The sequence below is a fragment of the Ornithorhynchus anatinus genome, chromosome 1 (genome assembly GCF_004115215.2).
Source record: "Ornithorhynchus anatinus isolate Pmale09 chromosome 1, mOrnAna1.pri.v4, whole genome shotgun sequence".
NCBI classification, from domain to species: domain Eukaryota; kingdom Metazoa; phylum Chordata; class Mammalia; order Monotremata; family Ornithorhynchidae; genus Ornithorhynchus; species Ornithorhynchus anatinus.
This window is the reverse complement of record NC_041728.1, coordinates 87194556-87771271: the sequence shown is the minus strand read 5'-3', so window position 1 is coordinate 87771271 and position 576716 is coordinate 87194556. Positions and strand designations below refer to the sequence as shown.

Here is a 576716-nt window from a genome sequence, read left to right as displayed (position 1 = left end):
ACAAACCACTAGCACTGTAATTAAAATTCCATCTCTGATTCTAAGTCCCATAATTTTGCTGACTCAAATCAAAACACATTGATCATTTATTAAAAGGATTCAGTAATCAACTTTGGGATACAGTAAAAGGTGGGATCCAAGCCCATTTTGAAGTAATCCCAAAGAATCTACTCTTTGCTTCTCCACTCTCAAAGTCGTCCCTGATGAGCTTGTCCTATTGGAAAGAGCACAGGGCTGAGAGTCAAAAGACCTGGATTCTAATCCTGGCTCTGACACTTGTCTCCTGTTTGTCCTTGGGCAAATCACTTAACTTCTGTCTGTTTCCTCATCTGTAAAACTGAGATAGAATACCCGTTTTTCCTCCTACTTAGATGATGAATGTCATGTGGGACAGGTATTGTGCCTGACTTGATTATCTTCACCTATTCCAGCACTTTGTACAATGCTTAGCACACAGTAAGCCCTAACAAGTATTATTGTTAATATTTTTAATAATAATATGGTATTAAGCACTTACTATGTGCAGAGCACTGTTCTAAGCGCTAGGGGTAGATACATGGTAATCAGATTGTCCCATGTGGGGCTCACATCTTTTAATCCCCATTTTTACAGATGAGGTAACTGAGGCCCAGAGAGGTTAAGTGATTTGCCCCAGGTCACACAGCAGACAGGTGGTGGAGCCAGGATTCGAACCCACGACCTCTAACTCCCAACCCTGGGCTCTTTCCACTAAGCCACGCTGCTTCTCTTCCATTAGATTGGAGGGACTGAACTAATTTATGCCAGAACTGACAATGATTATTGACTATTTGACTTTGACTCCAATCTAGCTAATATAGTGTAATCCTGCTATTCAATCAATCAATGGTATTTGAGCACACACTGTAAGTGTATTGAGAACACTGTATTAAGCACTTAAGACAGTACAATTCTAACAGAGTTTGTAGATACATTCTCTACCCACAACAAGCTCACAGTCTAGAGGAAGAGTTCAATAGGGTACACAGCCTCAATCCCCACTCTTAACTCTGGAACCATTTAGAGGGGAGTCTCCTTCCAATGTGCAGATCCTTTGCAGTTACAACTTGTTGCCCTCGATTCAGTTGGGTGACCACCCATTATGTACATTGCAAGTGCTTAGTACAGTGTTCTGCACACAGTAAGCACTCAATAAATACGATTGAATGAATTCCCACCTGGTAAGAAATCCACCTTGGTCTGTCAGTCGTTTTGAGCAGGGGGTTGGCTGGTTTGGTTTTCCGAGTCACGGGGGTTGAACGCAGCTCTGAGCTAGTGCCCCTGGCATGATTGTGTTTGTTTATTGCTATATTGTCCTCTTTCAAGCATTTAGTATAATGTTTTGCACACAGTAAGCACTCAATAAATACGATTGTGTGAATGAATAACAATGAAATCAATGCCTCGATCTATTATGAAATTGAATTCCCCTCCAAACTGGTTAATATGCTCATTCCTTGCCTTCAAGTCTCAATTATTCACTAAAATCTAAGTCTATATTCTTCATAATAAGAGCTGTGGAGCCAAGCCCACTTAATGTGTGTCAAGAGATTGAAGACACCTGGGCAAAATCCATGGTTGTCATGGTAGCAACACCGAATTAAGCTTTCAAAAGCAAGATATCTTCAGCTGATTCTGAACTTCATGCATGTGAGAATAAGCATTTTATTTGAAAGGAACATACTTTGTGTGTTATTCATGGGTCCATTTGAATCAGCATATGGAAAGTTTTGTTTTCTAGAGATCTGGGAAGGGATTAAGAGGGCCTGGTGAATCGGAAGGAATACAATCATTTACTTTTAGAGCACTTTTTATAAACACAATTATCATCACATCTTTGGAGATTTGATTATTCATTTATTTTTTTTTATTAAGGAATTTCAATTTATCCATTAATTTCCTTCTAGCACTGTAGTAATATTGGTAATGATATTTGTTGTGGTGCCTTGTACTAAGCTCTTGGGAGGTACAAAATAGAGAAGAAACACATTCCCTGCCCATAAGGAGTTTACATTCTAAAAGGTGATACAGACAGAAAAAATATTTACAAATAGAGTAATAAAAATAAGTGATAACATGTAAACAAATGTGGTCAGGATGAGTCTAAGTATATATTTTCTGAATATTGCTGGTGAATTTGTATCACTTGGGTTGCTGGGAATTAATCAAACAAGACTTTCTGGAGAAAAGACTTGATGAGAAGATAGAGAAAATCTAGGAGAAGATTGCCTGTAGGGAGCAGGTCAGGGTGACATGGAAGGGAGTGGGAGATGAGGAAAAGTGGGGCTTAGTCTGGGAAGGTCTCCTGGAGGAGATGGGATTTTAAGTAAGGCTTTGAAGGTGGAGAAAGTAATTGTCTTGTGGATTTGAGGAGGGAGGGTGTTCCTGGCCAAAGGTAGGATGTGGGCTGGCCAGAGATCGGCATCGAGACAGGCAAGAATGAGGCACGTTGAAAAGGTTAGCACCAGAGGAGCAAAGTGTGCGGATTGGGTTGTAGAAAGAGAGAAAGGAGGTGACAAGGTGTTGGAGTGCTTTAAAACTCCAACGGTGAGTTTTTGTTTGATATGGAGGTGGATAGGCAATTACTGGAGACTTTGTATGTGGGCGGGGGGGCGGTGGAGGAGAGAAAGAGGGAGTAACATGCCCAGAACGCTTCTGTAAAAAGATAATCAGGGCAGCAGAGTGAAGTATGGACTGGTTTGGGGAGAGGCAGGAGATTGGGAGGTCAGAAAGGAGACTGATGCAGCAATCTATGGGGGATAGGATGAGTGATTGTACTAACGTGGTGGCGGTTTGGATGAAGAGGAAAGGGCAATTTTAGAGATGCTCACTCTGCTCTTTCTGTTATCACAGCTGAGCTTGCCTGAAGGCAACAGTCTGCCACCTTACTCTGTAGGAAAGCAGATCTGCTTATAACCTACCCTAAATACTTTCTGCTTCAGCATAAGCCCATGTCCCCTTCTGGTACCCAAATTGGCACGGAAAACAGATGGTTATTATCTTTTCATAAAGTCCTTCATTCAATTGTATTTATTAAGCACTTACCCTTCATATACTTGTACTCTGAAAGCTTGTCTCTACTCAGACCATTCCCCCACAACTTCAATTTTCCCATCGATAATAATTTTCTTATAATGAAACAACCATCAATCTTATTTTGTCTTATTATTGAGATGATTAAGTGAAAAAAATGGTTTTTTGCTTGAAATCTGAGGATTCTTTATTTGTCTTTTGCTCTGTAGCCATGCCTAGTAGTTATCAATGCAGTTAATTAGAAAATTTTGAACAACTGTCTTGTCACCACAATGGTGAACCTCCTACCCCAAAATTTTCAATTCCCAAGATCTATACCAAATCTGTAAATTAATTTTGGAATTCCATAGAGCATGTCATGTGTTTTGGCTATTTTAGAGCAATAACCAATTAAAAAGGTGGAATATAGTTACTACAGGGTAGGCATAATCAGAAGATTATCTACCAGTTGTCAGAGACTGTACAACTGCAAATGAGGTAAGAAAACAACTAACAAATAGCATTCCCTCCCAAATTAGACATTTAATTTGTTGGGGTATAGCAACAATCACAGTCGTATAAATCAGTAAAGATATGCTGGAAATTCCTTAATTACAAAAATTGTATGATTTCAAATGAAACACTATTTCAGTGAGGACTTATCACATTCATTTTTGGAGAGCAGTATAAAAGATTCTGTCAACTATCCAGCAGAGCATCAGAAATAGCATTACATTAGGCTTGCAAGTTTTTTTTCGCCTATAATGTTCTTAATATATGTATTCAATGCCTGGAAAAGCCTCGTGAATTTTCCACTCCAACATTGTTAGGGTGACTCATTCCTCTGTTTTAGCAACAGTCCTGAAACAAAGAATAAGGAGGTGAAAACCAAAGGGAGAGGGGTTTGAGTGGTTACTAAGCATGAATCATGTTGAAATGATTGAACAGTTCAATTTAATCAAAGAAAATTTTCAGCTATCTGAACATGAATGGAAGAGAAATTCGCCCACTTTTTTTTTTAATAAAACCAGTCTGTTTCTTCAGCAGCTGGATGTGATGATGGTTGAGTTAGCATCTGCCTTGAAACCAGATGTTTTCTATCTACTTCTTCATAATTTGGGTCTTCCCAATCAATCTACTGGAAAGAGACAAAAACAATCCCTTTTACCATCTCTTTTTTCCTTATCCTGTTTCTTTGGCCTCCTAAAATTATAAATAGCATTGGCTAATCACATAATCCCATGCATATGACTTATTTTTCCTTTACGAAATGTATTTTTGACTTTTCAATTATTCTTTACCTCTAGCCACAATTTAGTGACACTTCAAAGCTTCTTACAGCATGATTGAGGCAATCCATCTATAATTTGAGCAACTGTGTTGAGATGTTGAAATAATTACCTCCTATTATCCTGGGTCCTTAAAGCATTACTATATCTGCTTCTGGCAGTTGACTTGATCCACTAATTACTTTCAGAAATGTGGGATGGGTCTCCACACTATCAAAGAAAAATGTCGAATTCTCTGATACATCTTACCCAACTTGACAGTAAGAAGTTAAAAAGTGAAGTTTTTTACAAAGTTTGGAAGAAAATGAAATAAGCAGGTGAAATCTAAACATAATCAGAGTTTGAAATACTCCAGTGTACTTGTTCTTACACGTGGAGGTTTAGGCCAAGATAATTTTATATTGTGATAATGCTTGTTCCCTTTCATTATGAGCTTCTTATTGTAGGTGATTGTTGTTATATTGGTAATTCACCTGTATTGAGTGTATTAATACTTGAATTATGTCAGTTAAGTGTGTGATTGGGAAAGAAAATGAAAATCAAGAGCATTTTCTGCCTGCATATCAATTTCATAACACTCAAGTCTCTGAACAAATTGGCTTTGAATATGACTGGATATACCCTGGGTAGAGAGTGAATCAAATTCTTTTCTTCAGAGTGTCTTGTGTATTATTAAAACTGAAATGGCTTCACTGAAATATGAAATGATAATGAATTACATGAATGGTGTTTAATAGAGAGTATAAAGAAAATTTATGAATGTGCATGGCAGAATTTATTTAACACCTTTGGAAAAAGATTCTATATTCCAAAGAAATTCTTCATTTTATAAAGATAAACAAACCACCCTGAAGATTGACAGATCTTTATTTGAACAAGCTAAAGTGAGCACAGTAACTTTATTTTGAAAGAAATTTCAGCACCATCAGACTGCAGCCTTCTACTATTTTCCACCCTTGGAATAGTAAAAATGAATTCCAGTAGGAAATGGTCATATATTTGAATTAAATATGAAAGTATCATTTTCAGTACTTTAGAGGGCTGAACATAGAAGGGAAAGAGAGGACTACTACCTGCCTCCCTTTAGAATTTAGATTGTGAAATTCTCCTTAGTTTGGGCCATGCCCGTTACTTCTATGATTTTTCATTGGTTTGCACCCAAGCAGAAACTCCTCCTCTCTTTTCCCCCTTATTGATCCTAACTTTATCCTAGCTCCCTCACATTATTTCTTCTCAAGCCAATCTACTCATTTTGCCAGGTCCTCATCTCCCTCTCTCTGTCTCTCTCTCACTGCTTGCTGATTCTTTTTTGCTCATGACCTTCCTTCTGTCTGGAACTCTCTCCTTCTTCAGTCAATCAATGGTATTTAAGAGCTTACAGTGTTCAGGGCACTGTACTAAACTCTGGAGGATAGAATATTACTAAGTTAGTAGACAACTTCCCTGTCCACAAAGGAGCTTACAATCTACAGGGGAGGCAAACATTAAAATAAATTATGGATGCGTACCTAAGTGCTGTGGGGCTGGGTGACTATCAACAGCTTAAAAGATACAGATCCTTGTGCATGGGCAACAAAGAAGAGAAAGTAGGGGAAATGAGAGCTTAGTTGGTAAAGGCATCTCAGAAGAAATGTGATTTTTTTTTAAATAAGGCTTTGAAGATTGGGAGAATAGAGGTTTATTGGCTATGAATGGGGAGGAAGTACCACCAGAAGGAGGATGTGGGTTGGAAGCTATATAGACAAGATCATGGTAAAGTGAGTAGGTTGTCATGACAAGAGGGCAGTGAACAGGCTGGGCTGCAATGTGAAATCAGTGCAATAAAATAGGAGGGGGAGAGCTGTTTGAGCGCTTTAAAGAAAGCTAATGTAAGGAGTTTTTGTTTGATGTGAAGGTAGATGGGCAACCAATGAGGGTTCTTGAAGAGTAGGAAGACATGGGCTTAGTTTGGACTTTTTTTGTGTTTTTCTTTTTAAAAAACATGATCTGGTAGCAGAGTGATGTAAGGAGTGGAGTTGGGAGAGCTAGGAGGCAGGGAGGTCAGGAAGGAAGCTCATGCAGTTAAGGCAGGGTATGATAAACACTTGGAAAAGTGCATTAGACGTTTTGATATGAACAAAGGGTGAATTTTAGTGATGTTTTGAAGGTAGAAGCAACAAGATTTGCTGACCTTGAATATGTGGGTTGGATGAAAGAGATGAGTCGAGGATAATACCAAGGTTAAGACAGCGTGGATGGGAAAGACAGGGTTTTGTAGGGTAGGGATTGGGTGAGACCAGGAGTTCCATTTTGAACATGTTAGGTTCGAGGTGTCAGGACATCCAGGTAGAGATGCCCTGAAGGCAGAAGAAGTTGTGGGACTGAAGAGAAGGAAAGAAGTCAGGACTGGATAGGTAGATTTGTGAATCAACTTCCTGAAGATAGTAGTTGAAACCAAGGGAGTAAATAAATATTCTCTCTCTCCCCCGCCCCCCACAATCTCTCTCTGTCTCATGTATTTGTTAAACATTTACTTTGTGGCAGGCACTGTACTAAGCTCTAAGGTACATATAAGCTCATCAGGTTAGACACAGTCCATGTCCCACATGGGGCTCACAGTCATAAGCCCCATCTAATAAAATGGGGTAACTGAGGCACAGAAAAGTCAAGTGACTTTCCCAAGGTCATGCAACAGACAGGTGGCAGAGGCAGGTTTAGAACCCATGTCCTTCTGTCTCCCAGGCCTGTGCTCTATCCACTAGGTCTTATTGTTTCTCAAAGGGAAGGCCACTGCTTTCTCTATTTTCAAGGCACTTCTGAAATCACATTACCAGCATGCCTTCTCCAATTAATCTCCCATTTGCCCAGTCTATATCCTCCCCTAAAACAGCCACTTCAGCACTTATGATTCACGCAAGCATTTCTCTATTCACTCCCCCAAATAAGCAGTAATGATCATACCTTTATACTCTATTACTACTCCCTTTCGGGAAAATTTTTTTAGTGTCCTTCTTCCCCCATTTTGATTAGAGTGTAGGTTAATCTTACACTTAATCTTGAGGGCAGAGATCACGTCTACTATTTGCACTCTCCCAAGTGCTAAATGCAGTATTCTGCACAGACATGGAATAAGCATTTAACAGATACCATAACTATCATTATTATTACCAAGTGTTAGCAGGCTGCCAAACACAATTCACACATAATATATTTTTTCCACAAATTTTAGATAGAATATTATTTGGAGACTGGGGAATATTATTCCAAGAACTCACATTTGCTGAATATCAGTCAATTACATTCATTGAGCGATTACTGAACTAAGCACTTTGGGGAGTACTATATAATTAAATTGGTAGGCATTGTACTTGCCCACAAGAAGTCAACAGTCTACAGGGAAGGACAGACATGAAAATAGGTTACGGAGAGTGAGTAATAAAGTGTTGAAAGAAACAGCATGCACATAGTCACAGCATTGGTCCATTCATGAATTAATGCTATTCAATGAGCACTCATGTGCAGAGTACTGTATTGTCTGGGAGAGTACCATATAATACACTTAGTAGACACATTCTCTGCCCACAGTCTAGAGGAGGAGACACACTATAAATGCATAATTTATGAATATATACATAAGTGCTGGGGGGCTGAGGGTGGGGTATGCCCAAAGGGTCAAGGCACAATTATTTTATAGAATAAGGTTTTCTTACCACAGAGTTCACCAAGAACCCCTCTCCCATGTTTTAAGAGAACTGATAGTACTACTGAATCAGTGAACACTTGGAATAGGGTCTCAACTGATTTCTCACCCCGTCAGGTCACTATTGTTCCTATTTACCTGATCTGAAAGTTTAGTGGAGTGACTTTCTCAAGTCCACCAGTCCCTTCTTAGCAATCCAAGGATTTGCATTCGTGTATAATAATGTTGGTATTTATGAAGACGGCCAACCCTGGAAGGACATTTGGAAGCCTTGTTTCAAGTCCCCAGTGCTGATGCCCTTGTGGTAACCCCCCCTACCCCAGTGGAGAAACCTGAGACATACTTGACTTACAAGGGGCCTCAAATGATCTACAGCACCCACAGGTTCAAATTTGAGGAGTTGTCCTAAGGTACTTGGTTCTTTAATTCAGTGTATTTGCTTCCCTTATTTTCCTGGAGTAAGACAAAGCAAAGGGTATGCACATTAATCCCCACTCCCTTTAAGAGGAGGGCAGCCAATTTGTGTTAATTTATTACACTTGTTTTATAGTAGTTAGTGAGTGTTTTGTTCACTAGGCATGGCAAACACAACTAACAAGATCTTTTTTTGTACTCACTGACCCTGAACCACCAGTGAGAGTTCTATGAATTAATTCACTTAATTACTGGAAATTTATCAAGAAAGACAAGCAGTGGTGACACTTAATCATTTGATTTTAAAATTACTTTAGTAGAAAAAAAAATGAGGGCTCCAAATAACCACACTCTGAAAAAATATATTGGCAAAGTGATTTTAGATTAAAATAGAGAGACAATATCATCGCTTAGTATGCACTGCATTTCAAACAAATTGCACTTTTATTCTGATTTTATGGCCATCTAAAATATCGACATGTCACTATTTGGGGATTTGGTGTGGACAATTATCATAAAGAAGAGGGCTATGTTTTAATAGTTATTGGTCCATAATAGCTAAGAAATCATTGTAAAATAGGTATGGTTTAGAATAATTAAAACTAATCAGCAAAGATTCACATTCTAACGACTTGTCAACATCTTCCCATTCATCGACTTGTCAACATCTTCCCATTCATTCTCAAGCTCCTCCTGACTGAGATGTCTCATTTGTAAAATGGGAATTAACTGTGAGCTGTACGTGGGACAACCTGATTACCCTATATCTCCCCCAGCGCTTAGAACAGTGCTCTGCACATAGTAAGCGCTTAACAAATACCAACATTATTATTATTATGTGTTTCCACCCACTTAAGGAAACTGTGTTAATTGCCAGATACTCCAGATTGGCTGCCACTGCTTTCAACTGTCACCTCTCTATGTTCTACCAATCCCCTCCCTCTAATCACCTCACCCCTCCTAATCCTTCTCCCCTCATGCCAACCCCTTTGAAGTCACTCCAGGTCCTCCCAACCCCTAGCACTGTCTTCTCCGTACCTCCCCATTTCACAGCCATAGACATATGTGACCTATGGAACCCCAGCTCCATCTTGGGAAATTCCTTTCATCACTGACCTGTTCTTGAACCCTGTGTCTCTTGCCATCACTTAAACCAGGCTCTCACCTCTCTCTTCCCTACTGTTCTCTCCCAGAGAGGCTCATCTTCTCTCACTCCCTAAATTATATTGGGAATAGAGGCCCCATTTGCCTCTTTCACACAATCCCATTGTTACTGGTGGTCTGGATCCCTCCTTGAATATAAAGAGATAGGGAGCTCTAAGATATGGGGAGTCTTTGGGAAAGGGTTTGGCAATAAGATAGATGAGACTGTGGCACAGTAAATTGTCCCTAGAGGAGCAAAGAGTTTGGGATGGGTTGTAGTAAGGAAATCAGTGAAGTGAGGTAGGAAGGTGCAAGATTGTTTTAAAGCCCCGTGGTAAGGAGTTTCTGTTTGAGGTGGATGGGCAACCAGAAACAGCGTGATCTTGTGGATAGAGTATGGTCCTGGGAAACAGAAGGACCTGGGTTCTAAATCCACCTCCAACACTTGTTTACTGTGTGACCTTGGGCAAATCATGTACTTTCTCTGTGCCTCGGTTAACTCACCTGTAAGATGGAAATTATGACTGTGAGCCCCATGAGGGACATGGGATGTATATGACCTGATTGGCTTGTATCTATCCCATTACTTAGTACAATGTCTGGCACTTAACGAATACCATTAAAAAATAAAATATATTTACAAATAGTGAGGGAAGGAAGAATGAGAATATAGGAGATAGTAACTGAGTTAAAAAATGGATAACTAATTATAATTATGGTATTTGTTTAGCACTTACTCTGTGCTAAACACAGTTCTAAGCCCTAGGGTAGATACAAGTTAATCAGGTCAGTCACAGTCCCTGTCCCACATGGGACTCACAGTCCTAATCCACATTTTACTAATGAAATAACTGAGGGACAGAGAAGTGAAGTGATTTGCCCAAGGTGACACCGCAATCATATGGCAGAACCAGGATTAGAAACAGGATTAGTACTTCCAGGCCAATGCTCTACCTACTAAACCATGCTGTTCTTGCATGCTGAGTTTGGTTCTAATTACACAAATGCTAAAGGAGGCTGCTGGACTGCTGCCAGTTTAAGGTGTTTTGAATGAATTGGGTAAAGTCATCTCTAGATTGTAAGATCATTATAGGCAGAAAACATGTCTGCCCTGGAGAGTTGTGGTGTCTCAGACTTCAAGTGAGAAGTCCAGTCAGGGGGAACAGTGTGAGCTCGAAGTCACAAACCAGAGAAGCAGCTTGGCTTAGTGAACAGAGCCCAGACCTGGAGTCAGAAGGACCTAGGTTCTAATTCCAGTTCCACCACTTTGCTGTGTGGGCAAATAAATTAATTTACCTGTGCCTCAGTTCTCTTACCATAAATGGAGATTCAAACTGTGAGCCCCATGTGGGATATGGACTGTGTCCACCCTGATTACCTTGCATCTACCTCAGTGCTTAGAACAGTTTTTGGCACATAGTAAGCACTTAACAAATATCATCATCATTATTATTATTATTACAGTGCCTGGGGTATAGCAATTATCATTAAAAAAAAGTGCTTAGTATCATGCTTTGCACACAGTAAGCCCTCAATATATATCATCGATTAATCGGCTGGTAAGAGAATAAGGGTGCTCTTGGGAGGAGGAAAGATGGTAGCTCAGCAGCCCTGGAAGAAACGTCATCCTTGAGCTCCCAGCCACCTTGGGGTCTCAGGCTGCTTCCTTGCTGAACACTGACCTATCCTGGACTGTTGTGTGGAGTCTGCCAGGGTCACTCTCCAGTCTCAAAGTATCACTTTTGTTAGCTCTAGGCATCTTTCCCGCCCAGGCTTTGAGGTCCAATAGAAAGCAGGATCAGGAGAGTCTTCCTAATCTCCCTGCAGAGTGCTTTGATCCAAGATGGATTCCTGCCTTATCTGACCTCCCCTGTTCCCAATAGGATTTACACAGTGGTGTTTTTTTAAAAATTGTCACTTCATGCTGCATACTAATTCACTTCTGCATCCCAGCAGACCTTAGGGTTAGCCTATGCAAATATAAAGTCTCCCAACTTGAGCCTTTTAGCTACAAATTTAGCTTGTGTTCTTGCTGGATATGGGGAGAGACCTAAAGGACATACTATCACTAAGAGTGATCCACAGTAGTATCCAGGTGAGGTTCTGCATTATCAAGTGGTTCAGTCATATTCTTTTGCCTTCAGAACCAGACTAATCTGAAAATGTGCAAGGAGCAAGCCTTTGACTTCTGAAGAAACTAAGTGCTTCCTGTTATTTAAAAGAACCTGGTTGACTGCTAGAAAGCAAACATTATTTTCTCTCATTCTTCTTGTCCAGAAGTATGGACTATATATTACATTGAGATTAATATTTGGAAATAAAGAAGGCAGTCCCAAGGGCCTGAAGAATCCCTGGCAAAGACAACAAAGTGAAAATAGAAGTCATATTGACTTTAGCAGAGCCTCATGAGAAAGGCAGTAAGGAGTAAACTGTGTGTTATACACCTGACCTGTTTTATGTTTTTGAAACCTGGAAACTGATCCAAGTTACTGTTAATTCCATTTTTTTGGTAAATGGTTATCCATGTAATGGTTATTCTCTTGTAACTAGACTGGATTATATTGGATTATTCTGCAGATCCTATATTATTATACCATAGACCAACACACATTTGACCAAGTTCCCAGGAACTTAAACAAGGTATGCCTAACTCTGCCACTTGTCAGCTGGTGACTGTGGGCAAGTCACTTAACTTCTCTGTGCCTCAGTTACCTCATCTGTAAAACGGGGATTAAGACTGTGAGCCTCACGAGGGACAACCGGATTAACCTGTATCTACCCCAGCGCTTAGAACAGTGCTCTGTACATAGTAAGCGCTTAACAAATACCAACATTATTATTATTATTATTATTAAAAGAAATCAAGCAGTGGGACTTGAAATAAATTGTGCTTTCCTACATCATATCCATTTTTGGAATAAAGGCTGCTTTGCCAGAAAGCACATGGCTGAATTAGAATTGGGAGGAGAATGACTGATGACAGGATATATTGTGTACTGAAATGGCATATTCAAAATTTTAGTAGTAATAGCCTTAAGTGCATACTCTGTGCTAAGCACTCTATTGAGAACTGGGAAATCAGTCACACCTCTTGTCTCAAGAGGGGTTCAGAATATAGTAGGAGGAAGTCCTCAATTGTACAGTTGAGTTAACTGAGGTACATAAAATTTAAGAGCACACAGCAGGGAAATGGTTATCTTTTTTTTGAATGGTATTTGTTGGGTGCTTACTGTGTGCTGGGCATTATACTAAGCACTGGGGTACATACAAGATAATCAAGTTGGACACAGTTTCTCTGTCCAATATAGAATCACAGTCTTAATCCACATTTTACAAATGAGGTAACTGAGCCACAGAGAAGCTAAGTGACTTGTCCAAGATTACATGGCAGACAAGTGGCAGAATCAGGATTAGAGCCTGTCACCTGACTCCCAGACCCATGCTTTTTCCACAAAGCCATGCCACTTCTCAAGTATAGGACCCTTTAGAACTCTGGTCTTCTAACTCCCAGTCCTGTACTCCTTGTAGTGATAGTTTACAATGCTTTTCAACTACTTACTGTCAAAGTATCCCTTGAAGTACTTATGTAAATATCTTTATGCTCTATTATATTCTCCTTTTTCTGTGATTTATTTAGTGTCTGCCTCACTCCCCTAGAATATAAACTCCTTGAGGATGGGAATCAGGTCTGTTAACTCTATTGTACTCTCACTAGTACTTAATGTAATGCTTAGTATAGTGTGATGCACAAAGTAAGCACTCAACAAATATTACTAAAAGATTGTTAGGTTCAGGTATATATGTAGCTATGGCATGTGTAAATTTTGAATACCAACCTAATAGAATTTTTGTGACTCAGAAATCATTATACCTTATTCAATACTGGTCCTGACAAGATTTATTTTTTCTTTAATTTTTGCCTTTATAAAATGTTTGAATTAACATTTAATAGAGTTGCTTCTTTAAGATATATATATATATATATATATAATGAGATATGAAGTCCTAGCAAATTTAAACTCAGAATCTTCCACACTAATTCAACCTCTGAGGTCTCGGAGGTCCCACATAATTTTTTGCTAAAACTGACATGAATTTTCAAGTGTATTCATTGCTGGTTTGAATTTAATAGAAACAGACTGACATCCCTCCCAAAAAAGAGCATTAATCATTTCCAGGTCTGGCAATAGTACCCAGTCTACCCAGCTGTCCTACTAATTTCTTTAAATGTGACAGCACATTAGCAAAGGGTCAGTGATGTGGTGCTGGAGAGAGTTCATGAGAATTCAATCTGAACTGTTCTACTCAAATAGCAGGACAAATTATAGTCGCCTTGTGCTTTCTTCCATAGACAGAAAGGAGAATGAGAAAAAGGTGTGCTTTCCCTAGGATATAGTTACTCCCCAGTCCTTCAGGTTCTCTTCTAAAGTGGCTCTTTTTTTTTCCCAGGAACATCTTGAATCCACCTTTTTCTAACAACAGCCAGAGCATGGACCAGCCAATCTCCTAGTAAGAAAACAAATAACCCTGCTGTGTACTTATTTTGAAAGTCCGAGTCAATGAACCTTTAATAAAAATTGTGAATTTGTAGAGCATTGTGGGCAAAGAAGATGTCTACCAACTCTATTGTACTCTCCTAAATGTCTAGTACAGTGCTCTGCTCAGACTATGTGTTCAATCATTCATATTTATTGAGCCCTTACTACATGCAGACCACTGTACTAAGTGCTTGGGAGAGTACAATACAACAGAATTAGAAGACAAGTTCCCAGCCCATAATGAGCTTTCAGAAAGGGATACAGACATTCATATGAATAAGGGGATTTGTAACATATGATTTCAAGATATGTGTGCAAGTGTTGTGTGGTTCGGGGTGAGGTAAAATCAAATGTCTAAAGGTCTCAGATCCAAGTGCATAGAGGATGAAGCAGAGGAAGTGACCCGGGGCAAAAAGGACTTAATTGGGAAAGGGCTTTTGAGGAATATGTGAACTTGATCATTTTTTAAAAGTGAAGAGAGTGTTGGACTGGCATAAATGAAGGGGGAGGGAATTCCAGGCTAAGGGGAGGTTGTGGGAAAGGAGTCATTGGTGAGATTCATTAATTCATTCAGTCATTAATTGAGCACTTACCATGTGCAGAGCACTGTACTAAGCACTTGGGAAAGTACAATTCAGCAAAAAGAGTGACAGTCCCTGCCCACAAAGAGCTCATAGTCTAGAATGGAGGAGATAGACATGAATACAAATGAATAGACCTCAATATAAATAAATAAAATTATAGATATATAATAAGTACTGTGGGAGAGGGGGAAGAGCAAAGGGAGCAGGTCAGGGCTATGCAGAAGGGATTGGGAGATGAGGAAAAGTCAGACTTAGTCTGGAAAGGCCTCTTGGAGGAGTTATGTCTTCAGTAAGGCTTTGAAGATTGGGAGAGAGTAATTGCCTGGCGTATGTGAGGAGGGAGGGTTTTCCAGGCCAGAGGTAGGATGTGGTCCATGAGTTGGCGGCAAGACAGGTAAGATCGATTCATAGTGAGAAGGTTAACACCAGAGGAACGAAGTGTGCAGGCTGGGTTGTAGAAGGAGAGAAGCGAGGTGAAGTAGGAGGGGGTGAAGTGATGGAGTGCTTTAAAGCCAAGAGATATATGAGATCAGGGCTAGAGGAGCGGAGTGTGAGAACTGGGAGAAGGAGATTAGTGAGGTGAAGTATGGTGGGGCAAGATGATTGAGTACTTTAAAGTCAATGACAAGCAGTTTCTGTTTGATGCAGGGGGAAATGGGAAGCCATTGGAGGTTCTTGAGGAGTGGGAGACATGGACTGAATGTTTTTGTTGATAAATGATTTGTGCAGCAGAGTGAAGAATGCATTAAAGGGGGGAAGAACAGGAGACTGATTAGGGTCAATGAAGAGGCAGATACAGTAGTCTAGATGGGATATGACAAGTGCTTGGATCAGCATGGTAGCAGTTTGGATAGAGAGGAAAGGGTGAATTTTAGAAAAGTCATAAAGGTAGAACCAACATGATTAGTAATAGGTTGAGTATGTGGGTGGAATGAGAGGGATGAGTCGAGGTTAATGCCAAGGCTATGGGATTGTGGGATAGGGAGGATAGTGGTGCTGTCTACAGTAATTTGAAAGGCAGGGTGAGGAAAGGGTTTGGATGGGAATATAAGGTATTCAGTTTTGGACATGTTTAATTTGAGGTGTAGGTGGGACATCCAATTAGATACGCCTTGAAGGCAGGAGGAAATGTATGATTATAGGGAAGAATAGAGGTCAGGGCTGGAGATATAAATTTGGGAATCATTGGCATAGAGATGGTAATTGCAGGCATGAGAATGAATAATTTCTCCAAGGGAATGGATGTAGAGGGTGAATAGAAGGGGACCTAGAACTGAAGCTTGAGGGTCCCCTATTGTCAGAGTGTAGGAGGGAGATATGGAGCCAGTAAAGAGACTGAGAATGAGCAGTCAGAAAGATAGGAGATCCAAGAGAAGACAGTGTCAATGAATCCAAGGTTGGATAAAGTTTCAAGGAGAAGGGGTGGTCTACAGTGTCAAAGGCAGCTGAAAGGTCTTTTGGGATTAGGATGGAGAAGAGGCAAGAAGATCTGGCAAGAAGAAGGTCATTGGTTACCTCAGAGAGAGCTGTTTCTGCAGAGTGAAGAGATCAGAAACCAGAATGGAGGGGATCTAGGAGGTAACTGGAGGATAGGAAGTGGAGACAGTGGGTGTAAACAAATCTCTCAGGAAATTTGGAGAGACATGGTAGGAGGAAGATGGAGTGATAACTGGAGAGAGCCATGGTGTCAAGGGAGAGTTTTTTTAGGATAGAGGAAGAAGTGGGGAAGAAGCCTTTGGAAAGTGATTATTAATCATTTACCTCAAAATGACCTTGTGAGGTAGGAAAAGTAAGAGGTTATTATGCCCATTTCACAGATGAGAAAACTGAGGCCCAAGGTGACTCAGCATGACAGTCCAAAGCTGGGCCTAGATCCCAGGTCTCTTGATTTCTAGCTACAGTCCTGGCCTAGTGGGAGGGAAAAAAAACTAAAACTAGGAGTCAGGAGACCATTAATTTATTCAATAGTATTTATTGAGCGCCTACTATGTGCAGAACACTGTACTAAGCGCTTGGAATGAACAAGTCGGCAACAGATAGAGACAGTCCCTGCCGTTTGACGGGCTTACAGTCTAATCGGCGGAGACGGACAGACAAGAACAATGGCAATAAATAGAGTCAAGGGGAAGAACATCTCGTAAAAACCATGGCAACTAAATAGAATCAAGGCGATGTACATTTCATTAACAAAATAAATAGGGTAATGAAAATATATACAATTGAGCTGATGAGTACAGTGCTGAGGGGATGGGGAGAGGGGGAGGAGCAGAGGGAAAGGGAGGAAAAGAGGGTTTAGCTGCGGAGAGGTGAAGGGGGGTGGTAGAAGAGGAGCTCAGTCTGGGAAGGCCTCTTGGAGGAGGTGAGTTTTAAGTAGGGTTTTGAAGAGGGTAAGAGAATCAGTTTGGCGGAGGTGAGGAGGGAGGGCGTTCCAGGACGGGAGGACGTGGCCCAGGGGTCAACGACGGGATAGGCGAGACCGAGGGACGGTGAGGAGGTGGGTGGCAGAGGAGCGGAGTGTGCGGAGACCTAGATTCTAATCCCAGATCCATCAATCCCCTGTTGTGTGACCTTGGGCAAGTTTCTATGGAACAAATTTTCTCATCTTTAAATGGGGTTTAAACACCTATTCTCCCTTCCTCTTAGTCTGTATAGCCCAGTGTGGTCCAGGGACTGTCTGATGTATCTAACTCAGTGTTTAGTAATTAATGTTGGTATTTGTTAAGCACTTACTATGTGCCGAGCACTGTTCTAAGCGCTGGGGTACTCACAGGGGAATCAGGTTGTCCCAGGTGGGGCTCACAGTCTCCAACCCCATTTGACAGATGAGGTAACTGAGGCACCGAGAAGTTAAGTGACTTGCCCAAAGTCACACAGGCGACAAGTGGCCGAGCCAGGATTCGAACCCATGACCTCCGACTCCAAAGCCTGTGCTCTTTCCATTGAGCCACACTACTTCTAGAATACTGGGCACATAATTAGGACTTAAATGCCACCATTATTAGACCAGAGAAGAACACAAATAGAAATACTTTAAACTGAAGCCTACGCCACTTCAAATTCCAACCTGGAGCTATTTTTTCCCAAGATTCTCTTTACCAAAGTGGAGTTCCAAGTTCATGCCTGAGTTGCTATCAACTAGATTTATGTTACACCTGTGTTGGGGAAAGAGCTGGAAAGAGAGGCACCCTGGGTGAAAATATATATGAATGAAAAAGAAACAAATATAGCATGGGAGAGAATATGATTTGCTAAAATAAAATTTATTTTCTATCTTAAAGCTTCCCAGTTTGGATGGCGTTGTCTTAAACCAGCGTGGCTCAGTGGAAAGAGCTGGGGCTTGGGAGTCAGAAGTCATGGGTTCAAATTCTGACTCCGCTGCTTACCAGCTGTGTGACTTTAGGCAAGTCACTTAACTTCTCTGTGCCTCAGTTCCCTCATTTGTAAAATGGGGATTAAAACTGTGAGCCCCATGTGGGACAACCTGATCACCTTGTATCCCCTCAGCGCTTAGAACAGTGCTTTGCACATAGTAAGCACTTAAATACCACCATTTTTATTAGACCCACAGGAGGAATGATTTGTTAGTTTTCCTCTATCAAAACTGTGAACAAAATATGAATATGAATATAATACGATATATAACAATTTGACTATCCCTTTAGAACTTGATATTCACCCCAGTCCCTCGGCACTTGTGAACACATTCTCGTACTCTCCCACTTCCCGTATCTGTAATTTATATCAAGGGTCCGTCTCCCCTTCTAAATCGTAAGATCCTTCTGGGCAGAGATTATACCTTCCAACTCTCCCAAGTGAATAGTACAGTGCTCTGCACATAGTATGTACTCAATAAATGCCATTGATTGAATACAGCATGAAATCCTCCCAGACTTCAGTTTTCATTCCCAAACTGTTCCATGCCTAACTTTTCTTTATCTCTTCTTTTGTACCCTCTCAGATTTCCTGCCCCTCAAGGTATTGCACTTGCAAGCGATTGGGTTCCCTTCTTTCCTCTGCTTGGCTTCTGGTTCTCTTATATACTTACAAGATATAAAATGTTTATCTTGTAGAAGTCAGTTCTGGTTAATATTCTATCATTAACTCCCATCACATCCCTACAGTTATCAGCAGTAGAGTCAAAGCAAGAAAAAATTGAAGGCTGCATTTCACTTTAGGAATGTCTGTTAACATTTTCTTGTTGCTTACGTCATCGGAAATGAGCACAGAATTCCAAGAAAAATTCCCGTATCAATTTTTGGTTTTGTATTTCAAATGAAAATTACTCATATGGAATGGATTCTAAATAAAGTAACATCTTGACCTCTGAAATTAGTTTCTCTTAATCAGTTAGACAGGTTTATCTGCTTGGACTCACATTCTGTGGGCTTTGTATTTCTCGATAGGTTCTCTATTAGCATTGTTAAGACTTTTAACACATCATTATAAATAACTTCTGTAAGACCTCAGAAGAGTACTTAGTAGAGTACTGGGCACATAATGTATAGATTTTAGTCACACTTCTGAAAATCTGAGAAACAACTGAAATCAGGGACATTTTGGTCCTCATATTTAAAAAGGAATATTTTGTTAAGATATGGAATGTTATGTATTTGAAAGGTTTTGACAAATCATAATGTTTATCTGGTAGATAACACAGGACTTGTTAATCACAAATTGGTGGGCTTTTAAATTTTGGTCTTTGCTATTCTTAATTCTTAGAAAAACAAATTTCATATGAACAAGCATGCAAACTTAAATGCCGTGTCTCATTTGTAAGGGTCTCTCTTCTCAGACTCTGAATTATTTCTATCCTTTTTCCCCTATTTCTCTCTTTACTTGTTTTGACTTTTTTTTCCCTGAGATTCAGAAACTATGCAGAAAAATCTCTCCTGGGCAAATTCAAGAACAGCAAGTTTCAGCTGTTATTCAACTGGCATGTATAGCCATAATATTTAATTTAATGGACTTCATCATTTTATATTTCTTAAAATTTAGGAATGTATATTCAAATAGTAAGATGTATTGTTCTAGACTATTACATTTATCTTCTCTGGGCCTCAGTTCCCTCATCTGTAAAATGGGGATTAACTGTGAGCCTCATGTGGGACAACCTGATGACCCTGTATCTCCCCCAGCGCTTAGAACAGTGCTCTGCACATAGTAAGCGCTTAACAAATACCAACATTATTATTCATCTTCTGGCCTGGTATTCCCACCTATTTCATATTTGCCTAAATCTCTCCTGTCTTACCTCTGACCCCGGGCCCACGTCCTAACTCTGGCCTGGAATGTCCTCCCTCCTCAAATCCACCAATCACCATTCCAGCCTTCAAAACCCTACTGAGGGTGAACTTCCTCCAAGAAGCCTTCCTAGACTAAGCCCCCTTTTCCTCCGCTCCCCCTCTCTTGCATGTCACCTCAACTTGCTCTCTTTGCTCTTCCCCTCTTCTCCCACCCTCCCTCCATCGCACTTAGGTATATACATATATATCTAGAATTCTACTTATTTATATCAATGCCTGTTGGTTTGTTTTGATGTCTGTTTCCCCCTCATCTAGACTGTAAGCCCGTGGTGGGCAGGGATTCTCTCTCTTATGTATTGTACTTTCCAAGTGCTTAGAACAGTCCTCTGCACACAGTAAGTGCTCAATAAATACGATTGAATGAATGAATGCATGAATATTATACATGTCACTAGTTTTCCTACTGAATTAATATCTCCTCCAAAAAACCCTTCTCGACTAACCTTGCTTTTCTCCAACTCATTCACCCTCCCCTCTGCATTATCCATGAATTTGGGTCAGTCCCCTAAGCATTTTGTTACTCATCCTGCCCCCAGCTCCACAGCATTTATGTAAATATTCTCTACTCTGCCCCTTCCCCTGTCCTTAATATACTTTAAAGTCTGTCTCCCCAACTAGCCTGTAAACTCCTTGTGGGCAGGGATCATGTCTACCCAAGCTATTGTATTTTCCCAAGTGCTTAGTTCAGGGCTTGCTTCACAATAAGCACTCAGTAAATACCACTGGACTCTCTTTTCCATGTCTATGAATGACCAAATAAGTGGGAACTCAAAAATAAATGATACATTAAGACACAAGGAAGAATTTGTCAAGAGCAGAGACTATTAAATGAATGATCACAAGGAGGATTTCCTTCTCGGGAATGTTGTCCTGGATGCTATAGATATAGTTTGAGGAAGGCAGGGTCATCAACTAGATGGGCCTCTCAAATTTTCTTTCCACCAATTTAGTTTATAACTAAGGGGAAAGGAGATAACATTTAATACTCAATCCATGTCACTAATGGAAAAACTGGAGAATATCCCAAATGGTGCCCTATGTGGAAAAATTTGTTTACTGATCCTATTATTACTGTTCTAAATCCTAGCCCACCCAGACTAACTCTGAAAATATTAGCTCATTCCAGTTGCATAATAGGTCTGCTAAGATTTGGCAATTAATAGCTTCATCTAGATTCTAGGAGTCACACAGATAATACACAATGAAATGAGAATGTCAGTAGAGGGAAACAGGTTTTGGTTTTAAGGTAATTAAAGCCCACTATCTCCTTTTTATAGATAATAGAGATTAAAATGGTTTGGTGTGATTGATGCAATCTAGTGCTAAAGCCTTATATTCTTTGCAATAATAATAATATTAATTATTATGGTATTTGTTCAATGCTTACTATGTGCCAAGTACTGTTGTAAGCTCTGGGGAGATACAAAGTAATCAGATTTTTTCATGTGGGACTCACAGTCTTAATCCCCATTTTACAGATGAGGCAACTGAAGCACAGGAAATTCTAGAATCTTGCTCAAGGTCATGCAGCAGGCAAGTGGTGGATCAGGATTAGAACCCATGTCCTCTGACTCCAAAGCCCATGCTCTTTCTAGTAAACCACACTGCTTCTCTAGCTTGGTGGTATTCCAGCCCATGTTTATTTTATTTCATTGCTATAGACAGTGAGGCTCCATTTATCAAGACCACAATTTCATTCATCATCTTCTATATGATCCTAAACTGGCACTTTTATTTCATAGTGAACTCCAGTATGGCATAAAGTAATTCAGTACCATTTTTCTCCTTGAGACTGTTGATACTTTAAGAGACTAATACCCAATGAATGCATTTTACTTTTTCTTTGAGCAGTTTTATACTGAAATTAAAGCACTGGAAAATGCATTATGGAGGGATCAGGAGAGGATCAGGATGCCAGAGAATTCCAGGTTTGATTTTATTTTATGGTAAAGTGTTATAATCATTGTTGCTGGTCTACAGATACTGGTGCAATTTAAAGTCCATTATCGTTGTTGTGGTTTTACTCTGAGTGCCTTTGGTCGGAGAGATTGTGCAATTTGCCAAGTGGTTATCCATATTTCTGGATTCTTTTAGTGATACAATGGCTTGTTGTACTGAAAAGAAAAAGCAATCTAAATGGCTCAATTTCCATTTATTTGGTTTCTTTGAAATGATTTATTTTTCTATCTTTGACCTATTACTTAAAAGCTATAAAGCCATCAAATACCATTACTGTCCTGATCTTTGAAAGACATAAATATATCAAAATCTACCATTTCTCTGACTCTATGATTCTCCTATAAGGATGACAGTGCCATTCTATCAAGAACTAAAGCAAAAATCCTTTCCTGAAGTAACATTTTCCTTCTTCTAGATAAGCCCATTTTTCTTGAATTGGGAAACCAGAGCTTTCTTTAAATAGTTTTCCTCTTTCTTTGGTGCCCAGAGCTACAAAACACAAAGGAAAAAGGGTATGGAGAAAGATAATCAGCTCTCAGTATTTATGACATGCAGTATGAATATTAGAGACTTGGGAGGTTACTGGCTTAAAGGAGGAGGTTGCAATCTTAAATAGAAATATTAGCTAAACTAGATGCAATCTATAAAAGAAGCTCTCTCTTTAGCTCTCCCTCCTTCTCTCCCTCCTTCTCTCTCTCTCTCTCTCTCTCTCTCTCTCTCTCTCTCTCTCTCTCTAGTCAGTTCTCCTATAACACATGTTTTCACTTCATGTTTTTAATAGAATGCTACTGGGGAATTAGGGAATCTTTTTCTGTTGGTGCATGTCTTTCAGGATAAAATCTGTTTCAGAAAATATACTGAAGGGGTAGTAGATGCTACTGATGATGAGTATCATTTGTTCCTATTGATTTAGAAATTAATTACATTGATTACATTTGAAGAATTTCAATTACATGGTGTGATACTGCTTTTAATCATGTTTTAAAAATTGGATATGTTTTCCATATTGTCATTCTTATCTTTAAATACTGCATTCCTGACTTTTCAAGTGAAAAAAATTAGTAATTGTCATGATGATCTAATTGTCATGATGATCCTTAATTATTTCTCAGGAAAGATGGTTTTCATTCACATTATGTCTGATCTAGCTAGCTTCACTTTAGGTGCCAATAAATAATAATGATGGTAAACACTTACTATGAGCCAAGCACCATTCTAAACACTGGGTCAAAGGAGTTCCTATTGTTATGCAATTTAAGTTTGGTGATGATGGTATTTGTTAAGCACTTACTATGTGCCAAGCACTGTTCTAAGCACTGGGGTGATACAAGGTAGTCAATTGCCCCACTTGCGGCTCACAGTCTCAATCCCCACTTTACAGATGAGGTAACTGAGGCACAGAGAAGTGAAGTGACTTGCCCAAGGTTGCACAACAGACAGGTGATGGAGCTGGGATTAGAACCTACGACCTCTGACTCCCAAGCCCATGCTCTTGCCACTAGGTTGAAGTTTGAAAGATTTTCAAAACAAATTATATTTGCAACGCAGATTATTGTGATGGAATGTTGGGAATCAGAGAATTTAGCTGTGTCATAGGACAATGATAATCAATAGCACTGATTGATCACATCTAATGACTGTTATGCATTACACTAAGCACTTGGTAGACTGCACTGTAGGACTCATGTCCCCTATCCTCAGGCATTACATTGGGGAGAGCAGACAAAAAATACAGATAATGAACTTTGGAGGAAGTTTGAAGCTGTTCAAATGTATCAGGATAAAACAGTGTTACCTTTATATTCTCCATCTAAACTCACTCCCTTAGAGATGTCATTTACTGCCATACCTTCAACTACCCATCTTTAAGAAGATGACTCCCAGTACTTCCTCACCAGTTTTGATTCCTTTCTTTCTCTGCAGACTCATATTTTTTCCTTGCTCAGGACATCTCTACATAGATGTACTACTGACACCTCAAACTTAACATGTGCAAAATAGAACTTCTTATCTTCTCATCTTTCCCATCTTCCCTATCTTTCTCATCCCCATAGGAAACACGATCCTCCCTGTCTCACAAGCCTATAACTTTGGCAATGTCTCTCATCTCCCTCATTCAATCCACATATCTAATCTGTTATCAAATCCCATCATTTTTATCTTCACAACACTTCTATGGCCCACCCTTTTCTCTCCCTCTAAACTGGTATCATGCTGGTCCAAGTACTTATATACCACCATGACTCCTGCATCAGCCTCCTTAATAAACTCCCTGCCTCCTGTATTTTTCCTACTCCAGTCCTTACTTCACTCTGCTGTCTGGATCATTTTTTTTAAGAACTACTCCATCCATATCTTCCCATTCTTCAAGAACCACCGGTGGTTCCCCATCCATGTCCACATGAAACAGGAACTCCTTACCTTTGGTTTTAAAGCACTCAGTCATCTCTCCCCTCCTGCCTCACTTCACTGATTTCATATTATAACCCAGTCCAAACACTTAGCTCCTTTAATGTCAGCCAAATCAATGTGCCTAAGTTTCTTCTATCTCATTCAATCAATCAATCAGTGGTACTGGGAAAGTATGATACAACAGAATTAGCAGAAATGATCCTGCCCATAAAGAGCTTAGAGTCTAGAGGATGATGATGACCTCTTGCCTCAATGATGACCTCTTGGCTTTGCCGTCCCTAAGACTTGGTGGTCTCTGACACTTTTTATTCAACAGACCACCACTCTCTGCCCCTTCAAAGCCTTATTAAAATAACACCTCCTCCAAGAGACCCTCTCAAGCTAAGCTTTCTTTCCCCACTCTCCTCCCTTCTTTGTCATCTGTGCATTTGCATCTGTACCTTTCATCATTTGTATTCACTTCACGCTCAGCTGTTCCCGACTGAGCCCGTTGTTGGGCAGGGATTGTCTCTATCTGTTGCCAAATTGTACATTTCAAGCGCTTAGTTCAGTGCTCTGCACACAATAAACAATAAATATGATTGAATAAATAAATGAATTCTGTCATGTTGTACTCCCCCAAATGCCTAGTACAGTGATTTGTACACAGTAAGCACTCAATGGATACCACTGATTGATAGGATCAGAGAAGCCAAGTTATAATAGTCTCATGTGATCTGGTGGTGCGAGGCAACTGGAAAAAGGCTTCCTGGAGAAAGAAATGGAAATGGACTGTGGAAAAGTAATTTCAAAACTTGTCCATATTGCTGACTTAGCCCTGTTTATGCTTTGGTTTCAAAACCAGTGGTTTTTGAGAGCAAAATATAGTCTTCCATTGCCATGAAAAATTCCTCTTTGCCTTAGTTTGAAATGATTTTTCAGACAAGCTTTCTATGCTAATATATTTTTCCTCACATAAATAAGTTGCATTACATCACCAAACGATTCCTATCCTGGAAGCCATTATCAGTGTTCAGGTTCATCTGAATTTTAAAACACTTTGCATTTGGATAGATCCAAATGATCTTATCATATAAATTAGTTATCTCATTACATAGTCTCATCTCATTCACATGCTTGAACAATTTTGTTAATATTCTTTCCTTTCATTTTACCTTATAGATGGATCAATGTTAATGGATTTATATGATGAATGAACCTGCCCTTGCCTTCAACTACAACTCATATTTTTTGGCCATACATTGACTCACCAACCTGGATATATAAATGTTTCCTCATATATAATGAAAGGTAGAATAGGAAAACTGTGGACAATACTATTAAGATGTCATGAAATGACACAGAAGTATGCACTCCAAAGAGTGGCATTAATTTTTGGCAATTTTAAAATTTAATGAACAAGGCTTGAAGATAAAACAAGTCATTTCATTTTAATGCCTTATTTACGTAGTCTTGGAGGCTGCATTTTAAGTGACAAAAAGTTTTTGTGTTTTTTGTGGGTGTTTTTTTTCAAAAAAATCATCCTCTAAATATCTTTCCATATTTCACACAACATTTTCTTTATCTTTCTAACATTTTTTGAGGGGTAATCTTACATCATGATGCAAAATGTCATTTCCTGGCCAAGTCTCTTTGGGTCAAACCAAAACTTGTTTGCCAAACAAAATCTCAAACACACAACTTATGTAACAATGTTTCACTTCTTTTGTCACTTCAGCCAAACATCAAAGCCAAATATTTTCATAATATTTGGACAATTTGAGCTGCTGCTGGGGGTTTTGAGGGCTATGCAGTAGTAGAAATAGTATTTACTGAGCACTCCCTGGGTGCAACACAGTGCACCCCTTGTGCTTCCCAACCTCCCTAGACTTTGAGAAATTGAAGGTGATTGAGTGCCCATGGCGAGGACATAGGGCTGAGGGCTGGGAGAAGGTACAGATAGCTATATAGATCAATAAACTTGGATATAGTCAAATGCAAAGAATTTTGAGAAGTACCAGCTGTTGCCCCGTCTCCATGAATTGATCTGTTCCTTAGGTTAACTTTCACCACAAATTCCTCTTACCTAGCATTCATTTTCTTTCTCCCTTCCCCTAGAGCTAATTTTAACTTGGCATTCATATATGAGGTATACATGTAGGTTTATAGCCCTTCCCCAATGACAATCCCTCCTATTCCTAAATATATGTGTTTAAGTATAGGAATTTACATGTATTGCCAAATATATAAGTGGCTGTAACTTTTCAATGACAGCCTGAAGAGTGTTAAGAAAAAAAATGAATTATAACTCTCAGAATTTAAACTTTGCCCATCTTGGATTACAAAAGGACCCCTAATGAAGCCTTTATAAGAATGTGAGAGTACTTAACTAGTCATATGGATGAATGCTTCTGCCTCGGAGTTCTGAAATAACATCTCAATAGCATGATCTTTTCTATCAGTTCTCCATTAGACTATCCATTCTGTTTTCAAATCTTCATATATTGCTACTCTCTCCATTTGCTTTACTTTCAACTTGGTTAATATTTTCATTATACCCTTTAACAGAACTTTTATTAATCATTTGCAACAACCCTTTGATATATGGCATTTTAGATTTTCTATTTTTAGATCATGAGGTCACTGGAAGATGAAGTGCATGTGTAAATCACCACATAAACCTGTGACTCAACTCGGTTTAAAATTCACTTTTAACTGCTGTTCTCTTGAGCCACTCTGACTTTCCTCCCTATTTTAAATCACAGAATTGAGAGGTTTTTCACCTTTTCACTTTTTGCAACACCAAATGGGCCTCATAGATTTATTTTATCTCATATTAATGTTATTGCAGTGAATGTGTTAATCATGTTTATTGAATTCTCTTTTCATGTAAAACCACTGATCTTGGGACTGGCAGAAGGAAAAGAGGAGTGTAAAGACTACTGTGTTTAGTGGATAGTTGAAATAGTTTCTGTAACTGTAACAAACCTTCTTGAATTGCATTGAGTATGTTTGAAGCTATGGAGTCTATAATTCCCTTTGTTCCATAAGACTTTGACTTTACCAACCAAACTTTGACAACTTTGAATGTTTTAAGAAATGAAATCCCCACATGTGAGAAGGGAAAGCAATATTGTCTTTTTTGTATGCTGTGAGCACTTCTGGGTCAAATTTTATTTTGCAAAATCTGAATGCATGTGGTAATCAAAGACTAAGTCTCCAACTTTGGGAAGGATCCCCGGGGGAAGTTCAGTGAAGCACACAAGGTTGGAAATGTGATTTTAGTGTCCCTTTTACACCTATATTATTTTGCTTCTCTCTTGTGGGTCTTAATTATTGGTTATTTAATCCAGGATTTGCAACTTCATGCTAAGGAGGTATCTGAGTCATAGGCAGACAGGAAGGGGAGAAAGGGGGGAAAGTCAGAAGGAAATGTTGCTGGATTATTTAGTTAAAAAAAAAAAACCAGGATAGAAGCTGATTATAGCAATGTTCTAGGCTCAAGTACCCTCGAGTGAAGTAGGACTCAGCACGAGTTAAGGTGATCATATATACTTGCATCAATATGATACTTAATTACTGGTTATTTGGGCCAGAAATTGTAATTACCTCACAAAGAGAATGCTGAGTCAAAGGCAGACAGGAAAAGGAGAAAGGGAAAATTCAATGGGGAAATAAGTGCGGAGAAAAGGGAGAAGGTAGAGATAGCAAAAAGCACAGAAAAGAAGGTCTGTAAGATTCGGGCAGAAATAAAATGGGTAAGGGAGGGAAAAAAAATCAGAAAAGATATGAGGGAAAAAAATGACAAAGCAGGAACAGAGGGAAACTTCTGATAGAGAATAGGTAAATCACCACAAATATTTCACAGATATTTGTTAGAAAGGAACTATTGTATTTGGGATCATAAGGTTCCTTTTGTATTACACTCCAAGTAGTATTTTTAAAAAAATCAATGCACATTACAATGGATTATTCATTTATTAAGGGGGTAAAGTCTCCAGAAACATTTTTTTCTAAGATAATGGAAGTTAAAGAATGGTCTTTTGAGGTGCTCATTAGTTTGGTCATATAAGCATATTTGATTATTAAGAATGATTTTTAAAAATTATATATATGTAACTTTTAAATAATATTTTCATGTCATGAATTACATAAGTGAAGCATCACATGAATAGATATTAGAAATTGATGGAATAATTTAGAAACTCATTGAAAGGAGTGTTTTGAGCATCAAAGAATCTCTCCATTTGTGTGTGAGCATAGTTCTCATACTCTTAGTACTATTTGTCCATTCTTAGTTATATTCATTCATTCAATTGTATTTATTGAGAACTTACTGTGTGCAGAGCACTGTACTAAGCACTTGGAAAGTGCAATTCAGCAACAGATAGAGACAATCCCTACCAAACAACGGGCTCGCAGTCTAGAAGGGGGATACAGAAAACAAAACAAGTAGAGAGGCATGAGTGCTTTATCCAGCCAAGAACAATTATAATTAGAATAGGGTTCAGTGAAGTGATGACTCTGCATTCTGTCAAATTATTTTAGCCAATCTTTTCTAAAAAGATTACAGCAGAAAGTTAGTGCAGTGGCAGTCGGGGCTCACATATACTCACATATCACAATGAGGACACAGCATAAGGTTGTGAGAAAGAAATTAGAGAAGTAGCATGGATTTATGCTGTTCACACCCACACCTCTCTCTCAGACAACCCACAGTCTGCTCCCCCTGCGTCTCCAGGGATCTGTTCCTAGTGTGCTCTGGGTACTTCAGGCTGCCCATGGGGAATTTAGTCACGGCTGATGGTGCCCTGTACAATAGCAGTGTTGGTATTTGTTAAGCGCTTACTATATGCAGAGCACTGTTCTAAGCGCTGGGGTAGATACAGGGTCATCAGGTTGTCCCATGTTCCTTTATTCATTTAATAGTCTTTATTGAGCGCTTACTATGTGCAGAGCACTGTACTAAGCGCTTGGAATGTACAAATCGGCAACAGATCCAGTCCCTGCCCTTTGATGGGCTTACAGTCTAATTGGTCTAAGTCTACAGTCTAAGTCCAAGTGAGGCTCACACTCTAAATGCCCATTTTACAGATGAGGTAACTGAGGCACAGAGAAGTTAAGCGACTTGCCCACAGTCACACAGCTGACAAGTGGCAAGGCAGGATTCGAACCCATGACCTTAGACTCCCAAGCCTGTGCTCTTTCCACTGAGCCATGCTGCTTCTCTGTACCTCTAATAATAATAGTTATGGTATTTGTTAAGCACTTACTATGTGCCAAGCACTGTTCTAAGCACTGGGGTAGATACAGGGTAATCAGGTTGTCCCACGTGGGGCTCACAGTCTTCATCCCCATTTTACAGATGATGCAACTGAGGCACAGAGAAGTTAAGTGGCTTAAAACAAGTGGAGGAGCCGGGATTAGAACCCATGACCTCTGACTCCCAAGCCCGGTCTCTTGCCACTAAGCCACGTTGCTTCTTTCCAACTAGGAATCAATATTTATTGAGCACTTACCATGTGCAGAGTACTGAAGTAAGTGCTTGGGTGAGTATGATATGAGTTATTAAACACATTTCCTGCCCACAGAGATCTTGAGAAGCAGCGTGGCTCAGTGGAAAGAGTACGGGCTTTGGAGTCAGGGCTCATGAGTTCAAAATCCCAGCTCTGCCACTTGTCAGCTGTGTGACTGTGGGCAAGTCACTTAACTTCTCTGTGCCTCAGTTCCATCATCTGTAAAATGGGGATTAAGACTGTGAGCCCCACGTGGGACAACCTGATTCCCCTGTGTCTACCCCAGCGCTTAGAACAGTGCTCGGCACATAGTAAGCGCTTAACAAATACCAACAAATACCAACATTAGTATCTTATAGTCTAGAGGATGAGTTTACAGTGGGAAGATGTGGTCCTGCTGCCCCTGTGGTATAACTGTTCCCAGCAAGCCCTGTGAGTCACCATTTGCTCACATTGGCCTTCAGTCACTGCTGATTGTGCCCCAGACCTTTACGCCGGGTGCCTATGGAACTTCTCCACCTCATTATGAGTTTCATGACTGTCGGTATTCATTATCTGACTGCCAAGTCGCCTCCACAGGATTCTACACCAGCTCTCCTGCACATCCCAAAAGAGCCTCCATAATAATCTGCCTTCCACCACCCTGGTGGCATGGTGAAAAACAGCCACAGCATAATGTTGCCTCTATAAATCCTCACTGTGACTGTGAACTTTGAGGTGCATAGATCCTGAAATTCTGCTTCTCTAGCCTCAGGATCCAACTGATTTTTGTTTTTATCTTTAAATTGCCCTAGAGTTTACGTTCATCACTCCTTATTTATTTATCACCACTCCCTCTCCCCTATTTCACTTTTTGATTCTGACTTCCCTGAGAGACAGTTATCATGTCCAATTCCCACCTATCTATTCTTTCCCAGCACTTTGTAAATGTTAAATATTTACTATTACTATTACTAATGATAATGGCAGTATTTGTTAGGCACTTACTATGTGCCAGGCACTGGTCAAAGCACTGGAGTAGATAAATGATAATTGTGTTGGATGCTATCCCTGTCATACATAGGGGTCACAGTCTTAATCCCCTTTGTAGGATGAGGGAACGGAGGCACAGAGAACTGAAGTAACTTGCTCACGGTCACAGAGCAGGAAAGTGGCAGAGGTGGGATTAGAACCTAGTTCTTCTGATTCCCAAGCTCATTCTCTTCTAGGTCATGCTGCTTCTCTAATGATACTATTAATAATATTTAGTAGTATTATTTAATAATACTATGACTGTGTTACTAGTTAAAAGAGCACAAGCCTTAAGACAGAGGACCCAAGTTGTAATTCCTACTCTGAAATTTGCCTACTGTGTGATCTTGGACAAGTCATCTAACTTCTCTGTGCCTTAGTTAACTCATCTGTGAAAAGGGGATAAAATATCAATTCTCCTAGGCTTCATTCTCATCTCTCGTGTCACTAACCTCTTGCTCATGTCCTCCCATATGCCTTGAACTCCCTCCCCCTTCCCATCTGACAGGCCATCATTTTCTCCACCTTCAAAGCCCTTATGAAATCCCATGTTTTTCAGAAAGCCTTCCCTGAGTAATCTCTAATATCCCAGCTTGATATCCCCCAAATGGCATTTCAGGCTTTTGGTGTCACTTAGGCATTTTAAGTCCTCACAGCCCCCTACCATGCCCTATTTATTCTATTACTTCCTCTTATCTTAGAAGCAGCATGGGTTAGTGGATAGAGCACGGGCCTGGAAGTCAGGTCATGGGTTCTAATGCTGACTCTGCCACTTGTCTGCTGTGTGACCTTAGGCAAGTCACTTAACTCTCTGTGCCTCAGTTCTGTCCTCTGTAAAATGTGGATTAAGACTGGGAGCCCTATGTGGGACAGGGACAGTCCCGATTACCTTGTATCTACGCCAGCACTTAGAACAGTGCCTGGCACATAAGTAAGTGTTTAACAAATACCAATATTGTTATTATTATTTGTATTTAAATGTCTGGCTACCTCACTAAATGGAAAACTCCTTGAGGGTATAGATAAATGTCTATTGTGTACTGTATTAGGCAAGCAATGAATAGACTAGGCAATGAATATGTGCTAATTGTTTCAGTGTCTCAATTTTAATTAAAAAAATATCTGGCCAATTTATTTTAAAGACAATTATCTTCTGTCTGTTTCTGGGAGACTGTTTAGGGCAGGGATTGTCTCTATCTTTTGCCAAATTGTACATTCCAAGCGCTTAGTACAGTGCTCTGCACAGTAGTCAGCACTCAATAAATACTATTGAATGAATGAATGAACTGATAAGATACAGTTTGCCTTCATTAGTTTCTCATAGACAGTTTCATTTTTCTCTTTCTGTCATCTTTGTGTGTGTGTGTGAGTGGAAACGGAGAGTGTCCTCTGCTTGCTTTCTACTAGTACCTGTTGTGGAAACTGCTTTAAAAGCTGCCAAAATGGTGAGAAATGAGGACTCAATTGATAGTATTATTGAGTGTATATTGTATGCAGAGCATTCTATTAAGCACTTGGGAGAATACAATATAATAGAGTGCCTAGGCATGATCTCTGCCCATGAGGAGCTTACTAGACTAGAGGTAGAGAAAGAAATGAAGGTGCTGGTCTGATGGACACATGAGACAGAAATCTGACATCTGGCGTGGCCTAACCAGCCCATACTTGTGCCCCATCTCATGCAATTGCCGCAGAGCCTTGTCTTGTCTTAGGCTGTCGAGTCATCTCCGACCCTTAGAGACTCCTTGGACAGATCTCTCCCAGAACGCCCCACCTCCATCTGCAATGGTTCTGGTAGTGGATCCATAGTTTTCTCGGTAAAAATACAGAAGTGGTTCACATTGCCTCCTTCCATGCAGTAAACTCCAGTCTCCGCCCTCGACTCTCTCCTATACTGCTGCCGCCCAGCACAGGTGAGTTTTGACTTGTAGCAGATTTCCTTCCATTAGCTAGCCACTCAAGCTATGAATGGGTAGGCCTCATCGCAGTGCCACCATCCTGAAAAAATGGTAGCCATTTACCCAGTTGACAATGGAAAATATGGTTTTCAGGTGGCCTACTCTAATATGGTACTTGACACATGTTCAGCATACTCGACTTTAGTGCCAAGCTTCACCCTATCTCAGCTCCTAGTGGTCTATGTCCTAGCTCCTCATGGTCCATCTCACAGAGATGGTATAACAGTTCATGTGGACCTGGGAAGGACAATTGACTTTGGGGTCAATTCTGACCAAATTTAGTAGACTTCTTCAAAATAGGGGCCAAGTGATATCATCAAATTGCAGTGTCTGCCAGTGTTGCAAATTTGACTTTAAGTGAATCTTGGTGTCTGTTAGTTTGGTTTTTTTACATTAGCACCATCCCTGGTCACCTTATCTGGAAATGCTTTGACGGGAAAAGGCAAGAGACTCATTTCCAGGGATTATTGTGGCTCATATAAATTTGTCTTGCAACCTGCTGGAATCAGCAGTGCGGAAGGCAACTCACATATCTCCCAAATGTGAGTTTTCAGCCGCTTCCTGATTGTTGTCCTGCACATTCTGGTCAGTGGCACTACAAACCCCGGCCTGCAATAAGGAATTGATGGGAGCGTGGAAACAGTGCAATGTTTCAGTGACCCCACTGTGGACCGGAATACTGTCTCAAGCTCTTTAGTCAATCAATCAGTGGTATTTGTTTAGCACATATTGTGTGTGAAGCATTGTACTAATTGCCTGGGAGACTACGATATAACAAAGTTGGTAGATATATTCCCAGCCTACAAGGAGAGGGACAGACATTAAAATAAATTATATCTACATTTAAGTTCTGTGGGGTTAAAGTGAGGTGAATATCAAATGCTTAAAAGGTACAGTGCTTAGGACTGTAGGCACAGTGCATAGGTGATGCAGAAGGAAGAGGATGGGGAAAAGAGCTTAGTGGAAAGAGCCTGGGCTGGGGATTCAGGTGTCATGAGTTCTAATCAGGGCTCTGCCACTTGTCAGCTGTGTGACCTTGGGCAAGTCACTTAACTTCTCTGGGCTTCACTTACCTCATCTGTAAAATGGGGATGAAGACTGTGAGCCCCACGTGGGACAACTTGATTACCTTGTATCTACCCCAGCTCTTAGAACAGTGCTTGGCACATAAGTAAGCACTTAACATATACCAACAATATTATGATTATTATTAGAAGAGGAGCATTTTGATGTGATTTTGATGTGATTTTGATGTGATTTTAATAAGACTTTGAAGGTGCACAGAGTGGTGTACTGTCATATTTGAAATGGAAGGGAGGGCCAGACCACAAGGCAGACTTGGGCAAGAGGTTGCAGTGAAATTGATGAAATTGAGGTACAATCAGTAAGATTGTGTTAAAGGAGTGATGTGTTCAGTCCTGGTGAAACTTCATGGGGGAATGTTCAGCGCTCCTCTCAATTTGTATTTTTTGTTTGTTTGTTTTTTACTCTCTAACACTTTCCTTCTTATCTAAGAGAAATGACAATAGAAACAGGGGGTAAATAGTTGAGGAAACAGTTGGTAGGAATAGTTAGTTGTTCCCTTTCTTTTCCTTTTACGGTGGGAGGGGCAAGTAGTGGGCAGTGGTGGGGTGGAATCTTGATTTTTTTTTTTTATTCTAAGTAGATGGTCACTTAGCAGAAGACACCTTATGTGAGGAAAAATTCCTGTGTCATGAGCATTCATCAGCTCCTCTCATTAGAGTGTGAATACTTGTTGCTGAAATATTTCATGTGGATTTTGGCCTTTAGCTTTTGGAAACCACATCTAAAACATCAATAAGTTTCAGAATGCACTACCTGACTTAGTATCTACATTGCCTATGGCCCTTGAGAAATAGGGCCATTTCTGAATAAGGGCCATTTACAATCTTTGACTGTCATGAGTAAATTGCAGCTGTCTTTGACTATTGCTTGCAACGAGAAGGGTAAAGTGGTACAGTCATCTGTTGCTATTGGGGATACTCTTAAAAAAGAAAGAATGTGTTATCTCAAAATTGAAGGCTTTCCATGGCACCTATGACTGACTATGGCTAACATCTACAAGAAATATTGTCTTGTCTGTCACAGCTGTTGCTCCTTCAGTGGCAGCTGCTTCCACTACTGCTCTGTGATCTGATCCTGTCTTCATCATTCTTGGGGTCACTACTATGCCCAAAGCCTCACTGAAGAATCTGGGGAAATAGGGGGAGTTTGGGGAAGAAAGACCAGTGAGAGGATAGCATTACTCTAATCCCCTCTGTCTAGTTCTTCTTCCATTTTGCTGTTATCTTGGATTGATTATAAACATTTTCTCACTCTTTTTTTTTCTTAAAATAGTATTTCAGCTTCAAATATTACCCGCTTGGGTCATTTTCAGCAGAGAAGGAATGAATTAAATGGTATCCATAAGACCATGCTCTCCTTAAGTTATTTTTTGCTGCCCTCTCCATTTGTTTCTGACAGCTTGTTGCTAACATCTAAGCATCTACCTCAGCAGCTGTCTTAAAATTCTTGAACAATTTCAAGAAAATATAAACCACTGGGTCTCAAAGGTTTAAAATATCTTTATGATTACATTAGGGGGAAAATTATCATTACATGCACCCCACTTAATTAATATAATATTTCTCCTTTGGGGATTGCTGGTCTACATTTTCAAAAATATGAATTTCAATTAACATAAAATTTTAATAGAAACCAAAAGAAAAGTTAAAAATGCTATATACACATAATTTCAATGAATATATAAAAATTATATATATGTATATACATAGATATAGCTGAATTGCAATTCCATACAATTGTGAAGTAGAATTTAACAACCCATTTGGTAAGACTAGTAGACTCTTTAGTGGCTTCGTGAGGTTGATTTGAAAAATAATTTTTTTGAGATCATTTAAAAGGTCAGACTAGAGCACCGAAATTATCTATATTCTGATATGGTTTGCAGTATTTAATTAAAGAAGAAAAAGTAAATAATTCTTAACTCACAACTCACAACTATTAGTACTGGATTTTTTATTCTGCTTCATGAAATGGTTGTAGATCTAAATATTTTTATTAAAATGCTTTGGGCTGTTTTCAAATCAACTTTAAACAATTCAAAATGTGAATATTCCCATAGAATATTTCTGATAGAAATAGGAATTGAAGTTTCAGAATAAAGTTACAAACCACATAAAAGTGGCTGAGCTTGATTTTCTGGATCAGAAGGTTTGGAAACATTGAATGGAGATTAAGAAATATGTAATATGGAGTACATATTTCCAGAATTCTCATTGGAATACACTATATTTTTTATCCTTATTTTCCACTTTGCCAGAATGTGTCATTTTAATTGCTCTTTATAGACACACAGAAAGTCTGTGGAAACTTTCTGCATTTTAATTGAAATTCATATACAATATAATGCATGGATACATGGCATTTTTATTTTCACTAAAAATCATGAATCCAAGGATGTTTCTTTAACACAGGGATATGGGGCTGCACATTTTTCAGGGGGTGGGGGGAATAAAACAAAGCAAATGAAGCTATTTAAAACTTCCATTGGTCGATTCAGAAATCACCTGATAACTTCAAGTATTTCCTCAAAGAAACCTGTAATCTTGCTGACTGGCCCCAATTGAGATCTAAAAGCCAAGAGAGTTCAGTTGAGGTGACCCAGTAAATGCAGAAACAAGTTGCATAAAATTTCAAATTACATCTTTCGCTTCAAGGATAATAACTGTGAGTGCCAGGGCAGGCTTCCCTTAGAGGGAACTAATGAGTTTTCGCAGAGTGCCTCAGAACATCCTGAACTTGCTGCTGGGCTCCGAGTTCAACTAAGCAGGAAGGAAAGTAACTGTCATCTTTCCTGAAACCTTCCAGTCACTAAGTTATGCACTTTTTTATGGGAAGTGGTTCCTAATCTGGAGAGCCTGCCAGGGTGTTATGACTGAGGTTATGCTTCCTGTTATTTTCTCTCCGGGAGAATTTAAGAGGAGAGATTTTCATTCTAAATGTACTGTACAGCTTATTATTTATGAAACTTCTATGTAATTGGAAGAAAGGTGGTATCCTCCCCCCACTCACCCCAAACCCCTCTGTCTACCCTGCTTTGACCACTTAGGATCCTAGAACCAGAGAGAGCAGTTACATCTTGCTAAGCATGTTCTCTATGCCAAGCAATCTATTAAGTTCTAGGGAAAATGCAAAATAATCAAGTCAGAGACAGATCCTATCCCCCGTGAAGCTCACAGTCTATATAGGAGAAAGAAGAGATACTGAATCCCCATTTTACAGATGAGGAAACTGAGGCACAGAGAAATGCAATGACTTTTCCAAGTATCCACAGCAGGCAAGTGGCAGAGTGGGATTAGAACCTAGGTCTTCTAACTCCCAAGTCAAGGCTCTTTCTATTAGGCTATGCTGTTTTTCTGTGTGATTTAAAATTACGAAGTCCCTATACTTCTTACATCTGATTCTGCTGTTGAATCAGGGGACCACTGCTTCTCTGGAGGAACCACCAGAATAATAATGATGATAATAATAATAATAATGGTCATATCTGTTAAGCACTTTCTATGTGTTAAGCACTCTTCTAAGCACTGAGGAAGATACAGGATAACAATGTCAGACACAGTTCCTGCCCCACACTGGACTCACAATCTAAGTAAGAAGGAGAACAGGCATTGGATCCCCATTTTCCAGATGAGGCCAGAAATGTGAGGTGAGGCGACTGCATGTGGCAGAAGTGGGATCAGAATTCAGGTTCTCTGATTTCCAGGCCCATTATCTATCCACTAGGCCATACTGCTTTCCAAGGGCTCTTTCTTACCTGTCTGAAGGCCTGAACCCTGTGGTGAGTAGATGTGGACCTCAGGCATCTTGCTTGAAGGAAAACATTTGATATTTTAGGGCATAGTGTGGGGGGGGGGGATCCTTTGAACAACCTACAAACCCTATCCTTAATTTAGAATAGTCTTTTGAGATTCAGTCCCCAGATTCCCCTTGGGAAGGTCAGTATGATGATGATTGGAGCCCGTTTTAGCAGTGCCTTTCAAAACTGGGGAACCAGAAGGACTGATGGACTTTCATCTTGCTGTTCCCTAGGAAGACATGAAGCAGGAGGCACAAAAGCATACCCAGATTTGGGTAGAGGACATGATTGCTGCCAGTCTTCCTGCTGTTATTTTTGTCTATCCTCAGGCTCGTATAGCTTTGCATGTCTTTTTGGAGATGAATGGGGTCACCATGCTTAAGGATGGGGCCAACGGCCCTGTAAAAGTTTGACACAGAGGTCTGTGAGTTTCTTCTCCCACGCCAAGGACAATTAAAATAGTTTGACTATAGCACCTGTAGTTTCAAGATGGTTAGTTCACAGACTAAGAGGGAGGGGTTAGGATTTAATCCCCATTTTACAGATGAGGTAACTAAGGCACAGAGAAATTCAATGACTTTCCTAAGATCTCACAGCAGACAAGTGGCAGAGAAAATTAGAACCCATATCTTTCGACTTCCAGGCCTGTGTTACTATGCCACACTGCTTCTCTATAGCTTCTTTAAAGCTCCGAGCCTTGGCTTCACCCTAGATACCACATCTAACTTAAAGAACAGCTACTTCAGTATTTTACACACAGAAAAAATCAAGTTGCATGACAGAATCACAATCTGGTTCTGAAAATGCAGTATCAAAGCATACCTAGCAACTTCTCTATGATCCACTGAAGCTGGGACACTTCAACATAGAGATTGGAGAAATATTTCAAAGGTACATTGAAGTAAAACCTCAGTGTGATATAGCTGTAGATAATTGACAGCAGTAGACCACCAAACAGAAGTTGGATATTCAGAGTTTAGAAATTGGGGTACTATAAGAGAAGCAGCATTGCCAAGAGGACAGACCATGGGCCAAAGAGTCAAAGGACCTGGATTCTAGTCCCAGCTCCTTCATTTGTCTGCTGTGAGACCTTGGGCAAATCACTTAACTTCACTGTGCCTTAGTTGCCTCATCTGTAAAATGGGGATTAAGACTGTGAGCCCTATGTGGGACATGGACTTTGTCCAACCCTGTACTTCCCCCTGGATATAGTAAGCATTTTACAAATATATAAAAAAAATACATTTTGAGACAATCACAATAATAGGTAGCATTGACTATATTATACAAGGAATAATGGGTAGTAGATATTGTAATACAGTGAGGGACGGCATTTACATATGCAAGATGTGGAAAGAAGTGGCTATTATACATAGGTCTTATCAGCTACATTGACAAATGATAAAATCTCAGCATCAGTAACACCATCTTTGAATTGTGAAAGACAGCATGTGTAGATGAAAACCTAAGAATAATAGATGGCTCTGCTTAGTCACTGTATATCATTCAATTTAACAGTACATGCTAATCCATGACTCTGAAGGGAACCATTTTGGTTTCTTTTTTCCCCCCTTCACCACCTGCATTTTACCACTTCCATGTTGTGTCTGCTTTCCCTGCCCTCTCTGAAAGGACTAGGTTGGTGTCCTTTCTTTTTACGATTCATCTGCTGACCCTTTTAAAAGCAGGATCATTTTGCTTAGAGCTTAAATGCTTCTAAATCTTCAATAAAACTTTAAAGTCCTGGGTAGAAAAGTAATTAGCAACATCAACCAGTAGGTCACCACAGGTAACTTGTTCATTTTAATACTGTTGGTTAGAATACTCTGGAAACTATAAAATGTCTTTATTGAACTTTCATTTTCATTTATGTTCTTAATTTCATAAAGAAAAAGGAATCACAGGAGAGTACAAAATCACATATTCTTACTTTTGTTAACAGCATCTTTGACCTCTTCTAATATGAGCAAAAAATGAATTTTAAATTATGTAAAATAAAGACAAATACATGATGAGATTACTGGAAAAATGAATTCTCAACCCTATAATATTTTTATATTAATATTTAATTGGTTGCAAATTTTGCTTCTTCAAGAAAAGCTATGTTCAGTGCTTCACCAAATAAATTCTGTCATTTGTTCAGTGTAATTACAGTCTTTGAAAATCCTGATAAATGCTCCTAGGGAAAAAATGAAAAAGAATTAGTGAGAAAACGTTAGTTAATGCTGCCCATCTTCTAGATCTTTTGGAGCTCTGATCACTTAATAGCCCTATGACCCAGATGGGTGTATTAAAAATGAATATTAATATTACAGTTAAATGCATATGACTGTGTCAAGAAGGCAAAAAATGATCCTTGGTTAATGATTCATCTGGCACCTTTGGATACCTTTTGCTCTTTTTCCTCTAAGCTATTTTATAAAGCATTTGGAAACAAACAGTTATATTTGGGAATTGCTTCCAACTCCTAAGATCCTGGTTGAAGATCCCATGCAATTAGAACTAGCTCACATTTGATGGGTTTAGACACGATTGGTTACAGGAATACAATTAAAACGTTTGTCAGCTATTAAAATACTCCTTTTCCTACCTGAGGACTGTTTTTAATTAGTCAAGGACAGGTATTGATGAATCCATTCATTTGTGAGAATTCAAGCTGCTTCTACTTTGCCTCTAAAATTGAAAATGCCGAAGTTATTCCGACAATACATTTTCCTTAATTTACTTGAATCATTTTGGGAAATTATTTCTGTGGCTTCCATTCCTGTTCAAAATCTTGGAATGGGTTGTATACATTCATTGCATCCACTTCCTCTCTTCCAACTACATTTTTGACTCACTATATTCTGGTTTCCACCCTATTTTTGCACTGTAATGGCTCCACCCAAAGAGGCTAATAACCTCATTCTTTGCTAAATCGAATGGTCTCTCCATGATCCTCATCCTCCATAACTCCTCAACCACCTTGACACTGTGGACCACTCCCTCATTCTGATACTGCCGGCTAATCTTGGTTTCACTGACATAGTTCTCTGCCAGGATTCCTCCAATATCTCTGGCCACTCTTTCTCTGCCCTTTTTGCTAGTCCTTCCTCTGTCTCCCACCTTTTAACTGTGGATGTCCCTCAAATCTTTGTACTGAATCACTACTCTTTTCACATCATAATCACTCTTTCTTGGAGAGCTTATTTGCCCCACATGGTTTCAATTTCCACCTCTGTGTGAATATCTCCTAATATATCTTGCTTACCAACCTCTTCTGCCATCTGCCTTGACTACTGCATCAGCTTCGTTGTTGAACTCCCTGCCTCCTGTCAGTCCCCACTCTAATCCAAACTTCACTCTACTGCCTGGATCATTTTTCTAAAGAACTACTTCATCCATAACTTCCCAATCCACAAGACCCTCCAATTGTTTCCCATTATCTTCCAAATCATATAGAAACTCCATAGCATGGCATAATGGATGGAGCATAGGCCTGGGAGTTAGAAGGTCATGGGTTCTATTTCATTCATTCATTCATTCAATCATATTTATTGAGCACTTACTGTGTGTAGATCACTGTATTAAGTGCTTGGGAAGTGCAATTCAGCATTAGAGACAATCCCTGCCATCACCGGGCTTACAGCCTTGAAGGGACAAGACAGACATCAAAACAAATAAACAGGAGTAGAAGGAGAAGGAGAGAAGGGAGGTGAAGTAAGAAGAGGCAAGGTGATGGAGAGTTTTGAAGCCAATAGTGAGGACTTTTTGATGTGGAAGTTGCTAGGCAACCACTGGAGATATTTGAGGAGAGGAGTGGCATGACCTGAACGTTTCTGTAGATAGATAATCCCGGCAGCAGAGTGAAGTATGGACCAAACTGGGGAGAGGCAGGAGGTTGGGAGGTCAGAAAGGAGGCTGATGCAGTTATCCAGTTGGGACAGGATGAGTGCCCAACTCCATCACTTGTCTGCTGTGTGACCTTGGGCAATTGACTGTGCCTCAGTTATCTGTAAAATGGAGATTGAGACTATAAGATCCATGTGGGTTAGGATCTGTGTCCAAGCCAATTTGCTTGTTTCCAGTCTGGCACATAGTAAATGTTTAACAAATATCACAAGTATCATCATTATCATTACTTCACATAGGCTTTAAAGCAATCAATCATCTTACCTCCTCCTCCCTAACCTCACTGATCTACTACAGTTAATCAAGCATATTTATTGAGCCCTTACTGTGTGCAGAGCACTGTACTAAGCACTTGAGAGAGTACGATATGACAGAATTAGTAGCCATGTTCCCTGCCCACAAAAAGTTTACAGTCTAGAGGGAGAAACAGAGATTAATATAAATGGATTATGGATATGAACAAATGTGCTGTGGGGCTAAGCAGGGGTGAATAAAGGGTGCAAACTTTATTGCTTGTTGTTTGTTGTTTACTGTTGCAAGGGTGACAGTCCAGCCTGCGCACTTCGCTCCTCTTGCTCCAGCTTGCTCACTTGCCTTGATCTATCTTGCTCCCAATGCTTTTCCCACATGCTCCCTCTGGTTCAGGTTCCCTTCCTACCTATATCCACCAGATTATCACTCTCCCTACCTTTAAATCATTATTAAAATCACATCTCCTCCAAGAGGACTTCCAAGACAAAGCCCTCATTTCCCCTACTCCATCTCCCTTCAGAATCTTCTATACACTTGGATTTGTACTCTTTACTTGATATTCACCTACCATCAGCCCCACAATACTTATGTATCTATTCATTCAATTGTATGTATTGAGGGCTGTGTGCAGAGCACTGTACTAAGTGCTTGAAAATTACAAGTCTGCAACAGATGGACAATCCCTACCCAACAATAGGCTTATAGTCTAGAAGGGGGAATATATCCATGTATATAATCATAACTGATTTATATTAATGTCTATCTCTCCTTCTAGAGTGTAAGCTCCTTGTGGACAGGGAATGTGTCTGCCAAATCTGTTGTATTTTCCCAAGCTCTGCATCCAGTAAATGCTCAGTAAATTCTATTGATTGATTAATCTGTACCTCTGCATTTTTTTCTTAATGATATTTAAGTGCTCACTCAATAAATACAGTAGTAGGGGCTTAGACTGTCAGGCACGTAGTGGTGTAGATACTAGATAATTAAATGGGGCACAGTCTCTGTCCCACATGACACTCACAGTCTAAGTAGGTGGGAGAACTACTGAATCCTACTTTTATAGCATTGGAAACTGAGGCCTAGAGAAATTGTGACAAAGTCAAGCAATAGACAAGTAGTAAAGCCAGAATTAGAACCTCGGCCCATTGACTTCCAGACCTATGCTCTTTTCTCTTACTTAAAGACATCTCCGGATGGATGACCTGCCCCCATCCCACACTCAGTTTCCAAAAATAAACCTGATCTTCCCTCCCAAATCTTCTCCTTCACCCAAAAGGATTAAAAGCACCACCGTTCATAGCGTTTTTGAAACCCTACAACACTGACACTATCAACTCTCATAACCACTCCAGCGCAATAGCCCATTAGTGTTCCTACCACACCATCCATCTTTTCTTTTCAAATGAGTAACATTCTCCATTTTTCCCAAACTCACCTCATCACATTCTTAGCACTTCCAACCCTTCTCTCACAGCCTTTTCCTGATTAATTTTCTATTCTCCTTGGGTCACATCCCTTAAACTATGATCTCAGCTCTTTGCTCCTTTTTAATAATAATAACTATGGTAATTAAGTGCTTACTACAGACCAACCACTGTATTAAGCAGTGAAGTAGTTACAAAATAATTAGGTTGGACACAGCCTCCTCCTACAAGGGGATCACAGACTAGGAGAAAGAATTGGTACTTGAACCTCATTTTTCAGATGAGGAAACTGAGGCACAGAAATGTGAAGTGATTTACCCAAGATTACGAAGCAGATAAGAGGCAGACCTCCATCCTCTGACTTCCAGACCTGTGTTCTTTCAATTAGGGGAGGCTGTTTTTTAGCATTTTTGCTTGCTCTATTTCCAGTTGCATTTTGGACATATGGTTTTACATATTCTACTGTTTGATTCATTCGATAGTATTTATTGAGCGCTTACTATATGCAGAGCACTGTACTAAGCACTTGGAATGTACAATTCGGCAACAGACAGAGACAATCCCTGCCCACTGATGGGCTTACAGTCTAATCGGGGGAGACAGACAAAAACAAGAGCAATAAGTAGAATCAAGGGGATGTACATCTCATTAACAAAATAAATAGGGTAATAAAAATATATACAAATGAGCAGATGAGCACAGTGCTGAGGGGAAGGGAGAGGGGGAGGAGCAGAGGGAAAGGGGAGTAAAGGGGGCTTAGCAGAGGGGAGGTGAAGGTGGGGGGCAGAGAGGCAGCAGAGGGAGCAGAGGGAAAAGGGGAGGCTCAGTCTCGGAATGATTTCTTACTCCCACCTCTAATTTATTTTAATGTCTGCCTCCACTAATTACAACTTAGTTATAAGCTCCTGGAGGGCAGGGATCATATCCATTAATTCTACTGTACTCCCCAAAGTGTTTAGTACAGTGCTGCATGCAGTAGATGATCAATAACTCCTATTGATTGATTCTTGATTGAAAATTACCTTTTTGAATTAATAAAAAAAGTCTCAAATTCAGTACTGTACTCTTTTTTTCTGCCCTAAGCAACATTCAATGAAGTGATCTATTCAATACTGGGCTGAAGAAGCTAAATTTATACCATCACATATTGTTTTGAAAAAACATAAATATTTAATTGTGTTAATTGTGCTCAAATCTGCCAAATGGCAAACAAGATAGAGTTCATAAGAAAAATGATGGAATTTCACATGTACTTTACAGTGAAGTTTATCTGAAGACTTTTCTTTTACTCTGACTTCATTTTAAAATATGTTGTGTTTCTAATGTTTTCCAGGGGTGCTTTGAGAGGGTACTATTTTACTTGCACTTGGAAGGATTTATTGAGAGAGTTATTATGAAAGACTAATTTCCAAAATACATACTAGTTTCAGCCTCCAAAATCACAATTTCACTGAGAAAAGTAAGTCTTTCAGAGACCTGTCACCATAAAATATGACCACTTCCTACTCAACGAAGCCAGACCCCAGGGACCAGTATGGAAGCCTATGGTAGGCATATTTTAAAGTGACAAATTTAAATTCCAGGCAGAGCTAAAGGGTTTTGAATAAAATAATTATCTTCGGGAGCAAACCTACTACTAAGGCAATCTGCTCTATCCAATCATTTCAAACTTCTAGCTTCTTAGGCCAAACTGGGAATTAGAGGAACAGTCAGCTTTTACACTGCAATAGCAGGCAGTTTGAAATACATTTGAGGGGGGTGGTCAATATGTGGAAATATTGCCGACTGATATACTGACTGATTCAGATCAATTGGCTCCAAATAAAAATGGCTGCTATTTCATCAGCTATCAGGCAAGAAATAGATTGAGAGATGGTTGGGATCCACCAATCACAGTGTTCTTCACTTCCACCCATCATTCATTCAGTAGTATTTATTGAGCGCTTACTATGTGCAGAGCACTGTACTAAGTGCTTGGAATGTACAAATTGGCAACAGATAGAGACAGTCCCTGCCCTTTGACGGGCTTACAGTCTAATCGGGGGAGACAGGCAAACAAGAACAATGGCAATAAATAGAGTCAAGGGGAAGAACATTTCATAAAAACAATGGCGAATAAATAAAATCAGGGTGATGTACATTTCATTAAACAAAATAAATAGGGTGATGAAGATATATACAGTTGAGCAGACGAGTATAGTGCTGAGGGGGTGGGACGGGAGAGGGGGAGGAGAGGGAAAGGTGGGAGAAGGTTTAGCTGCAGAGAAGTGAAGGGGGAGGGTAGAGGGAGCAGAGGGAAAAAGGGGGGAGCTCATTCTGGTAAGGCCTCTTGGAGGAGGTGAGCTTTAAGTAGGGATTTGAAGAGGGGAAGAGAATTACATTGACAGAGGTGAGGAGGGAGGGCATTCCAGGACCACGGGAGGATGTGGCCCAGGGGTCGACGGCAGGATAGACGAGACTGAGGGACAGTGAGGAGGTGGGTGGCAGAAGAGGGGAGCATGCGGGGTGGGCAGTAGAAAGAGAGAAGGGAGGAGAGGTAGGAAGGGGCAAGATGATGGAGAGTCTTGAAGCCTAGAGTGAGGAGTTTTTGTTTGGAGCAGAGGTTGATAGGCAACCACTGGAGGTGTTTAAGAAGGGGAGTGACATGCTCAGAGCGTTTCTGCAGGAAGATGAGCCGGGCAGCAGAGTGAAGAATAGACTGAAGTGGGACGAGAGAGGAGGAAGGTAGGTCAGAGAGAAGGCTGACACAGTAGTCTAGCCGGGATATAACGAGAGCCTGTAGCAGTAAGGTAGCCGTTTGGGTGGAGAGGAAAGGGCAGATCTTGGCGATATAGTAAAGGAGAGACCGGCAGATCTTGGTAATGGATCGGATGTGTGGGGTGAACGAGAGAGATGAGTCAAAGATGACACCGAGGTTGCGGGCCTGAGAGACGGGAGGGATGTTCGTACCATCCACGGTGATAGGGAAGTCTGGGAGGGGACCGGCTTGGGAGGGAAGATAAGGAGCTCAGTCTTGTTCATGTTGAGTTTTAGGTGGCAGACAGACATCCAGGTGGAGACATCCTGGAGGCAGGAGGAGATGCAAGCCTGAAGGCAGGGGGAGAGGACAGGGGCAGAGATGTAGATCTGCATGTCATCTGCATGGAGATGGTAGTCAAAGCCGTGAGAGCGAATGAGTTCACCAAGGGAGTGAGTGTAAATGGAGAACAGAAGAGGGCCAAGAACTGATCCCTGAGGAACTCCAACAGTTAAAGGTTGGGAGGGGGAGGAGGCGCCTGCGAAGGAGACCGAGAATGACCGGCCAGAGAGATAAGAGGAGAACCAGGAGAGGATGTGCTTGCTGCCCAGGTTTGGTAGTTTGTAGGTAAAGGGGAGACAACAGATCCAGTTTTTCTAATAATAATAATGTTGGTATTTGTTAAGCACTTACTATATGCAGAGCACTGTTCTAAGCACTGGGGTAGACACAGGGGAATCAGGTTGTCCCACGTGGGGCTCACAGTCTTAATCCCCATTTTACAGATGAGGTCACTGAGGCACAGAGAAGTTAAGTGACTTGCCCACAGTCACACAGCTGACAAGTGGCAGAGCTGGGATTCGAGCTCATGAGCCCTGACTCCAAAGCCCGTGCTCTTTCCACTGTGCCACGCTGCTTCTACCGTGCCATCTAGCACAGGATGGTGAATCCCTGGGTGTTATAGTCCTCACTGGAAAAGGAGGAAACCAGAAGTGAGGCTAAGAAGAACTGATCTATGGGTCAGGGATGAAGGCTATTGATCAGTGGTATTTTTTGAGTTCTTACCAAGTGCAGAAGACTTTACCTTACAGTCTATGGCTTAGTACTATCCTGGCACTATGTGGTTATTTAGACAGGTATTCAAGACCTCACCCTCACACCCTCACAGTGTCTGCCTTCTGAGCAGTACCAAATTTGGTCTCCAAGGTGAGGGGTAATTTGCTTCTAAATCTACTCCTGGCCAGCACAACTCCAAGAAGTAATCTAATACCATAAATCCTTAATGGGGCTTCAGGGAAGCCTTCCAGCAAACTATCAACAACCACCCCCCAAAACACATTCACATATACATGTGCACGCACGCACACACACACTGGTTTGTTTTTGTTTCTGCTTTGGCAACTGGTTTTTATTCTTCCATCACTCTCCTTTCCAGAAAAGCTCATATGTGTGACAGTAAACTCCATTCTGTTTTTTGCATGAAGAAATAGAGTGTCCACATATACTTCTGTTGCCCCTATTTTAACCTTATATTAAGCTCATATAAGGTGTGTGTGAGAGCCTGAAAATTATTTGAATGCAAAGAACAGCCTTTCTTTAGGTTATTACACTCTTTGTGGCACCCTGGTGACAGATAATTGTTTTTAAGGTGAATATATTCATTTTCTTCAGGGAAGGTTAGGGATGGAGCTAAACCTGCAGTAAAACAGTTCATTGCTGGTGTTTCTCTTTCCTACCACTGTTCTTATTAAAGTAGTCAGAGGATGTGTCCTGTGTTTCTGTTTTACTTTCTTAAGCACTTATAGTACAGTGCATGGCAACTATCATTCATAATTCATTCAATCACATTTATTGAGTGCTTATTTTGTGCAGAGCACTGTACTAAGTGTTTGAGAGAGTTCAATATAACAATAAGCAGTCACATTCCCTGCCCACAAACAACTTACTGTCTAGAGAGGGAGTCAGACATTAATATAAATAAATAAATTTCACATATGTACATAAGTTCTGTGGGGTTGGGAGGGGAGATGAATCAAGAGAGCAAGTTAGGGTGAAGCAGAAGGGAGTGGAAGAAGAGGAACGCAGGGCTGAATCACAGAAGGCATTTTGGAGGAGATGTGCCTTCAGTAAGGTTTTGAAGTGGGGGAGAGTAATTGTCAGTTGGATTTGAGGAGGGAGGGTGTTCCAGGTCAAAGGAATGACGTGGGCGAGGGGGTCAGCAGCAAGACAGATGAGACTGGGGTATAGTGAGAAGGCTAGCATTAGAGGAGTGAAGTGAGCAGGCTCTGAGTTGTAGTAGGAGAGTAGTGAGGTAGCTACTTGAAGACATGGGTACGGCCTGAGTCAGCCTTGAAGGAGGATCACTGGAAGTCCCTCTAAGTGACCCGACCTCATAATCTCTGGCCTCCAGGTGCCAGCAGGAGCCTCAAGGAGGAACAGAGGCCCTGGGAACTATGTGGGCCCCTCTAACAAACCCTAGGAAAATCTCATCCAGGATAACTGGTCTTGTACTCTTGGAGGTACAAACTAGAGAATTAGATTTGTTGATCCTGTTCTGATCAAGCTTTGATCCTGATGGTTGGATCTGCAGGGAGAGGGCTCCCCCAAGACTGACTTGAGTTACTTACTCTCTCAGATTCCTGAGGCTCCCCAAACCAGCTCTCTGGGGTCCTGGAGCCCTTGGGCACTCAGTTTAGTTGCTTAAAATTGCTTAAAAGAACAGATATCTGGGGCCTGCCCCTGGCTTCACCCAAGAGTGTGAGAGAGTATGTGCTATGGCTTAGTGGCAAGACCATGGGCTTGGGAGTCAAAGGACATGGGTTCTAATCCTTGCTTCACCACTTGTCTGCTATGTGACCTTGGGCAAGCCACTCAATTTCTCTGTGCCTCAATTCCCTCATCTGTAAAATGAGGGAATTTTACAGAGAAGCAGTGTGGCTCAGTGGAAAGAGCACGGGCTTTGGAGTCAGGGCTCATGAGTTCGAATCCCAGCTCTGCCACTTGTCAGCTGTGTGACTGTGGGCAAGCCACTTAAATTCTCTGTGCCTCAGTTCCCTCATCTGTAAAATGGGGATTAAAACTGTGAGCCCCACGTGGGACAACCTGATTCCCCTATGTCTACCCCAGCGCTTAGAACAGTGCTCGGCACATAGTAAGCGCTTAACAAATACCAACATTATTATTATTATTATTATTATTAAAATGGGGATTAAGATTGTGAGCCCCAAGTGGGACAACGTGACTACCTTGTGCCTACCTCAGAGCTTAGAACAGTGCTTGGCACATAATAAGTGCTTAACAAATACTTTTTTTTTTTTTACATCAGGCCATTGTCATTGTCTATGTGCCACTGATGATACACCAAAGGAGTGAGGGAAATTTGCTCCCTTCCTCTCAAGTGTTTACTATGTGCAGAGCCCTGTACTGAATGCTTGGAAGAGTACAACACAATAGAGTTGGTAGAGATGATACCTGCCCTCAAGGAATTTACAATCTAAAAAAAAAAAAGTATTTGTTAAGCACTTACTATGTGCCAGGCACTGTAATAATAATAATTATGGTATTTAAGCACCTACTATGTGCCAAGCACTGTTCTAAATCCTGGGGTAGTTCCAAGGTAATCGGATAATCCCAAGTGGGGCTCAAGTGTTAATCCCCATTTTACAGATGAGGTAACTGAGGCACAGAGAAGTTAAGTGACTTGCCCAAGGTCACACAGCAGAGAAGTGGTGGAGCCGGGATTAAAACCCATGTCCTCAGACTCCCAAGCCAGTGCTCTTTCCGCTAAGCTTCACTGCTTCTCTTTATTAAGCACTTGGGTGGATATGAGTAAATGAGGTTGGACACAGTCTCTGTCCCACGTTGGGCTCACAGTCTCAATCCCCATTTTACAGATGAGGTAACTGAGGCATAAGAGAAGTGAAGTGACCTGTCCAAGGTCACACAACAGAGAGGTGGCAGAGACGGATTGGAACCCATTCATAACCTTCTGACTCCCAGAACCATGCTCTATCCACTACGCCATGCTAGTTTTACTATGCCTGGCTGCTTCTACCCTGCATCTAGTGGAATATAAATTCCCTCTGCATGATGTAGAAGTGATTCAACCAACAGACCACATCCTCAGTCAACTTCTGAGCAACCGTGATCTTCCCTGGGAGAATAGGACTCAATAGAAGTGAAAAAAGTAAGAAAAGCTCTAACCAATGATACAGTAAGAATGCTGCAGGGCAGGGAGAAGTGAGCCTCAAGAAGCACTTAGCACAGCAGCATACAAGAAAAGGTAATTAATAACTGGTATTTGGATAATCTTCTGTAAAGATTTATTTGTAAGGCAGGTTTTACAAGTTTCCATGAAAGGTAAGTGTACAATTAAGGGATTTGCTTTGAATAAAAAAGGAAGCATTGAGATAGGGAAATGAACTGCTGGGGCAATAGGTGTATTGCTTTGAATAAGCATGTAATTATTATCTTCTTCTATGCGTGTACTACCAGATGGCAACTGTTATTTCACTCAATAATGTCATTCCCTCAATAATACCGTTGTAGCACTTTTTAACCCTAGTTTAATAAAAAGTCAAAACTCTCTCTTTTCTCATTTATCATATGTCCACAATCGATTTAAAGTTGGTATTTTTCTGCCTAACGACAATTCCACTCAACCATAATTCTGAATCTTCTTTTTTCTGTAATAGAATGCTACAATCACAGCAGTCTATGTAGAAACAGAAAAGTATTAAGACCTCCTGCAGGTATCAGAGAAATTCCCAGCACTTATCTGATTAGGGATTGACAAGTCTTAAAATTTTAATAAGGCCTGGTTCTGAAATTTTTATTAATACATTTTTACTTTATTTTTGAAGTTATATGAATGCAGTGAATAGATGCTTCCCAGAGATGTCGTCTACTAGAAACCATCAAGCTTATAGGCTTCTCTGTACAACACCTCCAGTAAAGGTTTAGAGGATATAAAATTGTTTGCCTTAAAACAAGAAACATGATTGACACCTTGCCAGCCCCCTCCCCCCTACAGTAAAATATCAAAAGGAAGTTTCTTCTAAGCCTAAGCTATGGAACATGTTTAGAAAGGGGTGAGTTGTCAAAGCTACAGAGAACTGTGTTGATTGCCATCAAGCTGTAAGTTCTATGCATTGTTGAAGCTATGTAGTCCCGAGTATGCTAACACAAGTACTTCTGAAAAGTGCAGCTAACTCCTCCCTTATTGTAAATGAGGAAGGAATCCTACATGGTGGAAAAGAACACTTTAATAATCTTTCACCCCGCACATCTCACAGAGCTACCTAAAATGGGGAGTCATGACCTTTGCTTCAGTTTTTGACCAAGTCTCTACCATAGTTATAGCTAGAAAAATGTTTAAGTCCCTAAACAATGAGGTAATCTTAGAGACGTACACAAGCAAGGTTGAGATTTCACGATTCCACTTGGCAATATGATAGGTCTCCCATGGCTGATACGATAAGGGCTGTGATGCTTTCAGGGGTTTCTTGGCCCTAAATCCAGGCCAGAGAGTCCTCAGACCTCACTCAGCCTCCAATGGGTCCTACAGCCCTCTTGCTCTTCTCTTTTTCCACCACAGGTTTGGATGATGTCCGGCTCAGTGCTATCCAAGTCTCTGCATCCTTATCACTGCTGCCACCTTTGGCTGAAGTTTAGGTGTCTCCCAAGAGGGGAAGGGGTCACCAGGGGCTAGCCTATTACCCTAATTCCACAGCTGATTATAGGAAATGTGCAGAGGAAGGATTCCCTCCTGTTCCCAAGGTTTCCAATGTCCACAAGTCTCCCCAGCACCTGGGGCTTCTCCTCCAGTTCCTACTGTAAGCAATCACCAATCTCAACAGTTTAATGGATTCTCAATTGGGTCAAACAAAATTCTAGTTCAAGCCACCTTTCCCTAAATCTAGCAGCATGGCCTAATGTATAGAGCACAAGCCTGGGAGTCAGACGGACCTGGGTTCTAATCCCTGCTCTGCCACTTTTCTGTTGTGTGACTGTGGGCAAGTCACTACACTTCTCTGTGCCTGTTATCTCCTCTGTTCTTCAAAATGGGGATTAAGAATGGAGGCAGACCTACATCCAACCTGATTATCTTATATCTACCCCAGCGCTTTGGACAGTGCTTGATGCATAGTAGGCACTTAACAAATACTATTATTATTATTATTGTTATTTCTTTCTCCCACAGACCCATAAACCCTCTCTACTTTCCTGTAGGCATCTGGGGCTACTTTTCTTTCTTCTTACGGGGTGTCCTTGGTTCTGATGCAGGGACTCTGTGTCCTTTTACCTCCTCACATACAGGAGCTTCACTCCTCTCGAATCCTGACTCTGGATCTTGAACTTCCAGGGTTCCAAAACCTAATCCAGGATCCTCCCCTACCCCTTCCTGTGCCCTGTGTCTGTTCAGAATCACAGCATGAGCTTTCCCCTTGGCCTGCTCTCCCAATTTCACAACTTTTCACCTCAAGATGATGGAGGATCTTCCCATTCAACTACCTGGCCCACCTACCTCCTCCCCAGGCCTCCTCTCTGATTGGTCAGCTGAGTCTTTCCACTTCTTTCATGGTGGGCTAGGCAGACTGGATGTCACAGGGTTTACAAAAGCTACAGAGGAGGCAAGTCTTCCCAGGACCCCTTCTCTATACACAGAGATCTTTAGCTTTCCACACTGGGTGGAAAAGACTGAAGGACAGGGTCAGGTCTAAGGCTGTAAAGCAGGTCTGCATAAGGGTTGGAGAAGGAGATGAGCCTGGATTCCCTGCACAAAGGAAAGGTTAGTTCTAAGCAGTTAGTACGGTTCTCTAGACATAATATGCACTCAGTGAATACCACTGATTGATTAATTGAAAGCTACAGCTAGGTTAACTGCCTTAGTTCACGATCTTGTCACAGTCAACTCATCCATGGTTTCAGATTAAGTATGGCCAAATTTACTGGGGGAACAAGAAGGGATCTAGCTGTGCTGGGGATGGGTAGTAGTGGGAATCTTGCCTTGAGTCTTGCACTGCCTTAAAAAGAGGCAGATTGTCAGAGTGAAAGGGAACTGGAGGAGAGTGGATAGAGAGGAAGAGGTAGCAGGTCCTGGAGTCTGACCATGTGCTGGACACTTTCTTCCATGGACCTTCAGTAACAATTAATAGTTTTGAAAGAGGACTAAGATTTTGGAAATCTGGGTTTTAATCCTAGTTTGGCCATTTGCCTACTGTGTAACCTTGGGCAGGTCACAGATCATTTAGGTCTCAGTTTATTCATCTGTAAAATGGGGATAAAATACCTGTTCTTCCTCCACCTTGATATGTGAGCTCAATTTAATAGAGCTTACAAGTCTCTAGGCTGTAAGCTTGTTGTGGGAAGGGAACATGCCTACCAACTCTGTTATATTGTACTCTTCAAAGAGTTCAGTAAGCACTTAAATACGATAGATTGATTAAATATGGGACAGGGCTCTGTCTGATCTGATGGCACCTACACCAGTGCTTAGCTAAGTGCTTGGCACATAGTAACTACTTAACAAAATCACTTTATTATTATTGTGTTGTACACCTGCTACATGCAAAAACTGCACTGTTTCAAATAATATAATAAAACTAGAAAGTGTGGTCCCAGTCAACAGAGGCTTCAAAATTTAATGGTATTCAAATGAGTTCAATAGGAAACAAGAATGACTTGAACAAGGATATAAGAGAACGAAAGGTGGAGTAGATCAATCATAAATAGCATACATTGAAAAAATATGCTGCTATATGCATACACATATCACATATATATGTACACTCGAAGAGAAGGCTACCACCAGTGAAATTCATCTGGTGGTGTGTGATTGAAAGCTCAGTACAGAAGCCCACCATCAAGGCTTATGTTGCATATAAACAAAGATTGATCCTGGTCTTTCATATATGTTCTTTTCAATGTCTAGTGATGTGTCTAGTTCCTTTCATTTTTGCTCCCTTACTTCCTTATATTCTGCTCCAACAGAGCCACTTTTTTTTTCTGATTGGATTGTGCCATTCTGTTAAATAAAAACACTCAGTAATACAATTAATTGAATGAATTTAGTTCTCCAGAAAGAATCTGCTTTGATGTCCTTCAGTGATTCATTTCCCCAACCACTCCAATTATGTTGACATGAGCACAGCTTCAGTGCTAGGAAATCGACTTCATTACAGGACGTTTTATTTTTGATCCTGTCCTACCCATCTGATATTGAGCATAGTCTATAACCATCAGTAAAAATAGCATCAACATTCTCCCTATCTCACAAGGAACTGAGGGACAGAGAAATTAAGTGATTTGCCAATGGTAACACAGCAGAAAAGGCAGAGTCAGGATTAGAGAAGCAGCTTGGCTCAGTGGAAAGAGCACGGGCTAGGGAGTCAGAGATCATGGGTTCAACTCCTGGCTCCGCCGCCTGTCAGCTGTGTGACTTTGGGCAAGTCACTTAATTTCTCTGTGCCTCAGTTACCTCATCTGCAAAATGGGGATTAAGATTGTGAGCCCCATGTGGGACAACCTGATCACCTTGTATCTCCCCAGTGCTTAGAACAGTGCTTTGCACATGGTAAGCACTTAACAAATGCCGTCACTATTACTATTATTATTATTAACCCAGGTCCTCTGACTCCCAAGCCTGTTTTTTCCACTAAGCCACACTTCCTGTTAACTACTCCAGTCTGATCTTTCAGGAAGATGATGGTACTGTCATCTTGGGTATCCTGGGGCATCTTCTCAATATTGCAGAATTTGAATTAGACTTTGAGGAATTGTTGAACAAAATTGCCCTTCTATGCTTGTACATCTCAGGAGGTATTCTATCAGGTCCAGATAACTGCTGTGATGACTTCCTCAATAATAGTCAGTACCATGTCTTGGCACATTGGGGAGCTCTGTATGTTTTGAAGGACGTCATCAAATAGAAGATTTGTTGGGGTAATATTGAAATAGGTTGCCATCTGTTCAAGCAACTCGTTCTGTGTTGGGAATGGAACCTTATTCACCCTTCAGATCTGCTTTTAGATGGTGAGGTCCTTGAGGGCCAAGGACATTTTGAATTCCCACCTGCAAATTGTTTCCCAGTACTTTGGCACTTTGTTCTGCATACAGTAAGGGCTATTAATACTACAATAGCATTCTCAGGGCTCTATAGTTTCTTTAGTACTGTGGAAAAGTTTTTGAAGTTGTGATGATCTGTATGGCCTCAGATCTCTTCCACTTTGGCACCCCACCACGTGTTGCACATGTTCCACAGCTTGCTTCCCATGTCACAGTGTTGATTTCCATTTTGAGTCTTAGGGGGTTAACAAAGAGTTCTTGGTGCTATACATTTTTCATTCTAATAGAGTTTGATCTCTGAGTCACTTGCCTCAAAACAGTCTTTATGATTTGGCTTGGCTAGGCTCAATGTTTTGACAGCTCTTTTGTATAGGGTATCGCAGAGAAATAATTACTACTTGTTTATAATGGGGGCTGTGGAACGAATTTCCTGTTCCATCAGGACATTTGTGATAGTACTATACAGTCCCATTGAAGTCCTTTATTCTTCAGGGGTTTATTGTTGGATGCTTTGGCAATTTAATGGTCACTGTTTAAGGCGCTGGTGGTAAAGCCAGTGTGAGTTTGGAGCACATAAATTAATACTCCATCCAGAATTTTGTATCATATGTGGCTGCTGTAGTTCATATAGCCTTGATATCCTTCTGCTGCACTATATTTCAAACTACACATAAGTTCTGGGAATTGACTTATGTACATAAATGCCAAGGGTGACTGTTGGGTTGACATAAATTGGGGAGATAGGAAATTAATCAGGGAAGGCTTCCTAGAAGAGGAGGGTTACAGGAGGGCTTTGAAGACCCGGCAAGTACTTATCTGGGAGGAATTTTCAAAAAAATGTGAAAAGCACATATTTAATATACTATTGCTGAAGAAAACAAATGATTCTTGACTCATTACTCAATGTGGGTTAAACACATTCACTCACTATCCTCATCATTAGTATTTGTTGAGTGCTCACACATTACCTACTGTGTGCAGTGTGGTTTATAAGACTTTTGGGACTGTATAATAGATTCTAAAGAAACAGTTCCTGCTTCTAAGGAACATACAAATGGGTAGAGAGGCAAATGAACAATTATTTAGAAATAAAGGGAGCAGGAAGAAGAATTAGTTACAGCTGGTAGTGATTATCAGTTGTATTTATCAAATGCTTACTGTGTGCAGAACACTGTAAGAAGCAGGATGACAGAAGCAGCATAGTCTAGTTGAAAGAGCATTGGCCTTGAAGTCAGAGGACCTTAGTACTAATCCAGGCTCTGCCATGCCCTGGCTGTGTTACTTTGGGCAAGTCACTTAACTTATCTGTGCCTGTTACCTCATCTGCAAAATGGAGATTCAGGATCTGTTTGCCCTTCTACTTGGATTATGAGCCCCATGTGAGATGTGATTATTTTATATCTACCCCAGCACTTAGTACAATGCTTGGAACGCAGCACTTAAATATCACAGTTGTTACTATTATTATTATTATTATTATTACTGTACTAAGACCTTGGAAGAGTTCAATATAATAGATTTGGTAGACATGTTTGTTGAATTATATTTATTGAGCCCTTACTGTGTGCAGAGCACTGTACTAAGCACTTGGAAAATACAATAGTCAATAAAGAGAGATAATCCCTGCCCAAAATGGGTTAGAGTCTAGAGGGGTGGGAGACAGACATCAAAACAAGTGAAAAGGCATCAATATAAATAGAATTATTGATAGGTACATATATGCTTAAGTGCTGTAGGGCAGGGAGGGGGGAAGAGCAAAGAGAGCAAGTCGAGGTGATGCGGAAGGGAGGGGGAGCTGAGGAAAAGTGGGCTTAGTCTGGGAAGCCCTCTTGGAGGAGGTACACCTTCAGTAGGGCTTTAAAGTGAAGAGTGTGATTGTTTGGAAGATTTGAGGAGGTAGGGCCTTCCAGGCCAAAGGTAGGACGTGGTCCAGGTGCTGACGGCGGGACAGGCAAGATGGAGGCACAGTGAGAAGGTTAGCATCAAAGAAGCTGAGTATATGGTCTGGGATATAGGAGGAGAGAAGGGAGGTGAGGTAGGGAGGGGCAAGATGATGGAAAGCTTAACAACCAATAATGAGGAATTTTTGTTTGATAAAGACATTGACTGGCAAGCACTGGAGATTTTTGAGGAGGAGGGGGGTGACATGCCCTGAACATTTCTGTAGAAAGATAATCTGGTCTGCAGAGTGAAGTATGAACTGAAGTGAGGAGAAGCAGGAGGTTGAGAAGTCAGAAAGGAGGCTGATGCAGTAATAGTGTCAGGATAGAATGAGTGATAGTACTTGGTAGCAGTTTGGATGGAGACAAATGGGTGGATCTTGGCAATGTTGTGCAGGTGAAAGTGACAGGATTCGGTGATGGATTGGATATGAAGGGTGAATGAGAGGGCGGAGTTAAGGCTGAAACCAAGGTTGCAGGCTTGTGAGACTCCGGGAAGGATGGCTGTGGTGTCTACAGTGTAGGAAAAGTTTGGAAGAGGAGAGAGTTTGGGAGGAAAGATAAGGAGGTCTGTCTTGGACATATTCATTAATTCATTCAATAGTATTTATTGAGCGCTTACTATGTGCAGAGCACTGGACTAAGCACTTGGAATGAACAAGTCGACAACAGATAGAGACAGTCCCTGCCGTTTGACGGGCTTACAGTCTAATCGGGGGAGACGGACAGACAAGAACAATGGCAATAAATAGAGTCAAGGGGAAGAACATCTCGTAAAAACAATGGCAACTAAATAGAATCAAGGCGATGTACATTTCATTAACAAAATAAATAGGGTAATGAAAATATATACAGTTGAGCGGACGAGTACAGTGCTGAGGGGATGGGAAGGGAGAGGGGGAGGAGCAGAGGGAAATGGGGGGGAAAAGAGGGTTAAGCTGCGGAGAGGTGAAGGGGGGGTGGTAGAGGGAGTAGAGGGAGAAGAGGAGCTCAGTCTGGGAAGGCCTCTTGGAGGAGGTGAGTTTTAAGTACGGTTTTGAAGAGGGGAAGAGAATCAGCTTGGCGGAGGTGAGGAAGGAGGGCGTTCCAGGACCGCGGGAGGATGTGGCCCAGGGGTCGACGGCAGGATAGGCGAGACCGAGGGATGGTGAGGAGGTGGGCGGCAGAGGAGTGGAGCGTGCGGGGTGGGCGGTAGAAAGAGAGGAGGGAGGAGAGGTAGGAAGGGGCAAGGTGATGTAGAGCCTTGAAGCCTAGAGTGAGGAGTTTTTGTTTGGAGCGGAGGTTGATAGGCAACCACTGGAGTTGTTTAAGAACTTGTTTAAAGTTGTTTAATGTTTAATGCCCAGATCGTTTCTGCAGGAAGATGAGCGGGGCAGTGGAGTGAAGAATAGACTGGAGCGGGGCGAGAGAGGAGGAAGGGAGATCAGAGAGAAGGCTGACACAGTAGTCTAGCCGGGAAATAACGAGAGCCCGTAGCAGTAAGGTAGCCGTTTGGGTGGAGAGGAAAGGGCGGATCTTGGCGATATTGTAAAGGTGAAACCGGCAGGTCTCAGTAACAGATAGGATGTGTGGGGTGAACAAGAGAGACGAGTCAAGGATGACACCGAGATTGTGGGCCCGAGAGACGGGAAGGATGGTCATGCCATCCACGGTGATAGGGAAGTCTGGGAGAGGACCGGGTTTGGGAGGGAAGATGAGGAGCTCAGTCTTGCTCACGTTGAGTTTTAGGTGGCAGGCCGACATCCAGGTGGAGACATCCTGGAGGCAGGAGGAGATGCGAGCCTGAAGGGAGGGGGAGAGGACAGGGGCAGAGATGTAGATCTGCATGTCATCTGCGTAGAAATGGTAGTCAAAGCCGTGAGAGCGGATGAGTTCACCGAGGGAGTGAGTGTAAATGGAGAACAGAAGAGGGCCAAGAACTGACCCTTGAGGAACTCCAACAGTTAAAGGATGGGAGGGGGAGGAGGCGCCAGCGAAGGAGACCGAGAATGACCAGCCAGAGAGGTAAGAGGAGAACCAGGAGAGGACAGAGTCAGTGAAGCCAAGATGAGATAAGGTATGGAGGAGGAGGGGATGGTCGACAGTGTCAAAGGCAGCAGAGAGGTCAAGGAGGATTAGAATGGAGTAGGAGCCATTGGATCTGGCAAGAAGGAGGTCACGGGTGACCTTAGAGAGAGCAGTCTCGGTAGAGTGGAGGGGACAGAAGCCAGATTGGAGGGGGTCCAGGAGAGAATGGGAGTTAAGGAATTCTAAGCAGCGATTGTAGACGACTCATTCTAGGATTTTGGAAAGGAAGGGTAGTAGGGAGATAGGGCGATAACTGGAGGGGGAAGTGGGGTCAAGAGCGGGTTTTTTTAGGATGGGGGAGACGTGGACATGTTTGAAGGCAGAGGGGAAGGAGCCATTGGAGATTGAGTGGTTAAAAATAGAAGTTAAGGCAGGGAGGAGGGCAGGGGCGATGGTTTTAAGAAGGTGAGAGGGAATGGGGTCCGAGGCGCAGGTGGAGGGGGTGGCACTTGTGAGGAGGGAGGAGATCTCCTCTGAGGATACTGCAGGGAAGGATGGGAAAATAGGGGAGCGGGTTGGTGGGGGGGAGGGGTGAGGCGGAGGGGTGACTTTGGAGAGCTCAGACCTGATTGTGTTGATTTTCAGGAGGAAATAGGCGGCCAGATCATTGGGGGTGAGAGATGGGGGAGGGGGAGGAACAAGGGGCCTAAGGAGAGAGTTAAAGGTCCGGAACAATTGGCGGGGGTGACGGGCATGGGTGTCGATGAGGGAGGAGAAGAAGTTTTGCCTGGCGGAGGAGAGGGCAGAGTTAAGGCAGGAAAGGATAAATTTGAAGTGTGTGAGGTCGGCTTGGTGCTTGGACTTCCGCCAGCAGCGCTCAGCAGCTCGAGCATAGGAGCGTAGGAGGCGGACAGAGGAGGTGATCCAGGGCTGTGGGTTAGTGGAGCGAGAGCGGCGGAGGGAAAGGGGGGCGAGAGAGTCGAGATGAGTAGAGAGGGTGGAGTTGAGAGCGGAGACCTGATCGTCGAGAGTGGAGACCTGATCGTCGAGAGTGGGAAGTGAGGACAGGGCGGCAAGGTGAGGAGAGATGCTTTTGGAAAGACGGATGGGATCAAGAGAGCGGAGGTCTCTGTGGGGCAGTAGTGAAGATTTGCAGGGGGAGGGAGTGTGAGAGATGAGGCAGGTGAGAAGGTTATGGTCAGAGAGAGGGATTTCAGAGTTGGTGAGGGAGGAGATAGTGCAGTGGTAGGAGATGACGAGATCGAGGGTGTGACCGAGTCGGTGAGTGGGCGCGGTATGGTGGAGGAGGAGGTCGGCAGAGTCGAGGAGGGATAGCAGGCGGGCGGCAGAGGAGTCTTCGGGTACATCCATATGGATGTCGAAGTCTCCGAGGATCAGAGTGGGCAGAGAGAAGGAGAGAAGGAAGGTGAGAAAGGGGTCAAGGTGGTTGAAGAAGTCGGAGGTGGGACCAGGAGGGCTGTAGATGACAGCGACAATATCTGGAGGGGGTGGTAGAGGCGAATGATATGGGCTTCGAAGGAGGGGAAAGAGAGGGAGGGGGAAGGAGGGATAGTGCGGAAGTGGCAACGGGGTGAGAGGAGGAAGCCGACGCCTCCTCCCTTCCCGGTGAGTCTCGGGGAGTGGGAGAAGGAGGGGCCTCCGCTGGAGAGAGCTGCGGCGGAGACCGTGTCTTCGGGAGTGAGCCACGTTTCTGAAAGGGCAAGGAGGAGGAGAGAGCGGGAGAGGAAAAGGTCATGGACGAAAGGTAGCTTACCTGTAATAGAGCGGGGGTTCCAGAGGCCACACTTGAAAGTAGCTGCGGGTGCAAGGGGGGGAGGGTGGAAAGGGCTGGGGGAGGGGAGGGTTTGGATGGGAAGGAGGTGGCGGGGCCCTGGACGGGGAGAGGGTGATGAGGGTTAGCGGTGGGACAAGAGGACTGGGATGGGGCGTGGGTGGGGAAGAGAGAAGGGGGGAAGGGGTGAGGAGGGGGTTTGGTGGGGGGGAGAGTAGGGGGAGGGGGAAGAGGGGTAGCGCTGGTGAAGTGGGGTTCTAGGGCGGGGGAGGTGAGGGTGGAGGAGACAGAGGAGAGAGCAGGAAAGAGCTGAGCGAGAGAGGGGAAGGGGAAGGGGAGGATAGGAAGGGGCGGGGGGGGGGGGAAGGAGGGACATGGCGAGGCCAGAGAGGTGGGTGGCAGCACTGACAACAATGAACAGTAACAAACGAAATAGGTAATATAAAACATGATACAGTATGATACAATACAGTAGTGTTAATAAGCAGGCGATGACCTGGGTCGGGGGTAGGCTCGATTAAGAGGCGACCTGATCAAACTCAAAGTCAGGCGGCTGGTGAGGCCAGAGAGGTGGGTGGCAGCACTGACGACAATAAACAGTAACAAGCGACCTAGACCAGAGACAAAGTACAGTGAGTAGCTTGGCTTTAAAGAAGTGAAGGTGCATGCTGGGTTGTAGAAGGAAATCAGAGAGGTAAGATAAATACACATTTACCCTGTGGACAGAGTTTTTTTCCCATATGGAGCTCACAGTCTGAATCGGAGGGAGGAGAAATTTAATCCCCATTTTACAGATGAGGTTACTGAGGCACAGAGAAGCTGAGACTTCGTCAAAGACACATAGCAGAAAATTGGCAGAGCCAGGATTGGAAGCCAGGTCCTCTGATTTCCAGGGCCAGGCTCTTTCCATTAGGCCATACTGTTTCTACACTCTTCTCACACAGGACTATTAATCAATTAATCATATTTATTGAGTGCTTACTGTGTTCACTGTACTGTACTAAGCACTTGAGAGAGTACAATATAAGAGAGTGGGTAGACCCACTCCCTGCCCACAACAAATTTACATCTAGAGGGACTATTAATCTCAGAAGTGGGAATAGAAAGTATCTTATTCTCATTTTAACGATGAGGAAACTGAAGGACGAAAAGGTCTTAATGAAGGTGTTAACCAAGACTTGAACAAGGCCACATCCAGAACAGTAATAGAACCCCAGGTCTCCTGATTCTTAGTCCAAAGGCCTCTTTCATTAGGCTAAAAACCTACCCTTAGATATGTCTTCCTTAATTTGCATTTTGTTCTTTCATGCTTCCCTTTTTTATTCCTATTAGATATTTAGTGGATGTGGAATGTATTGAAGAAAATTCCTTTAAAAAATGCATAACCCGGTACATGAGTGCAAAGTATAGATTTTAATGTTATCTTAGTGTGGTTAAAGAACTTGAATCCAGCTCCATCAAAAAGAACACTGAATCATTAAAAGTGTAATCATAATTTAAGAACTAAAAATTCATTCAGTACCATTAAAAGTTGTTGATTTTTTTTTTTTGCCTTCAGACATGTTCCCAAAAGAGTTTAACAAAACCAAGTAAATGTGTATGTTTCTGTCAAACTGATCAGTCAGAACTTTTATATGTGGAACAGCACATTCCAATAATAAATGTTCATAGATGCCTGAGGACATTAAATTAGGGTAGAAAAGGCAAGAAACAGTGACATTTTGTTTAATCTATTTCCTTCTGCTACTTAATTCTTTATATAGCTTGTTGCAGTTGTAAATCTGCAGCTTAAATGAAAGTGATACCATCTCTGACTCAAAGGCTCTAATGAATGACTCACCAACACTAAGAATAGCTATCAAAGGGTCACTCTGGGATTAGAAGGTTGCTTTCAGGAAACAGAAGGCTTAGAAATTTAAAACGGTTCCTGCATTTCAATCAAATTATTTTCCCTAATTAAAAAAAGGATTTTAACTACTAGTTTTACAATAAAATGAATTTATCACCTCAAAAAAGGATTAATCACTTTTGATTATAAAACCTGTTATTAATTTCTGAACCTAAATAAGATCCTGGGCTTTTCAAACTCATGTTTTTGGAGTTTCGATCTGGATATCTTGTTTTTCGTTCATATTTTTGCTGACACTCTGGGTGTCATTAATGGGCACATGCAGATGTAAAAACAAAGAGCTACTTTAGTAGTGATGCAAGGGCATGTACACTGAATTGTTAGGGTTTTCAGCAAATGAATTAAATTAGTTTTTTTGTAAAAAAATTCAAAAATTTTAAAATTAGATTCCAAGATCAAATCGGAAGATAAGGGATAAACTCCAAGCTGAAGATTACATGTGTGAATCATCTAACAGAAGCCATATCTCCTGTCTCTACTATTCCCTAACTATCATCCTAAATCCTTACCTTGAATCTATATAGTCTTTTTAGGTTTCCAAGCTGTTTGCACTTCAGTCAATCAACTCATTTATCAGCACAATTTCCCTGAAGGGAGTTTGTGACCTATATTACTATCCCCATTTTACAGCTGAAACAAATGAGCACCTCCCACCCCCCCAAGGTTAATTTCTTAGCAGGCCAGTGATAGATTTGGGATTACTAATAATAATAATCTTGGTATTTGTTAAGCACTTACTATGTGCAGAGCACTGTTCTAAGCGCTGGAGTAGAGGGTAATCAGGTTGTCCCATGTGAGGCTCACAGTCTTAATCCCCATTTTACAGATGAGGTAAGTGAGGCCCAGAGAAGTTAAGTGACTTGCCCACAGTCATATAGCTGCCAAGTGGCATAGCCAGGATTCGAACCCATGACCTCTGACTCCCAAGCCTGTGCTCTTTCCAATGAGCTACGGTGCTTCTCTAGTTGGTATTTGTTAAGCACTTAATATGTGCAGAACACTGTTCTAAGCGCTGGGGTAGATACAGGGTAATCAGGTTGTCCCACGTGAGGCTTACAATCTTACTCCCCATTTTACATAAGAGGCAACTGAGGCACAGAGAAGTAAAGTGACTTGCCCACAGTCACACAGCTGACAAGTGGCAGAGCCGGAATTCGAACCCATGACCAAGCCTGGGCTCTTTCCACTGAACCACGCTGCTTCTCCTACCACTTAGTGTCTTGCTTTACCCACTGGGGAACACTGCTTTTGGCCTATCTCGGAAGACCCTAGATACTGCCTAATGTCTGTAAAATTCAAATCATTTTTCCCTATCACTTTTTTAAAGGAAAAATGACAAGCCATGTTTTTCAAATTTTTTTATGGTATTTGGTAACTGCAAGTTAATCAGTTTGGAGACAGTCCCTATTCCACGTGAACACTTAGCTTTGAGCACTTAGTAGAGTGCTCTGTGCATAGTAAGAGCTCAGTAAATATGTTTGAATTTGACAGATGAGGAAATTGAGGCACTGAGATGTTAGTGTGACTTGTCCAAGGTCACACAGCAGATAAGTGACAGAGCTGGGATTAGAACCCAGGTCTTTCTGACTCCATCTCATGTTCTTTCTATTATGCCACACTGCTTAGAGGTCCCACTTCTTCCCCACTTTGCATGGGTATTTCAAAGGTCGTCTTGGATGGATGGAAGGATGGATCAGCTATAGCTCTTTTCTCTATCTTGATCATACCCATTTCCCATTGATGATCTATTTTGGAATAAATACTTTCACCATCAGGGAAATATATCCACATATTTTCTAACTAATCTTCCTCCTTGTATTTTATTATACATTACTGTAAACACGTAGGGTTCTTCTTGGTGAAAAGTAAAGAATGGTCTAAGGAATTCAACCTAGAGATTAAAACCATAATCCCTATCCTATACAAGTCCAAAATAAGATATGGTAAGGGGGGGACTAGTGGTCTCTACCCATTTCCTCTTGTTATTAAAAACAATGTAGAGAGGATTTTCAGCAGAGACACAAAATGTGGGCATTAAGAATCAGCAGGAGTTGGAGTAAGGAAAATAAGGATAGGAAAATAAGTATAGGAAAAACAAGGTGGGGGAAGGTTGTAGGAAGTGAGTTGCTCTTACAGACACAGTGGTTACCATGGAAATTGAAATTAAGACTGGAATCAGGGTCTGTCCCTTGTTAGCACTGGATTATTCCTTACAATTATGTAGCACTTATGGGGTGTGTTTTCCAACTCATATTCTAGCTACCTCCAGGATATAGAACAGAATATTCTCTTGTGGCTGTGGTTCAAAATTGGAGATTAGCACTCACGAACCTGATCCTTCCTCTGAAAATGTTTTACGATGTGAATTTGTTCATGGTATTTAACAACTATAAGCTTATAGCAGGCAAATAAATGTGGCACTGAACATTTGTATGCATCTACCCAAAATGAATGTGTGTGAGCTATCCCAGTATGACTTGTATAGTGTTTTTAAAAAGGTTTCATTTGCCCTACTAAGGTGGTCAGAGCTCTCTGGATCTGCGATCACCAGCTATTACAGTCTTTGGTCCCTGTAGGAGAGTTGGGGAATTCCTTCTTTGTGATTACCAGGACTGAAAATGTTAACTTTAACTTATTTAGTGGTTTCCTTTGTACAAACCAACTGGATTTCCTCTTGATATTTGTTTTAACTTAAATGTTAATTCACACGGGAGATAAAGTCATGCTGGAAATGTAATTTCAAATTTTATCGGGGGGAGAAATAAGGATTTTGTATGTAAGTCAAAGACTTTCACTCTATCACCCAGTGAAACCATTAGTTTTACTTTTCAACTGAGAGAATGATATCCCATGGTCTTGCTGCATTTACCAGCCCTATAATATAGAGGAGGATGTACACTCTTCCTTAAAGAAATAAAAAGGATTCTGAATTGCTACCTAAGGCTACCTAAGGCTAGCAGGATGTAATATCAAAATAAGTTTCAAGTAAGTGTAAGACCTTGTAGGCGACAGGCACATAGAGGATCCAAAACATGATCTGACTCTAATAGGCTTGATTTCCTTTGTCCCTCAAGGCAGCTGCAAGAGTGATAAAGGAGAAGGGAGGAAAACCATGTAAAGAATTGGCTCAGAGAAAACAAAAGAGAGAAAGTTACAGGTACTAATCAGCTACATTGTCTACTTTACCTTCTGATATTGTTTCTTCTAGGCTAATTTCTTAACTGCTGTCCTTCTATTATTTCCTTCCCATAGGCACTCGAGAGCCTAGTTTGAAATTTGTGACATCAAAGAGCGATATCCTACTCCACTTTTGGGTCATCCCTGCCCTTTCTCTTGCTTTAATAGGGTTAACCTCTGCCTTGAATCGATTTAGATAATCCAGAATTTAGATAACCCAGATACTTGGAAAGCCCTGAGGGCTTGTCTTTGAGGCCCTCTAGCTTTGCTGATTGTCAATAGTGTTCACTGAGTGCCTACTGTGTGAAGAGCACTGTTCAAACTACTAGAGAGAACAATATGACAATGTAACAGATACATTCCTTGCTCACAATGAGCTTAGTTAAGAAGGCATATTACAAAAATTTAAACATGTAACTTCATTTCTGAAAATTAAAGGCTGCACCTTCTTAGCTCAAAATGTCTCCTCAGCAATCAATCACATTTATTGAGCATTTACTGTGTTCAGAGCAGTCAATCATAATCAGTCATTTATTGTAGGCAGGGAATGTCTACCAATTCTACTGTACTCTCCCAAGCTCTTAGTACAGTGGTATGCACCCAGTAAGTGCTCAATTAATTGATTGACCACTTACTATGTGCAGAGTACTGTACTAAATGCTTGGGAGAGAACACTGTAAGAGTTGATATACAAGTTCTCTAACCACAAAGAGTTTACACTCTAGAGGAGACAGACATTAATATATATGAATAAATAATGAATATGTACTGAAGTGGAGAGATGCTGTGAGAGGGGTGAATAATAGGTGTAAATCCAAGAGCAAGAGCAATGTAGAAGGGAGTGGGAGAAGAGGAAATGAGGATTTAGTCAGGCAAGGCCTTTTGAAGGAGATGTGCTTTTAGTAAGATTTTGCAGGTGGGAAGAGTGATCTGTCAGATTTGAAGAGGGTGGACATTCCAGGCCACTTTCCCATGGAACCATCCATTTCTTTTTTAATAATAATAACAATTATGATGATAATAATGGTATTTGTTAAGTGCTTACTATGTGCCAGGCGCTGTACTAAGTACTGGGGTGGATAAAAGCAATTCAGGTTGGACACAGACCCTGTCCCACGTGGAGCTCATTGTTAAGTGCCATTATATGCCAGGCACTGTACTAAGTGCTGGGTAGATACAGATTAATCAGGTTGTCCCACATGAGGCTCACAAAATTAATCCCCATTTTACAGGTGAGGTCACCAAGGCACAGAGAAGTGATTTCCCCAAGGGCACACATCAGACTAGTGGCAGAGCCAAGGTTAGTCCCAACCCTGTGTGCCATTTAATGTTTTTCTGGACTTTACCTCTCTACTGAGTCTAAACCATAATCCTTTCCCTAAGAGCAGGATTGGCTCAGTTGGCAGTGCTAGAACAGTTAAATAGCTTAGAATAGCTTATATAACCCGAATTTTCCAGTTTTGCTCTGGCCCCCAGCCCCTTATCTGGTAAATGTCCTGCTATCTGTGGGCAGTGGCCTGAAGAGTTCTCAGAATGAGGACCAGAAGAACACAGGGGCCAGCAGGACTTAAGCAGGCCTCAGCCTTAGGGTGACCATGAATAGCCACCAAAATTACCTTCTCTTTTCATTCCACCAACAAGCTACTCCTTGGAGTATTATGAACGTGGTGTTCTTTCTGAAACAACCACTGCAAGGCAGCCTCTTTGACTTTCAAAGGGAGTGCTCCCTTTCTCCCCCTATAGACTATAAACTTCTTGTGGCCAGGGATCATGTCTACCAACTCTGTTATAGTTTCCCAAGCAATTAATACAGTGCTTTTCATTCAGTCATATTTATTGAGCACTTACTGTGTGCAGAGCACTGTACTAAGTGCTTGGAAGGGTACAATAAAACAATAAATGGACACATTCCCTGTCCACAATGAGCTTACAGTCTAAGTAATGATAATAATAATGATTATGGTATTTGTTAAGCACTTACTATGTGCAAAACACTGTTCTAAGCACTGGAGTTGTTACAAGGTAATCAGGTGGTCCCACTTGGGGCTCACAGTCTTAATCCCCATTTTACAAATAAGGCAACTGAGTGCTTCATGGCTTAGTGGAAAGAGTTATTTGTGTTATTTTTTTCCTATGATAAATGGCCTCTTAGTGATTTCAGTAAATGTACCTTCAATTCCTTTCTCCAAGTTGTCAACAAAATGTTGAACCTAGGGAAAACCATTCACTGTGAAATATCACTTGATATGCTCCTGAAGGAAAAGAATGAGTTGTTATTTTGGGGTGCAATCGTTTTCACCCAGCAAACAGAAATAGAGTGAAGAACACATCTTCCTAGTTTTTTGAAAAGAGTGAATCAGAAAACTTACCTAATCAAGAAGAGGTCTATTGTTTCCTCCTAAAACTCTATCAGTCAATGTTTGAAAATGATTTATTCTTTACAAAATAAAATTGCTCAGACGATATACACCTTTCTAGATTGTAGGTTGGCCATTTAATAATTTGTTCCAACCTATTCCCAGTTTTCAGTGTTAAGTTGACCAGTCAGTAACAACTAAATCAGACACAACTTTTGCTCTTTTCCAGCCATTTGGGATTTTTTCCTGTCCTAGATGACTTTTCATGAAGAATGGCTAGTAGTTGTGTAATTACACCTACAGGCTCTTTTTAAGGACTCAAGAAGTGATTCTGTCACTCCCTGGGGATGAAAGTCATCCACCCAACTATTTTTAGATTACTCACTTAACCTCTCTGGGACTCAGTTTCCTCATCTTTTAAATAGGTATAGTACTATCTCTCTATACCTGTCTCACAGTGGGGAGTTCTTAAGATAAAGTTAGATTAGTAATACAAAAGCAGTTTAAGAAAGTGCAACCTCTCTATAAAGTCAGTGTATCATCTCTTTTCCAATTTTAACATTTCCAGTCTTGTATATATGCATTCCTTTTATTCCTTTATATTCCTCCTAAGGGTTCTGGCCTCATTTTTCCTCTTTGTACTTTTGCCATTTGCCCTTCATGTTCTTGTATAGTTTTGGAACTAGTGAATTTTGGCTCTTACTGGTTTTCTTCTCTGTCTTATGCACTTATCTTTCCTAGGGTTTTTTTTTCCCTACACCCACAGAACTGTCTTTTGAAGACATATGTTTTGAACCCCTATGGCTTTTTTCCTAACAGGTCCTTCTTACTAGCACATGAATCTGCTAAAAATTTGCTTTCCTAAAGGTCATTTTCATTTTCTTCCTTTTTCAGTTGGTAATACTTTGGAAAAAATACCAAAAGCTTAATTGAAACTGGTCATATATGCATATGATGCATTAGTTGGCTGCAGCCCGTTTCACTGCAAAATGTGAAAATTAGAAAAAAGATCAATGACATTTTAGAAAAACTGAGGGTTGTTTTTTTTTTTTTTAAATCGCGTCAACTACTCTATACTGTTCAAGTGAGACCTGAGTTATAATTGATAACAATAGAGCTGCCCTTTGTATTTTTGAAGACAATGTCACTTATGGTGAGACATATATTCATGTCCTGAGGTGAAATTGAATACACTGACAATCCATTCCACCCTCTGTGATCCTAAAAACTGTATTTTATTGAGCTGATGTACCTGCCACTTGTCAAATCCTTTGTATTTGAGAGCAGTCCCCCACCTGATTACCTAAAATTTCATGCCAACCTTCAATGGAAGAATGCACAATAGAAATATATTATGGAGAATCTGAAATGAAGCTGTGAACACTTGGGACATGAACACATTCAAAGGCTTCACCATAAACAGATTCCCATGAAAACCTGTCTATGTCTTCTTTTCTCCCTCTCACTTTCACCCTTAATATCTGTCCCAATCTTCCACCAGAGATTCAACTGTAGGTTTTAATCTATGGGATTTCCCACTGACAGTCTACCCAGACCCTATAGATAAGCAGCTTCTTTTCTTCATTTTGCTTTGCCATGCAAATCTGATTAGTGGAAGGCATTTTTTGACCTCTCCAGTGAGTTTTGAGGGTGCCCAAGTAGTTTCCTCAATTTTTAGAGAAATAATTTTATGTTTTTAAATGAAAATGACTAATCTTTAACTCAAAAGCAAAATTGAACATTAAAATATCCTGATCTGGGATGACGCTATGAATGTGTTTACAAGTTGTCCTATCAGAACATCCCTTTATTTCTATTTGTTTCTGTGCATCCTTAGCATTTATGTAAGTATGTACAGTCATTTTTTCTATGTCTGTTTCCTCCATTAGAATGAAAACTCCTTGAGGGCAGGTAAAGTTTTTGTGCTCCTGTTGTATTTTTCCAATTCTTTGTCAGGTTCCTGGAACTCATCAGGTACTTAGTAAATAATAAATGAAATTACTACTACAGCAAATTCAAAATGAATTTACTTAATTTCATTTCTATGAGGGCAATACTCTAGTGCATGCAAGGATAAAGAACAAATACAAAGTAAATAGAAATATTTATCTGGAATTTTCTGAATGTCAGTATGTGACAGCTTGCCTTCTGTCTCAAATTCTATGTTCATGTCAATAAATCTGCTTAACTTCTCCACAAACCTGTTCCATTTTCCCAGGGCTGGAATGATGTGAAAGTCATTATTTGTGTCTGTATAGAATCCAGGACTTGTTTCAATCAACAACCTTAACACAGTGTCTGCAGTCTCAGCTGACTGCATCTGAAGAGCAGAATGTTCCTTAATAATGGTTCTTCCCTGGTTAACAAGTGGAAGGAAATAAGGTTGGGCTCTCCTATTCTCATAAATCAATCAGTTAGTGGTATTAATTTAGCACTTATATGCTGAGAACATTACTAAATGCTTAGCAAGTACAATAAAATAGGTAGATATGATCTGTATTAATAATAACAAATTTAGTATTTAGCGTTTACTATGTGCCAAGAACTTTACTAAGTTTGCCCAAGTTACAAAGCAGGCAAATGATAGAGCTGGAATTAGAAGTCAGACCATGCGACTCCAAAGCCCATGCTTTTTCCTCTAGGCCACGCTGCTTCCCAAAGATCCCCAAGGATCTTACAATCAATTAATCAGCAATAATAATAATAATAATAATGACGATATTTGCTAAGCACTTATGATGTGCCAAGCACTGTTCTAAGCACTGGGGTAGATACAAGGTAATCAGATTGTTCCATGTAGGGCTCACAATCTTCATCCCCATTTTACAGAAGAGGTAACTGAGGCACAGAGATAGTGAAGTGCCCAAGGTCGCACAGCTGACAAGTGGTGGAGTCGGAATTAGAATCCATGACCTCAGAGTCCCAAGCCCGTGCTCTTTCCACTAAGCGACATGCTTCTCAGTCAATATCAATCAACGATAGTGCTTACTGTTTGCAGAACATTGTAGTGCTTGAGAGAATAGAATACAATAGAGTGGTAGACATGGTCCCTTCCCTCAAAGAGTTTACAGCCTATTAGAGAATATATACATTAAAATTAATGTGCAGAACATTGTAATGCTTGAGAGAGTAGAATACAATAGAGTGGTAGACATGGTCCCTTCCCTCAAAGAGTTTACAGCCTATTAGAGAATATATCAATTAATCAAAGATAAGGGAAGCAGCAGAGATAAGTACAAAAGGGCAATGGGGCTGGTGATAGGATATTACAGTGCTTAAGGGGTGCAGACTTTAGAGTATAGATAATTCAGAAAGGAAAGAAAGTAGGGTGGAGAAATGAGGGGTTAGGGAAAGCCTCTTGGAGGAGATGTGATTTTAGGAGAGCATTGATGATGGGCAGAATGGTGGTCTGTGGAGGGAGCAAGAGGTGGCCAGTGAAACAGATGAGATTAGGTACAGTGAGTAGGGGATAAATGAGATCATGTAGAAGGAGGATAGCTGAGGAATCTAATGATCTAATGAATTAATTACCTAATACACTGTGTAGGCATGTGCCTCTTATGCAAGATGCAAGTTGTCATAGAGATGCTATGCTTAGATGCCTTAAAAATTCTTATTCCTGAAGCTCTGGTACCTTTAAAGAAAGACATAGAATGCAGGGAATACTCCAATTGGAAAGGAGAGAGAGAGAAAAGGAATGCCTGATGGGAAATAGGTAGGTAGGAAAACTACTGTAACTTTCTCTATGTGACAATAATGGTGAATTTTTCCACTTCTGCTTAACTATTCTTAAATTTTGGGTTGCTCAGGTCTGTCAAAGCAACCTTTTTCTCTTTTCCTGAGCAACTTGTCAGAGTTTTTGCCAAGAGTTAAGGTGGGAAGTCTGCTCATAAGCATTCATGTCCTGCCAGACTATACTATTATGCTCTACTTGTTCTGAAACATGTAATTTACACATTTCATAGATTATTTCCTTTTTCAGCCTTTCTCTTCCTGCCAGGCGGAGACTGAGCACATTCCCAGATTTAGCACCACAATAGCTATTTAATCGCCTGATAATGTATTATGCATTATTTATAATGGACCAGCTAGACGCACTGCTCTTATAAAATACCCCAATTTATCTCTATGATACAATTAATTTGGTTGAATTTGACCTTTTTAAAAAATCTACTGGTGTTAGCAGATACACCAGTATCTGATATTTCGGGCATTCTTCCAGTCTCATTTTCAATATTCATTTATGTAAAAAAGGCATATTTGTGCATTAAAGTTTTTAACAAGGTTGTTATCAGTTTTCAGCTTTTACTGTGAAATAGCCTGTGTTAAATTGGTTTGCAATTATTCGGTAGCTGCCAGTTCTGGAGTTATTCCAGTGACCACAAGAGTCCAGTTTTAAATAGCTACTCTAGTTTATGGAAGTTCTTCCAGGATTAATTAATGACATTTCTCAAGCACCTACTGTATGCAGAGGAGTGTACAAGTGAGGTAAGCAGTCCATAATCTCAGGACTCAGAGTTTGCAGATTAGAGAAAATAGTTCTATAGTTCTAGATTGCATAGTTATAAACTGGCTATATTGATCTAGTCTGAGGATTTCTGAACATTAGGAATTTAAACTGCCTGGAAATAGATACAAAGAAACTGATTTGTTTTTAATTTTAATCATGTACTATAATCAATAGTATTTATTTAGGGTTTACTGTGTACAGAGGACTATGTGAACCCCAGATGAGACATGGACTATTTCCATCTTGATTAGCTTGTATCTGTTAGTGCAGTGGCTGGCATATAGTAAGTACATAATAAATACCCTAAAAAATAAAAAAAAAAGTATAGACCAAAGTGGGAAGAGACCGGAGTCAGGGAGGTCAGCAAAGAGGCAGATACAGTAGTTAAGATGGAATAGCATGAATGCTTGGACTAATTTGGTGGCAGTTTGGATGGAGAGAAAGTGTGGATTTTAGCCAGGTTGTAAAGATAGAAATGACAGGATCTGGTAAAAGATTATGTGGGTTGAATGAGAGAGATTTTTTGAGGACAGTGCCAAAGTTACAGACCTATGAGACAGGGAGAATGGTTGTGCTGTCCACAGTGATGGGAGAGTGAGGGGGAGGACAGAATTTGGGTGGGGATGTGAGGAGTTCTGTCTTTGACATCTTACGTTTTGGTCATAGGCAGGGACTTCCCCAAAGCGGAGGAAATATGAGGCTTCAAAGCAGGAAAAAAACTAGGCCTGGAAAAGTAGGTTTGGGAATCATCAACATAGAGATGTAGTTGACGCCATGGGTACGAATGATTTCTCCAAGGGAGTGGGTGTAGGTGGAGATAGAAGGAGACCCAGAACTGAGCTCTGAGGGACTCCGACAGTTAGTGTAAGAGGCAGAGAAAGAGCCCATGAAAGAGCTCACAGAAGAGACTGAATACAGATGACACGCAGATCTACATCTCTGCCCCTGTCCTCTCCCCCTCCCTTCAGGCTCGCATCTCCTCCTGCCTCCAGGATGTCTCCACCTGTATGTTGGCCCACCACCTAAAACTCAACATGAGCAAGAGTGAGCTCTTCATCTTCCCTCCCAATCCCGGTCCTCTCCCAGACTTCTCTATCACCGTGGATGGCACGACCATCCTTCCCGTCTCTCGGGCCCGCGATCCCGGTGTCATCTTTGACTCGTCTCTCTCTTTCACCTCACACATCCTATCCATTACCAAGGCCTTCCGGTTTCACCTTTACAATATCACCAAGATCTGCCCTTTCATCTCCACCCAAATGGCTAGCTTACTGCTACAGGCTCTTGTTATATCCCGGCTAGACTACTGTGTCAGCCTTCTCACTGATCTCCCTTCCTCCTCTCTCGCCCTGCTCCAGTCTATTCTTCACTCTGCTGCCTGGCTCATCTTCCTGCAGAAACGCTCTGAGCATGTCACTCCCCTTCTTAAACACCTCCAGGGGTTGCCTATCAACCTCTGCTCCAAACAAAAACTCCTCACTCTAGGCTTCAAGACTCTCCATCATCTTGCCCCTTCCTACCTCTCCTCCCTTCTCTCTTTCTACTGCCCACCCCGCACGCTCCGCTCCTCTGCCGCCCACCTCCTCACCGTACCTCGGTCTCGCCTATCCCGCCTTCGACCCCTGGGCCACATCCTCCCGCGGTCCTGGAACGCCCTCCCTCCTCACCTCCGCCAAACTAATTCTCTTCCCCTCTTCAAATCCCTACTTAAAATTCACTTCCTCCAAGAGGCCTTCCCAGACTGAGCTCCCCTTCTCCCTCTACTCCCTCTACTCCCTCTACCGCCCCCCCCTTCACCTTCCCACAGCTTAACCCTCTTTTCCCCCCATTTCCCTCTGCTCCTCCCCCTCTCCCTTCCCATCCCCTCAGCACTGTACTTGCCTGCTCAACTGTATACATTTTCATTACCCTATTTATTTTGTTAATGAAATGTACATCGCCTTGATTCTATTTAGTTGCCATTGTTTTTAGGAGATGTTCTTCCCCTTGACTATTTATTGCCATTGTTCTTGTCTGCATGTCTCCCCTGATTAGACTCTAAGCCCGTCAAAAGGCAGGGACTGTCTCTCTCTGTTGCCGACTTGTTCATTCCAAGAGCTCAGTACAGTGCTCTGCACATAGTAAGCGCTCAATAAATACTATTGAATGAATGAATGAATGAGAACTAAGAGAGGTCAGTGTCAGTAAATCCAGTTGGATAACGTCTCCAGGAGGGCAAGATCCAAGAGTGCCAAAGGCAGCTGAGTGGTCGAGGAGAATTAAAATGTAGTGAAGGCTATTGGATTTGGCAAGAAGGAGATCCCTGTCAACCTTTGAGAGGGAAGGTTTGGTGGATTAAAGGAGGCAGAATCCAGACTTTAATGGATCAAGGAGAAAATTAGAAGAGAGGAAGAGGAGGCAGCTGGTGTAGACATTTCGCTACAAGGATAGGGCAGGCCTATATACACTGCATTAGCGCCTTCTGAACCTATTCCTCTTCTTACCTCAGCATGTGATAATATCATTGCTTACAAAATAATCTTTTACTTCATCACCAAAAAATCCGAGTCTGGGGATGGGTTGGAAGGGCAGTCACATAGAGTACATGCAGTGTGTACAATCCAGCGGAGACAATGAAAGTAAAAGGAACCAGCTCTCTCTTGCACTGTAGATTAGTCCAACGTCATCTTCATCAATATTTTTCATTGAACACCAATGAGGTTCTGAGTCTTTATAAATTGTTGGATGAATGTGCGCATGAGATCTGTGATATAAGGGCCTGGGAGTTGGAAGGACCTGGGTTCTAATTCCAACTCTGTCATTTATCTGCTGAGTGACTTCTGGCAAATCATTTAAGTTCTCTGTGCCTTGGGTTGCAAAATGGGGATTACAACTGGGTCCAAAATAATTATCTTATATCTATGCCTCCACAATACAGTTCCTGGCACAGAGTAAGCACTTCACAAATACCATAAGAGATACAGCCTTTGCTATCAGGGAGCTTACAGTCTAATTGGTTAAGATAAACTATAAATGGAACAAGTAGTGGGTAAAAGAATAAATTTAAAAATAATCCAATATATAAATAGACAACAGCATTCTTTGACTGCTGACATGCTTAATGGAAGGGTATCATGGAGGAAGTGGGAGTTAATCAGGGAAAGCTCTTTGGCGGAGGTGGGCTTTGCAGCACAGTAGAAATGCAAAGTACTAAGTCAACGACTTTGAAGCAGAGAAGGGATGTAACAACTGAGCCTAATATGGAAGCATCGTTGTCACACTGGCTAAGAAGACAGATAATTACAATTTTGGTATTCGTTAAGCACTTACTCTGTGCCAGGCACTGTACCAGGTGCTGGATAATTCAACTCTTTTTATATTGAGAAGAAATAAATATGAAATTAAACCTTCTTTGATAAAGTAATACTCTGGATTCCATTCTAATCATAGTTTTTGGTTTATGTGGCAAGTATGTTAGTCTTGTAGGGGAAGGCGTGGTTGGGTTTCTTGCAACCCTTCTAAGAGTATTTGCTTTGCGTAAGCCCTTCATACATCTCAAGTACTCTGTAAGATCTCCCAAACCAGTGGAGACCACAATGATCCTCTCTTGACTCTCTTAGGTCAAGAGAGTCATTTTTCTAAATTTCATAGTTCCCACTTTAACTTAGAAGACAGGGGAGTGAAAGTAACACAGATCCAGAAAAATATTGATTATCCCATGAACAGGCGCTGGATATGAAACTCTGACACAACTCTTCGGGCAGCTGCAGAGAAAAAAAAGAAACAAACAACCCAAACATTCATAGCATTCTTCTCTCCTGCCACAGAGATTAGTTTATCTTAATGTAAAGGAACCTGAATTTTAATCCCAGCTCTGCCATTTGCCTGCTGTGTGACCTTGGGGAAGCCACTTAACTTCTCTGTGCCTCATTTACCTCATCTGTAAATTGGGGAATAAAAACTGTGAGCTCTATGAGTGACAGGAAATATGTATAACCTGATAAACTTATATCTACCCCAGTGCCTAGTAAAGTGCCTAGGACATAGTAAACTCTTGACAAATACCATATTAAAAAAAGATGTGATATCCAATTTTTCTCTCTCACTTCCTGTTTTTTGGTTAGGAGGAAGGAGTAATGGGCTTAGGGTTGAGTGGTGCCAATCTTCAGCTACTTCTTTAATACCCTAATAATAGTAATAGTATTTATTGAACATCAAGTGGAAACAATTCAGTACTACGTGCTTATGAAATATAAAACATAGAAGTCATATGCTCCCTGCCCAGAAGAGCTTAAGCGTTAATAGGAGGGACATATATAATAATATAATATAGTGATAGTCGCTCTCACTGCTAATATTCATTATATTGTATTATTTCTTATCATTATTAATTGTTTATTATTATTGTGTTTGGTAGATACAAATTAATCAGGTGAGAAAAAATCCCAGTCCCACTAAGGCCTTACAGTCTATGTAGGATAGAGAGCAAGCATTGAATCCCCATTTTGAAACTGAGGCATAGAAAAATCAAGTAGCTTGCCCAAGATCACAAGCAGGGAAGTGTCAGTTGGGCCAAGGATCCATGTCTTCTACCTTGCAGGCCTGTGGTTTTTCCACTTGAGAAACAGCATGGCCTAGTGGCAAAAACATGGTCCTGGGAATCACAAGACCTGCATTCTAACCCTGGCCCTGCCAACTGCTTGCTGTGTGACCTTGGATAAGTCAATTAATTTCTCTGTGCCTTAGTTTTCCTGTTCTCTTTCTTACTTAGATTGTGAGCCCCATGCGCAACAGATACTGTGTGCAACCTAGTAAGTGCTTAACAAATGCTGTTTTATAAAAAGCCCAAGTATGGGACTAGTGGAATATATAATTGAATTTACAGCTGAACAGCTTATATACAAAAGTGCTCAGGATGGGTAAGATAAATTCACAGTCCTGAAGATTGCTGTGGATTTATATGGCTTGGTTTCACTTGGGAATAATAAGGGAAGGCACACTGGAGGAAGTGGTATTTTAGGAAGATATTGCTGTCGGGAAGACTTTGGCTTGTCAGATCTGGGGAGGAGCGAGATCCAGGTTGGAGGAGCAGAATGGGTGAAAGGACAAAATGGGAATAGTCGAAACACAGTAAAGTTAACAGGTTACCTTGAATTCGCCTCTACTAGATTGTAATCTTGAGGGCAGGAATCTTTTCTATCTACCATATTTTTATTATATTATCCCTGGCACTTAGTACAGTGCTCTGTAGCCAGTAGGTACTCAATAAATTCCGTTGATTGATTGACTGAAAGCAAGTTGGGGAATAATAGTGAAGAGAATAGATACATTAAGCTAGGGATGTTATGACCCTTGAAGCTGAGTTTGAGTTTTAGTTTGATGCACTTAAAGTTGCTCCCTTTATTCACCCTTCTCTCAGCCCCACAGCACTTATGTACATATCTATAATTTATTCATATTAACATCTATCTCTCCCTCTAAGTTCTAAGCTCATTATGGACAGGGAATGTAACTGCCAACTCTGTTACAGCATACTCTCCCAAGCACTTAGTACAATGGTCTGCACACAGTAGGCATTCAATAAATATGATTGAATGATTGTTTAATGCCAAGGGACACAAGAAGCTAATGGAGAGTTGTAAGTCAATATTGTTATGTTGTACACTCCCAACCACTTAGTACTGTGCTTTGCCCACAGTAAACACTCAATAAATATGAATTGAATGAATGAATCAGTCAATCAGTGGTATTTATTCATCACTTACTGTGCACAGAGCACTGTGCTAAATGCTTGGAAATGAACAATACAACACATTTGGTAAATCGATCTCTGACCACAGTGAGCTTATGGTTTGTGGTGTGATATAGGCCGAGTGACCCTCCAAGAAAACAATCTGTGCAGTGGTGTCCAGTAGATATTTGAGGGGGCGAGGCTGGGCTCAAGGATCCCCAGCAAAGGAGGCCTGGACCAATGATCTAACCATGATATTAATAGAACTTGGACCAGAGTAGGAATGTTTGTGTAGGAAGAAACAGCTCAGGGAGATGTAGGAGACAACTAGTCAGGATTTTGAAGTAGATCAAATATGGGAATTGAGACAGCAAGGAATCTAGGAACCTAGAATAACACCAAGGCTGTGGTTTTCTGGAACAAGAGGGCAGTGGTGTTACCAATAAGTTGGGAAAGTTAGGAAGAGGTATGGGCTTATGGGATGAAGAGTTTCCCTTTATCCATGTTGTATTTGAGGGCCTGATGTGTCATCCAATAGGTAATATCCTGGAAACAAGAGCAGATGCAAAATGTTCCCCATTTTGCTTTGAAAACCATTATAGCCGCAGGATTTTATAAGCCTGGGCTAAGAGATTTAGAGAATCAAATTGTAAACACAACTCCAGCTCTAATCTTATTTCCAGAATATTCTGGCTCCTGGGTCATTCACACTGTTCTCTACTTGGTACGCAAACCCAATAGTGACCTGATTTAGATGCCGGGCTGGGTCTCCTAAATGAAATATCTCAGAATTCAGAGAACTGTGGTGTTTTACTAGCCTGCCTTCCCATCTGTTTAACTGACGACAAACTCAGACAGATTCTATAATGATGTGCAAATTTATATCCCCAAAATTCCTGTATTTCTATATTTTATGCATCAGGAGGAAAACAGGTGAAGCACTTCAATTTATTTTTGAACTCTAATTGTGGAAATGAATTGAGCCAGGGTGATAAACACAGTAATGTAATTCCAAATCTATAATTTATATGCTGCAGGTAATTGTACCAGAGAAGCAACGGGGCCTAGTGGAAAGAGGACAGGACTGGGAGAAAGGAGACTTGGATTCTAATCCTGGGCCAGCCACTTGCCTGATGTGTGACCTTGACAAATCACTTCACTCCTTTGGGTCTCAGGTTCCTCACCTGCAAATGGGTATTGTTTCCCCCTCTGTAAAACAGATATTAAATATCTACTTTCTCCATCCCCAGAAGACTGAGAGTACCATGTAAGGTCAGGAACTATATTTGATTTGATTATATTGTACCTACTCCAGAGTTTAGCACATTGCTTGGTATAGGTACCCTAGTAATCATTTAATAAATACCATAGTACAATCACAACTGTTACAAAATATATAACTACACACTTTAAAGTCAGATTTATCTTACTGGGCATTCAGTTTTTGATGGTGATTTTTCAATGAATCAATCAAACATATTTATTGAGTGCTTATTATATGCAAAGCACTTTACTAAGTGCCTGGAAGATTACAGTATAGCAGAATTAATGGAAACATTCCCTGCCTATAAGGAGTTCACTGTCTGGAGGGGGAAACATATTAATATTAATAAATAAGCAATTTGTAATATATAATTTTAAAATATGTGCATATATCCTGTGGGGCTGAGAGTTGGGAGAATATCAAGTATCCAAAGGGACAAGAGGGAAAAGAGGGTTTAATCAGGGAAGGTCTCTTGGAGGAGATGTGACTTTAGTAGTAATTTGAAAGTGGACAGAGTAGTGGTATGGAGTATATGGAGGAGGAGGGAGTTCCATGCTAGAAGGTTGATAGGGGAAAGGGGTTGGTAGTGAGATAGACAAAATGGATGAGATCGTGGCACAGTGAGTAAACTAGCGCTGGAGGAGTGAAGTGTGCAGGCTGGACTATAGTAAGAATTACTGAGGCGAGATGTGGTGGAGCGAGCTGACTGAGTGCTTTAAAGCATTCATTATCATTATTGTTATTTAATAATAAACATGGTCATTACTCTACGAAGTTTACTTGTAGAGTATATATTAAATCATTTGGAGAAAAATATACATCTAAAAATATCCAAATGTCAATAGGTACCTTTTCTGCCTGAACTATTTTTCTAAACTATGAAAAGTCTTAATGAATGGGGCTCATTTAACTCAACGGCAATATGTGGAACTCAGAACTCTAATGCAATAAGCTTCAGTTGACCAAATATAATTTGATTTGATGAATGCCAAAATGCCTATTATTGAATTGGAAAAAATGTGAGGAATATTTTTGATTCCTACGAATATATATTGCAATACAAAGTTTCTACCAGCTTCTTGGATTTCTAAGAAGATTTGCATAGAGCAAACTGAAACCTGCAGTGAGACAAAACTAACTCAGTCTCCCCAGATTCTTAGGAAACAGTGAGGTAACTTAAAGTCTACCTCTATGGCCGTACTCTGGACTTCATCCAACATGATCTGCATCAAACATCACCGTACTCTGGACTTCATCCAACATGATCTGCATCAAACATCATATATATATAGTAGTATATACATCATGTGTATATATATAGTAGGTGAAGCTAATGATTGTTTGGTTTGCTTCCTCTAATGCATGTGCATAATGCTGATTGCTTCTCCCTGTCCTCAAATCCCATAATTGCTTCTCCAGTTCTGTTTTGATACAATTACAATTTGCCCTTTTATTGTAAACTAACATCTCTGTTCCTCAATACTCCTCAATCAGTCAGTGATATTTATGATTATTGATGAGAAATAGTATTCTCTAGTGGGTAAAGAGGAGAGGTCTAGGATCCGAGGACCTGGGTTCTAATTCTGGTTCTGCCCTTTCCTGCTGTCATAACCTTGAGCAGGTCATGTAGATAGGGCCTCAATTTCCTCAATAGTAAAATGAAGAAATGTGAGCCCCAACTGGGAAAAGAAACTATGTTTGACCTGGTTATTTTGTATCTATGCCAGTGCTTAGTAAAAGGATTTTTCACATAATAAACACTTAACAAATACCATGATTATTATTATTGTTAGTCATTGCTGTGCACCTGTGGTAGGCAGAGACACTACTATGCACTTGGGAGAGTCCAGTGAAGGAAAAGGACGCATCCCCTACCCTCAAGGAGTTCCTATCTTAGATAGATGAAGAAAAACATAGAATCAGCTTACTAAGAGGATAGGGAGAAGATGGGTAGGTAAATATGGGAAAAATACCAATACATAAATCAAAATGTAAATATATACTTTTAGTTGGCTACAAATTCTGAAGTGCCTGAGGTGACTGGTAGTATGACACTACTTGAGGAAGGAAAAATTAATAATGGAATTCCTCAGAGAGAGGTGGAGTTTTTAGGAGACTCATGAAGCTAAGAGAGTTGTTGATAGTTACATCAATAATAAAAATAGTGGTACTTAAATGTTTACTATGGGCCAAGCACTGTATAAAGCTCTGAAATATGTCCAAGGTAATCAGGTTGGAGACACGCCCTGCCCCATTTGGGGCTTGCATCCAGATGGATAAAGAACAGGTATTTCCTCCCATTTTACAGATGAGGGAATTTGAGGGCATAAAACAGTTAAGTGACTTGCCCAAGGTCACACAGCAGGCCACAGTGACAGAGCCAGGCTGAGAATCCAGGTCCTCTGACTCCCCGCCCATACACTTTCCACTACGCCATCCTGCTTTTGGTCTGATGGATTTGAAGGAGAAACTGAGTTCCAGGCAGAAAACTGTTTCCTTTCACTTTTATAATTCTTTCATAATTTTTATAATTTACAACACTAAAAAACAGCTATTTTAATTAATGAGTTTGGGGAATGTTTAGCAGTCCCTGGAATCAGAAGGCATTGAAGAAAGGGTGAAAGTGCACTAAAATTACTTGAAATCAAATCTTGGAAATATTTGAAATCAAGAAACAAATAGAAACATAATTTATCATTCACCTTGTGTATGCTGCACTACTCAATGCTTTTACAATTTTAATTAAATCCCCGTGGACTTCATTTTAACATTATTTTCTCGTTCTGTAAGTATGAAATCTTCAAAACCTCTAGAGTGGAATTTATCAATATCTCTCAGCAATAATATATGAATACTTGATATACAAGAACAATACGAAATAACCTAAAAGAGGATTGAAATCAAAGTAACAATTATAGAATAGGAGAACAATAGTTTAATAATAAAACCAGAATGACTAGGGAATTACAGAAGATAGAAAATTGAAAGCAATGGTTGAAATCAAAATTTTCAGAAGAGAAGCCTAATTTTTGTAATAGGGATGGAAATAGGGTACTCTCAGAAATAAAATGATTAAAGTATCATATTTCTTCCCTCTTCCAGTTAATTTGACTAATGCAAACTCAGTTGCACTCTGCTACAAGAAAGTTATGAACATATTGTTGAGAAGTTCCCAGAAGGACAGGGAATATGGTACAAGTTGTGAAAACTAAGAACTAGAGAGCTATGTTGTGTCTTGGAGTCATATGCTTTAAGTTTTTCATAATTTGCTTTCCCATTTCATCTTCACAGGGGACATCTTTCCCCTCTATCTTCAACTGTTTCACTTTCTAATGGCTTCTTCCACACTGCTTTCCAACATGCCCACATCTCCCCTATCCTAAAAAAAAACCTCCCTTAACCCACAGCTACCTCCAGTTGTCAACCCATCTCCTTCATAACATTCCTTTCCAACTCCTTGAACAAGTTGTCTAATAATAATAATAATGATGGGTATTTAGTGCTTACTATGTGCCAAGCTCTGTTCTAAGCGCTGGGGCAGTACAAGGTTAGGGTTGTCCCATGTGGGGCTCACAGTTTTAATCCCCATTTTACAGATAAGGTAACTGAGGCACAAAAGTTAAGTGACTTACCCCAGGTCACACAACAGACAAGTGCGGAGTTGGAATAGAACCCCCTGGCTCTGACCCCCAAGCCCGTGATCTTGCACTAGACCTTCTCAACCCACTGTCACAAGTTCCTATTCTCTAATGCTCTCCATACTCTCCCAAGCACTTAGTACAGTGCTCTGCACACAGCAAGTGCTCAATAAATATGATTGAATGAATAAACCCCTTCAGTTTGGCTTCTATCCCCTTCACTTCACAGAAACCCTCCTTTCAAAGGTTACAAATGGTTCTCTTTGCTAAATCCAATGACCTTTACTCCATCCTAATCCTCACTGACTTCTCATCTGTCTTCGACACTGTCCACCAACCCTTCTCTTGGAAACACTATCCAACCTCGGCTTCATTGACCCTGTCCTCTCTTGTTTCCCCTCCTATCTCTCTCACTGCTCATTCTCAGTCTCTTTTGTGGGCTCCTCTTCTGCCCCCCACCCCATAACTGTGAGTGTCATCACATTAGGATAGGGGAGATGTGGGCATGTTGGAAAGCAGTTTGGAAGAAGGCTTTGGAGATTGAACAGTTGAAGATGGAGGGGAAAGATGTCCCCTGTGAAGATATCACAAGGGAAAGCAAAAGACCTCATTTCTGTCTCTTCTTCTTTTCTCCATCTATGCCCACTCCTTTGGAGTGCTCCCATGGCTTCAACTACTACTTTTATGTGAATGATTCCAAATCTACATCTCCAGCCCTCATCTCTCTCCTGCTCTGAAGTCTTGGATTTCCTCCCGCCTTCAAGACATCCCTACTTGGATGTCTTGCAATCACCTTAAAATTGACATGTCAAGCTGAACTCCTTATCTTCCCACCCAAACTCTGTCCTTCCCCTGTCTTTCCCATCACTATAAACAGCATCACCATCCTTCCTGCCTCACAAGCCTATAGCCTCAGCATTATCCTTGACTCCTCTCTCTCATTCAGCCCCCATAATCAATCTATCACTAAATCCTGTTGGTTCAACCACCACAACATTGCTAATATCCATTCTTTCCTCTTCAACTGAGCTTCTAGCATGTTAATTTAGGCACTTATCCTAGTCTCCCTTGATTACTCTATCAGCCTCCTTGGTGAATTTCCTGCATCTTGTTTCTTCCCACTCCATTCCATATTCCACTCCGCTGCCTGGATCATTTTTCTATAGAAACATTCATTCCTGTTTCCCCTTTCCTCAAGAACCTTTAGTGGTTGCCCATCCACTTCTACATCAAATAGAAACTCCTTACCCTCAGCTATAAAGCACTAAAATACGTTGCCACCTCCTATCTCACCTCGTTACTCACCTGCTACAACCCAGCCCACGCACTTCTCTCCATTAATGCCTACTCACTGTACCTTGATCTCATCTATCTCTCCTCTGACGTCCTGCCCATGCCCTGCCTCTGGTCTGGAACTCCCTCCCTCATCATGTCCAACAGAAAATTACTCTCCAACCCTTCAAAACCTTATTGAAGGCACCCTCCTCCAAGAGGCCTATCCTGACTAAGCACTCTTTTCCATTTCTTCCACTGCCTTCTGCGTTACTGTGTCTTGCTTCCCTTTATTCATCTCTCCACCCAGCTCCACAGCACTTATGTACATATGTGTTATTCATTTATATTGATGTCTGTCTCCCCTTCTAGACTGTTAGCACACTGTGAGCAAGGAATGTGTTTATGTTGACATATTGTGCTCTCCCAAGTGCTTAGTGCAGTGTTCTGCACACAGTAAGCACTCAGTAAATATGATTGATTGATTGAACATAGCCAGGAGGAAAGATTGAAGTGACTTGAAGATATCACTTTACCTCCTTGTGTCTTAATTTCCTCATCCTCTAAAATGCAAATGAAAGTCCCTACCTTCTCTTTTTCTCACAAGTGTAGATAAGAAGACAGAGTAGATAGAGCATGTACCTGGAATCAGAGGGTCATGGGTTCTAATCCCAGCTCTGCCATTTGTCTTCTGTGTGACCTTGGGCATGTCATGTAACATATCTGGACCTCAATTATCTCATTTGTAAAATGTGGTTTGAGACTGTGAACCCCATGTGGGACAGGAACTGTGTCCAAATAAATTTGCTTGTATCCACCCCAGTGCTTAGTGGAGTGCCTGGCACATAGTAAGTGCTTAAGAAATACCACAATTATTATTATTATTATTATTATAATTATAAGAAAAGTCATAGACATTTTTGTAAAGCATACCTTACTCATCTGAAAGAAGTGATATAGTATCTGAATTTAGAGTGTGTTCTTTCATATATTGAGCAATATAACCTTTGTGTTCTCACTGAAATCAACAAGATCACATGTGACTCACCACATGTCCCAGTCTAAAACTCAGAGCCAAGCAGCCTACCACTATCAATCAATCAATAAGTGGCATTGATTGTGCACTTACTGTGTGCAGTACAATACAATAGAGATAATATGTTCCCTATCCATATGCAGTTTACAGTCTAGAAAGAGACTATAGTCTAGAGGGGGAGATAAATATTAAAATAATTTATGGATGTAATAATGATAATGATGGTATTTGTTAAGTGCTTACTATGTGTGTGGCACTCTTCTAAATGCTGGGGTGAGATACAAAGTAATCAGGTTGGACACAGTCTACGTCCCACGTGGAGCGCATAATCTTAATCCCTATTTTATAGATGAGGGAAATGAAGCACAGTGAAGTTAATTAACTTTCCCAAGATCACGCAGCAGAATGTGGCAAAACTGGGATTAAACCCTAGGCTCTTCTGACTCATAGACCCAATCTTTCCCCACTAGGCAATGCTGCTTTTCTGTACCTAAGAGTACAGATCTGTTCATAAGTGCTGTGGGAGAAATGGCAGGGTGACTATCAAGAGTCTAAAGGGTACAGAGCCAAGTAGAGAAGCAGTGTCTAGTACCAAGAGCACAGGCTTGGGAGTCAGAGGACTTGGGTTCTAATGCTGACTCCATCACTTGCCTGCTGTGTGACCTTGGGCAAGTCACTTAACTTCTTTGTGCCTCAGTTACCTCATCTGTAAAATGGGGGTGAAAACTCCAAGCCCCATGAGGTACTTGGACTGTCTTGCCTTATGCTGTCAAGTCATTTCTGACTCATAGCTACTCCATGGACACATCTCTCCCAGAAAGCCCCACTCTCCATCTGAAATTGTGCTGGTAGTTTATCCTTAGAGTTTTCTTGGTAAAAAAAATATGGAAGTGGTTTACCATTTCCTTCTTCTATGCAGGAAACGAGTCTCTGCCTGTGACTTTCTGCATTGCCGCTGCTGCCCAGCGCAGGTGAGTTTTGACTTGCAGCAGATTGCTTTCCACTTGGTAGCCACTGCCCAAGCTAGGAATGGAGTGGGTATACTTCTGCTTGACTCTCCCTCTCACAGCCAAGACTGGTAGAGTACTGGAAACTTCCCCGGTGTGATCCTGAGAGGGTTATCCAATCCAATTACCTTGTTTCTATCCCAGTGCTTTGAACAGCGCCTGGCACTCAGTAGGTGCTTAACAAATACCAATGAAAAGAGGTGGTAGAATTTTGTCTTCTGTGCATTGACTTGGGCATACTCAGCTATGCTGAATGTACGATCAAGTGTCTGGGGTTGGCCATCCAAGGCTGGTGATTTGGATTTTTCTGGATTTAAAACCTACAGAATTCAGGAAGTCATTTCATTTGGTATCTTAAGTCAAATTAAAAATCAAGTTTGCATGTTAAAATCCTTAGGTTGTATTTTACATCCATGTTTTTATGATTCCTAAACAGAAGCATTTGCATAACAAGTGTTTCTTGGATAATAGTGATCCTTTTCAATATATCTAATGAATGCTCAGCATCCCAGAGCTTCTTGTTGGGACAAATAACAATGTTAAATAATGCTGATTAATTTTGAGCATCAATTTACAGCTTAAATCATGGTTTGGATTAACAAATCAATCTTATTGAGCAACTGATGGCATGCAGAGCACAGTCCTAGGCACTTGAGAGAATAAAATAGAAAAAACAATTTATGCCCTTGTGTTTACAACCTAATGGGAAGGTTAATCACTGAAGTAAGACATATAATGCCAATCACACAATACGATCAGCAAAAACAGGTTATGAGTGCCAATTATCAGAGGAAATGTCAGATGCTTTACAAGTTGGGGAGAAATATCTTGGAAAAAATATCCTCACTTTCTAGATATATTACAAGCTACCTATGATTCATATTACAACAGTGAAGATATTGATCATCTATAGTACAAACACAAAATTAAATCACTGCCCAGCAAAAGAAATTTTGATTTTCAAGTATTCCTAACCTGTGAATTATCTGATGGTTGAGGTTTTTAGTCAGACTTGGGCTGAAGGTACCTTATATCAGACTTCATTCAAAAAAAAAAAAAGACTCCTAACCTCCTACACATAAAATGGGCCTATAGAACTACTGTAATATAGCTCAAAAAAAAATTGTGGTAGAGTAACATTAGAAATAGTTTAGAAGTAACATTTTACTTTCTTGACTTTCTTAGAGTTTTTCCATCATTTGACAAAGCCCTTCAGATCAAATCAGTACCTTTAATCATGTTTCCTATTTTTAGTGTGTATTTTACCAGCTTCTTATGATTTGCATATAAAATGTCACTGATCACAAGTCTGTTGCACTTATGAAATGTTTCGGTTTAAATTTTTTTTTTGAAAAAAGACATTTCTGACGTGTGTTAAGGGAGATGTATGAGCACATATAAATGAGAATATTGAGAAAGATATCTATCGATATATTCATACATTAGTGTAAGAGTGCTGTGGTTGATCTAATTGGAAGAGCAAAAGTCTGGAAACCAGGAGACCTGAATTCTGGTCCTGACTTTGCAAGAAGGGTAATATCTACCTGGGCATCCTCCTGCTGATTTCTGGTGTTTGTTATAGGACAGGATTGGTACTATGTTGTGGTCACTCGACCCCACGTGAATGTTGCACATAAAAAATTCTGCAATGCATTTCATGATGTGCTGCACCCCTACAAGCCTTCTAGCTAGGAATGTTGCAACCTTTCCTTCTCATTCCTGACATCATGCTTCAGTGAGAAAATAACTAGCAGGGAGGAGAGAGTACAAGTGGTACTAAGCAAAACACTAGCACTTGGATCACTAGCATGCAGCATGGCCTACCGGAAAGAGGCCGGCCCTGGGAGTCAGAGGATCCAGGTTCTAATCCTAGGTCTGCCATTTGCCTGCTGGGTGAATTTCAGCAAGTCACTTTTCTTCTCTGGGTCTCCGTTTCTTCATCTGTAAAATGTGGATTCAATACCTGTTCTCCCTCCTACTTAAACTCGGAGTACCAAGTGGGATGGGGACTGTGTTCTACCTGGTTATCTTGTATCTACCCCAGGACTACCCTTTCAGCTACGCACCTGGAGAGTTTCCAGTACTCTACCAGTCTCGACTATGGGAGGGAGAGTCAAGCAGAGCCACACCCATTCCATTCCCAGCTTGGTCAGTGGCTAGTGAGTGGAAGGCAATCTGCTACAAGTCAAAACTCACCTGTGCTGGGCAGCAGAGGCATTGGAGAAAGTTGTGGGCAGAGACTAAAGTTTACTGCATGGAAGGAGGCAATGGTAAACCACTTCCATATTTTTGCCGATAAAACTCTATGGATACGCTAAACCAGAACAATTACAGCTGGAGGTGGGGGCGTTCTGGGAGAGATGTGTCCATGGCATCGCTATGGGTTGGAAGCAACTCAATGGCATAAGACTTCAGTACTTAGTAGCCACTTAACAATACCACAGTTGTTATTATTATTATTATAATTATCAATTCCTTTAGGTTCTTGGTCCCGAATTCTCAGTATGGAAACTCTCCATTATTTTTGATAGGATATTTCACCATTAATGTAACTTCAATGACTACAGATAGACGAATTTGATTAGACTGTAAGCCTATCAATGGGCAGGGATTGTCTCTATCTGTTACCAAATTGTACATTCCAAGCGCTTAGTACAGTGCTCTGCACATAGTAAGCACTCAATAACTGCTATTGAATGAAATACATTGTAATGGCAATCAGTTCCTGAAAGCATAATTACCTAATATGGAGAGATGCAGAAGATAAAAGTTCCTAGGGTAATTAGTAAATATGAGAATATATCTATCAAAAATTATTCTCCAGTTTATTGTACAACAGAAAAATAGGCTCCTCACTACCCCAGGCAATGGTGGGAAATAGCATGGCTTAGTGGAAAGAGCATGGACCCTGTATTTAGGGGACCTGGGTTCTTTGTCTCATTTGTCTGCTATTTGACCTTGGGCAAATCACTTAACTTCTTATTATCTTAGTGTTTTTATCAGTAAAATGGGATTAAGTACTTGTTCTTTGGTCCTCTTAGGCTGTGAAACTTCAAATGGGACAAGGACTACATCCAACCTGATTATCTTGTACCTACCCCAGTATTGAATACAGAGTATGCACTTAACTAATAGCATAATGACAAAAATAATAATGGTGATAATAAGAATTATCATCAACATCATCATCATTATTACCGGGGAGGGCTGATCTTGGTCCAATCTGCCATAGACATCACAGGACTTCTGCCTACTGTCTTCTTCTGCAGAGAGTGGAACTCTATTCTAATGGTAGGGGGTGAGAGGGTAGAAGAGAGGGTAGAAAAATCTGCTATCATTTTTGTCTTCCCTCTGAAGCTGATTCTTTTGCTCCATTTCCCACAAGTTTTCTTATGTGATATTTATTTGTCTTTGAGGTACTTATAAATTACAATGCTAAACATTTTCCCAGCATAAACAGTGTAAACAACATGTTTTGTATTTCTGACAGTATTGTTCTTTAGGGCCTGCTGCAGGATATAAGCCTAATGCCATGTTTGCTACAAACTCTCTAATCAAATCATTATTGAGGAGGAAGGTTGATAAAAAAAGAATAACTTCACATTGAGCCACAAAAGGGTATAACTACTTATTGCTTTCCAGACACCGTTTTTCAAAGCAAATATTGAATATTGAAATATCTTACAACAAAAGTGTTGTATATTCCAATTAACACATATGCATAGGGGCACTTGCATAAATATGCCCACACTCAGTAGAAAACATATTTCTCCTGTTCTGTACTTCTGTATGTTAAATGGTAATTGTGTTTTATTTTCAAAACTTGGGCTGATGAGGAGATGCATTTTTTTTAAACAAAATCAGTTTCTGTTTTGAAACTTGGTATAAACCTTTTCAAACTTCTGGGAAGATTATTTATATGACAAAAAGCTTTTCATGAGTTTATCCCCGAAGCCAAATATTGTGGAAGTGAAAGGAGGTGGGGGAATAAATCATAAACCATTGTTCAGATTGATTTGGGTTTTCAATTCTAATATATTTCTAATATATAGCTTAGACTATCCAGAGCTGAAAAAGAGTGAGGCCTCTGTGCATTGTGAACACAGTCTCTTTTGGGATCAATTTACTTCCTCATTCACACCACACAAAAGAATGTGTCGATAACAGAAAGGAGATGACGTCAGTATAGTCAGCTGCAGATGGCTCTAAAGCATAAGAGCAGCAAAAATGAAAACTAACCATCAATAACATATTTCATCCATTTAGATGTCTTTATGCAAACAGCAGGGTAATTTCTGGTAATGCTATTCTCAATGAAGCAATGCAGAATCCATTTTAAGAATTCTGAGGTCTGAGAGTAAATTAGGGAAGCCTCAGTAGCAGGAAATCCTCCAACTGAATCACCCACATTATATCTATGGGCTCTTAGGTTTACATTTCAAAGGCCTCCCTTAGACCACTGCAGACTGCCACATTTTTCCACCTGGTCTCTGTACAGATAACTTAATATGGTTTTCAGGTTTTTCTCAGTTTGGGTATCCTCTGACAGGATATGGTGAAGGTTGCAAGAACTGATGAAAATTCTCACCTCTGTAGCACAGTGTACATCCATGACTGTGAATCTGATTTTCCTAGTGTAAAGTTACTTCCTTTATCATCTTCAGACTGTTTGCCAGTCTGTGGGGACTGGGGGAAAATATATGGCATGGTATGTTCAAGCATGACAAAGAAATGAACAAAAATGTGAGTATAGTCAAATCAGCCAATATTTTTAAAATGGGGATCAGCTATTAAAATGCCTCAAAAGAAAATTTCTCCAGCAGAATATGTAAAATTGTACATATATGGGTGAAGCCTAAAAATGTGAGCTTTAAGAACATAGGAGTACATGTAATAGCCTCACCATTGGCTTTAAAGTACTCAAACACCTTGCCCATTCCTACCTCCCCTACTCTTCTACTACAACCCAGCCTGCACAGTTCACTCCTCTAATGGTAGCTTTCTCACCTCACCTCTATCTCATTAATCTCACCAGCACCCCCCTCACCCACATTCTGCCTGTGGCCTGGAGCACCCTCTCTCCTTAAATCCAACAGACAATTTCTCTCCCTTACCTTCAAAGCCTTATTGAAGACACATCTCCTCCAAGAGGCCTTCCCTAAGTCCTCTTTTCCTTTTCTTCAGCTTCATCTGTCACCTGTCACCCAGCCCCACAGCATTTATATACATATCTTTAATTTTTTATATTCATTCATTCAATCTCATTTATTGCGTGGTTAATGAGTTGCAGAGCATTGTACTAAAAGCTTAGGAGAATACAATGCAACAATAAACAGAAACATTCCATGCCCACAATGAGCTTAAAGTCTAGATAGAGGGAGATAGACATCAATACAAATAAATTACAGATACTTACATAAGTGCAGTTTAAAGTCTAGATAGAGGAGATAGACATCAATACAAATAAATTACAGATACTTACATAAGTGCAGTTGGACTGAGATGGGGGAAGAGCAAAGGGAGCAAGTGAGGGCGATGCAGAAGGGAGTGGAAGAAGAATAAAGGTGGGGCTTAGTCTGGGAGGTGTGCCTTCAATAAGACTTTGAAAGTGGGAGAGTTATGGTCAGATTTGAGGAGGGAGGGCATTCTAGGCCAGAGGTAGGACGTGGGCTAGAAGTTGGGGGTGAGATCGAGGTACAGTGAGAAGATTAGAGCTAGAGGAGTGAAATGTGCAGGCTGGATTGTAGAAGGAGAGTAGCAAGGTATGGTAGGAGGGGACAAGGTGGTATAGTGCTTTAAAGCCAATGGTGAGGAGTTATTGTTTGACTTGGAGGTGAATGGGCAACCACTGGAGTTTTTTGCCGGAGGAGGGGATCTCCATGTCCTGAACGTTTTTGTAGAAAAGTGATCTGGGCGGCAGAATGAAGTATGCACTGAAATGGGGAGAGACAGGAGGCTGGGAGGTCTGCAAGAAGGCTGATCATTAGTTTGGATGGAGAGAAACGGCAGATTGGCTCAGTGGAAAGAGCACGGGCTTTGGAGTCAGGGCTCATGAGTTCGAATCCCAGCTCTGCCACTTGTCAGCTGTGTGACTGTGGGCAAGTCACTTAACTTCTCTGTGCCTCAGTTCCCTCATCTGTAAAATGGGAATTTAGACTGTGAGCCCCACGTGGGACAACCTGATTCCCCTGTGTCTACCCCAGCGCTTAGAACAGTGCTCGGCACATAGTAAGCGCTTAACAAATACCAACATTATTAGATTTTACCGATGTTGTGAAGGTAGAACTGAAAGGATTTCGTGATGGATTGAATATGTGGGTTGAATGAGAGAAGAGTCAAGGATAATGCCAAGGTTATGGGCTTGTGAGACAGAAATGATGGTGGTGTCATCTACAGTATTGAGAAAGTCAATGGTAGAACAGGCTTTGGCTGGGAAGATAAGGTATTCTGTTTTGGACATGTTAAGTTGGAGGTGATAGGAGGAGACCCGAGAAGAGGTGTCTTGAAATGAGAAACTGGAGGGAGGGAGGGAGAGCGATCAAGGCTGAAGATGTAAAACTGTCTCCCCCCCAGACTGCAAGCTCATTGTGAGTAGGGAATTTTTCTGTTTATTGGTATATTGTACTCTCCTAAGTGCTTAATTCAGTGCTCTGCACACAGTAAGTGTTCAATAAATACAATTGAATGAATTGAATGAATGAATCAAATAGTAATAGTAGTCATAGCAAAGCGTGTCTCCAGGGTGCAATGAACACTACTCACGCTTGAGAAATACAAAATTAAGAAGTGATGCATTCACTGCCTACAAGGAACTTACATTCTAATGGGGGAGAAGGGCATAAAATTATCTAAAATCAGAGTGATTGAAAGCTTCTTGTGGACAGTGAATATGTCTACCAACTCTGTAGTATTGTAATCTTCCCAAGTGCTCTGTATACAGGAAGTGGTCAATAAATTCAATATACTGATGGATTGGTTGAATTACTAATTTAATTTTGAATTGGATAATGAAGGAACATATAAATATACATATATGTATATGTGTCAATATGTTAAAGGTAGTATAAAAGTAGTAATTTTATTTCTTAAGCACTTACTGTGTAGGGCACTTTATAAATAAGTGCAAATATAAAGATGACTGATCTATATAGAAATATTACTCATCAGGCCAGTGGTCATTCAGCATAAGTATGATGTAAAGACAGGGAGGTTTCAGAAACTTGTGATGGTGACTGTCTTTGCTATCAGTGTTGGCATGGGGCTTTTAAATCAGAAAATAATCATATTGAAATTTTGACATCTGTTTTTAGTGTAACTTTTACTGTACTTTCCCAGAATTTGGTATAGTTCTGCACACAGTAGGTGCTTGCAAACACATGCTTATGGTATCAGAAAAATAAATCTTTATTATGTGAATACTCAAAAGATTCATCAGAGAGTTAATTTTCAAAGTATGACAATTTGTCATCTGAATTTTCCAAAAATGGATGCTAATATGAGCTAAAAATATTGTAACTTAAAGTAAGCTTGAATCACTTAATAGTAATTGTCACTTTCACAATAGGTAAGCTGATTCCCAAAGCTGATTCTATTACTAAGATTAAAACAAAATTTATCAAACTGACTAATTAGTTAGAACAACTAATCTTAGAAGTTCAGTTTTCAAAATGTACTCTGCCAAATTTGGCTTCATTTGGAACGGATTTTTTCCTTTCTCAGACTTACAGTCACCTGTTGATTTCTGGGTACAATGAACTAACTCCAGGTGCTATTAAAATACTTTTTTAGAATTAACACTAAACACTAAATTGTAGTCTGCCTATTTAGGAGAAGTTCTATTTTCATACTATCTACTGATTTTGGCAATGTTGAGCAAATATCCCAGGTTGGGTCGGCATTATTGATGATCGACTGCCTGAAATTGATGTGTAAAAGTGAATTTGGGACCCGTTATGGACTCATGCATCATCTGACCCACCTTGTTTAGAGTTCATCATTCTTTGGTCATAATGGGTTTCAGAGAACACTGGCTTGTTTGGTAGATTAACTCAGCTTTTTATGGCATATCTCAATCAGTGGTATTCATTGAGGTGCCAGTAAAAAGCTGAGTTCATTCCCCAACAGCCAGTGTTCTCTGTAACAATCAGTGGTGTTCATGAATGCTAACTATGTGCAGAACACTGTACAAGGTGTTGTAAAGGACAGTAGAACACAATTAAGAAGCATGTTCCCTCAATAATAATTTACACTAAAGGATGCGCCTCCAGATGTTCAGCTTGGGTCTGCCCCTTTATCCCCTCATCAAGAAATCAGTGGATCAGTGGTTTTATTGAGCACCTACTATGTGTACAGCATACACATTGTACAGCATATACAGTGTACAGCACTTTTCTACAGGCTTGGAAGAGTACAAAGAATTCCCCTCCCTCGGACCAGCTGAGTATCGAACCAGGATACTCACCAGCAATAGGGCTGCATCAAGAAGTGTAGGCCACAGGCAGATAAATAAAACTGTCCGTCTCTTGAAAGCTGTGACATCTTCAGGCTACACTGGGGCTACAGAGGATTTTGGATTACAACAGTCCCCTCAGAGAATCCCCCTGGACACAAAGGGTCTTGACTAGGTTCACCACTCCTGACTCCCAAGCCAAATGAGACCTTGGAATACATCTCCATCTGCTTATTGGGAACGCTTAGGCCTGGAGTCAGAAGGAATGGGATTCTGGTACAGCTCTGCCACTTTTTTGCTGTGTGACCTTGGGCAAATCACTTCACTTTCTCTGTGCCTTCGTTACTAAATCTAAAATGGGATTTTTCTTCTCTTTTTGATATATAGCACTTACTGTGTGCCAGGCACTGTTCTAAGTGTTGGGTAGATACAGCTACTAATCAGGTTGGACACAGTTCATGTCCCACATTTTACAGATGTGGAAATTGAGGTACAGAGAAGTGAAGTGTCTTGCCCAGGATCACACAGCAGACATGAGGTGGAGCCGGGATTAATGCCTCTAACTCCCTGGCCTGTGCTCTATCCATTAGGCCATGCTGCTTCAGGGATTAAGACCGTGAGCCTCATGTGGGACACTGTATCTACCCCTAGTGCTTAGTATAGTGGCTGACACATACTAAGCACTTAACAATACCATAAAAAGTCCATTTCTCCTGAGCCAGCTGTAATCAGTCCTCTTCATCGAGAATATTGTTACCTTCATTCATTCAATCATATTTTATTGAGTGCTTACTGTGTGCAGGGCACTGTACTAAGCGCTTGGAAAGTACAATTTAGCAACAAATAGAGACAATCCCTGCCCACAGCGGTTATTGTATCCTTTCTTGTGTTCTCATCTGATGTGAATTGTTCATATAATTTTTTAAAGATATTTGCTAAGTGTTTACTATGTGTCAAAACCTGTACCATGCTGGAGTAGTTACAAATAATCAGGTCCCTATTGGGCTACACAGTTAGGGGACCAGGTATGGAACCCCCACTTTGCAGATGAGGAAACTGAACCATAGAGAAGTTAAGTGAGTTACCCAAGGTCACTAACTTCTCTGTGCCTCAGTTACCTCATCTGTAAAATGGGGATTGAAACTGTGAGCCCCACGTGGGACACAGGGACTGTGTCCAGCCCAATTCGTTTGTATTCACCGCAGAGCTTAGTACAGTACCTGACATGTATAAGAGCTTAACAAATACCATTACTTACCATTATTATTATCAGATAATCAGTTTGTACTAATCCATGTCCAAATGGGGTTCATGCCCATTTTACAGATGAGGTAATGGGGCAAAGAGAAGTTAAGTGACTTGCCTGTGGTCACACAGCAAAAAGTGCTGGAGCTGAGATTACAACCCAGGTCCTTCCAGCTCCCAGGCCATGCTCTATCCACTAGATGCTACTGATGCCTATCTACTCGTTTTGTTTCGTTGTCTGTCTCCCCGAAAGGATATTTAGGGAACCAGGGGAGAGGATGGTCATTAAGAGATGAAAGAAAGCTGCACAACCCCAGGGAAGGAAGAAGGAAGAAGCTGGTGTTTCACACGTTAAAAATGTAGAACTAGCTTTAAGTAGCCTGACAGCAAAGAGATTGTGTATGGAACTTCTGAGGATCCTAGAGAAGTGAAATCAGTTCCTCAGATGGTAACAGTTATTAGTATAATAGAGAAGAATGGATGAGGAAGCTTTGGAAACCAATGGAACTACTAATAGCAGAATTTATAGAAACTGGACAGAGAACAACAGCAGTTTGCAACATTAAATGGAAAAATAAGCAGGTCACATAGATTATTGATTACTCACTCTTCTGGGCATGTCCCTTACATCACATTTATTTTCTTCTAGCTCCTGAATTCTGAGCTCATTGAAGGTTTTCAACTGGGAGTATCCTCAATTCCAAGAATCTCAATCTGCTTCTTTGTGATTTAATGTCCATCTTAAAAATTTCAGTTTTGTCCATTCTTTGAATTCCTTTGATGCATTTAGAAAAACTGAAAGAAACAGACCCAAACATTTCTCAGCTCAAAGCCAAAGTTTCAGCACCCTTCACCATCAATGCCAGATTATCCGGACAGCCAGCCTAGATTAATGATATTTACAGCACCTCCCATGTTTTGGAGCTCAATAAATGTTAAATAATGACAGCAATTTGTCTTCTTTTCCTACATTCTGCAATACAAGGAGGAATTCTTCCCTCATTTCTCAAATCTGCTTTCAAAAAGCACTAACATCATAGAGCACTACCACAAGGCTGGCTGTGGTAAGATACCATTGTAATGGACCCTGTGTTCTCCCAAGAAATGTTCAGCGATGACATTTCCTATTGCTATCCCCTGACACATTTTTTTGCTTAGAGTGCCAGAAGTTCTGCTTTGCAGTCCAGAAAGAAATGACAAATGAAGACTTCAAAGATACAGGGTCAGAGTTTCGACACTTGAAACCAGTCTGACCTTCAGTTTGAATGTCTGGATGGTAATTGGAGAATTCTCTCAGAGATTTTATACTTTCTTTGACTCAAAATAATAAGGTTTTCCTAAAACCTCCAAACAGCATTTTGACATTTTGCTTGCCACTGCCTCCATTATGAGCCACTGTAGAAGCCAGGACCATGGCATGAACTCCAGAATTTTGGAACGGGGCTAAGAAGGCTGGAAAAATAATCCATATTAGGTCAAACCACACCCAGCCTCTGGTTTTCTCTTAAAACTTTTCCTGTGCTTACCCTGAGTGGACCCAGTTCCAGCTTGAACAACATTTCAGTTGCCAGTTTCTTTAACAGTTCTAGCGTGACCTCACTTATTAGCTAATGAAAGAGAGTTTGTCAATAAGAATTTTGTTGTACTGTAATCCTGTCTCGTGTAACTAGAAAACAGAAGGTTATGCTCACTGAGGGCAGTTGGGATTGCTGTGGACTTCCCTGGGCAAATCACTTCACTTCTCTGTGCCTCAGTTACATCATCTGTAATGTGGAGACTGAGACTATGGACACCACTTGGAACAAGGGTCTGTGTCCAACCCTATTTGCTAGCATCCACCCCAGCATTTAGTACAGTGCCTGGCACATAGTAAGCACTTTACAAATACCATAATTATTATTGTTGTGCACACCATCTATGTCACAGCCAAAAATGAAGCTGCTGAGGGGAGGTTCTGTGCTCCAACACCCTGGCCTACCCCCACCCTGACCCTGTGACCAAGGAGTGCCCTGAATTGCTCCTGTCCAGTAGCAAGGCCAGGCCTCAGGTGGGCTTGAAAAGCCTGATGATCTTCCCACCTGGAGGATACACAAGTCAAAGGGAGGACAGAGGTGGATTTAATGAGACCTACTGCAATCACTCGTGGCATTAGGCAGTTGCTTAGCAGAGAGATTTCTTAGCTTAATTGTGGCATTTATTAAGTGCCTACTATGTGCCAAACATTATATTAAGTGCTGGGCTAGATACAGTTTGACCAGATTGGGTAGAGTCTCTGTCCCACACTGGTCTCCCAATCTAAGGGGAAGGGAGAACAAATATTTAATCCCCATTTTACAGGTGAGGAAACTGAGACAGAGAGTTCAGTGACTTGCTCAAGATCACATAGGCAGAGCCAGGATTAGAACTCAGGTCTTCTGACTCCCAGGCCCACATTCTTTCCATTAGACCAAAAACTGCTTGTGCTGCTAGGCCTGTCCAAATTTGAAGCTTAAAAACATTAACTTTTGAAAAAGCCGCCTCCCCAAACCTTATGGAGACACAGACTTTGGGTAAATTGCTTAATCTCCCTGGCTCTTATTTCCCTCATTCGTAAAATGGAAGTAACTGTGTTACTCATGGAGGTATTGAGATAATGCAGCACTTTGCAGGCGAAGACATATAATATGACTGATGACTAACAAGCATTACCAGAGTTATGTGAAACCAGAATGGGTTGGCTGCTGAAATAGGGCTAAGATTAGTTAGTATAAATGGAGTAGAAGAAAAAGTGAAACCAGCTAGAATCAGATATCCAGAAATAAATCCTGATCCAGGACTAAGGTTATATACTCTCATTGAAACCATGACCTATTACAGTTGAGTTGGAGAGTTTGGATAGCTTGGAGTCTCTGAAGCATAGGCTAACGCTATAAATATCTAACTGTCCTTTAGAGTTCATTTGGGTGCTCAGTCTGTCCTATCTCTAGATCAGTCTCCCCTCATCTACCCACCACATTACATCCCTCTCACCCTCTAGGGATGTGCCTTAAAGAGCATGTTCTCAGAAGCAAACCCATAAATATGATACTATTCCCATCTCCCATCTCTTCCCACGGCATGTTCTGTGCATGATTTAATTCTTATGTCCTTTATTTACTTGACATATTTTCGATGACTATAGGAGCATCAACTATATGACAGAACTAGGACATGCCCTCAATGAGCCCAGAATCCTCTGCCACTCTGGTTGCCGAACACTTCCACAGTCCCTTCTTGAACACTGACCCTATTTATGAAGTTGACTGCAGCAAAATACTGTCTGACCAAATGGACTCCTTACCCTTCCTTTTAAAGAATAGTAGGGATAGCATTGTGGGTTAAGCTTCCTACATCCTAATTTCCCTCCTTTATTTTTTAATGGTATTTATTAAGCAGTTACTATGTCAGGCTCCATACACTAAGTACTGGGGTAGATACAAGGTTGTCAAATTGGACACAGTTCCTGCCCCACATGGGACTGACATTATTAATCCACATTTTACAGATGAGGTAACTGAGACAGAGAAGTTAAGTGACTTCCCCAAGGTCCCAGAGCAGACAAGATGTGGAACTGAGATTAGGACCCAGGTCCTTCTGATTTCCAGGCCCATGATCTGTCTACTAGGACATCATCACTGTATAAATGGTCCTTTCTCACCCAATGTGACCCCTGCATACCAGAAGTTTCCAAATCAGCATTTTGTAAGGTTTTAGCTCCTTATTTGGGCTCTCTTAATACAGCTTCTTCATCTTTGATTTTCCTTCATAATCCTACCCCCCACAAAATTAGCACGGCACCCTCCCTTCAGTAGTACTTGATACATAGTGGAAAGAACATGGGTCTGGCTAATGGTGTCTCTGCCACTTATCTGCTGTGTGACCTTGGGCAAATCTCATAAGCGACTCAGTTCCCTCATATGTAAAATCAATCAATGATATTTATTGAGTACTTTGTGCAGATCAGTACACCATAGAGGTATGCTTATCAGATTCATTTACCAGAAATATTCAAATATTTTAGTTGCAGTTTTCTCCCCATTATAGAGTTGAGGAACAGCATGGCCTAGTGGAAAGAACATGCACCTGGGAGTCAGGAGTTCTGGGTTTCAATAATAATAATAATAATGATGGTATTTGTTAAGCACTTACTATGTGCAAAGCATTGTTCTAAGCACTGGGAGGATACAAGGTGATCAGGTTGTCCCACGTGGGATTCACAGTCTTAATCCCCATTTTACAGATGAAGGAACTGAGGCACAGAAAAGTTAAGTGACCTGACCAACGTCACACAGCTGACAAGCGGCGGAGCCGGGATTAGGACCCATGACATCTGACTCCCAAGCCCGTGCTCTTTCCACTGAGCCACGCTGCTTCTCATCATGGCCCTGCCACTTGCTTCCTGTGTGATCTTGGGTAAGTCATTTAACTTCCCTGTGCCTCAATTTCCTCATTTGTAAGATGGAGATTCAATAACTGTTCTCCATCCTACTTAAACTGTAGGCTACATGTGGGAAAGGGACTGTGTCTGAACTGATTACATTATTAAGCATATATTTATATAACGTATAAATACGACTGCTACTGAATGTAATTGATGAAGACCTTGTCCCTGACCCACTGCCCACATCCTGCCTCTGGCCTGAAACTCCCTACTTCCTCTACTTCCTCTCCCTTCTGCTTCCCCCTTGAACATGTATTTGTATCCTTTATTCACCCCACCCTCAGCCCCATAGCACATACGTCTGTACGTGTAATTCTCTAATAGACTGTAATCTTGTTGTGGGCAGGGAATGTGTCTACTAACTCAGCTGTTTTGTACTCTCCTAAGCACTCAATACAGTGCTCTGCACACAGTAAGTACTCAATAAGTATGATTAGTTGATTGATTATTTTAATATCTATTTCCCCCACTCCAGGCTGTAAATTCTTTGTTGGCAGGGAGGGTGTCTAGCAATTCTGTTATCCTTTATTCTCTCCCAAACACTTACCATAATACTCTGCACGCAGTAAGCACTCAATAAATACAATTGATTGATTGATGAGCAGTTTCACATATCCACAGCAGCAAGTACCCCTTATTGGTTCTCATCACAGCAGACCCGGGGCTCAGTGTGAAAATCTTTTCTAGTTTTGCGTCAATTGTTTAACCCTAAAAAAGGAGGGTGGAGGGGAGGCTGGGAAAGGATTAGGGGAGAGGAAGTTTTGCAAAAGTTTAATGCATGTTGTTTACCTGAAAATGAGTCATACAGCGCAAGTGATGATGTGTCGATTCCGTTGAAGAGCTCAGTGGCAAAGAGGCATGTGATGCCTTCAGCGCGATCCGGGGATCATTTGTGCAACTTTGCTGATTTTACTGCCCTGATGACTCAGAACCAAATATTTCTTGGAACTAATGATGAAAAAAATACCAGTGTGAGTCTGGAGCAGAAGTCAGATCTGAAGCTGCAAAATGCTTCGAAAAATTGTGAAATGAGGGAGGTGACTGAACATCTGGGCTGGAGCAGCGTTGGCAACAGAGGGTGAGACTGTCACTGGATGATACCCTGGTGGTGGCAGTTGCTTTCTACTCTGTCAGGAAGCAGGTCCACCTTGCTTTGCCCACAGACCGTAGTGCAAAAGTCATTTGGAACTCAAGTAAGCAGGACACTTTAGCTCTTAGGAGGAGGAGACCTTCGGGCATCATAGGTAAGATTGGATTTAGGGGTAGCACTTTAAGGAGGCATCATGAAAGAGACTGAGGTCCAAGCTCATTCATTCATTCATTCAATAGTATTTATTGAGCGCTTACTATGTGCAGAGCACTGTACTAAGCACTTGGATGAACAAGTCGGCAACAGATAGAGACAGTCCCTGCCGTTTGACGGGCTTACAGTCTAATCGGGGGAGACGGACAGACAAGAACATGGCAATAAATAGAGTCAAGGGGAAGAACATCTTGTAAAAACAATGGCAACTAAATAGAATCAAGGCGATGTACAATTCATCAACAAAATAAATAGGGTAACGAAAATATATACAGTTGAGCGGACGAGTACAGTGCTGTGGGGATGGGAAGGGAGAGGTGGAGGAGCAGAGGGAAAAGGGGAAAAAGAGGGTTAAGCTGCGGAGAGGTAAGGGGGGATGGCAGAGGGAGTAGAGGGAGAAGAGGAGCTCAGTCTGGAAACGCCTTTTGGAGGAGGTGAGTTTTAAGTACGGTTTTGAAGAGGGGAAGAGAATCAGTTTGGCGGAGGTGAGGAGGGAGGGCGTTCCAGGACCGCGGGAGGATGTGGCCCAGGGGTCGACGGCAGGATAGGCGAGACCGAGGGATGGTGAGGAGGTGGGCGGCAGAGGAGCGGAGCGTGCGGGGTGGGCGGTAGAAAGAGAGAAGGGAGGAGAGGTAGGAAGGGCAAGGTGATGGAGAGCCTTGAAGCCTAGAGTGAGGAGTTTTTGTTTGGAGCGGAGGTTGATAGGCAACCACTGGAGTTGTTTAAGAAGGGGAGTGACATGCCCAGATCGTTTCTGCAGGAAGATGATCTGGGCAGCGGAGTGAAGAATAGACTGGAGCGGGGCGAGAGAGGAGGAAGGGAGGTCAGAGAGAAGGCTGACACAGTAGTCTAGCCGGGATATAACGAGAGCCCGTAACAGTAAGGTAGCCGTTTGGGTGGAGAGGAAAGGGTGGATCTTGGCGATATTGTAGAGGTGAAACCGGCAGGTCTTGGTAACGGATAGGATGTGTGGGGTGAACGAGAGGGACGAGTCAAGGATGACACCGAGATTGCGGGCCTGCGGGACGGGAAGGATGGTCGTGCCATCCACGGTGATAGAGAAGTCTGGGAGAGGACCGGGTTTGGGAGGGAAGATGAGGAGCTCAGTCTTGCTCATGTTGAGTTTTAGGTGGCGGGCCGACATCCAGGTGGAGACGTCCTGGAGGCAGGAGGAGATGCGAGCCTGAAGGGAGGGGGAGAGGACAGGGGCAGAGATGTAGATCTGCGGACCACCTGCCTGTATTTGCCTCCTTAAGTAAGACTATAGTTTCCAAATTCTGCATCTTCTTTGTCATCCTTGCTGTTTCAAACCCAAGACATCCCTGTTTTTTGTTGTGTTTTTTAGGGAATTGCTTTAAGTTATTTCTTTCTTAAAGCATCCCCAATTAATACTCTAAATCCCAATCTGTGCCAACCCACAGCCACCCTTATCATTTATGAGCATCTACACAGGTCTTATGAATAGGGGTATATTCACTTGTTGAATTTGTTCATTCACCCTGACCTGCTATCCATTTCAGCTTTTTTCATCCATTCAATCTTATTGATTGAGGGCTTATGGTGTGCAGTAAATGCTTGGGAAAGTTCAATATAACAGTAAACAGCCACATTGCCTGCCCATAACAAGCTTACAGACTACAGACTTACAAACTTGTTCTTCTTATTACCAATATTGGTAAATAGTTTGTTTATCTATTTCCCTCATTATATTGAAGGCCTCTAAGAGCCAGCGAACAAGTATTTTTCTTCTGGAACTTTTTTTTAGAAAGCTTCCTTATGAGACTGAGGAGCATCATGGCTTAGTAGAGACAGCAGGGGCCTGAGAGTAAAGAGAACCTAGGTTCTAACCCGGTTCTGCTACTTGCCTTCTGTGTCACTTAGCTTTTTGGTGCCTTGTTTATTCAAATGTAATGGACTATGAATCTCATGAGGGACAAGGATTGTGTCCAACCTGATTATCCTGTGTCCTCTAATGCTTAATACTGTACTTGGAAATCAATCAATCAAAGCTATTTAGAGTTCTGTGTGCAGAACACTGCACGATATGGCTTGGGAGAGTAAAATAAAAAAGAGTTGGTAGATGTTTTTCTTTCCGACAACGAACTTGCAGTATATGAGGCATGTAGGAAGCACTTCAAAATACATTATTATTATCATCAGACAAGTGAGTAATAACAGTCTTAATCCAATACATCTATCCTTTCTCTGTGCCAGGCACTTTGCTAAATGCTGGGGAAGATACAAGCTAATCAGGTTGAACATGTTCCATGTCCCTCATGGGACAGTATAAATCCCCATTTTACAAGTGAGGTAACTGAGGCACAGAGAAGTTAAGTGACTTGCCCAAAAATCACCCAGCAAACAAGGGAGAGAGCAGGGATTAGAACCCCGGTTCTTCTCATTCAATAGTATTTATTGAGCACTTACTATGTGCAGAGCACTGTACTAAGCAATTGGGATGAACAAGTCGGCAACAGATGGGCCTTCTCACTCCAAGGCCCATGCTCTACCCACTAGGACTCTTATATATCCTTATGTAGAAACTCCTCCATTCTGTTGTTCACCTTGATGACCCTAATCTAAGTGCAGGTATAGGTGAACCCTGGTTTCACATAATGGCACAACTATGCTATTTCTTTTGTTTTGTATCTCCTTCCCCATAATTCTAATTCCATCAGCACATAGTTGACATCTGGGTTATTTTCTCCTAGGAACATGGCACTTCACTTGCTTACACTAAAGCTCACCTGCCACTTTTCAATCCGGTGATTGAGCTTTATGAGTAGTTGAGCTTCAAGTAGTTCACCTCTGTGTGCATGACATTTCACTATCTGCAAGAAATCAGTACGTCTGCAAAGTTATATTAATAGTTATGTTGTGGCAAACACTGCTTCGGTGATGGCAGACTGATTATATTCCAGTACCTTCATGTATGCTAAACTCCTTTGATGTGAAGTATGGTGTTTATGTGGAGATCCTGATACCATTCTTCTAGACAGTAAGCTCATTGTGAGCAGGGAGTGTGTCTACCAACTCTATTATATTGTACACTTCCAAATGCTTACTATAGAGTTCTATACACAGTAAGCACTCAATAAATATAATTGATTCCTCAAGAAGTCTGAGGTAAAAAGGTTGTGATAGGTTTCACAGCAATATAGAACATGAAACTTTACAATGGCTCTGCAAGCATCGAGTTTAGTTGAAATTTGGAAAACCTATCAGCCTGCCAAAGAACATGTTGCTAAAAATGACTACTGGGGAATACGTTCAGGCCCTTATTGGAGACTAAAGTCCTGACGGTGCAGAAGGAAATTTATTTTTGTGGTGTCTGCTGCCTGAGAACTGCATTTCCCAAAAGCCAGAAATCTACATTTCCTAGAAACCTTTAGGTATTAATCAGAAAGGTAGGCATAACGTTAAATTTCAGATATTCTTGTTTTCTCTCTTCCTGCTTGATAGAATATGCCTTGGTTGCCTTAGCAGGTCACCTTCTGAATGCTGTCTTGTGGGTACTTTGTGAAGTTAAAGATTGTGCTTGCATATTTACAGTAGCTTATCTGTTTATTGAACCTGGGGAAATTTGAATCTGACATCTCTTTATCATTTCTGACAGCATGGCATAGTAGATAGAGCATGGGCCTGGGAGTTAGAAGGTCATGGGTTCTAATACCAGCCTCCACTACTTATCTGATGTTTTGACTTGGGGCAAGGCACTTCACTTCTCTGGGCCTCAGTTACTTCCATCTGTTAAATGGAGTTTGAGACTGTGAGCCCCATGTGGGACAGGGACTGTGTCCAAACCAATTTGTAAACAACCCAGAACTTAGTACAGTTTCTGGCACATAGTAAGCACTTAACTACAATTATTATTATTATGAAATTATGTTAAACTTCTGGCTGGGTCAAATGTTTCTCAGGTTCAGTCCCCAGGGAGCCCAAATTACTCGATTCTCTATCTCTGTATACTGCTGTAAATATTGGTTGGGTATCTGTTAAGTGCTTACTATATGCAGAGCACTGTTCTAAAGCGCTGGGGTACGATACAGGCTAATCAGGTTGTCCCACATGAGGCCTCACAGTCTTAATCCCCATTTTACAGATGAGGGTAACTGAGGCACAGAGAAGCTAAGTGAGTTGCCCACAGTCACACAGCTGACAAGTGGCAGAGCCAGCAATTCGAACATGGCCCCTGACTCCAAGCCATGCTCTTTCCACTGAGCCATGCTGCTTCTGCTGAAGTGCTTTCAGTATGCTTAACATGGATAGTAATTGCCAGAACTGTGCCTTGGAATCAAAGATCTAAAACATCTTAAATAACTCTGACTACAACATATTTGCTAGTTTCCTTGATTTGGACTTCTGCATCTTTAATATCAAAAATTGTGGAATATGTGCCAGCACTGTATTAAATGCTGGAGAGATACAGATTATCAGGTCAGACCTTTAAAACCCTGTCCCACATAATAATAATAATAATGTTGGTATTTATTAAGCGCTTACTATGTACCGAGCACTGTTCTAAGCTCTGGGGTAGACACAGGGGAATCAGGTTGTCCCACGTGGGGCTCACAGTCTTAATCCCCATTTTACAGATGAGGGAAACTGAGTCACAGAGAAGTTAAGTGACTTGCCCACAGTCACACAGCCGACAAGTGGCAGAGCTGGGGATTCGAACTCATGAGCCCTGACTCCAAAGCCCGTGCTCTTTCCACTGAGCCACGCTGGCTTTCTCCACGGGGATGCCATTCTAAGGAGGAGGCGAGAAGAAGATATTGAATCTCCATTTTACCCTTGAGGAAATTGAGGAATATCAGTTAAATGACTTGGCCCAGATCATGCAGCAGGGAAGTGGCAAAGCTGCGATTCGACTCCAGGTCTTCTAGCTCCAGGAATTCCAGGCTTCAGACTTGCATCTTTTTGAGCTGACACAATAAAGAGTGTTAAGGACCTATAGAAATTATCTCAATATGAACTTTTCCTTCTCCTCAGTGACCTTATGTGTTGATTTAGACTCCATTCATCTCTCCTTTCATTAAAACATATCAAATTCCAGCAACACTTTGCACACTTGATAAATGGTTAACCTATATCATACCTGCAGTATCTGGTCATTGGCATCTATTACTTTTCAGAAGCTAAATTTGTGAACAAACAAATAGGTGCTTGGCTTTCCTAAATTAATGAGCAATTTCCAGATGAACCACTTTTCATTATAGAACCTTAGCTGACACCTTTATATATAACAATTACTTTAATAATGCAATCAGTTGAAAACATCGCTGATGAAGTACTTCAGTGCTTATGTAGCTTTTCTCTTTTGTTACAGATATAACCTGTAGAAGAATTGTAATAGACTAATTACACACAATAAATAATTCATAATTGCATTAACAGATGATCTGCATATTCATGAATCATTACCCTAACATCTGCATACCCATAAGAGAACAAGATGATGATAAGTTTTTCAGATGAATCAACCAATAATATGAAGTCGAGCAAAGCAGACTTGCAGAGGAATAACTGAGTGCTTATAATGAGCTATCTATCATTTGAGCCTAGTTTTGTTTGGCCTCATTGAATAGTTTGCAAAAGGAACTTGATGAATTTTTAAGTATAATCCTTACAATTGACAGTGCATAAAAATCTCATTCTAGCACATAGTTCAGAAGACATTTTATTATAATACTTCATAAAGCACCAAATCAGTATATTTGATTCCAGCCAGGATTTGAAAAATGCCAGGCTTATTGGCATTGTGAAAGAACAAAAAGCCAGGCATTGTGCTGTCAGGACTCATATCAGATACATTATTCAGCATCTGACCATGATAGCATTCATTTCCATCAAAGCAAAACCTTTCCAGCACAGTACATGCTGTAACTGCCAACTCAGGGTAATCTTAGGCTCAAACCTTCTACAGTCACTCATTCCATTGTTGCTAATAATTTCTCCCCAAGAAATAGGGGTGTGATTTATATGGAGATGAAAGGCCTTGTTTCCTAAAGTTAAGCAGTCTGTTACCATGGTTCAGGCTGAGGAAAAAATGCATTTGGGGAGAAAGATCAACATCAAGTAACTGAGATCAATTAAGCAGAAATCTGGGTCACTATAAATTTCAGGACAAAAGCACTGTGTTGTAGTGATTAATGCACAGAAAGAGGTACTGTAGGAAAATCCCCACTTAAGCCAGAAGGGAGAATGACTCTGATGTACTGCTGCCTGTTAGGGAAGATTCAATAGAGAGATGGTGGGCAAAACAGCAAAAAAATCTGCCCCTGGTTTTTTGTACCAGAATCTGACCAGTATAGTGTTCACTGTCTGGGTTTAAACTCTTCTAGTTATGAAGCAGTTGTGCATAGAATAGAAGCAGTCTGGAACCCAAATTGTGAAAACATAGTTTTATAAAACTTTAGAGATCCTAGGAGCATGAGTCATGTCATGCTAGGGACATGAGTTATCAAGAAATGGTCACAGAGCACCTGGAGCATTTTGGACACCCATCAGAACTAATTCTGACACCTAGATATGATTTAGTCCTTGTCCATATAAACCTTCAGAATAAGACAGAATTAGGTGGAAATCAGGCCTTGCCGTCTTGAAGAAGCGAATCAGAGTTGTAATCAGAACACTTTACATGTATAGTACAGTCATTACACAGTGATTATGTACATTTTGTGTATATAAACATTACACTGATTATCTACATTTCTGTGTAGATAAACATTTCAATGATACCACTTTAGGTATGCATTACACAATGAATATATACACTATCATCTGCATTCAGTACCTTCAGCGTTAATTTGTTATAAAGCTCTGAGTTGTTTTTGGGTTCTGATGGTAGTAGAAATTGCAGTGATTAAGTTTTTCCCTGAATTAAACTTGTTTTCTATTAGAACCCTGAGGTTTGTTGAACAACGAACACACTTCGTTTTGGAGCTTGTAACAATCTACTTGAAGTGAAATAACTAATCTAATGAACAAATGCAGACTGCAGGCCTTCCCATTTTTATTTTATAATGTAAGAACTAATTAAAATGTTCAAAGTAAAACACTGCCCTCTAACTTCTGAAGGGAAAATAGTATTGAGTAAGAGGAAACTAAATAATAGCTTGGGGTTAGTGAAAACGAAATCACTAGGTCAGCCTAATGATAAGTATGATGAATACTGCTTCTAGAAGGAGACTTCTTTTGACCTACAATGCTGTTAATAATTTACTCCATCTTTAGGATGGACAGTCCCATGGAAGCACAGTATGGTTTGTTTAAAATGTCTAGGTCTCTACTGAGTGAAAAAAATTAAATTATCTATAATATTTTCATGCTTTCCAAAGAACACAAAATAAAATGTACAGTTTCTATTTCTTAGATATATTGATACACCCTGAACAGTAACTCTTACAAAGATAGGAAGTTTGGGTATTAATAGGTACCACTAATGAAAGATTTTATAGCTTTGGGGGTGCTAATCTTGCTTCTGGCACCAAATAAATTGATTTTTTAGTGTACATTAGCAATTTACTTTTATGCTTCCACCCAATGAATAAGATATTTCAGACCAACATAAAACTAAATGACTCTGGCTTTCAACATCTAGTGAGCTGTGACATCTTTGTGGGAATCCTTCAGAATGAGTGAAAATGCTGAAAGAAGGAAGGAACTATATGTAAGAAGACTTTTCATCAAAACATACCTATAAAACAATATGGATGAGTGTAAAGAGCAAATGGCCAAGAGTCAGGAGAACTGGGTTCTAACCCAAGCTCTTCCTCTTGCATGCTGTGTGACCTTGGGTGAGTCACTTAACTTCTTTGTGCCTCCAGTTTATTCTAGTGTAAAATGGGAATTTAATACATGTTCTTTATACCCCATAATAATTAACAACAATTGTGGAATTTGATGAACATTTACTGTGTGCCAAGCACTGCATTAAGTGCTGGGGTAGATAAAAGATAATCAGGTCAGACCAGTGCCTGTCCCACTTGGGGCTCAAAGTCTTTGGTAGGAGGGAGAAGAGGTATGAAATCTTCATTATACAGATGAAGGAATAGAGGCACAGAGAGGTTTAGTGAGTTTAGTGGTTTGTTCAAGGTCACACAACGGGCAAGTGATGGAGCCAAAATTAGAATCCAGGTCCTTTGACTCCCAGGACCCTGCTCTTTCCACTAGGCCACATTGATTTTCTATGTAGTTTCAAGGTTTAGTACAATGTGTTTGTCATTGTATACTATATATACTATATATATATATATACACTATAAAAACAAGAATTTTGGATTTAAAATTAATGAAGTTAATTATAAGTTTTGAGGAAAACTACAAGAGAAGTATAAGATAAGGTCAATCAGTCAATCTAGTATTTATTGAGCATTTACTATGTGCAGAACACTATACAAAGTGCTTGAGAGAGTACAGTGCAACAGGGTCAGCAGACATGTTGCTGTTGTTCCACGAGCTTACAGACTAAAAGAAGAGGCCATCAACAATATAAATAAGTACTCTATAATATATAATTTATATACATGTACATCAGTCCTGTGGGATTGAGGTTGTGGTGAATATCAAAAGGCTTTGGGCACATTTGGTCACAGATCCAAATGCATAGACAAAGCAGAAGGGAGAAGGAGACAGGAAGAACAGGGCTGAAATAAGGGAGGCCTTTGGGAGGAGGAGACTTAATGCTTTGAAGATGTGGAGAGTGGTGGTCTGGCATATATTAAGGGGGAAGGAGTTCCAGTCTAGGGGGAGGATTTGGGAAAGGGGTCAGTGGTGAGGTAGATGAGATCAGGGAACAAGGAGTAAGTTGGTGCTAAAGGAGCAAAGTTTGCAGATTGGGTTGTAGTAGAAGATCAGTGAGGTGGGGTGGTGAGGTGAGCCGGTTGAGTTTTTTAAAGCCAATAAGGAATTTCTGTTTGATGTAGAGGAGGATGGGCAACCACTGGAGGTGCCTGAAGACTGAGGAGAAATGGACTGAACTTCTTTCAGACAAATAATCTGGGCAAATCAAAGTTTGATCTGGAGTTGGGAGAGGTAGGGAGGTCAGTGAGGAGGCAGAAGCAGTAGTCAAGGTGGGACAGGATAAGTGCTTGGATCAGCATGATAGCAGTTTGGACAGTGAGGGAATGGCTGATTTAAACAACATTGTGAAAGTAAAACAGACAGGATTGGTGACAGATTGGATACGTGGGTGGAATGAGAGAAATGAGTCAAGGACAATGTCAAGGTTATGGGCTTATGAGATAAAGAAGGATAGTGTTTTTGACTACAAGAATGGGAAGGACTGAAAAGGACAGGGTTTACGAGAGAAGATAAGGAGTTCAGTTGTGGACATGTTCAGTTTAAGCTATCGGCAAGAAATCCAGGTGAGCTATACTGAAGACTGGGGGATATGCAAAATTGCAGGGAAGGAGAGAGGTCAGGACTGGAATGGAGACAAGGGAATCATCTACATAGTTGAAGCCATGGGAGTGAATGAGTTCTCTAAAGTCCCTTTCCTCAATCAATTTACAATCACCTGTGGAGAGAACAGTGTATATATACAGTTTTTCTTTGTACTTTTAGATGTGGTACAATTTACCTATGGGTGCATGTGTGACTTGAAAAGGCTAATAAGGACCCTACAGATTATCTGCAGACAGACTCTTTTCAGCTGCTATGATTGATGTTTGTGGAGCCTGGCTTGTTTCTTTTTCTTTTTTTGCTTTTGAACCAGTCAACTGATTAATCAGTAGTACTTACTGTTTACTGTGTGCAGAACACTGTACTAAGTGCTTAGGAGAGTGCAGTATAACAGATCTGTTGGTCACATTCCATGCCCACAAGCTGCTTACAGTTCTAGAGAGGGATAAAGGCACTAAAATAAATGTTGGATGTGAGCATAAATGCATCCAAATGCTTGGGTGATGCAGAAGGAAGAAGGAATAGGGCTATTGAAGGGTTAGTCTGGGAAGACATCTTGAGGGAGATGTGATTTTTAATAAGGCATTGAAGGTACACTGGGAGGAAGAGTAGTATTGCTTATGAAGGATTAGGGAATTCCAGATCAGAAGAAGGATATGAGCAAGGGTTTTGTGGTGGGGTAGACAGGATTGAGATTCAATGAATAGGCTGGCATTAGAGGAATGAAGTGTGTGTGTCGGGTTGTAGTATTCCAGTGCTTAGAACAGTGCTTGGCACATGGTAAGAGCTTAACAAATACCATCATTACTATTAGTAAGAAATCAGGGATGCTGGATAGGATATTAGGCAGGAGGAGGCAAGGTGATTCAGTGTTTTGAAGCTGATGGTAAGGGGTTTCTGTTTAATTGTGGAGTGGGTTGAGAGGTTCTTGAGGAGTAGGGAGATAGAGACTGCATGTTGGTTTTTTGAAAAATTATCCAGACAGGAGAGTGAAGTATGAATTGGAGAGGGACGAGACAGGAGGCAAGAAGTCATGAAGGAGGTTGATGAGGTAGTTAAGGTGGGATGTGATAAATGTTTGGATTAGCACAGTAACAGTTTGGATGGAGAGGAAAGGGTAGATTTTAGCCATGTTGTGAAGGCAGAACTGAAAGGACTGAATATGGGGGCTGAATGAGAGAGATGAGTTGAAGATAATGCCAGGATTATGGGCTTGTGAGAAGGGACAATAATGGGAAAGAGGTGGGAAGAATGAAGGGTTCTGTTTTGGAAGAGTTAAGTTTGAGGTGTTAACAGGTCTTCCAAGTAGAGATGTACTGAAGGCAAGAGGAACTGTGAGACTGCAGAGGAGAAAGGTCAGGGCTTGAGTTGGAAATTCAGTATGATCCTTACAATGCTCTCACTCAAGAAATCTTCTTTCCTGATTTGTGTACGCCATGATGTTCTATCCTCTGCAACTGACAACACTTTTTGAGGCTTCTTTATTGAATGCTTCAAACAGTTTCTCAGTCTTCTTAGTTGAGTTTAGCAGTTTCAACTCGCAGTTGTCACTGTACACTCTGCTACTGTCCATTGTCCTCATGGGTTCCACCTAGTTTAGCCATGTTGAGGTGAGCAAAGCTTCAGTGCTCTGAGCCTAATTTCATTCAAGAACTTAACTGCTTGTGATCCTGGCTTGTTGTATAATGTTGACGACAGACCATAAATATTGCTGATGGAACCACTCCAGGAGGTGGATAAGGGGGCTTGTGTGGTTCCCAGTCTGACAGCTTTAGAGAAGATTGGGCTTCACTTCAGCTCTATAGACATTTAGTTTGGTCTCGAGCCCAATCTCACATGGCTATCACACTCTGTTTAACTGTCATTCATTCAGTCATATTCATTGAGCGCTTACTGTGTGCAGAAAACTGTACTAAGTACCTGGGAGAGTATAATACAACAATAAGCAGACACATTCCCTACCCAGTCTAGGGAGGGAGACAGACATTAATATAAATAAATAAATCAAGAGTGTACATAAGTGCTATAGACCTGAGAGGGGATGAACAAAGGCAGCAAGTCAGGGAGATGCAGAAGGGAGGGGGAGAAGAGGAAAGGGGGGCTTAGTCAGGGAAGACCTCTTGGAGGAGATGTGTCTTCAGTAATGCTTTGAAGTGGGGGAGAGTCATAGTCCATCAGGTTTAAGCAGGGAGGGGGTGTTCCAGGTCAGAGGCAAGACGTGGGCAAGGGGTTGGCGGCTAGAGAGGTGAGATCGAGGTACAGTGGAGGTTAGTGTTAGTCAACCAAAGGATGTGCTGGCCTCTTAATTTGCTTTTCTATTTCTACTTCCTGGTCTATCAGTACGCTGTTGGTCAATGTCTTGCTTAGATAACATAATTACATGACTGCCCTTACCTCTGTGTCACCAATATAAAGTTTTGGTTGCCTGTTATGACTTCCCTCTTGTAAGCTAAGACATCACTTGGCTTTCTTTAGAAGTATAGTCAAACCATCTGGGCTAACTCATTCGGTAAAGTAGCTTACAATCATTTGCATGTCTTTGTTATATGACCTAGAAGTTGTATTCCACATTCAATAATTCTTTAATGCTGACTCTTGGACTTTGGAAAATGCTCAAAGTCTCTTGGGTTGGAAGAGTTTCCAGGGGAAGCAAAAGTAAATTCTAACTTCTACATCCCAGTTTCTCCTGCATCCAAGTTTCTTATTACATCTTCATCATTGCTACTTGAAATGAATTAGACATGGTTGAGGAGAGACAAGTAAAATGAAAATACTAGCCACACATATATAAATATATGTAGATGAATACGTTTGTGCATAGTGAAATTATTCTTTGAGTGCTCACACGGCATCCCTGCTTTACTCCCTCAGCCATGGTAATGTATCAGACCATCCTCTGCTCTGACCCAGCAAGCCATGTTGTCATGACAAAATCTCAGAATCCTAATAGATATTTTAGAGCAGCTAAATTTGGCGTTTTCCAGTGTGCCTGGTACGATAGATGTTTAACAGCAAATAAGCTCCTTTTTCTGAGTTATGTAATTCAAATCAATCTAGATGACTTCTCTTGACTGTGCCTAATGTCTTGACAGCTGCCTAGATTAGTGCATTATAGTGAAATGCCCACTCCTATGTGTACATCAAGACTACAGTTTGACTGTCTTGTTTCAGCAGGGCTATGCTGATGGTGTTTTAGGGCTCTTTGTAGACATTTCATTCGCCGGAGCTTAATGTTAATAGTTTGGTCTTTTCCTCTAGACTGTAAGCTCAATGTGGGCAGGGAATGTGTCTTTTTTGTTGTACTCTCCTAAGCGTTTAGTATAGTGCTCTGCACATATGAAGTGCTCAACATATTCTATTCAAAGAATGAATGACAGTGTTTCTGAGGGCAGTAAAGTTAAAGATATACATGTGCCAATGCTTATAGGCAATTATGTAATGAGGACATTGTGTTTATACATTAAGTAGATTTCATTATTGTTCTCACAGCTTGACAAATGCCATTTCTTCCATTACTAGGTCCCATTCTTTTTAGACATTCCCTAATTCTTAAATATCTTCTGTCTGATCACAACCTCCCCACTCTCCTCCTCTCCCACACACCTCCTCCCCATAAATACCTACTATTCCCCCACTAAGACCTCCGGTCTTTTCTCTCCATCTAATTTTCTCAACTCATCATGACCCACTTAGCCTTGATACCCAAGCTGCTCTCTCTTGATGACCAAATAGATGCTCTCAACACCACCCTCTCTACTGAACTCACCTCATTCACTCCCTATTCCTTCGTATCTCATACCACTAACTCACAGACCTGGATCACCTCCACAGTCCTCCTCCTTCACTCTTGTACTCGAGCCGTAGAGCGCTGCTGCCGTAAATCTAAATATCAGGCTGACTTTATTTACTTCAAGTTTATCTTTGCATGCTTTAACTCTCCCCTCTCTTCTGCCTGGGAAAACTATTTCTCAGCCTTATTGACACCCATGACCATCACCCTCACCAGTTGTTCCAGACATTTAACTCCCTCCTCAGACTCCTTTGTCCCCCTAACTCCCATATTCTTTGCCCCCAATGACCTGGCCACATAATGTATTAAGAAAATCTACACTATCTTGTGTGAGTTCCCCTAAATCATCCCTTTCCCTGTGGCCCCCTCATCAACTCGCCCATCCTTTCCTATATCTAGAACAAATCTCTTCTGCCTTATCTCAAAATCCACACCCTCCACCTGTGCATCCAACCACATTCCTTTGAACCTTCTCAAAACTCTCGCCCCCTCTCTTCTTCCCTCCCTAACAGCCATCCACAACTGTTCTCCAGTGGCTTCTTCCTCACTGTTTTCAGACATATCCAAGTCTCCCATGCCCTAAAAATCCCTCCCTTGACCCCACAGCTCCTTCCAGTTATTATCCCATCTCTCACCCACTTTTCCTCTCCTAAACTCCTTGAATGAGTTGTCTACACCCACTGTCTCAAATTCCTCTCCTCCAATTCTCTCCTTGACTACCTCCAATTTGGCTTCTGTCCAATCGTTTCACTTCACATCGCTAAAATCTACCCTTTCCTCTTCATTCAAACTGCTACCAAATTAATGCAGTCATTCATTCTATCCTTCCAGGATTACTGCACCAACCTCCTTGCTATCTTCCCAGCCTCCTGTCTTTCCTCACTCAAATCCATACTTTTCTCTGCTACACGGATCATTTTTCTACAAAAATATTCAGGACATGTCACCCCACTCCTCAGAAAACTCCAGTGGTTGCCCATCCATCTCAGCATCAAAGAAAAACTCCTCACCATTTGCTTTAAAGGACTCCACCACCTCGCCCCGCCGCCACCTCATTTTGTTACTCTGCTTCTACAACCCAGCCTGCACACTTGGCACCTGTAGTGCTAACTTTCTCTTTAACTCTTTAACTTTCTGTACCTCAATCTTGCCATCAGCCCCTAGCCCACATCCTGCCTCTGGCCTTCCTCCTCAAATCTGATAGACAGTTACTCTACCCTGCCTTCAAAGCCATACTGAAGGCACATCTCCTCCAAGAGGTTTTCCCAAACTAAGCACCCCCTTTCCTCTTCTCTTACTCCATTCTGTGTCACCCTGACAGGTTCCCTTTATTCATTCCCCATGGCCTCCCATCACTTATGTACATATCCGTCATTTGTTTATTTATATCAATATCTGTTTCACCCTCTAGACTGTAATCTCGGTGTGAGCAGAGAACCTGTCTGTTTATTGTTATATTGAACTCTTCCAAACACTTAGTACAGCGGTATGTAATAATAATAATAACAATTTGGTATGTGTTAAGCTCTTACTATGTGCCAAGCAGTGTTCTAAGCGCTGGGTAGATACAAAGTAATTAGGTTGTCCCACATGGGGCTCACAGTCTTAATCCCCATTTTAACAGATGAGATAACTGAGGCACAGAGAAGTTAAGTGACTTGCCCAAAATCACACAGCTGATAAGTGGCAGAGCCGGGATTAGAATCCACGACCTCTGACTCCCAAGCCCATGCTCTTTCCACTGAGCCACACTGCTGTGTCTGTACACAGTAAGTACTCAATAAATACAACCGAATGAATGAAATGGCTTTCTAGCTACGTGTTGTAATGAAAACTTGTATTATGGAAGAACTGAACGTAAATATAAGACACAGACACTTTTCTGGTTGAAGTTACTGAAACCGTGGGGGTTAGTCAGAAAGAACTCTATGTAAACGATGAGGGAATAGGATTGGGAAGGAAAGGTGAAGCATCAATTAGCGGACTGGATTAAGAAAACACTCTAAGGAGAAGAGAGACTGTGTTAGTGATAAAGTCAAACATAGTAAAGTTGAGTTTGGATGAGGGATCATGTTTGAGTGCAGCAGCTGTTGGTTAACATTGAAGTCTATGGCCTACAAATGTAAGTTGACGTGACTTGCAGTTGGAAGCCACTGATGCTACTGGGCCAGAAAACGTTCCTTTCAGCCCAGCACAGTCTCTCAGACAATGGCAGCAGGATGTTTGGAGAAATTGTGTCATAGTTACCGTCTTTGACATCTGTTGCAGTGTTTTAGGGAGCTACCATGCAATTTCCCCAACTCTACTTTCTACAACCCTAATTTCCTCTATTATCCCATTATGGAAAGCTTGACCATGTAGTTTTCCATATGCCTTCTTGACCGGCTAATCCTTTCCACCTACAAAACTAGAGGGCAGTTATCATGTCTACCAATGTTAATGTATTCTCTCGAAAAGTGCTGTACCTTTAGTAGTGCTCAATAAATACCACGGTTGGATTATTAATGCCAAGATTATTTAGCTTTTGAATCTTTGATGTTATAAAATGTTCTCAAAGTGGACCAAAGTGAAAGCCATGGGTTTCAAAAGGCCATTTTCACTGGATTGTATTTCGCTCCTGCAGATTGTGAAAATGTGGTAGCCATTCTTTAGATCAGAATTTTGAACAGAGGGCAAGGTTAGTTTCTCTCCTAGTCTCACCTACATAAATAAGGCTGTTTCTGAAGCTAGTAATTTCTCATGAAATTATGGCCAATATCTAGACCATAAAGCTAATTATGGCTACTTAGAGAAGCAGTGTGCCCACGTAGAATGAGCATAGGCCTGGGAGTCAGAGGACCCATGTTCTAATACCTGCTCTGCCTCGTGTCTGCTGTGTGACCTCGGGCAAATTACTTAACTACTCTGTTCCTCAGTTATCTAATCTGTAAAATGGGGATTAAGCTATATGAGGGACTGTGATCAACCTGATTATCTTGTATCTTCCCCAGCACTTAGTAAAGCACCTGGCACAGAGTGCTTAACAAATGCTATTAAAAAAAAGCAGGCCTGCTCAATCTGCAAATTCCATTTATCCATTTTTTTCCCTGTGACCATATATTGTTTTTATAAATGTATTTTCAGGGAAAAATTGTCCAATAAATTGTGGGGAGATAGTTCTTTCTATATTGTTTGGGGCTTTCTATACAGGGTTTTCTGGCTATTTATTTCCCAGAATCTTTTTTTCAAACCCCTCTGTGCAGTATAGATGTGTTGTCTTATCCAGTAGACCATGCAGGAAAAGTAATTAATGGCTATGAAATAATATATCAGGAAATTGAGATTCACTCACTGCATGTAAAACTGGTGAAAATTTCCTTCCTCCTCTCTATATCATTTTTCCTCTTGAGTCTGAGGTGCAGATATTGTGGAGCATAAATTGTGAAGTAAACTGGGAAGGAATATCAATAAATCCACCATCGACCTAGGACAGGAACTCATCTAGCAGAAAATTATTTTTTATATCATGTTGGACACTAGCCAGGATGATGAAAGTAGGAAACAGGGAATAATAGGTATTAGTACAGCAAAGAAAGGACTGTAAATTTGATATGTATTGTATTTGTATCCTTTAGGAGATTATTTTAGGGAAGAAAAAAATATGTGCTCAAAATGATTTTGGAAAATGTGATTGGTGACCAATTGATGGATCAAGGATCATTATCAGCACAACTAAGACTAAAACAATAAAATGCTACAAACATCAAACTAGAATTCTAAAAAATGTGGGTAAGGTTTGACATACTGGGATCATCATTCCAGTATATCCTCTACTTTTAAGAGAGGAATTCTAAAGAAACACAGAAATGTGAGAAAATTGGTACAAACAAAGGGCACTTGTAAATACTTAAATCCTCTAAATAAACATGGTATTTGTTTTTCAACTGTATCTAAGACATATTAGTTATTGTAAGAAATGGAGAATCAAAAAAGAGCAAACCAGTCTCTGTGTTTATTATTAGGAAATAAATTGCTTATTTAAAGGATTTATTTCTTTTTTTAAGTGATGGACCATGGTGTATACAGTGACTGTACTGTTTGTCAGTGAAGGCAGTTCAGTGCAGAACTAGCCAAACAAAAAGTTCCTAAAGCTGAAACTAAGATATTTTCCAAGAAAGCTGTGACTTGTTTCTGCTATATTGTACTCTCCCAAGCACTTATACAGTGTTCTGCATGTAGTAACTGCTCAGTAAGTACAACTGATTGATTCTATTTGGAAAGAATGCACCCATTTGTGTGGATAACATGATAATATTTTGTATTTGCCAAAGGCTTTTGATTTTCCAAAGCAATTATTTCATTTTTGCATCACAGCATCCGAAGAAACAGAGAGGCAGATAAGCTCTCCATCTTTCAAATAAGGAAACTGAATCGCAGAGAAGTTAAGTGTCTTGCCAAGCTCACACAGCAGGCCCAAGGCAGAGCTAGAGTTAGAAGATGAAAGCCCTATTAATATGAATGATGTTTGACTTCTAAGAATTTAAGGAATTCTACATACTGAATTTGCATTGTGTCTCTTACAGAGACACCAAACAATGCCTAAAGGAACAGTGTGATACAATTGATTGATCAGTAGTTATTTTTCCTTGATATAAATTCCCCTTGGTTATGGATTGCACCCCCTAATAACTCTGGTCTTTTCTTCCATCAGCCCCAGAAGGAGCAATCACCCATGTATCTAGTTAACCTTTCTCAGATCTTCTACCTTCTAAAACCTATGTCTCGGACAACCCTAAAATTATATTTTAATTATCATCCTCACCCCATCAGGATTTGTTGAGCTTCTACAATGTTCAGAGCATTGTAGTCATCACTTACGATCATTGATTTAAAACGAACGATGCTCCCTGCCTTCATTCAAAGAGCTGACCACAAATTTATTCCCATGCCTTTCCACAATATACTGTTGTGAAAAATTCCATATGCTTGCCACCTTTTGTTTGCTTTCAGCCTATTCTAGCTTTGAAGAGCCCCCACAGTTCTGGTGTTGTGGGATATGGTGAACATTAATTCTGTGTTCGCCCACATCCTTCCTGATTCTGTAAATTTCAATCACATCTGTTTTCTGTGGAAATTGTATCCACAGAGGGAAATACCACCCAGCAGCATGAGATCCAAAATGTTTTATTTCTTGCTTTAACAACCCATAATATATCCTTAAGCCTCTCTGGTGCAGTTAGTCATCTATGATTTATAAGATGTAGCACAGTATTTGTTTGGGAGTTGTTCAGATATGTCTTATGTGAGACTGCCTATGCATGTGCTACCTAATTTTGGTGGCAAGTACATTACTTCCTGCTGAATAAGATTGTCCTATTGAGGGACCTGGAAATTCAGAACAGTAAGTTCTAAATCCCTGCTCTGTCATTATCTTTTTTCCCGTGTGTCCTTGGACATAGACTCAGCTACCGATTGTCCACAGTTTACCATTCCTTTCCTAGAATAGGGTAGTGCTACTTTGTGTTGTAGCAAAAAATAATCAAAATAATCGTCAAGCTCTTGACAAAATACAAGTGGTCCAAAAGAACAAATATCACCATTAATGCTAATGCAATTTTGGAGTTGAAATCAACATTTAATTAAATTTTCTTGTCATCGCAGTTATCAATTGGGCCCACCCTTGAAGCGCAAAGAATGAAATTTCAAGGGATGTGCTTAGATTGCTTACAGTCTGAGAGGAAAAGGGGTAGAAAATACATTTCAGTTTTTCAGTATTAATACTGAAGTACATCTCAAGCAATCAAGGGTAGTGTGTACTGAACATTGAACTAAGTGTTTGGGAGAGTGACTGCAATAGAATTTGTAGCTATAAGCCATATCAGTAAAAGCACAGGCCTGGGAGTAAAAAGGTCATAAGTTCTAATACAGGCTCTACCACCTATCTGCTCTGTGACCTTGTGCAAATCCCTTCACTTCTCTGTGCCTCAGACAAGTCCCACATGTGTCACGGACTGTGTCCAAACTGATTTGTTTGTATCCACCCCATTGCTTAATATAGTGCCTGGCACATAGTAAGCACTTAAAAATATCACAAGTATTACTATTATTATTTTCATTATAAGGAGTTTTCAATCTAATAGGATAGTCAATAAAATGTTAGGACCACTAAGTATGCTGGACATCAACACTTTCAAAGCTTCCACTTGGACAGTTTCTAAGCTGTAAATATGTTGTGGGCAGGGAATGTGTCTCCTAATTATCTTGCACTGTACTCTCTCAAATGCTTAGTACAGTGCTCTGCACATAGTAAGTGCTCATTGATTTATTATGATTTCATGTAGGACATTCAAACAGACAAAAACAATTAGATTTTTTCAAATTGTCATTCCAAAGTAAGGAAAAATATTATCCCATTACTGTACCTCAGCAGATGTTTAATACGACTCATCTGTTTATCACTCCCCTATCTACCAAGTGAGAAGAAGAGGATCAACTGCTCTGACAGAAAGTACAGATTGAGAAGCACAGTCTTATGTGAAAAGTGTTAGATGTCTCAAAGTGTGGGTTACCCTTCACTCCTCCACTGAGTGAATCATCTTCATTTAAACGGAAAGACTCCCTCAGCATCCGAGGAACCGTAAATTGAATTTTAACACTCAAATGAACAGTGACTGGATGCAGCCTTCTGTGCCTGATATGAACCCTTGGTATGTGATGATTTGCCTGAAAGCTGAATTCAGAATTGAAAACTGACTTCTCAAAGTATCAGAGACAGTAGTTGGCAGGATTAAAATTGCGTTTAGAGCAGATGAATGAATGAAATGCATTATTGAAGATAATTCTTTCCAAAGCAATGGTAATTATCCTAGCATTAACATTTCTAATTTAATTCAGCACTGATTAAACTTTTTTCTTTCTGAAAGAGGAAATGAAGAGTATGAAATAGAGACAGTCATAAAATAGTCTTTGGCAAATGTTCCATTATCAGCAGGAAGAAGAAATGTACTGCTTATGAGTAATGATCAGAAGAGCATATCATATATTGAGGTGGTGGTTAGGTTATTTTAAGCCCCTACTTCACATATAAATATGTATATATAGTGGATTGTGATCATAGATTAATATACACACACGTGTGTGTATATATATAAATGTATGATCACAATTTAGAACAATAGTTTGAAATCTTTTAATGTGTGCTATTCCATGATTAAGTTAGTTGACTTGAATATATTTATGTTATCATTTATCAGCATCTGTATGTGAATTCAAGAGATTCTCAATGATTTCTTCAATGGAATTTTAGAGGGGGGAAAATGTTTTCTGAACTATGTTTGTGGGTCACATCTTCTCCAAGGAGCCTTCCCTGATTAAGGCCTCTTTTCCCCCTGACTGCCTCTCCCTTCTGGATCATTTATAGACTTGGATTTGTACTCTTCAGGTATTTGGTATTCACCCTGCCCTCAGTCCCACATCACTCATATACATAGGCATGAAGTATTTATATTAATATCTGTCTCCCCTTTTACATAGTAAGTTCATTTTGGTCAGGGAACAGGTCTAAGAACATATAATTATGGTATTTGTTAAGCACTTACTATGTGCCAAGAACTTTTCTAAGCTTTTAGTTAATCCCCATTTTACAGATGAGGTAACTGAGGCACAGAAAAGTTAAGTGACTTACTTGCCCACAGTCACACAGAGCCGGGAGTCGAACCCATGTCCTCTGACTCCAAGCCCAGGCTCATTCCACTGAGCCACGCTGCTCAAGTTGTCCCACATGGGGCTCAGAGTCTCAATCTCCATTTTACAAATGAGGCAACCAAGGCACAGGGAAGCCAAGTAACCTGCCCAAAGTCACATAGCAGACAAGTGGCAGAGGTGGGATTAGAGCCCATGACCTCTGATTCCCAAGCCTGTGCAGTTGCCACTAGGCCATGCTGCTCCACCCAACGCTATTACATTGTACTCTCCCAAGAACTTAGTGCAGTGCTTGGTACACAGTAAGCGCTCAATAAATACCACTGATTGATTAATTGACTGGATTTCAGGAAGAAAGGGAATCATCAAAGCCTATTTCCCGTTTTTAATGTTTGCGCTATAATTCTTATTATTTTGAGGAGGCTTCTTAAAAATGTCTATCTTCCTCTTTGTCATTCCGACATGATGAACTTTAAAAGTTAGAAGGACTGGAGTGGGGCAATCATGATGCTTATAGGGACTGGAAAACTTGGGTTACTTCAGTTTGGAGATACAAAGGCCAAGTGGGGATATGATTTGAGTATAGAAAATCATGAAGGGGTTATTAGGATTAGCAGAGAATTATCTTTCACCAAATCCAAACAACCCAGAACAAAGGTCACCTCTCTTTTACCTCAAAGGGGTATGTTTAAAATGGTAAAAGGAAACCAGAGACTAAATTACTACATAAAATGTATTATAAGTATGAAAATATCAGTTAATTCATGAATGCATGGTTAAATTCATAATGTGTCCTTAAAGGAACAGTTAGGGATATAAAGGAAAAGGTTGGGGAATGTTTGGATGGGTCCATCCCTAAGCATTAGATTGCGTATTAAGAAATGCAACCATCATATGTCATTTTTTTTCTTTTTATAATTATTGGAAACAGAATATTGGGCTAGGTGGACCATTGATCAGACTCAGTAAGGGCATTTCTTATTCCGAAGAAGTAGACCTTACTAGACAGTGGCTATGTTAGAAGGCATTCCCAAGGGAGCATATACAATCCCCAGATACTTAGTTGAGCAAAGAAATGCCTCGATTTTGAACTGGTGCCAACATCAGAACAGCTATCCGTTTGAGTAACTGAATTCTACCCACCTTCTTTCATCATCATTATGAATGGTATTTATTGAGTACTTACTGTATGCAGAGAAGTGTGTTAAGAACTTGGAAGAGTATGCGACAACATGGTTGGTGGACATGTTCCCTGACCACAGTGAGCTTACTGTCTAGAGGGAAAGACAGACATTGATATAAATAAATAATTTAAACTTTGGGGAATTTGGGTTCACGTTCTAAGCACTTCAGTAAGATCTGTCAGCTGATATGAGAAAAGTAGGAACGGGATGTTGGGCAGCACTAGTATCTCAGCAAGAGGCCACATCTGGGCTTTGGCTTTTTTCTCTTCAGTAATAATGGAAAGAGAACCAGGGTCATAGATAAGCACTGCAGGGCCTCAGATTCAATGAAGAGTTTAGGCTGTAGATTCTGTATATGGTCTGGATGGCTATGTGGGAGAGATGAAGCAGTGTTGCCTACTGCAAAGAGCATTAGGCTGGGAGTCAGAGGACTTGGGTTCTAATTCTGACCCAGCCACCTGCCTGTTCTGTATCTTTGGCTGAGGTCACTTAACTTCTCTGTTTCTTGGTTAACTAATTCATAAATCACGTTAATTCATAAATCACATAAATCATGACTAGACTGTAAGCCCGCCAATGGGCAGGGATTGTCTCTATCTGTTGCCGAAATGTACATTCCAAGTGCTTAGTATAGTGCTCTGCACATAGCGCTCAATAAATACTATTGAATGAATAAAATGGGAGAAAAATACCTTGCTTTTCCTCCTACTGATAATGTGATGCCCCATGTGGGATAGAGACTGCGTTCCACCTGATTAACCTGTATCTGCCTAAGCAATAATAATAATAACAATGGTATTTGCTAAGTGCTTACTATGTGCCAGACACTGTTCTAAGTGCTTGGGTGGATACAAGCAAATCGAAGTGGACACAGTACCTATCCGATGTGGGGCTCACAGTCTCAATCCCCATTTTACAGACAAGGTAACTGAACCACAGATAAGTGATTTGTCCAAGGTCACACAGAAGACAAGTTCTGGAGACAGGATTAGAACCCAAGACCTCCTGACTCTCAGGCCCGTGCTTTATCCAATAAGCCATGCTGCTTCTGTGCAGTGCTTGGCACATAGTAAGTACCAAACAAACACTACTAATATTAGTTATAATAGTAGTAGATTCTGCAGCTTTCCAGAAATCCAGCAGTTGGAAAACTGGCTGTTTGTGTCTCTTGTTGGTAAAGGCTGAGCTTCCACAGGGATGAAAGGGAGGGATTCAGCTGCGTCCAGCAGGAACTAAGTCCAGAGCTCAGGGGAGCATGCTGGTCGTATGCTTGGAGATCCTGTTACTCGCTGTTTCTAGTTCCTGATGGAAAGGGGTGAAGAAGCCACGACTTTAGTGGTTCCAACTGGTGTCCCAGCTCTGCCACTGGTTTACTGTATGTCCTCAGGCAAGTCACTTAACCTCTCTAGGCCTAGGTTTCATCACCTATAAAAGGAGGATAAGATAGACTGTGAATCCCCAGGTGGGACAGGGTCTATGTTCCATCTCATAACCCTGTATCTATGCCAGTGCTTAGCGTATTGCTAGTGCTCAATAAGTGCTACTGTTGAGTACTGGGAAGCAGCATTCCCTAGGCCCTGTGTTCTATTTCTGACTCTGCTACTTACCTGCTGTGTAACCTGACAAATCATTTAACTTCCCTGTGCCTCAGTTCCCTCATATGCAAAATGGAGATTCAGTACTTGTTTGCCTTCCTACGTAGACTGTGAGTTCTATCTGGGACCCAATTATCTTGTTCAGTGGTTGGCATATAGTAAGAACTTAATCATATTGACTGAGCTCTTACTGGGTGCAGAACACTATACTAAGCATGTTGAGAGTACAAGATTCATTCATACAATCACATTTATTGTTTACTATGTGCAGAGCACAGTACAAGTAAACAGTGACATTCCCTACCCACAATGAGCTCACAATCTGGAGTTGGTAGATGTGCTCCCTGCCCATAACTAATTTACAGACTAGAAGGGAGTTTAGATTATAGAGGGGGATTTACGCTTTAGAAACTTAACAAATACTACTGTTATGATAATAATAATGATAATTTACAGGGGTAGTGGCTTACATTTCCCAGAGTCCACTGACACTTTGGGAGCAGAGGTTATTCTTACAGCCAGGTTGGAAGGCTAAACACATTTCTAGGATGGACCTAAGCCTTTATCAGTGACCTTTATCAGTGATTGTTGAGACCCCGAAGTTCTTTGTTCTGCTGCTAATGCTGCCATGCTGTTGCTTGCTCTGTACCTTGACAAGAGAATTCCTGTCCTTGCTTTGCTCTAAATCAGATATAAGGGTGAATTTGGTGAGTTTTCTTGTCTACATAGTCAATTTCGGTAGTAAAATGGACAGGAACATATGAGAAGCAGCGTGCCTTAGCAGAAAGAGCATGGGCTTGGGAGTCAGAGGTCGTGAGTTCTAATTCCCGCTCTACCACTTTGTCAGCTGTGTGACTTTGGGCAAGGCACTTCACTTCTCTGTGCCTCCGTTACCTCATCTGTAAAATGGGCATTAAGACTTTCAGCCCCATGTGGGACATGGACTATGGCCAACCTGATTAGCTTGTACCTACTCCATCACTTAGTACAGTGTCTGGCATAGTGTAAGTGCTTAACAAATACCATAAAAAAATCTGCGCAGTGATAGTGTACATGTGCTTTGGAGACTTAGGCTGAGCACGTACTGCGGAGTCTCTGAAATCATTCAATCACTCTTTGCACATGCGGCTTTAATTCTCAGAAAAATATCCATTTAATCTCCTTTTTACATGTTTTGTCAATTGTAATATTGATAAAACATTAGTTTAGGACCACCATTTTCATGAGAACTATTTCAGCCAAGGTGACCTGAGCTTTTGTAGAGTCAGTGCCAAGATCCTGACCAGCCTCTCTATCCACTTTATTCCTTTGAAAATGTCTGGGGTGTAACTGCTTATTTGAAGTAGGTCAGCAAGGGGGCTACTGACTCACAAATCATGGTGCTATTAACAGTGGGGGGACATGGGGTCATAGCCCTACTTTCTTTTCTGCATCAGCCAAAATGAGGTTAGAAATGGCAAATCTTAGAGCAGTATTAGGTCCTCTAGACTGTAAGCCATCTCTCTCAGTGTCACACCTGGAGAGTTTCTAGTACTCTACCAGTTTTGACTATGTGAGGGAGAGTCAAGCAGAAGCATATCCATTTGATTCCTAGATTGGGCAGTGACTAGCAAGTGGAAGGCAATCTGCTACAAGTCAAAACTCACCTGTACTGGGTAGCAGTGGCATGGGAGAGTATTGAGCATGGAGACTCCAGTTGACTGCACAGAAGGAGGCAATGGTAAGCTACTTTCATATTTTTACCAAGAAAACTCTATGGATCCACTACCAGAACAATTGCAGATGGAGGTGGGGCATTCTGGGAGAGATGTGTCCATGCGTCTCTATGGGTCAGACACAACTCGAGAGCGTAAGCCAAGACTGTGATCTCTCTGTGGGCAGGAAAATTGTCTACCAACTCGGACTGTACTCTACCAAGTTCTTAGTAAAGTGCTTCTATGCCCAGCATCAACAAATTCCATGGAAGGCTTGGGAGTCATAGGGCATGGGTTCTAATCCCGGCTCTGATGCTTGTCAGATGTGTGACTTTGGGCAAGTCACTTAACTTCTCTGTGCCTCAGTTACCTCATCTGGAAAATGGGGATTACGACTGTGAGCCCCATGTGGGACAACCTGATGACCTTGTATTCCCCCCAACAGCTTAACAAATGCCATCATCATCATTATTATTATTATTACTGCTTGAACAAGTGATTGCCCTTCAATCTTAAGTACACCCAAGTTACACTGGAAACTACCATCAACAATCTCAGGAAGGATCAGTTCAGACGTAGTGGTGATGCTGCGGTTAACAATGGTGCCTGCTCCTATTTTTCTGAAGAGGGAGGAGGCAAGGCCGCTTCTCCTCCACTCCATGGACACCTCCTCTGCAACTGCCAGATTTTCTCCCCTAAACTACTGGGGTTCCCACCAATCCTTTTGAATAATAATAATGGTAATAATTGTGGTATTTTTTAAGCATTTACTCTATGCCAAGCAACGTACTAAATGCTGGGGTGGATACAAGATAATCAGGTCCCACTTGGGCTCACAGTCACAAGTGGAAGGGAGAACAGATGTTTAATCTACATTTTACAGACAAGGGAACTGAGGCCCAGAGAAGTTAAGCAACTTGCCCAAGGTCACACAGCAGACACATGGGAGAGTCGGTATTACTACCCCTCTAGACTGTAAGCTCGCTGTGGGCAGGGAATGTGTCTGTTTATTGCTAAATTGTACTCGTCCAAGCGCTTACTACAGTGCTCTGCACATAGTAAATGCTCAATAAATACGATTGAATGAATGAATGAACCAACCCAGACCTTCTCATTCCTATGTTTATTCTCTTTTCATGAGGCCATGCTCTTTGGAACCCTGTAAACAGTGACCTTCTACCTTCATGTAGAGCCTCTGGTCTCTTTATTGTTCATGTTTTAATATTAGGATTATTTTCAATTCATATTGACACCCTTATTATAGTAGACCACTGATCAACAGGACTCCGGAATTAGAATTGAAAACCAACCTGTAGCAGCCACTTAAGCTTTTCTGACAGTTTTTCCAGACTGATATCATCAGATACCCACACAAGCATTTTGTGTGTAATACCATTTAGGTAAAATGGAGGAAGAATGATTAATTATTCATTTGAAATGCAAAAACCACCTGCTCCAAAAACATTGGGTCTAATAATCCTAAAATAGCTCCACCCAAACTGCCAACTGTTAAGGTCCGCTCCCTGCACTTAGCTTTGGAGCCATGAGCCAAGTGTTCTCAATGGTGGCTTTCTAATTGATAAAATTTCTGTCACACTGTTTTCCAAGGCAGAGGTCCAGATCCTGAGTGGAAAAACTACAAGACTGCTGGCCAAAGCAGTTTCTTTCTTTCCCCAAAAGCTAGCGGATTACTGCCAAGTAAAACAGTGAAATGGTAGTAATGCTATTAGCTTGGGCTGGTATTTATATGCCTCAATCATTTTTTTCTCTTTCTAGACTATGAAACAGTTTATTTAGAAGTCAAAATAATCTGGAATTCTTAAGGAATGGTATTGATTTCTACTCTTCAGTATCAATGGGCACTGATTTTTGAGCCTTTAAATCAACTATTATTATTGCACACTAATGGAGGGATGAATTTCGTACGCCCATAACTTTGACTGTTTAGATGAACTTTTACTACTTACTGATAACTATTTGGTAGCACTTTAAATTAAAATTTCACATATAAATATGCATATATAAGAGCTTGCATTCTAATGGAGGACTAGATATAAAAGTATTTGCCAGCAGTAATCAAAAACAGGTTGGATGTCAAATTGAATACAAAGCAGCATCACATGGTGGAAAGAGCATGGGCCCGAGTGTCAGAAGGTCATGGGTTCTAATCCTGGCTCTACCACTTGTCTGCTGTGTGGCCTTGGGCAATCACTCACTTTTCTGTGCCTCAGCTACCTCTTTTGTAAAATGGGGATTGAGACTGTGAGCTCCACATGGTACAGGGACTGTCTCCAACCCAATTTGCTTGTATCCACCCCAGTACTTAGTACAGTGCCTGGCACATAGTAAGGGCTTAACAAACACCCCAATTATTATTAATATTATTGTTCAATACTGAGAGTGAGTATGAGAAAGCATTTTTCTGTAAATGCACCTGTAGTTTTGGAGAAATAATCTTGAAACTTCCCTATCACTGAAGACATCACCACTGTCCTCTCTGTCTCATTAAGACCAAACATTTAGCTGTATTCTCGACTCATTGCTCATTAAATCCACATATTCAATCTATCACCAAATATTACGGGTTCCACCTTCACAACATCTCTTGAATCTACCTCCTTCTCTCCATTCAGACTGCTACTTCCTGATCCAGGCACCGTTGTTATCTTACCTTGATGAGTGCATCAGCCTTCTTTCTGACCTCTCTGAATTCTGTCTCTCCCCTCACTCCTCTTCAATCCATACTCCACTCTACTACTATTTCCAAAAATGTTAAGTCCACGTTACCCCACTCTTCAAAAACCTCCAGTGTTTCCCCATCCACCTCCATATCAAACAGAAACTCTTTATCATTGGTTTTAAAGCCTTCAATGATCTCTCCCCTCCTACTTTTCCTCCCTGATATCCTACTAAAATTCAACCCGCATGTTTAGGTCCTCTGTTGCCAACCTGATCACAACACCCCAATCTCATTTGTTTCACTGCTGGCCCCTTGCTCAGAGGACAGTGCTCTGCACACAGTAAGTGCTCAATAAATACGATTGATTGAATGAATGAATTCTCTAGACTGTAAACTTGTTATGGGCAGGGAACGTAACTGCTAAATCTGTTGTACTCTCCCGAGTACTTAGTACATTGCTCTTCACATCGACTGAGAGGTCACTGTGGGCAAGGATTGTCTCTCTTTATTGCTGTATTGTACTTTCTCAAGTGCTTAATACAGTGCTCTGCACACTAAACACTCAAAAATATGATTGAATGTATGAATAGTAAGCACTCAATAAATAGTATGGATTGAGTGATCCTCCCTCTAGCCTGGAACTCCCTCCCCTTTCATATCTTCACATCAGATCTGAGCTCCCCAAAGTCAACCCTCCCCCTTCTCCATCTCCCCCACTCCCAACCCTCTCCCCTACTTTCCAATCCTTCCCTGCAGTACCCTCAGAGGAGATCTCCTCCCTCCTCACAAGTGCCACCCCCTCCACCTGTGTTTCGGATCCCATTCCCGCTCACCTTATAAAAACTATTGCCCCTTCCATCCTCCCCTCCTTAACTTCCATCTTTAACCACTCACTCTCCTATGGTTTCTTCCCCTCCACCTACAAACATGCCCATGTCTCCCCCATCCTAAAAAAACCCTCTCTTGACCCCACTTTCCCTTACAGTTATTGTCCTATCTCCCTCCTTCCCTTCCTTGCCAAACTCCTAAAATGTGTCATCTATACTCGCTGCCTTGAATTCCTTAACTCCAACTTTCTCCTGGACCAGTCTGGTTTCCGTCCCCTCCACTCCACTAAGATTGCTCTCTCAAAGGTCACCCATGACTCCTTCTTGCCAAATCCAATGGCTCCTTCTCTAGCCTAATCCTCCTCGACCTCTTAGCTGCCTTTGACACTGTTGACCATCCCCTTCTCCTCTATACTTTATCTCACCTTGGCTTCACGGACTCCGCCCTCTCCTGGTTCTCCTCTAATCTTTCAGGCCATTCATTCTGGGTCTCCTTCGCGGGCTCCTCCTTCCCGTTCCATCCACTAAATGTAGGGGTTCCTCAAGAGTCAGTTCTTGGTCCTCTTCTGTTCTCCATCTATACTCACTCCCTTGGTGAACTCATTCGCTCCCATGGCTTCAACTTTTATCTCTATGTATTTGACACCCAAATCTACATCTCCTCCCCTGTTCTCTCCTCTTCCCTCCAGGCTCATATCTCCTCCTGCCTCCAGGATGTCTCCACCTGGATGTCTGCCCGCCACCTAAAACTCAACATGTCCAAAACTGAGCTCCTTATCTTCCCTTCCAAACCCTGTCCTCTCCCTGACTTCCCCGTCTCTGTGGATGGTACGGCCATCCTTCCCATCTCTCAAGCCCACAACCTTGGTGTCATCTTTTACTCTGCTCTCTCATTCACCCCACACATCCAATCTGTCACCAACACCTGTCGGTCTCACCTTCACAATACACCAAGATCCGCTCTTTCCTCTCCATCCAAACTGCTACCATACAGGTTCAAGATCTCATAATATTCCGACTGGATTACTGTGTCAGCCTCCTCTCTGCTCTCCCTCCTGTCTCTCCCCACTCCCGTCTATTCTTCATTCCGCTTCCTGGATCATCTTCCTACAGAAATGCTCTGGGCATGTATCTCCTCTCCTCACAAACCTCCAGTGATTGCCTATTGACCTTTACAAGAAACAAAAACTCCTCACTCTTGGCTTCAAAGTTCTCCATCACCTTGCCCCCTCCTACCTCACCTCCCTTCTCTCTTTCTAGTGCCCACCCCGTACACTCTACTCCTCTGCCACTCACCTCCTCACAGTCCCCATTTGCGTCTGTTCCACCATCGAACCCTGGCCCACATCCTACCACTGTTCTTGAATGCCCTCCCTCCTCACATCTGCCAAACTAACTCTCTTCCCTTCTTCAAACCCCTACTGAAAGCTCACCTCCTCCAGGAGGCCTTCCCAGACTGAGACCCCCTTTCCCTCTGCTTCTCCTTCCCTCCCCATTTCCCCTCTCCTGTCCTCTGCTCTTCCCTTTTCCCCTCCCCTCAGCACTGTGCATATTTGTATATATTATTTATTATTCTATTTTGTTAATGATGTGTATGTAACTATGATTCTATTTATCTTGATGATATCTAGGCTAGACTACTTGTTTTGTTCTGTTTTGCTTTGCTGTCTGTCTCCCTCGTTGCGACTGTGAGCCCATTATTGGGTGGGAATTGTCTCTGTTGCCAAATTGTACATTCCAAGCACTTAGTACAGTGCTCTGCACATAGTAAGCCCTCAATAAATACTAATGAGGAATGAATGAATATCTGACAGACCATTTTTCTGGACCCCTTCAAAGCCCTTCTAAATAAGTAAATGAATAATAATAATAAGGTTAAATAATATAGTCATTCATTCAATCATTAAACCATATTTTTTGAGGGCTTACTGTGTGCAAATTACTGTACTAAGCACTTGGAAAGTTCTTGACTTTTACAGTCCTCTGGAAGTGTTGGCAAGGCCTGAATTTGAAATTAGGACTATGTTCTGGGTCGTTCAACTGTATCCTATAGACTGTAACCTTGTTTTGAGCAGGGAATGTGTTTGTTGTTATACTGTACTCTCCCAAGCTCTTAGTACAGTGCTCTGCATATAGTAAGTGTTCAATAAATATGATAGACTGAATAAATATCTTGCCTCTTCCACAAGAACTTCTTTGACTTAAAATCTCATTTCCCCTACTTACTTTCCCTTCTGTGTGGCCTACTCACTTGGATCTGTACCCCTTAAGACCTTGATCTTCATCCCAGGCCCACTGTACTTTTGTATCTTTCCATTTTGCCTATCTGTTATTTATTTTAATGTATTCTTCTGGTGGGCAAGGATCCTGCCAATCAATTCTATTGTACTACACTCTCCCAAACATCAAATACAAGGCTGAGCTCACAGTGAGAACTCAATCAATAAAACTGAATGATTGTATGCTTGATTGAAACTTTGTAGGAAATACATGAATGAACAAGTTGAAAAAATAGGCCAAGCAGTATGGTGTAGTGGATAGAGCATGGATCTCGGAGTTAGAAGGTCATGGATGCTAATCTCTGTCTGCTGTGTGTCCTTGGGCAAGTCACTTTATTTCACTTCTTTGGGCCTCACTTACCTAATCTGTACAATGGGGTTGAGACTGTGAGCTCCACCTGGGACAGGGACTGTGTCCAACCCAATTTGCTTGTATTCACCCCAACACTTAGTACAATGCCTGGCACATAGTAAGCACTTAACAAATACCATTATTATTATTATTCTTATATATCTGTATATGTCTGTAATTATTGATGTATTTAATCTATATATATTGATGGCTGTCTCCCTGCCTAGACTGTGAGCTCACTGTGGGCAGCAATGTGTCTGTAGTTATATTGTACTCTCCCAAGTGCATAGTACAGCGCTTGTTATACAGTAAGCATTGTATGTATTATGTATAAATACGATTCAGTGAATGAATGAATCGGTGAAAGTAAATCAAACATTTCAGAACACCAGACTACCATTTAGAAAGTCCTTTTGTTCTTGAATTTTTAGGAGGAACTGTAGACTGTAAGCTTGTTATGGGCAAGGAATGTCTGCTAATTTGTCGTACTATATGCTCCCAAGCGCTTAGTACTGGGCTCTGCACATAGTATGTGCTCAATAAATACCGTTGATTGATTGGTTGGTTAGCTATTTGTTCCTCAAGGTTTACATTAAATATGATTTGTTCCCCAGAATAGTTCGTATCTAGAAAAAAAACTTGCTCACCCCAGGATCAGACCTATTTTTTTTGTTGAGATGCTATGTGCTAGTTAGTGTACTAAGCACTGGGTAGATACAAAATGAAGGGTTGGACAGAGTCCCTGTCCCATATTATGTTTTTGTCTTGTTTTCATGGTATTTGTTAAATGCTTTGTTATGTGTTGGGCACTCTACTAATCACTGAAACATGCTGCTCCCAGTTTCTATCACCATTTTACAGATGAGAAACTGGGGCACAGAGAAGTTAAGTGACTTACCTAAGGTCCCACAGCAGAAAAGTAGTGAAGCTACAATTAGAACCCAGGTCATCGGACTCCCAGGCCTGTGCTCTTTCCGCTAGACCATGCTGCTTCTCATTATATTACTAGTTATGGTTACTTTTTTATTCTCCAAGCCAGATTCTCTCAGGGTCTGAGTTATTCCTTCATCACCTGCTGGCTTTGGAAGTTGTTGTAACTCTTTTCGGCATAGAGGATTGTTTTCACTCATGAGATGCTGCATAGAGAAGCAGCGTGGCTCAATGGAAAGAGCACGGGCTTTGGAGTCAGAGGTCATGGGTTCGAATCCCGGCTCAGCCACTTGTCAGCTGTGTGACTTTGGGCAAGTCACTTAACTTCTCGGTGCCTCAGTTCCCTCATCTGTAAAATGGGGATTAAGACTGTGAGCCCCACGTGGGACAACCTGATTTCCTGTGTCTACCCCCGCGCTTAGAACAGTGCTCGGCACATAGTAAGCGCTTAACAAATACCAACATTTATTTATTTTATTTATTCATTAGGGAATACATAGTGGGATGCCTAGACAGGCTTTTGCACAGTAAATGTATGTGGGTCTATTTGCATGCCTGTTCATAATATGATAGATGCTCTTAAAGTGTTTTGGGTTTGACACACTTCTAGTTCCAGAAAGCAATACTGAATCAGGGATTTTCATTTCCCTCCAAATAGGAACTCCAAGTAACCAAACACAGTGTATTTTCTGGAGATAGCCTTTGGCAGGGGAATTTCTTTGCCTCTCCTGTTCTAACATAGGACAGGCTTATTAATCATCATGTCCCAGTGGAAGACTTCCAATTTGCCATTTAATTGCCAAGTAGTTAGGGATTGAACAAATTATTCATTTCCTACTAATTCTGCTTGTTGGCTGCCTCTGTAGACATGCTTTTATATGTACGCTTTAATCCACGGAAGTTTCGATTCAGCAAAGTTTAATTTGTGAACCTACTACAGCCCAGCCCTCACACTCTGTTCCTCTAGTGTCAGTTACTAACTGTGCCCCAGTCTCGTCAATCTCGCCACTGACCCCTTTCCCACATCTTTCCCCTAGCCTGGTGCTCCCTCCCCTCCCTGTATGCCAGACCACCACTATCTGCACCTTCAAACTATTACTGAGATCATATCTCCTTCAAGAGGCCTTCCCTGATGAAACCCTCTTTTCATGGCTCACTCTCCCTTCTGAGTCACCTATGTGCTTCAATCTGTAACCTTTGGTCATTTGATAGTGACCCCACCCCCAATTCCACAACATTTATGTACATATCTTTAAATTATATATTGTAAATTATTAATTTATACATATTAATGTCTGTCTCCCACTCTAGACTGTAAACTTGTTATGGGCAGGGAATGTGTCTACTAATTCTGTTGTATTATACTCTCCTGAATGCTTAGTACAGTACTTTGCACATAGTTAAGCATTCAATAAATATGATTGATTGATTGAAAAGACCTTTTGGATTAGTTGAACTCCAAAGTGTCATGACAAAGGCAACCAATGAAAGATGTGAGCGGCATGCTCCCCAATGGGAGGATCCCACTGCAGTTATAACCATCAGTTAAAGACACTGTACTAAGCATTTTGGAGAGTACAGTATAACAGAGTTCATGCGACCATCTTAATTCTAAATTCTCAACATATGCTTTAAGATTACCATGATATGTCCTGGTCATTTCTTATTCGCCAAGGTTTTATTTATCCACAAGAAACCTGGTTCCATTTATCTTGGATTCTTAGGGCTGTCAAATGTAATCATTTTAAAGTTTTGTTAAAGCACTCAGAATCCTTTTAAGCTGATAAACCAGTTTCATGAGTCTACATAAAAATAAGAAACCATTATATGAAGTAGTCATCAATCATCTATCTTACATACATTTTGAACAGTTTAGCACATGATTATTCTGATTCATTTGGTATAAACAGGGGAATAGGTCTCTCTCCTAAGAGCATTTCTTAATGATTGATAAAATCAATCATTTAACAGGTATCTGCATGACAGCAAATAGGTATTAGGCTGGTAGTGAAACAACTCTTGGCAGATGTGGACAGTGGGACAGCATTACCAAGGGAACTGGTTGTTCTACTCTTTTTTCCAATGCAATTTTTTAATTGTTTACGATGTACCAGGCACTGTACTAAGTGATGTGGTAAATACAAGATGAGCAGGTGGGACACAGTCCCCGTCCCACATGAAGTTCACAGTTTTAGTGAGAGGGAGGAGTATTTAATCCCCATTTTACAGATGATGTAACTGAGGCACAGAGAAGTTAAGTGACTTGCCGAAGATCGCACAGCAGACACGTGGCAGATGTGGGATTAGAATCCAGATCCCCTGACTCCCAAGCCCATGCGTTATCCACTACACTGCTCCCAGGCCAAACTACTTCTCACCTCTTATTTCAAAATGTTTGTCACGAAGAAACTGCCATTCATAAATCATATCATCTGAGAAGGAACATCCCTGGTCAAATTCACGACTGAAACACTTTGATCACTGCTCTGGTCTTATCTGCAGTATCAAAGCATATTATTTTCCAGGAGAAAACTGATATTTTGGTCCAATCCACACATAGGAAGCCTCCCTACTTGATCTTAACAATGACTGTGTTGTGTTGCCGGTGTTGGTGTCTTTCGAGCTGTAGACTGCCAGCTTCTTTTAGGGATGGAACTGTGTCTCTTGTATTCTCTCAAGTGGTCTGTTCATAATGGATGCCCAGAAAATACAACTGAACAATATTCCATTAGTTTTACCTCCCAGCTTATCTTGTCAGCTCTGATTTCAGCGTTTACCTTAATGACAAACTATTTCAGTTTAATATAAGGCTGACAAGCTATTGGCCTCTCAGGGTCACAACTGGTGAATTTTCAGTACTCTACCAGTCTCGACTACAGGAGGGAGAATCAAAAAGGGGCATATCCATTCCATTCCTAGCTTAGGCAGTGGCTAGTGAGTGGAAAGCAATCTGCTACACCTGTACTTGGCAGCAATGGCATGGAAGAGAGCCAAGGGTGGAAACTCAGATTTACTGTGCAGAAGGAGACCATGGTAAATTGCTTTTGAATTTTTACCAAGAAAACTCTATGGATCCACTACCAGAACGATTGCAGGTGGAGGTGGAGCATTCTGGGAGACATAGGTCCACGACGTCACTATGGGTTGGACACTACTCGACAGCATAAGACAACAACAACAAGCTATCAGCAACATTAAGGTAGATTCCAGTTAATCATGCAATGTCATTCATGCATGTATTAAGTGCTTGGGACTGTATTAAGTGCCTGGGAATGTACACAGGTAGCAAGACACTTATTCCCTGCCCTCAAGTTTATGGTATAATGTAGAAATCCATGAAATTATTTCTTCCTCCTCTAAGGTTTGTCCCATAGACATAGCCAGGAGTCATTTTCCCAGGTCTGATTAACATCTGCATTATCTTAACATTTTCTTCTACCATCTAAGGTGCTTGTTCATCTCCTACTTCTCTGCTATCCTGGTCACCCTTCTGAAACATCACCCAGAAGACTTTCTCCTGTAACCACCATCTGTAATTTATTTTAATGTCTGTCTCCCACTCTAGTCTTTCAGCTCTTTGTGGGTAGGGATTAGAGAAGCAGAGTGACTTAGTGGGAAGAGCACGGACTTGGGAGTCAGAGGTCATGAGTTCTAATCCCAGCTCTGCTGCTTGTCAGCTGTGTGACTTTGGGCGAGTCACTTAACTTCTCTGTGCCTCATTTACCTCATCTGTAAAATGGGGATTAAGACTGTGAGCCCCACGTGGGACAACCTGATTACCCAGGCACGACCCAGAGAGGGGAAGTGCTGGGGTAGATATGAGATAGTCCAATAGAACACATTCCATGTCCCATTTGAGATTCAACAGTCTTAATCCCCATTTTACAGATGAGGTAACTGAGGCATACTAAAGATAAGTGACTTGCCCAAAGTTATACAGCAGACAAGTGGCAGAGCGGAATTAGAACCCAGATGCTCTGACTCCCAGGTCCATGCTCTTTCCACCAAACCACATGGTTTCTCCTTTATGAATTTATTTATTTATATCCATCCACTACATTTACATATATGTGAATATTTAAGTTAAACATTTAATTGTATTTACCCTGATTTGACTCTTTATAATATTCCTATGTCTGTGTCCCCCATTAGATTGAACGTTCTTTGTGGGCAAGGAACATGCCTTATGCTTCTTTTGTGAAGCAGCGTGGCTCAGTGGAAAGAGCCCAGGCTTGGGAGTCAGAGGTCATGGGTTCAAATTCCGGCTCTGCCACTTGTCAGCTGTGTGACTGTGGGCAAGTCACTTAACCTCTCTATGCCTCATTTACCTCATCTGTAAAATGGGGATTAAGACTGTGAGCCCCACATGGGACAACCTGATTACCTTATATCTACCCCAGCACTTAGAACAGTGCTCTGCACATAGTAAGCGCTTAACAAATACCAACATCATTATTATTATTTCCCAAATGCTTAGTATAGTCCATTTTACTGTGTAGTTAATAAATAATATGAGTATTAGCACTATTATTATGACTGCTACTACCACTAATTTTATACATTGGCTTGTTAATCCAGGATTCTTTACTGGCCATATGTGCCAAAATTTATAAATGGAAATTCAGGCTTAAATGGAAATGTGTCATCTCATATGCCATATTCAAGCTTTCTGAATGCTTGGGCAAGAAGATTGTAAAATGATTACAAAGAAACCTTTTGGATTCTTTTTTCCAATTTAAAATTCAATTCAGCACATACAAAGCTACACTTCACAGGTGGAGTTTTCTAAAAAAGCACCAATGCTGTGGGCCATTTACTGTTTTACTAGGCTTTCCAGAAGCAATTAGCCAGACATTCATTCCCATAGCTCGTGGAGGAACTTATAAAAGAAAAATGAAGATGTTCAGAATAGAAAATAACATTTCAATTAGGAAGACTGCATTGATCATTTTGCATCTCTAATATTTTAGTCAGTGATCAATTAATCAGTAGTATTTATTGAGTGCTTACTTTGTACAGAGCACAGTACTAAGTGTTTGGGAGAGTACAGTATAACAGAGTTGTTAGACATGCTCGCTGCTCATAATGTGTTTACAGTCTAGCAGGGGTTTTGTCTTGTCTTGTGCCTTCGAGTCATCTTCAACCCATAGCGACACCATGGACACATCTCTCCCAGAACGCCCCGCCTCCAGCTTCCATCTTTCTGGTAGTGGATCCAAAGAGTTTTCTTGGTAAAAATACAGAAGTGGTTTACCACTGCCTCCTTCTGTGCAGTAAACTTGAGTCTTTGTCCTTGACTCTCTCCTATAATGCTGCTGGCCAGCACAAGTGAGTTTTGACTTGTAGCAGATTGCTTTCCAGTCACTAGCCATTGCCCAAGTTAGGAATGGGTATGCCTCTGCTTGATTCTCCTTCTTGTAGTCGAGACTGGTAGAGTACTGGGAACTCTCCAGGTGTGACCCTGAGAGGGGCTGGAGGGGGAGACGGTCATTCGTATGTCTAAATAATTTACGGATATGTACATAAATAATGCTATGGGGCTGAGGGAGGGGAGCATAAAGGGAGGAAATACAAGTGCAAGGGTAACATGGAAGGGAGTAGAAGAGGAAATGAGAGCTTTGTCAGGGAAGGCCTCTTGGAGGTGATGTGCCTTCAGTAAGGATTTGAAGGTGGAGAGAGTGACTGTTGGACATGAAGAGGGAAAACATTCCAGGCCTGAGTCAGGACGTGGGGAAAAGGTTGGTGATGAGATACACAAGACTGTGGTACAGTGAGCAGGTTGGCATTAAAGAAGTTAAGTGAGCAGGATGGGTTGTAGTGGAAATCAAAGTGGTAAGGTGTGGGGGAGGTGACTGAATGTTTTAAAGCCTATGGTAAGCAGTTTCTGTTTGATGTGGAGGTGGAAGGGCAACCACTGGACGTTCTTGAGGTTCTTAAATCTAAATTGTTAATATAGTTATGAAATCAAGACTACGTAAATGCAACAATTAGTATCGCAGAAAGTAAGCAATTGGTTTATGATTCTAGCTTTGAATAGAACAGAAGTTCTATAACTATCAAAAGCCTTGAGTTAGCAATTACTATTAAAACGCAGTTGTTTAGAAAGAGATTTATTGAAGCAGTTATTGAATCATATGCTCAAGGAAGGAAGCTACTGTATTTTTGCCATCAGTGCAGAAATCAATTTGATGACAGTTTCATAACTTAAGATGTAGCTTAGTTAACCCTTGCCAGTGAATGAGTAATTAACTGTGTAATAGTGTTTTCCTCTGGAAATCCCATTGCAGGTATCTTCAAAACTAGATGTCATTCTTCATATTTTCTTCAGCCACTGCTAGAAATATGCTTGTTATGTATTAAGGGTTTCATATTTCACCATGAAAACCTGATAGATCAGTAAGTAATTTACTCTGAAATGTTAAGCCATTGCTAGGAATGTGATTCTAAACAAGGGCAGTTCATTAAAACGTTTTCATCACCTGGTTCCACTCCAAGTGCCTCAGTTTACCAATCCATCAAGTGGAAATAACAGTGTAAACTGTCATTTTCAAAGTGTTAAAGCAGTCAATCAAAATGTAAAGACTAGGAATTTTTGAAGGGAAGGTATCATTTAGCCTAGTGGAGAGGGCATGGGCCATCTTCTTCCAGAAGTCAGAAGGACCTGGGTTCTAATCCTAGCTCTGCCACTTGTCTCTTTGTGACCTTGGGCAAATCACTTAACTTCTCCACTCCTCAGTTACCTCATCTGTAAAATGGAGAGTCAGTCCTACTTTCTCCAAATTAGACTGTAAATCCCCTGTGGGTTAGTGCTTAACAAATACTATTAAAAAAAATTCCACTCTCCCTGATTCTTCTATTGAGCCAAGTGTTTTCGTGTTTGAGTTGAGAGGTTCCTGGTTAGCCAGGATTGCTTAATGCAGTCTTAACATTTTGTCTCTTGGTTCCACCTTTCTGAGGAGCATGGTGCTAATGAAGTTTTAAAGTTACCAGGGGACCTGTTACACACTAAAAATATCCCTTGAGAAAACAGGTTGCCCCTGGGACAGCCTAGGGAGAGGGCTGGGCTAACCCAGCATTCCAATCCAGTTCCATGGACTCCAGGATGTTTCTGTTGGAACATCCATTTGGAACACCTGGCAGAATATGCTAAAACTCCCTGGCACTCCTTCCCAACTCCCAAAAGTCTTTTTGTGGACCCTAGCACAATGGTCCATGAAGTACTGGGGAACCAGCATGGCTCATTGAAAAGAACACAGGCTTGGGAGTCAGAGGTCATGGGTTCTAATCCTGATTCTGCCACTTCTCAGCTGTGTGACCTCGGGCAAGTCACTTCACTTCTCTATGCCTCACTTACCTCATCTGTAAAATGGGGATAAAGACTGTGAGCCCTATGTGGGACAAACTGATTACCTTGTATCTATTCCAGGACTTGGAACAGTGCTTGGCACATAATAAGTGCTTAACAAATACCAACATTATTATTATTATTACTGACATTAGAATCAGCAATATGTTTTTCAAATAAATTGTGGCTGTAAGTTGTGGATTCATTCATTTATTTATTCCATTATATTTATTGAGCACTTACTGTGTGCAGTGCACTATACTAAGTGCTTGGGAAAGCACAATAAAACAAACAGTGACATGCCCTGCCCTCAACATGTTTACAATCTACAGAGTGGTGACAGACATCAATACAAATAATTAAAATTACAGATATATACATAAGTGCTGTGGGGCTAAGAGCTGGGGAAAAAAAGGGAAAAAGTCAAGGCAATACAGAAGGGAAGGGGACATAAGGAAAAGTGGGACTTAGGCACTGTGAAAAGGTTAGCATTAGAGGAGTGAAGTGTGCAAGCTGGGTTGTAGAAGGAGAGAAACAAGGTGAGGTAGGAGGGGGCAAGGTGATGGAGTCTTTGAAGGCAATGGGGAGGAGTTTTTGTTTGATATTGATGGGGATGGGCAACCACTGGAGTTTTTTCAGGAGAGGGGTGACATGTCCTGAACATTTCTGTAGAAAAATGATCCAGGCACAGAGTGAAGTATTGACTGAAGTGGGGAGAGACAGAAGGCTGGGAAGTCAGTAAGGAGGCTGATGCAGTAATCCAGGAGGGATAGGATGAATGATTGTATTAACGTAGTAGCAATTTGGATGGAGATGAAAGGGCAGATTTTGGTGGTGTTGTGAAGGTGTGACTGACAGGATTTAATGGTGGATTGAATATGTGGACTGAAAGAGAGAAAGGACTCAAGGACAGTGCCAAGGTTGAGGCTAGTGAGACAAGAAGGATGGTGGTGCCATCTACAGTGATGGGGAAAATCTTGGGGAGGACAGGGTTTGGGTGGGAAGATAAAGAGATCCATTTTGGACATGTTAAGTTTGAGGTGATGAGAGGATATCCAAGTAGAGATGTCTTGAAGGCAGGAGGAGATGAGAGATGGGAAAAAGGGAGGGAAATCAGGGCTGGAGATGTAGATTTGTGTATCATCCACCTAGAGGTGGTAGTTGAAGCCGTGGGAGCAAATGAGTTCTCCAAGGGAGTGGGTGTAGATGGAGAAGAGAAGGGGACCCAAAACTGAACCTTAAGGGACCCCACAGTTAGGGGGTGGGAGGCAGAGAAGGACCCCACGAAGGAAATTGAGAAAGAACTCCCAGAGAGATAAGAGGAGAACAAGGAGAGGATAGTGTTTACTGTGTGGCATGCCATTCCAGACTGAAGAGCCCTAACTCTTATGAAAACTTGGATATTCCCCTCATTACAATGATAGCCCTGAATAAGCACCAAGCACCAAGGTACCAAACGTTGAGTTATGTTCTGAGCTTCTTAGATACCCTTTTCTGTACCTTCTCCAACAGTATTATTTCCTAAGTAGAAGTAACTGTAAATGACCACAGTATTCCAGTCTCACTGTACTAAGCTTTTCCTACAGTGCCAAAACTAGACTTCTCATTTTGTTTTTTTGTCTTTTCTCTGATGATGATCAGATTCTGTTGGCCTTTTTAGTTATCACTGCACATTGGTGCAGCTGAACCTTTGGAATGTATTTTCTAACTAATGTTTCCTACAGTCGTATTTACTTCTTAAACGTGAATTATTTGGATACCAACGTAATGCAAACATGTTTCTGTTCTAATAAGGCTGTTGATCTCTAAATACTTCTGAATTTTTAAATCAGTATTGTTCATCCTTTTGGTACTTCTTACTAGAAGATGAATAATCTTTTGAATTGCAAAATGACATTTAAATGAGGGCAGTTCTTCTTATGTCCTATATACCTAGCTTGAGGTGTTTGAAGATTTTGTAAAATATGAAATACATACATTTTTCATTAACTTTTTGAAGTCTGCAAGCTTTGTGAAATCACAGCAGTGAGTCATAAGTGATTGATGAATAGATTTCTGTTCCTCCCACCTATTGCATATAGTGAATGCAGCCAATACATCTAATCACTTATATGCTAAGTTGTTTTCAGAAATAATGTGTCCAGACACTATCTGAAAAATCTAAGTACAAAAGAATGCAGACAAAAATAATGATAAAAAGGAAGTATGCCTTTGAAGAAATTGAGAATGGTAATTTTAATAATTTTGTATTATTATTTCCTTTCCTTTTTTTCAACCAATTGCTAATAGGCAGCCAATTTGAGAATAAAACTGGTTTCCTTGCATAAGCATTTACACTGTGTGAAGTTGTTTTCCAAAAATATCCAAAGCTTTTCAAACTGAAGAAAATCTCCAAGCCTTGATAGTACAGCTTTGGCTGCTTATGTCAAGCAGACAAACTGTACTCAGGAGAGTACGTGTTCTCCTGAGAGTTTAGAATATTTGATCCTAGGTTAACCTATTAGCCAGCTCACCCTCCCCTGACCACAATCCTTGTCGAGGTGTTCTATGTTTATTGTCATCTAGTTGTGTCTCACACATAGCCTTAAGAAGTCTCTGGCTTCTCCAGATACTTCTTTAGATGTGAAGCTCTGAAAAGATCATTAAAGATTCCTTTAATCTGGGTCTCACTTTGGTTCTCTTAAGAGGATGATATCATGTTTCCTTTGTAATAGAAGAAGGAAAGAAATTAACTAGATTGAAAGTAAAAGAAAGGGCTACTTTTTTTTTTTTTGAGATGCAGTACAACCTAGTGGAGAGTGCACAGGCCTGGGAATCAGAAGGACCTGGGTTCTAATTCTGTTTCCACCATTTTTCGGCTCTGTGACCTTGCGAAAGTCACTTCATTTCTCTGAGCCTCAGTTACCTTATTTGTAAATTGAGGATTGACTGTGAGCCCCATGTGGGACGCAGACTGTGTCCAACCTGATTGTCTTGTATCTACCCCAGTTAGTACAGTGCCTGGCACATAGTACAGCATACTAAGTGCTTACAAATACCATTTAAAACTAAAAAGTGTGGTATGGAGAGGAGAAAATGGATATTTTGGTGCTCCCAGGAAACCGACTATTTTGGCACTCCTTGAGGCACAGTGCTTCAGTGGCAAGATTACTTAGTCTGATTTGATTCAGGCTATTATCCTGGTGGAATATGAGCCATGTGGGACAAGGATTATGTCCGACCTGATTATCTTGAATCTATCCCAGGGCTTAGTATAACGCTTGATGCATAGTGAGCACTTAACAAATACCATTAGTAGTGGTATCATTATTATTACAAATATTACTGGGCTATTGTATTCAGTCTGGGTTAACAATCTATTTATTGAGCACTTACTATGTACACAAGACTAAGCTCACTGTGGGCAGATAATGTTTGTTATATTGTACTCCCCCAAGCGCTTAGTACAGTGTTCTACATACAGTAAACGCTCAGTACTTACGATAGACTGACTGAGTACTAAGCACTTGGGAAATTACAGTGTAATAAAGTTGATAAACATGATCCCTGCCCACAGGGAGTGTCTAGTCTGCAGGGCATGGAGAAAGCATTTTGTAGTAATGAAAAGGACACAGGACATGGACTCAGGAAACCTGGGTTGTAATCCTGACTCTGCCACTTGTCTGCTCTCTGACCTTGGGCAAGTCATCAAACTTCACTGTACCTTAGTTTTCTAATCTACCAAATGGAGATTAAATACCTGTTCTCTCTCCCCCTTGTGACTGTCCCCTTGTGGGACAGGGATTGTGTTCAATCTGATTGTATAGCATCTAACCTATTGTTTAGCATAATAATGATAATAATAATGTGGTATTTGTTAAGCACATGCACAGCACTGTTCTAAGCACTGGGGGATACAAGGTGATCAGATTGTCCTGTGAGGGGCTCACAGTTTTTAATCCCCATTTTCCAGATGAGGTAACAGGCAAAGAGAAGTGAAGTGACTTGCCCAAAGTCACACAGCTGGCAAACGGCAGAGCCGGGATTCGAAACCATGACCTCTGACTCCCAAGCCCGGGCTCTTGGCACTCAGCATACAGTAAGCACTTAATAGCACAATTACTACTACTTATAATAATGATGGCATTGTTAAGTGCTTACTATGAGCAAAACACTGTTCTAAGCACTGGGGAGGATACAAGGTCATCAGGTTGTCCCATATGGGGCTCACAGTCTTCATCCCCATTTATTTAGTTGAGGGAACTGAGGCACAGAGAAGTTCAGTGACTTCTCTAAAGTCACACAGCTGGCAAGCGGCGGAGCTGGGATTTGAACTCCTGACTTCTGAATCCCCAGCCCGTGCTCTTTCCACTGAGTCACACTGATATTGATTATTTTATTTTCTTCTGATTTCCTGTTCTTAGGACAATGTTGGGGTGCTCTTGCTATCACCATTCCTGCTAATCCCTTGAAGATAATGTTTATAACTGAGGAGAAAGTATTACTTCTTCCTTAGATTCAATTTTATTCCTTTTGAAGTAAGTTTACATGTATCTAATCATTATTTTTAGAATTATTTTGTACAAATGTGACATCCTCTTTTTCACTTCCCTTAAGGAGACTTTTGGACTAGCTAAGATGCAATAAGAAAGCAGAAAGTCTGGCTCACAAAGGGTTAACTTAGGCTGTATTCCAGGTCAAAACATAAAATTGAAGACATACATTCATAACAAGTCCAAGATCATGGTTTTGGCTACCTGCAGGGAATTTTTTGTCTAAGAAACAGAGATCTGGTATTGCTATTATTGGAAGATTAAAAATAGAAAATGTGTTAGATGCACTGAATGAAAAGCAGCAGGAAGATGGTGGGGTGAGGCCTGAATGTGGGGCGGGTAGGTATTCATCCCAAAAGGCTAGTAAGGACTAACCTAATGCCCAGGAACTAATGCCCAGCAATATTCTATAAATTCTACCTTGAACAGAAGTAATGTCTGCCCCACTAATGTGGAAAGGTGCTTAGATGTCATTATTCCATGGCAGGAGGGCAGAGACCTAAGTTAGAAAAGATAAATGGAACAGGCAAGTTTTTAAAAATGCAATCCCAGTCCTGCTCCCAACAAACAGTTTCTCAAGCACATCATTAAAATAGTTTTACCATCTCATTCTCTCTGCATTCAGCATCCCTACATATTTTCCTTCCCTCCAGCTGGACTCAGATCTGGACACTGACAGCTGAAGAATAAAAAGCAAAGCTTAATGCTATGTATTTCCCAAACTGTGAAGTTCATCACATCTTTTTGGTTGAGAGCATTAATATGACCATTGGTGTAAATGATCTAGGTTTTTTGTTTCTGTTAATGCATTGGATAAGATTATGTTTGATCATAATTACCCCAACCTGTAGGAAATTGCTAGGGAAGAAAACACAGTTCTGTCCTCTAAAGCATAATATAACTCAAAGAAAGTGTCGACCACATGATGTTTTCTTTTTTAATGATACTTGTTAAGCACTTACAACATGTCAAGCACTGTACTAAGAATTAGGGTAGATATTCATGTTGGACACAATCCCTGTTCCCCATGGAGCTTACTAAGTTGGAGGAGATTTAATTCCCATTTTACAGATAAGGTAACTGAGGCACAGAGAAGTTACGAGACTTACCCAAGATTATGCAACCTCAGAGGTCTCCCATCACCATCTGGAATGGCATTCCCATGGAAGAACCACCTGGTGTCTGAAGAAACTCTCAACCTCCTGTCCACCAGTGCTGGGTACAGACAGAACTCCCATGTCCACTTAAGGAGCATTTTCACCTGCTTCTCCCCAACTCACACTCTTTGCTGTTCTTAAGCTCTCCTTCCAACGACTCTGTTGCTGACTCTGTTGCTGTTGACTCTCCCAACCCCTTACTTACACTGTTCCTCAATTCTGTAAATCTTGCTGCTTCTTAAACCTGCCAGACTTCAGCTCTCCCAATTTTCAGAGTTATACTAAAACTCCACATCCTCTAGGAAATCTCTTCTTATTTCACAATTAACTAATTCACATTTCACTGATCTTCCATTGATCTTGGGAGACCTCAGTATCCATGTGGATATTCCTAGTGACCCTTCTGCTGCCCGTTTTCTATCACTCCTCAACTCCACCTCACCCACTCACTCACTTGGACACACATTCAATTTCATCATCTCTACTCATTGTACAATCTCTACCCTCACCAGTTTTGAAATCCCTCTATCCAACCACCTGCCTTTTCTCCTACACACACCCTCCTCTCAAATCTGTCATGTCTTCCTGTCTAATTTTCTCAACCCATCATGCCCCTTTTAGCCTCCAAACCCAAACTACCTTCCCTTGACCGAGGTGTCACTCTCAACTCTACCCTCTCTACTAAACTCAACTCACTTGCTTCCCATCCCTTCACAGGTTTTGTACGACTAATCCACAGCTCTGGGTCACCTTAATTGTCTGCTTCCTTTACTCCTTTGCACAAGCCATAGAGTGCAGATTGCCCCTCCTGCCCCTTTTTCAACTCTCTCACCTTTTCCAGCAGTATCTCCAGAGGAGATATCGTGCCTCCTCTCAAAATCCACCCCCTCCACCTGCACCTCCTACTCCATCGCTTCACACTTTTTAAAAACTCTGGCTCCTACCTTCTTAACTCCTCTCTTTCTGACCTCAGCTTTAAAGCACTCAATCACCTTGTCCCCTCCAACCGTCCTCTCACTGATCTCCTACTACAACCCAGCTCACACACTTCACTCCTCTGATGTCACCCTACTCACTTCTACCTTGATCTTGTCTATCCCTCCTTCAACCCAATGCCTATGTCCTGCCTTCCTCCCTCTTCATATCCAACAGACAATCACTTTCCCTACCTCCAAAGCCCGATTCAAAGCACATCTACTCCAAAAGGCCTTCCTCAACTAAACTGTAATTTCTTTTCCCACTCTCTTCTGCATAACCCTTGCATTTGGCTTTGGGCCCCTTATTAGCCCCTTCTTCAGCCCCTCAGCATTTATGTACATATTCATAATTTACTTATGCAGACTGATGTCTTTATCCCCCTCTAGACCATAAGCTCATCATGCACAGGGAACTTGTATACTAATTCTGTTTATTGTACTTTGCCAAGTGCTTAGTACAGTGCTCTGCACACAGTAAGCACTCAATAAATGATTGATTGACTTGACCCCATATATCAGAACAATTGTTACTCTCAGCATATACACACGTGTATATTCAATCATTTATTCTTCTGATCCATCATTATTATCATGATTATTATTATGATTTTTTAAAGTGCTTACTATGTGTTCAGATGAAGCGCTTACTGTGTGTCAAGAACAGGGAAAGCAGTGTGGCTAGTGAAAAGAGCACTGGCCTGGGGGACCTGAGTTCTAATCTTAGCTCCATCACTTGTCTGCTGTGTGACTTTGGGCAAGACACTTATCTGTTCTGTGTCTCAGTTACCTCATCCGTAAAATGGGGATTAAGACTGTGAGTTCTATGCAGAACAGAAACTGTGTCCAACCTGATTATCTTCTATCTAACCCAGTGTCTCAATGCCTGGTACATAGTATTAACTTAACAAACACCATTTTTTTTTTTAAAAGGGACTATTCTAAGAACTGGGTAGATACAGTGAATCAGGTCAGAAACAGTCCTTGTTCCAGATGGGGCTCACAGGTTATGTAGGAGGGAGGACAGACATTAAATCTTCAATTTACAGATAAAGATGCTCTAAGGCACAGAGATATTGAGTCACCCAAGGTCACACAGCAGGCAACTGAGCACAGTCAAAATTAGAACCCAGATCCTCTGATTCCCAGGCCTGTGCTCTTTTCCTTAGGTCACACTGCTCCTCAGTGTGAATATATGTTAGTTCATCCCATAATATGCAAATCATTGGGGCTTAGTGAAAACAACATGAATCTGGGATTCAGAGGATTTGTGTTCCAATTCCAACTTTGTCACTTGTTTGGTGTGTGATGTTGGGCAAATCACTTGACTTCTCTCAGTCTCAGATATTTTATCTGTAAAATGGAACATGGACTTGCCCAATCTGATTATTTTATATCTACCCTAGAGCTTAGTACAGTGCCGGTGATATAGTAAGTGCTTTGCAAATACCATAAAAAAAATACCTATACTTCTCCCTTCCATATACTTGTTCTTCCTCCTGCTTCCAATATTTTTGAATCATTTTTCAGGATTTATGTCTTCCCTTTTAGATTGTTCAATTCAATCATATTGATTGAGTGCTGCCTCTGTGCAGAGCACTGTACTAAGCACTTGGGAAAGTACATTATGAAAATAACATTATGAAATTAAATAAAAAGACATATTCCCTCCCACAGTGACCTTACCATCCAGAGGAGGGGAGACAGTTATTAATGCAAATGAATAAATTACAGGTATGTACATAAGTGCTGTGGGGCTGCAGTTGGGGGGGATAAACAAAGAGAGCAAGTCAGGGTGATGCAGAAGGGAGTGGAAGAAGGGGAAAAGGGGATTTAGTCAGGCCTCTTGGAGAAAATTTGCCTTCAATTAGCTTTGAAGATTGGGGTTGGAGGGGGCCATATTTTCTGTGAGATTTAAGGAGGGGAGGCATTCCAGGCTAGAAGCAGGATATGGGCTAGGGGTTGGTGATGAGATAGGTGAGATTGAGGTACAATGAGAAGGTTAGCATCAGAGGAGTGAAATGAGCAAGTTGGGTTGTAGTAGGAGAGTAGTGAGGTAAGGTAGGGGCAAAAGCGATTGAATGTTTTTAAGCCAATTGTGAGGAGTTTTTGTTTGATGCCGAAGTGTATAGGCAGCCACTGGAGTTTCTAGAGGAGTAGGGTAACGTTTCGTTAGCGTTTTTATAAAAAAATAGTCGAGGCAGCAGAGTGAAGTATGGACTGGAGTGGGGAGAGCCAGGAGGCTGGGAGGTCAGCAAGGAGGCTGCTGCAGTAATCCAGGTGGGGTAGGATGGGTGATTGTATTAAAGCGGTAGCAGTTTGAATGGAGAGGAAAGGGTGGATTTTAGCTTTGTTTTTGAAGAAGGACCAACAGAATTTAGTGATGGATTGAATATATGGGTTGATTTCCAGAGGAGTCAAAGATAACGCCAATGTTAAGGGCTTGTTTATACCTGTCTGCTTGTTTTGTTTTGTGGTTTGTCTCTGCCTTCTAGACTGTCAGCCCATGGTTGGGGAGGGTTTGTCTCTATTGCCAAATTATACTTTCCAAGCGCTTAGTACAGTGCTCTGCAAATAGTAAGCACTCAATAAATACAATTGAATGAATGAATGGTGTTCAGTGATGGAAAAATCATGGGGAGCACAGGGTTTGTCAAGCGCTTAGAATAGTGGTCTGCATACAGTAAGTGCTCAATAAATATGATAGATGGATTAAGCACCTTGATGTGTGAGGATGTGTTTTGCAGCTTTCATACTTCCACAAGCACTTACTACACTGTTTTGGGTACAGTAGATGCTCTATAAGTGCCACTGATTAGAACATGAGAGGATTGTGACAGTTTGAATCAAGGACAGCCATGCCTGTGACACTGAGAGATTGAGAGATATTCCCTCCCAGCAGTGATAGACTACTCTTCTTGTGTTGCTCTTGCACTTGGATTTGCTCCCTTTATTCACCCCTCAGCCCCACAGCATGTATGTATATAGCTGTATCTTCTTCCAGTGCCTCAGTTACCTCATCTGTAAAATGGGGATTGAGTGTGAGCCCCATGTGGGACAGGGACAGTGTTCAACCTGATCAACTTGTATCTACCCCATTGTTTAAAAAAGTGCTTGGCACATAGTAAGGGCTTGACAAGTACCAAGTACCAAGCCCGTCAAAGGGAAGGGACTGTTGCTATCCGTTACCGATTTGTACATTCCAAGTGCCTAGTACAGTGATAATAATAATAATGTTGGCATTTGTTAAGCGCTTACTATGTGCTGAGCACTGTTCTAAGTGCTGGGGTAGACACAGGGCAATCAGGTTGCCCCATGTGGGGCTCACAGTCTTCATCCCCATTTTACAGATGAGGTAACTGAGGCACCAAGAAGTTAAGTGACTTGCCCAAAGTCACAAAGCTGACAAGTGGCAGAGCTGGGATTCGAACCCATGACCTCTGACTCCAAAGCCCATGCTCTTCCCACTGAGCCACGCTGCTTCACGTGCTCTGCAAATAGTAAGTGCTCAATAAATACTATTGAATGAATGAATGAAATTATTATTATTATTACCACTAATAATAATTTTTCTCCAATAAAATTGTTAAATGCTTAAAATGGAATTAAAGCAATCCATGGTGTGACATCCCATATCAGTGTTTTGATAGAGCTATTATCTCCATACTGAATTTTTCTGGCTTTTTAAAAAGTTGGTATTTGTTAAGATACTTTCTGTATCCCAGGAACTGTACTACCTGCTAAGGTAGATAGAAGATTATCCGGTTGGGCCCAATCCATGTTCCACATGGGGCTCATAGTCTTAGTTCTTATTTTGCAGAAGAAGTAACTGAAGTACAGAGAAGTTAAGTGACTTGCCCATGGTCTCACAGCAGACAAGTGGTGGAGCCGGAATCATCTTAGAACAGTGCTTTGCACACAGTAAGCGCTCAATAAATACAGTTGATGAATGGATTAGAACCCAAGTTCTCTGATTCCCAGGCCCATGCTCTTTCCACTAGGCTACGCTGCTTTGGAAACAGCTAGCATAACTTGACTTGAAAGGCATCAGGTAGTTATATTTCATTTTTTAAAAGTATATATTTCCAAAAAACTACTAATCCTATAGTTCTTTAAGTCATAATGAACACTGTCCTGAACCAGGATTTTAAAAGGGAGCCAACTCCCTCAAACTAGCCAAGAATTCATTTTCCAGCTCCTTCTCTCTAGGCTCAGTTAAAAGCATACGCAGTCACTCCATCCTAAGAGAGCTCATTCAGCTCAAGCTTGTGAATTGCAGAGATCTATGTGAATCACAGAGAGAGAAACCATGCTGTAGTGAATGTGGTAAATCATCTGAGCTAAGAAATATTCCATTAGTGGAACTTTTTATCCCAGCTGGGTCAGAGATCTCAGGATGCATTCATCTACTGAAGGGCTGACATAATTTAGTATACTTAAGGGGCAGTAGGTCCCCTATATAATAAAATAGACTGGAAACCATTATACAAACGATTTTCACAGGTTCCCACACTAGCCAGATTGATCATCTTTCTTTCAAGGCTTAATAATACTCCTTATGTGTTTTTGGATCCAAAGCAAATACATAACCTGGTCCATGTCTCAAGAACATCTTAAGCCCACTTGTCCTAAACATTTCCCTAAAATATGCCACCACAAACCCTTCAGAAAAGTAAGATCCTTGCAACTACTTTGCAAAAATTAAACGCAGTTGCATTTCCAAAATTCATTATCTCTATTCAATTCAGCATTAGGACGGATATGAAAATAGTGGGAAGTGCCAGTCTGTTCACCCTTGTGATTTTACAGAAACATTTACTCCTTTGAAATCTAACCTACATTTCTCAGCGGGAGACTCCAGAGGTAGGTTTCAGAAATTGCTAAAATGCAAATGTCGGCTGCTTTCTCAGCAAAAGCAATTACAGAAGTCCCCTGCAAACTGCATTTCATAGATGATTATTGAGACAGGAAAGAAAAAAACTCTCTCTAGGGTGCCTAAGCAAAGGGTTGAAATTAAAAAACCCTTAAACCCAGACCATACAGAATTGAACCCGGATAGAATCTTAAACACTTTCGGATTAGAGACCCCAGACCCTATTTGGGAAGAAATGTTCAACAAAAAGGGATTTGGCTTCAGCAAAAGCAACAAATAATACACACACACACACACACACATACACACACACATCCCATCCCTCATTCTTTCCTCCCCAACTACCTCCACACAATGGGCAAATAGAAATGAAGAATTCATGATGATTCTAAATGCCCTCAAAATCAGAAGAAAATGACTAAAAAGGGATAAAAATGTTCCAGCTGTCTAAAATTGGAACCCCAAACTACCAAATTTGTGTCCTAGCTCTTCGGAGGACCTAAATTTTCCATTCATAGCGTTCTCTCTGTTCAGGGAACTCCCACTGACTTCAAAGGGACTCTGAATACAGAAAAAGAGATATGTGATGGGAGCATCCAGGGCTTTGAATCATTCCATAGCCTGGAGCTAGTCAATTAACCTCAGCCTCTCATGTAAAATGCTATTTATATTTGACACAGCTGTTAGGAACATTAGCTAATATTCAGAAAATACTTGTACATGGAAAGGATTATAGAAATTGCAAGTACATATGTCATTGAGACTGCAGCCTCTTTTTTCCTGGTAAGAATTTCAGCAAGGACAGTGATTCAGTGCTGGAGATTTACTTAATTCTAGATGAGTTCAGAGTGTTAACTTGACTTTACGGAGCTCTGTAAGGTTTACAACCTGGTTACCAGAGATGGCCAAAGTTACTCATTTGAATTAATGATGCTTTCAGGGTCACAGGCAATGGAGCATTAGGGACCTAAATAAATAATAGGACAGAAGCTGCAGATGCAATAACTTACTAACTCTTTCACGACCAAGTAGTGTATTATTATCTTAGTGGAGAAGCAGCATGGTGAAGTGGATAGAGCATGGGTCTGGGCATCAGAAGGTCATGGGTTCTAATGTCAGCTCTGCCATTTTGCTGCTGTGACCTTGGACAAGTCACTTTGGCTCTGTGCCTCAGTTGCCTCATCTGTATGATGGAGATTGAGACTGTGAGCACGTGGGACAGGGACTGTGTCCAACCCTATTTGTATCGACCCCAGCACTTAGTATAGTGCATGGCACATAGTAAGCGCTTAACAAATACAAGAACAAGCAGTAGCCAGAGGGAATTAATGCATTCTGATATTATATTACTATTATTCACCATGCATTTCTAGCCCAAAAAAGTTCTAGAAAAGAAAACTGAGAGTCCAGCTTGTCCATCTGGTGAGGGACATTGGTTCCTTCTCCTAATCGGAGTCATTTCTACCTCAAATATTGTTAGCTCTAAAGACAGGTTGGAGAGGTCATGAGTTCGAATCCCAGCTCTGCCACTTGTCAGCTGTGTGACCGTGGGCAAGTCACTTCACTTCTCTGTGCCTCAGTTACCTCATCTGTAAAATGGGGATTAAGAGTGTGAGCCCCACGTGGGACATCCTGAGTCCCCTGTGTCTACCCCAGCGCTTAGAACAGTGCTCAGCACATAGTAAGCGCTTAACAAATACCAACATTATTATTATTATTATCTGTTTTGGTTTTTTCTTGTTTCCATTTTATGTTGATCATCTATCTGTCTCCAACACTATACTGTAAATTCAGGAACCATGTTTGCTTTTATTGTATGCTCCCAAGTACCCAGTACTGTGCTTTGCACATGAGGCATTCAATAAATACTGATGACTGTAAGCTCCTCTAGACTGTTAGTTTCTTTCATTCATTCATTTATTCAATAGTATTTATTGAGTGTTTACTTCCTGTGGGCAGAGAAGGTGCCTACTACCTCTGTTGTATTCTCCCAAGTGCCTTACAGTGTTCTGCACACAGTAAGTGCTCAGTAAATGCCACTGATTGATCGATTAATAGAGTGATGACTAACATACAATGCAGAAAGTGGAATGTCAATCCATTCTGGATGGCATGCCAGCCTCTCTGTCTCACCCTGGAGCAATGGAGTTTGTCAGAGACTGCTTAGTGTCTTTGTTCCAGGGACTTCATTCTAGGGCCCTTTCCCCACCCTCTCTACCCTTAATCTATATTTGGGAACTCATATGTACACGTGCCTTCAGCTACTAGCTCTATGTGGACATCTCCCAAGTCTACCACTTTAGTCCTTATCTCTCATCTAATCTACAGAGAGCCTGTTATTGGGCAGAAATTGTCTCTATCTGTTGCCAAATTGTACATTCCAAGCACTTAGTACAGTGCTCTGCACAAAGGAAGTGCTCAGTAAATACGATTGAATGAATTTGCTCTTGCTTCCAGGATATCTCCACTTGTGTGTCTTGCCAGCACCTCAAACTCAAAGTGTCTAAAATGGAACCACTCAACTTTCCCCAACTAAACCCATTCCTGTTAAATTTCAATCATTTGAATTAAGTGCCTACAGTGTGCAGAGCACTATACTAAGCACTTGGAAGAATACAATATAAAAATATATATAGTTCCCTTTAGGCTGTAAGCACACATGGGCAGTGAACATGTCTGCTAATTCTGTTGTATTGTAAGCGCTTAGTACAGTGCTCTGTGCACATAATAAGTGTTCAATAAATTTGATTGATTGAATGTAACAGATTTGGTAGATGCATTCCCTTGCCCACAACAAACGTTCAGTCTAGTGGGGGAGGCAAACATTAATATAAACTACATGTACTTACACATGTGTGGTGGGGCTGAAAGAGGGGTGAGTAAAGGGAGCAAATTCAAGTGCAAGGGTGACACAGAAGGGAGTAGGACAAGAGGAAATGAGGGCTTAGTCAGGGAAGGCCTCTTAGAGGAAATGTGTCTTCAATAAGGCTTTGAAGCTGAAGAGAGTAATTGCCGGATATGAAGAGGGAGGGCATTCCAGGCCAGAGACAGGACGTGGAGGAGTGGTCAGCAGTGAGCTAGATAAGATCGAGGTACAGGGAGTAGATTGGCATCAAAGGATTTCACTTCTCCATTTATAAACAACATCATTCCTGGCCCAGAAGCCTGAAACCTCAATATCATCCTCAACACCTCACCACGGCTCAATTCTCATAGTCAATGTGTTTTTATAGTATTTGTTAAATGCTTACTACATACCAAGCACTGTGGTAAGCATTGGAGGTAAATACAGGATATTTGGGTTGGACCCAGTCCCCTTCACAGTTTTAATCCCCATTTTACAAATGAGGTAATTGAGGCATAGAGAAGTGAAGTGACTTGCTCTAGATCACATAGATAAATGGAGGAGCTGAGATTAGAACCCAGGTCCTATGACCCCCAGTCCCATCATGCTCTTTCCACTAGGATATGCTCCTTCTATTGCCATACTGTGCTGTATTTTTCTATGTAATGTCTCCCAGGTCCTCCCCTTCTTCTCTATGCAAACACTGATTATTTTGGTTGAAGTATGCTTCAGCCTACTTACTGGTTTCCTTGCCTCCAGTGTATTGTATCCCCATATCCTCATGTCCTCCAAGAAGCTTTCTACAGTTGATTCCTAACAACTCAGGTCTCATCAATCTGGTGGTCTCCCTTACCATTTATGTATTTATACCCAACATCAGTATTTATATGCGGGCTTGAGAATCAGAAGGACCTGAGTTCTAATCCCGATTCTACCACTTGTCTGCTATGGGACCTTGGACAAGTCACTTAACTTCTCTGCTCCTCAGGTCCCTCATCTGTAAAATGGAGATTGAAACTGTGAGCCCCCCATGGGACAAGGACTGAGCCCAGCCAGATTATCTTATATCCACTCCACCTCTTAGTACAGGGCCTGACACATAGTAAGTGCTTAATAAATATAATTAAAAACCACATTTACTTATTTAGCTATTTCATTCCAGTGTATTTATGCTACCAACTTTTTATTGTTCTTCTTCCTACTTAAATTATTTGTAAATAATTAATGTCTGACTGCCTCCTCAAACTTCCAATCGATGGCATTTATTGAACACTGACTGTGTGCAGAGTACCATATTAAGTGCTCAGGTTGAGAGCCCATCGGGGTCAGGAAATACGTCTTTTGTGTCTGTTGTACTTCCCAAAGTCCTTAGTATAGTATTCTGTACAGAGCTACTCATTATCTTTGGTAGTGATGCTGATGATGGGTTTGAAGAACTGAAATTTTTCTTCTGGGTTATTCAACAACTAATTTGTGTAGATCGCTCTAGTAAGAATTTTAGAGTGGTAGAATAGAAGCCTAGGACAAGGTCCCTGCCTTGAAGAGCTTATGGTCTAGGAGGGAAAATGAAAGACAAATTATTTACAAATAGTAGGTGCTGAAGGGAAAAAAAGCAACTATAACTGGAATTAACAGGATTATGGAAAGATTTATGCACAACTAAGTAGAGCTGGCAGCATGACATAGAAATGATCACTATGGGTGACTGAACATGAATAAGTGCCCAGGATGGCTGTTGGGATAATTCAGCCTAGGTCTTTGAAAGTCAATCAGGGAATGCTTCTGGTAAGAGGTGATTCAGTAACCAGTTAGTCAAAGAGGAGTTTTTTCTATGCTACGGTTTTCATTCAATCCATCCTTAATGCTCTGAAAAGCATAGAGTTAAGCTATACTGACAGAGAGAGTTTTATATGATTGTATCCTCAGGCAAGCTTCCAATTGAGCCAACAGATCTTTTTATTGACAATCTGGCATTGACAGAGCTGGCATCTACAGAGCTGCACATCCCTTGAGGGTCTTTGCTCCTACCATCAGAAGAATATGAAGCTTTGAGGCATCATTTTTATTAGTAAGCTCGTTAAAGTCAGGGAACATTTCTGCAAATTTTGTTGTAGTGTACTCTCCCAAGTACCTAGTACAGTGCTCTGCACATAATATGTGCTCAATAAATAACATTGATTATTATTAACTGAATATGCTGTTATTCATGGATTTCCTGTGACAGTTGACATTTGATTTCATTTAGCTCTATAATAGCAGTTTTCCACGGTTCCCCAACATATGGTCCCTTTTCCACCCCCTACACTCTCCAGTCTTGTTGGTGTAGGCCTCCAGGGCTTCTTTCACTTCCTTACCTTCAAAGCTGCTGGCAGCCACCGGATTGGTCTTGGGCTGAGCCTGTGGTTGCTGTTGGTGGTTGCGGTGTAGCTTCTGGGGCAGGGACTCAGTGGAGATAGAAACAGAGTGAAAGGTCCAAGAAAACACAAAGTTCATTTTGTTTTACAATCTTAGCAAAGCTCCAGCTCCAAGACAGATATTACAGTTCTGACTGTGGTTCCCAAGGCTGATGTGCCTTCTGAAATTTTCATTCATTCATTCAATAGTATTTATTGAGCGCTTACTATGTGCAGAGCACTGTACTAAGAGCTTGGAATGAACAAGTCGGCAACAGATAGAGACAGTCCCTGCCGTTTGATGGGCTTACAGTCTAATCGGGGGAGACGGACAGACAAGAACAATGGCAATAAATAGAGTCAAGGGGAAGAACATCTCGTAAAAACAATGGCAACTAAATAGAATCAAGGCGATGTACATTTCATTAACAAAAATAAATAGGGTAATGGAAATATATACAGTTGAGCGGACGAGTACAGTGCTGAGGGGATGGGAAGGGAGAGGGGGAGGAGCAGAGGGCAAGGGGGAAAAGAGGGTTTAGCTGCGGAGAGGTGAAGGGGGGGTGGTAGAGGGAGTAGAGGGAGAAGAGGAGCTCAGTCTGGGAAGGCCTCTTGGAGGAGGTGAGTTTTAAGTAGGGTTTTGAAGAGGGGAAGAGAATCAGTTTGGCGGAGGTGAGGAGGGAGGGCGTTCCAGGACCGCGGGAGGACGTGGCCCAGGGGTCGACGGCAGGATAGGCGAGACCGAGGGACGGTGAGGAGGTGGGCGGCAGAGGAGCGGAGCGTGTGGGGTGGGTGGTAGAAAGAGAGAAGGGAGGAGAGGTAGGAAGGGTCAAGGTGATGTAGAGCCTTGAAGCCTAGAGTGAGGAGTTTTTGTCTGGAGCGGACGTTGATAGGCAACCACTGGAGTTGTTTAAGAAGGGGAGTGACATGCCCAGATCGTTTCTGCAGGAAGATGAGCCGGGCAGCGGAGTGAAGAATAGACTGGAGTGGGGCAAGAGAGGAGGAAGGGAGGTCAGAGAGAAGGCTGACACAGTAGTCTAGTAGTCTAGCCAGGTAGCCGTTTGGGTGGAGAGGAAAGGGAAGATCTTGGCGATATTGTAAAGGTGAAACCGGCAGGTCTTGGTAACGGATAGGATGTGTGGGGTGAACGAGAGAGACGAGTCAAGGATGACACCAAGATTGCGGGCCCGAGAGACGGGAAGGATGGTCGTGCCGTCCACGGTGACAGAGAAGTCTGGGAGAGGACCGGGCTTGGGAGGGAAGATGAGGAGCTCAGTCTTGCTCATGTTGAGTTTTAGGTGGCGGGCCGACATCCAGGTGGAGACGTCCTGGAAGCAGGAGGAGATGCGAGCCTGAAGGGAGGGGGAGAGGACAGGGGCGGAGATGTAGATCTGCGTGTCATCTGCGTAGAAATGGTAGTCAAAGCCGTGAGAGCGAATGAGTTCACCGAGGAGTGAGTGTAAATGGAGAACAGAAGAGGGCCAAGAACTGACCCTTGAGGAACTCCAACAGTTAAAGGATGGGAGGGAGAGGAGGCGCCAGCGAAGGAGACCGAGAATGACCGGCCAGAGAGGTAAGAGGAGAACCAGGAGAGGACGGAGTCCGTGAAGTCAAGGTGAGATAAGGTATGGAGGAGGAGGGGATGGTTGACAGTGTCAAAGGCAGCAGAAAGGTCAAGGAGGATCAGAATGGAGTAGGAGCCATTGGATTTGGCAAGAAGGAGGTCATGGGTTACCTTAGAGAGAGCAGTCACAGTAGAGTGGAGGGGACGGAGGTTTCAGTTAGTAGTGGTATTTATTAAGCATTTACAAGTTTCCAGACACTGTGCTAAGTTCTGGGGTAGATTCAAGTGCTTAATACAGTGCTCTGAACACAGTAAGCACTAAATAAATAAGATTGAATGAATCCAAAATAATCAGATTGATACAGTCCTGTCTCAAATGGGGCTCATGCTCTAAGAAGTTATCTCCCAATTGCTGTGCCATATCAGTAGAGGTTTGCTTCATGTGTCTTCAGGCTTCTTCTGTCCTTTCCATTTAATGTTTACCCATTTCATCATGAAGTAGCCTTTTAGGTATCCTGTGGTTGTCCTTTTACCAGCTGTGATCCATCTAGTGTGTAATGGAAGGACCACTGCTTCAACGCTGGTGGTCTCACTGGGATCCTGTCTTGCCTCATTAGTTGTTAAACACAACACAGAAGTGTTAGTGGAATGGTTTTAAAGTTAAATTTGTCATTTGTGGTCTCACAGCCATAAAGAAATTGAATGTTATAGTCTATTCTTATGGCAGTCTAATCAAGTCACTTCCTCTCTATATTTGAGTTTCTCTACCTGCAGCATTGGGCCTAAAAGTGCTGCTCCATATTTCTGCTCAGCATATCATGAGGACCCTGAATGATATCTCTTGAATAAAAAAAACCCTATGAGTGTGAACCAGGTAATTACTTAAGATGCCTAGAGTTAATACAAGGTCAGACTGTTAAAATTATGCCAGAGAAACTACATTCAATCAGGAACACTTAAAACAATGACCAGTAGGTTATACTAGATGATCTAATACATTTTTTCTATGGCTTGCCAACTCTTGTTTAAAGATTGGCATTCATGAAAATGAACAAATGTTTTTAATCATCAAGCTTATGTCCTTCAGGAATTCCATCCTTTTTCAATTGAGTAGCACAAGAAGAATGATAATGAGGAAACTCAAGACTCTTTTGGCCTTCATTAGAATAGGCAGAAAAAATGCTAGTGGTTGAAAGAAAACAATATAAAATGACTTGTTATCCTATGCCTCTGAATCCCAGGCGGTGACTCAGATGTTAAAATTCAAGCCAGACAAAAAACTAGCTCTCTTACAGAAGCATTGGGTTACTCTTTCAGAAAGAATATGCCACCCATTTCTTTTCATTTTCTAATAGTATTGAAGTTTATAGACAAAATAGCTACATATTTCAAGAAGGTTTTCATTTCAAAGTATTTTAAAATAGATGTATGAATCATTGAGCCAGGTCAGCTATGGTCTCCCGCTTCTCACCAGTGGGGGTTCCAGGAGGCATCAGAACAGCCCACTCATTTTCCAGGACACATGAAAGAAACCCACTTTAGCCTGATGTAAACCCTGGCTCATCCTCCTCAAATGTAGGGTTCCTCTTTTCCCTACAGTTCTATTTTAGCCTCAAGGCTGCATTTCAGAAAACTCCCAGAGAAGAGTAGTTCCAAGAGACCTAAGACAGCATGGCATTAGAGAAGCAGTGTGGCTCAGTGGAAAGAGCCCGGGCTTGGGAGTCAGAGGTCATGGGTTCGAATCCTGGCTCTGCCACTTGTCAGCTGTGTGACTGTGGGCAAGTCGCTTAACTTCTCTGTGCCTGTTACCTGATCTGTAAAATGGGGATTAACTGTGAGCCCCACGGGGGACAACCTGATTACCCTGTATCTCCCCCAGCGCTTAGAACAGTGCTCTGCACATAGTAAGCGCTTAACAAATACCAACATCATCATCATCATGGCAGATTTTACCCACTGACAGAGGACTGGGAGGGGAGCAGGGTAACACACTCACAGCAGCCAAGAAACTGGGGGTCCAATGAGCTATGCTCAAATGGTGGGGATTGGGAAATGGGACATGCATGATAGGCGCAAGATGGGGCAGGGAGAGAGTGGCACTAAATCAGTTTACATCTGGGGCAGGAGGTGGTGTCAGTTAATCAGGAAATGAAATTTGCTACTCTCCAAGGGCTGACCACCCTGGTGTTCTCATCAATTTGCCAAGGAGGGGGACGTTTTTTGAGTCCTCACATAAGTTAGACTTGGCACTAATAAAGAATGAAAACAGAGCTAATGAAAGTGAGACTTCCAGTTTTTAATGAACTATTATTAATGATACACTTTACTCTTACGCCCCCCAGTCACTTTCCCAGTATCTTCCAATATTTACCCACAATCCCAAACACATACACAGGAAGCTCTACAATACAATTTCTAAAGGCAAGGGGAAGCCAGATCGTTACAGATGGACGGCACGTGCTTTTACTAAATATAGGGCTTTATTTTTCACTTCTTTCCAGATCAGTGAACTGGTTCTCTTGTGATAGTTTACTGAAATGTGACAGCCCAGAAGAACACATTCATTTCTTTTCAGCAGTGGAGATTCATGGCGGCCAATCTCTGGCTCTTTATAAAATGTGACAGCTAAATTGGCAGCTGCCATGTGCATTGCAATTTGATTTAGTATTTTTAGGATGGTCCGTGAAGTGAGGAACAGTCTTTTTTTTTTTTTTCCTGGTAATCCTGTTTGCAGCCTTTTACATTCAGGTGATAGAAAAAGCACCTCCTTCAAACTACTTATAATTTCTCAATCTTAAGGATATTTATTGAGTGATTTCTGTGTTCAGGGCATTGTACAAGTGTTTGGGAGAGTATAACGCAATAGAGTTGATATGCGTGATCTCTGCTCACAAGGAGTTTACGGTTGAGAGAGAGACAGACATGAAAATAAATTACAGATTCAAATGAAACATTGAAATTATTGAGGGGCAGTAGGAAAATTCAATGTGAAATTGATGGCAGTAATTCCAATCAGGGCTAAGTCTGTGAAAAGCTGGGCTAGCTTTCTCTGGGAGCCCTGCTAGTGTTATTCATTGCTACATGCTAGGATCTAGCTTTTTAATCCTTCCACTTTTCTTAAATGGAGATTGTCAATCACAATAATCTCTTTAGTGATTTAGAGATGAGGGCCGGGCCCAGCAGGGCTTGATTTAGAATACCATAGATGGTGTAAATCAAATACTTTTGAATCCTTCTCTCCAGCATTCAGGTCCTCTTTTGGGCACATGTTCAGAGTACATTTTCTCCAACTTTCACCCTCCCGAAGCAGATGCAATGTAGCCTGCCACTGTGGTACTCCATCACCTTATTAAAACCCTCCAACTCCTGAGTAAAGTTGTATAATTGGATTCCCGCCTTGTGAAAATGAGGTCCCTAATTCTGGTGTTTAGGGGGCTCCAAATCAGTATTTTGGTCCTCCCTCTAAGGCTATTAGAAGAAACTCTTCCCCTTTCAGCCCGTTAATGATTTTTGAAGCATTCCTGTTATTGGTGGTTTTTTATAGTTTATTGGCTGCAGGCATGGATCCTGACAAACAGCAAAATAATCCTTTGGATCAATTGTCTTGTGGTAAAAGTATTTATATTTCTATCACTGGCCAGGCTCCTCTGAGTCCCTAGAGGAGGGCCTGCATGCTGCTGCATTTAATTAGGCAGTTGTGCTGAGCCTAAGCACAAAGAGTCAGATCCCAGATCCCACATCTGGAGAATAAGGCATTCTTGTTCAAAGGTTCTTGTGTCCTAGTGTGGTTTTTCAGTTCTGTCCCCTCGTTGTCTTACATGGAAAATGGTTCTGTGGAGCCAGCCTCTGCTGAACTGTAACACATTAAATGGATTGAGGATTACTATAGCCTTTGTTGTTCATGGAATATTTCCAGTAGTTGATTTTCATTCTAAACATAAAAGGAAAGAGTAGAAATAGTGGGCAAGACAAGAAGCCAGGATACCGAAATTGAATTCTTCACCATCTGAAAGAAGCAGTCGCCAGCCTGTCCTGGGGGACTAGACCAAATGTATTTATTCATTTTTTTAATGGCATTTGCTAAGGACTTACTCTGTGCCACGTACTGTACAAAATGTTGTGGTAGGTTCAAGATAATCAGGTTGGACCCAATCATTGTCTCACGTGGGACTCAGAGTATTAATTTTGCAGATGAGGTAACTGAGGTAGAGAGAAGTTGTGAGACTTACCCAAGATCACACAGCGGTCAAGTGGCAGACCCAAGATTCAAACCCAGGTCCTTTTGACTCTCAGGCCTGTGCTCTATCCAGTAAGCCACACTGTTATTCTAATGAACCCTTGAGGTTGCTTTCAGCTCCACGATTCACTGAATTATGAATCAATGATGGGAGAGAGATTTTTATCTCCGAAAATCTTAACTCTCACTGCTAAATGATCTGCATATTCAATTAATCAATTGTATTTATTGAGTACTTACTGTGTTCAGTGCACTATGCTAACTGCTTGGGAGAGTACAATATAATAGAGTTGGTAGACATGTTCCCTGCCCACAAGGAGCTTACAGCCTACAGTAGGAAGAAGCAGAAATATTTGATAACCACAGTCACTCATTGATCTGCATGCTCCCATTTCTTTGTAGTCTTAGTATCTGAATAATGAGAAAGAAATGACTGCCTTCTCTCTCACAGAGCTGACATGAGGAATAACCTTACAGTCATGAGGTGTATAAGACTGAAAGGAGACTTGTTTTAGATTTTGGTGTCAGTGATATGTTACTTCTACTTAAAAACTGCTAATTCTTTGTCTTTCCTTATGTAAAGTATTTTTACCATATTTCCCAAATGGAATATTTCTGACATCCAAAATGTTTATTTGTAATCCCAATTTTATAAATGAAAAATCAGTTTTACAGCACATTTCAGTTAAAATGACTTCATAATGGAGGTCTGGGAACCTCATTATCAATATATGTAGCATTTATTATGCATTAACAGTATGCACATCACTGTACTAGGCATTTGGGAACATATAGAAGTGTAAGATCTGTGATCCATAGTGAGACATGAAATATACAAAGATGGGAGGAAAGTCAGATGTTTCTGGAACAGGTAATTGCTCACTCCTAGAGCCCCTTCCCAAAGGGAAAATTCCTCTGTGTAAGAACCAATCTCTTATCTTCTGGCTCCTCCTGAGATAAGGCCAATCACAAGGGAGAATTAGAGAAGCAACATGGTATAATGGATAGAGAAGGGATCTGGGAGCCAGAAGGCTCTGAGTTCCAATCCTGTCTCCACCATTTTTTCTGCTATTTGCCCTTGGGCTAGTCACTTCATTTCTTTGTGCCTCAGTGACTTCATCTTTAAAATGGGGATTAGGACTGTGAGCCCCATGTGGGAAAGAGACTGTCCAGCCTGATAAACTTGTATCTACCCTTGCACTTAGTATAGAGCCTGGCACAAAGTTAGCAGTTAACACATACCACAATTGTTGTTATTACCAAAAAAAAAGATGTGGGGACTATCTAGGGTCGGAGGGGGAAGGGGGAAGGACACCTCGTGACCATTTTAAGGTTAGTTGGGATCAAACATTCCATGGAACCAGACATAGGAAGCTCAGTCTCCACCTGAAACACCTGAGGGAGGGACCCAAGGATCAGGTTTGAGAAGCAGGAGTTCAGGGAGAATAATAATGGTATTTGTTAAGGGCTTACCTTGGATCAAGCACTGTTCTAAGCACTGGGGTAGATACAAGATAATCAGGTTGTCCCACATAGGGCTCACAGTCTTAATCCCCATTTGACAGATGAGGGAACTGAGTCACAGAGAAGTTAAGTGGCTTGCCCAAAGTCACACAGCAGACAAGTGGTGGAGGTGGCATTGGAACCCATGTCCTCTGACTTGCAAGCCTGAGCCATACTGCTTCTCTAAAAGGCTTTGACCAACAGAGAGAACTGTCCAGGAAGGCATGAAGATAGTATAAACCAGGAAGGAACTTCTTTCAGGGAAGAGCAAGTGTTATGGGTGAGGGATTCCCCTTGGTAAATGCTTTTTCTAAGTAGGGATGTTGTTAAATTTTTTAATTAATTTGAAAATGGTTATATTCATAATCCTAAGAGTCTGTGTGGCCAGAGAGTTTTAGGCTCACATCTGTTGGGAACATGTGACTATGTCATAGGGCAGAACAGGAAAAGTGAGAGAAGCTTCTCTAAGTTCCAGTGACCATTCAATAGTATTTATTGAGCGCTTACTATGTGCAGAGCACTGTACTAAGTGCTTGGAATGTACAAATCAACAACAGATAGATACGGTCCCTGCCCACTGATGGGCTTACAGTCTAATCGATCTAATTCTTTCCAGCCCATGGAAAGGAGGACTGGTTATGTAGGCCTCTTGCTATTGAGAAATGCCTATTTAGAAATCTCTGGGATGGTGGCAATAAATCAAGGGATGAATTTTGAGGGCTACATAACAGTGAGCTCTTAAAATCACCCCATTTAAGGATGCTGGAGACTTACAAAAGAGACTATACAAAAGAGAAAAAGAGTGAGCATAGAGACATCTAATCAAAATGCAGTCTACTCTTCTGTGGAACATATGTCTTTTCTCTACCTGGGGTTCTATGTCAGGAAATGAATAGCCACCTAGCCATTGAAATTCAGGAAAATATTCTGTCACTTTCATGTAGTCCTCAGAATGTACTTTGAGGAGAACTACCAAAATGCAATGGAAAATGATTTTAAAGACCCTTCACACCATTCACTTTCAGAAGATGATGGAGTCTCCCATCAAAAATGATAAATGACCCTTGGTCATTTTACTTGCAGTGTTTGGGGTTAGGTGCTAGAGCTGGGGAAGAATTATAATTTACTATCTTCATCTTGTTGCTAATACACAATTCACCCTGCAGTATATGTATCAAATGACCCTCCATATTTCATATATCTCAAACTATAAAGCTTCCAGGTGCAGTTTGAGTAGGTTTGTGATGTTGAAGAAACTACCATGCTGTAAGGTGAGAAGGGACTGAACCGTTCTTCAGATTTCTTGAACACTTTTTTGGTTGTGCTTATTTATCAATTTTTTTTACCTTGTCTGCATTCTTCCCCATTGCCTTCCCCCTTTACACTTTGAGCCCTCTGTGGCCAGGTGTGTATCTGAATTACTATCCATGCATTTTTCCCCCCTACAGTATGCAAAAAGTAAGTGCTTGACCAATGTAAGAAACATATGATGAATACATAATACATATATATGTTTTTAAGAGATTAGTATATTTCATCATTTCACAGCTAATATAAATAAGTTCAAAGTAATTGCTACAATTTTTGAACTATCTTCTTAAAAATATATCTGGGCTCTTTTTCATAATAGGGGACTTTTCTTTCAATAATCTACCACAATTTTAGGATTACTGTGCATTTGCCTACAGCTAACTAAATGTTAACAGGAATTCCATTTGTATTTTGTATAGAAAATAAGCTTTTCTAAAAAAAACTCTTAGCTTGTAGGCATTTGCCAAACATTATACTTCCTTTGAATGCAGCAGATCATAGTGTACAAAGAAAAATCCGGGAAATATCTGCCCCAATTTTCTTGTTAACACTGTGAGGGACTAAACCAGTCTCTGTTGCTGCCTGCCATCTAATTTCAAAAGCTTAGCAGTTTTCAAAACTGCAAGAATGTCATTTCAACTCAATTTTGTGATTAAACAAACATTTAAACAAATCTCAAAATAGTGAGACAGCTGACATTGATGGATACAAATTTTATTTCAAGTGGATACAAATTTTGATTCTAGCAGAAAACCCAATTTATAAATTATTAGAAGAATCAAAGTTTGTTCACTATTATGCATCTAAACTAGCCAACTAGATATTGAAACATCTCCGAGAATAAAGATCCCTTGAAAACCCAATATGAGTTGGGTAAAAGGGAGATCAGAGTTAAGGGAGATGATGTTTGGATCTGGGTGAAAGATCTTCCTTCCAGGGTGAGATGGAGAATGGAAATTTTTTGCAACTTCTCTTATATCTCCTTCTCCAATTAGCCTAAACTAGGTGGGCTCTTCCCACTATTTCTTTCTGGATTTTGTGCTGCTGAACATATTGGTAGGCAAAGATAGTCCCTCAGTTCTGGGATAGCAATCAGTTCTGCTAACTCTTCTGGATTTGGACTCATATAGTGGTTAGGGAGAAAAGGGTAGATCAGTAGGAAGAATATGTAGGAAATTAATGAATTATGAGGAAAGGTCTACCTGTTCACTTTTGTTCCTCAACATGTTAACAGCTATCAGCTGGGAATGACTCTTTGATCTGTACTGTATCTCACTGCATGCCCTCCCTCCTACTTCAGTGGCCTGAATTCTACTCCTTTCAAGTACTCTTTTCGTAGGTCTCTACTTGTGGGCATTTCTGGGAGTATTATCGTTACGGATATTCGTAACCGGGCCTGATGAGGGAGTGTTGTGTTACTGATTGTGGGATATCAGAGATAGTGCTTTTGGTGTCCAAGGGGATACTGGGGATGTTGAATGCTGGATAGCAAGAGAATTCTAGTGGGTTCGATAGTTGTGGCAAAACAAAGAGGGGGAGGAGTCATAGGAAATGAATCAGAGGGAAGTTGTAAGACACAATTGTTTGAATCAAGAAAGGATCCATGCAAAAATATATAATTGGTGTTATTTGAGTAAGGGATTCCATATTCTTGGAAAAATCAGAGCAGTTGAAATTAACCAAATCAACCATTGCAGAAGGGAAATTTAAAAAAAGAGAATTCTTGTAGGTTTGATAATAGTGGCAAAACAAAGACGGGGGAGAGTCATGGGAAATGAATCAGAGGCAAGTTGTGAGACCCATCTGTCTGAATTAAGAAATTTAAAAATGCATAATTGGTATTATTTAAGTTTGGGGTTACATATTAATTCATGAAAAAAATCAAGGCAGTTGAATTAACCAAATTAAGCAAACCCTTACAGAATGTAAGTAAAGAAAAAATTGTGGGGGGGTGGGGCGTAAGGGATTTTAAAAGTCTTAATATTAAGTGAAGGAAAGAGTTTATTTTATTTCACCCAGTTTGATCTGCATAGCTAAATGAAAATTACCAAAATATCCAGATTACAAAATTGACACTATACTCAATTAGCAATTATTTTCTGTTAATGTAAGCATCTTATTTTCAGAGTCTCATACTCCGAGAATCTTGCTTGCAGCCATCTTTATGAAGAAGTGTCAAATGTAATCAGAATTCAACATTTTTTAAAAACTGGGATTTCATTTTTCTGGACTCATGAAGCCCCTTTTATTAAGTAGTTTGCATCAATACCCATCTTGGGTAGAATATCTGATGAATTGAGATGCTGGACAAAAATAGAAGTCTCTCTGAAATCCCTGTAGGCACATTCTTTTCTGCCATAACACGTGTTTTCACTACACATTTTGGCTAGAATGGTTTTAGGGAATTAGGGAAAAATCCTCCAACAAAGTGAGCCTCTTTTGGATTCAACATGATGTGTTGGAAGAAAGGGTTGTATGCCCGAGGGAATGTATTCCCTTTCTTTCAATTTGTTGCCTGATTTTATTTTTTTTTACGAGGGATATGTTTTGGACTAGGTATGTGGCAAATATTGAAGCAAAAATCCTTACCAGGCAGAAGCCCCAGCTATGGCTTTCTTTCTAAAGTAGTAATAATAACACTGATAATAATAGTATCTGTTAAGTGCTTACTATATGCCAAGCACTGTACTATTTACTGGGGTAGATAGAAGATAATTGGGTGCCACATGGGACTCACAGTCTAAGTAGGAGGGAGAGGAGGTATTGAATCACCATTTTATAGATGAGAGAACTGAGGCACAGAGTTATTACAGGAAAACTAGGTCTCTATAGAGGGTTTTGAAAGTTCACAAAATTCTTCACTGCAGATCCAATGATTCCCAATTCAACAAGGTTGTACTACTGTAAATCCTATCCCAAAATGAGTTTTTTAACTTTTCAATATGATATATAATCCAGGTAATATTATAACCCTGAAGCAGAGGCAGTTTTAATATTTAAAAGTGAAGTGAAAAACTATGTGGTTAGTAACTATGGATCCTCTCCTCCATCGGGCTTCTCCCTCTTCTTTTCTCAGAAATATTAATAAATAAAGAGCATTGAGGATATTTTGTTATAGCTAAGCCAGAGCAGAAAATAGTTCTAATGACATCTTCCAAACCCCCCAAAAGCTTCTGAATTATTTAAATCATCTCCACCAAGAAAGACAATAAAGGTACTTAGGGGCTCTAAAAGAGTTCATTCAACCATATGTGAGAAACATTTATGCCCAGAGAGCAAGTTATGTATTCTAACTCACATAGACTTGTGCCCATGAACATTCTCACCCCCTGTTACTTTCACAGCAACAGCTTCTAAGGCATCGCTCTTCACTAGACACTATTGCTTTTTGTCCTCTAAAAGTACTGACACCAATATATTTTTCTATGTGAATAGTTTTGCATTGGTTTAATATAACATGCAATTGGCCATAATTGTAATTTGCACTCTTCCAGTTAAATCATTTCTTACTGTAGATCATTTGGTTTTTCAGATCATTAAGTCAAATAAGTTGGTAAAATGCTTGATTGGAAAAGAGAAATGTAGTGTTGCAGATTAGCTTTGAGTTCATTTCATATACTATTGGGGGTCAAAGGCTGAATCAGTTTCAGCTTCATTGAAACATCATGTCCCAGTGGAAAGAGCTTGGGACTGAGAGTCAGAGGACCTGTATCATAACCCTGGCTTTACCCATTGCTTGCTCTGTGGCCTTGGGCTAGTCACTTGACTTATCTGGGACTTGGTTTCCTCAATTGTTGAATGGGGATTCAATACCTGTTCTCCCTCCTACATAGATCATGACCTCAGTTTGAACAAAGGATAGTGTCTAACCTGATTATAATAATAATAATGATTGTGGTATTTCTTAAATGCTTTCTAGTGCCAGGCACTGTACAAGCGCTGGGCTAGATATAAGAAAATTGGGTTGGACACAATCTCTGTCCCACATGGGGCTCACAGTCTCAATCCCCATTTTACTTATGCGGTAACTGAGGCCCAGAGAAGTAAAGTGATTTGCCCAAGGTCACAGAACAGACTAGTTACAGATTAGAACTCATGACCTTCTAATACTCGGACCTGTGCTCTATCCACTGTGCCATGCTGATTCTGTATCTTGTGCTAATCCCAATGCTTTGAATGGTGCTTGACACAGAGTAAACATTTAACAAATATCAGTATAATAATAATAATATCACACAATACATATGGACTAGAGCTTGTCTTGTCTTATGCTGAGTCATCTCCAACCCAGAGTGACACCATGGACACATCTCTCCCAGAACGCCCAGACTCCATTTGCAATCATTCTGTTAGGGTATCTATAGAGTTTTCATGGTAAAAATACAGAAGTGTTTTACCATTGTCTCCTCTGCACAGTAAACTTGAGTCTCCACCCTCAACTCTCTCTCATGCCACTGCTGCCCAACACAGGTGAGTTTTGACTCGTAGCAGATTGCCTTCCATTCTAGCCACTGCCTAAGCTATAAATGGAATGGATATGCCTCTGCTTGACTCTACCTCTGGTAATCGAGATTGGTAGAGTACTGGAAACTCTCTAGGTTTCCCTCTAGGCCATCCCTCCATCTAGGGATAGCCTAGAACAGTGCCATATGATTATGAGTGACAGTCATTGTGGCATGATAATGTCATATGTAAATTCACCTATTTTACTTGAATTTTCATATCAATCAATCGTATTCATTGAGCACAGAGCACTGTATTAAGTACTTGGGAGAGTACAGTATAACAGTATGACAGAGCTGGTAAACATATTCCCTGCCCACCACTGCACTGCGCTCTTGGAAATGAACACCAGAAACAAAAGAAATAGTCTTTGCCACCAGGGAGATCACATTCAATTGAATGGGAGAGAGTTGTTACAGGACTCTCACTAATTATTATTTAGGAAAAGAGTTTCTAGGCAGCTCTCTTTAAATCATGCATAGCGGTTTCTGCTCCATTCGCACTGCTCAGAGTCATGGTTGATTCATTCATTCAATCAATTATATTTATTGAGCACTTACTCTGTGCAAAGCACTGTACTAAGCGCTTGGGAGAGTACAACAACAAACAGACACTTTCTCTGCCCACACTGAGCTCACAGTGTAGAGGGAGACTTGGGGGGGGGATTGGGGAAGTAGATAGGTCACTCGTAGATTTGCTTTTGTCAATCTTTGGATCTCATCTCTCCTGTTATCTTGGAGCAGTGCATCTCCTACTTATTAGGCCACTTGGGTTACTTAACTCCATGGCAAAGGAAAAGAGCTCCTTCACATTGGTAAAGATTTTCATCATTAATGGAAAAATGAGTGTTATCATCAGAATTTGCTCTTTTACATGTCTCAAATATGTTTTTAAAGTATATGTCCAAAAATTCAGAACCTTAAAATTTGCTGTAAATTTTATTTTTCAGGATAACCTTAAACACCAATATGCTTGTTGAAGAAAAAGACCATTGACTACATTAGTGTTTGAGTCTTAAAATTATCCATTTAACAAAATGGTAAAATAAAAATATTCACACTATGCTGGCAAATACACAATAAACCCAAATCATTAAACCATCCAACCTGATTTCATTTAGACAAAGGCAGATGGTAAGATGATATAAAATTGAAGTTCCTTGTCAGAAAATAGAGAGTTTTGCTTTCTCAAGCAACTACAGAATTTCAAGAATGGAATATTCTTTCTAAATTTTTGGTTTATTCTACAGCCATAAATAAAATGGCAAGAACATGGAGAAGAGAGCGGGACCAACAGTATTATGCTTTATTGATTCCTGAATCCGTACATAGTGAAATGCAAAAAAAATGATGACCTATTGCAGAAGTGTATGGAAAATTATGGCTTCATCAATCACTGGCATGTATTGGGTGCTTGGGAGAGTACAATAAAACAGAGTTGGTAGATATGTTCCCTCCCCACAACCAGTTTGCAATCTAGAGAGGGAGACACATTAATATAGATAATTTATGGAATGTACATAAGTTCTGTGGGGTTGAGGGTGGGGGAAGTAACAAATGCCTAAAAGTCACCGATCCAAGTGCAGAGATGATGCAGAAGGTAGACAGAGCCAGAGGAAAGAGGGATTAATTGGGGAAAGACTTTTGGAATGGTGTGCAAATACTTTAATCATTTTATATTTTATTCTGATAACATAGTTTTGAAATAATCTCCATTTCTGGTGAATGAATTCGCATCTTAACTAACATGCCCCTTCCTGGACTAATAATCAGCTTTCTGTCTGTAATTTGGGGATCTGTAATCAGTGACTAGCACTCATCACTCCAAGGCTACGGTAAAAATGCCTTATTATATATTTAGAAACTTAATTTTGAGAAACTTAAATTTCTGATTTTGAATGATTGTATTAACCTCATTGATGTAGTCTGCTACCAGCTAATTTATTCTAAGAAATCACACAGGAGATACCTGTACCCACTCTATTTTACATAGCAAACCTGGTACAGGATGAGAGCTTTACTGAAAGAAAAGTTTTTTCTTGTTTTGCTTAGTAGGACACTTTGAGAGTTCAATAGGTGATAGTAAATCTCAGCAGAAATAAATTGCACATTGAATTTGTACTGCAGTATATGGCAGGGCAAGAGAACCCAATAATTTAGATCTTTTGTCAGAGAGGATATATTTCCCTAGACCCCTAATCACCTATTGTGCAAGACGGTGGCAATACTGATGGCATTATTTTCTGGTTATAAAAATGTGCATGAAAAAAACAAAATGTGTACTTCCTTCCATATATAATCGCCCTTCTTGGTCATTTCAAGAGAAGCAGCATGACCCTGAGGAAAGAGCATAGGCCTGGAAATCAGAGGACCTGGGTTCTAATTAATCAATTGTATTTATTGTGCACTAACTGGGTGCAGAGTACTGTACTAAGCAGTTCTGCCACTTGTCTGCCACGTGGCCTTGGGAAAAAAATCACAACTTCTCTGGGGAATCAGTTACCTCCTCTGCAGAATGAACACTGAGACTGTAAGTCCCAAGTGGGTCATGAACTGTGTCCAATCTGATTATCTTGTATTTACCCAGCATTTAATGCAGCTTAGTCCAGTTCCTGCCACATAAGTACTTAAGAAATACCATAAAAATTTCAAAACTACTCAATCAGTGGTATTTATTGAGCTCTTACCATGTGCAGAGGACTATATTAAGACCTTGGGAGAGTATACTTTTGCCACAATAACTGAAATATCGCAAGATTATAGATTTAAACTTTCCTAGTGGAAAGAGCCCAGAAATGGAAATTAGGAGATCCAGGTTTCAATATCATCTCTTCCACTAGCCTGCCTGTGACCTGAGCAAATCATTTAATTTTTCTGTGCCTCAGTTTTCCTCAATTGTAAAAAGGGGATAAAATTCCCAATACACCTATCTTAGATTTTGGGTCCTAAAGTGGGCAGATATCTGATTATCTCATAGACATCCCAGTACTTGGGGCAGTGCTTCTGCACGTGACGTGCACTTCATAAATAGGACTAAAATAAAAGTAATGGGCAGATTACGTTCTTGAAGAATCCCACATTAAGGAAAACTCATGGTCTGCTTCTAACACACTGATGTGACCACATACAGGACACGCTTATTTGTTTTTACATGTCAGAAAAGCAGCGTGGCTCAGTGGAAAGAGCACGAGCTTGAGAGTCAGATGTCATGGGTTCGAATCCCAGCTCTGCCACTTGTCAGCTGTGTGACTGTGGGCAAGTCACTTAACTTCTCTGTGCCTCAGTTCCTTCATCTGTAAAATGGGACTAAGACTGTGAGCCTCATGTGGGGCAACCTGATTACCCTGTATCTACCCAGCACTTAGAACAGTGCTCTGCACATACTAAGCACTTAACAAATACCAACATTATTATCATAATTATTTATGTCATGCTCTATACTGTTAGCTATTTATTATCAGAAGATCGCTTATAATTCTGCAACATGAACTATCCCAGATACACAGTCAAATTAACCATCATGGAAGAACTGCCTGTATGTCTTTATAGATTCAGGAGCTCATAGTATGCTTTCTGATTATCAATCAGTCATATTTACAGAGTGCAACACATCGTGTTCAAGTGCTTTAAAGAGAGCACAACAGAGGCAGAATATATGTTCCTGCTCACAGTAAGCATGCAATCTAAAACTGAGGAAGAGGCAAAGAAGAGGAAGAGAAAGATGATGAAATAAATAATTGAATGTGCCATTGAATATACATATGTGTTGAGGATGGGAATAAATACGTAGGTATAAATGTGGCATCTAAACTGATTAATCAACTTTGGGGAATTAATCAGTAAAAACTTTCCGAAAAACCTCTTCCTAGAAGAGGTAACATTTTAGAAGGTCTTTGAAGTTGGGCATGGGTAGGAATGGAGGGATAAATCAGGGAAACAGCATGACCAAGGATTGGAATCAGGGGAGTCAAGAACACGGAACAGCTTGAAAGGGAACTTGTCCATGACCCCCGGGAATATGAAAACCAGTTTGGCTAGTGTTGGCATTGCAATATTTCGAGAGAACATGATCATTTTGCAAATTGGGACACTATCAAAGCCCTTCAGTTGTCATGTTTTCTCCACATGAATATGAACATGTGATTTTAATAATATCTCTTCTGGCAAAAAAAATCACACCACCACTGCTTTTTTTTTATTTCTCTATTCTCTTTCTGAATTTCATTTTCTGCCAAAGTGGACTTTGGTCAGCTAAACTGTTGCCTGTTATTTCAAGTTCATTCACATTCCACAAGGTTATTCGAAGGAACTTTTCATTTCCTCAGCTTGTTGTTCACATGCAGCTTTAGGGATTGTGGATATTTTTTCATGTTCTTGATGAAAAATAGATTGGTTGTGTTGAAACTGCTGTTGTTTTGAAATGTTTCTGTTATATTTTGAGACATGCATTTTATGAGTGTCTGTTTCTACATTTGGAGGCTCATGCAATATGCATGGTTTCTTTATGAGATGTGATATCCTGTTTGGAAGGCTTGATTTTATGCCAGACTTTGTTGCAAAAATACATTTCAGTTATACCTGATAAGGAGAAATCTACTTCTGCTGTAGAGGTACAGAGCAACTGTAGATTTTTACATGATTAGTTCTATCAAATAAAGTATTCATTAGAATGCCAATGGAATATTTTTGACTTTTAAGTAATCTTAATAATAATGATAATCATTGAAAATAATAGGTTTTTCATTATTTAACTCCAAATTGGATCAGTGAAATAGGGACCAACTGCCAAGCAGTTAACCAAGAATATCTAATGGATACATTATGGATAGAATACTGACAACAATAATAATGAGGGTATTTGTTAAGCGCTTACTATGTGTGCTCTACACATAGTAAGCACTCCTTAAATACGATTGAATAAATACGACTGAATGAATAAAGCGAAGTTCTAAGTGCTGGGGTAGGTACAAACCAATGAGCTTAGACACAGTCCCTATCCGACATGGGGTTCCCAGTCTTAATCCCAATTTTACGATGAGGTAACTGAGACAGAGAAATTAAGTGATGGTCAAGGTCACACAGCAGGAAAGTGGTGGAGCCAGGACAAGAACTCAGGTCCTTCTGACTTCTGTACCCCTGCTTTATCCACTAGGCACACTGCATCTTAATATGAATAAAATGTACTGTACATGGGTGTGCATGGTATTCAAAGTGCCTATAAGGTGCCAATAGAAAAAAAATGTGCTCTAGTTTAGACAACAAAACTCTGAATTCTAATCTTAGGTTTAAACAAACTCTCTTATTGATATTGGACAGGTCACTCCACAAGTCTATCCTCCTCTCTTAAATGGGCATATTCATACAACCTGCCTCAGGTCTGAGGATTAAAACCCTCTAGTCTGGTCCTATGGATTGTGAGGAAGGGTAGGAGGAAACTATGGCATAGTAAAGTGGTCCATCAATATGGTAGAGAGTTTGTCTGTCAAAAATAATAGCAATATTATGCACTTAGAATGGACAAAAATTGCACAAAGTACTGGAATAGATGAGAGATAATCAGACCAAATCCAGCCCCTCTTCCATATTTAGCTCAGAGCCTAAGAATGAAGAAGAGCTATGTTAACCTTATTTTACACATGAAGAACCTGAGCATAGAAAAATTGAATAACTTGTCCAAGGGCATAAAGCAGACTGGTGTCAGAGCTGAGATATGGCCCCAAGTCTTCTGACTTCCAGTCCAGTGCATTTCGTTAACTGGGGACAATTGCTCCTCTAACCAGTTTGTGTACAAGGACAGTGTGAAGGGAGAGATAGGAAGAAGTCAAAGTAGAGGAAATGTGTAATTAAGGAGGTCACATTCAGGATGTTCCCCAAAATGACTGGGCTTAAAAAGACAAGGATGGGGAAATGGATGGAGAGTAGCTTTTCCCTTATGCAGCTGAACTCATTTTTAATGATGGGAAAGAAAGATTCAGGCCTGGTGATGAACATGTATTCAAAAAATTATTGTATCATCATTCATGATGAAGAAATTGGTAATTTATTTTATTTATTCATCTATAATTTATTTCAATGTCTGTCCTCCCACTCTAGGTTGTAGGCTTCTCGAGGAGAGGGATCCTGTCTACTAATTCTACTAATTCTATTAATACTGTTGCTGATAGTTGTGTTAATCTGCTGAAGCAGGGTTATGTGTTAAACTGATTTTAAGAACTCTTCCTTTGTGTACTTTACTATATTGCCACTAAGAAATTTGGTTTCCAGTTAATAATGGATTGCAAAAAATTGGCAATGTGCTTTATACTGCTTCACATTTTGTCTGAAATGTTGATTTAAGATCTCAGTTGAAAAACACTTTGTAAACGTAGAGAGCATATGTATGGGCTCTAATGACAGTCTAAAGTAAAAGGAACTAGTTATTTTTGTTGTGTTTTTTTTCTTCACTGAACCAGTTCCCACATCCTCTGTGGTGCAGTGGCTTTGCCAGAGAGCTGTACACGTGGTGGGAAACTGAAAATCCTCTCAGGCATGTTGGTCTTTCATTCATGCAAATGAGAAGTGAAAATAGCTTCTATTTTCTCTTAGGCTACAGACTGCCCAAGTAGTGCTCTGAGAAGTAGAGTGTCAATTATCACAGAGAATGTCTACGGTTTCACTAATAGGTCCAAATCAAATCAAAGTCAGAATAACAGTAGCAAATTGTATTAGGATGTATTTTTGAGAAATGCTTAGTCTGGGGCATCTCATCTAAACCAGAACCCAGTATAGTGTTTTAGATTCAGTGTGATTCTTCATTATCAGCATCAACATCCATGGTGTCTATTAAGCGCCTAGTGAATGTGGAGCACATTGTACGTACCCTCGGGGGAGTACAACAGAACCAAGGCATTCGTGTCCTGCCCTCTAGGCGTTTACAATTTAAGATTCGGGGCAGGAGGCAGAAAAGGTTGTAGTAAAGATGTATCAAGATTCAGTAGCTGAATAAAACATAGAACACATAAATGAACATGCAAATAAATATGTGCAGAGCTACTTAAGTGCTGAGGATAGAAATGGCATATTCAAGATTCATTTATACTAACGCCTGTCTTCCCCTCTATACTGTAAGCTTGTTGGGAGCGGGCAACATGTCTACTGACTCTGTTGTACTCTCCAAGGCACTTAGTACAGTTCTCTGTACACAGTAAGCACTCCATAAATATGATTGGTTAATAATAATAAAAAGAATAATAATGATAATAATGATACTTGTTAAGCTCTATTTGGCAAGCACTGTTCTAAACAACGAGGTAGATACAAGTTAACCAGGTTGGACACAGTCCCTGTCTCATATTGGTCACACTCTTAATTGCCATTTTTTACAGATGAGATAACTGAGTACCAGAAAACTTAAGTAATTTGCCCAAGGTTACACAGCAGACAACTGGTGGACTGGGATTAGAACCCATGACCTTCTGACTTCCAGGTCTGTGCTCTATCCACTATACCATGCTGCTTCTCACTATACTATGCTGATTAATACGTGCTAAGAGGTGGTGCTGGATTGATGTGACTGGGGTTTTGACACTGTCCCTTAGTCTAGGTACGCTCCCTTAGCCTAGACACTATCTCTCATACTTCTATTATCACATCTCTAACCATTCCTTTTCTTCCTTCTCAGAGTCTTCTCTGGTTCTTCTACCCTGTTCAGCCCTTAACTGTGGTTAGGACCCTCAGGGCTCTCTTCTGGAACCCCTTTTCTTTTCACTTTATTCTCATTCTCTTAAGGACCACATCAATCCCTATGGCCTTAGCTACCACCACTTTCTGTCGAATACTCCCAAATCTATCTCACTAGCCCTGACCTCTCACCTGCTTTGCAGTCTTGTATTTCCTCTTGCTTCCAAGACATCCCACATGGATGTCCCACTATAGTTAAAGTTCACTATATATAAAACCAATTCCTCATCTTCTCTCCCAAATCCTTTCCTCTACCAAGTTTTCCCTTGACAGTTGGCAACATTACAAGAATATTTGTCTCTGAAGCCCATAACCGAGGAACTGTCCTTGACTCCTTCCCATTGTCTATCACTAAATCTCGTCAGATTTTCAGTCCACAACATTTTCCATATCAACCTCTCCTCTCCATTCAAATGTCCACCACCCTAGGCCAGGTGCTTGTCATATCCCAAGTAAACTACTGTAGTAGCCTCCTTAGTAGTCTCTTCCTGCCTCGAGTCCCTACTTTATTCTATTACCCGTTTCATTGCTCTAAAATAACATTCTGCCTACATCTTTCCATCCTTCAAAAGCTATGATGATATCCATTCCTCTCTAGATTAAGCAGTAACTCCTGATTATTGGCCTTAAGATCCTCTATTAGCTTTCTTCATCTTCCTTTCACCACTACAGTCCAGCTTCATTCCTCTCTAGTTCATCTTTTCTGTGTGCCTCATTCTCAATTCTTATTCTATTCCCAGGTCTGCCATTGACTAAGGTAACAATAGAATTAATCACTTCATCTACCATGCACTATAATTCCCAGTCTCAATCATTACATCCCTCTATCCCTGCTTGTGTTTCTTTCAACAGCTATGGCACCTTTCTCTCCTTCCTTCTCCTATTCTCTTCCTCTACACTGATTCTCAGGAACTTCAATATCCCTATGGATGACTTCCAGTCATTCTCATTCCTCCCTAGTTTTTCTCTCTCCAACTGTGAGTTCAACAGTCACAACCACCTGGAGAATCAGCATGACCCAGTGGATAGAGCGTGGGCCTAGGAGTCAGAAGAAGGTGGGTTCTAATTCCTGCTTCACCATTTGTCTGCTGTTGGACCTTGGCCAAGTCACTTTACTTCTCTGTGCCTCAGTTACTTCACCTGTAAAATGGAGATTGAGACTGAGCCCCATGTGGCAGGGCGATGGTGTTCAATTGTGCACATCTATGTTGTATTGATTTGCTTGTATCCACCCCAGTGCTTAGTACAGTGCCTGGAACACAATAAGCACTTAACAAATTCCACTATTTTATTATTACTAATAAGCACCTGTTATATGTACTTTTGTACCAATCAATATTCTGTATATGTTCTATTATTTAAGTAGTGTCACATATGTATCTACTTCTCCTTCCTTTAACTGTAAACTACCTCCACCACTTTACCTCCTTGAGGTCAGAGATAGTGTTATTGCACTCTCTAACATGTTTAGAAAGAAATAGCGTGCTCTAGTGAAAAGAGCATAGGCCTGGGAATAAGAGACCCTGGGTTCACCCATTCATTCCTTCAATCGTATTTACTGTCTGCAGAGCACTGTACTAAGCACTTGGGAGAGTACAATACAATAGTAAACAGACACATTCTAATCCCAGCTCTGCCATTTGTCTGCTGTGGGATCATGAGCAAGTCACTTACTTCTCTGTGCTTTATTTTTCACTTGCAAAATATCTCAATACCAGTTTGATACCCTTCCTATTTACTTTGTGAGCCCCATGTGGAACCTGATTACCATGTGTCTAATCCAACACCTAGTATACTGCTTGGCATATAGTAAGTGCATAACAAATGCATTCTTATTATTTAGTATATTGCTCTTTGCACTTAGGTGCCCACTAATCATTTTGTCTTATGCAGCGTGGCTTAGTGGAAAGAACCTGGGCTTGGGAGTCAGGGGTTGTGGGTTCTATTCCCGACTCCGCCACTTGTCAGCTGTGTGACTTTGGGCAAGTCACTTAACTTCTCTGTGCCTCTGTTACCTCATCTGTAAAATGGGGATCAAGACTGTGAGCCCCAAGTGGGACAACCTGATAACCTTGTATCTATCCCAGCACTTAGAACAATTCTTGGTGCTTAACAACTGCCATCGTTATTATTTATTATTATGCTGTTGACTCATAGCGACTCCGTGAACACATCTTTTCCAGAATGCCTCACCTCCATCTGCAATCATTCTGGGAGTGTATCCACAGAGTTTTATTGGTTAAAAATATGAAGTGGCTTACCATTGCTTCCTCCTGGGCAGTAAACTTGAGTCTCTGCCCTCGACTCTCTCCCATGCCACTGCTGCCCAGCACAGGTGAGTTTTGACTTATAGCAGATTGGCTTCCATTCTCTAATGACTTCCCAAGATGGGAATGGAATGGGTATGCCTCTACTTGACTCTTCCTCCCATAGCCAAAACTGGTAGAGTATGGGAAACTCTCCAGGTGTAAACCTGGGAGGGGACTAGTCATATTAATGATATGGGAAAAAGAATTTGGGGAAAACCTGTAGGTGACATTAACTGAATTAGAAGATTTTGCTAACACTTTGGAAGCAGAAATAGAATTTTAAAAGATTTAAACAAATTGCAGAACTAACCCACCAAAAACAGGATGAGGTTCTGTAGAAATAAATGAAAAACAATTCCCCTAGGTGATGGCAAATATCACCTAGGGAAAGGTTTTCTATGCACAGTGTAACTGAAAAATATTTGGGTCTATAAATGATCTGAAAGCTTAATGAGTCAGCGGTGCTTTATATTAAAAAGTCAACATTTGATTGAGATCCATATGCATGGGTGTGGCATGATAGTGGTAGGAATTAATCCCTCCACTGTTCTCTGCACTGGTTAGAAATTTATTAGAATATTGGCTACACTTTTGGCCTGAATTGTAAAAGGGATGTAGAAAAACTGGAGAGTCCCCAGAGAAGAATGACCAATTTGACTTAAAGAACTGGAAAATAGCATCTGAAAAGAAAGATGACTAGAATTGGAGTATTTAGGGTTCAAGAAAAAACATTAATCAATAGTATTTATTGAGCTCCTTAAATGAAACCACTATTTAACAAACTGGGAGAATATAATAAATTAGGGGAAATAATCCCTGCCTTCGAAGAGCACATAATTTAGAGTCAATAGCAGCATGGTGTAATGGATAGAGCACAGGCTTGGGGGTCAAAAGGTCATGGGTTTTAATCCCAACTCTATCACTGGTCTGTTAATAATAATGTTGATATTTGTTAAGCGCTTACTATGTGCAGAGCACTGTTCTAAGCGCTGGGATACATACAGGGTAATCAGGTTGACTATGTGAAGCTCTTAGTTAATCCCCATTTTACAGATGAGGTAACTGAGGCACAGAGAAGCTAAGTGACTTGCCCACAGTCACACAGCTGACAAGTGGCAGAGCTGGGATTTGAACCCATGACTTCTGACTCCCAAGCCCTGGCTCTTTCCACTGAGCTATTCATTCCACTAGGCCAAGCTGCCTCCCAGAGAACAACAAAAACACTAGCAACAAAAAAATAGGCAATTATCATCCCTCATCTAGACAGGCTAGAGCAAGAAAATGGCAGGACCATGGGAACCGGATGTCTTCAGGCAAGGGCAGTGATTCCAGGGGCGGGGCTTTTAGAAGGACCATTTCTAGCGATTCTTTTGTGTGACCTTGGGCAAGACACTTCACTTCTCTGTGCTTCAGCTACCTCATCTGTAAAATGGGGATTGAGACTGTGAGCCCCATGTGGGACAGGTACTGTATCCAACCCAATTTGCCTGTATCCACCCCAGGGGAGAAAGTGACTGGCATATAGTAAGTGCTTAACAAATACCATAATTACTATTATTATTATTAAGTAATAGGCACTATAAATACATAGGCAGTATAGGAATGGGCGAGTTCCTACATGCTTAGGTGGTGCACCACATGCTAAACTGGGACTTGGAGGGGAGATAAGGTAGGGAGAGAAGGATAAAGGGAAATATAATAATTACGTCCAAATATAGGAAGGGAATTTTTGAAAATGATGCTAACTTAGTGGCCCTCCAGAAGGAAAGAGGCTTTAATTAAACAGGACTAATTAGGCCTAAGGAAGAAGTTCTTAACCTAACAGAATGATAAACCATGGAATCTAATAACAAAGGAGGTGGTAAAAAGAATCCACAGTGATTCTTATGGAAAGAATAGAAACTCCTCTGCCCTGGATAGTTTATGCAATAACTAACCACAGATAGGGGGATAGAACTGAGAGTCTCCTGAGAATTCATTCAACTTTATTATTTTCCACTTTTAATATTGAAGCACATAGGCTGTCTTCAAACTGGTTGCTGGACTATTCTCATTATTACTATATTGTCTGTTTTACTTTTATATAGCTAGCTGTCCTTGACAATTCAAAGATGTTGTCATTGAAGTTTGGATTTTATCCATATTGGAGATTAGGATTTATCCATACTGAATGTATTGGTGGTGATCCCTTTCGAATCAAGTGGATACAAAGATTGTTGCTTGCAATATATCTTTTTATTTTGAACCTACAATAACAGATGACGATTCAGGCTAAGAAAACAGTCACTTATTTTCTAATGACCACACAATAGACTGTTACGCTGTTTTATATGGCTGTCTTTAATTTGTTTTGCTGTCTTCAACTACTTTTCTTTTCTCGTCTCCTTCAGTCTTATATTCACTCCATTTTGTTAACGACAAAGCAGCTGCCTGGGTATTCAGTTGTGGTTTGTTCTCCTCCCACCTTCTCTCTCCATGAAAGTGGAATAATGTGACCATTACTTCTTTGTAGTAATTGAGCTCCAGGAATTCATTGTTTGTGATCTTGTACTGTCATTTGATGTAAGATTGACATTTAGATGGCATTGGTGCTTGCTGTGGGCAGGGAATTCATTTGTTTATTGTTATATTGTTCTCTTCCAAGCACTTAGTACAGTGCTCTGCTCACAGTAAGTGCTCAGTAAATATGATTGAATGAATGAATAAATGAATGAATGAATTAGTGGAATTATTCTGGAAGGAACATGTGATGCTTGTAGTAATCCCTGATCTCCCACCCTTGTTGGGATGCTATGTCCATTCAAGATACTAATTGCATGAAATTACCTGAATGATGGTGAAAAATTTAGTTTACCATGAATATTACAGGGAAACTAGGGATATAGTGGAGAAAGTGACTATCCAATGATATGTACAAATGAATGTCCAAGAAAGTATCACTGTTTCCACCAAGAATCCTATAAGCATCATAGAAATTAATAATGTTGGTATTTGTTAAGCGCTTAATATGTGCCGAGCACTGTTCTAAGCGCTGGGGTAGACATAGGGGAATCAGGTTGTCCCACTTGGGGCTCACAGTCTTAATCCCCATTTTACAGATGAGGTAACTGAGGCACCGAGAAGTTAAGTGACTCACCCCCAGTCACACAGCTGACGAGTGGCCGAGCCGGGATTCGAACCCATGACCTCTGACTCCAAACCCATGCTCTTTCCACTGAGCCGCGCTGCTTCTCAGCTGCTTCTCAAATTATCTTGTTATATGTTGCCCTTCCTCTTAAACTCCTTTCCTTGAAGGGTAAGAGTTCCAAAAGGGGCCCCACATACAAGTATGGCTCTAATTAAGCACCCCCCCAGCCCTCCCAAGGACAGTGTGCACTTGACACAGCATAACCCAAGAGATGGAACACCTAACACAGCAAACATTCCATTTTATTAATAATACAAACCCCTCCCAGCAAAACAAATGCCTCCCAAACATCAACACAACTCTAATCAATGCAGAATCCTCTGTCCCTTCTCAGTCCTCATTGTGTCCTCTCATGCATAGTGTGGATACAATCACGTCAGGAGGCCCCCCAAGGTTAATCAAAGTGATATCTTCTGTTCACTCATTTCACCTTGAATCAAATTTCTGTGACTTATGAATCTATCTGATCACTGTCTTCCCTGCTCCTTATACCACACCAAAATTGCCAAGAGGCATTGGTAATACTAATTTTCTAAATCAGCAAGATGCAGGTGCCATTATCTAAGAAGACTGTTTGGAATTGGTGGTAGGATTGTGCTACAGTCTTCTCAGTCACATCCATATTCAGGGTTCTGATGTCACCAACATCTTTGAAAACAAAACGTTTGAAGGAGAGGCAATCCGTTTTTCAGTGTGTGCACATAAGGTTTGGTCTAAGTTGCACTGTTGGGCGTGTTGCTGTTTGTTGCAGAGTGTCCGTTGTTGGATGGTTCTTGGCATCCTGATTTGCTCAATGCCTCCACTCAAAAAGAGCAACCTACCGACTCCTGATTGCGGCACACCACCTTAATATGCCTGTCGCTTCTGGATCCCCAAAATTTCCAAATGCAGAAATTTGCTGCCATACCCCAAAAGCTGTAGTTCTTTGTATCTGTAAAATGCATGTCTGCTGTCTCTGATTGTATATTGTGTGTGACCCATTTCAATACCCCATTTGGCAACTCCTAGTATATTGAGTGCTTACTGTGTGCAGAACATTATATTAAGTGCTAGAGACAGTATAGTAGAGGCAGCGTGGCTCAGTAGAAAGAGCACGGGCTTGGGAGTCAGGGGTCATGGGTTCGAATCCCAGATCTGCCACTTGTCAGCTGTGTGACTGTGGGCAAGTCACTTAACTTCTCTGTGCCTCAGTTACGTCATTTGTAAAATGGGGATTAAGACTGTGAGCATCATGTGGGACAACCCCAGTGCTTAGAACAGTGCTCTGCACATAGTAAACACTTAACAAATACCACCTTTATTATTATTATTATTAATTCCTGACTGCATAAGAAATAGGTGAAGGATAAAGGGAAGCTTTGCCATGATGGAGCAGGGGTTCTACAGGACACATTTGGATAAGGCTTTGCAGGGGGCAAAAGAGGAAGGCACAAGGATTAGGAAGAGGTTGGATGGGGGTTTGTTGACTTAGGTCAATTCCGGGGGAAGCGGAGTAAGGGTGTCTCTGGGAAGGAATGACAGGGATGGGATGTGGAGGTCTAAGAGGTGTGAAGGTTGTATGGGAGGGAGCTGAGCCCTGTTGGTGTCTGGGGAGAGGGATGAGGTGGACGCTAGTTTAGAGTGATTTGGATGATGTAACTAGAAGGAAGGGACTTAGAGGACCTGAGATAGCTAGTACATTCCAAGACAAAAGTGCAGAGATGCATCAGCCATTTGGAGGACTCAGTATCTATGTACATTCATTTTTCTACTGGCAAAGTTGGGTTTTGAATATTGCCCTAACTCACGTGGATTTGCAGATTTCACTGACCACATTATTGGTGATTATGCTGTGACCTTTGTTGTTTATTATAGTTAAGCTTTCTCCATTAGGTCCAGGTTTCTTAACCAAACAGAAGGTGAATTACCATTGCATTTTTGGGAATTTTTGTTCAGTATCAAATTTAATCATCATCATCATTAGCCCCCTTATCATGGATTGGTTGTACTTACTATATGCCACGCACTGTACCTAACACTAGGCTCAGTACAAGATAATTAGTTCAGACCCTGCTCCACAAGGGACTCACAGGTTAAGGGAGAGGGAGAATGGATATTTAGTTCCCTTTTAATAGATGAGGAAATTGGGGCACAAAGAAGTTAAGTAACTTGTCTGAGATCACACAGCAGGCAAATGGCAGAGTCGATATTAGAACAGTTGTTCTCTGGTTCTCAGACCTGGGTTCTTCCCACTAGGTTGCCACATTTTGTGAGCTCCCACCTGGCCTTCCTGATTTGGTTTCTATCCTTTGTTTATCAATGTATCATTGGATAGTATTATACGTAGATATAGAATTCTCTGTTGCCATTAAGCTCTGAGTTGCTATTGTCGATCCTTGGACATTTACAGAGATTCTAACATTCAGGCAGCTTTATTATCACAGTCATCTTTGAACATAATGTAGTTAGTGATATTTTTTAAAATGGTATTTGTTAGCACTTACTATGTTCCAGGCACTGTAGCAAGTGCTGGGGTAGATACAAGCTAATCAGGTTGGACACAGTCCCTGTCCCACATGAGACTCAAATCTCAATCCCCATTTTATAGATGAGGTAACTGAGGTACAGTGAAGTGAAGTAACTTACCCAAGGTCACACAGCAGACAAGTGGCAGAGCTGTGGTTAGAACCCAGGTCCTTCTGACTCCTAGGCCTGTGACCTATCTGCCAGACCACGTTGATTGTAGTCAGTCTCTGTGGAAATTTTCCCAGTGCATTGGGGAGTATTGTGTCATCAGTTTCTAGGTCTTCTGTAGTATCCTTAAACATGGCAGCATAAACTACTGAAGCACATAGTTTTATTATTTCATATTTTTATGGAAATTCAACATTGAAGTTAACTCACTGTAGATTTTAAAGGTCATAACTCTTGTTTGATTTGCTACTGAAGATAATAATATTAATCCTAATTCAATTAACAAAATGTCAAATTAATTTATTTAAATACAGTACTAAAACCCAATAAATACAATTTAGAGTGAAATGAATTATAGCAAGTAAACGGACCAAATTCAGTGAAGTAGGCTTCAATGCCTAGTTTCTGTGATATTTCCATCAAATAACTCACTGCTGAGCTTTAGTTATAATTATTTTATTTGCCATCAAAACCACTAATTAGAGTAATTACTACTAAGTGCAATTAACACAAATTGAGCTAGCAAAACGGTAACTCAGGTCTTAATTCTCCATTATTGTGATATTCCTATAAGTTGTTTAGTACTCTTTCAATTTAACTTTGACTGACTGCTAACAATATGTTTTACCAGTCTTTTCCTGTAGACTTATTTATTTTAGTTGAGAAATAAGTTAATGTCAATTTTTTAATCCATAAGGTCAGGTGTTCCCCTTATCGTAGCTTTATTTGAATTTTCTACCCAATGGGTAGATTTTGGCCATGATCTGAATTTTTTTTTTATACTCTTGTAGTGGTAGAGAGTCTTATTTATTTATCCTAATGTAATATGGGTGTTCAAATTACATAATTGATGTGCTGTGTACAATAGAAATAAAACACTATATAAAATCTATATCTATATTCAGTATCTCTACTCCTTTGAGGTACTCAATCAAAATTCCAAGCATGTGAATGAAGAGATTAGAGCTGACAAAGGATCTATGAGAAAAGTATAATGAAATTTAAGTCATTTAGCACTGGGAAGAGAAGAAGGGTGACAATGATTACTTAACCCTTTGTCCATTTGATTTAAACACCGAACAAGTAAAACATATTCTTACATTACACGGGCCAGATTTAAGTGAGTTGCAAAATTCCTGAGGGATGTACTTAGGAAAAAATGGAGAATATCTCCAGTAGACTAGCTAACCAGGTAGCCTAGATCTGAAAAAAGACGAGAAGACAATGAAGAAAATGAATTGGAATTATTGTGGTACGTAAGCACTTACTATGTGTCTAGCACCACGCTGAGCACTGGGGAAGATACAGTGAAATAATATAAAGTTTGGAAGGCCCTTCTGGCCTTATGATTGTATAATGCTCAGGCTCCTTAAGAGAAAGAAGAAGGAAAGAACATGGACCTGGGGAAATCACTTGCCTTGGGCAAGTGGTGCTTGAGCAAGTCATTTAATTGCCTCTCTGCCTTAGTTTCCTCAACTGCAAAATGAGGTTCAATACTTGTTCTCCGCCCAACTCTACTGTGAGCTCAATTTGGGACAGGAACTGTGCCCAACCTGATTAACTTGTGTCTGCCTCAGCATTTGGAACAGTGTTTTACACATGGTAAGCACTTAAATATTATTTAAAAAAAAAAATCTTCATGAATTCTAGTCTTTCCTTAGGATGGTAAAACTCACATTTGGCCCAAGTTTGTATGTGTTGAAATACACAACAGGGGAAGAGAAGGAGCATTTCGTATTTATCAACTCTGTTACGTTGTACTCCCTCAAACACTTAGTACTGTGCTCTCCACAAAGTAAGCAAGCATCCAACAAACATGATTGATTGGTAGATTCTCCAGATGCTGCTTTAACTTTATTCTAGGCCTTTGGGATCTTTCTATTCTGATTGTGATCCTTAACATGACCTCCTCCTCCTCCATTCAATCAATCAGTCAATCAATAGTATTTACTGTGAGTTTACTGAGTGCAGAGCACTGTCCAAGCTCTTGGAAGAGTGGGAGACATTGTACTTGGAAAACACATTCCCTGCCCACTACAAGCTTACAGTCTAGAGGGGGAATACAGACATTAATATAGACATTAAATCTGCCCTTTCCTCCCCATCCAAACCACTTCCACATTAGTACAATCACTCATCATATCCTGCCTAGATTACTGCATCAGCCTCCTTGCTTACCTCCAAACAGCCTGCTTTTCTCCTCTCCAGTCCATACTCCACTGCCCAGATCATCTTTCTGCAGAAATATTCAGTATGTGTCACTCCCCTCCTTAAAACTCTCCAATAGTTGCCTATCCTCCTTCATATCAAACAAAAAACTCATCTTTGGCTTTAAAACAGTTCATCACCTTGCTCTCTCCTACAACCCAGCCTGCATACTTCGTTCCTCTGGTGCTAACCTTCTCACTGTGCCTCGGTCTTGCCTGTCTCACTGCCAACCGCTGGCCCACATCCTGCCTCTGGCCTGGAATGCCCTCCATCCTCAAATTCACCAGACAATTACTCTTTCCCAACTTCAAAGCCTTATTGAAGGCACATTTCCTCCAAGAAATCTTCCAAGACTAAGCCCACTTATCCTCCTCTCCCACTCCCTCTGAGTCACCCCAACTTGCTCTCTTTGCTTTCTCCACCTACCTCCATCCAACCCAATAGCACTTATGGGGGTAGGTGGTATCTGAAATTTTATCTATTGTATTGATATCTGTTCATCTGTACTGATGTTTGTCCCTGCCCCCACTCCCCAAAGAGTGTGAGCTCCTTGTGGGCAGGGACTATCAGTGTATATTGCTGTATAGTGTATATTGTAGAAGCAGCGTGGCTCACTGGAAAGAGCACGGGCTTTGGAGTCAGAGGTCATGGGTTCAAACCCCGGCTCTGCCACTTGCCAGCTGTGTGACTTTGGGCAAGTCACTTAACTTCTCGGTGCCTCAGTTCCCTCATCTGTAAAATGGGGATTAAGACTGTGAGCCCCACGTGGGACAACCTGATTCCCCTGTGTCTACCCCAGCGCTTAGAACAGTGCTCGGCACATAGTAAGCGCTTAACAAATACCAACATTATTATATTGCTGTACTCTATTTTCCCAAGCACTAAGTTCTCTGGAAGTGCTCAATAAATACAACTAACTGAATGAATTAATATAAATGTAAAAATTACAGATCTGTAGGTAAGTGTTGTGGGCCTGAGGGTAGGGTTAATAAACACCAATTGCCCAAAAGGTACAGTTCCCCAGAGCCATTTAATTCCTTTGTCCTAATTACCTCTCTCTTTCTCTTACTTCCTGTATCCTCAGTTGGACTTGTGTAAGTGGGTGTCCTGAGACACCCCCTCCTCCACCTTCCTTCTAAACCTTATTGAAGGTACATCTGCTCCAGGCGGCCTTCTCTGACTAGCCTTCTTTTCCCCTTTTCCTACTCCCTTTTGCAGCACCCTGACTTTATCCCTTTCATGCCCCCTCCCAGCTGCAAAGCATTTATGTACATATCTGTAATTCATTTATATTAATGTCTAGCTCTCCCTTTCTAGACTGTAAACTTGTAGTGGGTAGGAAATGTCTCTGTTTATTATTATATTGTGTGGGCCCAAGTGCTGAGTACACAGTAAGTGCTCAATAAATGCAATTGAATGACTGACTGACTGGGAAGGCCACACCTCCTGATGGGCAGTTCAGGGCCTTGAATGTGTCATGGTAGGCCAGCAGGAAAATTTGACTGGAAATGTGAATGTCCTTCTACATGTCAAACCTTAGCCACCCACATATATCAATTAGAAAATAGGTTTGCTTTACTGCTGTAGAGATGATGAGTTGAAAGCTAATAAGAACAGAGAAGAGATAGCCTTTTAAGGCTCCACCAGTCAAATTTTTGTTTACCTACCTAGCTTTCCTTCTGCCCTGCATGACATGGACTGAATTAAAATTTATAGGGCTTATCAACCTTTGATTTTATAGTTCAGACATTTGTATGGATGTTCTACAATTTCTAAAAAACCCCTCATTTCATAAAGCTCAAATAAGGACTCCATGTGGCATTCTGATATCTGGGCTTTTCCCTCAAGTTACAAAAGTAAAAGTTAAATCTAAACTTTAGTTTCACATCTTATACATCTTAGGTTTTTTCATAATAATAATAATTATTATTACTAGTTTTTTATTGTTATTATTATCATTATTATGTTTGTTAATTGCTTACTCTGCATCAAGCACTTTTCCAAGAACTGATTAGCAGTTAATCAGGTTGAATACAGTCACTTATCACACATGGGGCTCACAAACTATGTAGGAGGGAGAACAGGCATATTTAATGCCTATTTTGAAGTTTAGGATATAGAGGCTCAGAGAAGTTAAGTGATTTGCTAAAGGTCAAACAGCAAGCAATTGGCAGATTTAGGATTACAACCCAGGTCCTCCGACTGTCAGGCCCTTTCCACTTGAACACATTGCCTCTCATCCCAATATGACAAGTATTTATATCAGGGTGGTAAGCAGTTGGGGTGGGCCTGCAAACTGTTGTGTAAGAAGAATAGGTGAAATGTTACAGTGGATTTAATATGAGCAGTGAAGGACTCCAAGTGCCAGGCACTGCACTAAGCACTGGGGTAGATGCAAGTTACTCAGGTGGGACATAGTCCATGTCCCACATGGGGTTCACAGTCTTAATCCCCATTTCACAGAAGAGGTAATTGAGTCACAAAGAAGTTAAGTTACTTGCGCAAGGTCACACAGCATACAAGTATCAGTGCAGGGATTAGAAACCAGATCCTTCTGACTTCCAGGCCCATGTTTTATCTACTAGGCCATGCAACTTCTCATTTCAAAACTCTTGTTTTAAATCAATACATCCCTCACTTAGTTGCTCTCTTAAAGAATGACAGAGGGATGAAAGACATTAACATAAAAATGGAGAGTAGTAGTAATAGTATTTATTGAATGCTTACTGTGTGCAGAACACTGTAGTTTGTGCTAGGAAAGAATATATAGGTGGGAATTAGATATGGTTCCTGCCCCTTGTGGAGCTTACAATCAGTTAATAAGAAGGGGGAGAAGAGATAGATGACAGACATAAAGATATAAAGATAACCTAAAAAAAAGATACAAAGATAATTTGGATGCTGTGCCTAGAAGAGACAAATTTCAGGCTCCTCAGTGTTCAAATCATACAGTCACATTAAGAGTGTCCTCCATCTCTAAAACCCTGCACAAATGAGAACTTTTCTAGAAAAGCTTCCCTGATTAATTCACGATGTCCCAGTGACATACTACCAATACTCACCCTTTGCACTGAGGTACTTTAATCCTATTCTCAGCTCATGGGCACATATCTATAGTTTTAGTAGTATCCACTTCATTCATTCATTCATTCAATAGTATTTATTGAGCACTTACTATGTGCAGAGCACTGTACTAAGTGCTTGGAATGTACAATTCAGCAACGGATAGAGACAATCCCTGCCCAATGACAGACTCACAGTCTAAACGGGGGAGACAGACAGCAAAGCAAAACAGTACAAAACAAAAACAAGACATCATCAAGATAAATAGAACCAAGGAGATATACACCTTATTAACAAAATAAATAGAGTAATAAATAATATATACAAATGAGCACAGTGCTGAGGGGAGAGGAAGGGGGAAGAGCAGAGGGTGGGGGAGAGGGGAGGGAAGGGAGAGCAAAGGGTAAGGGGGTGCTCAGTCTGGGAAGGCCTTCTGGAGGAGGTGAGCTCTCAGTAGGGCTTTGAAGAGAGGAAAGAGTTTGGCAGATGTGAGGAGGGAGGGCATTCCAGGACAGTGGTAGGATGTGGGCCAGGGTCAATGGTGAGATAGGTGTGAACGGAAGACAGTGAGGCCACTCCACCTCTCCCTTCCCTTCCCCACAGCACTGTACTCGTCCGCTCAACTGTATATATTTCCATTGCCCTATTTATTTTGTTAATGAATTGTACATCGCCTTGATTCTATTTAGTTGCCATTGTTTTTACGAGATGTTCTTCCCCTTGACTCTATTTATTGCCATTGTTCTTGTCTGTCCATCTCCCCCGATTAGACTGTAAGCCAATCAAACAGCAGGGACTGTCTCTATCTGTTGCCAACTTGTTCATCCCAAGCGCTTAGTACAGTGCTCTGCACATAGTAGGCGCTCAATAAATAGAGAAGCAGCGTGGCGCAGTGGAAAGAGCACGGGCTTTGGAGTCAGGGCTCATGAGTTCGAATCCCAGCTCTGCCACTTGTCAGTTGTGTGACTGTGGGCAAGTCACTTAACTTCTCTGTGCCTCAGTTCCCTCATCTGTAAAATGAGGATTAAGACTGTGAGCCCCACGTGGGACAACCTGATTCCCCTGTGTCTACCCCAGCGCTTAGAACAGTGCTCTGCACATAGTAAGCGCTTAACAAATACCAACATTATTATTATTATTATTGTTATTAAATACTATTGAATGAATGAATGAATGAACTTAGTTCAGTGCAGTACTCTAAGCAATTGGGAAGTAAACAATATCCAGGTGACACATTCCTAGCCTAGTCTAATACTTGAATTTAGTTATTTTTTTCACCTGTTTTACCCTAGTGTGTTTGTAATTCTTCCTGTATATCCTTGTTCTTCATCTGACTTTCACTATTTGTAAGTAAATTTTAGTGTGTCTTACTTATTAGACTGTATACTTGAGAAACGATAAATGCAACTAGGAGAGTAAATGTATCCCTCCTGTCTGTTTCCTCTATGAGTGGTCTTACTACTGTTGTACTTGCCCAGGTAAGTACAATAATAATAAAATTTATGGTTCTTGTAAGCGCTTACTATGTGACAAGCACTGTTCTAAGCGCTGGAATAAATACATGTTCATCAGGATGGACACAGGCCCTGTCATTCATTCATTCATTCAGTCAGTCAGTCATATTTATTGAGTGCTTACTGTGTGCAGAGCACTCTACTAAGCACTTGGAAAGTACAATTCAGCAATAAAGAGACAATCCCTGCCCAAACTGGGCTTATGGGGATCACAATCTTAATCCCCATTTTACAGATGAAGTAACTGAGGCCAGGAGAAGTTAAGTTAGTTGCCCAAGATCACACAGCAGACAAATGGCAGAACCAGGATTAGAACCGAGGTCCTTCTGACTCCCTGCAGTGCCTAGCACTCAGTAGATAATGCCACAGACTGAGTGATTGACCAAGTAGATCATTTGAAAATAGTGGAAAGGAAAGGAAGAAAAATTTGTTAAGATTAAGAAAAACATCTTACAGAGAGAACTTTTAGAAAATTCTCTGGTATATATTCCAATTGAAAAAATTGACATCTGAAATTCTTCTAGAAGCAGAGAAGCAGCGTGGCCCAATGGATAGAGTACAGCTTTAGAGTCAGAAGGACCTGGGTTCTAATACTGACTCTTACTTGTCTGCTGTGTTATCTTGGTCAACTAAGTTAATTTCTCCTGGTCTCAGTTACCTCATCTGTAAAATGGGAATTAAGACTGGTGAGCCCCATGTCCAACCTGATTAGCTTGAATCTGTTCCAGCACTTAGTAGAGTACCTGGCACATAATAAGTGCTAAACAAATATCATAAAAAATTAGACTGTGATTAGAAGTGGCTGAAGGGAAAAATTGTGCTCCTATATCTAGATAAGGGAAGTACTTTAAATGGAATTTCAAAGAAACACAGAGGAGGGGTCAATTTACTCTCTAGTTGCATTGTCTCAGCAGCTCAGCAAAAGGACATAATTACCTTCCAAGTACTGTTTGATTGTTTTCTTAGGGTCTGAGGCCCCAGAGTATTATCTCTACAGAGCAAAACAATGATGAAAATGTAAACAGATCACCACAGAGAACCACATGACTTCTTTTTACACAACATTTTGCGGTTTTATAATCACTCTAGCTAACATTTCTCGACACTATTTGAGAATCAATCTGGGCATAGAAATATCTGGTTCATGCATGTTCTTTGGACAAGGAGTCTTTGGGTCGGTAAAATATCTTATCCCTAAACTATAAACATCTGTGCCTGTAAGGCATAAAAACTGCCTGAACTACAGAATACCAAGCTTTGGTTTCTCAGATTTTGCCAACTACAAAACATAAAAAACTAAACATACTTCTGCAAATATTCATTAAAAAGAGTCTATTCTAGCCTCCTCCAGTTTCTTTGAACCTGTATATTTTTTGTTAATGGTCCACTAAATCCCAGTTATCTTATGAACATTGTTTAAAACAAAGATAGTTACTGTTTACAAAACAAAAAATATAAATGTAGGTATTTTCATTCATTCGATTTTTTCCCCAGGTATATAAGAAAGAGAATAAATCTTCTTTAAAGCCAAACAATGATAAACTCCTTAAGGGCAGTGGCATGAGTTCTACACTTATTGTATGTTGCCAAAGACCTAACCTGATGCTCTGCACACAGTAGTGTTCAATTAATACTGCTGAGGCTGATGATGATGAAACGTAAAAGTACAGAGAAAAATTAGTTAAAATGTTTTCCATTTTAAAATTTGTTAAACCATTTAAAGATCATCCAAAATGAGGAGTCAAGGAAAATATTCAAAAATTTCAAGCCAACCTCACCTAAAATATTTTAGGTTTTTTTTGCATTTGAACTGGTTCAATTTTCATTGTATATGCCTACATCCTAGCAACCTTGTAATTTGGTTATATCCATATGTAGTGCCACAGAAAACTGCAATTAAGGCAGGATGAATGGTGTTGGAGAAAGAGGTTTATAGAGCTCAGTGAAAGATGTTGGAAAATTTAGACATTTCCACCCCAAAGACAAGTTTAAAGATCCAAACCAAACTAATGTTCGTTCAAGTTTCAAGAAATGTAAAACTATTTTTCAGTATGCAAAAACATATGGATATAAATACATCTGGGAGTGTTCCAATGTTCTGAGCCAAAACCGAACTTTGTGTGGTTCACCCAGTCTTATGGTTCCATAAATAAACAGAATGTGAGTACTCAAACTCAAATAGGCAGATGAAAACTTCAAGGAAAAGGACTCAGGAGAGAAAAATGTGTCCGTGAAATTTTATTACCTGATACTCGTAATGTGAGAACCCTCAGAAACTGGAGTTCTGAATGACTTCACAAATATTTTGAAAGTTTTTCTGTTTCCCCTAATGCTGTGAAACTTCCTATCCACAGTTCTCGTTTGACGATCAGGGATAAAATGGGGAAGAAGAGGGACTTTGGGGCGAAATAAAATCCACAGATAATTCAAGAACTTCACTTTAAGCCCAGCTTTCAGGCTCGTTTCTTCTCAGATCTGTTACCTAAGTATTCAACAAGTGAAATGTTTGACAGTTCCTCTCGTTAACTTCTTAGTCTCTATTGGTGGTTTTAATTAACTGAGAAATGGTCAAAGGGTGATGAGAGAGAGAGAGAGAGAAGCAAGAAGCAAAGGGCACATACTGGGCAATCAATCATATTTATTGAGTGCTTACTATTTGCAGAGCACTGTACTAAACACTTGGGAGAGTAAAACACAACAGAGTTGGTAGACACATACCCTGCCCACAGTGAGTTTAGAGTCTAAAGGGGGTTATAGATATTAATATTAATAAATGCATTACAGATCAGCAGCAAGGCCTAGTGTATAGAGCAGGGGCCTCGGAGTCAGAAGGTCATCGGTTCTAATCCCAGTTCTACCACTTGTCTGTTGTGTGGCATTTAGCAAGTCATTTCACTTTGCTGGGCCTCAGGTACCTCATCTGTAAAATGGGGATTGAGACTGTGAGCCTCACGTGGATTAGATATTGTGTTAAACCTGATTTGCTTATATCTTACCCCAGCGCTTAGTATAGCGGCTGGCACAAAGTAAGCACTTAACAAAACCACAATTATTATTATAAGGGCTGTAGAGCTGAGGTAAAGAGGAATAAAAGGGTGCGAGTCCAAGTGCAAGGGTAGCACAGAAGGGAATGGGAGAAGAGGAAATGAGAGCTTAGTCAGGGAAGGCCTCTTGGAGGGGATGTGACATTAATAAGGCTGTGAAGGTGGGAACAATGATGGTGAGTGACAGTGAGTCGTCATCTGAATCTTTTAGAAATGACTCTAAATGTGTTTCTTTAGATAAAGATGAACCACCCATTTTCAGCAATGGTCTTAAACTGAGCTGCCATCTAAGGCCTGATGATAGCATCACTTCCTGGGGAAATCTTATCACCTTTAAGCAGTAGGGGTAGACACAAAGTGATTAAAGAGAGTGTGGCTTGCAATGCAGCATCAACACTCCTCTTCCCCTCTCAGTGGTTCTACATAGTCAAAAACTTGTTGCATGTATAAGAAGATTGTGGCTCCAAGAGAGTCCGGATTAACAGATATGATTATAATAATTACTTGGTATTTGTTAAGTGCCTACTATGTGGCTGGTATAGTTAGTTGTAGTAATAGTATTAAGTGCTTATTGAGTGCAAACACTGGAATAGTTAGAAGATAAGTGTTACACTGTCCCTGTCCCCGTCCCCATGGGACTCGTAGTTTGAATAAGAAAGAGAATAGGCATTGCATCTCCGTTTTACAGATGAGAAAACAGAGGCACACAGGAGTCAAGTCTCACAACAGAAAAGTGGCAGGGCTGGGATAAAGACCCAGGTTTTCTGAATTCCATGCCAGTGCTCTTTCCACAAGGCCAGAAAGACAGTCAAATAGAAATACTTAGGGCGTGGAAGTGGTGCCTTTGTTTCTTTGAGGGAAACATTTAAGTGAAGCAAAGACAATCGGGCAAATACATGACAGGTGGCAACTGAAAAAGCAGTGTGGCCAAGTGAATCGAGCATGGGCATGGGAATCAGAAAGACCTGGGTTCTAATCCTGACTTTGCCATATGTCTGCTGAGTGACCCTGGGCAAGTCACATCACTTCTGTGTGTCTCAGGTTCTGCATTTGTAAAATGGGGATTAAAGCTGTGAACCCATGTGAAACATAAACTGGGTCTAATCTGATTAATTTGTATCTACCCCAATGCTTAGTATGGTGCTTGAGAAACAGTGTGGCTCAGTGGAAAGAGCCCGGACTTGGGAGTCAGAGGTCATGGGTTCGAATCCCGGATCTGCCATTTGTCATCTCTGTGACTGTGGGCAAGTCACTTCACTTCTCTGTGCCTCAGTTCCCTCATCTGTAAAATGGGGATGAAGACTGTGAGCCTCACGTGGGACAACCTAATTGCCCTGGGTCTATCCCAGCACTTAGAACAGTGCTCTGCACATAGTAAGTGCTTAACAAACACCAAAAAAAAATAGTGCTTAACAAATGCCATTTTTTTTAAAAAAAGGATGTAAAAGGAGGTTGGAGGGAGAATTGATGGACAATGTTTGAAGTTGAAGAAAAGATGTTTAGAGAATTCTTTCATTCTTCTTTCCCCACAAACCTGTGGGCATCTTGCCCACTGAGCTCAGATTATCATTACCTTGCCCACTCACCAACTTGAACACACACTCGATCTCACCATCTCAAGTCACTACACAATCTCTACCATCACCTACTCAGAAATCCCTCTATCTATCCACTTGCCTTCTCTCCCACACACCTCCTCCCCACAAATCTGTGCTGTTTCCCCAAAGAGGTCTCTGATCTTTTGAACCCATCCAATTTTCTCATCATGCCCTATTTAGCCTCCATACCCAAACTACCTTTCCTTGGTGACAGAGTTGACCTTCTCAACACCACCTTCTCTTCTGAACTCAACTCATTCACTTCCCTAACACTTTGTCGATCTTGTGCCACCCACAGCTCTGGATCACCTCCACAGTCCTCTTTGTTCTTGTGCACAAACCACAGAGCAATGCTGACATAAATGTAGATATCAGGCCGACCTCATCCACTTCAAGTTTGTCCTTATGTGCTTTAATTCTGCCCACTCCTTTGCCCGGCAAAATTATTTCTCCATCCTTTTTGACACCCATACCTATTGGCATTGCCAGTTGTTCAGGACATTTAACTCCCTCCTCAAATCCCCTGTCCCCCCAACTCTCCCATCCCTTTCCCCTAATGACCTGGCCATCTACCTTACTGAGAAAATTGAAATCATCAGGTGTGATCTCCCTAAAATCTCTGCTTCTCCTAAGTCCTTCCCTAGTTCTGCCCCACTTTCAACTCTCCCATCTTTCCCAGCAGTATCTCAAGAGGAGGTCTCCTGCCTTCTCTCAAAATCCACCCCCTCCACCTGTGGATCCTACCCGGTTCCTTCACACCTTATCAAAATACTTGTCCCCTCCCTCCTCCCCTCCCTAACAACATATTTAACTGTTGGCTCTCCAATGACCCTTTTTCCCAGTGCTTTCAAACACAACCACACCTCCCCTATCCTGAGAAAAACCTCCTTTGACTCCATGGCTCCTTTCAGTTATTGCCCAATCTCCCTCCTTTCATTCCTCTCCAAACTCCTTCACCGAGTTGTATATACCCACTTTCTCAAATTCCTCTCCCCCAGTTCTCTCCTTGACCCCTTCCAATCTGACTTCTATCCCCATCACTCCTCAGGAACCTCCCTCTGAGAAGTCACCAATGATCGCCTTTTTGCCAAATCCAAGGGCCTCTACTCCATCCTAATATGCCTCAAACTCTTAGCTGCCTTCTACACTGTCGACCATCCCCTTCTACTGGAAACATTATCCAACCTCAAGTTCACTGACACTGTCCTCTCTTGGTTCCACTCCTTTCTCTCTGGCTGCTCATTCTCAGTCTCTTTCATGAACTCCTCCTCTGTCTCCCATCCCCTAATGGCAGGTGGCCCTCAAGGTTCAGTTCTGGGTCTCCTATTCCCCATCTCCACCTACTCCTTTGGAGAACTCATTCACTCACATGGCTTCAACTATCATTTCAATGCAGGTGATTCACAAATTTGCATCTCTAGCTCTGGTCTGTCTTCCTCTCTGAAGTCTCACATTTCTTCTCCCTTCAAGATATCTCTACTTGGATTACCACTGTAACCGCAAGCTTAATTTGTCCAAAATAGAATGTTTATGTTCCCACTTAAACGCTGTCCTTCCCCTGATTTTCCCATGACTGTAAACAGCACCACCATCCTTCCTGTCTCACAAGCTCATAATCTTGGCATTATACTTGACTCCTCAATCTATCACTAAATCCTGTCGGTTTGACTTTCACAGCATTACTAAAATCTGTCCTCTCTAACCAAACTGCTAGCACATTAATCCAAGCCTTTATCCTATCCCTCCTTGATTACTGTATCAGCCTCCTTGCTGACTTCCCTGACACTTATCCCTTCCCATTCCAGTCAATACGTCACTCTGCTGCCTGGATTATTTTTCTACAAAAACGTTTAGTCCATGTTTCCCCACTTCTCAAGAACCTCCAGTGGTTTCCATTCCACCTCCGCTTCAAACAGAAACTCCTTACCATTGGCTTTAGAGCACTCAATCGCCTTGCCTTCTCCTAACTCACATTCACTACTCTCCTACTACAACCCAGCTCTGACACTTTGCTCCTCTAATATCAACCTACTCACTGTACCTCGATCTCATCCATCTCACCATCAATCTTTTCTGTTTTTCTTTGGTTTATTTTATGGTACTTTTTAGTACTTACTATATGCCAGGCACTGGACTAAGCACTGGGGGAGATACAAGTAATCAAGTCAGATTCAATCCAAGGCCCACACGGGGCTCATTTTATTAATCCCCATTTTGCAGATAGGTATCTGAAGCACAGAGAAGTTAAGTGACTTGCCCAAGGTCACACAGCAGACAAGTGGCAGACCCAGAAACACCCTTTCTTGTCACATCCAACAGACAATTACTCCCCCTCCCTTAATGAAGGCACATCTCCTCCAAGAGGCCTTCCCTCTTGGTAAAGACAGTTTCAAAGAGTCAGTCCACTTACAAATCGTCATCCTAGTTCAAGTCTTAGATGCTGGGCTACTCCCAGGCAAAGAGGGCCAGTTCTTTCCCCCTTTCATCCATTTTTCTTGGTGATTGCAGCAGGAAAGCTGCTCAGAATTGCCTGCTGTCTTCCACTGGATCCTAGGTTTATTATGAGGTAAACCAGAGAGGAAGGCAGCCCCTCCTCCTGGGCTTATTCTCCTGCAGGCATAGCCTCGTCCTGCAGTCCTTTTCCGGCCCAGCAGAGCAATTTAGCCCTCCTTAAATCCTCAGCAAAACAATTCAGTTCCTCTCCTCAAAACTCCTTAGAGAGACAACACATTTGACCTTGTTGCTACCTGAATCAAATAATACAAGATGGAGTTGTCCTTTGGCCTTGTTACTCCTGGGGTCACATTATACAAAATGCAGTCACTCTCTCTCACCACAGTATCCACCTACTGATTGGCTTTTATATTGGTCAAATTCTTTTTAGAGACTAATGGTGTCACCTGGAACAAGAGACAAGCCTCCTACTTGAGACCTCAGGACAGAGAACCCAGGCAAATAGATTGTATAATCATCTATATTTGCTAATTGTGTATAGGGCACTGTACTAAGCTCTTGGGAAAGTAAAGTATAGCAGATGGGGTTATTTGGGGAGAGAGTCATTGAAATAAATTTTGGAAATGTGCGTAACTTCTGTGGGGCTGAAAGTGGGTTGAATAAATTGTACAGATCCAAAGACAAGTGTCACACAGAAGGAGAGGGGGAGTAGGAGAAATGAGGGTTTAGTTGAAAAAGACCTCTTGGAGGAAATGTGATTTTAATAAAGCTTGAAGGCTGGGAGAATGGCAGTCTGTTGTCTATAAAGATGGAGGGAGATTCAGGCCAGAGGTAGGACAAGGGCAAAAGGTCAGAGGAATTCCAGATGAGATCAAGGTAAAATAAGTAAGCTGGCATTAGAAGAGCAAAATGAACATGCTGAGTTGTAGGTGAAGTGGATAGAGCATGGGCCTGAGAGAAGGTTGTGGGTTCTAACCCCAGCTCCACCACTCATCTGTTGTTCAACTTTGGACAAGTCACTTCCCTTCTCTGTGCCTCAGTTCCCTCATCTCTAAAATGGTGATTGAGACCATGAGCCCCAAGTGGGACAGGGAATGTGTCTCACCCATTTGCTTGTATCCACATATTATATAGCATATATATTGGCATATTAGTTTCCCAGTGCCATTTGCACACTCTCATCCCTGACAGTTGTATTCCCAATGGGTATGGAGTGTAATAAATGAAAAAATAGGCAGAGATGTAGCACATTGGGAAGTGCAAACAAATGGGCTTTTTATGCACAAGACCCATTTTACTCAATCAGTCATACTTGTTGAGCACTTACAGTGTAAAGAACACAGAACACTAAGGGCTTGGGAGAGTACAATATAGCAGAATTGGTAGAGGCAAGACAAAGTATAAATAAATAAATTACGTATCTGAATGTAAGTGCTGTGGGGTTGCAGGAGGCTGACCCATTTATGGCTAAAACAACCACAATAGTGAACCAGTGTGCTGCCATAGCATTATGATCTGATAGGTGGTTGCTTTGATAACCACTGCCAGCTATTTTTCCAGATTCCTGTTGGGGCTGCCCACCTTATGAAACAGCAAAAAGTCAGAAAATTTATTTGATGATGATGATGATGATAATGATGTTTCAGCAGGCATTCCCCTATTTGCAGACAAAGACCAGAACATATGTCTCCTGATTCTCAAAGCCATTCTCTTTCCTCTATAGTAAGAGCAAACTCTCCTTGTTCCACAATTTATCCCTGATCCAGTTACTATCCTGCCTTGCTGTCACTGAGTCCAAGCTCATGCCTGAAAATCACCTCCCTTCTCTCCTACTACATCCCAACCCAAACACTCTGCTCCTCTGGGACTAACCTTCTCACTGTGCCTCAATCTCACCTGTCTAGCTGCTGGTCTATCTTTAACCTCTGCAGCCCCACCTCCATGATATGAAAGATTTTTATGCTTTTCTGACCTTCTCTCTTTCCCACCCCATTATACTTATCCTCAGTTAGAGCAGGGAATGCTGTTAAGGAAGTCTGAGGATTCAACATGGGATAGTGGATAGAGCACAGGTCTGGGGTCAGAAAGTCATGTTCTAATCCTGACTCTGTCACTTGTCTCCTGCGTGACCTTGGGCAAGGCACCTCATTTCTCTGGGCCTCAGTTACCTCATCTGAAAAATGGAGATTGAGACTGGGACCCACATATGGAACAGGTACTCTGTCCAACCTGCTTTGCTTGTATCCACCTGAATGGTTAGTACAGTGCCTGGCATATAGTAAGTGTTTAACAAATACCACAGTTATCATTATTGTTATGAATCGGGAAGACCTGTCCCATCATAGTTCCCCCTCTGCCTCCTCAGGGTCAGTGATTTTCTTCTGCAGTTGTTTACCTTTCCCCACCCGTCAGGCCCATTAGAGGTATACGTTATGAATCAGATCTTTTATTTCTTCTAAGACTTAAAGCACTTGTAGTTCAGTAGATTCAAGGAGATGTATAAGTACAAGAAGGACATAACAAGGTTTCTTATTGCTACAATATAGTTATATCTCACACCCGCATAATGCAGGTCTGATCTTGATTAGTTATCTCTGACTTTTCCTCATTTACGGGGCTCAGTCCAACCTGACATTTGGCATTTAAGTATGAACAACCATGTCTGTATTTGAGTTCCACACTTACTAGGATTTCTCTGAAAATTGCCTCAAGCTACTTCTGATTTCTTTCCTCAGAGGGGCTGGTGGAAACATTTGCAGCTGAATACAGTTCCCAGTGGTTCATGTTCTGGTTAGTAAGAGTCGGTGAGGAAGTGCCTTCTGGGCGCAGAGTTGGACATATTTCTATGTTTGTCTCCCTATTAAACTCCTTGTGCATAGGAAGGGCGTCACTCTATTATTCTTTATGTCCCAGCGGTGTGTTCAAGAAATGGTACTATTACTAGAGAAAGAAAGATCTATATATGATCAAGTTCCTAATCTTACTGAGGCTTCATCCTACAACAGGAAGAGTTATCTTTCACCATCGCTGATGTCGTCTTTGAATACAACAAACTATGTGCGTGTGTGTGTGTGTGTGTGTGTGTGTGTGTGTGTGTGTAAGTGTGTATTTATGCTTGTGTGTGTACCTACAGATCATCACCTTCACAACATCGCCAAGATCTGCCCTTTCCTCTTCATCCAAACTGCTACCTTGCTAGTAGTCTCTCATCATATCCCAACTGCATTACTGCATCTGCCTCCTTTCTGATCTCCCTTCCTCCTGTCTCTCCCCACTTCATTCTATACTTCACTATGCTACCTGGATTATCTTTCTACAGAAATGCTCTGGGCATGTCACCCCCCCATCCTCAAAAGTCTCCAATGGTTGCCTCTCAACCTTTGCATGAAGCAAAAACTCCTCACTGTTGGGTTTAAAGCTCTCCATCACCTTGCCCCCTCCTACCTCACCTCCCTTCTCTCTATCTACAGCCCAACCTGCACACTCCATTCCTCTGCTGCTAACCTCTCTGTGCCTCTTTCTCACCTGCCCTGCTGTCGACCACTGGCCCTCGTCCTACCTGTAGCCTGGAATGCCCTCCCTCTTCATATCTGCCAAACTAGCTCTCTTCCCCCCTTCAAAGCCCTACTGAGAACTCACCTCCTCCAGGAGGTCTTCCCAGACTGAGCCCCCTCTTTTTTCCTCTGCTCCTCCTCCCTCCCCATCGCCCCTACTCCCTTCCTGCTCTACCTCCTTCCCCTCCACAGCACTTGTGTATATTTGTCCATATTTATTACTCTATTTTTTTAATGATGTGTATATATCTATAATTCTATTCATCTATTTTGATGCTATTGATGCCTGTCTACTTGTTTTCTGTTGTCTGTCTCCCCCATCTAGACTATGACCCCATTGTTGGGTAGGGATTGTCACTATCTGTTGCCGAATTGTACTTTCCAAGTGCTTAGTACAGTGCTCTGTACACAGTAAGCACTCAATAAATACAATTGATTGAATGAATGAATGAATTTACTGCGGACTAAGCAATGAGAAAGAATGCATAAATGGGAATTAGGCACAGCCCTGGCCCTCAGAAACTCAGACTATAAGTGTGGAAGGAATGCATGTGGCAGACACATCAGGAAAAAAGAAACAATAAGAACACAAAAGCAACATGAAAGACAAGGGCAGATCTAAAAATATATATATAAAAACAGTAGGATATGGTGGATAAAGGAGTAGAGTTAAGGGCTCCTCTTGCCTCAGAGTCTAGTAGCCACAGTAAGGGATTTCCCAACTTTCTATATATTGTTTCTGCTCTTCCCACGAGGCTGGAGCAAAGCAACACAGTTTTCAATATTTCCATATTTGAGTTTGGCTTACTGCAGGTGAAATATCAAAGTAGGGATATATACAAAGTAATTTGGGGAATTTTATACTAGATTCTTGTACTATCAGATGTAATCATTTAGCCATACATAGGGATTTCTCCTTATAATAATCTCTACTTTTAGTGCTCTTTCACAACTGTGTAATTTAATTTAAAGTTGCTACTTATTATAGGGTTCTCTCTCTTCTAGATAACACCCTGAGGCACAGAGAAGTGAGGTGACTTGCCCAAAGTCATACACCAGACAAGTGGCAGAGCTGGGAGTAGAACCCAAGTCCTACTGACTCTCAAGCTCATGCCATAGCCTCTAGGACATGCTGCTTCTCTAGGTTTTTCTGTTGGATAGTAAACGGGAGGGAGTAGGCAAAATGTTGCAGTAAGATATACGAGATTGAGGTACCATGAGTAAGTTGGCATTAGAAGAGTGAAGTAAGCCTGCTGGGTTGTAGTAGGAAATCAACAAAGTAAGAAAGGACAGGGCAAGGTGATTGACTGCTTTAAAGCCAAAGGTAAGGAGCTTCTTCTTGAAGTGGAGTTGGGTGGGCAGCCACAAGTGATCCCTGGAGAGTGGGGAAATGGATTTTTTTTTAGAAAAATCCGGGAATCAGTGTGACTGTATAGGGAAGAGACAGGAAGCCAGGAGTTCAGCAAGGAGGATGATGCAGTATTCAAGGTGGGGTAGGGTAAGGTGCTTGGACGATTGCAGTGGCAGTTTGGGTTAATAGATGAGATGGGTGGAGCAGGAGATCATTGAATTTGAGGAATAAGAGGAAGCAGGTATCAGAAGGGTCACTGGGGATAATGAAGTCTCCATGAATAAATGTAGGAATGGACAAAAATTGTGAGATAAAGATGAAAGTGATTCAGAAAGTTAATAATGTTTGTATTTGTTAAGCACTTACTATGTGCCGAGCACTGTTCTAAGCACTCGGGTAGACACAAGGGAATCAGGTTGTCCCACATGGGGCTCACAGGCTTAATCCCCATTTTACAGATGAGGTAATTGAGGCACCAAGAAGTTAAGTGACTTGCCCAAAGTCACACAGCTGACAAATGGCCAAGCCGGGATTTGAACCCATGACCTCTGACTCCAAAGCCCGTGCTCTTTCCATTGAGCCACACTGCTTCTCTAAAGCAGAAAGTTGGAGGTGAGGCCTTGTGGGGGATGGGGGGAATAGATGACTGTAACTAGTAACTGGAGTGGGTGGTAGAGGGACATGAAATAGACTTCAAAGGAAGGGAAAGAGAAGGGGAGGGTGGAATGTGGCACTGGGGAGTGAGATGGAAGTCGACTTCTATCCCTTCCCCATTGAGTGTTTAGGAGTGGGAGAAGAAGAGACCCACCCCCCTCTAGAAATTGTAGCAGATGGGCAGGTTTCAGTGATGTCAAGGAAGAGTCGTGTCAGGAGCAGGTAATGGTTGAAGGGAAGCTTTTCTATGATGAAATGAGGGTTCCACAGCACAGATGTGGCTGAGGCTTCTGTGGGGGAGGGTGCAAGAAGAAGGGAAGGTGCTTGGATGGGAGTGGGCTGACCGCAGTAGGCACAAAGGAATGGGATGAGGGACGATGCTGGGGCTCCTCCTCTGCCTCCCACTCTCTACCTGCGGGGATTCCTCAAGGTTCCGTTCTGGGTCCCCTTCTATTCTCTATCTACACCCACTACCTTGGAGAACTCATTTGCTCCCATGGCTTCAACTACCACCTCTATGTAGATGATACCCTAATTCACATCTCAAGCCCTGATCTCTCTCCCTCTCTCCAGTCTCGCATTTCCTCTTGCCTTCAAGATATCTCTACTTGGATGTCCTCCCATCATCTCAAACTTAACATGTCCAAAACTGAACTTTTTATTTCCCACTCAAACCCTGACCTCCCCCGACTTTCCCATCACTATAGATGATACCACCATCCCTCTTGTCTCACAAGCCCATAACCTTGAACATTATCCTTGTCTGCTCTCTCTCATTCAACCCACATATTGAATCCATCTCTAAAACCTGTCGATTTCACCTTCACAACATCTGTAAAATCCTCTTTCCTTTGAGAAGCAGCGTGGCTCGGTGGAAAAAGCCCGGGCTTGGGAATCAGAGGTCATGGGTTCGAATCCTGTATCTGCCACTTGTCAGCTGTGTGACTGTGGGCAAGTCACTTAACTTCTCGGTGCCTCAGCTACCTCATCTGTAAAATGGGGATTAACTATGAATCTCGCGTGGGACAACTTGATACCCGTATCTACCCCAGCGCTTAGAACAGTGCTCTGCACATAGTAAGCGCTTAAATACCAACATTATTATTATTTCCATCCAAACTGCTATCACATTAATTCAGTAACTTATCCTGCCTCGCCTTGGTGACTGCATCAACCTCCTTGCTGACCTTCCAGCCTTCTGTCTTTCCCCACTTCAGTCCATACTTCACTCTGCAGCCCAAATCATTTTTCTACAAAAATGTTTAGACTGTGTTTCCCCACTCCTCAAGCAACTGAGATGTTTGCCTATCCACCTTCAAACAGAAAACCTGACCACTGGGTTTAAAGCATTCAATCACCTTGTCCCCTTCTACCTCACCTCCCTACTTTCCTACTACAACCCAGCCCACACACTTCACTTCTCTGAGGCTTACCTTCTCGTTATACCTCAATCTCATCTATCTTGCTAACGACCTCTCTTCCACATCTTAACTCTGGCCTGGGTGATTAGACTGTAAGCCTGTCAAACGGCAGGGACTGTCTCTATCTGTTGCTGACTTGTTCATCCCAAGCGCTTAGTACAGTGCTCTGCACATAGTAAGCGCTCAATAAATACTATTGAATGAATTGAATGAATGAATGAATGCCCTCCCTCCTCAAATCCTACTGACAATTACTCTTTACCCCTTCAAAGCCTTATTGAAGGCACGTCTCCTCTAAGAGGCCTTCCCTGACTAAGCCCTTCTTTCCTCTTCTCCTTTTCCCTTCTGTGTTGCCCTGACTAGCCCTTTGATTCAACCCCCATTCCCAGCCCCACAACACTTATGGACATATCTGTAATTTGCTTATTTATAGTAATGTCTGTCTCCCCCTCTAGACTGTCAGCTCATTGTGGGCAGGGAATATGTCATTTCATTGTTATATTGTACTCTCCCAAGCCCTTAGTACAGTGCTCTGCACATAGTAAGCTCTCAATAAATATGATTGGATGAAAGAATGGAAAGAAGGACAGGGATGGGATAATAATAATAATTATGGTATTTTTTATGTGTTGTACTATGTGCCGAACACTGTTCTAAGTGCTGGGGTGGATACAAGATAGGTTGTCCCCGTGGGTCTCACAGTTTAATCCCCATTTTACAGATGAGGTAACTGAGGCACAGAGAAGTTAAGTGGCTTGCCCAGGGTCACACAGCAGACAAGTGGCAGAGCCGGGATTAGAACCTGTGTCCTCTGACTCCTAAGTCCGGGCTCTTTCCACCAGCCACACTGCTTCTCATGTGAGGGAGGCAATAATAACAGTTCTATAACTTGTTAGTAAAAGGTTACTTTCTGCTGAAAAGGCATACTAGTCCTTTGAAAATTTCCCTTGTTCTTATTTCAGTAAGTGAGCAAGCTGTTTGAATATGTGCCTCCAGGTAAAATTGGAATAAATAACAAATATTTGTGGATGAGATTATTTTAGAGTGAAAGACCTTTGAAACAGACACTCCATCCCACACGATAAAGTTTACTCTTTAAGCTCCAGCTGCATTTGCTGTGTCTATTACTCTTTTCCAGTCTTTTTAAAAAGAATTAATATCTGTCAAAGAAAGCATTGAAAAAGAGGATTACTCAGTCTCTGAAAATATTGAAAATTGTCCATACCAATTGGGCAAATCTCCACAAAGATGACAATTTGTTTGACTCCTCAAACTTCATCTAGTGTTCATTATACACTCATTCCAATCGAATGAGTCCATCAATATGCTGTGTCTAAAAGTTCCTTCTATCATTGCAGATGCAAGACATTAGATGTATCAATAAAATCTTGACCTTAATCTGGAAGAGCCTTTCTGGCTTCTGTCCAAGTTATGAGGGGAGTAATTTCATCTCTCCGCTATCTTATTCTAACCACATGGGACAGGTCAGACCGTTTGAATATTTTGATATCATTATAAGTAAGACCACTGTGGATATACTTGGTGAATCATATGGACTCCTGAAGGTTTAGAATCAAAGACCAACTGAGACAGTTCATCTGTCTCTTCCTCTATGACCTGAAGTCTGCTCTTGGCTTGCACTCATTTCATTTTTGCTTATTCTGCTGTTTAGCCCTGCTTCCAAAAGGCCTATCCTTAATGCTAGCTAAAGGATTTCTTTTTTGTTTCTGTTTTTGTTACAAATCTCTTTTAAAACATTAGCTAATTGAATACTCTTATTCTGTGCTGAGCATGCTGGCATTTTCAAAGACAGCATGTAGTGACCAACCTTGATTTCTTTCTTCTTTGACTACTATGTAAGATTCCTAGCATACCCAAAAACTTCATTTCATCTATGAAAATACTGGTAAACATATGATGTAAGAATCAGAAGAGATATGCCCTTAAATGTGGAAAAAATGACAGTAGTTTTCAAGTGATCTGACCTAGTCCAATTATGTATACTCAAAAAAAAATCCACTTTCAAGTCCTGAATGATTTTATGAATTTGTTGCCTTTTTTGCTTAATAACCAAATGCATAACCATAACATTTATAACCAATGCATATTGAATAATCTATAATGTATGGTTAATTTGGGAACTGTATGGCTGTGTAATGTTTAGCTTTCAAGGGTTTGGGAAAGTTGTTCTCCATTGATATATGACTCAGGAAATGAAAAATATTCAGGTTAACCGAATCCGGACCTTGGCTGTTCAAGGGATTAATTGGAAGGCTGGCCAGGCGTAGACCTCCCATATCTCTTTGGCAAAGATAAAGAAAAGCTTTTTCACCCTTTATAGTTAGTTCATGACCAGAAACAAATCTCCTTCAATAGTTATTTCCAAAAATATTAATGGAAAAATGAATTGAAAAGAATTGATCTGTGAGCATTTTCACTGCAGCAGCAGTCTCTTGTCCACCCTTGGAGATCCCAATGACTAGGCTGGGAAACCTTTTTCAGACCTGTAAATTCATTCATTAATTCAATCATATTTATTGAGTGCTTACTGTGTGCAGAGCACTGTATTAAGCACTTGGAAAGCACAATTTGGTAACAGATAGAGACAATCTCTACCCAACAGCAGGCTCAGAGTCTAGAAGACAACAAACAAAGCAAATAAACAGGTATCAATAGCATCAAAATAGATAAATAGAGTGGTAGATATATACACATCATTAAAAATATAAATAGAATAAATATGTACAAATATACACAAGTACTGTGGGGTGGGGAAGGAGGTAGAGCAGAGGGAAGGAGTTGGGGTGATGGGGAGGGGAGGAGGAGCAGAGGAAAAGGGGGGTTTAGTCTGGGAAGGCTTCCTGGAGGGGGTAAGCTCTCAGTAGGACTTTAAAGGGGGGGAAGAGAGCTAATTTGGCAGACAGCCAAAATAGATGTAAGGAAAGAGGGCATTCCAGGCCAGGGGTATGACGAGGGGCAGGATCGACGGCGGGATAGGAGAGAACAAGGCACATTGAAGAGGTTAGCGGCAGAGGAATGGAGTGTGCGGGTTGGGCTGTAGACAGAAAAAAGGGAGTTGAGGTAGGAGGGGGCAAGGTGATGGAGAGCTTTGAAGCCGAGAGTGAGGAGTTTTTGCTTCATGCGAAGGTTGATAGGCAACCACTGAAGATTTTTGAGGGGGGGGGGGTGACGTGCTCAGAGCATTTCTGTAGAAGTTTGTAAATATAATAAATAATAAATATAACAGTAAATATTTGCTGGATAAAAAGCATACTAAAATAATTTTTATAAACACCTTGAAAAAAGCAGATATGCTTATCCTTGGTTCAGGGTTATTGGTCCTCTACAGTTACATTACTTATCATCAAGCTAAAGTTAAGGCCAGGAATAAACATTTCTCCCCAGTATCATAATGTGTAATTCAAACTGATTTCCTGAAGACCTTTTTAAGCCTAAAGTTAAGGCCAGGAATAAACATTTCTCCCCAGTATCATAATGTGTAATTCAAACTGATTTCCTGAAGACCTTTTTAACATACTTTTGGAGTGATGAATTCTGGGGGCACAAAATCCATTTCAATTGTTCCAGCAAATAGAGATGATTATGAAGTTTTCTCAGAGGTGTAGAAGGAGCGGTGAATTCTGGGATTGTTATGATATACATATATATATATTTAAAATTATCAATAATATTTATTAAACATCTACTCTGTGCAGAGCACTATACTAAGCTCTTGGGAAAGTACATCATAAGAAAGTCATAGTCCCTGCCTTCGAGGAGTTTATAGTCTAATATTTGATCTTATAATGGATTGCCCATATGAACACAGCTAGAAGGATACGTTCTAGCAGAGGAATTCAGTCTCTGAGCACAACAGTGGCCTATTGTGGTGAGCATAAGCCAAGCAGCAGATGGGGAGTGAGCCTTGGGACTGTAAAACACCCAGAAGACTGTCAATGTGTGACCTACTTCCAGGTTGTAGAGCTGCACTATGAGGACCTACCCCCTAAGATTTTATCTTTCCTGGACAGCATTCTCCTTATAAAAATCACTTGGCACCATTGGATAAAATTATCCCATATAGCTTCTTCAGACATGGGAATGTTTTTGGAAAGAAACTATTTCCTAAAATATATTTCACCCAGTGATAAGCCACACTTCAGACCAGATCATTTGACTAGTCAAGCAAAATTATGGAATTACAGCATATTAGGCATGAAAGTACAGTGAACGGGATTTCCACTTATGGCAAGATCCTTCCAATTTAGTGGTTTCTTTACAACCACCTATCGTTCTGTATTCTCCCAAGCACTTAGTACAGCGCTCTGCACAGAGTAAGTGCTCAATAAATACTATTGATTGATGACTGAATCTCCTATGTTGGGTCAGTAATGGTTTGCGTTTCCATCCGAGATGGAGGGAAAGAGTCACCTCAGTTGTGGTGGCAACAGAAACAACTCCTGCTCCCCCTCATACTCTGTAGGATAGTGTAGTGGATAGAGCATGGGCCTGGGAGTCAGAAGGGACCGGGTTCTAATCCTGGCTCTGCCACTTGCTTTCTGTGTGACCCTGGGCAACTCACTCACTTCTCTGTGCCTCACTTGCCTCAACTATAAAATGGGGATGAAGAGTGTGAGCCCCATGAGGGATAGAGACTCTGCCCAACCTGACTTTCTTGTACCCTCACCAAAGTTTAGATCAGTGTCTGGCACATAGTAAGTGCTTAACAAATACCACAATTATTACTATTATTATTATTATTGTTATGATAGCTGCAGCCCTGCCCTGTGTCAGTGCTTGTTGGAACTATGATCAGTGGGAATTTTTGACATGACCTCCCCTGTGTATTCTGGCCAGAAACTACTATTTCTTCATAACTGTGTCCTGCTCCTTTTCTCTCAACCGTTGGCTTCTTGTTTCTCTGATATTTCCTCCCAAACATTTCTTGCCATTTTCCTTTTTCTTCTCTCTCCCTTCTTCAGCTCTTTTCCTCTTTCCCCTTACCCTGCCACTCCTCCTACAGTTAAAGCCTCAACCCATCATACCTAAATGGACAAATTTCTGTTTGCCTCACTTAAAGGGATCTTGAAATGTCGCTCACCCTAAAACTATGAGAATCTGTCATATTTTATGGGCAAATTTTAAGGCCTATTCATATCAATAACTTCTTGAGAGAGCTTGCAAATTTTCCTAATGTTAAACTATTCTTAAAAATGCTCATCAAAATTCTTCATTACATAGACACTCAGTTCTGCCAGAACACACATTTTCAGTGTTTATTTTTGTCTAGACTGTTATTAGGAAAATAGGGAGTGTTCATCCAAGGCAAACCTGTTAGATTTTAACATAACTGCAGAACCAGAAGTGTTTGTGTCTACCACCTCTATTGTACTGCACTCTCTCAATTGCTTAGTACAATGTTCTGCACATATTAAGCGATCAATAAATACCAGTGATTGATTGCCAGATACGTGTGCTTGTGAAATCAGAACAGGCGAGTACCACAGTGCAAGTTTTCCTTCATGCCATATTTTGTATTCTAGGAGAACTGTGTGTTTATGTGTAGGATATGTATAATACATACATTCATACATCATATACATATCCTGCTTCTATTATGGAGATTCTCAAAGAGTCCTAGAATCCCACAGTGCAAGCAAACTGGAAGAAGAATAAGGAGAGCATAAATATATCCCTCCACCCCCATAAGCAGCAAAGGGACCTACCTCTACACAAAATCTCCACACCAAAAACACGTCTGCATGACCATTTACAAACCATTTTCACCCGATCATGAAATACGGTTGACCAAAATTCCCTTTGAAGCCAAATGAAGATCCAGGAGGTTTGTGCTGTTTAGAAGAAGGTTTGGCTGATTTTCAATAGCAAGGAAGTTTGGGGTTTGTTCAGTCCAGGCTTGCCTTATATTAGGATTTTATTAGAACATGCTTGGAGGTTTACCCAATGAGGTGGGCAAGGAGGGGATTTCTTAAATCAGAGGCACATTGGTGGCCTTATTCCACCTTTCCCTTCCTAAGAGAAGTTCCCCTTAATCAGTGAAAAGACTTTCTTTTGTACTTAAACGAGTTGCTGGTTGAACAGAGGTTATCTTTGAAATTGCACATTAGAGTTGACAGTTTTAGTTATGGGTATGCTTCTCCAAGGCAAAAACCCCACTGAGATTTGTATTTGGGATGAATCATAACACTGTGTTAATTTTCTTACTCATTTTCACTGAGGGTTCATCTTAGAAAACACGTCAGCAGAAGCCTTATTGTTTTCAACAGTGTTACGTCACCTTAATGGAGTGTAGACCCACTGCCTGCAGAGCATTGTTCTTGAGACTTGCTTCATTTAGGTTTATAACAGTTTTGGAATTTAATTCTCATTCATAACTACTTGGATCTATGGCTTTGGTTTTATTATTGATGGGATGCAGCACAAGTTATCCTGCTAAAAGCTGATCTCAGCCGAATAGTTAAGCAAAACATCAATCCTGCCCCAGGGCTCAGAGCTAATCTTTCAGCTCATTACATTTTAAAGATTGCAAACAGTCAGCAGGGTGAGGATTTATATAACCTGGGTTATATACAGAAAATGAATGAAATAGTTATATAACTTAATGTTTATATCAGATGGTGAAATATAATAGGTGAATCAGGCTTTAGAAACATGACAAAAATGTCTCTTTGGGAGGTTTCAAATCAGTTTTGACCAACACACAAAAATAGGACATTCACTGTTGAATGGATTTAGGTTTTTCAGGATTTTTTTTCTGCGTTTTACTTCCTTTAACTGCACTCTTTTGATTACTCAGGAGCTAAGTATTCAGTTTTTGATTATGTGTTTTTCTTGTTGTTCCCGTGACTGTGGTTGTTTGTTACTCATCACCACTTTCACCATAGCAAAGATGAAATAAAAGGGGATAAGGCAATAGAAATGGCAGAAAAGATGGGTTTAGCAACTCAGATAATCATTTGAAGGTGAAGCTAGGAACGCCACTCAGTTCTGCCACAACGTGTTTTATTCTGCATTTTCAGTAGCAGCCTGTTAGTGAATAAGGAGGGATCATGTAACAGTACACATCTATCTGAATAAATCAGGCCCCGATGTTGAAAGAAACAGTCATGGGTTCATCCTCTCCTCCCATCTCCTAACAGTCGTAGTCCCTCAAGGCTCAGTTCTGGGTCATCTATTTTCCATCTACTCCCACTCCCTTGGAGTACACATTTGCTCCCTTGGCTTCAACTATCATCTCTTTGTGGTTGATTCCCAAATCTATAACTCTAGGCCTGATCTCTCTCCTCCTCTGCAGTCTTATCTCCCACATTCAAGACACCTCTATTTGGATGTCCCACTGACATCTTGAACTTAATATGTCCTAAAGACAATTGCTCATATTGCCACCCAAATCTTGTCTTCCCACTGACTTTCCCATCACTGTAGATAACACCATCATCCTCCCTGTCTTACAAGCCCATTACCTTGGCACTATCCTCAACTCATCTCTCTCATTCAACCCACAAACTTCACAACATCACTGAAATCAGCCCTTCCTTTGCATTCAAACTACAACCATGTTAATCCAAGCATTTTTCCTATCTCACCTTGATTACTGTATCAGCATCGTTGCTGACCTCTCAAGCTCCTGTCTCTCCTCACTTCAGCCCATATCTTGCTGCGTGGATCATTTTTATAAAAAACAGATCAGTTCATGTTTCTCCACTTCAAAAACCTCCAGTGGTTGCCTGTCCCTCTCTGAATCAAACAAAAACTCTTCACCGTAGGCTTTAAAGCACTCAACCAATCACCTTATCCCTGCACACTTCACTTCCCTGATTTCCTACTACAGAACAGCCCATTCATTTCACTCCTTAAATGGCAACCTATTCACTGTATCTCGATATCATCTATCTCACCACCGACCACTCACCTAAATCCTGACTCTGGCCTGGACTATCTTCCGTCTTCATATCTGTTAGATTCACAGTAGTCTCCCTACCTTCAAAGCCTAATTTTTTTAATGGTATTTGTTAAGAGCTTACTATGTGCCAGACTGGTGTAGATAAACTCTGGGTAGATACAAGGTAATGAGGTTGGACACAGTCCATGTCTCAAGTGGGGCTCAAAGTCTTAATCCCCATTTTATAAATGAGGTAAATGAAACACAGAGAAGTTAAGTGACTTGTCCAAGGTCACACAGCTGACAAGTGGTGGAGCCAGTATTTCAACCCAGGTCCATCTGTCATCTAGGCCTGTGCTCTTTCCATGAGGTCACACTGCTTCTCAAAACATCTCCTCGAAGAGGTTTTCCCTGACTAAGCCCTCATTTCCTCTTCTTCCACTCCCTTCTGCATCACCCTTGCAGTTGGATTGTCACCCTTACTTCCCCCTCTTCAGCCCTACAGCACTCAAGTATGTACCTCTTATTTATTCAGTTATATTAATGTCTGTCTTCTCCTCCAGACTGTTGCTTTGTTGTGGGCAGGGAACATGTCTAGCACCTCTGTTACATTATACTCTTTCAAGCAGTTAGTACAGTGCTCTGCACCCAGTAAGTGCTCATTAAATGCTATTGATTGACTGATTTATAAAACAGAACACAAGATTACACTATAATGAAGAGGTTCTAACTTACAAAGTGTCTATAAAAAGGCCTAGGCATTCTTGATACCTAGAAATTCAACTTTTTCACTCTTTGCTGGAAAAAAAATCAGAGCACGTATATTTTATCACAGTAAGCAATTTATGCCCCAAGAGATATCGAGCCAACTTTTTGAATCTAAAGCAGTCTTTTAAAGTTTTTATATGCTTAAAATTCTGAGTGCAGCCCAAAAAACGTAGACACTCATTTGGTTTCTAGTACAGTGTGCCATTCAAGTCCCAGAATTCAAAATAACTTTATTTTTACAAGTTCCACTTGCCTTTTCCAAATAAACAGAGATTTTCAAGTCTAAATACTTTCCATGCAATATTTGAAAAGATTACAATTTTTTTTCAAATGAAATATCTAGTATTTTTCCTTGATGTTAGAAAAGCCAAGAAATCATTCCAGTTAGAAAAAAAAAAATCATATCTGACTTGCAGTCAGTTTAAATAATGACCTTTACTATGTGCCAGCAAATATAAAACTTTCATATTTCCAGAGGCACAAGCTTAATGGCCATTTAAGATGTCTCATTCATTTATGATTCGAGCACTCTTTATGTGTGTTGACCTGGGACTTTACATCCTATCCCTGGGGAATGTAAAATTGATGAGTAATTTATGCCGCCAGAGAGACAGCATGACCCAGAGGCATTATGGAGTTGTAAATCCCCATGAATGCCTGGCTGGAGGAGTCCCATTTTCATGACAGGCACATTCACTTTGCTGCCTCATGGCATCGTGACAGTCACAGTAGTTAAAAACAGCTTGTAAAGGCGAGGGATTCCTGGTAGGAGTCAGAATTACTGAGGAGAGTCAGGATGACTGGCTGCTTTATAACTTTTGTCATTTGGATGGGCAGCAGCTCTGACCAAAGGCCTGGCCCTCTTGACTGCAGTAATCATAGGCCAAAATCCCTCAAGCGGTCAGGAACTCCCGAAGGATCACCTTTTTGACATTTCAGGGGTAGAGGACTGATAAAGATTTGCTTGGGCTCATACATCTTTCATATTTACTTAGAAGGGAGATTCTAAATTGTGTCCTAAGTTGCATACTTAAAATGAATTATTTTAAAATAACAGTAGTTTTGTCTCCAAATGTCAAGTATCTCCAGCTTCCATCATAAAAAATTTAGGCCAATGTTTGTCAACAATTCACTATGTCAGTTATGGTCTACTATATCCTCCTTCTCTTTAAAGGTGGGCTTCAAGAGTATTGTCTCATCTACCTCAAGGGGCCTGCATTGATTGGAGAATGCTTTTTTTCTCCCCCAGAAGAGGAGAAAAGGAAAGAACACTGAGCAGATCAAGAATGCCACTGAGGTCGAAGGTAGGAGAGACTACATTAATGCTTGGCCACCATGAACAAAGGATGTATATCCACTGTTGACAGAAACTCCTATGCACTACCTTTACCCAGTCCAGTGTACAATTTTAGACCTTTGCTAGAGGATCCTTAATTGCAATGTCACAGGAGTGAAGAGAGCTGTGGCATCTGGGTGAATTCAAGTAGTATATTTGTTCAAGAAACAATAACTTACTCCCTGGACATATTCAACACTTGGTTCAGATTTTTATTTCACAGCTAGCAAAAATGAATTATAAACACCAATAGGGATATATAATCCATGAAATATATAATCCATCCATCCATTGTTCTATGTGCTAGGGTATTATCATTATTATTATTATTATTATTATTATTATTAAGTGCCATCGAGTCATTTCCGATTCACAGTGACTCCATGGGTATACTTTCTCCAGAATGGCCTGTCCTCTGCCATAATCTGCAACTTTTTAATGTTTTTTCCTTTATTATTGTTATGGTTCTTTATCCACCTAGCTGCTGGTCTGCCTCTTCCACATTTTCCCTGGATTTTTCCTAGCATTAGTGTTTTCTCCAGAGAATTAGTCCTTCTGATTATGTGTCCAAAATAAGATAATCTAAGTCGAGTCATTTGGCCATCCAAAGACGGCTTTGGTTTAATTTGTTCCAAAATCCATTTGTTTGTTTTTCAGGCAGTCCCTGGTATTCACAGAAACCTTCTCCAACACCACATTTCAAAAGAATAGATGTCCTTTCTATCCTGTTTTTTCACTGTCCAGCTTTCAGATTCATAAATTGTCACTAGAAACACCATAGAGTTGACAATTTGTATTTTTGTGGCAATTGTTACATCAGCACATCTCATGACTTTTTCCTGGCTCTTCACAGCAAATGTTCCTAACGTTAATCTTTGGCATATTTCTTGGCTGTTAGTTCTGTGCTGGGGTAGATACAAATTAATCAAGTTGGACCCGGTCCCTATCCCACATGGCGCCCACACTCAGCCTCATTACAGATGAGATAACTGAGGCACAGAGAATTGAAGTGACTTGCCCAAGCTCACACAGCAGACATGTGGTGGAATCAGGTTAGAACACAGGTCTTTCTGATTTCCACGCCCATGCTCTAACCACTAAGATGTGCTGCTTCTATATTATTTTTTATGACATACAAATGTCTACAAAGGTTAAAAGAAACTAGAGAAGCAGAGAGACTAATATTTAAAAGTAAAGAGAAAGGTTTAAGTGGAAGAGATGAAGAAGAGTAGAGATAGAATAAAATTATGGAAATCTATAGGAAGGGATTGAAATTTTTGATAAAATCTCCCTCCCTAGAAAAGCAGAGATGGTGTGAGAAAAATGTTTCAAATTTCAAAAGACTGCTTGTTGTTTCAGCAAAGCTAAGAGAAGAGAGAGACAGAGGGAACTTTGCAGGCTCCTCTTCTGCCTTCTACCCCCTAAATCTGGGGGTCCCTCAAGATTCAGTTCTAGGTACCCTTCTATTCCCCATCTACACCTCCTCCCTTGGAGAACTCATTCACTGCTATGGCTTCAACTACCTTCTCTATGTGGATGATACCAAATCTGCAGTCTCGCATTTCATTCATTCATTCATTTGTATTTATTAAGCACTTACTGTGTGCAGAGCACTGTACTAAGCGCTTGGAAAGTACAATTCAGCCACAGAGACAATCCCTACCCAACAGCAGGCTCAGAGGCTAAAAGGGGGGAGACAGATAACAAAGCAAAACAAAACAAGTAGCCAGGCATCAATAGCATCAATATAAATAAATAGAATTATAGATATATACACATAATAAAATAAATAGAATAATAAATATGTACATATATACACAAGTCATGTGGGGTGGGGGGTAGAGCAGAGGTAGGGAGTAGGGGCAATGGGGAGGGGAGGAGTAGCAAAGGAAAAGGGGGGCTCAGTCTGGGAAGGCCTTCTAGAAAAGGTGAGCTTTCAGTAGGGATTTGAAGGGGGGAAGCATGCTAGTTTGGCAGATGTGAGGAGTGAGGGCATTCTAGGCCAGAGGTAGGACGTGGGCTAGGGGTCAATGGTGGGACAGGCGAGAATAAGGCACGGTGAGGAGGTTAACGGCAGAGGAGTGGCGTGTGCAGGCTGGGTTGTAGAAGGAGAGAAGGAAGGTGAGGTGAGAGGGGGAAAGTGATGGAGCGCTTTGATGGCCAATAAGACCTCTCTACTTGGATGTCCTTCCATCACCTCAAACTTATGCCCAAAAAAGAACTCCTTATCTTCACAGCCAAACCCTGCCCTCCCCCTGAAATTCTTATCACTGTAGACGGCACCACCATTCTTCCAATCTCACAAACCCATATCCTTGGCATTATCCTTTGAGTCCTCTCTGCAATTCAACCCTAATCCATCATTAAATTCTGTCAGTCCCACCTTCACAATATAGCTAAAACCTGCCTTTCCTCTCCATCCAAACTGGAACCATGTTAAAACAATTACTCATCCTATCCTGCTTGGATTACTCTTTGCCTTCTTTGTTGACCTCCTTCACTCCATACTTCAGTCCATACTTCACTCTGCTGCCTGGATCATTTTTCTACAAAAACATTCAAGACATGTCACCATGTCCCTCAAAAAATTCCAGTGGTTGCCCATCCACCTCCATATCAAACAAAACTCCTTACCATTGGCTTTAAAGCAGTCCACCACCTTGCCCCCTTCTACCTCACCTCACTTCTCTCCTTCTATAATGCAGCCTGCACACTTTACACCTCTAGTGCTAACCTTCTTACTGTGCCTCGATCTCACCTCTCTCACCACCGACCTCTAGCCCACGTCCTGCATCAGACCTGGAATGCCCTCCCTCCTCAAATCTGGCAATTACTCTCCCTTCTTCAAAGCCTTATTGAAGGCACATCTCCTCTAAACAGGCCTTCCCAGACTAAGACCCACCTTTCCTCATCTCCCACTCCCTTATGTGTCAACCTGACTTGTTCCCTTTGGTGTTCCCCCTTCCCAGCCCCACAACACTTATGCCCATATCTGTAATTTATATTGATGTCTTTCTCCCCTCCTCTATACTGTAAGCTTGTTGTGGACAGGAAACGTGTCCATTTATTGTTGTATTGAACTTTCCCAAGCACTTAGTACATTCTCTGCACACAACAAGTGCTCAATAAATACGGTTGAATGAATGATTCCAAGGTGTTTTCAATCCTTCTTGGCTCCCTTCCATTGCCAGTTTGGTTTTCATCAGTTTTTTTTTTCTTTCCTCTGACTTTTTTTCTTCATGGATAGCTCTGTGAGACCAGGTGAAGTGGAAGACAATGAGCTTTCTTCCCATCATATTAAGTATACTAAATTTAAATGTTTTCTGTCTAAAGGAATCAACCCAATATCCACACATACACCAGGAAGACATTTAAACAAATGACTTTGTGATTTTTTAAATTTGTTTGCTGTTGTGTGGAGCAATGGATTCCTGATATGAGTCTTTGAAGAGATTGAGGATTTTATTTATAATTTCTTAAGGTCAAGGATTTTGTCTCCTCTTTGTCCTCTCCGAAGCAATTAGTGGGGTTATTCACACAGAAGGCACTCAAATGTTGCTGATTAATAGACTCTGTCAGGTCTACATAGCCATAAATATCCAGGTAGTTCCAGCTAAAAACATCACTGAAAATAGAATTCTTCAGAAGAGATGAACCAACAAAGGAAAGAGGTGAAGGGGCTAACAGTTGGATCCTTAGTGTGGAGGTGAAGAACCATGTTGAGAAGGAAAAAAGGAAATAGAAATCCTGTGCACTCAGATTTGGACCTCTTAAACCCTTGATATTCATTCAATCCCAGCTCCACAGCATGTACGTACATATCCTTATAACTTGCCATTCTACCCTCCTGAGAAGCATTGTATTCCAGTGGAAAGAAAATAGGCCTGGGAGTCAGAGGACCCGGTCTCCAATCACAGCTGTGACATGGACTTGCTGTATGGCCTTGGATAAATCACTTATCTGGACATCAGTTCCCTCATTTATAAAATGGGAATTGTATCATATCTCTCTTATCCCTCCTCCTTAGACTATGAGCCCCACTTGGAACAGGGACTGTGTCTGACTTGATTATTTTGTATCTTAATACTATACTTAGTACAGTGATTGGCATGTAATAAGCACTTAAATGTCACTATTATTTCCCCTATCTGTAATTTATTTCCATGTTTTACTCCCCTGTAGACTGTGAGCTCCTTGTGGGCAGGAAATGTGTTTACCAACTCTATTGGATTGTAATAATAATAATAATGTTGGGATTTGTTAAGCGCTTACTATGGGCCGAGCACTGTTCTAAGCGCTGGGGTAGACATAGGGGAATCAGGTTGTCCCACGTGGGGCTCACAGTTTTCATCCCCATTTTACAGATGAGGGAACTGAGGCACAGAGAAGTTAAGTGACTTGCCCAGAGTCACACAGCCGACAAGTGGCAGAGCTGGGATTCGAACTCATGAGCCCTGACTCCAAAGCCCGTGCTCTTTCCACTGAGCCACGCTGCTTCTCAAACAATGGTGTTGCGTCTCTAAGGCGTTACTAATAATAATGTTGGTATTTGTTAAGCGCTTACTATGTGCAGAGCACTGTTCTAAGCGCTGGGGTAGACACAGGGGAATCAGGTTGTCCCACGTGGGGCTCACAGTCTTCATCCCCATTTTACAGATGAGGGAACTGAGGCACAGAGAAGTGAAGTGACTTGCCCACAGTCACACAGCTGACAAGTGGCAGAGCTGGGATTCGAACTCATGAGCCCTGACTCCAAAGCCCGTGCTCTTTCCACTGTGCCACGCTGCTTCTCCAAGCACTTAGTATAGTGCTGTAGATAAAGGAATCATTTAAAAATACAATTGATTGATTGTGTGGGAGATATCACTGAAGAGGAAGTTTACATAAGCATAGAGAAGCAAGGAAATACCAGGGTTAGAGATACCTACACCAGAGACAATATCCAGAATAAGGTGGAGGAGTCAAAAGAGAGAAGATTTAAGGAAGCTCATTTTAAAGAAGTTCATTTGTTTTCATTGAGAACGTAGTTCAGGATGGAGAATTTAAAAAGTGTCCAGCAAACCTAATAATAGTAATGATTTTCATTCTTATTAAAGCTTACATGTGTTAAGCACTGCACTAAGCACTGGGGTAGATAAAAGATAATCAGATTGGATTCAATCCATGTGGCAGATTGGGCTCAAAGTCTAAGGAAGTGGGAGAACAGATATTTAATGCCCCATTTTACAGATGATGAAACTGACTCACAGAAGAGTTAAATGACTTGCCCAAGATCACCCATCAGACAAGTGGCAGAGCTAGGATTAGGACCCAGGTTCTCTGACTCCCAGCAGCATGTTCTTGCCACTAGACCACGATCTTCTTAATCAGAGGAAGAAGGCAAGAGTGAACCCAAGGACTTAATCTGAAATGCTAACAACATAAAGGTGATATCTCCATGGGGTAAAGCTAGTGTTTATTAAAAAAATTCTGACTCATTATGCTTCTAATAGTGCAAACATTTGAAGCCTCATTTCCATTTAAACAAAAGATTTGCAACATGCTCATTTGTCATCATTTGTACAGAGCAGCTGAAAATGATTTGCCAAAGGTCATCTGTGCTGGTTATTCTCAGACAAATTTCTTGATTGACAGCTTTTGCATGTAGGCTATATTTCTAGAATTCAGAGAGGCAACCTGTATTGATCCTATCTTCTGTTTGCCTGGGTCTGGTTCCAGTGGAAAATAGCACAGATCACTGAGGCCTCAACCAAATAATCTTGATTAGAGGTAGTCCCTAGTAAAATAGAGACCATGTCCCTTTAATCGAAGTTCCTCTCTGTTCACAAATATCAGTCATACCCCAACCTCAACCAACTGGGTACTGTTCTCATAATAATAATAATAATAATATTGGTATTTGTTAAGTGCTTACTATGTGCAAAGCACTGTTCTAAGCGCTGGGGGGATACAAGGTGATCAGGTTGTCCCTCATAGGGCTCACAGTCTTCAGCCCCATTTTCATCCAAGTGGATTCTGTCCATGACCACTTAGAAGTCATTTTCAACTGATTGGATATCATCCTCAACCAATCAGGCACTGTCCCCAACCAGGAACATTCCCAAAATGGATTCAAGACAATACCCAATAATAGTAGTTATGGTATTTGTTAAGCACTTACTATGTGCCACACACTGTTCTCAGCGCTGGCGTAGATACAAGGAAATCAGGTTGTCCCATGTAGGGTTCACAGTCTTAATCCCCATTTCACAGTTGAATCCCCGCTCTGCCACTTGTCAACTGTGTGACTGTGGGCAAGTCACTTAACTTCTCTGTCCCTCAGTTACCTCATCTGTAAAATGGGGATTAACTGTGAGCCCCACGGGGGACAACCTGATTACCCTGTATCTACCCCAGCGCTTAGAATAGTGGTCTGCACATAGTAAGTGCTTAACAAATACCAACATTATTATTATTTCACATATGAGGTAACTGAGGCACAGAGAAGTTAAGTGGCTTGCCCAAGCTCACACAGCAGACAAGTGGCAGAGCCAGGATTAGAACCCAAGAAATAACTTGCAGTCAGGAATAGTCTCATTCCTGGGAAACAGTCTCCAATAGGAGGTGTATGTCTATTTGCATGGATGTGGCTAAAACAGGCAGAGGGGATTAGGTTGGAAAGGCTTGCCATTCAGGCCAATATTCTGCAATCATGGTTCTAACAGCAGACTGTGAAGTAGAATTAGTGTTGCATGCCTTTACAAGTATCCGTTATTTGTACCCTGCTATTTCTAGAAACATTTGTGGACAAGTGTAAAATTGTCTATACGCACAGGCAAAAATGATATTTTCCGGCTAAATATCCCTTCCGAAAATATGCTTGCCCCATAGAGGGCTGAATTGTATTTTAGTTTCATTTTGTTTATGTCCTGCTGTAGAGGAAATACAGATTCTAACTTACTAATATTACTTAGGTGTGTAGTAAAAAAACACTTAATTTAACCACTGTTTTTGGCAGAAAGGGGCAGTGAGATATTCTTAGTCCAGACTCATTTACATATAATTAAAAAGCACAAAGGACCTCTGTGTACAGAGGAGGGAAATTCAGAAGATTCAACTCCACCAAATATCTCCTCAGAGTAAAATAATAACCCTTTAACTTTCCTATTATTGTTTGTAAAAGAAATTAGAGGTACTGTAGACTGAAGTCTCTTAGCAAACGACATGAGTAAATCACCTGGTTTTCCCCCTCATATGTTTCTGTAGTGAGACTGGAAGAAGGGGCCCAGCACTTATTTTCCATCTGTAATGTTTGGACTACATGCAACTGAGTTGGAACTGCATATACGATTCTAAGGGTCAGTGGAAAAGTCACCGCGTTCTATGTTAATGTCTTTTACACATTTCTGACACATGTTGGATTTAATCCCAAAACATGTTGAAATATTCTGTACCTTAAATCCTTCCACCATTCTCACTCCCAAATTTCAATCTCTTTACTTCTGTAACCCACATCACCTAGTGATTTCATAGTAATATAATATAGTATGAAAAGGTGATTAAATGTATATTTTTATTGGAAAAATGTAAGTAGGCAATTCTGAAGGGAAGTGGCTTTCCAAAGAACAACCTTTCCTCAGGATACGGTCAGCAACTGCAATTTCTTCAGATAGCATAAATCTATAGAGAAAGGAGTGCCTATCATTTCTGATGGTCATTTTCTCCTTTATAAAAGTTTACGCCCCTTCAATGTCACCCTCAATAATTTCTCAAGTAACGTTGTTTTTAGTCTAATGTTTTTTTCTACAGCCCAGTTGCCTGTACAGTACAAAGAACTGTTTTTCAAAATACATTTCCAAGTCAAATTGCAAAATACAATAGTAATAATTCATGAATAATAAGGCAGGACATTAAATCTTTTTTTCTAATCGACTCACTTGCTATTAATGTCAACATAAGCAGTATAAACAGAACATGTGCTATGTTCAGATGTGAAACTGAGAAAATCCAATTGGCCAGGTGCCTTGATTTCAATGAGACAAATCTTGGTATCCTCACTTTGACTCATTAATTCTGGATCCTTGAGAATAGAATATTTATTCTCATTTTGCTGTATTTCAAGTAAGCCCGTTTTCAGAGTTCATTCATGATGATAATAAGAATGTCATTTAAGGGCACTTTCTTTTGTTTATTGATTTCAAATCTGGAGTCATAGAGAACTTCCTGCTATTGCCTTGTTAAGCTACTTGACATTTGCCCAGGAAGTTCCATCTTCCTGGCAACCTTTCGTGCCATCAGGTTGCCAGTGAATGAGTTTCCTTAAGCAATGTGTTGTTGTATGAAATGTGACTCAGGAAGTCAAGCAAATTACAAACCACCTATTTACACAAGTTGATGTGCTCTTTTAATGTAGTTCTCAACACACATTTCTAAAAACTAATGGCTTCAGGTGACTCCATTACCCTGCTCTTGTCCACAGGTTCCCTTCATAAAAAGCTATTAAACTGCTTTTCAAAGCCCTGAGCAGAAGAGTAATGTCTGTACTGAAAGGAATCAATTGTGACATAAAAATCTATTAGAAGTGGTATAGGAAATCTATAAACCTGGTCTCCACTGTGTAGAAAATTATGTAATGGTAGTGGAAAGAAACATTTTGCCCAACAGCAACCTACAAAAAAACTTATCGGCCATTTCAATTTCACTCTGTAAGATGTGCAAGCTCATGGTAAAAGTGTTAGAGATGTTAAACTCTCTATCCAGAAGGTGACTATTGCGGTTCCTCTTTCCACTTTAAATGTGGACCAGATATCAAGATATATAGTAGTTATAGGATTTAAAGAGGCAAGAGGTATTTAATGGAGAAAACACTGGTAAGGCATTAGTAAACCAAACAGTGGGCTCTGAATTCTAATCCCCTGTGGAGCAACGAGTCCTTGTGATCTTGACAACCTTCTTAATCTCCTAGTTTCCTATTCTTCCTCTAGAAAATAGGTGATAATAAACATATCACAATACTCTATTGAACAACTGGATAAAAATAATAGTCAAGTAAATATATACTTCATTTTCATTTGTAAAATCCTGAGAATAGAAAATCTTGGAAAATTAAATCTTCATTTGGCCAAACAGAATGTGCAGCTTTCTATATCATGTTCCTTGTAGGCCTGGAATATTCTTGAATCTGAGTAATTAATCTAACAGACATTTGAGTTCCTTTGCGTGAATGGCAATATATTAGGTGTTACACAGGGTTGAATTAGAAAAGTGAATATTGTATATCTGGTATTCTAGGAACCAGCACAAAGGAAAACACTTCTTGGAACATGCACGAGGCTTACCTGCTCTAACATGCAAGGTAGGCTATTTATGTCATTTATTACCAGGGCAGGTCCTGAAGCAATAGTAATGATTGCATTTACTGAGCAAAATACACTGTAAAAGTCACCCCTCACCTTTCTCCATCCCCCCGCTCCCAACCGTCTCCTGTACTTTCCCATCCTTCCCAGCTGTATCCTCAGAGATCTCCTCCCTCCTCGCAAGTGCCACACCCTCCACCTGTGCTTCAGACCCCATTCTGCTCACCTTATAAAAACTATCACGTCTCCCTCCTCCCCTCCTTAACTTCTATCCTTAACCACTCACTCTCCAATGGCTTCTTCCCCTTTGCCTTCAAACATGCCCATGCCTCCCCCATCCTAAAAAAACCCTGTCTTGACCCCACTTCCCTTTCCAGTTATCGTCCTATCTCCCTCCTACCCTTCCTTTCCAAACTCCTAGAACAAGTGGTCTACATTCGCTGCATTGAATTCCTCAACTCCAACTCTCCCTAGACCTCCAACAATCTGGCTTCCGTCCCCTCCAATCCACCAAAACTGCCCTCTCAAAGGTCACCAATGACCACCTTCTTTCCAGATCCAATGGCTCCTACTCTATCCTAATCCTCCTCAACCTCTCAGCTGCCTTTGACACTGTCCACCATCCCCTTCTCCTCCACACTTTATCTCACCTTGACTTCACAGACTCCAGCCTCTCCTGGTTCTCCTCTTATCGCTCTGGACATTCATTCTCGGTCACCTTCGCGGGCTCCTCCTCCCCATCCCAGCCACTAACTGTAGGGGTTCCTCAAGGCTCAGTTCTTGGCCCTCTTCGGTTCTCGATCTGTACTCACTCCCTTGATGAACTTATTCGCTCCCACAGCTTCAACTTCCATCTCTACGCAGGTGACACCCAAATCTACATCTCATCCCCTATTCACTCCTCTTCCCTCCAGGCTCGTATCTTCTCCTGCCTCAAGAACATCTCCAGCTGGATGCCTTCCCACTACCTATAACTCAACATGTCCAAGACTGAGCTCCTTAACTTCCCTCCAAAACCCTGTCCTCTCCCTGACTTCCCTGTCACTGTGGATGGGACTACCATCCTTCCCGTCTCACAGGCACTGAACTTTGGTGTCATCCTTGACTCCGCTCTCTTATTCACCCCCACACATCTAATCCGTCACCAACACCTGCTGGTCTCACCTTCACAATATCGCCAAGATCTGCCTTTTCCTCTCCATCCAAACTGCTACCATGCTGGTACAAGCTCTCATAATATCCCAACTGGATTATTATTAACACAATAGATTATTGTGTCATCCTCCTCTCTGATCTCCCTCCTTTCTCTCCCCACTGCAGTCTATTTTTCATTCCACTGCCCAGATCATCTTCTTACAGAAACGCGCTGGGCATGTCACTTCTCTCCTCAGAAACCTCCAGTGGCTGCCTATCAACCTTTGTACAAAACAAAAACTCCTCACTCTTGATTTCAAAGCTCTCCATCACCTTGCCCCCTCCTACCTCACCTCCCTTCTCTTTCTACTGCCCACCTCTTACACTCCACTCTTCTGCCACTCACCTCCTCATAGTCCCTCGTTCACACCTGTCCCGCCCTGGCCCACATCCTACCACTGTCCTGGAATGCCCTCTCTCCTCACCTCCACCAAACTAACTCTCTTCCCCTCTTTAAAGCCCTACTGAAAGCTCACCTCCTTGAGTACGCCTTTCCAGACTGAGCACCCCCTTTCCCTCTGTTCCTCCTCCCCTCCCCATTCCCCCCATGCTGCCCTCTGCTCTTCCTCCTTCCCCTCCTCCAGCACTGTGCATATTTTTTATATTATTAATTACCCTATTTATTTTGTTAATATTGTGTACATCTCTATGATTCTATTTATCTTGATGATGTCTGTGCTAGACTCCTTGTTTTGTTTTATTCTGCTGTGCTTTACTGTCTCCCCCATTTAGACTGTGAGCCCGTTACTGGGCATGGATTGTCTCTATCTGCTGCTCTGCACATAGTGCTCTGCACATAGTAAATGCTCAATTAATACTATTGAATGAATTGTGAGATATAAAAGAAGCATAAGATATGTTTCCTGCCCACCAGGAGTTTTCCCCTTCAGTTGCTAGATTGAAGTTATTATCCAGACTGTAAGCTCATTATGGACAAGGAATGTGTCTGCTAATTCTGTTGTATTACACTCTCCAAAGCGCTTAGCATAATGCTCTCTATATAGCACTATAATAGTGCTATGTGTGAGCACTGTTCTAAATGCTGGGGTAGATACAAGGTAATCAAGTTGTCCCACATTGGGCTCGCAGTTTTAATCCCTTTCTTACATATGAGGTAATTGAGCAATAGAGAAGTTAAGCAGCTTGCCCAAGATCCACAGCAATCAAGTGACAGAGATGGGATTAGAAACCAGGTCTTCTGACTCCCAAGTCCATGCTCTTTCCACTGAGCCACACTGCTTTCCCTCTAATACGTTAAAACACTCTCTTCCGGATACTTACTTTTCCTCAATCCTCTCCTGTTAGGACCAGGCCCACACACTTCACTCCTCTAATACTAACCTCACGGGCTGTGACTCGCTAAATCAGGATTCCTTCCTTGTTTGTGTAAGCTCATTGTGGACAGTGAATGAGTTTATTTCTTGTTGTACTCTCCCAAGCACTTAGAACTGTGCTCTGCATACAGTAAGCATTCAATAAATATGATTGAATATTGAGGTGCTTTATTAGCATATATAAAGCCATATGACATCTTAAATCATGCTCAGAAGTTCATGGTTTTGTGGCAGTCTCTATAACTTTTGTTCACCTTGATCTCACAACCGGTGACAGATGTTCTTTAAATTGATTTGTAGGTTTCTTTAAATCTTTTTTTTTTTGAGTGATGACATCCTGCAAGGTGTTGTTAGAGTAAGAATTGTTTTTCTTCAAGTTGGCTTTTCATTTCTAAGTCATTTGCATCAAACAAATCTTGGCTAGACCCAAGGCCTTAGCAGCTGCCTGGTAGACAATATCACAGAAAAATGTCAGTTTTTTATTTATACTGGCAATTCAGTTTAGAGTTTCCTGTTCCAACAGGGTGGCTGTAATATTGCCGTACTGCTTAATGTTCAAGTGTTTTGGCTGTTTGGAGGCCAATTATTGATGCAACATGCAAGAAATATTGGAAAGAAGCACTTGGAGAATAAAACAAGTCAAGAAGATGTCACTAAGGTTGGTTCTACAGACAAGGCATCCCCTTTGACTGCTGTTTTCTTCAGTCTTATTGCAAAATTTCCAGCTTCAGTTAATTTGGCTTTTGATACCCTTGGAAAACTGCACTGTAAATTATTCAAATAATTCAGATAATGCTACACATGAAAGCGTAATAGAGAATTGCACTGGAATATGTTATGTCCCAATAGAGTCCATTAGGGACAGTGGCATTTGGGACTCAGTTTTACTGATGGACTAAGCCACAATAGTATCACAGTAAGAAAACGTTTATTAGGATGCAGAAAAACATTAATATTAAAGGATCCTGCTTCTGTTAAGCCCTCAACGCAGGGGCATTGAGAATTTCCTACCACGGAATGATCAGTCCCATTCGATGTTAATGGGCCAGACCAGCATGAGCATACCTCAGCCAAGAAGTCCCTCGGGCTTGAGTGGTCCCTGCCTTCCCTTCAGAGGAAAGTGAAAAGCCAAGTATGGGCCGAGACCAGCACAGGCATGCCCATCAGAAGGTCCCCTCTGCCTGGGTTGCATCAGTTGTCCTTTCAGGATAACAAGCAGCAAGGACAGGTGTTTTACCCCCAGTCTTATTGACAGTTACAGTAATGGCCCTAATCTACCAATTACAATTCCATTGTCTTCCGCTTTTAGAAGAGATCTTGCATGATCCCCTGTTGTGTCTACATTTAGGTCTTTGCTTGAAGCCTATCAGTCAGGCTCACCTGCAATCACAGGAAGCAATATGCCAAGGAGCATTAAATTTAGCATGGTGTTTACAAGAGGTGCAAACTGCACACTTCAAGATCCAAAGAGATTATCACTTCTAAGAATTTCTGTGCTGAAGCTCAAAGTAGAAAACTTACCAATCAATCATTTTTATTCAGTGCTTAATGTGCTCAGAGCTATGTACTAAATGCTTGGGAGAGTATAATATAACAGTTGGTAGATTATGTTCCTTGCCCACAAGGAGTTGTAAAAAAACTGTAATTAAATTGAAACAGAGTGTATGTGCTTTGTTCGGGGAAACAGCTTCTATGAAGTCTGTTAAGAATATAGTTCAAGAGACTACTGTTGCCCTAAAAAGAAAACTAGTGGCTTCATTCATTCATTCATTCATTCAATCATATTTATTGAGTGCTTACTGTGTGCAGAGCACTGTAGTAAGTGTTTGGGAGAGTACAACAATAAATGCACATATTCTGTGCCCACGACAAGCTCACAGTATAGACGGGGGAGACAGACTTCAATATAAATTTAAAAATTACATCATAATAATGGTGGTGTTTGTTAAGTGCTTACTATGTGCAAAGCAGTGTTCTAAGCTCTGGGGCGTGGTGATACAAGGTGATCAGGTTGTCCCATGTGGGGTTCACAGTCTTCATCCCCATTTTACAGATGAGGTCACTGAGGACCAGAGAAGTTAAATGACTTGCCCAAAGTCACACAGTGGCAGAGCCTGAATTAGAACCCATGCCCTCTGACTCCCAAGGCAACGCTGCTTCTCTCTCTATATATGACCTCTCTATATGTATATGTGTTGTGGGGCTGCGGGGGTGGGGAGAAAAAGGAAGGAGTCAGGGTGACATAGAAGAGAGGGGGAGAAGAGGAAAGATGGGGCTTAGTCTGGGAAGGCCTCTTGGAGAAGGTGTGCCTTCAATAAGGCTTTGAATGGGGGGAGAGTAATTGTCTGTTGGATTTGAGGATGGAGGGTGTTCCAGATGTGAGGCAGGGAATGGGCTAGGAGTCGTCGGCAAGACAGGTGAGATCGAGGCACAGTGAGAAGTTTAGCACTAGAAGAGTTTAGTGTGTGGGCTGGGTTGTAGAAGGAGAGAACCTTCGAGGTGACGAGGTGAGTTAGGAAGGGGCAAAGTGGTGGAGTGCTTTAAAGCCAACGGTGAGTAGTTTTTGTCTGTGGATGTGGATGGGCAACCAGTGGAGTGTTTAGAGGAGTAAGGTAACATGTTCTGAATGTTTTTGTAGAAAAATGATCTGGGCCACAGACTGAAGTATGGACTTCTATCACCGTGGATGGCACGACCATCCTTCCCGTCTCTCAGGCCCGCAATCTCGGTGTCATCCTTGACTCGTCTCTCTCGTTCACCCCACACATCCTATCCGTTACTAAGACCTGCCGGTTTCACCTTTACAATATCGCCAAGATCCGCTCTTTCCTCTCCACCCAAATGGCTACCTTACTGCTACGGGCTCTTGTTATATCCCGGCTAGACTACTGTGTCAGCCTTCTCTCTGACCTCCCTTCCTCCTCTCTCTCCCCACTCCAGTCTATTCTTCACTCCGCTGCCCGGCTCATCTTCCTGCAGAAACGATCTGGGAATGTCACTCCCCTTCTTAAACAACTCCAGTGGTTGCCTATCAACCTCCGCTCCAAACAAAAACTCCTCACTCTAGGCTTCAAGGCTCTACATCACCTTGCCCTTTCCTACCTCTCCTCCCTTCTCTCTTTCTACCGCCCACCCCGCACGCTCCGCTCCTCTGCCGCCCACCTCCTCACCGTCCCTCGGTCTCGCCTATCCCGCTGTTGACCCCTGGGCCACGTCCTCCTGCTGTCCTGGAACGCCCTCCCTCCTCACCTCCGCCAAACTGATTCCCTTCCCCTCTTCAAAACCCTACTTAAAACTCACCTCCTCCAAGAGACCTTCCCAGACTGAGCGCCTCTTCTCCCTCTACTCCCTCTACCACCCCCCCCTTCACCTCTCCGCAGCTAAACCCTCTTTTCCCCCTTTCCCTCTGCTCTTCCCCCTCTCCCTTCCCATCCCCTCAGCACTGCACTTGTCCGCTCAACTGTATATATTTCCATTACCCTATTTATTTTGTTAATGAAATGAACATCGCCTTGATTCTATTTAGTTGCCATTGTTTTTACGAGATGTTCTTCCCCTCGACTCTATTTATTGCCATTGTTCTAGTCTGTCCGTCTCCCCCGATTAGACTGTAAGCCCGTCAAACGGCAGGGACTGTCTCTATCTGTTGCCGACTTGTTCATTCCAAGCGCTTAGTACAGTGCTCTGCACATAGTAAGCGCTCAATAAATACTATTGAATGAATGAATGACTGGAGTGGGGAGAGCCAGGAGGCTGGGAGGTCAGCAAGGAAGCTGCTCAGTATTCCAGATGGGATAGGATGAGTGATTGTATTAACGTGGTAGCAGTTTGGATGGAGAGGGAAGGACAGATTTTAGCGATGTTGTGAAGGTGGAACTGATCAGGATTTAGTGATGGATTGACTATGTGGCTTGAATGAGAGAGAAGAGTCAAGGATAATGCCAAGGTTATAGGCTTGTGAGACAGAAAGGATAGTGATGCCGTCTACAGTTACGACCAAGTCCTTTGGTTGACATATAATTCTGTAAATATCAGTTTAATGTAGAGTTGTTTAGGGCACCACAGCACTAACATAGAGAAGCAACATGGCACAGTGGAAAGAGCCCGGGCTTGGGAGTCAGAGTTCATGGGTTTGAATCCCAGCTCTGCCGCTTGCCAGCTGTGTGACTTTGGGCAAGTCCCAACTTCTCTGTGCCTCAGTTACCTCATCTGTAAAATGGTGATTACAACTGTGAGCGTCACGTGGCACAACCTGATCTCCTTGTATCCACCAGCACTTAGAACAGTGCTTTGCACAGAGTAAGCGCTTATCAAATACCACCATTTATTTAACATGTCCCACAAATTCAGTTTGGACATATGTCTCTATCTCAGTGCTCAATACACTGCCTGGCACATACTAAATGCTTAATAAATCAAGCACTTAATACAGTGCTCTGCACAGAGTAAGCCCTCAATAAATACTATTGAATGAAATACCATAAAAAAATATGTACCAAGTAGGTGGGTTTATTATAGCAACCCTTGATGAGGATGATAATGGTATTTGCTAAGCACTTACTATTTACCAAGGACTGTACTAAGTGTTGGGGAAAATATAAGGTAGTCAGGTTGGACATAGTCCCTGTCCCACATGGGGTTCACAGTCTAAGTAGGAAGGAGGACAGGTATTGATAGATAACATCAACATTTCCTTTTAGATTATTTTTCTACGATTAGAGTTTGGCAGTCAGACTTAAAATATAAGCTCAACAGTACAGAGTACTGGTGTATGTTTTGCATACAAATGTCTGTATTTGACTACACCAAAACTTGGAAACCCAACTGTGTAGGCCTCAAGGAATGTTGGCCAGCATCATTGGCTAATGGGAGCAATAGTGTTAATTATTCAGGGAGGACAGGAAAAGAGGACACGGGCTTATTTTAGAACAAGAGAGACTTACATTCAAGAGGAAGGAGAAATTCCTGACTGAACAGTTACGGAGAGAGAGCAGGGCTTGCTCCTACTAACTCTTTAGTACTCTCCCAAATTCTTAGTATAATATTTTATGCAGGGCAAATGCTCAATAAATACCATGGATAGATTAATTGGCTGTTTGTTCAGAGATGATGCTGCTAACCCTGAAATAATAATAATAATGATTACTGTATTTGTTAAGCACTTACTGTGTACGAGGCACTGTACTAAGCCCTGGGGTAGATACAAGCACAGTGCCTGTCCCACGTGGGGCTTACAATCTTAATTCACATTTTACAGAGGAGGTAACGGTAACTGAGTTATAGAGAAGTTAAGTGATTTGCCCAAGGTCCCACAGCAAAGTGGTAGAGCAGGGATTAGAACCCAGGTCCTTTTGATTCCCAGGCCCACACTCTATTCAGTAAGCCATGTAGTTTCTCATTACATACATAATAATGATGGCATTTGTTAAGCACTTACTATGTGCCAAGCACTGTTCTAAGCACTAAAATAGATACAAGGTTATCAGGTTGTCCCACTTAGTGCTCACAGTCTTCATCCTCATTTTGTAGATGAGGTCACTGAGGCCTAGAGAAGTGAAGTGACTTGCCCAGAGTCACACAGCTGACAAATGGCAGAGTCGGGATTAGGACCCACGACCTCTGACTCCCAAGCCCAGGCTCTTGCCATGAAGCCACACTGCTTCTCTATTATTATTACACATGAGTATAATGTTATTATACATGTTATTATACCTGAGTGTGAAAGTCTTTGAGGAAGAATTGCTTGTGTCTTTTGACTTTTGTCCATGAAAATACAGTAGTGAACTCATGGTTGCTCAGGTGAGCATTGCTCAGATATCAGTGGCAAAGAGTTATAGCAGAACATGTGTTTGTGTTCTTTCTGCAGTAGTTTAGTTATAGTTTATGGTGAGAAGCCATCCACAGGTCTTAATTGCACTCCTCAGACAATTTAGCAAGGGGTACCTTCTTTTCTTTAGCCTTTCAAGAAAATCATAGCCAATGCCAATCTGTCATTCTTTCTGGGAGCACAACTTCTTTATAGCCCTTCAATTCAATGAAATTTCATAGAGTTCAAGAATTAGAGGTTGAATTTTCCCAATAATATAAAGGCTAATTAGAATAACATTAAAAAATATCTTTTTCCACTGCCATCTCTGACCTGCAAACACAAAATAATGACTGTTTTCTCTATTGAACCTTGAGAACAACCTATAAATGAACCAGAACATTAAATATTCTAAGTACTATACAGGGGAAAAAGAGGACCGAAATTATTATGCTTATATGAGCTAAGTTATTGCCTTCCACTAAAACATTCTTCAAGGATGGTTTCAGTAAAGTAATTCTAGTCAGAATAATAAAATATATATATATATATTTTTAAAAATAGGTCCTGTTCAAAAAGACATTTTAAACCCCAAAATAGTGCAATTCAAGTTTGACCCTCTTATATCAGGAAAAAATTATGTTTCTTTTTCAAAGTCGAGGATTCCAATTATCACCCAGTTGCAAGAATAAGACTAGCACTGGGCCTAGTGACCTTTAACTTTACAGATGATTACAGTATCTTGTGATTAAAAGGAAACAATTTTTTTTAAAAAAAAACTGCTATTCAGAATGATTATCCTTGGAATTGTTGATCTTTTTCATACTATTCAAGTACATGGAATTAAATATATTTAATTGAGGAATGAAAATGATCTTCTAGATGATAATAGCCCAATACTTTATCTAGTGGAGTTTTGTATTCTATAAAATGTAAATGTTAAGAAATTGCTGGATACCATTTTTACTATTAGATTGAATCAAGAAGATAAGTGGGAGGTCTTATTTGATGACAAGTCCCCAGAGAATTCTTTTATTTGTCTTTTAATGAGTTCTTTCTGGGTAAATGAAATTTTACAATGACCTCCAGAAGTTATATATACCATCAATAGCAACTTGAATCATTTAAGACTATGAACTGTTTATAAACAAAATCTGAAACATAATTTAGAAAGCAAAGATTCATCTTGTCCCCAATTAAGGCCATTGATTTTAAGGTAGCAACACTGGATGAGTTTTACATTTCACATATTCCTTTTAGAGATCTGCTATTAATGTTCTTAATTTGTACCCCAAAAGTACATTAATATTCTGGGTGACCTCAGTAAACAATGTTCTTCAGTTGTGATTCAGGAAAACCCTGGCTATCATCTTGCTGGTTTGGGGGTGCATTGAGATCTTATGATAGTTTCTGTGGGCAGGGATTGTCAGTCTTTATTGTTGTTTTGTACATTCCAAAGAGCTTAGTATAGTTCTCTGCACACAGTAAGAGCTTACTAAATACAATTAAATGAATGAATGATCTCTCTCCATTGTCTCCTAGGAAATGGTAAAAGATAGTGACAGCTGAAATCCTGCAGCCTTTTTTCCATATTCATGTCACAGAAGATCTGTGTAGGTTAGATGCTCTGCCTAAATAGTTACTAATGAGCAAAACATCTCCCTGCTTGTAGATCTCAGCTGGTAAACGGTAAGTTTGGGCCCTCTGCCATTCTTCATGGCTCTGACTGCTGTAATGACTTCATTAAGTGTTGGGACAAAATCCATGGCTTCCCATTTTGGCAGAGGTACCATTCTTTATAGAGTTTCTTCTTCAGTAATGGAAGGTCCATTAAAGAGGTCAATCAAGTTTTGTTGCCATCCCATTAGGATTCTCCTCTTTTTGTAATGTAGAGGTAGAGACATTTATGTTCTCAGAAGTGCTATGATGGTGTGTGATGTCTACAAACTTGTTAGGACCATGGAACCCCTCTTTTAGTTTCAGCCGAATGACGGTCTACAAGGTGTCAACACTGGCTGCTTCTCATCAAGACAGATGGCATTATCACAACAATGCTATTTCAATAAAATATTATTAAATACATCCATAACTGCTTTTCCTGGTATGATACTTGTTCCTAACTGAACCCCAGGAATCAACTGTGCTTCTTCAACTCATTATTATACTCAGAATGATTGTGGTCTTTATTAAGCCCTTCCTATGTGCCAGGCACTGTACTAAGCACTGGAGTATATACAAGATAATTGAGTTGGACACAATCCCTGTCTCATATAGGGCTCACAGTCTTAATCCCCATTTTCCAGATGAGGAACTGAGGCCCAGAGAAGTGCAGTGACTTGCCCAAGTTCACACAGCAGACAAGTGGCAGAGCTGGGATTAGGACCAAGGGCATTCTGACTCTGAGGCTGATGCTACAGGATCTTCCCTAGTAGTTTTCCTTGCTGAATGCTCAGTAATAATAATAACAATAATTATGCTACCTGTTAAGTGATTTCTATGTGCCAAGCACTGTTGGAAGCACTGGAGTAGATACAAGGTAATCAGGTTGTCCCACGTGGGGCTCACATTCTTAATCCCCATTTTACAAATGAGTTAACTGAGGCACAGAGAAGTTGTGACTTTCCCAAAGTCACACAGCTGATCAGTGGCAGAGGTGGGATTAGAACCCACGACCTCTGACTCCCAATCCCGTGCTCTTTCCACTAAGCCACACTGTAGTCTGCTGGGCACACACCAGCTGTATACTTGCACTCCCTGTAACTATCTAAATAGATCCTTTTAGCTCACTCTGAAGTATAGTATTGTTGTATTATTGAATTGTTCTTTCCCAAGTGCTTAGAACAGTGCTCTGCACACAGTAAGCATTTAATAAATGTGATTGAATGAGTGAATGAAAAATATTAGTAGTAGTGGTAATAGGTGGAATAGTTAGTAGTAGTTAGTAATAATAATGATGGCATTTGTTAAGCGCTTACTATGTGCAAAGCACTATTCTAAGTGCTGGAGAGGATACAAGGTGATCAGGTTGTCCCACATGGGGCTCTCAGTCTTCATCCCCATTTCACAGATGAGGTAAGTGAGGCACAGAGAAATTAAGTGACTTGCCCGAAGTCACACAGCTGACAAGCGGCTGAGCTAGGATTTGAACCCATGACCTCTGACTCCCAAGCCCGTGCTCTTTCCAAGATGTTCTCTCCTCTTCAAAGCCTTATTGCAGGTACATCTCCTCCAAGAAGCCCTCTCTTATTAAGCCCTCCTCTCCTCTTCTCCCACTCCTTTTTGCATTGCCCTGGCATGCTTCCTTCATTCAACTGATTGGTTTGGTATAGGAATGCTCAAAAGTCTAAAAATTGCAGATGCAATTATATAACTTAGAGTTTGGGAAATTAATTGTAGAAGGCTTCTAGAGAGGGTGGAATTTTTGGAAGGTTTTCACTGTAGGGAGAACTATGATCTTTTGGAATTGAAAAGGGAGAGAGTTCCAAGCTGATGGAACAGTGTCAGTGAGGGAATAGAGGCAGGAAAGTCAAGAGTGAGGTACAACTAGAAGGTTTCCTTGGGGAAAATGAAGACAGTGAGTTGGGAAATAGTGGGTTAAGTGAACAGAAAGGCAAAGTGGGGCAAGTTGATGGAAAGCCTTGAAGTCAACTGGGGAGTTTGTTGGATGAGGATGGACTCAGGAAGCTGGTGTAGACTTTTGAGGAGCAGAGAGATATCAATTACATCACGGGGTCAGCAAAGGTGGTGCCTGTATTTCTTTAATGCCACTTGTGGCCACCCTGTTTTTAATCTCAGTATTTTCAGGGCAACCAAACACCTGGAACTAGTCCAAAAGAGGCCGGATGGTAAAAATCAATCCATTAATTGAACAATGGTATTTATTGAGTGTTTACTGTGTGCTTGGGAGAGTACAATATAACAGAGTTGGTAGAGACATTCCCTGCCCAAAAGGAGCTTACAGTCTAGAAGGAGAGATAAGCTTTAAACTGAAATATGGCCATTTAAGTAAGTGCTGTGGGTCTAAGGATGGGATGATTATCAAGTGCTTGGTTTCTAATAGGCCTGCCCCCTGCCTGGTATGGTTATGGTCCTGGATGCTCCTTTGTCCGGTATTAGGGCTTAGTTGGGAATGGTTTCTTGGAAGACAAGTGGTTTTAATAAAGCCTTGAAGATAGGAAAGTGATCATCTGTTGGATATGAAAGAGTAGGGAATTCCAGGACAGAGGCAGGATGAAGTTGAGGGGTTGGTGACAAGATAGATGAGATCAAGGTATGGTGTTAGAGGGGCTAAGTGAATGTCATGGGTTGTAGTAGGACATCAGCAAGATAAGATAGGAGGGGGCAGGGTAATTGAGTGCTTCAAGACAGTGGTAAGGAGTTTCTCTTTAAGACAGAGGTGGATGGGCAACCACTATAGGTTTTTGAGTTGGGGAAACATAGACTAAAGGTTTTTTGTAGAAAAATGACCCAGGCTGCAGAGTAAAGTAGGGACTGGAGTGAGAAGAGATAGGAGGCAGGGAAGTCAGCAAGGAGACTGATGCTGTAGTCGAGGTAGGATAGAGTAAGTGCTTCATTCAAAATGGTAGCAGTTTGGCTGGAGAGAACAACTCAGGGGTTGGGTAATTATGTAATGCAAGTCACAGTCAAGCACGGCTGAGTTTCTGAACCCTAAACCCACTATAGATGAGAGTTTGGGTGGGAAGAGGGAGGTAATGATAATAATAAAAAATAATTATTTCTCTAAGGCATAGAGAAGCATTCATTCAATCATTCAATCATATTTATTGAGGGCTTACTGTGTGCAGAGCACTATACTAAGTAGTGTGGCCTAATGGAGAGAGCTCAGGCCTGGGAGTCAGAAGGACCTGGCTTCTAATACCAGTTTCACCAGTTGTCTGCTGGGTGATCTTGGGCAAGTCACTTAACTTCTCTGTGCCTCAATTCCTTCATTTGTAAAATGGGAATTAATACTAAGAGCCCCATGTGGGACAGGGATTGTGTACAACTTGATTAGCTTGCATCTATCCCATTGCTTAGAACAGTGCTTGATTCATAGAAAGCACATGACTAATTCCAACGTTATTATTATTATTCTAATCTTGGCTCTGCCACTTCTCTGCTGTGTGACTTTGGGCAAGTCACTTAACTTCTCTGTGCCTCAGTTCCCTCATTTGTAAACTGGGAATTAAGACTGTGAGCCCTATGTGGGACAGGGACTGTGTAAATCTGATCAACTTAGAGAAGCAGTGTGGCTCAGTGGAAAGAGCCCGGGCTTGGGAGTCGGAGGTCATGGGTTCGAATACCGGCCCTGCCACTTGTCAGCTGTGTGACTGTGGGCGTGTCACTTCACTTCTCTATACCTCAGTGACCTCATCTGTAAAATGGGGATTGACTGTGAGCCTCATGTGGGACAACCCGATTACCCTATATCTACCCCAGCGCTTAGAACAGTGTCTGCACATAGTAAGCGCTTAACAAATACCAACATTATTATTATTACTGTATCTACCCCAATGCTTAGTACAGTGTCTTCACATAGTAAGCAATTAAATGCACAAAATAAATTTAAGTTCAATGACTTGCCCAAGATCACACTGCTAACAAATCACAGAAATAGGATTAGAACCCAGATTCTGTGACTCTCAGGCCCATGCTCTTTCCACGCTGCTGAGAGAATATAAAAGCATGAACTGTTCTCTTTCAATTATTAATCAGGTCAGTGGCCTGATCTTTAGATAGTTGAGGAGGCAGAAATAATGAAGCATGACTCCAGAGCCCTTTCCGTTTTCTGCACATTACTAACACCAATGTTAATTTGGTTATAATTTCCAAACAAATTATCCACAAAGAAAATGCATTGCGCCAAGAAGTCCGATAATGTCTTCCAATCAATCCCTTGAAAACTCTGTAGTTTCACTGCCTTTGACAGCAGTACCTTAAAAATATGCTTTTAGGGGGTGAATAGAAGTGAAAGTCCTTGAGGTAGAAAGGAATGACAGAGATTCTGCGTCGGCCCATTATGCTACTGGCTTTGGTAACCACATGCTACTAAGAGGAAATGAGTGTTTTGCCAATTTGCTGGCAGTAAAAAGGGCCATTCTTTCAATGATCTGAGGAAATCCATTTACCATAAATGTGCCCTGTGTAGGAAGACTGAGTCATGAGCAGTGATTCTCAAGGCAATGTTGTGTTTAAACCATGGTAACAGGAAGCAGTAGCTGGGGTCAGAAAGTCAGTGTGCATTTGGTATTGCATACACCTATTCCTGTACGGTTGGTTTTTTGAACCCTGTGATGAGAGATTTTGCCATTTCTTTAAAATAAGGCTAGAAGGGAGGAAAAAAAATCCACAACCTCCTTCTGCACCGTAACTCTCATTCGGTCTGTTGAACAAACTGGAAACCAGTGAGTGGTCTTGTGACCTCAAGAGTAGCCTGGGCTGCACTGTAATTTGATCTCTATAGCAGGAAAGACTGAAAACCTCGGACTCTCTTACTCTTCAACGGTTTCTCCTGCCTGCAGTAATTTCCCCCTTTTACAGCAATACAGCAAAACATGGTTTGGGGTTCTTATCCATTTGGGTCAATAGGGGTAGCCAGATTTGTGACCCTGCATTCATCTGCCTCCCATGTAGTTGGGGTCTCATCTTTCTCTCTGAAGGTTTTTTTCTTGGTGAAAGCCGGCCACCCGCATCTGCTTCCAGAATAACGGGCCTTAATCCAGTTCTCTGAGCTGACAAAGCCGCAAATTATACCTTGCTAAACAGATCCTGTGTGTCATCCTAGAAGTGATCCCATTGTATACTTTTCCAGGAATAGTAGCCTCCCTATCTGAATCTCTATGTGTTCATTGTCCCTCTTACAGAGAAACCTGACCCTTATTTTTGAAGAAGAAAAACAAAATTTTATAGGAAAATCTAAACTCCTTGAAAAACTGAGCATATCCTTACATCAAATCCTCTGGTAACTCTAGTTCTTTCTCCAATCCCTCAATATTGTTTGAATGAGATCCATCCCTTCCCTGTTCTCACTGTCTTTTTGTATGGGAAATATATACTGTGCTACCTCCTAATAAGAACTTGCAAAATGGTAGAGGAAGAGATGAAAAAAATACCTAAAATGGCTGAAAACAGGGACAACCTTTTCTGTTCCTCTTCCTTCCTCTTTTTACCACCCATCACCTCAAGAAACTATTCTTTAGAAACCAAATCTCTTTTGCCTAATACAGGGGAAGAGCATTCCCACAGAGCTTTTTGAGAGTGGGGATTGTTCCTACTTACTCCATTTTACTCTCCCAAGTGCTTCGTACAGTCTCTGCATATAGTAAGCACTCAGTGTACTCAGAGCACTCAAGCACTCATTGATTGATTGTAGTAAGCTATTTGGGAGAAAGAATTGTAAAAGATTATTTTTAAAAAGCCTGAATCTAGGGGATCTTTGGTAAGTCACCTAAACCTCTCATTCCCTCACTCTGCTCTGTAATAAAAATATGGAGCTAATAATACCTGTCTGTCCCTGCTTCTTATGGGGATAGAGGGACCACCATACTTACCATCTCTCAATTTCACAACGTTGGCATTTTTTCTGACTTGTTTCTCTTTCAACCTCAAAGGTCATTCTGTCACCAAATTTTATCACTCAATCAGTCATTTACTGAGTGCTTACAATGTGCACAGCACTCTACTAAGTGCTTGGAGAGTGCAATACAAACAGAGTTGGTAAATGGGATCCCTGCCCAAAGCTGAACTTGATCCTTTCTTTCCCTCCAAATTTCCAGCATCCTGGTCCTAGCAATTTCCATATACCATCTCAATTACTGCATCAGCCTCCTCACTGAAATCCAGCCTCTCCCTTCTCTTTACTTATTTCAATCTATTCTCCAGATCCTCTCTTCTAAAGCATCAATTTTTGCATATCGTTCCACTTCTCAAAAATCTTCAGTGGTTGCCCATTCCTTTCCCATCAAGCAGAAACTTCTAACCATTGGCTTTAAGGTATTCAGTTAGATCTTTTCCCTCCTAATAATTATAACTGTGGCATCTTATGATGTGCCAAGCCCTGTACTAAGCACTGGGGTGGAAACAACCTAATCAGGTTCCACATGGGGCTCACAACCTAAGTAGAAGGGAGTATAGGTATTGATGTTGAATAGGTGCTGTGGGACCCTGGGCAAGTCACTTAACTTCTCTGTGCCTCAGTTACCTCCTCTGTAAAATGGAGATTGAAGCCTTGAGCCCTATATGGTACAGGGACTGTGTCCAAGGTAATTAGCTTGTATCTATCCCAGACCTTAGTGAGTTTCTGGCAAATAGTAAGTGCTTAACAAATCCCATTTAAAAAAAAAGAATCCCCATGGGGGTACTGAGGCACAGAGAAGTTAAGTGACTTGCCTAAGGTCAGATTCCTACTTATCCCCTCTTCTCTTTACACCCTGGTTCACATGATTAACTTTCCTCAAACCAACTTACTCACTATACTTTGTTCTCACTTTACTCATGACTGATCCCTTATTCATGCCCTTCCTTCTACCTGGAACTCCCTCCCACTTTAATCTGGCAAAGCACAGCTCTCCCCATCTTCAAGGCCCTCCTGAAACCTCTGGGAGGCTTTCCATGATTAATATCTCTTCTTCCCACTCTATTTCTTGCTCACCCAATACTATTTCAGCACTTTCACAATGAGCACTTGGGCACTCATTCTTCTCCAACTACAGCACTTAGTTATATACTCTAAAGCATCGCCTGCCTGTAACTTATTTTAGAGTCTGTCACTCCCACTATACTGCTACATTGTAAACTGATCCACCATACTCTCCCAAATCCTTAGTATAGTATAGTATAGTATAGTATAGTATAGTATAGTATAGTATAGTCTCTGGCAGAGTAAATGATCAATAAATACTATAAATTAAATATGAAAGTACTTACATATAAGTTTCCTTAAAATTAGAGAAGAAATATATTCTAAAGAATCATTTATCCTACCTTCTCCAGCATTAATATCATTAAGCCTATTTCCATCATGATTGTGTTATATATGACAATATCATAGTAAGAATGGATTGAGGACTTTTAAGAAAGAATAAGTCTATCAGTGAGCTCTTATTGTGTACAGAGTACTCAACTAAGCACTAGGGAGAGTGTAAACCCATTGTGGGCAGGGATTGTCTCTCATTATTGCTGTATTGTACTTTCCAAGCACTTAGTTCAGTGCTCTTACACAGTAGGTGTTCAATAAATAAGATAGAATGAATGCATGAATGAATAATGGAGTAAGTGGCACAGTTTTTGTACTCAAAGAAATTGCAATCTAATGAATTTAATTCCATGGAAACACTTTTAGTAGCTAGGGATGACATTTTTTCCATGTATTTCATTATTTTCTAATGAAATTATGATAATTTCCTCAACAAGAGTTTTACTGCATCACCTATTGTATGACTAAACACATAGGTACATATCAGTAGATTAGAAATTATTCATTAATATTAATGCCTGTCAAATCCTTGTGGGCAGGGAATGTGTCTGTTGTTGGGTACTCTCCCAGTTGCTTAGTATAGTGCTCTGCATACACTGAATGCTCAGTGAATATCATTGATGATGATGATAAGCATCCCTTTGAAATTTCAAACTTCTCAGAAATGAAACTGGATCATTTTATTACATTTAGAGTATAGTTGTCAGAAAAAAATAGGGCAATTGCATTTAGTCTTTCTTTAAGTTCTCCATTCTGTCCAACCTGATATTACTAAATCTCCATAGTCCATGACGATAGACACCATCAGGAGATTCATCATGTTTATCAGCTCAATCTTATTTGTTCAGTTTCTTGTTGGTTTCATTATTGTACCCTCTCAAAGATCATATTCAGAAGGACAAATTATTTAAATACTTGAAATATAGTTAACAAACAGCATCAAAAACTAGATTCTCCCAGCTGCAATAAAAATGATTTTGTGAAGGAGTGTGGGCTAGTGGAAAGAGCTTGAAACTGGGAGTCAGATGGTCTGGGTTCTTATCCTAGCTCTGCCACTTGCCTGCTGTTTGATCTGGGCCTCAGTTACTTCCTCTGTAAAATGGGGATTAAGACCATGAACCTTCTGTGGGACAGGGTTTGTGTCCAACCTAATTAACTTATACCTACCCCAACGCTTATACCTGGCACAGTGTAAGCATTTAACAAATAGCATTAAAAACACTGTGAGCTACCCTAAGAAATCTCTCTCTCAGCCATGGTAAGCATTAAAAATGCTTTATGCATCAAAATGTTATAGAAAATAGCCTGTTGCATTCTGTTTACTGTAGATCACTGTACTTAGCACTTGAGAAAGTGTGATACAAGAGTTGGTAGATAAATTCCCTGCCCACACGGAGCTTACGGTCTAGAGAGGGAGACCGACATTGAAATACATTATGGATATGTACATAAGAGCTGTGGACTGAGGGAGGGGGGAATATTCAGTGCTTAAAAGGGTATGTATCCAAGTTCAAAAGTGATGCAGAAGGAAGGGGGAGGAGGGAAAATGAGGGCTTAATCAGGGAAGACCTTTTGGAAGAGATGTGATACTTGTTTGAGAAATCAGCATTAGGAGGTAATGTATTGAAATAAAATTTTGTGAGGGGATCTTTAAATAGAAAGAGAAAGTCCATGGTCAGTCCAACCCACAAAGTAGAGGGTTACACTAGTAACTAGCTAATTTGCTCAATTACGGACCCACTTGTTGGCCCCCACATTTTTCAGGCCCCAAAATCCACTTTGCAGAAATATCCATTTGGATTCTGTGGTTAAAGCAAACTAACCAGTAATTGCTGAATCATCCTTTTCTCTGGGGATGTACAGACCAATTCGGTACTGGTATTTTGTTTTCAGTATTTTTTTGTAACTAGAAGCTCTGTTGGGGAAATCCAACATAGTAAGAATTGTTCAATGCAGAGAGACCCATTGGCTTTTTTTTTAATGGTTTGTGTTAAGAGCTTACTATGTGCCAAACACTGTTCTAAGCACTGGGGTAGATATAAGGTTGGACCTAGTCCCTGTCCTGCATAGGGCTCACAGTCTAAATAGAGAGAGCAGGAGCACTGAGGCAGAGAGAAGTTAAGTGATTTTCCAAAGGTCACACAGCAAGCATTTGGCAGAGCTGGTATTAGAACCCAGTGTCATCTAACTCCCAGGCCCATGCTCTTTCCTCTAGACCATGATGCTTCTCAAAACCATTTTTAATGTAGCTGGGAAAATCTATATAAATCACTAGTCCCAATTCAGAATTGATCCAAGAACTCCAATGACTATCGTCTTTCTGCTTGTCAGACTCTTCCACTCAATCCAAGTTAAATATCCCTACCCAGGTGTTACCCAAGAAATTTCATAATGAAATGGAGGTTCCTTTTCAGTGATAACACTAATAACCTGGCTTATAGAGAAATGTACTATTATCAAGGGGATCTGCTCTAGAAAAAAAAATTGCTTTCTTGCAAAAGAATTGAACTGCTCCCCAAGAGAGAGAAAACTATGTCTTTTCTTGGCTTGTTAATAGACAAGAATAGTAAATCAGACCAGATAAAGGAGAAATCATGCAGAAGATCAGAAATCAGAGCAGATAGGAGCAATTCCCACCTGACCTGAATAGTCAACAGTAATAATTCCAGCTCAGTATCCCAGCAGTTGGGTTCTGCATTTTGATACCAATATTTCTACCATCCTCCAAAGGCATTCATCCGCAGGATATTCTGGCATTCATGTTTTCTGCTTCCTGGACTATGGTTGTATTCTTGGATAGTGTGCTTCCAAGCTTGAGAACTGCAGGAAGGTTTACAGTTTCACACTGCCAATGAAAATCTCGGATGTGCATAGAATTTCCCTCATGGGGGCTGATTTATTGTCGAGATTTTTTTCAGATTTATCTTGAGTCTGTAGCAATGATGATGGAGACTGCAGTCAAAGACAATGGAGAAGCCTCTGTTTTAGTACTTCAGGACTCTTTCATCGCACTCTTTCATTCCTGCCAGCCACGTAACCGCTGTGGTATTGACTGCATTGAGTAAGTAGAGAGGTGGAATGCAATGAGGTGCATTGTGAAATGCATGCCAAGACTTTTTAGGATTAATGGCATTTATTAAGCACTCGTGCAAAACACTGTAAAAAGGGCTGGGAAAGTAGACACAGGTAAGAATTTGACAGGGTGCCTGAGACTTTAGGTGTTTGCGATCTAAGAATAAAGGGACAAAGGGGACTGGCAATGGATCCATAAGGAAAAAATGAAATAATAAAACTACGTAAATCAATATAAGTACAGGGATAAATGAAATATAGTGATATATACTTATAATAATGAAATAGGATGAGTGTAATAATAATAATAATAATCATGTTGGTATTTGTTAAGCGCTTACTATGTGCCGAGCACTGTTCTAAGCGCTGGGGTAGACACAGGGGAATCAGGTTGTCCCACGTGGGGCTCACAGTCTTAATCCCCATTTTACAGATGAGGGAACTGAGGCACAGAGAAGTTAAGTGACTTGCCCACAGTCACACAGCCGACAAGTGGCAGAGCTGGGATTCGAACTCATGAGCCCTGACTCCAAAGCCCGTGCTCTTTCCACTGTGCCACGCTGCTTCTCACTGTGCCACGCTGCCATGGTAGAATAGAAGGGCTGTGATTTCAGGCTTCTCGCAGCTCAAAGTGCAACACTCATTGTGGGCTGGGACTGTGCTTATCATTATATTCATTCATTCTTTCAATCGTATTTATTAAGCTCTTACTCTGTGCAGAGCACTGTACTAAGCATTTGAGAAAATACAATACAACAATAAACAGTGACATTCTCTGACCACAACAGTTAGCTCACAGTCCAGAGGGAGGGAGACAGATATCAATACAAATAAATAAAATTACAGATGTACACAGAAGTGCTGTGGGGCTGGGGGACTGGGTTATAGAAGGAGAGAAGTGAACTGAGGTAGGAGGGAGCAAGGTGATGGAGTGCAGTAAAACCACCAGTGAGGAGTTTCTGTTTGCTAAGGAGGTGGATAGGCAACCACTGGAGATTTTTGAAGAGGGAAGTGACAAATCTCAAACGCTTTTATAGAAGGATGATCCAGGCAGAGGAGTGAAGTACTTCCTGGAGTGGGGAGAGACAGGAGGTTGGGAAGTCAGAAAGGAGGCTGATATAGTAATCTAGGCAGGACAGGATGAGTGACTGTATTAAAGTGGTAGGAGTTTGGATGGAGAGAAAAAGGCAGATTTAAGCAGTGTTGTGAAGGTAGGACCGACAGGATTTGGTGATGGATTGAATATGTGAGTTGAAGGAGAGAGAGGTCAAGAATAGCGCTAAAGTGATGGACTTGTGAGATGGGAACAATGGTGGCACCATCTACACTTGATGCCATCTACAGTATTGTCCCAAGCACATAGTACAGTGCTCTGCACATAGTAATCACTCAATAAATGCTATTGGGTGAAATACAATTGAAGGAATAAACAGTTTTAGTCACAGTGAGCACTGCAGTTGAGGTCTTCCCAACATTCTCTATTTTGTGGAGGTGGTACCATGTTATTGCTGCTATTGCTACTTCTGTCCCTCCTGATAGGATGGAGTAAAGCAAGTCAGGAGCAAGGCTCTGGGATTAAGCACTTGTGGAACAGCACAGGCCACCAGCCAAGGGAGTCAGTAATCTGAGCACTTTTTATGTACAGGATCCATTTGTGGCCCAAGTGAGTACAGCATAGAATAGACACTGCTTCAGGATGTAACATGGACAGCATCTTCTTTGGTAGCTTCCCAGGCATGTTAGCAGCCATTTTCAGGATTTCTGCTCAACCTATTTGCAGCATGTAATGCCCCAGATGCTTACACAGTCCGAAATCTTTGCCATGGATGACACAGCACCATCAAGAAGAGGTGGGCCTGAGAGCCATATCTCCTGATTCTCAGAGCAGTGTTCTTTCCATTGGGTGTATACCTTCTTTAGTCTTTAGAACTGGGAAAAGTTTGCACAACATTTTACAATCCAATGCATGTTTCTCAGATGTGTGTCTGTAGGGTGCATCTATCTGCACATGTCATTTCTTTAATGAATATGCCAAGGATAGAAGTGGACCAACTGAATAGCCCCATTTTGCCTTGTTACTGATGGGTATTAGGTCTTGCAAGGCACCTCCAACTCTGTCTTATGGCATGGCTGATTCTGTCAGTCCCTGAATCTAGGCTACCAAATTCTAAAGGCAACAAAATTTATTAGTAACAGTAGTGCTAATTCTAGTGATAATAAAAATTGTGTTTGTTAAGTGCTTACTATGTCCCAAGCACTGTAGGTCCCCCATGGGGCTCACCTTCTAAGAAGGAGGGAAAATGGGTATTGAATCCCCACTTTAGAGTTGAGGAAAATGAGTCACAGAACTGTTAAACTATTTGCCCAAGGTCATACAGCAGGCAAGTGGCAGAGCCAGAATTAGAACCCAGGTCTTCCTGACTCCCATGTCCATGCTCTTTCCATTAGGTCATGCTGAAGACTAAATCTACTGCAGGCCTCAAATGTCTATTAAAATCGTGAAGAGGTTTCAGTGCTAATCTCTGCACTCCTCTATACTTCAAAGATCATGTCATTTGTGCCATGCTGGGAAATGCCAGAAATGTGCATTCCACAATATTCTTCAATACCTGGGCCAAGAACAATGGCGGGAAATGAGATTGTTACTCCATTCTTATTTTTCTCCTATATTCTTGAAGATTATAATGGAATAATCTTTAGGATTCCATGGTATCTCCTCAGCAGGCCTCAAGGCAAGGAACAGTTTTAATATTGTTTAAGCAGTATATCTCCTTAATACTAGTAATCTCAGCAAGAATTATTTGCCATTTTTCAAGGTAAGGAAGGAGGAGGAAGGGTGAGTGAGTGCTTTAGTCTATGGTAAAGAGTGAGTTTCTGTTTGATGCAGAGGTAGATAGGCACACACTGGAGGTTCTTGAGGAATAGGGAAACATGGATTGAATATATTTGTAGAAAATGATTTGGGCAGCAGAGTGAAACATGGATTGCACTGGGAGAGACAGAAGGTAGTGAAGTAAGCAAGGAGGTTGATACAGTAATCAACAAAGGATAGAATAAGTACTTGGATTAACATGGTATCAGTTTGGATAGAGAGGAAAGTATGGATTTTAGTGATGTTGTGAAGGTTAAACCTACAGGATTTAGTAACAGTTTGAAGGTGTGGATTGAATGAGAGATGAGTTGAGGATAACACTAATGTTATGAGCTTGTGAGACAGGGAATGTAATGGTGTTGTCTACAGTGACACAAGGTCAAGGGAAAGATAGGGTTTGGGTGGGAAAATAAGGAGCTGTGTTTGAACATGAGAAGGCTGAGGTATCAGAGGGGCATCCAAGGGGCAAGGAGGAAATGCAAGACAGTAGAAGAGCAAGATCAGTGCTAGAGATATAGATTTGGGAATCATCCACATAGAGATGAGAGTTGAAGCCATGAGAGAAAATGATTTCCAAGGGAGTAGGTGTAAATGGAAAATAGAAGGGAAACCATAACTGAACTCTGAGGGACACCCACAGTTAGAGGATGGGAGGTAGAGAAGCTCACAATAGTGACTGAGAATGAGTGGACAGAATGATAGGAGGAAAACCAGGAGAGGACAGTGAAGTCAAGGTTGAACAATATTTCCAGGAGAGGTGGGTGGTCAGTGGTGTCAAAGGCAGCTGAGAAGTTGAAGAAGATTATATGGAGTAGAGGTTACTGGATTTGGCAATAAGGAGATCTTTGATAACTTTTTGAGATAGTGGATTCTGTGAAGTGAAGGGAGCACAAGCCATATTGTAGTGCATTGGGGAGAAAATTGGAGGAGAGGAACTGGAGACAGTGGGTATGGACAACTCGCTCAAGGAGTTTGGAGAGGAATGGGTACAGTTTATCTTAGATGGAGAGGAAAGAGCAGATTTTAGCCATGTCATGAGGGTTGAACCAACAGGATTTGGTGACAGATTGATTGTGAGGGTTGAATGCGAAAGATGAGTTGAGGATAAAGCCATGGTTGTGAGTTTGTGAGACAGTGACGATGATGGTGCTTTCTATAGTGATGAGAAAGTCAGGAGGAGGACAGGGTAAGAATATTGGAGTTCTGTTATGGACACATTGAGTTTGAGGTGCCACTGAGACTCAAGTAGAGATGTCCTGAAGGCAGGAGGAAATATAAGATTGCAAAGGAGTAAGATGTTGTTGCTATATGGCTTGTTTTTCTACAAATCGTCCTTTACTCTGTGCATTGAGCGAGCTGAGGTGGTTTCCTCTAGCCCATGCCCAGTGTCTTGATGACTGCTTAGTATTCAGTATTGAGGAGAAATGCCCATTAATGTTGGAGCTCACAGGCATAACCCTTTGTTCCAAGTTGAAATTAAAAATGTTTGACTTTACAACATGTGGACCCATTCCTCTCAATACCTATTAAACCATGTGAGAGAGCGATGTGAGAAATCCAATCATGGATTTTCCAAGTTTTTACATTCTGCATAAACTTTGAACTTTTCATAGCATAGTCCATGCCTTTAAATTTTGTTTCAAGAAAGTATGATTAAGGTCATTTACCTTCCTTTGATGAGCTGAAGGAAGGTGAAAAAAGTGGGTGAAAGCTAAGACAGTTCTTTGGAAGCTCAAAGGAAATCACAATTGGCTGCAGTTTTCTTCCAAAAGCAACACAAATCTTCATTAGAACAGTAATGAGCATTAATGTACTGTAACTAAAATGGTCTGTTACCTCTTCTTGTTAGAAGCAGGATGATGGATGACAAACCATTTCTACTTTCTGATTGCCATTGCAATTCTAATGAGTTTTGTGAATGAATACATGATTGAATCGTGCAGGGAAAAACAAAAGCATATGGCAGTGATTTGAACATATAACTACCTTTCCCCACTACCCCAAAAAGACAAAGCCATTGTAATTCATTTGATAATGATGTGGATGCTAGCCTATCACTGAAAAATTCCTTGTCTCCCTCTGTTTCAAAATTTTGAGAAGGCTATTCTCAATAATGAGACTGAAATGAAAACACCAGATTTCCATTTCTTTGTTCTCCAGGTTCTTGTTCACTTTTTTTAAATGTACCTGTTAAGCATTTACAGTTTAAGGCACTGTTCTAGGCAGTGAGGTAAATAGAAGGTAATCAGGTTGGTCATAGTCCATGTCTAACATGGGCTAACAGTCTTAATTCCCATTTTACAGGTTAGGTAACTGAAGCACAAAAAATTAAGTAACTTGCCCAAGGTTACACAGCAGAAAGGTGGAGGAGCAAGGATTAGGATCCACTTCCTTCTGACACCCAGGCCCGTGCTCTATAACTTTCGGGCAACGCTGCTTTCATGAGTTTCATTTTTTCAGGTTAATGGATGATGTTGAGGGAGGAAGAGAAAAATGAATAAATGCTGTTGCAGTGATTTTGGCTTCTCTTCGAGACTTTTAGCTCCTCCTCTAGACTGTAAGCTCCTGTGGACAGGGATCATGTTTACTAACTCTATGGTATTTTAGCCTGTGAAATGCTTAGTACAGTGCTCTTCAGACAGCATTCAGTAAATATCATTGTCTGACTGATGATCGCCTAACGAAGCCCTCTCTAAATGTGTTCTCCACCCTTTCTATGGGAAGGAATTAGATCCACTGTATCTGATTGGGAGACTAAGAACAACTGGAAAAAAATCAAGATGCTAATTATGTTAATAAAGAAATAAGGATTTTATGTTTTTTATTTATTAATTCTTCTTTTGGGCTCTTCCATAAAGTTAATGCCAAATAGATCTGCTATTGTATTGAAGTACCATAATTTTTCAATGATATGACACCATTTACTATGTTCCAGGCACTGTACTAGTGCTGAGGTAGCTTATCAGGCTGGACACAGTCCCTGGCCTATATAGGATTTACAGTCTTAATCCCTATTTTACAGAGGAGATAACTGAAGCACAGAGAAAGTAAGTGACTTGCTAAGATCACATAGCAAACAGTCGATCAATTAATGGTATTTATTGAGTGCTTACTACTTGCAGAGCACTATTCTAAGCACTTGGGAAACTTCAACAAAATTAGGAAGCACATACTCTATCCATAATAAGCTTACAGTCTAGAGGGGGAGACAGACATTAATATGAATAAATAAGTAATTTAAAATATATAATTTAAAGGAAATATACACAATTGGCAGACATGGCAGCTGGGATTAGAATCTCAGTTTCTAGCAATAATGCATTCTTTTAATTAGCCCAAGCACCAAGTATGTTTATTAACCCCAATGAATTGATGGTATTTATTGAGCCATCTATTAGTATGTGCAGAACAATGTACTAAGTGCTTGGGAGAGTACATTCAACAGGGTTGATAAACACATTCCCTGCCTTCAAGGAACTTACAATCTAGAAAACTGTTGCCACAAGTTGTCATATTTTTCCGAAAACAGACAGCAAAAGTTTAGGTAATTTTCTTGGCTGGAAGATGATGGTCCTGAACAAATGAATGTTTTACCAAAGATACTTTCCACATCCTGTGTAGGCAAGGATTACCCCTTGAACTTGCTACATGACCTAGTGGATAGAGCATGGGCCTGGGAGTCAGAAGGACCTGGGTTTTAATCCTGGTTCCACCACTTGTCCCGTGTGACCTTGAGCAAGTCACTCAACTTCTCTGTGTTTCAGTTACATCATCTGTAAAATGGGGATTAAGGCTGTTAACCCCTTGTGAGACATGGACTGTGTCTAATCTGATTACTTTGTATTTACCCCAGATCTTAGAACAGTGTCTGGCACATTGTAAGTGCTTAATAAATGCCATAAAAAACATAACCTGATGTATCTGTTAAAAAGACTGCTGACATTGGTTACCCCTTCTTGATGAAACCTTCTATTTGAAGTCTGTACTCTAAGCCCTACAAGATATAGGTGCTGCGTCTAATTTCCAACTTTGAATTCTTTCCCATTACTTAATACAGTGCTCAGAACACAGGAAGTATTTAGTAGTACAATTGATAATAATAATTAATGATAATTATGGTATTTGTTAAGTGTTTACTACTTTTCAAGCACTGTTCTAAGCACTATGTTAAACACAAGTTAATAGGTTGGACACAGTTCCTGTACCACATGGGACTCACATTCTATGTAGGAGGGAGAAGAGGTATATCCATTGACTCCTTATTTTACAGCTGAGAAAACTGAGGCACAGAGAAAATAGCTGCCTTGACCAAGATCACAGAGCAGGCAAGTGGTTGAGTCAAGATTAGAACCCAGGTCCTCTAATTCCCAAGCCCATGCTCTTACCACTAGGCCACACTGCTTCCTGATGACTATTGGAATGTAGTAGTCGGGACCTTAAGCTCATTGTGGACAAGGAATGTGTTTACCAACTCTGGTATACTGTAATCTCTGAAGAGTTTAATATAGTGCTCTGCAGTAAGTGCTCAATAACTATGATTGATTGATTATGACATTAGCATTTTCTGATCTATCTAACCATGCTTAGTGTCCTACTTTGTCTTGTCATATGCTGTCGTGACATCCCCGACCCAAAGCGATATCATGGACACATTCATTCATTCATCATATTTATTGAGCACTTACTGTGCGCAAAGCACTGTACTAAGTGCTTGGAATGTACAATTCAGCAACAGATAGAGACAATCACCTCTCCCAGAATGCCCCACCTCCATCTGTAATCGATTGTTCTGGTAGTGAGTGTATCCATAGAATTTTCTTGGTAAGAATCCGGGCATGGTTTACCATTGCCTCCTTCCTCATAGTAAACTTGAATTTCCACCCTCAAATCTTTCCCATGTCACTGCAGCCTAGCACAGGTGAATGTTGACTTATAGCAGATTGCCTTGCCCTTGCTAGCCACTGGCCAAGCTAGGAATGGAATGGATATGCCTCTGCTTGACTCTCCCTTCCATAGTTGAGACTGGTAGAGTACTGGAAACTTTCCAGGTGGACTCTGAGAGGGTCCTACTACTACTACTCTCCTACTACTCTCTCCCAATTATAAACTGCTATGCCACATTTTTTAGATTCTGTGTTGTCCAATTAATTAATTCATCAAATTTAATCCTTATTGTATGTGGCACACTGTACTAAGTGCCTGGGAGAGTACAACAGCAAAATTTGCAGACATGTTCCCTGTCCACAATTAGCTTATAATGTAGAAGCATTTGAATTATTTCTTTCACCCACCTTTATTAAACCTCAGCTCACCATAGAGCAGCTTTTTTGGTATCCTGCATTGGATAGATTTTACTAAAATCCTTGAGGCCAGGGATTGTGTCTACTTTATTGTTCTCTCCTAAGCACTTAGTGCAGTATTCAGGCCCCACTACCTGTTCAAATAATAATAATAATGGTATTTGTTACCATTAGTTAATTGAAGAACATGGACTGGGTCAATAGAAGATTAGTGAGGTAAGTTAGGAGAGGAAGAGCTGATTGAGTACTTTTAAGCTGATGGTTAGGAGTTTCTGTTTTATGTGGAGGTGTTTTGGTAACCACTGGTACTTTCTGAGGAGTAGAGAGACATGAACTGAATATATGTTTAGAATAATGATCAAGGCTGCAAAGTGAAGTAAGGACTGGAGTGGGAAGAAAGAGGAGGTAAAGATGTCACTGTGGTGGCTAATATATTCAAAGCAGGAAATACATGCTTAAATAACAGTCTAGATGGAGAGAAAAGGTCAGATTTTAGGCTTACTGTGAAGGTAGAACCAGTGAGATTTGGTGACTGAATGAAGATATGTGTTGAATTAAAAGTTAATTTTTAGGATTATGTCAAAGTTACAGGCTTGTGAGACAGAGAGGTTGGTGCAGTAGTCTACAGTGATGGCAAAGCCTCTCGGAGCCCAGAGTTGGGTGGGAAGAAGGGTAGTCCTGTTTTGTGGTGCCAATGTGACATCCAACTAGATCTCTACTTGCCTTCTTCCTGAAGGTAGCAAGAAATACAGGACTGGAGGGTAAGAAAATGGTCAGGGCTGGAGAGGTAGATGTCGGAATCATCCATAAGGAGACTATAGTTTAAGCCATGTGACTGAATGACTTCTGCAAGGGAATGGGTATAGATGGAGAGTGGAAGAGGACTCAGATCTTAGCAGTTAGAGAGTGGGAGGCAGAGGAGGAACTGATATATCTTATCTTATATAGATAAGAGAGCAAGAAGGAACAGCCAGAGAAAGAAGAACCAGTAAAGGAGTGTCAGAGAAGCCAAGATTAAACAGTGTTTCCAGGAGAAGGTGGTGGTACACACTGTAAAAAGCAACAGAGAGGCCACGGAGGATTAGGATGGGGTAGAGGCCATTGGATTTGGTAAGAAGAACATTGGTGCCCTTAGAGAGAGCTGTTTCCTTGGTGTGAATGAGGCAGAAGATAGATTTTAGGAGTTCAAGGAAAGAATTGGAGAAAAGGAAGTATAAGCAGTAAGTGTAGACATTTAGTTCAAGACATTTGGAAAAGAATGGTAGGGAATGATGGGGGATACCTGGAGGGTGCCATGAGAGTCAACGGAGGTTGTTGTTTTTTTTTTAGGATAAGGAATGCATGAATATGTTTGCAAACAGCGAGGAAGAAGCCATTGGAAAGTTAATGGTTGGATCAGGAAGACAAGAAAGGAGGAAGCAGGTATTTTGAAAAGTGAGAAAGGATGAGGTAGGTTTTGAGAGGAGGCAGGAGAATTAAAGAGGGGGCAGGAGGAGGGTGGGACCAAAGAGGAGCTTGGGACATTTTAGAGAGATCACATTTGATGGTTTATCAATGAAGTACATGACAAAAACATAAGGAGGTAAAGAGTGGGGAGGTGGAGAGACTGGGGGTTTGAGGAGGGAGTTGATAGTCTGAAATATCTGGCATAACCGAGGGGAGTCAGTAAGAATGGAGAAATAACATACAAGGAGAAGGCAGAATTAAGGCAGGTGAGTTTGAGGTGGACGAGGTCAGACTGGTGTCTGGATTTCCGGCAGCAGTTCTCTACACTGTGAACACAGGAGGAGTGGAAGCTTACTGGGGAGGTGATCTAGGGTTGCAAGTTAATTCTATGGTATTGGATCAGTGGAAGGACAGGAGTTTGTGAATTGAGCGATCTCACTCTGGACTGTAAGCTCACTGTGAGCTGGGAATGTGTCTACTAACTTTGTTTTAATGTACTCTCCCAAATGCTTAATACTGTGGTCTGCACACAGTAAGCTCTCAAAAAATATGCTTGATTGGTTCTGCACAGAGGGCACTGTTGAAGGTGTGGATCTGTGTACCATGAGGTGGTAGTTTGGGTTTGCAGAAATAATGGAGCATTATGCCTTTAGAAAATTGGAGGGGTTGAAAGATTGGATGTCTCTGTCCGGTAATAGGACAGATTTTCAGGGACAAGGTGTATGGGAGAAGGGAGGTGAGGAGGTTGTGGTGGCACAGTGAAATTTCAGAGTTGGTGGGGGTAGAGATTTTACATTAACTAGAGATGATGATATCAAGTGTATGTCCAATTTGGTTAGGCGAGGTGGAGCGGGAGGGTGGTGGAAACAAGGAATGAGAAGAAGTGAGCAGCAGAAAGCTCATCTATGAAAACAAATATCCCATGTCATGCTCATTCATGATAAATCCAAGTTGAAGGAAAGTGATACAGCTGGATCCTGTATTCATCTATGTATGTTTGCATAAGAACTCTGTTTCCAGTTTGATTTTTATTCATATGTTTCCAGCATTTTCTGGGAGTCAGTTGCAGGAGGTAGACATAAGGCACATTGCAAACAAAAAAGAAGCAGCTATTTTCACACAGAAGACTCATAAGGATCTTGACACAAGGAGCAATAGGAAAACCCCACCCACTATAAACCCCAAAGATGACAGCACAACCTAAAGACTATCTTTGTGATTGCAGAGTATAGTTGGACAATAGTGCCCTCATTCGCCTTTTCAGCTGCCCATTCCCCCACCCATAAGTGAATTTCCCCATCAGTGGTGTCCTCTTTAGACCACAAGACAACCGTGGAGAACAGTAGCCTATTATAACACTCTTCTTTATGTGTTTTTCCATGAAACTGGGCTTTTGATTTAAATGCTACTATACTATATACTCTCTCAAACTCTCAAACTTCACTATAGCATTCTCCTGAGGATTACGCATGCATCCTGGGTGTTGATCGAAGCTGGACTTACTCTAATGGTTGTGTACTAACATGTGGCTGCTGCTCAAGTAGTTACTCTGCAGTGAATCGCAATCTCAAAGCAAAGCTCAAATCAGGCAAGAAAAGTAGCGTTCTGCTGGGAAGGAACAGGGATATGTTGCCTAGCATGCAGTAATTGCGTGGCTCTTTTGGCAGTCATTGTTGCAAGCAGCAAACACTGAAAGAACTTAAAGTCTAGTAATTAAAATGGATGTTCTGAAGCATCTGGACTCAGGTGAACAAGAATCAAGGCAACCAAACATTTAGGTGAGAACAATAATTTTTTTATATGTATATAAGTTATCATTTACTTGTATAAACTTATGATCTTTTATTAGTAGTATGCATTTATCATTCCATATGATTATAAATCTATCAATGGTATTTAACTGCTTACTGTATGCAGAATCCTGTACAAGCACTAGGGAGGATACAACAGAGTTGGTAGACATGTTGCTTGCCCACAAAGGGATTTCAATATAAAGGGCAAAACGGACAGCAAAATAAATTTGAAAATGTGTCATAAGTGCTGTGGGGCTGAGGTTGTGACAACTATAAAGTGCTTAATGGGCCCAGATCCAAGTGCAAGTGCAAGGGCAACACAGAAGGGAGAGGGAGAAGGGAATATGAGGGTTTAGTTGGGGAGATGTGATTTTAATAAAGCTTTGAAGGTGAAGAGTGTGGTGATCTGGTGGATATGAAGAGGGAGGGAGTTCCAGGCCAAAGTTAGGATGTGAGCAAGAGGTCAGTGGGATAGATGAGACTGAGGTAGAGTAGGTTGACTTTGGAGCAGCAAAGCCTAGGGACTGGGTTATAGTATATACTATACTATACACTATACTATATACTATACATACTATACTACATACTATACTGTATACCATACTATAGTATAGTATATACAGTATAGTATGTTGTATAGTATAGTATACATATTATACATACTATACTACATACTATACTGTATATACTATATATATATACTATACTGTATATACTGTATATACTATATAGTATAGTATATACAGTATAGTATGTTGTATAGTGTATACATACTATACATACTATACTACATACTATACTGTATATACTATAGTATAGTATAGTATATACAGTATAGTATGTTGTATAGTATAGTATATAGTATAGTGTATAGTATAGTATATAGTATAGTACATATTATACATACTATACTACATACTATACTGTATACTATACTATAGTATAGTATATACAGTATAGTATGTTGTATAGTGTATACATACTATACATACTATACTAATATACATACTATACTATATACTATACATACTATACTACATACTATACTGTATATACTATATATAGTATATACATATATAGTATAGTATATACTATAACCCAGTCCCTAGGCTTTGCTCCTTCAAAGTCAACCTACTCTACCTCAACCTACCTGTATATAGTATAGTATATACAGTATAGTATAGTATATAGTATATATAGTGTATACAGTATAGTATATACAGTATAGTATAGTATATAGTATAGTATATAGTATATATATAGTATACTGGGTTATAGGGACTGGGTTGAGAAGCAGCGTGGCTCAGTGGAAAGAGCATGGGCTTTGGAGTCAGGGGTCATGAGTTCGAATCCCAGCTCTGCCACCTGTCAGCTCTGTGACTGTGGGCAAGTCACTTAACTTCTCTGGGCCTCAGTTCCCTCATCTGGAAAATGGGGATTAAGACTGTGAGCCCCACGTGGGACAACCTGATTCCCCTGTGTCTACCCCAGCGCTTAGAACAGTGCTCGGCACATAGTAAGCGCTTAATAAATAAATACCAACATTAGTAGTAGTAGGAAATCAGAGCGGGAAATTAGGATGGGGGTAAGCTAAGTGCTTGAAAGCTGATTGTTTGAAAGTTTCTGTTTGTTGAGGAGATGAATGGTCAACCACTGGAGGCTCTTGATGAATGGGGAGATGTGGATGGAATGTTTTATGTTTTTTTGTTTTTTAGAAAAATGATCTGGGCAGCAGAATGAAGTACTGAAGTGGGGAGAGATAAGAGGCACAGAGGTCAGCAAGGAAGCTGATGCAGTAGTCAAGGTGGGATATGATAAGTCCTTGGATCTGTATAGTAGCAGTTTAGGTGGAGAGGAAAGGGCAGAGTATATTAGTGTGAAAGTAGAACTGATAGGATTTGGTGACATTGAATATGTGAGTTGAATGAGAGACAATTCAAGGAAAATGTCCAGGTTATGGGCTTCTGAGACCAGGAGGACAGTGGTATTGTTATTCAGTGATGGCAAAGACAAGGGGAGGACAGAATTTGGGCAGAAAGATGAAGAGCTCTATTTCAGACGAGTTAGGTTTAAGGTGCCGGCGGGCATCCAAGAAATGATGTCCTGAACTGAACTCAGCACATAGATCTACTTACACATAGACATTTCATAATTTGAGGATAATAAGCTGTTCCAGGCCCACCTTCAAGTGTCTGAAATTCTATTTTTCCCAAGAGACAAATTTAAAAATAGCTCTATTGCTTAACTATTGATGAAGCAGTCAGTTTTCTCAACATCAGACACAAACTGCCTGCCCCAGCATTCTTTTCAATTGAGGTAATTCAGCATCCTAGCGGTTTCATTGAAAATAATGTATAAAACTTGAAAGCTGCAACTGACTAGTTTAGAGGTCATTTTAGTGATGTATGAACTGAACTGAGAATGAATTGGTACATCATTGAGTATTGAGATTTGTCAAATGAGTTACAGATTCACTAATAAAATCTCCCTGAGAACTCAAACTTAGGGGGGCTATATATTCACCATTTCTTGAGGCAACAACTCTGTGGGTAAATGGCTAAGTGTTTTAGTAATAATTCAAATGGCCAGGGTCTTCCTCCACCTCAATAATCAATAAGGTGAAGGCAATTATCTGGCTAATTGCTCTAGTCATATGATTGTTATTAATTCCATGACAACCCTCAGAAGACCGATTTCTACCCTCAAAAGGGAAATTATTGATTTTGTGGCAAAATGCCACTGGATCTGGGACTTTCAGTGATTTACCTTCCCCACATTGGCAATGATTTGCAGGGATGTATGAAAGATGACACTAAGGAAGCTTCTCCCTAATTGTCTTCCATCTTTCCTGAGGTCAGAGCAGACAGAAACAACTGCCCTTGTTAACTCAAGAACCTTGTGGCAAAGACCTGCTAAAACTCTAAAGACCCCTGAAAGACTGAAGAAAGATTTATGAATAGAACACTCAACCTACCATAAGTAGTCTGAAGGAATGTGAAAAAATTCATGAATAAGACACAAAGCCTTCTATGTTTCTTTGACAGACATTTTTCTTTTTTCCTTTAAAGAGAAGCTCATAGTGAGCAGGGAACGTGTCAACAGACTCTCCCAAGTACAGAGTATTGTACTCTCCCAAGGAGTTAGTGCAGTGCTCTGCACACAGTAATTGCTCAATAAAAACTATTTACTGATTAACTCAGAAGCCAGCATATATGGTCACTCAGGTGACTAAACAGTACCTGTTTGGAATTGATCCCAGCATTGTTTAAAAAAAAAAACAAACCAGGGGGAAGTAGGCTACTAAGTGGAAATATTTGTCTCATAAAGTAAGCCCATCTTTTCTCCCTACCTAGAAAATTTCCAGAGTATACTATCATGACACATACTCCTTCCTCCCATTCTGAGTAAATGCAAGGGTAAAAAAAATTGACTTGTTTTCAATTTTCTCAAAGAAATCTGGTCCTTAATACTAAGGGTTCTCTGAGAACAGGGGATTTCTAAATTGCTTCTGAATTTATTTTAATAATGGTGAAAACCCACCTACTCCACAAGGCATTATTATTCTCCATCTTCTCAGCTTGGGTAAGTCCATCAGACACCCTGAACACTTAAATTTATCAACCAATTAATAGTATTTGAGAGCCAGTAGAGCATTATACTAAGTACTTGGAAGAATACACTAGAATTAGTATGTATGTTGTAAACAGTATTTAGATTTAAATTAATTTCCAACAGCCTTCATGTCATGAACCCCAGTTTTGAGTCTTCCCATTGGGTCTTCATGACCTGGGCACCAGGGAGAATAATTTAAAAATTTGGGTGCTGGCAAAAGGGGGTAGTGACTTGGTGCCATGAATCCCAGATTTGAGTCTTCCCATTTGGGTCTTCATGGTCCAGGCACCAGAAAGAATAATAATAAAATGATTGCACTTGGAATGTACAATTTGGTAACACATAGAGACAATCCCTGCCCAACAACGAGCTCACAGTCTAAAAGGGGGAGACAGACAGCAAAACAAAACAAGTAGTTAGGAATCAATACCATCAAAGTAGATACATAAAATCATAGCTATATACACATCATTAATAAAATAGAGTAATAAATAATATATACAAATATACGCAAGTGTTGTGGGGAGGGGAAGGGGGTAGAGCAGAGGGAGAGAGCAGGAGGAATGGGGAGAGGAGGAGGGACAGAGGGAAAAAGAGGCCTCAGTCTGGGAAGACCTCCTGGAGGAGGTGAGCTCTCAGTAGGGCTTTGAAGAGGGGAAGAGAGTTAGTTTGGCAGATGTGAGGAGGGAGGGCATTCCAGGTCAGTGGTAGGATGTGGGTCAGGGGTCCACGGTGGGATAGGCAGGAACAAGGCACAGTGTGGAGGTTAGCGGCAGAGGAGCAGAGTGTGTGGGCTGGGCTGTAGAAGGAGAGAAGGTAGGTGAGGTAGCAGGGGGCAAAGTGATGGAGAGCTCTGAAGCCAAGAGTGATTGAGTGCATGGGAGTACAATGGAGTTAGCAGATGTGATCCCATGTCCTCAAAGTTTTTACATTCTAAGAGGAAAGAACAGACACTAATATAAATTACAGCTAGGAAGAAACCCTATCCCCTCTGAGTCCGTCAGTACAGAGATATATTCATTGAGCATCTTCTGTGAACTCAGATTCGTAAAGTTATTTGCCCCCATTCCTTGATCAACATCAACATGGCGTAAACTGTGACTTATTTTCATCCTTAAAAGATGGAATAATCAATGGGCAAACCCTAAAAAGAGGCTCAAATTAAGAGGGAACTACTAACTTTTCACTATAAAGCAGTGAAATTATGATGATGATGCATCATGTCTGTGTTTGAATTATCCTTCAACTACCCTGCAAATTTGGAGATTCCATTAAAGACTTCAAATCTACAATCATCCCAATGGCCACGCTTCCTTTCATTGGTTCTCTTTGAGGGATGCACAGGTTTCCCTGGTCAAGAAAGAAATAATATAAATGTAGGAAAGTTCTAATTCATCTTTTGCAGTGAAGTCCCCAGATATTTGTATAATGTTATTTATAATGGTAAAGTGGTTTATGAGTTTCTTGTCATGTTTATGAAGTCCACACTGTGTCAGAAAGTTCAGACATCTATTCAATGCACACAAAAAAATTGCACAGGCCTTTTTTCCTCTTAGTATTTTTACATTTCTTCTGGGAAAGACCCACTATTACTTTGTCACTACTACTGAGGGGAAATACATTTCAAATTCCAAATATACATATTAAATATTCTATTTATACAACTCACATCTGATAGACTGTCACTTGACTCAAATCTGCTCTTGCTGCAGCTGCTTCTGATCTCTGTTCTGCTGGTGCCATGCTGGGCCTAATTGTCCCTTTAGCAACAGCTCTTCCCTGTACCATGATTAGAATGAATGGGAGATAAGAGGAGAGGAGGGAAAAGGAGAGGAAAGAAAGAAGGAGGAGGAGAAAGGGGAGGACAAATGGTAGTTAAAAGAGGTAAAGAGTCTTTAACTCAACTCTATTTTAATTGAAATATTTTAAAAGTTTTGTCACTATGAAATGGCGGGACTTTGCATTTATTCATACTTAAAACATCTATGCTCCAGTGATTTTGCTGAAGCTGTCCTTAGGAGGCCATCCACGATGAATGGAGCCAATTTGTGCTAAGATGTTTATGCATTATGGATAATTACTAGACATATGTGAAATGTTCCATTTCTCAGTTCATAGGTCTTATTATTTTTACACTGAAAGGGAACTTACTGAAATAACTGAAATGAAAAAGGGTTCCCTGGTATTGTAACATGCTTAAGAGCAGTCAAAACAGCAGGCCCATAACGGCATTATGGCAGTAAAATGCAAATAATAAAGCATACATCTGAAAGGTTGAAAGCTGTTTATCCTCCAGTCTCAGACATCCATATGAATGAAGGAGGAACCCAGAGTGAGTACCTATGCCTGGAGATTAAGAATGCCAAAAGCTATGGTAGAAAAAAACAATGCATCACAAAGAACATTATCTATTTTTCTGAATTCTTTCCCAAAGAACCTCCATTTTCACTGCATTATCATAAAACCTGCTGCTCTATATCCCTGAAGGAAATATGAACCCAAATCATGTCCCATCTACCTCATTATAAATGGAATCACTTAGAATTCCAGACTTCTGAATCAAATTCCACCTTAAAGGACAAGGGTCTGGGAAGATTGGGAGAAACAGCCAATGTGTAAATTCCCAATTTTTGAAGCGGTCACCAGCCCAGTGTGTGGTATTTGGAAGTAAGAGTATTTATTAAGCAATTACCATGTGTAGAGCACTGTACTTAGTGTTAGAAAAGTATGCAGAGGTGGGAATTATTCATTCAATCATACTTTTTGAGCGCTTACTGTGTGCAGAGCACTGTACTAGTGCTTGGAATGTACAATTCAGCAACAGTACAATGTACTGTACAATGTACAGTCCAATAACGGGCTCACAGTAGACACAGTCCCTGTCCCCCAAAGGGCTCACAATCTACTTTCCAAAACATTTAGAACAGTGCTCCTCACACAGTAAGTGCTTAATAAATACCCTAGATTGATTGATAAAGGGGGAGAAGGAACTGGAGACAGGCCAATCAGGAATGATGAGACAATAAAATATTAAAACAACAGAAAAGTCAACAGCCCTAATTTATATTGACGATGGTCTCTGCCTTTAGACTGTAAATTCCTTGTGGGTAGGGAACGTGTCTACCAACACTGTAATAATAATGATAATTATAGTTATGGTATTTGTTAAGTGCTTAATAGGTGTCAGAGGTACTGTGCTAAGTGCTGAGCTGGGTGCAAGCAAATGGTGTTGGACACAGTCCTGTTCCATGTGGAACACAGTCTCAATCTCCATTTTATGGATGAGGACCAGAAAAGTGAAGTGACTTGTCCAAAGTCACACAACAGACAAGTGGCAGAGCCAGAATTAGAACCCATGACTTTCTGACTCCCAGGCCTGTGCTCTATTCAGGCCATGCTGCCTCTATTGTTCACTCTTGTAACACTCTCAAAAGAACTTAGTACAGTGCTCTGCACAAAGTGCTCAGTAAATGTGATTTATTGACTGAAGATAAGGACAAATACACAAAATAAAACCAAAAATCAGAAGGAAGCCACTAGAAGAGTAGAATTTCGAGTTCCTTGGGGCTCAGAGTCTGAGGTATATCTGTATCCAAGCCCCCAGTCTAGCTCCCACCAGTCTTCCTGTGGTTTTTGTGGAGGCCTCAGGCTGTGAGGGATGGAAGACGGGGTGGGATTGGGCTCCTCGATGGCACAGAGGCAAGTCAGTGCCAGTTTCCAGAGAGTTAGCTTGGCTGACTGTCTCGGGGAGGGGAATGTCGAGAGCAAGCAGCAACAGCAGCTTTTATCCTCTGCCTGGCATGTACAGAGCATTTTGTTAGCTCGAACACTCAGAGGCAGGGAGGAAAGTTAGGAATGTTCCCTATTCCTTCCCTTTCTTATGGTTAGGAACAGCCACCACACACTGGGAGGCGAGACTGTAGTTACCAGTTGCTTTGCTTAACTGCAGAGGACAAAAACTTAGAAAGCTCAACTGCTGCTTCTATCCCCATGGTCCAGGGTGCACAGAAAAAGCACTCAGTCACTTTGTCCTACCTTGCCTCGCTATTCTCCTACTACAATTCAGCCCATACAATTCGCTCCTCTAATGCTAACCTTCTGACTGTTACTCGATCTCATCTATCCTTCTGTTGCTTTGTGTGGTTCCAGGAGTGTATGAAGCATGGCCCACAGTGACAGAAAAGTGGTTCCTTGGCTCATCCATGATGGAGAGGAGCAAAGAACACACAGGAAGGGGTGGCCATTGCTACTTCTTGTTTCCTTCAGCAACTTCTGCATTGAATGACATACTTGTTAATATGAGCATGGGCTTGGGAGTCAGAAGGTCATGGTTCTTATCCTGGCTCTGCCATTTGTCTGCTGTGTGACCTTAGGCAAGTCACTTCACTTCTCTGGGCCTCAGGTACCTCATTTGTAAAATGGGGATTGAGGCTGTGAGTCCCATGTGGAACAGGGACTGTGTTCAAACCAATTATATAATAATGTTGATATTTGTTAAGTGCTTACTATGTGCCAAGCACTTTTCTAAGCACTGGGGGAGATACAAGGTAATCAGGTTGTCCCACGTAGGGCTTACAGTCTTCATCCCCATTTTACAGATGAAGTCACTAAGGCACAGAGAAGCTAAGTGACTTGCCCAAGGTCACACAACTGACAATCGGCAGAGCAGGGATTAGAACCCATGACCTCTGACTCCCAAGCCCGGGATCTTTCCAGTGCGCCACCCTGCTGCTCTCCACCCCAGCTCCTAGTACAATGCCTGGCACATAGTAAACACTTAACAAATACCATAATTATGATTATTATTATTACCAACAACAAGAAGGAAATGAAGTAGTTTTAGGCCCAGGATTTTAATAGCCAAATAGAATCTTGAGGTAACCCTTTTACAGAATTCCAAAAATGCCATCTCTCCACATACAAGATAGATGACTCTAATGTTATCTCACCACTCACCAATACTGAAAGGATTCTAGGTCATGGGCTTCTAGGTCATACACACCTGGAACCACACAAAGCAACAGAAGGATAGATGAGATCGAGTAACAGTCAGAAGGTTAGCATTACAGGAGCTAATTGTACAGGCTGAGTTGTAGTAGGAGAATAGTGAGGCAAGGAAGGACAAAGTGACTGAGTGCTTTGAAGCCAATGGTGAGGATTTTTTGTTTGATGTAGAGGTGAATGGGCAATCATTGGAGTTTCTTGAAGAGTGGCAAAACATGGACTAAACGCTTTTGTAGAAAAATAATCTGGGCAGCAGGGTGAAGTATGGACTGGAGTGGGGAGAGACAGGAGTCTGGAGGTCAGCAAGGATGCAGCTACAGTAATCCAGATGGGATAGGATAAGTGGACTAATGTGGCAGCAGTTTGGATGAAGAGGAAAGGGCAGATTTTAGTGATGCTATGAAGGTGAAACCGACAGAATTTAGGATACACAACTCAAATACATGCCTTGAGACTTGGGGTGAATGAATCTTATTCTGGAAGTAGAAATTTTTTAAAGTCAATTTGGGGTTTTCAAAACTTAGAAAATGGAATTGATTTGAATTGTTCTCTTTGGAATTTCAAACTATCTTTCCATTTCAGACGAAAACACAAGGCAATAACAAGCACTAATTTTTCCATTTGTAAACCTCCCAACCATCACAATCCAATCACAAATGTAAACAAATTAAACACACTGGAACATATTTGTTCAATTAAAGAACTGAATAGTCTATGAAATGACTGATATTCTCTATTCATCCAGGGGGCATTACTGAGTTCTTCCCTGATAAAGTTAAGAAACTTCATTCTGCTGCCCAGGTTATCTTCCTGCAGAAACGCTCTGGGCATGTCACTCCCCTCCTTGAAAACCTCCAGTGGTTGCCTATCAACCTCCACATGAAACAAAAACTCCTCAGTTTTGGCTTCAAGGCTCTCCATCACCTTGCCCCCTCCTACCTCACCTCCCTTTTCTGTACTGCCACCCCGCATGCTCCGCTCCTCTGCTGCTCACCTCATCATGGTCCCCTGTTCATGCCTATCCCGCCGTCGACCTCTGGCCCACATCCTACTGCTGTCCTGGAATGCCCTCCCTCCTCACCTCTGCCAAACTAACTCTCTTCCCCTCTTCAAAGCCCTACAGAGAGCCCACCTCCTCCAAGAGGCTGTCCCAAATTGAGCTGCCCCTTTTTCCTCTGCTCCCTCTCTACTCCCCCTCCACCCTCTGCTCCTCCCCCTTCCCCCTTCACCTCTCCTAAGCTAAGCCTCTTTTCCCTCTGCTCCTCCCCCTCCCCTTCCCCTCAGCACTTTGCTCATCTGTATATATTTTATTACCCTATTTATTTTGCTAATGAGGTGTACATCCCCTTGATCCTATTTATCATGATTGTTTTTTTATGTGTCTTTCTGTCTCCCCCAGTTAGACTGTGAGCCCATCATTGGGCAGGGATTGTCTCTATCTGTTGCCGAATTGTACATTCCAAGCGCTTAGTACAGTGCTCTGCACATAGTAAGCACTAAATAAATACTATCGAATGAAAAGTTTTAGAGTTGAACTTCCCCATATTTAGAAAAACTGACGTACCCTTGTTGAGTCAGTGATGAGAGTTTGGTAAGGGGCTCTTAGAAATGTTCAAGGAAAGAGATGTTTCTTCAAGTGGAATGGGCCATTCCAATAAGTGTAATAGGCTAACTTTTTAAGCACCATACTCTTTCCTGGCCATGCTGCCATGTCACTCTTATTAGAATTTTAAAAAAAAGTCTAAGACACAGTAGAGAGGTGAGTATGAGCTCCAAGCCAGAGGCACAAATGTCAGGAGACATGGCAGGGGTTAATTGATTAGGGAAAGAAGTTTGAAGCTAAAGTAACATCTACTCCATCCTCTTTTAACCCATACTACCCTGCTGAGGGAAAGATGTTTTAAGCTAAAGCAACATCTACTCCATCCTCTTTTAACCCATACTACCCGGCTGAAATCATATGTCCTTCAGGAAGCCCTCCTTGACAAATCTGTCACCCCCAACTCTATTTTCCCTCCTCACTGACTCACCTATGAACTTAATCCCACAACCTAAGCATGAGAGTATTCCCCTCCCATTTACACCCCAGTAGCAATTATGAACATATATCCTTCAGTTCCTTGCCTTACCTATAGTTTATTTTAATGTTTGTCTCCCCTGTTAGACTGTAAACTCCTTGAGGACAGGGTCAGTGCCTAAAAACTATATTGTACTCTCCAGAAGTTTAGTACATTACTCTGCACAAAGTATTCAATAAACACCACTAATTGATATCAGTTTATGAGAAGAATATGAACATCCATTCAATTCCTTGCAAAATATGGTGGAATTGAACCTGGTGGTTTCTCTTGCTAACACATTCTACTTTTTCCTTGTCCCTTGTCCTAAAATAATAATAATGAAAAAAACCAACTTTGGTTTTGAAATAACCCTTTTCAAAACCTAAGTAGACCCACAGATCAAGCATGCTATATTAACTTGAAACTTGCAAAAAGAGCCATTAAAATGATTCATGCTTATAAACATGGGTAGATATTTCACTAAAATGTTTGAACAGTCTGTGTTGAAATACAAATAGACACATTTTCCTGCATTCAACCATAATTTAGGTATCTAAGGTATTAGAATTTAATCACTTCAGCTTTTGGTTAGCAATGAATTGATTCAGTTACATGCATCTAAATAAGCAATAACCCAGAGTGGGTTATGCATATATTGGCTGTTCAGCACACACCCCGGAGTGTGCTAGTGCATTTATGAAATGGCTATTTGCATGTTTTTAAATTATCTAACTAATTGTAGAATCGGGAAATTAGAGATAGGAAAAAAATGGAACAGATGATCCTATCCACCACAATCAATTCAAGATTACCCTCTTCAAAACTTATTTCCAAAAATTGGGTCTGGGCTCCTTTGGACTGGATAGATGGATGAGGTCCCAGCCACCTCCTTGCAGACACTCCAGTTCTTCTATAGTGTCTAAAACATTATCCTCTTTGCCCATAATTTCTTCTGAGTTGCCTAGTGGATAGAGTCTGACTTTGGGAGTCAGAAGTCCTCTGGGCTCTCATCCTGCCTCTACACATCTGCTGTGTGACCTTAGGCAAGTCACTTCACTTCTCTGCACCTCAATTACCTCTTCTGTAAAATGGGGATTAAGACTGTGAGCCCTATGTGGGACAGGCACTGTGTCCAACCTGATTAACTTGTAGCTAGCCCAGTGTTCAGTACAGTGCTTGGCACATAATAAATGCTTAACAAATACCCTCAAAAACTAAGCCCTAAAATGAGAGTACATTCAGACTGTTCTTGGAAGGCAGATATATTCTTCCCTATAAATTAAACAATCTTAACTCATACGCCACCCTGTGAATGAGGCTGGTGCCCTATTATATTGGGCAGAGATGGTGTGAAGACAGGGATGGCCAAAATTAAGAACAATCAGTAGCCATACTGTACGTATGTACAAGGTACAAGGTTTTCTTGATATTGTATTACATTCTGACACCTGTTGTTTATGTCTGCTCAGCCTAGATACATTTCAACATTACTTTTCTGAAAGCTTTGTGTATGTTAGTACCCTTGTTTCTGGAAGCCAAAGATGGTTTCCAGGAAAGGCAGCATAGCAGGCAAGCTTTCATATAAAGCTGGATCATCTATTTAACAGTGCTCGGCACCTAGTAAGTGCTTAACAAATACCAACATTATTATTTCTTCTCCCGTACTGCCTCACCTTCTGGCCAGTGTGGGAGAGGAGATTGTCCTGTACCTTTTCCCTATGCAAGACCAGATACTGCTCTCCAACAACTTCTCTGCATCATTTTAAAAATCTATAGGAAAGCCGAGAGGCCACTGTTTTCCAGAAGTTGTTGGGTCCATGCAAGAATTCAGGAGTTTGAGTCAAGGGTGCACTTTTCTTGCTCAGAGAGGTAAACATATCCAAACACCCCTAAACCCTCACCCACCTCCTTTTGGACATAGAGACATCTGCTTTTACACATATCTACAGCAATACATAGATAGGCAAACACCTTCACTTAGTCCCAGAAAAATCCATTCACCCATACATATCCACACTCACAGCTCTATAGAAGAAATACGTTCACAAATGACTTCAAGTGGATAATCACCCTGGGGCAATGGGAAGAGATAGCAGGCATTTGGAGAGGAAGAGGGAGAATATACAGAATTTGTGGTGGAGTGTCAGGGTTTTGGGCATGTCAGAAAATGGAATAATAATGTTGGTATTTGTTAAGCGCTTACTATGTGCAGAGCACTGTTCTAAGTGCTGGGGTAGATACAGAGTAATCAGGTTGTCCCCTCGTGAGGCTCACAGTCTTAATCCCCATTTTACAGATGAGGTAACCGAGGCACAGAGAAGTTAAGTGACTTGCCCACAGTCACACAGCTGACAAGTGGTGGAGCCAGGATTCAGACCCATGACCTCTGACTCCCAAGCCCGTGCTCTTTCCACTGAGTCACGCTGCTTCTCTAATGTAAGATGTAATGGAAGAGGTCTTCGGGTGGGCCAGAAGGAGGATGGTGACATGAGATTTTATTCTGCTGCAGGGTCTAGGAGGAGGAAGAAGAGCAGAAAGAACAGGGAAAACTAAAGCAGGCAGGAAAGGAAGAGTTTACAGCCTTTCCAGCTCACTTCGCCATTCCACTCTCTGCCCCAGAGAGTCAATCTGGTATTTTTCTAGTAGCTCAGTTGGCTCCCATAGGTCATTGTAGTTTGCACGTACTGTGAATTCACAGACTCTCACTTCTCCCGTCAACCTAATGAACAGGTTGTCTTTTTTCTTTCTCCCTTCAACAGACCAAATCAAAAGAACTGGTGAAATTCCAATGGCTTCAGAAGTGGACCAAGGCTACCATATGGGAAGAGATTCTACACACCTAATATATGCAACAGCTGGCAGATATTTGCAACAAAATAACTCCTCAATCATACCACATCATTCAGCCAAAGGATTTTCTAATTATGAATTAGCAAAATTCACTCCTGTACTAAGTGGCCAGAAATGGCAGGAAGATACACCACAGAAAAAGTATTTGCCTAATAGTATTCATATACAATAATCTAAATTTGGTCAGCTTTTAAGAATATATGTGGAGCCTAAGATAATGAATCCTTGAAGTATAAATGGTATGGAATAATGGGCAAGTTAATTAGAGGGTGTAAAATCACATTTTCTGAACCTACCAAAATGAAAGGAGACTGAATAGGTATCAGAAAATATGGCAAATCATAGTATTATTTGAAAATAACAGGCTGTGACAGTGATACAATTGCCATGTTGTCATATAGTCATATGAGTTTTTTTGACAGACACATTATATAGAGAGGCAAGATTGCATTAAACTAGGTTGAATAGCAATTTGTCACAGTGGTGTCATTACTGCTTTTCCAACCAAAGGGGGTTGTGCTTAAATGTTTCATCCTATCCTGAATCACTTCTGGACATCAAAGGATTTGGAACTTTTTCCTGTAAGGATTTTCCAGAAACTGACAATATTAGAGTGCTGTGTACAACTGGCCCACTTAAATTTTTAAAAAGGTTATGGAGAAATTGGAAAGAATGCAGAAGTACACAACAATTAAAGATAAAGATTCAAGGAATTAGTAATGCTTTGTCTTACAGCTAAACAGTGACAACTCTCTAGGTATACGAGGAGAAGTTTGATCAGTATTTCTCCATGCCCAAAGTGAACCCAACAAGAGGAATGGGTTTAAATCTATGCAGAAGAGCTCATTAGTTAGAAAAAACTCAACTTTCAGGAATATGTTTGTAAAGTTTCTAAAGGAATTTTCATCTATGGAAATTTTAAAGTGAAACAAAATCACCTCTCTGACCTGGATATATTTGTCTAAACTCAAGAGACAAGCTCCAGAGGATCTATTATGATTCATTTGTTGTGGGCAGGGACTGTGTTTGTTATTGTTGTTGAATTGTGCTCTCCCAAGTGCTTATTACAGTGCTTTGCACACAATAAGTACTCATTAAATATGATTGAATGAATGGACCGCTGTGTGCAAAACACTGTGTTAAGCACTTGAGAGAGCACAACACAATAAAAAGACACATTCCCTGCCCACAACGATGATTCTCTCCAGTTCTAGAAATACATCATTCTGTAATATCATATTGTTTAGCTCTACCAAAAAGTTAGGACATGCAAATCATGCAGTCTGTGACCAACCAGATATATACAAATATAGTGATAGCACTATACATTAAAATGGGAAGTGTACATTCATTAGGCTTGATTTTGGCAGATGTAGCCTAAGTAAGCTCAGCATGCCTTTCTGATGCTTCCAAAGCTGTCTTGCTTTCTTGTGCAGCGTCAAAGCCACACCATAGAAACAGAGCTGAAATCAAGCTGTGTTACAATATCTTAATGGATGCACCGCCATTGTGTAGATTGGGGAACCATGCCAGGGGGCGGGGTTGATGCTAATGAACCTGGCACCGACAGCGCTGAAACTGCCGGGTAGCTTCTGCCGGTGGAAGGGACAATAGAGAAAATTAATGGAGAACAAGAATAAAACAGCAGCAACCCCAAGCATCACCTTTCAGTCAGCAGTGATGATACTGATTGCTGCTAGTGTCCTGTTGTCATTTTCCAGTTAAAGGTGATACTTGGATGCACACCAAACCCTTGGGGTAGCATATGATGGAGAATGGACTAGTTGCAATTCTAAATAGTCAAAGTGAATTACTAAAGAAGTAATACAATAAAGTTTTCCAAAATTGCTCCTTTTGTTTTTTTGACATAACAATAAACATGACTATAAACATATGTGTTCATGTCTCTCTCAGTGGAGATCTGTAATTACAGTGTCTATCATCGCTTCACATGGACATACCAGAAATTAGATGTCATGAACCATATTTGAGCTACTAACAATCTAGGCCACATCTACTAATTCCATTTGTTGATGATATCCTGGACACACATTTTCCTCATAGGCCATCCTAGGGATGGAAAGGACTGTCTCCTCAAATTGAATAATGAATAAGGAATGCTCTGAGTGGTTAAAATCTATTTCCCAATTTACAGCCTAGTTCTCTTCTCCTTTGGACCAGATTTTCCTGCACAAATTTCCCAAAAGCCACATCCAAGATGTAAATCGATCAATCAATGAAACAGTGGTGTGTATTGAGATTACTGTGTGCAGAACACAGCACTAAGCACTCGGGAGAGTATCATATAATTGAGTTAATAGACATGATCCCTGCTCTCAAGGAGGTTATGATATGGGGATATGTAGATTTAAATATATGATAAAGCTGTAAACTACTGTGCTCCCCTACCACAGGGTGTTCAATAATTGCAGTTTTCCAGGGTCCTAGCATAATTATATTCCTTTACAAACAGTATATTATAAATGGAGAGTGAGGGAGAAAGTTGGTTGACCAGCTGTCATGACAAGGTTTATATTGAAGCATGCTCTGGTATTCGTACTACTAATAATAAGAAGGTTAGTATTTGTTAAGCGCTTACTATGTGCAGAGCACTGTTCTAAGCGCTGGGGTAGACACAGGGTAATCAGGTCGTCCCACGTGAGGCTCACAGTTACTCCCCATTTTACAGATGAGGTAACTGAGGCACAGAGAAGTGAAATGACTTGCCCACAGCCACACAGCTGACAAGTGGCAGAGCCGGGAGTCAAACTCATGACCTCTGACTCCGAAGCCCAGGCTCTTTCTACTAATAAGCAATGTGGCTCAGTGGAAAGAGCACGGGCTGGGGAGTCAGAGGTCATGGGTTCTAATCCCGGTTTTGCCACTTGTCAGCTTTGGGACTTTGGACAAGTCACTTAACTTCTCTGTGCCTCAGTTACCTCATTTGTGCAAGGGGGATTAAGGCTGTGAGCCCCACGTGGGACAACCTCATCACCTTGTATCTCCCTCCAGTGCTTGGAACAGTGCTTTGCACATAGTAAGCACTTAACAAATGCCATCATTATTAATAATAGCAATGTTATCTATTCAACACCTACTGAGTGCAATGAACTCTACTGAGCTCTGGGAAATGTCCAAATGAAGCAAAACATATATTCCCTGTGCACAAGGAGTTTTATCAATTTATTATTATATATATTTTATCAATTTATTTATTATTATAAATTAATTTTACAATACATTTCATACTTTATACCAATTTGTATAATTTCTTCATTCATTCTATTGTATTTTTTGAGTACTTATGTGTGCAAAGTACTGTTCTCAGCACTTGGAAGAGTATGATACAACAACAGACACATTCCCTGCCCACAGCAGGCTCACATTTTAGATCAATGTATTAATCGATATGTACAGCATTCTTCTAAATGTTTGGGAAAGTCCAAGTACAGACTTGGTAGACACGTTTACGATCCACTGGGGACGATGTGAGATTATGTTAACTCCTCAGAGCAGGAGACCCAACTAGCACATTAAAAATTGCTCTTGCTGGAACCGTGGTGAGCCAAAGAATCCCTCTCATTCAAGAATTTAAAAATCCTGTCCTGAAAAACGTAGGTACCACCTACCTGTTGATAAAGAGCTTAGACCATCTGACTCTGGATGTCCCTTCTATGAAATGCTTGGCTTGGGCCTCTTGATGTATCTTTTGCATCATATAACCCTTTAGGGTCTGCTAGTGGACATGTCTCAAAGCAAGCCAACTGCCAATTCCCTCCCTAAGAAGGGAAGGTAAATATTGGTCCAAAGTAATATTAAACAAATGCCTTGGTTTATAAAGGAAACCCCACTGTATTTAACTGTTCAGTGGGGGAATGTAACTGTGAATTGGCTGTATTCATTTTCTTGCTGGCAGCAATTCCCTTTTTTTCCATGGGCAAAGAGAGACTCTTAACCACGTCCCTGCCTCCCTTACCACAGCAAAGGAGGAAAAACAAAATAAGCTATGAAAGTGTCCCTCTGGTGCTTCAAGTAGGTAGTTGCAGCTAAATTGTAGATTAACAATTTGGGAAAACTTTAATTGGAAATTTGCTACTTCCAGGAAATTCAAACAAAAGATCTCAAAATTAATATGTTAATTTTCTCCTTTCGTAGCCAATTACTCAAGTCCACTTAAAATAGACCCTCATCCACCCTTCATCTCTCCTCCCCTAGTTTTTCTTTTCATTGTCTATAGAAAGGAATTATTTTATGTTACAGCATGGTTGCTGGTGACTCCAAATTAACTCACTTGAGTGATTTCTCTTTGTCCCCACTAATTTCTATGAGCCCATGCCTACTGTGAATTGTAATAATATAACGACGATCCAGTTTGCCTTGAAAATGGCCCCCCTTGGCCTCTTGGTAACAGTGGAGGGCTCTTCATATTGATCTCCATTAATCCGCTGGGGAGTTCGATGACCTAATTTTCTTTATTATATTTGTTAAGTGCCAAGCACTGTAGTAAGTACTGGGAAAGATAAAAGATAGCCAGATTGGACACAGTCCCTGTCCTATGACACTAACAGCCTAAATAAGAATTGAGGAATGTGCCACTTTGATGTTCATTGATGTTGCTTGTCCCTCCCAGGCTGTACCCAGTTTTCATGAAAGAGGTCATTTCCCAGTTTGTGAACCCTGTGAGCTGGCTGCCATGAATGAAGATCTAATATTCCAAAAGTTTTCATATTCTAAATGGAGATCCACATTCTATCCTCAACTTTCCTGATCTCTGAGATGCACATCATCTGTGCACATACATTCACTGACCTCTCTTTTATGATGTCTGCTTTTGAAAACGGTGATCACCCCATCTCCAACCCCATAACATTTATGTACATATCATTTAATTATTTATGTCTAGCAGTAATTATTTTAATTTCAGTCTCCCTCCCTAGATTGTGAACTCTTTCTGTGATGGAAAATTTCTGTTAACTACTATATTGCTAACACCCAAGAGCTTGGTATAGTAAGCATTCAAATTCCATCAATTGTTTGTAAAAGTGAGGGTAATACTAATTATAACAACAATAATCATTATAATTGTAATAGTACTATTTGTTTAGTGCTCACTACATATCCCCACAACCCCCTCCAGTTATCACCCCATCTCCCTCCTACTTTTCCTCTCCAAACTCCTTGAGCAAGTCATCTACACTCACTGCCTCAAATTCCTCTCCTCCAACTCTCTCCTGGAGCCCCTCCAATCTGGCTTCTGTCCCCTTGACTCCACTGAAATTGCCCTAAGATCACCAATGATCTCTTTCTTGCCAAATCCAACAGCTCCTAATTCTCTTGAATTCCTCAGCTGCCTCTGACACTATGGACCAGCCCTTTCTCCTGGATATGTTATCCAACCTTGGCTTCACTGATTCTGTCCTCTCCTGGTTCTCTTATCTCTCTTGCAGTTCATTTTCAGTTTCCCTCAAGGACTCCTCCTCCCCCTCCCATCCCCTAACTATAGGGGTCCCTCAGTGTTCAGTTCTTGGTCCCTTTCTATTTTCCATCTACACTCACTCTCTTGTGGAGCTCATTCGCTCCCTTGGATCCACTACCATCTCTATGCAGATGATACCAAACTCTACATCTCCTCCCCTGTTCTCTCTCCAGGTTCACATCTCTGATTGCATTCAGAACATCTCTACTTGGATGTCCTTCCACCACCTCAAACTCAACATGTCCAAAACAGAGCTCCTGATCTCCCCCCGGCAAGCCTGTCCACTCTCAAACTTTCCCATCACTGTAGACGGCACAACCATCCTTCCTGTCTCACAAGTCAATAACCTTGGTGTCATCCTTGACTCCGTTCTTTCATTCAATCCATATATCCAATCCATCACCAAATCCTGTCTGGCTCACCTTCACAACATCACCAAGATCCACCCTTTCCTCTCCTCCCAAACTGCTACTACGTTAGTACAGTCAGTCATCTTAACCCACCTAGATTACTGCATCAGCCTCCTTTTTGACCTCCCAACCTCTGACCTCTCCCCACTTCAGTCTATATTTCACTCCACTGCCCAATTTATCTTTCTACAGAACATAAAGGGCATGTCACTCCCTCCTCAAAAATCTCCAGTGGTTGCCTATCCACCTCCATAGCAAACAAAAACTCCTCACTATTGGCTTTAAAGCTCTCCATCACCTTGCCCCCTCCTATCCCATCTCCCTTTTCTCCTTCCACATCCCATTCCACACACTCCGCTCCTCTGATGCTAACCTTCTCACTGTGCTTCGATCCCGCCTGATTCGACGTTGATGCCTGGCCCACGTCCTACTTCTGGCCTGGAATGCCCCTCAATTCTCAAATCCTCCAGACTCTTCCCCCCTTCAAAGCTTTATGAAGGTGCACCTCCTCCAAGAGGCTTTCCCAGACTAAGCCCCACTTTTCCTCAGCTCCCACTCCCTTCCACATCACCCTGCCTCTCTCCCTTTGCTCTTCCCCTCCCACGGCCCCATAGCACTTATGTGCATATGTATATATCTATAATTCTATTTATTTTTATTGATACCTATTTACTTGCATTGATGTCAGTCTCTCCCCTTCTAGAATGTGAGCCCACTATGGGCAGGGATTGTCCCTCTTTATTGTTGCATTGTACTTTCCAAGCATTTAGTACAGTGATCTGTACACAGTAAGGGCTCAATAAATATAACTGAACAAATGAATGAAAGTATCAAGCAATGTTCTAAGCTCTGTGATAGATACAAATTAATCAGGTCAGATGCATTCCCTATCTCATAGGGGGCTCACAGTCTAAATAGGAGGGAGAACAGGTTTTGGATCCCCATTTTACCGGGGAGAAAACCAAGGGACACTGAAGCTAAGTGACTCACCCAAAGTCACATAGCAGACAAGGGGCATAGCCAGGATTAGAATCCAGGTCTTCCAACTCCTAGGCCTGTGCTCTTTTCACAAGGCCATGCTGCTGATCATGTTATTGCAGAAAGACCACAGTTTGACCCAGATTCACTTTTTGTGCTCTCCCTCCTACAACCCAAAGATCTCTTGGAAACCATAACATTTTTACTGGCCTGATTTATACTTTTTTTAGATACACTGGTATAAAATAACATTTTCATTTGACTCCAAATAACTGTTAACATCAGAGCCTTATTTTTGTTATGCTCTCGGGAGGTCAAGACCTTTTCGTGAACTTACTGATTCCAGTGGCATTTCATTGACCCCTGTTTGTCCACTCTCTTTGACTCATCTTTTCTGGCTCTGAGTTTGCTGTTATAAAAGGAAATAACCATTTGACCTCAACTGACAACTTCAATTAACTCCCATTGAAATGCCTTAGTATGAACTGAGTTAACTTCCTTGACCTCCCAAGTGATGCATCTCCCACTGCCCTCTACAACCTGCCCTTTGACCTCCAGGGAACTTCCTTTTCCTCTTTGTGACCTTTTTAACATTTCTTTGCAGTTTCTGACTATGCAGCATGAAAAGAAATGTCCATTTTACCTCAAATTAAGTGATTCAATTAATCTCCTTAAAAAAGCCACACCTATTTTACCTTAGATTAATTGATTCAATTAATTTTAAAAAGCCTTATTTTCATCTTGAATTACTTCCTTGACTTCTCAGTGATGCCCACTATAAACACAGTGTCTCTCCATAACCTCTCTATACCCTCTGTGTGATTCAACTAAATTTTCTGAAACTGTCACTGTATGTGGAGGAATTGAACAGAGACTAAGGCAGGAACAGAATGGTATGGTGATCATACTAAGAACTTCTAAATTCTACTCTAATTCTTCCATTTATAAGAGAAAATCTTTTTTGTAGTACTTAATTTGTGTAGGCCCAGTTGTCAGAGGACTTGGTTTCCAACCCTGACTCCATCATTTCCCTGCTAAGTGAAATTGGGGAAGTCACTTAACTGCCCTATGCTTCTGTCCCCTCATCTGTAAAATGAGAATTCAATACATGTTCTCCTTCTTACTTCCACTGAGTCCCCTATGTAATAGGGTTGTGTCTGACCTTGTTATCTTGAATCTTTCCCAGTGCTTAGTAGTGTGCTTTGCTCATAGTAACCACTAAAATTATCCCTTGGAGAACTCTTTCACTCCCATTGTCCAACCCAGGTTTCACAGACACTGTCATCTCCTGGTTCTCCTCCTATCTCTCTGGCCTTTCATTCTCAGTCTCTTTTATGGACTCCACCTCTGCCTTCCACCTCCATCTGTGGATGTCCCTCAAGGTTCAGTTCTGGGTTCCCTTCTATTCTTCATCTATACCAACTCCCTTGGAAAACTCATTCACTCACATGGCTTCAACTACCACCATTATGAGGATCATTCCCAAATCTACATTACCAGCCCCAATCTCTCTCCCTCTTTGCAGTCTCACATTTCTTCCTGCCTACAACACATCTGTACTTGGATGTCCTACCGTCACCTCAAACTTAACATTGAAAAACAGAACTCCTTATTTTATCTCCCAAACCCTGTCCTTCCCCTGACTTTTCCATCACTGTAGACAGCACCACCTTCATTCCCATCTCACAAGCTCATAATCTTGGCATTATCCTTGACTCCTCTCTCTCATCCAACCCACATATTCAATATATCCCTAAATCCTAAAGTCGATTCAACTTTCACATCGTTAGAATCCACTCTTTCCTCTCTATCCAAATTGCTACCATGCTAATCCAAGCATTCATCCTATCCCACCTTAATTACTGTATCAGACTCCTTGCTTACCTCCCTCCTTTCTGTTTCTCCCCTCTCCAGTCCATACATCACTCTGCTGCCCGGATCATTTTTCTACAGTCATGAATCAACAATCCTCAAGAACTTCCAGGGATTCAGTACCTGCTCTCCCCCTTACTTAGATTCTGAACCCTATATGGGACAGGGGCTGGGTCCTACCTAATGATCTTTCATCAACACCAGAGCTTAGAATAGTGCTGGGCACAGAACAAGTTTTTAAATGCCATTAGTATTCATATTTTAAAATAATTTTTTCTCTTGCTATGCTCATTTGCAAATAAACTTATTTGTTCCTTCATTTAGTAGCTATTTTAACTGCTTCTTCGACTTTATATAGAACTCATAACTTGCAGATTGGTTATGAATTTTCTTTGAGCTAGTCAAAGAAATTGAAAAAAAATCCATATATAATACTTGGAATGTCTAGCACATTTACTTTTCTAAAGCACCGCAACCCATTACCTCATTTTATCCTCACAAAATCCCTGTAATTTAGGGAGATACAGGTTTTATTATTCCCATTTTTACAGAAGAGAAAATTGGAACCCAGAGAGATTAACTAGCTTGCCCAGGATCACACAGCAGACCAGTGCCAAAGCTGAGGCTAGAAGGCATAGCTCTAGACTCTAAGACTCCTGCTCTTTCCACTACACAATGAACAAATCAATATCATCTTCTTTCTTCTATTAGAAATATAAATGTTGCCTCGATAAAATTATATTTCTTCAGAACTTTGGGAAAAAGTGGAATTTTACTGACTTTGGAATATTTCAGCACTTTGCGTTTTTCACAAATAAAAGGCATCTTCTTGAAGTGTAGGACCCGCCCAAGAGAATGGGGCCCGGTCTATTAGCCTGAGGTCCTGATGATAAAACCTACTGAATGAAATCTTTCCTTATGCAAAGTTGGCCTGGTTCTGTCCAAAGTAATCTACGCAGCCATGCTGAAAGATGACCTGGATGCAGGTGGAAGATTATGCTTCCAAAACTCTGGGTAAACCTCTTTCACCTCAATGGACTTGAGCATCAGCTAAGTCCTAGACTTACTGTAGGCAGTTGGCTGCACTCTAGAGGCACACATTTGGATTCAAGACATACAAGGGGTTGTCAATCAGCCACATGGTAGAAAAGTGGCAGAGACAGAACTGGGACTTGAATCCATTTCTCCTGATCCCCAGCCACATGTTCTATCCACCAGACTCTGCTGCTACCCTTCCTCTGTTTAAACAAAATGCATTCACCTGCCTGAAGACCATTACTAAGTCCTCCCCTCAGTCTTCTTTTCTCCAAATTGACAAATTCTACCACCTCCAAATCCTATTTTTTTTCAGTGCTTTCATAAGAGAATCTTCCAATATGGACAGTCTCTTGTCTCTGACTGTGGCACTGAAGGCCATTTGGAAGAAGAGTGTTACCTATTTTTGATGTTCACCTTTGAAACCTCACGCATGCTCCTTACTTCGATTATGCTGAACATGGTGGAAGGACTAGCCTATAAACTAAAAGTTCCTAGTTACCACAGTCCAGTGAAATTCTCCCTCTTTGATAGCATCACTACTTAAAGTTCATTTACCAACAGGGCTGGGGGAAGTTCACAAACTCTTTGTGAACATATTTCTGCTCAGAATTCAGCTCTGAGAATCAAACTTTGCTCATTTTTCCCACCTCATCTCCAACCCTACAACTAATCTCCAAGGCTTCCTTCCCCCTCCGCCCCAGCACTCCATTCTTTAAGTGGTATCTGTTAAGCACTGACAGTATGTCAAGCACTGTTCTTAGTGCTAGGCAACATATGAGCTAATCAAGCCAGATACACTCCCTCCGCACATGGGGCTCACCATCTAATTAGGAAGTAGAACATGTTTTGAATCCCCATTTTTACAGTTGAGGAAACTGAGTCACAGAGAAATTAAAAGGCTTGTCCAAGGTCACACAGCAGGTAAGTGTCAGAGCTAGGATAAGAATTCAGGTTCTCTGGATCCCAGGTCCCTGCTTTATCCACTAATCCATGCTGCTTTCCCTTCATCTCCTAGGTATGGCTAAGTAAATTAGGACAAGGCAGCTCTTAGAGATAGAATAAAAGGAAAACACTGGGTCCTTGCAGAAATTGGAGACCCTAGTAGCTGTCCTGAGCCCATCATAAAGTCAGAACTGTGATTTCTTATACTGAATTATCAAAGAACACTGGACCTTTTGAATCTACTTTTCTGAACAGCCCAGTGACACACAGACTTCCTACAGGACTTCCCCCACTAGATTTTAAGCTCACTGTGGGTAGAAAATGTGTGTTTTACTTCTGATGTACTTTCCCAAAGGCTTAGAGCAATTCCTTCCACTCAGTCAGAAAAATACCATTGATTGATTTCAACTGTACACTCCTAGAAGCAGCTTAGTTATTTTCATCCATTTTTCAGACAGATTAACTGACCCTCTCAATTTACAATTGCAGTGAGCCTGAGAACAAATATTTGTCACTGCCCTTGGGGTGCGCAGTACTGTCCTCTATAAGCACCTCACCATTTTTGCAGTGCTTCATCCTGCTTCATGATCTCTCCATTAGTTATTTCTTATCACTCCTATGAAATAGGTCATTCTTTTTTTTTTTTATTCAGGCATGCAGAAAATAGGCACAGAGAGGTAAAATATTTAAAACGTCTGGCAGAGACAGAGTTCTTTTACACAGTACGTATCCTAACTGATCCTTTCAAGCACTGCTGGAATACCCACTTCCACAGGCATTTCCTGTTCCCTTTTCTTTAGGCAGACATGGTGGCTGATGAAAACCCATAGCTTGGTATTCCCATGCTGAATTAATGTTAAGCAAATTGCCAGACGGATATGTTCCCTGGCAGCTTGCTGTGGCAGTTAAGGAGAATGACACTGCCTCAAAATGATTCAAGACCTTTTTTGACCAGTTCCACTTGATGTCTTGCTTGTGCCTCCCTGATTTCTGCAACTTTCACCTTGTGAAGTTCTTTGACAATTCCGCCTAAGCAGAAACACGTTGAAAGCCAGACTGCTCCTACACACTCTCCCTTTACCCTTCCGTTGCACTTGGCTCTACAAATCTTTCTCTTACATTCCTCTTTTGACTTTGGACCACAGTCAGATTCTCCACACTTCTCAGTGAGTTAGTCAAAATGAAAACGTTGTGTTTGGAACTTGGAGCCAAATGAAATATGTGCATAATTTACAAAGACAGAACGCTCAACTAATAACAACTTCTGTCCTGTCAGCAGCTTGGGATCTGCTGGTGAAATGAAAACTCTCTCCAAAGCACTCTCACAGGGCCAAATTCTGCCTTTCGTTCCACACACCAACTGCCATTGACGTCAACAGGAGTTGTTTGTACGTATTAAAGGGTATAATTGGTCCCACACTTTTTAATGATAATGATAATAATACTGATAATGATGACGACGTTATGTTTTCTTCATCTGGGTTAAATTCTGCCCCATGCTGCTCCTATGTACCTAAATCCTTTGGACTTTCTTTAGCAGAGAGACAACTGCAATGAAGGACAGTAGGTGGCATATTTCCTGTTTGCACCGTAGAAGATGGGATTATGATATAATTATGCCCAGGAGCCCAGATGGGTCAGACATCCTAAAAGGATGGTCCTTGTGTTGAATGCCTCAGAAAAACCGTGTTATGTGTGGTATTAGTTAAGTGCTTACTATGTGCCAAACAGCAGGGTATGGTGGATAGAGCACAGGCCTGAGAGTCAGAAGGTTGCAGCTTCTAATCCCCTCTCTGCCACTTGTCTGCTGTGTGACCTTGGCCAAGTCACTTCACTTCTCTGCGTCTCAGTTACTTTATCTGTAACATGGGGATTGAGACTGTGAGCCCAGTGTGGGACAGAGACTATGTTCTGTAGGACAGGAACTGTGTTCAACCCAATTTGCTTGTATCCACTCCAGCGCTTAGTACAGAGCCTGGCACACAGTGAACACTTAAATACCACAGTAAATTGCTGCTATTATTACTGAGCGCTGGGGTGGATACAAGCAAATCAGGTTGGATGCAGTCTCTGTCCCACATGGGGCTTCCGGTCTTAATACCCATTTTCCAGACAAGGTAACTGAGGCTGAGAGAAGTGAAACAACTTGCCCAAGTTCCCACAACAGACAAGTGGTGGAACCAGCTTTGGAACCCAGGTCCTTCTGACTCCCAGGTCTTGTGTTCTATCCACTTAGGCCATGCTGCCTCTCTGAATCAGTATCCTTATATGTTTTTTCAGCTTGCAATGTTACAAGGGTACTGATAATAATAATGGCGAGTTTTTAAATCGTATTTGTTACGTGCTTACTATGTGTCAGGCACAGTATTAACCCTTGGCTAGATGGAAGATTATCTATTATGATTATCCATTATGATAGAGTCCATGTTCCACATGGGACTCACAGTCTTAATCCCCATTTTGCAGCTGAGGAAACTGAGGCACAGCATAGTTAAGCAACTTGCCCAAGGTCACACAGCAGGCAAGTGGTGGAGCTGGTATTACAACTCAGGTCCTCTAAGGACTTAATAAGAGCTGCAGCAGCGTGGCTCAGTGGCAAGAGCCCGGGCTTGGGAGTCAGAGGTCATGGGTTCTAATCCCCACTCTGCCGCTTGCCAGCTGTGTGACTTTGGGCAAGACACTTCACTTCTCTGGGCCTCAGTTCCCTCATCTGTAAAATGGGATTAAAACTGTGAGCCCCACATGGGACAACCTGATCACCTTGTATCCCCAGCGCTTACAACAATGCTTTGCACATAGTAAGCGCTTAACAAATACCACCATTATTATTATTATTTCCTCATTCATTCATTCAATCATTTATTGAGCACTTTCTGTGTGCAGAGCACTATACTAAGCACTTGGAAAGTACAATTCGGCAACAGACAGAGACAATCCCTACCCAACAATGGGTTCACAGTCTAGAACGCAGCATCCTCATGAATGCTCAATAAATACAATTGAATGAATGCCTTCCCTGCCAGCACTGTACCCCTCATATTTCTTCCTAAACACTCTTTTCCACCTTACTTTCAGATCAAAGTAGACAACATTATCATCCCTTCAGTTTCCAATCCTGCAACATCACCAATTATGAGTTGCTCCTTTTCTTTCAACTCTCATCCTGTCATTTCCCAGAACTAAAGCTTTGGCTTCAGAGCTCTCCTTCACCTTGCTCCCTCTTACCTGACCTCCCTTCTCTCCTCTGCTCACACACTCCATTCCTCTACTGCTAACCTCCTCTCTGTGCCTCTTTCTCACCTGTCCCACTGTCGACCCCTGGCCCATGTTCTACCTCTGGCCTGGAATGCCCTCCCTCCTCACATTGGCCAAAGTAGCTCTCTTCCCTCTTCAAAGCCCTGAGAGCTCACTTCCTCCAGGAGGTCTTTCCAGACTGAACGCCCCTTTTCCACTGCTCCTCCCCTCCCCATCGCCCCACCCCCTCCCTCTGCTCTACCCCCCTCCCCACCCCACAGTACTTGTGCATATATGTACATATTTATTATTCAATTTATTTTATTAATGATATATATAATTCTATTTATTTATTTCTATGTTATTGATGTCTGTCTACTTCCTTTGTTTTGTTCTCTGCCACCTCCCTTCCAGACTGTCACCCCATTGTTGGGTAGGGATTGTCTCTGTTGTCAAATTGTACCTTCCAAGCACTTAGGACAGTGCTCTACACATAGTAAGTCTCAATACATATGATTCAATGAATGAATGAATGAACCACTCTTTCCTTTCTATCTGAACGTTTATCACCCTGGCCTAAGCATTGTGTCAAAGGTTAGCTTGACTACTTATAAATAATGATAATAATAATGATAATGTTGGTATTTGTTAAGCACTTACTATGTGCAGAGCACTGTTCTAAGCGCTGGGGTAGATACAGGGTAATTAGATTGTATCACGTGAGGATCACAGTCTTAATCCCCATTTTACATATGAGGTAACTGAGGCACAGAGAAGGGAAGTGACTTGTCCTCAGTCTCACAGCTGACAAGTAGCAGAGCTGGAATTCAAACCCATGACCTCTGACTCCCAAGCCCGTGCTCTTTCCACACTTATCACCATTCTCAATGATCTCCCCCATCTGCAAACTCGTAATAATAATAATGTGGTATTTACTCGGTGCTTGTTTTGTGCCAAGCACTGTACTAAGTGCTGGGGTAGATACAAGATAATTGGGTTGGACACAGCCCCTGTTCCACATAGAGCTCACATTCTTGACCCCCATATTTCAGACGAGGATCAAGACACAGACACAGAGAAGTTAAGTGACCTGCCCAAGGTCATAGAGCAGACAGGTGGTGGAGCTGGGATTAGAACCCAAATCCTCTCACTCCAAGGTCTGCACTCTATTCACTTGACCACACTGTTTCCCATTAGCAGAGAAGTTGTTTATTAACTCTATTGTATTGTACTCTCTCAAGTGTTTAGTACAGTGCTCTGCACACAATAAGTATGCAATTCCTACTATTGATTGAGCCGTAGGATAAATGTAACTCAATCAGGTTGGACCTGGTTCCTCTCCCATATGGTCCTTTTGCACAAAGTCTAAAAGGGAGAGAGGTCAGATATTTAATCTCCATTTCACAGATGAGGAAACTGAGGCACCGAGAAGTTAAGAGATTTGCCCAAGGTCACACAGGAGGTAAGTGGCAGAGCCATAATTAGGACCTGTGCTGTTTTTCATTAGACTATGCTATTATAAATTCCATCATTCTTCTTATTATGAATGTTGATCCTAAAACAGATCAGCAATTGTGAAAAGAAGCAGAATGTAGCAGTGGATAATAAAAATAATGTTGGTATTTGTTAAGCGCTTACTATGTGCAGAGCACTGTTCTAAGCGCTGGGGGGGATACAAGGTGATCAGGCTGTCCCTCATGGGGCTCACAGTCTTCATCCCCATTTTACAGATGGGGTAACTGAGGCCCAGAGAAGTGAAGTGACTTGCCCACAGTCACACAGCTGACAAGTGGCAGAGCTGGGATTCAAACTCATGACCTCTGACTCCAAAGCCCGTGCTCTTTCCACTGAGCCAATGGAATACAGGCCTGGGAGCCCAAAGGACCTGGATTCCAATCCCTATTCTACCACTTGTCTGCTGTTTGACCTTGGGCAAATCACTTCACTTCTCTGGGCCTCAGTTACCTCATCTGTAAAATGGGGATTGAAACTGGGAGCTCCATGCGGGACAGGGACTGTGTCCAACCCTATTTGCTTGTATCCTCCCCAGTGCCTGGCACACAGTAAGCATTTAAATACCATAATAATAATAATAATGATAATAATGTCAGAAAAAGAAATAGTCTTCTAGCTGAAGTTTGTCCTGAAAAGGAATTGGCATGGCTTGCTATGCCATTTCTCCCATTAGAAACCTGCGAACTTAATTGTGGTGCAATGCCATTTAACCAGTGAAAGAGATTACGATGGCTTTAACTTTCCTGGCAAATGTTGAAATAATAATGATGGTATTTGTTAAACTCTTACTATATGCCAAGCACTGTTCAAAGCGCAGTGGATCCTGATGTGAGCTAGGACATCCAAGTTCTTATGGTCTGTTTCCCCTTCCTGAAATCTGGTTGCTCTGGGCTGCTTCAGTGAGTATTGATTTGGGTTACCCCAGTTTCACACACTGGACTATGGCACTGGCTTTGTATTTCACCCAAACACAGTCCTCCACACCCTCACCCCACCACCTCTGACTTCACCAGTCATGGTTTCTCCAGAGGTGAGTGAGGCCCTCTGGGAGCCAGGCTTCAATCCAAAACTCTACTGCATAAGTTCATTCAATAGTATTTCATTCAATTGTATTTACTGAGCACTTACTATGTGCAGAGCACTGTACTAAGCGCTTGGAATGTACAAATCGGTAACAGATAGAGACAGTCCCTGCCCTTTGACAGGCTTACAGTGTAAGTCATACACCTTCATAGACCTTAGCACAAGAAGCAGCATGGCCTAGTGGAAAGAGCACAGTCCTGGGAGTCAGAGGACCTGGGTTCTGATACCAACTCTGCACTTGTCTATTGTGGGACCTTGAGCAAGTCATTTAAATTCTCTGTACCTCAGTTACCTCATCTGTAAAATGGGGATTAAAGCTGTGAGCCCCACGAGAGCTGTGGACCATATCCAACTTGATTATCTGGTTTCTAACCTAGTGAGTAGTACGGTGTCTGACACATAATAAGCACCTAACAAATACCATAAAAAAAAAGACATCCCAATTGTTTGAGTCGGCAAATGTATATCTACTGCTTACTATGGATGATTCCCAAATCCACCTCTCTAAACCTGCCCTCTCTACTTCCCTGCAGTCCCACATTTTCTTTTGCCTTCAAGTCATCTTTACTCAAATGTCCTGCCAACATCTCAACATGTGCAAAACAGAACTCCTCATAATCCAACCCAAACCCTGTCTTCCCCTATAATTCCTTACCACTGTTGACCCCCACTACCACCCTCCTCCCTGTTTTGCAAGCCTCCAACCTTGCCATTATCTTTTACTCATCTCTCTCTCTCTCTCTCTCCATCTCACATATTCACTCACCAAATCCTGTAGAGTCTAGCCTCAGAACATCTCCAATCAAACTGCTACCTCACTGGTCCAACAACTTCAACTATCCCACCTCACTGATCTCCTTGCTTCCACTCTCTTCTTCTCCAATCCATATTTCACTCTGCTACCCACATCATTTTTCTTAAAAAAAGTTATTTTGCATATCTCCTGAATCCTCAAAAACCTCCTTCCAATGTTTGTCCATTCTATATTAAGCAGAAACCTCTCACCATCCATCAGCTCTAAGCCTTTCTCTTCTCTACCAAATACAAAAAGTCCCTCCTTTCCCAGTACAACCCAACTCCCCTTCTTGGTTCCTCAAATAACAACCTAGTAACTATGCCTTGATCTTGTCTCTCTTGCTGTTAACCCCTCACTCACACCATCACTCCCTCTTTGAACGCCCTCTTCCTTGAGTCATTCAACCATATTTATTGAGTGCTATGTGCAGTGCACTGTATTAAGCACTTGATATCTGACAGATACCCATTCTCCTCATCTTAGAATCCCTGCTAAAATATCTCCTACAAGAAGCCTTCCCTGACTAATTTCACATTTCCCCATCCCATTTTCTTTACTATCTGCATCACCTAAGTAGTTGAGCACATAAATATTTTGGTACTAATCCCAAATCTACCTCCATGGCACTTTGCCTGTCTCCCTCAAATAACTATAATCTCCCTAAAGGCAGGGATCATCTATCTGCACATAGTAGTGCTCAATAAATACCACTGCTGATTTGCTGTGTCTATTATCTATATACCATATAGATATGGTTTGTTATATATCTATATATAACATCTATTATACCAGCAGCACATCGCAAGATCTCAGACAGGAGGAGTGAGGCTTTCCAAAACCCACACTGTGACTTACAAATCACTTAAGCAAATCACTCAACTCAGAAACGTCTACACATTGCTCAAGGTATTATATAACCCTACTCACAGCATCACAGTACCCGTGAAGAGAGCTCCAGGCTCATCACAAACAAGGAGGAAATCCTGAAGGCTTGACAAGAATATGTCGACCTTTTTCTCATTAGACTCTCAGTCTTAAAGATGAGGCTCTGCAAAACATACAAACTTCCAGCATGGTACCTGGTACTACACTGGTCATATCACCACAGAAGTGAGAGTTATGAAAGCTGAAGAAAAAAAACACTATACACCAAATGCAAGACCTTAGTAGAGTGCTTTGCACACAGTAAGGCCTCAATAAATAAGATTGAATGAATGAAAATGCATATGTGTTAAGATCTACAAGGATGGAGGGGACACCCTGCTTAAGCACTTATACTAGTTTTCTCTCAATCATCATCATCATCAATGGCATTTATTTAGTGCTTACTATGTACAGGGCACTGCAGTAAATTCCTGGGAGACCATACAACAGAGTTGGTAGATAGGTTCCCTGCCCACAGAGAGCTTACAGTCTAGAGGGAGAGAAAAACACTAATATAAATTTTATTTATTTAAATAAACACATAGTACCGTGCTCTGCACACAGTAGGTGCTCAATAAATATTATGGAATAATATAGAATATATACTTTATAGATAGGTACATAAGTGCTGTGGGATACATAAGTGCTGTGGGACTGAGGGTGGGGCAATTATCAAATATCCAAACATCACAGAACCAATGTATGTATCTCAGTGTATCTCAACATACGGATCTCTGGAACCAAACTATAAGAAAGACAAGTCCAGATGGACTGTAGGTAAAGGCTCAGATTTTATGGTGATATGGCAACTATCGCCGGGTGCTTCATGAACTGACTACTGGATCTGTCGAGAAATGTACAGGAACAGTGTTCTCCTCCTGTCGATGGGAGTTCCAGGCCACTGTCACATTGATCATGCACATGGTCTGACTTCGTGGGGGCAGTGCCATTTCAGCACAGGATATACCCACCCAGGCTCCAGTGACAGAAAAAGGATGAGCTAGACCAGATTGAAACCCTTTCCTGGAAGTTTGGATAGTTACTCAATTATATTTCACTTTGCAAGCACTAAGTACCATGCTCTACTAGTTAGTGCTCAATAAATACCACTGATGCATTGATTTCTCACTATAGGCTGTTCCTATCTCTATTTTTGTGTTTTCAAACTTTCTACCTGGCTGGAATTCCTGTAACCCAATATGAACGCCCTTTCTTTTTCTGATGATTTAATAATAATAATAGTGCCAAGCTCTGTTCTAAGCCCTGGGGGTAGATACAAGGTAATTAGGTTGTCTTACATGGGGCTGACAGTCTTAATCCCCATTTCAGAAATGAGGTAACTAAGGCCCAGAGAAGTGAAGTGACATGCCCAAGGTCACACAGCAGACAAGTGGTGAAATGAGGATTAGAACCCATCACCTCTGACTCTCAAGCCTTGCTCTTTCCACTAAGCCACGCTGATTTGCTGCTCTTCTAGTTTCCTTTATTTCTGAGATCCATATACTCTCTTCTTCATATCAGTGTTTGCTCTCCTGCTCTGGCTGTTGGCATCTTCATGTGCTATAACTCCCTCAGGAACAAAGGATCTGGAAACCCCATTTTCTGATTTCTACCAAAAAAAGGCTGAGCTGAATCACACAAAATAAAAATGATAATTGGGGATGCATTTAACTTGGAGCTCAATCCTGCTTGTACTGTGATCTGTGAATCAGAGACAAACAAAAATAATGTAATTCTCATCTTGTGGTTCTAGTCCAAATAGGCAAAATTTTCTTTCTGTGCAATACATGTTTCTATACAGCTACTCTTCTTCCTGTGCCTCATTTGTGAATTCTTTGCCTCTAATACTTGGTTTGGGTTCCCTTCCCTGACCATAGCTCTCGCAATATCCAAGGCCCTTCTAAAGCCTTACCTACTTCAAGTGGTACACTCCTCTTCTTCTCTTTAGATTACATCCTCCCAACTTCTACCTTGGAACTCAGAACTATGTGTATACATCAATTTACACACTCTATCGTTTCAGAAGTTAGTTACTTCCATTCATTTTTTCCTTCCTCTTCTGCATCTGTCTCCCCTACTTGACTGTAAATTTCTTTGAGGGCAGAGATTGGGCCTTATCTCTGTTTCACTCTCCCAAATGCTTAATTCAGTGGTCTACCCAGTAGGTGTTCAATAAATATTATTGATTGGGCAGTAGGCAATGGGTCTATAAGTAGGGGACAGTCACTCTGGAGACCGTCTTTAAATATTAGTTTCAAAGTCTATATCCCTGTTTCCAGAAGACGAGAGTGTAGCACATCAGACTTTTTTATGGTGTTTGTTAAGCATTTACTATATACCAGGCACTGTACTAAACGCTGAGGTAGACATAAACTAATCAGGATGGACACAGTCCCCATTACACATGGGGTTCACAGTCTTAATCCCTATTTTACAGATGAGGTAACTGAGGCCCAGAGAAGTGAAATGACTTGCCCAAGGTCACCCAGCAGACATGAGGCAGAGCTGGGATTAGAACCCAGGTCCCTCTGACTCCTAAATCCATGCTCTCTCTACTAAGATGAGCTGCTTCTCATTATTTGCCACTGTTGATTCTCCTAGTTTTGCAGCCTTATTATTACAGCACGGCCCAAGGTGTGAGGCCCCTTGTAGGACCATATTTAGCCTTCAAAGTGACTTTCCATCATATCCTTAGTCGGATTGAGGAGAAGGTAAATATATTGATTTGTGCATGTGTGTACATGCAGCCTTAGCTTCATATTTTCTCATTTACAGAGCATCTCACATTCTGCCCCCAGAGATTTCTATATTTATCCTTCCTTGCTTTAGGAGAGGGATGGAGCAACCCTTTATATTTCAATGCATCTAGAAGAGAAAGGAAAAAATAGTCCATCTCCAAGAACTGATTTTCGGTCAAAATATCCCATCCATGTAATGTGCATGGCCTAGTGGCTAGAGCACGGGTATGGGAGTCAGAAGAACCAGGGTTCTAATCCCAGTTCCGCCACTTGTCTGCTTTGTGAACTTGGGGAAAACACTTCACTTATCTGTGCCTCAGTTCCCTCATCTGTAAAATGGGGCTTAAGATGACATGGGACAGGTATTGTGTCCAACCCAATTATCCTGTATCTACGCCAGTGCTTAGAACAGTGCCTGATACATAGTAAGCACTTAACAAATACTATAATTACTATGATTAATACATTCATTCAATCATATTTATTGAACACTTGCTGTGTGCAAATTCACAATGATACACTTAGGAAAACTTAAAAACAACAGTGACTGGAAATTCTGTTGATCCTGTTTTGGATTTCCCCCTATCCTGTGAGATAGCAGTACCTATAAACTCACTGAGGTCAGGGGACATATCTATCAACTCTGTTATATTGCATTGTCCCAGGTGTTTAATACAGTGTTCTACACACAATAAGCTTTCAATAAGAACCACTGATTATTTCACTGAGCCAGAGGCCAGAACCAAGCAGCCTTCCCAACTGTTAAACACTAGAAGAATGACAGTTTGACACATGGAATGTTGCCTGAAACAGAGGAACAATCAGTACCATGCTCTCTGAGTATTAGACAATCAATCATTTTTACTGAGAACCCACTGTGTACAGATCACTGTACTAACCCCTTAGGAGAGTACAGTAGAATGGAGTTGGTGGACACGTTTCCTGCGCACAGCAAGGAATCATATCATATGTATCGAGTCAATCATATATATCGAGTGCTTACTGTGGGCAGAGCACTTTACCAAGCAGAAGAGAGTACAACATAACAGAGTTGACAAACATGGTCCCTGTTTACAAGGCACCTACAGTCTAGAGGACTGTACACATCTAACTACGCTGTCCTTATTTTTTATTCTTGTATTCTTAGTGTTCCCGTTGTCTGTAGTGTATTTGCTATACGTCAATTCTCCCCTATCCAGATGGTTAGTGCTATATGGGACAAGGACTGTGTCCAATATGATAACATCATATCTGCCCGGGGCTTAGCACATAATGAGCTTCGGATAAATAGTATAATTACTAATATCATTGAGGGCAGGAAACATAATAATAATTGTGGCATTTGTTAACTGCTTATTATGTGCAAAGCACTGTTCTAAGCGCTGGGGTAGATACAAGGTAATCAGGTTGGACACAGTTCACGTCCCACATGGGGCGCACAACCTTCATTCCCATTTTACAGATGAGGTAACAGAGGCACAGAGAAGTGAAGTGACTGGCCCAGGATCACACAATAGACAAGTGGCAGAGCCCCATGTCCACAAACTTTGTTATACTGTACTCTCCCAAGTTCTTAGTACAGTGCTCTACATACAGTAAGCTCTCAACAGATACAACTGATCAATAATGGTCAATATTGAATTATTCTTGGGGAGATACTAAACCCTCATAAAGTCCCTTTGCTATTGTTAGATGACAAAATGTCAATCTGTGGGGTTTAGTGAACACTTACTCTGTGCAGAGTTCAGTACTAAGCACCTGGGAGAATACAAAAGGTAGGGATGATTCCCCACTCTGAAGGAGTATAAAATCCACTGGAAGAATCCAAAGTTCAACAAGAGAGTTAAGTGTCTTAGACCTCATCAAGAACCATTTTATCTCCTTCCAGTTGCAGGGTATGTCAGCAGACCCTGAAAGTAGCAGGCATAGAACTGGAGCCAAGAACCATCTTTGTAGGTTTATAACATGATACAGTCCACTTAGACGATGTAGCTTCTTAACTTCCCCTTCCCCTCACAAAGTACAGTTCAATTTCCTCCCATGAATCCAGGAAGAACTAACAACACACTCAACTTGGCAGTTGTTCTTTCCCCACCTCCCCCAGCCAGACTATAAGCTAGCTGTGGTCAGGGGTTATGTCTGCTTATTGTTATATTGTACTCTCCCAAGCACTTAGTACAATGCTCTGCACACAGTAAACATTCAAAGAATACAACTGAATGATTGACTAGTAAAGTTTAGAGCAGAGAATAGTCCTATAGCTATTGGATCAATGGACCATTTGGCCACCAGAAGAGAATAGCAGCAGTGCTTACCCGGAATGCTTTAAAGTTTCTGGTGTAAAATAAGCCACTGGCCAGCTCACACATGCTCTTATCCTATTTTCCAGCCCTCCCATCCTCTCGGTAAGAAGACAAATGAAGTTGACACTGGGCTCTCATGGGTTTTACACCAGCCCAGAACCTCCAAAGAACTGACTCTTACCATAAATATTCCACATGTTGAGTATCTATTAGCTTCAAAGAAAACTGCTAGTGAGGTCAAAATATTTGAGAGAGGGGGTTATCTGTATCATTTTATTTCTGAATAAACATGCTTCAGTAAGAGAAGCTATATGGTCTAGTGGCAAGAGCATTGACTTGGGAGTCAGAGGGCATGGGTCCCATCTCCACCACTTTTCTGCTATGTGACACTGGGCAAGTCACTTAACTTCTCTGTGCCTCAGTTACCTCAACTGTAAAATGGGGATTAAGACTGTGAGCCCCATGTCAGACAACCTGATTACCTTGCATCTTCCCCAGTGTTTAGAACACTGCTTCGCATATAGTAAGTGCTCAACAAATGCCATCATTATTATTATTATTATTATCTGTCCAGCATTCCCCTCATCCGCCAAAGAAGTTTCTGTTCTTTATTGGCTGTCCAAGTAATGCACAGGGACTTCAAACTTTAATTGATCTAAGATGAACTGGCATCATAATGAAACACTTCCCCACAACTTACCATATATTTCAAGAGAAAAATAAAAACCAAAATCTGGACTTCTGATAACAGACAACTCTGATATAGACAATTTGGTTGAAGACTTCTGAAACGTTTAAATTTCAAATCAATGTCAATATATTCACTACATCAAGACTCCATTAACTCTCTCCTCCATATTTAACCACCCCCTTCTCCCACTACTCCAGCTGACACTCTTTGTTCTTTATGAGCTTACACACCATGCCCAGTTCTTGTGCCTCTTGATTCCAACTCCTTGTTTACACTCCTCCAGAAGCTCTTTCCCCCTTCAAATCCACCAGGCCACAGCTCTTCCCCATTTTAAAGTGGCCTTACCTGATTTAATATTTATTATCTGCAGATCATAATGCTTCCACGACTACCACCTCAGGAAATGTATAACTGCACACTTAAAGTACTCATATCCACCCGTGGCACTTATGAACATACTGACTTAGATAATTACGGACCCATCCTTACATACTGACTTACTATTTACAGCCCTATTTACTATTTCAGTCTGCAAAATATGTCATGTCTGTCCCTTACGCTAGTTTGTAAATTCCTCGAGCTCAGGGATTGTGTCTTCTCACTAATGAACTCTCTTGCTATTTAATACACTCTTCTACATACTATAGAAGCAGCATGGCCTAGTGGCAAGAGCACAGGCTTGGGAATCAGAGGACATGAGTTCTAATCCCAACTCTGCCACTTGTCTGCTGTTTGACCAAAGGCAAGTCACTTCACTTCTCTGTGCCTCAGTTCCCTCATCTGTAAAATGGGGATTTAGACTGTGAGCCCCTCGTGGGACAACCTGATTACCTTGTATCTACCAGAGAAGCAGCGTTCAACGGAAAGAGCTCGGGTGTGAGAGTCAGAGGTCATGGGTTCAAATCCCGTCTCTGCCACTTGGCAGCTTTGTGACTATGGGCAAGTCACTTCACTTCTCTGTGCCTCACTTACCTCATCTGTAAAATGGGGATTAACTGTGAGCCTCATGTGGGACAACCTGATTACCCTGTATCTATCCCAGCGCTTAGAACAGTGCTCTGTACATAGTTAGCGCTTAACAAATACCAATATTATTATTATTATTACCCCAGCACTTAGAACAGTGCTCATCAAACAGAAAGTGCTTAACAAATATTATTATTATTATTACAGGTATTACATGAATGTTGTTGATTGATATTCAAGGCTATTAATATACAGTGTTTATGAAATGTGTAAGATGTGGCCTCACTGCCAAAGCAGCAGATAACTGAGGTGAAATGGAATAATAATGATGGTATTTGTTAAGTGCTTACTATGTGCCGAGCACTGTTCTAAGCGCTGAGCACTGTTCTAAGAGCTGAAGTACTGCTCAATGTGCATAGGCAGGACTCCAAGTGACAGTACGAATAATTGATTTCTTAAAAGCCAAGTGAGGAATAGAAATTCAAGGAGTGGTTGTCTGGGGGTAGCATTCATTCCCAGCATGACTGCCTTTAATAACAGCAGATGTATAGATTTTTCTAGTGGTTATCTTGTTGGGGCTCCACTGATATTGTAGAGATGCTGCTGGTTGCTCTAAATAATCTATTAAGTTAAAAGTCCGTGAGCATGAGAGGAAGAAAAGAAAACCCAAGAACACTGGACAATCAGCACAGTAGAGAAACAATCAGGGAAGAAAGAGGTGGAATATGTTTTTAATCCCAAATTGGATAAGCGTATAAAGCTTGATGTTGACATTTTATTTCAGCTTCAGGCACAGCATGGGGAAATTACTTTTGCCAGAGAGTATGGTCTCTTCTTAAACAACAACAAAAAAAGCATCTTAGCTTCCTATAATCTCCATTCTTAGACTCTGCTTTGGTCCCCTGGAAAGAGGATTTCTTCTGGAATTCAGGACTCCTAGTTCTTCCCTATAGCAAGCTAATGGTGATTGAGACAATGCATACACTTATCAAGAGGCTGCACCCCCTTCCCAGTGCTTGCTCATTGCACTCAACTCCTTTGTCAGGACGTGGCTAGCAGGGAAGGACGAGAGAGGAGGACTGGCACCGAGCAAGCCACTGGTCATAGAATCAAATGCTGTGCTAGGTTTCCAGACCTGAAGTTCATCCTTCACTCCTAGCAGAAGACTTGAGCAATGGATTCAGAGGCCATATGGACCAATGCTCCACAAGTCTGAAAAGGTGAATCTAGTTCTACTGATGCCTGGCCTCAGGCAAGTAAGTCAATTACCATTTCTAAGTCCCAGTTTCCTCATTGGTAAGAGAAGGAGAATATTATCAACCTCTTTCTATATCAGTGTGTTGACATTATGGGGAGAAAATGAGGTCATTGATAAGAAAGTTCTTTGGAGAAGTAAAAGTGTTATATAATTCAAGTTACTATTAAATTACAGTGGACAAAACTCATTTAAGTAAGATTCCTGAAGATAGTTTAACCCAAACAGGTTGGTGCAGAGATTTCCCAGATTTAATGTATCCCTCACTGCAGGAAATTCTACCTCATTCTCTTACAGTAACTTGCCAGGCCTCTTGGTTGCATGAGTGTGTTTATTTTCACATTTGCTCCCTGAAATATCTTCATAATAGGGCAGTCTTCTTTTTGAGAGGTCTCCAGAGGTTCAGTGACCATATTAGCCCATGCCAGTGAAGAGGCTTGTTGGTAGCTGGAGAGGAGAGCATTTCAACCTATTTGCAAGGTTGGATGGGCTCTGGAATCATTTCCAGGAAATCCCGGTGTGAACACCTGGGAGTTGCGGAAGTGAGGTCAGACAGAAACTCCTCTTCTTCCATCTGTGCCTCTCCCAAATAACTCTGGGCAGCTCTTGGTTTGGGCAAGTTCCAAGCAAGCAAGAAGTCCCTTAGAGCCAGATGTAGTAAAAACAGCCCACACAAGAGGAGGCCTGCTGGGATTTTAGCCCCCACGGGATTGCTTGTTCCATTTTAGTCATCCATGTCACCTGCTCTTTCCCCCAGAGCTGTCGATGCATTTCTGAAACACGGAAATAAGCGTCATGATTTCAGTTTGATTTGGTTGACCAACTATCATGAAAGGTTAGACACAACGATCCAGGTTTATCTTCCTTTGAGGACATTTGGTTGCAAGATTCAGAACTGGAAATGCACAATTTTTCTACTCCTCCTGTTGTTGTCTGGGAAAGCACAGAAAGTTTCAAATGAACTGCAAGTAAGGAAAAAGGAACTAGGAAATAAATGAAACTTTTATTGCCTCAGAAATAGCCTTATTGCCCATTACTTCCTGCAGCAGAACATTAGCACATATGTTTCCTTCTCCCCTTGGCACTGAAACACACATTTTATTTTTGTAAGCATCAAAAATGTCTCTAACTCTAAATACAAAGAGTAGCTACGCTGAGACGCCAGGAGAAGCAATTCAAAAAGCTAGCATATCGCTCCAGCTATGCTCACAGAAAGCAAAGCTAAAAAGACATGTAAATGTATGCACATTTGTATGTCTGAATGTGTCACACATGTACAAATTTTGTTGGAGTATGAGAAATTGTTTTTTTCCCTGAAAGAAAAAAGGGTAAAATTATTGACTTCCATACTTCCAAACCTAGCTGTATGGCTCAGATACAGGAGAGTGGGTAAGGGACAGGAGGTGGTCCTAAAATTTCTCATTATTCACTGGATGCCTGCAGCAAGGAGCTTGTGTACAGCTGCGGAGTGGTGGCAACAGCGGGCTTGGCCTACAACCTCCTGGCAGTTTTCTTTTCTTAACTTAGATGTCTGCTCCCCTGCTGCCTTTGTTGATATTTATAGAGCACTTTCTGTGAATATTCACTTAACCCAATAAAGAGTTACTGAAACTTCATTCTGGAAGATTCTTTCAGAAAAAGGCTCTGCAGAGACTCCTTGTGGGCAGTGAAAGTGTTTACCAAAGTTGTTATTTTGTAGTCTCCAAACCGTTAGTACAGTGCTCTACCTACCAGTAACTGCTCAATAAATACCATTGATTGATTGAGAAATTACATCAATAAATCTCCTTTTATATGGCAGAAAAATACAAATATGAGCATATATAGTAAATGTAACAATGATGTTTACAAGTCATTCATTTTCACCTTAATCAGAGAAAATCAGTTTCACTTATTCACGTAGTCACTGTTAGCAAAATTATCTCCCACTTCTTGAAGGTGAAGATAGGCACCCCAGTGAATTGGAGCTGGAGATGTGCTCCAATCAATCGATCGTATTTATCGAGTGCTTACTATTTGCAGAGCACAGTAGTAAGTGATCGGGAGAGTATGACACAACAGAATTAGCAGAAATCTCCTGCCCATAACTAGCTCCCAGAGCTTTCTGACAACATGGACAACTGTCGTTCCACACCCTGTCCCTGAGAGTTGAATGGAGGCAGCCGACTGTGGAGCCACCATCTTGATAGCTTCAGAAATCACAGAGGCCACAACTCTGAGGTGCAACAGTTGGTCTGCTTATCTCTGCTGGGCCCTGGGGATGACTTTATTGCCATTGTTCTTGTCTGTCCCTCTCCCCCGATTAGACTGTAAGCCCGTCAAACGGCAGGGACTGTCTATCTGTTGCCGACTTGTTCATTCCAAGCGCTTAGTACAGTGCTCTGCACATAGTAAGTGCTCAATAAATACTATTGAATGAATGAATGAATGACATCAGGGCCATACAGGGGATCCAAATATGAGCTCATCTAAATCCTCAGAACTACAGAGCTGGACTGGAGATGCCTCTCACCCCGACCCTACAGGCCTGTTGGTTTTCATTCATTCAGTCGTATTTATTGAGTGTTTACTATGTGCAGAGCACTGTACTAAGCACTTGGAATGTACAATTCAGCAACAGATAGAGACAATCCCTGCCCAACAACGGGCTCTGCTTATCCCACTGGAATACCAGAGATCTTTCAGTGGTACTGGAAAACTTACTGTATGCATAACACTGCAATAAGTGAACAATAAGAATACGGGTATTTATTAAGCACTTAAGGTGTGCCGTGCACTGTACAAGCACTGGGATGGATACTAGCTAATTGGGCTGGACACACTCCCTGAGGCACAAAGAGGTAACTGACATACAAAGAAGTGAAGCGACTTGCCCAAAGTCGCACAGTAGACAAGTGGTGGAGCCAGGACTAGAACCTAGGGTCTCCTGACTCCCAGGCTCGATCTGTATCCACTAGGCCACACTGCTTATCTCTCTCCCTAGCCAAACTCTGGGGCCCGCCTAGGTCTTCGCTTATCCTGCGCAATCTCTGAGGCTAGGTCAGGGGCTTTTGTCCTCCTGCCAGGATCTTGGTTTCTCTCTTGTTCCCCACCATGACGAAAATACAAGAGCCTCAGAGTTCTGCCACCTCAAATTGCTTTGACATCCTGTTTGAAAAAGTCCAGTTTTCAGCTGGTCTGACCATCATGAGAAGCAGCGTGGCCTAGTGGTTAGAGCTTGTGCTTGGGAGTCAGAGGACCTGAGTTCTGATCCCAGCTCCGCTTCTTGTCTGTTGTGTGATCTTGGGCAAGTCACTCCACTTCTCTGTGCCTCAGTTCCCTCATTTGTAAAATGAGGATTGAGACTGTGATTCCCACATGGGACCGGGCTATGTTCAATCTCATTTGCTTGCATCCACCCCAGAATTTAGAACATTGCATTCATTCATTAATTCATTCAATAGTATTTATTGAGTGCTTACTATGTGCAGAGATAGCACTGTACTAAGCACTTGAAATGTACAAATCGGTAACAGATAGAGACAGTCCCTGACCTTTGACAGGCTTACAGTCTAATCAGGGGAGACAGACAGACAAGAACAATGGATAGCAAATAAATAGAATCAAGGTGATGTACATCTCATTAACAAAATAAATAGGGTAATGAAGATATATACTGTTGAGCGGACGAGTACAGTGCTGAGGGGATGGGATGGGCGGGGGGAGGAGCAGAGGGAAAGGGGGGAGAAGAGGGTTTAGCTGCTGAGAGGTGAAGGGTGGGTAGAGGGAGCAGAGGGAAAAGGGGAGCTCAGTCTGGGAAGGCCTGTTGGAGGAGGTGAGCTTTAAGTAGGGTTTGGAAGAGGGGAAGAGAATTAGTTTGGTGGAGTTGAGGAGGAAGGGCATTCCAGGACCACGGGAGGACATGGCCCAAGGGTCGATGGCGGGATAGGCGAGAACGGGGGACAGTGAGGAGGTGGGCGGCAGAGGAGCAGAGCATGCGGGGTGGGCAGTAGAAAGAGAGAAGGGAGGAGAGGTAGGAAGGGGCAAGGTGATGGAGAGCCTTGAAGCCTAGAGTGAGGAGTTTTTGTTTTGTGCGGAGGTTGATAGGCAACCACTGGAGGTTTTTAAGAAGGGGAGTGGCATGCCCAGAGTGTTGCGGCATACTGTCTTGTCTTATGCTGTCAAGTCGCCTCCAACCTATGCAACTCCATGGACATCTCTCTCAGAACGCCCCACTTCCATCTGCAATTGTTCTGGTAGTGTAGCCAGAATTTTCTTGGTAAAAGTACAGAAGTGGTTTACCATTGTCTCCTTCCTCGCAGTAAACTTTCTCGCTACCCACTACAGGTGAGTTTTGACTTATGGTAGATTACCTTCCACTCTCTAGCCACTGCCCAAGCCACTGTAATGTAAAGGGTAGGCCTCTTTTTGACTGTCCCTCAAGTACTCGAGACTGGTAGAGTACTGGAAACTCTACAGGTGTGACCCTGAGAGGGGGCCTGGCTTATAGTAAGCACTTAAATACTACAATTATCATCATGTGCAGCTTTCTTTTTTATTTTAAGGGTGGATACAAGCAAATCAGGTTGGACAGTCACTTCACAAGAAGGAGCGTGGCTTAGTGTCAAGAGCATGGGCTTGGGAGCAAGAGGACGTGGGTTCTAATCCTGGCTCTGCTACTTGTCTGCTGTGTGAGCTTGGGCAAGCCAGTTCACTTCTCTAGACCTCAGTTACCTTGTCTGTAAAATGGGGATGAAGACTGTGAGCCCCACTTGGAATCACCTGATTACTTTGTATCTACCCCAGTGCTTAGAACAGTCCTTGGCACATAGTAAGCACTTAACAAAGCCATCATTATTATCATTATTACTATTAATATGATCTGTGTAGCAGAATGGAACATGGACTGAAGTAGTGAGAGAGAGGCAGGGAGATCAGCAAGGAGGCTGATAAAATAATCAAGGTGGGATAGGATAAGTGCTTGCATTAATGTGGTAGCAGTTTGGATGGAGAGGAAGGGGTTGTGAAGGTAGAACTGACAGGATTTAGTGATGGCTTGAATAATATGGGTTGAATGAGAGAGAGGTGTCAAGGATAGTGTCCAGGTCATGGGTTTGTGATACAGCAAGGATGGTGGTGTCATCAACAGTGATGGGAATGTTAGCTGGAGGACAGGGTTTGAGTGGGAAGATAAGTTCAGTTTTAGCCATGTTAAGTTTGAGATGACAGGAGGACATCCAAGGAGTGATGTCTTCATGGCAGGAGGAATTGCGAGAGCGCAGAGAGAGAGAGTGAGATCCGAGCTGGAGATGTAGATTTGGATGACATCAGCATAGAGGTGGTAGTTGAAGCTGTGTGAGCAAATGAGTTTTCCAAGGGAGTGGGTGTAAATGGAGAAAAGAAGGGGACCCAGAACTGATCCTGGAGGGGCACCCACAGTTAGGGGATGGGAGCCAGAAGAGAGGCCTGCAAAAGACGCTGAAAATGAGAGGATAGAGAGATAGGAGGAGAACCAGGAGAGGGACAGCGTCAGCGAAGCCAAGGTTGGATAATGTTTCCAGGAGAAGGGAGTGGTCAACGGTGTCAAAGGCAGCAGAGAGGTCGAGGAGGATTAGGATGGAGTAGAGGCCATTGGATTTGGCAAGAAGGAGACTATTGGTAACCTTTGAGAGGGTGGATTCTGCAGATTGAAGGAGGTCAGAAGCCAGATTGGTGGGGATCAAGGGTTGAATTGGAGGAGAGGAACTTGGGGCAGCAGGTGTAGACAGTTCACTCAAGGAGTTTGGAGAGGAGTAATAATAATAATAATAGTAATAATAATGATGGTATTTGTCAAGCACTTACTATGTGACAAGCACTGTTCTAAGTCCTGGGTAGTTACAAGGTAATTAGGTTGTCCCACATAGACTCACAGTCTTAATCCCCATTTTTCAGATGAGGTAACAGAGGCACAGAGAAGTTAAGTGACTTGCCCAAAGTCACACTGCTGATAAGTAATAATAATGTTATTTGTTAAGTGCTTACTATGAGCAGAGCACTGTTCTAAGTGCTGGGGTAGATACAGGGTAATCAGGTTGTCCCACATGAGGCCACAGTTAATCCCCATTTTACAGATGAGGTAACTGAGGCACAGAGAAGTGAAGTGACTTGCCCACAGTCACACAGCTGCCAGGTGGCAGAGCTGGGATTCAAACCCATAACCTCTAACTCCCAAGCCCGTGCCCTATCCACTAAGCCACACTGCTTGTAGGAGGGAGATGGCACAATAACTGGAGGTAGACAAATGGTCAAGGGAGGGTTTTTTTAGGATGGGGAGATTGACCATGTTTCAAAGCAATGGGGAAGAAGCTATTGGAGAGTGAACAGTTGAAGACTGCAGGGAGGGAGGGAAAAAGGGAGGTGGCAAGTGCTTTGATGAGGTGCAAAGGAATGGGATCAGATGCTCAGGTAGAGGGGCTGGATTTTGAGAGAAGGCAGGAAATCTCCTTTAACAGTAATGCTGGGAAAGATAGGAGAAATGAAGAAAAGGGGCAGGAGAGGGGAGGGACTGGAGAGGGGCATGGGAAATTTTCAGGACATCATGCCCGATACTTCATCAACAAGACTGAGAGTAAGTGGCCAGATCATTGTGAGCAAGGGATAGGTAAGGTATGGGGACAGGGGCCTTGAGGAGGACGTTAAATATCAGAACAACTGGCGAGGGCGATGGGCATGGGACTCAATAAGGGTGGGGAAATAGAATTGCCAGGCAGAGGAGAGAAAAGAGTTAAAGCATGCAAGGATAAACTTGAAGTGATTGTAATCTGCCAGATATCTAGATTTCCTCCAGCAACACTTTGCGGCTGAACATAGGAGCAAAGGAGGTAGACTGTAGAGGGCTGTGTGTTAGAGGTACTAGATCAATAAAGGGATAGGGGAGTGAGTGAGTTGAGTTCAGTGGCGAGAGTGGTGTTGAAAGAGATGAGGGTACCCATGCATCCCCAAGTGAAAATTTAATTCTCTAAAACCAAAAAGCTCGAAACAATGGCTTGTGTTTGTGGGGGTTTGGAGGTTAGAAGGAGGAGGTCTTCATTCCCTACTTAACATGCCTTATGCTTTAGATCAGTGACACAAGATGAGCTATGAGATTTTTGAAACAGGGGTGAAAGTATTCTCCCTAATTAGAATATTGGAAGAAGTGGTAAAACCCTGCTGGGTTTGTTTTTCTCTCTAAAAGCAGCACCAGGACATGAAACACATTGGCATTCATCATTGGGTACAACTTTCCTCAAACCCCACTAAAACAGGGGACTAGAGACAATGCATGGAGTCAACAAAGACATCTGGGAACTCGTTTAAGTGGAAATTAATTTTGAACTATCCTACAATACATGCCTAATGTCCTCTCTTCCTGCCCTGAGGCCTTTTCAATCAATCAATCAATAGTACTTATTGAGAGCCTATTATGTGCTGAGTCTTGTACTATGAGTTTCAGGAAGTAAACAGGAGCATAAGAAACAGTTCCTGCCCTCAAGGAGCCTACCCATCTGCAGAACTCAGCAAGATAGGAAGCCCCCTTTGACTTTTCTGTAAATGGGTAGTGGGTTTTATCACCAAAACTGCATACGGCCTGATGTGGTGTGGAAGAACAACAGTAACCATCCAACATGCTCATCAATAAGAATCTGAATTTTCTGTGGTAGGAACTTAAGGACTTCATTAGTGTGACCCCAGTACCACCTCAAAACTCAGGAACCTTTTTTTTTATGGTAATAATGATGATATTTGTTAAGCGCTTACTATGTGCCAAGCACTGTTCTAAACACTGGAATGGTTATAAGGTAATCAGGTTGTCCTACGTGGGGCTCACAGTCTTAATCCCCATTTTACAGATCAGGTAACTGAGGTACAGAGAAGTTAAGCGAGTTGCCCACGTCACACAGCTGATAAGTGGCGGAATCAGGATTAGAACCCACAATCTCTGTCTCCCAAGCCCGTGCTCTTGCCACTAAGCCACACTTTAGCACTTAATATATGTCAGGCACTATTCTAAGCTCTGGGATAGATACAAGCTAATCAGGATGGACACAGTCCCTGTCCAACATGGGGCTCATAGTATACTTCCCAAGTACTTAGTATGTGCTCTGCACACAGTTAGCACTCATTAAGTACAATTGAATTAATCAATTAATCCCCATTTTACAGATGAAGTAACTGAGACACAGAGAAGTCACCCAACAGACAAGTGGAAGAGCAGGGATTAGAATCCAGGTCTTTCTGACTCCCAGGCCCGTGTTCCAACATCAGACCATATATCATCTCAACCTGTTCATTTCATCCTGAAGATGGACTAATGAATGATAATTAGTTTCACCCTGATTTCTATTTTGTGGAAGGACAAACATTTTTTAATTGGGCAACTCTATCTTCTTTGTTTAAAATCTATGTTACAGCAGTTCCTTGGTGACTACTGTAATAAGCTAACAGAAAACGTGGTCTGTTTAACATCTGCTGTCAGACTGTTTCCCCTTCACTATTCTAAATTAATGTAGTACACCAATTCAAGTAACTGTCAGCTGTAAGAACATTCGGACATATTTCTGTCAGAGAGTAGGGATTTCTTCACTTTTAGGAGAGATTAGAACAACTTCCGTCAGATGAAAACCCACTGGATGGAATTTGTAAAGTTCTTCCTGATACACTAAAATGATAGTGAGAATGCAAAATTCTCGAAGGCAGAGATACTGCCTATCAAATCTATTATACTCTCATAAGTGCTTAGTACAGTATCAATCAATCACATTGATTGAGTGCTTACTGCATAAAGAGCACTGTACTAAGTGCTTGGTACAACAAATTAACAGACACATTCCCTGGCCAAAGGAAGCTTACAGTCTACTCTGTACATAGTAATTGCTTGATAAATATGGTTGGGTAAATACTTGTATCTCTCTTGTTTTCTCATTATCCAATGCAATTCAATTATGCATCCTTATACTGTGGACTTTGGGGCTGCTGTTTGACTTTAGTAATTCACACCTTCTCTGGGTTGCATTTCCCTCATCTGTAAAAGAGGACTGAGTAAAGCCTGCCTCTCCTTACCTCAGAAGAATGTTGTGAGAAAGAAAGGTTTGATGTCAAAGTTCTTGGGGAAAATTAAGCACCTTTCAGATGCAAGTTATTTCCTATCAATCAGTGGTGTTTATTGATCGCTTCCTGTGTGCCCAAGCACTATACTAAGTGTTCAGGAGAGTACAATATGATGGAGTAGGCACACATGCTCCCTGTACACAGGAGCTTACAATTGAATGTCTTCAGTGTAAAGAACACTGAACTAGGTGGTTGGGAACGTGCATCATAATTAGAAGACTTGGGCTCTCACTTTGATGGATTTATAATTTTAGCTCATTCTTATCTCAGAGCTTATTACCCAGTTTGTGGGTTCCCAGGTCATTAAATTTTCCATCTTTTACTTCCTGCTTCCTGTCTCTTGATAATTTTACAGTATATGTGATGTTTCCACCAAAGAAGGGGTAGGGGAGGTTAAAGAAGAGAAACTCCAATTGGTCAGTTGTGTTGCATATAGCTGTCTTGCAGGTAGGGGAAATGAATGGCTAACATACAAGTCCTGAAACATGTGGGAATTTCATTTTTTTCCCAGACCCAATTACCATGAATAACTAAGATTGTGATTTGTTTCTTCTCCTTGACGTCTAATCTGGAGGACATAAAATTGGACTACTACATTTTAAAGAATATCATGCTATAGATTTTTGCATCACAGATGTAAACACCTCATAATAGAATTCTGTCTACCACGGGGATGGGCAGTTTTTTCCATGCTAACAAAAAGATGCTTCCACAAATGATGCATTATTAAGTAAAGTTCAATTGGGCTTTAACTCTTTGGTCACAACCCAGGGAAGGATATTGGCATAATGGCCTTTGTAAGCTTGTTAGTGGACAATGTTTCTGTGCCAATATTATGGTATGAAATGGCATATTCAGCCATTTGCCCAAAGCAGATAGTGAGATAGGAATAAGGAATTAAAACTCCTGAGTATGTTCCTTGCAGACAAGGCTAACATGGGCCTAGGCTGACTTGCCAGACTTATAATTACCCAAACGATTCTAGGATAAGACTTGTCTGAAAGCTCTGACCAATCAGCTCACTATATGTTTATAACTCTCTTTCCTATTTCAATAATAATAATAATAGTCATATTTGTTAAGCACTTACTATATGCCAGGCAATGTACAAAGATCTGGGATAGATCAATCAATCAAATTTATTGAGTGTTTACTGTGTGCAGAGCATTGTACTAAGCGTTTGGGAGAATATAACAGTACAACAGATGCATTCATTCATTCATTCATTCAATAGTATTTATTGAGTGCTTACTATGTGCAGAGCACTGTACTAAGTGCTTGGAATGTACAAATCGGTAACAGAGACAGTCCCTGCCCTTTGACGGGCTTACAGTCTAATCGGAGGAGACAGACAGACAAGAACAATAGCAATAAATAGAATCTAGGGGATGAACATCTCATTAAAACAATAGCAAATAAACAGAATTAAGGTGATGTACATTTCATTAACAAAATAGATAGGGTAATGAAAATATATACAGTTGAGCAGACGAGTACAGTGCTGAGGGGATGGGAAGGGAGAGGGAGAGGAGCAGAGGGGAAATGGGGGGAAAAGAGGGTTTAGCTGCAAAGAGGCGAAGGGGGGCAGTAGAGGGAGTAGAGAAAGAAGGGGAGCTCAGTCTGGGAAGGCCTCTTGGAGGAAGAGGAGGTGAGCTGTAAGGAGGTGAGCATTCCCAGCCCACAAGGACCTTACAGTCTTGAGGGTAAGACAGAGATTAATACTAATAAATTATATGTACATAAGTGGTGTGGGGCTGGGAGGGGATTTAAGATATAAGATAATCGGGTTGCAAATAGTCCCTGTCCCACACAGCACTCATAGTTTTAATCCCCATTTTACAGAAAGGATAACTAAGGCACAGAGAAGTGAAACAACTTTCCCAAGGTCATACAGCAGACAAGTGGCAGATCTGGGATAATAATAATAATAATAATGTTGGTATTTGTTAAGCGCTTACTATGGCTCTGTGGAAAGAGCCTGGGCTTGGGAGTCAGAGGTCATGGGTTCGAATCCCCACTCTGCCACTTGTCAGCTGTGTGACTGTGGGCAAGTCACAACTTCTCTGTGCCTCAGTTCCCTCATCTGTAAAATGGGGATTAAGACTTGTGAGTCACACGTGGGACAACCTGATTGCCCTGTATCTACCCCAGTGCTTAGAACAGTGCTCTGCATATAGTAAACGCTTAACAAATATCAACACTATTGAAGCAGCATGGCTCAGTGGAAAGAGTCCAGACTTGGGAGTCAGAGGTCATGCGTTCGAATCCCGGCTCTGCCACTTGTCAACTGTCTGACTGTGGGCAAGACACAACTTCTCTGTGCCTCAGTTCTCTCATCTGTAAAATGGGGATTAAAACTGTGAGCCCCACATGGGACAACCTGATCACCTTGTATCCCCCAGTGCTTAGAACAGTGCTTTGCACATAGTAAGCGCTTAACAAATGCCACCATTTATTTTATTTTATTTATGTGCAGAGCACTGTTCTAAGTGCTGGGGTAGATACAGGGCAATCAGGTTGTCCCACGTGAGGCTCACAGTCTTAACCCCCATTTTACAGATGAGGTAAGTGAGGCACAGAGAAGTGAAGTGACTTGCCCACAGTCACACAGCTGACAAGTGGCAGAGCCAGGATTTGAACCAATGACCTCTGACTCCAAAGACCAGGCTCTTGACACTGAGCTACGCTGCTTCTCTAACCCAGGTCCTTCTAACTCCTAGGCCCGGGCTCTATCCACTATGCCATACTGACATCACAGAGTGTGTACATGTGGCTGAAAAGCAATTTCAGGATCCATAGTCCACATTTGGACATACAAAAAGTTATCCCTGGTTGTGGCATTGCAATTACTGTTTGCAACTCCTGGATCCGGGCTGCAATAAGCTCCCTGGAGTTTTAGCCAAAACGGGACATGGAGTAAGAAGTTCAAAGAAGTGTGCCCCTAAGCATAAGGACAGTGAAAAGTAACAAACTTCATGGGCCTAGTCAGACACACTCAGAAACATAGTTAAAAATCACCTAATAATAATAACAGTATTTATTAAGCATTTAATATGCGCCAAGCACTGTTCTAAGCACTGGGGCAGATACAAGGTAATCAGTTTGATCCCTCGTGGGGCTCACAGTCTTCATCCCCATTTTATAGATGAGGTAAATGAAGCACAGAGAAGTTAAGTGGCTTGCCCAAGATCATACAGCAGACAAAGGGCGGAACTGGGATTAATAATCATGATGGTATTTGTTAAGCGCTTACTATGTACCAAGCTCTGTTTTAAGGGCTGGGGGAGATACAAGATAATAAAGTTGTTCCATGTGGGGTTCACAGTCTTAATCCCCATTTTACAGATGAGGTAACTGAGGCACAGAGAAGTTGAGTGACTTGCCCAAGGTCACACAGCTGACAAATGCAGAAGCTGGGATTAGAACCCTCTACCTCTGTCTCCCATACCCGTGCTCCTTCCACTAAACGATGCTGCTTCCATCCATATCGCTATCCATAGCATTGGATGTGTACATATGCCATAATGGTGATGTCTCCCATCAGATGCTGAGAGTAATGGATGCATCTTGGTTCGGAGCCTTTGGGTCTAAGAGCCTGCACACGGGAATTGGTTATATTGTTACTGGTCTGCCCTACACCACTTTCCCTCTCTCCCAGTCCATTACATTCATGGGATATAAAGTGCAACAAGTGAATAAGTGGACAGCAATGCCACATCTTGCAAAGTGCATGCAAAGATTTTTTCAAAGATTAGAAACAGAGACATATACACCTCTTTTGTAAACTAATTTAGGCCATTAATCTTTCTTAAGATGAAACACATAAAAATTTATTGACTGGGATTCTTAGTTGCTGTAGACAGTGGTTATGTCTGGTTTTTTGTTAAATTGAACCGTTGACTGTTAAAAATGTATTTTGTTGTCTGGTGGGAACAATTGATTAAGATATTTCATACTATGCCTAAATAGTCTTGTGAGTTTCCCACTATTAATAATAATGATGGTATATGTCAAGCACTTACTATATGCCAAGCACTGTTCTAAGTATATCAAGCCACCTTACTTTTAGGAGGGTAGAAAGAATCAAACTATGGTAGTTATTGAATGATTAAACTGTGGAAATTGTTAAATGCTTATTATGCACCAAGCACTGTTCTAAGTACTGGAGGGGAAACAAGATAATCAGGTTGGATACAGTCTCCGGCTCACAGAGAGAGAATAGTATTTAAATCCTCCTTTTACAGATGAGAAAACTGAGGCACAGAAGTTTAGTGTCTTGCCCAAAGTCACATAGCTGACAAGTGGTGGAGCTGGGATTAAAACCCTGGTTCTCTGACTCCCTGGTTCTCTAACTCTATGACTCCATGCTCTTTCAATGCTTAATAGAGTAAATGGCATATGATAAGTGCTTTAATAAGTACCATAGTTATTATTGTTATTATTGTTATTGGGGACCAATCCAAGAAAGCAACACATAAAGCTATAAATTAGTGCTTTAGACTGGTGGAATCTGATCAAAGAAATTTGTCCAGAAGCTATAATTTATTGTGGTGGGTGGTACTTTAGCAGGATGCAAACTTCTTATATACTCCTTACTTATGTACTGCTTCTTCTTATATACTCCTCGTGCCTCAGCAAAAACGTAATTGCCAAGGGACAAGAGAGATCTTTATAGGTTCTCGGTATAGAAGTCTCAGGCCCATTCTCCTTGTTAGGAGTTGCATAAAACTTCATTCTTTATCTTTCATAATTATATAGTTCAAAAGACTAATAATAAGCAATAATAATAATTGTGGTATTGAGCACTCATTTTATGCCAAGCACTCTACTAAATGTGGGGGTCTTGTTTTATCTTATGCTGTTGAGTTGTCACTGACCTATAGAGACTTCAGTGACACATCTCCCATGCGTTTCAGAGAACGCCCTGCTTTCCATCTGCAATCATTCTAGTAGTGTATTCATATAATTTTCTTGGTAAAACATGGATGTGGTTTACCATTGTCTTCTTCCGCACAGTAAACTTGAGTCTCACCCTCGAATCTCTCCCATGCCACTGCTGCCCAGCACAAGTGAGTTTTGACTTGTAGCAAATTGCCTTCCACTCGCTAGCCACGGCCCAAACTAGGAATAGAATGGATATGCCTCTGCTTGACTCTCCTTAAAGTAGTCAAGACTGGTAGAGTACTGGAAACTCTCCAGGTGTGATACTGAGTGGGGAAACGTGGGGCTGGATACAAGATAATGAGGTCTCACAGTCTGCTAGAAAGTAAGTAGGATTAAGAGCAGGTATTGAATTCCCATTTTTCAGATGAGGGAATTGAAGCACAGAAAAGTTAAGTGACTCTCCCAAGACCACAAAGCAGGTAAGTGGTAGAGCTGTAATTAGAACCCAGGGCTTCTGACCCCAGGGCCATGCTCTTTCCACTAGGTCATGCTGCTTCCCACTGATAGACTAAAGTGATTTTTCAATCAGTCATATTTATTGAGTACTTACTATAATAATAATAATGATGATGGTTTTTGTTAAGCACTTACTATGTGCCAAGCACCGTTCTAAATACTGGGGTAGATACAAGCTAATCAGGTTGACCCACATGGGGCTCACAGGTTTAATCCCCATTATACAGATGAGTTAACTGAGGCACAGAGAATTTAAGTGATTTGCCCAAGGTCACCCAGCAGACAAGTGAGAAGCCAGTATTAGAACCCACGACCTTTGACTCCCCAGCCTGTGCTCTAGCCATTAGGCCATGCTGCTTACTATGTGCAAAACACAGTACTAAGCACTTGAGAGAGTACAACATTACAGAATTAGCAGATGTCCCCTGCCCACAACGAGTTTACAGTATGCCTCATGCCAGCAATCAATATTTGGCATTTATTGAGCACCCACTAGGTGCTAGGCATGGTACTAAGAACTTGGGAGAGTTCCGTAGTAGCAAGACATATATTTCCTGGCTTCAGGCTAATGTGGGGGACAAACAATAATGATTTACCATTTAGGTAAAGAGCACAATGCAGGTATGGCTAGAGAATCACTAGAAAAGACTCGTGTGATGATAATAATAATACTGATAATGTTATCTTCCAAGTGTTTACTATGTATCTAGGACTGTACTAAGCGCTAGCGTACTGTGAGCCCATTGTTGGGTAGGTATTGTCTCTGTTGCAAAATTGTACTTTCCAAGTGCTTAGTACAGTGCTCTGCATATAGTAAGCCTTCAATAAATATGACTGAATGAATAAATGGCTACAAGATAATCATGTTGGCTATAGTCCCTGTCCCACATAGGGCTCACAATCTAAGTAGAAGGAAGAACAAGAATTTAATCCCCTATTTACTGATTAGGAAACTAAGACCCAGAGAAGTTAAGTGACTTGCCCAAGGCCACACAGCAGGCCCATGTTCTATTCACTAGAACACGCTACTTCTCTTCGTGTTGTGGTCGGTTTGAGGAGATCATGAGGTAAATGTCATTTTAAAGCAGAGCAGTGAGTCCAACAAAGCTGATTTAGAAGAACAACAATGGTGGCTCCACCTTATCAGTTTACAGAAATTGAAATAGAAGAAAACATCTACCGTCACAGCATGCAGGAGATATCTTGACTTATACAGCTACCTGCACGTCTACAGTATTCATGCATCTAGCTTGAAACTGTGCTTCAGCCAGTGGTAATTTAAGTTTTTCTTGAAATCCACATAAAAAGTAAAATGAAAACCCTGTAAGAGCAATCTGCCTCATATGCTAATCAGCCATATTTGCCTTTCTGTCAGTATTTTGTAGGGAGAACTGCTCTGAACAACTGATCTGAGATCAGCAGAGGACAACAAAGGTAAATATTTTTACAAGAGTGATATAATCATCGCTCCATTCAATCAGGTGATAGATATCCTTGACCAGCTCTTTAGTTCTTTTCAGGTTCATAACAGCTAAAATCTCCTGGATTTCCTCATTAACTGGCCATTACCCCATCATCTCTTTCTCTTTACTTGACCTCTGGTCAACACTGGCTGGCAGTTTGCCTGCCCATCCTTATTATATGAAATTTCCTTTTCTCCCTTTCACCTCTCCTCCCCTCACTCCCTGTTTCTGTATCAGTCATATAACCTATTCCAGAGTTGTTCATATGTTCCTGTTATGTAATTTATCATTCAATTATTCCATGGCTCCCATGCATGGAACACAAGCCAAACCTCTCAACCGGATTGCAGACACACTCGAATTCTTAACCTTGATTTTGAAAAGATTTCCTTCTCATGGGAAGTTAAGCATAGGAAAGATTGTTTGCCAAAGTTCACTTCCTTAGTTCTCTGAACTCAGCCAACCATAAGTCATTTTTTATAAATACATTGTGTTTTCCAGAAGGCATTGCTTTCTAAAAATACATTGTGTTTTCCAAAAGAAAGTGCAGCTTTGGATCTCCAAAGTTACAAAATAACTTTTCACCCTGGAGTAGTCTACTGTTTAAAGCGACAGGATTCCCAGTATGGCTGGATGGATAGCTAGCAAGGAATACTTAAAATATGGAATCAAAAATGAACTCCTAGTGTAGAATCCAGGGATAGTATTGTCATAACTAAAATACCAATGCTTTAGAGGTCATAACTAATGTTTTAGAGGTCATATAAGTATCCTGAAAAATTATCCCAATAATTTAAGCAATCTTATTCCCATGACTAATGGTTAAGATTTCTATTTCCTCAATTGAAAATGCACTTAGGAATACAGTACTCAAACTATGCTTCAGAAATAGATGCTAACTGTGGGAAAATCCTCAATTATGGAGCATATAAATGATCATTTTGGAGACGAGCCATAGAGCAAGCTAAGTGTTGTAATCAATTAATGGTATTTGAGTGCTTACTGTACACAGATCACTGTGCTAAGTGCTTGGGAGAGTACAGTACAATAGAATGGGTAAATGGTGTGGAAACAGTACATAGGACACTTTCTATAATAACGTCATGATTCTATTAATAAATATTGTGATCACAAAATATTTGGGATCTGAGTCAATAGTTCATGAAAACTCATCAAGTAGCCCTCCACGTCTCACCATTGCCCACCTTTTCATCTAGATTAGAAAAGCGCCTCTGACTTAAATGGGCAGTGATTTGAGTATTTTCAAGAAATTACTTATTCATAAGATCTGTAGCCAGATACCATATAACAAAATGTAAAACCCAGCTTCTGTGTGACTATAAATAACCCCATTAATTTATCTCCAAGTAAGTGTAATTGGCAGGAAATGGGGCACATCACCAACAGTTGTGTTCTCTTAGGCTAGTGGCTTTATAATGCTGTGTAAACACTACCTTAAAATCACCAGTTCGTGCAAATGGCAACCTCTGTTTTAACTTTCATCTTAAGAAAAAAATAATCTTCTAAACTATCTTTTAAAGAAGTATCAGCATTGAGAAGGCAAAAAAAAAGACACGGTAAACAAAGCCGTTTTACAAAATGCTTATATTTGGGTAGCCATAGGTGGAGTAATGAGAAGTCTGTAATGGCAGTAAGCAACCCCTACCACTAAGATTTTTCAAGACAGGAGCCTTGTCTTCTATTTCTGTTGTATTTCACCAAGAGTAGTACAATGGTCTGTACCCATAGACATGCAGATTCTGATGATGAAGCTCTTATGCATGTGAACAGGAATTTAAGAGAGATTAGGATGACTTTCAAGGCAATCAGATGATAGGCCTTAGAGAAATGTAACTCCTTCAGCTTTGTTTCTATGGCTTTTACACCAAAATGTTAAGCTCCTGGAGAACAAAAACACCCACAAGAAATGCTGCAATACTATTGCAAGAGTCTTGTTGAAACAGACTAATCCAACTACAATTCTAATATAAACAAAGAATAGGCTTTTCTCCATGATGCTTTCAAGCAGCAGTCAGGACATTGAGTATGGCCTGGCAAAAACAACCATCATGATTTGCCCGGGAAAAACCTGCAAGGTTTGCAGATAACTAGAGATAAAGTCTACTGGAAGCAAAACAATTACTGCTCCAAGAACATCTTGAAGCACCTCATGACTCAGACAAAAATGATGCTGGCAGAAACCTACATCATGACAGGCAAATTATGTGTGGCAAGTGACAGGTGGAGGGATGCCAAAGAGGAAGAGATCCAAGGCTATGCAAAAATGCCCCAACTCCAATAACTTGTACCTATCATTAAAGATGTATATGGCTCCGTACATGTCCTCATGGTACTTTGGAGGAATGAAGATGGCTCAGCCATGCCACAGGCAAAGAGGGATTTTGAGAAACTGGCAGCATTTCAATACTCTCCTTGACATAACTTCTAGGAGTAAAACTGAGGCCCTGCAAAACCTTCCACCAGGTAAATATATAGCATTTGTCAAAGTTATGTTATTGCATCAGTCAAAAGATGAAAAATGGCAAATTACCTGGACCAACTGCATCACTGAATCCCAAAGTATGGAAAGGACACCTTACTTCAACACTTAACGAGCCCTTCTTCAACCTATGGAACACTGAAAAAATGCCAAGAGAGATCTTAGAAATACCATGATAGTCACTATTTTCAAGAAGAAAAGAGACAGACCAGATTGAGGCAATTATCAATATGTTTCATTACTTAAAAATAGCATTCAGTGAATAGCCCTGGAATCCCAACACTGGTTCTAAGCACAGAATGGCAGAACTGATATGATCATTGCAGCACTTTAGCTACAGGGCTCTCTTAGACAGGACTTGGGGCCAGGTCTGTGCCCGATTGATTATCTTGAATGTACCCCAGGGCTTAGCATAGTAGGTGCTTAACAAATACCATGGCTGTTATTATTAAGAAAAGTACAGTGAGCCACACTGTGATGTTACAGCACTAACTGACCTTTTGAAAGCATTAGGGCCCATCAATAGGTCTGGTCCCTGAAAAGTGCTTAGTACTGTGCACAGAGCACACTAGTAAGTATGTTTGACCTGCAAAGTTCATTAAGATCCGGGATTTCTTCATAATGGCATTACTGGCTTAGTCAGAATTGGAGGTGGGGCTTGTCCAATATATTTCAGCTCCCTAATGGAAAAAAGCAATCAAACAGTAAATCAATAATAATATTTATCTAGCACCTAATGCAGAAAAAACCCAACAACTTTGGGCAGGAGTTTCTGCTTGTTAAGGGGAGGATTGGTGAACCATTAAAGCTTTTTGAAAAGTGGATAAACATGCACAGGATTGACAACCTTTATTCACCCCTCAGCCTCATATAACTTTAGAATTCCTTAACTCCCATTCTCTCCTAGACCCCCTCCAATCTGGCTTCTGTCCCCTCCACTCTACCGAGACTGCTCTCTCTAAGGTCACCCATGACCTCCTTCTTGCCAAATCCAATGGCTCCTACTCCATTCTAATCCTCCTTGACCTCTCTGCTGCCTTTGACACTGTCGACCATCCCCTCCTCCTCCATACCTTATCTCACCTTGGCTTCACGGACTCTGTCCTCTCCCGGTTCTCCTCTTACCTCTCTGGCTGGTCATTCTCGGTCTCCTTCGCTGGCGCCTCCTCCCCCTCCCATCCTTTAACTGTTGGAGTTCCTCAAGGGTCAGTTCTTGGCCCTCTTCTGTTCTCCATTTACACTCACTCCCTCGGTGAACTCATTCGCTCTCACGGCTTTGACTACCATCTCTACGCAGATGACACGCAGATCTACATCTCTGCCCCTGTCCTCTCCCCCTCCCTTCAGGCTTGCATCTCCTCCTGCCTCCGGGACGTCTCCACCTGGATGTCGGCCCACCACCTAAAACTCAACATGAGCAAGACTGAGCTCCTCATCTTCCCTCCCAAACCCGGTCCTCTCCCAGACTTCTCTATTACCGTCGATGGCACGACCATCCTTCTCGTCTCTCAGGCCCACAATTTCGATGTCATCCTTGACTCGTCTCTCTCGTTCACCCCACACATCCTATCCGTTACCAAGACCTGCCGGTTTCACCTTTACAATATCGCCAAGATCCGGCCTTTCCTCTCCACCCAGACGGCTACCTTACTGCTACAGGCTCTCGTTATATCCCGGCTAGACTACTGTGTCAGCCTTCTCTCTGACCTCCCTTCCTCCTCTCTCACCCCGCTCCAGTCTATTCTTCACTCCGCTGCCCGGCTCATCTTCCTGCAGAAACGATCTGGGCATGTCACTCCCGTTCTTAAACAACTCCAGTGGTTGCCTATCAACCTCCACTCCAAACAAAAACTCCTCACTCTAGGCTTCAAGGCTCTACATCCCCTTGCCCCTTCCTACCTCTCCTTCCTTCTTTCTTTCTACCGCACACCCCGCACGCTCCGCTCCTCTGCTGCCCACCTCCTCACCGTCCCTCGGTCTCACCTATCCTGCCGTCGACCCCTGGGCCATGTCCTCCCGCGGTCCTGGAATGCCCTCCCTCCTCACCTTCGCCAAACTGATTCTTTTCCCCTCTTCAAAACCTTACTTAAAACTCACCTCCTCCAAGAGGCCTTCCCAGACTGAGCTCCTCTTCTCCCTCTACTCCCTCTACCACCCCCCTTCACCTCTCCGCAGCTAAACCCTCTTTTCCCCCTTTCCCTCTGCTCCTCCCCCTCTCCCTTGCCATCCCCTCAGCACTGTACTCGTCCACTCAACTGTATATATTTCCATTACCCTATTTATTTTGTTAATGAATTGTACATTGCCTCGATTCTATTTAGTTGCCATTGTTTTTACGAGATGTTCTTCCCCTTGACTCTATTTATTGCCATTGTTCTTGTCTGTCCGTCTCCCCTGATTAGACTGTAAGCCCGTCAAACGGCAGGGACTGTCTCTATCTGTTGCTGACTTGTTCATTCCAAGCGCTTAGTACTGTGCTCTGCACATAGTAAGCACTCAATAAATACTATTGAATTATATGTATATAGCTGTAATTTATATTTATCAATCTGTAAGCTCGTAAATATTGTACTCTCCCAAGTGCTTAGTACAGTGCTCAATAAACATTGATTGAGTGATTAACGTTTAAAATGATCTGGGCAGTAGAAAGAAGTGTGGATCAGAAATCAGAAAGACTGGAGAAGACTGGAGACAGGGAAGTCAGTGAGGAGGCTCATGCTGCCATCAAACTCTGGTGTGACAAGTACTAGGGCTGGTGTGATGTTTGGATGGTAAGAAGGAGGCTTTAGTATGACTTAGGATTTTTTGCCTGATTCAGATGGAGATAGGGAGCCATCAGAGATATTTTTCTCTTTCGTCATACATCTTATACTATTGACATAGAGACTATAGAGCAGTGAAAAAATAAGTTATGATTTCAGCAGCAGTGAAAGAAGCAAAGAAAACTACAGTGGACCACCACAGACTGATGGTAGTAATTTTTGAGTCTCAGTTTGAGCTCCCCTATTTTTTAAATTGACAGTATTCTAGACATTATTCATTCAACTCATATTTTCAGTGTGTCACCAAATCCTGTAGGTTCTACCTTCAGAACTTCTCCACAATCCATCCTTTCCTCTTCACCCAAATGGCTAATACATTGGTGCAGCAGTTTCCTCGCTGACCTCTCCCCCTCTTGCTTCCTTAACTATGCTGTCCTTCCAGGGGACAGAGAAGAGGTGGGTTCTGGGGGTGTCATCTCGCCACTAATACAAACATTCCTTCATAGGATAGAGTGGTAGAGGGGAGGAGGAACACAGAGCTGCTATGAGGGGTGGAGCCGGGCTCACTGAAATGTTCCCCTTCTCTCTTCCCCAACTCCTCCACCTTGTCATTAAAAACTGGCAAATTCCATAGTTTAAAACACTTAGACAATGGACGACGAGAGCAAAAACCAAGCCACTCATCTTTTAGGAGTTGGTCAAAAACACTGGAGAGGCAGAGCGGCCTAGTGGAGATAACGTGGGTCTGGTTGTCAGGACCTAGGTTCTAATCCTGGCTCTGACAATCTCTTGTTCTACGACCTAAGGAAAGTCACTTAACTTTTCTCTGCCTCAGTTTCCTTAAATGCAAAATGGGGTTACTCTTCTCTGTCTTACTAGTGACTATGAGCCCAATGGGAGACAGAGACTATGTCTGACCTAATTAACTTGTACCTAACCCGTAGCTTAGAACAGTGGTTGACACACAGTAAGTGCTTAACAAATGTGGGAAAAGAAACAGATTGCAGTGCAAAATGATGATAATCTTTTGTGGAACCTTACACTCAGTACTAGGAAAATAGACTGTAAGCTCATTTTACCTCCATTATACTCTCCCAAATTCTCAGTGCAGAGATACAGTAGATGCACAATAAATTATATTGATTAATAAGGTAGCATTCCTATTTTCTTATGATGGAATCTTTTGAATGGAATCATTTTAGCCGTCTTTGACACTGTAGACCACCCCCTTTTCCTTAACTCTTTATTCAACCTTGGTTTTACTGACACTATTCTCTCTTGGTTCTTCTCCTAGATCTCTGACCACTCCTTCTCAGTCTCTTTTGCTGGCTCCTCCTCTGCCACCCACCTTCTGATAGTAGGGGGTCCATCAAGGCTCAGTTCTAGGTCCCCTTCTATTCTTCCCTTACACCCACTCCCTTGGAGAACTCATTCACTCCCAAAACTTCAATTACCATCTCTATGTAGATGATTTCCAAATCTGCCTGTCCACCTGTGACCTCTCTTTCCTTATGATCTCACATTTCTTCCTGCCTTTAAAGATAAGATCTACTTGGATGACTCGCCAACACCTCAAATTAATTATGTCTCAAACTGAACTTCCTTATCCTCTCTCACCCAAACCCTGTCCTCCTTCTTCTCATCATTGTAGACAAAACCACTAACCTCCCTATCTCCCAAGCCCATAACCTAGACGAAGTCCTCGAGTCATCTTTCTCACTGCACCCATATTATTCAACCTGCCACCAAATCCTGTTGGTTCTACCTTCACAACATTGCTAAAATCCACCCTTTTCTCTCCATCCAAACTGCTATCAAGACAATTCAAGCACTTATCCTATCCTGCCTCAAATACTGCATCTGCCTTCTTGCTGACCTCCCAGCCTCAAGTCTCTACCCCTCTCCAATCCATGCTTCACTTCTGCTGCACAGATCATTTATCCACAAAAATGTTCAGTCCATGTCTCCCTCAAGAACCTCCAATTATTATCATTATTATTATTATTATGATATTTTTGAAGTGCTTACTATGTACCAAGCACTGTTCTAAGCGCTGGGGTAGATACAGGGTAATCAGGTTGCCCAACGTGGGGCTCACAGTTTTAATCTCCATTTTACAGATGAGATCACTGAGGCATAGAGAAGTTAAGTGATTTGCCCAAGGTCACACAGCAAACAAGTGGCAGAGGCGGTATTACAACCCACATCCTTTGACCCCCAAGTCTGTGCTCATTCCACTAAGCCATGCTGCTTCTCAATGGCTGCCTATGCACCTCTGCAGCAAACAGAAATCCCTTACCATTGGCTTTAAAGCACTCAGTCGGCTTGTCCCATCCTCCCCCATGTCACTCGTCTCCTATTAAAGCCCAGCCCACACACCCTGCTACTCTATGTCCAGCTTAATCACTGTACTCCTAGATCATCTACCTCACCACTGACCCCTTTCTCTTCTCCTGCTCCTAGCCTGGAACTCCCTCCCTCCATAATGCCAGACCATCACTCTCTCCACCTTCAAAGCATTAGTAAGTTCACATCTCTTCCAAGAGGTCTTCCCCAATTAAGCCCACTTTTCTCTGGCTCATCCCCCTTCTACATTGTCTATGCAATGCTATGTGGCTGCTGGACACTTGATATTCACCTCAACCCTAACCCCAAAGCAGACAAGTTTAGATCTTTAAATTATTATAAATTACTTATCTTTATTAATATTATTCAATCCTTCATTCAATTATATTTATTGAGCACTTACTGTGTGCTAAGCACCGTACTAAGCACTTGGGAGAGTACAATATAACAGCGAACAGATACATATTCTGTCCACAACAAGCTTACAGTTTGTCTGTCTTTCTCTCCAGACTGTAAGCTCATTATTGGGAGGGAACGTATCTGCTAATTCTGTTGTACTGTACTCTCCCAAGCATTTAGTACAGAGCTCTGCACATAGTAGCACTCTATAAGTACGATGGATTGATTAATATTCTCTCCCATTCCAGTGAATTTTAATTTTTCTCTTCTCCAACCACAAACAGGTGCAGAGTTGAATGCTTACCTAAATGCAAGCTAGTGTTGTCATTAAATTGCTACTCAGGCTTCAGTCATTGTATGCATATTTTTATAAAACAACAATAGATTAATGAAGACAAATGATGAAAAAGAACAAAGTTAACTGGGCATGAAATAGAAATGAGACAAGAGCTCAGAAGCAAAAGCCTCAGTGAAGCACCCTAGATAATCTGACCTCAATAGCTGGGAAGAGGATGGCTTCAAAATTCTCCTGACATACCACCTCCTCCAGGAATCATTCCCCAATTAATTTTCTTCCCCCTAGGTCATAGGCTTCTTATGAGGTAATATAAATATCTCCTCTGCCTTCACAGCAATCCAAAGCATTTTAACTGTACTTTGAGCTGGATAGCACTTATTTACTGATTCATCTTTCTATTCTTTTCCCTCAATCAACTACTGATTAGCAGGATTCTGTTTCTGTCTCTTCCATATAAATTCCATGAGGCAGAGATATGTCTTTACCCTTACATTACTTTCCCAGGTTGCTTACTATAATACTCAGCCACAGCAGATATTCAAACATTTATTGGTTGATGCAATATTAAAAATGCTAATATTTAGCACTATGAATAAATCCACCAAATGAAGAACACTTAATTTTACACTTCATTTAGAAGAAAGTACGCTAAGCCAAGTTCTCCCCTCGGTTGGAAGAAAGGTAAGACAGAAACAAATGGTCATTCCAGTGTGGATTTATAAGGTAAACAGAGTGGGTAACACTTAATTCTCTCTCTGATACAAATTCTTCCTTCCCTTCATTCTCTTCCCTGTCCCTTTCCTGAGGGACACTTGACATTAGGCCAACATGCTGGTCATGACATCCTTTCTATTCAGTAATGGAGTCGGTAAGGCCCTGGGGCTTTAATCTTTTTTTGGTCACCCTACTTGTGAACATCATTATGATTAATTCTTTATTCACTCCCTCTCAGCATTCCTGACCTTAATAAAAAAAATAAGAATAAAATTAATAAAAAAAGAGCCATATGCTTAGCAGTCTTCCCCATTTGTAACTGCACGGAAAAAGAACAATTTCAGCCTCCTCACAGTTGGAGTAATACTACTGTACAGGACTTTCCAAGGGTCTGATAAGAAAGATGGGTGGAAGGAAGGGGAGTGTAGAGTGTAATAGCAAAGGAAAAGATCAAGGGAGGAAAGAGCTGAAAAAATACCAAGGAATCCACACCAGCTCTGATATTTTGAGTTCAACCGCAGCACATTTAACTTGCGTAGAACAAAGCTCTTCAACTTCACTGCACACCCTTCTTGCATTTTGACAGCTGTCTCATGGTTATATGAAAGGCAAAGACTTTGGACAAATATGTTCAAGTAAAAGTGGCATAGCCTAGTAGAAGCAGTATAACCCAGTGTGTTCTAATCTCTACTCTGCCACTTGCCTGCTTTTTGACCTTGGGCAAGTTACTTATCTTTTCTGCGTCTCAGTTACTTCATCTGTAAAATGGGGATTAAATCATCCTCCCTCAACTTGGACTGTGAATTCAACCGGAGACAGGGACTGTGTCATCATATCATCATTATTTTTTGTATTTATTGAGTGGTAGCTATGAGCTAAGCACTTGGAGAAATACAACAGAGTTTGATAGACACATTCCCCTGGCCTACAAGCAGCTTACAGTGTAGAGGAGAAGACAGATATTAATATAATTTATTATATAATTCACATATATGTATATAAGTGCACGGAGCTGAGGGTGGGATGAATATCAAATTCCCAAAGGTCATAGATCCAAGTCCCATAGATGATAAAGAAGGAAGAGGGAAAAAAAGACAATTGGGAAAAGTCTCCTGGAGGAGAAGTGATCAGAATAAGGTTTTGAAGGTAGGTAGAGTGATGGTCTGGCATGAATGGTGGCGGGAGGGAGGATGTGGGAAAGGGGCCAGTGACAAGATAGACATGATTGGGGCATAGTGAGGCGTGTTGGCAGTAGAAGAGAAAAGTGTGAGCAGAGCTGTAGTAGGAGATAATAATAATGTTGGTATTTGTTAAGTGCTTACTATGTGCCGAGCACTGTTCTAAGCACTGGGGTAGATAAAGAGTAATGAGTTTGTTCCCATGTGGTGCTCACACTTGAAATCCCCATTTTACAGATGATTGTATCTGAAGCACCAAGAAGTTAACTGACTTCAGTTTGATAAGGGTAGGAGGGGGCAAGCTGATTCAATTGTACTTCCCAAGTGCTTAGTACACTGCTCTGCACACAGTAAGTACTCAATAAAAATGATTGAATGAATGAATAATGATTGGAGTGATTTAAAGCCATCACAAGGAGTTTTCTGTTTGATGCAGAGGTGGATTGCACAACTGGATGTTCGTGAGACCCTACTAAAACTCACCTCCTCCAAAGAGGTCTTCCTAGACTGAGCTCCTCTTCTCCCTCTACTCCCTCTACCACCCCCCCCTTCACCTCTCCGCAGCTTAACCCTCTTTTCCCCCCATTTCCCTCTGCTCCTCCCACTCTCCCTTCCCATCCCCTCAGCACTGTACTCGTGCCGCTCAACTGTATATATTTTCATTACCCTATTATATTTGTTAATGAAATGTACATCACCTTGATTCTATTTAGGTTGCCATTGTTTTACAGATGTTCTTCCCCTTGACTCTATTTATTGCCAGTGTTCTTGTCTGTCTGTCTCCCCCGATTAGACTGTTAAGCCCGTCAACGGCAGGGACTGTCTCTATCTGTTGCCAACTTGTTCATTCCAAGCGCTTAGTACAGTGCTCTGCACATAGTAACGGCGCTCAATAAATACTATTGAATGAATGAATGAGACATGGACTGAACTTTTTTTTTTAGAAAAATGATCCGTGCAGCAGACTGAAGTATGGCCTGGAATTGGGAGATTCAGCAGGCAGCAAGATCAGTGAGGAGGCAGATGCAGGAGTCAAAGGTAGAGAGGCTAAGTGCTTGGGTCAACATCATAATAGTTTAGGTGGAGAGGAAAGATCAGATTTTACAACCTACTTAGCTTGTTTCTATCCTAGCATTTAAAATGGTGCTTTACACATAGTAAGTGCATAACAAATACCAAAAAAAAAATGAGGCTATAATTTAGCAGGATCAGGAGATGGGGGCAGAGAGGCAGGGATAATAACACCCCAGTACTAGTTCAGTAGATCTCAGTGACATAGTTTCCCCATCCCATACTAAAACATTCAATCGGTGGTATTCATTGGGTGCTTAAAGTGTGCAGAGCAATGTATTAAGCACTTGGGAGTACAGTTTAATAGAGTTAGTAGACACTTTCCCCATCCACAATGAGCTCACAGTATAGAGCCAACCGGTACTCCCAAACCCCATCATCCCACTGCAGGCCATCCTTCCAGGAAGCAGCCCTACTGTGAAACTACCAGATCAGCTATGATCCACCTTGCAGATTGTGATCCAGATGGAGTTCTCACCTCAGCTACCTGGCTTCACCTACCTCAGAATAGGGTTGCCTCCCAGCAGAGATTCCAACCCAAGCCTGATGTAGCATTTGAAGGCCATGAAGTGGCAGGAACACTCTGAGAGGCTGACATCTTCTCTGGATCTGAGAGACCTCTGCCCTGCTCAAAAATGGACATTTTATTCTACCCTACTGTTTCAAGTTCTTGGGAGGAGGATTCAGACTTGTCACCTCTGAGGAACTACTCTGTCAGGTACCCATCATTATTTTTCTATTTCTAACTGATTTCAAAATTGCACAGCAGTCTAATCGACAGAATCCACTCTCTCCGGGCTCACTACATTTATGAACGTAGTACAAGCAGGTTAAATTGTTTCACTGTGACTCATCTGTCTTAAAAAGTCCCCCAAAGCTTGTTGAGCCCATTATAAAATCCACACACCCTAGATGTTGAAACATGGATCCTTTACTATGAAAAGCTCAGAGGGTGAAAAACTCCTATGTATCAGGGGGAGAAACTCAAAGGAAAAAACGGTCACTGTAAATGTTTTCCTCAGAAAGGAGATTGAAGTCTTATTCTGTAGAATCAACTTGACATCATAGGTTGTGGCTTTTCACAGCTGAAGGCAAAATTGAAATGGATCTTTTCTTAGCACACAAGACACTTAGTGACAGGCCAGGGAAGGAGACAAAAGAGGAAAAATCTTTCATGAAATGCAGGGTCAGTTCCCTAAGAAGCCAGAGATTACATTGATTCTTCAAGGGTTAATAATGTTCTTACAAACTCCAATCCCATTCCCTCAATTCCTTGTTCAAGGAAAAGGAAGCTACAGATTATGGCCCTCAGGGAACAGCTTGGTCTGGCTCTGGAAACCTCTTACTATGAGACCAGGGCACTACAGATACCAGCAAATATTATGCAGCCAAATAGATCTTCTGAAGTTATTTTCTCTAATCAGCCCAGTAATCTGTAATGTATCTAGTGCTCTATAGAAGGATGGAACCAATTCGATAAAACCTTATTTATTTTTCTATTTTTAGGAATTTTTGGAATGTAAACACAAAGAGTATTTCGGGCAGGATCCACAAAATATACAAAAATTCAAAGTTTACATATGACATAACATGCTACAAAGTAACATAAATCAATTATATTCATTGAGCACTTTCTGTGTTCAGAGCATTGTATTAAGTGCTTGGGAGAATACAGTATAACAGAGTTGGTAGACCCATTCCCTGTGCATAAGGAGCTTACAGTCTTGAGTGGGGAAAGACAATAATATAAATAAATTACAGATATGTACATATCGGCTGTGGGGCTGAGGGTGGGGTGAAGTAGAAGAGAGAGAGTGGAGGATGAGGGCTTAGCTGGAGAAGGTCTTTTGGAGAAAATGTGATTTTAATAAGGCTTTGAAGGGGGTGAGAGTGATCATCTGTCAGATATAGAATTCCAGGCCTAAGGCAGGATGTGTGCAAGATATAATTGGAAAGGTAGAAAAGAAACAGTGGCTGGTTGGAATTAGAAGTATGAAATGAGGGTGCTGGGTTTTAATAGGAAATCAGTGGAGTAAGATAGGAGGGGGCAGGGTGATTGAGTGGTATATAGCCAGTGGTAAAGAGCATCTGTTTGATGTAGATGGGCAACCACTGGAAGTTCTTGATAAGTGAGAAAGCATGGATGTATAGAACAGTTCTTGGCACATAGTAAGTGCTCAACAAATACCATCATCATTATTATCATTATTATTATTGACTGAACTTTTTTTTTAAGAAAAGTGATACAGGCAGCAGAGAGAAGTAGAAAATGAAGTGGGGTAAGACAGGAAGCAGGGAGGTCAGCAAGGTGGCTTGTGTAGTAGTCAAGGCAGGATATAATAAGTTAGTCAGCCAATCACATTTATTGAACACTTACCATGTGCAAAGCACTGTTCTAAATGCTTGGGAGAGTACAGTATAAACAGAAACATTCCCTGTCCACAATGAGCTTACTGTCTAGAGATGAATTTACAGTCTAGAGGACCAAAGTGCTAAGATCAGCAATGTAGCGATTTGAAGGAGAGAAATGGGCAGGTTTTAGCAATGTTGTGAAGGTAAACCTAACAGGATTTGGTGATGGACTGAATACATTGATTAAGATGAGTCAAGGACAGTGCCAAGGTTACTGGCCTGTGAGACAGGGGAGAATGGGAGAATAGTGGTGCTGTCTATGGTGACGGGAAATTCAGGAGGAGGAGATCCATCTCTTGGGAGGGGATGGGGTGAAGAAACATGTGTCATCTTCATAATTTAGAAGGCGAAGCTTATTTTAATAACATCAAAATCTATTAGCTGGAATTGGTTTCTGACAGGATTTCCAGTCTACTTCTGTTTAAAGCAAAAACAAATTTCTATACCCTTATGACTCCTTAATACTGCAGAGGAATTGTAAGAGCTTCCCTCCTGAAAATTCCTCCATCAGTGAAGTATTCATTTAAGTACCATACAGGATAATTAGGCACTAGCCTAAGGAAAAAAAAAAATTGCAGAGAGCAGTGAGGTAGAAGGGGTAGTAATAGTTTATAATTTGTACCCACTCAGTAGAGAGCACTGCACTAACCATTGGGAATGTACAACACAAAGAAGTGATGGTCCTCTAGATCATAAGCTCATTGTGATCAGGGAATTTGTTATATAGTACTCTGCAAGTGCTCCGCACCCAGTAAGCGCCCAATAAATACAACTGACTGACTAACTGGCATGAACCTTAACCACAAGAGGCTTACACTCTACTGCGGGACATTATCAGTGCTGATCCATTTGGATTACAACATCTAGGAAACCCCATTTCCCAGCAGCCCAGTTCAATCGTCCCCTTAGGCTTGACAACCCTTCCCCGATGTCCAAGATCACACTTTCCACCCACACTGACCATAGTCAAGGTTTTTCTCTTTCCCCACCCTCAGTCTCACATGGGCAAGCTAGAAATTTCTTGGAAAAGCAATCCCTGTTTGAGGAAGTAGGAGAGCCTTGAAACAGCAAATTTGCAAATTTACAGAGTTGACTAACTGTCCTAATTCCTTTTCTTAAAGTGGAGAGAGCTTAATGGGGAATCTATATATTTTTCACAGTGTCTATTGGTCACTAGCAAAATCTTATTTGAGAAAGAGTCTTGTTCTAATGCCATCCAAGGCCTTGGATCGAATGAAGAAACGGCCATTTTAGTCTTACAGATCCAGGAGCATGAAAGTTGGAGTGCCTGCTTTCCATTCTTGAGTTTCCAGTGAGGAAAGAGGTTCCAGGTTTCTGGCACCAGCAACAAGCACCAGAGACAGTTCTATTAATGCAATCTTGCATTCAAGAGCAGCTGAAAGATTATAAATAATCGTAATAAATACGATTGAATGAAGTACATATATAATTAACACGCCTGTCTTGAAACTAGATAATCATCGTGGAACATGCTAATTCCCTAACTGTCACATTGAAATGTTTCCTTTTTGCCCATTCCACACTGCCTGTATTGCTTTCCCAAAGGCCTCTCTACCTTATGAAGCAGCAGAATAATTTCACTTTATTTCTAAACTAAGTAATTGTGGGTAGGTCAGCCTCTAATATTCAGAGGATTTTGAGTGAACAAACCTTAGGATGTTCATTGACAACAGAACATACGGCTAGGCTGACTCACCTCCTTAACATTGTTCCAGTCAATGAAGGTTACCAAAGTGATAGATCTTTATCTTAGATGGAAGTCAGTTCTTTGTTTCATAAATGAAAAAATATTTAGGAAATTATTACCATATGGGAATGTCTTTTTCACTGAAGCCTCAGAAAATACATATTTTCCATTTTCTGGACTGAAATTATGATAAACTCCTCCAATGTTTCACTTTTTCCCCATGATTTACTAGAAGGTATTTCCAAAACCACAAGAATATGAAGTATGTCTGCAGAATCCCTCCCTCCTTCTCTTTCCTACTCCATTTATTTTCCAAGATTCCCCTCCCAAAGTCTTAATTAAATAATTAATAATAAGAATAATAATAGTAGATAATGTCTAGTGTTTACTTTGTGTCAAGCACTGTTCTAGTCACTGGGATAGATATGACATCATCAGCTCCTACACAGGGCTCATTCATTCATTCATTCAATAGTATTTATTGAGCACTTACTATGTGCAGAGCACTGTACTAAGCGCTTGGGATGAACAAGTCGGCAACAGATAGAGACACTCCCTGCCGTTTGACGGGCTTACAGTCTAATCGGGGGAGACGGACAGACAAGAACAATGGCAATAAACAGAGTCAAGGGGAAGAACATATCGTAAAATGGCAACTAATAGAATCGAGGCGATGTACAATTCATTAACAAATATTAAACGTTAACGAGAAAGAGTAAGTAGCTGTGGGGATGGAAGGAGCAAGGTGAGGAAGAGGGAAAAGGGGAAATGAAGGGTTTTAGCTGCGGAGGTAAAGGGGGGATGGCAGAGGGAGTAGAGGAGAAGAGGAGCTCAGTCTGGGAAGCCTCTTGGAGGAGGTGAGTTTTAAGTAGGGTTTTGAAGAGGGAAAGAGAATCAGTTTGGCGGAGTTGAGGAGGGAGGGCGTTCCAGGACGCGGAGGACGTGACCCAGGGGTCGACGGCGGGATAGGCGAGACCGAGGGACGGCGAGAGGGTGGGCGGCAGAGGAGCGGAGCGTGCGGGGTGGGCGTAGAAAAGAGAAGGGAGGAGAGCTAGGAAGGGGCAAGGAGATGGAGAGCCTTGAAGCCTAAAGTGAGGAGTTTTTGTTTGGAGCGGAGGTTGATAGGCAACCACTGGAGTTGTTTAAGAAGGGGTGACATGCCCAGATCGTTTCTGCAGGAAGATGAGCCGGGAGCGGAGTGAAGAATAGACTGGAGCGGGGAGAGAGAGGAGGAAGGGAGGTCAGAGAGAAGGCTGACACAGTAGTCTAGTCGGGATATAACGAGAGCCCGTAACAGTAAGGTAGCTGTTTGGGTGGAGAGGAAAGGGCGGATCTTGGCGATATTGTAGAGGTGAAACCGGCAGGTCTTGGTAACGGATAGGATGTGTGGGGTGAGCGAGAGAGACGAGTCAAGGATGACACCGAGATCGTGGGCCCGAGAGACGGGAAGGATGGTCGTGCCATCAACGGTAATAGAGAAGTCTGGGAGAGGACCAGGTTTGGGAGGGAAGATGAGGAGCTCAGTCTTGCTCATGTTGAGGCTCATACTGTAAGTAGGAGGGAGAACAGGTTTGAATCCCTATTTTACAGATAAGGGAACTGAAGCTCAGAGAAGTTAAGTGACTTGCCCAAAGTCACACAGCAGCAAGCAAGTGGCCAAGTTGGAAGTAGAACCCAAGTCCTCTGACTCCCAGGCCTGCTTTTCTTCAATTAGGCCATACTGCTGCTGCTTCAGTGAAGAAAAGTGTACACATCAAAACTTCAAAATTTATTTGACATTCCTCATTCTCAAATCTCTAAATTTGGGGTTTTATTTCTATTCCATTTTTAACAGGTATAAATTTTCCATCAATGACTTTTAAGATGCATCAATTTTTAACTGTTTCATACATAATTATAAATTGTTTTTATTTTAAATTCCACCATCCTTATGGAAAATTTCTCCTGGTGCTCTCTTTCCAATCCCCCTTTTAAATATGTTTAAAAATAGTTTTAGGGATTTAAAATGTCATGAACACCAAACTATTAACAACATTAGACTCTTAGTAAACAATATGTGTTCTCTTTCATAGAGTTCAGTGAAATAAAGGAAGGAGCTCAAAGCTTGTGGAGATGTTAGTGACAATATCTCAGTTTAGGTTTCAGGGCTATCCCAAGTTAAGCAGCCCAGGATGCCCACATGCCTGGACGTTGGACAGTTTCCCTGGGTTGGTGGTCCAAACTAAGATGAGACTACTTAGAGCACATCATAGAGGCCATATTCAACCAACCACTAGGTTTTTGGGTGCTTGATCTGTGCAGAGCACTGTATTAAGCAGCATGGCTCAGTGGAAAGAGCCTGGGCTTCTGAGTCAGAGGTCATGGGTTCGATTCCCGGCTCTGCCACTTGTCAGCTGTGTGACTGTGGGCAAGTCACTTAACTTCTCTGTGCCTCAGTTACCTCATCTGTCAAATGGGGATTAAGACTGTGAGCCTCACATGGGATAACCTGATTACCCTGTATCTACCCCAGCAGCTTAGAACAGTGCTCTGCACATAGTAAGCGCTTAACAAATACAAAGTGTGCACATTCCTCCAGTAGCACAGGATCTATAAACACAGATTTGAAGCAATATTTCGACTCTGAACAAGACGAACTCTTCACCAGTGGCTTTAAAGCACTCAATCACCTTTCCCCTTCCTACCTTGCCTCGCTACTTTCCTACTTCAACTCAGACTGCATATTTCACTCCTCTAATGCTCACCTTCTCACTGTGCCTCAGTCTCTTCAATCTTACCAGCGACTCCTCACTCATGTCCTGCCTCTTGCCTGAATTGCCGTCCTTCTGCAAATCTGACAGTAAATTACTCTTCCCCTTTCAAAGCCTTATTGAGGGCCCATCTCCTACAAGAGGTCTCACCTGAGTAAACCCCCCTTTCCTTTTCTCCCACTCCCATCTACATTGCCTTAACTTGCTCCCCATATTCATTCCCCCTTCCCATCCCCAAAGCACTCATATACATATCTGCCACTTGTCAACTGTGTGACTTTGGGCAAGTCACTTCACTTCTCTGTGCCTCAGTTACCTCATCTGAAAAATGGGGATGAAGACTCTGAGCCCCATGTGGAACAACCTGATCACCTTGTATCCTCCCAGCGCTTAGAACAGTGCTCTGGACATAGTAAGCGCTTAACAACAAATGCCATCATTATTATATCTGTAATTTATTTATATTAATGTCTAGTCTCCTCCCTTTCTAGACCTGTAAACTCATGGGCAAGGAAGGTGGCCGTGGTTTATTGTTTTACCGTACTCTCCCAAGTGCTTAGTAACAGTACGCTTCACCTGTAAGTGCTCAATAAATATGATTGAATGAAATAAATGATGAAATTTGCACCCTAGTTTATTCTTCCCTTCTTTCCTCAGTCTCAGGAAACAGAACAAATATTTCAAAATAATTGAAGAAACATTTAGCAATCAAATCTTCCAAGCTTTTATTTGCTTATAAAGGAATGGAAACGGAGTACCGTACAATGCTTTTAAGTATGTCAAGATCAATTACATAAATAAACATAACAACTCAATCTGAGCCCTCTATTTCATGACTTTCAGAAATTTGCAGAGGTTAAAAAATTACCCTCTATTTGCAGATGACCAAAACCACATCCTGCCCAGATCTCATTCAAATTTGTCCCTGTTTCTTTGTTGTTAAAGCATCACTTGGTGAAAACCAAAGGAAGCGTGGCAGGAGTGCAACCAGAATACGTTCATGAATAATCCTAATTGGAAATACATCATTCCAACTGCATAAAGGCACTTTTGGCTGCAACATTAATGATGAATCATATAAATTTATAATATAGCAAATCTTTAAAATGATCAATGGGATACCTATCACCCCAAACAGGTCTTATTTTGACTGGAGATTTTACCAGGAATGAGAATGCTCATTAGGTCACTCTTTTAAAGGGGATTGAAAATATTGGGGAACATGCTATAATGACATCATATTCAATAATGATATAGTATGCTCATTCGCCTAGGCAGTACGAATTCTTAGAGTTTAAGGAAATCTAATTTAAGATTCAACACTCCTTTAGGAATATATAATGTAAGGTCATGGAACTAAAGAAAGTATTCATGAAAATGTGAATTATGAATCTAAAATAATTTAGCCTCTAAAGGGAAGACAGCAGGATTTAATTGAAGTTTTAAAGATGATGAAAAGCATAGTAAAAAATCCATCTTTCTTTGCACTCTTCCATTGTTATCTTCCAAAATTATACTGGTCCATTCAGGGAAGGATAGCCTGCTTTGTATATATTTTTCAGTAACTCCAATTATGTAAATGAGAAAAGCTTTCAAGTCATGTGCTGCATACAGAGGAGTGTTTTATTAAGTACAGGCAGCTGCACTCCAAGTCCCTGAACCAGCTTCCTTCTTGCCAAATCCAGCCACAAATTTTGAATGTAGCATGGGGCCCTGTCCACACTCATCCAGACTTTGGGACCTGGCTGATTCTATCCCTGCACTGTCCCACTCTCTGATAGACCCTTTACAGGTCTTGCCTATGCTGTAGAAATGACCTGACTGGCTGCTGACTGTGACCACCTGGGCTAATCAGCCTCAGACTGCTGCTTCCCACTTTGTCCCTATTCCCCCTCCCTCAACTCTGTCTTTCTCTCTCTCTCCCTCTCTCCTCCTCCCTCCCACCACCAAATTCGGGGATAATAATAATGATGGCATTTGTCAAGTGCTTACTATGTGCAAAGCACTGTTCTCAGCTGGCACTGCTATAGCCAACACTCATAGATACCCAAATCAGCTGTGAAAATAGTCATGCTACTTTATAGGGTTAACACATATCAATAATGGCCCCATCCATCCTGTTTAACAACTTGGTCTAAGCTGCTTTCAACTCTAGGAAGCCACTTGGGAAACAGCATGGCCTAGTGGAAATAGTCTGGGCCTGGAAGTTAGTTGATCTGGGTTCTAACCCCAGCTCTACCACTTGCCTGATATGTGACCTTAGGAAAGTCATTTAACTTCTCTGTGCCTCATTTTTCTCGCCTGTAAAATGGGGATTAAATACCTGTCCTCCCTCCTACTTAGACTCTCAGCCCCATGTGGGATAGAGATTTTGCCTTATATGATTTTATTGAATTTTCCCCAATATTTATTACAGTTCTTAGTATATATTAAGCACTTAAAACATACCACAATTATTTATTATACTCCTGGAAAACAAAAAGATAGGCATGAACAATGCAATCCTAAACCACAGTGGCTTGCAAGGGAGGAAATGGAATGCAGTTAGGACGTCCTCTGACATATAGTTACAAAAATGGGATTAGGATATTTTCCTTCAACCTAAAATGGGAATTCATTTGGTAAACCATATCTCAAGAGAAGATCTCCTTCCTTCTCTCAAAATCTTCCCCTTCCACCTGTACATCTGACCCTAACTCTTCACATCTTATCAGAACACTTGTCCCCCCTACTTTTCCTCCCTCCCTTACCTGTCATCTTCAAGTGTTGGCCTCCAATGGCTCCATCCCCAATGCTTTCCAACCATTCCCATATCTCCTCTATCCAAAAAAACCCACAAAAAACCCTTCTTTACCCTACCACTCTCTGCAGTTATCACCGCATCTTTCTCTTACCATTCCTCTCCGAACTGCTTGAGCAACTTGTCTACACCCGCTGACTCAAGTTGTTTTCTAATTCTCACCCCTCCAATCTGGCTTCCATTCCCTTTGTTCCCCTGACCTCCCAAAGGTCACAAATGATCTCCTTCTTTGCCAAATCAAATGGCATCTACTCCATCCTAATCCTCCTCACCGTTCAGCTGCTTTCAACACTGTCGACCCCCCATCTTCTCATGGAAATATTATCAAACCTTTGAATCACTGACACTGTCCTCTCCTAGTTCGGCGCTTTAACTCTCTGCTGCTTATTCTCAGTCTCTTTTGTGGACTCATCCTCTGCTTCTCTCCCCCTTACTATGGGAGTTCCCTCAAGCCTCATTCTTGGGTCCCTTCTATTCTCCATCTACAGTCACTCCCTTGGAAAACTCATAGTCACATACATGGCTTCAACTAGGTGGTGATTCCCAAAATCTAACTCTGCAACCTTGATATCTCTTCTCTGCGATCTTCCATTTCCTCCTGCATTCAGAACATCTCTACTTGGATGTCCTTCCAACAAACCTAACATGTCCAAACAGAACTTCTTATCTTCCCATCCAAACCCTGCCCTCCCCAAGACTTTGTCACTGCAGAGAGCACTATCCTTCCTGTCTCACAAGCCCATAACCTTGGGATTAGCCTCAACTCATCTCTCTCATTCAACCAACATATTCATCTATGACCAAATCCTCTTAGTTCAACCTTGGTAACAACACTAAAATCCACCCTTTCCTCTCCATCCATCTAGTACCACATTAATCCATACACTTATCCTATCATGGCTTGATTACTGCATCAGCCTTTCTGCTGACCCCTGCCTGTCTCTTCCCACTCCAGTTCATACTTCTCTAGTTACATGGATCACTTATTTACAAAAACGTTCAGTCCTTGTTTCTCCATTCCTCAAGAACCTCCAATGGTTGCCATTCTCCCTCCACATCCAACAGAAGCTTTTCATCATTGGCTTAAAGCACTCAATCAACTTGCCCCATCTTACCTTGCAGCTCTTCTACTATGACCCAGCCCACACACTCAGGCCTTAACAATAATAATAATAATAATTACGGTATTTGTTAAGGGCTTACTATGTGTCATGCACTGTTCTATGTTCTGGGGTAGATACAAGGTAATCAGGTTTTTCCAAGTGGGGCTCACAGTCAATCCCCAATTTACACATGAGGTAGCTGAGGCACAGAGAAGTTAGGTGACTTGCCTAAGGTCATACAGCAGACATATGCCAACTTCCTCACTGTCCCTTAATCTATGTCACCACCGGTACCTTACTCACATGCTGACTTTGGCCTAGAATTCCTTTCCTCTTCATATTTGACAGTCTATCATTCTCCCCACCTGCAGAACCTCAATGAAGGCACATCATCAAGAGGCCTTCCCAGTCGAAGCCCTCATTTCCTCTTCTCCCATTCTCTTCTGCATCACCCCTGTGCTTGTAATTGCTCCCTTTATTCACCTGTCCCTCAGCACAACAGCATTTATGTATATATACAAAATTTTTCATATTAATGCATCTCCCCCTCTAAGCTGTAATCCCACTGGGGGAAGGGAATGTGTCTAACAACTCTGTTACATTGCATTCGCCCAAGTGCTTAGTACAGTGTTCTGTACACAATTAGTGTTCAAAAAATATGATTGTTTGAGTAACCAGGGCTACAGTATGCTTGAAAATAGTTTTTTAATGTGACTTTTGCTCTACCAAAACTGAGCATAAACCTTAACCTTATTTATAGGCATCAGTCCAACAACAAAAAGACAAGATCTGATTATTATGAAAGTGTAGGGATAAATGAAATGCAATATTAAAGCTGTAGTGAATTATCCTCTGCAGAGTTAACATTGCCATCAAACTCTTGAAAGAAACTGAATTTGAAAAATTCACTGGTATAAATGACAATATTGCAATTTTGTCCATGTAGAAGCAGCTCTACTGACCGTGACTAACCTAGCTAGGCATTATGTCTCATTCACAAACAAAAGTATTAAAGCAGTGCATTCAACTCAAGCCCACAAGGTATGTGGTTATTTTCTAGGATAACAGAAATTGAAGAAAATAAAGGCCTCTTTCTGGCAATGGGTGGTTGGGGAGAAATCCCTTATTTTTCAAATCACCAAGGTACTATTTAATAATGATGGACATGGTATTTACTAAGCACTTAAACAGTTAAAACTGAGGCACAGAGATGTAAAGTGAGTTGCCCAAGGTAACACAGCGTGCCTGTTGAAGCCGGCAATAGAACCTAGGTCCTCTGACATGCTCTTTCCATTAGGCCATGCTGCTTCCCCCCTTTAGTCTCTTGGGATAATCTTCATGACTTGGGAGAATTAATACAATCACTTAATGTTATTTATTGAGTACTTACTATATGCAGAGTACTGTACTAATTGCTTGGGAGAGTATAGTACATCATATTTGGTAAACACATTTCCTGTCCATAAGGAACGTACAGTCTAGCAGGGGAGACAGACATGAAAATATATTAGATATGACCAGAAGTGCTGTGGAGCTGAGAGAGGGGTGAGTATCAGGAGATTAAAGAGTACAGATCCAAAGCATAAGTGAGTCAAAAGGGGAAGGTAGAAGGGGACATGAGGACTTAGTCGGGGAAGGTCTTTTGGAGGAGATGTAATTTAAATAAGGTTTTAAAGGTGGGGAGAGTGGTAGTCTGTTGGCTATGAAGGAGGAGGGAGTTCCAGGCCAGAGTGAGGATGGGGGCAATCAACCAATTATATGTACTGAGAGCTTCTTGTGAGAGCACAATATACAGGGTAAGCAGAAAGATAGATAAGAGCAAAGTAGAGTAAGGTTGCCACTAGGTTGTAGTTGGAAATCCCAAATTGTGGAAGTTGATTTTTTTTTCCAGGGCAAAGCTGCCCAAGTCTCACTTTAAAAAGTGCGAAAGAGCTCATCATTACATTGCCACAGTAATAAACCTTTTATATTATGACATATACCACACAGAAACGTTGGTGAAAAGAGTGCATTCTTTAGCTAGAAAAATCTACATAAGTTGTATTAGCACATTATCTTCCATACCCTATAACAACATAACTTTGGAGTCTCCTATTCTTGAAATGAAAGTTAATCAAATAGTGAGGACTCAAGAGTAACAGAAATGAGTTGGCTAAGCAGAACTTGGAACTCTAGTAATTGACTAATCCATTAGGAGCTGTACAAATAATTACTAGCCAGAAATCCTTTGGTGCCAATAGCCATTAATTTAAGCGAGCCATGCAATTATCCCCAGCCAGCACATCCAGCAGGTCATTCCAGAAGCAGCTAGTGGGAACTCTGAGGGGAAGCCTCTGTCCCTGCTGTTCCTAGAAATACAGGTCCAGCTGTTATTTTTTATGGTATTTGTTAAGCACTTACTATGTGTCAAACATAGTTCTAAGTGCTGGGGTTAGTTCAGGTCAGTTAGATTGGACACTGTCCCAGTACCACATGAGGCTCACAGTCTAAGTAGGAGAGAGAACAGGTACTGTAACCCTTGTAACAGTTGAGGAACTGAGATGCAGACAAGTCAAGTGTCTTGACCAAGGTCACATAGTAAGAAATTGGCAGAGCAGGGATTAGAACCCAGGTCCTCTGACTCCGAGACCTGTGCTCATTCCACTAGGCCACACTGTTCCTTCCTTATATATCACCATCCCCACTTCTTTAAAATTCCAGGCAAAATCATGCCATCTACACTTTAGGCATCATAGCAATTTACATTTTAAGTTACAGTACTGGTTTATACAGGATTGCAGAAGAAAATGTACACACTAATTCCCCACAATAGGATTTGAAGTTTCCACATTCCTGGCCTGCCTCTGTCCCATTTTCTATCCTGCTTGTCTGGACATTATCCTGGACCTTGGTGTGAACCCAATCCAGATCCAAACCAGTCTGGTTGTGAGTTAGGAGTGAATCAGAAGAGGTTCAAGATTCACAATCACACAGCATTTCTGCACAAAGATGACCTCGTGGAATGCTGGGAGTGGTACTCCTAGTAGCCCAGGGAACAATCACTCAGAGGAGAGCATTGCATGTGTGCAGCAGCACACTCATATATGGAGTCTTGAGTCATTTTCTGTCTGGCCAAGGCTCACTGCCCTCTGACAAAGGGTTAATCACCACATTCCAGGCCCTTCTTCTTCCACCCAATAAAAGTGGCAAAAAGGAAAATGGAAAAAAAAATGGGGTCAGCTGTGTACTTGCCTATTATCCTGTGCATAGAGCCCTAGGGCTGCCTCAGCCCTACATTTTTTTAAAAAGATTAGAATCAACAGCAACAAAATGCTTTGAGAGGTGGGTGCCCCTTTCCTCTGTCCTAAGTGCTGCCACTATGACCCTTTACTTTATCAGAAGACTTAAAACACACTCCCCAAAATTATATAATCTGTTCACAACAAAGCCCTTATAACATGTCATTTTTCCCATTTCCACCACATCCTTCCTCAGTCTCTCAAGCCTGTTAACTGTAGCAATATTCCTGTCTTTTTTAATAATAATAAGAATAAGAATTTTGGTATTTGTTAAGTGCTTACTATGTGCCAATCACTGTTCTAAGCACTGGGTAGATAGAAGGTATAATCAGGTTGGACACAATCCCTGTCCCATATAGGACTCGCAGTCTTAATCCCCATTTTACAGATGAGTTAACTGAGGCACAGAGAAGTTAAGTGACTTACCCAAGGTCACACAGCAGACAGGTGGCAGAGTCAGGATTAGAACCCATGACCTCTGACTCCCAAGACCGTGCTTTTTCTACTGAGCCATGCTTCTATTGTTTAGCACTTACTACATGTCCAGCACTGTTCTAAGCACTTGGGACTCATAGTCTAAAGAGGAAGAATAGGTATTAAATCCCCATTTTGCCGCTGAGGAAACTGAGGCACAGAAAAGTTAAGTGACTTGCCCAGGGTCACACAACAGGTAAATGGTAGAATCAGGATCAGAACTGGCCCGTGCTCTTTCCACGAGGCCATGTTCCTTCTCTTTCAACTCCCATATTCAGGTTGTTACCAAACCACATTTGTTCTTCCTCCACATTTCCAGAATCCACCCCTTCCTTTCCATCTTTATAGCTACTCTGCTGGGACAGTCTCACATCACACCTGGACTGACCTGGCTGATCTCTATGTCTCCAGTCTTCTCTCCAGTCCATACTCACTCTGCTGCCTCGATCAGTTTTCCAAAACTGTTCCGCAATTATCTCCCCACTTCTCATTAATTGGTTGCCAATTCCTTTCCACATCAAGCAAAAGTGCTTGACAGTTGGTTTTGAGGCATTCGGTCAGCTCTAGCCCTCCTACTTAGCCACTCTTTTGTCACACTACACAATGACTTGCTTTCTCAAGCTAACATGCATTGTGTTTCAGTCTCATCTTTCCCATCATTAACCTCTTGCTCACACTCTCCCATCTTTTCTAGAAGTTCTTTCCCATTCATATCAAGCCCCACTTTCCCCATCTTCAAAGGCCATATAAAAAAAATTACATCTCCTCCAGGATGCATTCCCTGATATATTTCTAATCTCCCACTTCATTCCTCTTACTCCCATGTCAGCAGTTTCATGCCATCTAAAGTCTTAAATACTCACCGGCCCCATAGCAATTACATACAGATATACTCTATTAATTGTTTTTAATGGTATTTTTAAGTGCTTATCATGTGCTTAATGCTGTACTAATGAAGATACAAGATAATCAGGACAGACACAATCCAGATCCCACATGAGGCTCACAGGTTTAATCCCCAGTTTACAGATGAGGTAACTGAGGTACAGAGAAGTTAAAGGACATGTCCAAGGTCACCCAGCAAACAAATGAAAAGTGGCTAATGTATATTATCGTCAATATATATTAGCATTTATCTCACCAGATAGATAGCAAGCTCCTTGATAGCAGATATCATGTCTACTAATTTTATTGTACTCTCCTAAGCACTTAGTATACACTAAGACATTCAATCAATATTATATATCGACTGATAGGAGAGGAAATGTAGGTATAGTGCTGGCATATTGGAAGGGTAAAATATTAAAATGAATTTGCAAGGCTGTATTAATTCTTATTGCATGAGTCATGCAAAAGTGGTTGCTGAGTAAAAGCAGATTTCTATTTTGAGGCCAGTGTAAAAAATGAAGCAATTCATTTATACATCATTCTAGCTTTGGATCTATACAAAATATTTTGCTTTAAAGTTGAATAATTACAATATGAACTTTACTCATTTCCAATGGACTCTAATGACTTCTGTAGATCATTATTGAAACTATGAATAAAGGACATTCAACAGAAACATCAGTGATTACTCTCTCCAGATCTGCTCAATAGCCTTTGCTGGCTAAGTATTTCTTGCCTTCCGAAGGACATTCTGTACTGAACAGTGTGAGGAAATAGTATTAACCTACTATTTACAGTTTTTCCATCCTGAATGGCTAATGACTTTAACACAGTCATTTTCTGCTCAAATTTTCAGAGTGACTCACACTTTTAGCTAAAAGACCTCCCAACCATCTTTAAAGGTAAAATTTAACCATCAAAGCTATTGAGTTTGTCGAAGTGAGAAGAAACCAGTGTTGCTTCATACATTTTTGGAGATGTTTCATCTGATCTGTAATTGCATACAAAAGAACACAAACCCAAAACTACATAGCACTGAGGCATATCAACAGTGTGGGACCACTCTATTGCCAACAAATTTGAGCCAGCTTGATTCTGAGGCCTCAGGGAATTAGAGGAGAATCAAAGTCCTGGCATGAGCGTACGGTCCCTAGGTGACCTTAATTTTTCAAAGATGACGCTACCAATATTGAGATCCCGTCGATGCATGTGTATATGGCCAAAAAGACTGAAGTATGATCAACTCTCCTTTCCATAGCGAATACAAGTAAAGGAGGTTACTCCTTCTCTAATGGACCTTTCTCATACACGTCCTTCACTTCTAGGCTGCAGAGATGATAAAGAAGGTGGGAACAGCACTTTTGCTTCAAGGAGGCCACTACTGGGCTGTCTTGCATTTGTTCGGAGCAGTTTTTGACTTTGCAGTTCTAGGCTTGAATACTGAGACATCGAATTTGGGAAACAAATTGATGTAGTAGAATTGACTTGATCTTGAGGGGGATTCACAAATATTCCAACAGTTACAACTGTCACATCATTAAATTAGTAAACCATTCAGGATGATAAAGAGACAACAGTATTTTCCTTGCTGGACTAGAAGCAGCATAGAATGGGAAGAGCCCAAGCCTGAGAGTTAAGAAACCTGGATTCTAATGTGTGATCTTAGGCAAGTCACTTAAATTTTCAGGGCCTCAGTTTCCTCATCTCTAAATTGGGTTTACATGTCTGATCTCGTCCCCCCTTAGACTGTGATCCCCATTTGGGAGAGGGGCTGTGCCCAATCCGATGGTACTGTGACTACCCCAGTGTTTGCCAAAGTGCTCAACAAATACCACAGTTATTCTCATTAATATTATTCATTCAATAGTATTTATTGAGCACTTACTATGTGCAGAGCACGGTACTAAGTGCTTGGAATGTACAATTCGGCAACAGGTAGAGACAATCCTTGCCCAATAACGGGCTCACAGCCTAAACGCGGGAGACAGCAAAGCTAAACGAAAGTCAAAACAAAAAAAGTAGTCTGGCAACAAAAAAAGTAGTCTGTTGACAATTAATTAGAAAGGACTTTTACCTGTTGAAAAGTCTCTGACTAGATAACAGCATGAATCCATCAGAGTATAGATTCCACAGGTTGAGCCTAATTTTCTCCTTTGCTCCCCTCCAGAAGAATCCCAGCTCCTTCAAAGTTGCTGGTTTCACCTCAGGAATCCTAGCCATTATAAGAGCAATCCTCTCCATGAGTAAGAGGCAAAAGCAGAAATCTGGATGACTGCTATTGTTATTATTACTATTATTAATATTGCTATTATTCTTAATAGTATTCATTTATATTAAGCTCATTGTGGGCAGGTAATTATTAATATTGCTGTTATTCTTAATAGTATTGTTTAATATTAAGCTCACTGTGGGCAGGTAACATATCTACCAACTCCATTAGATTGTACTCTCCCAAGCACTTAGTACTGTGCTCCGCATACAGTAAGCACTCAGTAATCATGATTGATTACTTGACAAAAAAAGGTAAAGGACTCTGTTCCACATATTAAGACATTTTTTCATTCACAACCAAAGCGATCTCTTTTTCAAAATATATTGTTGCCATTCTGACCTTTGGTAAAGCCCAAGATACATCAGAAAGGGTGACTAACTAGTGCTCGGATACTTTTCTACCATAGTGAATGGGAGTCATAAAAAAAAATACAGTGAACAGAGTTCAAACTTTACATTTGTAAACACTAACTTATAAAATCAAAAGATGAGTGAAAGTCTAATAAATACGTGCTGCCAGATTCAAAAATGTGCTTTCCAGAAGACCCTGGCAAGTGGAGCTTTCTAGTTTCAATAATAAGACTTTGGATTCCTACAACATCCTAAGAACTCTAAATATATTCTATCCATCGTTTCATTCATCTTCATTACAATTGTCAATCACAAGGAGGCACTGGGCAGGACACAGCACTGGATAGGGCCCTGGCTCAGTTGACAATCCATTTCTTATAGACCAGAAGCCACAGAAATTTAAGCAATCATTCCCAACATAGTTGTACTGCTTCAGAACAGGTAGTGGGAGTGATCCAGGATGTCCAAAATTTGAGCTCCCCAAACATCTTGAGTCACTTTGCAAAAGTTTCAAGGTTCAAAAAAAATTAAATAAGTTTTGCCAAAGCATTTTTCCTCTAAACCCATGTATCTCAAGGCAAATTAGATCCATATGTTTAAACATCATTTACACTTCATTCATCAAAATATTTTTACGGTGTTTTTGATGTCCAAGAAACTATTTGTGTTCTCTTTAAGCTTTTTCAAGACTCTTAAAAATCATATGTTACCTGTGTCCACATGCAACTGGATTTCACCTCCCAAAACACAATTACATTTAGAATTTTTGAAGTTGACAAAATCCACCATGTCAACCATTTTGGCATATATCATCCCAGAAAAATATTGTTTACTGAAGAATCCAAACAGGGCACCATGCCATCAATCTGTAATCTGATAAGGAAGAAATTAATCAGGAATTCTATGCCTTCAAAATTCGAATTACATATAAAATAAACTAGCAATATTGCACACACAAACATACCTACTTTGTTCCAAAGTTGCATAATTTCTTCCACTCCTTACTGAAGGAATAAGACTAGGAAAGATAGAGTGAGGGTTTTACTTTTTTAAATGTTTCTTAGAGATCCACCTCAAGGGGGAGGTGGAAGAGATAATAAGAAGGAAATGTTACCCTCCAGTTCTACTCATCCTTACTCCATCCCTTCTATATTTTGCACTATGTGTTTCTGTGTGTGTGTCTGTGTGCATGTGGGGTGGGGTAGGAGAGGGGCGGCAGTGAACCTGACAATTTATCTGTATTTGAAGATATCTTGGACTTGATATATCCAAAACAGAATTCCTTTTCTTCCCATCGTAACCCTGTCCTCTTGATTTATTCCATCACTGTCGATAACACCACCATCCTTTCTGACTACCAGCCTGTAACCTTGGCATTATCCTTGACTCATCTTTTTTCATTCAATCCACATATTCAATCTATTATGAAATCCTGTTGGCTCAACCTTCACATCTCTAAAATCTGCCCTTTTTCCCTCCACCTAACCTTCCACCATGTTAATCCAAGCACTTATCCTATCCTGCCTTGATTAGTCAATCAGGCTCCTTGCTGACCTCCTGCTTCTTCTCTCTCCTAACTCCAGTCCAAACTTCACTCTGCTGCTTGGATCATTTTTCTACAAAAACGTTCAGTCCATGATGTTTCCCCACTCCTCAAGAAACTCCAGTGGTTGCCCATCCACCTCTGGATCAAAAAGAAACTTCTTACCACTGACTTTAAAGCTCTCTATCACTTTTACCCCTCCTTCCTCACCATATTACACTCTTACTACAACCCAGCCCACCTACCTCACTCCTCTAATGTCAACCTACCATTTCTCTGTACCTGGATCTCATCTATCTCACTGCCAATCTCTCACCTATGTCCTGTCTCGGTCCTGGAATTTTCTTCCTCATATCCAACTGACAATTACTCTCCCCACCTTCAAAGCCTTATTAAAGGCACATTTCCTCCAAGAAGATTTCTTTAAGCTCTCATTTCCTCTTCTTCCACTCCCTTCCACATCACTCTGATTTGCTCCCCTTATTCACCGTTTTCCCAGCCCCAGAGTACTCATGAATATAGGCATAATTTATTTATACTGATTTGTTTATGTCTGTTTCCAACTTTAGACTGTAAGTTTGTTATAGTCAGGGAATGTGCCTACCAACTCCCTTATAGTATTCTCTCCCAAGCTCTTAGTTCAGTGCTCTGCACACAGTAAATGTTCAATTAATATGACAATTCAATTAATCAACAATGTAGTATTTCCCCTAAAACCAAAGACTAAAGAAGCAAGAAGATGGAGGTAACTGGAAACCTGACGTTGTACACCCCAACTGGCAAAGGGGATGAGCAATTCTCTCCCTAGGAACACACTGCTTCCCCCACATTCCTCATTTGAAGGAACGAACAAAGGAGACTCTGAACTAGGTTCATGAGAAGTCCTCATGTGCCTCAGTTGCCTCATCCCTAAAATGGGTATTGACTGCACGCCCCATGTGGGACAGGGATTATGTCCTACCTGACTAACTTGAATATACCTTTGTGCGTAGTACAGTGTCTGGCATACAGAAACTACTTAAATACCGTAAAAAATAAATCCAGAGCTAAATGACCCTAACATTGTGATGCAAAAATAAAAATAACCATCAAGCTACCAAATGCTTGTGCCTGAGGCTATCTAGGAAGCTGTTATTTTGCACCGTAATAACTTTTCTTTGCAGCAGAATTCTTTTCTCAAATCTAACTCTGCTGCTTCCATTTTAGTCAAAGATTCAATTGTTCTGCATGGCTGGTGCCTGAGGCCCTGGCATAGAATCAAACAGAGCTAACTCCCAACTACCTGTGGTGCTGGGCCCGGTGTGGGGGAGGGGAGATAACTTAATAAAATGCTCATTTTAGCCTCTTCTCTCATAGTTCCTTTCAGAACTATTAACAGCAAGCCACATTTCAACTCTTTTTTTCCCCATCAATTTATGAAAATGTCATTGAACAAAAAAAAAAAGGTCCCAAATGTGGGTCAGAGCAGGCAGAGAAATGAAAAGCCTAGGTATTCCCGAGCAGAAACAAAATATCTCCACATCCAATAACTGGGTGAGTGCATATCCCTAAGAAACATTGGGTGTCATTCAAACCTTAGGTCTGAGGAATCGGTCATGAAGGTTGGCTACCAAAATAAGGGTACTAGCATTTGTTGAGCACCTACTTGGGGCTGTGTCCAGTGCTAAGGGCTAGGGAAGTATGGAATAATAAAGGACATGCCTACCACATGGAGCTTACACATTAATGGAATGGCAAGCCAATAAAACAGATACATCATGTCCAAATCGAGCAGCTTGCCTTAGTGGATAGAGACAGGGCAGGAATGTGTCCATTTATTGTTGTATTATACTCTCCCAAGCGCTTAGTAGAGTGCTCTGCACACAGTAAGCACATAGTAAATCCGATTGAATGACTGAATGAACGACCTGAGTTCTAATCCTGACCCCACCACATGTTGGCTCTGTGATCTTGTAGCAAGTCACTTAACTTCTCTGGGCCCCAGTTACCTCATCTGTAAAAAATGGGGATTACGCTCGAGTGACAGGGTGAGACAGGGACTATGTCCAACGTGATGTACTCGTATCTTCCCTAGCACTTAGAACAGTGCTTGGTACATATAGTAAGTGCTTAACAAGTACCATTAATATTAATCTCAATTATCCCAACAGTCAGACTCTCACTGGATTTACTCCAGATGTGGAATATAGTGGGATACCTTTTGGAACTGCAGAATGCTACTGAATGTAAACCAATTGGTAACATGGTTCCAAAATGAACCACAATTTTTAGCCCTGTGCAAATAATTATAATGATAGCATTCATTAAGATTTGCTAATTTCCAAAAACTTCCAATACTAGGCTAAATATAGGGCATTCAGATTAGACTCAATCTCTGCCCCACAAGGGGCTCACAGTCAAAGAGGGGAGGAGAGTGTCTTATCCTAAGAAAACTGAGGTTTAGAGATTTGGTGACTTGCTCAAACTATCCCAGCTGATCAGTGACAAAGCTAGGATTAGAACCTAGGTTTTTGAGCCCCAGGTTTATGCTCTTTCCATTAGGCCATGCCCTTCCACTTAAAACATCTGAATCTATTTTTCAAACGAATGATCCATTACAAGGAGGAAAGCTATATGAGTCACATAGTTATGACCACTTAACTACTTGCTGAATTGTCCAGATAATTTCGGTGATGGAAATATGGACAGTGTTGCTCAATCTGGCATGAGTACAATGCTGTTTACCCAGAATTCATGAGAGAATGAAAAGTACATTCACTTGAATGTTCCAGGCCAAGCCCACCAGTTGCCATGCCAGTCATTTTATGCTGACTTGGACTGTACCACTGGGGAGATCTGGCTATTGTAGTAGTACAATGGAGTTATTCAATTCTGCCATTATTCCTTAATAATTGTGTATTTGTTAGGCACTTACTATGTACCAAGCTCTGGGATAAAACAGTGCTTGGCACATAGTAAGCACTTTACAAATACCAACATTATTATATATCATAATCAGGATAGACACAATCCCTGTCCCACAGAGGTACTCGAAGTCTATGGGGAGAGAACAGGCACTGAATCCCCATATTACAGGCCAATTAATCATTTTCATTATTGCTTATTGTGTACAAAGCATTGTATTACACAATTGGGATAGTACAATATAACAGAACTGGTAGAAATGTTCCCTGCCCTCAACAAGTATTCAGTCCGTAGAAAATAACTGTAGTTTTTGGCAAGTGCTTAATATGTATCAAGCATTGTACTCAGAACTGGGGTAGATACAAGATAATCAGGTCTCACATGGAGCTCACAGTCCAAGTAGGAGGGAAAACAAGTAGTGAATCCCCATTTTTCAGGTGAGATAACTGAGGCAAAGAGAAGAGAAGTGAAATGCCCAGGGTCACACAGCAGACAAGTGACAGAGTCGGGATTAGAACCCCAGACCTCTGACTCCCAGGCCCATGTTCTTTTCACTAGGCCATTGTATTAGATGAGGAAACTGAGGTACAGGGAAGTAAAGTGTCTTGCTCAAGGTCACACAGCAGGGAAATTGTGGATCTGGGATTAGAACTCACAACCTCTGACTCCTAGCCCCATGCTCTTTCCACTAGGCAATGCTGCTACACAAGAAGACATATTTCCATACTGTGACCCAAAGGTTAGACTACAGCCAGTGAAACCCTATGGGTAACTGAAAAACTGATAATAAACTCTTTCACAGGAAAAGGAATATGTGTTGCTCATCAAATACATAAATCTTGTTGTCTCTTAAAATGGCCACAGTCTTTTATCTTGTAATATTGACTTTCACCCTTTCCTGAATCCGAAGACAGTCTTGACCTCAGTGACAGTGCTATGATATGACTTTAATATGTCGCTGTAGCTCTCTATCTGATCTTTATGCATAAGTAAACTTAAGATATTCTCAAGATTAATACCTTGAATAGTCTCTATTTATTAGAAAGATTATAGCCTCTGTCTTAGCAGATAGGGCTGTACTTAAAATATGCTTACTGTTCCATTTCCAACAGAAGGTGCAAATATATACAGTAAGTTCACCATGCTCAGGGGTTGTTGTGTTTTTTTTTTTACTTTCCTGCTCAGTTTAGCTGATTCTGCAGTGTTAACCATGTAGTTTTGTAAATTAATTCCTTGAAGATTTACTCTTGTCAGCTAACTCTGACTGCAACAAGCCAGCAGAGTCACTTACAAAGGAAACTTCCAGCAAATGATAATAGAATTTCCACTTAATTGTAAAATCCAGCTCGAAGTGAAAATTTTCTAAAAATGCCTTTACACAGAGTATACCTGATTATACTTTTCAAAAATGTTCATTTAATATAAATGACACTTTTCAAGAACTGGCTTTGGAGGAGCAAAACACCGAAAGCTCACTACCTGCAGGAGGACATCCCAGACTAGGCCCCCTTTTTCCCTCTACTCCCCCTGCCCTCCCCATCACCCCTACCCGTTCCCTCTGCTCTACCCCCCTCCCCACCCCACAGTACTTGTGTGTATAAATGTACATATTTATAATTCTATGTTTTATTAATGATGTGCATATATCTATAATTCTATTTATTTATATTGATGCTAATGATGCCTGTTAACTTGTTTTGATGTCTATCTCCCCCCTTCTAGACTGTGAGCCCATTGTGGGCAGGGATTGTCTCTATTTGTTGCTGAATTGTACTTTCCAAGTGCTTAGTACAGTGCTCTGCACACAGTAAGCACTCAATAAATATGATTGAATGAATAAATGAAAAAAACCTAGATAAAATGTCACATTCTGGGAGAGAAGTAATGAAAGCAAAGCTATAAGTGAACACTGGGTTTTAAAGAATCCAAAACAAAGATCAATAATGTTTTCACTGGGGGAAATAATTTGAAATTTCTGGTTTCAGACCATGAACTTCAAAGTAATTGTTGAATCAGCCAGATTTTTAGAGAGTATAGCAAACTCCATTTGAAGCAATCCTAGAGTCTGAATCTATGAAATAAAGAGTTGTGATAAAGTGTGTCTTCAAAATGTAACCCTTGAACTTGAAGAATTTTATTAGATTGCAAAATCTTCAAGGGAAGAAACTTTGTCTTATGTTTCCCTGGCCATTTCTCCTTGGCTTCTAGTAGAGAGCATTGAATAAAGTAGATACTCCAGAAATATTGGTTTTGATAACAATGAAGAGCCCTTGGCCTTCAACCTAACCTGGCACACCCTCCCTCTCCATATCAGACAGACAATTACTCTTCCCATCTTCAAAGCCTTTTTGAAGGCACATCTCCTCCAAGAGGCCTTCCCTGCTTTCATTCGTTCATTCAATAGTATTTATTGAGCGCTTACTATGTGCAGAGCACTCTACTAAGCTCTTGGAATGTACAAATTGGCAACAGAGACAGTCCCTGCCCATTGAATGGGCTTACAGTCTAATCGGGGGAGACAGACAAAACAATAGCAATAAATAGAATTAAGGGGATGTACATCTCATTAAACCAATAGCAATAAATAGAATCAAGGGGATGTACATCTCATTAACAAAATAGATAGGGTAATAAAAATATATACAAATGAGCGGACAAGCACAATGCTGAGGTGAGGGGAAGGGAGAGGGGGAGAAGCAGAGGGAAAGGGGGGTAAAAGAGGGCTTAGCTGAGGGGAGGTGATGGGGGGGGGGGTAGAGAGGCAGCGGAGGGAGCAGAGGGAAAAGGGGAAGCTCAGTGTGGGAAGGCCTCTTGGAGGAGGTGAGCTCTCAGTAGGGTTTTGAAGAGGGGAAGAGAATTAGTTTGGCGGAGGTGAGGAGGGAGGGCATTCCAGGACAGCGGGAGGACGTGGCCCAGGGGTCGATAGTGGGATAGATGAGAACCGGGGAGGGTGAGGATGTGGGCAGCAGAGGAGCGGAGCGTGCGGGGTGGGCAATGGAAAGAGAGAAGGGAGGAGAGGTAGGAGTGGGCAAGGTGATGGAGAGCCTTGTAGCCTGGAGTGAGAAGTTTTTATTTCATGCAGAGGTTGATAGGCAAGCACTGGAGGTTTTTAAGAAGGGGAGTGACATGACCAGAGCGTTTCTGCAGGAAGATGAGCCGGGCAGCGGAGTGAAGAATAGACTGGAGTGGGGAGAGACAGGAGAAAGGGAGATCAGAGATAAGGCTGACACAATAATCCAGCTGGGATATTATGAGAGCCTATACCAGTAAGATAGCCGTTTGCGTGGAGAGGAAAGGGCGGATCTTGGGGATATTATAAAGGTGAGACCGGCAGGTCTTGGTGACGGATAGGATGTGTGAAGTGAATGAGAGAGCCGAGTCAAAGATGACACCAAGGTTGAGGGCTTGAGAGACGGGAAGGATGGTCATACCATCCACAGTGATAGGAAAGTCAGGAAGAGGACAGGCCTTGGGAGGGAAGATAAGGAGCTCAGTTTTGGACATGTTGAGTTTTAGGTGGCGGGCAGACATCCAGGTAGCCAAGAGGACAGGGGTGGGGACAGGCGGTGGCTCACCTCGCGGCAGACCGCCAACTGCTTTAGCCCTCCTTACTTCTTCTCCCACTCTCTTCTGTGTCACCTTGACTTGCTTGCATTATTCATCCCCCTCCTCAGCCCCACAGCACTTATGGACATATCTGTAATTTTAATTATTTGTATTAAAGTCTGTCTCCCCCTCTAGACTGTAAGTTCATTGTGGGCAGGAACGTGTCCGTTATACTGTACTCTCCCAAGAGCTTAGAACAGTGCTCTACAAACAATAAGTCCTCAATAAATACGACTGACAGCCTGACTTCAACCCTTCCCATCCCAAACTCCTCACTCCTGACTTCTTATGTATCTTTCAGTAGTGACTTATGAACACTTCAGTAAATGCTCAATAAATACTGGGGGTGGGGGGGTGACACTGAGGGATTGGCCTAAGAGACCTATAGACAAAATAATAACGACACCAATCTTTGCTATTTACCAAGCATAGTCTCTTCCTGGACTGAGATATTGTAATTAGGCTAAAATTTCCAAATGCTGTCCTTGAAAATTATGCATAAAGGCTGAAAATATGACTTATGCTAGTGCATTTTCATTCTATTTTACCCTGTCAAACATTCAAAGGTTCTATTGTTATCCAGTTCCTCTGGGTCCATAATTTCATGATTCACTCAAAACTACAGAAGGTAAAATCTTTATATGCAATTTTACCCTACATTACAAAGAAAATACTTGGGGTGATGCACAATATCTATATGTTCATCATTCAAATTCTCAAAACATGAACTCTGTTATGCAATCTGGCCATATTGTGCAATTTTTGCAGTTGCCCAAGTGTAAACAGGAAGCATGTGTTTCTACTTAGATGTGGATAGATTGATTATATTTGGCAAGAAATAGATTTGGGGGTGAGTTTGATGTGCTCTTTAAACACAAAAATCCACCTATTGAAACCAAAACCTAAACAAATTAAGTTAGAAAGCTCTAGCAAGAAAATGACATCTGCTAATCGCCCCATTCATTGCATTATCAAACAATAGCTACTTTAGAATTGTTTGATCATTGCAAATTGCTGATCATTTATTTTATATTCTTACTGTTTTCCTGCATGAATAATTGTTGCAATATATTTAACTGAATTAAGGAATCAGAAAGTCATTAAAAATACCAAATTGTAATTTCAAAATTACCTCACTGAAATACATCATATCTCACATAATATGTTTCCCCTTATTGCCCAACATCTTGAAGAATGAAATTAATAACGATGAAGTTTACTTATGGACAGTGCAGATGGTTTCATTGATAAACTGCTGTGGCCTAAAATCACTCTGTGCAAAGATAAATATATTTATTAAACCAAAAAAAGAGAAAACACAGGCCCGATCATACGGATGGAATGCAAAAATATAGCTTTATTCATTTTTCCTCAAATGAGCCTATTAGTTGGATTGGCACCAATGCATGTGTTTTCTAAAAGACTCACTGTATTTCCACAACACTATTCATTTCCTGTTTGAAAAACTGAACACATTTAGTTATACTGTTAAGCCAAAATGTTGCTAATAGTGGGCATTTTAATTTTCCACTTCTGAATTTCTACAAATACAGTAATCTGAGGAAGGCCTGGTGTATCTTCATAGTAAAATAGCTCAAGTTCAAGTCCTCACACAAAGGATAATGTCCCATCATTCCACAGTAGCTTGGGCTGACCACATTGCAAACAAAGACTTTAGGCAAGTGATTTGTATATCTAGTAAAGTAAAAGCCAGTCAGTCAGTCGTGTTTATTGAGTGCTTCTGCGTGTAGAACACTGTATTAAGCACTTGGGGGGGGTGGTACAATATAACAGACACATTCACTGCCCACAATGAGCTTACAGTATAGAAGGGGAAATAGGCATTAATATAAATAAATTACAGGCATGAAAATAAGTGCTGAGGGGCTGGGAGGGGGAATGAATAAAGGGAGCAAATCAAGGCAACACAGAGGATAGTTAGTGGGAAAAGAGAAAAGGAGGGCTTAGTCAGAGAAGACCTCTTGAAGGAGCTAGCTGTGCCTTCATTAAGGTTTTGAAGGTGGGGAGAGTAACTGTCGGATATGAGGAGGGAGGGTGTTCCAGGCCAGGGGCAGGATGTGAGCAAGAGGTCAGTAGCAAGATAGACAAGATTGAGGAACAGTGATAAGATAGCATTAGAGGAGCAAATTGTGCTGGCTGGGTTGTTTTAGGAGAGTAATGAGGTGAGGTAGAAGAGGGTAAGGTGTTGACTGGTTTAACGTCAAAAGTGAGGTGAATGGGCAACTACTGCAGGTTCTTGAAGAGAGGGGAAATGTGGCCTTAATGTTTCTGTAGAAAAATGGTCTGGGCAACTGCCTGTCAGCTTTGTTTTGTCTTCTGTCTCGACTTTCTAGACTGGGAGCCTGTTATTGGGTTGGGATTGGCTCTATCTGTTGCCAAATTGTACTTTCCAAGCGTTGAGTATAGCACTCTGCACATAGTAAGCGCTCAATAAATGCAACTGAATGAATGAATGAAAAGTATTGACTGCATCAGCAAGAGACAGGAGGCTGGTATCAGCAAGGAGGCTGCTTTGGTAATCAATCTTCAGTAGAGGTCTTATTCCCTTAACAGTGCCCCAGTTAGAAAAAGCAAAACAGAAAAAAGGATGCTTATAGTGCTCGAGGATGGTTCTGCCAAAGTGGCCACTACATTCTGTCCATTTTACCTGTAGTGCAAATTGTTAGTTTGGTAGAGCCCAGAAACTGGGTTATTGCAGGTGGATGAGCAGCCTGGGACAAATAGGTTGCTCTGAGAACAGCACTTCTGGGAGCAGAGAGAGGAAAAGGGGAGGCTAGCTCGACTCCACTTACTCTTCCAAACCAACCTTTAGGCTGTGGGTTCTGAGGACCAATTTTCTCACATCTTAGCCTATTTTTCCAAACTGAACAGTTTTGTCCCTCTCTTACAGGTATTTACTACCTCTTGCCAATCACTGGGTTAAATTCAGGATAATCAGATGAAACGCAATCACTGACCCACAATGGCTCACTGGTTATCAGAGAGACAGTGTGAGCTAATGGAAAGAACATGGACCTGGGAATCAGAGGACCTGATTCCCTAACCCTAGCTCTGACACTTGCCTGCTGTTTAACCTTGAGCAAAAGCACATGTCCAAACCTAAATATGTGGTTAGCAGGAACAGGGCTGGATGCTGATCAGGAATACAGTCTGTGCAGTATATTAATATTACAATATCAATGTACCATGGTCAACCTCATTGCCTCAAAACCTCAGGTTTTAGGTTGCAAATAAAGCACCATGGACATGATCTCAATAGAGGTTCATTACGGGATAATTATCATTATTATTACTAGTGATCATAGTATTTGTTAAGTGCAAACTAAATGCCAAGCACTGTACTAAATGCTGGGGTAGCTACAAGATAATCCAGTCAGACAAGTCTCTGTCCCATACAGAGCTCACATTCTAATAGGGTAGAGAAAATCGGAATTTTATCCCCATTTTTAAAGATGAGGAAATTAAGGTACAGACATGCCCAAAGTCTTACAGCAGACATGTGACAGAACTGGAATTAGAACCCAGGGCCTCTGACTCCCAGGCCTGAACTCTTTCCACCAAGCCATGCTGCTTTTCCAGGATGCAGGGAAAAAACCATCAAGGCCTCAGTGTGGCTTTTAATGACAAAAAAAAAGTGTAAATGTGTTACTCTCAGTTAACCTGGACTCCAGCAGATACTGAAAAGATTTGTCTGCCTGGAAAATGTCATGACTATCCTAAATTTGGATCAAAAACAAGGTCTTTCAAACCATAACCTATTCTGAATGTCAGCCACCTTCTCTAGGTGGTGGTGTGGATCTCTTCTCTTCTTTAAACATGACTCTCTCAAAGACAAGTAATACCAGTTTGTTTTAAAGGGTATTTGTTAAATGCTTACTATGTATCAAGCACTGTTCTAAGTGCTGGGGTAAATACAGGTTTATGAGGTTGAGCCTGTTATTGGGCAGGGATTGTCTCTGTTGCCGAATTGTACACTCCACGTGCTTAGTACAGTGCTCTGCGCTCAATAAATACTATTGAATGAATGAGGTTGGATACAGTCCCTGTTCCACATCCATTCAATCATATTTATTGAGCACTTACTGAATGTAGAGCACTGTACTAAGCACTTGGAAAGTACAATTCAAAAGGGGCTCCCAGTAAAAGTAAGAGAGACTAGTCCTAACTAGTTCATTCAAAATGTACCTACTCCTTCCCTTATATTTAAGGTAAAACTCACCATAATAGAGACATCTATTAAGAAAACTCTGGTGTCAAGCACACTGAGGGCAGGGATTGTCTCTATCTGTTACCGATTTGTACATTCCAAGCGCTTAATACAGTACTCTGCACATAGTAAGCACTCAATAAATACTAGTGAATGAATGAATGATTTTTTTTTTGAGTAAAGACCATGCAAAATTATCCACCACTTGCAGTTGAGTAACAATAATAATAATAATAATAATGATGGTATTTGTTAAGAGCTTACTATATGCTAAGCACTGTTCTAAGCACTGAGGTAGATACAAGGTAATCAGGTTGTCCCACGTGGGGCTCACAATCTAAATCCTCATTTTATAAATGAGGTAACTGAGGCACAGAGAAGTTAAGTGACTTACCCAAAGTCACACAGCTGATAAATAGCAGAGCTGGGATTAGAACCCATGACCTCTGACTCCCAAGCCCGTGGTCTTTCCATTAAGCCACACTGCTTCTCTATCATGAATGAGAATGAATATGCCAGAAAAATGGATAAAATGCTGATTTTGTTCATTTTACTACTAATCTAATAATAATAATAATGTTGGTATTTGTTAAGCGCTTACTATGTGCCGAGCACTGTTCTAAGCGCTGGGGTAGACACAGGGGAATCAGGTTGTCCCACGTGGGGCTCACAGTCTTAATCCCCATTTTACAGATGAGGTAACTGAGGCACCGAGAAGTTAACTGACTTGCCCAAAGTCACACAGCTGACAAGTGGTAGAGCCGGGGTTCGAACCCATGACCTCTGACTCCAAAGCCCGTGCTCTTTCCAGTGAGCCACGCTGCTTTTCTAAGGTGAAGGACAAGCTAATAGGCTAACTAGGGAATGCCCATTTTTTTTTAAACACTACTTACTTTCAAGGCTGAATTGTTAACTGATTTAATAAAATGCATCCATGGAGAACTAAGTTTTATCATAATTTTTCATATTTAAAATAAACATTGAATTTATTTCTGAATCCATAATGCTTTACTTGTGGATAACAAATATATCTTTAATTTTATTGGGGTTTCCCCTCTCAAAATGTCCTTGTATACTTTGCAAAACACTAAGCTACACAGCTCTTATTTTACAATTATGTAATAGGAGATCAAAACACTCTATTATCACTGAAAATTGGTTGAATTCACAATCTTGAATATGAGTGGTTGGCAGAGAATTCCCATTCAGTCAGCCCCCAAATGACTTATCCTATATACTTCTCCAATCTTGTAGACTTGTAGATTCCAGAGAGTCTTTATTCTCAGGAGATATTCACATTAATGTTTTTCCTCTTTTATTGGTGCTCCAAAGGCATAATTATCGACACACATAATTCTACAACAGGCCCTTTTTTGACTATGAACCTGATTCTCTGCCCACAGAAAGGGAGGCCAGCCTTGTACAATTCAGTCAGACCAAGGAGAACATTCTCCTCCATTGTTTCCCCATGTTGTATGGGAATAATGACCCTCACCTGCTTGGAGAGCAAAACCAGTGGATGGAGAAGAAAACACTCAGGACCTTAGACCCTGGGATGTCCTCCCACAAAGCTTTCACCCCCATGAGGCTTCATGTGCATGCACAGTCCATGCCTCCCTTTACCTTCATATGTAATCTAGAAAATGGATAAACCTGTCCTGACAATGCTCACTGTCATCATTAACAATTGTATTTATTTAGCACTACTGTATTCAGATCATTGCACTAAGCACTTGGGAGAGTAAATACAGAGAATTGGTAAACACATTGCCTGAACACAATGAGCTTACAATCTAGTGGGGGAGACAGTCATTAATGTAAGTAAATGATTTATAATATATAATTTACAAATATGTACATAAGTGCTGCATGGCTAATATCAAATGCACAAAGATTACAGGTCCACATTCATAAACAACACAGAAGGCAGAGGGAGATGGGAGAAAGAAGGCTTAAAACATTGAAGACCTCTTGGAGATGTGTTCTTAATAAGGCTTTGAAAGAGAAGAGAATGGGGGTCTGTCATGCAAGGAGGAGGAGGGATTCCAGGCCAGAGGGAGGATGTGGGGAAAAGGTCAGAAGCAAGATAGGTAAGACTGGGTCACAATGAGCAGAAGCTGACTCTGGAGGAGTGAAGTGTGTGGCCTGGGCTACAGTAGGAGATCAAAAAGGTAAGAAAGGATAGGGCAAGGTAACAGTGTTTTAAAGCTGATGGTAAGGCGTTTCTCTGATGTGGAGGTAGAAGGGCAGTCACTGGAGGTTGCTGAGGTGTGGAGAGATGTGGACTGGATGTGGCTTTTAGAGAAATGTAGCATACAGTGGAGTGAAGTATGGACTGGAGTGGGGAGAGAGAAGGGCCAGGGAAGTTAGCAAAGAGGCAGATGCAGCAATCAAGATGGGATAGGATAAATGCTTGTATTAGAGAAGTAACACATTTGAATGGAGAGGAAAGAGTAGATTTTAGCAATGTTGTGAAAGTAGAACTGACAGAATTTAGTGACACTGACTATGTGGGTTGAATGAGAGAGATGATAGGTGTCTCCACCTCTAGACTGTAAGCCCACTGAGGGCAGGGATCATGTATACCAAATATGTTATATTGTACTATGTTAAACATGTAGTTCAGTGCTCTGAGCAGAGGAAGGGGTCAATAAATAACATTGATGAGGAGGAGGAGGACAATCCCAAGGTTACAGACTTGTGATAGTAGCAGGATAGTGGTATTGTCTACAGTGATGGGAAAGGTAGAGGTAGGAAAGTTTGGGTGAGAAGATAAGTTCTCTTTTGGACATTCAGTTTGAGGTGTAGGTAGGATATCCAGGTAGAGAAGGCGGCAGGCAGAATTACAAGACTGCAGAGAAGGAGAGAGGTCAGGGATGAAGATGGAGATTTGGGAATCATCTGCATAGAGATGGTACTTGAAGCCATGAGAGTAAATGAGTTCTTCAAGGGAGTGGGTGTAGATGAAGAACAGAAGGGGACCCTTTAGACTATAAACTCATTAAGGGAAGAGAGCATGTCTGCTAATTCTGGTGTACTGTAGTTTCCCAAGAGTTTAATACCTTGCTCTGAACATAATAAACACAATTGATTGGTTGGGAATTGGGACCCAGAACTGAGACATGAGACATCTCCTGGCTCCCCACCCACCCCACTGTCAGAAGGTCGGGGTGGTGAGGGGGGCGGGCAGAGGAGGAGCCTCAGTAAGCACTCAGTAAATACAAACGATTGAACGAACCTGCAAAAAAGATCGAGAAGGAGAACTCAGAGAAATAGGAGAACGACCAAGAGAAGATAGTATCAGTGAAGCCAAGGTTGGTTAAAACTTCAACAAGAAGGGGGTGGTCTACAGTCTCGAAAGCAGCTGAGAGGTCGAGAAGGATTAAGATGGAGTGGATGATGTCATGCTTTGTGCATGACAATGACATAGGGTGACAGTGATATCCATTATGTATGGGTTTCAGTGAGAGATAGTCTCTTCCACATTGAATGCAGGAAAATATAGAAGAGCATCTTTTCTAGTCCTTTGCCCAATGAGATGAGCACTGCGTTTCTAAGTAAGGCTCCTCATGCACTGTGGGAGCTGTTAAATGATGCTGCTCTCTTTTGTTCAACAGGAAACCAGAATGGGGCTGCCCATATAACATAGGACTTCAGGGTAGAAAAGGGGAAGATATATCCTACCATCAGCAGGACATGCATTTGACTGTTTACACCGTTGTACTGAGCCACTAAAAAGCTCACACCCAGTCTTCCTGCGCCCAGTTGTGAGACGGCAGGCAAAGACTGCCAGTGTATTCTGCGGTAATGGAGCAGGAAAAAAAAATCTTGAGACGCCATCGGCATCAGCCACTGCCATGTTCTCTCCCATTTCAGAAACTAGTCCAGAGGATGGTGTTCAGCTTGGCTGTAGTAAGTTCAGACAGCCTTTTTTTCCCAAAATGACCTAAACAAAACTAGGCTGGAGGAATGAAAATTATGAGATTCACACTCGAGGATTTTCTCAGTCAATCAGTGGTATTTCTTGAGCATTTTTTGCGGAGTACTGTTCTAAGCGCTTGGGAAGTATAATACAATACAGTAGGTAGACATGATTCCTGCCCACAAGTTGTTTGCAGAATAGAGAAGCAGCATGGTCCAGTGGATAATACACGGTCCTGGGAGTCAAAAGGGCCCAGGTTCTAGTCCTAGGTCTGCCACTTGTCTGCTATGTGATCTTGGGCAAGCCACAACTTCCCTGTGCCTCAGATATTTCCTCTGTAAAATGGGGATTAAGACTGTGATCCCCATGTGAGACAAGGACTGTGTCAAACCAGGACTGTGTTCAATCTATCCCAACGCATACTACAGTGCCTGACACATAGTGAGCACTTAAATACCATTAAAAACCCCCCTCTGCCCATAAACCTAGAGTTCTTTAAGAAAAGGACTAGAATTCTGGACTTCACCTTTCCTCTCCAACTTACCCCCACACAACACTGGCCCCCTTCCAAAGGGTGTCAGACCCTAAACCCAACCGAAAAACAGACCAGTCATAGGTTTTATTGAGTAACTACCCTGAGTTGAGTGCAGAACAATGTCACCAAATTATATCATAGTTTTCTCAAAGAGCCCCGGTTATATATAATTTTTTTAATGGAATTTGTTAAGCATCATGGGTGAGAGATCAGTGGCAAGATAGAAGAGATGGAGGTATAGTGAGTAAGTAGGCATTAGAGGATCAAAGTGTTTGGTCTGGGTTGTAGTAGGAAATCAGGCAGGTAGGGTAGAAAGGGGCAAGGTGATTGAGTGCTTAAAAGCCTATGGTAAGGAGTTTCGTTTTGATGCAGAGGTAGATGGCCAACCACCGGAGGTTCTTGAGGAGTGGGGAAACCTGGACTGAATGGTTTCATAGAAAAATGTAAAGTGTGGACTGAAGTGGGAAGAGAGAGGAGGCAGGGAGGTCAGCAAGGAGGCTGATACAGTAATCAAGGTGGGATAGGATAAGTGCTTGGATTAACATGATAGCATTTTAGGCCCAACATTACTTGTAATATTCAAAATTTATTTTTGTTAAACGTTCCCAGTGCTGGTGGTAGTGTGCTGCTCTAGACACTGTGCCAGTGCTTTAAAGAACTGACTAAACTCCAGCTTTTATTCATTCTCTATTGAAACATCATTTAGACTCCCACTATAAGGATTCCAGAGACATTATGGAAAGAAACAGATTACTCACTTCTAAAAGATTTCAGGTATTGGCTTCAAGGCTCAACTGGCTACTCTCTTCCTACCCCAAACACTACCTTCTTCAGGTCTCACTACTTATTCTTCTCCTAGTTAAACAGCACTTCAATTCTACCTCTCCAATTTCTGACCTACTGCTCTCACCTTTCTCCTTACATGGAATTCCTTTCAGTTTCAACTTCACCAGACAATATCTTCCCCATCTTTAAAGCATTTTTAAAAGGCCACTTTCTTCAGGGGTTATTTCAATCAATCACTAGTGTTTAGTGAGTGCTTACTATGTGCAGAGCAGTGTTATAAACACCTAGGAGAATACAGTACAAGAGCATAAGCAAACTCTGCATGTGTATGTGTTTGTGTGTGTAGAACTCTATCAAGTTCTGGGGAGCATACAATGCAATAGTTAGTAGACATGATTTTTGTCCCCTAGAAGGTTACATTCTAGTAGGGGAGAGTGACAGTAAAATAAAGGCTATGTACGGAAGTGCTATGGGGCTGCGGTGGGGCAAGTATTCAAATGATTAAGGGATACAGACCCAAGTGCATAGGAAATGCAGAAGGGAAAGCCACTAGTTGGTGGAGTGAGGGATTAGTCAGGGAAAATTTCTTAGAGATGGATTTTAATAGGACTTTGAAGTTGGGGGAGAGAGGTGGTCTATTTTATATGAAGGGGGAGGGACTTCCATGCCAGAGGGAGGACAAATTTCAAGGCATCATTGGTGAGAAAGATGAGACAACTGCACAAAGAGTAGGTTGGCATCAGAGGAATGAAGTGTGCAAGATGGATTGTAGTAGGAGATTAGTGAGGCTAAGTGGTGGAATGAGAGCTGACTGGATGACTTAAAGCTTCAAAAACTTTAAGGAGGATTTGTTAGATGAGGAAATGTATGGGCAACCGCTGAAGGTTTTTGAGAAGTTGGGAAATAGGAAATCACCTTTGATTATAAAAATGATCCAGGCAACAGAATGAAGTTTGAACTGAAGTAGGGAGCAACTGGAGACTGGGTGGTCAACAAGGAGACTGATGAAGTAATCAAAGAGTTAAGTGCTTAGACCTCTAGAGTAGCAGTTTGGATAGAGAGGAAGGGGCATATTCTATAGATGCTATGAAGAAAGAACTGACAGACTAAATATGCAGGGTGATTGAGAGATGCCAAGCCAAAAGAGAAAATAAAATCTCATTATTCATTGCAACCCTATAGATTAAGAGAGTCACCAGGATTGTAAAAACCCATTAATACATTACCAAATTTTGAATGTAAAGACAAGCTGGAACCTAGTGGAAAGACCACAGACTACCCTAATCCTGGTTGCACAACTTGCCTGCTGTGCAAACTTGGGAAAGTCATAATTTCTTTATGACTCAGTTTCCTCATCTGTACAATGAGGATTGAATAACTGATGTTCCTCCCACTTAGACTCTCAACACCGCAGGTTGGCAAGACTCTGTCCCATCTGATGATTTTGTATCTACACAGCACTTTGCAAAATTGCTTGACATCCCAGCTCTGCCACTTGTCAGCTGTGTGACTGTGGGCAAGTCACTTTACTTCTTTGTGCCTCAGTTCCCTCATCTGTAAAATGGGGATTAAGACTGTGAGCCTCAGATGGGACAACCTGATTACCCTGTATCTACCCCAGTGCTTAGAACAGTGCTCTGCACATAGTAGGTGCTTAACAAATTCCAACATTATTATTATTATCATATGTAAGCACTTTACAAATATCACAATTACTATATGTTAATTTCTTTGAGCTCTTGCTATAATAAGATCACTAGCAAACTCCAGGGTAGTCAAAATTCCTATTTTACATATTTAGCTGTAGTTGGGCTTGTTTCCTATTTTTCACTTCCTTCCTCAGCACAGTTTCCTCTTTATTCCCCATTGTTTCACCCCTGAGGCACTGTAAAACAAGCACAGAGTCCTGTAGGCCAAGTTCATTACAGACCCCTTCCACACCCAATCATCACTTCAGACTGAAGTCTGAAGCTAAATACCTAATGTTCCAAGTCTGAAATTGCTCTTTGGTTGGTAGGCTTTTCCCCAGCAAAATGCAATGCTTTCTGGCTGAGTGAGTTTGTGTTTACATTAAAGGCACCAAATTAAGATAAGAGTGTTTAGTTTATTGTACTATATGGGGGGGAGGAGAGGCATGGATCATAAAGCAAGTACTGTAAAAAGGAAAAGAACAGCTAATCATCAAAAAGACATTATGCTACTCCTTCTTAGAACTGCTTTAACACTATACAAATGGGAAATTCGGATGTGTCTATCAGCTCTACAAATGCCCACGAAAATTCTCTCTTTGTACTGCAGATAGTTAAATCACCACCCGACTCCACAGCAGTCGGTCTTATTTGCTGCCTTTCTACATGAATCTAAATAAAGTCATCCTCATAATTAGCTTTGCTGAAATAACCTTGACCATCACACGGTGATGCATATGCTTTGGTGGATGTGCATCCGGAGAAAAAGCTAACCAGAACCACAGGATATTTCAGACCTCAGGGGGAGGGAAGTGAGCAGCTTTGCTGTGGAAAGTAGCTGGAAGGTATCCAGCTCTCCTCAGCCGGTCAGCCATGGATATCCTGCCTCAGCCGCAGAGGAGCGGTGGAGGAAGCAGGCACACAATTGGGAAAGGTTTGTAACCACAAGAGTCAAATGAATGAAGCCAAGAGGCCGCCAAGTGATGCAATTCATGGAAAAAAAAAACAACTCCTCAGCTCCTACACAGGCGCATTCATCATTCACTGTGACCTTCCAGGAATTCGCTGACAGACACAAAGTGTTTTGTATGACATTCTGCCAATGAACTGGAATGGCTGCTCTTTCCAGAATTGTTTCTTTACAGCTGGGTGCCACCTGCTGGAGCTAACAAAGATTAGCTCAACAGTGGCCTCTCGTAGGAAACAAATTAGACCCACTTCTTTGGGTGGTTATTGTTAAAGGCTGTGGTAGGGAGAGAGAGGAGAGAGTCTGCAGCTTCCAAATGGTGCTCAGTCTCCACATCATGAAACAGCAGAAAACCGTCCCTGAGATGGAAATCTAGTAGGGCTGAAAGGTACCCATTCAGGGGAGTAATGGAGCCTTCTTTAAGGAGGAGTCAGGGAAAATCGGAATTTGTGATGGCTTTGGTTTCATTCTCTCAGACCTGTGGAAAAGCAGATTTATACAAGGTGTTCGTCCATAACTTTGGTCTTATTCAGCCCCACTGACACCTGGGGCTTCACTGAACCTGAGATAATAAAGTTAGAAATTTCAATGCTACAGTGGTATAGCTACAGTGATATAAGCGTTTTTTAGTGTTTACACTGGTAGTTTAACTCAACCCCAGGCTTGCCATGGGGATTATGTATAAACAATATTGTGAGACAAAGGATTTTGATAAAGACTGATGAAGATGGGTGATGAGTGAAAACCAATATGAAGCTGTAACACAGAGTCATTCTTGGAGGAGCAGTCATGTTTGTTATAAAATGGGAAAACGAAACCAGAAGGACCAAGGATTTGGCGAGTGGTAGATTTTGACAGATGAAATCTGTTCTGATATATTATTTAAGGGAAGATTAGGAAGTCCCATCGCTTTGATCACAGCAAAAGAAATTTGCTTATCAGAACTGAGGAAAGTCACTGAAATGGTACCATGCAGATACCAAGGGTAAGCAACATGATGACCCTGATAGACTCTTTTTAACTAGATTCCCAGAGGGTTACAAGTTCATATTAGGAAATGATTAAAAATGCTGTCTGTTGAATGGGAGTTTTCTTACAAGGATACAGTCATCCTGCTGGTAAATAATACAGTTTATCCCAGACATTTCTGTGGTTTCTCACTTCTCCTTAATCCCTTCTCATTTCATTTTACCAAACTTTCTCAAGGGTCTAGAATCTCTCTCTCCCCCATCTCCCTTTGCCCCCGTGACACACACACACACACACACATACTCCCAGTCCAATCCCCACCAAATTCTGTTGTGCATGTCTTTTCTCTGGATTTGGAATGTCCTGGCTTCAGGAGCCATGCACTAGGCAAATGTTTTTCCTAAGATCAGAAGAGAAAAGAAAGAAGTGTGTGTACTGACAGTTGTGCTGTATTCCTTAGCTCAGATCCTCTCCCCCATCCCTGAATTTATTTATAAAAGCCTCCACATCCCAATAATAACAATAGCAATAACAACAACAGTGGTATTTGTTAAGCACCCACTATGTGCCGAGCACTGTACCAGGCACTGTGGTTTACAAAAAAATCAGGCTGGATACAGTTTCTGTCCCACACAAAGCTCAAAGTCTATAGGAAGGAGAACAGTCACTGAATCCCCATTGTACAGTGAAAGAAATTGAAACACAGAGAAGTTAGGTAATATCAAGCAAGTGGCAGAGCTGGGATTAGAACCCAGGTCCTCTGATTTCCAGGCTCCTACTCTTTCCACTAAGCCACACCACTTCCAAATGATAGCAACCTCCACATTTTGAGCGTATGCTGTCAGCCACCTGTCCCTGCTGCCCTGAGTCCTCACTCAGGTGAGGTCCTGCGTGCCAGATTCACAGCCTGTGGTCACTGCAGTCCCGGTCATCGCTGCCCAGCCACCAACCTCCAAACTGGAGTGACACAGACATCTGAGCAGGGCAGGCAGAAGCAAAGAGTAGAAGGCCTGGGATAATCAGACTCAGGTCATAGATGGGGCCCAAAACTCAGAGTATCTATGCAGAAGCCACTGCCCAGACTGTAACCTAGACTTGGCTAGGAAGGTGAGTTGAGGCTTATCTCAGCTTCATGGAACTAGACCTTAAAAAACTTAAGAGAAGCTAACGTTGGTGTGGAAAGGGTCAGAGAAGAGCTCCTTGACCTATGAACCACCCGGCTAGGAGGCAAGGGAAGAAGGCTCGCTTGACCTGCTCAGTGAGAGGCAGGAAATGTTCTCACTCCCAGCCCTTCATTGGGCATTGAAAAGGGAAATGACTCACAATCCTTTATTAAATGTAAACACCGTGTTTCCAGAAGAATGCAATAAGCTAATGGCCAGGGGAGGGAAGGAAACAGAGACTTCTGGAGACTTGCTTAGTTTGTCTGGGCAATGGGATTTCTTCAAGTTTATCTCTGAGATCACCCTCTCCTAGGCAAAGATTCTCACGCTGCTTCAGTCTCTCCCTAAATCCTTAGACTTGGTCCATTTACTCTGCTCTGTAAGAAGAAGGAACTTTACATTCTGAATGCCAAACTCCTTTTATTCACATTCTATCCCCATCTTGAATCTGCTCCTTCCTCTTTCTTTTCCCCTTAGGCTCTCCTGCCCTCTTTCCCTCTTCCTTTTGACTTTGAAAGCACCTTGGGGTCTGAGTAGTCAATTAATCCATCAATCCATGGCATTTATTGTGCACTTACTATGTACACAGGACTGTACTAAGCACTTGGTAGAGTACAACATAATGAATTAGCAGGGCACGTTCCCAGTTCATAATAAGATTACAGTTTAGAGGGGGAATAGAGCCAAAATTCTTTCCTTAGTAGATTCCTCTCTCCTCTGCCATCATTAATTTCCATATCATAGCACTCATGAATTTATTGACACACTCTTTACCACATGTGAATATGCGTTGCTATATTTATTTTGACAGGTATTCTAAATACTTTTGTTTTGTCTCACCAATAGAGTATAAGCAGAAAACATATCCCTTCTTTTGATGATTCTCAAGCATCAGACACTGAGTATTACACAATTTGGGTGCTCAGTTAATGTTACTATTATACCACTTCCCAATATCTATTCAGTATACAAATTACCAGTTTGGGGCTTTCTTAAATTTACATCTTTCTTACTTTTAACTATTTTTTTTTCATTAACTCAGGTGATTTCCCACCATTATTGTGAAAACACAAATGTCAATTCTCTTGCTCTTGATGAAATATCTACTTCAACCACATCTGAGACTACTCAGGTTAATGTCATCCTGTTCCCTCTCCAGTTAAGAAAATTACATTAAGAATTTGTTGGTAAATGATACTCAAGACACAGTCAAGATCATAGTTTTAGTACTCAAAGAGTATCTAGAATATTCAGAAAAAATGGTATCCATATATTATTAATCTTATATTTCAGGGGGTTAAAGACTTAAATAGCCTTCTCTGTAAATAGTTTTTACTTCCCTCATCCACAAATGGTGATTATTGTTAAAAGAGGTAAAATAGTTCATGTGTTTTAAATCGTCCATTTCCTTAAGGAAGTGATATATCTAACTTCTCTGAAGCTTCCTACTATGCCATGGGGATGCTCTCTAAATGCAACAAATAAATATACAGATGTGCAAATAAACAAACCCAATGGATCAGCAGTCTTGTTTGGAAGGCCATTCCTGCAGTGGGAATTGAGGGGACTTGCCCTAGGTTGGGAGTCACTTTGATTGAGAAGCATGGGACTGGGAGTCAAAAGGACCTGGATTATAAATCCAGTTTAGCCACTTGTCTGCTGTGTGACCTTGGACTAGTCACTTCACTTCTCAGTGCCCCAGTTACCTCATCTGTAAAGTGGGGATTAAGATTGTGAGTCCTACGTGGACTGTGTCCAACCTGATTAGCTTGCATCTCTCTTAGTGCTTATTACAATGCCTGGCACATAGTAAGAATGTAATACCCTAATATATATAAATATAGATATATATCTTTCATAGGGAACAAAAACTCTCTCGGCAATCAGTAGAATAACTATTTTTCTGTACGAGGACTATTCATCCCAAGCCTAACCTTATTCTGGCCTACATATCTTTTCTACTTCAGCTGCACTGTAATTACTGCCATAACCCCCGATTTTTAAAGTCCTTTTACTTTGAAAATGGCAATTTAGTCAGTTAGGCAATTTGCTAAATCTTAAAAATCCACTAGCAATCTCCCAGTGAGCTTCTGCATCATCTTGAGGCCTTGCTCCAACCCCTCCTCGTACCATAGCGGGCAGAAAAGCAGAAGCAGCAGCATATGTGGCTTCCACAAAATTCAGTCAATCAATGGTACTTATTGAGTACTTATTTTGTGTAAGCATGGTATTAAGCAGTTGGGAAAAAACAATACCACAGAGCTGGTAGATGGGATCCCTGCCTACCTACAGCTTACAGTTTACAATGGGAGATGAATGTTAAAATAGATTAGAGGAAAGGGAAATAGTAGAGAATAAGAATATGTGAGGCTGGGGTGATTATCAAAGTATTTAAGGGTACAGAGCCAAGTGCATAGTTCACACAGAGCAAAGGACAGATAGGGGAATTAAAAGGCCTAATCTAAAAAGGATTCTTGGAGATGTGATTTGAAGAGGTTTTTGGAGGCGGGAAATCTGTTGTCTGTGTCTGTAACCGTGGCTGTGACAGTAAACCCTGAGCAGGTAGGAACCTGAAACTCTGTTCCTCTATTGCTCATTTCGATATATTGCTTATATTTTTCATTTCTTTGTGTTTTACATTGTTTTGTATTCTTATTTGGTCATCTCTCCTTGTATGTCTGTGCCCAGTCACCACCCCCACCTTAATGTTATATCTGCTTACTTCTCATCCATTTATCCTGTCCAGTATTTGGGAAGAATATTAAACGCCTCCTCTGGGCAAGGGCTTTACTGTGCCATTCAGTTAGATACTTTGATTACTATATTTGTGAATGTGTTTTATGCTTGTAGCCTCCATTAGAACTCCTTGAGAGTTGGGCTCTGTTTGATACTTATCAAGCACATAGTATGGGACTTTTATTTCTGCTCAAAATAAAATTCTGTTGAGGCAAAATGGTGTTTTGGGAATAAGGAAAGGCCATCCTCAACTATTTCCACTCCATTTTCTCCTGCTACTCCCACCATTTAAAATCATACCTTACCCTACCTGTGGTTCTTAAAAGTAGTTCCTCCATGTATCCCATTTTTCCCTACCTACCTCTCCTTGTACACTGTAAGCTCCATGTAGGCAGTGATGGTGTATCAAATTATATTGTACTTTCACAAGCATTAGTACAGTGTTCTGCATGCAGTAAGCACTCACTAAATGCTATGGATTGAGTTCACATGTGGTGGTGGTAGTGGCCAACACAGAGGCTTGGGAGTCAGAGGGCATGGATTCTAATCCTGGCTCCACCATTTGTCTCCTCTGTGACCTTGGGCAAGTCACTTAATTTTTCTGTTCCTCAGTTACCTCATCTGTAAAATGGGGATTGAGAGTGTCAGCCTCATGTGAGACAGGGACCGTGTCCAACCTGGTTATCTTGAACCACCCTAGCATTTAGAAAAGTGCTTGGCACACAGTAAGCGCTTAACAAATACCATACTCATTATTATTATTCCCTTCATCCTGCTTTAGCCCAATCCAGCTCTTGCAGAGATGGTGATCTCATAAAAGGGGACTGCAAGCTAAGAAAGGCCTGACACAGACAAGTGAAACAAGATCAAAAGAACAAATCAAAGAATAATAATAATAATAATGTTGGTATTTGTTAAGCGCTTACTATGTGCAAAGCACTGTTCTATGTGCTGGGGGGATACAAGGTGATTAGCTTGTCCCACGTGGGGCTCACAGTCTTCATCCCCATTTTACAGATAAGGTAATTGAGGTGCAGAGAAGTTAAGACACTTGCCCAAAAGTCACACAGCTGACAAAGGGTGGAGCCAATATTAGAACCCAAGACTTTTGACTCCCAAGCCCGGGCTCTTTCTACTTAGCCACGCTGCTTCTGTAGAAGCAGCACTAGGCTGGGGCAGGAGGGGAAGAGAAGGGTTGGTGGATTGTTAGGATGAGATTAGCAGATGTAGAGGGATAGGACAAGAGAGGACAGCCAGCGAGGAAGAGCACAACTATTTTAGTATGAAAAAATTAAAAAATGTGCCTCGTGTGACACTGATGAGAGGAAATGACTTAGGTCTCGACAAAAACACTCCCAGAAAGCTTTCCCCAGTCTGAACAAGAATATAGAAATCAGCCAGAGAGTGGTGTCCCCAAGGAGCCAGAGGTCCTGGACTAAAAGTCATCTGTCCATCCTCATTCATGAGTTATGTATTCGATTTCTTTAATAATATTTTCAATCATGATAGAGTTCAATATACTAGCTTCTGCCATTAAATCATTCAGGATGGTGAACCATAGCAGAAAGCTAATGTTGCAATGCTTGTCCACATAGTGTTCACTGGCAGTCTGTAATTGAGAGGATTGTCATCAAAATGTCTGTACAGCTTTAAATTTAGCCTGGTGAAAAGTGATTAAAACTAGAATACCATATTTTTTGTGTGAATTGAACCAAAGTAAAGGCTAACACACTGTTAAACCTTTGGGCGGAAACACATTTTAATGGACCTTTCAGAATGATACTTAATAAAACCAAATTCCTCTTAATTTCTCAAAACACAGAATTATATGTAAAATACCAAGATTTCCTTCAGTGGTATGAAGGGCTGTCACTTTGTCCTTGAAGTAGTGTCTGTTCAGTGGAGAGAATTCCAGGCTGTGGCCTACCATAGCACCACAGAGGAATAAATCTATTCTTAGGTCAATTGAATGACCCTGTTCTCCAAGAATGTCAGAGGTAATTTTGCAATATTTACCAACAAATCTATTTTCTTTCCTTTTACAGTAGATTCATAAAGCAGGAGTTGTGATGATTTTCCTGATTTTAATTTAATTTAGTACATCCAATTGGATTTTAGAGTCTTAGGTGGACCTCTTTCGTGAAATTGGGATTATCCTGGGAGAAATAGTCATTTAAACTGTGAATTCTACAGTTTTAGAGTGGCCATGACATAAATAACACCTGACATATAGGAACTGGTGACAAGACCACAGTCCCTACAACCTCAGCGGCAGAGCAGAGGTGGTTCAAGTCCCAGTTTCTCCATTCCTCTTTCTCCATATAGCTTCTGTTCCCAAGCCTCTCTTCTCTCTGCCATCTAAAAAAGACTCTCAAAACTGAGATCCCACCCAATTTAAACTCTGTGTTTATATGAATTAATTTACCATAATATCGTTATAAAGCCAAACAATACAGTCTCTCATATTTCTTTTAGGACTCTCAGGGCCAATTCGATGATGAATTGGCACTTTAATTCTACTGGTGTCAATGTTGGTGTCATTGCTCACTCTCCAGTGGCTTCTTCCCAATTGCTTTCAAAATACACATGTCCCCCCATCATAAAATAACCATCCCTTGACTCAATGGCTTCCTCCAACTATCATCCCATCTCCCTCCTACCATTCTCACCAAACTCCTTGAGAGAGTTGTCTACACCTGCTATAACAAGTTCCTCTCCTCCAATTCTCTCCTTGACCTCTTCCAATCTGGCTTCCATCCATTTCACTCCACCGGAACTGCCCTCTCAAAGGTCACAAATGATCTCCTTCTTGTCAAATCCAATGGCCTCTATTCCATCTTAATCCTCCTTGATCGCTCAGCCTCCTTCTACACTGACAACCACCTCCTTCTCCTGGAAACAGTATCCAACCTCGGCTTCTCTGACCTCCTCTGGTCCTCCTCCTATCTCTCTGGCCACTCATTATCAATCTCTTCTGTGGGCTCTACCTCCCACCTACTGTGGGGGTCCCTCAAGGTTTCAATTCTGAGTCCCCTTCTATTCTTCATCTACAGCCACTCCCTTAGAGAACTCATTCACTCACATGGCTTCAACTACCACCTCTATGTGAATGATTCCCAAATCTACATCTCCAGCCCTGATCTCTTTTCCTCTCTGCAGTCTTGCATTTCCTTCTACTTTCAACACATCTCTACTTGGATTTCCTGCCATCACCTCAAACCCAACATGTCCACAAAACAACTCCTTATCTTTGCACCCAAATCCTGCCCTCCCCCTGACTTTCCTATCACTGTAGACAGCACCATCATCCTTCCTGTCTTACAAGCCCATGCACTTGATGTTATCCTTGACTACTCTGTCTCATTCAACCCAGATATTCAAAGTATCACTAAATACTGTATTCTTCGACCTTCGCAACATCGCTAAAATGCATCCTTTCCTCGCCATCCAAACTGCTACCACATCAACCCAAATTCTGATCCTATCTCTTCTTGATTACTCTATCAGCCTCTTTGCTGACCTCCCTGCCTTCTTTCTCTCCCCACTCCAGTCCATACTTCACTCTGCTGCCTGAATCGTTTTTCTCCAAAAATGTTCAGTCCTTGTTTCCCTACTCCTCAAGAAACTCCAATGTTTACCCATTCACCTCTGCATCAAAGAGAAACTCCTTACCAAAGGCTCTAAAGCACTCGGTCCCCTTGCTCTATCCAACTTCACCTTGTTACTTACCTGCACTCTAACCCAGCCTGCACACTTTACTCCTTATTCAAACCTATTCACTGTACCTTAGTCTCATCTACCTTGCCACCAACCTCTCACCCATGCCCTGCCTCTGACCTGGAATACTCCCTTTTCAGATCTGACAGACAATTACTCTCTCCACCTTCAAAGCCTTTTTGAAGGCACATCTCTTTCAAGAGGCCTTCCCTAACTTAGCCCTTATTTCCCCTTTTCCCACTCCCTTCTACATCACCCTGACTTACTCCCTTTATTCACCATCCACCTTACTAGCCCCACAGTTCTTAAGTACATATCCACATTTTATTGATTTATATAAATGTCAGTCTCCCTCTCTAGACTGTAAGCTCGTTGTGGGCAGGGAATGTTACTATTGTATTGTACTCTCCTAAACATTTAATACAGTGCTCTGCATACAGTAAGTGCTCAAATACAATTGATTGATATACCTTTATGCCAAATAGAAGCCCTACATCGTACAACCGAGCCTAAGACAAAGTTGCATGCCTGCTGGATAGCTGGCTAAATATCTTTCTACTGCTTAACTGGATAAGCAGTATCATTTTTGGTTTTTATTTTGATCCATTTGTGGGAATGAAGAGAAAGCTTGGGTTAGTCTAGCTAATTTTAGTACAGATAGTGCTGGTGAAAATTCAGACACCTGGCTGCCCCTCATCAATCTGCAATTCATCCTCACTTGCTTTAATTCTGCCCTCTCTTCTGTCCAGCAACAATACTTTTCCATCTTTATTAACTCCCATATCCATTGCCCATGCCAGCAGTTTCAGACATTTAATGCCCTCTTCACACCTCTTTTCCCTCCATCTCCATATCTTTACCCTAATGACCTGGCTATGTACTTTACTGATGAAATAGAAATAATCAGGTGTGATCTTCTCCCTAAAGTCTCCCCTGCTCCTCTCCAGTCTCTCACTCCTCCTGCATCCTCTTTGACTTTCCTAACTTTCCCATAAGTCTCTCAAGAAAAGATCTCTTACCTCCTCTCAAAATCCACTGCCTCCACCTGAGACTCTGACCCCATCCCTTCACACTTTATGACACTCCCTTCTTTCCTCCCTGACCACCATCTTGAATCACTCATTTTCCAAGGGCTTCTTCCCCACTGCTTTCAAATGTGCTCATGTATCTGTTACTCTAAAAACCCTCCCTTGATCCCACTGCTCATCGCCCTCCCTCCTACCATCTCTGTCCAAACTGCTGGTACAAGTTGTCTAGACCTACTGCCTCCATTTCCTCTTCTCCAATTCGCTCTTTGATCCCCTTCCATCCGTTTCAGTCCATGGAAACTGCCCTAAGGTCACCAATGACTTTCTTCTTGCCAAATACATGTGTCACACTCCTACACCACTCAGCTACCCTCGTCACGTGGACTACCTCCTTTTCCTTGAAACATTATCGACCTTTGGCTTCACTGACTCTGACTCAGCATGGCTTAGTGCAAAGAGCATGTCCTGAGAGTCCGAAGGACCTGGATTCTAATCCTGGATCTGCCACTTGTCTGCTGTGTGACCTTAGGCAATTCACTTAACTTCTATGGGCCTCAGTTACCTCATCTGTAAAATGAGTATTAAGAGTGTGAACCCCATTTAGGAGAGGGACTGTGTCTAACCTAATTAACTTGTATCTATCCCAGCGCTTAGAACAGTGCTTGCCACAAAGCAAGTGTTTAACAAGTACCACAGTTTTTGGGGGGGGAGGGGGAGAGGGCTGTCTATTCTCCTTCTTCCATCTCCTATTCTCCCACTCCTTTGGAGAAATCATTTGCTTCCATGGCTTCGACAACCATCTTTATGTGGATCATTCCCAAAATTACCTTTCCAGTCCTAACCCTTCTCCTCCTCCAGTCTCATATTTCCATCCGCCTTCAGGACATCTCTGACATCCTGACAACTCAAACTAAACATTTCCAAAACAGAACTCATCTTCCACTCAATCCCTTCCTCCCTCTGCCTTTCCCATTATTGTAGAAAGCACTATCATCCTCCCTGTCCCACAAGCCTGTAATCTTGGCATTATCCTCAGCTCAACTCTCTTTCAACCAACATTTTCAATCTGTCACCAAATCCTGTCTGTTCTACCTTCATAACATCACCAAAATATGCCTTTTCCTGCCCACCAAAACTACTACTACACTGTCCCAGTATTCATTCATTCATTCAGTAGTATTTATTGAGTGCTTACTATGTGCAGAGCACTGTACTAAGCGCTTGGGATGAACAAGTCGGCAACAGATAGAGACAGTCCCTGCCGTTTGACGGGCTTACAGTCTAATCGGGGGCCCAACAGTTATCCTATCCTAACCTATTCCAGCCTTGACTTCTGCATCAGTCTTCTTAATGACATTCCTGTCTCCTGTCTTTTCTCCCCACTCCAGTCCATACTTACTCTGCTGCTTCATTCATTTTTCTAAAAAAAAAATTTGGTCCACATCTTCCCAATCCTCAAGAACCTCCAATGGTTGCCCATCCAACTCTCCATCAAACAGAAATTCCTTGCCATGGTCTTTAAAACATTAAATCAGCTCACTCCCTACTATCTTATCTTGATGATTTAATAATACAGACCAGGCCTCACACTTCAGTCCGGCAGTGCCAGCATTTCTTCTCTCTCACCTCCATCCTCTTAGAACTCCCTTCCCCTCTTTAGGACAGAACACCACTCTCCCCACCTTCAGAGCCTTATTAAAATTACATCCCTTCAAAGAGGTTTACCCCAGTTAAGCCCTCCTTTCCCGTACCCCCCCCCCCTTCTGCATCACCTATGCACTTGGATCTGCACTCTTTACGCACTTGGTATTTACTCCACAGCACTTATGTCCACATCTGTGACGTGACGTATTTAATACCTGACTCCTTCCCCAGGCTATAAGTTCCTTGGGGGCAGGGAACACATCTCCCCACTCCATTGTAATGTACTCTCCAATGTGCTTAGTCCAGTGCTCTACACAGGGGTAAGCACCCAATAAATACCACTGATTAACTGAACAGACCCTTGCAGTGCAATATAAAAGTAAATGCCAATAAGGACAATTATATTTCACCCATTCCCTCAGCTACAGATAACTCTGTGGTACTTTGAAAATCACAAATTACAGCAATTACCTCTGGAGACAACATGAAAATGTCCCTGAAACAAAGTTACCCACAATTATCTAATGTGCCAGTTTCACATAATGTAACCTCAGCATTGCACATTCAGCTTACCAGATTGCCAGTATCAAATCTGGACATTTTCACAGATGAGTTTCATGACCAAACATTTCCAATTATTTATTCATTTTCTCCTCTACAACGGGCAGTTTTCATATAGTCCCAAGTGAATTTTCAGAGAAGGGCTTCATTCTGCAGTCACTGATTCAGATGAAGAAGTTGCATTTTTACTTGGTCAACTACCAGAAATTAATATTATTTTTTGAATGCTTACTGAGTGCAAAGCTCTGTACTAAGCACTTGGGAAAGTACAAGATAAAAGGGTTGGTAGACACAATATCTGTCTATAAGGAGTTACATTGCACAGGTGGAAAGTGACATGAAAATAAATTGCAGATAGGGGAAAATTGTAGAGTATAATAATATGTGTGTAAGTACTGTGGGGTACAAAGTACTTAAGGGGTACAATCGAGTGCGTAGCGGACAGAGGGAAGGGTAGTTAGGGAATTGAGGGTTTAGTCAGGGAGGACCTCTTGGAGGAGATTTGATTTTAGGAGGGTTTTTTACAAGAAATACAGTGCATGTAGTTTTCCAACTATTACTTAGAAAAGTGCAGAAAGTGGAACCCTTGTTCTCCATAAAACCTAAATCAATCATATTTTTTGAGCACTTACTCTGTGCAGACCACTGTTCCTTAGAACACTTGAGAGAGTACATTATAACAGTTGGTAGATAGCTTTCCATCCCACAACAAGCTTACAGTCTAGAGGGGGAGACAGATATTAATGTAAATAAATAACATGTGAGAGTGTGTGTGTGTGTACACACACACCCAGAAGAAGCAGCGTGGCTCAATGGAAAGAGCCTGGGCTTCAGAGTCAGAGGTCATGAGTTCGACTCCTGGCTCTGCCACTTGTCAGCTGTGTGACTGTGGGCAAGTCACTTAACTTCTCTGTGCCTCAGTTACCTCATCTGTAAAATGGGGATTAACCGTGAGCCTCAAGTGGGACAACCTGATTACTCTGTATCTTCCCCAGCGCTTAGAACAGTGCTCTGCACATAGTAAGCGCATAACAAATACACAAATACCAACATTATTATTATTATTACCCCCTCTCAAGGTCACACCTGGAAAGTTTCCAGTACTCTACCAGTCTCGACTACGGGAAGGAGTATCAATCAGAGGCCTATCCATTCCATTCTTAGCTTGACCAGTCGCTAGCAAATGGAATGCAATCTGCTACAAGTCAAAACTCACCTATGTTGGGCAGCAACGGCATGGGAGAGAGTTGAGGGCAGACAGTTTATTGCATGGAAAGAGGCAATGGCAAACCGCTTCCATATTTTTACCAACAAAATTCTATGGATCCACTACCAGAATGATTGCAGATGGAGGTGGGGCCTTCTGGAAGAGATGAGTCTAAGGTGTCACTATAGGTAGGAGATGACTCAGCAGCATAAGACAAGACAGTATAGAGCAGCATTGTGGGTCTGAGGGAGGGGTGAATTAAGAGTGACAATTCAAAAGCAAGGGTAACACAAAATGAGGTAATGAGGACTTAGGGAAGGCCTCTTGGAGGACATGTGATTTTAATAAGGTTTTGAGGGTGAGGAGAGTGGAAACATTTTGCTTTCTTTCCCGTACCTTCAGACACTCTTTTGGATCTCTGAAAAGTATCTACTGATCAACCAAGAAGACAAAATTACTTCTAGTCTCATAATCCCATCTTCATGATCCTGTCATTTTGACAACACTCATGCACCGAAAAAGGGATGATTTGTGGGGAATAATTTCACACCTAAAATGGGCCCAGTAATTTTGCCTCCTATCTAAATGAAAGATTTCCAAACCAGGACCTAAGCTGCTGGGAGACTGCAATATGACAGAATTGGCAGACCTGTTCCCTGTCCACAGGGAGCTTACAGGCTGGAGGGGGAGACAGATATTGATAGAAATAAATTATGCATATGCTTGCAAGTACAGTGGGGATGTTAATGTCCCTACTTGGTTCCACACATTATCAGAAGTGGATGGTATCTACCCACTCTGTTGCATTGTACTCTTCCAAGCACTTAATATAATGCTCCACATATAGAAAGTATTCAGTAAATTGAATGATTCTCAGCCTAAGCAAATGAAACCTTGAGCTCTTTTGTCCAAACTTACATACATATACTTCATCAACTTCTCATTGCCTACAGCTAACCACTCTGACTGTCGTTTCTTAGATAAATTGTAACACCTGAGGAATTTTCTCTTCTCTGGGTTCTGAGCTAGTTCAGGGCTCAGTACATATGAATAAAAAGCAGACCTGCTGTCTTGTCTAAAAATCAATCAGGCAGACTGCAATAAGGTGTGAGTTTTAATCAAAGTGTCTTGTATATTTGACCCCAGTGTAAAACATTGAAAAAGTCAGTAAGGAGGAAATCTGCCAATAGGCGAGAGAGAAAAGTGTACTATTTAAATGCACCCTCTGTTTAAACATTTTGGTAAATTTCCAAGGCAGTAGCAAAGAAGTATGCATGTAACTCCAGCTAAAAAAATTCTGCAAATAAGTATACGACTGAAAGTCAAGGTCAGTGTACTTTCACCTAATTATCTTAGAAATGAGAAACAGCATCCATACTGAAACACAAAAGCACGTTGTTGATTCCATCAATTTTAAGTGTATCTAACAGAGAGCATTTTTAGCAGGCCTTTCAAGATAAAGCTAGCCACTTTTCTAAATGTGTCCCGCAGCACCTAATCGACTTTCTACTTCCCCCACCTCCCTTTCTGAACTGTAATTTCCAACACTTTCCCATGAGTCTCCCTTACAGTCGTCACCTAAATTAAATTGGAGGAAAAGGCCATTGGAGCTATAGCAGTGCTAAGTAAACGGATGGCAGGTGATGGCTTTGAAGTAGTTTATGTGGTTTAACTATTCTATTTCTCATTTCATTAGGATTGTTCCCTCTGGCCTTCCTTTGTTCCGGCTTAATATTGGTAATTGGGCTATACCTGCCTTTTAACATCTGATAACATTGTTCCTTTTTCCCCATGGCTGTTACTGTTGTGCCATGATATTAATTTTCAGGACCACTCTTTCAGATTCCTTGCTATTGCTTCCAACATCGAAGTGATTATGTTCACCGAACAATTCAAAGCAGTAAAACTGAGGTGGAGGCACATTTGTTTAAAGAATAATGATGATTATTGTAGCATTTCATTAAGTGCTAATCACCATGGTAAATATAAGGTTATCAGATTGGACACTGTCCCACATTCTATTTTATCCCCATTTTAAAAAGATAAGGAGACTGAGGAAAAGAAATGTTAAGTGACTCATCTGAGGTCATACGGCGAGCTAGAAGCAGAGGTGGGACTTGACCCCAGGTCTTCTACCTCCCAATTCCATGCTCTGACCACTAGACACCCTTGCCTCCCCAAGGTTTGAATCAACAGTCTTTACTAAATTATACAAATAAAACTTTCTTTTTAGGTCCTATTCTAATTGAGTCAATAGGTCATCTGCCAGATGCTCAAAAATTGTTCAGTTGTAAAATTTTCCAGATGAGCAGAGCCATATTACAGTCCTAGCTTTCTGATCCCTTGATGCAGTTTCAATCACATCAGCGTTGACAAGATTTTAACAAGTCTATGCTTGTCATAAGGTATAACTTGAGGCGGGCTGTACTTTCTGATCTGACTGGCCATAGTGTCATGGTGAAGCCTTAGGCTGTTGGTCACAACTTCTCAAGATGCCCAATTTGTTTAATCATTGTAGAGTGCTGATTTACTTTGACCCTTACATATTTTTATAAGGATTACAGATAGAGTATGCCAAATAGCCTCCTTGATCCCTGCCTCCAATCTATCCTCCCCACTGTGGAATGGATAATCCTTCCATGACTTAGTGGAAACAGCACAGGCTTGGGAGTCAGAGGTCGTGGGTTCTAATCTCAGCTTTGCCACTTGTCAACTGTGTGAACTTGGGCAAGTCACTTCATTTCTCTGGACCTCAGTTACCTCATCTGTAAAATGGGGATTAAGATTTTGAGCCCCATGTGAGACAGCCTTAATACCTTGTATCTACCCCAATGTTTAGAACAGTGTTTGGCACATAGTGAGCACTATCATCATCATCATCACCGTAATCTCAAAGCATTGCTTGGCACCCATCTTCCCACTCCTACAAAGTCTACAATGGCACTCCAACTCTTTCCATATCAAGTAAAATCTCCTCATAATTGGTTTCAAGCCTCTCCACCAACTCTCCCCACCTTACAGCTCTGCCCTCTTCACCCCCAACTCCCCAACCCACTGCCTACCTGCTTTACGTCATTCTCGAATCCCACACCATCATCCCTTCACTCACACTATTCCCCTATTTGGGAGTCCATTCCTCTTAAAATCCATCTGACCACAGTCCTCCCCATTTTCACAAACTTCCTAAATTCCCACCCTGCTCAACAACCCTTCCCTGCTTATTCAGGGAAGAACACTGCATTGCATCCAGTGAGCACAATGAATATTAATACAACTAATAATAATAATAATAATGGTACTTCTTAAACCCTATGTGTCAAGCACGGTACTAAGCGCTGGGATAAATACAAGCTAATCAGGTTGGACACAGTCCCTGTCCCACATGCAGCTCACGTTCTTAGTCCCTATTTTGACAGATGAGGTAACTGAGGCCCAGTGAAGTGACTTGCCTAAGGTCACACAACAGACATGGTGCAGAGCCAGGATTAGAACCCAAGTCCTTCTGACTTCCAAGCCTGTGCTCTATCCACTAAACTATGCTGCTTCCCTAACTACCAATAACTACTAGAAAATACTAGAGAGCCTTCTGTTCCCATACATGTCCAGAAAGTGTTTATGCTCCCATTTTGAGGACTAAAAATTGCATTATGATCTAGCCCTGCTGTTGGTCCAGTAGAAAGACCATGATTCTGGAAATTAGAAAATCAGAGTTCTAATCCCAGCTGAACAACCAAGGGAATGCCTGTAGAGACTCCACTCAGTGAAAGAGAATTTGGACCAAAAAAACCCCTAGGTTATTAGTAGTAGTATTGAAGTGCTTACTGTGCTCAGAACACTGAACTGAGTCCTGGGAGAAAATATAGAGGTGGGAACTAGTTACTTTGCAAGAAACTTGAGTCTAGCAAAAATCCTGAAAAAACAGTTGTCTAATTAGAGGTCAAAGGCCACATGTCTACCAACTATGTTGTATTGTGTTCTCCCAAATGTTTAGTACAGTATTCTGCACATAGTAAGCACTCAATAAATATGATTGATTGATTGATTACCAATGTAACTCCCTGCCAGGTCATGATATACAGCACATCATGGGCACTCTATTATGGATAGTGATGGCATAAATGGGTTCTGCATATCGTAATATATACTGCAGCACTGCCTACCTAGTCACTCATTGCGCTGTGCCAAATTAGGAACATGATGGACAGGACAAAACAGAGCCAATGATGATACACTAATCACTACCACTACAGTCAGTTCCTACTTGTTGGTTCTCCTTTGTGATGACTCAGGATGGAGACTCGTTCATCTTTTGTGATGGGGGAAATTCAGCTGCCTTTGACACTGTGGACCACCCCCTTCTTCTGGAAAAGTTAACCAATCTTGGATTCACTGACACTGTCCTCTCCTGGTTCTCCTCATCTCTCTTGCTGTTCATTCTCAGTCTCCTTTGTGAGCTTTCCTCTGCCTACCACCCCCTCACTGTGGGCATCCTCAAGGGTCAGTTTTGGGTCCCCTTCTCTTCTCCATCTATACTCACTCCCTTGGAGAACTCATTCACTCTCATGGCTTCAACTACTACTCTCTGCGGATGATGCCCAAATCTAAATCTGCAACCCTGATCTCTCTCCTTCTCTGCAGTATCACATTTCCTCTTGCCTTCAAGACATCTCTACTTAGATGCCCTTCCATCACCCCAAGCTTAACATGTCCAAAACAGAACTCCTTATCTCCCCACCTAAACCCTGTCCTCCCCCTGACTTTCCCATCACTGTATTCATTCATTCATCATATTTATTGAGGGCTTACTGTGTGTAGAGCACAGTATTAAGCACTTGGGAAAGTACAATACAACAATAAACAGTAACAACCTCTGCCCACAAAAATCTCACTGTCTAGAGGCATTCATTCAATAGTATTTATTGAGCGCTTACTATGTGCAGAGCACTGTACTAAGCGCTTGGGATGAACAAGTCGGCAACAGATAGAGACAGTCCCTGCCGTTTGACGGGCTTACAGTCTAATCGGGGGAGACGGACAGACGAGAACAATGGCACTAAACAGCGTCAAGAGGAAGAACATCTCGTAAAAACAATGGCAACTAAATAAAATCAAGGCGATGTACAATTCATTAACAAAATAAATAGGGTAACGAAAATATATACAGTTGAGCAGACGAGTACAGTGCTGTGGGGATGGGAAGGGAGAGGTGGAGGAGCAGAGGGAAAAGGGGAAAATAAGGCTTTAGCTGCGGAGAAGAGAAACATATCAATACAAATAAATATATCAATAAATAAATAAAATTTTATATATATATAAATGCTGGGGGCCTTGCCAGGGGAAAGAGCAAAGGGAGCAAGTCAGGGCAACGCACAAGGGAGAGGGAGATGAGGAAAAGTGGGGCTTAGTTTGGGAAGGCCTCTTGGAGGAGATGTGTCTTCAATAGGGCTTTGAAGCTTGGGAAGACTAATTATCTGGCAGATTTGAGGAGGGAGGAGGTAGTGCACTTCTGATGCCACCATCATCCTTCCTGTCTCACAAACCCATAAACCTGGTATTACCCTTGACTCCTCTCTCTCTTTCAACCAACATATGCAATCCATCATTAAATCCTGTCAGTCACACCTTTTGAACATCGCTAAATTCCACCCTTTCCTCTCCATCCAAAATTTACCACATTAATACAACCACCCATCCTATCCCACCTGGATTGCTGCATCAGCCCTCTTGCTGACCTCCCAGCCTCCTGTCTCTCACCGCTCCAGTCCTCACTTCACTCTGCTGCCTGGATCTTTTTTCTACAGAAATGTTCAGGACTTGTCACCACACTCCTCAAAAATCTCCAGCATCAAACAAAAACTCCTCACCACTGGTTTTAAGTACTCAATCACCTTCCCCCCTCCTAACTCACTTTGCTAATCTCCTACTACAAACCAACCCACACACTTTGCTCCTCTGCTAACCTTCTCACTGTTCCTCGATCTTGTCTCTCTCACCTACTATCCCTCCCCCACATCCTGCCTCTGGCCTAGAACATCCTCCCTTCTCAAATCAGACAGACAATTACTCTCCTGCTCTTCAAAACTTTACTGAAGGTTCATATCTTCCAAGAGGCCTTCCTAAGCCCCCTCTTTCCTCTTCTCCCACTCACTTTTTCATTGCCCTGACTTGCTCCCTTTCATCTTTCCCCCTCCCAGCCACACAGCACTTATGTACATGTTTGTAATTTATTTATATTAATGTCTGTCTCTCCCCTTCCAGACTGTAAGATCACTAGGGGCAGGGAATGTGTCTGTTTTTTCACTTTATTTAACTCCCCCAAGTGCTTAGTATAGTGCTCTATACACAGTAAGCACTCATTAAATACAATTGAATAAATCAGTATCACGGTTGTAGAATCACATGTTTAGTGATATAATTCATTTGCTCCAGAAAGGCTTTAGCTAAGATCCTGGCATCACTGAAGACCAGAAAGATTTCACAGCAGTTTTTGCTAATTCCATGATGTCCATTATATTGTGGAAAACCCAGTGGAGAGGGCTAAAATGTACACCTCATCAACAACAGTATTGTAAGCCTGCCACGTGCACAATATTGTTTAGACACTTGAAGTATATTCTCAACAAATGGAAGCAATGCCAGCTTCAGGACATTGGTAGCCTACAGGTGGAATTGAATTTGACTGCTCTTATTGGACTAGTGATGTCATCCTCCAGAATCTTGTATGATGTCATCCAGCTGTTTCGTGACTCTCCTCACCAGGCTTTCCCAGCACCACCCAAGACTAGCAGCTCCCTGTTTGACCCCTTCTAGGGGCCGAACCCTTAGACTTCCTCTTCCGCCAATAATCTGCTGTGTGATTTTGGGCAAGTCATTTCACTTCTCTGGGCTTCATTTACCTCATCCTGTAAAAGGGGGATTGAGACTGTGAGCCTCACATGGGACAGGGACTGTGTCCAACCCACTTTGCTTATATCCACCCCAGTGCTAAGTATGGTGCCTGGCACATAGCAAAATAGAGGAGATCAAGGTAGAGGTCCAGGTATTGAGTAGTGGAATTGGATGTGGCAGCTGTTGGCTGGAGACGGGAATTGTCCAGGAAGCAGAGAAGTGGCTGAAAAACTGAGGTAGATCATCAGTGGGCAGAGAGGAGAGGGGCAACAGCATCAGATTACTTTATGGGCCAAATAACCTCTGGCTTCTGGATTCACTGAGTGGCCTGGCCAGCTCCACAAGGCATATCCACCTCCCACTGCTGGTCTCCCTTGGCTCCGCAGCATTGCAGCCACACATTTGGCAACCAGTGCTCCTGGGCCCAAGAAAGGAGAAGGGGAGGGGGACTGAAGTAGCTTTCAGTGCTTAAACAACTAATAAGTAAAACTTTTTTGGGATGTTGTGATCTTGGTAGACAGTAGGAAAGATGTTAGGAACTGGAGGGAGAGTGGCAAAATGAAATATGGCATCCACAAATGTTGCAGATCAGAGAGTGGGTGTAAGGGGAATGAGAGGAACAGAGACTTTGTGTCAGTTCCAGTACCATCCTTCCTCCCATGAAATTGCTCATTGAGCATGCAAGACAGTCATCTTGAGATGGTAACAGCTGTCATTTTAGAACATCCCAAGTGGAGCCATCTTGGGAGGGCACAAGTGTCCTCTCCTAAGAACCAACCTGAGGCAATTGACCACCTCAATTACTATCTAAAGCCAACTCTGAGTCACTCCCCTCCTCAAAAACCTCCAGTGATTGCCTATCAACCTTCACACAAAAGAAAAACTCCTCACTCTTGGCTTCAAAGCTCTCTATCACCTTGCCCCCACCTACCTCACTGCCCTTCTCTTTTTCCACTGTCCACCCCATACGCTCCGCTCCTCTGCCACTCACCTCCTCATAGTCCCCCGTAAATGACTATCCCACCATCGACCCCTGGCCCACGTCCTACTGCTGTCCTGGAATTCCCTCCCTCCTCACATCTGCCAAACTAACTCTCTTCCCCCCTCAAAGCTCTACTGAGAGCTCACCTCCTCCAGGAGACCTTCCCAGACTTAGCCCCCCCTTTCCCTCTGCTCCCCCTTCCCTCCCCTCCCCCCCACCCTCTGCTCTTCCCCTTTTCCCTCCCTCAGCACTGTGCTCATTTGTATATATTATTACCCTATTTATTTTGTTAATAAGGTGTATATCTCCTTGATTCTACTTATCTTGATGATGTTGTCTTGTTTTTGTTTTGTTCTGTTTGGCTATGCTGTCTGTCTCTCCCGTTTAGACTGTGAGCCCATCGTTGGGCAGGGATTGTCTCTATCTGTTGCTGAATTGTACATTCCAAGTGCTTAGTACAGTGCTCTGCACATAGTAAGCCCTCAATAAATACTTTTGAATGAATGAATGAATCCCCTACCCACAAGGCACTCACAGTCCAGTGGGGAAGACCAGCAGATATAGACTGATGCATTTACAAAAAGAGTAGTTTCCAATTGAAATGTACATTCCAAGTGCTTGGTACAGTACTCTGCAAACAGTAAGTGCTCAATAAATATGATTGAATGAATGAAATGATAAACAGGAGGATAAATAAATGAACCTCCTCTCTATGTGTTGATCTCAGAAAGTTCATTAAATTCAGGATCTTTTTCATGGATCTAATAATGATTTTCTCTGAAGCTGTAAAAAAGGCTAAGACCTCATAATTAATTTACAAATTCTTTTTTCTTTGAAGAGAGTATCATCCTCGAAGTAGCATGGGCTAGTGGCAAGAGCACGGGCTTGGGAGTCAGAGATCGTGGGTTCTAATCCTTGTTCCATGTGGTTCTGCTGTGGGACCTTGGGCAAGTCACTTCATTTCTCTGTGCCTCAGTTACCGCATCTGTAAAATGGGGACTGAGACTGTGAGCCCCATATGGGACAACCTGATTACCTTGTACCTACCCCAGTGCTTAGAACAGTGTTTGGCACATAGTAAGTGCTTAAGACCATTATCATAATCATTATCCTCCATTCTGAAAGGCTTACTGAGAAATCACTGAAGGGTTCTTGCTATTCATTCAATCATATTTATAGAGAACTTGGGAAAGTACCATATAACTACAATTTCCTTGCCCACAGCTCGCTTAGAGTTAGCATTGTGCCTTGTCTCTGATGAGAGTGAAGCCACCTCTTCTCATCAGTAATGTTGTGGGGGTGGTGAATGGGGCATGGAAATCATTCTTTTGGTGGCAGTTAACTTAGCACTGGGAGGCCACAAGGCACACCCAGTCAGTCAGCTTGATACGATGAACTGAAAATTCTGCCAGAAAGAGTACCTATAGGAATTTGAGAAATTGAGCAGTTTTAATGGTATAAGCAGCTATTAAACACCAAATAGCTGCAGTAGTCACAGGCCCTTCAAAGACCTGCGATATTTCAGTCTTGAATTCGGTTGCTCTAGTATTTTCTTACTGCTCCTTGGAGGCATCTCTATTCTTGAGGAAACATTCTGAGTAGTTTGATGATACAGTGCCTTTCTCACTAGTGATGTTGACAGCCCACTTGGCAAATAGGCAGTTTTCTGTAAAATAATAATATTCCCCAATCTGTAATTTACTAACACCCCCATAGAGTGTAAACTCATGGGCAGGGATTACATCTACCAACTAAATTGTACTTGAACAAGCATTTAATACAGTGCTCTGCACACAGGTTGCAGTCAATAAATACCATTGATTGATTGGGAATTCTGAAGTAACTGGAAGTCAGTCTTGAAAGGGACATTTGTGGTGAAATGATTGAGCCAACTATTAATGTCTGGCAGTCCTGCTACAAAGTTTTAAACACTGAGAGTATTTTCAACTATATGGAAATGTCATCTTAAGCCAGAGTTTGCTTTATGCATTTGGCAGATCAGTTTCCAAAGGCGGTTGAGCAAAAACCTAAATGACTGCCTTAGAAGCAGAAATGGGGCCAGATTTGGTTCTTACTAATATCAATGAATATATTCAGACTAACTTTATAAGAGGTGAGTGGAAGGCCAGAAAGTGAACCCAGAGAGGGAAATGCATAGCCATCTTACATCACAGAAGAGAATGTTCTGCTCCAATGAAAGTACAGCATGCTCTCTTCCATTAAAGTAGAGGATTTCTATCTAATGGGGTAGATTTTTGTAATGGTGCTTGGCACTGTACTAAGTGCTGAGGTAGATACAAGATAATCAGATTAAACTCCGTTCTGTCCCATAAGGGACTCGGACCCTAAAGTCAGAAGGAGGAGGCCTGAATCCCCATTCAAGTCATATCTCATAGTTTAAATGAGATAACTAAGACATGGAGAAGTTAGGTGACTTGCCCAAGGTCACATAGCAGGAAAGTAGTAGAGCCAGAATTAGACCGTCTGACTCGCAGGCCCTGTGTTCTTTTCACTGGACCATGCTGCTTCAATGGGCTTGGTGTCAGGTGTTCTTTCACAAGGTAGTATGGATGTTGAACAGGAATTTCAACATCAAAAAGGAATCTACTTGACAGGTCTCTTCATTCTCTCCTCAACAAAAAGATTCACCTTTCCAGAGACTAATTGCTATCTCCTTCCTAAAGCTCTCCATGGTCAGGAGGGTCCAGCATTGTTTTATGTCAGCCATTCTACTGTGAAACAATCCTTGCTAAACCACTTTGTCAGGAATTCTTCCTTGGGTCTAATGGGTACTTCTACCCATAAGCCATCATTTGGGCTCAGCCTGTTTTATAGAGTGAAGGCCTATGGCTTTTTATTGTCTGTGTGAAGACCGGAATCAGGGATAAGGCCAGCCCAGTTCGAGGGTTGGCGTTTATTATCATGTGTCGTGTTTACAACTAGTGCTGCCTCAGCCAAGCGTAAAGCAATGTGGGTCTTATATCAAGTGAATATATGGGTGGTTGTTTTTCTAATGGGAAAAAAAGAGACTGAAAATCACTGTAAAATAGATTCTGTTGACTTGCCTGCACAATCAATATCATTGTAGATATTCTGTAGGCAAAATTTAGTGCCTAAATTTCTTTATGCTATCTCTAAAATTACAAAGAGCATGTTTTTATATTCTCTGGGTCAGATTTGCAGTAAAACAGAATAAATTGGAACTGAGAAAACAGACTGAATTAGCCCAGTCTGACAGATCTTAAAGAATAATAGGTGGGTTGAGTCCATTGAGGGATGGTATTTGCTTTGAATTACATACTGGTTTTACTAAATGAATTATTGCCTGAATGGGAGTGCAATAAATTACATTCTTAAGGTAAGAGAGGCTGGTATCTGTTGGAATAGTTTAAGCACAGCCCACTGCAAAACCAGGAAGATGTTCTAGGTGACTTCTTGGGGGCCGGCTAGTCCCACTGACCTCCAAAAATTAATGAATAATTACAAGATCTTTAGAGAAGGAAAAATGGGCACATTTCTATTCTTATAGTATACTTTTTATCTCTGTGGATCCAAGGTACAAAACCCATTACCCACAGAACTCTCCATGTTGTGAAAGTGTTCCCCAAGCCACTGGAGCTGAGACTCTACAGGGGATCAGCCTGTTGCCCAATGCATTCTCCCTTCCTCCACTGGACACCCCAGGAGCCAACCCTGCCTTGGCAACTTTGAGACCATCAGTAAACTTGCAGTGGTTTGTAGCCTAGAACTCTTTGCATAGGACTGTAAGGTATCAAAGACTGCCCTCTGTGATAGTTTCACACTTTATTTCGCATCAATGAATATTATTTTGCTTTCATTTCTGTTTTAATTACACACGTTGTTGTGTGCATCTCTCTTTCCCATTTGGATTGCGAATCGCTTGTGGGACGGGGACTGGGTTTTCTAATTGTAGATACGCCATCATTTGGACCAAGTAATTGCACATTGTAATAATGACTGCTGATGAGCAATAATAAATAGGTATTTAAGCACTTACAATGGGCCTAGCCCTGCACTGTCCGCTGGTTGGATACAGCGTAATCAGATCAGACACAGTCCCTGTCACGTTCAGAGTCTAAGGGGGAGAAAAGGTATCTTAAATGGCAGAGCCAGGGTGAGAACCCAAGTCTTCCTTTTCCCAATCCTGTACTCTTTCCATTAAGTGGAAAAAGTGATGGTTGTGGCCTATCTGGCAGTTGTAATGTCAGTCAATTATATTCATTGAGTGCTTACTGTGTTCAGTGTACCATCCTCCCCCTCTTGCCTCCCCACCCCCCAACCCTCTCCCCTACTTTCCCATCCTTCCCTGCAGTATCCTCAGAGGAGATCTCCTCCCTCCTCACAAGTGCCACCCCCTCCACCTGTGCCTTGGACCCCATTCCTGCTCGCCTTATAAAAACCCATCGCCCCGCCCTCTTCCCTTCATTAACTTCTATCTGTAACCGCTCAATCTCCAGTGGCTTCTTCCCCTCTGCCTTCAAACATGCCTATGTCTCCCTCATCCTAAAAAAAACCCTCTCAACCCCACTTCCCCTTCCAGTTATCGCCCTATCTCCCTACTACCCTTCCTTTCCAAGATCCTAGAACAAGTCGTCTACACTCACTGCTTAGAATTCCCTAACTCCCATTCTCTCCTGGAACCCCTCCAATCTGGCTTCCAACCCCTCCACTCTACTGAGACTGCTCTCTCTAAGGTCAGCCATGACCTCCTTCTTGCCAAATCCAATGGCTCCTACTCTATTCTAATCCTCCTTGACCTCTCAGCTGCCTTTGACACTGTCAATCATGCCCTTCTCCTCCACACCTTATCTCACCTTGGCTTCACGGACTCCGTCCTCTCCTGGTTCTCCTCTTATCTCTCTGGCCGGTCATTCACAGTCTCCTTGGTGGGCTCCTCCTCCCCGTCCCATCCTCTAACTGTTGGAGTTCCTCAAGGGTCAGTTCTTGGCCCTCTTCTGTTCTCCATAAACACTCACTCCCTCGGTGAACTCATCCGCTCTCATGGCTTCAACTATCATATTATGCAGATGACACACAGATCTACATCTCTGCCCCGTCCTCTCCCCCTCCCTTCAGGCTCGTATCTCCTCCTGCCTCCAGGACGTCTCTACCTGGATGTCTGCCCACCATCTAAAACTCAACATGACCAAAACTGAGCTCCTCATCTTCCCTCCCAAACCCGGTCCTCTCCCTGACTTCCCTATCACCATGGATGGTACGACCATCCTTCCCTTCTCTCAGGCCCGCAACCTCGGTGTCATCTTTGACTGGGCTCTCTCGTTCACCCCACACATCCAATCTGTTACCAAAACCTGCTGGTCTCACCTTTATAATATTGCCAAGATCCGCCCTTTCCTCTCCACCCAAACGGCTACCTTACTGCTACAGGTTCTCGTAATATCCCGGCTAGAATACTGTGTCAGCCTTCTCTCTGATCTCCCTTCCTCCTCTCTCTCCCTGCTCCAGTCTATTCTTCACTCCACTGCCCGGCTCATCTTCCTTCAGAAACGCTCTGGGCATGTCCCCTTCTTAGAAACCTCCATTGGTTGCCTATCAACCTCCGCAGAATACAAAAACTTCTCACTCTAGGCTTCAAGGCTCTCCATCACCTTGCCCCTTCCTACCTCTCCTCCCTTCTCTCTTTCTACTGCCCACCCCGCATGCTCCACTCCTCTGCTGCCCACCTCCTAACCGTCCCCCATTCTCACCTAGCCCACCGTTGACCCCTGGGCCACGTCCTCCCGCGGTCCTGGAACGCCCTCCGCCAAACTAATTCTCTTCCCCTCTTCAAAACCCTACTTACAGCTCACCTCCTCCAAGAGGCCTTCCCAGACTGAGCTCCCCTTTTCCCTCTGCTCCCTCTACTCCCCCTTCACTTCTCTGCAGCTAAACCCTCTTCTCCCCCCTTTCCGTCTGCTCCTCCCCCTCTCCCGTCCCATCCCCTCAGCACTGTACTCGTCCGCTCAACTGTATATATCTTCATTACCCTATTTATTTTGTTAATGAGATGTACATCACCCTGATTCTACTTATTTGCTATTGCTTTAATGAGATGTTCTTCCCCTTGATTCTATTTATTGCCATTGTTCTTGTCTGTCTCCCCCAATTAGACTGTAAGCCCGTCAAAGGGCAGGGACTCTTTCTATCTGTTAGTGATTTGTACATTCCAAGCGCTTAGTACAGTGCTCTGCAAATAGTAAGCGCTCAATAAATACTATTGAATGAATAAATACTAAGAACTTGTACAATATAACAGACACAGAGAAACAGGTAACTTGACTGTGGAACATACCCTCTTCACTGTCCCTGTATTCTTAGCTCCATGAAAGTGATGCCTCTAACTTTCCTCTGAGTTTTTGGAGGCAGGAAGTACCTGCCTGCTCAAGTCCTTTTAACCATAAAGGGGCAGGAGGAGCCGAGAGCTCCATTCCTTGCCCTCTGCCAGCAGGACGTGGCCACACACAGCTCAGGGACCACTGAGGTTTTCACTTTACTCATCAAATGGCAGGGTGAGCTAGAGCTATATTTCTCTCCCCTCTTCCCTGACCTTCTGCTGCCCTAAGTGAGCAGCAGTGGCAACTGAGAGGAACAGTGAATCTGGAAAGGAAAAGGGGCTGCTTATCCCCAATGGCCCTGAGTACCAGGGAAGCTTTCACGTCAGGCTGATGGCAGCAGAAGTGGGATGCACACAAGGAATGAGTTTAATTCATGTTCAACAACCTGAAGAAAAGGAAGTTTCAATGCCCATGTGCACTAGGTCTAGTTATGGCAGTAGCACTGGAGGAGGGGAAAGGAATATGTAAGATATCAACCTCTGCAGTCTTGGTGCTTTACCACTGACATGAGCCCCCCCCCCCCCCCCACATCACACATGAAAATAACCAGAAATAAGTTCTCTCTTCCCCACCTTCCCACGGGGAATGCACACACAAAAACATCCTTCCTGGTGGGAACCATGGTGCAGGATTGCATTATCTTGCAGAGGCAGAGGAAGCAATAGTAGCCGGGAGCTAAGGACTGAACTAATGCCTCTTGGAGCTTGTTGAACATTATAGGGAGGAAGTATGGAGTAGTGGAAAGAGTATGGGTCTAGGAGCCAGAGGATCTGGGTCCTCAATTCAGCTCTGCCCCTGGCAAATTACTTAACCACGTTTCCTCATCTGTAAAAAGGGATTAACAGAAAACACATTACCTTATGTCTCTGTGTTGTTACAAGAAAAAGAGTTAAGAAATGTGAAGTGCCTTAGAGAATAGGTGTGCTCTAGAAATTCAAAGGTAGGAATCTGCAACATAATTGATCCAAGTTGAAATTATATTGTTCAAAATGCTGAGAAGTACATCAGCAAAAGTTACATGACAGGTTGCTGAGATTCACAGTGGAGGTTCTGTCTCCCTCTCCACTTATCTGTTGTTACAGAGGAAGCTTGTCTTTGCTAACACCTGGTGTTATTGCAAACCCCCAGCTGGCCTTAACCTCAGTCATATGGACGTTGACAGGTTACTTGCCTAACCACAGTAGCTGCCTAACTAAATGCTGTTATACTACTGTGGGAAGGAGGAGAGAAATCTCCTTACCTGTTTGGTTCCCACTGTATGGTGAACTGTTCCAAAGGAAATCAGCAAAGGCTAATGTAAACCAGAAGGCAGTAGTCTAATAAATGGCATAGTTTATAAGCAACTAGAATTAGTACTCTGTGTGCTCCAGAGAGTTGCACATTCTGTTCCTTTTTACATTTTTTGGGAACACATTCCAGAGACTTGCCCATGACCGCTAGTTAATAAACACTTCCTCTGTCAAAGGATTGTATAAACACTACCCTCTGCAAGCAGTGTTCCTACTGAGACTAGATATTTGTGACATGTTCTCCCAGTTCTGCACCTTTGGCTGGGACTCCAGGTCAAGACACAGGTCCAACTTAAATTGCCTCTTTCATAGCTGAGAAATCAGAGCAAAGGACTGGCGGGCACAACCCAGATTACAGACTGAGAAATCTCCTCTTTGGGATCATCATAATTGCCAGTCTTCAATATTTCCCATTTTTTAGATTTATAAAAATCCCAGTCTTTGCTTTCATTAACCTTGGGGCATGCAGAAATGACATCACAGCACTTAAAGGGGACTCTCTCCCAACAGCAACAGAGACTAATGATCAAGAGTTTGATAAGGTGTGAAGGTATGGGATTGGAGGGGATGAATTTTGAGAAAAGGCAGGAGATAGTACTGGGAAGGATGGGAGAGTTGAAGAAGGGACAAGAGGAGGGAGGGACTGAAGAGGAGCAGGGAAGATTGTATGGAGATTATGCCTGACTGCTGCAATTTTCTCAATGAAGTAGGTAGCCAGATCATTTGGGGCAAGGGATGGGGGAGGCAGAGGGGACAGGGGGTTTGAACAGGGAGTTAAACATCTGGAACAACTGCTGTGGGTCATGGGCCCGGGTGTCAATAAAGTTTTAGTCTCTGTACCTTCACAGGACCTAGGATGTTGTGTGAGCCCATTTCAAGCATGTCCCATATGGCAGAGAAGCAAAGTGAACCTTTGGTAACTGGTGAAAGGGCAAGCCTGGCCTAATTAGCCCAGCATCAGTGATAAGGGGGAATGATTCAAGCCAACAAGAATGATTACTCTCAATGAAGAGACCACCCTTCCAAGCCACTTCTGAGATTCTGACAGTTGAACATGAAAGGGACCAGTGGAATCAGGAGATAAGATGTGCATGGTCGTGCTAAAATAATTTTCCACATTACTCCTATAGTGCAGGAAGTAGTCATAAGCAAGAACAGCAATTTCAACAAATCAGGGTTTAACCCCAATGCATTTAAGGGGAGATCATCCCATATAGAACCATTGTCTTTGCCCACCCAGAATGACCTGACTGGGCTTCAGTAGGAAACACAGTCTTTTTCTTAGCTGGGAGGCTGCTGTTCCACTAGCCCTAAGAAGCCTATGCATCTATACATCTGTAATTTATTTATTGTAATAATAATAATTATGATATTTGTTAAGCTTTTACTATGTGCCAAGTGCTATTCTAAGCATTGGGGTAAATACAAGGTAATTAGATTGTCCCACATGGGGTTCACAATCTCAAACTCCATTTTGTAGATGAGGTAACTGAGGCACAGAAAAGTTAAGTGACTTGCCCAAGTTCACACAGCAGATAAGTGGCAAAACCGGGATTAGAACCCATGACCTCTGACTCCCAAGTCCATGCTCTTGCCACTAGGTCATGCTACTCCACTCTGTCTCCACCTCTAGACTATAAACTCATTGTGTGCAGGGAATGTGCCTGTTCATTGTTATCTTGTACTCTCTCAAGTGCTAAATACAGTGCTCTGCACCCAGTAAGTGCTCAATACAATTAACAGACTGATTGACTATGAATGACTTATGGAAAGTTTTACACTAGTCCCTAGGAAGGACAAGAAAGCTAACCCCTGAGGAGTAAATAGAAAAGCTTTAAAAGGTAAACCCAGGTCCAAATTTTAAAAATAACACACAGGGTATGAATTGAGCACTTTTTGAAGCTATACATGATGCTGAGGGCTTGTGAGAGTACAGTGGTAGCAAATGCATAATCCCTTTATTGCAAAGACTTTATAATCTAATGTTAGAGACAGGCAGAAATCAATTATTTATAAATAATTGTAGGAGGAGGTTGAAGAACAAGGATAGAATAAGTAGTAGCCCATAAAGGAACATAAGGAAATAGCATAATTGTTCACAGTTTGCCCACACCATAGGGACAGAGGCCCCAACAGCTTTTTGAGCTGGACTCCCAGCTTTGCTCATCCCAGCCTCTGACAAGGTCTTGAGTTACTAGTCATGTTCACAAAGACCCAAAATGGTGACTTTCTGGTCTATTTTCTCTATGAATTCTGTCACTTGTATTTACTAAGCACTTTCTGTTTACAGTGCAGAGCACTGAACTAAGCACTTGGGAGAGTCAATATAAAAAAGTTGGTACACATTCCTCACCCACAATAACCTTACAGTCTAGAGGGTTAAACAGGCATTGATATAGGTAAATTACAGATATATACATAAGTCCCGGGGGGCTGAGGGAGGGGTGAGTAAATGATGCAAATCCCAGTATATGGTGATGCAGAAGAGGTGGAAGGGTGTGTGTGTTTGAGGGGAGGTGGGGACAGGAGAAGGGAGCACTATATTAAACACTTGGGAGAGTATAACATAGAGTTGGTAGACAAGTTCCTTGCCCAGAATGAACTGACAATCTAGTTGGGGAGACAGACATTAATATAAATTACTCAAATATACTTGAGTACTGTGGGGCTGAGTGAGGAGTTAATCAATGGTGCAAATTCAAGTGCAAGAGAGACACAGAAGAGAGTGGGAGAAGAGGGAATAGGGGCTTACTCAGTGAAGTCCTCTTGGAAATATGCTCATAACAAGGCTTTGAAGGTGGGGAGAGTGATCATCTGCCAACTGTGAAGACAGAGGGGGTTCCAGGCCAGAGACAGGATGTAGATGAGGGGTCGGCAGTGAGATAGATGAGGTGGAGGTACAGTGAGTGGGTTGTTTCCCCACTACAATCTCCTCACAATAACTTGGCGTCTCTGAATTTATATGATTCGGGAGATAAAAACTAACTTGGGACAGAAAATGCACGAGGTGGATTTTTAAAAGCACCAAAAATATATTCTACCTGATTGTAAATTTCTTGAGGGAAGGGTGGTGTGCCTAGTGGATAAAGCCTAGGCCTAGGAGTCAGAAGGATGTGGATTCTAATCCCTGTTCTGCCACTTGTCTTCTGTGTGACCCCGGCAAGTCACTTAATTTATCTGGGCCTCAGTTACCTCATCTCTAAAATAATAATATTAATAATTATGGTATTTAAGGGCTTACTATGTGACAAGCACTGTTCTACACGCTGAGGTAGATACACGGTAATCAAGTTGTCCCACATGGGGCTCACAATGTAAATCCCCATTTTACAGATGAGGTAACTAAGGCACAGAGAATTTAAGTGGCTTGCCCAAGGTTACACAGCAGACAAGTGGCAGAGCTGAGATTAGAACCCATGTCCTCTGACTCCCAAGGCTGGGCTCTTTCCACTAAACTGAGGATTGAGACTGTTGAGCTCCATGTGGGACACGGACTGTGACCAACCTGATTAACCTGTCTACCCCAGCGCTTAGTACAATGCCTGGTACATAAGAAAGCGCTTAACAAAAAGCATTTAAAAAAACAACTCTACTGTACACCTCCCAAGAACTTAGCATAGTGCTCCTGCACCCAGTAGGCACTGATAAGTAGCATTCACTGGTCTTAAAATGTTTGGCAACAAAAGGGGAGGGTCAGTTTGCTGTTAGAAAAGAAAGCAGGAAAGTGGTGTGTGGAAATACAGAACTTTTGTTTTTCACTTCTGTCAGTACAAAATATATTTAAAATGAGCAGGTGATCAGGAATGGAAGAGTAAAAAGTCAAATGAGAATAGTGAAATAATTGGAAAATGCTTTTAAAATCATATATGTACAAATCAAAAAGACTTGACAAGCACCCTAGGTCATGTAAGACATTGATCATAGCCAATAATTATTTTTGATGACATGCAAAATAGCAACAGGGTAAATGTGGTGCCCATTTAAAATGAGAGAGAGAGAGAGACTTGTCAGTTTCACATCACTATTTGGGAAACTGCTGCAACAAATTGTTAAACAATCCATGTGTAATCACCTAGAACAACATGGAAAACAAGTCTTTGTGAAGAACAATTTGAATTATGTTCTCTGATAATGACAGACCACCCAAAGATGCAGCAACAGATGCAATCTGAAATTTCAATAGTAATTTAATTCAATAATACTATCGCTATCCATCACACATAGCATCCTTATTGGCAAGCTGGATTCGTAATTTTTTATGGTATTTGTGAAGTGTTTACTGTCATGTCAAACACTATTGTAAGCGCTGAGGTAAATACAAGTGAATTAGGTTGGCCATAGTCCCTGGCTCTCATGGGGCTCACAGTTTAAATAGGAAGACAGACAGGAGACCTGAGGCCCAGAGAAATTACATGACTTGTCCAGGGTCACACAGCAAGACTTTGACAGAGTGAGGATTAGAACCCTGGTCTTCTGACTCTTAGGGCTGTGCTCTTTCCATTAGACCATGCTGCTTCAGAAGAGTACTGCCAGGTGGGTGCACGGCTGCTTCAAGAGATGCACCCAAAGTGTAGTCATCCCTTGCTCAAAGTCACAATTCCAAGCTTGTATCCAGTGGATTTCCAGAGGGATTTAGTTTGGGACCAATTTTACTCAATGTTTGTGATGAGGATCAAGATGAAGGAATCAGCAAATTTGCAGATGTGAATAAATTGGGAGGGGTTGCTAACACTTCCTTTTCAAAGTGACTGGGATAAATTGGAAAATAATCCTGCAAAAACAAAATGGAATTCAATAGGAACAAGTACAAGTAGTACACTTGAGGTCAAATAAACAAACTGCACAAATCACACTCGCTAGATGCAAATACAGCCAAAAAATATGTATATATCTAGAGGTAATATTGATGAAAAGCTATATATGAATTGGGAGTACAATTTTTCAATTCAGAAAGCCAACATAGTCCTGAGATTAACAGAAACCAGAGAGCTAAACAATACAGAAGCAGTATAGCTTAGTGGATACAGCACGGGCCTGGGAGTCAAATAGACCTGGATTCTAATTCTGACTCTGCCATGTCTGCTGTGTGACCTTAGGCAAGTCACTTCACTTCTCTGGGCCTCAGATACCTCATCTGGAAAATGGGGGTGAAGACTGCGAGGCCCATGTGGGGCAGGGACTGTGTCCAAACTGATTACGTTGTATCTATCCCAGCCTTTAGAACAGTGCTTGGCACATAGTAATAATGTCATCATAAAAATAAAGTAATAATTGTTATTATTATTAATCTTTGATGCACTCTGCCTTGGTCAGACCTTTGGAAGAGAAGTTCCAGAATTAGACTATAAACTCCTCAAGGTCAAGCATCATGTTGATATTCTCTGTTGTACTCTCCCAAGATGTTTAGTACATGTTTGGCATACCTCAAACCATCAAAACATATTTCGCTGACTGATTGATTTTCAAAATAGTTAAAAAAAACATGAAAGGTTTAGGGTTGTCCAAAGACAGATAGAATGTTAAAGAAGTTGGGGATTTTATTTCAGAGAAGAAGAATAAATTATCTTCAGTGAAGGATTTTTAAGAAGGTGATAATTACAAGTTTTCCATGCTCACAAAGAAGTTAGAGAAAATGGTTTTAAATTAAAGCAGATTGAAATTAGACATAAGAAATAACTTCTAGATTATCAATGTAATAAAACTCTGGATCAGGCCTTCTAGGGGAGTTGTGAGTGCCTCTGGAATGTTTTAAAACAGAGAGAATCTGTCCTGTGACTCATTCATCTTCCTGGATCCACTAGGACCAGAGGATTTCTTGAGGTTTATTCCAGATCAGAGATGGCATGATGCCATATTAACCATCCAATACCAAAATGACACTAATGCATACAAGTTCTAGGGCATCATGTCACAACCACTGCCATCAGAATGAAACCATATCACTCAGATAGTTGAGGGTAAATTTGCCTTTCAGTATTTACCTTGCCCTCAATCTTAGAATGGACATTCCTTACATAGCTAGTTGGTACTCCACCAATATTAACTGATAAAAGGGAGAACAATAAACACTCAGGTTCTCTTGACAAGGATGCTTTTAATCTGTCATTTCTTTACCACTCATGCACTGCATTCCCTAGGGGACAGTAGGCAGGATGTGTATTTTTAGCTTTCTCATTTGCTCTGCCTTCCATCTAAATATCTCAGTCAGAATGCCCGCATGCCGCAATGTCTGGTATGAGAGTTTGTCCTTTAAAATAAGTGTCAGTTTTCCACGCCTGGTTGTTAACTAAATTAACACATTGTTTTCCTACTGGCCCCACTCCTGTTTGCTTCTATTTCCAGGAGCCTACTCATTTCACAGGGAGATTCTAATTTTGGCTTTAAAATTCACCCACCTCCTGTGGCCTCAATGAAGCTTGATTTGATTTCACAAATTACTAAGTAGACTAAGTACAGCAGTGGACACTATCATATCAGAACTCACATGATCTTGAAATTATCATATTCCTTATGTGTGTAAATAATGGGAGAAAAATAGAGAAAACCTTATAACTCATATATAGCCTAAACATTTTCTAAATTTTCCCGAGGGTGGAAACTACATGTCATGCTTCGGTTTTAACTATTTCTTTACCATTCTCTAGAAATTTAATAGTATTTTTCTTTTTCAAGTGTTTCACCAGTAACTTATTTTTAACAGGCCCCATCCCCAGCATGAGCTGCAATTAGAAGATTTCATAGTGTCCTAAAAGTTTGTATTCATGGCAGGGGAAATCTAAGTAACAGATGTGTGTGTGTGTATTTGTGTGTGTTTACAGACATTCCTTGAACCACAATTTATTTTGTTGGTTTGGCGGTTTCTCAGAGGGTTGGTAATCCCTCATGACAGCTGTGTTCAACCACGGCGGTCCCACTAATGCATCCCAAATTTGAACGGCAGAGGCCCAGAGTCGGGCAATGCTCAGTGGGTCCTGGGTCTCCAAATACCGCTTCATCCGCTGCCCCAATAAAGCATCTACGACCGCAAACCCATGCTTTTGGGTAGGGTCTTTTAGCTGGGTTGAGAGAGGTTGGCTATTTTAGAAATGTTTAGAGGATGTCTCTTAAAAGGGACAGAAATTTGACAAAATATGCTGCCCAGATTATTTTTCTTAAACACTATTCAATCTATGCTTCTCCACTCCTCAAGAACCTCCAGTGATTGCCTTTCGCAACAAACAGAAACTCCTTACCATTGGCTCTAAAGCACTAAATCTACTTATACACTTCCAAACTACCTCACTGATTTCCTACTGCAATCCAGCAAGCTCGCTTTGCTTCTCTAACACCACTCTAGCTCTATCTCATCTACGTCACCGACTTCTCGTCCAGATCCTGCTTCTGGCCTGGAATGCCCTCGTCCTTCATATATGACAGACCATCACTCTCCCTATTCTCAAAGCCTTAGTTAAAATAACATAAAAATAATGAAAATAATCAATAATAATTATATTTGTTAAGCACTTACTATAAGCCAAATACATCTCCTCCAAAAGGCCTTCCCTAAGCCCTCATTTCCCCTACTCCTTTTCCCTTTTGTGTCATCTTTGAACTTAAATATGTACCCTTTAAGCACTTGATCTTCACCCTCAGTCACACAGCACATAGGTACCTATCTTTATTTTAATGTCTGTCTCCCACTCTAGTCTGTAAGCTCCTAAAGGCAGGCAACACGCTTAACTTTGTGCATTATTCTTCCCCAAGTGCTCAGTACAATGTTCTGCATTCAGTGAGTGCTCAAATTTGATTGATTAGATTTACATCTTAAAAAATTATTGAAATAAAGTGGGATAGTTATTCTGGAAATGTAGCAAATAAAACCAGCGATCCCTTATTGAGGATAATTCTATCAATCAATCATATTACTGAGCAGTCTGTGTGCAGTGCACAGTACTAAGCACTTGGCAGAGCAGCATGAGAAGCAGCATGGCCTATTGGCTAGAGCACTGGCCTGGGACTCAGAAGGTTCTGGGTTCTAATCCCGATCCACCACTTGTCTGCTGTGTGACTTTGACTATAATAATGTTGGTATTTGTTAAGCGCTTACTATGTGCCGAGCACTGTTCTAAGCGCTGGGGTAGACACGGGAATCAGGTTGTCCCACGTGGGGCTCACATGTGTCACTCAGTTCCCTCATCTGTAAAATGGGGATTAAAACTGTTAGCCCCATCTGGGATAGGGACTGTGTCCAACCCATTATCTTGTATCTACCCCCAACATTTACTACAGTGTCTGGAACAAAGTGCTTAACAAATACAATAAAAAAAACCCAGAGTTTGTAGACAAGTTCCCCACCTACAGAGAGTTTACAGTCTAGAGGGGGAGACAGACATTAATATAAGTACATTTCAGTAATTTATTTAAGTGCTGTGGGAGAGTTAATAAAGAGTGCAAATCCATGTGTAAGGGTGATATAGAAAGGAGTGGGATAAAAACAAATGAGGGCTTAGTCAAGGAAGGCCTGTTAGAGGAGATGTACTTTTAATAAGACTTTGAAAGTGGGGAGAGTGTTCATCTGTCAGATGTGAAGAGGGAGGACGTTTCCAGGCCAGAGACAGGATGTGGGCAAGGGACAGATGAGCAAGATAGATGAGATCTAGGTACAGTGAGTATGTTGGCTTTAGAGGAGTGAAATGTGCAGGCTGGTTGTAGTAGGAAATCAGGAAGGTAAGGTAGAAGGGGGCAAGGTGATTAAATGCTTCAAAGCCTATGGTAAGGAGCTTAAGCTCCTTGAGGACAGGGAACATGTTTACTAATTCTAATCATCCTCTTCCCAAGCCCAGTAAAGCTTATTCCAGTGCAAATCTTTCAGCTGAATTTAGAGGTGTTGGCTATTTTTGAAATGTTTAAAGGATCCATCATTTAAAAGGCACAGAAAGTCAAAAAACTATGCCGTCCATAATCTTCCATTTAAAGAAGGGAAGTTTAAAGGGGGTGAGGAGGGGAAATAGCTCAGGATAGGCCAGGGGAAGGGAGAGAGCAAGCTTTCCTAATCACGAGGCAGGTTGGAATCCTCATTTTCACTTCTGATGAAGCAAGAGTCAGCTACCCTATTGTGGGTCCTCATTTGTAACTAAATACAAAATTGGGGGTATTTTTGGTAAAAATGGGATATCCAGACTAGGTTCAGGACCTAATCACATTAATAATAATTGTTTTTATGAGAAAAGTGGTCCTAATTTACATATCAACTTGAACATATTTTCCAGGAACAAAAGGAACTGTGACATTTGTTATACTCTAGCTATGTGCCAAACATGTACAAAGCACTGGGGAAGGTACAGGGAAATCAGGTCGGACTCAGACCCTGTTCTGTTCTCTGTGTTAGAAGTCTGAGGATTGCCTGTAGCTGTTCAATGCTGAACTGAATAGAGATCACTGTAAATAAAAACTTCTGAAGAAACAGTTAACAGAATCAATGAATAGCCACCACTGGTATTTATTCAGGGCTCACTATGTTCAGAGCACTGTACTAAGCACTTGGGTGAGTATAACTTGGGTGAGTTAGTAGGCATGTTCTCTGCACACAACGAGCTTGCAGTCTAAGAGAGGAGATAGAAATTAATAGAAATCTATAATGTATCATTTATAGAGATGCACATAAGGGCTGTGGGATGAATATCAAATGCCCAAAGTTCACAGATCCAATAGAGATAGCGCAGAAGGGAATAATAATAATATTACTAATTGTGGTATTTGTTCAGCACTTACTATGTGCCAGAGGTGGATGCAAGTAATTTAGGTTGGACAGAGTCCCTGTCCCATGGGGGGCTCACAGTCTCAATTCCCATTTTACAGATGTGGTAACTGACGCCCAGAAAAGTGAAGGGACTTGCCCCAGTTCACACAGCAGTCAAGGGAAAGGGAGCCAGGGAAAAGGCGGCTTAATGAGAAAATGCCTCTTGGAAGTGAAGTGGTGAAGTGATCTTAATAAGTCTTTGAAGATGGGGAGAGCCGAGGAGGGAGTTAGTTCCAGCCTAGAGGGAGGAATGTGGGAAAGGGGTCAATGGTAAAATATACGAGATCAGGGCACAGTGAATAAGCTAGAGCTAGGGTGGGCTGTAGTAGGACATCAGTAAGGTAGGGTAAAAATTGGTGAGCTGACTGAGTGCTTTAAAGCCAATGGTGAGGAGTTTCTCTTTTATGTGGCGTTGGATGGGCAACCCTTGGAGGTTCTTGAGGAGTGGGGAGACAAGGACTGAATTTTATCTTTTTTTAGAAAAATGTTCACAACCTTAAGTGATGTGGAAAGTGGGAAGACAAGACTGTCTAGTTGAAAGGGCATGGACTTGGGAATCAGAGGACTCCGCCTCGTGTTCGCTATTTGACCTTGGATAAGTCATTTAGCTTTTCTGTGCCTGCTTCCTCATCTGTGAAATGGGGATTAAAACCGTGAGTCCCATGTGAGCAATGGACTGTGTCCAACTCGATTACCTTGTATGTATCCCAGCACTTAGTACAGTGCTTGGCACATGGTAAGCACTTAAATACCATTAAATAAAATGGTAAATAAAATGGAGACAAATCAATCTAACATAGAGGCATAAGAAATAGGGTGCCTGTCTTGCACCAGAGACTTTGAGAAGATCAGAGGATCAAAAATTGTTTCAGGCTCTTTGGGTAACAAAAACAAAGATGCAGCAAGGGGATGTCTTTACATGCAAATGGTGTGGAAAGGATTTTCAGTCAAAGACCTTATTGCCCAAGTTTGCACCTAATGACAAAACCTTATTTTTAGTTATCATAATCAATCCTGAAACAAAATATTCTCTACATAGAGGTAGGCATGGTGATATATTTGTGGGGAGGAGTATTACATACAAAATGAGGGGGCTGAAAGTTTTCTCTTGCATGAGTCACTCAGTGACTTTAGGTCTTCTATTCCTTTTTTAAAACGACCCAAGATGGCATAACACAAAGAGAAGAAATATTTTACTCTGACTTTAGGTCTTCTATTCCTTTTTTAAAACGACCCAAGATGGCATAACACAAAGAGAAGAAATATTTTACTCTCTCAAAAATGATTCCTCTAAGTCAGTTTTATTCCTTATTGGCATTAGTCATGTGGGAATTCATTCTTTCCAGTTTATATACTTTCTATTTGAGTGGATGTTAATCAGAGGGCTCCCAAAGTCTTCAAGAAGGAGTGTGACCCAGTGGAAAGAGAGTAGGTCTGGGTGTCAGGAAACCTGGTTTCTAATCCCAATTCCACCACTTGCCTGCTGTGGCACCTTAAGTAACCCTTCTCTGTGCCGCAGTTTCTTCATCTTGAAAACTGGTATTCAATACCTATTCTCTCTTCCACTTAAGCTGTGAGCCCCATGTGGGACAAGGATTGGGTCTAACCTGATTATTCTGATTCCATCCCAGGGCTTGACATGTTTTAAGCACTGAAATACCACCATTATTACTAGATAGCCAATAAGAATCCTCACAATATCCCACTTTTTTTTACCATTAATGCCTTGACACTTTTAAATGATCCAAAATGCCATAATAAATTATCTAAATTCTATTCTACTTTAATCTCGCCTAAGAAAATATCACAAAATGAATAGGGGCAGGGTACTTAAGCAGTCCTATTGAGACAGTTTATGAATTTGCAGATTAAAAAGGAATATGGAGACATGGTTCCACATGTAGGATGAAAGAGTACTGAAACAAGTCAAATTGGTAGGTTCCTGCTGCTTTTATATATTTGCCATTTCAATTAAGTCCCTGTCCAATTTATCCATCAATTTTATCTGGATTTCTCTCAAAATTAAATCAGATAATTACAGATTTTTTTGAATTGGAAATTTCTGTCCACTTGTTTTAAAGTAAGTAGTCTGGTTAGCATCTGCTCTGGGTCATAACAGGAAATGATCACCCAAATTTCCAGAATATTTCCATTTAAAAATTCACTGTAGTGCACAAAATAACTTGACACTGAGTAATATTTTCAAATTGCTTTGTCTTTTCTCTCTTTGGTTCTTCTTCATTTGCTTCAAACTATTCAGTTCTCTGCTGTGAAAAATAGAATTGGAAATGGAAGTCTATAAACTCTGTGAAATTTCTGATCATTTTTCCATTATCTGCCACGAAGGCACCCTTCAGATTCAAAAAGGACACACCTGTCAGTGAGACTCTACTAGATGTTTTGTGATTGAGAAGGTTTATTCTGCAGACAACTATCATTCCTGTTGGTATCACAAAAATGAAAACAGCCTAGGTGCTGATAATAACAAGCATATCATCATGCCAACATACAGTCTTACAACATACATACACACACTATGTGGATAGGACTTGCTGCCTGACATCAGTACTTTTAGTCAAGGTGAACATTATCAGTGGTATCATTTTTACATATAAAGGACTAGACATGATATTGCCATTCCTCCAGGGCTTGGCCAACCAATGTTCTACCTTCATGCCTGGGGCTATTTAGTTTCAAAACAAAGTAGTCAGGGGAAAAGGAGAGGACGGGGTCATATGTAATTCCTACTTGTGGACTTTTAAACTGTTGACTCTGGGTGAAATTGAATCTTTGTTTATTCTGTATCTGCACCATACTACATATGGGACAATTATTTTAACAGCAACCCTTTATTTGAAATAGCAAGTCACAATTCCACATTTTTCTTTTACATGGACCCACTCAATGCCTAAATCCAAAATCAAAGTTCAGTATCTTCGGCTCAACTGGCTCTGCTTTAACAGCTTACTTGAGCAATACTTAGAAGATGCAAATCAAGAGAAAAAGTAAACAAACTGCTCTTCTGGAAGAACAAATGAAAAACTCATCAGACAACCTATCTGAAAACATGACCCATTTTCTTTTTTCCTGGATTTCCACTGTCTTGAATAAAGGATGTTTTTACAATTTGCCCAGAAACACAACTTGTTCTCCGACATCTACATTTCTTTGTTGTAAAATGAATTCTCCTTGTTAAGATTCCAGCAGACAAGAAAAGCAGACATAGTGGTTACTTTCCAATGTGAAACTTAAAACCACAATCTCCGGTTCATAGAACACAGAATGAGTCACAGGAAGGGGCCACTTGCTTGCAAAACTCATTAAAAGCAATGCAAGGCAAAATGGATTTCCTGTATCAATAAATAGATTGCTGGCAGCACATGGAACACCTGACATTGCTGAAAGCTTAAAAACCTAGGAGAAAGTAGCCATTAGAAAGCTCTGAACAATTCCAGACAACGCACTGTTCAGTTTAGAATCCTACCCCCTACCATTAGATTGCTCAGTATTTGTCATTGTTACACTGCACATCCCCAGTCTAGTCATAATTATATAGCAATTCCAATTTGAAATAGAATGCTGGTCTGTTACAACACCAGCCTATTAAATAGTGGGGAACAATGGGATAATTTTTTATACTAGGAGAGAGGGTATCACCAGCAGCATCAGATAACATTGATTAAGCACTGTTGTATGACTGGTGTTTTATGAGGCAGTCACTAGCCTGCTGGTGTCCCCAGTGTGATTTGGGGGGTTATTCTATATCAGATTTTCCATTTCCACACCTTGAAACTAGGACACATTTCTGGGGAGGAGGAGGTGGTAGACCCCTATTCCAATTTCCTTTCTCAAGTTTCTGGAACTTGGATTTATTTTACCACAATTATATTTATAATTCATTCATTCAATAGTATTTATGGAGCACTTACTATGTGCAGAGCACTGTACTAAGCGCTTGGGATGAACAAGTGGGCAACAGATATTGAACTCCTTTAATACCTTACATCCTCAAGAGGTACTCATCCTAATAAAGCCAAAGAGAAACGGAACCTTCTACTCACTGAAGCTTGCAGAGAACCAGGATTCACATCCAGCCGGTAACTTTAAGGAGTATTTTGAATCTGACCAGAGCAGACGTGCCTGCTACTAATCTTCAACGCAGGAAGCCCTCCACAAATCCTTCTGATTACAGCCCATCTGTTAACTCTTTAACTAAAGGGCCTAGTTAGTAACAATGTGGCACAGGTGAGCAATGAAGCAGCGTGGCTCACTGGAAAGAGCACAGGCTTTGGAGTCAGAGGTCATGGGTTCAAACCCCGGCTCTGCCACTTGCCAGCTGTGTGACTTTGGGCAAGTCACTTAACTTCTCGGTGCCTCAGTTCCCTCATCTGTAAAATGGGGATTAAGACTGTGAGCCCCACGTGGGACAACCTGATTCCCCTGTGTCTACCCCAGCACTTAGAACAGTGCTTGGCACATAGTAAGCGCTTAACAAATACCAACATTATTATTATTATTAATGAAGGTTTTTTTTTTTTAAAAAAGGCTCCTTTTAAACCTCAATCACTCAATCAGAGGTATTGAGCATCCATTGTGGGCAGAGCATTGTATTAACCACTTGGGAGAGTTGCTGAATACAATTCCTCCCCTCAAAGAGCTGTCAATTTAGTGGGGAAGACAGACATTGAAATCAATTACAGATAGGATGAACTAATAGGGTAAAAAAGATAAGTGTACACAAATAGAGTTGGGGATGTAAATACCCAAATGGCTAGATGGTGCATTAAGTGCTGATGGTGAAGTTGGGGAGATGAGGCATTCCGGAAATGAACTGGGCCAGACTGTACATTTTTCACTGGCTACCCAAAGAGCAAAGCAGTTATCATTGTCAAAGGAAGCTGCACTTAGCTTCCTTTTGGTCAGGACACCCTCTGTCCTGCAATAAAACCAACAAAATTGTGCTGCCAATCAATTCTGAAATCTGAGAGAGGTAAGGGAAGGGGAATTGTGAAAGAGGTTGCTGAGGGGTGCTAGCTCATATAAAGTGGTAGAAGGCATCCAGAGTACAAACACCAGCTGTTTTCACTCCAAGGGGTGAATATGATCTCACAGTCACTCACCTGCATGGGATTTGATGCCCCTTTTAGGCTGGGTGGAATGTTTCTTTCCCCTCTTCTCCCCAAACCCTAGTTTACAGCCAAGGAGCACTCAGGTACGTGCAATGGGAAGGGGTGTGTTTTCCAACTCTCCCAACAGCTCTGTTGGTTGCACTATGCTGACTCAGATAAAAAGAAAAAAAAATCTCAAATTGCAGAGAAAATCATTAGGCAAGATCTGTCCAGTCCAAAGTCAAGTTTGCAATTATCCAGTTAATTTGATCCAGACTGCTTCTCTTGATCCTTCAAACCTCAGAGTAGATATTTGTTTTCTGGAATTATTCTGTTAAAATGACTCTTTGGATCAGATTAACAAGATAATTGCCAAATGTCCATTTCACTTTCATACATGGCCTCGGGCTTAGAGCTCACTGGGCATCTAACCAAATCATATTTTTAAAATGTTATTTAGAGGTATTTTTCTTAATGTCATAAGGGGCGCCCTCCCATTTCTTGGGATGTCCCTATACGATATCAATTATTGTGTGCTGAAAAAAGCCATTCTGGGAAGCAAAACTATAATGTGAGATCATTTCTGATCTCTGAAAGGGAAGGATTATAGTGTGCTGTTTTTTTCAATCCTTATCAGTATCAGTAAATAGAACAGGGTTCTGGGATTCGGTGGACGTGGGTTCTAATCCCCACTCTACTGCATGTCTATGTGACCTTGGGTAGTCACTTCACTTCTCCGTGCCTCTGTTACCTCATCTGTAAAATGGGGATTAAGACCACGAGCTCTATGTGGGACAGGGACTGTGTCCAACTCGATTTGCTTCTATTCACCCCAGTGCTTACTACATTGGCTGGCACAGTGTAAGCACTTAAAAAATACCACAATTAATATTACTATTATTTTATTACTAGTTCCTGAGCCAGATACAATTGGTTATTCAGCACTGCAGTGACGAACCCATTTGAGGAGTGGTTTTGGGGCCTGGCAACCAGTTGGTTGGTAGATGTATCTGCAGCAGGTCATGTGGGACCAGGAGGGAGCTGCCACAGGCAGAAGAGGCTTCACTTGCACTGTTGAGCTCCCCCTTCCTCCTCCTGCTGTTCTTATCCCGGCTGAGCTGAGATGGAGGATTCAGCCTGCAGGTTTTTGCACACCTTAAAGTCTGCGAATGATCCTCCCTTCAAAGCCATATTTTACCCCTGGTCTGACAAAACCAATCTGCCCCATATCAGGAGAAAAAAAGCAGAAATTGGGAAGTCCTTCTCTCTAGCCCCCAAATGGCTCAAACTGCTTAAATTCCTGCTTTTAGCCAGGGTGATAGAAGGGCAATGACAGGCGAGATATGGGTCTCTGCTATTTGCCTGCTATGTGACCTCCGGGCAATGACAGGCGAGATATGGGTCTCTGCTATTTGCCTGCTATGTGACCTCCAGCGAGTAACTTCTCTGGGCCTCCGTTGTCTCATCTGTAAAATCAAGAGTGAACGCTTGTTCCTCCAACTATGACCTCCGTATGGGACAGATCCAATTATATTGTATCTTCCCCAGCACTTAGCATGGTGTTTGGCACATAGTATGTGCTTCAAATACTCCAATTATTATGGCAAAGTAGCAATTGTGGTGGTGGAGAAACAGATAAGTAAAGGTGTGGAGAAAGGTGTCTGCCCCCCTCCTCTGCCCTGCTGCTTTGGTTATCCTAGACAATTCTGAATGTCACTTTGGAGGTTTTCCAGGGATTATAACTATGTCAAAGCCACCATGCCAAAACCTCCTGAAAGCTCTAGAGCAGCTGCTAGTCTAGTCATGACCAAAACTGAGCTCCTCATCTTCCCTCCCAACCCCTGTCCTTTCCCTGATTTCCCTATCACCGTGGATGGTACAACCATCCTTCCCGTCTCTCAGGCCCGCAACCTCGGTGTCATCTTTGACTCGGCTCTCTCGTTCACCCCACACATCCGATCCGTTACCAAAACCTTCCGGTCTCACCTTTATATCGCCAAGATCTGCCCTTTCCTCTCCACCCAAATGGCTATCTTACTGCTACAGGCTCTCGTAATATCCCGGCTAGATTACTGTGTCAGCCTTCTCTCTGATCTCCCTTCCTCCTCTCTCGCCCCGCTCCAGTCTATTCTTCACTCCACTGCCCAGCTCATCTTCCTGCAGAAACACTCTGGGCATATCACTCCCCTTCTTAAAAACCTCCAGTGGTTGCCTATCAACCTCCACACAAAACAAAAACTTCTAACTCTAGGCTTCAAGGCTCTCCATCACCTTGCCCCTTCCTACCTCTCCTCCCTTCTCTCTTTCTACCACCCACCCCGCACGCTCCGCCCCTCTGCCGCCCACCTCCTCACCGTCCCTCATTCTCGCCTATCCCACCGTCGACCCCTGGGCCACTCCCTCCCGCAGTCCCGGACTGCCCTCCCTCCTCACCTCCACCAAATTAATTCTCTTCCCCTCTTCAAAACCCTACTTAGAGCTCACCTCCTCCAAGAGGCCTTCCCAGACTGAGCTCCCCTTTTTCCTCTGCTCCTTCTACCCCCACCTTCACCTCTCCGCAGCTAAACTCTCTTCTTCCCCCTTTCCCTCTGCTCCTCCCCCTCTCCCATCCCATCCCCTCAGCACTGTACTCATCCGCTCAACTGTATATATCTTCATTACCCTATTTACATTGTTAATGAGATGTACATCCCTTTGATTCTATTTATTTGCTATTGTTTTAATGAGATGTTCTTCCCTTTGATTTTATTTATTGCCATTGTTCTTGTCTGTCTCCCCTGATTAGACTGTAAGCCCATCTAAGGGCAGGGACTGTCTCTATCTGTTAGTGATTTGTACATTCCAAGCACTTAGTACAGTGCTCTGCACATAGCAAGCACTCAATAAGTACTACTGAATGAATGGTCAAGCTATCAAAGCTGGAAGAGGATTGGGGAGCTGCATTTAAGTATCTGTTGCTCCTGTGGGCAGGTAACGTGTCTACCGACTCTGATGTTTTTTACTCCCCCAAGCTCTTCGTACAATGCTCTGCACACAGTGAGTGCTCAATAAATATAATTGATTGATTACCCCAACTTTCTGCAGCCCCATCCCATCAGTTTTTCTTTCTTTCTTTGACTGTCTCTATCTCTTGGTCTGTTTCTCTCTCCTTATGATAATAATTGTGGTATTTGGTAAGTGCTTACTATATGTCAAGCACTGTTCTAAGTGCTGGGATAGAAAAAAGGTAAACAGGTTGGACACCATCCTTGTCCCCCACAGGGCTCACAATCTTGATCCCCATTTTACAGATGAGGTAACTCAGGCACAGAGAAGTTAAGAGACTTGTCCAAGGTTACAAAGCAGACATGTGGCAGAGCCGGAATTAGAACCCAAACCCACATCCTCTGAGTCCCAAGCCCATGCTCCTTCCATCAGGCCATGCTGCTTGATCAGCTTGCTCAGCTTTTCCTATTGTTTCCAGTCCTGACCCCTATATGACCTAATTCCCTCCTCTTTGAGCTTCCCAAAACATAGTCACTTTACCATGGCAAGATATTAGGCCCCAAAATTGTTAATGTTCCTTTTAATTCCATTAAAGACAAGCCATGCAATCAAAAGGGCAACAGCATGGCCTAGTGGCATAAATATAGAAATATTTTTGCAGCATAATTGTAGTGAAATTGTAGGTAAAAAAGTGGTGGTTGGAAAATTAAAAACAACACAAAGTTGTATCAAGAATTAAAAACCAGCAGCTTAATGTCGACTAATTCAAGAATACCAATTCTGTCTACCAATTCTGTCATATTGTATGCTCCCAAGTGTTAGTACAGTGTGCTGCACATAATCACTACGCAATGAATACCACTGATCTTTGAATGGAGCTCAATTCATTCTCCCTGCTTATGTCAATTGGTGCTGAAAGCACCTTGAGTGCAGGGATCATGTCTGCCTACTCTTTTGTATTGTGCTCTCCCAAGCACTTAGTACAGTTTTCTGCAAACAGTAGCACTCAATAAATACCATAAATCGATTAGTCTGTATGAAATTTTAATTTCTAATATTAATAAAATATTACCCACGTTATCCATGTTAATCCAGAGTTCCCTAGTTAATCTACAAGAAGTGAAAGGTCACATCTCCACTATTAAAGAGTCTTCGGGAGCTTCAGAAATTCTCTTAAAGGGCAGCCATACCCAGCCTCCAACAGGCAGAGACATCACAGGATTGCCAATCGCTTGGCTAGCTCTGACTGAAAAAATGAACTCATTTTACAACAGAGAAGAACTAGAAGCCCCGGGGAAGTGGTAATGGCTTAGGAATCCACCGAGCAGCAGAGTGCTTGCATAGTTTTTTTTAACAAGCCAATGCCTCTCATGGGATTGTAGCCTTTTCTCCTGTCTCCTATCTCCTGCCTCCTACTGTCTCCACAATATACCCAGTGGCAAATGCGAACCATCTGATGTGCCCTTGCTCCAAGTTAATGCTTTTGATGACAGCATGCAGTCAAAGGTTTCTGTGGGCAAAATTCCAAGTCGATTTTCCAATCTTGCTCAGTCTGGCGGTGGAGACATTGCTTCATTGTAATAGCTCCAAATATTGAACAGTTAAATGCCTTCAGGAAAACAAACAAAAAGTGAATTCACACAATACAGAATAGATCCTTATTTGCTAAACACTATTAAGAAATCAATTCAAAAACTTTGTGTACTCACAAATTTGAATTCCAGAAAATTATTTCATAAGTCTCATTTATTACAACATATTTTTCTAACTCTGCATCCAGCACAACAAAATGAAATATTACAATGATAGCTTATCATTGCATCAGCACATACAAAGGATCCTTAAATCATTGCCCAGGGAATGGTAATCTTCACTACATTTTCTCTAGAAGTGAAGGATTGTGCCTTCTGGGGTTGTTTATGCCCTAAATTTCTTCTCCAAAATTTTCGCCAAAGAAATGTAGTTCAGGAGGATAATTTGAGAGAAAAAATGGAGAAAGTCCACACAGTGCAGGAATAAGGGAGTGGAGGGGTGAGGGGAGGGGGACATGTCACCACAGTCTGGGAAATGATTTCTCACAGACCACAAAGACGAAGCAAATACTGTATATAAATAGATTTTTTAATGAAAAAAATTATACTTTAAAGTGTTACCATTTCTTCCAGTATAATTCATGTCACAAGTAGATTTTCTTCATCTTGCATGATGAATAGTTGACAATTTTGAAATACAGATTAATCAAGTTCCATGTGACAACTTAGAAAGTTGAGGACACATTCTAGAAATAGTAGCATTGACAGCAACTCTCCTACCAACTACTGTCTATTCTAGTTATAGGTATGCATTCACATTTGCACAAACACACAAACCTGGGAATATAAGCCCAAAAATTTAACTGCATTTTCAAAAGCATCAAGCAACATCTACTGAAATGGGCAAGTCTTGAAAGCACCACTTTCGTCCAAATCAGAGAAGCTGATGACCTCTGTCACTTTGAATTCTGAGGTGTTTCAAAATGTTGGTTTCCAAAGCGGTGGGACTCACCTTGATTCTGGAGGTAGGCTGAGGTCTCTGAAAATTTGGCCCACCTCAGTGGAAAACAAAGTCCCAGTCTTTCCAGCCAAAAATTTCCTCCTTCTTTAAAAATGAGGGAAATCTGACCCCTATATAACACTATGATATTTACTTTGTTCACAAACTGCACTTTACTGAAGAACATCTGATGGCTCGGCTAGAGTTCCAGAAAGTGTCAAAGGTGCCTAATTTAAAACTTGGGAAGAGCCTGCTGTGTGTTCATTGGTGCATGTTTCTTTATGTATTTACATGCCTGTAACTATAGGTTTGTGGGAACATGTATGTGTACACAAATTACTTTAGGAAAAGTATTCTTTCTGTAACCCAAAACCACTGGTACACCAATAGCCACTACTAGGGATTTTCTTTCACAGAAAGAGTAAGACTTCGTTAGACCATTCCTTTGTTTCCTAACAAATCTAAGTATGTGATTTAAATGAGAATGGATTTGTACCTTCAAAATGAAACACTCAAAAAAAAATCCAACAAAATAATTTTCCATTTCCAAATGTTCTCCACACAAGCTTATTATTGTAGCTATTTAACACTTGGATACGGTTCTTCCTCCAACGGCTTAATATAAAGTAGTTTTTTAATTGCTTAACGTAAAATCCAACAAAATAATTCTCCATTCCCAAATGTTCTCCACACAAGCTTATTACTGTAGCTACTTAACACTTGGATAAGATTCTTCCTCCAACAGCTTAATATAAAGTAGTTTTTTTAATTGCTTAAGATTCCACATGGTCATTTGCTTTGGTCTGGAGTAATAAAATTAAAAAAAAAAACTTTACCTCATGTCAAGAGAAAGTAAATGTGATGCTACATTGTGGTGCATTAGGTGGATAATTGGACAAATGGCTGTTTTAAAAATAATGAGTGGACTAATACAGGTTTTTGTAAAAATGAATATAGAAAGTCTGGGTTAGTAGGTTCACATAGTTCTTCAATCGGAGCTATAAGAGGCAATACATAACATGTACAAAGACAATAGCTTAAATTTAATGTTCTTTAAATAGTTTTAAAGAAGACAAGACTATTTTAGAAGTGCCAAAAAAAATCATCAGTCATTTGGCGTATGCCTAATTCAAGTCTAAATTTGTCACCACCTTCTTTAGGAACAAACCAAATGCTCTATACTGAACTAGATTATAAGCAAAGTCATTTTTTTTAATTCAACATCTGAATTGGCTGAAAATAGTTCCTTATTAATATTGCATGTCATTTAATCTTAAGGCATACAAGTATGGGAAGCAAGACAGACTGCCAGGAAAACACCATTTTTGTTGTATAGACTTAAGGCTTAAATGTTGTGTAGCCAAGTTCAAAAAAAAGAAGTTTGCATAATACACAGGTCACTTAAAGAGCCGAAACTGGAGATTAACAATTATGAATATATATTCAACTAAATGAAAATACTGTAAAGGCAAATTCATGAAGCTTAGCCATCCCCAGCAGGGTGGTTTGGTTTCACCTTTAAAAGACCTCATACTAAGATTACTTAGATGTTCAAGACACCCCTCAAAAGTGTTGGGATGCTTGGGAGATATTTGGCTCAGAAAAAGTTTCACAAGTCAGGGCTGATGCCACCTCCCCCCTTTCTCTATAAATTATACACTTTAGATTTTCCTGAATAAAACTGAGATCAGCAGCAGCAACTCTTACAGACACTTTGGTTTGGTTTCATTAACCTGCATTGCACTTTAACCCTCATTAGCTGGAGCTGGCATATTGCCCTCCTGACTGGGCTTCCAATACAAATGACGGAGTGAAGAAGCATAAGTGGGTAACACCCCTGACTATTGCTCTTCGTGAATCATTTAGAAATGTTGGTTTAGAAAAAGAAAACACTTCTAAGTGACTTTAATTCCAGCTCACGCTACCACACAGTCCAGCTGGACTGTCCACAAAACTTGTCCTTTAATTGTTTGCTAGTCAGACCACTGTGTTGATGACAAAACGCTGAGGGTACATTTATGCTGAGGAGGAGTGAACATCTTGATTTTCAAAAGGGGGCAATGGCTCTCTCCAGTAGGTGAAATTGCTGTAGGTATCTGAACAAGGGAAATCAGAAGAATGGCTTCTCTTCAGTAAAGGAAACACATGATCTACCACTTCACAAAGTCTCACATACCTGGAAGGGGAAAAAAAAAATGTGAATCTAAACAGTCATCTCTGTTGTTTCATGGCAGAAAAAATGGCATTCAAGATGCAACATAAATATTTCTTCATCATCTAGAGTATTTCTTGAAAACCTATTATGTACTAGGAGCTAAAGAACATTAATCAGAAACCTCCTTAAATACCACAAAGGGAATGAATCAATCAATGGTACTGTATACAGAGCACACTGTACTAAGCACTCGGGAGAATGCAACAGAATTGGAAGACATCTTCTCTGTCCACAAAGAGGGTCAGTCAGATATTAATATAAATGAATAAATTTTGGATATATACATAAGTATTGTGTGGCAGAGGCTGGGGTGAGTATCAAGTGCTTATAAAGGGAGGTCTAGCAGGTGCTAATAATGTTCTAAAAATCGGAACAGTGATTATCTATGGAGGCAACTGTGCATTTAAAACATAATTCTCAGATGTGTTTTTAGAAATACCTGTCACAATTTTAACATCTACCCTCCACAGTGAGGAAAAAATATCTTGGCAGTCCTGAAACTAAACATTATCACTGAGCAAGAAAAATGCCGCACTTGCTATTCAGCTGAGTGCATCTGTGCTTCCAGCTGTGGGAAGACATTACTGCTAGGGAGTGAAATAATCCTTCCTGAATACCATGCATATTGCAGCAGTTGCCTGTCCCAAAGCTACAGCAAAAGACATTATAAATGCAAGGGTCAGATTCCCTTGCTCATCCATACTTAAAATGAGTATATTTTTTGGAGCTTAAAGGGGAAAAGAGAGCAGAAATTCTAGGGGTAGTGCTTCTGGGGTGGAACATTCTGAGAGAGGGACAATAATCCCTAAAAATAGGCTGGGAAGTAAAAAGAAGAGAGATTAAAAGGTGACCCAGAAAAATAGCGAGTGTTCAATCAATCAATGGTACTATGAACATGGGAGAGTACAATAGAATTAGCAGACACATTCCCTGCCTCTAACAAGCTTAGAGTCTACAGGGGGAGCTTTGTGTCAGCTTTTGTAGCTATAGAACCCTTGTAAAATGGGAAATCATCATTCTCTGATTCAGGAAGAGTGTTTTCCTATTGAGAAATGACAAGATATCTTCTGAAAGCGGGACTGTCCTGTCCATGAAACATAATATCCCAGAGAAATAAGCCCCAAATTTGCAAGTAATAATACATACATGATTTGAGGGCAGTAAGTCGACTATTTCAAACCATATCATAAAAATCTACGGATACAAACTCAGGCTAAAATGGAAGACTATTACCCAGGCAAAAATTCAATTCAATTTGCTTCTCTATAAGTCTGTCTACAATAAGTACTTTTTGATTCAGAAACACTTTTTATGTTGCTGTGAAGCCTAAGCAATTGAAGTGCTTTATTTTGTACTGTCCAAACTAATTCTGACTTTGGGCAGTAACTTGATGAAGGTTCTCAACTTTATTTTTATTTCCATTCTAAAATTGTGAGGAATTTAAAATAGGCAGCCTAAATAGTGCTATTTTGTGATCCTAACTCAATTTTCACTTTTGCAAATACCACAACAAAGTGAAGTTTAAAGAAAAACTACTTACGATGAGATATTGGTCTTTGCATGTTCTTGTACAAGTTCTCCTTTGGGATTTACAGTGAATATTCTATTCAGTGATACTCCCACTTGTTTGTAGGAATAAACATCCTTATTTTAAAATTGATAAAAATGTTATTAGTAAACCAATTAATCATACCAGTCATGTGCAACAATTTACTTTCCTATATAAAACTCCAATATAAGGAAAAAGTTGGAATATAATAATGTTGGTATTTGTTAAGCACTTTCTATGTGCAGAGCACTGTTCTAATAATAATAATAATAATGTTGGTATTTGTTAAGCGCTTACTATGTGCCAAGCACTGTTCTAAGCACTGGGGTAGACACAGGGGAATCAGGCTGTCCCACGTGGGGCTCACAGTCATAATCCCCATTTTACAGATGAGGTAACGGAGGCCCAGAGAAGTTAAGTGACTTGCCCACAGTCACACAGCTGACAAGTGGCAGAGGTGGGATTCAAACTCATGACCCCTGACTCCAAAGCCCGTGCTCTTTCCACTGAGCCACGCTGCTTCTCTTTTTCATAGTTAAAACTTAGACATGGTTAATGCTAATTACAAAATTCATGATAATGTGAATTAAATAGCACTTTTACTGTGCCAAAGTTCTTTTGGAGCAACCACTTTATTTTAAATGAGCAATATCTTTTAGAAGATAGGAGAGGTAAGGTAGTAATTCCCCTATTTTTCAAATAGAGAAACTTTAGGAAACAGAGAGGTTATGTGACTTGCCCAATGTCCCACAGCATGCAAGTGGTAGAGCAAGGATTAAGAAACCTAAGTCTCCTGGCTGACGGGACCCTGCTCTTTCCATTAGTCCATGGCGCTTCCTTATCCATCCAAATCATGCTGAGGTATGACAAAACCATTCTGCTCTTGACACTGGTGCTATTCTGGGCCTGCTGGAAATTTGCACCCCAGATGATACAACTCAATAGGGAATGCTGCACCTTGACCACCATATTTGTTTGGCCTTCTTCAGGACAACGTGTCTGAGTGGCAGTTTCATTCATTCATTCATTCATTCAATAGTATTTATTGAGCGCTTACTATGTGCAGAGCACTGTACTAAGCGCTTGGGATGAACAGGTCGGCAACAGATAGAGACAGTCCCTGCCGTTTGCCGGGCTTACGGTCTAATCGGGGGAGACGGACAGACAAGAACAATGGCACTAAACAGCGTCAAGGGGAAGAACATCTCGTAAAAACAATGGCAACTAAATAGAATCAAGGCGATGTACAATTCATTAACAAAATAAATAGGGTAACGAAAATATATACAGTTGAGCGGACGAGTACAGTGCTGTGGGGATGGGAAGGGAGAGGTGGAGGAGCAGAGGGAAAAGGGGAAAATGAGGCTTTAGCTGCGGAGAGGTAAAGGGGGGATGGCAGAGGGAGTAGAGGGGGAAGAGGAGCTCAGTCTGGGAAGGCCTCTTGGAGGAGGTGATTTTTAAGTAAGGTTTTGAAGAGGGAAAGAGAATCAGTTTGGCGGAGGTGAGGAGGGAGGGCGTTCCAGGACCGCGGGAGGACGTGACCCAGGGGTCGACGGCGGGATAGGCGAGACCGAGGGATGGCGAGGAGGTGGGCGGCAGAGGAGCGGAGCGTGCGGGGTGGGCGGTAGAAAGAGAGAAGGGAGGAGAGGTAGGAAGGGGCAAGGTGATGGAGAGCCTTGAAGCCTAGAGTGAGGAGTTTTTGTTTGGAGCGGAGGTCGATAGGCAACCACTGGAGTTGTTTAAGAAGGGGAGTGACATGCCCAGATCGTTTCTGCAGGAAGATGAGCCGGGCAGCGGAGTGAAGAATAGACCGGAGCGGGGCGAGAGAGGAGGAAGGGAGGTCAGAGAGAAGGCCCTAGTAGTCTAGCCGGGATATAACGAGAGCCCGTAATAGTAAGGTAGCCGTCTGGGTGGAGAGGAAAGGGCGGATCTTGGCAATATTGTAGAGGTGAAACCGGCAGGTCTTGGTAATGGATAGGATGTGTGGGGTGAACGAGAGGGACGAGTCAAGGATGACACCGAGATTGCGGGCCTGCGGGACGGGAAGGATGGTCGTGCCATCCACGGTGACGGAGAAGTCTGGGAGCGGACCGGGCTTGGGAGGGAAGATGAGGAGCTCAGTCTTGCTCATGTTGAGTTTTAGGTGGCGGGCCGACATCCAGGTGGAGACGTCCCGGAGGCAGGAGGAGATGCGAGCCTGAAGGGAGGGGGAGAGGACAGGGGCGGAGATGTAGATCTGCGTGTCATCTGCGTAGAGATGGTAGTCAAAGCCGTGAGAGCGGATGAGTTCACCGAGGGAGTGAGTGTAAATGGAGAACAGAAGAGGGCCAAGAACTGACCCTTGAGGAACTCCAACAGTTAAAGGATGGGAGGGGGAGGAGGCTCCAGCGTAGGAGACCGAGAATGATCGGCCAGAGAGGTAAGAGGAGAACCAGGAGAGGACAGAGTCCGTGAAGCCGAGGTGAGATAAGGTATGGAGGAGGAGGGGATGGTCGACAGTGTCAAAGGCAGCAGAGAGGTCAAGGAGGATCAGAATGGAGTAGGAGCCATTGGATTTGGCAAGAAGGAGGTCACGGGTGACCTTAGAGAGAGCAGTCTCGGTAGAGTGGAGGGGACGGAAGCCAGATTGGAGGGGGTCTAGGAGAGAATGGGAGTTAAGGAATTCTAGGCATCGATTGTAGATGACTCGTTCTAAGATTTTGGAAAGGAAGGGTAGTAGGGAGATAGGACGATAACTGGAGGGGGAAGTGGGGTCAAGAGCGGGTTTTTTTAGGATGGGGGGAGACGTGGGCATGTTTGAAGGCAGAGGGGAAGGAGCCCTTGGAGATTGAGTGGTTAAAAACTGGGACCAACTGGGACCAGTTTCTGGGACCAACGACTGGGGGCAAAACCTAACAAAACTCTATCGTCATCATCATCACCACAAATGAACATTTATTACTATGTGACACACTCTGAAAACTGTCCGGGTGTATTTGCCAGTCCCATATGGCAAATTTCTCTGCTCTGACTGGAGCTTTTGGGAGAGGCCTTGAGTTAATGTAACCTCCTCTACTGGAGGTTCTTTGTGTCTTTTTGTCAGTTAATTGGGATAAGGTACTTTCTTGGGACTAAAACACCCATTTCAGGGAAGCAAATACCTTTATGTCTGTACCAGCATTTGACTGAATTTACCTTTAAAATGGAATGAAACTACACTAGAGCCAAACTAAGTCACATACCAGCCTTTCAGATAAGTATAAAATTTTCTAGCCCAACCAGAAAATGGCATCATACCCTCTCCGCTGGAAATCAAAACATAATTGTTTCCCATTAGTCAGGCACTTATCATTTTGGCGGCTTTATACAGAATAAGTGGCTATTTGCAAAGTTGCATACTGTTCTGATTCAGTGCCATTCGGGTTTCACATACTGGTGAGCAAGTATAGTACTTTCAAAATATATTTGTCAGGGCATGCTGCTGTTAAAATTAGCAATATTTCTAGAAATTACTGTGCATTTTTAGTCTGTATTATACTTACAGCAGGTCTGTTCCCAAAAGCAGCATAAAAGGGTTCCATATTAGGATGGAACAAATTTTTAATGTCAGTCAAACACTGAACTTTAAATTTTTCAGGTTTCTTTTCAATTACTTCTCTGTTGAATAAAAAGCAGACAGAAGAAAATGCAAGGCACAATTTAAAAATTATGATTATGAAATAATTCCTTTTCTGCCATGTACCCATGCCCAGGTTCAATTTATCTCGCATTGAATCAATTAAAAATGAATTGAAACAGTATACTTAATTAAATCTCAAATTTTAGTCCCCTTATAGGGTAATTCAATATTCTCTTATTTTGAAGAATGTTTAAATCCATGTGGACCTTCCATGTATATGGAATTGAGTGAGGAATACCAGTACTCTAAGGTAAAATAGAGTAATAATCTTATTTTGAAGAAATGTTTAAATCCATGTTGGACCTTCCATGTATATGGAATTGAATGACGAATTCCAGTACTCTAAGGTAAAATATAGTAATAATGATGGTATTTGTTAAGGGTTTACTATGTTCCAAGCAGTGTTCTAAGCACTGAATGATCGTGTCTGTATATTTACATCACCTTTGTTTCATGCAATCCTGCAAGGTCAAATATATATATCCTTCAAATTAGGGGATTATTATTATTATTATTAGTTCCAAGGTCACTTCTACATAAACAGAAAAAAAATTTCCAATCATCATACATATATGAACTGCCAAGTTGGGAGTGGCTGGAGAATTCCTCCAGAAAGAAATCATCCCTGATACGAGCATCTCCATATTCTCTGGAGATCAATTACTTCTCCAACTGAGGAGTTAGGATGCCAAAGAACTCTTCGGAGAACTGTCTCAACATGGGCATGGCTTCTAGGCATTGTTTCTCATAATATGATTCTGTAACCAACTGCAACTTTGATCTGAAAAAGTTACAGGAGAACTACACTTGATTAAAGGGGTCTCTCATTCTTGCCTGTGGCAAACGTATTCAAAGCCTGCTATTTGCTTTGAAAAAAATCTTAAATGTTTCCTTAGCCCTTCATTATTGACAGTGAATAGCGAGCCTATCATTTTGGTTATATTCTAAAAGCAACGTGGCCTAGTAGAAAAAGCTCAGCCTTGGGAGCCAAAGGTCATGGGTTCTAATCCCAGCTCCACCACTTATCAATTGTGTGATTTTGGGCAAGTCATTTCACTTCTCTGTGACTCACCTCTAAAATGGGGATTAAGACTGTGAGTCCCACCTGGGACAATCTGATTACCTTGTATCTCCCCCAGCATTTAGAAGAGTGCTTGGCACATAGTAAGCACTTAACAAATACCATCATTATTGCCCTTTTACTTGCTTTGTTTTTTGTTATGTCTCCCTGCTTCTAGACTGAGCCCATTGTTGGGTAGGGATTGTCTCTATTTGTTGCTGAATTGTACTTTCCAAGCGCTTAGTATAGTGCTCTGCACATAGTAAGCACTCAATAAATACAATTGAATGAACGAATGAATGAATAAAAAGAAGCAAGAAGAAAGCTCAGATATAGAACTTTCATCCAAGAACCTTTATCCTTGAAGAACAATATTACTTCATGATATGCAAGTGATACTTTGGGGGCAATAAAAAAATGAATAAAAATGTTTCACAGAGTTGCTTCTGAACTTTTTACTGGAAGAATAATCAGTCAATGGTATTGACTAATTGCTTACTTTAGGAAGGGCACTGTATTAATGACTTGGGTAAGTATAATATAATAGAGTTGGAAGACATGATCCTTGCCCACAAGGCACTTACAGTCTACAGGGGGACACAGATATTAAAATTAATTACACATATGGGAAATAGTAGATTTACACTATTTACATAAGTTCATTGGGGGTGGGATTAGAATCAGAGTATACACAAGGGTATGCAGTCAACTGCACAGTTGACAGTGAGAGGAGAACAGAGGGAAAATGGAGGCTTAGTCAGGGAAGACCTCTTAAATATGTGATTTTTGGAGAGTTTTGAAGGTGGAGAGAATGGCAGACTTAATAATAATAATATTAATGGAATTTGGTAGGCACTTACTATGTGCAAAGCACTGTTCTAAGCACTTGGGGGAAAGAAGGTGATCAGGCTGTCCCACGTGGGGCTCACAGACTTAATCCCCATTTTGCAGATGAGGTAACTGAGGCCCAGAGAAGTTAAGTGACTTGCCCAAAGTCACACAGCTGACAATCAGTAGAGCTGGGATTAGAACCCTTGACCTCTGACTCCCAAGCCTGTGCTCTATCCACTAAGCCATGCTCTCCTCAATAATAGGATTTTTGTTAAACTCTTACTATGTGCCAAATACTGTTCTAAGTGCTGGGATAGATACAAACTAATCTGGTTGGTCACGGTCCCTGTTCCACATGGAACTCACAATCTTAATCTCTATTTTACAGATGAGGGAACTGAGCCACAGAGAAGTGAAGTGGCTTGTCCAAGGTCACATAGAAGACAAGTGGCAGAGCCAGGATTAGAACCCACATCCTCTGACTCCCAAATCCTTGAAAGGGGGAGGGAATTCCAGGCCCAACAGAGATGTGGGAAGGGATCAGTGACAAGACAGAAAAGATCAAGGTATAGTGAGTAAGCTAGCATTAAAGTAAGTGGAGTGTGTAGATTGGATAAGATAAAAGGGTTTCTTCTATCTTTTCTAATGTAGCCAAAGTCATCAGGACTCTGGGGAAAAAAAAATCCCATTGAAAATGACTGCATTGCTAGTGAAATCTATGCTACCACTTCGGTCCTTCAATATGTACCTTTCTATTATCGCTTTCTAATACAATTGAGATTTTGTATTATCAATGAAAGCTAATTTTTTGTTCTATTTTACCCCAGACATTTTCATGTTTTCTAAGGATAGTATCATAAACGTCAACTTTCCAAAAGTCAAAAATGCACTTTAATAATGTTAATATACTACAAATGCAATAGTATTTCATTTTCCTGGTTGGCCTTGATGTAGAGCAAATGCTCTAGGCCTCACAATTTGGGTGCTTAACAGAGCTAACCTTCTAGGCTGTAAATTCGTTATGTGCAGGGAATGTGTCTGCTAATTATCTTGTACTACACTCTCCCAAGAACTTAGTACAGTGCTCTGCAATAGTAAGCACTCAAGAAATACCACTGATCGACTGACTGATTGATTTGCATCAGCCACCTGGCCCCTCCCTCTCACTACCCTCTAGAACTAAGGACAACTAGTTCATTTGGGGAGAGAAGAGGAGAAAGGAGAGACTCTGATGCATTAGCTTTGGTTTAAAAAGAGGCAGAGGCAAGAATGAACACTAATGGATGTTGTCAAACTAGGAGCTAACACACAGAGCTAAATATATCCTTTTATGTGCAGTGACATGGGATGGGAAAAGAGAGAAAAGGAAGAGGAGAAAGAGAGAGAGAGCCAAACACAGAAATAGAAAAGTAAATGAACATGAAGAGAACAGGTAGAGAAGAGAACAAACTCTACTATCATTGTTAATGACTGTACTTCCTCATCAGAAAAGCAAGCTTCTATTCAAAATGATATAAGAGGAGATTTGATTTTGTGTTTGAAGGTTCTCCTGACTCTTTCACCAAAACAAATCTTTTAAAACCTCTTAGCTCTGGTCCCTAGGACCAACGTTATTAAAAGAATCCCATCTAATCTGACTCTAAGTCAACAAAAAATTCCTAGACTTACTTGGAAAGAAAACCAACTCTGCTAAAAAAAAAAATAATAATAATGAACTGTTCACATCAACCAAATTCAAAGAAAAATACCACCACCTTATAAAACAACACTATGGATTCTTATTCAAGACAAACAAGTGACTTTCACTTCATTACAAATCTGTTAAAAAAGCACACGATAAAATAAGCAATAGATTCTTATACCTGTGCAAAGCTGAGAACAGACTGCTTGGGCTCAGTAACAGGGGTCCCTGAGGTAGTACTGTGCCCCTCTCATTAACCCAATGTAAATACCCCCTTGTCATATCCGCCATCCCTATAGCCCGGGCTGAGCAGTACAAAAACTTGTATCCATTTCTAGAAAAAAAAAACAATAACATTATTAAATGGCTTCAGCTTTTGGTGCACTGATTCCTCACAAGAAAAGTTACTGTTAGACATTAAGTTCTATGCTGGACAAATATGAAGGGTACAATTATCTGTAGAAAGTAAATATTTTCTACCAAAGTAAATTATTTCTAAAAGTATCAGAAAGGGGGCTCACACATTTTTCCATAAAGAATCTGCTGTTGGAATGAAGGGAATGGTCTCCACATATGTTTTCCACAACATACCTAGTTTTAACTTGATAGGATGGAACTGAGCTGCTTTCTTATATATAGCAAAAGCTTACATATATATATATATATATATATATATATATATAGTCATTAAGAGAAAAGACATTCCTCCCATCCTCCATGTCATAGAACACATTTTATTGGACTAATTTTGAATATCACATAATTGTTATACACATATCTAATGTATAAAAAATACATGTGTAGGGTACGTATTGAATAAGATTATTATTATGCAATATTTATATTCAAATAAGAGAAGCAGTGTGGCCTAGTGAGAGAGCATGGGCCTGGGAGTCAAAAGGAACTGGGTTCTAATCTTCCAAGTGCTTCCAGTGTGACCTTGGGCATGTCACTTAACTTCTCTGTGCCTCAGTTTCCTCAACTATAAAATGGGAATACCTATTCTCCTTCCTTCTTAGACTGTGAGCCCTATGTTGGACAGGGACTATGTCAACCTAATTAACTTGAACCTACCCCACTGCTTAAAACAGTGTTTGATACTTAACAAATATTATAAAAATTAATAAAATAAGAAAAGGATTTGTCAACCATGCTAATCTACTCACTAAGCCTCATTCTCTTCTATTTCACCACTGACACCTTGCTCACAGCCTCCATCTTTCCTGGAATGCCCCCTCTCCCTTCATATCTAGGAGATCATTGCTCTCCCCATCTTCAAGTCCTTTCTGAAATGGCACCTTCTCCAGGAGGCCTTCCCTGATAAATCTCTTTCCTCCCTGCTCTATTCCCCAGTAGAGCAATATGAAATTTTCACACCTTCATGTTACCTGAGCACCTGTGTATTCAACGCCACAATTCCATTCTGTAACAATTTTATAAACCGTGTTGCCTTCCCTATCAGAAAATTATTTTAGTCTGCCTCCTCTGCTAGACTGTAAACTCCTTGAAGGCAGGGAACATGTCAACTAAAATTACTGAATTCTCCCAAGCGCTTAGAATGTATTAAGTACAGATTGATTGACTGATTACTGCTGGTTAGGTTCCATCTCTGGGTGCTACGATTAGCATTGGAAAGTTCTCGGTGGTGATTGACATGAAATACCCTAGGGGAATCATCTACCATTTGCTAGAGTCCTGTCATTTGAAGGAGAGATAAGATAGCAAAAATAAGCTTGAGGAATGTCCCGTTACATATCCCTTCAGATTGCTACCACTAACATAGCCTGGATGGAAATTCTGGTAGGGACTCCCTAGGAGGTGGCATGGGAAATTGACCAGTTAGCAGTAAGGCGGTGGTAGTGGGGAACGCATCAGAGAGTAAAGATATTAGAAGAAATGATAGTGGCGGCCACCCCTCTGCTACTTGTTTCTCCAATGCAAGTCTTACTGGTTCCAGGCTTAGATTGCCCCCCTGCTAACAGCAGTGGTGGTATTCTCAGGGGCTAGAGTTAATATGATTGTTTTAGGTGGTTGGAGATGGGGAATCATGCCAAAGAAGGGAGGTGGGGAGGTAAATGGGAGAATAAAGAAAAATGGGAAAGAAAGGAAAAGGAGGGGGAATTGGGAAGAAATAGAAAATGAGGCAGATAAAAGGAGGTGTAAAATGGAGAGCCAATCAATCAATGGTATTTACTGAGTCATTAGTCTGGTCAGAGCACTGTACTAAGTGCTTGGGAGAATATTGCAGAATTGGTAAATACAATCCCTGTTTGCAAGGAATTTTACATCTCACAAAGGAGAGGGGCAAAAAGCAAATGTGGAAGAGAGCTATGGGGAAAGAAGGATGAGGGGTGAGGGAAAATAGGAAGGGGCAGCTTTCACCTGCTGCTGGTTTTGGGTGAAATGGTCTGTCCTAATCCAGGGAATAGGACAGACACCCAAACTATGGAAGTTCTTTGCCTAAACTGAGGACTCAGCCTCATGAGGCTGGAACTGCATTTCAAATAAGAAAAGTCATTTTGGGGTGCCCCAAGTCCTCTGCTATAGGGGTAGGGTACTTGAGAGTTACCATCTTCTTCCTCTTGCTCAAGATGCCCCACCCTATTTTCACTCACCCCTCAACCTTCCTTCCTTATAACTCTCTTCCCTGTTTGCTCTTTGCCCAACTCCTCTGCAAGAACTGAAGTTCCTCTCAAATAGGGATGTTTACCTTCACAGTTGTACTCTCCCAAGCCACCATGATGAGTAACCCATATCATCATATGCCCTTTTCTATGCTGCCATCACAACCTCTCCCATGGCCACTACAGCCAAATTCAGGATTCTTAGAAGCTCTTCCAACCTTCTTTTAAGTGGCAGGACCAAATGGTAAAATTCATAATGATCCCACTTAACACTGGACCCAAAGGTGTAGCTAATCAATCAATAAATCAATTATATTTATTGAACACTTACTGTGTGCAGAGCACTGTACTAAGCATTAGGGAGAGTTCAATATACAGAGTTGATAGACGTGATCCCTGCCCACAATGAGCTTATGGTCTAGAGAGAACAGATTTCTCCTCATGTGCCTCTCACAAAAATATCCTCAATCTCTATTTGAAAATTCTTTTTTAAATCCAATGACATACATTATTTTTCTAATTTGATAGAGAATAAGTTTGCCTGATAGAATTTGCTTTTACACAAAGTTATCAATCAGTGGTAATTGTTGAACTATGTTATCTGCTTCTTAGCAACTCTTGCTGTTCTCGGTGTTCTGCAGATTGATTTCTTTTTGCAATTTACTCTAAAATCTATCTTTTGTTGAAGTAAACTGATTAGTGAATAAAGACTAGGATCATTCTTTTCCTCTTTATAAAGGGAATATGCCCTTTTTTGGTCATCAGGAATTCTTCAATTTTATTAAGAATTCACATTTTCAATATAACTGTTCAAACTGCATGACTATTTTTCCTGTAGTGTAGGCCCATGCTTTTTAAAATATCAACAGCAACATGTGTATGTCTTTCTCTACAATCATAGATGAGTATGTATGTGAGTGTGTGTGTGTGTGTGTGTGTGTGTGTGTGTGTGTGTGTGCTTGTGCATGTGTGCATTCATATCTCTTCCACTCCCACCGATTTCCCTTCCTCCAAAGGAACACGTTCTTTAATCCATATTGACCACTTTTCTGCAGTCACTTATAGTTTGCAGTCACCCACATTTTACACTGTTTTATGTTAGAAAGTTCAGTGTCCATATTAAAATTATTTGATAAATTCCCTTGAGTCTTCAGTTTCACCCTAAAATGTTGTTGGTCACATACAAAATTATCTTTCCTCCCTTTTTCTATCTTTTTATCCCTGACATTTCATTTATTTTGATCTTATCAACAAATTTCCCCTAGGTTTCCTGTTTTGCTTTATTGACTTTCTATTGGTATACATCTTTTTATTCTACTTTCTCAAAGGCTCATTGACTTTGTCCTTGGAACTGTCATTTGTAAAGTTGCATCTGAAACAGTCATTTGTCCATTTTTTCTGTATTCATCATTGCTATACTATCCCTTTTGTGCTGTACACACATAAAGGGCAATTTACATAAGATATTATGTATACATGTATTTCTGTCACAGAGAGAATACAACAAAGCACTTACTGGCTCACTTTATGATACAACTTTGCAATCCCCTGATGTGTCCAATCCTTGCCAAGTGTGGGCAAAATATGACCCAGGGTGTCTGACCTAAATGATGTTAAGAACAGAGACAAATAAATCAAGGTAAAGATTGAGCAAGAGCCCAGATAGATTATTTCAACGTAATTGTTGCTAGAATTATTCCTAGATTTTATAAAAGTCTCATGACTAAGAAGGCCCACAGTCCCAACCAAAAGTGACTGATGAAATGTTTAAGGCTTAAGCAATAGGATATGGGCAGTGGGAGCAAAACTAGTAGAATTTTCCAAACACCTTAGCTTTCTTACAGCACTGGAGGCTCAAAAATGTTAAATATAAAAGAAAAATGCTCACAGGGAATGAGTCTTTCACCATTAGAAAAGAAGGCAATTCTTGATTAGCCAAGTCTCCATATCAGGGTCAAAATTAAAAACTTTAGATCAATAGCTCCCTAAGATTGAATGACCAGCATTTTCTAATCAAAGTAACATCACCATGGAAACTTACAACAAAATACGGATAAACAGGTTGACAATAAAAACCAAGGATCAATAATCATGCTATTATGTTGAAAAATAATTTTCCTCAACAGGGAAAATGAGTCTGCTTATCTATACATACCGAGTAATCGTTCCATCTATGTCAGAAATAATAACTTTATCATCCCAGTTCCATAGATATATGGTGCCTTCACAGCGACAAGTGCCCTGATATTGTGTAGTAACGCTGAAGACCACATCATTTGGACCATTTTTTAATTTTAGGCTTATCTAAAAAAAAAAAAAGTATATTGTTATTGTCAAATGCTCACTTTTTATCACCACCTTGTGGGAAGCATAGAGAGGCTGTCAAGAATCACTGGAATTCTGCACCCTGGAAAGTTCTGCAGTTCTGGAGAAAATCAGGTCTCAGTGGGCTTCTGGCCTTCTTTACTTTGCTCCAAAGAAGAAAGGTTTTTAGTGATTAGAGAGGGACTTTGTTCTTCTCCTGACACATTATATCCATCAATAATTACCCCTCCAGGGGAATGGAGACATTTGTGTAGTATTTATAAAATTGTTTGTGATCTGTAGATGGAAATCAATGATGAGGCATAAAATATTATCTGGAGGCTAACTAGGGGGCTTTTAAAAATGTTTCACTGCTCTGAGGTAAAACATTTTTATCCACACCTAAAATAGTTGGCTCTTTTTCATATTATTGCTCTTCATCATTGTCATTATAAAGTTAAATGAGATATTTCAGAAAATGTGTACTTACACTATCCATATTTTACAATTAAACTATTAACTTATTAGTGGAGAAGTAGAAACACAACTTGTCAACATTCATCATGCTCTACCTTCGTCGAAGCTGAGATGAAACCATAGGAAATCATTTCCTGACTATACTAAATTCAGACAGCAAACAGCCTCCCAGTAATTTCTAGCTTCACTTTATAATATGCTAATGAACAGCAGATGTCTTCAGGGACCAATAATGACTGTATGTTTGGAGGCCTTTCACCCCACAGGTCATTTGTAACGCCATGAGTCATGGAAGCAGCAAACAACATTTAAGGGCTGTTCAGTTGAGTAAGTGACATTAAATGGTTATCTTGGTCTGCTCAATTTCTCTTCCTATTAGTTAAACAGCCATCAAAATTGGCACTAGGCTTTGCCCTCCACATTCTTACTAAAGAAGCAGGAGACTGAATTAGTGTGGTTGCAGAACTGCCTCCTATAAGGAGAATCTTCCAGATTTAGTTTGATACACACTGGAAAGGCAGCAGATGAGAAAATCTGTGCTGTCACCTCCCACGGCCTTGACTTTCATCTCCATTAGGTTATAAAATAGCAACTCAGAAAGAACAAGTATAATGTACCAGTTGCTCTGAAGTGAGTCGAAGTGTCTTTTTGTAGCTGACGCCAGACAAATGGGGGAGGTGACTGGAGTTAGCTTGTTTGGCCGCTGTATGGTCTTCATCGCTTGAAGATGACTCATCCTTGATTCTGGAACATCGCATTCAACAAAATGATGCAATCACCACTTAGTAAATGCACTTGGGAATCCATTAAAAATACATTAGCACTGAATCAATGCATAAATCAATTGATTCTCTAATCTAGGTACTCCCTCTCCCCAATCTCCTGGGAAGGGAAGGGATAATCATTTTCCATCCGGTTCTAAATGTATCAATGTAAAACAAATGAATTCCCCTTCACAGATCTATTTCATTTTTCATTCTGGGGCATGCTAGTTGTCATCATTAGATACTAATTAAATAGGATTAAATTTATAAAAATAGATCAGGTAGTTATTGCTTCTAAAGATCTCACTCAAGAAGCATTACATTTAGGAATTACTGTAAAAAGTCTAATTTTAAAAAAACAGAAAAGAAATTTTAAGGGACCATTCAAACTTGATGATTTGCAAAGAACTCTCAGGAAAGGTAATTTATTTGGATTTCAGACATCTGCATGTATTAACATAATGGAAAATAGGGATTCAGCAAGAAAAGAACCGTGAAGGTGAGAGACTTTTAGCTTACTCCATGTTCAAGTCCCAGAGTGGTTTAGTGGAAAGAGCCTGGGCTTCGGAGGTCATGGGTTCAAATCCTGCCTCTGCTACCTATCAGCTGTGTGACTTTGGGCAGGTCATGTAACTTCTCTGTTACCTCCTCTGTAAAATGGGGATTGTGAGCCCCAGGTGGGACAACCTGATTACCTTGCATCTACCCCAGCCTTTAGAACAGTGCTTGGCACAAACTAAAGGCTTAACAAATACCATCATCATTATTATTATTATTATCTTAACCAACCAAGATCATGGCTCATTCCAACATGATTTGGACATGGCCTGGTGATTGGCTCTTGTCAACAGCTTCGTATTACCCTAAATCATTCCCAGTTCTGAGGATGTTATGAAAATGGGACAGCAGAATCCTCAAGAATCTCAGATGAGACTAGATGCCCCAGGCTGGTACTTAATTGTAAAACCAATAAGCATTTCCAAAATGCACTACAGTCAGTTGTTGGCTAAGCCATATAAATCATCTATGCCAAGTGGGCTACAGAAAAGCCCTCTTTTTCCTGAAGTCCTGCTTCTGTTCAGCAGTCTCATTCTGGGAAAATCAAAACCGAGAGTGAAAATGAATTGGAAATTGCTTTTCTGACCTGTGGCTTAAGTTAGAATGTAAAAACTCAGTTACTAGGCAAACTCTGAAAAAATTAGTATTGTATTTCATATTTTAAAATAATTTTGAAATTTAAAAATATTACACTGTATGAAAATCAGAGTTCATGCACCTAACAAGTATTTGCTTATTGTGATCTCCACATTATTCTCTGGTTTCATTTTAGGGCAGGTATTTTCCAGTACACAACCAAAACATGCCACTCCAAGCCATCCTGCAAAGATGCCAGCCTTTGGTCACAACATAGACACCAAATTCCTTCTTCATTTCCACAGTGCCACTCTGAGTCTGAGGCATCTACTTCAGAAATCTGAATCACAGAACCAAGCACCCCCTGATTTCTCTTCTCTGCCCCAACTCTGTGAGTGAGAGGGTTACTCTGGAGGAACCAGGATGGTGGTATAAGTTTCCAGAGCTCTAACTGTAGAACCATGGACCTAGACTACTAGCATTGAAGGTCACTGCAGTTCCCAGCCAAGAAGTTAGACAAGGCAAACATTTTGGATGCCTGATCACTTTTCTAATGTACTATTACTCTAAAGATTATCTATGCTGCAAGAAGGATTAAAAGAAGCTTCCAAGGTTACCTAACTTCCCTACAAACAAGGAGGAGCTTGGGCACTGACAGGATACAGTCGTTTCTGCTATAATACTGAAGATGTGTTCTGAAAAAAAACCCTCATTTTATGGGGAAACCATATTTTCCAGTAACCATGTCTTAGAGGGATGACTTTTTTTTTCCAATACAAATTCCTAATAATCATGGGTATTTAATGATTACTGCATACAGAGCTTTGTACTAAGTGCTTGGAAGAGTACATTTTGTCCACCACTAGCAGAAGATTTGATATGCTTGTCCTTTACTGCTATTTAAATGAATTAAATTATCTTAAAGTTTGGAAATACAAGACGTCTGATGTACTTCAGTAGAGTGAGGTTGAGGCTGAGGCTGGGAAACAAAGAGGCAGGCTCCTGCCTTAAACGATGCAACACACATGCACAAAATAATTTCATCCAAACAATTTCTTCTTGTGCCACCTTGAGATCACATTACATCTGGAACAGGTGTGCGTTGGTGAAAAAATTTTCCTTAATGCAACAGCATTTTACCCCAACTGTGTAATGAAAACATGCACTGTAGCAGAACTGGATTATCTTGCTAAAGAAATGCTCTGAGCATGTCACCCCCCTCCTCAAAAATCTCCAGTAGTTGCCTACCAACCTCTGTATCAAGCAAAATCTCCTCACTTTTGGCTTCAAAACTCTCCATCACCTTGCCCCCTCCTACCTCACCTCCCTTTTCTCCTTCTACAGCCCACCCTGCACACTCTGTTCCTCTGGTGCAAACTTTCTCACTGTGCCTCGTTCTCGCCTGTCCCACATCCTACCTCTGGCCTGGAATGCCCTTCCTCCTCAAATTCACCAAACAATCACTTTCCCCCTTCAAAGCCCTACTGAAGGCTCATCTCCTCCAAGAGGCCTTCCCAGACCAAGTCCCCCCCGTTTTCCTCAGTTCCCCTTTCCCTCCCCGTAACCCCGACTTGGTTCCTTTGCTCTACCCCATTCACCGTCCCCAAGCACTTCTATATATATGTACATATAAAATTCTATTTATGTATATTAATGCCTGTTTACTTGTTCTGATGTGTACATATAACACTAATTCACTTTATACTGATGCTATTGATACCTGTTTACTTGTTTTGATGTCTGTGTGCCCCCTTTTAGACTATAAGCCCATTGTGGACAGGGACTGTCTCTTTTTATTGATGAACTGTATGTTCCAAGCACTTGGTACAGTGCTCTGCACATAGTAAGCGCTCAAGAAATACGACTGAATGAATGAATGAACTGACTGTATATAATAGTGATGGCATTTGTTAAGCACTTACTATGTGCAAAGCACTGTTCTAAACGCTGGGGGGAGATACAAGGTGATCAGGTTGTCTCACATGAGGTTCACAGTCTTAATCCCCATTTTACAAATGAGGTAACTGAGACCCAAAGAAGTTAAGTGACTTGCCCAAAGTCAAACAGCTGACAAGTGGTGGAGCTGGGATTAGAACCCATGACCTCTGACTCCCAAGCCCAGGCTCTTTCCACTGAGCAACACGGCTTCTCCGATATAAATCAATATATGCTGTAGAAGGTATGCCTCACCACTTGTGAAAATTGTTCATATCAAAATCACACCATTTTTAATTAAACAAAATCCAGATTTCAACTAAACTGATTGCAGACTGGTGGATGCTTCTCTCCCTAAGTTGGAACCCAAATGGGATGTGGGCTATTTATAACAGTTGCAGTTAGCTTTTACTAAATTGGTGCATAATGCTATCTTTGAAGGACTGCAGAGATGAGAATATACATTACAGAAAATGAAAAAGGGTGGGAAATTCTCATTGACAGCAATGTCACCTTTTTAAATGAATGGACCCTTGTTAGCCATAGTGAATAATTTTATCTTTTCGTATTGTAATAGAAACCCGTCTGCCATTCTGTAGCACATCTATTTCAAATTCTCCAAGTTCGGGAAACTCTCAATTTTAATTCTTCAAAAGTGTTTTGGGGAAGAAAATGGCTTGTTTTGTTTTAAATCTCTGAGTGCAGGCTGAAAACGTGTCAGAAAAAGACCTGCTGTGGTATTTTAGATTTTAAAGTGTCATTTTCATTATTTTTATGATAAAAGTTTGGATGTTCAATTATAAAGCATCTCGTAACATTCTGTATACATTCTGTATTGGGAACAACCATGAATGAAATTAATCTTTTGTTTTTTTAATTGACCCTACAATACTAACTCTAAATTCATCTTTTGAGTAATCAGAAAGAAAATTCAAATAATAGGTTTAGCAAACAATGTATTAAATCTATCTAATTTATTGAGCACTTACTGTGTGCAGAGCACTGTACTAAGTCCTTGGAAGAGAACAATACAAGAGAGTTGGTAGTTACGTTCCTCGCTTTTAGCTTAACTTTTCCCTAAGGATACATTGGTAGTAAAATGACAAAAGAAACCCACTTTTTTCTATTTGTCTAATAGAATTTCTTACACATCGTGAAAGAATAAGACACTGTCTATTTTCAATAAAGAGCTAAAGAAATAACTGCTAGGAAGGCACATAGTTAAACACTGAGCACGGCATTATGTCACAGAATTTGATATTTTAGTTATGGGTCAATGAATCAATTGATTAATTATATTCATTGAGTTCTTACTGTTTGTAGACCATTGTCAGTTCTTGGCCCTCTTCTGTTCTTCATTTACACTCACTCCCTTGGTGAACGCATTCGCTCTCACGGCTTTGACTACCATCTCTACGCAGATGACACGCAGATCTACATCTCCGCCCCTGTCCTCTCCCCTCCCTTCAGGCTCGCATCTCCTCCCGCCTCCAGGACATCTCCACCTGCATGTCGGCCCGCCACCTAAAACTCAACATGAGCAAGACTGAGCTCCTCATCTTCCCTCCCAAACCCGGTCCTCTCCCAGACTTCTCTATCACCGTGGATGGCACAACCATCCTTCCCGTCTCTCAGGCCTGCAATCTCGGTGTCATCCTTGACTCGTCTATCTCGTTCACCCCACACATCCTATCTGTTACCAAGACCTGCCGGTTTCACCTTTACAATATCGCCAAGATCCACCCTTTCCTCTCCACCCAAATGGCTACCTTACTGCTACGGGCTCTCGTTATATCCCAGCTAGAATACTGTGTCAGCCTTCTCTCTGATCTCCCTTCCTCCTCTCTCGCCCCGCTCCAGTCTATTCTTCACTCTGCTGCCCGGCTCATCTTCCTGCAGAAACGATCTGGGCATGTCACTCCCCTTCTTAAACACCTCCAGTGGTTGCCTATCAACCTCCGCTCCAAACAAAAACTCCTCACTCTAGGCTTCAAGGCTCTATGTCACCTTGCCCCTTCCTACCTCTTCTCCCTTCTCTCTTTCTACTGCCCACCCCACACACTCCGCTCCTCCGCTGCCCACCTCCTCACAGTCCCTCAGTCTCACCTATCCCGCCGTCGACCCCCGGGCCATGTCCTCCCGCGGTCCTGGAACGCCCTCTCTCCTCACCTCCGCCAAACTGATTCTCTTCCCCTCTTCAAAACCCTACTTAAAACTCACCTCCTCCAAGAGGCCTTCCCAGACTGAGCTCCTCTTCTCCCTCTACTCCCTCTACCACCCCCCCTTCACCTCTCCGCAGCTAAACCCTCTTTTCCCCCCTTTCCCTCTGCTCCTCCCCCTCTCCCTTCCCATCCCCTCAGCACTGTACTCGTCTGCTCAACAGCGTGGCGCAGTGGAAAGAGCATGGGCTTTGGAGTCAGGGCTCATGAGTTCGAATCCCAGCTCTGCCACTTGTCAGCTGTGTGACTGTGGGCAAGTCACTTAACTTCTCTGGGCCTCAGTTCCCTCATCTGTAAAATGGGGATGAAGACTGTGAGCCCCACGTGGGACAACCTGATTCCCCTGTGTCTACCCCAGCGCTTAGAACAGTGCTCTGCACATAGTAAGCGCTTAACAAATACCAACATTATTATTATTATATATCTTCATTACCCTATTTATTTTGTTAATGAAATGTACATCGCCTTGATTCTATTTAGTTGCCATTGTTTTTATGAGATGTTCTTCCCCTTGACTCTATTTATTGCCATTGTTCTCGTCTGTCCGTCTCCCCCGATTAGACTGTAAGCCCGTCAAACGGCAGGGAATGTCTCTATCTGTTGCCGACTTGTTCATTCCAAGCGCTTAGTACAGTGCTCTGCACATAGTAAGCGCTCAATAAATACTATTGAATGAATGAATGAATGGAAGAACACAATATAACAAAGTTGGTAAACATGTTCCTTGCCCATAATGAGCTTCCAGTCTAAAGGGTGAGGGACATTTATATAAATAAATGAATTATGGATATGTACAACCTGCTGTAAGCTTGGGGATGAGGTAAAAAGGGTGCAAATCCAAGGTCAATGCAGAAGGGAGAGGGAGAAGAGGAAATGAGGACTTATAGGGGAAGACCTCTTGGAGGAGATGTAATTTTAACAAGACTTTGGAAGTGAGGAGAGTGATAGTCTGTCAGCTATAAAGAGGCAGGATTGGGTGGTAGTTCAGCAGTGAGATAAACGAGATTGAGGGACAGTGTGTAAATTGGCACTAGAAGAGTGAAGCATGCAGACTGGGTTGTAGTAATGACTTTCTAAAATGCCTGCAGTTGAATTAAGTGGGCTGCAGCTGTATTAATCGGAGCAAACTCTCACTGTACCTGTTTCCAATGCCCATCTGAGATGACTGCTCTCCTGTATTAAGTCCCTTTCCATCCAGGTCTTCTGGCTTGCTTTCCTACAAAGGAAGGAATTGTACATCAATAGCTGCTCAGGAGTATGAGTTATACTTAAGGAGGTTTTGCCCTATAGCGAGGGTATGAATTTCAGGTTGTCACAATTAATCAATCAATCATATTTATTAAGTGCTTACTGTGTGGAGGGTTTTGTATTAACTGCTTGGGAGAGTGCAATATAACAGAGTTGGGAGACATGTCCCCTGCCCACAGAGAGCTTACAGTCTAGATGGGGAGACAGATATTAATAGAAATAAATTATGGATATGTACATAAGTGGTGTAGGGCTGAGAGAAGGGTCAAAAAAGGAAGCAAATCCAAGTTCACGGGTGACACAGAAGTAATAATGTTGGTATTTGTTAAGCGCTTACTATGTGCAAAGCACTGTTCTAAGCGCTGATACAAGGTGATCAAGTTGTCCCTCATGGGGCTCACAGTCTTCATCCCCATTTTACAGATGAGGTAACTGAGACCCAGAGAAGTTAAGTGACTTGCCCAAAGTCACACAGCTGACAAGTGGTGGAACCAGGATTAGAACCCATGACCTCTGACTCCCAAGCCCGGGCTCTTTCCACTGAGCCACGCTGCTTCTCTAAGTGGGAGATATGGGAGAAGAAGAGAAGGTGTCACCTAATTATCTCAATTTTTATGCTCCAAACACTGTTTTTCATTATTGTAATAATAGACAAAAAACAAAAAAAGTATATTTTAAAAAACTGTTAATTTTTCTTAGCTTTTTCTCTGAGGGGGGCTATATGTCAATTCATTCACTGTAACTCCACCACTGTTGATTTAGATTGATTTGTCAGATTTGTAGGCTGATTTCTCAATATCCATACAATAAAGGGCAGGTTTTTTGGACTGTGATAGTTATAAGGCTTGGCTGCTTTAAAATCCATCATATTTTGGGGGGGCTCCATTAAAATATATTTTAGTTAGAAAATATTGAGATAGATTACAGATGATATTATTATCTATTAAGTAGATAATAGAGTTGACCGCCCATTTCCAACCAGGTCTTTCATTTGCCTTGACTTGCCATCAGGAAACACAGCATTGAAGATCAAGTTTCACCCAACATATCTTGCTACTGAATCCAGTCCAAAGAATATTTGGGCTATCTCTATTCAAGGAAATTTTATTTTCTCATCTTTTATTTGGAGGCATCTTAATAAAACAAATGTATTATTTTAGGCTGAAACAACTGTATAAATTACACGTTTCTGGAACTGAACCAAATTCTAATAATTGTGGCTACAGCAAACAAATTATTGTTCTTCTTGGAGTTCTTCCTTCAATCTTGAATGGAAGAACACACTATCAACAGAAATCAGCAAAAATGTCTTTATTCTTAATTTTGATGGTTCATAATGTGACAATCAATTGGATTTATTTAGCACTTACTATGTACAGAACACTATACACTATACTATTGGGAAATCACAATACCACAGAATTAGTGGATGTGTTCCTTCCCCTAATGAGTTTACAGTCCAGACAACATCTGTTCTGTGAAAATCCACTTAATATAGTCTGAACCTTCTAACTGGAAAATATGGGGATGTGCTCTCAATCCACCCCTTAACAAAGAATTCTCTGATATTTCTTATAAAGCTGCATTTTCCCCCTGAACCCTAAATGCTATAATATTAGCATCTGTATCACCCCAGTTGAGAAATTTTTCCCTACAAAAATAGCAAAATCTTTAGATAAATTACTCTTCTCTCTGCTCCTCAACCTCCTTTCCGCTACAACACTGTCAATGGGAAATAGTGGAATACCTGTTCAGATTAAACTGAAAGTGTGCTCCAAAATGTCTACCAATCAATCAATCAATGGTATTGACTGCGTGATTTCTTTGTACAGAGCACTGTATCTAAGCACATGGAAGAGCACAATTCTACAAAATTGGTAGATGTGATCCCTGCCCACAAAGAGCTTACAGTCTATAAAGGACTTTCTCATGACAAAAAGTTAGCACTACACTACACCAAACACCATCAACAAAGGAATACTGAGTCGGTGACAGAGGCGAAGCAGGGGATTAGTCTCGAACAAACCAAACATTTTGGGGCCAAATCATCATCCTAGTTATACAATCTGGTGAGCAATGGCATAAGCACTAGATATCCCAGAAAAATGTAGACTGAACATGTGAAGATACAGCAGAACCCACACTTATCGATCACCATTTCTGCAAAACCAGCATTACTGTTCTCAAGCCAGGCATGGCCCCTTCTGCAAACAAGAGCTCCTATTCCAGTGAACTAACTGAAACTCCCTTATAGAAGCCTTGGATATTCAATCAAAAATCACTGGCACAAATTATCTGTTTCTTTGGTTTTTCCCAAACTCACCTCTTTAGTGGTAGTGTTCCTCCCCCTCCATGAAAACCACCATCTTCCTCCCTTTTTTGGCATTTTATCCCTCATGATGTTTTCCACGGTGGCCTGTCATAAATGGATGGTAACATAAATAATGGAAACAAAAAAAAGGAGTAACTTATCACATGCAAACAAAAAATGGCACATACACATAACTTAAATCAGGAGAAAATAGAAGAAAAAACAACATAAACGCACTGTTTGTGGGCTGTAAACTTTAGAAAAGCAAAACCTAATGGTCTCCAGGAGAGCATTAAGGAAACTTAAGCATGAATACTTTAGAAAATTTTAAAGGAAAAATAAAAGACCAAAAAAAAAGCATAAGCCATCATTAGTAAGGTATTATGTCAAGAATTTATAAGCTAGCAATGGTTAGAAAATGGTTCTAAAATTGTTACTCTGGTTTGTACCTTGGTTCTAATCCCAGCTCCACCCTTGCCTGTTACACTATTAAATTACTTAGATTAACGTCTGCCTCTCTAGACTGAAAGGTCACTGTGGTAAGAGAACGTGTCTGCTAACTCTGTTGTATTGTACTACCCCAAGCGCTTAGTACAGTGCTCTGCAATAGTAAGTACTCAATAAATACCACTGATTGATTGATGTGACCTTCTCCTAGTTACCCCCTCTATCAAATAAGGTTTAAATTATTATTCTCCTTCCCCACTAGGCTGTGAGCTCCACATGGGGCCAGTGTCTAAATTGATTATCTTCTAACTACTCCACTACTTATGCAGTGCTTGAAACACAGTAAGCTCTGATATACCAAAATTATTTTTATTATTATTATAATTATTATATGATTTTTCATTCATTCAATCGTATTTATTGAGCTCTTACTGTATACAGAGCACTGTATTAAGTACTTGGGAGAGTACAACACAAAAATAAACAGACACATTCCCGGCTCACCACGAGCTTATACTCTAGAGGGGGGAGACAGACATCAATACAAATAAATAAATTACATGCACATACATAAGTGCTTCTGGGGCTAGATAAGGGGAAAAGCAAAATGAGCAAGTCAGGGTGATGCAGAAGGGAGTGGGAGAAGAGGAAAGGGGGTGCTTAGTCTTGGAAGGCCTCTTGGAGGAGATGTGCCTTCAGTAAGGCTTTGGAAAGGGGAGAGTAATTCCCCTACAAGTTGGTCGAAAGTTTAATTTTCATTTTAAATGTCTCAATTTGGTACACTGAATTTAAGAAATGCATTTTACTTCAAAATAGTTGATAAAATATAATTCTTTATTTCATATAATGAATCTGATGGGATTCATTAATGAGGAATGTTGACCCTAAATTTCAATACATCAATCAAAATGCATTTGAAGTATAATAATAATAACAACAATTCTTGTATTTTTTAAGCATTTATGTTGTACCAGGCACTTTACTAAGCTCTATGGTGGATACAAGCAAATCAGTTGGACATGGTCCCTTCTCATATGGGTCTCACAATCTCAATCTACATTTTACAGATGAGGAAATTGAGGTACAGAGAAGTGAAGTGACTTCCCCAAGGTCACACAGCAGAGAAGTGGCAGAGCCAGGATTATAACCCACAACAATCTGACTCCCAGGCCCATGTTATACCCACTATGCCATGCTGCTTCCCAATATAAACAATAAACGCAATATTTTCCTTAAGATCTCTGAAATGAAAATGGGAAATTTGCATTATTTAGGATTCAGGGCAGATAAATTAAGTCCCAATCCTAAGTATTTATGCTAGTGTGGTCCTTGACTTTTCCTTATGTTAAGTAATTCTCATATCTTCCTATTTCTCAGATTATTCAACTGTGAAATGAGCAGTATGCTATTTACTTACCACACATAAATACTTGTGCAACTTAAATAACTTTTATAATGAAACTTTAAGAATCCTCTGCAATCCACTATGTACTTATAAAAATCACTTCAATTACATGGCATCCAAAAAGGGAAACTTTAAACTGACTTTTTATGACTAGGCAAAATTCATTTTCTAGTGAAAAAAGGTTTAAAATAAAGCAATGGAAACAACACACCTCTAGAAAACATATAATGGGAAATTACTCTGCTTGTCTCTCTATTAGACCAATAAAGTATTTCCAAGATATATGTCCTCCTTTTTCTTTTCCACAGCTGCAGATTTCAATGGTTGCATAGAAATTGCAAGTCTTTGAACTCATCCATTAGCCAAAAATGGACTAATAAGTAGCTCAGGTATTTGGCACTAATGTATACATGTTCTTCAGCATAACAGTTAAAAACTTTTTTTTAAAGTTCCTATAATATCCCCACAAGATAACTCAGGTGAAGGGCAATTCCATTTTTACGAAGCAAGCCAATCATAGCATTTATTATAGCTTTAGGAGGTTGAAGATATTGTGAAACTGAGGAGAACCTAGGGAATTTTCCCTGCATTAGTTCTGTTGTATTTAGTTAAAATAATGAAAATGAAAAAATTGGATGGCAAACCAAAACTGAATCACAATTTTATGAATTCTGCAAGAGTAAAGGGTTGAGAAAGTTCACATGATGAAAAATCAGTTGGTCCCATGACTCAGTATGGGTCTTCCCCTCCCAGGATATGGATCAGACTTTGACAATGGCAGAAGTGCTGGGAGCAAAGAGTACAGGGGAAGGGGAAATTTGACTAGGTGGGCTAGTGCACAATCCTGTGATGTTGTTCAAGACTTCTCCAGCAAATGTTCCTGCATCATATGAAATTTGGTCAATGGAAAGTTGTCCTTTAAGTCCTACATTAATCGATGCAAACTGCTTCCAGACACAATAAGCTCATAGTTAGAAAAGAACTAGGTACAGCTAAGCAGTCATTGAATTCAAAACATTTCCTTTCCAAAAATTACTTAAGGCTTTTTCCTAGCATCCTTCCTCCTGGTACTTTTTATTTCTTTCCTAAATATGTAAAACTTCTCTCTGTAAAGAAGGAGAAACATGGCCATAGGGAGACAAACAGACATAGACAAAAATAGCTAGATAGGAATATAGTAGTTGTTTTTCATATTAAAAGATGACACCGTTGATCAACAAGAGAATGTGAATAGCTTAGTGACAATCCCACTACAACCAAAAAAAAAAAAATCAAGGTCTTGTCCCTCTCTCCAGAGGTAAACAATGTTTATGCTTAGCATAGTGCTTTGCGTACAGTAAATGCTTAATAATTGAATGAATGAATCAGCCTGCTGTTGGGCTCTTGTTGCTAGGAAAGCAGCAGTGTCTTTCAATACCAGCCTTTCTTAAATATGTGTAGAGAAGCAGCGTGGCTTAGTGAAAAGAGCATGGGCTTGTGAGTCAGAGGACCTGGGTTCTAGTCCCAGATCTGCCACTTGTCTGCTGTGTGACCTTGGGCAAACCACTTAATTTCTTTGTGCCTCAGTTACCTCATCTGAAAAATGGGGATGAAGACTGTGAGCCCCATGTGGGACAACCTGATGACCTTGTATCTATCCCAGTAGTTAGAACAGTGCCTGGCACATAGTAAGTGCTTAACAAATGCCATCATCATCATTATTATTTTTATTAAAAGACTATCGAAGACACTTACATACACACATGCATTGATAACATACGTAAAACACAACCCAATTAGAGCAACAATGGAAGAACTAAGTTATAATTGTGCAGAAACAAAGCAGGGAACTCCCTAATAATAATAATAAAGGTATTTGTTCCAGGCACTATACTAAGCATTGGTGGAGATGCAAGGTAGTCAAGTTGAACACTGTCCCTGTCTCACATGGGGCTCACAGTCTTAATCCCCATTTTACACATGAGATAACCGAGGTACAGAGAAGTGAAGTGACTTGCCCAAGGTCACACAGCAGATATGTGGCAGAAGAGAGATTAGAACCCCTATTCTCTGACTCCCAGGCCCAAGCTCTTTTCCACTAGGTTATGCTGCTTCCCCATTAGGCATTACTATTATTACTATAAGACAGGGAGACAGATATTAAAATAAATTTCAGGCGGATAAGTACATAAGTACTGAGAGAATGGGGGGAGGGTCTCTCTCCAGCCTTGAATTGTCATTTTCCTCTAGACTGTAAGCTTGTTGTGGGCAGGGAATGAATCTGTATATTGTTATATTGTACTCGCCCAAGTCAGTACAGTACTTTGCATATGGAAAGTGCTCAATAAATAAGAACGTATGAAGGGACAACACTGATCCTCTAGACTGTAAGCTCATGGTGGGAAGGGAATGGGTCAGTCAACTCTTGCACTGTACTCTCTCAAGAACTTGCTTGGTACAGTGCTCTGCACATAGTAAGCACTCAATAAATACCACTGATGGACTGATCCCTGGGAGGATCGTTTTATAGATGTTATGGATGAGGATATCAACTTTTGCCGAAAGCAGTACGTTATGGGAGAATTCACTCACTGGATTCTTAAGGGAATTTCCCATCTCAAATGAGGTTAATAATAATAATTGTGGAATTTGTTAAGCACTTACTATCTGCCAGGCACTGTACTAAGCACTAGGGTGGATAAAAGCAAATTAGGTTGGACACAGTCCCTGTCCCACATGGGGATCACGGTCTTAATCCCCATTTTACAGATGAGGAAACTGAGGCACAGAGAAGTTAAGTGACTTGACCAAGGCCACACAGCATTCACGTGGTGAAGTCAGGATTAGAACCCAAGACCTTCAGACTCCCAGGCCCATGCTCTAGCCACTCGGCCATGCTGCTTCCCCTTGAAGGAGCCTTGGCCCTGAAACTTTGGGAAGAAGATACTATGTGAAGGAATTGACCGTGGTGACAGAGGGTTGCCCAGCACCACTCCTTCCCCCGTCCCCCTCCAACATTTTTTTTTGCATTTGTTATAAGCCCTTACTATATGCCAGGCACTGTTTTAAGTGCTGGGGCAATAAAAGGTAATTAGGTTGTTCCAAGTGGGGCTCACAGTTTTCATCCCCATTTTACAGATGAGGTAACTGAGGCACAGAGAAGTTAAGTGACTTGCCCAAAGTCACACAGCTGACAAGTGCCAGAGCCGGGATTAGAATCCATGACCTCTGACTCCCAAGTCCATGCTCTTTCCACTGGGCCATGCTGCTAGGCTTTTCCAGCCATGTTCCTCCCAGGGCACCAAGGACAAAGACGAGTAGACTACAGTGTTGAAGCTTACTGAAAAGTGCCTCTGTGGTCTTCACCCATGTTAACTTACTTCAGGAAGAACCTGGATTCAAATCCATCATATTTCTTGAGTGCTTACTGTTTGCAGAGCACTGTACTAAGTGCTTGGGAGGGTATAATACAAGAGTTGGCAGTCACGTTCCCTGGCAAAACCCTGGTCTCCTGAATTCTAGAGCAGTGATTTTTCCCCTGGGCTGACATCAGAGCTAAGAAGCTCATCCTAAATGGTGATATTGTAAACTACAGTTACAGTATAAATCTATTTTGAAATTCTTACAGTTGGCCGGGTCACTAGCACTTTAGTGATAGGAATAAAAGTCTAAATCTTACAAAATCAGGACAAGAGGTTGTCAACGGGATTTCAACAGGAACAGTGCGGACTAGAAAACTTCATGATAAAAGCAACTTTCACAAATACAAGATGAAAAAAGGCTAAGTACAAACACCGCAGAAAAATACCTGGGTGTCAAAGTCATACTCAGTCAGAAAATGAATAAGTAATGTAGACGCAATGTAGACCCATTACTTGAAAAGTCAGCATTGTTCTGGGACATACTGAAGCGAAAATGGCATTCAAGGACTAAGAAATATGCCTTATTCGTGAGATCCATTTAGAGTGTTTTGTCCAATCTGCACTGCAAATGGTACAAGGAATGAGGACAAATTAAGGCGGGCCAAAAATAATTAAAGTTGTGTAAAAAGGGTTCTGAGAGGGAAACTAAAAGGAATTAGGGTGTTTAGCCTGTTGAAAGAGAAAATTAATGAGTAGAGACCAGTGAGGCATACTGCTATCAAGAAAGAAGTTGCTCTTTTTAAGCAAAAGCTTCATAAGGAATGAGAGACAAGGAGGCAAAAGAGAAAAAAGTGCAAATACTGCAAACATAGGCATGACAACACAGCAAGGGACACCCAGGTAACACCCATATCCACTGTGGCCTGGATAGTGGGCCCTGAATTGGCCTTTTCAGCTATGTATGCATTCAATCGCATTTACTGGGGCCCTACTGTGTGCAAAACACTGTACTAAGCACTTGGGAGACTACAGTACAAGAACAGACACATTCCCTCTCCACAAAAAGCTCACAGTCTCATTCAAAAGGAAATTGCACCATCAGTGCTACCTTCTAATACAAAGAATTACTTATATAGAGAATAGACTATAACACTTTGTGGACAGGGATCAAGTCTACAAACTCTGTTATATTGTACTTTCCCAAGTGCTTAGTACAGTGCTTTGCAAGTAGTCAGTGTTCAATAAATAACACTGATTGATGGATAATGAAATGTAACATTTATATGTTGAGTAGCATTTATGCTACTCAATTGTTAATTATTCTCAGAAAATGAAGTAGGGTAAACCTGTTCACTGTTTTAGAATTGCAGTGTACAAATGCACTTTTTCTGAGTAAAGGTTTAAATTAGTATAAATGAGTTTGAATAATCCTAAAAGGTTTATTTATGTCTAGAACTTGTTTATCACAATATTGCCAAGTTCCACCCTTTCATCTCCATCCAAACTGCTATCGTGCTGGTAGAAGCTCTCAAAATATCCCGACTGCATTATTGTGTCAGCCTCCTCTCAGATCTCCCTTCCTCCTGTCTCTCCCCACTCCAGTCTATTCTTCATTCCACTGCCCGGATCATCTTCCTATTGAAACGCTCTGGGCATGTCACTCCCCTCCTCAAAAACCTCCAGTGGTTGCCTATCAACCTCCGCACGAAACAAAAATTTGTCACTCTAGGCTTCAAGGCTCTCCATCACCTTGCCCCCTCCTACCTCACCTCCCTTATCTCTTTCTACTGCCCATCCCATACACTCCACTCCTCTGCCACTCACCTCCTCACTGTCCCCTGTTCACACCTATCCCACTGCTGTCCTGGAATGCCCTCCCTCCTCACATCTGCCAAACTAACTCTCTCCCCTCTTCAAAGCCCTACTGAGAGCTCACCTCCTCTAGGAGCCCTTCCCAGACTGAGTCCCCCTTTCCCTCTGCTCCCCCTTCTCTCCCTTCCCCCCCACCCCGTTCTTCCCCCTTCCACTCCCCTCAGCTCTGTGCTCATTTGCATATATTATTTATTACCCTATTTATTTTGTTAATGAGATGTATATCTCCTTGATTCTATTTATCTTGATGATGATGTCTTGATTTGTTTTGTTCTGTTTTGCTTTGCTGTCTGTCTTCCCAGTTTAGACTGTGAGCCCGTTATTGGGCAGGGATTGTCTCTATCCATTGCCGAATTGTACATTCCAAGTGCTTAGTACAATGCTCTGCACATAGTAAGCGCTCAATAAATACATTTAATTCAAAAAAGTTAGAATTTCACTAAAATTGAATAACAAAAAGCTGGTGTCCATACCCCTATGCAAACAGAAAAGCAGGCAATACCCAAAGATGGCCTTCTTAGTTAAATAGAGAGGCAGCGTGGCTCAGTGGAAAGAGCCTGGGCTTGGGAGTCAGAGGTCATGGGTTTGAATCCTGGCTCTGCCGCTTGCCAGCTGTGTGACTTTGGGCAAGTCACTTCACTTCTCTGTGCCTCAGTTACCTCATCTGGAAAATGGGGATTAAGACTGTGATGTGAGCCCCATGTGGGACAACCTGATCACCTTGTATCCCCCCAGCGCTTAGAACAGTGCTTTGCACATAGTAAGCGCTTAACAAATACCACCATTATTATATAGAGAATATAAAACTTCTGAAAAAGAAAAAGCATACTCTATCATCAGTCGATCAATCCAGGATACTACTGTGGACAGAGCACTGTACTAAATGAATATCACAATCGAATTGGTAGACAAAAAACCGAGCCCTCAAGAGGATTACAGTCCACTGTGGGTATTAAAATAAATTACAGAGAGGGGAAAGGGGAAAGTATAAGGATGAGTTCAGAAATTCTGTGGGGCTGTGGATATGGCGAGTACAAATTGTTTAAGAGGTACACAGCCAAGCACATAGAAGATACAGAATGAAGGGTGAATATGTGGGGAAATGAGGGATTAGCCAGGGAAGGCTATTTGAGGAGGTATGATCTCACTGTAAGTCTATTTAGCAATACATTTCACATTTTGAAATGTCCAGTTGTTTTTCATGTTATAGCTTACCTTTGGCAAAGGTTTCTGGAAGGCCTGCATTGCGAGGAGTAGAGGAGCTGCTGTTGTCCAATTGTAATATCTAAAAATATCAGAAAAAAAATTCAGTTAGTTTCAAAGCTAGTGTTGAATTTCTCAATAGAGCCATATATTGGGGATACATATTGTGGTCTAGTAGATATATCATGGGCCTGGGAGTCAAAAGACCTGCGTTCTTATTCAGACTCCACCACTTATCTGCTGTGGGACCTTGGTCAAATCACCTCACTTCTCTGAGCCTCGGTTACCTCACCTTTAAAATGGGGATTAAGAACGTTAGCCCTATGTGGGACAGGGATTATGTCCAACCTGATTAACTTGTATCTACCCCAGTGTTTAGTATAGTGCCTGGCACATAATAAGCTTTAACAAATACCATAGAGAGTAAGCATGAGGGATGGGGAGGAAGCAGTAATTTAAAAAAATTAAATTTACATAAAACATTTGTATTAATAATTTATGAGGCTTGCACATTTTAAATTGCAATTTGCATTCTATAAAATCTACGAACAAGCCGTCACATGGGAAATGATATGATGGGATTTCTTGCATGATTGTAGTAAGCCAGAAGTTTCATTAATTCATTCAATTGTATTTATTAGGCACTTCCTGTGTGCAGAGCACTGTACTTAGTACTTTGAAAGTACAATTCAGCAACAAAGACAGACAATCCTCGCCCACAACGGACTCACAGTCTAGAAAGTTAGACTAGTTAACCTGGCTCAAGGGGGCACATTCATTCATTCATTCGATTGTATGATTTGATTCATTCGATTAAATACGATTGTATTTATTGAGCGCTTACTGTGTGCAGAGCACTGTACTAAGCACTTGGAAAGTACAATTCGGCAACATATAGAGACAATCCCTACCCAACAACTGGCTCTCAGTCTGCAGTGACAGAGTGCCTTTATTTAAATAAGAAGTGATGGAAAAAAGGTTTAAAAGTGGAGCTCAATATTAAAAATGAGGTTATGCAAAAAAACTCACAGAATTATTATAATCAATCTTCCATGACATCAACAATTCCTTTGCTGCAAGGCATGATGTAATGACTATATTTTTGAAATTATGTATAAATTTTATCATTTAAAAACTAAGGAAATAATAGACTTATTGCCAGAGGGTGGCACTCCTCCCCTCCTGCTCCTTTCAGGTTTGTTGTCAAGTTTTGTCTTTGGTATTTTTGTTCACTTTCCCTAATGTGTTTGGCAACAACCCAACCCAATATTCTCATTCTGAAAGTGTGAACTCCTAGGGGGCCAGGGACACTGTCAGGATCTTCCCCATGGATTTCTTTCCCCGTGCTTACTACAGCATTGGTACAGAGTGCACACTTAAGAAATACTACTAGTGGGAAATTGACAAATCTATCTCTATTCACAGGAATGTATAATTCCATCCAAATTTCTCAAATATATTAGGAGAAGTCATTGGAGATCCCCAGTGGTTACTCAGGGAGCTTAGACTGTGAGCCCGTTATTGGGCAGGGATTGTCTCTATCTATTGCCAAATTGTACATTCCAAGCACTTAGTACAGTGCTCTGCACATAGTAAGCACTCAATAAATACTATTGAGTGAATAACAGGTTTTGGCAGCCACCTTCCCAAAAGAAGTGACACATTCCCTCCCTCAAGGAGTTTACACTCTTCCAAGTACTCTTTTTTTTTGATATTTGTTAAGTGCTTATTTTGTGGCAGGTACTGCTCTAAGTACATACTCAACAAATAATGCTGATTGATGGATGTGGCAGTAAACACTACTAATTGATGGATGTGTTAGTCAATACCTCCGAATGATGGATGTGTCAGTAGACCCTACTGTCAGTACACCGTAAACTCTCAATAAATACAATGATTGATGGATGTGTCAGTGAATGCTACTGATTGATGGATGGGTCAGTAAATCCCTCGGACTGATAGATGTCTCAGTAAACACTACTGATTGATGGACGTGGAAATTAAAATTCCAACTGAGTGAAATACCGGCTTTGCACGTGCCCTCGGCCCTCTCTGTATGGCTAAAGAGCTTTCTGCTGGCCACCAGCTTGCTCTGTGTGCACCAGGCTGGTTATAAAAGCCACTGTTCTGCCTTTTCAGCCACTCTTCATCTCCAACTGAGAGAAATAGCTGGTAATTGGATCCTCATCTCCCTCACCATGTCCAAGCAATCTGCCTTTCCTCTCCAGCACCCGGGGTTGACACTAGCTCCATTCCTCACCATCAAGGAGTCCCCATCCCAACCTGCTTTTCCCACCCCCCGGCCCCCTTACTGGAATGAGAACATCACTGGCATCTCGAAGCCTTGTAGAACCTTGCAAAAGCTAGTGACTGTGTATTCATTGCTTTGGACTCTGAATCATGAGAAGAAATTCAGCTCCTCTAGCCACAGGTCCTTACTCACGATTGTTTTCATTTTGTATTTTTTGTATTCGTCCTTGTTCCTTAGGCTGTTTTAATGATCAGTGTTCCATTGCTCCCTCTGTGTCTATTTTCAGTCACGCTCTCCTCCCCACCCTTAACCCATATTCATAAATTCTGCTGAACCCCTTGAGGGACAGGGTCCATGTCTCATTCCCATCAGGGTACTCTTTGCAAGCACTTAGTACAGTGTGCTGAACACAATAAACACTTAATAAATACTACTACTAACTGTGGTGGTGGCGAATATGAATCTAGTATCCACAGATGAGAGCTACAAGTTTTGGGATTTTTCTTTTTTTTTATGGATTTGATTAGGCACTTACTATGTGCCAGACACTGTCCTAAGCACTGGGGGTAGATACAAGATAACTGGGGTTGGTCACAGTCCATGTCTACATGAGGCTCACAGTCTTAAGCCTCATTTCACAGATGCGATAACTGAGGCACAGGGAAGTTAAGTATGTTACTAAAAGTCACAGAGAAGTTAGTGAAGGAACGAGGATTAGAACCCACGTCCTCTGACTCCCAGGCCCATGCTCTTTCCACTATGCCTCACTGTTCTCCTCCATACTATTGAGGAGAATCACCTTGTCCTGCTTTCCCCGGGTCTGGCAGAAATGAGAACAGCACCAGCACCATTAGGCCTCACATAAAACATTATGGCCTAATGGAAAGAGCCCAGGCCTCGACTGAATGAATGAATAAGCTGGGTTCAAATCCCAGCTCCACCACTTGTGTGCTGTGTGACCTCAGGCAAGTAACTTCACTTCTCTGTGTCTGTTACTGCCGGCCAGTAACAGAATTAGGAACAGAACTTGTTTCTATAGGAGACCCCGACTCCGAAAAGATTACAGTGAAGAAAAAAAAAAGAAGAGGAAGAAGAAGAAGAAGAACAGAAAGTGAGGGCCAAGGGATAGGGAGAAGCAGAGATAAACAGAGCAAATGCCCTAAACCCCACACTTGGACTTGGGCCCAAGTCCTGCTGGCTGAGGACACCTTGTGCTGTGCATTCACAAGTTGCAGCAGCATAAGCCTACCAATTGGGAGGTCTCAGGGATGGAGGGGCTGTGATTACACCGGCACTGGTAGACCAGAGGGAAGCATGACTGAGAAGGCACTGACAAAGGTTTTAGGACAGTGGCTACCACAGCAATAATAATGACTTTCTCCTGACCTGATGATGCCTCCCTACCCAGGATTCTAAGTAGAGGGGTCAACACCTCCACTTCACCAGCAATTTCTCCTACGTAGGAAGCCAGTGGGAGATATGAAGGGGTATATGTAGAGTAGAGAGGGAAGTGTGTGAGGTGAATGAGAACTGCAGAAAGAACACAAGGGAAGCCATTTGCATTCAAAGTTGGCTTAAAAGTAGTGCAGATTCTCCTCCTGTTTCCTTTAGTTATTAAGGAATGGCTTTATAGGGTTGTTTGGATTGCCCATCTTCCCCTGCTCCTCATGAACCTCCAATGGTTGCCCATCCACCTCCACATCAAACAAAAACTCCTTCCCATCAGCTTTAAAGCACTCAGTTACCTTGTCCCCTCCTACCTCACCTGGTTACTCTCCTAGCTCATTCATTCAATAGTATTTATTGAGCATTTACTATGTGCAGAACACTGTACTAAGCGCTTGGAATGAACAAGTCGGCAACAGATAGAGACAGTCCCTGCCGTTTGACGGGCTTACAGTCTAATTGGGGGAGACAGACAGACAAGAACAATGGCAATAGAGTCAAGGGGAAGAACATCTCGTAAAAACAATGGCAACTAAATACAACCCAGCCCGCCACACACTTCACTCCTCTAATGCCAACATACTCACTGGGCATCCATCTCATCTGTCTCACTGCTGACCTCTCAACCACATCATGCCTCTAGCCTGGAACGCCCTCCCTTTTCATATACGATAGACAATTACTCTCCCCACTTTCAAAGCCTTACTGAAGGCACATCTCCTCCAAAAGGCCTTTCCTGACTAAGCCCTCATTTCTTCTTTCCCCACTGCCTTCTATATCATCCTGACTTGCTCCTTTTATTCACCACCATCCCCAGGCCCACAGCATTTATTTACATAAATGTTTGTCTCCCTCTAGAGACTGTAAGCTTGTTGTGGGCATGGAATGTGTCCGTTATAGTGTTGTGTTGTCCTCTCCCAAGCACTTAATACAGTGCTCTACACATAGTAAAAGCTAATACAGTGCTCTACACATAATAAAAGCTCAATATGACTGATTGATTGGTAAGGTTCTAATGGGCAGGTGCCAAAAAATGTTGAACTACAATTTCTGCATCACATCAAGTATAAAGAAGGTGCTCCATAAATATTTAAATCAAGCACCTATATCTATAGATGTGTGAATGTATGTATATATGTGTGTTTCTGTAATATGTCACTCCTTACATAAAATTCACCTGGTCACAGCATCACGTACAACTGTTCTCCTTTCTGAAACTTCCACACAATGCCTTTACGTAAAGTGAGGACTCAATACATACATATTAACTGATGATAATCTCATGTTATTTTGTCTTCTCTACAATTTAAGCCTTTTCAGTATGAAGCAACCTAGATTTTCCAGGGCAAAAGTTCTTGATTTTGTGGGTACTTACTTATTCCCAATCTTTACGACAAGGTTAGGATCATCGATGATAGCAGGGTTGTCTACGAACTGCTGATATGACACGGCTTGTTCCAAAAACTCATCTGTGAAAGTAATATTATGGCAAAAAAAGTTGTGAGGTACAAGTGCACTGTAAAACTTTGTGGCAGATAAAGTGATCTTTCAGTGTGATACCCAGAATTTCCAGTTTTATCTATTCTCACACTGCTTTGGTACAATGCTTTGGTACACCTCCTCTGAGCTTTTTTTCAAAGTGAAACAGAAGAAGCAAAGCCTACTGAAAAATGCACAAGATTGGGCAGAATGAAAATCCCAGTTCAAGCTCTACCAGTGACTCTGGGAGCTTTAATAATGAAGAACAATTTCATTCCCTCACTGTTCGGAATGGATTGTTCATATTTTGCCTGATTTAAACTGAATTCTATCCCTAATTTTCTTCTAATTTGGGTCAACTCCTCCAAACCTCCCCAAACTGTAAGCTGATTTTGGTTTCATTTTTCTTTTAAAACAAATTTATCATTACCTTTGTGCATGTATGCAGCCAAGTGACTCAAAAAGCCATATTTCTGCTATTTACCAGAGGGATAAAAAGAAATGAGGGATAGAGGAGGGATAAGAGAGAAAAGGAGAAGAGGGAGGAAAGGCTCTCTTCACACTGTCTCTCCTGCCTCTGAGTCTTCCCGGGGCCTAACTCTACTCTCCCGTCTCCTTATCTTTCCCTCCTACCCCTGCTTGGATTATTGCTTGCACTGCCTACAAGCATCGCTTTTTGTCTCACTCTGGAATAGAGAAAATGTGGCCACTTCAAGCTAATGAAAGTGTTGCTAAATTATAGCCCAACAGTGCTCTGTAGCTCCTTCTCAGGAAACTGACAGCACAGCGAAGAGACACTAAATGAATGGTTCATTCTGCTACCATATCCTATTTCCCAATGAAATGATAAATGGTTTCCAAAAATACCATGAAGCATTTGTAATCACAAACATTAAATTTAACCCATTTTAAATAACCTGCTTCTGGTGTCAACTGATATTCTCTTTATTCCTCCTACATACAGCCACAAGAGGGAGTGATTTCTTGCAGTGTGAGGATTGCATGGAAGAAACTCTGTACCTTTAGTTATTTCTTTATTTTCACTAAGTCCTCCGCAGAGTGAGATGGCAATAGACGGCAAGTCCCTCATTCCATCTGAGGTGCTTTCAACTCCGCTGTCAACACCCGAACTACCCACAGACTGAGGGGACTGGCTGGCAGACCGAGTTCCATTTTCGTTCACCATTTTACCAGGTACAGTATTATCGCCACTAGGGAAAGAGAAGAATAAATGTTGGTTTGGACAGTTTTCCTATCCTCTGCCTTCATCATCCCTACAAAATCTCAAAAATACTCTGTAGAGTATTTACAAGAGTAATTTTAATGATTTTGCTTGGGAGGCATTCATAGCAGTTACTCTCATTGGTAAGTGACCACACATAGGTTTTGTGCTACTTCCTATATTTCTAGCACTGATCCCTTCAGTTTTATTCTTGTCACTCCTTGTTTTAAAGTTAAAAAATTAAAAAAAACAGAAAAAAAGTTTTTAGAGTAGTCTATCTTTTAAAACATTGACTCAGTTTCCAGAAAATACGACAGATAATAAGGAAAATTACTTAGACTGTGAGCCCAATGTGGGATAGGGACTGTGTCCTAGCTGATTAACTTGTATGTAACTGAGTGCTTGGAACAGTACTTGACCCATAGTATGTGTTTTACAAATTCCATAAAGAAAGAAAATGAAAACGGAATGGAAATGTATAGGTTAAAGTCCCCATAAAGAAAAGCTTTCCATGAAGGGTAACAGCAGTTTCTTCTAAAGGATTACATTATTTACTCAGTGCAAAAAGAGTTACTATACCCCCCAAAAAACTTTGGCTAAAGAAAAATCACTTTGGTCAGAATTAAGTTGCTGTGTTTTACTGCCATCTAATGGACTATGTCTTTACTCAACAATGTGTCTTTTTAAGGTGTGATAAGCATGACTTGCTCTCCTGTGAATTGATGCCTTATCGTGGGAGGAGACTTTGCATACACTGATGAAGCTTAGAGCTGTGCCAAATAGGCCTAAATCTAAAGGTCTAAATCAAAACGCCAGACAAAGTCAATTCACCTGTGCTGGGCAGCAGCAGAATGGGAAAGAGACAGAGGTGGATGATCAAGTGATCAAACTTTGATCAAAGACAATGGCAGAGACTGAAATTTTTACTGCACAGAAGAAGGCAATGATAAACCACTTTCATATCTTTACCAAAAAAAACGCTATGGATACATATATCAGAACAGCTTTATGATGGAAGACGGGATGTTCTGAAGAGGCTGTACTCATGGAGTCGCTATGGATAGGCTAGGAACCAACAGCATTTGTAGAAGCATGACTTCAGAGACAAGATCAGGATCAAGACTTAGTACAACATGTCAAGCGTTTGTCATGTACAGAATTTCCATTAATAGTAATAATAATGATAACAAAAATAACACTTAAGTACTTACTAGGTGCCAAACACTGTACTGAGCACTGGGGTAGATACGAGATAATCAGGTTAGGCACAGGCCCTGTCCCAATTAGGGCTCAGAGTCTAAGCATAGAATTTATGAGACAGCCAAATCTGGCCAACCAATTGATACACTCTGGCACACTACTAGGTCCAGCAAAGTTTCAACATATATCTCGTCCCTGTTGATGCAAATATAAAGGTTTTTCTCCCGTGCCCAGTATGAATACTTCTCAAAGGGTTCTTTACAGTTAAAATGCCATCATTTCATGGGTAGATGTTGCAGGTGCAAATTATTTTACAGGTGTGACCCTCGACGGCACGATGGATTTCATTAGCTGGTCCCTGGCCCATAACATTGCCCACCCAGATAAGATCTCCTACCATGGCTCTATGAGATTACTAGAGGACTATTTTGACACTGTTCCAACACTGGGAGGCCAACCCTAAGTGTAGGATTCAGGACACTGTCCTATACTTGGATGATAATATAACTAACTGGCAGCTCCAACTACATCTTGGACAGAATCACATTGTCAACCAGGACTACAGAATGAGCCTAAACGTCCACTGCCACTGGGAGGAGTGAGAAGCCTCTCCACCGACCGGTCCAGGTTGGGAAGGAATTCAGACACTGAAAAACTCAGGATTTTAACTGAGGTGAATTTATGCCCAGTCAGGATGCTCCCAAATTTTTGATTTTTGTCCATTTCAAAATCACCCTATTTTTACACCTGTGGTAAGGTGACTCTGCTAATGGGTTATTTTTTAAATAGGCAAATTGTTGAGGCTCAAAATGGAGTAGAAAAAAAACCTACTTGAAAACAGTGTATTACTACAGATGAGTCATCCCTTCTCCTCTTTTCTGATCTATTTCACATCCAGACATTTAAAAAGACCCATTAATGATAGGATTGTAACTTCATTAATACTCAAAACAACAAATAAAACTAAACAAGGGGACTTTACTTTTTGGGAAAGTAAAGTGCAGCAACTTCAGGATCCATATCAGTAAGATCATCTAGGTAGACACCATCAGCACCAAGATGCCTGCTTCGTTTATCTAAAACCAAAGAAAAATAATAATAAATATCCTATAAAGTTAAAGTTAAATTCAAAACATACTAGAAGGTGCCTCTAAGGACTAGATAATAATAATAATAATAATAATAATAATAATAATGGTATTTAAGCGCTTACTATATGCCAAGCACTCTGGGGCTCACAGTCTTAATCCCCATTTTACAGATGAGGTAATAATAATAATAGTAGTAATAATAATGCTATTTCTTAAGTGCTTAATCTGTGTCAATCACTGTTCTAAGTGCTGGAGTAGATACGAGGTCATCATGTTGTCCCCACATGGGGCTCACTGTAGTCAGAGGTCACAGGTTCGAACCCCAGCTCTGCCACTTTTCAGCTGTGTGACTGTGGGCAAGTCACTTAACTTCTCTGTACCTCAGTGACCTCATCTGTAAAATGGGGATTAAGACTGTGAGCCTCACGTGGAACAACCTGATTACCCTGTATCTACCCCAGCTCTCAGAAAAGTGCTCTGCACATAATAAGCGCTTAACAAATACCAACATTATTATTATTATTGTTAATTCCCATTTTCCAGATCGGTAACTGAAGCACAGAGAAATGTAGTGACTTGAACAAAGTCACACAGCTGACAAGTGATGGAGCCGGTATTACAACCCAAGACCTCTGACTCCCAAGCCCGGGATCTTTCCAATGAGCCACGCTGCTTCTCTAAACCAACAAAGCACCTAAAAAATTAATTATGGGATGAAACAAAACTGTAAAAGAAATGAGTTAATGAAAATTACTAAGAGGAAAGTGCCCTGCATTTAGTGAGCACTCCATAAATGCCATTAACTGAATGATTGAAGGCTAATGCTTTCATTAGTGATGCAACATAAACCTTAATGCAATAGAAAAATCAAATGGAAAAATTTATGAAATGCATCATAAAACTCATCTTTTAATTTTTAAATGGGAAGTAGTTTATCTCAGCTTCTTCAATCACAGAACAGGACATAAAATCATAGCCAGTAGCTACCTGAAGAGAACAAGAAGAGAATTGCAATGTCATGGCTTAGTGGAAAGAGCCTGGGCTCGGAAGTCCAAGGTCATGAGTTCTAATTCTGGCTCCATCACTTGTCAGCTGTGTGACTTTGGGCAAGTCACAACCTCTCTGTGCCTCTGTTACCTCATCTGTAAAATGGGGTTTAAGACTGTGGGCCGCATGTGTGACAACCTGATTACCCTGTATCTACCCCAGCGCTTAGAACAATACTTGGAACATATTAAGCACTTAACAAATACCTTCATCATTATTATTATTACTATTATTATTACAAGCAGCTTTTCCAGAAGTCATGGAAAGGTAGCATGGGTGGGCAGGGCAAAGACTTCAGACTAAAACTGCAGGAGTGATTTGTGCAGTTTTTTTATTACACCTCTGCACCAGGAACACCAGAGACCTACACACCTGCAATTCACGGTAACCAATCTGTGTGTACCCAGGGCAGGAAGGGGGCCCATGTGTACCAGAAGGTACAGGGAGGCTATATAAGTGCCTGCCATTCCCACCCTGCTGTCAAAACTACAATACTTGCAGTGTACCCAACTGTACCCCCGAGAATTCAAAATCAAGTTGTGTTTGGGCCAGGTATACAGACATCTCTGCAAATCGAGTCAGGTATGCACTTCCTTTGTATTAGCCTTTCAAAGGGGAGAGTTCAGTTCAGTATTTGAGGGCAGAGGGATGATGTCTCCTTCCTCTGTTGAAGAAGTAGTAGTACTTATTGAGGACCCTCTGGTGCAATGCACTGTGCTATATGCTAAAACAACAAAGAAGTGGCGTGTTTTCTGCTCACGAGAAGCTTCCAAGAGTGCAAGAATGCAAGCTACTTGGGGGAACAGAACATGGCTACTCTTCATATTTTACTTTCCCCACACTTAGTTCAATGTACTGTATAAATACCACTGATTGATTGATTGACTTTTGCTGACTTACGATTCTAAAATAGGGCAACAGTCAACTGTGGAGCAGGACTGAGAGCATTCAGCTATAGCTTAACTCCCACGACCAGACGTGCACACACCATTTCAGGCTGAAATTCTGCTCCTCTAGTCACACAGTATAGTACTGATCTTTGTTTTTATCTCTAGATTGTCTTTGTGTTCTTTTTCTCCTCTTCTTATGAGTCTGTCACCACTCTTTATTTTTAGATTGGGATTCCCCTGAGGGACAGAGATCATATCTAATTCCTACCTTTGTATTCTTTCCCAGTGCTCAGTACAGTTCTCTGCCCATAGTAAGTGCTTAATAAATACTATTACTACTACTAGTTGTTCCCTTCAAAACTTTCTTGTGGCTGAAAGAAGAGACAACTTGCACCATCTCCCTCCCCTTCTTAGCACTACCCCTTGACGATTGCTCAGTCACTGGCGTAGCCAGGTTTCTGACTGCATACAGTCAAATTAAGTCTTTTCTGGGCACTGAAAAGCAGTATGCAAAAAGCCTGGCTTCAGAGTATAATATAAAAGCCATAATGCCTGTGTTTATCACGGCCCAATCTTTCCCACTAGTAGGAGTAAGGTCAGACACGACATGAAAAAAGCAATGAGCCAAGCACTTATCCCTTCTCAAGCCTGGCTTATGCAATTCTACTCTTGGAGGCCACTCTGTACTTTGAAGAAATATCTATGCTGAAAAGAGAGATTCAATGAGAGCTGGATATCCTAGACAGGTAAGCTAGACCTGTATGGAACAAAAGGTTTGGGGTGGGTACTTAGCAGGAATTTCCCATGGGAAAATACCCTCTTCTGACCTAAATCTGAGCAGGAAAACTTAATTGCCAAACAGCGGGACATGGACTATGTCTGGTTTGTGAACTTGTAGCTCTCTCAGTACTTAGCACATGTTTCAGCATGTTCAAGTTGCCTAATAAATTCCAAGACTAAATAAGGAATTACCCCAAACGGCAAGACAAATGCATTGGATATTACATTCAGAGGCCTCTCCAGGATCCACCTGATTGGGATACAGGATTTCAAACCTTTTCTACCTCCACAACTCTTGCTGTGGTGGGGACTGGCAAAGGGATGATGGAGTCAATCATTCATTCAATCATATTTATTGAGCATTTACTGTATTTGGAGCACTTAATTAAGCACCTGGGAGAGTACAATACAACAGTGAACAGATACATTCCCTGCCCACAACAAGTTTACAGTCTACCACAAAGCTATCAGCTTCTCATGTAACATTTACCAATCAGGCAATTGTAAGGCAATCAAAAGGCAATCATAAAGGTAGTATTCAAGCAAAGAAAATCCCATCTGACAAGGCTAATCTAACTGATATCAGTCCTTCTACATTAAATTGCGACAAAATATACCAAGAGCAAATCTTTCTATCATTTGCTCAATAATAAGGCAGATTTTGTTAAAACTTTTAAGCAACACGAATTTTGAAAATCAAAAGTCAAGCCAATATCAGATTTCTCCAGATGGGCAGAAAATTCTTTAACAATAAAAATTTTTCCATAAATAAATCTTGCAATTAATGTGACCATCATCACATGCCGTACTCTGTTCTTCCCCAAAGGCTTAATGCAGTGCTCTAAAGCTCAATAAATACCACACATTGATTGAGTATTTTATACATCCATCTGTGGCATATTTCCTTTGAGTCTATGACCCAGCACAAAGCATTCCTTAATTCTACTTAAAGTCAGACTTAATTCTACTTAAAGGTTAGGGAGAGGTAGCATCACACCTTTCTTCCGGGAAGGAGAATCTGTCTTACTCATTGGTTGGTTTAAGTTAATTGTGGGTGGCTTTGGTTCTTCATTTGTAGGTATTGGTGGTGCTGCTGCTCCTAAAGCCTCTACATCTGTTTCAGTCATAAAATCTGGACCTGGGGAAGGACCGGGTTCTTCTGAAGGTATATCATCTGGTGGTCCCAAAGTTGATGAAGGGGACAGGTCGCTCAAATTTTCTGAAGATTCACTCTGAATGATCCGAAAGTGAGTATTTTCAGAAAGGTTTATATTCACTGAACTAGATTCTTTTGCCTTATGTAGAGAAATAGTCTAGGCAAAATTGGAAGAGAGAGAGAAACAAATGGCAAAAAGACAAGTTATCAAAGATTGACCTGATATATATGCTAGAAATTAATTTTGTGGTAAAGATTTAATAAAATGATTAGTCATCTCTATTTTCACAAAGCTAAAAAGGAAACCAAGCAAAAATGGCCTTGGACTAATCTGCTCTGTTACATTCTCCCAAGGACTGAGTACCTGAGCTTTGCACAGAAAGTGATCAGTAAATATTACTGATTGATGAAGACCAGATTCTGCATTTACAATTAAACGTCTACTAAATATCCATTTGAAATGTGCAATGGAAGTATGATATCTCCCAGGTAATAGGTTGAATACTGGCAAATACTGGAGAAGCAGCATGGATCAGTGGAAAGAGCACAGGCTTTGAAGTCAGAGGTCATGAGTTCGAATCCCAGCTCTGCCACTTGTCAGCTGTGTGACTGTGGGTGAGTCACTTCACTTCTCCGTGCCTCAGTTACCTCATCTGTAAAATGGGGATGAAGACTGTGAGCCCCACGTGGGACAACCTGATTCCCCTGTGTCTACCCCAACACTTAGAACAGTGCTCGGCACATAGTAAGCGCTTAACAAATACCAACATTATTATTATTATTAAAGTTGATTATCTGAGGATCCATAATGGATTCACACTCAGAGGTAGGGATAAACCACTGTGGAGCTCATCTTTGAAGAAGTTCATTACTTTTAGCCTGATGGCTTATATTCCAAGAACGTTTCTCAGAAGCCATAAATGAAAATATATAATGAGAATAATCTAAAGGAAGTGAAAATACATACTGCTGCAAAGTTGTCTTTCTTTCACTTCTATTATTTAGCAAAAACTTTTTATAAGTGAAAAAAGTGGAAGTGCCCTACTAGTCCAAAATAATAATATCAATAGCTTTTACCTTGGAAAGTTTTCTTAAAAATAAAAACTACCTCTGGCTGAACTGATATGGTATTTCAAAGGAAATGTTTGATCAGAATTTTGCAGGGGAAATTACATTTAATATATGCAAAATTACATTTGGGAGTAATGACGGATAGAGATTTAATTCATCACCAGAATGGTAATGTCTCTGCAGAGTATCTTGTTAATATAACAGTGTATTCAGGTTTCCCTTGGACAATCTTATTTACCTTCAATCACAACATAATTATAATGGTACTTGTTAAGCACTTACTATGTGGCAAGCACTGTACCACGGTAAGTGCAAGATAATCACATTGGAAATAGTACCTGCCCCTCACTTGGCTCACATTTAGATGTTCTCCTGTTTCTTTTTGCCTTTAATCAGCACAAAACCAATTTCCCCACAAGCCTCTTTAAGAGCTGCCCCTGTCCCTTTTCCCTTCACCAATTTACATATAAAACGCTAAGCATTATATCACATTAAAACTTTACTTTCCATTTCCTTTACTGTACCCAATTTCCAAGGTTTTCATGTTGGGCCTACTTGGTGATGTATTCAACCCTGAAAGTGGTCTCCATGGTTAAGTATTTTACCATTTTATTTAAAATTATGGTATATGTTAAGCACTTACTATGTGTCAAGCACTGTTTTATATGCTGGGATAGACACAAATTAATTAGATTGGATGCAGTGCCTGCCCACCGGGTGTCACAGTCTAATTATGAAAGAGAACAGCTGTACACATTTTACAGTTAGTTCAGGAAACTGAGGAACAGAGAAGTTAAGTGATTAGCCCAGGGTAAAACAGCAGGCAAGTGTAGAGATAGGATTAGAACACTTGGCTTCACAGACTCTGGTCCTCTCCTGGGTCTCCTCTTATCTCTCTGGCCGTTCATTCTCAGTCTCCTTTGCAGGCTCCCTCTCCTCCCTCTCCCATCCCCTAACAATAGGGGTTCCTCAAGGGTCATTTCTTGGTCCCCTTCTGTTCTCCATCTGTACTCATTCCCTTGGTGAACTCATTCGCTCCCACGGCTTCAACTATCAGCTCTACACAGATGAAACCCAAATCTACATCTCCCCTCCTGTTCTCTCCGCCTCCCTCCAGGCTCATATCTCCTCCTGCCTTCAGGACATCTCCACCTGGATGTCTGCCCGCCACCTAAAACTCAACATGTCTAAGACTGAGCTCCTTACCTTCCCTCCCAAACCCTGTCCTCTCCCTGACTTTCCCATCACTGTGGACAGCACTACCATCCTTCCCATCTCAAAAACCCACAACCTCGGTATCATCCTTGACTCTGCTCTCTCATTCACCCCACACATCCAATTCGTCACCAAAACCTGCCGGTTTCACCTTCACAACATCACCAAGATCTGCCCTTTCCTTTCCATCCAAACCGCTACCTTGTTGGTACAATCACTCATTATATCTTGACTGGATTACTGCATCAACCTCCTTTCTGACCTCCCAAACTCCTGTCTCTCCCCGCTTCAGTCTATACTTCACTCTGCTGCCTGGATTACAGAAACACTCTGGGCATATCACCCTCTTCCTCAAAAATCTCCAGGGGTTGTCTATCAATTTCTGTATCAAGCAAACACTCCTCACTATTGGCTTCAAAGCTCTCCATCACCTTGCCCTTTCTTTACCTCACCTCCCTTCTCTCCTACATCCCAGCCTGCACACTCCGCTCCTCTGCCGCTCACCTCTTCACTGTGTCTCGTCTCGTCTGTCTTGCCATGGACCCCTGACCCACGTCCTCCCTCTGGCCTGGAATGCCCTCCCTCCTTACATCCGCCAAACTAGCTCTCTTCCCCTCTTCAAAGCCTACTGAAAGCTCACCTCCTCCAGGAGGCTTCCCAGACTGAGCCCTCCTTTTCCTCTCCTCCTCTTCCTCTCTCCATTGCCCCTAGTCCCTCCCTCAGTTCTACCTCCTTCTCCGCCCCACAGCACTTGTATATATTTGTACATATTTATTATTCTATTTATTTTATTAATGATGTGTATACATCATTATACATAGAAATATATTCTATTTATCTTTTTTAATGCAATTGATTCCTATCTACTTTTTTGTTGTCTGTCTCCCCGCTTCTAGACTGTGAGCCCATTGTTGGGTAGGGATTGTCTCTATCTCTTGCCAAATTGTACTTTCCACGCACCTAGTACAGTGCTTTGCACACAGTAAGCACTCAATAAATACGACTGAATGAATGAATGAAAGAACCCAGGTCCTGTGACTCTCAGGCCCGCCTTCTTTCCACTAAGCCACACTGTTTGCTTAGTGACTGGATCACACTTATAGTAGTAAATCCAACTGTACTGTTTACACTTGATTTTGAGTTAATTTTACTGGTGAGAAGTAAATGTAAGATAGATAGCAGCATGCCCTGAAGAAGCAGGGTAACTTGTTGGTTATGTGCACGGGCCTAGCATTCTGAGGACCTGAGTTGTAAGGCTACCTCTGCCACTTGTCTGCTGTAACCTTGGGCAAGTCATTTAACTTCTCTATGCCTCAGGATATTCATCTGTAAAATGGGGATTCAATACTTGTTCTTCCTACCCCTTAGACCATGAGCCCTATGTGAAATAGGGAATGTGTCTGATTTGCATATACTGCATCTACCTCTGCGCTTGGTAGAGTGCTTGGCACACAGTAAGTGCCTCACAAATTCCACAACTATCTTTATTATTATTACATGTACACTATAATAATAATGAATATGGAATGAAGTGCTAGGATACTGTAAGTACCATGTCCAGGGGTGAGTATTTTGTGGAGGCAGGGTTGTGCAGGGAAAGGTAAAAGGAAACCTCATGGTCCTCTTAACCAAAAAGGCCCAGAGTAAATAGCTTTACCTTTGCAGCTTGAGGCAGTTCTCCCCAAGGCCAGTGCATCTCCGGATTGTTCTTCTGCATTCCTCGCTCCAAAGGCTTGCTGACCAATTCCGAATCACTTTTCGGAGTGGAGGGCCGGGAGCACAAGGGACTGAAGAGAAAGCAAGTCTTTCATTAAAGAGGAAAAATTAAATTTACCTGCATCTTTCCCATGAGGCAGCATGGTCTTTTGGAAACGGGAATCGGCTGGAAGTCAGGAGAGCAGGAGTCTAGTTCCAGCTGTGCCGCCGGCCGCCGTGTGACCATAGGCAATCACTTAGCATCAGTTTTCTCATCTACAAAATGGGGACAGTAATGCTTGCCTCTCTAAGCTTCTGAGGGATGTTGGAAAAATAAAATGAGATACTTTGAAGAAATAAAAAAGCATGATATAAATACATCAATGCCTTTGGCATTTTTACAATTTTAAATGTTTTATAATTATTTACATTGTATTGACTTTTGTATGTTTACGGGTGGGCAGTTATTAAGTGAATTAACTACATGTACAAAATATAGATATATCTACATCATAATATATCTATATTTCTAGACTGTAAGTTCGCTGTGGGCAAGGAAGATGGGAAGCAGCTTGGTGTAGTGGATAGAGCACAGGTCTGGGAGTGAGAAGGTCATAAATCCTAATTCCTACTCTGCCACCTGTGTGCTGTGTGACCTTAGGCAAGTCACATCACTTCCCTGTGCCTCAGTTACCTCATCTATCAAATGGGGATTGAGCCTGTGACCCCAGATGGACAGAGACTGTGTCCAATATGATTTACTTGTATCCACTCCAGTGCTTAGTACTGTGCCTGGCACACAGTAAGCACTAAACAAATACCACAATCATTATTGCATTGTACTCTTCTGAGAGCTTAGTACAGTGCTCTACGCACAGTAAGTATTCAATAAGAACCAATGATTGATGATATGCTCTACATTTATAGCTGCTCTGCATATTTCAATCTAACAAATGTATCCAGAAAGATCATAAAGCATTTTTAGAAAGCAGACTTTAATGTGATTCAGATAAAATTTTAAGTACCTGATTTTGCAAGATAAATTGTTTCCTCCCCAAATATATTTATCTCGATCTTTCATTTCCCTAAAGTGAAATTTACACTGAACTGGAATGGCAAATTCTTTTTCCTTTAAGAAGAGAATTTCCAAATGGAAGTATTATCACACCTTGGAAACCAAAGGGACTGAATATTGCCAACTTTGAGAAACAAAAATAAGGAGAAAGTCTTGCTTTGGTAGCTAGAGACTTTTTCAACTGATCACAAAGAGTATGTAAAATTTAAATGCAAGAACATTTGTTTATGGGTTTGCACGTATAATATGGATCCAAGTTATACTTATAAAAGTAAACTTCACAAGATCCAGGCAAAAATTAGCCAACAGACAAAAAGGATACAGAGGAAAAGGAAAGGTTAGTCATTTATTAAAATTTAAAGAGGTTTATAATTTCACTGATTTGAATGAGAATATACCTCATAAAATATAATTTTAAAAGCACAGTCTATTTTTCTGCACGAGTAGCAGCGTGGCCTAGTTGAGAAAGTGTGGGCCTGGGAGCCAGAAGGACCTGGTTTCTAATCCTGGCTCTGCCAAACTGCTTGCTGTGGGACCCTGGGCAAGTCACTTAACTTCTCTGTGCCTTAGTCTCGTCAACTATAAAATGTGGATTCCTATTTTGCTTCCTATTTAGACTGAGCCCCATGTGGGACAGGGACTATGCTGAACCTAATTAACTTGTACCTTCACCAGTGCTTAGAACAGTGTACACATAGTAAGTGATTACCAAATGAAAAAGTAGAATTCAACCTAATTATTTTGCAAATAGATGAAAAAACTTGTAATAGTCATATTTTAGGTGGCTACTGTGCTATGAAATGATGAGATGAATTGCCTCTGGTTGCTATAATTTTTTTAAACTAAAATGTATGCAATGATGAGCTATTGGACAACTCTGATAATAATATATAAAGATAATTTTAAAATGTGAGAATAACTCTATATAATAAAATTAAAGTGCTCTCCCCAAATTCACAAATGATCACCCTCTTGCCAAATCAAAAGGACTCTACTCTTCTAATTCGCCTCAAAATTTTGACTACCTTCAACCCTGAACACACTAACTTTGGTTTTACTGACACAATCTCTAATTCTTCTCTTAAACTTGGGGAGTTCATGGTTTCATCTACCACAGTACAAGAGTGACTTCCAAATCTGCCCCTTTTGCCCTGACCTCACTCTTTTTGCAAACTCACATTTTCTCTTGCATCCAGGACATCACCACAGTCTTTGGCACTCAGTAAGTGAGCACTTAATAAATAGCACTGGTTGACTGATTGACTGGATATCTTAAACCTAGATAACCTAGATATTGATTGGATATCCTAGAACCTAAAGCTAAATGTGTGCGAAACTGTACCTCTCATCTTCCCTCTCAAATTTTTTCCTCCACTTAACCACCTCCATTGACAACATTCATTCATTCAATCATACTTATTCCCTCTAGACTGTAAGCCCTTTGTGGGCAGGGATTGTCTCTCTTTAATAATAATAATGTTGGTATTTGTTAAGCGCTTACTATGTGCCGAGCACTGTTCTAAGCGCTGGGGTAGATATAGGGGAATCAGGTTGTCCCACGTGGGGCTCACAGTCTTAATCCCCATTTTACAGATGAGGGAACTGAGGCACCGAGAAGTTAAGTGACTTGCCCAAAGTCACACAGCTGGCAAGTGGCAGAGCCGGGGTTCGAACCCATGACCTCTGACTCCAAAGCCCGTGCTCTTTCCAGTGAGCCACGCTGCTTCTCACTTTCCAGGCACTTGGTACAGTGCTCTGCACAAAATAAACACTCAGTAAATATGACTGGATGAATGAATTCACTTCAATGATGGACAGGACCACTATCCCTCATTTCTACATTTTTCTTGATTCCACTCTGTCTTCTGGACTATAAGCTCACTTTGGGCAGGGAATGTGTCTATTTTTATATATTGTACTCTCTCAAGCGCTTAGTTAAGCATATCAATGTCATCTGAGAAGCAGCATGGCTTAGTGGAAAGAGCATGGGCTTGGGAGACAGAGATCGTGGGTCCTAATCCCAGCTCTGCCACTTATTAGCTGAGTGATTTGGAGCAAGTCCCTTGACTTCTCTGTGCCTCAGTTACCTCATCTGTAAAATGGGGATTAAGACTGTGAGCCCCATGTGGGACAACCTGATTACCTTGCATCTCCCCCAGCGCTTAGGACAGTGCTTGGCACATAGTAAGCACTTAATAAATACCATTATTATTATTATCTTAGCATTTATCTACCCAGAACCTCAGGTAGTACTTTTGTTCATGTCTTATAGAGCCTATTATTTAAGTACTAATATAGAAATCTCCTTCTCCTCCTTTCTAACTGTAATTCCTGTAAATGTCTGCCACAGCAACTAGATGGTAAGATCCTTAAAGGCAGGGATCATATCAACTGATTTGATTGTATTAATTCTCCACACACAATAGGCAATCAAAAATACTACTGATTAATACAAATCGTAGGGGCTACCTTTACTGATCCATAGCCCACTACCTTAAATCCAATACGTTCAAATCTGAATTCGACTTCAAACTTAAATCTTTCCCTGTTCCTAATGTTCCCATTACTGCCCAAAACATCAGTATTCTCCATCCCAGAAGCTTTAACCCTGATGTCATTTTTCATTTCAAGTACAGGGGAGGACCTGAGCTAGAGGTGTCTGCCTTTTATCAATATGATTCTGAGATCAAGGATCATATTTCCAAACTAAAACTCAATCCTTCTAAAATTTATATACAGAGCCAGAAAAGCATCATAATTGCTACTTAGTGATGATCATAATCTGGGGTAAATCAAATCTATTAATGTACTGCATTAAAGGGAAAATTTTCTTCATGGATAATTCATGAGTGATTTGGTTAGTGGTTAAAGTAGTTATTTAAGTTAAACCAAATTTGCAATCAATTAATTTGTTACAGAATTAAGTATATATATATGTATATATACATATACATATTATATATATATATATGTATATGTATACATAAATATCCAAAATAGAAAAACAGTTCCTCTACCTTTGTGAAGCCGGAAAAAGAGAAGACTGTGAAGGGCAAGACCTAGAAAGACCACCTTCTACCGCCACCAGAAGATGAGGGGGTATCACTGTACAACCAACGGGCTTACTAGATACCATAGAATGTAGTAAAAGAAAGAAAAGGCACATCATTTAATTTAAGTGGACTTTCATGCAAACTGCTTAAACATGCCACCAGGCATTTTAAAGGAGAACATGAACATTTTTGGAATTTGGATGATGAGCCATTTTGGTTTGCACTATTGAGGCATAATGGGTGTCCATGCAAATAACACTGATATCTCCACTAGAAATCCCAAATGAAGTTTGTTTCAGCACTTAAAAGGGGAAAACGAGGCAAATACTTTCTGAGAGATAGAGCATCAGTAAAATAACACATTTAAGACTGATAGGTCTGCTAAACAGTCAAGGGTGAAGGAGATCATCAGAGACTTAAGAAAAAGGAGATATGGAAAGGCCTATTTGTCTCCTCATTCATCTATCTGTTTGATCAAGATCACAGTGCCTTCTTCCACCCCAACATATTTCTGGACCAGGTCACGTTTTCAGTTCCTTTAATTCTTTGACCAAACTAAACCCACCAGTATTCTGTTAATTCAACAAGCTAATGTACACTGATCCATCCTTTAAAAATTAGTCCAAGGCTGGAATGTAGCAGTGTGGTAATTATTTTCTCAGTGGGAAAAGTCAAACATCAACATTCACTACTTGGTACTGAAATGGCCTATGGCTTTCAGCCAGTTGATGGAAGATTTCTCCTGGACTGTTCTCACTGATGATTTGTCTCGCTTACCTCCAGTCCCTTTATCCCACTTTAAGAATGATTTATTTTTTTTGCAATTTTCTTTCATCTCAATCATTTAGGTGTCTCAATTACAGTAGTGTTTAAACTGAGCAAGGCAAGCTGCTCAAACAGAGGTCAGGAAGAATATTCAAGGTATCTTTAAGGTGCAATCACCTTTAAAAAAAGGAATATTTTGGATTCAGCATGCTAAACTCCTCACTCAAAACTAGATGCTTCAAGATTCTATACTGGTATTCTTGAGAAACTGGATAAAAGTGTGGGAGGAAATCATCCAATAACCTTCTGTCTCAAAACTGACATACATCCTGGTCTATTGACACTATATAAAGAAACTACTTGGAGACATTCAAAAATGTTTCATATACACACTTACCTTTGAATTGGTGACCATTCTCCTTCTGAATTGGGGTATGATGCGGATTGGGGATAAGTAGTGAGCGGGGAGGTCTTAATCTCAGAAACTTCACCCAGATAGGCAGATGCATCATGTATAGGAGTCCTGACAATAATGAAAATTCAAAATGAAAATTCAAACAATTCTTTTGCTTTAATACTTAGTAAGAAAGAACACGAAAACTTCTAGATAGTGAGATTTTAATTTATTAATTTATTTAATTTTATTCCTCCTTGTCAGTTATGTACCTCACTATCTAGAACTGACAAAGAGGAATAAAATTAAATAATTTCAAATTTGTTACATTATTCTCATACCAAATTATGCAGCATTTTTTATGTTTGTCTCCAAAGTGATATTAAAAATGCCCTAAAAATTATCCTAGAACACCAAACAATTGCCTAGAGCGATCAAATTTATTGGAAGTGTTGATACAGTGAAAAGAACCACTAGGTGGCATTACATTGAATCCTAATTCAGATTATCTCTTGATGATTTTAGATAAATGACTCAACCCCTGTCCATTTCCTCACCTGAAAAATGAAGTTAATTTAAAATTTCACCTCACTCATACATAGGTAGCAAGAGCTGAATGAAAATAGGGAAATGTGAATAAGTTTCTTTTATGAAATAATAAAGGAGACATGGATAAAATTAACCATATTTTTTGCTTTGTGTGCTTTGAAAAATAAACCTCAAAATATCAAAATGTATATTGAAGTTTAGATTTTTTTGAACTACCTGACAAAATTAAGTGTACATAATGAACACTGACTCATATTCCTCTGCAGGAAAAAGGCGATAGATAAATCCCCCAATTATGATGACAAATTCATTCCTGGTATCTTACATTTGTACACATTTTGTATTGTCCAGAGGCTCACTTTCCTCATCAGAACTCATTTCAATAGGAAACATATCATCATCTTCTGAGGTGTTCACATTGTCTTCCCTTTTTAAATTGTCTAGCTTGGTTTTTCTTCTCCTTTTCCTTCTTTTCTTTACTGAGCCGCAACCCGTGGGATTCTCACTTGGAGCCTGGGTTGCAATTGGAATCTGTGTGGATCCAGAAGGGTCTAGGTTTCTCAATCTGTCTACAGAGTTCCTTTTCAGTTGTGATTCCATTAGTGCAGCTCCTTCTGACAGAATAGGTGATGTTGCTAGATGTGATGGAATTCTTTCCTAAAAGAATATGAAATTTACAAAGAAATATTTACATCTTATTGAATCCAGTATAACCTTGGAAATCTTAAAAGAAGGCTTGCTCCTTCCTGAAACTTAATTGGTTTCGATATTCTAAAAAGGCAAAATCTCTCATTTCACTATTGCAATCTGACAAGTTTGGAAGTGGGTAGACTGGAAGCCCCCAACTAGACTGTAAGCTTACTTATAATAATAATAATAATGTTGGTATTTGTTAAGCGCTTACTATGTGCAGAGCACTGGTCTAAGTGGTGGGGTAGATACAGGGTAAGCAGGTTGTCCCAAGTGAGGCTCACAGTTAATCCCCATTTTACAGATGAGGTAAATGAGGCACAGAGAAGTGAAGTGACTTGCCCACAGTCACACAGCTGACAAGTGGCAAAGCCGGGATTCAAACCCATGACCTCTGACTCCCAAACCCGGGCTCTTTCCACTGAGTCATGCTGCTTCTCTACTTATGGGCAGGGATCATGACTACCAACTCTATTGTATTGTACTCTCCCAAACGCTGAGTACAGTTAAGGAAATGGAGGTGCAGAGAAGCTAAGTGACTTGACGAGGTCACAAGGCAGACAAGTAGCAGAGGTCCTCTGACTCTCAAGCCTGTGCTCTTTCCACTAAGCTACACTGCCTCCTATGTAGACTATGTAGACTATGGCTCTCCACTTGCGCATTGCCCACAGTGCAGCAAAAGCTGTGAGGAGTATGTAAAATTCAGGTCCAGCATCCAGTAGGACATATTTTCTTAAGCACTAATGTAGTTTTCACTTTCAGCTTTTGAAGAGTTCATGGAAACCAAAAAAAAACTGTTCCCTGGGCTAACATTTGTGGAGTGTGAAGGAATAAGTGATAGTGGATAATCTGGAACAATAATAGTGGATAATAGTGGAACAAGGAGCAAAAACTCTTTGAGTTGCAGCATGGCCTAGTGAATAGAGCACGGGTCTGGAAGTCAGAAGGACCAGATTCTAATCCCAGCTCAGCCTCCTGTCTGCTCTGAGATCTTAAGCAAGTCATTTAACTTCTCTGTGTCTCAGTTACTTCATCTGTATCGGCATTAAAACTATGAGACTCATGTGAGACATAGACTATGTCCAATCTGAGTAACATATCTACTCCAGCACTTAGTACAATGCCTGGCACATAGTAAGTGCTTAAAAAATACCATTAAAAAAAAGAACTGGCAGGTAGGCTAAGATTTGGCCACAGGGCGCATCTGCCCCCTTTCTCCAGCTCCATGGAAGTTTCAGGGATTCTCGTGGCAGGGATAGGGGATTCTGATTAAGGTCACTATTTGCTGATACTATCTCAAGGTGCACCCAAATGACCAGGATTGAACCGGCCTCTCTGGCACTGGAGACCAGGCCGGAGTCCCCCACCATACTATATCTCATGGCCAGATCCAGACCTGGACCAAATCCCAGCTCCACCTTTCTGCTGTGTGAACTTGGGCAGGTCACTTGACTTCTCTGTGCCTCATTTACCTCATCTGTAAAATGAAGATTCAATACCTATTGGAACTCCTACTTAGACTGTGAGTCCCATGTGGGACAGGGACTGTGTCCAACCTGGATTATTCTGTATCTACCTCAGCTCTTAGGAACATATAAGCATTTAACAAATTCATTTACAGGCTTGGACAGGCTTAGAGAAGCAGCATAGCCTAGTGGAAAGATCATGGACCTGGGAGAAAGACGACATGGGTTCTAATCCCAGCTTTGCCAATTCTTTGCTGTGTAATGTTGGGCAAGTTACTTTCACTTCTCTGTGCCTCAGTTTCCTCAACTGTAAAATGGGGATGAAATACCTGTTCTCCTTCCTACTTCGACTGTGAGCCCCATGCAGGACAGAGACTTTGTCTGACCTAAGTAACTCGTATCTACCCCAGTGCTAGTGTTGGACACACAGTAAGCACTTAATTCCATTAAGAAAAAAATGGGAGACTTGAAATAAAATTAAAACCTGGGGATACCGTAAAGGTGAAGAATCACTAGCTACGGGGCATAATTAAAATGGAAACTTGGAGCAAGAGTTCATTTAACTCTACCAAGTTCAGGTTTTGTCAAAAGGAGTCCTTGGCTGAAAAATCTGAGCAATTTCCACTGGATTTATAAGCTTGCTATGAGCAGGGAACTTGTCTACTAACTCCGTTCCAGTGTACTCTCCCAGGTCCGTAGTATAGTGCTCTGCTCACAGAAAGCACTCAATAAATACGATTGAGTCATTATGAGGTAAAGGAGATACAGCACAGGACTCGGAAGATCAAAGCTTCATTTTCCTTATTGCACAGTCTACAGTCTTTGCCACAGAACTACTATTTGGAGTGCTGAATCATGGTCAATGTCTAACAGAATCAATGGCAAGCCTTACCTGATTATTATCTGTTTCTTGAACAAAAAATGCTTCTCCATTATCTCCGAGTTTCATGTGCAAATTGACAGATTCCCCATTAATTTCTATGTCCACCTTGAGGATAAAAATATTTTCAAGAAAAAAGTATACTGACTTTATCAAACAAGTGAATGAGACATATGATTTATCATTTTAATGTAGCTAAGCAAGCAGTCGAACATGATTGTTTTGTCTGAAATTAATTGATTATTAATCAGGACTAATACATTCCCAAGAAAACAATATAAGGAAATACTTTAATAATAAAATCATAGAGTCGATTACAGTAGATAAATTCCAAATTGTACATCACACTGGGGTGTTCAAAGTACATTTGCTATAGGATTGTCAGTATGAAAATTACACTATTGTTTTGATACACACCAAAAAGCCACCTAAATATATCTGCAAACCATATATTCTGATTGTTACTATCTTACCACTTTCTCTCTGGAACGTAGCACCCCCATTTTCCCAAAACGGACATGAAATGGGGAGCACTGGAGATTGCCATTTGGCTGCCGCACAACAATTATATCGATGCATCCAGATAACGTAGCCGGATTTAATCCCTTGTAGAGTTCCTTCACAGTAACAAATACTTGGCCTGCTAACTGTCCGACGTAATTCATGGTTTGAGCCTGAAAAACATGGACACAAAAAGTGCTCAATATAATTAATCATCCATTATAAACCAAGCAATGTTTTCTGCAAAACTAATTTATCTTTTTTATATTTTCAATTAATAGAAAAAGTTAAATAAATTGGGGTAGGTACAAGTTACTTAAGTCAGATAAAGTCCCTGTTCCACATGGAGGTCACAGTCTAAATCACAGATAGAAAGTAAGGCATGCAGATTTAAAAGAAAGTTGAAAGCAAGTATTTCATTCTAACTGAAACTGATAATCCAATTCACAGCATTATAATTGCAGTAATAGGTTTAGCCAGTATATCTATCTATTTATCTACTGCGGGGAGGGAGGATGTAACTAGTAAGACCAATGTATGACTGACAATCCCTTCTAGAAGAATTTATTGAGTATGGACTTAGTGAGATACATTTTACTACGTGCTGGGGAAGGACAGAATAACCAAGAAGTCTGTCCCCAGTCCAAAAGGAGTTTATACACTAAAGTGGGATACAAACAAAAAAAATTATAACATGGACTAAATAAATCGAGTGGACAGATAAAGGTGAGTGTAATGGCTCAGAGTTCTGGGAAATTAATCAAGGAAAGTTTATTGGAGAACGTGAGAATTTATGAAAGATCTAAATGTGGGAGAGATGTGGTCTGTTTGGTGAGCAGTAGGTGGAAGTTCCAAGTTGGATAGGCATCACGAGTGAGGTCATGGAGGCAGAAGAGTCAAGAGAGAAGTACAGCTAAAAGTTTGGCTTTGTAGGTGCAAAGATAAGGGGTTGAGTAATAGTGGGTGAAGATAACGAATAGGGAAGGTGGAGCCAAAAGGCTGAGGCTTGAAGCCAATTGTGTAGTGTTTTTAATCTGACATCGAGAGGCACGGTGAGTCAGTGGAAGGTCTTAAAACAAGGAGAGATTCATTCATTCAATCATATTTATTGGAATGTACAATCAGCAACAGGTAGAGACAATCCCTGCCCAACAACGGACTCAGAGAGATAATAATAATGTTGGTATTTGTTAAGTGCTTACTATGTACAGAGCACTGTTCTAAGCACTGGGGTAGATACAGGGTAATCAGGTGGTCCCATGTGCACTTCTGTACCCAAACCTCTGCACAGTTCATAGGCCTAGTGGAAAGAGCATAAGATCGTGAGTCAGGAGAATTGGGTTCTAATTCCTGCTCTGCCTCTTGCTTGCTTTGTGACCTTGGGCGAATCATTTAATTTATCTGTGCTTCATATTCCTCAGCTGCAAAATGGGGATTAAATGCCTGTTCTCACTCCTATGTGGGAAAGGGACTGAGTCCAATTTGACTATTTTGGGACTACCAGCACTTAGCATAGTGCATTGCACATAATAAGTTCTTAACTTATACTGCAATTGTTATTATTGGTTAATATAAATGCTTGCTATGACATTGAGAAATGTAGAAAGAGCTGAAGGACTCATTTGTAAATCAATTGAGAAGCTAGTAATAAAATATTATAAAATGTTCACACAAATGAGAATTATATACACTGTTTTTGGGTTTTTGGCTAGTGTAAAAATAAATTATATGTCTCCATAAGTAACATATTCATAAGCATCAGAACAGATTGCTCCACAACAATCTCCAAGACTTGAAAAATTATCAGCACTCTATAAACTGATTATAACTGACTACCCCACCAAGATTATCTAACTCTTTTTGTTGCTTGCCCCACCATTTTTTTAACAATATTTATAAAGTGCTTTCTATGTGCCAGGAACAGTAGTAAGCACTGGGGTAGATTCAAGGAAATAAAGTGGGACACAGTCCCTGTCCCGGATGAGGCTCATAGTCTAGGTCAGAGGGAAGAGGATTTAATCCCCATTTTTCATATGAAGTAAGTAAAGAACAGAGGAGTTAAGTGACTGACTCTAAGCCACAGAGTAGAAAAGCGACAGAGCCAGCAATAGAACCCAAGTCTTCTGACTCCCATTCCCTTGCTCTTTCCAGTAGGCCACAGTGTTTCCATTTGACTTAAGAAAACCCAGGTGTCTGCCTGCCATTAATAGCATTTCAAATACATTCTCAATACACTGTCATGGATTTGGAGTTTTCCCAAATCCAAGAAAACTAAAAGAAAAAAAAAGGAAATAGAAAAGGACATACAATATACAAATTATACTTTAGGTACAATCCCTGATTTTCTTTGAAAACCACTACCTGATTTCCCTTAGGCCTACTCTGATTTATGTATATATACACTCATGCTTGGTATCTCCATGATTAATCAAACTGTGTAATGTCAAGCCCAGGTCACAACTACTTTTACACTAACTCATCTTTTCTCTTACCATAGCAGCTGCATACATGAAGAGAAGTCTAAGGTAACCAGTTCTCTCATTTGTGTCAAAAGATTGTTTAGGAGGAAAAATAAATAAGTCATTAAAGGTCCATGTCCCCACTATAAAAACACATTCAAACTCCAAAAGAGTGTGCTGCCCAATATTTTGATAGTAAGAGAGCAAGGGGAGCTACCAATAAAGCATTCAATTATTCACTACTATTTATTGAGCGTTTACTATGTGCAGAGCATTGTACTAGGCGATTGGAATGTACAATTCGGCAACAGATAAAGACAATCCCTGCCCAATAACGGGCTCACAGGCTTAAAGGGGAAGACAGACAGCAAAGCAAAACAGAACAAAACAAGATGACATCATCAAGATAAATACAATCAAGGAGATAGCCACCTCATTAACAAAATAAATAGGGTAATAAATAATATATACAAATATACAAATGAGCACAGTGCTGAGGGGAGGGGAAAGGGGAAGAGGAGAAGCTGGGGGAGGGAAGGAGAGGAGGGGAGGAGGAGCAGAGGGAAAAGTGGGACTCAGGCTGGGAAGGCCTCCTGGAGGAGGTGAGCTCTCAGTAGGGCTTTGCTTACCCCTGCAAAGCCCATGTTATGTGTTTTCTCAACAACAGAAACACTGCTCTAATTCTGCTTCAGAATTCTAAATTTTGTTTCATTAAATCTACACCATCAGTAAGAGGATACTGATTTTAAAAAAACACACAGCACATCAGTTAAAACTAGAACTACAGAATATTCTCTGACTGCTGAAGAGAAAACATTCAACCTTTATTTAAAACATAGAGAAAGAGGACTTGAAAATTGTCTAGCCTCATCAAACACAGTTCTAGTTAGGAATGGAAAAAGGCTAATATAAGAGCATGAATTTTGGTTGGACTTTTCTGCAGTGCAGAAAAACAATTTAATCATAAAAACCAAGATGTTCAACATTACTTTAGCTAAAAAGACCTAAACACAAAAACTAAGACATTCAACATTATTTTAGCTAAAAAGATCTAGAAGCCACTTCATTAATTGTATTAATAGTAGTAGAAATTATTTTTAAGAGCTTATTATCTGTCAAACTCTGTTCTAAGCATTCAGGTAGATACAAGATAATCTGGTTGGGCACAGTCCCTGTCTCACGAGGGGTTCACAGTCTAAACAGAAGCGAGTAGGATTTAATCCCCATTTTACAGATAGGAAAACTGAGGCACCAAAACATAAGTGACTTCCAAAGGTCACACAGTAGGAAAGTGGCAGATCCAAGATTAGAACCCAGGTTCTCTGATTCCTGAAGTCTTTCCACTTGGCCTAATATGGCGTAGTGGGAAGAGCATGGGTCTGGGAGCCAGAGGACATAGGTTCTAATCCCAGATCTGTCAAATGCCTGCTGTGTGACCTGAGTCAGGTCACTAAACTTCTTAGTGCCTCAGTTCTCCTGTTCTCCCTCCTATTTAGCCTGTGAGCCCCCAAAAAACCAGGACTGGGACCGACCTTATTAACTTGCTTCTACCCCGGCGCAAAGAACAGTGTTTGTCACATAGCAGGCTTTTAAAAATACCATAAAAAACAAGTATAATAAAATGTCTAGTTCTTTGAATATATATTTCTAGTCAAAAGAATTATGCTTATAATTGCTGCAAATTATGACAGTTGTCATTATTATATTAAGCACTTCATATGTACCATAGCACTATGCCCAGTGCAGGGATGGAAACAGGTAATTAAATCAGACACAGTCACTGTCCCACATGGGGCTCACAATCTAAGGGCTGTGGAGAGTGTCTATCTTCTTCCCATATTACAGAGGAGGAAACTAGGAAACTGAGGCAGAGTGGAGAAATATGGTGCTCAAGGTCCTACAACAAAAATTAGAACCCAGATCTCCTGAATTCCAGACTTATTCCCTCTCACTAAGCTACCTAGGCTCATTACAATTTAAATTTTGAAATACAGTTTAACTACTTTAAAATTTTCTGCATTCCTATGGGTAAAAACTGGGACTAGAACCAGTTCTGGAAGAGCTAAAAATAGAGCCAAGTGAACCAGTTCTGCCTAATCACCCATGACAGCAAAAGACTGCTCACGAAAGAAAGGTGCTGGAGGCTCAAAATAGCATCTAGATCCCTCCCCTTCCCAGTCAGGCACATATTTGTGGAGTCAGGAGACGGATGGCATTTTAGAAGTCTTAGCTGGGCTGTGACATACTGAACTTTCCTCAACACCCACACTGAAGTCACAGAAATGGCTACAGATAACACACTCAGTTCCACTAGAAATCTGTGTCATGTCTTCAATCAAAAAATGGTGAGTGCTTACTTTACTAAGCTCTTGGGAAAGTAAAAACAAGGGAGTTGGTAGACCCAACCCCTGCCTACAAGGAGTTTATAGTTTACAAGAGGAGAGAGACATCAGGAAAATAGTAGAGTACAAGAATATTTACAGAAGTACTGTGGGCTGGGGTGAGTATAAAAGTGCTTAAGGGATACGTGGCCAAGTTCAGAGTTGATGCAGAGAATTCAGGGCGGGAGGGCCTCTTGGAGGAGATGTGATTTTACTAGGGTTTTGAAGATGGATGGAACAATGGAGTGTCGGATATGCCGGAGAAGTGAGTTCCAGGCCTGAAGGAGAACAGGAGCACGGGGTCGGCAGTGAGACAGAAGAGATCAAGGTACAGAAAGTAGACTGGTATTAGAGGAGCAGAGTGTGAAGGTTGGGCTGTAGTAGAGGTTAGGTAGGTGGTGGAAAGCTGATGTTTTGCTTCCTCCTCTGCCTCTGGTCCGGTCATTATTCATAATTTTGAATCAGTGTATAAATAATGCCTTCATCCCCTGGGCCACCTTCCCCACCTCCAGCCATATCATGGCCTAGTGGATAAAGCACAAGCCTGGGTGCCAGAAGGACCTGGGTTCTAATCCCTGTTCCACCTCATATCTGCTGGGTGACCTTGGGCAAGTCACTTTACTTCTCTGGACTGTAGTTACCACATCTGTAAAATGAGGATTAAGAATATGAGCCCAATATGGGGCAGGAACTGTGTCTAACTTACTTATCTTGTATCCACCCCAGTGCTTAGTACAGCTCCTGGGACATAGTAAATGCTTGGAAAAAAAGTGCTACTTCCCCACCCTTACCCCAAGAAAACAGCTGACCAATTCCCCAGTTAAGGCTATAAAGGGAAAGAGAGAGAGAGATCACCAATAATCTCCCTCTTGCCAAATCCAATGGCCTCTACACCATCCAAATCCTCCTCAATCTCTCAGCTGCTTTAGACACTGTTGACCACCCCCTTCTCCTGGAAATATTATCCAACCTTGGTTTCACTGTCTTCTGGTTCTCCTCTCATCTCCCTGGATGTTTATTCTCGGTGTTTTTTTGCGGGCTCCTCCTCTGCTTCCCATCCCCTAATTATGCGGGTCCCTTAAGGTTCAGTTCTGGGTCCCCTTCTGTTGTCCATCTACACCCATTTCCTTGGAGAACTTCCTCCCTCCCATGGCTTCAACTACCACCTCTATGGATGATACCCAAATCTACAGTTCCACCCTGGTATCTCTCCCTTTCTGCAGTTTCACAGTTTCTTCTGCCTTCAAGACATCTCTACTTGGATATTGTCCCATCATCTCAACTTAAACTGTCCAAAATAAAACTCTGTATCCAAACTCTGTTCTTCCCATGACTTTCTCATCACTGCAGACAGCAGGACCATCCTTGTGAGACAGGCATTTTCCTTGACTCCTCTCTCTCATTCAAACCATAAATCAATCCATCACTACATCCTGTAGGTTCCACCTTCACAACATTGCTAAAATCCACCCTTTCCTCACCATCCAAACTGCTGGATATTAATCCAGTCATTTATCCTACACTGCCTTGATTACTTTATCAGCCTCCTTGCTGACCTCCCTGCCTCTTGTCTCTCTCCACTCCAGTCAATACTTCACTCTGCTACCCGGATGATTTTCCTATAAAATTGTTCAGGACATGTTTAATTAACCATTCTTCAAGAAATTTCAAAGGTTGCCCATCCACCTCCATATCAAACAAATACTCCTCACCACTGGCTTTAAAAGCACTCAATCACCTTGCCCCCTCCTACTTCACCTCACTATTCTCCTTCTACAACCCAGCCCACACACTTCACTCCTCTAATGCTAACCTTCTTACTTCACCTTGATCTCGTCTATCTCACGGCTGGCCACTCGCCCACATCCTGCCTCTAGAATGGAACATCCTCCCTTCTCAAATCCAACAGACAATTACGCTCCCCCACCTCAAAGCCTTATTGAAGGCACATCTCCAAGACGCCTTCCCTTATTAAGCCCTCCTTTCCTCTTCTCCCACTCCCTTCTGTCTTGCCTTGTCCTGCTCCCCTTATTTGTCACCCTTCCCAGTTCCACAGCACTTATGTACATATCTGTAATTTATTTATTTAGAATAATGTCGGATTTCCCCCTCTAAACTGTAAGCTCACTGTGGGCAGGAAATATGTCTGCTGACTGTTACTTTGTACTCTCCCAAGCGCTTACATTGTTCTGCTCACAGTAAGTGCTCAATAAATACAATTGAATGAATGAATGAATGAATAAATGGTGAAGGGACTGTGTTTGTGAGAAGCTGAGAGTTGCGTTCAGTAAGACAAAGTGGGGGCTATGTGTTGTATGACAAGCTTATGTTTTCCTCTCCTGCTAGAGTGTAAGTATCTTGTGGGCCAGGTATATGTACCACCATTGTATCAAGTGGGCCCTCAATAAATACTACTATTCCTGGGTGAGAGTTGTTAGAGGCCAGGAAATGAAATGAGAGGAAGAATGATGCTAGTGATACATCTCACTGCATTTCTTCTGGGCTCTCTCTTTGTGTATCTCTCTCACGCTCTTTCTGGGTCTCTGCCTCTGACTCCCTCTAGGCCATTTTCTCCCTCTACTTTCATCGCTCATTTCATCGTCAGACTACTTGTTTTGTTCTGTTTTGCTCTGCTGTCTGTCTCCCCCGTTTAGAATGTGAGCCTGTCACTGGGCAGGGATTCTCTATCTGTTCCCGAATTGTACATTCCAAGTGCTTAATACAGTGCTCTGCACATATTAAGCACTCAATAAACGCTATTGAATGAATACACTGGACTATTGGAAACGCCCCCCAGTGTCCTCACCCCAAAATATCTCCACCTGCATCCTGCTGTGAACTCAGAAATAATCTGATCCCACTTAGGTTTCAAAAGCATACTATGAAATATAGCTGATAAAACATCTGCATGACACTATGAAAACATGAAATACCCCAATATGTTTATGATAAAAAATATACATATGCATTCAAAATAAGGTCACTCTTTGTTGCTGTCATTTAGACCTGTACTTGGCAACTATCTAACAGAAGAGTAATTTTCACCGTGCTTCCTGGTGAAGCAACTACTAAACTATCTCCTTCTGGTCAAATGTTTGTTCAAATAGGACTGGCCCCACGCCCTTTCATGCCCTCTCCTCCTCACGAGCCCCCCTGCCATGTCCCCAGCCCACAGACTGGTTCATTCAAAGCGCTTAGTACAGTGCTCTGCACACAGTAAGCGCTCAATAAATACTATTGAATGAAAGATTTCCTGCCGCCCTCCCCACACCCTAAACTTTCTCCTGTCTCCCCTGCCCCAGCACGCCTCCGTTTCCCCCCAGACTTTTCTTTCCAGCAGCTTTGCTATTTTTTTTTAAATGGTTGCTGCCACTTCCACTCATGTTGCACCCAGCGCAGTCACTAAGGGCAGCCTCTCTCCTTCAAAGCCATGGGGACAGCGATAAGAAAGGGCGGGATGAGGGAAAGGCAAGCAGCAGGAGTGACAGATGTCCATGGGGGAGCAGCGCAAATGACGACCTTGGCCATGTTTACCCTCCTTACCAAAATGGGGAGACCACAGCTATTGAGCTCTCCAATCACGTAATCTCTCACTACAACCCAATTCACACACTTTGCTCCTCTAACACCATCTGTACCTGTACCACCATCCCATCTATCCCACTGCACAACATTTGAATTGTACTTTCCAAGCACTTAGTACAGTGTTCTGCACACAGTAAGTGCTCAGTAAATATGATTGAATTATGAATGCCCACATCCTCCCTCAGGCCTGGAACTCTCTCCCGCTTTAGATCCAACAGACCATCACTCTCCCCACCTTCAAATCCCTCCTTAAATCGTATCTCCTCCAAGAGGCCTTTCCTAAATAAGACCCTCAATTCCACTACCTGTGTCCTTTGTGTCATTGCACCATTGTGTCCCCTATATACTCCTTAAGCACTTTAGCACTTTCCCCAGCTCAACTTACGTACATACCCTAATACACTACTAGTTCCCGTATCCTTAATCTATTTTACTATCTCCCTCTGTAGACTGTAAGCTCCTTTTGGGCAGGGATCATGTCTACAAACTCCACAGCACCTCACTTTCCAAAGTGTTTACCCTGGCAGTCTACAGACAATAAGCATGAAAAAAAGTATCACTGGCTGAAGGATTGGTTGGTTGATTGACTGATGTGGTCGAAGTGTGTATATGTAGTGTGGATCCACTTCCTGGATCACTATCTGGTTGCATACAAATGCAAGTGCTGCCAATAACAAATGGCATTATTAATACTTTGAAACTTATGATTTCCTTTCAGATGAATGGCTCTATCTTGCACCTGAATTGTCTGTAAACATAGAACAATTCCTGGCACATAATAAACAGTGAAGAAATATCACAAAAAACTATCTTGTACTTACCTCCACTGAGATGGATCACTTTTCTAAAATTTATTTTACTCTAGTCTACTTAAGTATTAGTTAGCATCCCTACAAGATTTTGTGTAGGAGCCTTAAGGAGCCTAACTCTTAAGGAGAAGCTGACCTTTTTTAAGACTCTTACTGCATCTAATTGTTTTTGACACTTGATATTTTCTAAGCTATTTAAAGAGAAAATCTAGAAGTTTTGCCTGGTGCAAAGAGCCTGGGACTGGGAGTCAGAGGACCTGGGTTCTAATCACAGTGTCTTATATGCTGTGTGACCTTGGGCAAATCACTTACCTACTTTATGCCTCAATTAATTCATCTGTAAAATGGGGATTAAGACTTTGAGCCCCATGTGGAACATATACTGAGTCCAGCCTGATTAGCTTGTATCTACCCCAGTGTCTAATGCAGTGCCTGGCACATAATAAGAATTTAACAAATAATAGTGAAAGGAGCAAAGGCTTGGGAGTCAGAGGATCTGGGTCTTAATCCTGGCTCTGTCACATATCTGCTGTGTGACCCTGACACAAGTCATGTAACTTCTCTGTGTCTCAGTTACCTCATCAGTAAAATGGGGATTATTACTGTGAATCTTTTGTGAGACAGGGACTGTGTCCAATTTTAATATCTTACATTACCCCAGTGCTGAAGCACTGTGGCTTAGTGGAAAGAGCATAGGCTTGAGAGTCAAAGGTTGAGGGTTCTAATCCCGCGTCTGCCACTTGTCTGCTGTGTGAAATTGGGCAAGTCACTTAACTTCTCTGTGCCTCAGTTACTTCATCTGTAAAATGGGGATTAAAAGTGTGAGCCACATGTGGGACAACTATGCTTGGCACGTAGTAAGCACTTAACAAATACCATCCTTATTATTATTATTATCACAGTGCCTGGCGCTATAGCAAGCGGTAAACAAATACCATTAAAATATTTTTTAAAAGGTCTAACCTAGATACCGCTTCGATATTCTATTTTACAGTTTCATTGTTATATTAGGTTTGCAAAAATATCAGTCATTTACTGAGTTCCCAATGAGTGCAAAGCACCATACTAAAATCTTGGAAAAGGAACAAGAAGCAAAGCATGTCTCCTACCCTCAAGGAGCCTATAATCAAATAGGGATGATGGGCATTGAAATGCATCAACAAACAGTAGTGTCAAAAGAAAAACATGGATCAAATAAATCATGCAGCAAATATGCGAGTCAGTACTTCCAGCATGACATAAGATATGACACATATAATTATTTCTGCTGTCTCTACTGTAATAACACCAAGAAAGACAGTAACAGCCTGAAAACCATTCAGGAACACAGATCTCAGATTGCTTAAACCAGGAATAGCCGGAAGACTGGGCAAGATGGGCCTTACAACTACTCCTATACACTACACACTTTTTTGATCACTTTTTAAGAAATGGTATTTGTTATGTTCATTCAATCATATTTATTGAGCGCTTACTGTGGCAGAGAACTGTATTAAGAGCTTGGAAATACAATTCCGCGAGAATAGAGACAATCCCTACCCAACAATGGGCTCACAGTCTAGAAGGGTGCTTATTATGTGCCAGGCACTGTACTAGACCTATTAAGTCCTGCCCAAATTTCTCCACAAATTTCTCTTGGCCAAAAATGAATTACTCTCACCTTGTTTCCACAACATGACAAGGATAGTCTTCCAATTCACAAAATGTTACTTCTCTTCTGGTTTGGGGGGACTCCTGAATTAAATCTCATAGTTGCAAGTTCAGAGGTTCCACTTTTCTGGACTGGTTCTGAACTAAAGATATCAAAGTAAAGGAAACTCTCTGATCTCAAATCAGTAAAAAATACACTAAACGTAATGAAAACTAAACCTTATGCTATCTGCTCTAATATTCACTTCATTGGAACATGAGGTTCCATTGGAAATTGATTATATCCTCAATAGTCAGAAATAGTTAATATGCTACTTCACTAATGTTTTCTGAGTTTATATCATATTAATAATGTATTTTATTCATCTTTAATAGCATCAATTATTCAAATGAAATATTGCAACCTAAATCCATATCAGAATTCTTTCTTTTGAAGGAATCACAATAAACTGTTTGGCAGAGTATTGTAATTTGATTTAGATTTTTTTCATATTTCTACTTCTACCTGTATATATGTCTTTTACTTACTGTCTTCTAATGCTAATTTCTCCTTTTCTAAAGTAGATATTCACTCCATCACCTTGCCCCCTCCTACCTTATCTAACTTCTCTCCTTCTACAACCCAACCCGCATACTTCGCTCCTCTGGTGCTCTCACTGTGCTTAGATCTTACTTCGCTCCTCTGGTGCTTTCTCACTGTGCTTAGATCTCGCTTGTCTTAGCACCGACCCCTGGCCCACGTCCTACTCTGGCCTGGAAGACCCTCCCTCCTCAAATCCCCCAATTATTCTCTGCCCACCAAAAGCCCTTCTGAAGGCACACCTCCTGCAAGAGACTTCCCAGACTAAACCCCACTTTTCCTCATCTCCCACTCCCTTCTGCATCATCCTGAATTGCTCCCTTTGCTCTTCCCCTCTTTCCCCCTCCCAGCCCCACAGCACTTATGTATATATCTGTAATTTTATTTATTTGCATTGCTGTCTATTTGTACTGATGTCTGTTCCCCCCACCATCCCAAGACTGTGAGCTCATTGTAGGCAGGGATTGTCACTCTTTATTGTTGTATTGAACTTTCCCAAGTTCAACTCTGTACACACTACACACTTAATGCGATTGAATGAATGAATGTTCATTTTAATACTTTAAAATCCTGAGAGAAAAGATCTTGAAATCAGAAATAAATATAAAATGTTTTTGATCTCCCTTTCTTTCCAAGAAAGTTGCTTGAACAAAGACATTGGCAAAATTCTTATCACTAAATAATGTCCAAATGTATTTCCACATTCACCTTTACTTCGACCCTTTGGGCATTCATTTGATCCTTTCTCACTTTGCCAATGCTTTTGAAAATCTTAAACATCTCCAGAGAGTCTGCATGGAGCTGGCTGAGGCAAAATCTGGTGGGAGTGACCACCAAACAGTGTACTGAGAATGAACCAGCTGCCATGTTCTTTTAAATCCTCTCGTATTAATAAAATCTCTGCAAAGCTATATTCTATAAATCTAATCCAAGCTATTTATTTCATTAATTAAATCCTTCTAGAGGGATTAAAAAGGCTTAAACTGGTGAGAAGCATGGTAACCATGATCTCCTAATACTAGATTTGATTAGCCGCTTAGAGCTTTCCTAATGTTAACTGTCCAGGCTTCTTTTTTCATGGCTGCAGGGTAATTGGAGGATTCACACAGGTACCACGGGGGTATTTGAGCTATTGGGCAAGAGTGGCAACTACCCCAGGCTTTCCATCCCCTCATCTCCACAGTGCCACAGAGGGCTTAAAAACATCTTTACCAGTTTTGAAGAGGGAAAACATATTCAGAGATAATGGCTTTGAACTTGACTACCTTTTGGCCTTTTACCCTGGAGCTCCCCAAAGTGAGAATATCTCTTCTGAAAAGGCTGGGAAATTTTTCTTTTCTTCCCTCTTCCTGTATTTCTCTTTTGCTCTCATTTAATTTCCCTTTGTCCACTGCTTCCCACTTTCTCCCAGCTCCTGACTTCTCCACTTATCTGCTGTGTGACCTTGGGCAGGTCACTTCAGTTCTCTGGGCCTCAGTTACCTCATCTGTAAAATGGGGATTGAGACTGTGAGTCCCATGTGGGACAGGGACTGTATCCAACCTCATTTGCTTGTATTCACCACATCCCTTAAAACAGTGCCTGAAACAAAGTAAGAACTTTACAAATACCATAATAATAATCTCCTTACACTCTTAGGCTTTTCTCCTAATCAGAATATTCTAAAATGAGAAGTAGTGTGGCCTATAGGAAAAAGCCTGGGCTTAGGAGTCAAAAGGAATTGGGTTCTAAACCCAGCTCTGCCACTTGCCTACTATGTGACCTGGGTTAAGTCACTTAACTTTTCTGTGCCTCAGTGAAATGGGGACTCAATCCACTTTTCTCTGATGAAGACAGTGAGTCCCATATGGAACAGTGACTGTGTCCAATCTGATCAGGTTGTATCTACCTCAGCGTGTAGAACAGTGACTGCTATATAGGAAGTACTGAACAAGTACCATACAAAAATCCCCAATGACGTTCTCAAGAAAATGGAGATTGGATGAGAATGATCTTACTTACCCCTCTACAATTTTTGCCAAAGCCTTTTGGGTGCACTTTGAGTTGTGATTAAAAAACCCTTTCTCAAACTGTAGAGAACATATGAGCAGAATGAAAAAATCTTAGTCTGTACTTGAACCCTGACTTTTCACAATTTCTAAGGCCTAGGTTCACCCAAGGATTCCTGAGGTGAGTTACGATGGCCATCTGACAACCCAGAGCCTGAGCTGCCATGATAAATAGCATATACTAAACGATAGAGCACGGGCCTGGGAGTCTAAAGGACCAGAGTTCTAATCCTGGCTCTGCAACTTCTCTGCTGTGTGACCTTGGGCAAATCACTTAACTTCTCTGGGCCACAGTGACCTCATCTGTAAAATGGGTATTAAGACTGTGAGGTCTATGTGGGACAGGGCCTGTATTAATCTGTTAACCATGTTGGCCTGATTAACTAACCTGTATTTACTCTGGTGCTTAATACAGTGCCTGGCACATAGTAAGCACTTAAAAATACCACAGTTATTATTATAATTATTATTATTATTAGCAGCAGCAGCAGCATCCTCACTATCACCAGTAATAGCTGAGTGTTACTCTATGCACTGTTGGATAGTTTCTGTCTGCTGCACAGTGTTACTGGGACAGAAGGGGCATCCTAGACAGAGGTCCTTAAACCAAGCTAGTAACAGAAGATACCGCTCTTGTTGTGGCTACTAGGATTATCCAGTCCCCTGCCCCAGCGGCTTCTTCACTACACCAGATTGACAGGAAAACATTTGCCAAGAAAGTCTAAACACAAATTCATTTAAACAATTGCTTTCATCAACAATTTCGTATTACTCTGAAATACAGGGGTGCCGTCGGGGAGGATATAGCAGTAAATGTTGGGAAGGATATAGCAGGAAAGATGTTTCTACTGTCTGAATGACTCTTGGAGAGTTTTCACAAATGTGGGCTCCAACAATGACTGCTGGATATTCAGCACCAAGTCATCTCTGAGAGCGAGACAAGCCTGTGTCTGGGTGTTCAACCTGAGCTGTACAATAACATAAAACCGTCTGAGGAGCAGTGGAAAGAACACAGGCTTGGGAGCCATAGGTCATGGGTTCGAATCCCTGCTCTGCCACTCATCAGCTGTGTGACCGTGGGCAAGTCACTTAACTTCTCTGTGCCTCAGTTACCTCATCTGTAAAATGGGGGATTAACTGTGAGCCTCAAGTGGGACAACCTGATTACCCTGTATCTACCCCAGCGCTTAGAACAGTGCTCTGCACATAGTAAGCGCTTAACAAATACCAACATTATTATTAAGAGTATTAACTGTCTTTAAGTAAAACATAAATTACAAATTAACCTGATTTGCCTGCGTCCACCTCAGTGCTCAGTACAATGCCTGGCACATAGTAAGTACTTAACAAATACTATAATTATTATTATTATCCTTACAAAAAGGGAAATGGGTGAAAGAATGACACCTTACTACAGTAAAAAACTGCTCTCTTTGTTTTTGCAAAATACTGTTGTACTTTAAATAGAATTTTCACTCTTGAGGAAATGTGATTGAGATGCTGTTTCAACTTTAAAATTCCTTTCCCAGGAATAACCCTGCAAGGAAGCTTCTTGTTTTCTATACTTCAATCTGGATTTTGTCCCCTTCACTCCGCAGAAAAGCCCTCTCTAAGGTAAACGCCTGACAGTTTCTACTCCATCCTAATCCTCCTAGACTTCTCAGCTGCCTTCGACTGTGGTCCACCACCTTGAAACTTTGTCTAACCTTGGTTTTACTGACACTGTTCTCTCGGTTCTCCTATCTCGCTGAACACCCCTTCTCAGACTCTTCTGTGGGCTGCCTCCCACCCCCTGAGGTGCAGATTACTCAGTGCTCAGTACTGGATTCCCTTCTGTTCTCTATCTACACCCAGTCCCTTGGATAACTCATTCACACCCATGGCTTCAACTACCATCTCTATCCTGATGACTCCCAAATCTACCTCTCCAGCTCTGATCTCTCTCCTTCTCTGCAGCCTCTCATTTTCTCCTGCCTTCAAGAGATCTCCACTTGAATGTCCCAAACTAAAACTAAACACCTCAAATTAAACATGTCCAAAACAGAACTACTTATCTTATCACCCAAATCCTCTCCTTCCCATCTTTTCCATCACTGTAGGCAATACCACTATCTTCCCCATCTCAAAAGCCTGTAACCTTGGCATCCTCTAATCATCTCTCTCATGCAACCCACATACTCAAACTGTCACCAAATTCTACTGGTTCTACCTTCACAACATTACTATTACTGTCCACAGCTCTTCCCCTCCATCCAAACTGCTTCTATACTGATCCAAGCATTTATCATATCCCAACATGATGACTGCATTCGGCTCCTCGCTGACCTCCCTGCCTCCTGTCTCTTCCCATTCCCATATTCTTCACTCTGCTGCCCAGACGATTTTCTAAAGAACAATACAGCCCACCTTTCCCCACTATTCCTGCCCACAACGAGCTCAGATCTTCCCAGTTTGATCATAAGATCTGTGAAGACAGGGATCACGTATGCTAATTATATTGTACTGTCCCGAGTGCTTAGTAGAGTCCTCAAAATACAGAAGGAACTCAAAAAATACTATTACTCTACTGAATTAATTTTAACTTTAACTTCATTGTCCTAACCAAATCAGGAAATTAAATACAAAAATGAGGACTTTATTTCTCAAGCAAGATTTTAAATGAAGCCTACCACATGCAGTACATGCACTACTGAGTGATAATTCTAAAAGTAAAATAAACACCTAGGCTGAATGATACAATACGTAATCTGGAGGAGATCTTAACAGGACTGGACTCCCCCACCAGAACAGATCGGGCAGACTTTCATAAGGCCAGCCGGTAGACTGAACCTCTGAAGGGTGGGCTCTAAAGAAGGCAAACTCACAAGAGAATAACCATTCTTCTTCTCTTCCCCTCATTTCCGATGCATGGTAGCCATCCCCATCCCCCTCCTCCTCCTACTAAAACTGCATCCTTTAAATGCTTTCCTATCCCCAGTCAGGGGCTTCAGGACCAGAACTATAAAGCATCAGAGACACTAAAGGTGAAAACTGAGGTTGACCCTGGGCCAGATAAGATGGCACGCAGGATGGATTTGGTATTTCTCTGCTCGCGGCACCATTTCATAAAGTCAAAATCTGGAGTAGAACCCAGGACACCTAACTCCCAGCCTGATGTCATCAGGATGCTATATTTTTTACCCTTTATCCAGTTTGTTGAAAAAAAAGTTAGTGACACAAAAATCACTGTTAAGAATACCAAAAGCATATGGTCTACCTTACTCTTCTGTTGCCTCTCCTCTAATTTCCCTTTTCCTCCTCATAATCTCTTCTCACCTGATTTCTCCCAGGTTTATCACCTTCTCAGAAGCAGCAATCATGGGCTCTCAGCCACTTTCAGGGTTCCCCAGGCCTATGGTTTTCGCTGTATACATAGTTTATTTGGCATATAAAGGAATGCATACATATCTATGTTTTTGCCTGTAATGCCTGGCTGATTCAGAAAAGTGGTTTACAATCATTTGCATGCCCTTTTGGGACAGTGTTTTTGCTTCCAACCTCTTCCCTTCCCAGTCTATATTTCACTCTGCTGCCCAGATCATTTTTCAAAAAATAATTCGGCACACATCTCCCCACTCCTAAAAAACCTCCAGTCATTGCCCATCCAACGCCACATCAAACAGTCACTCCTTACCACCAGTTTTAAGGTATTCAATAAGCTCTCTAGCTTGACCTAACCTCACCCAGAATACACACTTCACTCCTCTAACACCAGCATGGCCTAGTGGAAAGAGCACAGGCCTGGAGTCAGAGGAGCTGGGTTCTAATTCCAGCTCTGCCACTTGTCTGCTGTGTGACCTTGGGCAAGTTACTTAACTTCTCTGTGCTTCAGTTTCATCTGAAAAATGAGGATTCAATTCTTGTTGCCCCTTGCACTTTGACTGTGAGCCCCAGATGTGACAGGGTCTGTGTCTGACCTGATTAGCATGCATCTACCCCAGTACTTGACATATAGTAAGCGCTTAACAAATACCATCATTATTATTAGTGTTGTCTTATGCTGCCGAGTCAACTCCAACCCATAGCAACGGCTCAGACACATCTCTCCCAAAATGCTCCACCTCCACCTGCAATCATTCTGATAGTGTATCCATACAGCTTTCTTAGTTAAAATAGGGAAGTGGTTGAACATTGCCTCCTTCCGCACAGTAAACTTGAGTCTCTGCCCTCCACTCTCTCCCATGCCGCTGCTGCCCAGCACAGGTGAGTTTTATCTTGTAGCAGATTGACTTCCACTTACTAGCCACTGCCCAAGCTAGGAAAGGAATGGGAATGCCTCAGCTTGACTCTCCCTCTCACAGCCAAGACTGGTAAAGTACTGGAAACTCTCTAGGTGTGATCCTGAGAGGAAGACAAACCTCGACTCTCCCTATATTCAAAGCTTTTCTAAAAGTATATCTTCTGTTATGAGCAACCTCTCATTTCCCCACCCTATCCTCTCTACCTCTCTCAGGGTAGCACCTGGAGAGTTTCCAGTACTCTACCAGTCACGATTACAAGAGGGATAGTCAAGCAGAGACATATCCATTCCATTCCTAGCTTGGCCAGTGGCTAGTGAGTGGAGGGCAATCGGCTACAAGTCAAAACTCCCCTGGGCTAGGCAGCAGAGGCATGGGAGACAGTCGAGGGCAGAGATTCGTTTACTGCGTGGAAAGGAGGCAACAGTAAACCACTTCTGTATTTTTACCAAGAAAATTCTATGGATACGCTAACAGAACGATTGCAAATGGAAGTGGGGCATTCTGGAAGAGATGTGTCTATGGCATCGCTATGGGTCAGACATGATTCGAGAGCATAAGACAACAATAATCCTTTCTATCGTCTGCTTTGCCTATGCACTTGGGTCTGGGTTCCTTAAGCACTTTGATACTCACCCCACTCCCAGCCCCACAGCACTTATTTACATATCCTTATACTCTCCTGCTTTTCCAATCTATAATTTATACTAATGTCTACCTTCTCTAGACTGTCAGCTCCTTGAGGGCAGAGATTGTGTCTATCTACTATATTGTACTGTAGTCTCCCAGTACAGTGTCTGTCACACAAAAAGTGCTTAATAAATAGTATTAGTTGATTGACAGATTGTGTTCACAGTGCTTTCGAATCTGTGGGACTCACACTGGCAGCACTAGTAGTATTAGCTTTTACTGAACACCCACTTAGTGTGGTGCACTGTATTAGATGCTTTGGGAAGTAGAGAATAACTAAAAGGTATTCCCAGCCCACAGTCAACCAATCAATCAATGGTATGTATTGAGTGCTCACTGTGTGCAGAGCACTGTACTGAGTGCTTGGGAGAGTTTATATTCTAAATTGGGGTGGGAGATAAACACAGGGATGTTTACAAACCAGAGTACCTCAAATAAATAATTCAATTCACATATAAACATGAGTGCTTAAGGAGGGTGTGAATAAATTCACAGATGCTTTAATTGGGATAATATGGCAAAAAGTGCTGGGAGATCAACTGAAGAGAGCTTGTTGAAGGAGGAAGGTTTCAAACAAAGGAGGAGAAACTAGGGCTGAATGATGTGGGGAGGGAAGGAGTTCCAAACAGGGGGAACTGCAGAAGAGAGAGGATGGAGACGGGAAAATCATAAATGAGCTAGGTCACTGGCTTAGAAGGAACAAAGACAGTTGGTTGGGGAATAGCAAGTAAAGAGATCAGGTGGAGCCAGATGATGATGGTAATCTTGAAGATAATTTTGAAAATTTTTCATTTAATGCATAAAGGGAGCCCCTCTCCCCCAATATTTTTACTCTTTTTTGGGGGGGTAAAGCCTTTCAGAGACCTCTGGGCATCACCACCATCCTCACTGATTGAGCCTGCTATATGAATTCCATTATACTACATATTCAGGAACGTTCAGTCAAAGTAAAACACAGGCCCTACCCTCAAAAGGTTGGAGGAGGGCAAGGAATTGCAGCTTGATACAGTGCCTAATTTAGATTTTTTTGGGTGGATTTTCTCTGCAAAATCACCAGTCCTTCAGGGAAATTACTCAAGGAGAAACTGGCCCCATAACAAAAATCCCTGATAATTAATATAAAGCATGGGGAAAAAATATATGAAACTTTATGAATAAAGACATTCTTTGTCTAACCACACTAAACTCTCTTTCAGGCTCAGAAAGAGATTATATTTTTTAAAAAAATAAAAACTGTTCATTCATTTCCAAATAAATTTACTAAGGTCTTTAATGTTTGTGGCATTATATTTTGCTATGAGAAGCATAGAGTGCTGTATTCTGGAATACAGAATCATAAAGATTATGAAAATGAGGCATACTGCTCACATGGAACCACCATTCCTAAGAACCCTAGGGGGCTGAAATTCATTCAGCCTGAATTTCTGAATATCTGAAGTGGAAGATTAAAATGAAGGATGTTTATCTATAGGCACAATAATTTCTGAAGATAGCTGCCAAATAACCATAAATTCTCACTTTAACAAAAACGACAGCAATAATAACTGTTGGTGTCCCGCATTCTTAAATTTAGAATGCTCTATGTTTGTTGAATGAGACTTTAGTTGAGGCTTAAAGAGCATTAGCATTCCTTGAAAAATTCTTTCCCTCCCAAGGAATTTGTGGGGGATATGGCCTAAGTAAATTAACATATTTTGATACTGCAATAAATTGACTTCAGCCCACTTATTCCAGCCACTTTAACAATATGTACCAACTTTAAAGATCTAGCCCTCTTTTGCCAACGATACATAATTCATCCTTCTTTTGACCTATGGTAAATAGCAAACCACTTGCACTGAAACAGCCTTCCTAAAACAGTTAATGTATATCATGAGAAAAGAAAGCACCCTTATCAGGAAATCAAAATGCATTTCCTCCTGCATAAACATAACCACCTTTTTGGTCCCTGCACTTTACTGAGTATACTAGGCTATTTCAAATTGATGAAGAATCATAAAAGGCCCTTTTAAAAGACATTCTATTGTTAACAGTAATAACAATTTTTTAAACATCCCATCTTCATTTTGATCCCAAATCCAATAAAGAGAATTAAATCTATTGATATTTGGATCACCTGGAGAGTTATCTTTTGCAAGAAAAACTGTAAGTTCAGTTTCAAAGTGGACTTTTAAAACTTGTCAAATGATGCTCCATCTTTCCTAGGAATCACCAAAAAACTAAAGCACTTTAAATTTTCTTTCCTACTTCAAAAGGGATATTTTGTTCAGTATTACATGTAGTAGAAACTAGCCTATCTTATCAACAAGAATAAAAGTGCATTGGTGGATTTTCCCACTACAATATTCATCACTGCAGCTTCTTCATTAGTGACTGAAAATGCTGAATAATGCTTCTTCTTTCAAGCTAAAACATCCATTTACTAGCTTAGGAAAAAAAATTGAAAATCCTACTTTTTTTAATGGAATCTGTTATGCATTTAATATGTGTCAGGTACTGTACTAAGCAGTGGTATAGATACAGGTTGGACAAAGTCCATGTCCCACATGGAGCTCATGGTCTTAATCTCCATTTTACAGATGAGGTAACTGAGGCACAGAGAAGTTAAGAGATTTGGTTAAGATCACTCAGCTGAGAAGTGATTGAGGCAGAATTCGAACCCAGGTTCTCTGACTCCTGGACTCATGCTCGTTCCACTAGGCCATGCAAATGTTCCTTCTTCAATAGAAACAGGTGAGATATATGTATAAAATAAGTACCCCTCAAAATATGCAGGTTTATACAACTAAGAAATGGATTTTACCAGGCACCTTGCAGAGTTCCCATTTTCTTTCATCTTTGAAGCACATCTAAATTTAAGGGGCCGGCTCACCAAATCTGCATCCTGAAAACGACTGACTTTGTGGACTTTCTGTTTTCAAAATCAAATGTAGAATATCCATAATTTAGAACAAGCCCTTGTATTGCCTAAAAATAATTACACTTATGAGATTTACCCCGTTTCTACAATCTAGTCACAATAAAAAGCATGTTTGAAAAGTGATCAACACATTATGTCATACTAATATATGAAATATATGGGCAGTTTCTGTCAGTTCATTACAGCAGGGACCCAGCACATTAGTGCACTTCAGAAATACCACATTTAAATGCAGAAGATTATGTATTGTTGGTGATATTACTACAGATAAAAGAACATAAAAATGGAAGAAATCTAAAAGATAATAATGTAGAGTTAGTTCCTGAAGCACAAAATACTATATCATTTGCCAAGTACCAAAGAGAATTTGTTATTTTTTAAATGAAAAAAAATATTTTTCCTTAGGAAACAGGAAGCATACTTATCTGTAACATATTCATCCCACTAACTAATTCTAGTCTATCAGTAGTTTAGAAGAAGAGTTAGAAGAACAGAGTAGAAAAATAACATGTTCAGTGCACTCAAGGAGTTTATACTCTACTGGGGAAACCCATCATAAAAATATTTACAACTAAACTAGTCAAAATAAATAATCAAATGTATAATTAAATAAACATATTTACAAGGGTGCTAAGAGTCGGTATAAATAAGGTCATAAGTGTGAGAATTTTTTAATGGTATTTGTTAAGCACTTACAATGTGCCAGTCCCACAGTAATCAGGTTGGACACAGTCCCTGCCCCACATGGGGCTCACAGTCTTAATCCCCAGTATACAGATGAGGTAATTAATGCGCAGAGAAGTTAAGGGACTTGCTCAAGGTCACACAGCAGACAAGTGGCAGAAGGCGGCGTCGACCCCAGGTCCTCTGACTCCCAAACCCGTGCTTTAATCAATAGGCCACCTTGCTTTGACTTCAGGTTTCTGGGAAATGAAGTGGGGAGAGCTTGCTGGAGGCCGTGGGACTTGAGGACTTGCCTGAAGTGGGCAGCGAGAAAGGACTTCTAAACCAGGGAAACAGCTTGAGTCAGGGGATGAAGGCGGGAGTAGAGTGAAGCATGACTGGAAAGGGGTGTAGTCAAGGCAAAGGAGGATGGGTTTTGAAAAGTCACCTTCTCTACTATTTACCAAACAAGTTCAGGGACCCCAATTTCAATCTAAAGGCGACCACTCTTGAGAAATTCTACAATTTCCCTTTCCAATGTGAACCTGACTGCGAGAAAAGGGAAGCAGAGGCAATAATTCTGAAATTCTTTTCTAGGGAACAACAACAACAACAAGTAACAACAACAACAAAAATCCTGCCTTTTGCAAGGAAGACGATCCCTTCTGTGTCACCCTTGCAATTGGATTTGCACTCGTTATTCACACTCCTTCAGCCCCCCCAGAAGGTCTGTACATATCCGTTATTCATTTATATTAATGCCTATCTCCTCCTCTAGACTGTAAGCTCATTGTGGGCAGGGAACATGTCTACCAACTCCATTATAATGTACTCTCCAAAGCACCGAGTACACAGAAAGTGCTCAGTAAATATGATTCATTGATCGATCTTACTAAATATGTAATATCTCAGTAAAGATATATCTATATATCTTTATATACCTTAATATATGTACTTTATGTAAGATATCTTACTAAATATACTAAAAATAATTACTAAATCTTATAGGTTACTATATATGATTTCCAAACCAGAAAGTATGCATGAGTCAATTCTTGAGGGTGAGTTTTTCAGTGACAAAAGTGCCACTTTTGGCAGAATCACAAGCTGTTAAATATGCAGAGAACTTCTGATATAGCACCATTCAGCAGATACCGTTTGTTAATGACACAGAAGAAGGAAAATTCCTGAAAACATAATGGAATTCTCCCATTTCGAGGGAAGCAGCCTACAGCTTCTGCATCTGATCACTCTAGAAAGATATGGGAGCATCGCTGCTTCCTGCAGCCTTTGTCTCTGGCTGGAAGCAGACTAAAAATAGTTTACAATCATTCTGCAAAACAGGGATGCCTTTTCTCACTGAGGCTTAAGGTCCAGAGTGCTTCCCCACATCCCACTTCCAGAACTACACCCCCTGCTCCTCAACCTACATCTGCTGACTGGAAACACAGAATGGGAGGTAGGGGATGAGGACTGGTGAGCCTGGAGCAAGGCAGAAGGATTAGCTGAACCATTAACTAAACCCTGAGGTTTGGAGCCTTAGTTCACTTCTGCCCTCAAGCTAATCCTCTCTCTTCTTTGGGCTGATTATCACCCTTGCAGCTGAAACACTGAAAAATGGTACAGCAACATATTTGACAGCATTCCTGCATACGTTAACACCCAAGGATGGGATTATGGTTTCCACATCTTTCAGAGCTTTCCCTTAACATATGGAACACTGAGGAGATGCCCAAGGGCTTGGAAGGATCATTTTCAAAAAAAAAAATAAGACAAAAGCTGACAATGGAAACTAGCCTGCAAGTCCTTTGTTATCAAATGCAGGAAACATCTTAATTAGTTATGAAACATATGAAAAATTTACTATTCAAGACCACTGTGCTAAAGCCCTGGGCTATACCCAAAATGCAATTCAATCAGAAGCTAACCAGCATCCTTTCGGCTCCGCTCCGAAAATTACGGCAGCCCTAAATTCCCTGAATTGCAACTCAGCTTCAGATCAAAATTCACTACAGTAGCCATTCTTTAGAGCAAAACATGAAGACCTCTATATGCTATTTCTAAACTTTACTCAAGCGTTTGATCCCAACAGAAGGTGTGGGCCCTGGCAACTCTCAGAAAAATTTGGCAGTTCTGGGAAATTTTCCAAGATCCTAAGAATACACCTCAACAGTTTGGCTCATCGGGTGTTCTGACGGGCCCTTTCCCATCAACCCAGAAAAAAAAAACAGGACCCCAACTGTAAAACACTGCCTAAGCTGTTTTTTCTTAGTGAGGTGATAGGGGACCTGGAAGATAGAAGGATCTGGTAAGAACTCATTCTTGATACAATGAAAATATCTTAAAACTGAAAACACTACCCAAGTATTATCAAGAGTCTTTGAGACAATCATCTACGAGTTACCGTTTAATAACTCGACATGCACACATGTCATTTCAGAGTCAAGCCAGTGTAATAGGCTCACTGACCTTATGATTTACAAAAAAAACACAAAGATGACATTTGATATGTATGTAGATACATATCAGGGAAACCTTACATCTCACCTGCATCAGGGAAACCCTATACACAACCAGAGATCTTCACTGAAAAAAACAGGTGAAGGAGAAAACCAAATTAAGAAAGCTAATGTACTCAGCAAAATTGGCAAAGTGTTGGGGAAAAATAGCATTCATTCATTCATTCAATAGTATTTATTGAGTGCTTACTATGTGCAGAGCACTGTACTAAGCGCTTGGAATGAACAAGTCGGCAACAGATAGAGACAGTCCCTGCCGTTTGACAGGCTTACAGTCTAATCGGGGGAGACGGACAGACAAGAACAATGGCAATAAATAGAGTCAAGGGGAAGAACATCTCGTAAAAACAATGGCAACTAAATAGAATCAAGGCGATGTACATTTCATTAACAAAATAAATAGGGTAATGAAAATATATACAGTTGAGCGGACGAGTACAGTGCTGAGGGGATGGGAAGGGAGAGGGGAGGAGCAGAGGGAAATGGGGGGAAAAGAGGGTTAAAATAAAATAAATAAAATAAATAAAATAAATGTTGGTATTTGTTAAGCACTTACTATGTGCCGAGCACTGTTCTAAGCGCTGGGGTAGACACAGGGGAATCAGGTTGTCCCACTTGGGGCTCACAGTTAATCCCCATTTGACAGATGGGGTAACTGAGGCACCGAGAAGTTAAGTGACTTGCCCAAATTCACACAGCTGACAAGTGGCCGAGCCGGGATTCGAACCCATGACCCCTGACTCCAAAGCCCGTGCTCTTTCCACTGAGCCACGCTGCTTCTCTAAGCTGCGGAGAGGTGAAGGGGGGGTGGTAGAGGGAGTAGAGGGAGAAGAGGAGCTCAGTCTGGGAAGGACTCTTGGAGGAGGTGAGTTTTAAGTAGGGTTTTGAAGAGGGGAAGAGAATCAGTTTGGCGGAGGTGAGGAGGGAGGGCGTTCCAGGACCGTGGGAGGACCTGGCCCGGGGGTCGACAGCGGGATAGGAGAGACCGAGGGACGGTGAGGAGGTGGGCGGCGGAGGAGCGGAGCGTGAGGGGTGGGCAGTAGAAAGAGAGAAGGGAGGAGAGGTAGGAAGGGGCAAGGTGATGTAGAGCCTTGAAGCCTAGAGTGAGGAGTTTTAGTTTGGAGCGGAGGTTGATAGGCAACCACTGGAGTTGTTTAAGAAGGGGAGGCATCAAATCCCATGCTAAAGTGAAGGTTTACAAAGCCAAGTTGGTGCTCAACTACTAAACTGCTGTAACATTGGGACCAGGATGAGCCGTATCATCAGCATCATACTTGACATGGTAGGCAGGATCACACCGAAGTCCTGAAATGCAATCGGACTCCCCCAACATTCAAGCCATCCTCAAATCAATGCAGCTCGGCTGACTGAGTGAGCATATAAGGAGGACTGATAGCAAGACAGCTAAGCAGGTGTTGCTCTAGGGTGAGCTCAGACTGGGCACTCGCAACCCCAGAGGACAGACTTACAGTTATCGACATAGTGGTGCCCTGAGTCTCCCGGCTCCACCATTTGTCTGCTGTGTGACCTTGGGTAAGTCACGTCACTTCTCTAGGCCTCAAGTACCTCATCTGTGAAATGGGGACACATTAAGACTGTGAGGCCCATGTGGGACAGGGACTGTGTTCAATCTTATTTGCTTGTATCCACCACAGTGCTTACTACAGTGCCTGGCACATAGTAAGTGCTTAACAAATATCATCATCATTATTATTATTAGCTGAGAGACAATGGCTGTGAGCAGATGTCCTGCAGGCAGCAGCCAGGCAAGGGGCTCTCCACAAACACAAACCAAAGTCCAAACAAGAGGCACGGCAAAATGGCAAATAATTGGGCAAGGAAAGAGATTATCTTTATGGCAGTCACATCCATCTTTGCAATCACCTCCACAACCTACTGTCCTCACTACTAGTAGAGTCAACTTCAGGATCAAAGGATGGTGTACTAGGATGTACTCGTTCTCTCTCACTTGCTACATGGTTGCAAAACATGGTCCCATGACAGACTTCACGTACGCTCATTGAACACTTCCTATTTAATAATAATCATAATAATAATGTTGGTATTTGTTAAGCGCTTACTATGTGCAGAGCACTGTTCTAAGCACTGGGGTAGATACAGGGTAATCAGGTTGTCCCACATGAGGCTCACAGTCTTAATCCTCATTTTACAAATGTGGGCTGAGGCACAGAGACGTGAAGTGATTTACCCACAGTCACACAGCTGACAAGCGGCGGTGCTGGAATTCGAACCCATGACCTCTGACTCCCAAGCCCGTGCTCTTTCCACTGAGCCATGCTGCTTCATGGCAAATGGCAAGATGTGGCTGAGATCCTGGAATTAACAGTTCAGCAGCATTGATTCTAAGTTTTTTGCAATACAGTTTCAACTGGTGAAACAGGAGAGGAGAATGATACCCAAATCTACATCTCAAGCCCTGATCTCTCTCTCTCTCTCTCTGCAGGTTTGCATCTCCTCTTGCCTTCATGACACCTCTATATGGATGCCCTTCCGTCACCCCAAGCTTAACATCTCCAAAACAGTAAGCCCGTCAATGGGCAGGGATTGTCTCTATCTGTTGCCGAATTGTACATTCCAAGCACTTAGTACAGTGCTCTGCACATAGTAAGCGCTCAATAAATACTATTAAATGAATGAACTCCTTATCGTCCCACCCACACCCTGTCCTCCCCCCTGACTTTTCCATCACTGTAGACAGCAACATCAGTCTTCCTGTCCCACAAGCCCGTAACTGTGGCACTATCCTTCACTCCTCTGTCTCATTCAACACACATATTCAATCCATCACTAAACCATATTGGTTCCACCTTCACAACATCGCTAAAATCCTCTCATTCCTCTCCATCCAAACTGCTACCACATTAATATAATCATTCAATATTATTATTTTATTTGTAAGCACTTACTATGTGCCAGGCACTGTACTAAGCACTAGGGTGGATTCAAAGAAATCAGGTTGGACACAGTCCCTGACCCACCCAGAGCTCCGAGTCTCAATCCCCTTTTTACAGATGAGGTAACTGAGGCACAGAGAAGCAGAGTGACTTGCCCAAGATCACACAGCAGAAAAGTGGCAGAGCCAGGATTAGAACCCATGATCTTTTGATTCCCTGCCCCACGCTCTATCCATTATGAGCTGCTCCACTCATCCTATCCTGCCTGGCTTACTGCATCAGCCTCTTTGCTGACTTTCAGGCTCCTGTCTCTCCCCACTCCAGTCCATATTTCACTCTGCTGCCCAGATAATTTTTCTAGAAAAACATTCAGGACATGTCACCTCACTCCTCATAAAACTTCAGTGATTGCCTATCTAACTCCACATCAAACAAAAACTCCTCACCATCGGCTTTAAAGCACCCCACCACCTTGCCCCCTAACTCACCTCCTTCTATAACCCAGCCCGCACACTTCGGTCCTCTAATGCTAACCTTCTCACTGTGCCTCAGTCTTACCTCTCTCTCCACCAATCCCTAGCCCATGACCTGCCTCTAGTCTGGAACGCCCTCCCTCCTCAAATCTGACAATTACTCTCCCTCCATTCAAAACCTTATTGAGGGTGCGCCTCCTCCAAGAGGCCATCCCAGTCCAAACCCCTCCTTTTCTCTTCTCCCACTCCCTTCTGTGTCACCCTGATTTGTTCCCTTTGTTCTTCCCCTCTCCCAGCTCCACAGCACTTATTTGTAATTTATTTTTTTATTTATTTAGTATTATTGTTTATTATTTATTTATTATGTAATTTATTTATTTGTACTGATGTCTGTCTGCCCCCCTCTAGACTGTATAATGACCACTTTGGGCATGGGATGGATCTGTCTACTGTTCTGCTGTACTCTCCCAAGCGCTTAGTACAGGAAATGCTCAATAAATATGACAATGAATGAATGAATGAGAATCTATGACAGCAGAATGTCAAAATGGTTGCTTTATTTCAAACAGCGATGGAGATTCCCCAATTAAACAGGAATATTTTGATGAGTCAGTAAAGGGAAGCTGCAGCTAACACAATATGGCCACAAACCATTGAACAGCTCTATTCATATCACATGATAGGGAAGGGATTGTCAGTCACACATTGGTCTTATCATACAATCATACTTATTGAGTGCTTACTGTGTGCAGAGCATATTTCTAAGCATTTGGGAGAGTACAACAGAGTTGACAGACATGTTCCCAGCCCACAAGGAGCTTATAGTCTAGAGGAGGCAATAGATATTAAAATATATTAGTGATAGGAACATAAGTGCTATAATGCTGAGGATTGGGTGAATATCAAGTCCTTAAAGGGTAAAAATCCAAGTGTAAAGGCCACGCAGAAGGGAGAAGGAGTAGTCGAAAGGAGGGCTTAGTCAGGGAAGACCTCTTGGTGGAGATGTGATTTTAATATGGCTTTGGAGGTGGGGAGAGTGACTATCTGTTGGATATGAAGGGGGATGGAATTCGAGGGCACAGACAGGATATGGGCAAGGGGTTGGTGGTGAGGTAGACGAGATCAAGTTACAATGAGTAGGTTGGCATTAGGGTGAAAGTGCTTAGTACAGTGCTCTGCAAAAAGTAAGTGTTTGATCAATACAATTGAATAAATATGATTATATGAATGAATTAGAGGAGCAAAGTGAGATTGCTGGACTGTAATAGGAATCGGTGAGGCAGAAGGCAAGGTGACAGTGCTTTACATCCATGGTAAAGTGTTTCTGATGCAGAGGTGTATGGGCAACAACTGGAGGTTCTTGAGGAGGGGAGAAACACAGAATGAATTTTCTTTTTAGAAAAATGATCTAGGCAGCAGAATAAAGTATGGCCTGAAGTGGGGAGAGACAGAAGACATGGAGGTCAGGAAGGAGACTGCTGCAGTAGTCAAGGTGGGATAGGATAAGTGCTTGGATCAATGAGATATTAGTTTGGAGGGAGAGGAAAGGGTAGACTTAGCTCAAGAGTCTGTGTCCTCTCCCTCTCTCTCCCTTCCTTTGCAACTGCTCTACCTCCCTCACTTTCCCTGTCTAGACAAAGATACTGACCAGCAGTGACCAAACTGCTGTTCACAAGTCACATGTGGCTAGCTGCCGTAGGCCTGCACACATATTCTACTGCTGCCTCCATGGCAGCAATAATAATAATAATTGTGATATTTGCTAAGTTCTGACCAAGTGCCCAACACTGTATTAAGCACTGGGGTAGATACAAGGTAACCAAATCAGGCACAGTATCGGACCCACATGGGGCTCACAGTCTAAGCATGAGGGAGAACAGATAATGAAATCTCCACTTTACAGATGAGGAAACTGAGGACCAAAAAGGCGAAGTGACCTGCCCAAGGGAACAACGCATGGTAGTGGTGAACCAGAATTAGAATTTAGGTCCTTGGACACCCAGGCCCATGCTCTTTCCACTAGACCACACTGCTTCCCTCCTGTTATAGTGTGTCCATGCTGCTTCGCCTCCTCAACAGCAGCAGGGGCATTCTCACCCTCGTACATTCAGGAAAGGGCACCTCCAGGACTTGACCAGGCTGCCTCTTCTTCACCATTACCCTTCTGCTCCCCTCCCAGACATTCACAGCAGCTCCCCTTTGGTGGTCCTTTGCTTTTGTTTTCTTTATGATATTTGCTAAGCACTTACTACGTGCCTGGAACTGTACAAAGCACAGGGGCAGATATAAGATAATCTGTTGGCTACAGTCACTGTCCCACTTGGGCCTCACAATCTTAAAACTTATTTTACAGATGAGGTGACTGAGGCACAGAAGTTCAGCGACTTGCCTGAGGTCACACAGCTGACATGTGGCAGAGCTGGGATTAGAACCCAGGTCCTTCTGACTCCCAGGCCCGTGCTCTATCCACTAGATCACACTGCTCTTCCATTCATGAGGCTTGGCTCATGAGGCTATTTACTCTCACGGAGGAGGAGAGAACAGAAAGCAAACCTGTGGCTTCTCAAACGGTTAGGTTCTTATTAGTGTCTGTGAGGGTTACTGATAAGGTCAATGCATGGCTCAGTCTCTTTCACCACAAGTGACAATTATGTAGCTCTTCAAAGACAGCTCAAATGTTAACTTTGTTAAAACACAGCGCCTGGAACCATATCAGTTTCTCCATCTTTGGGGAATACTCTCTATTCTGCGAGAGTAACCTCAACTTCTAAATGCCAAGCAGGCTTGATTCTGCTGCTGCCTCCAAACTGTTGCTCCCTATCACATTGTTTGAGGTTTTACTATACTGGGTCTTTAAATCATTTCTTCAACCTACCCTGCTGGCTGTTTCCTCACTTCAGCTTCTGAGAATAATAGCGTTTTGTTTTTTTTTGGAAGTCCACTTTCCTCACTCAGTGAGGCCGTCAGACGACTAGCATTGTTTCAGTGCAGGCAGACAAACTACATTCCCAGACCTCACTGCTCGTGATCCTGTCACGCACTCGATGTTCTCTCTGGCCTGCGGGTAGCATTGCTAGAACCGCTCTAGAAGTCAGATTTGTTTTAGGTCCAATTCTTCTGTGCAGTTTCAGCAGCTAATCTCGTGAGCCCTATCTGGTTATTCTTGGAACCAAATGTGGTTCTTCAGGAAAAAGGGCAGTCACCCCCACAGATAGCACCAAAAGGGCCACGCCATTAGCTTCACCCCCACTGCTTTTGAGACAGGAAGCAGGGGCTCTCCTCAACTTTTCAAACCAGAAACAGCTGAGGTACAGCCAAGATAATAATTGTTGTAACAGCAGTATTGATCAAACTCTTAATAAGTGGCAGGCATTCTGCTAAATTCTGGGGTAGATGGAATGCAGTCGGATAGGACATTCTCCCTATCCCACATGGGGCTTGTTGTCTAAGAGAGAAAGAGCAGGTATTTAATCACCATTTTATGGATTAGGAAGCTGTGGTACACAGATATTCCGTGACTTGCCTAAGTTTACACAGCAGGCAGGTGGCAGAGTGGGGAATAGAATCCAGACCCCCTGACTTCCAGTCCTGGGTTCTTTCAACTAGGTAATGCTGCTGCTAGTAGATCCGCTTGCCCTCTGCCAACAGGATGCACCTCCCTCCGGCCCAGCACAGGGACAAATGGGGTTCCCTCTGTCCTCACCAGATGGCAGGACAAGACGAAGCTGCTATGGCTCCCACCCTCTATGTTCTGTCTGCCCTCTGTCCCCATCAGCAAGCAGCACTGGCACCAAAGCAGGCCAACCACGTAGGGCAGGAAATGATCCTCCTACCCATCAGGGATGTTGGTGCAGAGGGCAAGAGCAGCCACTGTGCTGGACCCAGAGGTGACTAATAGCGACTGAGCATGCTGAGCAGAGAGGTGTTGGGGTAGGGGTGTTTTCAGCCTGTGTCAGGTGCCGTGCACACTTATCTCAATCCCCACTTGGTCCTGGAGAAGAGGAAGATTCACCCTCATAAGCACCAGGTTTGGAGCAGCAGTGGCAATTTAGGAGGAGGAGGAGAAGGGAAGTAAGTTGAGCTCATTATTGGGCAGGGATTGTCTCTATCTGTTGCCACATTGTACATTCCAAGTGTTTAGTACAGTGCTCTGCACATAGTAAGAACTCAATAAATACTATTTAATGAATGAATAAAACAACAAGCATAGTGCATTTCTGGCCTCCACCTTTCACAGATGAAAATAGCCAAGAATGGGTACATTACAGCTATCTCTTTCCCTCTCTCTTCCTTTCTCATCCTCTCCCCTCTCTCCCCTTTCTTTTCCTCTTCTCTCTCCCTCTCTCCTTGCCCTTCCTTTATTTTCCTCCTCTCTCTCTCTTCTCTCATTCCCCCATTCTTGTTTTCTCCCTTCTCTCTTCAGTCCCATTAGAAAGCAGACATAAAAGTGCAATATTAACTTCTAAATGTTCTGCATGTTATTGTGTGATTACACTTCTGTCATTTTAAAATTGAATTTGTTTAAATTTATTTAAATTGTATGACTAGCTCTTAATGGTATATTTGTTAAGTATTTCCAATATATCAGGTACTATACTGGGGGCTGAGGTAGATACACGTTTAACAGGTTGTCCACAGTCCATGTCCCACATGGGGCTCACCATCTTTATCCCCATTTTACAGATGGGGTAACTAACTGAGGTCCTCAGAAATTAAGTGACTTGCCCAAGGTCACACAGCAGACAAGTGGCAGAGTCAGAATTAGAATCCAGATCCCTGGGCATCAGGCCTTTTGCATACCAACTGCTCAAAGGTTTCATATTGTTTGGTTATTCTGAACAAATAGGTTGCCAATGCCTGTTCTACTGTAAGAAACACTGATTCACCCATATTCATAGTCACACATATATCCATACCAATGTAAGTGACACAAACAAATACTCTCTGCAGTCAGTGTCCAAAGTAGTGGTCAATCAATCGTATTTACTGAGCACTTATGGTGTGCTGAGCACTGTACTAAGCACTTGGGAGAGTAGCATGGCACAGTGGATAAAGCACGGGCCTGAGAGTCGGAAGGTAATGGGTTCTAATCCTGGCTCCGCCACTTGTCTGCTGGGTGACCTTTGGCAAATCTTTTCACCTCTCTGTGCCTCAGTTACCTGATTTGTAAAATGGGGATTGAGACTGTGAGCCCCACATGGGACAGGGACTGTGTCCAACCCGATTTGCTTGTAACTACCCCAGCGCATAGTACAGTGCCTGGCATACAGTAAGCACTTACAAATACCATAATTATTATTATTATTACAATATAACAGAGTTGGTAAACACATTCCCTGCCCACAACAAGCTTACAGACTAGAAGGGGGAGCAGTAGGTAAAAAGATAGCTATGTGGAAGGGATAAACTACATTGGTCCAAGTGTCTACGCTCCTTCTCTAACTTCTCTAGGGCTTCCCACAGACATCACAAACAATAAAGCTGCTGAGGTGGTAGAATGGATGAGCAGGGTAGGTGGGCAGGAAAAAAAAGAGTCCCTCTAGACTGGAATCTCCTTGTGGGCAAGGAATATGTCTACCAACTCTGTTACACCATACTCTCCCAAGCACTTAGTACAGTGCTCTGCTCACATTCAGTGCTCAATAAACACGACTGAGTGACCCTGACCTTTGGTTCCTCTGCCACTAGAGATGGGGCTGCCACAGTCACCAGAGAGGCATCTTCATCAAAAACATCCATGATATGTATTGAGCTCTGGTGAGTACAAAGCACTGTAGTGAGAATGAAAGGGTAAATGTGGGAGCCACAGTGTCAATCATATTGCCCACACAATTTCAGCACATTAAACAGTAGCACTTGGGCGATCCTTCTGCTGCTGTCCATTCATTCATTCATTCATTCAATCATATTTATTGAATGCTTACTGTGTGCATAGCACTGTACTAAGCACGTGGGAAAGTACAATACAACAATAAACAGTGACATTCTCAATTCTCCTCACATGACCCCCCCAAAACAATAGTACACTATTCTGATGAGCGTAGCTTTAACACTTTGAGAGTGACTTTATACTAGGACTTAGTTGCGTGAGACGTTGTCTTGCCATTTGATATGGAGCCAAGCCCATAAATGACGCTGATGGAATTGTTCAAGGAGTCAGATGTGACATCTTTGGTGAGCCCAGGCCACACAGCACTACAGAAGGTTGACAACACACTGCTTTGTAGACCTTTAGTTGCAACTTGAACCTAATACCTTACACTGGAACATTCTCTGGAACAATCTCTCAAAGGATAACAATAATAATAATAACGATGATATTTGTTAAGCGCTTACTAAGTGCCAAGTACCGTTCTTAGTGTTGGGGTTGATATGAGTTAATTAGGTTGTCCCAAGTGGGGCTGACAGTCCTAATTCCCATTTTACAGATGAGGTAACTGAGGCACAGAGAAGTTCAGTGATTTGCCCAAAGTCACAAAGTTGATAAGTGGCGGAACCAGGCTTAGAACCCTTGACATCTGCTTCCCAAACTGGGTTCTTTTCACTAATCCATGCTGCATGTGCTGGCCTTTTTGATAATGTTTTCTACTTCCTTGTCTATCACGTGTCACTGATCACTGTGTTGTCCAAGAAACAGAATTATGTGACGGCATTTACAATACAAACTTTCGGGTCTCTCCGTGACTTCCTGTTTCATTATTATATTTTTACCTCATTACCTCACATATTAACACTTTTACGTCATTTCTATTCTTGCACATTATCTCCCTAGGCACTTTTATTATTGTATTTTTAAGCACTTACTATGTGTTAAGCACTGTTTTAAGCACTGGGGTAGATACATGTCAGGTTGAACACATTCACAGTCCCTTTCCCACCTGGGCCTCGCAGTCTAAATAATATACACTTATCATATCATATATATGTACATATATTATGCATACTATATGCAAAGGTACTCAATATTATGATCAATGACAGTGATCATTTTCATGAGACCTATCCTCAGCCCAAAACGCCAAGCTGATTTAACACAGTGCAATTCTTTGCATTTCCCCTTGCAGGGCACAGTTATCTTCACAAAGCAATTCTTTCAGGACTGTCTCTACACTTCCAATGACACTCAAAGCCAGCCGATTTGGAAGCATTTGCCTTATTATCTCTCTTTTTTTTTTTAATCTTCCAAATTGGCCGTGTAGAATAAATTGAACTGGACTGGGCCTTCTGAACATGCCCACTTTCCTCCAGTATGGTGATAGGGAATTGAATGGATAAGGTCCCCTCTGCTCTGACCCAACCATCCACATCCCATCACAAAATAGTTCAGGACCTTCGCACCATTCCAAGAGTACAAATCTACTGATAGTGTCAGTGTTTTTGTTACATTACTATGCATGCCTTAGAGAGTCCTCTCCCCCTCCCTTCAGGCTCGCATCTCCTCCTGCCTCCAGGATGTCTCCACCTGCATGTCGGCCCGCCACCTAAAACTCAACATGAGCAAGACTGAGCTCCTCATCTTCCCTCCCATGCCCGGTCCTCTCCCAGACTTCCCTATCACCGTGGATGGCATGACCATCATTCCGTCTCTCGGGCCCGCAATCTCGGTGTCATCCTTGACTCGTCTCTCTCGTTCACCCCACACATCCTATCCATTACCAAGACCTGCCGGTTTCACCTTTACAATATCGCCAAGATCCGCCCTTTCCTCTCCACCCAAACGGCTACCTTACTGCTACGGGCTCTCGTTATATCCCGGCTAGACTACTGTGCCAGGCTTCTCTCTGACCTCCCTTCCTCCTCTCTCGCCCCGCTCCAGTCTATTCTTCACTCCGCTGCCCGGCTCATCTTCCTGCAGAAACGCTCTGGGTATGTCACTCCCCTTCTTAAACACCTCCAGTGGTTGCCTATCAACCTCCGCTCCAAACAAAAACTCCTCACTCTAGGCTTCAAGGCTCTCCATCACCTTGCCCCTTCCTACCTCTCCTCCCTTCTCTCTTTCTACCGCCCACCCCACATGCTCCGCTCCTCTGCCGCCCACCTCCTCACCGTCCCTCGGTCTCGCCTATCCCGCCGTCGACCCCTGAGCCACATCCTCCCGTGGTCCTGGAATGCCCTCCCTCCTCACCTCCGCCAAACTAATTCTCTTCCCCTCTTCAAAACCCTACTTAAAACTCACCTCCTCCAAGAGGCCTTCCCAGACTGAGCTCCCCTTCTCCCTCTACTCCCTCTACTGCCCCCCCTTCACCTCTCCGCAGCTTAACCCTCTTTTCCCCCCATTTCCCTCTGCTCCTCCCCCTCTCCCTTCCCATCCCCTCAGCACTGTACTCGTCCGCTCAACTGTATATATTTTCATTACCCTATTTATTTTGTTAATGAAATGTACATCGCCTTGATTCTATTTAGTTGCCATTGTTTTTACGAGATGTTCTTCCCCTTGACTCTATTTATTGCCATTGTTCTCGTCTGTCCGTCTCCCCCAATTAGACTGTAAGCCCGTCAAACGGCAGGGACTGTCTCTATCTGTTGCCGACTTGTTCATTCCAAGTGCTTAGTACAGTGCTCTGCACATAGTAAGCGCTCAATAAATACTATTGAATGAATGAATGCTTAGTGTTGGTTCTTACATTTTTCCTGTTTCAGACAGGCAGCAAAGATCCCATCCACCCTACCAAGCTGTGATTTGCAGCCACACTCTGATTCTAGGAGGCACCCTTAATATTCAACCTGTAAATCCTTCCGGCTCATAATATTTCATGAAGCCACCCCATCCAGCTCTCATCAGTTTCTTGGCAGGCTAGTCTCTCAGCTTTCTTACTGGTCTCCTTACTTCTAACCTCTCCTCTCCAAACAGCTGCACATAAATTTGTGTAAAAATCTGATCATAAAACAACATTCTTCTAAGAGATCTGCAGTGAACATTACTCATATCTCCTACGATAAAATCAGTTAATCATATTTATTGAATACTTACCGTGTGCAGAGCACTGTTCAAAGTCACTGGGAAAGTACAAAATAACAGAGTTAGTAGACACATTCCCTGCTGGCAACAAGCTTACAGTCTAGATGAGGAGAAAGTAATGTAAATGAATAAATTATGGCTATTTAGTAAGTGCTGTGGGGCTGAGGGAGGGGTGAATGAAGGTAGTAAATCCAGGTATCTGGGTGACACATAAGGGAGTTGGAAAAGAGGAAATTAGGGCTTAATCAAGGAAGGCTTCTTAAGGAGATAAGGTTTTGAAAGTGGGAAGAGTTATTGCAGAGGAAGGGCATTCCAGGCCAGAGGCAGAATGTAGGCAAGAGGTCGGTGCCTAGACAGACCAGATCGAGGTACGGTGAGTAGGCAGGGTTTAGAAGAGCAAAGTGTGCGGGTTGCATTGTAGTAGAAGAGTAGCAAGGTGAGATAGGAGGTGGCAAGATGATTGAGTGCTCTGCACACAGTAAGCACTTCATAAATACGATTGAATGAATGCTTTAAAGCTGATGACAAGGAGTTTCTGTTTGATGCAGAGGTGAATGGGCAACCACTTGAGGTTCTTGGGAGAACATGGCTTGAACATTTTTACAAAAAATGATCTAAACAGCAAAGTAAAATATGGACTGGATTGGGGAGAGACCAAGTACATGTCCTTGGAGAAAGGTCACCAAGGAGACTGATACAGTAATCAAGGCAGAATTTGGTAATAGCATGGATTAACATGGAAGCAGTTTGGATGGAGAGGAAAGGACAGATTTTACCAATGGTGTGAAGTTTGAACAAACAAGATTTGATGACAGAATATTTGGATTGAGTGAAAAAGAATGAGTTGAGGATAAAGCCAAGGTCACCTGTGAGACAAGAAGGATGATGGTGCTGTCTACAGTGGTAGGAACATCAGGGGGAGGAAAGGGTTTGGGTATGAAGATAAGGACTTTTTCTTTGGATAAGTTAGGTTTGAGGTGTTGGTGGGACATCCAAGCAGAGATGTCCTGAAGGCTGGAGGATATGCAAAACTGCAGAGAAGGAGAGAGATCAGGGCTAGAGATGTAAATTCCTTAATCATCTAGAGAATCATCTGCATAGAGATGGTAGTTGAAGACACAGAAGCGAATGAGTTGTCCAAGGGAGTGGGTGTAGATGGAGAATAGAAGGGGACTCAGAATTGAACCTTGAGGGATACCCACCCAAAGTTAGGGGGTGGGAGGAAGAGGAGGAGCCTGCAAAAGAGACTGAGAATGAGTGGCCAGAGAAATAGGAGGAGAATCAGGAGAGGACAGTGTCAGTGAAGTGAAGATTGGATCACAGTGCCAGGAGAAGGGGGTGGTTGACAGTGTCGAAGGCAGCTGAGAGGTCGAGGAGGATTAGGATGGAGTACAGGACATTGCATTTCACAAGAAGATCATTTATGACCTTAGAAAGGACAGTTTCCGTGGAGTGAAGAGGGCAAAAGCTAGTTTGGAGGGGATCAAGAAGAGAATAAGAGCACAAATTTGTAACCGCTGGCTTCAAAGTTTTCTTTTAGTGAATTTTATCTTACCTATCCACTCTCCCCAACTTCAAAAAACCCTCCTAAAATCACACCTTTCCATGAGGTCTTCCTGACTATGCCCTTATTTTTTCTATCTGTCCTTTCCTCTGCATCAACTGTGTAATTAGCTGTGACCTCCTTAAGCACTTTGATACTCACTCCAATCTCACAACACTTATGTATGTATCCTTATTCATTCAATCATATTTATTGAGCGCTTACTGTTTGCAGAGTACTGTACTAAGCACTTGGAAAGTACAATTAGCAACAAATAGAGACAATCCCTGCCCACAATGGGCTCACAGTCTAGAAGAGGGAAGACAGGCACAAAACAAGTAAACAGGCATCAATAGCATCAATATAAATGAATAGAATTATATATACACTTCATTAATACAAATTAGTAGCATTATAAATATGTACAGATATACTGTAAGCCCGTCAAATGGCAGGGACTGTCTCTATCTGTTCCCGACTTGTTCATTCCAAGCGCTTAGTACAGTGCTCTGCACATAGTAAGCGCTCAATAAATACTATTGAATGAATGAATATACACATTATACTAACTCCCCTAACTGTAATTTATTCTGTCTGCCTGCCTCCCCCTGTGGACTGTAAACTCTTGTGAGCACGAATAACATCCACCAATTCTATTATATTGTACTTTTCCAAGTTCTTAATAGAGTGAACTGTTCACGGTTAGTACTCAATAAATACCACTGATTGATTAAACCCTAGATCACACTCCTCACTCCACCCAAACAAACCTTCAAAATTTACCCTGTTCGTACTTCCCTTCTCCCATCTCTGACACCTGCTCATGGAACTTCTCTTACATAGAGCGGGGACATTACTCCAGTCATGATTGAGAAGCAACAGCACTTCAAACAAACAAGTAAATATGAATACACCTTGAGAAATTACTGTGACATAAATATTTGTAATAATTGCTGATGGATTTGCCTGGAGTTAAAGACATTTTTCTAAAACCACAAGGCACCATATATTTTAAGACGTTCAATTATACAGAGTGGGTGGGAATGGGATGTGATGGGGTGTGTGTATGTTTCTGTATGTCTAGGGGGTAAGGGGGGGGCCTGGTTGATTTTGAAAGAAGCTGCATGGCCTAGTGGAGAAAGCACAAGCCTGGACATCAGAATGACTTGGGTTCTAATGCCAGCTCCAACATTTGTCTGCTGTATGACTTTGGGTGGGTCACTTCACTTCTCTGGGCCTCAGCTGCCTCATTTGTATAAAGGGGATTGGGATTGTGGGATCCACGTGGGACATGGACTATGCCAAACCTGATTGGCTTGTTTCAGCCCCGGCAGCTCATGCGGTGTCCAGCACATAGTAGGCACATAAATACTATTAAAAAAAAAAGCTGCACCCAGTACCTAAGACTGTGGCTGAAGCAAGGAGCTGGTCTGGAGGTGGCAGCTAGACTGGGGTTCATCCCCTGTGCCTCTCTGAATGTATCTTTTTATTGTTATACTATATCTGTTTATTGTCACACTGTGTTCTCTCAATAGCTTAGCATAGTGCTCTGCATATGGTAAGCACTAAATAAATACGATTGACTGACAAATCATAAAACCTCTCCTGTTCAAATAATATCAAAGATAACATAAAAACCACAGAACACACTAAACTTTCATGGCATATATAATCAAATAAATTCCAGACCATCATTATTCCCATGGCTTTATTTGCCATTATGGAAAATGCATTTTCATTAGAGGTTGTGGGGCCTAAGGGAACGAGCAGAGGACTGCTGTGACACCCTTCCTGATGGTGAGAGCAGAAATGACTATCCACCTAGCTGTGCTGGCCAGGCCAAGGGGCAGAGCCCAGATCCCAGCCTCGGGGGCACCCGCGTGGGCAGTGGGGTCTCTGGATCCCCTGAAGTATGGGAAACTGACAAGGGTAAGAGAGGATGCACTTCCCATTTGGGGAGTTCAGGCCATCCCAGACACAGAAGGGCACTAGATTGTACTGCATATATACGATACACTATATCGTACATTATATTGTGCTCTCTAAGCACTTAGTACAGTGGTCTGATGACAGTAAGTGCTCAATAAATGCAACTGATTGACTGATTGACACCCTCTATGCCCTAACCCCAGACACCATCCCAGTAGTAATAGTAACCCTGGTTCTGACTCACCTCCCACCCAGAGCTGGGCAGTGAGCAGAGCTCAGATCCTAACCTTTCCCCAACCCCTCCATCCCCTTCCTACTCCCACTGCTTAGCCTGGAGGTGACAGTGCTATTTATTCATATTTATTGAGTGCTTATTGTGTGCATACTAAGAACTTGGTAGAGAACAACAGCACAACAGACACATTCCCTGCACATTCCCTGCTCAGAAGGACCTTACAGTCATGACCTCCAGTGTGGTACTGGGATCCCAGCTCTAACTTCCTGCAATCTGACCACAGCACCATGCCTCTACCCAGCACCTCAAGCCAAGGAACTTGGCCACATAGTGGCCCTGATTGTCCCCAGAAGGGGCAACAGACTATGATGACAATGATGACTGATGGGCTGCAGGATTGGATTGCTTATCCAACAACCAGTGACAGGCCAGGAAGGATTCTCACTGGCAGGATTACGTGGGGGAGGCGGCTAGGGGAGAGATGTGCCAGGGGACTAATTATCTAGCGGTGGCAATACATAAAGGGACAAAGAAATAAAAATCTAAGACTAATCAGGCAACGCATGCTTAGTGCCAGGACCTGTGGAACCATGCTGACACCGTCCAGGAATAGGAATAAGGGTACTCTGCCTGGAATAAGCTGCCGCTCAAATCCTTTTTTCCCCTTTTTTCCTTTTGTTCTTTCTTTCTCTTATAGGATTTGCTATTACTATGTGTCAGGCAATGTTATGTACGGAGGTTAGATACAAGATAATCAGGTGGAACACAGTGGGGCTCACATTCTTAATCTCCATTTTACAGATGAGGTAACTGACACAGAGAAGTGCGGGAGATGGGATTAGAACCAGGTCATTTGATTCCCAGGCCTATGCTCTTTCCACTAGGCCAACCTACTTCTACCCCAAACCACTCTGAAAATAGCTCGGCTGGAAGTTTGGGGACCTGGGCTCTAAACCTGCTTCTGTCATGTGCCAGCTGTGTAACCTTGGACAAGTCATTTAATTTCTCTATGCCTCAGTTTCTTCATCTGTAAAATGGGCATAAAACACTTGTTTTTCCTCCCTTAGATGGTGAGTCCTGATTTGTCTGATGTAATTACCTTAGTACAGTGCTCTGCACATAGTAAACGCTGAACACAATTGACTAACTCCCTCTATGCCCTCACCGGATCATCCAGCACTTGGTAGAGTGTGCCTCGATCTCACCTGTCTCGCCGTCAACCCCTGGCACATGCCCTACCTCTGGTCTGGAATGCCCTCCCTCTCAAATCTGCCAAACAAGCACTCTTCCCCCCTTCAAAACCCTACTGAAGGCACAACTTCTCCAAGAGGTCTTCCCAGACTAAGGCCCCTCTTCCTCAACTCCCCCTCCCTTCTGCATCACCTCGACTCACTCTCTTTGCCCCTTGCCCCATCCTCGCCCCACAGCATTCATATATATATGTGTATATTTGTAATTCTACTTGTTTATATTGATGCCTGCTTACTTGTTTTGATGTCTGTCCCCATCCCCTTATAGACTGTATGCCCGCTGTGGGTAGGGAATGTCTCTATTGCTATATTATACTTTCCAAGCACTTAGTACAGTGTTCTGCACACAGTAAGTGCTCAAATAAATACCAATGAATAAATGAATTGACAGTTATTATTCACAAGATACTCCAGGCCCTTATTCTGATGTTCATTTTATGACTAAGGAAGTAGAAGTATAGACAGGTTAAAGAACTTGAGTTGGGTTGCCAAGTTCAACTTGGCAAGGAGGTAGAATATTTCATGAGATACAGATCTTCACACTAGTCTTCTAAACTACTGTATTCTGTCTCTTCTCTAGTTTCCAGTACTTTTAAATGGTACACAAACACATCAAATTTTGAAATAATGTGCAAAAGGAAAGAAGCTTTTCTCAGCATAGTCAGTTCAGTTCACATTTCCTAGCTTAATCTTTAAATCTTGAGAACAGAATTTGAAGTCAAGAACTCAGTTTTTGTCTGGTTTAGCCATTTAATTATTCTAATTTTTTTTTTCTTTTGTAAACAGGGAATTACAGTGCTGGTGATTTCAAAATTACAGTAAAGTTATTTTTAATAGAGAGCCACATAAATGTAAAGCAACAAATCAATCCTTTAATATATTTTCAATAATTCAAAATTTAAAATTAAATATCTTATGTAAAATGGGCCTGCTCCCAAGTCCATTCATAAAATGTAATCATTTTATTGGAAACAAAAATCATTTGATTTTCAGGTCACAAAGCATCTCTGAAATCAAATTCCTAGAGCATCCTCAAATATTATTGTTATCATTACTATTACAGTATTTGTTAAATGCTTACTATGTGTCCATAATTGTTCTAAGTGCTGGGCTAGATATAAATCAATCAGGTTAGACCCAATCCCTCTCCCTCATGGTGCTCACAGTGTAAGCAGAAGGTGCAACAGGCACTGAATCCCCATTTTACAGATGATGAAACTAAGGCACAGAGATGTTACATGACTTGTCCAAGGTCAGACAGCAAGCGGCAGAGGAGGCATTAGAACCTAGATCTTCTGACTCCCAGGCCTGCAATCTTTCCAATACGGCATGCTGCTCCTCAAGTCCATAATGAGGAGGAAACTGTAACTAAAACATTATGAATATTTCTGGAAAATGAATATGATATATGATACACCTACTTGGTAAACTGACTGCTTCATGATTAAACATTTTCCTTAGACTTGAGTTATAACAAAAATCCTAACAGAGTTTTACCAAAACATTGTAGTTTAGAATATCTTCTATGATTGTGTGGTCTATTTCCCTAGTGAATACATAAGGAAAATGTAAAACAATAACTTCATTCTTGGAATGTGTCATTCTCAAAAAGGAACTTATTAAACATCCTGCTCTACCTGGCATAGTGCTGGATACTTTAGGTAAATCAAAGAAGAAACCATGAATGCTAGAAAAGTTGGACATAATTTAATGTCAAAACAACATAGTAGTTGCCTGCTTTCTAAAATGACAATGGTTCACAGTAACTGGAATACCTAATAATTATTTACACTACGGACGTAATATGACATTGTAACCAGATTTTTCTTCAATAACAATAATTACAGTATTTAGTCAACTTTTCCTATGTGTCAAAGCACAGTACTATGTGCTGGGATCGATATAAAATTATCGGATTCAAAACACATTATCCTTCCAAAGAAGCCTAAAAAGCTGCCACTTAATACGAAACCATATTTTTAAACAGCAAAAATCAATGTAGTTTAATAGACTCTTACCCCGACTATAAGCTCCTCTCTAGACTGTAAGCTCCCCTTTCTAGACTCTGAACTCGTTGTGGGCAGGGAATGTGTCTTTTCATTGTTGTATGGTACTCTCCAAAGCGCTTAGTACAGTGCTCTGCACACAATAAATTCTAAATAAATACGATGGAATGAATATAAAATCCGTATTACCTTAACCTTGCTGGTTAAGGAAATACTACCCCTCAGAAAAGCAAATACAATTTATGTGAAGAATGAAAAATAACCAATGCCTACTAGGAAGAGTTTCATTTAGTGATAAAACTCCAAATTCCCCCAAACCCATTAAAGTATGGTCCATTGTTTCATTCCAGGCTAGCGTGCCCTGGTTTGATTTCTCGGGCAATCAGACTGTGGTGACAAGGTGCAGAAAGGTTACCTGGAGATACCAGCATTATAACCTTCCCATGAAAAATTGGGATAATCGCAACCAAAAGACTGAGAATATCAGTGAAAACTTCCCATAAATCACAAATTAAGAAAACATACTCTGTCTCCCAAGAATTTCCTTGCGCTCTTCTCATCAGTACACTAGAAAACATATTTTAAAAATAGATTTTGCTTTCAGAATCATTTCCAAAGCACCAGGCTGGCCAGATGAAAAAATGAGCTCTTACAAAATTATTTCAAGAAGCTAACGCACTGTCTGTCACCCGGAGAGGCCCCAGCTGGAAAAAATAAATAAACGCACAAGCAAAAATCCTTAGCTGCTGCAGTCCGATCCCCTGGTGCCACCCCAAATCTGGGGTGAAATAGCCACCCAATGTCATTCTTCTGTGCCACAGAGGCTTCTCCTACTCTACTCCCTGGCTACATGATACCCTTCCCTCCCCACCCCTAATACCTGTACCTTTAAGGTCAATAGCTATTTTTCTATCAGAATTAAAATACTTTCTTCCGCGGGGGTCCTCCATTCTCCCAAAAAACGGGAAAAAAAGAAGAGAAGGAGCATGGAAATGTGCTTACTTACAGTCCTGCTGCCCTGCGCATGTGTGTCCTCTTTGTGTGCAAACAAGAGCCTACTGCAAGGAAGTCAATTCACCCCACTCACAGAATAAGCTTTGGCCCGCCCCAGAGGAGGGGCTCCCAGGCCATAAGAGTTGGGGGGGTGGAAAGGGGGTACCATGTAAATAGTCCATGGCCAATGTCCAGGACTGCGGTAAACAGCGAAGCTGTCCTCTGTTAGAGGAAGAACTCCTGCTCTCTCCAAATTCACTTTAAAATGTCTTCCTTTGATAGTAATGAAGTCTGCTGCCAACTGGGATCCGCCAATGTACTCTTCTGAAAATGTTTCACTGCAATGTTCTTTGAAACTAGGAGTAGTCGTTTTAAAGGCAATAATGCCACATTCCAAAACGTTGGTAAAATCAGGATGGATGGTAAAAAGTGCTTTCGTGAACTCTGATTATTTTAGAGGTTCGCAAGGATTGTGAAAAAAAATCACAGTACTGCAAAATGTTAAGGGAACAAAAAGAAAGGTCTTGGAAAGGACGGGGAGAAAGCCGTCTTACAAAGGACTTAAATATATTGTATGTCTTACTGAAAGTTCCAGTGTCACAAATTGGAATGGTCAAACAAACAATTTGGAAAAGTACCCAAAACCAAACTGTAGGTCTATTCTTTGTCATTTAAGAAGGTTGATCCTACCTGAGGACTTTAGCAAAAATTATCATTTGGATCCTCACAGCGTTCCCAGGGGCCTATGCCCTTCTTCCCCTCCCCAGATGGAGAAAGCAACACAAAGTCATGGGGATCTATTGAAAAAAATCAGGAAAAAGTAGAGAAGATCCTAGCCCCAAGGGCAGAATATAGGTCATACTGCTCATGAAAATCATAAAATGGCAGAGTTTGAAAAAAAATTCAAACATTTACGATGTCTTTCTTTGCTAGATTGCAAAAAATGATCATGGCATCCTCTTTTTTCAAGAACTCCAGGAAGATTCCAAAATCTTCCTCAGTAAATTAATTGAAGGTTTTTTGTTTTTAATGACAACCCCTAGTTAATACTATTTGGGTTTGCAATAAAATAGTAAACATCAAGGGAAAATGACTGCCCTAGGTAGATAGATGGCTGATTCACGCATCATGCCTGACAACTCAAAAGGAAATCTAGTATGCTGTGTACTCCAAATAATGCAGTTTTTTTTTTTCGTTCCTCAAGAATCCCCTTGAAGGGCCCTTCTGCTGAAATGTTGTGTCTGTGCTGAGCTCCTCTACTGAATTGTGAGTCAGAGCCAGGAGGTGGAGAGCTGAGGTGATCCCCTCAGCCAATCGGGAAGCGTTCTGCGTTCATCCCAATTCAACTGGTGAGAAAAGGAAATCTAGTGATCTTGGAACTCGTGAGCAAAGGGTGGGAGAATGGTGTTCTCTTGGTTTCGGGCAGGGGGTGGGAGGGAAAGGAGAAAGAAAAATGTTGCACTACACTTAAGATATTTAATCTATGCGGAATATGCTAGCTCTAGGTTGAAATTTACTATTATTATTATAGTATTTTTTAAGCACGTACTATCAATCAGTTGTGTTGTGCACTTACTGTTTGTTAGGGATTGTCTCTGTTGCCGAATTGTACATTCCAAGCGCTTAGTACAGGGATGTGCACACAGTAAGTGCTCAATAAATACGACTGAATGAGCTAAACTATGCGCTTGAGAGAGTACAATGTAACAGATTCATTCCCTGCCCACAGTGAAGTTAATATGTCACAGTACAGTGTACAGTTAACATTTAAATGGGCAAACATCCTGTTCAACTTTTACCCTGCTAACTGTTCTATTCCTTGAAGCTAAGAGATTAGATTCTCCCCAAGGCCCCCAAGCATATCCCAGAATCTTTGTAAAAGAAACCTAGTCCACTCCGAGAAAAATATGATACAGTGGAACATGAAAATCTGGCTATGGACCATCAATTGTGGAGAACAACAGGCAATCAATCCCTTGTCTTTTTTATATGTTCAAAGTCAATTTCCATTTTCAATAACCAATCCCAGTAATTCCATAATTATCTACTTTTTTTTTACATTTACCCTGGGACTAAAAAAAAAGTTTAAAAACTCTCATTAAGCCAGACCACTGGTTAAAATATCAAAGATTCAGGACTTAAAAATACATAATATCAAAATAGAAATAAACTGCGCTTGGATCTGTGACCTTCGGGCATATAATATATTTGCCCCCACCCTCAGCTCCACAAAACGTATCTACCATCTATAACAAATATTATAATTTATTTATTCATTAATTCCCTCAATCACATTTATTAAATGCTTACTGTGTGCAGAGCAGTGTACTAAGCTCTTGGGAAAGTAAAATACAAAAACACAGAGTGACAATCCCTGCCCACGATGAGCTCACAATCTAGAAGGGGGAGACAAACATCAATACAAATAAACAGATATCAATACAAATAAATGAAATAAATCAATTGGGTAAACCAAAAAATCTAATCTCCCACCAGGGGTGGAAGTAAATTAGAACTACCAGAACTCTGTTCCAGTAAAATACAAAATTCCAGAATTTCCATTCCACCACAGCGTGGTTTAGTGGAAACAGCATGGGCTTGGGAGTGAGAGGTCATGAGTTCTAATTCCAGTTCCACCACTTATCAGCTGTGTGACTTTGGGCAAGTCACTTAACTTCTCTGGGACTCAGTTACCTCATCTGTAAAATGGGGATTAAGACTGTGAGTTCCACGTGGTACAACCTGATTACCTTGTATTAACCCCAGCACTTAGAACAGTGCTTTGCATATAGTAAGAGTTTAACAAATACCATAATTATTATGAAAATTATTTTGGTGCAGTGGTTCCATGCTAGTCCATTTAGCCAGCAGAGGGGATTTCATTCAATCGTATTTATTGAGCACTTACTGTGTGCAGGGCACTGTACTAAGCGCTTGGAAAGTACAATTCAGCAACAGAGACAATCCCTGCCCAACGATGGACTCACAGTCTAGAAGAGGGGAGACAAATATCAAAACAAGTAAACAGGCATCAATAGCATCAATATAAATTAATAGAATTATAGATATATACACATCATTAATAAAATAGAGTAATATATACGCATATACAAAAATTCTGTGGGGTGGGGAGGGGGCATAGATCAGAGGGAGCAAGTTGGAGCAATGGGAAGGGGAGGAGGAGCAGAGGAAAAGGGGGGCTTAGTCTGGGAAGGCCTCCTGGACCTCCTGGAGGAGGTGAGCTTTCAGTAGGGCTTTGAAGGGGGAAGTGTGCCAGTTTGGCAGATTTGAGGAGGGAGGGAATTCCAGGCCAGAGGTAGAACATATTCCCTGTCCACAAGGCGCTTACACCCACCACCTCATTCTAGGGGGTGGCATGTTGACCCACCAAGGCCTGGGCTTGGGTGTAACTGCGGTTCCCAGTTATCCCATTGGCATTTGCTGTGTCTCTGGTTGCCATCACCCCAGGTTTTCCTGTTGTGAGTCCATAATAATAATGATGGTATTTGTTAAGCATTTATTATGCACCAGGCACTGTTCTAAGCTCTGGGGCAGATACAAGATGATCAGGTTGGACACAGTCCCTGTCCCATATAGGTCTAACAGTCTTAATCCCATTGTATAGATGAGGGAACTGAGGCACAGAGAAGTTAAATAACTTGCTCAAGGTCACACAGCAGACGAGTGGTGGAGCTGGGATTAGAACCCATGAATTTCTGACTCCCAGGCACGTGCTGTATCTGCTAGCCCAAGCTGCTCCTCAAGGCCATGTGCCTGGAACTTAGCACCTGTGACTTCATGTACATCTCAAGCGTTTAGGCAGTGCTTTGTACACAGTAAGCGCTCAATAAATACGATTGAATGAATCTCCTGCAGTGGATGGCCACCCACTATTCATTCATTCAATCGTATTTATTGAGCGCTTACTGTGTACAGAGCACTGTACTAAGTGCTTGGAAAGTACAATACAGCAATAAAGAGAGACAATCCCTGCCCACAACGGGCTCACAGTCTAGAGGGAGCCCAGAGGATGCAGCCCACAGTCTGGGGACCACTGGCAGGGGATCCAGGCCCTTACCCTGGTGGCAGGGCAACCCCAGGCCCACTTCCCACCATCCCCCTCTGCCCAGTGTTCTCATGTCCCTGTAAGCAGCAGTAGTATTAGAGTTAGAAAACATTTATATTTCCACTCCATTTTCCCACTCACCAACCCCAGAGGCTTCTGACCTATTGTCTGCTTTCTCTAACATATCTACCCACTCGTTTATTCTACCCACTCCCAGTCCACCCCCTATCTGCCAAGTCTTCATGTCACTTTTTTCTTTTTGTTCATCAGATATCCCTTATCCTTTCTTTTTTTACTTTTTGCCACTTCTGCCTTCTCAGTTCTGTCCTCTTAGGTGTTAACACCCTATATTCATCTCTTTTTTGTTCTCTTCTCCCATCCTGTCAACTTATATTTGGAATATTTGGCATCTGCTGTCCTTTGTGTTCCCTCTTCCACTTTTCTGTCCTGATCTATCTTATACCCCAATTAGAGTCCAACAACAGTAGGGAAGAAAGGAGGAGACACTAGTAACAATAAACAAGGAATGTGTTAAAGTGCTTACTCTGTATCTAGCACTGTATTCGGTACTGCGGTAGATATAATATGAGCAGATCAGTTAAAATCCCTGCCCCAGTGGGGCTCATAGCTCTAGTGGGAGGGAGAAATGGGAAGAAAAGCCTTCTATTCTCATAAGCACTTAATAGGGGGCTCCATAGTCAATCAGTCAGTCAATTGTATTTACTGAGCACTTACTGTGTGCAAGGCACTGTTACTAAACACTTGGGAAGGGAGCAATTTAGCATTATAATTGACACATTCCCTGCCCACAGTGAGTTCACAATCTATAGAGGGATTGTACAGTCTACTCATTGTATACTCTCAATAAATACTGTTGATTGAAACTAGACTCCTCCCAAGTTACTAGACACTGTTTTCAGATCACTTCTAGAGAGGGAAGAGAGAAGGCCAGCCTAATACTCAGAGAACCAACAAATGGCTCAAACAGGTTGAGAAAATACAAGAACCCAAATCCTGAGGCACCCTCATCATTCTGTCCCCAGACTCACTCACAGGAAGGAAATATATGATGGAGAGACTCAAAAGAGTGAGCCTGTTCACTTTGGCAAGTCCATGACTAGTCCAAGGGTGAAAAAATCAGGTAGCATATATGACTTGGCCTTCTCCCCAAGTCTTTTGGTTCTCCCATCTGGCAAAGTGCTGGCATTTCATGTAGCTTCCTTGTGGACAAGCAAGTGTTCACTTCTTCGGTTTCATTCGATCATTCAATAATATTTATTGAGTGCTTACTGTGGGCAGAGCACTGTACTAAGCACTTGGAAAGTGCAATACAACAATAAACAGACACATTCCCTGCCCAAGACGAGCTTGCAGTCTAGAGGGAGGATGATAGACATCAAGAAAAATAAATTACACAGATATAAGATATATACATACGTTCTGTGGGACTGGGAGGGCAGAAAAACCAAGGGAGCAAGTCAGGGTGATGCAGAAGGGAGTGGGAGAAGAGAAAAGTAGGGGCTTAGTTTGGGAAGACCTCTTGAGGGAGATGTACCTTCAATAAGGCTTTGAGGGTGGGGACAATAATTGTCTGTCAGATTTGAGGAGGGAGGGCATTCCAGGCCAGAGGCAGGATGTGGACTATGGATTGGCGGCGAGATAGACAAGATCGAGGCGTGTGTTTTGCACTTCCCAAGCACTTGGTCTAGGACATTATACCCAATGGGTGTTCAATGGATGCTATTACTTCTACTACTATCATAACTACAATGTCTACTACTTCTGCACCTTGTACTCCTTCCTTGGAGGAGGAAGGAGGACCTATGAAGATGGAACGTTAAGGGGACAAATCTCTATTCCTCTCCCACTCAACATGTATATACCCCTCTCCCACCCACATGATTTCTCTTATTCATGGACTCCACTATCCAACCCCCATTTTTGCAAAATTGGTGATATTGCTTGCCTAAACCATAATTCCTCTCCAGGCTTGGGCTTTTTGATGTAAATATAGGGGAATCAGGAAGCTAGAGGGAGATTGGGGATGGAATTCTTGGATATTGAGAAATTGGGGATGGAATTCTTGGAGATTAGGAATTGGGGATGGCCAGTTCTTGGCCCTCTTCTGTTCTCCATCTATACTCTCTCCCTTGGTGAACTCATTTGCTCCCATGGCTTCAACTATCACCTCTACGCAGATGACACCCAAATCTACATCTCCTCTCCTGTTCTCTTCCCCTCCCTCCAGGCTCGTATCTCCTCCTGCCTCCAGGACATCTCCACCTGGATGTCTGCCTGCCACCTATAACTCAACATGCCTAAAACTGACTTCCTTATCTTCCCTCCCAAACCCTGTCCTCTCCCTGACTTCACTGTCACTGTGGACGGCACATCCATCCTTCCCGTCTCACAGGCCCGCAACCTTGGTGTCATCCTTGACTCAGCTCTCTCATTCAACCCACACATCTAATCTGTCACCAACACCTGCCGGTCTCACCTTCACAATATTGCCAAGATCCGCCCTTTCCTCTCCATCCAAACTGCTACCATGCTCTAATTACAAGCTCTAATAATATCCCGACTGGATTATTGTGTCAGCCTCTTCTTGGATCTCCCTTCCTCCTGTCTCTCCCCACTCGGTCTATTCTTCATTCTGCTGCCCGGATCTTCTTCCTACAGAAACGCTCTGGGCATGTCACTCCCCTCCTCAGAAACCTCCAGTGGTTGCCTATTAACTTTCACATGGAACAAAAACTCCTCACTCTTGGCTTCAAAGCTCTCCATCACCTTGCCCCGTCCTACCTCACCTCCCTTCTCTCCATCTACAGCCCATCCCCTACACTCTGCTCCTCTGCCGCTAACCTCCTCACTGTGCCTCATTCTCACCTTGTCCCGCCGTCGACCCCTGGCCCACGTCCTACCGCTCTCCTGGAATGCCCTCTCTCCTCACATCTGCCAAACTAACTCTCTTCACCTCTCTGAAGCCCTACTGAGAGCTCACCTCCTCCAGGAGGCCTTCCCAAACTGAGCCCTCTTTCCTTAGACCCCCTTCTCCCCTCCCCACCACCCTCTGCTCTTCCCCCTTCCCCTCCCCTCAGCACTGTGCTCATTTGTATATTTTATTACCTTATTTATTTTGTTAATGAGGTGTACAGCTCCTTGATTCTATTTATCTTGATGATGTTGTCTTGTTTTTGTTTTATTCTCTTTTGCTTTGCTGTCTCCCCTGTTTAGACCGTGAGCCCGTCATTGGGCAGTGATTGTCTCTATCTGTTGCTGAATTGTACATTCCAAGCACTTAGTACAGTACTCTGCACATAGTAAGAGCTCAATAAATACTATTTAATGAATGAATTTGGACAGGAGATCAGGAAACTGGGCCAGTGAAATGGAATAACTGTATCAGCAAAGAAGAAATACTTTTATGGCACAAAAAAGTAAAATCTTAAGCTATGGACAGTTGGAAGAGAGCAGTGGAAAACTGGTTGGTCGGGCGTACAGCAATCTGAAATAAGGTGACCACCTTGTAGGCTCATAGAATATTGTAACAGAAGATAAAACAGTGTTAAGGCATTCTGGGTAACAGATGTGACTGGGCAGAAAAGGGCAATATTCATTCAGTATTCCATAGTATGTAATGGATTGTCAGTAGCAGCTTAGTTTAGGGGATTAGAGCACAGGCCTGGGAGTCAGAAGAACCTGAGTTCTGATCCCAAGCTCTGCCACATGTCCGTAGTGTGAACTTGGCCAAATCATTTAACTTCTCTGTGCCTCAGTTACCTCATCTTTAAAAATGGGGATTAAACATGTGAGCCCAATGTGGAACAGGGACTGTGTACAACCTGATTAACTTGTATCTACTCCAGCACTTGAAACAGTGCTTGGAGCATAGTAAGTGCTTAACAAGTACCATAATAATAATTAATAATAATAATGTTGGTATTTGTTAAGTGCTTACTATGTGCAGAGCACTGTTCTAAGCACTGGGGTAGATACAGGGTAATCAGGTTGTCCCACGTGAGGCTCACAGTTAATCCCCATTTTACAGATGAGGTATCTGAGGCACAGAGAAGTTAAGTGACTTGCCCACAGTCACACAGCTGACAAGTGGCAGATCCGGGAGTCAAACCCATGACCTCTGACTCCGAAGCCCAGGCTCTTTCCACTGAGCCACGCTGCTTCCCAATAATTATTACTAACAAAATCTCAGTAAGCAGTGTCATCTTTGAAACTGAAGGACAACCTTGTACAGGGCTTCCTATTACACTGGGAGGAATTAATAAAGGATCGTGTTTGATAGTGATTACTAAACCTCCATAATAGGCAGGAGCATAGCCCAACTCTAGCAACCTTTGAAATGGTCTCCCTTTATGATTCTAGGAAAAAAAGAGGATAAAAAGGTGTAGCAATCTTGTCTGAATCTGTGTTCTCCAATGAAGAAAACCACAATTAAGACATCTTACATGAATCTTGTGGTTTCCTAAGAGTTGCTCAGCAAACACAGCCAAGATTGATATGGCCAAACAAGTTCAGTGACAAGCAACATCTTGCTGTAAGAAACCAATTCCCTGTTCACCTATTTTTACTCCCAAATGATCCAGCCGATTCTGGCAGCCACATGGCAACTCTCCATCCTAGCCACTGCCAAGGGAGATTTAGTTCCCCGACAGAATGACGGGACATAAAATCTCAGGGGAGTTCAGGCAAAATCACAAGACATATTGTGCTATGGCCTTCCTATATTCCCCTGCATTTTTCCAAAACAACTATTCCTAAATTTATCCCTAAATTTCTGAAGGATTGAATAAAGTTCAAGACACAATAATAATAATAGATCGATTTCTTTAAGCACTTACAATGTGCCAAGCTCTATACTAAGCACTGAGATGGATACAAGATAAGCAGATCAGAGAGAGTCCCTGCCCTACACAGGGCGCACAGTCTAAGGAGAAGAGAGAACAGGTATTGAATCCCCATTTACAGATGAGGAAACTCAGGTTCAGAAAAGTTAAGTGATTTGCCCAAAGTCACCAACAGGCAGGTGGCAGAGCCTGGCTTAGAACTCAGATCTTCTGATTCCTAGGCCTGTGTTCTTTCTTCTAGGCCATGTGACTTGCTCCCTGCTCTTAAGGTGTTTACACTCTTAATTGGGAAGACAGAAATAGAAATAACCATAGAGACTTCACACATGGTTTTCCTAAAGTACCTGCACAGAGAGCGAAATCAACTATGCTCATAGCCATGTATTTCTGAACACCGTATAATCTTTACTGTACTGGTGTCAAAGCACATTTCCATTTACTTCTTTAATGCTACTGCAGTAGGCTGTGCTGAAAAAAATCTCTTTCTGTAGCTATTTCCAACTTTCTCTTCCCTCCAAAATAAACATCCATAGACTAAACAAACTTGGCATTGAGAGATGGGGAGGGAAAACAGAAAGGGAGTTGAAGGAAAAGAAAAAGGGAGATGCTGGAGGAGAGGGAAAAGGTTTCAGAGGAGGAAGAAGAGAAACATAAAATAGGGGAAGCAGAAAAAGGATAAATTAGGAGAAAATGCTTTCTTTCAGAAAAACAGCATAAATAGCAGAGTAAACTAGCTTGGCACAGTTACAAAAGAAAATAAGAAAGGCCATTTTCTTGATCAATTTGAATTGAGCAATCAGTTGCATTTATTCAGCATTTACTATATGCACAGCACTCTAGTAACCCCATTTGGTAGATTACAATATAACAGAGTTGGTAGACACATTCCCTCCCTAAAAGGAGCTTACAGTCCAGAGGGAACAAGACTGTAGGAATTTGAGCTTCTTGAAAATGGGGTAATAATAATTATTATGGTACTTGTTTAAAGTGCTTACATTGTGGCAATCACTTTTCTAAGCACTGGGTTAGATTCAAGTTAATCACAATGGATTCAGTCCCTGCCTCACACTGAGCTCATACTCTTAACTCCTATTTTTAACAGATGAGGATGTGGTAGCTACAGTCACAAAGATCATTTACTCTCAGGCACAAACAAAATGTCCCCAGGCAGGCCTGATACATCCCTATGATGTCAGGTTCCTGGGAAAACCTCCAGAGGCAGAATGTCTAGGGGACTGCTTATGTTCCATATAATGTCACTGGGGAGGGCAGGATGTAGGTGAAGTTCAAAAGTGATTTCTATTGGACCCCCTCACTTGTCCTGGAAAATAAAAAACTGTCCTGCAGCCCAGCAGGAAAGAGCCAGAGGGAACCCTAAATGACTCTAATCTGGAAACTAGGGAACTGGCAAAGTATCTGGAACAAGAATAAAGAAAAGAAGGTGTTAACTATAAGTACTTCTATATTCTGAGACTTCCCATTCTCATGACATTGCCCTTCTTTCTGGGAAGAGACAACTATACCCTGTCTTTCAGGACTGAATTCTAGACCTTCAGCAAGTTCAGCTCTTGTGGAAAAAGTTTGTTTCCTTTCCATCTCTTCTCTGCATTAAGCTTTCAACAAGCTGAATCCTTGTTACTGGACATCAGCAGACCTTGATGTTTCTAAAAGTCTTTTGGTTCCTGATCCACATAAAGCCTCCTTTAAGGAGTGCAACCCCTCTCCCTTATTGCTTAAACTGGTTTGTAATCCTGGTCTCCCAATTTTCCACTATTTAGAAACCTCTGTTAGAGAAAACTTTTAGAGACTTGTTTGTTTTGCTTTTCCTATTTGTATGTTCTTCCTTCCTGTACACCAAACAGCAGTTTGAGTATCCTGTTATCACCCATGTTGCTCACATGGCCCACAAGGTGAAACTGTATTGTACTGAGCATAATGCTGGAACTCCCTCCCACTTCATAACCAACAGACCTCTCCTGACCTTCAAAGGCTTAGTAAAATCACATCTCCTCCAAGAGTTCTTTCCCCAACTAAGCCATTTTCTCTACTCCCTCTCCCTTCTGTGTCACCCTTGCACTTGAATTTGTACCCTTTAAATATTTGATACTCCACCCACCCTCATCCTCACAGCACTTCCAAACATATCCATAATTTAGTTCCGTGTCTGTCTCCACCTTTGAATTGCAAGTTTCTTGTGGGCAGGGAACATGACTGCCAATTTTGTTGTATTGTACTCTCCTAAACTCTCAGTATTTGTGCTTTACACACCATAAGTGCTCAGTGAATACAACTGATTGATCGATTTATAGAAGGTCACAACAACTTTGAAAACCTTTTAAACATTAATGCCACACTCTGACAATTTCCCAAAAGATGTTGTGACCCTTTTCATTCTGTTTCTTTCTACTATCCATGTAACATTGAATAATTTACTTCCTAGAAAGTCAAGGTTGGTGACAACATTTTGTTCTGTGGGGAGGATGAAAATTTTTGGTTGTGAGTCTCTCACTTGCTCAGCAAGGACTTATTCGTTACCTTGGGTTTCTTGAGGCTTATTTTCAGTACATAGTACTGTGCCTATCCTGTGAAGTGATTCATAATCATTTGAATGTCTGCTTGTTTCATTCATTCATTCACTGAATCATATTTATTGAGCACTTGTGTGCAGAGCACTGTACTAAGCATTTGGCAACAGATAGAGACAATCCCCGCCCAATAACAGGCTCACAGTCTAAAATGGGGAGACAGACAGCAAAACAAAACAAGTAGTCAGGCATCGATAGCACCAAGATAAATAGAATCATAGATAAATACACATAATTAATAAAATAGACTAATAAATAATATATACAAATACACACAAATACTGTGGGGAGGGAAAGGGGTAGAACAGAGGGAGGGAGTAGGGGGAATGGGGAGGGGAGGAGGGGCAGAGGGAAAGGGAGGGTTCAGTCTGGGAAGTCCTCCTTGAAGAGGTGAGCTTTCAGTAGGTCTTTGAAGAGGGGAAGAGAGTTAGTTTGTGAGGAGGGAGGGCATTCCAGGACAGCGGTAGGACGTGGACCAGGGGTCGATGGCGGGACAGGCACGAATGGGGGACCGTGAGGAGGTGAGCGGCAGAGGAGCAGACTGTGCGGGGTGGGCTGTAGATGGAGAGAAGGGAGGTGAGGTAGGAGGGGGCAAGGTGATGGAAAGCTCTGAAGCCAAGGAGTGAGGAGTCTTTGCTTCATGCGAATATGCCTCATCAGGCAGTCAACACTTCCAGAAGTGTCTTGAGGACTTCTGACAATTCATTCAGTTGTATTTATTGAGTGCTTACTGTGTACAGAGCACTGTACTAAGCGCTTGAATAATATTGATGGTATTTGTTAAATGCTTACTATTTGCCAAGCACTGCTGTGAGCACTGGGGTAGATACAAGGTAATCAGGTTGTCCCACATGGGACTGTCTTAATCCCCATTTTACAGATGAGGTAACTGAGGCACAGAGAAGTTAAGTGACTTGCCCAAAGTCACACAGCTGATAAGTGGCAGAGCCAAGATTAGAACCCATAACCTCTGACTCCCAAGCCGGTGCTCTTTCCATTAAGCCACCATGCTTCTTATAGCCTGTTGAGTTAAAAATACTTCCCAGTAAATTGGAAATTTATTCTGATCAGTATTTCCAGGTCCTTTCCATTTCTTTGGCAATAACAATACGGACCTACTACCGTAATCTGGCCTTATTCTGCCCCAGTAATGGAGAAAGAGAGAAGAGTGTGAGAAGCAGTGTTGCCTAGTGGAAAGAGCATGGGCCCAGAAGTCAGAGAACCTGTGTTCTAATCCTGCCTCTGCCACCCATCTGCTGTGCGACCTTGGGCAAGTCACTTCACTTCTCCATGCCTCAATTACCTCAACTGTAAAATGGGTATTAAGACTCTGAACCCCTTTGTGGGACAGGGATTGTGTCCAACCTGATTAGCTTGTATCTGCCCCAGCACTTAGTACCATGTCTTGCACGTAATAAACACTTAACAAATAGCCATAGCCTTATGAAAAAGTTTAAATATCTGAGGTAAACTTTGAGAAACACTAGGATTCTCCTTTAGTATTAATTTTATTTATTATTCATTTTCTGGTGTGACTGAAGCAGGGTTTTATCGAAGATCCAATTCTATTGAACCTTTTTTTTTGCAGTTATGGTGGGAAGTACAATGAGGGATGTACTTAACTCCACTTTAGGCACAGTAAGGTAATGGCTCATCTTCCATTACTACTGCCACCCTGACCCCCACCCTCACTTTCAGGTACAGAGCTTCTGCTGCGCCCTAATTAATCTCTGCCCAACCTTGCTTCCCTACAGCACTAATCTGGATACTTCCTGGGGTCCCCTATCCAGCCCCCCACCCTCCTTAACTCATCATGACCTTCCTTCAGGCTTTGAAAATTACATTCCAACATAATCAGTTTTTATCCTGAGGGTAAATTGATGTGTATTACCCCATGGATATACAGAAGATGATATATAGCAGATTATGAATTTCCAGTCTCAACAAAGTCAACAGACAAAAACTTAAAATGCAAAGGTATTTGTCATACCGCAGCAAAGCACAACTTCATCTGCCTCGTAATTTTATGATCATCTCATTTCAGATGAAAGCCCGTACTGCATCCTATTACTTTTACAACAGGATAGTTCAATGTACCAATAAACAAGGAATTAGAAAACCTGATGTAAGAAAAGCAATGTATCATTTGACAGGCGGACACATAGAATCTGGCATCAGAGGGAATTGGGCTTCAAATTCGAATAGTGGCCTTTTCAGTGAAGGATATCATATGGGTGGCCTAGTAAACAGAGTATTGGCCAGGAAGTCAGAAGAACCAGTGAAGCAGCTTGGTGTAGTAGATACAGCCCGGGCCTGGGAGTCAGAAGGTCATAGGTTCTAATTCCGGCTATATCACGTCTGCTGTGTGACCTTGGGCAATTCACTTCACTTCTCTGTGCCTCACTTACCTCATCTATAAAATAGGGATTGAGATTGTGAGTCCTATGTGGGACAGGGATTGTATCTAAGCCAATCTGCTTGTATCCATCCCAGCATTTAGTAGAGTGCCTGGCACATAGTAAACACTTAAATACCATAATAATTATTATCATTGTTATCATTATTAATCCCAGTTCTGCCACTTGTCTGTTGTGTGACCTTGGCCAAGTCGCTTCACTTCTCTGAGCCTCAGTTACCTAATCTGTAAAGTGGGGATTAAGGCTGTGAGTCCCTGTGGGACAGGAACTGTGTCCAACCTAATTTGCTTGTACCCAGTGCTTAGCAGAGTGCCTGGCACAAAGTAAGCGCTTAACAAATACCACAATTATCACTATCATTATTATTATACAGTAAGGCTTTAGAAAGCACACTTACCTCAAAGTGATTTTAGTTACTGGGCAAGTCTCACCTGGTACATCTTCATGTTATATTTCAAAGGAAATAGCCAGAACAAATTTGAGAATAATTTTCTTTAGGAAGGAAAAATGAGGGACAAGAAAATCAGGACAATTTTCGGAAGCTCTAATAGATTGCCATGCTGCAAGGGACACTAACACCAGCTACCTATGGTGCCCATCTCTCACTCTCTACATGGTTAATGCCCACTGCCACTATTGCCAGTCAATCAATGAATGCTATTTGTGGCAAGAAGCATGGCATAGTGGATAGAGCAAAGGTCTGGGATTCAGAAGGTCATGGATTCTAATCCCAGATCCTCCACTTGTCTGCTGTGTGACCTTGGGCAAGTTACTTCTCTTCTCTGTACCTCTGACCTCATCTGTAAAATGGGGATTGATAATGTGAGCCCCATGTGGGACAGGGAATTTGTCCAAACAGATTTGCTTTTATCCACCTCAGAGCTTAGTACAGTGCCTGCACATAGTAAGCACTTAATAAATGCCAAAATTATTATTATCATTATGGTTATTACTGAGTACATACAGTGTGAAGAGCAATGTTCTAAGAACTTGGGAGAGTATAAAGCATTAGAGTCGATAGAAATGATTGCTGCCTCCAAGGAGCTTAGTGTCTAGAGGGGGAGGCAGACATTAAAATAGACTACAGTTAAGGGAAATGGCAGAGTATCATATGTACATAAATGTTGTGAGGCTTGGAATGAGGTTAATATCAGGTTCTTAGAGGGTAGAGTGAATAACAAGTGCTTAGGCACAAATTCAAGTGCATAGGCAAAGCAGAGAGAGGGCTAGGAGGGGAAATGAATGTTTAGTCAAGGATAGCCTCTTGGAGGAGATGTGATTTCATTATAATTCCAGGAAGACTCCTGGCCCTGCTCCCTACAAGTTGTGCTTGTGGACAAAGTAGGAACATGTCCAAATATCCCGTAATGCAAGCTCCACACCAATAGTGCATGGCTTAGTGAATAGAACATGGGTCTGGGAGTCAGAAGGGTGCAGGTTCTAATTCTGGCTCTGCCACACATCTGCTGTGTGACCTTGGATAATTCACTTCATTCCTTGGTGCCTCAGTTACTTCATCTGTGAAATGGACATTAAGAGTGTGAGCCCCACATGGAACAGAGATTGTGTCCAAACTGATTAACTTGTATCTACCCTATTGCTTAGGACAGTGCTTAGCATAGTAAGCATTTAAAGTACCATAATTAATCTTATTATTACTAGTGAAAGTAATAGTATTTATTAAGCACTATCTGAGTGCTGAGCACTGTACTAAGCAGCTAGCTATGGTCCTGATTTCAGTTACTTAACCATATTTACTTCAGCTAGAAAGAGTGAAAGGAAATACACTTGGAGATATAAAAACAAATATAAAAAGTTGATGGACAGATTAATCCTCCCAAACATCAGCCTCATTGGCCTAGTCAACCATCAATTGAATGTGAGTCAACAGTAAAATGCTGTGATTGCAAAATCAAACATATTAATGAGACCTGTTAATATGGCAATCAGTTACCTGCATTTGTTGCGTTACCTACTGTATACCTAGCACTGTACTGAGCACTTCGGAGAGCATAACAGTGTTAGAAGACAGGCTCCCTGCCCTGACAGTGCAAGAGTTCACTTTCTCCCCATTTCCTTTACCTTTGCTCCCTTTTTCCCCTCTGTCTGGTCATCTCCTTTCCTTTTTATTTCAGAAGCTTACAAACTTGGTGTCATCTAGAGAAGCAGTATGACTTAGTGGAAAGAGCACGGGCTTGGGAGTCAGATGTCGTGGGTTCTACTCCTGGCTCCGCCACATCATCTGTGTGACTTTGGGCAAGTCACTTAACTTCTCTGCCTCAGTTACCTCATCTGTAAAATGGGGATCAAGACTGTGAGCCCCACATGGGACAACCTGATTTCCTTGTATGCACCCCAGTGCTTAGAACAGTGTTTGGCACATAGTAAGTACTTAACAAATACCATCATCATTATTATTATCTTTGACTCATCTCTGTTCAGATTTCCCACCCACCACATTCAGGCTTGCCTCTAAATTCTGCTTGTTCTCCAAAATTTTTCCAAATCCTCCACTTCCTCCACCCTTTTTTAACCACTATGATCCCTTCCTCACAAACTTTCTCTCTTTCTCTATCCCTACTTTGATCCTTGGAGACTTCAATTTCCACATATATGTTTCTGATGATCCTTCCCGCCCACTTTCTATCACTCATCAACTCCACTGACCTCCTGCTCCACCCCAGATCGCCCACTCACAGACTTGGACAATAATAATAATGGTACTTGTTAAGAACTTGCTGTGTGCCAAGCACTTTTCTAAGCACTGGGGTAGAGTCAAGTTAATCAGGTTGAACACAGTCCCACACATTCAATCTCATCCTCTCTAGCCACTGCACAATCTCTACCCTCACAAACTCTGAAATCCCTCTGACCACAACCTCCTCCCTGCAAATCTATGCTGTTCCCCTACAGAGACCTCTTGTTCTTTTGACCCCATCTGATTTTCTCAACACATCATGCCCCATTTAGCCTCCACATCCAAACTATCTCCCTTTGATGACCAAATTGACACTCTCAACTCAACTCACTCACTCCCCTATTTCTTCATAGATCTAGTACCACTAACCCACAGCCCTGGATCATCTCCATAGTCTTCCTCCTTCACTCTTGTGCAAGAGGAGCAGGGCACTGCAGGTGGAAATCTGGATATCAGTCCAACCTCATCCATTTTAATTTTATCCTTAGGTGCTTTAACTCTGCCCACTCCCCTGCCTGGTAAAATTATTTCTCCATCCTTATTGACACCCATACCCACTACCCATGACAGTTGTTCCAAAACTCCTTCCTCAAACCCCCTGTTCCCCCGCCTTCCCAACACCTTGCCCCTAATAACATGGCCACCCACTTTATTGAGAAAATCAAAACTATTGGGGCAATCTCCCTAAAATTTTCCTTGCCCCTCCCTAAGCTCTCCCCCCTCCTGCCCCTTCCAAAACTCTCCCATCTTTCCCAGTAGTATCTCGAGTTATGCTGTATTTTCTCAAAATCCACCCCTCCACCTGTGCCTTCTACTCCATCCCTTCACATCTTATCAAAACATTTGCCTCCCTTCCTTCTTCTCTCCCGGCCATCTTCAACTGTTTCCTTATTCAGTGGTTTCTTTCCTGCTGCTTTCAAACATGCCCATGTCTCCCTGTCCTAAAAAAAACAAAACCCTCCCCCTTGACCCAAGAGCTCCCTCCAGTTATTGCCCTTCTCCCTCTTACCATTCCTCACCAAACTCCTTGAGCAAGTTGTCTGAACCCACTTCCTCATGTTCCTCTCATCCAGTTCTCTCCTTGACCACCTCCAATCTGGCTTCCGTCTACTTCACTCCACAGAAACTGCCCCATCAAAGGTTACAAATGATCTCCTTCTTGCCAAATCCAACAGCCTCTACTACATCCTAATCCTCCTCAACCTCTCACCTGCCTTCAACACTGTTGACTATCCTCTTCTCTGGAAAAATTATCCAACTCCGGCTTCACTGACATTATCCTCTCCTGGTTCTCCTCGTATCTCTCTGGCCATTCATTCTGAGTCTCTTTTGTGGGCATCTCCTGTGTTTCTCACCCCCTAATTGTGGGTGTCCCCGAAGGTTCAGTTCTGGGACCCCTTCTATTCTCTATTTTCAACCAGTCCCTCAGAGAAGTCATTTACTCACATGGTTTTGACGACTACATCTATGTAGATGGTAGCCAAATCTACAACTCCAACCCTGATCTTTCACCGTCTCTGCAGTTCTTCCTGCCTTTAAGACATCATTACTTGGATGACCTGCCATTAGATTAAACTTAACATGTCTAAAACTGAACTCATTATCTTCCCACCCAAACCCTATCCTTCTCCTGACTTTCCCATCTCTGTAAACAGCACCGCAATCCTTCCAGTCTCACAAATCCATACCTTTGGTGATATCCTTAACCCCTCTTTCTCATTCAACCGACATATTCAATTCATGACTAAATCCTGTCAGTTTGACATTCATTACAACACAAAAATCCACCTTTTCTCTCCACCAAAATGCCACCACACTAGTCAAAGAATTGATTGTATCCTCTCTTGATTACTTATCAGTCTCCTTACTGACTTCCCTGCTTCCTGTCCCTCCCCACTCTAGTCCATACTTCACTCTGCTGCCCAGATCATATATCTACAAAAACATTCAGGACATGTTTCCATACTCCATACATGTTTCCATGTTTCCAACTTCCAGTGGTTGCTCATCTACATCCCAGCCCACACAGTTCACTCCTGTAAAGCTAACTTTCTCACTGTACTTTGAGCTTGTCTATCTTGCCACTGACCTCTTGCTCACATCCAGTCTTTGGCCTGGAATGCCCTCACTCCTCATATCTGACAGGCAGTTACTTTCCCCTCTTCAAAGGCATAATGAAGGCAGATCTCCTCCAAAAGGACTTCCCTGACTAAGCTGTCCTTCCTCTTCTCCTGTACCTTTCTGAGTTGCCCTGACTTGCTCCCTTTATTCACACCACTTGCAGCCCCACAGCACTTATGTACATATCTGCAATTTTGTTTACCTTGTTTACCTTACCAGGCAGGAAGGTGGGTGTGAGCAAGAGGTCAATGGGAGGGGAAATGAAAGCAAGGCACCATTAGCAGGCTGGTGCTGTGTGTGGGCTGGGTTAGAGTGGAAGAGGAGTGAGGATAAGGAGGAGCTGATTAGTGTCTTCAATCTGATGGTGAGGAGATTCTGCTTGATGCGCTGGTAGATGAACCTCTGTTGGATGCAACTCATGAGTGGAGATGTGTGTACAGAATGATTTTTTTAGAAAAATGATCTGGGCAGCAGAGTGAAGTATGGATTGGAGGGGGAGACTTTGGAGGTGGGGAGGTTGACAAGGAGGCTAATACTGTAGTTGAGATGTGACAAAAAAAGTGTTTGATCAGTAAGTGTGGTAACAGTTTGTATGAAGAAAAAGGAACAAATCTCTAGAGTTGTTGTGATGAATAAATCAACAAGATTTAGAGAGTCTGACTGAATATACAGGATGAAAGAGTAAGATGAGTCAGAATAAAATTAACCTTGGATAATGCCAAGATTGTGGGCTTGTGGTTGTACGGGTAGGATGGCATCTCTTAGTTTCAGTTTATCCTATTTAGAACAGTTTGGATTGTCATTATAATGTGCTATTCAGAACCCATGCTCGTAATTTGCATCAGCTTGTCTCCCCTATTAAGTTGTAAGCTCCTTGAGGGCAAGGACCTCATCTTTAACTTCTATTGTATGTTCCCATGTGCCTAGAACAATGCTCCACCCATAGTAGGTGAGGGATAGATATTGATGATGATGATGAAGAGTTGGAAAATAACCTCCACTGGTGAGACATTTCAGAAAATACTATATCCAGTAGTAAACATATGGATGGAAAGGTGTGTGGGCAAAAAACATCAGTAGTTTTACAAGGGGCTTAGATGGATTTTAAGAGTGTAAGATTGGAAACATAGAAATGGAAAGTTAGAAATTTAGTTAAACATACATGTCAAGGAGGGCAACTATCAGATGATAAATCCAATTATCCTGTTCCCACTGTCAGACAGCCTTCTGGGCTGGAGAGCCACCCCACTCTCTGCCTCAAAACTCTTACATGCCTACACTTACCCCCTGCCATTGCCCCTATTTGTAATTTATTTTAATGTCTGTTGCCCCTCTAGACTCTAAACTCCTTCTGGGCAGGTATTGTGTCTACCAACGTTAGTATATTGAATGTTCCCAAGAACTTAGTACAGTGCCGTGCATGAAGTAAGCACTTGATAAATGCCACTGATTGATTAAATGGCCATTTAGAAGCAAATTATTCAAAGTGACTCAATCAGAAGGCCCAGGTTTTAAAATCACTTAGGGAACTCAATTCCCAAATAACTGAGACTTTCATCTCCATTAACAATTTTATCTGTCAACCAGTAGTTGGTAGTAGTAATTGCTGATCACCAGCATAGTGCAATATGCTACACTTTTGGGAAGTACATAATAAAGGAATAGCAAATTCCCTTTTTTAATAGTATTTGTTAAGTATTTATTATGTGCCAGGCACTGTTCTAAGCACTGGGGTATATACAAGATAATCAGGTTGGACACAATCCCTATCCCACATGAAGTTCATAGTTGTAATGCTCATTTTACAAATTGAGTAACTGAGGCACAGAGAAGTTAAGGGACTTGACCAAGAGCACACAGCCGAAAAGTGATAGAGTCTAATTAGAACCCAGGTCCTCTGACTCCCAGGCCAATGCTCTTTCCACTAGACCATGCTCTTTCCACTAGCAAGGTTCTTCCTTGCTCAAAGAAGCTAACACTAATTGGGGAGACAAACATAAAAACATTTATAACTCTCTGTCCTACCATTTGGATAACCCATCTCTCTGACATGAGTGTTGTGAGATTACCAAAGTTATAGCAGATCAATCCTCCTAGGTGATAGAAGTACCATGGAAACAAAGAGCTTTTACACTGGATCATTTGAAAATTTCCCAAACCCAGAGTTTGGCATTATATATTGGCCAGTTCTAATAACTGCTAACTCTGTTGCATCTGTCTTCTCAAATACACTCAGGGGACTTTCTAAATATACTCAGAGGACTTTCCAAATAAGATGTAGGAATTGCTTCACCCATATATCTACCAATTGGAGTAGCACAAAATCTCACAGTATTCCAAGGCAGGAAGCCACAACAGCTGCTATAGCTAAATGAATCTACCTTAGCAAGCAAAGAGATTTTTTTTAATCGTATTTAAGTACTTACTATGTTCCAAGCACTGTTCTAAGTGCTAGGATAGATACAAGTTATGCAGGTTGAACACAATCCATGACTCAAGTAGGACTCACAGGCTTAATCCTCATTTTAGGGTGCGGTAACTGAGGCATAGGAAAGTTAAGTGTTTTTCTCAAAGTCACAAGCAGACAGGTGGCAGAGCAAGGATTAGAACCCAGTCCCCAGGACCTATGTTCTTTCCAATAGGAAATACTACTTTTTCCTACACTGGGTTTGGCCAGAATGCCTGCATTGATTCTTTTGTGAAGTTACCATGGGTTAGCCATAGTTTAAAATGTTGGGTTGTATTTTTGTAGGAATCTGATAGCAAATTTCACCTTTCATACACAGAATCATCACATACATCTGGATCGATGAAGAGATAAAGTTTGCTTCCCCTTCCTTTACTTTTCCCTCATCAGACTTTCCCTCTTTCCATTTCCAGTTTCCCTCTTTCCATATCCAGAGACATCCTTCACCTGTCTTTTCGTCTTCTGCCTCCTGCCTATCTCACTGTCTCCCGGGTTTGGGGTGGGGCTATGGATATTTGTTAAGCACTGTACTAAGTTCTGGGGTAGATACAAGTGAATAAGGCTGGACACAGTCCATGTCCCACAAAGGGCTCATGGTCTTAATCCTCATTTTACAAAATGAGATACAAAAAAGTGATTTGCCCAAGATCACACAGCAGACATATGGCTGAGCTAGGATTAGAACTCAGGTCCTTCTGAACTTCCAGGCCCATGCTCTTTTCACAGGGCATGCTGCTCCTCAGGTAGATAGTCTGTCGGATATGAGTTGGGATGGAGTTTCAGCTCAGACGGAAGACTTTGGCAAGGGGCTGGCAGCAAGATGCAATTGAAGTATAGTAAGTTAGTTGGGGTAAAAAGAGCAAAGTGTGTGGGTTGGGTAGTAGGAGAACAGAAAGGTAAAATAAGAGAGGGTGAGCTGATTGAATGCCTTAAAGCCAATGGAGTGCCTGTTTGATGCAGAGATGGATAAGGAATGACTGGAGATTTTTGAGGAGTTGGAAGATGTGAATTTAACTTTTTTTTAGGAATATGATCCAGGCAACAGAGTGAAGTATGGACAGGAAAGGGGAGAGAGAGAAGGCAGACATGTCAGGAGGAGGTCAGAGAAGCAGTGTGGCTCAATGGAAAGAGCCCGGGCTTGGGAGCCAGAAGTCATGGGTTTGAATCCCAGCTCTACCACCTGTCAGCTGTGTGACCGTGGGCAAGTCACTTATTTCTCTGTGCCTCAATTCCCTCATCTGTAAAATGGGGATTAACTGTGAGCCTCACGTGGGACAATCTGATGACCCTGTATCTACCCCAGCGCTTAGAACAGTGCTCGGCACATAGTAAGCACTTAACAAATACCAACATTATTAATGCAGTAGTCAAGGTGAGATATAATAAGAGCTGGGATCAGCATGATAGTATTTCAGATGGAGAGGAAGGAGCATATTTTAGAGATGTTGTAAAGGTAGAACTAACAGGATTTGGTGACAGATTGAAAATGCAGGATGAAAGGAATGAAAGAGATAAATCGAGGATAATGTCAAGGTTTCAGGCATGTAAAGATTGGGAAGAGGATGGTGTTGTCAACAATGATGAGAAAGTCAAGGGAAGACAAAGTTTAAACTGTACTCTCCCAAGCACTTAGTACAGTGCCCAACAGACAGTGAGCACTCAGTGAATGCCACTGATTGATTGACTGATTGACTGTTTGGACATTCAAGTTTGAGATTTCAGTGGGAAATCTAAGAAAGATATACTGAAGGCATGAGGAAGAGAAGGAGAGAGGTCACAGCTGGAGAGGTAGTTTTAAGAATCATCTGCACTGAGGTGGTAATTGAAGTTGTGGGAGAAAATGAGTTCTCCATGGGAGTAGGTGCAAATGGAGAATAAGAAGGGGACCTAGAATTGAGCTTTGAGAGACACCCTGACATTTAGAGGGTGGGAAACAGAGGAGCATCTCTGCTCACCTTGCTGCCCTGTCCTCACTTCCCACTCTCGATGATCAGCTCTCCGCTCTCAACTCCAACCTTTCTACTCATCTCAACTCTCTCGCCCCCCTTTCCCTCTGCCGCTCTCGCTCCACTAACCCACAGCCCTGGATCACCTCCTCTGTCCGCCTCCTGCGCTCCTATGCTCAAGCTGCTGAGCGCTGCTGGCGAAAGTCCAAGCACCAAGCCGACCTCACACACTTCAAATTTATCCTTTCCTGCCTTAACTCTGCCGTCTGCTCCGCCAGGCAAAACTTCTTCTCCTTCCTCATCGACACCCATGCCCGTCTCCCCCGCCAATTGTTCCGGACCTTTAACTCTCTCCTTAGGCCCCCTGTTCCTCCCCCTCCCCCCATCTCTCACCCCCAATGATCTGGCCACCTACTTCATCACAAAAATCAACACAATCAGGTCTGAGCTCCCAAAAGTCACCCCTCCGCCTCTCCCCTCCCCCCCACCAACCCTCTCCCCTACTTTCCCATCCTTCCCTGCAGTATCCTCAGAGGAGATCTCCTCCCTCCTCGCAAGTGCCACCCCCTCCACCTGCACCTCGGACCCCATTCCCTCTCACCTTATTAAAACCATCGCGCCTGCCCTCCTCCCTTCCTTAACTTCTATTTTTAACCACTCAATCTCCAATGGCTCCTTCCCCTCTGCCTTCAAACATGCCCACGTCTCCCCCATCCTAAAAAAACCCGCTCTTGACCCCACTTCCCCTTCCAGTTATCGCCCTATCTCCCTACTACCCTTCCTTTCCAAAATCCTAGAACGAGTCGTCTACAATCGATGCTTAGAATTCCTTAACTCCCATTCTCTCCTGGACCCCCTCCAATCTGGCTTCCGTCCCCTCCACTCTACTGAGACTGCTCTCTCTAAGGTCACCCATGACCTCCTTCTTGCCAAATCCAATTGCTCCTACTCCATTCTAATTCTCCTTGACCTCTCTGCTGCCTTTGACACTGTCGACCATCCCCCCCTCCTCCATACCTTATCTCACCTTGGCTTCACGGACTCCGTCCTCTCCCGGTTCTCCTCTTATCTCTCTGGCCAGTCATTCTCGGCCTCCTTCGCAGGTGCCTCCTCCCACTCCCATCCTTCAACTGTTGGAGTTCCTCAAGGGTCAGTTCTTGGCCCTCTTCTGTTCTCCATTTACACTCACTCCCTTGGTGAACTCATTCGTTCTCACGGCTTTGACTACCATCTCTACGCAGATGACACGCAGATCTACATCTCCGCCCCTGTCCTCTCCCCCTCCCTTCGGGCTCGCATCTCCTCCTGCCTCCAGGACGTCTCCACCTGGATGTCGGCCCGCCACCTAAAACTCAACATGAGCAAGACTGAGTTCCTCATCTTCCCTCCCAAGCCCGGTCCTCTCCCAGACTTCCCTATCACCGTGGATGGCACGACCATCCTTCCCGTCTCTCAGGCCCGCTATCCTGGTGTCATCCTTGACTCGTCTCTCTCATTCACCCCACACATCCTATCCGTTACCAAGACCTGCCATTTTCACCTTTACAATATCGCCAAGATCCGCCCTTTCCTCTCCACCCAAATGGCTACCTTACTGCTACGGGCTCTTGTTATATCCCGGCTAGACTACTGTGTCAGCCTTCTCTCTGACCTCCCTTCCTCCTCTCTCGCCCCGCTCCAGTCTATTCTTCACTCCGCTGCCCGGCTCATCTTCCTGCAGAAACGATCTGGGCATGTCACTCCCCTTCCTAAAAACCTCCAGTGGTTGCCTATCAACCTCCGCTCCAAACAAAAACTCCTCACTCTAGGCTTCAAGGCTCTCCATCACCTTGCCCCTTCCTACCTCTCCTCCCTTCTCTCTTTCTACTGCCCACTCCGCATGCTCCGCTCCTCTGCCACCCACCTCCTCACCGTCCCTCAGTCTCGCCTATCCCGCCGTCGACCCCCGGGCCACGTCCTCCCGCGGTCCTGGAACGTCCTCCCTCCTCACCTCCGCCAAACTAATTCTCTTCCCCTCTTCAAAACCCTACTTAAAACTCACCTCCTCCAAGAGGCCTTCCCAGACTGAGCTCCCCTTCTCCCTCTACTCCCTCTACTGTCCCCCCTTCACCTCTCCGCAGCTTAACCCTCTTTTCCCCCCATTTCCCTCTGCTCCTCCCCCTCTCCCTTCCCATCCCCTCAGCACTGTACTCGTCTGCTCAACTGCATATATTTTCATTACCCTATTTATTTTGTTAATGAAATGTACATCGCCTTGATTCTATTTAGTTGCCATTGTTTTTACGAGATGTTCTTCCCCTTGACTCTATTTATTGCCATTGTTCTCGTCTGTCCGTCTCCCCCAATTAGACTGTAAGCCCGTCAAACGGCAGGGACTGTCTCTATCTGTTGCGGACTTGTTCATTCCAAGCGCTTAGTACAGTCCTCTGCACATAGTAAGCGCTCAATAAATACTATTGAATGAATGAATGGATCCTGCAAATGAGACTCAAAATGAGATACAGAAGCTGAGTTGCCTAGTGGATAGAGCACAGGACTTGTCAGAAGGACAATTTTCTGCTGTGTGACCTTGGGTAAGTCACTTCACATCTCTGTGTCTCTATTCCCTTATCTTTAAAATGGGGATTAATACTGTGAGCTCTATGTGGAGCTCAAATACCATTTGAAAAAAAAAATGAGCGGCCAGAAAGAGTGAAGGAGAGCCAGGAGAAGAGAGTGTCAGTGAAGCCAAGGTGAGACAGTGTTTCCAAGAGAAGGTGGTGGTCCACAGTTCTGAAGTAGCTGAGAGGTTGGGTGAAGAGATGGACTTGACATTTTTTCACTTCCAAAAACTGCATAACAATGAATGGAATCCTATTCCGAGGTAAATGCCTGGTAATGTAGCTACATTTAATAAGGCCTACACCTGGGAAGAAAGATTTAGTCCAAATAACCTTAAATGTGTTCAATTTCAAGATGAAATTTAATCCAGAAATTTAATGTGAAAGTAGTCTGCAATCACCTCAGTAGAGAAAAAAATACTGAAATAAGTCCATTAATGAATATATTTCAATATTCTTTCTAAGCAAAGGTAAACCAAAAAAGAAATTTGCAGGTTAAAAGCAGAATATTGTAAAATATTTATTTGAACAGTCAGTTGTCTTTCCTTGAATAAATACCAGCCAGCTCAAGCTTTTGGATGCATAGTGTACATATCCATAATTTATTTATTTATAATGATATCGTTCTCCCCTTCTAGACTGTAAAGCTCCCTGTAAGCAGGCAACATATTGTATTGCACTCTCCCAAGTAGTTAATACAGTGTTCTGCACACAGTAAACAAGCAATAAATACTATTGATCGATCGATTGATGTACTGAGAAAAGTCACTGTGTTCCCCTCTTTCTGGCCTTTGCTACTCTCTTCTCTTTGAACTCTTAGTGGGAAAAGCTTTTTGTCTAAAAAGAGGCAAAATACCGAGGCAATATGAATAAATAATTTGCCTTGATAGCACAGTATTTTAATACACTTAAAAAAGAAACAAAATCTTAAATACTGCACAAGAAAATAATACAAACCACAGGTATTTTCATTCCTTGGGATAACTCAGAACTGCAGGCAGTTTTGTACTTCCAAAAATATAAGATTTCTTTGACTCTTCCCATGTCTTCTATGCTTTAAGCTTGCTGGAAAAGTAAAATGTATGAAGAAATTCCTTATATATCTCTTACTCTTATATAAAGGGCTTCTTTTTTTCCTTTCCAGTATCTGGTCATGGAGCCATTGAATAGTTTTGTGATTAGTGAAGAAATGGAGGTTCTATTGTTCTGTTGCTAAAGGATTGACAGGTAGGTTCTGGCATCTGCACTATGCTTGTTCACTGCTGTTTAGTGCCATTGTTCTTGTCTCTCCGTCTCCCCCGATTAGACTGTAAGCCCGTCAAACGGCAGGGACTGTCTCTATCTGTTGCCGACTTGTTCATCCCAAGCGCTTAGTACAGTGCTCTGCACATAGTAAGCGCTCAATAAATAAATACTATTGAATGAATACATTGGTTTCTCAAGTGTATGCAAGGCAAGACACGACACCTCTAACAGAAAATGGATAAAGAGGCCTGCTTAAGCTTTAAGACCCAGGCACTACCATGAATTTTAAATGTTATAGGTAATTTTGCTTATCCAATTTTCTGCATCTAAATCACTTTTTTAAACCCATGAAATTCTGTCCCCAGTTTTGGGTCAGTTCATTACTTAGGCATAGAAAAAAATATAAAAAATGCTGGACAGGGGCAGATCCATGCTGTATCTGGAGAGCTAATATATCCCTAAGGACAATGTGATGGTTGCCTTCCTTAGCATCCATCCCTACTCTTTAGGTACCATCCAATAGCCTTAGCTTTCAATTATCCTCTATTGTCCATGATTATTGTCCATGATGATCTAAATCCTTCTTTAGCTATTAGTTGTGTTTCCTTCTAATATCCATTATGGACCTTTAAATAAAGGTCTCTAAATAAATCCCTTCAAGTAAATATTTTTGGACTCCACAAATCTGACGCAACATGGCCTAAATGAGATGAGCACAGGCCTGTAAGTCAAAGGGGCCAAGGTTCTAATCCTGTCTCTGTCACTTGTCGGCTATGTGATCTAGGGCAAGTCACTTAATTTCTCTGCACCAAAGTGTCCTCATCTGCAAAATGGGGATAAAATACCTGTTTTCTGTCCTTCTTGGACTGTGAGCCCTATATGGAAAAGGGACTATTGGATCTGATTGATAAATTGCATTTATGAGTACTTACTCTGTCCAGAGCATTGTCCTAAAATAACAGATTTGGTAGATGTCTTCCCTGACCACAGTGAGCTTACCTGAGTGTTTTGTAGCTTGTATCTTGCTTGGCACATAATATGCATTTAACAAAGAACCTTATTATTATTATTAACCAATTCCCTATCATTACCAACCACTATGAGAAGAAATGAAGGTACTGTTCATCCCCCTCTAGACTGTAAGCTAACTAGACTGTAAGTTGTGAGCAGGGAATGTGTCTGCCAACTCTGTTATATGGTTCTCTCCCAAGCTCTTAGTACAGTGCTCTGCACACAGTAAGCACTCAATAAATATGATTTATTGATTTCCTCAGGCCTCAAAAGAAGCCCTATCTATAGGCTCTGTACAAAGAGTATAAATGGTTTGTGTATAGTCTTTCATCTGTATCTCTGCCTGTGTGTCTGTGTGTCTTTATGTGTCTGAGTCTCTGCTCAATCTAGGTTACCAATAATAATAAATAATAACAATTATGATATTTTTAAGTGCTTACCATGGATCAGGCACTGTACTAAGCATGTGGGTAAATGCAAGATAATCAGGTAGGACACAGTCCCTTGCCCACATGAGGCTCGCAATCAAAGTAGAAGGGAGTAGCCTTGCTTTTATCATAGCCTATTATTCCTTGTTTCACTTTTCAATCCTTGACTGGATTTTTCTCCTGCTTTTCAACAAAGATGTCCCATCTCCCTAACCCAAATATGGTTGTATGTTGCTCATACTCAATTTAGGTTTATGAATTAGGTGAGAATCCAATGGTGTCTGCTGCTGCAGAATTCCCAGAAATACTCTGTTCCCTGACCACAAATTGCATTTTCTTTCCCTAACAGCCAACTTTCGATGCTTGCCACTGAATGCAAGTGGAACCAGACAGAGGGTGTATATGGCTCAGTGCAAACCCTCTCCATTGTTGAGAAAAACTAACTCTGATACATGACCTGTTGTTTCTGGGATACATGTAGATCTTTTCCCTCTAGAACACTATTGCTGTCAGATTAATGGTCACTTTGAATGATAAGGGACTTGAAAAAAGTTACTTACCATATTTTCATTGAAAATAAAATATGCTCTATAAATATGATTGATTGATGTGTATAAGAGCTTCCCTGTCAATGACTATCACCCTCTTGGACACAGTCTGACCAACAACCTCTCACTAGTCTTGTTACTGTCGAACCAAGGGACAGCTCTGTAAAAGCCCAGACTGAACCTGTCACAATTAGTCAGGAGAAACATGATGACAGACCCAGTTTCAGATATTTGGCTGCCCTGAGACAGGGAAAAAATTGCATAAGTAATGGCATTATACCAGTCTACTTGAACTCCTCAATTTAGAGCATTTCTCTTGAGGGCTTCTAACCCTCCCCTTTGCTCTAGAACTCTTGGATTCCCCTCTCACATCCCTCTGTGCTATTTCTGATGGGAAGGAGTTTCCAATTTTAAACCACCGTTATGCTGTCCCTTGGCTGCCCTGCAGTCAATTACCTACCTGAACGCACCCTGGGAGCAATTTCCTCACTTGCTTCTCATATGATGCCAACCCCAGATGCTGAGGAATACCTTGTCCCCCCAGGGGGGACCCAAACCCAAACAGGGCCCACCTCTGGACCCAGGACTCCCAGTTACCTACCTCAACACCCAAACTACATGGAGAATGGCTAGCAATTCTTTTTCCCCTTTCACTTCTAGTTTTATTCCTTTTACTCATTCACCTCCATGAATGGTGCCTCTACTTACGAGGACTTTCCTGTCATAACCTCTTCATCTCCCTTACCTTCTTCAAGTTCCTTCACCACTCACTAGTCCTAACTGCCACCAACTGCTCACTTGGGCCCATCCCCAGCTTCTGATTGGAGCAATTCTCTGCTCATCACTGGCGGGCAGAGCATCCAACAGATCTTTGATCTGGTCTGATCATTGGCTCTAGGGAGTTTGCCAGGGAGTGGGGGTATGGTGGAGGGATGGAGGAACAGAACAGTTTAGAATCGGAGCTACCCAAAGCAACAAGAAATCTGAAAACACTCTTAGTAAGAGCTGTAAGAGAGATGCTGAGAGCAAAGATAATGAGCTGAGTCGTGTGTAACATAGTTATTAAGGTTTGAATTTGGATAGATTTACCAAAGCAAGTCACTTAACTTCTCTGTGCCTCAGTTACCTCATCTGTATAATGGGGATTAAGACTGTGTGCCCCATGTGAGACAGGGACTGTGTCCAACCTGATTTGCTTGTATCCACTCCAGTACAGTGCCTGGCACCATTGTATGCACTTAACAAATATGACAATTATTATTATTACTAAATCTCCTGAATTATACTCTCCTAAACACTTAGCTGTGCACACAGTGAGTATGCAATAAATCCCATGGATTGATTGATTGACCTACATATGGAGTGTGATATTGTGAATAACAAAGAGTGTTTGGAGGAAATTAGCAGGTGGAGAGGGGAAATAACTAAAATCGCAAAAACCTGAGGAGCTTTGAAGCCAATGGGAAAAGGGTGTGTTTTTTTTTCTTGCTGTGAAGGGAAATGAATAGTCACTGGAGCTGTTTGAAGAGTGAAAACATGTGTGTCGAGTACCATTTCAGAAAATAATCCAAGCAATATATTGATGGGAGGAGCCAATGAGGACCAATGAGGAAGTCAATTAACAGTCAAACTGCGATTTGACAGAATCATGGGCCAGGATGTAGCTGCTTGTATGTAGAGGAAATGAGGTGAGGGCAGGGGCGTGATTCTGCTAGGTTTCCCCTATTGCTTGAATGTGAGGACTGAAATAATAATAATAATATTAATAATGGTATTTGTTAAGTGCTTACTACATGCCAAGCACTGTCCTAAGCTCTGAGGTAGATACAAGGTCATCAGGTTGTCCCACATGGGTCTCACAGTTTTAATACCCATGTTACAAATGAGGTAACTGAGACACAAAGAAGTTAAGTGACTTGTCCAAAATCACACAGCTGATAAGTGGCCGATCTGGGATTAGAACGCACAACCTATGACTCCCAAGCCCGTGCTCATTCCACTAAGCCATGCTGCTTCTCTAAGTGAAGCATCAAAGATGACACAAAGGTTGCAAGCATATGGAACAAAGAGGATGACAGTGTTATTGGCTGAACAGGTGTGTTAAGAGGGAAGATAAGAAATTCAGGTTTAGACATGTTGAATTTGCAGTATTAGTGTTGAGACATCCAAATCAGGATGCCACAGGGACAAGAGAAAATGCCCAATTATAAAACAGGTGAAAAGTTGTGACAAGAGAGACAGAAATTTATAGATTTTCTTAATCGTATTGGTTGAATGCCTACAATGTGCCAAGTACTATACTAAGTGTTGGGCTGGATAAAGATAATTGGGTTATACAAAGTCCCTGTGCCACAATTTTAAAATTAATCCTAATTTTAAAGATAAGGTAACAAGCACTGTGAAGTTAAGGAACTTGCCAAAGGTAATACAGCAGACAAGTGGTGGAGCTGGGATTAAAACCCAGGTCTTCTGATTCTCAGGCCCATGCTCTTTTTATAGCTATATAGATTTAGATAGACAGTGCACTCCATGTGGGACAAGGACTATGTCCAACCTGCTTATCTTATATGTACCCCAATCCTTTGTACAGGTCTTAGAACATTGCAGGCAGTTAAATACCATCATTCATTTCTCTGTGCTTCAGTTACCTCATCTGTAAAATGGGAATGAAGACTGTGAGCCCCATGCGGAACAGGGACTGTGTCAAACCGATTTGCTTGTATCTACCTCCAGCACTTAGTACAGTGCCTGGCACATAGTAAGTGCTTAACAAATGCCATAGTTATTATTATCATTATTATTTGGAAGCAATGCATATACAGGCAGTCTTGAAGCATTGCAAATGAATGGGCATCCTAAGAGAATAGAGATTTAGGAGAACCAGACCCAACCTTGCCAATGGTTATGATATCTGATAGTGTTTCCAAGAAGAAGAACTGGTTCATGGGATCAAAAGTAAGCAAAAGATCAAGAATTATCAAGACAGAGTAAAGCCCATTGGATTTGGTCAGGAAGAAATCACTGGCAACCTCGGAGAATGTGGTCTCAAATGAGTGAATGGAGTGAAATCCAGTTGTAGTGGATTAAGAGGAGAGATGGTGGAGAGAAAATAGAGGCAATGGGGATATGCAAAAATTAAGGAAGTATGCAACCTGTTCCAATAATTAAAGAAGAATGGGAGCATGGATATGGGATTAATCTGAAGGAAGCAGAGTGATCCATAGAAGGCTTTTTTTTAGAATAGAGAAGACACCTCCCTCTTCAACTCTCCCTATATTCCCTGCAGTAACTCAAGATGAAATCTCTCACTTCTCTCCCCTCCACCTGTGCTTCTGACCCCATCCCTCCATACCTTTTTAAAACAATCACCCTTCCCTTCTTCCCTCCTTGGCTGATTTCTTCAACTATTCACTTCCAATGGTTTCTTTCCCACTGCTTTCAATCACGGTTACATATCCCCTGTCCAAAAATAACCTCCTTTGATCCCCTGACTCCCTCCAGTTATTGCCCCATCTCCCTCCTATAGTTTCTCCCCAAACTTCTTGAGAGAGGTGTTTACACCCACTGTCTCCACTTCCTATCCTTCAATTCTCTCCTAGATCCTTTCCAATATGGCTTCCTCACTCTTAGCTCAACAGAAGCAGCTCTCTCTAAGGTAACCAGTGACCTTCTTCTCGCCAAACCTGTCTGCCACCTTTGACACTGTAGACCACCTCACCCCCTCCTTGAAACGTTATCCAACCTTGGATTCACTGACACTATCCTCTCTTGGTTTTCCTCCTTTTCCCACAGCTCCTTAACAGTCTCCTTTGCTCCTCTTCTGCCTCCCACCCTTTGACAATTGGGGTTCTTCAAGGCTCAGTTCTAGGTCCCCTTATATTCTCCTTCTACATACAGTCCCTTGGAGAACTTATTCACTCCCATGACTTCAATTACTATCTTTGTGTATAAGATTCCCAAATCTACATCTCCAGCCTTGACCTCGCTCCTTCCCTGCAATCTCACATTTCCTCCTGCCTTCAACACATATCTAAGTGGTTGTTCTTTTGACACCTCAAATTAAACATGTTCAAAACTGAACTCCTTATCTTCCCACCCAAATCCTGTCCTCCCATGTCTTTTTGATAACTGTAGACAACACCATTCTCCTCCCTGTCTTACAAGCCCTTAACCTTGGCACTATACTCATCTCTCTCATTCCACCCACATATTCAATCTTTCACCAAATCCAGTCAGTTCTACCTTCACAACTTTGTTAAAATCCACCCCTTCCTCTCCATCCAAACTGCTGCCGTGCTGATCCAAATACTTATCTTACCCTGCCTTGACTACTGCATCTGCCTCCTCGCTGACCTCCCAGCCTCCTGTCTCTCCCCACTTTACCCACTCCAATCCATACTTCACTCTGCTGCATGTGCATCATTTATCAACAAAAACAATCAGTCCTTGTCTCCCCACTCCTCAAGAATCTCCATTGAGAAGCAGCGTGGCTCAGTGGAAAGAGCCTGGGCTTTGGAGTCAGAGGTCATGAGTTCGAATCCCGGCTCTGCCACTTGTCTGCTGTGTGACCTTGGGCAAGTCACTTCACTTCTCTGGGCCTCAGTTCCCTCATCTGGAAAATGGGGATGAAGACTGTGAGCCCCACGTGGGACAACCTGATTCCCCTGTGTCTACCCCAGCGCTTAGAACAGTGCTCTGCGCATAGTAAGCGCTTAACAAATACCAACATTATTATTATTAACATTATTATCCACCTTCACATCAAACAGAAACTCCTTACCACTGGCTTTAAAACATTCAATCAGCTTGCCTCATCCTACTTAACCTCACTAATGTACTACAGCCCAGCCTACACTCTGCTCCACCAACACCTACTTACTGATCCCTGATCCCATCTATCTTTGCCAGTGACCCTTTTGCCACGGTCACCCCCTAGTCTAGAATGTCCTGCCCCTCAATATACACCAAACCACTACTCTTTGAACCTTCAAAGCTTTATTAAGGTCAGACCTTTTTTAAGAGGGCTTCTTGAATTAAGCCCTTTTCCCCAGCTTGCTCTCCTTCTGAGTCATTTATGCACTCTGATCTGTGACCTTTGGAATTTGATATTCATCCCACCCCCAACCCCATAGCACTTATGTACATATCTTTAAATTATGTGTTATTAATTATTTATTTATATTAATGCCTGTATCCCCCTCTAGACGTTAAGCTCAGTATGAGCAGGGAACATTTCTGCTATCTCTGTTGTACTGCACTCTCCCAGGTGCTTAGTACAGTGCTCTGCACATAATAAACTCTCAATAAATACGATTGATTGAATGACAAACCATCAGAGAGTGATTGACCCGTTGATAATAACAGTAAAGGAGGGAAGAAGAATGGAAGCAAGTACTTTTAAAAGGTGAAAGGGAATAGGGTGGAGAAATTTACAATCTAAGTTTCAGAGGCCACTTCAGTGAAAGATTTATTGTTGATACTGCTCATTACAACTCTAGACTCACAAAAGATAACAGGGTGTTACATCACAGAACAAATTAACACAGGTTTGTGCTTAACAGGTGACAGCTACATTTAGCCGAAACTTAACGCAACATTAATGAGGAAAATTGGAAAGAAAACTAATGCATAGTCATGAGACCAATCTTATCTGTCGAGCACAAGAACCAGAAGAGATCAGATCAGCCCTAGGATTACTTAAAACTGCCTTTCCTGTTCCTGTTTATCGAAACAGTAAGACAGGCACTTACTGATAAGACCCCCTCAGTTACTGTGAAGTCTATTTGGAGGCAACTAAAGAACGTATTGCTAACCAACTTCTAAATGTAGTATTATACCATATTTGATTACCTCCTCCTCATTTGGCAGGAATGTCTGTTGGGAGCCTTGCCCTGCAGGAAAGTCTGTCGGGGCCCTTGCCCCTCTGTGGAAACAGAGAGAGGGCGAAGCCAAGTCTGCAGCCAATGGTCTGGACTTTCACAATGGAAATCTGGCACCTTTAGCCTGGGATCTAGGATATGGAGTCAAGAAGGAGAGGAAAGGGTATAAAGGGCAATAGATGGGGGAGTCTTCACACTGTCCCTTTAATTTCCTGAAAATGTTTAAACATGCATGGGTAACACACAGGGAAGCTTGAGTGAGGCCAAATCCAATGTGCAAAGCAGAGCCAAGATTGTGGGTGGGACCATAACAGGCACTGAAATTGGAAGCTGGAAAAGGAGCTTAGAACAGATCACTGCAGTGGTGGATTATTTGCCCTCCATGGGTTTTGTTACAAGTTTCATTCACTGTTCTAGGCTGCAAACTCCTTCTGGGCAGGGAACATACCTCCCAACTCTTTTATTGTGTACTTTCCCATGTGCTTAGTACAGCGCTCTGCACATGTGAAGTGCTCAATAAATATGACTGATCACTCAGCCAAGATGGGAAATACATTGAGAGCTTAAGCAAACAGCTGTCTACAGAAGTCCTGCATAAAGGCTGAAAAAAGCTGATCCAATGTAAATTTAACCCAAATTGTGTTTAGCAAGACTGTCGTGATTAGTAAATCTGCAACTGTCCAAAAAAGATTCAGATTTACATTCTGAATTTATCCACTTTGTTTTTTTCATTTAATTTCTAAATTTAAAGAAAGACACAAACATAGATCCCTTTTCTGCCCTGAAATGGTTTCACTGTTTTTCTCCCATTTATTTAAGAGCCATTCAATCAATGGATGGTATTTATTGAGCATTTTCTGGATGCACAGCACTGAACTAAGCACTTGGGAAAGTGAAATGCAACAGAATTGGCAGACACAATCTCTGTTCACAAGGAGCTTACAATCTATAGGGGGAGGCAGACATTAAAATAAATTACAGTTAAGGCAAAATGGCAGAGTGTAGAGGTATATCCATAAGTGATGTGAGTTTGTGGGTGGAGTGAAAATCAAGTGCCAGGGAACTTTCCTTCTCTCCACCCTTCAGCATGGCACTGGGGCCAACTTGTAGAAGTGGAAGTCTAGAGCTGGGTGAACAAGGGTCAGCTCTTTCTGCTCAGTGCATAGGGACCACACAGGATGGGATCTCAGTGACCCACACACACAGCCTCGCCTCTCCCTGACAGCCCAGAGGCAGCAGATCAGGCAGCTGAGGAGAGGGGAGACAAGTCACCCAGAGCTCGCTGTGGGCAGGGAATGTGTCTGTTTATTGTTATATTGTAGTCTCCAACATGCTTAGTACAGTGCTCTGCACATAGTAAGCTCTCATTAAATACATTTGAATGAATCCAGAGTCATGGAACTTAGGGCTGGGAAGGTACAGGTTGCAAGGAGTTGGTGACCAGCAGAGAAGATGTCTCACAGGTATCATGCGACATGTCAACATAGACAGATAATCGCTCTCCCCCACTTCAAAGCTGTTTTGAAGGCACATCTCCTCCAAGAAGCCTTCCCCAACTAAGCTCTCCTCTGCTCTTCTCCCACTCCCTTCTGCTCCACTTTTACTTTCTCCTTCCTTCTTCCCTTCTCCCATCCCCTCAGCACATATGTATACATCTGTATCTATGTGTAATTTATTTATTCATTTATATTATGTCTCTCTCCCCCTCTATACTGTGAGCTCATTGTAGTCAGGAATGTGTCTGTTATATTGTACTCTCTCAAATGTTTAGTACCGTGCTTTGCAAACAGTAAGCACTCAATAAATATGATTGAAAGAGTGAATGAGAGAGCAGGGCTGCCTGTAGGCAGAGAGAACAATGTTCACCTTGGCCCTGGAATTTGTTTTGGTTCCTGTGGTGGGAAGGGAGAAGAAAGTGAGGTCCCAGATGGGACGTGTGGGATAGGGGGAGTCCGGAAGGGCCCAGTCCACCAAAGGGAACAGAGGGAAGAAGTGGAGAGCAACAGGATGCAGGCTACAGCAGAGGATGTAAAGTGAAGTTGTGAAGGAGAAGAAGAAAGTAAGGCAAAAGGCAGGAGTTGCAGCTGATTTGGGAAAGACCAAGCAGCATCAACCCCAAGCACTTCTTGCTCCACATCCTGAGGGTGGGCTTCAAGTAGTTAGGGGAGTTTGGAAGCAAAAACTTCACTCCACAGGATCTCCAAATCTGCCTTTGTGTATGCAGAGTGGGAGTAGGGTTAAGCTTAGAGGGCCAGCAGACCCTGGAAATCACTTTCTCAGGGAAAAAGCGCAATTTGCCTAGGACACATGCCACATCTTGTCACATCATTCTCTAGACTGGAAAATTGTTGTAGGCAGGGAACTTGTCTACCAACTCAGTTGTACTGTACCCACCAGCACTTGGTACTGAGCTCTGCACATAGTAAGGGTTTAATAAATATGATTGATTATGATTGTTCTGTGTCCTAGTTGCTACATCATGACCCGTGTGAGGGCCAGCATTTTGAAGTTCCCCCACAGGGCCCATGATGGGCTAAAGTGGGAGTGGTGCTAACTACAAATTAATGCACTCACACCTTCCCATAGCACTTCTGCATATATTAATTACATCCTCTAATATTTAAACACTTAATAACACAACCATTTTTTCTTTCTCTTCTTCTAACTGTAAGTAATTTTGTGCTTGTCTCCAAAGCTATACTGAAAGCTCCTTGGAAGCATGGATCACATCTACCAATTTGTATTCTACTCTCCTAAGCACTTAGTACAGTGCTCTGCACATGGTAAGTGCTCAGTAAATGCCACATGTCAGGATGAAATAGCTGAATAAATAACTGAATGTTTAGCATAACATACATACATATACACAGATAAGCAATAAGTATATATATAAATATATGCTCACCAAACTAATTCTCTTCCTCTCTTCAAAGCCCTACTGAGAGCTCACCTCCTCCAAGAGGCCTTCCCAAACTGAGCTTCCCCTTTTCCCTCTCCTCTCTCTGCTGCCTCTCTGCCTTCCCCTTCACCTCCCCTCAGCTAAGCCCCCTTTTCCCCCCCTTTCCCTCTGCTCCTCCCCCTCTCCCTTCCCTTCCCCTCAGTACTGTGCTCATCCGCTCATTTGTATATATTTTTATTACCCTATTTATTTTGTTAATGAGATGTACATCCCCTTGATTCTATTTATTGCAATTATTTTAATGAGATGTACACCCCCTTGATTCTATTTATTGCTATTGTTTTTGTCTGTCTCCCCCAATTAGACTGTAAGCCCATCAATGGGCAGGGATTGTCTCTATCTGTTGCCGATTTGTACATTCCAAGCACTTAGTACAGTGCTCTGCACATAGTAAGTGCTCAATAAATACTATTGAATGAAATACTGAAGTCCTCATATTTAAAATCATGTTCTGACAGTTTTAAGAAATATAATTGCATCAGATTTTATGGTACACAGATAAAAACAGGAAATATTTAAGAAAGTGATAAAAGATTAATTAGTTTAGAACCAGAAATTCACCTCACTACTACACTCATAACACTTATGTACATGTCCTTCATCAATCAATTTATTGAGTTATGTATATATCCTTAATGAATCTAATTTTTGAGCATTTACTGTGTGCAGAGCACTGTAGTAAGCACTTAAAAGAATACTATATAACAGAGTTGGTAGACACATTCCCTACCCTTAATTCTGCTGTTTCCTCTATTTGTAATTTATTATAAGGTCTTTTTCTGCAACTAGATTGTAAATTCTTTAAGGGCAGGGATCAAGTCTACCAATTGTTTTGTATTCTCCCAAGTGCTTAGTTCAGTGCTCTACACACAATACATGCTCAATAAATACTGATTGATTGAAAGTCCCATTGGCTCTGTTTCTTAGGACTCAGATTTATCAACAGAAAGTACTCACACTTGGCATCATCGACTTCAAACTGCAGGGAATCAGGAATCCTTCCTACTCTGAATATAGTAGTTGACGCTGCACTCAGCAGGTGTTTAGTGAATACTACTAAATGAATTATCGCTATTTCTGTCACATCTTAAAATTCATTCAGAATGCGAAGTAGCAAAATGTTTAGTATTACTACATTTTTTATTATGCTATTCAATGCCAAGTGAGACATCAGATGGCTTATTCTACATCTGGGCTTAAATAGTAACATTTGCAGTGATTGAAATTTTACTCACATTTAGGTTAGAAGACCATACATTTCGAATCCAGCCAGGGTCTCTCATCATTGGAATCTAAAATAAATGCAAGGGGAAATAAAATGATTATTTATGTGATTTCACACATCCGATCAAATAATAATAATGGTACTGGTTAAATGCTTACTATGTGCCAAGCACTGTTCTGAACGCTGAGGTAGATAGAAGTTAATCAGGTTGGACTCAGTCCCTGTCACACATGGGGATCCCAGTCTTAGTCCCCATTTTGCAGATGAGGTAACTGAAGCCCAGAAAAGTGAAGTGGCTTGCTCAAGGTCACAAGAGCAGACATGTTGTGGAGTCAGGATTAAAACTCTGACTCCCAGGCCCATGGTCTATCCATTAAGCATGTTTTTTCTCACATGAGGTGCTTTTGTTGAGTGCTTGCTTTGTGCCCCAAGAACATTGTGACCCGAGGAATGCTACATGGTACCCCACCTCTGACCTTGTCTTCATGCTCCCTGCTCACACACGTAGATGCTTAGCCAGTGCAGGGCAGAAGAGGTTGGGGAGAAGACCATATCAATCAATTAATCAATCAATCAATCAATCGTATTTAGTAAGTGCTTACTGTGTGCAGAGCTCTGTACTAACTGCTTCAGGCAGTGCAATATAAAGAGTTGGCAGATACATTCTCTGCCCACAAGGAGCTTACAGCCTACACTTTACACCAGTTTTTCAAATCTTCAAATGTTCAAAAGGCTGCAGCTCTGCCATCTGTCAACTGTGTGACTTTGGACAAGTCACTTAACTTCTCGGTGCCTCAGTTACGTCATCTGTAAAATGGGAATTAAGACTGTGAGCCTCATGTGGGACAACCTGATTACTCTGTTTCTACCCCAGCGCTTAGAACAGTGCTCGGCACATAGTAAGCATTTAACAAATACCAACATTATTATTATTATTTTGACCACTGGACTCTGGGCAGTCCTGCCAGTGCTGTAAAGGAAACTGCAACTGCCTCTTTTTGCCACAGTGTGTCCTGCAGTTCTTTTTCTGTTTAATGTTCCCCTTGTGTTCTTTTGTTATTATTATTATTGATAATAATAATAATTTATGGCATTTGTTAATCACTATGTTCAAAACACTGTACTAAGCACTGGGATAAGTGCAAGCTAATCAGGTTGGAAATGGTCCATATCGTATTTGTTATGGAATTTAAGTGCTTACTATGCACTAGGCACTGTACGAAGCATTGTACTAAGCCCCATGTCCCACATGGGGCTCACAGTCTTAATCCCCATTTTACAGATGAGGGAACTGAGGAACAGAGAAGCTAAGTGACTTGCCCCAGGTCACACAGCAGGCACTTAACAGAATGGGGTTTAGAACTCAAGTCCTTCAGACTCCCAGATGGTGTTGTTGCATATTCATCTTTTCAACCTTCAATCTTTCCCCATGTACCCTCACCCTACTTCTGGATTGTGATGGCCTGAAGAAAAGGAACAGGTCTACTTTTATCTTTTATTGTATTCTTTTACAGAGTCTAGTATAGTGCTCCTTACACTGTAGGCTCTCAATAAATAACATCGAATAAATGAATTAAATCAGCATGTCTAATTGGCCACCTTTATGCTCCCTCTCTGTCTAATCTGTAAACCCCTTGTGGGCAGAGATAACATCTACCAACTCCATTGCATTCTACTCTCCTCAGTGCTTAGTATGGAACTCTGCACACAATAAATGCACAATAAATACCATTGATTTATTGAATGATTCTTCTACCAGATACTAGTGCTGTGTCATCTTTATCCTGACTAATTTCTACATTTCAGACATTATCTTCATTTCTAGCTTAGAGAAGAATCACTTCCTTCATCCCTATATATAGTGCAAATTTAGAAGATGAATAATGAACAATAATGGAGAAATATCCTGGAGATAAGCCTTCTTCAAAAGAAAGAACTTCCTCTCAAAGTACTATATTACTAATCATAATGGAATTAAAGCCCTCAGTAAAAATAAAGAGAACAATAATACCATTTACCAGTTATACACTTTCATCTCAAAGAAAAAGAAACTTCCCAAAGTCTCCACCAGCCCAGAGGAAATGATTTCCTCTCTAAAGGCTTGAAGTAACTCTCCTTGAAAATCTATAAACAGCAAATGCAACTGGAAAGCTCACAATCGGTGAATTAATTAGTGGTATTTGAAGAGTGCTTTCTATGTGCAGAGTACTAAGTACTGTACTAAAAGTTTGGGAGAATGCAATACAACTAAGTTGGTTGACACTCCACTACTAGGGCAGCAAAGATTATACCCAAATTACAGTTCAGATCCTTTCCTTTAAGGAAAGAAAACCTGATCAGTAATTGACTGTCTTCCCCTCTTCATACCTATGCTTGGCTGGGACTTGACAGCAAATTATCTCCAACTTGATCAGAGAAAGTACTGGAGGGGGTTGGGGGCTGAAGACAAATATAAATCTTGCCTCACAAAGCTCCTGGTGAAAACTGACATTGGGACAGTTAAGAAAAGAATGTAAGACTTGTAACTTAATCTTGGCATTCCAGTCAACGCTAAACAATTATCTTGGCATGGAAAATGTACTCCTAGGATAGTCTGGAATTATAAGCAAAGGCTCTTTCGTAAATTACTTTTCATGGGTGATCTTATTAACCAAGTGATCATGTTGAAGTGCCTAAATTTTGTATGTAACCTACCGGTGAAGAGACAGGTAAATGGATAGAGTTTTCCATAAAAATTTTTAAAAGCCTTCAGTAAATAGAAACCATCTAGCCCCTAGGATCCCAAGCAGTGATTGAGAGAGAAAATTTGGCTATATTTTCCAAGGGAAGCCCAGATCATTGCAAGAAATAATGCAGAGGGTATTTCAAAAGTTTCTACCAACGTGTCTACCATCCTTGTTATATTGTACTCTTTCAAGCAGTAAAGTACTCTGGACACCCTAAGTGCTTAATTAACACCGTTCATTGTTTGTTTGATTCTTAGCTAGATAACTCTAGCAACAGAGCTAATAAACAGTTCTAACTGAACACTACATTGTGAAACACTTCAAGATAAGCCTAGTATTAGTTATTTTGAAATCATCTGTGGAATATGTGTGTTGCAATAAAATCAAGAGACTTGGGTACAAATATTCCTCTGGTATCAAATTCTTTAGGGTGCACGAAGCAGTCATATTCTTGCCAACTTCATTCTCTGAATACAATGGCTACATTGATTTGACACTCACACGGATGGTTAGAAACCCAGCCAACAGTTTAAAGCTGCTGTGCCTGGATTAGAAATTAAGTTTAAATAGAAAAGAAAATAAATATTTTCCCTTGTAGGAAAGCCCTGCATGTTCACACTCTGGTAAATGTCTCTCAGAGATAGATTTGAGAAGGAAAAAGGAATTCAGCTAAGACATCACACCAGTGTAAATTTCAACAACAAATTTCTTCAGTACACCACAGCTGATGGCAAAGGGTATCTTTTTCAAAACATCTGCAATTTTAACAATGGATTCAGGAGGACTTGAGGTTTTAGAGATCTGAAGATTTGAGTAATAAGTGGAACATCAAAGACCTCCAAAAATCACAATCATAACAAATCTTTCTTCATTGCCTCTGAGTTTTGTACCACATCGTTGGAGTCATGAAGAGCATGCCAGAGAGTCACTTTATACATCTTCCAGGCTGGAAAACTAGATGAGGCATTTATCCAGTCACTTCATTCCATCAGTCTCCAAGAATTACTCTGGGAAGATATCCAGATGTATCGAACTCGTTCAACTTAATTAGTCCACTTTGCTTCCTTTGGGGGCAGTGTGGACTAGTGGAAAGTACATGGGCCTGGAAGTCCGATGATTGGGTTCTAATTCTGGCTCTGCCATCTGTATACTATATGACCGTGGCCAAGTCACTTAACTTCTCTGTGCCTTAGTTACCTCAGCTGTAAAATGATGATTCAATATCTGTTCTCCTTCACACTTAGGTTGTAAACTCTGTGTGGGTCAGGGACTATTTCTGACCGGATTATTTTGCATCTTCCCTGGTGCTTTGAACAATGCTTGACACATTGTAAATGCTTTAACAAATACCACAGTTATTATTATCACTACCACTGTGAAAAAAGTAATTGCCTATTCATGAATAACCTCACTTATTTCTCTGAAAGTTATTCCTGGACTAAAATAAACCTGAAAGGAAATCCCCAAGAGATCTATTAAGGACAAAAATATAATTTTTGTTAAATTTGATTACAGCAAGACATATTACGGGCATCAATTCGAGGGTGATGGGCTTCAGACCAAAGCAAACTCCCCTAAATTTCAGGATTCCTCTCCTACTGTGTCCGACCTAATTAACTTGCATTTACCCCAGCAATTAGGATGGTCCTTGACATGTAGTAAGCACTTAAAAATATGATGATGATGATGATGATAACAATAATAATACAAGTCCAAATCTCCCATGGAGTGGGTTGAAATAATTGGATGATTTGGACTGGAAGGAGAGGAACCTTAAAGCCCTCTGCAAATAATTCCCTGAAAGGATAAAATATGAGGAAATTCTTTGTCTTCACAAGCATTCTTCTCACTGACCTTCAAGCTCTGGAGCAGGCTGATTTATCTTCTACTTCAAGGGCAAACTGTACTCCAGAGAATCATTGTGGGTTATCTTGTCGTGCCATTTGATGAGAGGTATGGTTCATAGGTGATGTAATACAACTATTCATTCATTCAATAGTATTTATTGAGCGCTTACTATGTGCAGAGCACTGTACTAAGCGCTTGGGATGAACAAGTCGGCAACAGATAGAGACAGTCCCTGCAGTTTGACGGGCTTACAGTCTAATCGGGGGAGACGGACAGAAAAGAACAATGGCAATGGCAATGGCTTACCCAAAGGTCTTATAACAGGCAGGTGGAGCCAGGATTAGAACCCAAGACTCCTGGTTCCCATCCTACAGGCTTTCCGCTAGGCAAACTTGTACCAAGTCCTAGCCAGGTTAGAGCCAAGTTCTCCAGTTGAGCAAATGGGCACCTCAGTACCATCCCTTCTCTAAGCTATTTCCTTAGCTCTGATTAGATTTTATCACTAAACAACTACTTTAAGAAGCTGGATGGGTCTTCTGTAAAAGGTTCAGGGAGAGAGAATATGGCATCAAGCTCCACATTAAATTGAACAGCTTAATGCCTGGGAACAAAATGTTGGGAAGAACATTTTGTTCTGTGTTTCTTTTTGTTTGTTTGTTGTTATGGTATCTCTTGTGTCAATCACTGTTCAAAGATTGGAGTAGATACAAGTTAGACTGGAGCCTCACAGTCTATGTAGGAGGGAGAACAGGTATTTAATCCCTATTTTGTACTTGAGGAAACTGTGGCAGAGAGAAGTTAATCATTTAATCAATCTTATTTATTGAGCAACTAATATGTACAGAGCACTGTACTAAGCACTTGGAAGAATACAGTATAACCAAAAACAGACATATTCCCTACCCATAATGAACCTACAGTCTAGAGGGAAAGACAGACATTAATATGAATAAATTACAGATATAAATTATGTAAGTGCTGTAGGGATGGGGGTGGTGGGTAAAGGGAGCCGGTCAGGGTGATGCAGAAAGGAGTAGAAAAAGAGGAAATGAGGGCTTAGTCAGGGAAGGCCTCTTAGAGAAGATGTGCTTTCAAAAGACTCTGAAGGCAAAAAGACTAGTGGAAAGAGCACGGGCTTTGGAGTCAGGGCTCATGAGTTCAAATCCCAGCTCTGCCACTTGTCGGCTGTGTGACTGTGGGCAAGTCACTTAACTTCTCTGTGCCTCAGTTCCCTCATCTGTAAAATGGGGATTAAGACTGTGAGCCCCACGTGGGACAACCTGATTCCCCTATGTCTACCCCAGCGCTTAGAACAGTGCTCGGCACATAGTAAGCGCTTAACAAATACCAACATTATTATTATTATTAATTGTCAGATATGGAAAGGGAGGCTATTTCAGGACAGAGGCAGGGCATGGGCAAGGGGTCAGCAGTGAAATACACGAGATACAGATACAGTGAGAATGTTTGCATTAAAGGAGCAAAGTGTGCAGCTGAAATGCAGTAGGAGAGTAGTGAGGTGAGGTAGGAGGGGGCAAAGTGATTGAGTGCTTTAAAGCCAATGCTAAGGAGTTCTCGTTATGGACAACGACTGGAGTTTCTTAAGGTGTGGGGAAACATGGACTGAACATTTTTGAGGAAAAATGATCTAAGCAGTAGAGTGAAGTAAGGACTGGAGTGAGGAGAGACAGGAGGCAGGGAGGTCAGCAAGGAAGCTGATACAGTTGTCAAGGCAGCATAGTAATTGGATTAATACGGTAGCAGTTTAGATGGAGAGGAAAGGGTGGATTTTAGCAATGCTGTGAAGGTTGAACCGACAGGATTTAGTGATAAATTGAATTTGAGGGTTGAATGAGAGAGAGGATAATGCCAAGGTTAGAGGCTTGTGAGACAGGAAGGATGGTGGTGCTGTGAACAGTGATGGGAAAGTCAAGGAGAGGACAGGATTTGGGTGGGAAGATAAGGAGTTCTGTTTTAGACATGTTCAGTTTGAGGTGAAAGCAGCACATCCAAGAAGAGATGTCTTGAAGGCAGGAGAGAAAGTGAGACTGCAGAGAAGGGGAGAGATCAGGGCTGGAGATGTAGATTTGAGAATCATCTGCAGAGAGGTGGTAGTTGAAGCCATGAAAGTGAACGAGTTCTCCAGGGGAGTGGGTGTAGATAGAGAATAGAAGGGAACCCAGCCAGAACTGAAACTTGAGAGACACCTATAGTTAATGGGTGAGAGGCTGAGGAGGAGCTCATGAAAGGGACCGAGAATGAGCTGCCAGAGAGATAGGAGGAGAACCAGGAGAGGACAGTGTCAGGGAAGCCAAGGTTTGATAATGTTTCCTGGATAAGGGAGTGGTCTACAGTGTCAAAGGTAGCTGAGAGGTCGAGGAGGATTAGGATGGAGTAAAGGCCACTGGATTCAGCAAGAAGGAGATCACTGGTGACCTTTGAGAGAACAGTTTATGTGGAGTGAAGGGACTAGAGGCCAAACTGGAGGTGTTCAAGGAGAGAATCGTAGAAGAGGAACTTGAGACAGTGGATTTAGACAACTTGCTCAAAGAGTTTGTAGAAGAATTGTAGGTGGGAGATGGGATGATAACTGGAGGGAGCCATGGGGTCAAGGCAGGTTTTTTTTAAGATGGGGAGACATGAGATGTTTGAAAGCAGTGGGAAAGAAGCCACTGTGGAGGGAACAGTTGAAGGTCAAGGAGGGCAAGTGTTCTGATGAGGTGTGAAGGGACTGGATCGGATGCACAGGTGGATGGCCTATATTTTGAGAGAAGTTAGGAGATCTTCTCTTGAGATACTGCTGGAAAGTATGGGTAAGTTGAAGAAGGGGAAGGAGGAGGGAAGGACTAGAGAGGAGCAGAGAAGGTTTTAGGGAGATCATTTGCAACATGACCAAGGTCACTATGGTGAGCACACAACAAGCTGCCTTATTAATGACTGTTTGTGAACCTGAGAACAACAAGAAAGAAGAGACACAGAAGGCAGCACTGAAGAAGAAGCATGCAGAGGAGAAGCAAGGAGGAAGCACCCTGAGAGCAGCACTTGGAAGCTGCAGAAGGCAGCAGCACTTGGAAGCAGAAAGAAGAAGCACTGGCAGAATGGGCTTAATTGACCATAGACTAGTATTAGGCCCTTGGTGGATTGGAATGAGTGACTGTGTGTATGTGTCATTCCCTTGCACCTTGGTAAAACTAGGTAAAAAACTTTTCACAGTAATCTTGGTGATCAGAGGTGTGGTTTGACTTTACTACATGGCACCGAGTCTTCCCGGGTCCAGGAAGGTCCTGATTGGCACGAACCGGCAGCTTGTGACAGTCACAGAGCAGGCAAGTGATGGAGTAGGGATTAAAATCCAGGTCTTTGGGCTGCCAGGCCCATGCTTTATCCACTAGGCCAACCTTGGTGCATGTAGGCTTCCTGGGTAATGGCTGGCTCATAAGCTTGGTTTTCTTTGGGCTTATTTCCAGTCCAGCCTTTCTCTTGGTTCAGTGAGATGAGCCATGCTCTGAAAACCAGGAGACTTGGGTTTTAGTCCCAGCCCTGACCACAGCTGATTAATATTGGCAGAGACTTGACCAGAACTTCACATAACACCTCTACCTAGCCATGCCCCAGTGGAATCATGACTGGTACGTAATAATAATAATGTTGGTATTTGTTAAGCGCTTACAATGTGCAGAGCACTGTTCTAAGCGCTGGGGTAGATACAGGGTAATCAGGTTGTCCCACGTGAGGCTCACAGTCTTCATCCTCATTTTACAGATGAGGTAACTGAGGCACAGAGAAGTTAAGTGACTTGCCCACAATCACACAGCTGACAAGTGGCAGAGCCAGAATTCAAACCCATGACCTCTGACTCCCAAGCCCGGGGTCTTTCCACTGAGCCATGGTACGAGAGTGTGTGCAGAGTACTGTGCAATCCACACTCACTGCACTCAATTCCTCTCCAGAGATTTTCAGTCCTGAAATCTCAGCATCAAGGCTCAACCACTGTTCTTAAAAGGAGAATGCATCATCACAGAAAAAGCACTTAGCTTTACTGTTACAGAATAAGGTATTAACCTAGGCATTTTCTTTCTTGACAGTATGCCGTTCAAGTAGCACTTTCAAAGTTTTCTATATTGGGAAGGGATGCAATTTAACTTCAGTAGAAATTATTCAAAAGAGCACATGCAGTTTTAAAATATGAGAGGGGAAATCAGAGAACAAATGATACGTCCAAGAGGTTCAGAGTCTCAAGATGCTCAAGAAATGCTGTTGATCATGAACACCATGATCATTCAGGTTGGAACAATTACTAATGAAAGTGAGAAAAGGTACATTGTAAGGAAGTTCTAAGTGCTACCCTTGATGGAGGAAAAGTCTCTTGAAAAGACTGATACCAAAGGACCAAGAAAGCAGCTGTTTCTAGGAGGTTTTTGAAGATTGAGCATACAAAGAGGAAGCAGGTGATCTAAGGAGAAACCTATTAAAAATGTAAGGGGTTTAAACGTTGGCATTATCCTTGATTCATCTCTCTCATTCAGCCCACATAGTCAGTGTATTATTAAATCCTGTCAGTTCAGCCTTCACAACCACTAAAATCTGCCCTTTCCTCTCCATCCAAACTACTACCAAGTTAATCCAGACAAGTAGCAGAGCTGAAATTTGCACTCAGGTCCACTGACTCTTGCTCTAGCCATGAAGCAACACTGCTTCTCTATAATATTAGAAAGCCTCTACTGGAATACTGACCAATATACATCAGTGTCAGAGGAGAGCAGCAGCCAGAGATGGTGAATAGCACGGGTCAGGGGTGGGGGAATGCAAAAGACAGTGGAGGGGGAGAGTACCAGATGGAGGTGGAGGAGAGCACCAGCCAGGGATCAGTGAGAGCACCAGGCAGAAGTGGGGAAGAACACCAGCCAGGAGTAGAGGAGAGCACCAGACAAATGAGGGGGAGAGCTTCATCCAGGGGTGGGGAAGAGTAGCTGCCAGGGGTGGGAAAGAGCACTGTCCATGATGAAGAAGAACACTAGCCAGGGGCAGGGGAGAGCACCAACAGGGGAGAACTTTGGGGAGAAATATCAGAGGGACTCGAGGGATACCGGGCTCCACCCCCAGCTCCCACAAAATTAAGGCTCTTACCATCTTCCTGCCTGTGTCCACTCTCTCCCTGTGCTCACTCTTTCCAGCCATTATCCTGTCACTTCCCAGCTGCCATCACCCCAGCCAAAGCATACACTCTCCTTCATAGCCCTAGCACTAGGAAGGTCATCCTGATTTGGATCAGTGGTCCTTCTGGCCCATTATTCTGCCTTCAGTGCAGCACCAACCTGTCTACCATTCCAGCCTCCTGTAATTGAATAGGGCCTCAGTCATTAAACATTAGGGACTATAATAATAAGGATAATAGTATTTATTAAATGCTTACTATTGTCAAACACTGTTCTAAGCTCTGGGGTAGATACAAGGTAATCAGGTTGTCCTACATGGGCTCACAGTCTTAATCCCCATTTTACAGATGAGGTAACTGAGGTACAGAGAAGTTAAGTGGCTTGCCCCAGGTCTCACAGCTGACAAGTGGCAGAGGCAGGATTAGAACCCACATCCTGACTCCCAAGCCAGGGACTCCTACTAAGTCTTCCTACTAAGCCACGCTGCTTCTAGTTTAGCTTCCATACCACAGTAATTTCAACATCAGAGCATTAAAATGCTCCATCCCAAACTGATCTGCCTCTAAAATGCAACCTAAGTTTTGTTTTTTTTAAATGCTTTTGATTAAGTATGCCAGACACTGTACGAAGCATTGGGGTAGATACAAGCTAATCAGGTTGGACATGGTCTATGTGTCACTCATTTTACAAATAAGGCTACACAAATGAGGCAACCCCTCCCACTTTCCTCTCCAGGCTCTTGCTAACCCTGTCATACTCTCTTTTCTTTTTTCTTGTACAATCATCATCCCTCCATATCATCAATCACTTAACTTGATTTATTGAGTGCTTATCACATATTGAACACTGTCCTAAATGCTTGGGAGAGGATATGGTAGACACTTCCTCTTCCCACAAGAAGCTCATAGCTAGAGAGACAGACCTTAACATAAATAAATTACGGATGTGTACATATAAGTGTTGTGGGAAGTGGTGAGGTCATTATCAAGTGTGGGATGACGATCAAGTATCTGAAGCGTACAGATCCAAGAGCATAGGCAACACAAAAGGGAGAGGGAGTAGAGAAAAAGAAGGCTTAACTGGGGGAGGCTTCTGGAAGATGTATTTCAAGGCTTTGCGAGTGGGGAGAATGGGGGAGAAAGTTTCAAGCCAGAGGGTGGACATGAGCAAACAAGAATGAGGCACACTGTGCAAGTTGGTGCTAGAAAAGCTAAGTGTGCAGAGGGGGCTGTAGTAGGAATTCAGAGAGGTAAGATAGGAGGGGAAGAGCTGATTGAGTGCTTTATAGCCAATGGTAAGGAGTTATTGTTTGATGGGGAGTTAGAGGGGCAACAACTGGAGGTTTTTTGAGGAATAGGGAGATGTGAGCTGAGAATTATTGGAGAAAAATGATGTATGGACTGGAATTGGGAGAGGCAGGAGGCATTGGTCAGAAAGGAGGCTGATGCAGGCATCAAGGCAGTTACATTGATAGAACCCTTAAACAAGCTGTTTGCAAAAGCCTTACAGCAAAGGAAGACTGATCCCAATACCATCTGCTCTAGCCTTGCCAAATCCCGTTTCAAGTTACTGAAACATATATCTCCTGCTTTGCTATGCAATTATCCTGTTGCCTTCCACCTCAACTTTTTCTGCCCTTTGGACTTCAGATTTCCAAGAAGATCAAGAGCCCTTGTTTCATAACTGGAAACATATTCTTCACCCTAGGGATCATGTGGAAACAGTTGTAAATCCAGAGGCTCATATGGAATCAACAAGTTCTCTAAATGGCAAACTTTCAACGTTTTTCCCCACAAAAAATACTATTCTTTGTCCCTCACACTGGAAGCTTGTAGCCCTGCCATTGAGCCAGTGTAAAGTTCATGGCCCTGGGAGTCAAGAGGGCTGAGTTTTAGTCCTGTTTTCTCAAGTAGGAATATTGCCAGCCAAGATTACACCATCATGGGATAGGTTTCACCTATGGTGTTCTGCAAGCTGGACAGGCATAGAAGAATCTTGAAAAATAATTAGCTATTAATAATAATGGTCTCTCCTAGACCCCCTCCAATCTGGCTTCCGTCCCCTCCACTCTACCGAGACTGCTCTCTCTAAGGTCACCCATGACCTCCTTCTTGCCAAATCCAATGGCTCCTACTCCATTCTGATCCTCCTTGACCTCTCTGCTGCCTTTGACACTGTCGACCATCCCCTCCTCCTCCATACCTTATCTCACCTTGGCTTCACGGACTCTGTCCTCTCCTGGTTCTCCTCTTACCTCTCTGGCCGATCATTCTCGGTCTCCTACGCTGGAGCCTCCTCCCCCTCCCATCCTTTAACTGTTGGAGTTCCTCAAGGGTCAGTTCTTGGCCCTCTTCTGTTCTCCATTTACACTCACTCCCTCGGTGAACTCATCCGCTCTCACGGCTTTGACTACCATCTCTACGCAGATGACACGCAGATCTACATCTCCGCCCCTGTCCTCTCCCCCTCCCTTCAGGCTCGCATCTCCTCCTGCCTCCGGGACGTCTCCACCTGGATGTCAGCCCGCCACCTAAAACTCAACATGAGCAAGACTGAGCTCCTCATCTTCCCTCCCAAACCCGGTCCGCTCCCAGACTTCTCTATCACCGTGGATGGCACGACCATCCTTCCCGTCCCGCAGGCCCGCAATCTCGGTGTCATCCTTGACTCGTCCCTCTCGTTCACCCCACACATCCTATCCGTTACCAAGACCTGCCGGTTTCACCTCTACAATATCGCCAAGATCCGCCCTTTCCTCTCCACCCAAACGGCTACCTTACTGCTACGGGCTCTCGTTATATCCCAGCTAGACTACTGTGTCAGCCTTCTCTCTGACCTCCCTTCCTCCTCTCTCGCCCCGCTCCGGTCTATTCTTCACTCCGCTGCACGGCTCATCTTCCTGCAGAAACGATCTGGGCATGTCACTCCCCTTCTTAAACAACTCCAGTGGTTGCCTATCGACCTCCGCTCCAAACAAAAACTCCTCACTCTAGGCTTCAAGGCTCTCCATCACCTTGCCCCTTCCTACCTCTCCTCCCTTCTCTCTTTCTACCGCCCACCCCGCACGCTCCGCTCCTCTGCCGCCCACCTCCTCACCGTCCCTCGGTCTCGCCTATCCCGCCGTCGACCCCTGGGTCACGTCCTCCCGCGGTCCTGGAACGCCCTCCCTCCTCACCTCCGCCAAACTGATTCTCTTTCCCTCTTCAAAACCTTACTTAAAAATCACCTCCTCCAAGAGGCGTTCCCAGACTGAGCTCCTCTTCCCCCTCTACTCCCTCTGCCATCCCCCCTTTACCTCTCTGCAGCTAAAGCCTCATTTTCCCCTTTTCCCTCTGCTCCTCCACCTCTCCCTTCCCATCCCCACAGCACTGTACTCGTCCGCTCAACTGTATATATTTTCGTTACCCTATTTATTTTGTTAATGAATTGTACATCGCCTTGATTCTATTTAGTTGCCATTGTTTTTACGAGATGTTCTTCCCCTTGACGCTGTTTAGTGCCATTGTTCTTGTCTGTCCGTCTCCCCCGATTAGACTGTAAGCCCGTCAAACGGCAGGGACTGTCTCTATCTGTTGCCGACTTGTTCATCCCAAGCGCTTAGTACAGTGCTCTGCACATAGTAAGCGCTCAATAAATACTATTGAATAATGGTGGTATTTGTTAAACATTTACTATGTGTCAGGTACTGTTCTAAGCTCTTGGGAGGATACAAGAGAAGCAGCATGGTGAAGTGGATAGAGCATGGGCCTGGGAGTCAGAAGCTCATGGGTTCTAATTCTGGCTCTGCCACTTGTCTGCTGTGTGACCCTGGGCAAGTCGCTTTATATGTCAGTTACCACATCTGTAAAATGAAGATTGAGACTGTAAGTCCCACATGGGACAAGGACTGTGTCCAACCTGATTTGCTTATATCCACCACAGTGTTTATCATTATTCCTGGCACATAGTAAGCATTTAGCAAATACCATTAGTGCTAATATTATTATTATTGGGTAAGACACAGTCTCTACCCCCACAGGGCTCAAAATTTAAGTAAAAGGGAGAACAGGTATTGAATCCCATTTTACTGATGAGAAACTGAGGCACAGATAAGTTAAATGCCTTACCCAAGGTCACACAGCAGGCACGTGGCAGAGCCAGAATTAGAACTCAGGTCCTCTGACCCCCAATTCCAGGTTCTTTCCACTAGGTCACACCGCTCCTGACCAATGTGGGCCTTAAAACCATAGTGACTATCAAGGCATTCAGCCACCTGCTCGGTTCTGGCCCTATATGGCACAGCCTCAATACTATGCTTCGCTATCCTGCAGCCATTTCACCCATAAGTGGGTTTAGCATGCTAAAAAATATCACCAAGATCCGCCCTTTCCTCTCCATCCAAACGGCGATAGTGCTGGTACAAGCTCTCATAATATGCCGACTGGATTATTGTGTCAGCCTCCTCTCTGATCTCTCTCCCCACTCCAGTCTATTCTTCATTCCGCTGCCTGGATCATCTTCCTACAGAAACACTCTGGGCTTGTCACTCTCCTCCTCAAAAACCTCCAGTGATTGCCTATCAACCTTCGCACGAAACAAAAACTCCTCACTCTTGGCTTCAAAGCTCTCCATCACCTTGCCCCCTCCTACCTCACCTCCCTTCTCTCTTTCTACTGCCCAGCTCATACACTCCACTCCTCTGCTGCTTACCTCCTCATGGTTCCCCTGTTCACGCCTGTCCCGCCATCTTTCCTTGGCCCACATCCTCCCGCTGTCCTGGAATGCCCTCCCTCCTCACATCTGCCAAACTAACTCTCTTCCCCTCTTCAAAGTCCTACTGAAAGCTCACCTCCTCCAGGAGGCCTTTCCAGACTGAGCCCCCCTTTCCCTCTACTCCCCCTCCTCTCCCCGCTTCCCCACCCTCTGCTCTTCCCCCTTCCCCTCCCCTCAGCACTGTGCTCATTTGTATATATTACCCTATTTATTTTGTTATTGAGGTGCATATCTCCTTGATTCCATTTATCTTGATGATCTTGTTTTGTTTTGTTCTGTTTTGATTTGCTGTCTGTCTCCCCGTTTAGACTGTGAGCCCGTCACTGGGCAAGGTTTGTCTCTATCTGTTGCCGAATTGTACATTCCAAGCACTTAGTACAGTGTTCTGCACATAGTAAGCGCTCAATAAATACTACTGAGTGAATGAATGAAAAACAAAACAAAAAACTCTAAATGCATGTCACAGTGGGCTTCATTCCTGCCCACCTACTAACTCTCTACATTCTGTGTCCTAGCAGGAATATGACTGACAGGGATGAAAAAGTGTGAATGGCACTACATGACCCACTTTTAATTAAATCAATTCCTTTGTGCACGTTCCTCGTCTAAAGCCTCGAGATCAAGGTTCATCCATCAGTCTCAACAGGGAACTCCATTATATTGCAAGCTTGTAATGAGACAGCCTTGGTACTATTTCAAAATAACATGAATTATAATATGATGGACACTGATAATACAGTCTGTGAAAATGTGGTTGCCCTAAAACACTATTAAAATTGAAAAATTTGCACTCTTATGTGTGATCACAAACCATGAAAAGCATGTACAACAACATCTATCTCGCACGTTTTGTTAGTCGAGTAATAGCAGCAACTGTTTGTCCCTTTTTTATTAGGAGACAGCTGCTACTCACTTAAATGTCATGTTCTCAGTTGATTCACACAGAGCAGTGCCTCATCCCTTTGTGATTATCTTAATGAATGTAGATGCTATTTTAAAATTGTCTTGCAGTAAGATGACTGTGGCAAATACAAACACTATCTGTCTCTTCCAGCCCATTCATATTTTGTGTTCCGAGGGCTACACAAATCCACATAATGCTCCGAAGTGCTACATCACTCATCTGGAGTTCTCATCCGGCAGATGATATGAAAAGAAAAAGGGCAGGACCAGACAACTCCCTTCCCTGGGCTTTACACAAATACCAAAAGGCTACAAGACATTCTCAATAAAATCAATTTCCTCTAAAAAGAGTTTGGGCCCAGAGCCGAGAGTTTCTTTTGGGACATTATAGGCCATGATGTACACTATTTTTCACAGGACTTGTGTCAACTGATCCTCATTTCAAGGGGATCATAAGCCTTGCTTGAACGTAAGCCTTGCTTGGATATATTTGATACAGTAAGAAAGATTTTAATTAGATCCTGTAGTCATAAATCACCCTCAATTTCTGAATACTCAATTCTTCATTCCAGTATGCTTTCTGGATTCATTAATTCATTCATACAATCATATTTATTGAGCGTTTATAAAATAAATACTGCAGTGCTCAAATCCATCTATGAATCTATATAACTTATCAACCTGATAACTCTATCAAGTAGCAAGATTAACTGGTCTTAGGATAATTATAGTAATAATGGAATTTGTTAAGTGCTTACTATATGTCAAGCACTGTTCTAAGAGCTGGGGCAGATACAAGTTCATCAGGGCAGTTCTGTCCCACACAGGGCTCACAGTCTAAGTAGAAGGGAAAACAAATATTTCATCCACATTTTATAATTGAGGAAACTGAGGCACAGAGAAGAAATGAAGTAACTTGCTCAGGGTCATACATCAGGCATGTGGCAGAACTGGGATTAGAATCCAGACCCTCTGACTCACAGTCCTGTGTTCTATCCCCTAGGTCATGCCGCTTCCGTAAAACCTCTTTTGATAAAACTCTTGGAAGTATATTTCTAAAGTGGTGCTTCCCAGTTGAAGTATGCAAAACCAGAAATTCCACCCTAAGCAGCATATTTAGACTTACACTTCAATGACAGCTTGCCATTAAACCTGACAGAAGCAGTGATCCATCATATGGCATTATTGTGAAAATGTAGTGGGTTTTAATGTTCCTTAACAATGTGAGAGACCAATGGGCGTGCCGCAGGAAGTTGGTTCATGTAAAGAAATCTTAAAGTTGCAAAATGATCATGTAGGTGAGATCTAGCATGGCCACTTTAAATTGGCCAGTGTCTCATTCTCAGGTATATTCCAACTCTCTCAATTTAATGTCCCTTCATAAAAGACAAGCATCCAATTTTGCTTTCTTACTTCAGCTACAAGTGTGATTCCCTGAGATTTATTGTTTTATCTATCAATATGTCTGTTGTTTCATATCTCTGTGCTATGAATGGAGCATTATCAAATGGATTTCAAAACATTTAATGTTTGACATATCCAATATAGCAACTGATTCCCCTAATTCCATAACAGTCTTCCATCCCAAACAGTGCTGCTGCTGATCCAGTGAATTGAGCACTGCCCTGAGAATTAGCAGACCTGGGCACTATGCCAGTTCTCCCGCTAGCTGGGTAAGGTGGCCAAAAACAGCATCTGCAATATGTAGTTTCCCTGCCCCCCCTCCACTATCTCGCCTCACACAGAAGCTCAGTGGGCAGAGGGCTGGCAGGAAGACACACATGTAAGTTGTGTTGTTCAAGGTACCAATACTAAAAGCAATTCCTTTATGCAGATTCTCAATCCTGAAGTCTCAAGACCAAGATTCATCCATTGTTCCTATTGGGAGAATTCATCCTCAACTATTCAAAATGCAGAGCAAAACACATGCTATGATTCCCAAATCAACATCTCCAGTCCGGACCCCTCTCCTTCCCTGCAATCTTACATTTCTGCCTGTCTTCAAGACATAGCTACTTGGTGGTCCCACCAACACCTCAAATTAAACATGTCCATAAACTTGTCCAAAACTGAACTAGTTATCTTCCCACATAAATTCTGCTTTCCCCTATCATTCTCATCACTGTAGACAACACCACTCTCCTCTTTACCTCACAAGCCCATACCTTGGCATTGTCCTTGATTCATCTCTCTCAATCCACCCATCTTTTCAATATTTCACCAAATCTTATCAGTTCTACCTTCACAACATTGCTAAACTCTTCATTTTCCTCTCCATACAAACTGTTAAATAATGATGGCATTTGTTAAGCGCTTACTATGTGCAAAACAGTGTTCTAAGCACTGGGGAGGGTACAAGGTGATCAGGTTGTCCCACGTGGGGCTCGGTGTCTTCATCCCCATTTTACAGAAGAGGGAACTGAGGCCCAGAGATGTAAAGTGACTTGCCCAAAGTCACACAGCTGACAAGTGGCTGAGCTGGGTTTTGAACCTGTGACCTCTGACTCCCAAACCCACGCTCTTTCCACTGAGCCATGCTGCTTCCCCACACGTTGCTGTTACCACGCTGACCCAATCACTCATCCTATTCCACCTTGACTACCAAATCTACTTCCTCACTGACCTCCCTCCCTCCTGTCTCTCCCCACTCCAATCCATACTTCACTCTGCTGCACAAATCATTTATCAACAAAAATGTTCACTCCCTGTCTCCTCATTTCTCAAAACCCCAGTGGCTGCCCATTCATCTCCACATCAAACAGAAACTCCTCACCATTGACTTTAAAGCACTCAGTTTGCCCCATTTTACCTCACCTCATAATCTCCTACTATATGCTCCTCTCCTCTAGTGCCAGCTTACTTACTGTGCCCCGGATCTCTTCTATCTCACTGCTGACCCCTTTAATAATAATAATAATAATGTTGGTATTTGTTAAGCGCTTACTATGTGCAGAGCACTGTTCTAAGCGCTGGGGTAAACACAGGGGAATCAGGTTGTCCCATATGGGGCTCACAGTCTTAATCCCCATTTTACAGATGAGGGAACTGAGGCACAGAGAAGTTAAGTGACTTGCCCACAGTCACACAGCTGACAAGTGGCAGAGCTGGGATTTGAATTCATGAGCCCTGACTCCAAAGCCTGTGCTCTTTCCACTGCGCCACGCTTTACCACATCCTCCCCTTAGCCTGGAACTCTCTCCCGTTCCATATACACCAGACCACCGCTCCTTCCATCTTCTCCAAGAGGTCTTCCTGGATTAATCCCTCTTTTCACCCAGCTCACTCTCCCTATTCATCTATGTACTTCAATCTGTGACCTTTGGACATCTGATTTTAACCCCACGCCAACTCCACAGTAATTATATACATATCTTTAA

General features: G+C 41.5%; 1 protein-coding gene, 1 long non-coding RNA gene and 3 other non-coding genes across 9 annotated transcripts; 2 read left to right on the top strand and 3 right to left on the bottom strand.

Moving 5' to 3' along the window:
- The first annotated feature begins 88734 nt into the window (after nt 1-88734).
- On the top strand, nt 88735-88872 carry LOC114816990. Its single transcript, XR_003764817.1, has one exon. It is a non-coding gene; the product is annotated as a small nucleolar RNA SNORA7 (small nucleolar RNA).
- Nucleotides 88873-299736: 210864 nt separating this feature from the next.
- On the bottom strand, nt 299737-407405 carry LOC120638416. The gene is made up of 3 exons (XR_005660074.1): nt 407256-407405; nt 317946-318032; nt 299737-300196 (listed from the first exon to the last, which is right to left on the bottom strand). It is a non-coding gene; the product is annotated as an uncharacterized LOC120638416 (long non-coding RNA).
- Nucleotides 407406-413015: 5610 nt separating this feature from the next.
- Nucleotides 413016-557983, bottom strand: LPIN1 (lipin 1). 5 transcript variants are annotated; one of them, XM_029061186.2, is made up of 21 exons: nt 557965-557983; nt 473986-474186; nt 473525-473620; nt 470802-471133; nt 469931-470056; nt 468733-468840; nt 464603-464732; nt 460501-460816; nt 456678-456771; nt 454294-454484; nt 453170-453263; nt 448110-448179; nt 439842-439934; nt 437410-437486; nt 430836-430962; nt 429593-429741; nt 428954-429040; nt 424995-425147; nt 421105-421219; nt 417575-417678; nt 413016-415995 (listed from the first exon to the last, which is right to left on the bottom strand). In XM_029061186.2, exons 2-21 carry the CDS (start codon nt 474175-474177, stop codon nt 415836-415838), a joined length of 2814 nt encoding a protein of 937 aa, XP_028917019.1. In that variant the 5' UTR covers nt 474178-474186; nt 557965-557983; the 3' UTR covers nt 413016-415835. The 5 variants fall into 5 exon arrangements, with proteins under 5 accessions (XP_028917019.1, XP_028917037.1, XP_028917043.1 ...); XM_029061204.2 differs by lacking the exon at nt 557965-557983 and adding an exon at nt 518911-518993; XM_029061210.2 differs by lacking the exon at nt 557965-557983 and adding an exon at nt 518907-518972.
- On the bottom strand, nt 491778-491915 carry LOC114815905. The gene has a single exon (XR_003763702.1). It is a non-coding gene; the product is annotated as a small nucleolar RNA SNORA7 (small nucleolar RNA).
- LOC114817696 lies at nt 492008-492145 on the top strand. Its single transcript, XR_003765549.1, has one exon. It is a non-coding gene; the product is annotated as a small nucleolar RNA SNORA7 (small nucleolar RNA).
- Nucleotides 557984-576716: the final 18733 nt, after the last annotated feature.

Bases quoted from the DNA above. Each gene is read 5' to 3' on its own strand.
- LPIN1 (XM_029061186.2), bottom strand. From the start codon at position 474,177: ATGAATTACGTCGGACAGTTAGCAGGCCAAGTATTTGTTACTGTGAAG. The intron at 473,621-473,985 runs GTAAGATAGTAA...TTTATCCTCAAG, and splicing joins TACGTTCCAGAGAGAAAGTG to GTGGACATAGAAATTAATGG. The intron at 415,996-417,574 runs GTAAGTAGTTTT...TTCCCCTTCCAG, and splicing joins GCAAAGACCAATATCTCATC to GTATGTGAGACTTTGTGAAG.